This window comes from Callithrix jacchus, chromosome 5, assembly GCF_049354715.1.
Source record: "Callithrix jacchus isolate 240 chromosome 5, calJac240_pri, whole genome shotgun sequence".
NCBI classification, from domain to species: domain Eukaryota; kingdom Metazoa; phylum Chordata; class Mammalia; order Primates; family Cebidae; genus Callithrix; species Callithrix jacchus.
The window spans coordinates 36227244-36754189 of NC_133506.1; the positions used below are offsets into that span (position 1 = coordinate 36227244).

The following is a 526946-nucleotide window of genomic DNA, read 5'->3' on the forward strand; positions in this document are numbered from 1 at the left end:
CCTGCTCCTTCCTCTCTAAACTGCTGTGATAACCACAGAGTATCAGTGGCTTAGCACAGTAACATTTCTCCCTCAACAAAAGACTCCCAAGGGTATAGCTGATTCAGAAGCTCTCCAGGGAAGTTATCCCCAAGCAAGGACTCCAGGATCCAGGTCCCAGATCCCTTTTTTTTTTTTTTTTTTGGAGACAGGGTCTAGCTCTGTCGCCCAGGCTGGAGTCCAGTGGTATGATCTCAGCTCACTGCAACCACCACCTCCTGGGCTCAAATAGTCCTCCCACCTCAGCCTCCCAAGTAGCTGGGACTATAGGCACACACCATCACACTCGGCTAATTTTTGTAGAAATGGGGTTTCACCATGTTGACCAGGCTGGTCTCAAACTCCTGGGTTTAAGCAATCCTCCTGCTTCAGCCTCGCACAATGCTGGGATTACAGGTGTGAGCCAGTGCACCCAGCCCCCAGGTCCCTTTTATGTCAAGGCTCTGTCCTCTGAGTCCCATCCACTCAGCTAATCAGGCAGGAAAAAAGAAGAAGCGTGGAAAGTTCATGCTCCCTCTTAACTGCCTCTGCTCAGAGGCAGCACCAATCTCTTCTCTTTACATTCCGTCAGCAAGAACTAATCAGATGCAAAGGGCACTTGAAACAAAGGTAGACAACATTCCCAGAGGCCCGAGTCTGAATAGGGCCATACGACTAGTTCTTGTTAATGGAACATAAGCAGAAGAGATGGACACTGGTAAGCCCAGACATCTCTGCTCTGAAGCCCACAATGATACCCAGATCTTACCAGTTCCTTCCCACCAGACGGGAGACTGTTTCCTTTCCCTTCAGTTCCTGGCTGGATTATTTGCCCAGAGCCAAAGATAACTCATCCCTAGAAAGGCATGTCATCTCTGTCTGCGACAATACCTCATTCACCCATGGACAAAGATGCCTGCTGGCTTGGCCCAAGCCAGGCCTGCCACCAACCACCCTTGGGCACTTGGCAGTGCCAAGTTCCTGGTCCTCACTTGGTACCTCTCCACTGCTGTGCCCTGCTTCCCTCCCACTCCTGAGTTATGGATCTGTTTCCTGGAGCTGCTGTAACAAAGTACCACCAATTGAGTGGCTAAGAAACAGAAACGTACTGTCTCACAGTTCTGGAGGCTAGAAGTTTATGAACCAGATGTCAGCAGGGTTGACACCTGGAGTATGGTGAGGGGAAATCTGTCCCTTGCCCCTCCCCAGCTTCTGGTGGTTTGCTGGCAATTTTTGGCATTCCTTGGCTTGTAGGTGCATCACTCTGATCTCTGACTTCAACGTCACATGGTGTTCTCCCTGTGTCTTTGTTTCCAAATTTTCTTTTTTATAAAGACACCAGCTGTACTGGATTAGGGTCCACCCTAATGGCTAGTGACATAATTTTAACTTGATTATCTGTAAAAACTCTATTTCCAAATAAGGTCACATTCACAGGTACTCTGGGGTAGGACTTCGGTGTCTTTCGAGGGGTACAATTTAACCCATAGCAAGGCTTAGCATGTATTAGGGTCTTGTCTGAAGATGCCTTGACAGCCCTGGGCAACCTTACCTACCTAATAACCAGACAGGAGGAAAAAGTGCTCCTCGGACAGAAACACCCCTGTTCTCCCATCCCCAGGCTTGGAATGTGAGTGGTGTGGACAGCAGGCAAGTAAGAAGAGGAATGCAGTAGCCACTCAGAGCCCTGCAACGTCATTAGCAACAAGATGATTAATAATTATCAAGGCCAGGTGCGGTGGCTCAAGCCTGTAATCCCAGCACTTTGGGAGGCTGAGGCGGGTGGATCACAAGATCAAGAGATCGAGACCATCCTGGTCAACATGGTGAAACCCCGTCTCTACTAAAAAAAAAAAAAATACAAAAAATTAGCTGGACATGGTGGCGCGTGCCTGTAATCCTAGCTACTCAGAAGGCTGAGGCAGAAGAGTTGCCTGAACCCAGGAGGCGGGGGTTGAGATGAGCCGAGATCACGCCATTGCACTCCAGCCTGGGTAACAAGAGCGAAACTTCGTCTCAAAGAAAAAAAAAATTATTAATAAATTAATAAAGATTAATCAGGTCCTTTCCCAAGAGCTACAGAGGAGGCTGGCCAATAGCACAATAAAAAGGAATGAAAACATCTCAAAGAAAACCTGTTTTCACCAGCCTGAGAACCAAGTAGCTCCCTCTCACCTCCTGGAGCATGTGACTCCCAAAGCAAATGGAGATATAAATCCTGCTTTGCCACTTTTCGGCTCAAACATCTTGGACAGGCCCATCTCCTCCTCGGGGGTTGGGTGAACACCACATAAAAAGTGTTTGCACCAGGTGAGTGCTCTGTAAGTACCTCTTGGTCAAGTCTTGGATGGAAAGCCAGAGCCTGAAGGCTAGGGGCAGCCTGATCCCTGAGCCACGGTCACCCCAGGCCCAGCTCAGCCTGAACAGCTAAGCAAAAGAAGTGAGCACCAGATGGGGAGGGCAGCCTCAGAGGTCCCTATCCCTTGGAGAATCTGATGGCAGTGACAGACCCAAATGGTCAGCAACAGCAATGACAATAATGGCTCCTCCCACTTTCCAAGAGCTCCCTGTGTGCCAGGTGCCGCAGGAGGCAATGGCTGTTATCATTCCCCACTTTATAGAGGAGGAAATTGAGGCTCAGAGAAGTTATGAGGATTCTCTTAGATCAAACAGATGAGGTATGGTAGAGTCGTGGGATATGACTTGCCACAGAGGCTGGGCAAGACTTCTTTCTGGTCAGGTACAGTGGCTCAGGCCTATTATCCCAGCACTTTGGATGGCCAAGGAGGTCGGATAATGAAGTCAGGAGTTCTAGACCAGCCTGGCTAACATGGTGAAACCCTGTGTCTACTAAAGATACAAAAAATTAGCCACCGGTGGTGGCAGGTGTCTGTAATCCCACCTACTCAGAAGGTTGAGGCAGATGTTGCAGTGGGCTGAGATTGTGCCATTGCACTCCAGCCTGGGCAACAAGGTGAGACTCCGTCTGGAAAAAAAAAAAAAAGACTTAAATCCTTCTCCTGTGATTAATAAAAAAGAATTTTAAAAATAAAAAGACTTCTTTCTGCTCACCCATGCCTGCCGAGGCCTGAACTAGTAAGACCGATAATGGACACAACATGGCAGCGAAGTTTATAACACACACACACACACACACACGCACACTCGGGTTTCAGAACACCTTTAGAGACTAGGACCATCATCCCCACTGTATCCTGTTTCACTTTTCTCCTGATGCTCCTAGAACCTCCCCTTTTGAGGTTCTCAGCAAGTTTATATTTGGGAATAATTGTAACATAATTTGATAGGTAATTAGAGCAGAATAGAAGACCATGTTTTTAACTACCCATACATTCCCATCTCATTTAAATAATTCCTGATATATCCAAGCCGGCTGCCTCATGCGGCACTGATGTGTATTGAACTGAGGATAATGAAATAAGGGATGGGAGAGGGAAAATGCTATTTCAGAGTCTGAAGATCACCAATTAATGACATGAAAAACCAAGAGGGACTCTGTTCACTTAACGTCCCCTGTGTGGGACACAAATGCAGGCCCCCCTAGCAGGCTCTCTGTTCAGCGCCTCCAAGGCAATTACGACAGGCAAGAAGGACCAGGTGGAGGGGAAATGGCAGGGGCAGCTCCAAGGAGACTGAGCTGGTCCAGGGTCTGCCTCCAACTCCCGGCAAGACCAGCCATCTTGACATCCCACTGCTCTGCAGGTCTGACACAGCTCTTCCCATAATGCCTCTACTCATTCTCCAACATACCTACGGCTTTATGCTAACACCGAGATCTTGTAACAAACTCAGATGCCTTGTCCTACTAAAATATTGCATCCACTCAACTCATCTCAGCATCATGGTGCTAGAGCCCTGAAGGATCTGGTCTCCAACTGCACTTCCATCTCAAGTCACATGCTACTCACTCACTCTCACCTCACAAGTTGTCTTTTAGTTCTTTGAAGACTGCAAGCTCTAGAGCCTTTGCATGTGCTGTCACCTCAGCCCCCTCCCTTATATAGACATACACACACATGCACGCGTGCACACACACACACACACACACACACACACACACATCCTCCTCTTGTTTTCCCACGATAGCCAGAGTGCTGGATATGAACTTGGTATCCAGAAAATGTTTTGCACTGAAATTCTCCATCAGCAAAGTGCCCAGGAAAGAGAGTTCAAGTTTGGGTTTTCTCCCAAATGACCTCTGAAGAGGGGATTTAACTCATCTGAATTGGCTTCCTCTCCCTGGAAAGAGTCTGGCTCAGGGAAAACTGAACCATGCCACAGCTCAGGATGATAAAACAGGCATGTGGTTCCTGCCCAGGAACACTACCATAAGCCCTGTCCTGCCTCATCTGCCATCATCCAGGTGCCTGCCCATGGCTAGGGTTTAGCACCTCTTTGCAAAGCTCCGACGCTGCTCCCCCTCCTCCCCAGCTCTCTGAACCCTGTTGAAGCTTGGAATTCCAACATGATTGCCCTCCCTCACCTTCCCCTCTGGTCCTCATTGGCCTGAGAGCTCTGACCAGGGCCTGGGGGGTTCAGTAACCATATTCCTAGACAAGCATCAGAGCCTGGTTCACACTGACAACATTGCACACCTTGAGGACAGGTTTGCTCCTCCATTGCTGGCCCCTCTGTGTATCAAAGAGACCAAGGACTTGGAGACAGGCCCTGTCTCAAACCTTGGGACCTAAAGACCAATGAGCACACCAGACCTCATTGTCCTGATTCTTGGTTCAGGACATCTCACCACACTGGCATTCTCTCCAGGTTTACAGGCAGCAAAGTGGAGAAACTGGAAGCTCCAACTGCAAAACCAGACCTCAGATCCAGGCTCTCCCACTTACTAACTTTGTGTCCTTGGTATATAACTTCACTTTTTGTGCCTGTTCCTCATTGGTCAGTGGAGGTACATAAAGAGTTATTGTGAGATTAAATGAATTCACATTAGCGTCACCAACTGTTCTGTTTTGCCCAGGACTGTCCCAGATTTAGCACAAAAAGTACTGAAGCCCAGGAAACCCCTCATTTCCCAGGATAGTCACCTGAGATAGATAGATCTGAGAGAGAGAGAGAGAGAGAGAAAGAGATGCATGCCTGACACATGGTAAATATTAATTTTTTTTTAGTTTGAGCTAAATGTTGATATACCACTTAACAAAACGTGCCCCTCCCTTGCCCCATCCCAGCCCCCCTCCTTCATCCCAACAGGCTCACAAGATTGATCTGGGGACTAACCAAGTGCCTGAAGCGGACTTTTCCAGGTCTCTGTGTGAGGCAGACCCCTTCCCCACTGGCCCAGGATGCCCAGAGGGGTCCCCACACCCAGAAACATCCTGCCCCATGACTCCCCTCCCCTGATACCAGAGTCTTTCTGCTCCAAACAGATGGGCCCCCACAGGGACGCCTCCACAGCCTTGGAAGGGCTGCTGTTTGGCCAGGCCCCAGCCCCTTTCACACTCAGGTGAAACTTTAACCAGCGGCCTTTGGCGGCAATGCCGGGCCCTGAGCTCCCATTCAGGGCATGATAAATGCCTGCTGTCACTGAGACATGAATGCTCACATTGAAAAGCCCTGCTGTCTGCCTTCCTCCCTTTCAGGCCGCCAACTTCTCCTCTCTTAAGTTGCCGAGCGTCACTCATGTGTCACCCTGTCCTGAATGCCCCTCAATCCGGGACCCCTGCTCCCTCTGCCCCTCAATTCCCACCTGCCCCACCCCAGTCCCTTCTTCTCTGGTCTCCTGCTTCCCGCCTCCATTCTCTCATTCCTCATTCCCATCCTGCAGAGCCCCCACCCCACCCCACCCTCTCTTCCTCCTTCAGCCTGATTTGCCCATCCCCATCTCTGGAGCAGGGAAGCTCACACTCTTGTCCCCATCACGCATGCCATCACTGCCCCCACAGCCAATCCCCACACACCAGCCCTCCACCACCATGTCTCACCAATACTCTTCATGCTGAAGTTGCCTTGGCACTGGCACCACTGATGCCACCCTACAGGGAAGGAAAGCAACACCCATGGGGACCCCTAAAAGTAAATAAGAGAGCAGACTAATGGTGCCCTGATACAGGAGTTTTATCTGAGACACTGGGCTACTGTGTCTATGTAAGTCCATGTTGTGTTTCTCTGGGAAGAGGAAACAAAGATTCCATCAGATCCCCCAAAATGGACTAAGAATTACTTCTCAGAGGATCTGCTCATCCCGTAAAGGCTTGATGAATGCCCATTGGCACTGGAAACACCAAACTAACTCCACATCGTGGGGATCAAAGCCATGCTGTTGGGACAGGGGACCCCACAAGGCTGATGACTCAGCCCAGAAGGCTTCTTTCCTTCACCAACGGGTTCAGCTGCCATAAGAAGAGCTACACCAGGCCAGGCGAAGAGGGCAGGGGACAAGCCCAACTACAGAAGGAAACATTGTGTGGCATTGTTGAAGCCAGGAAAAACTGCTGGGGTTTTTATTTGGGGGGGAGGGATTGGTGGGAAACTGAAATTTGGGGCTGGGAAATGGCTGAGTGCAAGTCCTGTCTGAGTCAGTGTCCTGAAAATCTCCAGCATCCATCAGTCTGGCAGCCGAGGAAGCTAAAGATGGTTCTGGCTGGAAGAGTTTGCCCAGTTAGCTACCTCATTTGGTGTGTTAAGTATAAAGGTGTGTTTTGGCCAAGCACAGTAGCTCACGCCTGTAATCCCAGCACTTTGGGAGGCTAAGGCAGGCAGATCACTTGAGGTCAGGAGTTGGAAACCAGCCTGGGCAACATGGTAAAACCCTGTCTCTACTGAAAATACAAAAAGAAAAAAAAATTACCGTGTGTGGTGACACATGCCTGTAATCCCAGCTAGTCAGGAGGCTGAGGCACGAGAATCACTTGAACCTTGGAGGTGGAGGTTGCACGGAGCCGAAATCACACCACTGCACTCCAGCCTGGGCGACAGAGTAGGACTCTGTCTCAAGAAAATGGAAAATAAAAATTAAAAGGTGCACTTCATTCAGTAAATTGCTGCTCATTTTGTTATGGAGATGACTTTCAAGTGGCTTTCATTGTGGTAACAAATGGAACAGCAAGGCACTGGGTAGCAGAAGAACATGGCAGCCTCCTGTAGGCCAGGGCCCCTCAGGACCACCTTCCAGGTACATTTCCAATTCCACACCTACCCTGGGGGCCCAATGCCCAGGGCTGTCTTGAGACATTTTTGCATGTTAGGAACCCCTGTGCATTATGGGAAATATCTGAGAGCATACAAAAGGCCATTGCTAAGTCTTCTGTCTCCCAGAATTCACTCAGTGTGGGAGGAAAGGCAGAGCTCCACTCATTCTGCATAGGGTCTCTCCTCTACCTCAAAGAGGAGAGTCACTCTAAGGTTAAGGAAGTACCAGATATGAGCCTATACAGGACGTGGATACACACACCTGGTTTCCCAAATACAGAAGTGAGACTGGATTTAGTTCCATGTTATGCTGTATTAGTCTGTTCTCAAGCTGCCAGTACAGGCATACCTGAGACTGGGTAATTTATAAAAGAAAGAGGTTTCGTTGATTCCCAGCTCCACGTGGCTGGGGAGGCCTCACAATTATGGCATAAGGCAAAGGAGGAGCAAATCATGTCTTGCATAGCGGATACTAGGGGAACACCGAGAGAGAGCAGGGGAACTCCCCTTTACAAAGCCATCAGATCTTGTGAGACACTTATTCACTGTCACGAGAACAGCACAGGAAAGACTTGCCCTCATGATTCAACTACCTCTCACTGGGTCCCTCCCATGGCACCCAGGAGCTACAATTCAAGATTTGGGTGGAGGCACAGCAAAACCATATCAAATGCCCTCCAAATAAGATTCTAAAGTCAAATATACTAAGGAAACACCACATGCTAATATACCTTTCTTAGAGGGTCACAGTGAACATTATTGTTCAGAGCTTATTCAGAGTTCTGAGGAAATAAACCTGGATGACCCAGGGTTTCCCTGACTTACTTGACAGCTAAGCTCTCTTTGTGCAGAATGTCCATCAATATTTCTAGAAATGTTGTCTTCTGCAAGGCACATTACCTACATGACCTCACTCTATACTGATAACACCTCTAGGAAGTGGATATAATTATCACCCCATGAGACGGATGAAGGTAGTGAGGCTCCAGAAGATTAAGTAAATTACATCAGGTTCCACAGCCAGTAACTAGCAGAGCTGGGATTTTTCTGATTGCTAAGCTGATTACCTGACCATTTGATTCTTGAGGCATGTGAGGATGAACTTACAAAAAGTAGACATCATCCTAAATTGGAAGCAATGAAAGGAAGTAGCATTTTCTCAATTCGGTGGTATAAGACAGACATAGGATGTGCTCAGTGTCAGAAAGAGAGAGAAGGTGGAAGAGGAGGAAAACCCCACTGGTGGGTCCTGAATACTATCATAATCCCCCCCGCAAGGATTTCTGATTGCAATTGTCCCTACCAACAGTATCCTCTTCTGAGCATATTCTCAGGTTGCTGCAGCCTAGGGATTTGCCTAGCTTGTGACATATTTCATGCATTGGTTTATTTTACTTCCTGATGAAATCTGAAGACCTCCAAACATGGAACAGCTTTCCTCACCCAGCAGCAGAGGAGACGTGAGGAAGTCAGAATCAGAAGGAGGTAGAGCCAACCATCAGGGGGCAGGAGGGTTAGGTTGAGCCCAATCTCAGAGACACCACGAAAATCAGCTCTCAAGGTTTCCACTAACGCAGCTCCAGAAAGAGATGTCCTAAAACCTGACTGGCTTATTTCATAGGATACAGCAGAGAACCCTGAAGGGGCCCTATGGAAAGACAGAGCCACAGAACAGAAGGGGCTGGTTCACTGCTATAAAGTTGCCTAACCCATATTATACTGCCACAGAAGCAAGAAATAACATATTGTGTTAAACCACAGGGATTTGGGGGCTATTTGTCACAGCAGTTTCATGAATTAACCCGACTAACAAAATAGGTTCAACTGTTCCTTTTTGACAGCTGTAGGAAATGAGGTTCAGAGAGGGAAGGGATCCATCCAAGTTTACAAAGCAAAGAAAGAGTAGAGCCAGGGCTTAGCATGACCAACTCATCCTGGTGTGCCAGCATTGGCCTGCTTTTAGCACTGAAAGCCCACATCCTGGGCAAACAAGGTCACCTAGCTAGTTACCCAGCCACGACTCAAACACAGGCCTGTTTGGCTCCAAAGCTCATACTCACAGTTCATGAGGAGGGCTGCTTTTCTGAAAGAAGGTGGAGTGAGGCTCAGCTTGGCTCAGCCCGATTCCTGCTGGGAGGTCCCCCACCTTGGTCCACTCCAGGTGTGCTAGACCTGGCAGGTAAGCATGGAGCCTGTCATCCTCTCCCCCTGGGCTTCAGGCTTTTTCCCCAAAGGCAGTGAGTCAGGCATGAATTTTAAATATATACCAGCTTGAGTGTAGAAGTCAGCCCTGACATCTATAAAATGGCACTAAATCCTGCTTTTATGAGCTCTTGCTGCCTTCCGCTGAGTATTTTATCACACTCACTGGAAGTTTACTGAGGGGAGTTAATAACCCAAAAACTCTGGGGCCTGCCTGTCTCTGGATTCAGAAGTGAAACACCAGCCGTGGATTTTGGAGAAGTTAGCACTTGTGCTAGAGATATCAGCACCTCCAGACACCTGTGCTCTGCCCGGCCTAGGTCCTTCCTCCTGCTCAATGTTAGCCCCAGGCTGCTGGCTCAGGTGATTGGGGAAGGACTCTCTGAGAGGGTAACTTTTGGGCTGAAACCTGAAGGTTGAAAAGAAGGTGGTCATTAGAAATGAAGGGGGAAAGGCCAGGCACAGTGGCTTATGCCTATAATCCCAGCACTTTGGAAGGCCAAGGCAGAACCATCGCTTGAGGCCAGGAGTTTGAGACCAGCCTGGGCCGTGTAGTGGGACCCCCATCTCTGCAAAAAAATTTAAAATTAGCTGGGCATGGTGGTGTGCACCTGTAGTCCCAGCTACTCGGGAGGCTGAAGTGGAAGGATCGCTTGAGTCCAGGAAGTTGAGGCTGCAGTAAGCTTGCACTCCAGACTGGGCAACAGAGAAAGACCCTGTCTCAAAAAGAAAAAGAAATGAAAAGCATCACAGAGAAAGAACAGCAAAGGCTAAGGTCCTGAGTCCCATGACAGAGAAGGCTTTCCAGCAGAGGACTGCAGAGGACCAGGACATATTCCTGGAGACCACAGCCTATAAAAGATGTCCTTTTGGAAGGAAGACCTCAGCAGAACAGAGAGGTGGGAGGGAATCCCAGAAAGCAAGAAATCATAGGTGCTAACAGAGTGGAGCATTTCAAGGAGAGAGAGTTTGGTGGCATCAGATACTACAGAAAATCTAATTCAAAAAGCACAGAAAGGGGTCCCTTGGCTTTGACAATGCCAATGTCACAAATATTTAAGTGCTTACTGTGTGCTCCAGGGTACAAGCTCCAGGGAAGCAAAGATCAAATAAAGCGGCAATCTGGGGGCAGGGAGGGTATGACAGAAAATATACAAATAATTCCAATGACACATGTTCTGTTCTACAGGATCCCAGAAGTGGAGTGAAGTAACTCTACCAAGCAGTCGAGAGGATTTCTGAAAAGTCAGATATCTCAGCTGGGCTGTGAAGGATGAATAGGAGTTTACTGGTAAGGTGATGAGATAGAGGAAATATCACGGGCAAAAGCATCAGAGAGGTATGTTTATGAAAGCAAGGAGGTCCCTTAGCCGAGGGGAGGGATGAGGCTGAGGTAACTGAGAGGAGGTAAAGGACCTCCCAGCCCTGCCAAGAAGTTTGGCTTTATTCTCCAGGCAACCTGGAGGCATGGAGGGAGACATCAGATTTACACTTTAGAAAATAGCTTCTAAAACCCTGCACACTATGGTGTGTGCCTGTAATCCCAGCTACTTGGGATGCTAAGGTGAGGGAATCACTTGAGCCCAGGTGCTCAAGTCCAGCCTAAGAGAACTAGCAAGGCCCTGTCTCAGAGACAGAGCAAGAAAAAGAAAAGAAAAAAAAATAGTTTCTGGCTTTGAGTCCCATCCCCAGCTCTGACACTACCTTGCAGAGTGACCCTAGACACATCCCTTCCATCTTCTGGGCCTCAGTTTTACCTGCTTTGAAGTGGGAAGACGAGACTATCCGTTCCAGCTCTTATAATCTGAGGGTTCTGTGGTCCTTCCCCAACCACGTGTGCACGCATTTAAGAGTCAGCTGTTCTGAGAGACCCTTTTGTTTGTCTGCACCTGATACAAATAAATTCGTCACATAGGTTCCAATTTCAGAGTCATAATTTGCCCAGCACTTTTCAGAAGAGCAAAATGACTCTCAGGGTCAATCATGCAGCCAGCGTGTCTAAGAGGCTTTTTCCCAATTCTCTGGTGAGGATGAGAAACAAGGACTCCATCGTGGCCCAGGGGAAAGGCTGACATTTGGTGAGATGTCTGTATTTAACTCCCACTGCTTGACATCTGTTTTCAATTAATCTGCCTGTGTTAAGAGGGATGCTGCCCGGAGCATGCGATTCAACCTCAGTTCTGGAGGGGCAGAGAGGCAGTCACAGAGAATAAATGCAGATCTTAGCCACCCACTGTCCCCAACCCACACCCCCAGGGGCTCCTTGAACCTCCAAGACCACCTGGCCTGCAGGCACCTGAGGACCTATTTCACTCCCCCTCCACAATTTACCAACCGTGACATGCTTGAGAGGCTAAGAGAAAGTCAAGCTGAGGTCACTGGAGGCACTGACCAGAGGGGACAGTGGTTTGGTGAGGGAGGCCAGGGCCAGATAACACAAAGCCTTATAGAGCATAGGAAGGCATTTCTGTTTTTATCCTGGGTCTGAGTAGAAGTGACATGGTTAATTTTCATACTTAAACTATGTCTCCAGGTACTCCATGGAGAATGGGTTGGACAGAGGAAAGACTGGGAAAGGAGATGGCTTCAAACTGTATTATCCAACACAGCAGGCACCAGCCACAGGTGAGCACTTGAAAGGTGGCCAGTGCAGTTGAGGAAGTGAAATTTTTTGCTACAGGGTTCATTTTTAATTTGTATTATTTTTTGCATGTGTGTAAAGTTATGGGGTACAAGTGTGTTTTGTTATATGCGTAGATTGCATCATGGTGAAGTCAAGGCTTTCATGGTATCTGTCACCTGAATAATGTATATTAAACCCATTAAGTAAGTTCTCATCATCCACCCCCTCCCACCTCTCAGCTCCTTTGAGTCCCTATTTTCTATCGTTCCACTCTCTACATCCACGTATACACATTATTTAGCTCCCACTTACAAGTGAGAACATGTGGTATTTGACTTTCTATGTCTGAGTTGTTTCACTTAAGATAATGACCTCCAGTTCCATCCACGTTGCTGCAAAAGACATCATTTTATTCTTTTGAATGGCTGAATGGTAGAATTGAATATTATATTTTATTTAAATTAATTAAAGTTAAAATCAAATATTTAATTCAGTGATTTTAAAACTTTGAAGTATGGAACAACATAGGTACATAATTCTACTTTCTCCAACTGTAAATTTTATGAAATCTAAATACGAATCAAGTATTTCCAATCGAAATCCATCATCCAAATTGAAATATGCTGTAAGTGTAAAATGCACAATGGATTTTAAAGACTTAGGACCAAAAAATGCAAAAGAACTTAAGTATTTAAATCATAGTGTATATTTAAATACACCATTGTCATGTTAAGATGACAATAGTTTGAATGTATCCTGTTGGGCCAGGCGCGGTGGCTCAGGCCTGTAATCCCAGCACTTTGGGAGGATGAGGCGGGCGGATCACAAGGTCAATGGATCGAGGCCATCCTGGCCAACATGGTGAAACCCTGTCTCTACTAAAAATACAAAAATTAGCACAGCGTGGTGGCAGGCACCTGTAATCCCAGCTACTCGGGAGGCTGAGGCAGGAGAATCGCTTGAACATGGGAGCTGAGGTTGCAGTAAGCCAAGATCACACCACTGCACTCCATCTCAAAGGGAGACTCCATCTCAAAAAAAAAAATAATAATATATTGTGTTAAATAAAATAGATTGTTAAAATTAAATTCACTTGTTTCTTTTTACTTTTTAAAAATTTTGTCACAAAAAAAATGTAAGCTTTTTTGTGTGGCTCTCATTGTATTTCTATAGGACAGCACTGAGTTAGGAGGAAAGATGGTGATTTAGACCATAGTAGTGATAGATCCGAGATATGTTTTGTAGGTCACATTGACAGATCTTGCTGATAAATTGGATGTTGGGAATGAGTGAAGGAAGAGGAAGTATCAGAGATGATGGCTAAGTTTCTGGCTCCAGCATTTAATTGGATGACGTTGTCATTTCCTTGAATGAGGAAGACTTGGGGACGAAAACCTGGGGATAGGGATGGGGACTAAGGGTTCCTATGGGACACAGTGAGTTTCAGATGCCCGTAAAATGCCAAAATGGAGGGCTGAGTGCAGTGGCTCATGCCTGTAATCCCAAAACTTTGGGAGGCAAAAGTGGGTGGATCACCTGAGGTCAGGAGTTTGAGACAAGCCTGACCAGTATGGTGAAACTCCCTATCTACTAAAAATACCAAACTTAGCTGGGCGTGGTGGCATGCACCTATAGTCCAAGCTACTCGGAGACTGAGACAGGAAAATCACTTGAACCCTGGAGGCAGAGGTTATAGTGAGCCAAGATCTCACCACTGCACTCCAGCCTGGGCAACAGAGAGAGACTCCATCTCAATAAATAAATAAATAAGCAAGCTAGCCAAGTGGAGATGTTAAGCAAACAGTTGGATGTAGGGCCCTAGTATTCAAAAGCAGTCTGGGGAGAAGATCTAAATTTGGAATCAACCACTTGGAAAAACTAGGTTCCTCCTCTGTCTGCGCATTCCATAGCAGACAGACAGACAGACAGATGGACAGCGATGGTAATGCACTCCCCTGCTCTCTCAGTTACAGCAAAAACCTTCTGAATATTCAAATGTTCCCTGGAGCTTTGAGTCTTCTCTGTATATCACGAGCTACCAGCTCTCTCTTCTTCACTCCTCCCTCCCACTCCCTGACTCAGATAAGCCCTTCCTTGGCTAGCCCACCCCCCAGACTTGCCGGGCAAAACACTGTGGCAAAGGCACCCATTGCAAGCTATGGGTCAGGATGTTTGCACAAATGCCTCACAGCATCATTTATCTTGAGGGATGTCAACTCGAAAAATGTTAGTTCATGTCACTGTCAGGGTAAATGCCAAAAATTAGCTTTCTTTCATCAGAAAACGGAATAATTAACTTTGCAACTGTTTCCAAAACTGCTAATTAATGGGTTTTACTCACTTGATTTGTCAGGCTACATTGCGAGCTGAACAGCAGCCTGAGCCCCTGGAGGATTCCCGTCCTCCCCTTCTCTCTGTCCCCACAGAAGTTGGAAGAAGTTACAGGTAAACAAGTAGAGAAAAACAAGGCCAGAGGAAAACACTGCTATTTTGGAGTCAAGAGTTTTCCTTTGCCTTTCAAAATTGGTCTCCTACTACTCTTCTTTCCCACGTCACTCCAATGGGAGATCAAAATTCCCCAGTTGAACTCAAAATTGCGGTACTCAGCCTTAGTTGATGGGGCCACCATCTATCTGTCCCTAAACCTGGAAGTTGAATCAGATTCTTGCCTGCACCCTCCCCAAGGTGGTGGACACAAAGGTTAAAGGCAGGCCTTGGATGCAAAGGTGGCTTTGAGTGCCAGCTCTGATTCTCACCAGCTGTGCAAACTTAAGGAAGACACTTCCCTTCTGACTACCTCAGTCTCCTCATCTGCAAAACGGGATTCATGGTAGAGGAATGTCATTGAGTGGCTGAACGCTCCCAAATCTTACTCCAATATACCAGCGTTATATATCCACACCTTTGGCTTTTTAACTTTGCAGGGCATCCCATTGTGGGAAGTTGGGGGTACTTCCCAGTGATTTTTTTTTAATTGTGGTAAAACATGCATAACATAAAATGTACCATCTTCATCTTCAACAGGTTGCTATAGTATTGGCTGCTAACAGTGTTCACCTTTTCTGGGGAACTGTCATTGGCTAAATCAATCCTCCCCCTTCAGCCTCCCTAGTAACTGGGACTACAGGCATGTGCCACCACGCCCGGGTAATTGTTATATTTTTTGTAGAGACAGGTTCTCACTATGTTGCCTAGGCTGGTCTCAAACTCCTGGTCTCAAGAGATCCACTCACCTCAGCCTCTCAAAGTGCTGGGATTATAGCCCTGAAATACCACAGCCAGCCAATGATTGTTGTTGTAAGCCATTGGATTTTGAGATGTTTTGTTACAAACCATTATAAACTGACACAATTAGAATGCATGAAATATGAAATACCATCCAGCCATTAAAAATGATGGGAGCCCTATGTATTGACTAAAAAAATGTGTCAACAGGCAGTTTCACTGGGACAGAAAAATCCTCTCAGAAGAGTTTTCTAGCAGCAATTTTATTTTAAGATGGAGTCTCACTCCATCGCCCAGGCTGGAGAACAGTGGCACAATCTCGGCTCACTGCAAACTCTGCCTCCAGGTAAAAGTGATTCTTGCGTCTCAGCCTCCCAAGTAGCTGGGATTACAGGCATGCACCGCCATGCCCAGCTAATTTTTGTATTTTTAGTAGAGATGAGGTTTCACCATGTTGGCCAGGCTAGTCTCAAATTCATGACCTTAAGTAATCCACCCACCTCAGCCTCCCAAATTGCTGGGGTCACAGACGTGAGCCACTGGCACCCTGTCTATAGCAGCATTATTTTTGTTAAAGAAAGTTAACACATGCTTCCATGTGGATATTCAGTGTCTAGCAGGGTCTTCAAAGGATTAACAGTGTTTAATCCCTGTGTGGTGAGACTATGGACAATATATTACTTCTGTCCTTGCATTTATTTCATACAATTTCATGTTTAAATGGAACTCGGGTTTTATTTGAATTAAAGTTGTTTAAATGAAAAAAAATTACTGTAGTAACAAGTTTTCTTTTTTTGAGACAGACTCTTGCTCTGTTGCCCAGGCTGGAGTGCAGTGATGCAATCTCAGCTCACTGCAACCTCTGCTTCCCAAGTTCAAGTGATTCTCCTGCCTCAGTCTCCTGAGTAGCTTAGATTACAGGGGTGTGCCACCACGCCCAGCTAATTTTTTGTATTTTTGGTAGAGATGGGGTTTCACCATGTTGGTCAGGCTGCTCTGGAACTCCTGACCTCACATAATCCATCCGCCTCTGACTCTCAAAGTTCTGGGATTATGGGCCTAAACCAGTATTCCCAGCCATAGTTTTGTTTTGTTTTGTTTTGTTTTTGTTTTTGTTGTACTTTAGGTTCTGGGGTACATGTGCAGATCATGCAGGATTGTGGCATAGGTACAGACATGGCAACGTGGTTTACGGCCTCCATCCCCCCATTACCTATACCTGGCATTTCTCCCCACATTATCCCTCCCCACCCTGCCCTGCAACTGTCCCTCCCCTAGTCCCCTCCAAGAGACCCCAGTGTATGATATTCCCCTCCTTGTGTCCATGTGTTCTCATTGTTCAACGCCCACCTATGAGTGAAAACATGCAGTGTTTGATTCTCTGTTCTTGTGTGAGTTTGTTGAGAATGATGGTTTCCAGATTCATCCACGTCCCTGCAAAGGACACAAACCCATTGTTTTTTATGGCTATGTAGCATTCCATGGTGTATATGTGCCAAATTTTCTTTGTCCAGTCTATCATCGATGGGCATTTGGGTTTGATCCAGGTCTTTGCTATTGTAAACAGTGCCGAAATGAACATACGTGTGCATGTGTCTTTATAACAGAATGATTTATAGTCCTTTGTGTATATACCCAGTAATGGGATTGCTGGGTCAAATGAAATTTCTATTTCTAGATCCTTGAGGAATCACCACACTGCATTTCACATGGTTGAACTAGTTTACACTCCCACTGACAGGGTAAACATGTTCCTGTTTCTCCACATCCTCTCCAACATCTGTTGTCTTCAGATGTTTCAATGATCACTATTCTAACTGGCGTGAGATGATATCTCAATGTGGTTTTGATTTGCATTTCTCTAGTGACCAGTGAAGATGAGCATTTTTTCATATGTTTGCTGGCCTCATATATGTGTTCTTTTGAAAAGTGCCTGTTCATATCTTTCACCCATTTTGGGATGGGTTTTTTTGTTTGTTTCTTGCAGATCTGTTTTAATTCTTTGTTGATTCTGGATATTAGCTGTTCATCAGATGGGTAGACTGCTAAAATTTTTTCCCATTCTGTTGGTTGCCAGTTCGATCTAATGATTGTTTCTTTTGCTGTACAGAAACTCTGGATTTTAATTAGATCCCATTTGTCTATTTTGGTTTTTGTTGCCATTGCTTTTGGAGTTTTAGTCATGAAGTCCTTGCCTATGCCTATGTCCTGAATGTTTTTGCCTAGATTTTCTTCTAGGGTTTTTATGGTGTTAGGTCTTATGTTTAAATCCTTAATCCATCTGGAATTAATTTTAGTGAAAGGTGCCAGGAAGGGGTCCATTTCTGCTTTCTGCACATGGCTAGCCAATTTTCCCAACACCATTTATTAAACAGGGGATCCTTTCCCCATTGCTTGTTTTTGTCAGGTTTGTCAAAGGTCAGTTGGTTGTAGATGTGTGGTGTTGCTTCTGAGGCCTCCATTCTGTTCCATTGGTCTATATCTCTGTTTTGGTACCAGTACCATGCTGTTTTGATTACCATTGCCTTGTAGTATAGTTTGAAGTCCAATAGCATGATGCCTCCAGATTTGTTCCTTTTGCTTTGGATTGTCTTAGCTATGGGGGCTGTCTTTTGTTTCCATATGAAGTTTAAAGTGGTTTTCTTCCAGTTCTATGAAGAAGGTCATTCATAGTTTGATGGGGATAGTATTGAATCTATAAATTCTTTGGGCAGTATGGCCATTTTCACAATACTGATTCTTCCTAACCATAAGCATGGAATATTTTTCCATATGTTTGTGTCCTCTCTTATTTCCTTGAGCAGTGGTTTGTAGTTCTCCTTGAAGAGGTCCTTTACATCCTTTGTTCGTTGTATTCCTAGGTATTTTATTCTCTTTGTAGCAATTGTGAATGGGATTTTGCTCTTGATTTGGCTCTTTGTTTGCTGACTGTAGTGGGTGGCCAATTTAGGGATGACCTAGCTGTCAGACCAGCAGTGACACCATCACGACTTGGTCTTTCCACACATTTCTATTTATAACATTCTTATTTGTTTTGCAACAGAAGTCATTTAATCCATCTATGATTCGCAAGTTACTAACATTCTCACGATCCATCAATACATTTAACATACCTTATGAATTCTGCCTGAGTTGTGTACACTTAACATTTCCTCTAAATTTTGTCTCTATTTCATAATCTCCTAGCTTATGAACCATCTCTGCTGAACACTTCTTAGAAGGTTCATCCATCCTATTTGCTTTTTCTTGTCCTTTATAAAAGAATTACATATTCTCATGTAATGCAGTAAACACTTTACACTTCCCAAACCATCCACTTTCTTGCAACTCCTCTGCCTCCACCACAATCCAATCTGCCACCTTCTTTCAACTACAACCTCTTATTTGGTCACCTGCTACTACACTGATCATCCCCACAGTATCAAGAGGGTGACTTCTAAAAAGGAAATCCCTTTCTGTGCAGCCTCACCATAAAGCTTAAACTCCGGAGTGGCATTAAAGCGTATGATGATACAGTCACAATTCCCTCTCCTCTCACTTCAAGTCCACTTACCCACCTCCCACACCATGCACTCTTAGAACCAGCCCTGCCTCTGCACACCTGCTGCCTAGGTGAACTCTTTCAAATGTGCCTGCTCAACTCCTACCCTCCAGTTGAGGCCCAGCTCAGGCATCACCTCCTCTGGGAGCCATTCTCTGATTCTCTCCCCAGAAAATATTCAGAAAGGAGAGAGGCAAGAAGAGGATGAAGAGAGAGAAGGAAGAATGGAAGAAAGCCATAACCATTCCACTACTAAATGGAATAGCTCCAGAGGTAATAATTGCCCTGCCCTCAAGGTATTTAAGCAAGACTGAATGACATCTAGGAAAAGTAATTGCAGAAATTGTTCAAACACAGAAAATGCACTTACACCAGAAACAATCTACAATTTTTCCTTGGAGTCTGGGTGTTCCAATTACCTTTTGGGACAAAGCAAATAACTCCAATACTCAGTGGCTTAAAACAACAACTATTTATTATGTCTCATGATTTTGTGGCAAGATTCACTTAGGCCATTTTTCTCTTCTGTGGCACTGACTACACTCACTTAGTGGTATTTACCCAGCAGCTGGTCTGGGCTGAAGTGTTCAAGGTAGCATCATTCACATATGTGCATTTTGGCAGGAGCCAGGAGTCTAGGCTTAGCTGGGCCTCTCCTCTCTCCATGTAGACTCTGGCCTGTCCAGCATGTCCAGCAGTATGGTCAGACATCACATGCAGCATCTCAGACTCCAGGAGACCAAAGTGGAAGCTGCCAATCCTTTTAAAAACAAGGCCCAGAACTGGCATGACATCCCTTCTTCCACACTCCATTGGTCAAAACATTTACAGGCCAGCCCAGATTCAAGGATAGGGGAAACAAACCCATCTCTTAATGAGAGGACTGTCAAAAAAAATCTGCAGCCATCTGAAATTCCTGATGTGGAACTGAAGATCACACCTCCAGAAAGACTCACTAGGCCTGGGAACAGTCCAGACAAAACAACTACTGAACCCCTGGCCACAGCAACTGTGAGAGATAAACTATGTTTACTGTTAGGTAAACCAACTTTGTTTGAGGTAATTTTTTCTTTTTTTCTTTCGAGATGGAGTCCCACTCTGTCGCTCAGGCTAGAGTGCAGTGGTACAATCTTGGTTCACTGCAACCTCTACCACCCAGGTTCAAGTGATTCTCCAGCCTCAGCCTCCCAAGTAGCTGGGATTACAGGCACCCACCACCACATCCAGCTAATTCTTGTATTTTTAGTAGAGACAGGGGTTTTTGCCATGTTGGCCAGGCTGGTCTCGAACTCCTGACCTCAGGTGATCCACCCACTTTAGCCTCCCAAAGTGCTGGGATGGATTACAGGCATGAGCCACTACGCCCGGCTGGGGGGTAATTTATTGCATAGCTGTAAATGCCAAATACATTCACCCTTTCCAAAGCTGTCCCTCCATCCATATTCAAGACAGTGTCCTGGAAGGGAGACAACCAGGAATTGGATGTGTGATAGATTTCAGAATAAGAACTTAAAGTTCAAGAATGTAAAGAAGTTATGAGACCAGATCTTCAAAATCTGCTATCTCGGAGCCAATTCTCATTCATATACTCAAACATCCATGAGCTCCTACTCTGTGCTGCACAGTTAAGCAAAGTGCTGGAGGTAGAAGGATAAGCAAAAACAGACATGGTCCCTCAAATCGCAGGCCTGTCTAAGAATACCCTGGTCTGAGTGCCTTCTATAACCTGGAAGGTTCACTCCCAGGGCAGCTACTGCCCAGTGAAAATGGGCTGTGGGCTGGGTGCAGTGGCTCACACCTGTAATCCTAGGACTTTGGGAGACCAAGGTGGGCGGATCACCTGAGGTCAGGAGTTTGAGACCAGCTTGCCCAACATGGCAAAAACCTCTCTCTACTAAAAATACAAAATATTAGCCCTGTGTGTTGATGGGGCCTGTAATTTTGGCTACTTGGGAGGCTGAGGCAGGAAAATCTCTGGAACGCCAGAGGCGAAGGTTGCAGTGAGCGGAGATCTCGCCACCGTACTCCAGCCTGGGCTACAAGAGGGAAATTCTGTCTCAAAAAAAAAAAGAAGAAAAAGAAAATGGGTTCTGGGCACCTCTAATAATTAGCCCAGCCTGCTCTCTACTCCTTGCTCTCCTCCTTGGTTTCTGACCCTGGGCTCATTTTATGTTACCCATTGCTTGGACCTAATACTCTGACTTTGGGCTTTTCTAGCAAACCACATGCCTGTTCGCTCTCAAGTTCCAAACCAGGCCCAGGCAGAGTAACTGTGGCCTTGGCAGCAGCCCTAGGAGTGACCCAGAAGTCCATGCCACTAGTCCGGAAGTCATTCCGGACTCCTCTCTTACGTCTCCCCGTCCAGTTCCTCCTTCCACTGGATGCTGACAAAGTCATCCCTGGGCGGGGGAAGCTGGCTCTGTGCTTCCCCTAGGGCCCACGAGCCATTGTCCCCATTCAGCGAGGCGCATCTCGGAAGCAGCATCTCCTCGGGCTCTTCTCCTTCTCTGTCTGGATTGGGCTCATTTACTAAAAATTAGTTGGGAATGAAAAAAGCCCCTAGTTTATTAGCGTGCTATTATTCCCCTCCCACCATGCCCCTGCAGCATGATGGATTGCCTGGTGAGGGGACGCAGCCCCAGCCGGGGAGTGAGCAAGCTCTGCTCAGTCCCCGGCGCAGACAGATGGGGAGGCCGAGTCCTGACCATGATTGATTAGCTCCGCAAAGCCTGTTGAGCGGAGTTCCATCAAGATTGATGCTTTCTCCTCATAACAGCATTTCCAAAAAGTTTCTATTACATTTTGATTATGTTTATAGAATCTCGCTGGTCCGGGGGAAGATGCAATCTCGTTCATTCCCAGAGTGTGTCTGCGTGGGCCGCCACAGCGCCTTGCAGGGCCCTGCCTGCTTGGCCTCTGCAGAGTGACCTCACTTTCTGGGCAGGAGGAAGGACTTGGGTTGCCTCCCACGATCAGGGTGGAAGAAGCTTATGTCCACTCTCCCAGTGGCCAGAGTTCAGTCTCATGACAGTTCTGGTTTTTGAAGCCCATCCAACTATCTCAGGTGTTCTCAGGCTTGGGCCTGAAGGTAAAAGAGAAAATCAGAGCAAAGGCATTTCCTGAAATGGGCAGGATGTCAGGGAAGAGCGTGGGCAGCCCTCATTTTTATACCTGGTTCCCAAGGACACAGTAAGACCACGTCAAATGCATGGTAAAATATATGTTTAAATATTTATACAAATGCGTGTATGTGTGTGTGTGTGTGTGTGTGTGTGTGTGTGTGTGATTTTACCCCACAAAGGATTTGAGTGATGTACAAGAAATGGTGAAAAATGAATAAAGAAAAAGAATTATGACCAGAGCTATGCAAATCACACTAGAATGTCAAGACCAAAAGGAAAAACTAAATATATATGCAACATGTAAGATCCTACAGTCTTTATGCTTGGGCCTTTAATTTGGTCTGAGTTTCCTGATAGTCAATGCAAAAAGGGAAATAAAACTGGTTACTTAGTTCTTTTCTAGCTGTTATTAATAAAAGAATTTTCAGAAATGCCAATTCTTTGGGGGAATCTTAGGGTTTCTTCCAATTTTATGCTAAAGGAAATTTTGTACTAGAAAGTTCTGAATAGGAGACTACAAGAAGTATGTTAAACCAGGGTTTCTCAACCTCAATACTACTGACATTTTGGGCTAGACAATTCCTTGTCTGGGGGCTGCCCTGTGAATTGTAAGCTGTTTAGCAGCATCCTTGGTCTACATTCACCAGATACCATTAGCAAGCCCTCTTCAAGTGTGATAACCAAAATGATTCCAGATACTGTCAGATGTATCCTGGGATTTGCTATTGCGAGATTTAATAAGAATTCAGAATGCTCAGTTAAATATGAATTTCACATTTTTAAAATGAATAATATTTTAATGTATGTCCCAAACAATATTTGGATATACTTATTTAAAATTCTACCTTTTTTTAATCTGAAATTTGCCATCCTGCATTATGTCAAGTAGCCCCACCTGATGGGCCACATCCCCAGTGGGAGGAAGATCTCCCAGGAACCTTTCAAACATGATGCACTGCAGGGTGCCCACTCTCCACACCACGTTTTTTAAAGTGTAATAATGTGAAAACATGTTTTCCTTCAGTGCTTCTTTTTTTATTTATACATAATAGTTTGCCTTCTGTTTTGTATATGTTTTAACTATAAAATTTAATTGTGATATATCTTGCAAATAAATGATATACTTTTTAAAAAATAAAAATTTTTAACTCCAGGCCTTTTGCAGTGGCAATTGCAGGATTGCACCTGTAATGCCAGCACTTTGGGAAGCCAAGGCAGGAGGATGACTTGAGCCCAGGAGTTTAACACCAGCCTAGGAGACAGAGTGAGACCACATCTCTATTTAAAAAAAAAAAACTAATTGAGCACCACTGTGTTAAACAGTGCCCTCAAAACAGCCCTTTGGGGTGATAATGTAGCCAGAGAATTCCATAAGACTGGTTCTTATAGCATCCACAGAAAAAATCAAGGGCATAACTCTATAATATAATTTTAAAAGTGCAATTCTGCACAGTTCTAAACAATACTATCCTTCCACAGTATTTTTTGATGATCCCGCTTGATCCAGTGTTAAAACCGAGAGACACTTGGCCGCAACCTACCCCTCGTCTAACTGCCCAGGTTCCCTTTGCAAAAGGCACTGAGGTGAGTCTCACCTGCTGGTCCTGAGTGATCCCATGCTGGTGCTACTAGTTTCCTGTGGCCACTGAGATTACAAAGTAGGCTCAAGCAATCTTTAAGAATTACCCATTCCAGTGTTACTCAATTGTGAAAACTGGCTAGGCATTTGGAAAATAGTTGGATCCTTTCCTCGTTCCTTATACCAAAATAAATACCAGATGCATCAAAATTTTAAGTATAAAAAAATGAAATCAGATTAGTACTCGAAGAGAATGTGGGATAACTTTTTGGAATTGCCAAGATAAAAAATGGCCTTTGGGGCACCTTCTGGACACAAAATCCAGAAACCATTGAATAAAAAAAGATTGAGAGATTTTACATTTTTTAAATGTAAGTCTCTGCGTGGCAGATAGAAAAAAGAAGAGTGACAAACTTGGGGAAAAATACAGGCCATATAAAAGAGAACCAGTGTCTCCATTACACAGAGAGCTCCCAGAAAAAGAAATCCAAATGGCTTTTAAACACAAAAAAGAGTGGTTAACCCCACTCAATTAAAAACCTATTTTTAATCAATCATAGGGGCAAAGATCAAAGAGTTTAATAACATACCATCAGCAAGAATGGGGGGAAGCAGGCACTAACAGAGTTGTTGGAAATACATGCTCACCCTTGGAAGGCATTTTGGCAATGTGTATTCAATTTTCACCGTGCAATTTCACTTTTGATATTTACTTCACAGATAGGCATGAGTGCAAAGATGTATATATAAAGTTAGTCATTAAAGTATTTTTTAGCAAAATTTGTGAATAAACTAAATACCACCAGTACAAATTTTCTTAAATAAATTGTGGTACACTCATGCAAAAAATAGCAATTTTACAATATAGAATGGCTATAGAACACAAAGTAATAAGGAATGATCTCCAAGATACATTGTGAAGTGGAAAAAAAAAAAAGGTGCTGAAGATGTATAGAGGATAGCAAGCCAAAGTAGACAGACATATAAATGTGCTTTACTTGTTGGTATATATGTGCTTATGAAGTGATACACAAGAAACTGGCTATATTGATTGCCTCTGGGAAGTGAACTTAGGAAACAGATATGAAGAATGAAAACAAGCTTTACTTTTAATGAAAACTTTTTTGAACCATTTGGATTGCTTTAACCATGTGTATGTATTAACTTCTCAAAATGGAATCAACTGATCTTTGACAAGAGCACCAAGAATATACAATAAGGAAAAGATTATATTTTCAGTAAGTGGTGTTGGAAAGACAGGATATCCATATGTCAAAGAGTGAAATTGGACCCATATTTTACACCATACAACAATAAACTCGGCTCACACCTGTAGTCCCAACACTTTGGGAGGCCAAGACAGGTGGATCACAAGGTCAGGAGTTCAAGACTAACCTAGCCAACATGATGAAGCCCTGCCTGTACTAAAAATTTAAAAATTAGCCAGGCGTGGTGGTGTGTTCCTGTAATCCCAGCTACTCAGGAACCTGAGGCAGGAGAATTGCTTGAACCCGGGAGGCAGAGGCTGCAGTGAGCCAAGATTGTGCCACTGCACTGTAGCCTGGGTGACAAAGCAAGACTCTGTCTCAAAAAAATAAACTCAAAATGAATTAAAGATTTAAACATAAAGACTTGAAACTGTAAAACTGCTAGAAGAAAACATGGGGGAAAGCTTCATGACATTGATCTTGGCAATGATTTCATGGCTATGACACCAAAAGCACAGGCAACAAAAGCAAAAATAGAAAAGTGGGACTACAACACATTTAAAAGCTTCTGCTTTTAAAACGATGAAAGGAAAGAACGAATAGAGTGAAAAAGCAGCCTATGGAATAGGAGAATATATTTTCAAGCCACATATCTGAGAAGGGGTTTATTTCCAAACTATATAAAGAACTCTTACAACTCAACAGAAAAAAATAGTACAATTAAAAAATGGACAGCGGCCAGGTGCCTTGGCTCATGGCTGTAATTTCAGCACTTTGGGAGGCCGAGGTGGGTAGATCACGAGGTCCGGAGATCAAGATCATCCTGGCCAACGTGGTGAAATTCTGTCTCTACTAAAAAAAAAAATAGCCAGTCATGGTGGCATGCACCTGTAGTCCCAGCTACTCAGGAGGCTGAGGCAGAGGAATCATTTGAACCCAGGAGGCAGAAGGTACAGTGAGCCAAGATCATGCCACCACACTCCAGCCTGTCAACAGAGTGAGACTCTATCTCAAAAAAAAAAAAATGGGCAAAGGATTTGAACAGACATTTCTCTCAAGAAGAAATATAAATGGTCAACAGGTATACAAAAAGATGCTCAACATCACTAAGCATAAGGAAAATACAGACTAAAACCACAATGAGATATCACTTGGCACCTGTTAGAATGGCTATTATCCAACAAATTGTAATGATAACAAGTGTTGACAAAATTGTGGAGAAATTGGGCCCTTGCATACTATCGGTGGGAATGTAAGAAACAATTTTTAAATTTAAGCTTAACTTAATTTATCTTGTGGAGATAACCAGAGACAGGTGCTAACATTTGTACTCCAAAATATTTATAACAAAAATGGGAAATGACTTCAATGTCCAATAATAGACAATTGGTTTAGAAGATGTATGGTATATACATACAGTAAGACCATTTTGCAACCATTAAGAATTACACTTAATATATATACACTCATAAAAAATGATTTAGACGCCAGGCATGGTGGCTCACACCTATAATCCCAGCACTTTGGGAGGCCAAGGTGGGAGAATCACTCAAGCCCAGGACTTCTAGACCAGCCTGGGCAACATAACAAAATTACAACTGTACAAAAAATGAATTAGATACACATGGTGTTGCATGCCTGCAGTCCCAACTATTTGGGAGGCTGGGATGGGAGAATTACTTGACCCTGGAAGGTTAAAGCTACAGTGAGCCATGATTGCGCCACTGCACTCCAGTCTGGGCAACAGAGCGAGATCCTGTCTCAAAAAAAAAATGACCAAGGATATAAGAAAATGATCATGATATATTATTGTGAAAAAATCAAGCACAATATTATATGTACAGTGTGATCATGATTGTTTTCAAATACACAGAGATGTTTATGGGATAGGAGAGATGTTGCCCAAATGTTAGTAGCCATGTTCTCTGGGTGGCAGATTTGTAGGTAATGTGTATTATCTTCTTCATACTTTTCTGTATATTCCATAATTTCTATAAATAAATATTAATTTTATAATTTTTAAAGTATTAAATTTTACATGAAAGAAAAATAAATTCCCACTGGCTCTATACTGAGATGAATGCCAAGTTCCCTAGTCCCTCCATGAGGCTTAGGGCCAGCTTTATCCAAAAAAAGGCTAGGTTCCAATGGGGGAACTATTTGGGTAACAGCCTAATTTTGGCTATAAGAGTCAGTGATCCCAATTGGAGGGCCCTATTTCAGTCCCATGGGATCCACAAGATAAAGGAAATGGAGGGACAAGGTCCTGAATCCTTGATACTACCTGGAATTCTTTCTACATATTTTTGGCTAAAACCACTATCTTTATTGCCAGCAGAAGCCTCTACCAGCTCCTCCAGACCCATCAAACCTTCAAATCCCACCACATCCAGGCAACCCTGTCTGATAACATCTCCTCTGCCGACATAGGACATAGTGTGGACATCTCTCCCCAGCCCCTAGTTATTTACTATACCGTAAAAATATTTTTAAATTATTAATCATGGGTATGGCTGGGTATGGTGACTCAAGCCAGTAATCTCAGCACTTTGGGAGGCCAAGGTGGGTGGGTCACCTGAGGTCAGGAGTTCAAGACCAACCTGGGCAACATGGTAAAACCCCATCTCTAATAAAAATACAAAAATTAGCCAGGTGTGGTGGTGGGCACCCATAATCCCAGCTACTCAGGAGGCCGAGGCAGGAGAATTGATTAAACCCAGGAGGCAGAGGTTGCTGTAAGCCAAGATTGCACCATTGCACTCTAGCCTGGGTGATGAGAGCAAAACTCCATCTCAAAAAATAACAATAATAGTTCTCTCACTCTTTCTCTCTCTCTCTCTCTCTCCCTCTCTCTCCCTTTCAAAAAAAGAAAAAATAATAGCAACAATAAAATAAAATAAACATATTAATCACAGCTGCCATTTACTCAGCACTTCATTTTGCACCATATGCTATGCAAAACTCTTTACATTTACTAGGTCATTCGACCTTTATAACAACCCCACGATGAAGTTTCTTTAAAGCATATAGTTGAGCAAACTGAGGCACAAAGGGATCTAGTTCCTCACTTAGGGTCTCTCAAGGAGTAGTGGCAGTACCAGGATGCAAACTCAGTTCAGTGATTTCAAAGACCATAATCTCGACTACTATGAAATGCTGACTCTTTCATGATGTGCATCTCAGAATCAGAGAATTTTTCTACTGGACAGGTGCTGCCAAGGATCCATTTCTCTGACAGCAGCAACAACACTTGCTTTAGGAAATAGTCCTCTTTGCATGCAATATTTCTGGGACTGTCATTCAAGGTGTCCCACCTGTCCTGGTCACATGACCCCACCTGAGACAATCAGGCTCATTGCCAGGACTTTGAGCCTCAAACAGGTGATGCAAGAACAGAAAGGTCAGTGGACCCTTGATCTAATTGTCATTAACCCTTGATTAACTGGACTATATCCCCAGGGCTAAACCTATTGCCCTCACATGCTACAAAAATTCCTGGTTTTTCTTAGATTAACCAGAGTTTGCCCAGTTTAGCTTGGAATCAAAAACCCTACCTAAAAAGACTAGTGTCTAAAATATATAAAGAATTCTCAAAATTCAACCATAAGAAACAAAAAATTTCAACAAAATACTAGCAAACTAAATTCAGCAACATGTGACCAAGTGACAGTTTTCCCAGAAATGCAAGATTGGCTTAACATACAAAAATCAATTAATGTAATACAACATATTAGTAGAATAAAGGGCAAAAATCACATGATCATGTTAATAGATACAGAAAGGGCGTTTGACAAAATCCAGTACTTTATTATATTTACAAAAATCTTCACAAATTAGAAATACAAGAGAACTTTCTTAACCTGATAAATGCCATCTATTTTTTTTAATCCACAACTAACAATATATTTAATGATACTTAATGGTGAAAAATTGGATGCCTTTCTCCTAAGATCAAGGAATAAAATAAGAATGTCCACTCTTGTCACTTCTATTCAACCTTGTGCTATAGGTTCTAGCCAGAGCAATTAGACAAGAGACAAAATAAAGACACCTAGATTGGGAAGGAAAGAGTAAAACTGTCTCTATCCACAAATGGCATGATCTTACATAGAGAGAAAATTCTAAGGTGTCCACTAAAGTAATTATTAGAGGCTGGACACAGTAGCTCATGCCTGTAATCCCAGCACTTTGGGAGGCCAAGGTGGGTGGATCACCTGAGTCCAGGAGTTCGAGACCAGCTGGAGCAACATAGTGAGACCTCACCCCCTACAAGAAATAAACAAAATTAGCCTGGCACGGTGGTGCATGCCTCTAGTCCCAGCTAATGCGGAGGCTGAGATGTGAGGACCAGTTAAGCCTGGGAGCCTAAGTGGCAATGAGCCAAGATCAGGCCCGTGCACTCCAGCCTGAGCGAAAGAGTGAGATCTTGTCCCAAAAAAAAGGTGGGGAGGAGAAAGAAAGAAAGAAAATGTTAGAACTAAGTTCAGCAATCTTGCAGGTTGCAAGATCAAGATACAAAAATCAATTGTTTTTCTATACACCTTAAATGTATGATCAAAAAATGAAATTAAGAAAAGAATTCCATTTACAATAGCATCAAAAAGAATAAAATACTTAAGAATAAATTTGACAAAAGTTACACTGAAAACTACAAAACATCATTGAAGAAAAGAAGATACAAATAAATGGAAAGATGTAAAAAAAAACGGAAAGATGTCTGACATTCATGTATTATAAGAAGTAATATTGTTAAGATGACAATACTCCTCATTTTGGTCTCTGAAATCAATGTAATCTCTATCAAAGTCTCAGTTGCCTTTTTGCAGAACTTGACAAGATGATTCTAAGAAAATAAATATGGAAATGCAAGAATAGACAAAACAATCTTGAAAAAGAAGAGCAAAACTGGAAGACTCACATCTCAATTTCAAAACTTATTATACAGTTACAATAATCAGGACATTATGGATCTAACATAAGGGTAGAAATATAGATCAATGGAATGGATTTTGAAATTCAGAAATACACTCTCACATTATGGTCAACACATTTTCCAGAAAAGTACCATGACAATTCAATGCAGAAAGAATAGCCTTTTCCAAAAATGGTGCTGGGATAACTGGATATCCATATGCAAAAGAATGAAATTGGGCCCCTACCTCATACCATATGAAAATTAACTCAAAATCAATTAGAGTTCTAAATATAAGAGCTAAATTCATAAAAGCCTTACAGAAAACATAAGGAATAAATTTGTCCTTGGATTAGGCAATGGTTTCTTAAATATAACAACAAAAATGCAAACAACATAAGAAAAATAAATTGGAGTTCATCAAAATTTTAAACTTTTGGCCAGGCATGGTGGTTCATACCTGTAATCCCAGCACTCTGAGAGGCCGAGGCAGGTAGATCACAAGGTCAAGAATTCAAGACCAGCCTGGGGAACATGGTAAAACCCCATCTCTACTAAAAATATAAAATTTAGCTGGGTATGATGGTTGGCACCTGTAATCCCAGCTACTCAGGAGGCCGAGCCAGAAGAATTGCTTGAACTTGGAAGGTGGAGGCTATAGTGAACCTAGATTGCACCACTGTACTCCAGTCTGACTGACAGAGTGAGACTCAGTATCAAAAAAACAAAAAACAAAATAAAACTTGTGTGCATCAAAGGACAATATGATTAAAGCAAAAAGAATACCATAGGATGGGAGAAAATGTTTGCAAATCATATATCTGAGAAGGAACTTTTATTTAGGATGTATAAAGAACGCTTCTAAATTGACCCCTCCAAAAGCCAAATAAGCCAATTTAAAACCAGACAATGAATTTGAATAGACAGCTCTCCAATATATGCAAATAGCCAATAAGCACATGAAAAGATGTTCAACATCATTAGTCATGAAAGAAATGAAAACCAAAACTACAATGAGATGTGAACAACAAATGTTAGCAAGGCTCTGGAGAAATTGAAACCCTCATACATTGCTGGTAGGAATGTAAAATGGTGCAGCCACTCTGGAAAACATTTTGGCAGTTCCTCAAAATGTATAGTTATCACAAGACCTGGTATTTCCACTCCTAGGTATACACACAAAAGAATTGAAAACGCAAAAATTATGTTTATATATATGAAATAAATGTTCATAGCAGCATTATCTGTACTAGCCAAAAAGTGGAAACAATATAAATGTCTATTCACTGATGAATAGATCAATGAAATGTGGTATAGCTACATAATAGAATATTCATTTATAAAATAGGATGAAGTTCTGAAACATGCTACTACATGGATGAAACTCAGTGAAGAAAAGCAGGTACAAAAGGTTGGGCGTTCAAATGCCCTTCAATGATAGACTGGACAAAGAAAATATGGCATATATACACCATGGAATAGTATGCCGCCATAAAAAATGATGAGTTCATATCCTTTGTAGGGACATGGATGAGTCTGGAAACCATCATTCTCAGCAAACTGACACAATAACAGAAAACCAAACACCACATGTTCTCACTCATAGGTGGGTGTTGAACAATGAGAACACATGGGCACAGAGACAGGAACATCACACACTGGGGTCTGTTGGGGGGTTGAGGCTAGGGGAGGGACAGCGGGGGGGTAGGGAGGTTGAGGAGGGATAACACTGGGAGAATGCCTGATGTAGGTGACTGGGGGATGGAGACAGCAAACCACCATGGCATATATGTACCTATGCAACAATCCCGCAAGATCCACACATGTACCCCAGAACCTAAAGGACAATAAAAAAATAATAATAATCAGACCTGAAAAAAAAACAGAAAAGGTTTTCCTTGCCCTACTTTGGCTGAACAAAAAAAAATAGGTATTATATGATTCCATTTATTTAAAATGTCCAGAACAGGCAAATCCACAGAGACAGACAACAGATTTGCATTTGCCAGGGGCTGCGGAAAGTGGGGAATAGAAATTGACTATTCGTGGGTATGGGGCTTCATTCTGGAGTGACAAAATGTTCTGAAATTAGACAGTGATGAGAGCTGCACAACTTTGTGAATATCCTAAAAACCACTCAGTCATATACTTCAAATGGTGAACTATATGGTATGTAAATTATATCTCAATCAAGCTGTAATTTTAAAAAGAGAGAGAGACTACTCAAAAAAGTTAAAAAACCTCAACATTAAAAACATAAACAATCAAATTAGAAAATAGGCAAAAGACACAAAGAGACATTTCACCAAAGAGTACATACAGGTGGCAAATAAGCACACAAAAAAAATGTTCACTATCACTAGCCACTGGAAAAATGCAAATTTAAACCACAGTGAGATATCACTACACACTCATGAGAATGACTAAAATAAAAAAAATAGTGGCAACACCAAATGCTGGCGAAGATGCAGAGAAACTGGACCACTCCCATATTACTGATTGGAAGGTAAGATGGCACATCCACTCTGGAAAACAGTTTAGCAGTCTGTTATAAAAATGAAACACACTGCTGGGTACAGTGGCTCATGCCAGTAATCCCAGCACTTTGGGATGCCCATGCAGATGGATCACTTGAGGTCAGGAGTTAGAGACCAGCCTGGCCAACATGGGGAAACCCTGTCTCTACTAAAAGCACAAAAGTAGCTGGGCGTGGTGGTACGCACCTGTAGTCCCAGCTACTTGGGAAGCTGAGAAAGGAAAATCGCTTGAACTCCAGAGGCAGAGGGTGCAATGAGCCAAGATCATGCCACTTCACTCCAGCCTGGGCGACAGAGTGAGACTCTATCTCAAAAAAAAATACCTAAACATACAATTACCATACAACCCAGTAATTACACTCTTGGGTATTTATCCCAGATAAATGAAACTTTATGTTCACACATAAGCAAAACTACATAAAAGCCTATACTCGAATGTTCATAGCAGCTTAATTAGTAATAGTCAAAAACTGGAAACAACCTGGATGTACATCAATAGATGAATGGTTAAACAAGCTCTGGTATATCTATACCGTGCAACAATACTTATCAATAAAAAGGAATTAATTATTAATAAACAAAGTCTTGATGAATCTCCAGAGAATTATGCTGAGTAAACAAAGCCAATACCAAAAGGTTATAACTGTATAATTCTGTTTATATAGGATTTTTGAAAAGACAAATGTTTAGAAATGGAGAGCAGATTAGTGGGGGGTGGGGAGCAGGAGGGAGATGGGTGTGGCTATTAGAGGGCACTTAAGAGATCCTCGTGGAAATACAACTGTTATGTATAATATCTTGACTGCAGTAATGGATATATGAACCTGTACATGTAATAAAATGGTATATAACCAAGTAAACACACACCAACACAAGTAAAGCTGGGGAAATATTAATAAGAGCTTTGTGTTGTATCAATGTCAATATCCTAGTTGTGATATTGTATGAAGTTTAACAACATGTTACCACTGAGGGAATATGGGTAAAGGATATACAGGGTCTCTATTACTTTTTACAACTGCATATGATTCAACAATTGTCTCAAAATAAAGTTTAATTTTAAGAACCCCTACCTTATATATGATTGAAAGAAGGAAGGGAGGGAGGGAGGAAAGAAAAGTAAATTCATTTACTATGGATTTACCTTGTTTCAGCACCCAGGCTCTTTAACATGTGGCTGGAGATAAATATTATCATCCCCATATTACAGATGACGAAACTGAGGCTAAGAAAATAACTGTCTCATTCTCAAAGACCTCCTTTGAGAAGTCAGGATTCAAACCCTATTCTCTGTCTGTCTACCTTCATGCTTTAGCCAAACACAGCCATCAATCAAATGTAGGCAAACTGCATTACTCAAGAGGAAATTGAAGCCAGACTGTAAGATGCAGCCCACAAAATTCATGATTTCTTTCCCCACCCTGGCTCCGTCTACTTGGTCCCTTTTTCATATGGATTGGGTTTTTATTTCTGCATTTATTGCACACACAAATTACAGATGAGAGCATCGACTACACAAGTCATTACTCAGAGTAGCATCTTCCCAACTGCCACCGGACGAGGACCGAACAGCTTGTGGTTAATTTGCTATATAATCACTGCCTGTGACGGGGCGGGGCGGGGGAGCTGTGCCTGTGCTAATATTAGGAAAGGGGAAGATGAGCAGAGAGGACTCCTGGGGCATGGGGAGTGAGGGTGGTATCGAGCCAAGGGAAAATGAAGAGCGCTGGTAGGGAGCAGGGGGAGGGGGCCCTACCCCACAGAGATTCCAAGGAGGATCTGCTCCTCTGCCAAGGAGTAGAAGTGCTCCATCCCATTCATCACATCTGCATGGAAGAGCTAACCAGAATCCTAATTCTCCTTAATCCCTGCCATTTCCTGGCTGCTGCCACTGCTACCTCCTCACCTCAGAGCAGGGATATTTGTATACCACACTTCATCTGCTGGGAGGGACACTTATAGACTGGGTCATGGGCAGGAGGAAATCCACCAACAGGCAGCAGTTATAACCACCATACTAGTGTTCTAATAACTCAATATGAAAAATGGCCAACGATCCAATAAAAAATGGGCAAAGGATATGAACAGGCAGATCATGGTTCAGGAAACTTAAATTACCTCTAAATATACAAAAAGATGTTCGAATTTCATCTTAATAAAAAGTAAATGTCAATTAAAACTACAATGAAATACCATCTTTTTTTCTTAACCTATCAGACTGACAAAGATCAAAATGTTTGATCACACACTGTTCTGGACAGAGTGTAGAAAAACAAGCAGTCTCAAAGGTCAGTGGGAGTGTAAATTGGCACAGTTTTCACGGATGGCAATTTGGCACTCTCTTTCACAATTTTTGATGCACATACCCATTGACCCATAAATTCTACTGCTCTAAAATGTATTCCACCAGACATACTTGCATATATGTATGCAAAGTTGGATGTACAAGGCTATTGAGTGCAGCACAGCTTATAATAACAGAAGATTGGAGACAGCCTGAATGTCCATCAAGAGGGGACTGCTTACATAAATTGCAATAGAGTCATACAATGGAAATCTTTATGGCGGTTAAAAAAGAATGAGGCAGCTTTTTATGTACGGATATGAAACAATCTCCAAGATATATTGTTAAGTGGAAAAGGCAAAGTGCTGAACAGTGTAATTAGAATGCTGCTATTTGTGAGAGTTTTTTAAGAATATATACGCATATACATCTACACTTACATATGCAGAGAATCCCTCTGCAAGGATCTCAATATTTGCAATATTTGATTCTGTAGAAGGAAAAGGGTTATCGGGGCTGAGAACAAATAAGGAGGGAGGCTTGTTTTTCATTGTTTGCCCTGTTTACTAATTTGGTCTGTAGTGAATACGCACATGTCACCAATCCTAATTAATTAGTAAGAGTTGTATTTTTAACCCTCTCTTGGTTCCTCCTGCCCAGGGATCAAATCTTGGCCTAACACCTAAGGCCCTTCACAGTTTCGCTTGAGCCTTTTCCCCTTTGTTTTCTGACAGGCTACTCCTAGCACACTCCTCTCTAACCACACTGAATTTCTCACTTCCTCCAAACGCACCTTGCTTTTTCACACCTCCAGGACCTTCATACCTGCTGTTTTTCCTGTCTGGAATGTCCCTCCACACCTCCACTTGCTTTATACAACCTTATTCATCCTTAAAGATCCAGAACAAACATGCCCCCAGAGTGTGGCATTCCCTGACCTCACCGAAGAGAGTGAACCCCTCTCCTCCACATTCCCACAGCGCCCTGCACAGGCCTTCATAACCAAGGTGGCACCTGGACAAGAATGAACCTACCTCTGACCTATCTGCAAAAGAGGGCTGCTGATTTGGTCTGTCCCCACTGGCTACCAGCATCTGCCAGCAAGCATCTACACAATGTATGTATACGATGTGCCCACCTCCCCAAAGAATGGGAAGGAGAACAGAGTTTCACAGCATGGCTCAGGAAAAAAGGTCCCCTGAACCTGTAAGTGGAGATCTCAATGCACATCAACTTGTTGAAAGCTCTAAGCAACTATCTTAGTTTGAGCTGCTATAATGAACTTTCATAGACTGGGTGGCTTATGTACAGCAGAAATTTTTTTTCACAATTCTGCAGGCTGGAAGTCCAGGATCTTCCTTCATACTGCATGGTTCTAGTAAAGACTGTCTTCCAGGGTGAAGACTGTTGACTTCTGGTTGTATCTTCAACATAGCGGAAAGGACAAGAGAGCTCTCTGAGGTCTCATTCATTCAACACTAATTCCATTCATGTAGGCTCCACACTCATGACCTAATCACCTCCCAGAGGCTCAACTTCCTAATACAATTGCATTGAGGATTTGGATCTTTTTTTTTTTTTAATTTTTTATTGGATTTTAGGTTTTGGGGTACATGAGCAGAGCATGCAAGACAGTTGTGTAGGTACACACATGGCAGTATGCTTTGCTTTCCTTCTCCCCTTCACCCACATTTGGCATTTCTCCCCAGGCTATCCCTCCCCACCTCCCCCTCCCACTGGCCCTCCCCTTTTCCCCCCAATAGACCCCAGTGTTTAGTACTCCCCTTTCTGTGTCCATGTGTTCTCATTTTGCATCACCCGCCTATGAGTGAGAATATGCGGTGTTTCGTTTTCTGTTCTTGTGTCAGTTTGCTGAGGATTCGGATCTTAACATATGAATTTTGGGGGAACACAAACATTCTGACCATAACAGCAGTACTGCAAGGAAACAGAAACAATTACATTTATTTAGCCAGTATATTTCTCACGTTCTAACCAAGAACTTATTCCCTTGGAATACCTATTAACATCTCACAGAGCTATTGTTCTATGGGCAAGAAAACTTTAGTGAAGTGTTGTTCTATAGAAATGCCTAGAGGACTTCTTTAATTCAGAACTTTTGGCCAGGTCTTGTGGCCCACGCCTGTAACCCCAGCACTTTGGGAGGCCAAGGTGGGCGGGTCACCTGAGGTCAGGAGTTCGAGACCAACCTGGCCAACATGGTAAAACCCCGTTTCTACTAAAAAATTAAAAATAAAAATAAAAGATTAGCCAGGCATGGTGGTGCATGCCTGTAGTCCCGGCTACTTGGGAGGGTGGGGCGCGAGAATTGCTTGAGCCCAGGAGGAGGAGGTTGCAGGAAGCCAAGAGCACACCACTGCACTCCAGCCTGGGTGATAGAGCAAGACTCTGTCTCCAAAAAAAAAGAATTCAGAACTTTACATGAACAATAATGGGATCTGGAATGTTAAGACTTCATCCTGAATGAGATCTCCATGCAGTCTGCTAACCAGTTAAATTATAACTCCTACAGTTTAAATAAATGCAGAGTGTTTCCAGTTTAATAACCCAGTTGCTCCTTGCTAAGGAATTGGTGACTTCCCAACAAATAGAGGACAGGGAATGTCTCCACTGGTTCAGGACTTCTCTGACTCTTGTTTGCCATTAAGAATGTTCAGGGATCTGGTGTTGCTTAGTAAATATCCCATCCCACCTGTTGCATGAGAATAGTCTCCGCCTTGCATCGCGGCTTTTAACTCCATTAACTCCAATTGCAGAAAATTCTCAGACCCAGCTACTCATCACACTCACTCTTCGAAGAGTTTTATCTCTGTGGCTCCAGTGATGTCTACTCTCAATGTCAAAAGGGTCAAGAACAATCTCTTCCATCAGATGCTGAACAAGACCTGCCTCCAGTTTCATTCACCCAAAAATGGGGTCTCTCTTCTTCCTTCCTTTTGATCTGGTCCATGTGTCTCCCCGCTGAGTGTCATGGGAAGGGACTTGGTGCCCCAATATTTTGGTTGGAAGATTAACTTCCAAACTGAATCCAACTTGAAGAGACTTCCCTACTGGGCAGAGGGTTGAACCTTAGGTGCTTTGAGGGTATCCCTCACTTTCCACGCATCTTCGATCTCAGCCTCCATTCTGAACCATTCACCCTAACCACATGTACTCCACTTCTCACTACAACCAAATCTCTGGACTCATCATCCGAGTTATGGTCTTGCTAAGCTTTTCAGAGTTAACCTTTGGCCTTTATTTTTCAGCTTCCTCACTAAGTCCTCTTTTTGATAACTTTGAGGAAATGCCCCACCTGGCCCAGCCATCAAGGCATACTGCTCCTCAGTGCAGACTCTCATGGCCTCAAAATACTCTGCTTCTAGACAGGAGGTGGAGGAAGAGAGGGTGGAGAAGGTAGACTCACTTCTTAATCTTCTCGGCCTAAAACTGAAACAAAGTCTTCTGCTCATAGTTCACCAGTGAAAACCAGTCATGTCATGTGGTCCCCACGATATGCAAGGGAGTCTGGGTAGTGTAGGTCCTGTCGGGGTAGCTGCCAGCATCAACTCTATTCTCTTAAAGGGAAAGCATGAACTTGTGGAGGTCAGCTCTAGCCACCTCTTCCTCACCATGTCATTCCTAATGATGATGACAGTAATAATAATAACCGATGCTAATGGCAATAATAATAACTACTATCCTGCATTAAGCACATCCTCTGACACAGTGTTTGTGCTGAGAGTTTTCCAGGCATCATGCCACTCACTCTTCCATCCTCCCTATGAGGTTAGAAGACTTCTGCTTCCGATTCTGTAAAAATGAGGTCAGATCCTGTTCCATTCTGCACTCAGTAGACATACTCATGCTGTGGTCAACTCTCATATCTATGCCATAGAGGCAGTCATGCTACCTGCCCCCCAGACCCTGAGAAAGGAACACAGAGACCATCACAAGGGAGTTTCTGCTCATTTAAATTATATGTCACAGAGGCTTAGACCCCAGCAGGCTGGCAGGCTAAGCCTGGGCTCTGAGTCTCTTGAAAATTCCCAGTTGGTAAAGAGTATCCTCAGCCTGCTTGAGGTCACCTACTGTGTGCATCTCTGCAACTGGGCTCACCATCAACAGCTCCCTCCAGACAGGGGAGATCTGGCCAGAAAAGTTGTTACCATCTTCACTCTCTGTGGCCTCCTCTTCCTACATCAGGAAGCCCCCAAATGGTGACCATAAAAATATATCTCCCAGCTGGGCGCAGTGGCTCATGTCTGTAATCCCAAAATTTTGGGAGGCCAAGACAGACAGATCACAAGATCAGGAGTTCAAGACCAGCCTGGCCAACATAATGAAACCCCATCTCTGCTAAAAAAAAAAAATAGAAAAAAATTAGCCGGACCTGGTGGCATGTGCCTGTAGTCCCAGCTACTCAGGAGGCTGAGGCAGGAGAATCACTTGAACCCAGGTTGCAGTGAGCTGGGATCATGCCACTGCACTCCAGCTTAGGCAACAGAGTGAGACTTTGTCTCAAAAAAAAAAAAAATCTTCCCTTTTTCAATGGCTTATCATTGAAATGAATTAAATGAGAGGAATAGAACCCTCGTGGTCCAGAGACCTGAAGGCAGGCACGGATTTGCCTTTATACCCAAAAGCAAGAGCTGCTCCCTGTGTCTTCACTTGCTGGGCCAATGATATATACAAATATTACCCCATTTTACGGATGGAGAAACTAAGGGCTATGTTAAAATCAGGAGTATGCAGTAGCGGAGCAGGGAAAGATGGCTGAAAGGTATGCTTGACTCAAGATAGGGGCTCTCAACGCACATTGCATGAATGCCTTCAACTTCCTACTCAGATGTGTTGAGTCCACACCAACACACCAGTCTTGGGCTTGAAACCCTTCCCAGGCAGATCAGAGGAAGTGGGGGAGTGGTCTGCAACCTAGAAGCAGCTGCACAGGCAGCAGATGGTAACGACTGCCTCTCAGATGGTTTTTTTGTCACATAGCTTTTTTTCTTTCACATTATGAATTTTTTTCTGAAATCTTCTAAAAACATGGCTTTTATAGTAACAGAGGTAGTTGCGTGTTGCTGAGAGATCCAGATCCCACACTCAGTCTGTCAGCCTGTTGGGATCTTTGCCTTTGTGACATATGAATAAAGTAAGTTCAAGCTCAATGCTGCAAACAGTCCCTGGAGGTGGGCTGCCTCCTCTTCCCAGTATCTGGAGGAGCCCTAGGATTCTGGAGAATCATGTCCCAAGACCATCTTGTCCCAAGCCCCAAAGATAATGGGCAGTAACCCCAGGAGAGCAAGGACACAGAGAAACAAGGCCTCTAGAATGGGTGGGAGTTCTGGGCTCCAAATATATGTGAGTCTTTCATAGGAAGGAACCAAGAGCAGCATAACCTCAAACAAGAACTTAACATCTCTGAGCCTCAGTTTCCTCATCTGAGCCTACTAATGCTTTTACCTCCTAAGATTGTAGAGAGACCTGAATTATGTTTATGAAAGGGCTTAGCATGGCACCTGGCTCCCACTGTTTTCTTAATAAAGACTAGCTTTGATCATTATTTTGTTTGATAATTATCCTAAGCCACAGGATAGAAAAAATAAGCAATAATGCAAAGACCAAAGATGATGAGAGCCTCAAGCTCAGATGAAGAGGTCATGGGTAGACAGGCTGAGTCAGAGAGGTCCTTGACCTTACCCAGCAGGAAGGAGGGGCTATTTCCAGGTGAGCCAGGGCTGTGAGGAAGGACTTTGGCCTCTAAACCCCATGCCCAGTGTGACTCCCACCTCAATTCTTGTTCCCACTGCAAAGAAATCTTCTTGTGCAGCCTGGCAGGTTGTACCTTTCAATAGAGGAAATACTGGAAACATAGGTGTGACATTTCCTGTCCTATAAATAGACCCTCTACTCAGATCCAGATGATACTGAGAAGGACATCCTTCATGCTGCCACACAGCATATCTGCAGCCTGTACAGAGGGAGTCAGGGCTGGGGGGACACTGAGGCATGATAGTTGCCCTCATAAGCAGATACTTTTCATGGGGATCAAGCTGTTAGTTTTGCAGGGGTCCTGGGAACCCTCAGACTGTGGATGTGGACTTCCGGGAGCCTGGATGCAATTCACTAATCTACAGAAGGACCGCAGGATGTGCTGCTCCCTGGTGAGTGGACTTGAGGGTGTGCCGGCCCCATAGGGGTCCCTGGGTCAGGATAGGATCCTCAGCTTGTGCTGGACTTTGACCTGCCAAATCATTTGGGTCGTTCAGATGGTAAAGCCTCATTTAAACAGAATCTTTCCAACATCCCAATGATTGGAAGGTTGTTATTCTCATTTTACAGAGATAGAAAAGAGGGTGAGAGAAACTTTTTTTTTTAGATAGGGTCTCACTCTGTTACCCAGGCTGGAGGGCAATGGCATGCCCATGGCTCACTTCAGTCTCAACCTCCCGGGCTCAAACAATCCTTTCCCCTCAGCCTCCTGAGTAGCTGAGACTACAGGCATGCACCACCACATCTGGCTAATTTTTGCGGTTTTTGTAGAGATGGGTTTCACATGTTGTCCAGCTGGTCTTGAACCCCTGAGCTCAAGCAATCCCCCTACCTTGGCCTCCCAAAGTGCTGGGATTACAGTAGTGCACCACCATGCCCAGCCTCATTTATTCATTCATTTATCCAACCAATTACTTCAATACTTATAATCTCATATATTCCAGGTACAGCGCTAAGCACTGAGACACAAAGAAGTAAACAGAGTAGGCAGTGCCCTGCCCTCAGGGAGCAGGGAGATTGAAAACAATTAAATAATCAAATAAGAAATACGTTATTAATTAGTCAATGTGACTGCACAAAAGATATGGGGTAGGTTGAATGACTGGCTCCAATTCTCCACCCCTTTTTGTGTCAAGCTTTTTCAAATAACCTTGCAATTCCTCCCACTCATGGACTTTGGCAAATTTGGGCATTGTTTCGGCCAATGAGATGTGAGTAGTCATGACCTAAGCAAGAATTTTGGATGAGCTTGTACAAGGAGGCTTTCCCCCTTATGCTTTAGTCATAGCCATTACAATGTGCCCTGCCTAGCTTGCTGATCCTAGGAGGTGAATAAGCGAGAAATGGATGAGAGCTGAGCCACCAACCCATGAATGAAATAAATACTTACTATTGAATGTCACTGAGATTCTGTGGTTTTTTTTGCTATTGTTACACAGCAATAGCTGAACATGTGAATCACGATGAGAGATAATGAGACAGGAAGGTAGGCAATAGAGAAAGACTGAATCTAGATGGAGGAGAATAGAAGAGTCAGTTTCTCTGGAAAAGAAATACTGAAACAAAAATATGAATAACTCATAGGTACACAAGTATGCAAGAGTGGGGAGGAGAGCTTCACAGGTAGAGGGTACAGCATGTGCAAAGGTCCTAAGTTGAGAAGGAACAGAATACATTTCAAGAAATTCAAAAAGACCAGGGAGCAAGAGAGAATGTGGTAGCAGATGATGAGAGCAGAAAGGAAGTTGAGGAAAAGACCATGCAAGCATATGGCATGACATAAAGTTTGCATTTTATCTAAGGGCAGTGGGAAGCTAATAAAGGGTAAAGGATTTGAATAGATATTCTTCAAAGAACATATACAAATACCCAATAAGCCCATGACCGTGAGTCAGGACATGGAGGATGGGAGCAAGGGAAAGGAACAGAACAGAAGTCCTCACTGGGGTGGGGGCAGGGCAAGAAGGGGTGAGCAGGGAGAAAGCACCCAGGTGGCTGTGTTGGGACCCACTGGATTCACAGGGCAGGGAGGATGACAAGCTCTGGGAGTCCTAGAAAGGGATTTGATTTGGGGTGTTGGGACAGGAGAAGTGAAGTCATCGGCTTTAGAGCTGCCATATCCTAGTGGGACATTCCACAGGGAGCTGGATCCTGGGATCTGGATGACCAAGGAGAGATCTGACTGCAGAGAGGGATCTCGGGCTTCCCTGGGAAGAGTATGTTGGCCCAGGAGGAGTTGGGATGGTGGGAGAGAAGGAAAGAGATGCAGGAGCTCTCAGAGACAAGCCCAGGAGAGCAAGTGAGAATGGAGACAGCATCAGGGTAGAAGCAAAGTAGGGTGACAGTCAGACCCACAAAGTCCCAGGGGCCTTACAGGAACATCTCGGGTTAAGGACCCAGAGCAGGGTGTGCCAAGGCCTAGTCACCAGAAAAGGGAGACAGCCTTGGAAGGAAGAGGATGTGCTGCTCCCTACAAGGCTCTGGCGCACACCTCTCAAATGTTCACAAATCTTTGTTCGATCAGTATAATCATCCACATTGCACAGACAAGAAAACTGAGAATCAGAGATGTTAGGATACTTCTCCAAAGGCCACAAAGCTTGCATTTCATCCACATCTGGGAGCTTACGTGCTCTTTTTAGGCACTAGGGTGCCCAAAATAAGGTTCACAGGGGCCAACCAAGCACCCACTAATGACCCCCAGGGTGGCTGTGCACTAGCACAGCTGAGACAGTTAGCATGAAGGAAGGAGTGCAGCTAATTGCCCATACAAATTAACTCTAATGTAGTCAGCATCAACATACTTATCTTTTTTTAATTACATTAATCAATTAATGAAGAAGATGGCTTCCTCTTACTATGATTTCCAAGGGCCATATGTTCTCAGGAGTCCAGCTAGAGTTGGGCTTCTTCTCTGTCCCTGGCTTGAATAGGGAACAGAGTGGCATCAATAGGAGAAATTGTCCCCCAGACCTTCTCCACCCTGAAGCTGATCTTCAAGATGGGAGAGGTAAGAAAACAGAAGCAATGACCCCCAGAAGTGGTAATCAGTGGAAGAAGCCTAAACTCCTTGACTCAGCATTCAAGGCCCTTCTCCAACATTATTCATTATCCCTTTGACCCAAGTTTATCAGCCTGGGCAGACTGGTGTTCTCTGAGCTTCCCTTACAGGCTCCAGCCTCCAACGCACTCATGCCATTTCCTCTACCAGGAAGGCCAGCTCCCATCAGTCAGGGTCCAGGTCAGGCCAGTGAATTTGTCACTGCCTCACGAGAACCCTGTAGAAGGCCTACCCTGCAATAATCTCCTTCACTTGTTAATTTTTTTCAGCTTTATTTAGGTATAATTGATAAATTAAAATTGCATAATCTTAAGGTATATAACTGGATGTTTGATATACATATGCATTATGAAATGATTACCACAATCAAGCTAATTACCATACCCATCACCTCACCTGGTTACCATTTTCTTTGCTTTTTTTCTCTTTTGCATATGTGTGTGTGGTAAGAACACTTAAGATCTACCCTCTCAGCAAGTTTCAAACATGCAACACAGCATTGGTGACGATAGTCGCCAGGCTGTGCATTAACTCTCCAGAACTTGTTCATCTGGCATAACTGAGATCTGGAACCCCTTAACCAACATCTACCCCCAGCCCCTGGCAGCCACCATTCTTGTCAGGGACAAGCTCTACTCTCTGCTTCTGTGTGTTTGGCTATTTTAGATTCCACACATTAGTGAAATCCACAGTGTTTGCCTTTCTGTGTCTGACATTTCACTTAGCATAATGTCTTCCAGATTCATCCATGTTGTTGGAAATGACAAAATGTTCTTCTTTTATAAGGCTGAATAATAATTCACATTTATTATTAACATTTTCTTTATCCATTTATCTGTTGACTGACATTTAGATTGCTTTCATAGCTTAGCTACTGTGAATATCGGTACAGCCATAATGGAAGACAGTATGGAGGGTCTTCAAAAAATTAAAAATAGAGCTACCATAGGATCCAGCAATCCCACTGCTGGGTATATATCCAAAGGAAACAAAATCAGTATTGCAAAGAAATATCCACACTTCCATTCATCTATTTTTCATTCAACAAATATTTACAGTCCCTCCCCTTGTGTAACTTCTAAACCTTTGGGACAGACAGACACTAAACAGATAAATAATTACATAGACTGGTGGTTCTCAGTCCACTAGAATCACCAGGGGAGCTTTTAAAAATATGCTGCTCATGCGGGCAGAGTGGCTCACGCCTGTAATCCCAGCACTTTGGGAGGCCAAGGTGAGTGGATCACTTTAGGCAGGAGTTCAAAACCAGCCTGGCCGACATGGCAAAACCCCATCTCTACTAAAAATGCAAAAATTAGCCAGGTGTGATGGTGCAAGCCTGTAGTCCCAGCTACTCAGGAGGCTGAGGCAGAAGAATCGCTTGAACCTGGGAGGGATAGGTTGCAGTGAGCTGAGATCGCACCACTGCTTTCCAGCCTAGTCAACAAGAGTGAGGCTCTTTCTCAAAACACACATATGCCCACAGATGCACACACACACACAAGTATGATGCTCAAGCTTCATCCCAGAAAAACTAAAGCAGAATGTCTGAGGGTAAAAACCAAGCAACAATAATTTTTTTTAATTGCCCAGGTAATACTAGTATGCAGTCTGGCTGACATGCTGGCATGGGGGATAAAGGAGGGTAACTGTAAGGAGGGTAATCTGCAAGGCTGCCACCCAGGCTTGCTTTCCCCAGAAGTTTTGAAAGTATAATCAGCCAATTAGGTTTTTTATAATTTTTTTTTTTTTGAGACTGAGTCTTACTCTGTCGCCCAGGCTGGAGTGCAGTGGCACGATCTCAGCTCACTGCAACCTATCCCTCCCAGGTTCAAGCGATTCTTCTGCCTCAGCCTCCCGAATAGCTGGGACTACAGGCGCCCACCACCATGCTTGGCTAGTTTTTGTATTTTTAGTGGAGATGGAGTTTCACCATGTTAGCCAGGATGTTCTCGATCTCCTGACCTCATGATCCTCCCACCTTGGCCTCCCGAAGTCCTGGGATTACAGGCGTGAGCCATTGTGCCCGGCCTGTAATTATTTATTTAAATAAGATAAACTTATGTTAGCCTCCCTGTCTTCCATGCATAAAGAGACACAATTCACTTAGATCAGTGCTTCTCAAACTGTAGCAAACATCGGAATCACCTGGAGGGCTTGTTGAACCAGATCACTAGGCCCCACTTGGAGCCCAAGAATTTGCATTTCTCACAAGTTTCTAGGTGACACTGATGCTGTTGGTCCGGAACTTGGAAAAACACTGAACTGGAGCAAGATTTAAAGAAATTCAACTGGTTGAGCACCTTCCTCCCTCACTAAACATCTGCTGTTCACAAATTCTGTTTAATCAAACTCTGCTGCTTTCTCCCAGGCTGATGTAGAAAGCTCTCAGATCCCCTTTGTTAGGGGAAGAAGCTGTGAAAAATCATACCTCTCCATCGTACAAGCTCCTGTTTTCACTGCAGGATGTTTCACAACCACAGTGCTTTAGAGCAGGCGACTTCTCTTAACTGCCAGTTTCACATCAGAGCATTAGCTATCAGCATCAGCATCACCTGGGCACCCGTTAGACATGCGCATTCCGGGCCTACTCCAGGCCCACTCAATCAGAAACTATGGGAGTGAAGCCCAGCATTCTGTGAACGAGAAAATCACACAGGTGATTCTCATGAGAATCAGGGGTCTTCACTCGGGGCCTCCTGAAAGTGGAGAGTTGGGGGTGAGGGGCTCTTGTGTCGCCCCCACAACCATGAGAACCACTGGCCTAGAAAAAAGGTATTTTTTTTTTTAATTTTTTATTGGATTATAGGTTTTGGGGTACATGAGCAGAGCATGCAAGACAGTTGTGTAGGTACACACATGGCAGTGTGCTTTGCTTTTCTTCTCCCCTTCACCCACATTTGGCATTTCTCCCCAGGCTATCCCTCCCCACCTCCCCCTCCCACTGGCCCTCCCCTTTTCCCCCCAATAGACCCCACTGTTTAGTACTCCCCTTTCTGTGTCCATGTGTTCTCATTTTTCATCACCCACCTATGAGTGAGAATATGCGGTGTTTCATTTTCTGTTCTTGTGTCAGTTTGCTGAGGATGATGTTCTCCAGATTCATCCATGTCCCTACAAACGACACAAACTCATCATTTCTGATTGCTGCATAATATTCCATGGTGTATATGTGCCACATTTTTCCAATCCAGTCTATTATCAATGGGCATTTGGGTTGATTCCAGGTCTTTGCTATTGTAAACAGTGCTGCAATGAACATTCGTGTACATGTGTCCTTATAGTAGAACGATTTATAGTCTTTTGGATATATACCCAGTAATGGGATTGCTGGATCAAATGGAATTTCTATTTCTAAGGCCTTGAGGAATCGCCACACTGTCTTACACAATGGTTGAACTAATTTACACTCCCACCAACAGTGTAAAAGTGTTCCTATTTCTCCACATCCTCTCCAGCATCTGTTGTCTCCAGATTTTTTAATGATTGCCATTCTAACTGGCGTGAGATGGTATCTCAATGTGGTTTTGATTTGCATCTCTCTGATGACCAGTGACGATGAGCATTTTTTCATATGATTGTTGGCCTCATATATGTCTTCTTTCGTAAAGTATCTGTTCATATCCTTTGCCCACTTTTGAATGGGCTTGTTTGTTTTTTTCCTGTAAATCTGTTTGAGTTCTTTGTAAATTCTGGATATCAGCCCTTTGTCAGATGGGTAGACTGCAAAAATTTTTTCCCATTCTGTTGGTTGCCGATCCACTCTAGTGACTGTTTCTTTTGCCGTGCAGAAGCTGTGGAGTTGATTAGGTCCCATTTGTCTATTTTGGCTTTTGTTGCCAGTGCTTTTGGTGTTTTGGTCATGAAGTCCTTGCCTACTCCTATGTCCTGGATGGTTTTGCCTAGATTTCCTTCTAGGGTTTTTATGGTGCCAGGTCTTATGTTTAAGTCTTTAATCCATCTGGAGTTAATTTTAGTGTAAGGTGTCAGGAAGGGGTCCAGTTTCTGCTTTCTGCACATGGCTAACCAGTTTTCCCAACACCATTTTTTAAACATGGAATCCTTTCCCCATTGCTTGTTTTTGTCGGGTTTATCAAAGATTGTATAGTTGTATGTATGTTGTGTTGCCTCCGGTGCCTCTGTTTTGTTCCATTGGTCTATATCTCTGTTTTGGTACCAGTACCATGCTGTTTTGATTACTGTAGCCTTGTAGTATAGTTTGAAATCCGGTAGTGTGTTGCCCCCCACTGTGTTCTTTTTGCTTAGAATTGACTTGGCTATGCGGGCTCTCTTTTGGTTTCATATGAAGTTCATGGTGGTTTTTTCCAGTTCTGTGAAGAAAGTCAATGGTAGCTTGATGGGGATAGCGTTGATTCTGTAAATTACTTTGGGCAGTATAGCCATTTTCACGATGTTAATTCTTCCTAACCATGAACATGGAATGTTTCTCCATCTGTTTGTGTCCTCTCTGATTTCGTTGAGCAGTGGTTTGTAGTTCTCCTTGAAGAGGTCCCTTACGTTCCTTGTGAGTTGTATTCCAAGGTATTTTATTCTTTTTGTAGCAATTGCGAATGGCAGTTCGCTCTTGATTTGGCTTTCTTTAAGTCTGTTATTGGTGTAGACGAATGCTTGTGATTCTTGCACATTGATTTTATATCCTGAGACTTTGCTGAAGTTGCTTATCAGTTTCAGGAGTTTTTGGGCTGAGGCGATGGGGTCTTCTAGGTATACTATCATGTCGTCTGCAAATAGAGACAATTTGGCTTCCACCTTTCCTATTTGAATACCCTTTATTTCTTTTTCTTGCCTCATTGCTCTGGTTAGAACTTCCAGTACTATATTGAATAGGAGTGGTGAGAGAGGGCATCCTTGTCTAGTGCCAGATTTTAAAGGGAATGCTTCCAGTTTTTGCCCATTAAGTATGATATTGGCTGTTGGTTTGTCATAAATAGCTTTTATTACTTTGAGATACGTTCCATCGATACCGAGTTTATTGAGGGTTTTTAGCATAAAGGGCTGTTGAATTTTGTCAAATGCCTTCTCTGCGTCAATTGAGATAATCATGTGGTTTTTGTTTTTGGTTCTGTTTATGTGGTGAGTTACGTTGATAGACTTGCATATGTTGAACCAGCCTTGCATCCCTGGGATGAATCCTACTTGATCGTGATGAATAAGTTTTTTGATTTGCTGTTGCAATCGGCTTGCCAATATTTTATTGAAGATTTTTGCATCTATGTTCATCATGGATATTGGCCTGAAGTTTTCTTTTCTCGTTGGGTCTCTGCCGGGTTTTGGTATCAGGATGATGTTGGTCTCATAAAATGATTTGGGAAGGATTCCCTCTTTTTGGATTGTTTGAAATAGTTTTAGAAGGAATGGTACCAGCTCCTCCTTGTGTGTCTGGTAGAATTCGGCTGTGAACCCGTCTGGACCTGGGCTTTTTTTGTGTGGTAGGCTCTTAATTGCTGCCTCAACTTCAGACCTTGTTATTGGTCTATTCATAGTTTCAGCTTCCTCCTGGTTTAGGCTTGGGAGGACACAGGAGTCCAGGAATTTATCCATTTCTTCCAGGTTTACTAGTTTATGTGCATAGAGTTGTTTGTAATATTCTCTGATGATGGTTTGAATTTCTGTGGAATCTGTGGTGATTTCCCCTTTATCATTTTTTATTGCATCTATTTGGTTGTTCTCTCTTTTCTTTTTAATCAATCTGGCTAGTGGTCTGTCTATTTTGTTGATCTTTTCAAAAAACCAGCTCTTGGATTTATTGATTTTTTGAAGGGTTTTTCGTGTCTCAATCTCCTTCAGCTCAGCTCTGATCTTAGTTATTTCTTGTCTTCTGCTGGGTTTTGAGTTTTGTTGATCTTGCTCCTCTAGCTCTTTCAATTTTGACAATAGGGTGTCAATTTTGGATCTCTCCATTCTCCTCATATGGGCACTTATTGCTATATACTTTCCTCTAGAGACTGCTTTAAATGTGTCCCAGAGGTTCTGGCACGTTGTGTCTTCGTTCTCATTGGTTTCGAAGAACTTCTTTATTTCTGCCTTCATTTCGTTGTTTATCCAGTCAACATTCAAGAGCCAGTTGTTCAGTTTCCATGAAGCTGTGCGGTTCTGGGTCGGTTTCTGAATTCTGAGTTCTAACTTGATTGCACTATGGTCTGAGAGGCTGTTTGTTATGATTTCAGTTGTTTTGCATTTCTTGAGCAGTACTTTACTTCCAATTATGTGGTCAATTTTAGAGTAGGTGTGATGTGGTGCTGAGAAGAATGTGTATTCTGTGGATTTGGGGTGGAGAGTTCTGTAAATGTCTATCAGGTTTGCTTGCTCCAGGTCTGAGTTCAAGCCCTGGATATCCTTGTTGATTTTCTGTCTGGTTGATCTGTCTAGTATTGACAGTGGAGTGTTAAAGTCTCCCATTATTATTGTGTGGGAGTCTAAGTCCTTTTGTAAGTCATTAAGAACTTGCCTTATGTATCTGGGTGCTCCTGTATTGGGTCCATATATGTTTAGGATCGTTAGCTCTTCTTGTTGTATTGATCCTTTTACCATTATGTAATGGCCTTCTTTGTCTCTTTTGATCTTTGTTGCTTTAAAGTCTATTTTATCAGAGATGAGAATTGCAACTCCTGCTTTTTTTTGCTTTCCATTAGCTTGGCAAATCTTCCTCCATCCCTTTATCTTGAGCCTTTGTGTATCCTTGCATGTGAGATGGGTTTCCTGGATACAGCACACTGATGGGTTTTGGATTTTTATCCAATTTGCCAGTCTGTGTCTTTTGATTGGTGCATTTAGTCCATTTACATTTAGGGTTAATATTGTTATGTGTGAATTTGATACTGCCATTTTGATGCTAAGTGGCTGTTTTGCCTGTTAGTTGTTGTAGATTCTTCATTATGTTGAAGCTCTTTAGCATTCAGTGTGATTTTGGAATGGCTGGTACTGGTTGATCCTTTCTATGTGTAGTGCCTCTTTTAGGAGCTCTTGTAAAGCAGGCCTGGTGGTGACAAAATCTCTGAGTACTTGCTTGTTCGCAAAGGATTTTATTTTTCCTTCACTTCTGAAGCTCAGTTTGGCTGGAGATGAAATTCTGGGTTGAAAGTTCTTTTCTTTAAGAATGTTGAATATTGGCCCCCACTCTCTTCTGGCTTGTAGTGTTTCTGCCGAGAGATCTGCTGTGAGTCTGATGGGCTTCCCTTTGTGGGTGACCCGACCTTTCTCTCTGGCTGCCCTTAGTATTCTCTCCTTTATTTCAACCCTGTTGAATCTGACGATTATGTGCCTTGGGGTTGCTCTTCTTGCGGAATATCTTTGTGGTGTTCTCTGTATTTCCAGCAATTGAGTGTTGGCCTGTCTTGCTAGGTGGGGGAAATTTTCCTGGATGATGTCCTGAAGAGTATTTTCCAGCTTGGATTCATTCTCTTCGTCCCCTTCTGGTACACCTATCAAACGTAGGTTAGGTCTTTTCACATAGTCCCACATTTCTTGGAGACTTTGTTCATTCCTTTTTGCGCTTTTTTCTCTGATCTTGGTTTCTCGTTTTATTTCATTGAGTTGGTCTTCGACTTCAGATATTCTTTCTTCTGCTTGGTCAATTCGGCTATTGAAACTTGTGTTTGCTTCGCGAAGTTCTCGTATTGTGTTTTTCAGCTCCTTTAATTCATTCATATTCCTCTCTAAGTTATCCATTCTTGTTATCATTTCCTCGAATCTTTTTTCAAATCTTTTTTCAAGGTTCTTAGTTTCTTTGCATTGATTTAATACATGATCTTTTAGCTCACAAAAGTTTCTCATTATCCATCTTCTGAAGTCTAATTCCGTCATTTCGTCACAGTCATTCTCCGTCCAGCTTTGTTCCCTTGCTGGTGAGGAGTTTTGGTCCTTTCTAGGAGGCGAGGTGTTCTGGTTTCGGGTGTTTTCCTCCTTTTTGCGCTGGTTTCTTCCCATCTTTGTGGATTTGTCCGCTGGTCGTTTGCGTAGTTGCTGACTTTTCGATTGGGTCTCTGAGTGGACACCTGAAATGTTGATGATGAAGTATTTCTGTTGCTTGGTTTTCCTTCTACCAGTCTAGCCCCTTTGCTGTATGACTGCTGAGGTCCGCTCCAGACCCTGCTTGTCTGGGGTGCACCTCTAGCAGCTGTGGCACAGCGAGGGATGCTACCAGTTTCTTTTTCTGCTATCTTTCTTTTTGTCCCAGGATGATGCCTGCCTAATGTCAGTCTTTTGGATATAGAGGGGTCAGGGAGCTGCTTGAGGAGACCGTTTGTACTTTATACGGGCTTAATTGCTGAGCTGTGCGCTCTGTTGTTCATTCAGGGCTGTTAGGCTGCTATGTTTGATTCTGCTGCAACAGAGCTCATAAAAAAACCTTTTTTTTTTTTTTTCTCAAATGCTCTGTGTTGAGGGGTTTGGGCTTTATTTTTGGATGTTCGATGAGGTGTCCTGCCCAGCTAGAAGGCAGACTAGCCATTGTTTGGCTGCCGAGGCTCCGCCCTGCTGTTGTGTGATTCGCCCTGTTCCTGCAGGCTCTGCTGTGGTCTCTGCCACGCCCTGCGGCGGAGTCTCTTCGTTGTAGCGTGTTGCCTCAGCAACAGCAGGCTGCGTCACCAGTGGGCGTGTATCTCAGTAGGGACGGGTTGCCTCGGCAACGGCTGGCTGCGTCAGCAGTGGGCGTGTATCTCAGTTGGGGCGGGTTGCCTCGGCAACGGCTGGCTGCGTCAGCAGTGGGCGTGTATCTCAGTTGGGGCGGGTTGCCTCGGTAGTGGTGGACGCCCCTCCCCCACAGAGCGCCTCGGACCGTCTGCTCGGGATAGTTTGAAATCGCGGTTTTGTTCGTCCCACTGGGTATCCCAAACGATCTGTCCCTGCAATCCCCTGGGCTGGGCTACTGTCCAAGTCTCATTCAGTCTCAAGTCCAGCCCTCTCAAGTCTCAGGTTGCCGGTTCAACAGGGCACCCGGACACGCGCGCCCAGTGGGGATTGCTGGGTAGGGCCGGCCGCCGCCACCCCGGCTGCCGGCTTCGCCAGGCAGACCTACTGCCTGGCGTCCCGTGTCTTTTTATACTTGGGAGTTTCCCCGTTCTGTGGGCAACAAAGATCAGTCTGTAAATGCAGCTCTGACTCACCGTTTGCAGATTCAACACGAGCTCCAATCCTGGGTTGTTCTCACCGAGAAAAGGTATTAATTGACCATTTGAATTCTTCAGGATCCTGTTTGCTCTGATTATTTGTATCATTTCTTTCATAAAAATAATAATAATTTGCTTCTGTTTGTCAAGTCTTCCTATGTGCCAGGGACTGTGCTAAGTACTTTACATTAAAGCTCTTAGTTAAACCTTGGAACAACCCAATGTTCATTATACTATTTTTGTTGTTGTTGTTTTGAGATGGAGTTTCACTCTTGTCGCCCAGGTTGGAGTGCAATGGTGCAAACTCAGCTCACTGCAACCTCCGCCTCCTGGGTTCAAGTGATTCTCATGCCTCACCTTCCTGAGTAGCTGGGATTACAGGCATGTGCCACCATGCCTGGCTAGTTTTGTATTTTTAGTAGAGACAGGGTTTCTCCATGTTGGTCAGGCTGGTCTCGAACTCCTGATCAGGTCATCCACCCGCCTCAGCCTCCCAGAATGCTGGGATTAGAGGTGTGAGCCATCGCACCCAGTTTCATTATACTATTTTATAGATGAGGAAACTAGAGCTTGGAGAGGTTGAGAGTTTGGCCCACCTGTTAAGTGGTAAAGCCAGGAAAACACTGCTCTCTGCCCCATCCTGGTTCATCTTTTCCAAACATTGGGCATTGTATTAAGTCTGTTCTCACACTGCTATAAACAACTACTTAGGCTGGGCCAGGTGGCTCACACCTGTAATCCAGCACTTTGGGAGACTAAGGCAGGAGAACTGCTTGAACCTGAGAGGCGGAAGATGCAGTGAGCCAAGATCACACCACTGCACTCCAGCCTGGGCAACAGAACAAGACTCTGGCTCAAAAAAAAAAAAACTACTTAAGACTGAGTGATTTATGAAGAAAAGAGGTTTAATTGACTCCCTTCTGCAGGCTTTACAGGAACCATGGCGGGGAGACCTCAGGAAACACAAACATGGCTGAAGGTGAAGGAAAACAGCACATCTTACCACGGCGGAGCAAGAGAAAGAGTGAAGGGTTAAGTGCTACACACTTTTAAACCAGATCTCGTGAGAACTCACTATATCACAAGAATAGCCAGGAAGAAATCCAACCCCATGATTCAATCACCTCCCACCAGCTCCCTCCCCCAACTTTGGGAATTACAATTCAACATGCAAGTTGGGTGGGGACACAGAGCCTAACCGTATCCAGCACCTGCCACACCCATATGACTATGGTTTATACTTTCATTGTGGGGTTTTCACTCAATCAAAAGATTTTTTTTTTAATTAAAACTATTTCTTTTTTTTTATTGCATTTTAGGTTTTGGGGTACATGTGCAGAACATGCAAGATAGTTGCATAGGTACACATGTGGCAGTGTGTTTTGCTGCCATCCTCCCCTTCACCCACATTTGGCATTGCTCCCCATGCTATCCCTCCCCAGCTCTCCCCCACACTGTCCCTCTCCTATTCCCCTCAATAGACCCCAGTGTGTAGCGCTCCCTTCCCTGTGTCCATGTGTTCTCATTGTTCATCACCCGCCTATGAGTGAGAATATGCGGTATTTCATTTTCTGTTCTTATATCAGTTTGCTGAGAATGATGTTCTCCAGATTCATGTCCCTACAAAGGACACAAACTCATCATTTTTGATTTCTGCATAATATTCCATGGTGTATATGTGCCACATTTTCCTTGTCCAGTCTATCATCAATGGGCATTTCGGTTGATTCCAGGTCTTTGCTATCGTAAACAGTGCTGCAATGAACATTCGTGTGCATGTGTCCTTATAGTAGAATGATTTATAGTCATTTGGATATATACCCAGTAATGGGATTGCTGGGTCAAATGGAATTTCTATTTCTAGGTCCTTAAGGAATCACCACACTGTCTTCCACAATGGTTGAACTAATTTACACTCCCACCAACAGTGTTAAAGTGTTCCTATTTCTCCACATCCTCTCCAGCATCTGTTGTCTCCAGATGTTTTAATGATCGCCATTCTAACTGGCATGAGATGGTATCTCAATGTGGTTTTGATTTGCATCTCTCTAATGACCAGTGATGATGAGCATTTTTTCATATGTTTGTTGGCCTCATGTATGTCTTCTTTTGTAAAGTGTCTGTTCATATCCTTTGCCCATTTTTGAATGGGCTTGTTTGTTTATTTTTCTTGTAAATCTGTTTGAGTTCTTTGTAAATTCTGGATATCAGCCCTTTGTCAGATGGGTAAACTGCAAAAATTTTCTCCCATTCTGTTGGTTGCCGATTCACTCTAGTGACTGTTTCTTTTGCTGTGCAGAAGCTGTGGAGTTTGATTAGGTCTTAATACCTCGCTACTGGGGAGAGGATCCAAGAGAGCCGAATAAGAACAGCTCCCGAATACAGTTCCCAGCAAGAACAACACAGAGGGTGAGTCCTCACTGCATTTCCAAACAAGTTTTCATGCCCACAGACCAGGAGATTCCCAGGCTAAAAAGCACCACAACTTTTCTGCATGGCTGGTGCCACAGGTTGGTGCACAGAAACTCACACAAATCTAGGCAGCTGTTTCAACTGCCGCCTGGAACACCTGGGAGACAGAACAGCCCATTCAGTTGAAAGGAAGGGGGCTGAGACAGGGAGCGAGGTGATTTGGCTCAGCAGGTACCACCCCCACAAAACAAGCAATCTGAAATGCTCTGGATTGAGAGTTTCGCAGCAAGTGCAGAAGAGAGTGAGGGCCAATATTCAACATCCTTAAGGAAAAGAACTTTCAACCTAGAATTTCATATCCAGCCAAACTAAGCTTCATAAGTGAAGGAGAAATAAAATCCTTTATGGACAAGCAATTGCTGAGAGCTTTAGTCACCACCAGGCCTGCCTTACAAGAGCTCCTGAAAGAAGCACTAAACATAGAAAGGAACAACCAGTATCAGTCACTCCAAAACTGTACCAAATGGAAAAGACCACTGACATAATGAAGAAAATGCGTCAACTATCAGGCAAAATATCCAGCCAGCATCAAAATGGCAGGATCAAATTCACACATAACAATATTAAGCTTAAAGGTAAATGGGCTAAATGCCCCAATCAAAAGACACAGACTGGCAAATTGGATAAAAAGTCAAGAACCATCAGTGTGCTATATTCAGGAAACCCATCTCACATGCAAGGACACACATAGGCTCAAAATAAAGGGATGGAGGAAGATTTATCAAGCAAATGGAGAGCAAAAAAAAAGCAGAAGTTGCAATTCTCATCTCTGATAAAATAGACTTTAAAGCAACAAAGATCAAAAGAGACAAAGAAGGGCATTATATAATGGTAAAAGGATCAATGCATCTAGAAGAGCTAATGATCCTAAATATATATGCACCCAATACAGGAGCACCCAGGTACATAAAGCAAGTTCTTAATTACCTACGAAGAGACTTAAACTCCTACGCGATAATAGTGGGAGACTTTAACTCTCCACTGCAAATATTATACAGATCAACGAGACAGAAAATTAACAAGAATATCCAGGACTTGAACTCAGATCTGGACCAAGCGAATCTAATAGACATCTACAGAAATCTCCACCCCAAATCCACAGAATATACATTCTTCTCAGCACCACATTGCACCTACTCTAAAATTGACCACATAATTGGACGTAAATCACTCCTCAGCAAATGCAAAAGAATGGAAATCATAACAAACAGTCTCTCAGACCACAGTGCAATCAAGTTAGAACTCAGAATTAAGAAACTAACTCAGAACCACACAACTTCATGGAAACTGAACAATCTGCTCCTGAATGTCGTCTGGATAAACAATGAAATGAAGGCAGAAATAAAGATGTTCTTTGAAACCAATGAGAACAAAAACACAATGAACCAGAATCTCTGGGACACATTTAAAACAGTCTCTAGAGGAAAATTTATAGCAATAAATGCCCACCAGAGAAGCGAGGAAAGATCTAAAATCGACATCCTATCATCAAAATCGAAAGAGCTAAAGGAGCGATATCAAAAAATCTCAAAAGCTGGCAGAAGACCAGAAATAACTAAGATCAGAGCAGAACTGAAGGAGACAGAGACATAAAAACCCTTCAAAAATCGATAAATCCAGGAGCTGGTTTTTTTAAAAAGATCAACAAAATAGAACACTAGCCAGATTAATAAAAAGAAAAGGGAGAAGAATCAAATAGATGCAATAAAAAACAAAAAAGGGGATATCACCACAGATTCCACAGAAATACAAACTACCATCAGAGATTACTACAAACAACTCTATGCACATAAACCAGCAAACCTGGAAGAAATGGAAAAATTCCTGGACACTTGCACCCTCCCAAGCCTAAACCAGGAAGAAGTTGAAACCTTGAACAGACCAATAACAAGGGCTGAAGTTGAGGCAGCAATTAATAGTCTACCAACCAAAAAAAGCCCAGGTCCAGATGGGTTTACAGCCGAATTCCACCAGACGTACAAAGAGGAGCTGGTACCACTCCTTCTGAAACCATTCCAAACAATACAAAAAGAGGGAATCCTCCCCAACTCATTTTACAAGATCGACATCATCCTGATACCAAAACCAGGCAGAGACTCAACAAAAAAAGAAAACTTCAGGCCAATATCCATGATGAACATAGATGCAAAAATCTTCAATAAAATACTGGCAAACCAATTGCAACAGCACATCAAAAAGCTTACCCATCACGATCAAGTAGGTTTCATCCCAGGGATACAAGTCTGATTCAACATATGCAAGTCTATAAACATAATCCACCGCATAAACAGAACCAAAAACAAAAACCACATGATTATCTCAATAGATGCAGAGAAGGCCTTCCACAAAATTCAACAGACCTTTATGCTAAAAACTTTAAAAAAAAACTAGGTATCCAAGGAAAATATCTCAAAATAATAAAAGCTATTTATGACAAACCTACAGCCAATATCATACTGAATGAGCAAAAACTGGAAGCATTCCCTTTAAAATCTGGCACTAGATAAGGATGCCCTCTCTCACCACTCCTATTCAATATAGTATTGGAAGTTCTAGCCAGAGCAATTAGGGGAGAAAAAAAATAAAGGGTATTCAATTAGGAAAGGATGAAGTCAAACTGTCTCTATTTGCAGACAACATTATTGTATATTTAGAAGACTCTATTATCTCAGCCCAAAATCTCCTTAAGTTGATAAGCAACTTCAGCAAAGTCTCAGGATACAAAATCAATGTGCAGAAATCACAAGCATTTCTATACACCAATAACTTGGTGTATAGAAATAATAACCAATAATTTGGCTCTAACAGAGAGCTAAATCATGAGAGAACTCCCATTCACAATTGCTACAAAGAGAATAAAATAGCTAAAAATACAACTAACAAAGGATGTAAAGGACCTCTTCAAGGAGAACTACAAACCACTGCTCAAGGAAATAAGAGAAGACACAAACAGATGGAAAAACATTCCATGCTTGTGGTTAGGAAGAATCAATATCATGAAAATGGCCATACTGCCCAAAGTAATTTATAGACTCAATACTATCCCCATCAAGCTACCAATGACCTTCTTTACAGAACTGGAAAAAAACATCTTAAACTTCATATAGAACCAAAAGAGAGGCCGGGCGCGGTGGCTCAAGCCTGTAATCCCAGCACTTTGGGAGGCCGAGGCGGGTGGATCACGAGGTCAACAGATCGAGACTATTCTGGTCAACATGGTGAAACCCCGTCTCTACTAAAAATATAAAAAATTAGCTGGGCATGGTGGCACGTGCCTGTAATTCCAGCTGCTCAGGAGGCTGAGGCAGGAGAATTGCCTGAACCCAGGAGGCGGAGGTTGCGGTGAGCCGAGATGGCGCCATTGCACTCCAGCCTGGGCAACAAGAGCGAAACTCCATCTCAAAAAAAAAAAAAAAAAAGAACCAAAAGAGAGCCCACATAGCCAAGACAATCCTAAGCAAAAAGAACAAAGCCAAAGGCATCATGCTACCTGATTTCAAATTATACTACAAGCCTACAGTAATCAAAACAGCATGGTACTGGTACCAAAACAGAGATATAGACCAACAGAACAGAACAGAGGCCTTGGAGGCAATGCCACACATCTACAACCATCTGATCTTTGACAAACCTGATAAAAACAAGCAATGGGGAAAGGATTCCCTGTTTAATAAATGGTGTTGGGAAAACTGGCTAGCAGTGTGCAGAAAGCAGAAACTGCACCTCTTCCCGACACCTTACACTAAAATTAACTCCAGATGGATTAAAGACTTAAACAGACCTAACACCATAAAAACTCTAGAAGGAACCATTCAGGACGAAGGCATAGGCAAGGACTTCATGACTAAAACACCAAAAGCAAAGGCAACAAAAGCCAAAATAGGCAAATGGGACCTAATTAAACTCCAGAGCTTCTGTACGGCCAAAGAAAATCATTAGAGTGAACTGGCAACCAATAGAATGGGAAAAAGTTTTTGCAATCTACCCATCTGACAAAGGGCTGATATCCAGAATCTACAAAGAACTAAAACAGATTTACAAGAAACAAACAAACCCATCCAAAAGTGGGCGAAGGATATGAACAGATGCTTTTCAAAAGAAGACATATATAAGGCCAACAAACATGAAAAAATGCTCATCATCACTGATTATTAGAGAAATACAAATCAAAACCACATTGAGATACCACCTCACGCCAGTTAGAATGGCGATCATTAAAAAATCGGGAGACAACAGATGCTGGAGAGGATGTGGAGAAATAGGAAAGCTTTTACACTGTTGATGGGAGTGTAAGCTAGTTCAACCATTGTGGAAGACAGTGTGGTGCTTCCTCAAGGACCTAGAAATAGAAATTCCTTTTGACCCAGCAATCCCTTTACTGGGTATATACCCAAAGGATTATAAATCGTTCTACTATAAAGACACATGCACACATATGTTCATAGCAGCACCGTTTATAATAGCAAAGACCTGGAACCAACCCAAATGCCTATCAATGATAGACTGGGCAAGGAAAATGTGGCACATATACACATGGAATGCTATGCAGCCATAAAAAACGATGAGTTCACGTCCTGTGTAGGGACATGGATGAACCTGGAAACCATCATTCTCAGCAAACTGACACAAGAACAGAAAATCAAACACTGCATGTTCTCACTCATAGTCAGGTGTTGAACAATGAGAACACAGGGACACAGGGAGGGGAGCATCACACAATGGGGTCTGTTGGGGGGGCCAAGGGAGGGACAGCGGTGGGGTGGGGAGTTCAGGGAGGGATAACATGGGGAGAAATGCCAGATGTAGGTGACAGGGGGATGGAGGCAGCAAACCATATTGCCATGTGTGTACCTATGCAACAATCCTGCATGATCTGCACATGCACCCCAGAACCTAAAGTATAATTTAAAAAAAAAAACCTCGCTACTTTTTTAAAGCTAGTGTTCATTTTCTTAAAAAGATTAATTGTTGAAATGCTTAAAAATTATCTGTTAGCTGCCCTAACCGACATCATGAATTTTTCTTTCATGAAAATTGTGAAACTCAGTTAAATGTTTAAAATGCAAACAGCAGACACACAAGTTTCCTTACTGGAATGAAATTTAAATGGAAAGTGAAATTTCACAGGTACAAGTACCTTAAGGTCCATATTGCTTACAGAGTGGAACTTGGCCAGACGAGGTGTCTCACACCTGTAATCCCAGCACTTTGGGAGGCCAAGGTGGGCAGATCACCTGAGGTCAGGAGTCCAAGACCAGCCTGACCAACATGAAGAAACCCTGTGTACTAACCCCTTCATGTACCAAAAATACAAGAATTAGCTGGGCGTGGTGGCATATGCCTGTAATCCCAGCTACTGGGGAGGCTGAGTCAGGAGAATCACTTGAACCTGGGAAGCGGAGGTCACAGTGAGCTGAGATTTCGCCATTGCACTCCATCCTGAGCAACAAGAGAGAAACTCTGTCTCAAAAAAAAGTGGAATTCAAGAGCCAGGAGCCATGACTTGCACCTGTAGTCCCAGCTACTTGGGAGGCTGAGGCAGGAGGATTACTTGAGAACTGCTCAAGGCCTCAGTGAACTATGATCATACCACTGCACCCCAGCCTGGGTGACAAGAAAAGAATGGAACTTAAAGTGAAAAGCATGTGACCTCAAGTCCAAACAGTAATTCTCCAATACACTAGAAGCCTATTACTCACATCCAAAGGTATTTTCATCAGCCAGTCAACCCATCTCTACCACGTGGATGAAGTAGTCAACGTGACTCCCTGGAAATGTACTATGGATAGAGATTATTCAAAGACGTGGCAATAACTACCTGGAGTGTTCAGCAGGAGTAACAGTCGACTATTCTGTGTTACAGTCACAGACAGACTACGGTGACCGACATGGCCCAGTTTGCCCAGGACTGTCCCAGTTTGGGCACTGAAAGTTCCAAGTCCCAGAAAACAGTTGGCTGCCCTGACAGCACCATGCTTGTCTCACCTCAAGGTGCTTGAGAAGGAGTTCCTGTTTCCCTTTGGCCAGCCAGGGGCCCAGCTGTAGGACCTCTGGGGTCAAAGAACTGCCTAACAGAAGGAATATGTCTTAGTTCAGGCTGTTCTAACAGAATACCACAGTCTGGGTGGGTTTAAACAACGAACATTTGTTTCTCACATTGCCGGAGGCTGGAAGTCCTATTTCTCTCTTATACCCTCAAAGAGAGAGCTCTGGTGGTCTTCAACCTTTCATAAGGGGGAATGAATCCCATTAGGATATTTTTCTCATGTCCTAACTACTGCTCTAAAGCCCTATCTCCTACCATCACGTTGAATATTTAGTCTTCAACATATAAATTTGGGGGGACACATTCAGTCCATAGCAGGGTACTGGGGATAGAAGGGAAACTGGTCTGAGCAGTGACCACATCTCCTCCCAACTGCTGTCCCCTACCCCAGGTAAACTCCAGATAATTCTGGGACAGGAGCTCCGCCCCCCCCCCCCCCCCCCCCCCGCTACCTACTGCTTCCTCCAATAGAAACAAAGTCCAGGCCAGCCCTTGGGGATGGGAGGGAGGGGACATCAAGAGAGGACAGAGACAGCTGAAGACGCCGTTCCTGGCTTCCTCTCCGGTCTCCTGTGGCAGGGAAGGTAGGGAATGTGGGGGAAATGTCCTAAATCTCTGAGCTGGCTGGGCCACCCTGCAGCCCACAGTGGGTCCACAAGAGCAGTTGCTTGGTCGCTGAGACTATGAGCTGACGAGACCACCCACTACAGGTGGGTGCTTAGTGCACATCTAGACAGTGTGTAAGCACTCAGTGAATGCTAGCGGTGGTTGCTTGGTTGGTTGGTTTGTTTCTTTGTTGAGTTGAAGTCTCACTCTGCTATCCAGGCTGAAGTGCAATGGTGCAATCTCAGCTCACTGCAACCTCCGCCCCTCGGATTCAAGCGATTCTCCTACCTCGGCCTCTGGAGTACCTGGGGTCACAGGCGCCTGCCACCAAACCCAACTAATTTTTTGTATTTTTGGTAGAGACGTGGTTTCACCATCTAGGCCAAGCTGGTCTTGAACTTCCAATCTTGTGATTTACCTGCCTTGGCCTCTCAAAGTGCTGCTATTACAGGCATGAGCCACTGCACTCAGCCAATGCTAGCTGTTTTTAATTAGCTATCGCCCACTGGGACTCAGGCCACACTGCAGAATGGGCTCATCTTCCCTCCCCTCCACCTCTCCTGTCGCCATTGCAGCCCCACCTCCTCCCTTGCTGTGTGGCTGAGAGTTTCCTGAGTGTCAATTTTCTTACCTACAAAGTAGAAAGAATAATAGTCCCAACCTTACAGAGTCTCCATGGGGAGTAAATGAAACAGAGCGTGTAGTAGCCTGCTTGGACGTAGTAAAGGCTCAGTAAGATCATCACTGTCATTCCTCGTATCCCCCAGGGCACCCGGGGATTGGGGAGGCACTGAGGGAGGAAGAGGAGGGAAGGGTCCCACACCCATCAGAAATAAATCAAATTTTTAGGACCCATGAAAATCTATTCTTGTGGGAGGGGCCCATGAAGGCAGAAGTGTCTAGGGTCCACGAAAGTCACCTTGCAGCCCTGCTCAAAAGACAAAAACAAAAACCTACACCTGAGCCGGGCGTGCTGATGGCTCACGCCTGTCATCCCAGCACTTTGGGAGGCTGAGGCAGGCGACTTGCAGTCAGAAGTTCAAGAACAGCCTGGCCAACATGGTGAAACCCCATCTCTACTAAAAATACAAAAATTAGCCGGGCATGGTGGTGGGTGCCTGTCATCCCAGCTACTCAGGAGGCTGAGGCAGGAAAATCGCTGGAACCCAGGAGGCAGAGGTTGCAGTGAGCCAAGATCACGTCACTGCACTCCAGCCTGGGCAACAGAGTGAGACTCAGTCTCAAAAAATAAAAATAAAAATCCTATGCCTGCCTTTTTTTATCTCCACTCTACCCATCCTACACAATAACCACAGCTTCCCAGCAGGTCTCCCAGCCTGTCTCTGAAATCCTTATGTCCATCTTCCACAGAGCAGCCAGCACCATCTGTCAAAATCACAAATCTGACCTTGTTTCCTCCCTCCTGAAAACCTTCTGTGCCTCCAGATTGCCCTCAAGACAAAAGTCCAAACTCCCCTGCAAGGCACACAAGTCCCCAGGGGGCATCGGCGGCACTCCCCTCCATACGCCCAGCCTTCCTGCTTTCGCACCTCCACACCTTTGCACTTGCAGTACCCTCTCCCCAGAACACCCTTCCCCCTGCAAACTCCTAGCCATCCTTCAAAGCTCAGCTCCTCTCAGAGAAATTCCACACATTGTCATATTGTGATCTTGCATGAATGTCACCTCGAGGTCAAGGTCTATGTTTTCTTCCTTTTCATCCCCCCAACCACCTCCCCAGTGCCTATCTTACAGCGATTGTCTGGCAGTGTTTATTATTCCCCTGAGGCCATGGTCAGCATCCAGGTGCTCCTCTACCGCCCCCCCCACCCCCCACTCGCTGCCCCAGTCCCCCTATCGTCCTGTGACCTCCAAATGCCAAGGGAAGCTCTGTGGTCCTGTCCGTCTTTTCCTTATCTGGCAGACTGGGAGTGCAGCCCCGCTGGGGTGCACAGACAGCAGAGTAGCCTTGAATGGGCTGAGCTTTCACCAGCAACACCCACCTCAAATAGAAGCCATCAGCTTGCCAGGATTGAAGAAGAAACTTCAAGTTCCCAAGAAAAACCCAAAGGCCATGTTCAGACACTTGGCCAGAACCAAGCGCTGTTCAGCCTTTGTGTGTGACAGTGTGCCTCTCTGTGCCTCAGTTTCTCCGTCTCACAAGAGTGAATTGGTCTAAAGCCTTGAAAGAAAGGATTCTTCCAACTCTGGCTGCGAAGACTCTTCCAGGGCCTCCCATCAGCCCAGACCCAGTTATCAACGCAGAGGGAAGAGTGCCACCTACTGACTCCCAGCCTCTCTCCAAAACACTGAACCACCAAAGGAGTCAGCAAAATGTACAAAGCTCAAAGTGAGCAGTTTGCATTCTCCCTTTGCAGAGCTGCAGCAACCTCCCCTCTCATGGGTCTGAGGGGCACCCCTTCAGCCTGGACAGAGAGCTTTAGCTGCACTGCTCACCCCTCCTGTCCTCTGCCCCAAGCCCCAGGAAAGCCAGGCACCCCCATGCCATCCTGCCCCGTGCCAGGCCCATCAGCAGGGTAGCCCCCAGCTGCCAGCCCCCCTCACACTGGGCTAGCGGCTGGAGGTGGAGAACAATGATCCCTATTGTGACTAAATTTCCCCCTGAAGATCTCATTCAAGATGTTAGAGTGAGCGATCATAAAAGGAATTAATAGTTGATTCGCTGTATAATTTCCTAGTTCAATATACTTTAGTGCAGCGACTAAATGAGGCGTCCCGGCCGTTCGGTGGGGCTGGATAGCGACTTTATCACTGGGATCTCAGGCTGAGGAATAAAAGCAATTCTTCTGAAGTAATTGCGTCTAATTAAAAGAAACATTTAAAAAGTGTAACCAAAAGGAATTCATTTCAAATGGAAAATTAATGCTGAAAAATAGCCCTGAGCTCTCTTGTCGCAGCTAATAGCCAGGCAGCCGCAGAATAATTAAACTGTTTTGAAATGTCGATACCATCCTCGTCGGGAGAAGATGGGCACGGCTGAGCACATCCCGGGCATCAGCAAAGAGGGTGGCTTCCAAAGAGATGGCCAGCACTCCCACTTGGGGTCAGCCACAGGCTTCCAGGAGGGGTGAGGTCCAGGCCACCTCAGACAAGGCTGGAAAAGGTTGGTAATATGGTATTTAATGAAGGGAATGCCACTTCCTGGATACCTGAGCACCCCAGTGACTCTTCAGAACAGTCCTGCACGTCAAGTATCATTAGTATCGTCATCATCATCTTCGTCATCATCATTGCCATTATCAGTTCAAAAAGGAGATTCCTTGTGACTAGCTACCTTGTCTAAAATCACAGGCAATATGTATTAATAGCAGAGCCTGGATTCGAACTCAAGTCTGCCTAGCTCTGAAGTCCACATCAATTCCACTACACTGGATGTTAGAATTCAGCATCAGGAAAAAGACTGTGTGCTTTCTGATGCTGTCATTCTCAGTTCTGCCTGTGTTAGACTCACCTGACACACCCCGTTTCCCTTTTTAAAAAGAGCTTTGAAAAACCAGTCCCAGACTCTGCTCCCAAAGACTCTGCCTTTGTTTATCTGGGAAAAGCACGGACATCAGCATTTTTTTGAGACAGGATCTCGCTCTGTTGGCCAGACTGAAGTGCAGTGGCGCGATTACAGCACTCTGTAGCCTTGACCTCCTGGAATCAAGTGTTCCTCCCATCTCAGCCTCCCAAGTAGCTGGGACTACAGGCACACACCATCATGCCTGGACAATTTGCTGCCCAGTCTGTGGACATCAGTTATTTTTTCAAAGCTTCCCAGGTGACTCAACTGTGCAGCTGGGGTCTAGAACCATTAGTCTAAATCCCAGTCATCAGGCACCCTTCACCCCGTGAACATTCCCTGAAATTTTCCTGCTCACTTCCCCGGGGGAGTTTTGCCTAGTGTAAAATCCAAGGGTGAACGCTTCCCTTACAAGGTTACAGCCAGGTTGAACTTAACTAAAGGAGACTAATTGAGAACCAGCACTTAGTACATGCTAAATAAATGTTAGTTTTGAAATGGGCAGCAGCAAGAAGTAGGAACCCAAGATGAAATTGTTATCAGAAAGAAGTCCCGATGCAGACCCCAAGAGAGGGTTCTTAGATCTTGAACAAGAAAGAATTTGAGGCGAGTCCATTGGGTAAATTAAAAGCAAGTTTATTAGGAAAGTAGAGGAATAAAGAATGGCTACTCCATAGGCAGAGCAGCGGAATGGAACGCTTGACTAAGTACACTTCTAGTTATCTTCTGACTATATGTTAAACAAAGGGTGGATTATTCATGAGTTTTCTGGGAAAGGGCAGGCAATTCCTGGAACTGAAGGTTCTTCCCCTTTTTTAGACCATATAGGGTAACTCTCTGATGTTGCCATGGCATTTGTAAACTGTCATGCTGCAGGTGGGCATGTCTTTTAGCATGCTAATGCATTATAATCAACGTATAATGAGTAGTAAGGACGACCAGAGGACACTTGCGTGACCATCTTGATTTGGGTGGGGTTTTGCCTGCTTCTTTACCACACTTTTTTATCCTCAAGGTCTTTATGACTCGTATCTCGTGCCAACCTTCTGTCTCATCCCGTGACTAAGAATGCCTAACCTCCTAGGAATGCAGCCTGCTAAGGTCTCAGCCTTATTTTACCCAGCCCCTATTCAAGATGGAGTTGCTCTGGCTCAAATGCCTCTGACAAAATGTCTAGCAAGCATTAACTGTAGCTTCTAACTCCTTTAAAACCTGGGGCCAGGGGTGGAAAACTAAATCTGAAAAGATGATCTGGCCAGAAGGGTTATGTAGATGAATTCAGAATAGGGGAGATCATGCTTGCTTTAGCACCAGATCTTACAGTTTTGTTTACAGTTACTCGAACTAGGCTGGGAGTTGTCTTTGATCGTTGATTATGGAGCATGCTTTAATGAAACAGAAGAATGATTTGCAATCCATGAGCTGTTTATTATGCTAACAGGCATTGTTAAAGACTGAGACTGTTCCCTAAAAGTTTGTCCCCCAAGTAGATTTAAACATGCACCTAACCCTTATTTACACCCTTACTATTTTCAGAAAACACCTTCTTTATACATATGCAAAGATCCCAGTGCCCCTTTTCTGAATTGCAAATATATTCCAGTTTCCAAAGATCATCAGCAAAGCACCATCTGCTTTGCTATGGCTAAAGCCCTAAAAGGGAACCTGGGGTCTCTAACGGTGATGGAGGACTTGGGATGGTCCACTCATAAGAAAAGCATCATCTTACCTTCTGATGAAATGGGGCTTATAGTGACCACACGGAATGGGCCAAGGCTGAGGAATTTCCACAACGTTCTGAGGTTTTGTTTGTTTGTTTTTGATTTTTGGTTTTTGGTTTTGCTATTCTTTGCCTGAAAACTTTCTCTGTCTACAGAAGTCACTTTGTCCACCTGTGTGGCAGGCCAGAAGTGCCACACACACCCCCAAAGCAGCTCTAACAGTGCATGGTGAGGGTCAGTGGACAAACGCACCAGCTCCCTCACCCTATGGGCGGAATAACTCTGTGGTGTAGTACGTACAGACTCCCTCCATTCCCCAGCACGATTAAGCCTTAATCACCCAGGGAACACTAACAGGATGATGATCTCTTTATTGTCCGCCTTCTCCTCCCTGTCTCACTTCCTCACTCCCTTACCTGTATTGCCTTTCTCTCTCAGATAAATTGCTTGCATTTGAGTCAATATCTGCTAAGAAGGGGTAAGAACAATACCTTTGGGACCACTGGGTTAGCAGTTGTGGCGGAGATACACCTCAAACTGGCCCCTGTGCCTGCTTCATGGAAAGAGGATGGGCTTTTGGAGCAGAGACGCTTAAGCTCCAAATCTGGTCCAGATGTTTACCAGCTGTGTGACTTAGGAGAAGTCAGTGAGCCTTGCTGAGCCTCTCTGTCCTCTAGTCTAAGATGGGAATAGTAATGAGAGCCACTGCAATGAGTTGTTGAAAAGATACATTGAAATTCTGCAGGGTAAGCCCATGGCACAACCAGGTGTTTTTTCAGAAAGTATTAATAGAAGATTTATTCCATGATGGGTTCTGAGTGTGGCACAGTGGGATGTGCAAAGGATGAGGCCAGATCCCCCTTCCTGGAGCTCCCAGGGAGATCAGATGTAAGGAGATCAGTTATGACGTTGCCATTCATGCTGGAAAACCCATGGGCTGGGGGCAGCTGGGGATCTGCACCAAGATCTCCAAGGGTCTGGCTGTGTGGTCCAATAAGAAGCCACCAATCACATGTGGCTATTTAAATGTACATTACTTAAAATTAAATACAATTTAAAATTCAATTCCTCAGTCTCACTAGCCAGATTTCAAGTGCACAGTAGCCATATGTGGCTCGTGGCTACCATATTGGGCAGTGCAGATCTAGAATATTTCCACCATGGTAGTAAGTTCTGCATTGGCCTCGTATCTGACAGACCTGGAATTCAGACCTGGCACTATCTTTACTGGCTGTCAGATTTGGGCATAGCTCCTTACCTTCCTGAGCCTCCGTTTCTTCACCTGTGAAATGGGCTATACTAATCATCTCACTCTAGGCAGTGTGGTTATCGCAAGCACCAAATTGAAAGTTTTCAGGAGACCAGGCACGGTGGCTCAAGCCTGTAATCCCAGCACTTTGGGAGGCTGAGGCAGGTGGATCATGAGGTCAAGAGATTGAGACTATTCTGGCCAACATGGTGAAATCCCAACTCTACTAAAAATATAAAAATTGACTGGGTGTGGTGGCACACACCTGTAGTCCCAACTACTAGGAAGGCTGAGGCAGGAGAATCGCTTGAACCTGGGAGGCGGAGGTTGCAGAGAGCCAAGATCATGCCACTGCACTCCAGCTGGTGGCAGCAAGACTCATCTCAAAGAATAAAAAAAAAGTTTTCATGAAACCATTAGACCAGCAGCACCTTGTCTGGAAGACTCTAGAAGCATAAATAATGTTGACCAAATCTACTTCAGCATTTGGTTTTGCTTTTCTTTCTCTTAGATCCAAGGATCCCAAACCTCCCTGTTTTTCTAGCTGGGCCCTCACTGCACCCCACCTCCATCCCCACTCCTCCATCCATCCTCTGTGATTCCTGTCTCTCTCATCTCCAACTCTGCCCACACCTTCAAGCAATCAGCGCATAGACCAAGACCTTCCCGGGGTCTTCCCAGAACCAAAGGCTTGGACACATGAAGGATGGAGAGCAGGGAAAAGGCTTCCCCGGGCTCTAAGAGATGAGCTTAGAAAAGGGATGTCCCTAAAGGGGTGTTACTGAGTGGAAGAAGCCAATCCGAAACGGGTACACACTGTATGTTTCCAACTATGTGACGGTCTGGAAAAGACCAAACTATGGAGACAATAAAAAGACCAGTGGCTGCCAGGGAGGGATGAATAGCAGAGCACAGATGATTTTAGGGCAGTGAAACTATTGCTACAATGGTGATACAAGTCATCAGACATTTGTCAAAACCCATAGAAGAGCTAACACCAAGAGTGAACCCTAATGTAAACGATGGACTCTGGGTGATATGATACTGACATGTCAAGGTAGGTTCACTGATTGTGACAGATATATCACTCCCAAGCAGGATGCTGATCACGAGGGAGGCTGTGTAAGGGCGGGAATAGGGGAATGTGGGAACTCTGTACTTCCCACTTAATTTTGCTATGAATCTAAAAATAAATAAATAAAGTCTTCTTCAGAAAAAATTTATGGAACTGACTTTACCTTGGTCCAGTGAAGATGCCAAAAGCAGTAACCAGTTAGAGGATAGACAAGCCATCGCTTGAGGGGCAAGTGAAAAAGCCACACTCCAAGGCTCAATAAATAGATTTCTTTTAAGAATGTAAAAGAGGCTGGGCAAGGTGGCTCACGCCTGTAATCCCAGCACTTTGGGAGGCCAAGGTGGGCAAATCACCGGGTCAGGAGATCAACACCATCCTGGCCAACACGGTGAAACTCCGTCTCTACTAAAAATACAAAAATTAGCCAGGTGTGGTGGTGGGCACCTGTAGTCCCAGCTACTCAGGAGGCTGAGGCAGGAGAATCCCCTGAACCCAGGAGGCAGAGATTGCAGTGAGCTGAGATTGTGCCAGTTTCTCAGCTCTGGCAAAGATTTCTGGCAAAGATCCATTCTGGAATGGAATGGAAGGGAGAAGCACTTAGCTTAGATCCGTGGCACCCAGGATTCCCTGGGGCACTCCGGTTCTTAGCCACAGCCTAGCCTGATCCCACAAAGTCAAGCCTTGCAGGGCAGAGCCTTCCTAATCTTCCGGCCATCACAGGCCCTGTGCCTGACACCATTTCTCTTTATCTGCTCTTTCTCTTCCTTCCACCACAATATGCTCAAATCGTCCAAAACTTTCTCTTTATCACTGAGCCTCCCTAATTAAGCTAACATTATTAGAAGGTTGGAAGAAAAAAAAGAAAAGAAAAAGAAAACCCTCCCAAATTCTCTTTGCGTTTCAGTAGCTCTTTAATATGCGAGGCAACGAGAGATGAACTGCTCCTAATTGCCAGTCCCTGGAGTAGCCAGTCAGAAAATGAATTGATGCGTTTTTTCCTTATGAACAATGCATGTAGCACAAATTGCAGTGGCCGTCACCAGAGATTTAATTACAAAATATCATTACTTTCACACATCATTTCAGATTTGGCCTGATCAAATCAAAGTTAGGGCGAGAAGGAGAGAAAACTGCACTCTTAGCAGGGTCATTCATTCAGGGGTGGCTGCAACACGGGTGGGAATTGGCATTGTCGAAACTTCCTCGGGGCCATCGCAGGGGAAGCAGCTGCCAGAGATGTCTGTGCAAAGGGAGGTTTCTAGGATTCAGGGCTTTAGCAGAGTAGAGGCTGTGGGCCTGCAGGCGGGGACCCAGGGAATGAGAGGCATCCCTCAAGGGGAAAATCAGGCTGCGGAGAGTCTCAGAACCCTGCAATGCAAAGGAACTACAGAAAGTCCCTTCATCGCTGGCTGATGTCTCCAGTTCATTCATTCCACAAATATTTGTTGAGCACCTAGTGTGTGCCAGATGCTGTGCCAGACCCCGGGGAGGCAAAATTGTCAGCAAACAAATGTGGTCTCTGCCTTCACCAGGTTCACACTCTGGTTAGAAAAACAAATTTGAATCGAATAATCACAGTATAGTGAGAGAGACAGGAGGGGTAGTAGAGCCCAGTCTTCCTGCAATTTGAATTCCTGCTCCATCCATCCATCTGCTCACACTTTGAAAATGGAAAACATATAAATAACATGAATTCTGCTCCATCCTTTAACAGCTGTGTGACCTTGGCTTAGTCACTCAGCCTCTTGGTGCCACAGCTTCCTCCTCTGTGACATGGGGAAAATAATAGGCCAGGTGCAGTGACTCACATGTAATTCCAGCACTTTGGGAGGCTGAGGCAGGAGGATTGCTTGAGGCCAGGAGTTTGAGACCAGCCTAAGCTATGTAGCAAGACTCTGTCTCTACAGAAAATTTAAAAATTAGCTGGGTGTGGTAATGTGTGCCTGTAGTCCCAGCTACTTGAGAGGCTGATGAGGGAAGATCACTTGAGCCCAGGAGTTCAATACTGCAGTGAGCCATAATGGCACCAGTGCACTCCAGCCTGGGTGACAGAGCAAGACCCTATCTCTAAAAAATAATAACAATAGTACTTGCCTCATAGATGTGTTGAAGATTAGATGATTTAATATTTATAATACACTTGGAACAGTGCCTGGTACACAGTAAGCTCCATGTAAGTGTTTGTTAAATGAATACAAACTTAAAACTGCAACTGTAAAAAGCAGAGTATGTCATATTCTGAGAGTTTATAATGAGGGGGTTCAAACTAGCCAAGGAAATCAGGTAGGTCTTGAGCTGAAATGCAAAGCAGGGGGTACATTAATTAAGGGAAATATCTAAGTAGAGTAGTCTTAACAGAGAAATCAGCATCTGCAAAGGCCGCATGGCAGGAGGAAGCATTTTGAGGACAAGGCGCTGGAGAAAAGGCCAATGTGGCTGGAACACGATGCAAGCTAAGGATGAGGAAGTTGGCAGGGCTAGTCCGCGTAGGGCCTTGTAGGCCTTGGTCAAGAGTTTGGACTATAAAAATTACTCATGAGCATTAGAGTCTTCTATCAGCTAGCCTTAGTTGTGATAGATTTATTGCAAAGGTGGCTCAAATTTTTTCCTTCCCTGCCCCCACATCCCTTGCAATGTGACTTTACAGGTCCTCCCATCAAGAGGTGAAGTCTACTTTTCCATCCCTTAAATCTGAGCTGACCTGGTGACTTGCTTTGCCTGATAAAATGTGATGGAAGTGACACTGTGCCAGTTTTGAGCCTGGGCCTTGAGCAGCCAGGCATGCTTCTGATTCTTCTTCCTGGAGGGTGAGAGACCACAGAGAGCAGAAATGCGTCATTCCAGCCAAAGCTGTACTAGATCAGCCAACAATCAGTCAACACATGAGGAATCCCCAGTCAAGAGTTAGTAAAACTGTTCAGCCAAGCCCAGCAATGATCAGCAGAACCAACCAGCTGACCCACAGAATTATGAGTTACATCAACAGCCATTGTTTTTAACCACTAAGTTTTGGAATTCTTTGTTACACAGGAATAGCTAACTGATTCACACATTGAGGGGTTGGGAGTATGGTAAGAAATGGGTGGGGCAGAGACAAAGAAAGGAAGAAGAATTAGGAGGAGGAGGAGGCGAAGGAGGGAGAAAGGTGCCACAGCAAGGTATAATACTGACATATACAAGATGTGCACAGAGCTCACCAAGAAGGAATAACTTAGTTCTACAGGGAAGAATGAAGAGCCACTGTCAGGGAAGGCTTTCCAGAAGAAAAACAATGAGCACATGTCTGTCCAGGGAGGACAGGTGAGAGAAGAAAGAACATGGGCAAAGGCATGGAGTTACGAAAAGAGAGGGGGCTTGGTCAAGAGCAGAGAAAATGGGTGAGGCAAACACAGGCCCTGGGCAGGTGAGCATCAGCCTTCCATAGGCCATGCTGGGGGCAGAGCTAAAGGTGGAACACGAGCTAAGAGCACCTAGCTAGGAGGAGGCTGGAAGGACCTGCTATGAACACTTGCTGTGGTTGCAGAAGATGGGGTGAGGGACTTGGATGGAGGGTTCTAGGGTAGATACGGCCAGGGCAAGGGGGCCTGAAAGGAAGGGATCCTCAAGATTCACATAGCTCCTGGAAGTGGTGTAGGTCACAAGGGCATCCAAGACCCCACCCTCCAAGACCATTTCACCACTGTGTGGCCTTAGGCAGGTCTGACCTCTCTGAGCCTGGCCTCTCGGAGGTTCTGTCAAGAAACTCATACATGAAGGCTGGGAAGGCACTTTGTAAACCAAACCATGAAGCCCATGCAATTGGATGGGGTGGGGTTACTCACATTCCTCATTCGGTGTGTTTCCTCCAATTTTATCCAGAAACGGTTTTCCCAGGAAACCACGCATCAGTCAGAATCCCACAGGAAACAGGCAGCAATTGAGGAGGGTTTAATTTTTTAAGTGAGCAAAAAACAGGATGGTGCCACACTCCAGGGAGAGCAGCAGTCCTTACCACACCGAGGGCTGCAGGGACAACAAGGAGAACCGTTAGTGGGGCCTGGAGAGAGAAGGGGCTGCTAACAGCAGCTGCAGCTTCTGTCACCAACCTGGTAGAGAGGGAGCTGAGGAAATAGATGCCCCAAATCTCACTGTCCTCCCACCCTCCAGTCTCCGGCTAGAGCCTCCCATTGGTTGAAGCCATTCCAGAAGTTGGAAGCTTGTAATGCACTCATGGGTCAGCACCCAGGGCCAGTGCAGCGGGAGGAGGTGGGCAGAGGACCTGGATAAGCACAGGGAAGACATCAGCACTACCTCCACAGACAGTGTGTGGGAGGAGAAGAAAGTAGGCTCTTTATTTATTTATTTATTTATTTATTTATTTTAAGAGAAGAGGTCTTGCCGTGTTGGCTAGGCTGGTCTCGAACTCCTGGCCTCAAGTGGTCCTCCCACCTCAGCCTCCCAAAGTGCTGAGATTACAGGTGTGAGCACCGCACCCAGCCAAAAGTAGGCTCTTTAAGACCTAGCAAGACATAGGCCAGGGGCAGGATTCGGCGTCTCCAGAGGATCACCTCCGTGTCCAGATCCTTCTCCATGCTGTCTTCATTTCAGTGGTTCTCAAAATGTGGTCTGGGGCCCCTGGGGGCCCCTGGAACCCTTTCAGGGTATCCACAAGGTCAAAACTATTTTCATAATAATGCTAAGAGATTATTTGCCTTTTTACTCTCATTCTTCCATGGGTATGTGGGGGAGTTTTCCAGAGGCTACTTGATGTAGCCACAATTACCTGAAAAGACTATTAAAATCCTCCTCCCTTTTCCAACCACATATTGGAATAAGACCAGATTTTCTTCACACCCTTAAACCAAAACAACTTATCCAAATGAATTGAATGCAAAAGTAGGTATGTGGCTGGGCACGATGGCTCTTGCCTGTAATGCCAGAACTTTGGGAGGCTAAGGCCAGTGGATTGCCTGAGCTCAGGAGCTGGAGGCTAGCCTGGGCAACATGGTGAAACCCTGTCTCTACTAAAACTACAAAAGAAACACCCAGGTGTGGTGGTGTGTGCCTGTAGTCCCAGCTACTCAGTAGGCTAAGGCACAAGAATCACTTGAACCCGGAGGTAGAGGTTGCAGTGAGCCAAGATAGTACCACTGCACTCCAGCCTACGCAACAGAGTGAGACTGTCTCAAAAAAAAATAGGTATGAGACTCTAAAGATTTGCAGAAAAATATAGTACAATGACACTCTTCTCACATTCTTCTCACTTTGGGAAATACAGTTTTTTTCATTTAAAATATTATTTATGTCAATATATAATGGGCTTATGATTGTTTAAGTCAGTACATAAATAAATTGTTTTGATTCCTCTTTTAATTTTTAATATGGTAAATATTGATAGAGATCACCTAAGCAAAAGTTCAACAATTTTTAGGCACATAATGGGGTCCTGAAATCAAGAAGTTTGACACCACAATGCTCAGAACAACTCTCTAAGGAAGATCCGGTGTCTGGCTCTTGTTTAGGAAGCTGAGACCAGGAGAGGGGTTGACAGCTAGCCGGGCTCACACAGCTGGCTGATGTCTCGGCTGGGGTTGGAATCTGGGCTGTCTGGCACCAAAGTACCCTCCTCACACTCTCTCCCGAGTGCCCGTGCAGCAGGAAGCCACGGGAGCAGTGGATGGCAGAACAGCACCTGGCTTCTGCCACCTCTTCTGGGAAGGGAACATGACAGGGATTGATTGATCTCAATGATCAGCTACAAATGGTCTCTACACGTGGCCATGTTAATCAGCTTCTACCAGCCAGGATCTGACCAGTTTGAAAGGTTTATAGCAACAATGTGGCGCTGATTTATTTCTCCTTAATAAAAAAGTGATCAAGTGAAACCTGCATCTATCACTATTCTATTTATCACTCGGGATGATTTATTAACTAATTACACTTGCAGTGGCCGCTGGCTCTAAGTATGGACGATGGGGGTAGGTGGGGTCAGTCCAGCCATCAGTGCTGCCCTGGACACGTCTGCCACCTTCCGTTCCAGTCTCGCCATTCACAAACAGGCAAGAACAAGCTCTCCAATATGGGTATTCAGCCTCTGAGAGAAGTGGGAGGGTCGCCAGGTAAAACGCAGTTGGTCATTTACATTCAAATCTCAGATAAACCATGAACAATTTTTTTAGGGTAAGAATGTCCCAACTATTGCATGGATGTCCTGTAAAGCCTGGCAACCCAGCTGGGCACAGGGGTTCACGCCTGTAATCCCAGCACTTTGGGAGGCCAAGGTGGGCAGATCACCTGAGGTCGGGATTTCCAGAGCAGCCTGACCAACATGGAGAAACCCGTTTCTACTAAAAATACAAAATTAGCTGGGCATGCTGGTGCGTGTCTGTAATCCCAGCTACTCGGGAAGCTGAGGCAAGAGAATCCCTTGAACCTGAGAGGTGCCATTGTACTCCAGCCTGGGCAACGAGAGCGAAACTCCGTCTCATAAAAACCCTGGCAACCTTGGCTCCAGGGCTATGAGGGACCTGGTAGGGTATTCAGCTGATGTAACTATGAGAAGTCCCAGTGTCCATAACCATGGCCCAGCCTCACTGCATGCCTGCTCTCTCCCCCTGCTTAACCCTGGGCATCCCACTAAGGGATCTGGGAGGACGTGACTTCTCAGAGCTGGTGGGCAAATCACACAGCCTTGCTGAGCCTCATCTGCAAAACAAGGGCCCCCAGCCTGTCCCAGTTCTTCCCCTGCCTACTGCACAGGGCTGGTGGGAGTGGATGAGTCTGTCCCTTGCCGGCTACATGCTGGGGGGGCCTATGGCAAAGGCTGGCATTGGGGCTGGCAAGACCAGGCCCACATCCACCCTAGGAAGGTTGGGTTTTATTTAGTCCTGTTGGAGACAGTAACTACAACTCGAAACTTTTAATTATATCATTTGCCTGGAAACATTGGCTTTGGAATAGGAAAGGACAGAGGGTAAGCTGGCACAGCCTTTGCAGAAGAGCACAGTGTGTCTCCCAAAGTTAAAAATAAGTGTATGTTGTGGCCAGGTGTGGTGGCTCACACCTGTAATCCCAACACTTTGGGAGGTCAAGCCAGGCTTATCACTTGAGGTCAGGAGTTTGAGACCAGCCTCACCAACATGGAGAAACCCCATCTCTACTAAAAATACAAAAATTAGCCGGGCGAGGTGGCACATGCCTATAATCCCAGCTACTCAAGAGGCTGAAGCAGGAGAGTCACTTGAACCCGGGAGACAGAGGTTGCAGAGAGCCAAGATCGTGCCACTGCACTCCAGCCTGAGCAACATTGCAGGACTCCATCTCAAAAAAATAATAATAATAAATAAGTGCATGTTGTACTTAAAATAGAAGCACTGTAGGAGGACTTCATAAATCAATCAACCAATGACTATTCCTTTGACGTAGCAATCCCACTCCCAAGCATCCAAACCAGAGAAGAACAAGTGTGTCCATTAATCCCCCAAATCAGAAGCCACCTGAAATCAATCAAAAGGGAATGAGCTGGATGAACTGCAGTAATGTCAGAAGAAGACACAGAAGTCATAGGAATGAGGGAAAGATCTCGGCTAACCTGCCAAGATTTCCAAGATGTATTATTTATTATTATTAGAAAAAAGCAAGCTGAGAACATTCCAGACCAGGATTCCTCCACCTTGCCTCTACTGACATCGTGAGCTGCATCAACCTTCCTGCTGGGGGCTGTCCGGGGTGTGGTCGGATGTTTAGCGGCGTTTCTGGTCTATACACATCAGATGTCAGGAGCACCTCCCTCCCCAGTCACGATGATCAGAAACGTCTTCAGATGGCGTCAAATGTCTCCTGGGGAGTAAAATTCCCTCCCCACCCCACTTTCCCTCCTCCCACAGGGAGAACGGGTCTAGACAGCATTGTCAGGAATGTTTACGTCAACCAAAGTAAACACCTAACTAGAACTTCTACAGGAGCTTAGGTGAATGTGTGAATGCATGGGAGGAAGTCTGGAAGCAGTCTCCAGACTGGGAGCTGGGGTTGGCTCTGAGGAGGAGAGTGGGAATTTGGGTCGGGAGAAGAGAGAGATCAGGGGAGGCCTTTGCTTTTGTTGTATCATCAGCATGTTTGACCATGAGAATCCATGCATCTGTTCAGTACTTTTTTGTTGTTTGTTTGTTTTCTGTGAGACAGAGTCTTGCTCTGTCACCAAGGCTGGAGTTCAGTGGCGCCATCTTGGCTCACTACAGCCTCCACCTCCTGGGTTCAAGGGATTCTCCTGCCTCAGCCTCCCAAGTAGCTGAAACTACAGGTGCCCATCACCACACCCAGTTAATATTTGTATTTTTAGTAGAGATGAGGTTTGACCGTGTTGGCCAGGCTGGTCTCAAACTCCTGACCTCAGGTGACCCACCCACCTCAGCCTCCCAATGTCCTGGGATTACAGACATGTGCCACTGCACTTGGCCATCTGTTCCGTACTTGTATAATAAGAAAGAGAGGAGGAGAGGGGAGGGAAAGAAGGAAGGAGAGGGGGCAGGAATCAATGGGAAAGGAGAAGAAGAGAAGGAAGGGGGGAAGGTAGGAAGGGAGGGAGGGAGGGAAGAAGGGAAGAAGGGAGGGAGGGAATGAGTGGCAGAAGTCAGGTCTACAGCTGGGGAACCATGGGATCTGCTGCCTTTTCCTCTCTGGTCCTCAGTGTCCTCAAAGAGAAAGGACTCTTAACTGCATAAACAGGTCTCTAAAGACCCCTCCTGCCCTGTCCTCAGTTGAGGAGAGCCCCAAGGTGACCTGGCCCCTTCCCTCCCGGCTGTCCCTCCGACACAGCCCAGTTGTTGCTCAAAGAAAAGGAGTGCTTGGGGCTTCTCCTCCCTCTCAGCATCTCTGATTATGCCTCCTTGCAGGAAGAGGGGAGACTGGGGCCTGGTCAGCCGCCCAGCTCCACACACTGAGGACTCACTGGGGCTTGATTAAATAATTACACAGAACCTACTGAGTAATCATCCCTGTCTCAAGAAGCAAGGAGCACCTTCAGAGGGAGGCCACATTAGTGATTTGGGGGCGTGTGAGTGTGTCTGTCTCCTGCCTCTGATAAAATTATCATCAGTAGTCCTCATTTACAAAACGTATCCCTATCCCCCATCTCCTTCGATCGCCACCCAAACCCGGAGATGTGTATAATGTAACCCCTATTCCACACAGAGGACACGGACTCATGAGCTTTGGGGCTGGCTCAAGGTCCCAGCACCAGGGGCTGGTGGCAAAAGTGGTCAAATGCCAGAAAGTGCACACAGCGTGGGGCCAAGGCTCAAGACTGACAGATCTCATAAGAGGTTTTGTTTGGTTTTTGTCGTTTTGTTTTGTTTTCCCACTAGGATTATTTCTCTCCTTTCGGTTTTTGAAAACAAACCTAAAATCGGTCATGGGAGCCTCCCTAGGTCTTGCTGCCAAGAAAACAACCCAGCATGGGGGGTGAGGGCTGGGACCCACTGCAGCCACCTTCATTTCCCATTTACCAGGCCAAGGGAGACTGCTGGGTGGGGAGGGGGAGCCACCTGCCCCTCAGCTCCAGGATAAGGACACCCCTTCCAGCCAAGCGCCTCGTTTAATTGGAAAGGGAAATAAATGGTTGACACGAGGCTACACCAGGGCTCTCTGTGGCCCACAGGGCCTGGTCCGGAGATGCCCGCTGCCTGCACGGTTTGGCCAGCTACTCACTGAGGGCCCCATTGGCTCATTTACACTGGAGCAGTCCAAATTCATTAACAATGATTAATCTCTCTTCAAGAAGAGGAGTGCAATCAAAAGGCCATTAAAATTAGGGGCTGAAGGAGTGGGGGCAGGGAAGGGGGAGGGAGAAGGAAAGGGAGGGACAGAGCCAGGCAGAGCTGAGTGTGAATCTCCACTGCAAGCTGACGCTTCCTTGTTGCAGAACGTTGGGTGGGTCACGTCTCATCCTGGTTTCCTATTCTCTGAGACTGAAGGTCAGATGTGGCTACAGTATCAGGGACTCTCTGTGTGGAAACACCCCGCAGGAATAAGCAGGAGGTGACCCTGCTATGAGGCTTCCAGCATTGGGACGCGTGGAGAAGGTGATGGAGATGGGGCAGGGCTATGTTGTGGCCAGGTGTGGTGGCTCATGCCTGTAATCCCAGCACTTTGGGAGGTCAAGCCAGGCTTATCACCTGAGGTCAGGAGTTTGAGACCAGCCTCACCAACATGGAGAAACCCCATCTCTACTAAAAATACAAAGATTAGCCGGGCGAGGTGGCACATGCCTATAATCCCAGCTACTCAAGAGGCTGAAGCAGGAGAGTCGCTTGAACCCAGGAGGCAGAGGTTGCAAAGAGCCAAGATCTACCCCCTGGGGCAGATTCCAGGGCAGCTGCTCCTCACTGCCCAGCTGTCCTAAATCCAGCCCCTGAGCAACCACCCACTGCCATCTCAACCGGGCTCAACACCCCAGGGCAGGGCCACAGCTCAGCCCCGCTCTAATCCCTGGGCAGGAGCAGCAGAAGCATCAGAACACCCAGGACAGCCCGAGACTTTGGAAGAGGCTGGACTGGACAGGGCTTCCCGACCCTCAGCAGCCTCTCAGCCCTCAGCCTTCCCCCTGCCATCTGGAGCATGGCATCTCAGGAGGCCTCAGTTCCAGAGAGGCAACCCCGGTGCCCCACACCCGACAACTGACCCTCCTACTGCCCTGAGTGTTAAGAAGCCGACATGCAGCTCTTTTTGCACCCAGACAGCTAACACGGAGTCCCGAGCACCGGTGGCTGAGAAATACACACCACCGCCTCTTTCACAAGAAACAAAATTGAAACAAGAACAAAGAAAGCAAGCCAAAGAAAAAAATAGAACCCTTCAGCCCATCCCACAAGGTCCAGGCCTTCTTTGGGAGACGGGGAGGTGCCAAGAACTCCAGATGTGCTGATCCCTGGGTTTACCCGGCCATCTGATACCTCTTGAGGACAGGAAATGAAATTTTACAAAGGTGCCCATTATGTGCCAAGCGCTTGTTACTTCATAGAACAGCCACAAGGATACCACAAGATTGGTATTAGTCATTCCTGTTTTTAAGGGAAAACTCAGAAAGATGAAAAGGCTTGTCCAAAATCATGAGTCTCAGACCCTCGCGGTGCCAAAGCCGAGATTCAAGCCCAGGAACGTCGGATCCTGACCGGATTCTTCTTCCATTCTTCCACATGGCCACCCGGCACCTGACTCTGGGTCCAGTCCCGCGTGGGCTGGAAGGAGCCTCTCCACGCTGATGGCAATCACAGTCATGGCTACCACTGCCTATGCTCCCCTTGGTGCCAGGCTGCAGCTGGAAGTTGGAGTCACTCCATCCTCCCCAAAACTCAGTGAGGCCAGGTTTCTCATACCCATTTCACAGTGAAGACACTGAGGCACCGTGAAGTTAAATGACTTCTCCAGCGTCACAGGATAAAGTCACGGCAGAGCCAGGTCTCCACCCAATGGACTGAAAACACCACGAGGGCCAGGGCAATGTCTGGCTTTGCTCCCCACTGGGCCCCATAGAGTGACAGCTTAGCAAATGTGTGCTAGATGTGGAGACTGGTAGAGAGAGGGAAGGAAGGATGGATGGGTCAGCACAGCAGTGGAAGAGAATGGCTAAGAGTGATGCCTAGAGCCAAGCTGCCAGGGTTCAAACCTCGGCATTGCCACTTTTTACCTACAAGTTTCTTAATTGTCTCTATGTCAATTTTCTTCTCTGAAAAATGCATATAATAATACTTCTTACTAGCTAGGGTTCTTTTTTTTTTTTTTTTTTTTTTTGAGACAAAGTCTCACTCTGTCACCCAGGTTGGAGTGTAATGGCACGATCTCAGCTCACTGCAACCTACACTTCCCGGGTTCAAGGGATTCTCCTGCCTCAACCTCCCAAGTTGCTTGGATTACAGGCATGCGCCACCACTCCCAGCTACTTTTTGTATTTTTAGTAGAGATGGGATTTCACCATATTGGCCAGGCTGGTCTCAAACTCCTGACCTCATGATCCACCCACCTCAGCCTCCCAAAGTACTGGGATTACAGGCGTGAGCCACCGGGCCCGGCCTACTAGCTCAGGTTCTTAAGAGAAACAGGTGAGTTCATATGGAGCCTGGCACATACTCTATACTACTGTGGATGAGTGAGGACATGCAGGTCTAAAGTCGTGGGCTGGGCTGTGGTCAGGTGTCCTCATGAGGCCTCCAGTTAGGTCGGTCCCACCCTTGCACACCGAGAGTGAGCACCACCTGAGCACCTCGCGGCCTCACCTGAACCCCTCCCAACCCTGGTCAGCCCATGACTTTCCATCTGGGCTTCCCCAGTCCTCCAGTGTCCAGCTGCCCCCTCCCAAAGGATAGAGACTCTCAAACCAGCCCGAACGCCTCTTCAGCCTGAGAGCAGTGAGCGCCCCATCTCTGAGAGGTTTAAGCAGAGTGGGACGGCCACGTAGGGACCTACAGACAGACTTCTGACTGGGAAGGAGACTGGAAGCCACTTTGAAGCTTTGTGCCAGCAATGGACTGAGCATCAGCAGTGCGAATGGCCACAACGCCACCTGGTGGAAATATAAGAAATGACCCAACAGGCCCCAGAGGGCAGAACACAGGCAGCATCCTCCCTGTGTAGGATAGGCCTCAGCCAGGTGCTTCTTACAATGGGGGCGCTCAACAAATAAATGAGGCCTCAATACCACGCACTTCAGTAGTTTGTCTTCACACACTATACCATTCAATTCTAACAGCACTCTAAGGAAGGCATCATTACCCTTTTTACAGATGAAGACATTGAGCTCAGAGATGCAACGTTTATTTGACCAAGATCACACAGCTAGCAGTGGCAGAGCCAGGATTTGAGCTCTCAAATTCTGACTCCACAGCCTGCCCTTCCAATCACTAAGCCTTGGGGGATTCCATGAGAAAGAAAACCAGCACCCCTGCCCTGTCCCACCCTTTTGTTTCATGGAGCTTACACCTAGTTGCGGGGACAGACAGAAATCAGAAATTCATTGACTAGGTACCATGTGGGCTGAGTTCTAGGAATGCTGTGGTGAAGAGGGTTGTCAGAGTCCCTGCTCAAATGAATCCTATGGGGAAGAAAGACATTAATCAAATAATCACACAGTTAAAATTGCATCTGTAACAGGAGACATAAAGGAAAGGTTTGGGTTCTGAAACCCGCTGTCCAGGCACCTACTGCCCTGAAGAAGTGACATACTGAGTTGGGGGCTGAAAGATGACCAGCACTCGCCCAGGCAAAGACGAACTTCTTCATTCCTCGACAAATGAAAGCTGCGTGTGTTCCCCATAGTGTCTTCCTCTTTTGTTACAATATATAAATCTGTAAATAGTATACTGTACATGTGCAAATCCACAAATAGTACACTGCATATATGCTTTTGCAACTTGCTTTCTAAGTCTACATAGTTTTTCGGTTCTTTGCATCGCAATACACAGAGATCATTTGTTTCAACTAAGGAGGCTGTCACACTACTGACATCTGCCTTATGCACCACAATGTACTTATCTGTGCCCCTGCTGATGACACTTCAGTTGTTTTCAGATTCTAACTCCTACGGACTGCTACAGCCACATCCTCCAAGTCCGTAGTCTCTCAAAGTGCATGCATGTGCATTCCCTTGTGGTAAGTGTCCGTCCATGTTCTCTTTCATACTTGTCAACACCATTTTGCTGGGGAAGAGAAGAAAATAATTTTCCTTTTTTTGTTTTTTTTTTTAATCAGAGCCTCACTCTGTCACCCAGGCTGGATTACAGTGGTGCCATCTCAGCTCACTGCAGCCTCCGCCTCCCAGGTTCCAGCAATTCCCCAGCCTCAGCCTCCTGAGTAGCTGGGATTACAGGCATGCGCCACCACACCCAGCTAACTTTTGTATTTTTAGTAGAGACAGGGTTTCACCCTGTTGGCCAGGCTGGTCTCGAACTCCTGACCTCGGGTAATCCACCCACCTCGGCCTCCCAAAGTGCTGGAATTACAGGCATGCGCCACCACGCCCAGCTGACAATAATTTTCTATTACTAATAAGTTTATACAAAAACAAATTCATTCACTAGTTTACCCCAGCTGAAGCCAAGTTAAGGATCTAAAAAACATTTGCCAAAATATTTCCTACTTTTCTATTGGCCTTATTCTTTCTTCAGTTTTCTTATGTTATTTTTCTAGTACAGAACTTCTTAAGAGATACATGTAAAGGGTTCTAAATTTCATTTTTTTAAAAGAAAAAAATCACTTGTTTCATAAACATTTTGCATTCCTGACTTCAGGATTTCAGCTGACTACTCCATGGCCTTCAGACTGGCTCGGCTCAGGGTTGGCGGCACCCTCTAGTTACACCGTATAACCTACAGACACATGCTCCCTGCAGATGGGTGAGGCCTGGGAGGAATGGCTTACATTTCTTTTTTCCTTATTCTTCTTCTTCAACTTTTAAGTTCAGGGGTACATATGCAGGATGTGCAGGTTTTTACAACGGTAAACAAGTTCCATGTGGTTTGTTGCAAAGATCATCCCATCGCCTAGGTATCAAGCCCAGTATCCATTAGCTATTCCTTCTGATGCTCTCCCCACACACACCCCCACCCCATAGGCCTCAGTGTGCGTTGTTCCCTCTCCCCAGGGAACATCATTCAGCTTCCACTTATAAGTGAGAACATGTGGGCCAGGCGCAGTGGCTCACACCTGTAATCCCAGCACTTTGGGAAGCCGAGGTGGGCAGGTCAAGAGGTCAGGAGATTGAGACCATCCTGACCAACATGGTGAAACCCTGTCTCTACTAAAAATACAAAAATTAGCTGGACCTGGTGGCACGCAGCTATAGTCCCAGCTACTTGGGAGGCTGAGGCAGGAGAATCGCTTGAACCAGGGAGGTGGAGATTGCAGTGAGCCAAGGTTGTGCCACTGCACTCCAGCCTGACAGACAGAGTGAGACTCCATCTCAAAAAAAAAAAAAAGAACAAAGAAAAGAAAAAAAAAAAGTGACAGCATGTGGTGATTGGTTTTCTGTTCCTGTGTTAGTTTGCTGAGGATAATGGCCTCCACCTCATCCATGTCTCTGCAAAGGGTGTGATCTTTTTCCTTTTTATGGCTGCATTGTATTCCATATCGTATATGTACCACATGTCTTTGCTATTGTGAATAGCACTGCAATGAACATACACATGGATGTATCTTTATAATAGAATGATTTCTATTCCTTTGGGTAGGTAATCCCAGTAATGGAATTGCTGGACCAAATGGTATTTCTGCCTCTAGATCTTTGAGGAATTGCCACACTGTCTTCCACCATGGTTGAACTAATTTACACTCCCACAAACACTGTAAAAGCATTCCTTTTTCTCTGCAACCTTGCCAACATCTGTTTTTTTGTTTTTTTTACTTTTCAGTAATAGCAAGAATGACTTACATTTGTATCCAAGGGTGGACCAGTTCCTGTGTTTCCCAGCCTGTGAGGAGTCTTCTGTGAAAATCTGAGCTAGCCAGCACCGCATTTCCCATCAATCCCCATCATGTGTTATGGCCACTGACCCAGGCTCCAGGTGCCCGAGTAAACTCAAGGTTTCTAGGCTGTCAGGTCTATGTCTATGCGGGAGACATAGTCAACACTGACCTTGAGGCCTGTGAAGCCCATGGTGTTCTCTTTGGAGGAGGATGGGGGTTGCCCAGTTCCCAGTAGCAGCCCTTTTTCTGGAATTGCCCTTGATTCTCAGAACTATGGTGAACCTGACCAGTGCTAGGATAGTGAAAGGCAAAAGGGACTCTATGGCCCGAACTTGCCACCATCTCTACCAAATTCATTTTCTGGGCACTCTGTGTTGTCCACTTTATCAGGAGCTGAGATGAGCTGAGCTGAACAGGGTGGAACAGAAAGTTCAGGCTCCAAGAGAGGAGGCAGCTGATCCAACAGCAGTTCCAAAATCTGCCAACAGGTGACAGCAGCGCTCCTGCTCTGGCTCTGGCTCTGGCTCTGGTCTCTTACTGGCGTGGGGTCCCCTGGGACTCTGATCTGCAACCAAGCTTTGCCCTGACGATCCTCTGCTTGCCTCAACTCTGCAATTCATCGTGGGCCCTCCAGTCCCTATCAGAAAGCACCTCTAGCAGGATAACATTCTGTGATCTGTTGAGGTTCAGGGACTGTCTTGTGCCCCCTTAGAGTCTGTTTCCAAAGGAGCCTGTTCATTGCACTGGAGGCCTAGGGCGGGGCTACTAGGCAGCTCTGGAAAACCCAGGAGACAACACAGGTCGGCTCAGGCCAGTGTCCACCAGGTAGAGGATTCTGGAGCCCAATGAAGTGTCCCCGCTGCTGTTCTCGCATCTGCGGCCACAAGACCTTGAACCCAGACTCAGCTTCACTCCCTGCAGCCGCAGGCCTGAGCCCAGCCCAGCCTGGTAAGCCTGTGTTCTGGAATTGCTAAACAAAAAGATGAAGGCCTGGCCGGGCGCGGTGGCTCAAGCCTGTAATCCCAGGACTTTGGGAGGCCGAGGCGGGTGGATCACGAGGTCAACAGATCGAGACCATCCTGATCAACATGGTGAAACCCCATCTCTACTAAAAATTACAAAAAATTAGCTGGGCATGGTGGCGCGTGCCTGTAATCCCAGCTACTCAGGAGGCTGAGGCAGGAGAATTGCCTGAACCCAGGGGGCGGAGGTTGCAGTGAGCCAAGATTGCGCCATTGCACTCCAGCCTCGGTAACAAGAGCGAAACTCCGTCTCAAAAAAAAAAAAGATGAAGGCCTGAGGGCCTGCGGTCTGGGGCCAAGTGCCAAGCCCTGCCTTCTCCCCTGCCCATCATTCTAAGCAGCCGTGACCTTACTGAATTCAAGCAAGGACCTCACACCCCAACACCCAATGTACCGGTGCAGGAGTCTGCTGTAAAGGCCTCAGATTTCTGGATGAGCACAGACCCATCTGATGGCCCCTGGGAGCTGTTTGTGGCCTGAGTTCTAGTTCTTGGCACTCTATTCACAATCAGGGCAGCCCAGCCTATGTGGGAAAATGAGACCCGGAGAAGTTGGAGAGCCTGCCCAAAGCCTGGGGCCTGAAACATGAGATCTGGCAGGTTCCTGGCTCCACACTCTCATAGCTCCCTGTGACAATCCCTTCACTGCCCACATCACAAGTATAATTTCATGATGCATATGCTTGCCAGGTCTTTTAATGTCCTGCTACCCTTGCAACCTGTAATCCCCATGAAAGAAGGGACTCTGTTCACTCCCGTAACCCCTTGCAATGAGTGCAATGCCTAGCACACAGTAGGTGCTCAGAAAGTAACTGGAATAAATAAAATAATAAATGGACATCCTCCTAAAGTGGACCTTAAATCATTTATAAAATGTTTTACAATTTATAAAGTACCCCCAACAGTGTTCCCATTTCATTCTCCCCACCATCCTGTGAAATAGGTACTATTAGGCTGGGTGTAGCAGCTCACACCTGTAATCCCAGCACTTTGGGAGTCTGAGGCGGGTGGATCACCTGAGGTCAGGAGTTCAAGACCAGCCTGGCCAACATGACAAAACCCCATCTCTACTAAAAATACAAAAATTAGCCAGGCTTAGTGGCAGGTGCCTGAACCCCAGCTACTCAAGGGGCTGAGGCTGGAGAATCGCTTGAACTCAGGAGGCAGAGGTTGTAGTGAGCCAAGATCGTGCCACTGCACTCCAGCCTGGGTGACAAGAGCAAGACTCCATCTCAAAAAAAATTGTTTTTAATAGAAATAGGTACTATTATTACTTACATAATGCAGCATATTCATTTTCTATCTCTGCAACAATGAATTAACGCACATATTGGCTAAAACAACACAAGTTTATTATTTTACAGTATCGAAGGTCAGATGTCCAACACAGGTCCTGTGGGCTCAAATCAAGGTGTGAGCAGGGCTGTGTTCCTTCTGGAGGCCCCAGGAGAATCTGTCTCCTTCCTTTCTCCAGCTTCCAGAGGCTACCCATGCTTCTTGGCTCATAGTTACTTCCTCTAGCTTCGAAGCCAGCAATGCCACATCTCTCTAACTGAAGCCAGAAGAGGTTCTGTATTTAAGGATTCCTAGATTAGATTAGGCCTACATGAATAATCTGAGATAATCTCCCCATCTTAAGGTCTGCAATTTTAATCACATCTGCATGTAAGGTAACATGATCATACATTCCAAACATTAGGATACAGTTTTGTTTTTTGTTTTTTGTGGTGGTAGTGGTGGTGGTAGGGAGAGATATTAGCCTGCCTAGCATACAGAGATTCATAAACAGAGATGAATTAACCAGTCCACCTTGCCCAGCTTGTGACTGAAGTGAGGTTTAAAGCCAACATTTTTGGGCTACAGAATCTGAGCTCTTTATCCCCTTTTCAGGAGCCAGAAGGGAAGGACACACGGCCCCAGTCTCCGTAAAGTAAATACACACTTTCTCTTATTTATTTATTTATTTATTTAGAGACAGGGCCTCTAAATTTAGAGACATGCTGGAGTGCAGTGGTGCGATCACAGCTCACTGCAGCCTCAACCTCTGTGGCTCAAGCAATCCTCTCACCTCAGCCTCCTGAATAGCTGAGACTACAGGCACACACCACCACACCCGGCTAAATTTTTTTATTTTTCTGTAGACACAGGATCTCACTTTGTTGCCCAGGCCGATCTCAAACTCCTGGGCTCAAGTGATCCTCCTGCCTCAGCCTCTCAAATTGCTGGTATTACAGGTGTAATCCCAGCACTGTGCCAGTCCATACTTTATGTTTAGACAGAAAGAACAAAAAGATGCACTTGTCTGGACAGTGAGCTCGGGTGGAAAAACGTTTTATTTGCTCAGCTCTATTACCATTATTTTAGCATAAACACAGCGTTTTCAACTTGAGGGAGAAAGGATTAACCCAGGTCATTGGCTGAGGGTGAAGGCCCACGTGGACGCCCCACAGCCCTCCTCTCTGCAATTAAGCAAATGGCCAGCAGATGGCGGGGCATGCTCACAGCAGGGCCTTTCTCTCCGGACCTTCTCTCTTTTCATGGGCCGCTAGGATTGCAGATGCAAAGGTCTTTTCCTTTCTCTTCTCCAAACCCCACTTAGGAGGAAATCCCCAGAAACATCCCAGCAGGTAAGACAAGGGTATAAAGGCCAGGGGGATGTCCCCCAGCCTCAGGATAGCCAGTTTGGGGATCTGCCCTTCTGCATGCCCAAATCTCTGAACCAGGAACAAAGACCGGCGATCAAGCCGGCAGGAGTTGAGGAAGAGGGTCAGGCATGGCTGCAGGGAAGCAGAAGGCAGGATCAGCTAGGTTACAGGACACTTAACATGGCCGGACCACTTACACATTTTACACACATTTATTATCACATCTCCTCTTCCCTGTGACCCAATATGGAACCTGACATCAAAAATACCGAACTGACTGGGAAGATGATTTGTAGCAATGCCAGTACAGTTTTTGAACCCCTCCAAATTTCTACATAAAAATAAGCAGTCAGGCCAGGCACGGTGGCTCACGCCTGTAATCCCAGCACTTTGGGAGGCTGAGGCGGGCAGATCACCTGAGGTCAGCAGTTCAAGATCACCCTGGGCAACATGGCGAAACCTCATCTCTACTAAAAATACAAAAATCAGCCCGGTGTGGTGGCACACACCTGTAATCCCAACTACTCAGGAGGCTGAATCAGGAGAATCACTTGAACCTTGGAGGTGGAGGTTGCAATGAACCGAGATTGTGCCACTGCACTCCAGCCTGAGCAACAGAGTGAGACTCTGTCTCAAAAATTAAAGATCAGCAGGTTAGATTAGCAAAAGCAAAATCTACAATGTCACCTTAAAATCACGTGATAGGTATCCCCATGAACACCAAAACACAAGCAAGGGAGCACAGCCCTCCCACAGCTGCCTGCATGTCATCAGATCCTGCTACATTCCCCCAGAGAGACTTCCCTGGTTTAGATGCCAGCCCCTGGTACCCCATCCAGCAGCCAGCAGAGGGAAACAAGGGGCCTTCTGATGGACCTGAGAACAGGTGAATACTAAAAGAGCCAGCAGGCATTCACGAGGAAGCAAGGAGGGACAACTGGAGACAGCAGCAGAAGCTGGGAGGGTCTCGCCCAGTCCGGGAGCAGGTGAGAGTCAGCAAGGACCGAGGGACTGCAGCAGCAAAGCCTTGAGAATCCTCCACACTGATCTGCTTAGCTTCGCTTCCAGGACAGGATCGTATAGTGCTGGGTGGGATCAAAATGGAGCAGGATCTGGACAATCAAAAGGAAGGAGAAGGCCGGGCACAGTGGCACACGCCTGTAATCCCAGCACTTTGGGAGGCCAAGGCAGGTAGATCACTTGAGGTCAGGAGCAAAACCAGCCTGGCCAGCAGGGTGAAACCCTGTCTCTATTAAAAAATACAAAAATTAGCTGGATGTCATGGCAGGTGCCTGTAATCCCAGCTACTCAGGAGGCCGAGGCAAGAGAATTACTTGCACCTGGGAGGTGGAGGTTGCAGTGAGCCGAGATGGTACCACTGCCCTCCACTCTGGGAAACAGAGCAAGACTCCGTCTAAAAAAAAAGAAGAAGAAGAAGAAGAAGATTCAGTGAGGCAGAGGGAGGAAACTGAGCCAAGGAACCTCAGGAAGCAAGCCATCACATTTTTGCACACCACATGAAAACTACAGGAGAGGGCGCTCTTGAAGTTAGAAACGCCATCCTGATGATCTCTTTCTTCAAGTTTAATTCCACGTAAAAATGAACAATGGAAAAGTCTTGAGGCCAAATCCCATGCAAAGTTAAGTTAAGCAAAAGGAGAATAGGGAGCAAAATGACATTCCTACAAACAGAAAAGGCATGCCAGCAGGACATAACTCAGAAGAGATTAAAACTGTAATCTTCTATTTAAAATGACCTAAAAGGCATTTTTCAATTATGCAAGATCTGAAAGAACAACGTAACTGAGAATTAGAAAATCATATAAATAAGGTGACACAAATCAGGAAAGAATTTAAAACATAAGAAAAAAATCTCAGGAATGAAGGCTAGAAGGAACATAAGAGCAGACTGATGCAACGTTAAGAAAATGCCTTAAAAGAAAAAGGTGAAAAGGAAGAAATATTTTAAATCAATAGGAAATCAAGGCTATTTTCTAAAATATTCTAGAGAAAGTGACAAATATTGAAATTAGGCAAAGAAGTTCCAACGGATCAATAAGAAGCGTTCTTGAAGAATAAAACCAAAGTGTGAGGACAACAAATAATAAAAACAAAATGAAGAGAACTTACTGAAATGTTTAAAAATTGAAATCACATATTGAAAGCACACACTGCATCTGAAAAATATCAACCCAGAATAATCAGACATATTCAAATAAAATGACAGACTTCAAGAAAAGTGGGGTGGGGAGAGGAGAATCCTTCAGGGATCTAGGCAAATAATTGATTTATAAGGAAAAATCGATTATTATCGGACTTCTCAAGAGCAATGCTTTACATCAAAACAAAGAAGTTACATATTTAGGATGTTCAAAAACAACGAATGTGTTAATAATGTTATGTCCAGCAAAACTGATTTGAAAGTATAATGGGCACAGGCAAATTGTTATTAGCATGAAATAACTCAGGGGACAGTGTTCTCATGAGCTCTTCCTGAAAACCTCTTAGATAAAAAGCTTCAGACAAGCAAAATGACTGGAAAGACAAAAAATGAAATTTTAAAAACTGGTAGTGAACATTAAATACATAGTTATTTATGCAATTAACTCTAAGAATTGTAAAGGAGAAAATACAGCAAGTAATGGCTATACACTGACAATGTAGCTACAAGACCACTTTTTTATTTTTAATTTTTGAGAGTACATAGTGCATTTTTTTTTTAAGACCGAGTCTCACTCTGTTGCTCAGGCAGTGGCACCATCTCAGCTCACTGCAACCTTGCCCTCCTGGGCTTAAGGGATCTTCCTGCCACAGCCTCCCAAGTAGCTGGAACCACAGGTGTACACCACCATGCCCAGCTAATTTTTTAAGGTTTTTTGTAGAGACAAGGTCTGACTATATTGCCCAGGCTGGTCTAGAACTCCTGGGCTCAAGTGATCCTCCTGCCTTGGCCTCTCAAAGTGCTAGGATTACAGGCATGAGCCACTGCACCCAGCCATAAGTGTATATATTAGTATTGGTGGGTTATATGAGATATTTTAATAGAGGCATGCAATGTGTAGTAATCAGATCAGGTTAAATGGAGTATCCATCACCTCAAGCATTTATCCTTTGTGTTACAAACAATCCAATTACTCTTTTGGTTATTTATTTTATTTTGAGATGGAGTCTCGCTCTGTTGCCCAGGCTGGAGTGCAGTGGTGCAATCTAGGCTCACTGCAATCTCAGCCTCCCAGGTTCAAGCGATTCTCCTGCCTCCACCTCCTGAGTAGCTGGGATTACAGGTGTGTGCCACTACACCTGGCTAATTTTTTCTTATGTTTTTAGAAGAGACAGGGTTTCACCATGTTGGTCAGGCTGGTCTCAAACTCCTGACTTTGTAATCCACCCGCCTCAGCCTCCCAAAGTGTTGGGATTACAGGCATGAGCCACTGCCCCCAGCCTTGCAGTTATTTTTAAATGTGCAACTATTTTTTACTATAGTCACCCTGTTGTGCTAGCAAATACTAGGTCTTATTCATTCTTCCTAATTTTTTATACCCATTAACCATCCTTCTACTGTCTCCATGAGTTTAATTATTTTAATTTTTAGCTCCCACAAATAAGTGAAAACGTGAAGTTTGTCTTTCTGTGCCTAGCTTATTTCACTTAACATAATGACCTCCAGTTCCATTCGTGTTGCAAATGACAGAATACTATTCTTCTTATGGCTGAATAGTATTCCACTGTGTATATGCACCACATTTTCTTTACATGTTTCAAACATTTCTTTCTTTTTTTTTTTTTTCTTTTTTTTTTTTCTTTTTTTGAGACAGAGTTTCGCTCTTGTTACCCAGAGGCTGGAGTGCAATGGCGGGACCTCGGCTCACCGCAACCTTTGCCTCCTAGGTTCAGGAAATTCTCCTGCCTCAGCCTCCTGAGTAGCTGGGATTACAGGCACGCGCCACCGTGCCCAGCTAATTTTTTTTGCATTTTTAGTAGAGACGGGATTTCACCATGTTGACCAGGATGGTCTCGATCTCTTGACCTCGTGATCCACCCGCCTCAGCCTCCCAAAGTGCTGGGATTACAGGCTTGAGCCACCGTTGCCCGGCCTCAAACATTTCTTTAAATGTTTTCATATAAACATTTTTCTGTTGATGGACACATAGGTTGCTTCCAAATCTTGACTATTGTGAATAGTGCTGCCTATAAATTTTAGGATTGTTTATTCTATTTCTGTGAAAAATGTCATTGGTATTTTGATACGAATTATATTGAATCTGTAGATTCCCTTGGGTAGTATGGACATTGTAACAATAGTTATTCTTCCAATCTATGAATATGAAACATGGGAGTGCAAATATCTCTCCAATATGCTGATTTCTTGCTTTGGGATATATACCCAGCAGTGCGATTCCTGGATTTTATGGTAGCTCTTTTTTTAGTTTTTTGAGGAAACTCCAACTTGTTCTCCACAGTGGTTGTACTAATTTACATCCTACCAACAGTGTGCCAGGGCTCCTTTTTCTCCACATCCTCACCACATTTGTTATTGCCTGTCTTTCGGATAAAAGCCATTTTAACTGGGGTGAGATGATATCTCATTGTAGTTTCGATTTGCAGTTCTCTGATGATCCATGATGTTAAGAACCTTTTCATATGCCTGTTTGCTATTTATATGCCTTCATTTGGGGAATGTCTATTCAGATCTTTGGCAATTTTTAATAAAATTATTAGATTTTTTTCCTATACAGTTGAGCTCCTTATATATTCTGGTTATTAATCCCTTGTCAGATGGGTAGTTTGCAAATATTTTCTCCCATTCTATGGGTTGTCTCTTCACTTTGTTGATTGTTTTCTTTGCTGAGCAGAAGTTTTTTTAACTTGATATTATCCTATTTGTCCATTTTAGCTATAAATTTCCCTCTTAGTACTGCTTTTGCTGTATCCAGTAGGTTTCGGTATGTTATGTTTCCATTATCATTTGTTTCAAGAAATTCTTTTATTTCCTCCTTAACTTCTTCATTGACCCACTGGTCATTCAAGAGCATACGGTTTAATTTCATGTGTTTGTGTAGTTTCCAAAATTCCTCTTGTTATTGATTTCTGGTTTTATTTCATTGTGGTCAAAAAGATGCTGGATATATTTTTCAACTTTTTAAAATATTTTAAGATTTGTTTTGTAATCTAACATATGATATATCCTTGAGAATGATCCATGTGCTGAGAAAAAGAATGTGTATTCTGCAGCCACTGGATGAAATGTTCTGTAAATATTGTCCATTTAGTCTATAGTACAGATGATGTTTGATGTTTCATTGTTGATTTTTCTGTCTGGAACATCTGTCCGATGCTAAAAGTGGAATGTCAACGCCTCTAGCTATTATTTTATGGGAGTCTGTCTCTCTCTTTAGCTCTAATAGTATTTGGTTTACATATCTGGGTGCTCCAACGTTGGGTACATATATATTTACAATTGTTATATCCTCTTACTGCATTCACCCATTTATCATTATATGGTGACCTTATTTGTCTCTTCTTATAGTTTTTGTCTTGAAATCTATTTTGTCTAATATAAGTATAGTGATTGGTGCTCTTTTTTGGTTTAAGAGGCATGGAATATTATTTTTCATCCCTTTATTTTTAGTCTATGTGTGTGAAGTATATTTCTTGTAGGCAACAGATCATTGGGTTTTCTTTAAATTATTTTTATTTAGCCACTCTATGTCTTTTGATTAGAGAATTTAGTCCATTTATATTCAATGTTATTGATAAGTAAGGACTTACTCCTGCTATTTTGTTATTTGTTTTCTGGTTGTTCTGTGGTCTTCTTGTCCTTCTTTCCTTTTTTTCTGTCTCCTTTTAGTGAAGATGATTTTCTCTGGTGGTATGATTCAATTTATTGCTTTTATTTTTTGTGTATTCATTGTTGTTTTTTGATTTGAGGTTACCATGAGGCTTGCAAATACTATCTTATAACTCATCATTTTAAGCTGATAGAAATTTCATAGTGCTTGCATAAACTAATAAGCAAAGAGAAAACTAATAAAACTCTACAGTTTAACTTTATGCACGTTTTTAACTTTTTGTTTTGATTTATGTCATATTGTACTGCCTGTGTCTTGAAAAGCTTTTGTGCTCATTATTTTGTATTGGTTCATCTCTTAGTCCTTCTACTTAAGAGTAGTATAACACACCACAGTTACAATTTTATAACATTCTGTTTCTGTGGATTTACTATTACCAGTGAGTTTTGTACCTTCAGGTAATTTCTTATTGTTCATTAATATCCTTTAATTTCTGATTGAAGTATTGCCTTTAGCATTTCTTGTAGAATAGGCCTGGTGTTTGATGAAATTCCTCAGCTTTTGTTTGTCTGGGAAAATATTTCTTTTTCATGTTTGAAGGATATTTTCATCGGATATACTATTCTAGGGTAAAAGGCTTGTTTTTCTTCAGCACTTTAAATATGTCATGCTACTCTCTCCAGCCCTGTAAGGTTTCCACTGAAAAGTCTGTGGCCAGACATATTGGAACTCCATTGTATATTATTTGTTTCTTTTCTCTTGCTGCTCTTAGGGTCCTGTCTTTATCCTTGATCTTTGGGAGTTTGATTATTAAGTGTCTTAAGGTAGTCTTTGGGTTAAATCTGCTTGGTATTCTATAACCTTATCATACTTAGATATTATTATCTTTTTCTAGGTTTGAGAAGTTATCTGTTATTACCCTTTTCAATAAACTTTCAACCCCTATCTCTTAACCTCCTCTTAAAGGTCAGTAACTCTTAGATTTTCTCTTTAGAAGCTGTTTTCTAGATCTTGTAGGTATATCTTATTCTTTTTTATTCTTTTTTCTTTTGTCTCCTCTGACTGTTTTCAAATAGCCTGTCTTCAAGCTCACTAATTCTATCTTCTGGTTGATCAATTCAGCTATTAAGAGACTCTAATGCATTCTTCAGTATGTCAGTTGCATTTTTCAACTCCAGACTTCCTGCCTGATTCTTTTTAATTATTTCAATATGATTGTTAAATTTATCTGATAGAATTCTGAATTCCTTCTCTGGGTTATCTTGCATTTTTTCAAGTTTCCTTCAAACAGCTATTTTGAATTCTCTGTCTGAAAGGTCACATATCTCTTTCTTTCCAGGACTGGTCCCCAGTGCCTTATTTTATTTGTTTGAAGGTGTCATGTTTTCCTGGATGGTCTTGATGCGTGTGGATGTTTGTCAGTGTCTGTGCATTGAAGAGTTAGGTATCTGTTGTATTCTTCACAGTCTGGACTTGTTTGTACTTGCCTTTCTTGTGGACAAATACAAACAAGCCCAGACTGTGAAGGACAAGTATTGTGGAAGGACAAGTCTTTACATGTATTCAAAGGGACTTGGGTGTTGTGATCTAAGTGTTTGGTCACTGCAAATGTATTTGCATTAAGAAACCCCAAGCCCAGTAATCCTGTGGTTCTTGCAGAGTTACAGAGGTATCACCTTAGTAGCCTTGGATAAAATCCAGAAGAATTCTCTTGATCACCAGGCAGAAATTCTTGTTCTCTTCCCTTACTTTCTCCCAAACAAATGGAGACTTTCTCTCTGTGCTGAGCTCCCTAGAGCTGGGGAAGGAGTGCCACAAGCACACCTGTGGCTGCGATCACTGGGACTGTGCTGGGTCAGACCTGAAGCCAGTGCATCATTAGGTCCTGCCTAAGGCCTACTGTAACCACTACCTAGATACTGCCCATATTTGCTCAAGGCCCTTGGACTCTATGATCAGTAGGTGGCAAAACCAGCCAGCCTTCCCTTCAAGGCAGCCAGTTCCCCCAGTAACTGTCCTTCCCTTCAAGGCAGCCAGTTCCCCCAGGCCCCAAGCAGGTGCAAAGATGCTGTCTGAGAGCCAGAGACTGGAGTCAAAAAGCTTAGAAATCTACCTGGTGTTCTATTCTACTGCAGCTGAGCTGGCACTCAAACCATGAGACGTAATCCTTCCCACACTTCCCTCCCCCTTCCACAGGCAGAGGAGCCTCAACCTGTGGCCATCACCACTGCAGGACCATGGGGACTACTGCCAGGCTACCATCAATGTTCACTTAAGAACCAAGGGCACTTCAGTTGGCTTGTAGTGAATGTTACTAAGCCTGGGACTTATCCTTCAGGGCAGTGGGTTTCCCTCCCACCCAGAGCAGGTCCAGAAATGGCATCCAAAAGTCAAGGTCTGGAATCAGGGACCCCAAGAGCCCTGTTTATGCTCTAGTCCACTGTGGCTGAGCTAGTATCTAAGGTATAAGACAAAGCCCCCTTTGCTTTTCCCTCTGCATTACTCAAGCAGGAGTTCTTTCTATGGTTCTGACCATAGCCACCATAGCTGGGAGTTTGCTGGGTCTCACCTGAAGCCAACATGTCTCAGTCTCACCCAAAGCCCATGGTGTACTACCAGGGTATTGCTGCTGGTTATTCAAGGCCCCAGGACTCTTTAGTCAGCAGGTAATAAATCCTGCCAGGACTGAGTCCTTCCTTCAAATCAGTAGGCTTCCTTCTGGCCTAGGGTGTGTCTAGAATTATCATCGAGGAGCTGGATCCTGGAATGGGGACCTCATGACTCTGACTGGCACCTTATCCTACTGTGGCTGAGCTGGTATCCAAGATGCAAGACAAAGTCCTCTTTACTCTTTCCTCTCCTCTCCTCAGGTAGAAGGAAGGAGTCTCTTTTGGAGCTGCAAGCTTGCTACCTGGAGTTGGGGGAGGGATGGTGCAAGTACTCCCTTAGCTCCCCCAACTGGTGTCTCAGTAGTTCATGTGCCCACCATGTCCACTGGCTCTGAGCCCCCAGCCCAGCACTAGGATTCACCAAGGAGCTACAATCCTTGTGACCTAGATTGCCTTTCAAGTTTATTTACAACCCAGAACACTTTATCACTATGGTGGTGAGGCTTGCTGAAACTCAACTTCCCTCAACTGGGTTGGGCAATTCCCCTCTGGTTAGGGCTCGTCTAAATACTCTCTCCATTGGCAGCCATCAGCTGAGTTCAGTTCACTTTTGCTTTCATTGTGACAGGGCAGCATCAAATTCAATGCAGTGTCTCACGATGGCTGCACTCTCCCTCTTCCAAGCACAAAGATTCTCTCCATGCCACACAGCCCTGGCCAGGGGATGGGAATGGGTGGCATCAGCAACTCAAGACTGTCTTCCCTACCCTCTTCATTGCCTCTTTCAACGGTATGAAGTTAAAACCAGGTACTGTGAGTGCTCACCCAATTTCTAGTTCTTACAAAAGTGTTTTTTTTGTGTGTGTAGATAGTTGTTAAATTGTATGTTCCTGTGGGGGATGGGGAAATAAAGCCTTGTATTCAGCCATCTTGCTCCACCTCCTACAACAGTGGTCCCCAACCACCTGGCCATGGACTGGTACCGGTCTCTGTGGCCTGTTAGGAACCAGGTTGCACAGCAGGAGGTGAGCAGCATGCAAGCAAGCAAAGCTTCATCTGTATTTACAGCCGCTCCCCATTGCTCTCATTACCACCTGAGCTGCTCCTCCTGTCAGATTAGTGGCAGCATTAGATTCTCATAGGAAAGCAAACCCTACTGTGAACCATCCATGCAAGGGATCTAGGTTGCATGCTTCTTGTGAGAATCTAGTGCCTGATGATCTAGCACTGTCTCCCATCACCCCCAGATGGGACCGTCTAGTTGCAGGGAAACAAGCTAGGGCTCCCACTGATTCTACATTGTGAAGAGTTGTATAATTATGTCATTATATATTACAATGTAATAATAATAGAAATAAAGTGCATAATAAATGCAATACACTTGAATCATCACAAAACCCAATCCATGGAAAAACTGTCTTCCACAAAACCTGTCCCTGATGCCAGAAAGGTTGGGGACCACTGCCCTACAAGACAGTTTTAAAATATGGATAATGGGAAGAGCATATTCAAAAACACAACAAAGTTTTAAACTGTTTCCAGCAATTATCTTGTTGGTGCTATTACTGTTGTCATTTTGAGACTATTGTGTGTGTAGTGTAGGATAAAGAAAGTAGGTAATTACAGAATGTTTTAATTCTATCATCTCTTGTATTGTTGAGGATCTGGTTCTCAATATGGAAGAAAGGAGAGATGTAATAATATAGAAGAGATTAAGCAAAAAAACTAAAGTGTGAATTGGAATTATTAGTATGAACACCGGGTGCTGTCCTCCTGGTTTCTGGCTGAAAGGTGTGTGTGTGATAAAATATATTTCCTAATGACCAAATCAGTAGCCATTTGTGTCCCTAGCATCCACACAGTGGTCATGAACCCCTATTTTCCATTTAAAAATAAAAAGGGGCCAGGCACAGTGGCTCACCCCTGTAACCTCAACACTTTGGGAGGCCCAGGCAGATGGATTGCTTGAGACCAGGGGTTCAAGACCAGCCTGGGCTACATGAAGAAACCCCATCTCTACAGAAAACACAAAAATTCACTGTGTGTACTGGCACATGCCTGTAGTCACAGCTACTCAGGAGGCTGAGGTGGGAAGATCAGTTGAGCCCAGGAGCTCAAGGCTGCAGTGAGTCATGATGGCGCCAGCGCACTCCAGCTTGGGCGACAGAGTGAGATCCCATCTCAAAAAACATATAAAAATAAAAGGGCTTCTTGGAGAAAAAGCTCATTCCAGGTCTGGGGCAGAATATCATGAATGCAGATGAATTTGGTACATTTTGTCATACAGAAAGCACGGTATCAGAGACATCAGAGATGACTCTCTCAGAGACGACTAGGGCTATTGCAAAAGGACTCAAGAGCCAACCTAAAGTGGGTCTCACTGGCCAAGAATGGAACTATTTGGGCTTCAAAAAGAGTAATTCTTATAGAAACTATGGTTTAAATTAATGTTTTAAAACCTTTTTTAAAAAAAGAATTGTTGGCGGGGCATGGTGGCTCATGCCTGTAATCCCAGCACTTTGAAAGGCCGAGGCAGGAAGATCACTTGAGGCCAGAAGTTCAAGACTAGCCTAGCCGGCATGGCAAAACCTTGTCTGTACTGAAAATACCAAAGTTGGCTGGGCGTGGTGGTGTGTGCCTGTAATCCCAGCTACTCGTGAGGCGGAAGCATACGAATTGCTTGAACCCAGGAGGCGGAGGCTGTAGTGAGTCAAGATGGCACAACTACACTTCAGGCTGGGTGACAGAGCCAGACTCTGTCTCAAAAAAAAAAAAAAAAAAGGAACTCTCGTTGTTGTTATTTTGCAGTGGGGCTAGAATGCAGTGGGTTCCATGATGGTTCACTGCATGGAACCATCATGTGCCTGGGACTACAGGTGCACACCATCATGCATGCCTGGCTTAAAGTCTCTTTCATGGCTCACTGCAGCCTCAACTCCTGGGCTCAAGCAATCCTCCCACCTCAGCCTCCTGAGTAGCTGAGACTACAGGCACATACCACCATGCCCAGCCAATTTTTGTATTTTTTGTAGAGATAAGGTTTCACTTGTTGCCCAGGCTGAACTCCTGGGCTCAAGTGAGCCTTCTGCTTCAGACTCCCTAAGTGCTGGGATTACAGGAAGAAGCCACTGCACCCAGCCAAAAAAGAATACTTTTTATAGCCGATTGTAATCCATCAAATATGGTTAAATCCTAGAGCTTGTAATGATATTGAAAAGAACCCTTATTGAGGTTTCTTATTGAACTCCTGAACACCTGAGGTCGGGAGTTCGAGACCAGCCTGATCAACATGGAGAAACCCCATCTCTCCTAAAAATACAAAATTAGCCAGGTGTGGTGGCACATGTCTGTAATCCCAGCTACTTGGGAGGCTGAGGCAGGAGAATCACTTGAACCCGGGAGGCGGAAGTTGTGGTGAGCTAAGATTGCGCCACTGCACTCCAGCCCAGGCAACAAGAGCAAAACTCTGTCTCAAAAAAAAAAAAGAAAAAAGTATTCCTACTCATACATGAAAAAGAAAAGATAGGATTGAAACGCTATCTCTTTGCTATCCCCGATGAATTAACGGACTAACCATGATAAGCATCAGCAGTTGCCAACATGAAAGGAGGATGATCCAACATAGTGTGCTTCTGGATGAAAGAACACAAGCCTACTGAGAATGTGGCCAAAGGGATTGACCCCAGTCTGATCAAGCCTCTGAGTCCAGCTGCCAAGTTGCAGGAAGCACGGAGGACAGAGGAACGCATGCAGCTAGATGGTGAAGATACAGTCAGCAAAATGTAGATTCTGGGAAACTGTTAACTGATAAGGAAAAGAAAGAGTAAGGAGAAACTCACAGATTAAGCCAGGCATGCATGATGATGTGCACCCGTAGTCCCAGGCACTCAGGAGGCTTTGGAAGGATCACTTGAGGCCAAGAGTTCAAGGCTACAATGAGCTGTGACAGCACCCCTGCACTCCAGCCTGGGTGACAAAGCGAGACTCTATTTCTTTATTTTAAAAAAAGTGAAATAATTAATTAATTAATTAATAAAAGAGGCTTTAAAGATGTATCTCTTTTTTGTGACAGGATCTCGCTCTGTCACCTAGGCTGGAGTGCGGCGGCGCAATCATGGCTTACTGCAGCCTCGACATCTCTGGGCTCAGGTTATTCCCCCAGCTCAGCCTCCTGAGTAGCTGGGACTACGAGGATGTATCTTCTTCTTTCTGGGCAAGTCTAAATAACAGTATCTAGGAATGCACACTTAGGTGATAAAGTATTGCCAGAAAGCATTTACTGTAGAAGTCGTTACTAGTTCATGGTTGGGTGAGGTAGGTTTAGGAAGCTAAGATTGGGAAGGACAGCTTAGGGAGGGTGCTTGCAAAGCTCTATACCGTAACCTGGATAGTGGTTACAAAGATGTTTGCTTTATAACTCATTAAATCATACATTTGTCTTGTGTGGTTTTCCTTATCTATGTTTATTTTATAATTTAAAAAAGCACCTTTTTGCGGCCGGGCGCAGTGACTCACACCTGTAATCCCAGCACTTTGGGAGGCTGAGGTGGGTGGATCACGAGGTCAGGAGATTGAGACCATCCTGGCTAACATGGTGAAACCCCATCTCTACTAAAAATATAAAAAATTAGCCGGGTGTTGTGGCACGTGCCTGTAATCCCAGCTACTCAGGAGGCTGAGGCAGGAGAATCGCTTGAACCTGGGAGGTGGAGGTTGCAGTGAACCAGGTTAGCACCACTGTACTTCAGCCTGGGCGACAAGCGTGAAACTCCATATCAAAAAAAAAAAAACACACTTTTTTTTTTTTTACAAAATTGAAATATTGAATAAATGAACAACATTAGTAGGTTTTGCTGTCCTCTCTTGATGGATGACAAAGGGAAAATTCAAAGAAGAAAGCACAGTTTTCTCAGGACCACACAGCTAGTAAGTTGCCCAGCTGGGCTTGAAATCCAGGTGAGATACATCTGTTCATCAACAAATAGTTGCTGACACCTGCTGAGTTTAATGCTAGGAAAACAGCTGAGTTAAAACAGCCTGACTTCCCATCCACCTGCCTTTCCTGTGAGAAAGGGGGAGATGGATATGCAAGGGATACTTGCTGGTCTTGGTATCCACTTGGGCACAGCCACAGCATCCCCTAGCACCTGTCCCCTATGCAAAGCCCATGTGTTGCTCTCAGAAGTGGCAGCCAAGCCCACACCGTCTCACCCCCAGCTCTGAAGATGACAAAGCATTAGAACTCACCAGATCATCTAATGAAGTTTCACTTCTGTTTCTTAGCACCTCCCTGACTCTTCTGTTCCCTAGAGTGGAAGGAGGGTCTGGGAAAGGGTCTTTGCCTGAAACTGAGAAGCCAACATGATACCCCTCGATATCCCACCTGGGAAGGGGGCTGACAATGGGCTGAAGCAGACACGGAAGAGATGAACGTGGGTCATCAGCTTTGCAGGCTGGAGTCCCCTCCTGTATCTGCCTTATCATCTGGTATCCTCAGCACTTTTTGACACTTGGCCTTGTAGAAAGCATGAACACAATACATGTTTGGTGGGTGAATGAATGAATTTAATATATTATTTGTATCTATTTCAAACGAGTCTGAAGCTCAATACTTAAAAAATGGCCGGGCGCAGTGGCTCACGCCTGTAATCCCAGCACTTTGGGAGGCCGAGGCAGGTGGATCACGAGGTCAACAGATCGAGACCATCCTGGTCAACATGGTGAAACCCCGTCTCTACTAAAAATATAAAAAAAATTAGCTGGGCATGGTGGCGCATGCCTGTAATCCCAGCTACTCAGGAGGCTGAGGCAGGAGAATTGCCTGAACCCAGGAGGCAGAGGTTGCGGTGAGCCGAGATCGCGCCATTGCACTCCAGCCTGGGTAACAAGAGTGAAACTCCATCTCAAAAAAAAAAAAAAAAAAAAAAACTTAAAAAATACAGTTGGGCATGGTGGCTCATACCTGTAATCCCAGCACTTTGGGAGGCCGAGGCAGAAGCATCATCCAAGAGTTTAAGACCAGCCTGGGCAGTATGGTGAAACCCCATCTCTACCAAAAATTTTAAAAAAACATTAGCCAGGCATGGTTGCATGTGCCTGTAGTCTCAGCTACTCAGCAGACTGAGGTGGGAGAATCACTTGAGCCTGTAGGTTGAGACTGCAGTAAGCCAAGATCACAGCACTGCCCTCCAGCCTGGGTGACAGGGTGAGGCCCTGTCTCAAAAATAAATAAAAATAAAAATACTTTATAATCATTCATTCTAAGACAGAGTTATAATAATGCCTATCCCTAGGGCCACTGGGAAGATTAAATCCATGAATAAATATAAAACACTTAGACCAGCACCAGGCACATCCCAATTCCGAAATAAGCTATTCATGTAAACTGAGAGTAGGTTGTCCCACTCCACATGGAATTACGGGTCAGTATAGGACCAGGGTCAGAGATCAAGGGGAGAATCACACTAGAATTTAGTATGAGGTTAGGATTAGAGGACCAGTTTGTGTCCATCCCGCAGTCAGACTTTTTAATTACCATCTACTTGTCTATTTATGTCCCGCATTGTCCCAGGCGGAGTCAGGCAGCTTGCAGGAATTCCAATTGCAGAAATCAAAAAAGAGAAAGATCAAAGTTTCTATGGACTGACTGTGTCCTCCCCAAAATTAATATATTGAAGCCTAATCCCTAATGGGATGGTATTAAGAGGGGAGACCTCTGAGGAGTGATTAGGTCATGAAGGTGGAGCTCTCATGAATGGGATTAGTTCCCTTTTGAGAAGAAGCATAAGAAAAGAAAAAGAGAAGAAACATTAAGAGAAGTCTGTCTCTTTCTCTCTCTTTCTCTCTTTCAATAGATCGATAGCTAGATCCCCCCCTCTCTACTATGGGAGGATACAATAAAACAGCTCTTTGCAAAAGCAAGAAGAGGATCCTCCCCAGATACTGAATCTTCCGGCACCTTGATCTTGGACATCTCGCCTCCAAAATCATGGTAAATAAAATTCTGTTCTTTCAGCCACCCAGGCTATGGTGTTCTGTTACAGCAGCCTGAACTGACTAAGACAGAAATGAATGTCATACTCCCAGGGTATTCATGCTGGCACCCTGAGGTCTTCTCAGCACAGAGCTGCAATTGGGCAACCAGATCCCAGGCCTTGCTGGTCACTCTAAAGGTCACACTGACAGCCTATGGTCAAGCACAGCCAGCTGCATGAAGTCCCGGTAAGAATTCCAGGAGATCCCCCAAGCAAAGTGTTGGCACAGGGTAAGTTCTCAATACATGTTGCTATTACTGTCAGTGCACAGGCTGAGGCGAATGTACAGCGAGCAGCAGGGACCAGCGTTTTATCACTGGCCAGACCACTACGTTCTCTCCCCATGAGCAGCCCCAGATTCAGAGCCAGAAAAAGTGGATGTTCAATGGCATCAGGTTGGGGGAGTCAAATACATTCCATGAAGGCCACGCCAATCAGCAGCTCTACAGATACTAGAAGTCTGTTGGCTCCAACCCTCTCTCCTTGGAATGTACCTGGACAGGCTCTGGCAGCTCTGGGCTCTGAATGACGAAACCCCAGACCTTTAGAGTGACCAGCAAGGCCTGGGATTTGGTTGCCCAATTGCAGCTCTGTGCTGAGAAGACCTCAGGGTGCCAGCATGAATACCCTGGGAGTATTACATTCTTTATATAGCTTGGATATATTTGGCTAGATGAGGAAAAGGCATATTTCTAATCCTGAGTGTGTGTGTGTGTGTGTGTGTGTGTGTGTGTTGGGGGGTTGTATTCAGTTCCCATTGCTGCCGTAACAACTTAACTACTTAAACAATACATGGTATTTTACAGTCCTGCATGTGAGAACAGGGCTAAAAATCAAGTATGCCACAGATCCATATTCTTTCAGGAGGTTCTGGGATAAAATGTGTTTCTAGCCTCTTCCAGCTTTTGGAGGCCGCCCACATTCCATGGCTTGTGGCCCTTACCCATCTTCAAGCCAGCCCCTGAATCACTCTGCCCTTTGATTCTCCTCTTTTTTTTTTTTCTTTTTTTGTCACCCAGGCTGGAGTGCAGTGGCACAGTCATGACTCAATGCAGCCTTGACTTCCTGCACATGTGATCTTCCCACCTCAGCCTCCCAAGTAGCTGGGACTTCAGGCATGCACCACCACACCTAGCTAATTTTTTGTAATTTGTGTAGAGACAGGAGTCCCCTGTGTTGCCCAGGCTGGTCTCAAACTCCTGAGCTCAAGCAACCCACCTGCCTCAGCCTCCAAAGTGCTGGGATTACTGGTATGAGCCACCATGCTGACCTCTGACACCATCATCATGACTCTTTCTCTGACTTTCACCCTGCATTCCTCTTATTAGGACCTTGTGATTACAGTGGGCCCAGCCAGATAATCTGGATCATCTCCCCATCTCAAGGTCCCTATCTTAATCACATCTGAAAAGCCCCTTGAACCATGTTAAGGTAAAGTATTTTCAGGTTCCCGGAGTTTGGATATAAAATATCTTTGGGGATCATGCTTCTGCCTATCCCAAGAGCCTAGTGTTATAAATTTTTAAAATGCTGTGAATCTTCTGCCCTCTGCTCTCCCAGGAGAGGGACTCTGGAACCAAAAAACCATTTCTCAGTCCAGAAAGAATTTTGGCAAAATGTCCCATCAGAAGATAAAGAAAAGGGGTGAATTATCTCTTTGGGTCTTTCCAGAGTCAACAAGATATTATGCTCACCTCTTCGTGGTCCCAACATTCACCTCTCCGTGGTCCCACCATTCACCTGTGTTGCCCATCCGGGGTACAGGATAAAGGATAGTAGCTAGTATCAAGCTTCGCCTGCTGGGAGTAATCCAGGCCACTAAAGACTTCATACCTGCTTGTGCACTTATGATTCAAAAGGCCATTTCTTTACGTCCTGAAATGGCCCAAAGAAGCAATGGCCCAGGGACCATTTGCAGGGGCTGCCTTCTAGAACTGCAGAAAGTATGAAATGGTCCCAAGCAAAAAAACACTGGTGTTCCCGGGGTCCCAGATCCACCTTCCACATCAGAGCCCCAGTTCCCAGTTTACCTGACTTGCTGGCACTGTGCCTGGGCTCCCGGCCATGGAGACCATGCAGTATGGATGAGGCAGAAATAACCAGGAGACGCTCCAGCTGCCAGTGTGCAGATGCCACCACAACTGGCAACAATCAAGTATCACACTTGTAAAACAATTCTTTTAGCTAAAAGTCATACATTTCCTCTTATTTAAATGACAGGCTGATTTTTGCCTCTGCCTACAGGAAACACATACACAGGAAGTGGTCAACCTTCATCTTCTGAAGGGGGAAGTGGTCAAATACCAAGATCAGAACCTGGTCTATTAATCACTGGGCAGGAGTGTGTAGAGGAAGCCAGGCTGGGGAATGGAGACTCTGCCTGGGACCACATCAAACCCAGATTACAAACGAGCATTGGTACCTGAAAGCTGTTCTGTCTCTACCTGGAGACTTTTCACTTCTTTGCTCTGGACAGGCTTGGTTGATCCCAGAATTTAACTGGATTTCACTCTCAAAAGCAGTCTTATTACCCTCATTTCTATTTCACCTCAAGGACTAACCATTGCAAGAGTTAAAAAGTTAAATTAAAAAAAAGAGTTGGGGGATGAAGAAATAGGGACAAAAGGGAAATGGGAGAAGAAAAGCTAAGAGCAATCAGGAGTGAGGTTAGTGCAAGCAATGCAGTTTATAAACTCCTAGGTCCTTGGAAACTATGGGCCACAAATCTGACTCTGAGCTTCCTAGCAGCCATTGTGAAAAGGGAATGTGATCCATCACTGATTCATAAAGCTTGACAGGTAAAAAACAAAACTGTTTTCCCCCAAAGAAAATGCCTATTCCTATTATTAAGATTTGGAAGAAATTTCTTCTGGGGCACACAGAGAGGCCACTGGGCAGAAAAAACAAACACTGTCCTTAGCAAGATCCACACAAAATTTGGCAACCAGTTTCCTAAGGCAGTGTCTTCTAACTCTCTTCAATTAATACCATATGTGTATGTTTGAGTGTGTGTATCTGTATGTGTGTGTGTGAATATCATATAAATGTATGTGTATGTATATACAGACTTCTAGGTACAGAAATACCTACCTATGTTCACCACTGGACATATACTACAAGAGTAATACACACACATACATATATATAACACATATAATGCTAAATCCCAGTTTAGCAAAAAGTTACTTCCTATTGATCTTCCAAGCTTAAGTGCAACAAAATGCCTAATCAGATGAGAGTTACCGGTTGGGCACGGTGACTCATGGCTGTAATCCCAGCACTGTGGGAGGCTAAGGTGGGTGGATCTCTTGAGGCCAGGAGTTTGAGACTAGCCTGGCCAAAGTAGTGAAACCCCATCTCTACTGAAAGTGCAAAAATCAGCCAGACATGATGGCATACGCCAGTAATCCCAGCTACTCAGGAGGCTGAGGATGGAGAATTGCTTGAGCCCATGAAGCGGAGGTTGCAGTGAGCCGAGACTGCCACTTGGCTGAGCAACAACAGAGTGAGACCCTGTATCCAAAAAAAAAAAAGTTACTAAGAATAAGTAGTTAAGTGATTGAAGCAGTCCTCTGTAAGTTTATGAATTTGAGAGATTTATAAATTTTTGCCAAAATGACTAAAATCTTTTATTTGGATTTTAGAAACGTTGAGCTGGATCCCTTTTCAATGTCAATAATAAGATAGCAGGGCCAGTTCCATTCAAATCCCTTCTATTTATTAATAATAAAATCGATACATCTGCACAATAGCTCATCTGCATTGCAGGCCCATCCAAGAGTGGTATCATCAGTACACATCATCCAGAAAGTCTACAGTGGAAAAGACGAAAGGTCTAGAATGAATAACGGAAGGACGTGGAACTACTGAAACTGCATACCCTATGTGGAGCATGTAAATCGGAATAACTACTTCAGAAGAGTAATTGTTAGCATCTACCGAAGCTAAATCAGCACAACCCCATAGCCCAGCAATTCCACTTCTAGGTACAGAGATGCCTAGCTCTGTTCGCCAAAGGACATATACTACCAGATCCATGGTAGCACTGTTGGAAGTGTTCATAAACTTCCAACTGGAAGTACCCAAATGCTCATTGACAATAGAATAGATAACTAAGTTGCAGTATAAATTCACACAATACACAGGGCACGGTGGCTCATGCCTGTAATCCCAACACTTTGGGAGGCTGAGGCAGATGATCGAGGTCAGGAGATCAAGACCATCCTGGCCAATATGGTGAAATCCCATCTCTACTAAAAATACAAAAATTAGCTGGGCATGGTGGCATGTGCCTGTAATCCCAGCTAGTAGGGAGGCTGAGGCAGGAGAATAGCTTAAACCAGGGAGTCAGAAGTTGCAGTGAGCCGAGATCGCGTGACTGCACTCCAGCCTGGTAACAGACTGAGACTCCATCTCAGGAAAAAAAAAAAAATTCACACAATGAAATACAGTCATCCCTCAGTATCCATGAGGGATTGATTCCAGAACTCCTACAGATACAAAAATTCAGGAATGCTCAAGTTCTTTACATAAAATGGCATCGAATTTGAACATAACCTATGCACATGCCCCATAAACTTTAAATCATCTCTGGATTGTTTATAATACCTAATATAATGCAAGTGCTTTGTAAATAGTTGTTATACTATATTTGAAGAAAATAACCACAAGGGCCAGAGGTGGTGACTCACGCTTGTAATCACAACACTTTGGGAGGCCAAAGCAGGCAGATCATCTGAGGTCAGGATTTCAAGACCAGCCTAGAAAACATGGTGAAATCCTGTCTATACTAAAAATACAAAAATTAGCCAGGCATGATGTTGGGTGCCTATAATCTCAGATACTTGGGAGGCTGCAGCAGGAGAATCACCTGAACCTGGAAGGCAGATGTTGTAGTGACCCAAGATCACACTACTGAACTCCAGCCTGGATGACAGAGTGAGAGGAAAGAAAAGAAAGAGAAGAAAGGGAGAGAGGGTGAGAGGGAGGGAGGGAAAAAAGAATGACAAGAAAAAGCCTGTACATGTTCAGTAAAGACGCAATTTTTTTCAAATATTTTTAATCTGTGGTTGGTTGAATCCATGGATGCAGAATCCATGGATATGGGAGGCTGACTGTGCACAGCAAGCCAGTCAACAAGAACACACATCAGTGTGGATGAATTTCACCAACAGATGTTGAGCAGAAGAAGCCAGACACTGAAAAGAATATACACGGCCTTGGGGCCGGGCGCGGTGGCTCAAGCCTGTAATCCCAGCACTTTGGGAGGCCGAGGTGGGTGGATCACGAGGTCAGGAGATCGAGACCATCCTGGTCAACATGGTGAAACCCCATCTCTATTAAAAATACAAAAAATTAGCTGGGCATGGTGGCACATGCCTGTAATCCCAGCTACTCAGGAGGCTGAGGGAGGAGAATTGCCTGAACCCAGGAGGCGGAGGTTGCGGTGAGCCGAGATCGCGCCATTGCACTCCAGCCTGGGTAACAAGAGCGAAACTCCATCTCAAAAAAAAAAAAAAAAGAATATACACGGCCTTGCCAGCATGATGGAAACCCCATCTCCAAGGAAAATACAAAAAATTAGCTGGGCGTGTTAGCACACACATGTAGTCCCAGCTACTCGGGAGGCTGAAGTATGAGAATTGCTTGAATCTGGGAGGCGGTGGTTGCAGTGAGCCAAGATCGTACCACTGAACTCCAGCCTGGGTGACAGAATGAGATTCTGTCTCAAAAAAAAAAAAAAAAAAAAAAAAAAAAGAATATACAGTATGATTTCAAATATATAGAAGTTTAAAAAGAGACAAACTAGTGTACGCTGATAGAAGTCAGGATAGTTATCCTTGGGGAGGTAGCAGGTCGAAGGAAGTGTGAGGATGAAGGCGTCTGGGATGCCGGTGATAAGTAGTAGTTGTATGGATATGTTTAGTTTGGAAAATTCTGAATATATGTGACCCTTCCAGAAAAAAAGTTTTCAGAGTTGTATCAAATGTAAAATTAGGGAAATTGTTTCAGAGTACTCCTTTTAGACCCCTAATTAGGAGATGGAGGTCTCAGTCTGTGACCAGGATTAGAGTCTGTTCTAAAGCTGGAATCTGGGCTCAGCCAGAATAAGGTTCTGTGTGGATCCAGGACTAACTGTGGCTGCATCAGGTTTCAGCCTGGCAGGAGGGCTCCGGAACCTTTGCTCTGTGTCTGCAGCTCAACTGCTGCTATTCCAAGATCTGACCACTTGATGTCTCCACTCCACAAATTGCCAAGTGAGAAAAGAGCTGGCTAAGGCTGCCTAGACCCATACCAGCACTGAGCTGGGACAGGTTGGAGGCCGTAGTTCCAGGAAAGACTGGGAAACTACAGAGAATGAATGCAACTGGCGCAAGAGCTGGCTGGGCAGGGGCTGGGGTCCAAGCCCTATGCAACAGGGGCAGCTGTGGGAACCACAGAGATGAGCACAGCTCAGAAGCCCCCAGCTTGGCGCCTATCTTGGCAGCACTGGTTGGTCATTCATTCAGGGCTTCATGAGCCCCTGCTCTGGGCCAGGCACTGAGAAATCGATGGAAGGCAAAGAGGGCACAGTCCCTGGCTTCATGGGGCTCATAGTCAGGCATACCCCTCCTCCCTCCTTTCCATCCTGTCCCTGCCTAGCATGCCCAGCTCCCTCCAGCCCAAACGAACCTCTAATATTAGAATCTACCCACCACCAACACCTCAACTAGGACCCATTTTTCTTCTTGTTGTCTGTCTCCCCCACTAGGGCAGATGTCCAAAAAGCAGGGATTTCATCTGCCTTGTAGACACTGGTGACCTCAGTATCAGACCCAGAGGAGATGACTAACAAATATATTTGATGAATGGAACTTGGATAGCAGTGAGGTGTTCACATCATCTCTGCAGAACCAAGCAGACAAAGTAGGGAAACTTCCTCTGGGTCTGTGGCACCCAGCTCTCCAGACCTTGCAATTCTGGAGGAAGCTTCAGACAGGGCTTTTTATGGGGCGGGTGTGGGCATATGAGTAGGACTGAGAGCTGGAGGTTTCAGGGGTGGGAGGGCTGCAGGACAGAAGGTGTTATTAACCCAGCTCATGAACACTGAGCCATTCCACTTCCTTCTTTTCAAAAGTAAGCATGGTGGGGGAGGGAAGAGACAGGCTTTGCATCACCCCTTGATAGACCCAGGGGCCGAGCTATTAAAAACAGGAAATATGAGCCAGCAGAGACAAAGGAGGAACCAACTGGGGTGACCTGTCTGCCTCCAACTCCAGGGAGCCTGCCAGCCACCTTAATTCAGTCTAGGCAGATGTCAGAGGACAAATAGACCAGCTTGACTGAAGCCTCCTGAGATCCAGGGAAGGAAACCCAGGACATGAGTCTGGGCATGTCCAGAAAGTTTCCCCCAAACTAAGGGGGTGATGAAGAGCTAGAGCTGCAGGCAGCTATTCTAGGAGGGAGCAGAAGCCTGAGACACAGACTTAGATGGCCGTGTGGATGCCAGCAGCTGTCCAGGACCTTCCGAGGACCAGTTTGAGCCCATTTATTGGAAACCAAAACTTGAGATATCAGGATGGGCTTCCAGCAGCAGGGTTTACGCTCTGCCACCCTCCATGCACATCCAATCAACATTTCCAGCACTGTCCAATAGAATAGTACAATGCTGATTTTTTTTTTTTTTTTTTAAGATAGAGTTTCACTCTTGTTGCCCAGGCTGGAGTGCAATGGTGTAATCTCGGCTCACCACAACCTCTGCCTCCCAGGTTCAAGCGATTCTCCTGCCTCAGCCTCCCAAGTAGCTGGGATTACAGGCATGTGCCACCACACCAGCTAATTTTGCATTTTTAGTAGAAATAGGGTTTCTCCATGTTGGTCAGGCTGGTCTTAAACTCCCAACCTCAGGTAATCCGCCTGCCTTGGTCTCCCTAAGTGCAGGATTACAGGTGTGAGCCACCATACCTGACCTACACTGAAAATTTCTATAGCTAGCTTTTCCAATCTGGTAGCCACTGGACTCATGTAGCTAGTGGCTACCATATTGGACATCAGAGCTCTAGTCCCATGTGTAAGGTGAACAAAGCTGCCTTCCAATATTTCTTTTATTCCCTCCCACTCCTTCCATTCTTTCACACCCTCCTCTTGTGCCTCAGGCTACCAATCAATAGCTATGTTGTAATGAGTTGAATTTCATAGGCCAGAAGTTCATGTAAAATGAATATATAAAATACCTTATTTTTGTATAACTGAATTTCATTTTTATCTCAAGTGCCCATCCAGCCTAGTGGCAGAGACTTACTGTAAAGAAATTCAGGTTAAGTGCAGTCAAGTGACTGCTTCCTCTCTCTCTTCCTCCAGAGAGCATCTAAATCTCTGGACAAGTCAGAGTGTGTAGCCAGCACTCAACCATTGGGAAGGGGGGCATTTGGAGCCTTAGGGGCCACTGTGTATGCTAGCATTAAGCTATTAGTCCTTGTCCTATTCATTTAATCTCCAAACTTCATTTCTGGGTTCTTCTATTCTTGCCTTTCCTGTAGGGCAGAAGGAACAGAATTCCTTCTCAAAACTTAGAGCAGCATCTAACTCTGCTGTTCCACCTATCCACATATTCCCATACTTTCTATCCCTTTGTTAATAAAAATAAAAGCAGCTAATATTTACTGAACATTTTCATGTACTAGGAAAATTCTAAGCATTTTAGTTATTTATTTACTGAGATGGAGTCTCACTCTGTTGCCCAGGCTGGAGAGCAGTCGCACCATCTCAGCTCACTGCAACCTCTACCTCCTGGGTTCAAGCTCCCAAATAGCTGGGATTATAGGCACTCACCACCACATTCAGCTAATTTTTCCTTTTTTCTTTTCTTCTTCTTCCTCCTCCTCCTCCTCCTCCTCCTCTTCCTCCTTCTTCTTCTTCTTTTAAGACAGGGTCTCGGTCTGTTACCCTACTTAAGGCTAGAGTGCGGTGGCATGATCTCAGCTCACTGCAACCTCTGCCTTCTGGGTTCAAGCGATTCTCCTGCCTGAGCCTCCTGGGTAGCTGGGACTACAGGTGCCCACCACTATACCTGGCTAATTTTTTGTATTTTTTTTTAGTAAAGATGAGGTTTCACCATGTTGCCCAGGGTGGTCTTGAACTCCTGGGATCACGCAGTCAGCCCACCTCGGCCTCCCAAAGTGCTGAGATTACAGGCATGTGCCACCATGCCCAGTCCCAGTTTTTGCATTTTTAGTAGAGGTAGGAGTCTCACCATGTTGGCCAAGCTAGTCTTGAACTCCTAACCTCAAGTGATCTGCCTGCCTTGGCTTCCCAAAGTACTGGAATTACAGGCATGAGCCACCGTGCCCAGCCTATTCTAAACACTTTAAAACAACTAGCCCGTTTAGTCTTCCCAACAACTCCCTGAGGTAAATACTGTTGTTATTCCCATTTTGCAGATGAGAAACTGGGGCACAGCGAGGTTGTGTGAAAAAAGCTCACACAGATAACATTCTTGTTGACGTGGTGGATGTGTTAACTAGCTTAACTTAATTCTTCCACGTTGTATTCATACAGTATAGCATTGCTTCGTACCTCACAAATTTATACAGTCATAAATTATCAGGTAGATAGATTTTGCTATTTAAAAAATAACTAATAAAAAAGAAAGCATTCTTAGGCTAGGATTTTAAAAGCCAACATTAATATTCATTTACTTAGCAATACAATTTCCATGAGTTGATCCCCAAAATATACTGGCAAAAGTCTGACATAGGCTATTTGTTGCAGCACTCATTGTAATAACAAGAGGCTGGAAACTACCCAATCATCCATCAGCAGGGGATTATGTGAATAAATTATGATATATTTACACAGTGGAGTACTATGCAGCCATAAAATGGAATGAGAGCTATCTCTGTATACTGTAGTTGAATGATCTTCAGAATATATTGTTAGGCTGGACATGGTGGCTCATGCCTATAATCCCAGCACTTTAGAAGGCTGAGGCAGGAGGATCACTTGAACCCAGGAGTTCAAAACCAGCCCAGCGAACCTAGTGAAACCTTGTCTCTACAAAAAAAAAAAAGAAGGAAAATTAGCCAGGCATGGTAGTGCACCCCTTTGGCCTCAGCTGCTCAGATGCTTGAGGTGGGCAGATTGCTTGAGCCCAGGGGGCTGAGGCTACACTGAGCCATGTTTACAACATTGCACACCAGTCTGGGCAACAGGGCAAGACCCTGTCTCAAAAAATAAATAAATAAATGATAAATAAAGTATAACATATATGTATGTGTATATATATGTGTATATATACATATATCTATATATACACACACACATAGATATAGTTAAGTAAAAGAAGAAAAGTGTGTATGGTATGCTAACATTTATGTACAAAAGAGGGAATATTAATATATACATTTGCTTATATGTTTTAAATGAAAGAAAAGAACTTTTTAAAAAATGGCTATGAGAAAGGAAGGCATTAGAGTACAAAGAACAAGTATAGAAGTTAGACTTATCTGTATATTTTGAAGATTTGGCAATGGAACAATGTAAATGTTCCCCATAATTATTAAAACAAAATGGAATTTTAAATAAGGTAACCCCTAAAATGAAAGCAAAATGAAATTAATGCATCAAACTATGTATTAAATTGATGGTATAAGCGTTCAGAGAAGAATTATTTCAGATGACTCTAAACTGTAATTTATACATTCTCATCAGGATATACGCAAAGGACAAGAAGAACTGAAGAAAAAAAAAAACAAAGAAAAAAAGGTTTGAATTTTTTTTTTCCTTTTTTGAGACGGAGTTTCGCTCTTGTTGCCTAGGCTGGAGTGCAATGGCACAATCTTGGATCACCACAACCTCCGCTTCCCGGGTAGCTGGGATTACAGGCATGTGCCACCTTGCCCAGCTAATTTTTTTTGTATTTTTAATAGAGACAGATTTCTCCATGTTGGTCAGGCTGGTCTCAAACTCCTGACCTCAGGTGATCCACCCACCTTGGCCTCCCAAAGTGCTGGGATTACAGGTGTGAGCCACTGCACGCAGCCAGTGTTTAATCTTAAAATGTTTTCCACAATCATATTACTAATATAAATTATTTTATATGTTATAAGATAAAGCAAATAAATACAATGTTATTGCCACTAAAACCAACATTTTCAGCATAAGAAAATAATATAAATACAAAATAAAAAAAGTAAAAATGCTATACTCTAAATTGAAACTTAAAATATCAGTATGAACTCAAGATCTCTTAAATCTTTTTTTCTCTAGCTCTATCCACTAAAAAGGCCTAGAAACAATTACCAATGTGGTAACTATTAACACCCCTAGAGAAAAGGTTGCAATATCAAAATACCATTTCCCACAAAAGAACCAGGGCTCCTTGGAGAAATAGCTGACTCAAGGTCCAGAGCAAAAAATGTACAAGATGAACCTGGATGATTTTTTCATTCCAGAAAGCAATAAAGCCATAGCGTCATGTCAAAAGGACTCAAAAGCCAGGATGAAGAGGTTCTTGTTGACCAGAGATGAGGCAATTGGAACATCAGTAAGGTTTAAAATAAAATAGATTTGGCTGGGCGTGATGGCCCATGCCTGTAATCCTAGCACTTTGAAAGGCTGAGGTGGGCAGATCACTTGAGGTCAGCATTTCAAGACCAGCCTGGCCAACATGGTGAAACCCCATCTCTACTGAAAATACAAAAAAAAATTAGCTGGGCATGGTGGTGCGTACCTGTAATCCCAGCTACCCTGGAGGCTGAGGCAAGAGACTCACTTAAATCCAGGGGGAGTTGGTTGCAGTAAGTCGAGATTGCGCCATTGCACTCCAGCTTGGGCAACAGAGCAAAAAAAAAAAAGGTTCAAAATCCATAAGTTTATAATGATACTCAAAAAAAGGGAGGTGATAGATTTGCTAATTATCCTGATTTGATTATTATACATTATACACATGTACTGCAATATCATACTGCACCCCATAAATATGTACAACTATTATGTGTCAACTACAGGCAACTTATTTGCTATAGTTTCCTTGTTTTTATTTTTTATTTATTTTTTTTTTTTAGATGGAGTTTCACTCTTGTTACCCAGCCTGGGGTGCAATGGTGTGATCTCGGCTCACTGCAACCTTTGCCTCCAGGGTTCAAGTGATTCTCCTGCCTCAGCCTCCCAAGTAGCTGGAATTACAGGCATGTGCCACCACAGCCAGCTAATTTTTTATATTTAGTAGAGATGGGGTTTTACCATTTTGGTCAGGCTGGTCTCGAACTCCTGACCTCACATGATCCACAAACCTCAGCCAAGTACTGGGATTACCAGCGTGAGCCACCCCACCCAGCCAGTTTTTTTTAATAAGTAGGTATTATGGAGCCATCCTTGGGTCAAGACAGTAACAATAGTAGCAATCTTTTTATGATATTTATTATCAAATTATATACTTTAAGTATGTGCAGTTTATGCTATGTAATTTATATTTCAATAAAGAGATGGGAGGGGAAAGGAGAGGAGGGGAGGAAGGAAGGAAGAAAGGAAGGAAGGAAGGAGGGAGGGAGGAAGGAAGGGGGAAGGGAGGGAGGAAGGAAGAAAGGAAGGAAGGAGGGAGGGAGAAGGAAGGGAGGAAGGAAGGAAGGAGGGAGAAGGAAGGGAGGAAGGAAGGAAGAAAGGAAGGAAGGAGGGAGGGAGAAGGGAGGGAGGGAGGGAGGAAAAGGGAAGGTGGGGAGGAAGGAAGAAAGGAAGGAAGTGGGGAGGAAGGAAGGAGGGAGGGAGAGAGGAAGGAAGGAAGGAAGGAGGGAGGGAGGGAAAAGGAAAACTTCATTACATTGCCTTTGAGCATGTTAGGACACCAATTCATTATTTTGAAAACGGATAAATAAAGGAAAAGAAGCACTTTTTCTACTTTTTCTGTTTAAACCGTATCTCATTGTCATTAAAAAAATGGCTAGAGAAAATTTCTCCTTACAGAAATATTTCAGCTAATTAAGGAGGAAAAAAAATCTAAAGAATTTGAATTTTGCATTTTGTATTTTACATCCTTTAAGGAAACAATGGATCTAGGCCATAATCATCAATGACTAGGAATTGCACAGAATGAGACGAATATACTGAATGTGACTCCTGGTATAGGTACATAATATCACCTATGAAGCATTCTTGCTAAAAACATTTAACGAAACTTTATTAAGATACTAGTCACATGAACTAGAAGTCAGAGGAATGTGTTAGATCAGTGGTACCCAACCTTTTTGGCACTAGGGACCATGCCATAGAAGACAACTTTTGGGCTAGAAGACAATTTTTCCACAGACAAGGGAGGAAGTCAGGATGAAACATAGAAGACAATTTTTCCACAGATAAAGGAAGGGGTCAGGATGAAACTGTTTCAACTCAGATCATCAGGCATCACTTAGACTCTTGTAAGGAGCTCACAACCTAGATCCCTCACGCGCGCAGTTCATGATAGAGTTCGCACTCTTATTGGAATAAAATGCTGCTGCTGACCTGACAGGAGGCAGAGCTCAGGTGGTAATGCGAGCGATGGGGAGCAGCTGTAAATACAGATGAAGCTTGGCTCAGCCACTCACCTCCTGCTGTGCAGCCTGTTAGGAATCAGGCCGAGGATGGAGGACAGGTGCAAGTGATTGGGGACTCGTGTTAGATGACACCACAGGGGAGGCAGTCCACAAACAAGAAGGTAGAAGACGCTACAAGATAAATACCTTCTTTCTTGCTTGCTTGCTTGCTTGCTTTTTTTTTTTTGGGGGGGGGGGGACAGGGTCTTACTCTGTAGCCCAGGCTAGAGTGCAGTGGTGCAACCTCTGTTCACTACAACCTCCGCCTCCCAGGTTCAAGTGATTCTCCTGCCTCAGCCTCCTAAGTAGCTAGAACTACAGGCACATGCCACCATACCTGGCTAATTTTGTTGTTGTTGTTTGCTGGGGAGATTGTTGGTTTTTTGTTTTGTTTTTTTTGTTTGTTTGTTTTTTGTGGGGTTTTTTTGTTTTTGTTTTTCGTGAGGGGTTTTTTTGGTAGCAATGAGGTTTCACCATGTTGGCCAGTCTGGTCTTGAACTCCTGACCTCAAGTGATCCACCAGCCTCAGTCTACTAAAATGCTGGAATTACAAGGGTGAGCCACCTTATTTCTTCACACCCTGCCTTATTTCTTCAATAAACAAACTGAAGACAGAGCAAGGGAAAATCTCTCTAATCCTGCCTATTCCACCTTCCACACTTAAAAAAGAAAGGGAGAGCCTAAAGGGTAAAAGAGACTTAATTATTACCAATCAACAGATTGTGTGGTCCTGGTTTGGATCTTGATTCAAATAAACACATTACTTTTTCTAAATTATGTAACAATTGGATAGATATATAGATTATATAGATATATAGATTTTTTTTTTCCAGACAGAGTCTAGCTCTGTCGCCCAGGCTAGAGTGCAATGGTTCCAGCTCAGCTCACTGCAACCTCTGCCTCCCAGGTTCAAATGATTAGCTGAGATTACAAGTGTGCACCACCAGGCCTGGCTAATTTTTGTATATTGGCCAGGCTGGTCTCAAACACCTGAACTCAAGTGATCTGCCCGCCTCCGCCATATTTAAACATGCACTGGATGTTGGATGATGTTAAGAATTTGTTGTTTGGTGTTTTGTTATGTTTTGTTTTGTGTTTTGAGATGGAGTCTCCCTGTGTTGCCCAGGTTAGGATGCAGTGGTGCCACCTTGGCTCACTGCATCTTCTGCCTCCCATGTAGCTGGGACCACAGGTGTGTGCCACCACACCTAGCTATTTTTTGTATTTTTAATAGAGACAGAGTTTCACCATATTGGTCAGGCTGGTCTTGAATTCCTGACCTTGAGTGATCTGCCCACCTCGGCTTCCCAAAGTGCTGGGATTAAAGGCATGAGCCACCATGACTGGCCAATTCGGTATATTTAAACATAGACTGGATATTGGATATTAAGAATTTGTTGTTGGTTTTTTAGGTGTAATAATAATCATGGCTACATGGTTACGGTTCCTTTTTTAGAGAGACATGGAGAAATGTTTACAGATGAAATGACATGATGCTTGAGATTTGCACAGAAATTATCCCATAAAGGAGAGGCTAGATTGGCATGTAATGAAATAAGTTTATCCATGAGTTGATAACTTTAAGCTGGGTGATGAGTATGTAAGGCTTCATTACATTATTCTCTACTTCTGTAAATACTTACAATTTCCCATACTAAAAAGAGTTAAGGAAAAAAACTAAGATTTGCTTATTACCATTCTTTCTGCATTTCTGCTATAAAAACCACCTCCAAGGCCAAAGGAACCTGAGAAATGTGATCAGATAAAAGGCATTATACAAAAAAAGAAATGCATTGGCTAATACTTCAAACTACTTAGAAACAGATGTATAGACCAATGGAACAGAATAGAGAGATCAGAAATAAATCCATGCGACTACAGCCAACTCATTTTTCAACTAAGGTGTGAAAAACACACATTGGGGGAAAGGACAGTCTCATCAACACATGGTACCAGGAAAATTGTGTATCTATATGCAAAAAAATGAAACTAGACCCCTACCTTTCACCATATCCAAAAAATCAACTCAAAATGGATTAAACCCTTAGATCTAAGACCCAAAAAAAACTCTGAAACTCTACTGGAAGAAAACATGGGGACACATTTTTTGGACATTGGGTTGGGCAAGGATTTTTAAGATAAGACCTCAAGCACAAATGTTACAAATGGCCAACAGATATTTGAAAAAATGCTCAACATCACTAGTCATCAGGGAAATGCAAATCAGAACCATAAACAGATATCATCTCACTCCAGTTAGAACCACTATTATCAAAAAGACAGAAGATGCGTGTTGGCGAGGATGTAGACAAAAGGGAACCCTTACACACTGTTGTTGGGAATGTAAATTAGTACAGCCATCATAGAAGACAGTATGAAGGTTCCCCCCAAAATTAAAAATGGAACTACCATATGATCCAGGAATCCAACTGCTAGGTATATATCTAAAGGAAATGAGCTGGGCCCAGTGGTTCATGCCTGTAATCCCAGCACTTTGGGAGGCCGAGGCAGGCGGATCTTGAGATCAGGAATTTGAGACCAGCCTGGCCAACATGGTCAAACTTTTTCTCTACTAAAAATACAAAAAATTAGCTGGACTTAGTGGCACATGCCGGTAGTCCCAGCTATTTAGGAGGCTGAGGCAGAAGAATCGCTTGAAGCTGGGAGGCAGAGGTTGCAGTGAGCCGAGATTGCGCCACTGCACTCCAGCCTGGACAACAGAGTGAGACTCTGTCTCAAAAATAAAATAAAATAAAAAAGAAAAGGAAAGGAAAGGAAATCAGTCTGTCAAAGAGGTATCTGTGTTCCCATATTTATTGTGGCATTATTCACAATAGCCAGTATATGGAACTGACCTAAGTGTCCATCAGTGAATGCATGGATGAAGACAATGCAGCACATGTACACAATGGAATACAATTCAGCCATAAAAAAGAACTAATTCCTGTTCATTTGTGACTACATGTGTGAATCTGGTGACTTTATGTTACGTGAAATACTCCAGACACAGAAAAACTAACTTTATATGTTCTTACTTATCTGCGGAATCTAAAAAAATTTATCTCCACTTGGCACAGTGGCTCACACCTGTAATCCCAATACTTTAGAAGGCCAAGCAACGAGGATTGCTTGAGCCCAGGAGTTCAAGACCTGTCCGAACAACGTAGTAAGACTCCATCTCTACCAAAAATTTAAAAATATTTTAAATTTTTCATCTGAGCATGATGGTGCATTCCTGTGGTTCTCAACTACTCAGGAGGCTGAGCCAGGATTTCAAGGCTGTAGTGAGCTGATTGCAGCACTGCACTCCAGCCTGGGTGTCAAAGACCCTGTCTCAAAACAATAACAATTTTTTTGGTTTTAAATCTCATAGAAATAGAGGGTAAAATAGAGATTACTAGAGGCTAGGCAGGGGCTGGGAGAGGCAGGAGGAGGGGAGGTTAGCCAATGGGTACTATGTTACAATTAGGTAGGAAAAATAAGTCTGGTGCTCTACTGCACAATAGGGGGACTGAGGTTCACAATAATGTACATCTCACAATAGCAGAAAAGAGGATTTGAAAATGCTCTCACCACCAAGAAATGATAAATGTTTGAGATGACGAGTTTGCTAATTACCTTGATTTGATCATCATAGTGTATATATGTATTGAAACATCACACTGTACTCCCATAAATACAATCATTATGTGTCAATTAAAAATAAAATAATTACAGGTGTGAGCCATTATACCTGGCCTGAAGTGTCCTATTGAACATAGGAGTCTAGAGCTCAGACTACCTCCCTCTCAATTACCAAACAACCCTATTTCTTTCACACTGGCCTTATTTCTTTTCCTGAACAGGCCAAGTTTCCTCCAGCCTCAGGACCACAGCATTGCTATTCCCGTTGCCTGGCACATTTCTCCCCCAGATGACCACATGACTAGCTCCTCCTAAATATTCAGATCTCAGATCAGATATCACCTAATTAGAAAATCCTAGCTTGGATGGATGTGGTGGCTCAAGTCTATAATCCCAGCACTTTGGGAGGTAGAGGCGGGTGGATCACCTGAGGTCAGGAGTTCTAGACCAGGCTAGCCAACACGGTATAACCCTGTCTCTAGTAAAAATACAAAAATTAGCCAGGTGTGGTGGCAGGCACTCATGATTCCAGCTACTCGGGAGGCTGAGGCAGGAGAATCACTTGAACCAGTGAGCCAAGATCGCACCACTGCACTCCAGCCTGGGTGACAGAGCAAGACTCTGTCTCAAAAAAAGAAAGAAAAGAAAAGATCCTTGCTCAAAACCCAAGCTAAAGTCAATATAAGGAGTGAGCCAGGGCTCTGCATTGGTCAGATTTTGCTGTGACAATGCTGCATGAAAGACAACTTCCAGAAACCTGGTGCTTACAACAGTAAACATTCACTTCTTGCCTGGGGTCTATGGGTCAAACTGGGGCTCTGCAGGGCTTTCTGGGGCTGACTGGGCTGGGCTCCAGGCTATGGGGTGAGTAGGTGGCTGTCTCATATATCTTCTCATTCAGAGTCCAGGCTGAAGGAGCCTTCCCGGTCTGGGACTTGTGGTTCTCATGGCTAAGGATGGTTGCTCCAAAGGATGAATGGAAACACTTCATGCCTTGGACCTGGCCCCTGTCACTTCTACAATATTCTCATAGCCAAAGCAAGTCACATGGCCAAGTGCAATATCAACAGGGTGAGGAAGTATATTCCTGCCATGCTGCTGGGGGCTGGGGAAAGTAAATATTTGCTGAACAGTAATACAATATACCAAATAACCTAATTTCTTTTTTCCTTCTAGATAGCTATGTTTATTGAGTCATCCCTCCACACACTTATGAAATACCATCTTCTACAAATGAATGAATGAGAAATGTGCCTTTCAAGGCAGGAAGATCCTCCCCATGCTTCAAATGAGAAATCTGAGGCTCAGAGAAAGGAGTGACCCACCCAAGGTCATAGAAACCACCTGTGGCAAGCCCAGCCTGTCAGGCTCCTCAGTTAGTTCACTCCTCTACATATAGTAAATAAGGCAGGAAAGTGCAATTTTCTGGGCGGCGAGGACACATCACCCGTTCTGCCCTCCCACTGAGGCTTGGTTGACAGGTCCATAATCAGGGGGCAAGTATACCAAAGGGTTTCCTTGCTGATTCAATCTTGGAGCTCACTCTGAAGCCAGGTGGGACCTTGATTTGTCATTTCCGGGTCTCCAAGCCACAAATGTTAAGTATGTATTGAGAGAGTGAGTCACTGGCACTGTGGACATTTTAATTGCTGATTAAGTGTTCCGTGAATTCTGGGTCCTGCCCCAATCATGCCTGCCCCTAAGGTACAGACAGTCATCTCTACTTCTTCGGGAACCTGCAGTGTCTAACACAGAATGGGGTACACAGTGACACTGAAAAATGAGGCATAGGCATAGAGGCCAGGTGTGGTAGCTCACGCCTGTCATTCCAGCACTTTGGGAGGTTGAGGCAGGAGGATCACTGGAGCCCAAGAGCTCCAGACCAGCCTGGGCAACATGGCAAAACTCTGCCTCCATACACACAAAAAATTATACACACACACACACACACACACACACACACACACACACACACAGAAAAAGCCAGGGGTCATGGTGTGTACTTGTGGTCCCAGCTATTCAGGAGACTGAGGTAGTAGGATTGCTTGAGCAAGAGACAGAGGTTGCAGTGAGCCAAGATCACATGCCACTGCACTCCAGCCTGGGGGACAGAGTGAGACCCTGTCTCAAAAAAAAAAAAAAAGTATAGGGCTTAGGAAAATTCTGGAAGGACAAGCCTCGGATAAACAGTGGGCAACCCTTTTGAAGCAGTTTACTTAGAACATTAACGCTCTGCTTTATGTCTTTATGTAGCATCTGAACAGTCCACAATCAGTATAGATTGCTTCTATAGGTGTTAGGATTGATATGCTTCTGATTGCATTGGTTACATTCAGAGAGGAAAAAACCAATTGGAATTGGTCTAAGTTCATGCTAGCGTGCAAAAAGCAATTACTTGCTGGTTGGTTGGGAAACTCCTGAAAATCATCTTCCTCCAGAATCCTTCTCCCACACATTGTGAGAAGCCTGCTTTCAGAAACACTGAGTCAATTCCCAACCACTCCTTCAGTCGTAAGCCCGGGAGCACCTACAACACACCAAGTGCTGAGTGAGCCACCAGGGTGTCAGGTGACAGGCAGGGAAACAGGTGGTAGCCAGAGTCAGTGGGGCCTGCATTCAAACCATAGCTGACCTGGATGGCACTGGACCATGGGCCAGACACTGTGCTAAATGCCCCACATGGATTATCACGTTTAATACACATGACAAGTTGATGAGGCAGGCACTATTATTATCCTGTTGAACAGCTGTGGAAACTGAAGTGCACAGACGCAAAGGAACTTGCCTAAGGTCACATAACTAGCAGATGGTGGAACTGACATTTGACCCCCACTGTGACCCAAAACTGCTGCCCACTAGGAACTTGTCCAGATTCCACAGGCAGTAAGTGACAGTCGAAATTCAAACTCAGAAAGGTTCTGCAGCCTCCAAAGAATGTTGTCTTAACTGATAAGATGTCCTCCCAACTCCCTCCATTTCTGGATCCAACACCAACATGCTGGATGACCTTGGGAAGCCTCCCTGAGCCTCAGTTCTCATGGCTGCAAAATGGAAAGAACACAGCTTACCTTAAGGAGCTGCAGAGGGGCTTTTATGCAAAGACAGTTCCTACTATGGAACATGGTAGGCGCTCAGTTGAGATATGTCTGTGTTCTTTCTGCTTTCCAGGAGTTTGGAGCAGTTGAACAAGTGGACACTGGAGCAAGTCTGTGTGATAAGCTCTATCGCCACTGGTGCTGGGCTAGAGGCTGCACATGGGATGGAAAGCCAAGGGCTGCTGTGTACCCAGAAAGCTCAACTGAAGGAACACTGGAATAAACAACCCTCAGAGGGAGGGAAGTTTCGTTCGTCATCTTTCCTGTTTTCCTAGAGTGGCCCAGTTCCAAAACCTCTTCTTAATCTTGTCAGGATTTTGGCCCAGTGCCCCAGGAAGGAGCCGCCAGGAGGCTCATAGTGAGCCAAGTCTTCAAGAAAGTGATGTCTTCTGTGAGTCAAGACAAGACGAGAGGCTTTCTGGGAGAGAGAAGGAGATAGCGACAGAAACAGGGAAGGGCTCAGTTGGAAGAACCCCTCCTTGAATAAGCAAAGAAACTGAGGCTTAGAACAGAGCAAGGTTTACTGATTGTGCTGTGGCAGGGTTGGGGCAAGTAGATTATCCTCCTTCCTCCCAGGCCAGAGTCCTCTCCACTGCAATGTATTGACTGCTCACCCCCTTCCTATTCTAGGACTACCCAGGCAGGGGGAGCTGCCTTCACTCACCCTTTCCCAGTAATGCTTCCAGAAACACCTCCCCATTATACACTGGGGACTTTGTAAGCACAGATGTGGGTCCCATGGATACTAGAAGGAAGCAGTAACTGTAAACCTTGGTGGGTTTGGCCATGAGGGAAATGAGGATGATAGACCCTCTGAAAGAACCAGTGCTTCCCAAGCACCTACTGTGTGTCTGGGCAATACCAGGCACATCCAACATGTTGTTATGGGCTCCCTGGGCTGTCGCTTTGCCAGCCAGAAACCATTAGTGCCTTTGCCAGAGTTTTGCTCAGGCTCACTGCTCCCACTCGGCCTGGCAGGCTGTGCTCAGCTCGTGCTAATGGAATCCCATGCCTGCCAAAGGGCAAGTAGAGTGGTGAGGGGTATGTGAGCAAGCAAGCATGGGGTCCAGCAACTGTGCACAGCCAGGAAGGAACACTTGCTGTGGTGATGAGGGCAGCTCCAGGTTTCAGCATGGGTGCTGGCTCCCTGTGAGGCTGCAGCTGGACCAGGCATCCCGCAAGCAGCTTCCACTGCTGGCACGGAGGAATGCAATGGTTCCTGGAGGCTTGGAGACATCAGGAACCACAGAGCCCCAAAAAGGGTGTCACAGTCATGGCTCAGGGAGCTCCCAGGTCTGGGTTCCCCAAAGGGCCTCAGCTCTTCTCCTCTTCTTGTTACCCACAATGTGGTGAGCAAGGGGCTTGTTTCAGCCCTGTTTGTGTTACAGCTCTTTCAGCCCCACCATTCAGCAGGTCCCAAGTTCTTGTCCTGCATTCAGGAAGAATGAGGTATGCAGACAAGTGGAGGGTGAGCAAGCTGAATAGGAGCCTTATTGAGCAATAGAACAGCTCAGAGGCGATTCACAGTGGATAGCTCCTCTCCACAGCCAGGGTGTCTCAACTAAAGTTCAGTTCTCAGCAGAGAGGAGCTACAAGACCCTGGAGTGGGTAGCTTCTCTCTGCAGCTGGTTGTCCTGATGACTGCTCAGCTCCCAAAAGAGAGGAGACCCTGGAGGAGGTTGCTCCTTTCTGCAGCTGGTCATCCCCACATCTCTCTGAGTCTGGCTGAGTCCAGGGTTCTTATGGGCTTCAGAGTAGGGGGAGTGTGTGCTGATTGGTCCATGGCTGGCCATGGGCAGGCCCAGAAAAGGCACCATAAGTTCCTACTCCAGTCTGCAGGACTGGCAGCCTGGACCCCAGGCTTCAGGCCTTCCCAGGCTTGAAGGTGGGGCTTCACCAGGGACCCACCCCTTTTTGCCCAGAGCCTGTCTGCCTCCTGCTACTGTTCATGGCACCCAGGCTGTTCAGGCAGAGGGGAACCTGGGCCAGTGCCGAGCTGCCCTCAGTCCTTCCTTGGCTCCCCTCCCATATTAGTCAGCCCCCAAAGTCTGAAGGGACCAAATGGCAGGGGGCTGGTATGTCAGTGCTGCCCCAAGCAAGCAAACACCCAGCTGGGTTGCAACAGTGCCCTGGATCAGCCTCAACTTTGCTCTGAGATCAAGGCTGGCACCAGGAGCAGGGAGAGATCAGGCAGCAGAAGCAGGCATTTCTGAGCTTGCAGGGGCAGGGCGGCCTTCCTGGGCCTGCAAGAGTGCAGAGTTGCTGGTCTGAAGCCCCAGCTTGGGCAGCTGCAGCTGTACCCAGGGAGCATGAAACTCCCACCCTGTCAACTCAGAAGAGGGCAGGGCTTCCGCCTGTTCCCAGCTCCTGCGGGCTCTGTGGAGCGCCTCCCCAACTGCAGCCTGCATCATGGCAGTGGCCGCTCTGGACAGGCCATTGCTGCCATCAGTGTTACCTAATCTAATCATCACACTAGCTCTGGGAAGTAGATTACATCCGCATTTTGCAGATAAGGAACCTAAGGCTCATAGGGGAGACATTTCCTACCCAACTGTATCTCCTTCCAGCCCCTAAACCTGGCTATCTACTGTGTCTCAGGCATCGCCACTGGCATACTCCGCATGCTTTTCAAAGTCACCTTGAACTCATCCTCTTCCCCTCCCATAGATTTTTGGTCTCCCATCATAGCCTTAGTATTCAGAACCCCAGATATTAACCTTGACTCCACCCTTTCCCTTATTTCTATCTCCAGATAGCCTGCAATCAGTGGTCCCCACTCCAAGTCTATTTCCTAGACATTAGTTTTCTTCAATTCAAAGGCTTGTAGCATAGTCCAGACTTTTATCATCTTCCTCCGAGATGACTTCAGCTTCCGTAAAGGCTCCTCTGTCTCCAGTTTATCCCTCCATCCATCCATACTTCACTCAAATGTCAGGGGCAATCTTTCTAAAATGCGAATCTGTCTAGTCTCAACTGGCTGAAAACTCTTTCATGGCTTTGCAGTGCCCTCAGGATAAACTCGTTGCAGAGGCTTGCCTCACCCTAAAAGTCTTGGCCCTTGCTGCCCTCTGTCGTGTCAGGTTGGGTCACTGTCCACCCTCTGCCCCTGAAGCCTTGGATGTCCTGGAATACATACAGTTCCTCTTTCACTTCAAGGCTTTGACCCATGCTGTTTTCTCTGCCTTCCCCCGCTAACTCCTTCTCATCTTTCAGGTCTCAGCTTAGTCACCACTTCCTGACCACCCCCTCCTAGGCTTCCTGAGCTGCCCTTCCAGTGAATCCCACAGTTCCCTTATACTTCCTAAACTGAGCTACCCACCCCCTCCCTCTCACATTCCCCTATATAGCCCAACACTGCCTTCCCCAGCAGCACAGAACACTGAGGCAGCACTCTCCAGTGAAAACACAATGCATGCCACATGGGTAATTATAAATTTGGGGGTTGCGTGCAGTGGCTCATGCCTGTAATCCCAGCACTTTGGGAGGCCAAGATGAGTGGATCACTTGAGCCAGGAGTTCAAGACCACCCTGGGCAACATGGTGAAATCCTGTCTCTACAAAAATACAAATGTTAGCCAGGCATGATGGCATGCATTTGTAGTCCCAAATTTGAGGCTGGGATGGGAAAATTGCTTGAGCCTGAGAGGTTGAGACTGCCGTGAGCCTTGATCATGCCAGTGCACTCCAGCCTGGATGACAGAGTGAGACCCTGTGTCTTAAAAAAAAAAAAAAAAAAAAATCAATTTTCTAGTAGCCTCTGTCTCCCAGGTTCAAGCGATTCTCCCACCTCAGCTTCCAAGTAGCTGGGACCACAGGTGCACACTGCCACAACCGGCTAATTTTTTGTATTTTTGGTAGAGATGGCATTTCATCATGTTGCCCAGGCTGGTCTGAAACTTCTGAGCTCAGGCGATCCACCTGCCTCAGCCTCCCAAAATGCTGAGATTACAGATGTGAGCCATTGTGCCTGGCCTTAAGTAGCCACATTTTAAAAAGTAAAAGTAAATAGATAAGATTAATTTTAATAACAAATTTTAACCCAGTATTTCAACATATATCAGTATAAAAAGTATTCATATTTCATTTATTCTTGTACTAAGAATCTGAAATCCAGTGTATATTTTACACTTACAGCACATCTGAGTTTGAACTAGCCACATTTCAAGTGCTCAGTAGTCCCAGGTGCTAGTGGCTATCAGATTAGACAGTGCAGTTTTAGAAGATGCTTACAGCTAACTTAACTGGCCTATGTCCTGTACTGGGGGACATTCTTCTGTTAAATATTCAGAGGCACTCTTTGGAAAAAAGGATTCTAAATCAGATCAGTCTTGAAAACACTGACAGAGTGAAACAGGGTTTTTAATGCTTCAGGACCTCAAGAGTCTTCTCTGCTAGTGTGAGATGTGACACAGACCAGAGAGCATGTAACATCTCCCCAACTTACTTGAGCTCAGAACTCTGTTTTCATAAAGATTTCTAGGGAATGAGATGTGATAAAGACCAGAAGACCATATAGCAGTTCCCCAACTAATCTGAGCTCAGCGTTCTGTTTTCATAAGGCCTTTCTGAGGATTAATTTCCAATGGAATGTTTTTTGGCAAATGTTGATGTAGTCACATCCGTGACTCAGTAGATCTCAGGATCCCCATGGAAGAATGTGGAGTTCAAGAAGTCCACCTCAAGTGCCTCAGCACCTGAGACCCAATTAGTGAATTGACTAAACTAATTATGGGAGGCCACGTAGGGCAGTACTAGAATTAGTGAGCAAAAATTGCAGCACATTTCAATTCAAACAAGAAGGGTTTTGGGATTGTGTGTGTGCACACATGTATGTTTTAAAATGTTTAAATCTAAGTTGCCAGATATGTCTAAAAAATGCAGTATGTGGCCTTGTGAGATAACTTCTCTGTCACTAGTAATCAAAGAGTGATCACGGCTGGAGTTCTCTGTGGGGTAGGGGGCTCCTACCCGAAGTCTCTAATTTTCCTTTTCCGGAACTTAGAAAAAGAAAGAAAAAAAGCAACAATGAGCAGAGAACTTGAGCGTCAGAGGAACCGATCAGACAGGCTCTGGTTTTACTAAGAGCACACTTTGGGATTCTGGAGGCTTCAGTGAAGGACTGGTTGACAGCCAAATCCCCTTTGAGGCTACAGGGTCTTGGTTCAGTTCAGATGTTTGTTGTTGTTGTTCTTGTTGTTTGAGATGGTCTCATTCTGTTGCTCAGGCTGGCGTGCCGTGGCCACTATCTCAGCTCATTGCAACCTCTGCCTCCCAGGTTCAGAGATTCTCCTGCCTAAGCTACTCGAGTAGCTGAGATTACAGGCATTTGCCAACTCACCTGGCTAACTTATCTTTTTTGAGACGGAGTCTTGCTCTGTCACCAGGTTGGAGTGCAGTGGTGCAATCTTGGCTCACTGCAACCTCTGCCTCCTGGGTTCAAGTGATTCTTCCGCCTCAGCCTCCCGAGTAGCTGGGACCACAGGTGTGTGCCACCATGCCCAGCTAATTTTTGTATTTTTAGTAGAGATGGGTTTCACCATGTTGGCCAGGATGGTCTCAATCTTTTGACCTCATGATCTGCCCACCTGAGCCTCCCAAAGTGCTGGGATTACAGGTGTGAGCCACCACGCCCGGCCCTGGCTAACTTTTTTGTATTTTGTAGAGATGAGGTCTCACCATGTTGGCCAGGCTGGTCTAACTCCCATATCTGCCTGCTTTGACCTCCCAAAGTGTTGGATTATAGGCATGAGCTGCTGCACCTGGCCTATATTACACTTTGATAAAAAGTTTCAGAAATTTCTTTTGTGATGATGTACCACTTTATCACACAAAGGGAAAAAAAGTGTGACTATGATGAACCCAACTAAAATTATCAGGCTGGTTTAAGATTTGAGTCAGGGAGGAAGAAGTTAACCATCAGCTAGGTGTTTTTCTCATGTAGGATCTAAGCAGCATTTTTTCTGGCTCTGTGGGCAGCTAAAGGTTAGCCATGCTATCAAGAGGCCTCTAACCATCCACAGACAGACAGCAGATGGAATCAGACCAATCATCTCAGAACCTCAAGGTGCCCATCAGTAAGATGCCTGGAAGTACCTGGAAGCTGAAGCCTTTAAAGGTTGGGCTCAGTGTCTCTTTGCCAAGTATGGGGCCTGGCACAATGTAGGTGTTCAAATAGATGAACACCCCTTCCTTCCTCATACTTGGATTTTAGGTGTGGCAGTTGCAGAAATGCCATGGCCTGCTGTAAGAAGGGTCTGGTGTGCCTCATTTAAAGCTCACGAGGATCACAGAGCTGGCACAGCTGGGCTGAGAACAGAAGGGGAAATGAAACCTCTTGCATAGCTCACATACGCTCAAGCAACTACAAAGAAGCCACCTGTGGTCAGTTGAAGAGTGGATGGGGGAGAAAGGGAGCTTCAGAGAAGTGGGGGGGGGTGGTGGTGAGGAAGAGGGGTTTTAGGTGGTAGAAATGGGGGAGGTCAAAGAAAACAGCAGTTAATAATAATAGGCAGTATACCATAGGGTGGCAGGGGGTTGGGGAAGGTAGGTTTTTGGGTGGTGGAGATAGGAAAGTTCAAAAAAATAGGCAACACACCATCTATCGTGCAGAGGAAGAAACCCTGGACTTAGATTTATGTGATGTTGGCAAAACATGTAACCCAGCAGCCCTCTCATCTGCAAAAATGGGACAACAATAGTTCCTTCCTCTTGGGGTTATTGAGAGGTTGAAATCAGCTGATGCATGAAAAATGTACGAATCTTGTTGCTGTTAATAACAATAGTATTGATAATATGGTAGGAAGAAGCTTCTGCTTCTGAAAGGAGACCAGCTGGGCTGACTTGGGAACCAAAAACAACCAGAAATCTATCGGGGAGGGGAGAAGGAGAGGAGAGACCACACCGAGGAAGGGTTCTTTATCGAGGTGCACCTGAGCTTCTATGCAAATGCTATGTTTAGGTGCATAGGTATTAATATTTATTAGAAGAAGAGAGAGCATAGCCCACATCGGCTTCTCAAAGGAGTCCATCACACACACACACACACACACACACGCACGCACTTTTAAAAATTACTGATCTAGAGAAACGAAGAGCCAAGAAAAAGAAGCAGATGAGACAAGAGGCCCACAGTCATCCATGGTTGGAATGAGCCATCTCCACAGACCTAAGACTTGGGATCAGGGATGGTGAAGGGTATAAAGAGAAGAGGCAAAAGAGAGAGTTTGTTGCCAGGCACGGTGGCTCATGCCTGTAATCCCAGCACTTTGGAAGCCGAGGTGGGTGGATCACAAGGTTAAGAGATCAAGACCATGGTGAAACCCCATCTCTAATAAAAAATACAAAAATTAGCTGGGTGTGGTGGTACATGCCTGTAGTCCCTGCTACTCGGGAGGCTGAGGCAGGAGAATTGCTTGAACCTGGGAGGCGGAGGTTGCAGTGAGCCAAGATTGCACCACTGCACTCCAGCCTGGTGAAACAGTGAGACTCTGTCTCAAAAAAAAAAAAAAGAGAGAGAGAGAGAGTTTGTTGGAATGAAGATTTAAAGAACCAAGCCAGTTCACAGTGGGAATGGAATGGGGGTTAGCTCAGCTATCACATGGCCCAGAGCAGGCTCACAGAGGCTGTTGGCTGAAGGCTGGGTGAGTGGATGGGTGGGCAGGGAGCCCGACCCAGCAGCTGAGGACTGGGGACACTAGGGAGGCAGACTGCAGATCAGGAGGGAAGGAATAAGAAAGACCTTGACTATAGGGGACTGGGAGGGATTAAGTGAAGAAATTATTTCTGTTTGCCTGGTGTGATGAGAAAGAACTGTCAGCCAGTGTATACTTCTCCCCATCTAAAATACTTCTGACTCTGTGGGTGAGGATTTGCAAGAAGGCACTCTGCCAGGGGGAGGGACTTAACTGTTGGCTCTGTGGCTGTCTCAGGAACACTCTAGGACCGAGGGGGGTGGGGTGGGCAGATACTTCTTTTTGAAAGTTTTGAGTCTGAGCAGGGCGCGTGGCTCATGCCTGTAATCCTAGCACTTGGGGAGGCTGAGGCGGGTGGATCACGAGGTCAAGAGATCAAGACCATCCTGGCTAACATGGTGAGTCCCCGTCTCTACTAAAAATACAAAACTTAGCAGGTCATGGTGGCACATGCCTGTAGTCCCAGCTACTGGGGAAGCTGAGGCAGGAGAATCACTTGAACCTGGGAGGCAGAGGTTACAGTGAGCCAAGATCTCAGCACCCCACTCCAGTCTAGGTGACAGAGTGAGACTTCATCTCCAAAAAAAAAAAAAGTTGTAAGTTTGTACCCTGACTTGCCCATTTCATTCATGTATTCATGCAGCAAATACTTCTTAAGCACCTACCATGTGCCCACCTTTCTGTGAGGTGTTGGAGATAAAACAATAAGAGCTAGGGTAGTCCCTGAACTTAAAAATCTTACATCTAGTTGAGGAAATGGACAATGACAGTGCAGTATGATAGGTGCTGAGACTAGGGCCATGCACAGGTTTCTATAGGAACAGAAGAAAAGAGCACTCATCATTCCCCAAGCCCATCTTTTTTATAATTTATTTTTAATTTATTATTATTATTATTATTATTTGAGACAGAGTTTTGGTCTTTAGCCTAGACTGGAGTAGAATGGCACGATCTGGGTTCACTGCAACTTCCGCCTCCCGAGTTTAAGCTATCCTCCTGCCTCAGCCTCCGGAGTAGCTGGCATTACAGATGCACACCACCATGACCAGCTAGTTTTTGTATTTTTAGTAGAGACAGGGTTTTTCCATGTTGGTCTGGGCTGGTCTCAAACTCTTTACCTCAGGTGATCCACCCACCTCGGCCTCCTAATCCTAGCACTCCTAGGATTACAGGTGTGAACCATGACACCTGGCCCCAAGCCTCAGTCTTCTTTTCTGCAAAATGGGAATCCTGCTGGCTCAGGCCTGTAATCCCAGCACTTTGGGAGGCTGAGGCAGATGGATCACCTGAGGTCAGGAGTTCCAGAACAGCCTGGCCAACATGATGAAACCCCATCCCTACTAAAAATACAAAAAGATTAGCCAGGCATGGTGGCTCATGCCTGTAATCTCAGCTACGTGGGAGGCTGGAGCGGGAGAATCACTTGAACCTGGGAGGTGGAGGTTGCAGTGAGCTGAGATTGCACCATTATGCTCCAGCCTGGGCAACAAGAGCAAAACTCTGTTTTTTTAAAAAAAAAAAAGTGGGAATCATGTTATCTGCTGTAAGGAATTTTCTGCCACATTCCAGGCCCCAGCTTGATACACAGTAGGAGCTCGTTGCAGCCCGTAATTAATTCATTTATTCAACAAATGTTAATTGAGTACCTTATGTGTGGGAGGCACTTCTGTAGATGGTAGAAATGTGGCACTAAATAAACTGAGAAAGCCAGGCCTGGTGGCTCCTGCCTATAATCCTAGCAGTTTGGGAGACAAAAGCAGAAGGATAACTTAAGCTCAGGAGTTCGAGACCAGCCTGGGCAACATAGCAAGATACTGTCTCTATATAATATTAAAAAAATTTAGCTGAGCATGGTGGTATACACCTGTAGCCCCAGCTGTTCAGCAGACCGAAGTGGGAAGATTGAGCCTGGGAGGTAAAGGCTGCAGTGAGTCGTGGTTGTACTGCTGTACTCTAGCCTGGGTGACAGAGCAAGACCCTGGCTCAAAAATAATAAATATATAAATAAATAAACTGATAAGAATTGCTGCCTTCATCAAGATTACATCCTACAGGGGGAAAGCAATAAGTAGAATATCCTGTAGGCCAAATAGTGACAAGAGCATTGAAGACAAATAAAGCAGGCATGGAAAGAGGGAAGAACTGAGGGGAGAGGATTGTAATTTTAAATAGAGTTGTCAGGGCCTGTCTTAGCAAGAGATTTTAACAAGGATCTGAAAGAGGAGAGACACTAGGCCATGGAGATATCTGGGGGAAGGACATTCAAGGTAGAAAGAGCCACAGATGCATTTGCAGTAGCTTTGGAGGGAAAAAGAAAAAAGATCCACAGATGCAAAGGGCTAATGCTGGAGAACAGGTGGTGTGTGATAGGCTTGTACGAAGCCCAGAGTGGCTGGAAAGAGTTGACCACAGTGGACAGCACCAGCAGATGAGGTCAAGGGAGGCCTTGGAGGGGAGCAGGTGTGGCAGGGTTTGGGGCCATCGTAAGTCTTTGACTTTACCCTGAATGAGATGAAAGTTTTGCATAGAAGAGTGACAGGATCTTACTTTTTTTTTTTCTTTAGATGGAGTCTCACTCTATTGCCCAGGCTGGAGTGCAATGGTGCGATCTTGGCTCACTGCAGTCTCCACCTCCTGAGTTCAAGTAATTCTCTTGCCTCAACCCTACCAAGTAGCTGGGATCACAGACATGTGTCACCATGCCTGGCTAATTTTGTATTTTTAGTAGAAATGGGGTTTCACTATGTTGGTCAGGCTGGTGTCAAACTCCTGACCTCAGGTGATTCACCTGCCTCAGGCTCCCAAAGTGCTGGGATTACAAGTGTGAGCCACTGCACCTGGCCTTCTTTTTCTTTTTCTTTTTTTTTGGGGGGGTGGGGGTGGATGGAGTCTTACTCTGTGGCCCAGGCTAGATTACAGTGGCACAGTCTTGGCTCACTGCAGCCTCAGCTTTCTGGGTTCAAGCAATTCACCCTGCCTCAGCCTCCCAAGTAGCTGGGACTACAGGCCCCCGACACCACACTCGGCTAATATTTGTGTGTATTTAGTAAAGATGGGGTTTCGCCATGTCGGCCAGGCTGGTCTCGAACTACAGACCTCAGGTGATCTGCCCACCTAGGCCTCCCAAAGTGCTGGGATTACAGGCGTGAGCGACCGCACCTGGCCTTTTTCTTTCTTTTCTTTTCTTCTTTTTTTTCTTTTTTAACAGACAAGGTCTCCTCTGTCCAGCAGGCTGGAATGCAGTGGTATGATCATAGCTCACTGTAGCCTCAAACTACTGGGCTTGGGATCCTTCTGCCTCAGCCTCCTGAATAGCTGGGACTAGAGGCATGTGCTGCCATGCTCAGCTAAATTTTAAAAAATGTTTGTTGAGATAGTGTCTCACTGTTGCCCAGGCTTGAACTCCTGGCTTCAAGTCATTCTCCCACCTTGGCCTCTGAATGCTCTGAGATAATAGGCACGAGCCACCAAGCCTGGCCAGGATCTCAAGTCTTAAAAAGACCACTCTGTTTTAAAGGATCACTTGTTCTGACTATATACCATGGGATGACAAGCATATAGCACGGGACACCAGTTAGGAGACTCCTGCATTAAACCAGGTGGAGATAATGGAGATTTGGGCTGCAGTGAAAGCAAAGGGCATGGTGAGAAATGGTCAATGTAGGGATATTTGAAGGTGACATCAACAGGATTTGTTGACAAATTGGTTAAGGGGGAAGAGGCAGGCAAAAAAGAGTCAAGGAAGCCAGGCATGGTGGCTCATGCCTGTAATCCCAGCACTTTGGGAGGCTGAGGTGGGTGGATCACCTGAGGTCAGGAGTTCAAGACCAGACTGACCAATATGGTGAAACCCCATCTTTACTAAAAATGCAAAAATTAGTCAGGCATGGTCATATGCAACTCTAGTCCCAGCTACTGAGGAGGCTAAGACAGGAGAATTGCTTGAACCCAGGAGGCAGAGGTTGCAGGGAGCCAAGATGGTGCCACTGCACCCCAACCTGGACGACAGAGCGAGATTTCATCTCAAAAAAAAAAAAAAAGTTAAGGATGACCTGAGCAAGACCAAAGGAGAAACAGGCTTGTAAGAAAAGATAGAGGGTTGATTTGAGGCACATTAAGAAGCCTGTTGGAAGTCCAAATAAGAATATTGTGTAGGCAGCTGGATACATTAGTCTGAGACCTGGGGGAGCAAGCCTCTTATTATAAATATGAACTTAGAACTTCTCAGTATGTAGTTGGTATTTAAAGCCTAAGGAGTGGATAAGATAGATAGTGAACGAAGAGGACAAAGAAAAGAGGTCTGAGGATTGAGCCCAAGAGCTCTCCAACATCCAGCAATGGTGGCCTTACTTGCTTTTAATCTGGGGGTTTCTAGGCTAGATTTGAACATTCTTTAAGGACTTGTGAAAATATTTTCCCTAAGTTCTATCACCCCCTTTGAACCCAAATACTATGAAAGGAAAAGTTCACAGAAGAAAAAAAAATTAGTTTTAAATAGATTGTTTAAATTATTTTGGTTATTTTTTCCAAAAATAGAAGGAAAGCTAAGTTCTGGGTCAGTGGGAGAATTTAGAGAGTTTTTATCATTACCTTTCTCCCATCAAACTCTTAAGGCTGGGCTCCCAAGGAAGAGTCTTTTTGGCTTCCAAGCCCTGACGGCTCTCTCACGAGAGAGAGAGTAATTATACTGTAATTGTCTATTTTCTCTACCTCCAGGTGGAAGCCATGTTGAGTTCATCACAGAACTACTAGCCAGGCCTGGCTCCAAACAGGCATCAGGGAATGTCAGTGGAACTTGATTGCATTGAAGAATCTGATGAGGAACTTCCATCTTCCTGGGCTCTGAGTGTCTCTAGTTTCACCGCTAGAGCTGGTGTCTGTTCTGTCAGGCCCTTCTCTGGGCACCCACAGCTGATCCTGGAAAGGTAGAGACAGACCCTGTAGGCCTGGACTCTGCCTTTGGGAGGAGAATATCCTCAGGGGCCTGCATGAGCCATCCTGAAAAACTAGTTCTGTGAGTCAATCCTTAAGTGAGTTCCTGGGGGAAAGGCCCAGAATCTTGGAGGTGGGGTTGGAAGCAGCTTGTCACCTCTTAGAAGCAAAGAGGGATGTCTCCTCCGAAGGAACCTTACTCTTTATCTGACAGAGTTTCCGGCATGGCAGGTCTTTGTCAAGGGTGCTGGGATGAGCTGAAAGGCCCTGAACTGGACCCTCCAATTAGACATGAGTGTGTCATGTCTATCCTAAACAAAGAAACAAAACCCTCTCTTAACGTCAGGCTACTCTAGTTGTAGCATTATGTTCTTCCTACTGTTTATAGCTAAATCTCTTGAACGACTTGTTTAAACTTGCTATCTCCACTTCCTCGTCTTCTAATTCCTTCATAACTCAGGCCCATTCCTAAAATAAGGCTGTCCTTCCAGGCCCTCCCAAATGATGTCATCTAATCTAATTAACTTCAGGTATCACCTTGATACTAACAACCTGCAGTCCGTCTCCTGAGCTGCAAACCCATGTATTCAGCTGTCTACTAGACATCTTGACTCAGCTAGCCGACAGACACTTCACACTCAACATGTACAGAGTGAACTCATCATCTTTTCTTAAAATAGATCCAAAGTGTTCCCTGTCTTTGTGAATGCACTGCCATTCTCATCCTCGACTCACCGCCTCTCCCTTTCCTTGTTATATATAATCAATCACTAATACTTCAATCCTATGTCATGAATATCCCCCAAACACACACACTTCTCTCCATCCTCACAGCTTTTTTGCTGATCAGGACCATCATCATCATTTTTGCCTTGATGATGACAATAACCTCTTAACTGTGTTTTAACAAGCTTTGTGTGGTATTTTGTTTTGTTTTAGAGACATGGTCTCACACTATCACTCAGGCTAGAGTGAGTGGCATGATTACAGCTTACTGTAGCCTCAAATTCCTGGGCTCAGTCCCCCCACTTCAGTCTCCTGTGTAGCTGGGACTACAGGTACATACCACCATGCCTGACTAATCTGAAAAACATTTTTTGAGGGGAGAGATGAGATCTCGTTATCTTGCCCATGCTGGTCTTGAATTCCTGGGCTCAAGCAGTCCTTCCACTTTGGTCTCCCAAAGCATTGAGATTACAGGTGTGAGCCACCGTGCTTAGCCAAGCCTCGTCTTAAATACCTTAAGTCCATTTTCTATACTGTAGTAATGTTTTCTAGTTAGTTTCTTTTTCTTTCTTTTTTTTTCTCTTGCCCAGGCTGGAGTGCAGTGGTGCCATCTTGGCTCACTGCAACCTCCACCACCTCCTAGGTTCAAGTGGTTCTTCTTCTGAGCAGCTGGGATTACAGGCGTGTGCCAAAACGCCTGGTTAATTTTTTGTGTTTTTAGTAGATACAGGGTTTCCCCATGTTAGCCAGGATGGTCTCTATCTCCTGATCTCGTGATCCACCCGCCTCAGTCTCCCAACGTGCTGGGATTACAGGCATGAGCCACTGCCCAGCCTCGTTTTTTTTGAGACTAAGAGTCTCGCAGAGTGCAATGGCGCAATCTCAGTACTGCAACCTCTGCCTCCCAGGTTTAAGCGATTCCTGTGCCTCAGCCTCCCCAGTAGCTGGGATTATAGGTGTATGCCACCATGCCCAGCTAATTAATGTGTGTGTGTGTGTGTGCGCGCATGTGTGTGTGTGTGTTTTAGCAGAGACGAGATTTCGCCACATTGCCCAGGCCAGTCTCCAACTCCTGAGCTCAGGCAATCTGCCTGCCTTGGCCTCCCAAACTGCTAGGATTCCAGGCATGAGCCACCACGCCCAGCCTGTAGGTAATATTTTTAAAAATGCATATTGATTATGTTCCTCCATTGCTCATAGCAATTCATAGTGACTCCCCAGTGCTCCAAAGATAAACTGGAAATTCCTCAGAGACCCTGCACGAATTGGGCCTTGCTTATCCCTTCAGCCTCATCTCTCACTACTCCTCTTCACCCTCTATGCCTTAGCCATACTGAATTACCAGCAGTTCCCCATGTAAACCCTGCTCTTTCCCATTCCCAAATTTTTGCCCATGTATGTTCTTGGCCTCTAGTGCTTGTCTCCTTCAGTTGCCTTCTTTATTCTCCCCAGCCTTTACCTGGCTGACTTCTGTTTCCATTTTGAGACCTAAGCTTAAATGCCATTTCCACTGTAAATCTGTGCCTGACTCTTTAATTCTGGATGGCAGTTCTTCTAAAGGGCTCCCTACTGCAAACACACTGTACTTTATCGTTGAGGCGCTCATCACAGTAAGTGACAATTACTTGTTCCCTCCTGTCTCACCCACCAGACCTGAGCTCCTTGAGAGCAGGAGCCTTGTCTTTTTAGTTCACAGCCGAATTCCTAATACCAGCATAGTACCTGGCTCATAGTTGGGTGCGTGCGTGGGTGCGTGCGTGAGTGCGTGCGCGTGCATGTGCGTGCACGTGTGTGTGTGTGTGTGTGTGTGATGCAGGGAAGCCAAAGAAGGGGGCAGGATGCAATGAGAACCTGGGGAAGGAGGGAAAATTACAAAAGAAGATCTTGGGCAGATTCCATAGAGGTAGTAACCACCTATGGGATGTGGAGGACAGGATCAAGGGTTAACTCAAGAGACTTCAAGCTTTTGAGCCTGAGTGACTGGGAAGAATAGAGCTATTCGCTGAGTGGGGACCATAGAAGAAAAGGGCAATTTCAGGAGAAAAGCTGAACCCAGCACCAAAGGACTGTGGGGGCATCAAGTAGACACATGCAATAGGCATATGGGTAAATATTTCTGTGGCTCTAAGAAGTCAAGGCTAGAGAGGTTCAATTAAGAGGCTACCTGGCCGGGCTTGGTGGCTCACGCCTATAATCCCAGCACTTTGGGAAGCTGTGGTGGGTGGATCACTTGAGGTCAGGAGTTCGAGACCACCTGGCCAACATAAAATCCTGTCTCTATTAAAAATACAAAAATTAGCCAGGCATGGTGGAGGGTGCCTGTAATCCCAGCTACTTGGGAGGCTGAGGCAGAATTGCTTGAACCCAGGAGGTGAGGTTGCAGTGAGCTAATGCCATGGCACTCCATGCTGGGCAACAGAGTAAGACTTCGTCTCAAAAAAAAAAAAAAAAAAGGCTACAGAAGCCAAATATAGATCCAAAAAGGCTATCAACAGGAGGGCATATAGAGAGAAGGTTGAAGATATAGTATTGGGGATCCCTTAAATTGTGCTGAAAGAAGAAAGGGAGACAGAAATGGTATTTGGAGAGGTAGGAAAAAAGCCAGGAGAATTAATGGTCATTGGATCCAGAGGTAAAGGACCCCAAAGAATGTGCTTATCCACGGTCATTGAGTGCTACAGGAAGGGGGAGGAGAATAGGCTACTTTATTTGGAAACTAGGAAGTCCCTGATTAGAATGGAAGCCAGACCAACAGTGTTTGAGGAATGAAAAATAAAGCAGAAAAGGCAGCACGTGTAGACTGTCCTTTCCAAATCTTTCAAACACAGTTGAGGGCAATAGTGACCTAAGGACAATTTGGGAAGCAGGATAGGGGTTCTAAGATTGGGCTCCATACACACACTGCTTGAGTTCAAATCATAGCCCCACTGCTCAACAGCTGTGTGACTTTGGGCAAGTTAACTAAACTTTCCTAAGCCTCAGTTTCCTTGTCTGTAAAATGGAGGAACAAGTAGTCCCTGTTTCCTATGGTTATTGCAATGATTAAATGAGAATGTATTTGAAGCCCTCAGCACAGGGCAGAGCACATGGTAAGCGGCCAATTAATGTGAGACATGAATTTTAACAGGGTCAAGGAGGAAAACTGGGAGAGGGAGAAGTTGCCAGCCAGGAGGGAGAGCAGATGCTCGAGTGAACTAGGCTCTGGGGAGGTGGACTGGACGGGATTGAGGACTTGGAGGGCTTGTGGGGAGGGGGAATAGGGAAGTTTTTTTCAAAACCCAACTTTGGCTAACGGATCACCTGCTTGTTACTGAGTGAGGCAGCTACTTCTCTTCCATTTTCTTGGGGAGTCATGCTGAGGCATCTGGGAATCTTCCAATGTTTCCTGGAGCCTGGTCTCTGACTCTGTGCCTCCCACTGCCTGCTGGTTCTCTAGGTGGAGGCAGCTGGACTCAGGCATTCGCAGGACGTCCCAGCAGCACACACCGAGAGAGGGGGATTCAGACAGAACTGCTTCACAACTTCTCTTTGGGCTATACCCGTGACACAGGCCAAATCCTGCTGTCCCCATCACAGTTTGCATCTTCAAATATTCCAAATGACCTTCCATTAGCTCCTAGCTAATCTGCTTCTTTCCAGTGGCAGTTCCACCAAACTGTTCCCACTCTGCTGCCTGTGATTGTTCTCGTACCTGTTCAAAACTCCGTCATAGTTCACCTGCAGTAGTTCCACCGGCACTGGGAGGGCCTCTCCCACCTTCCCAGCCTACATTGGGTATATCTTCACATTTACCCTCTGCTCCATCCTCCCCAAATATGGCTCTGCATATGTTGCTTCTCTTCTTGCAGTATCTTTTATTCTCTTCCACGGGCTAGCACCCACTCATCTTTCAAGAATAGCGTCCAGCTGGAAACCTTTCCTAATATTGCCCCCAGCACCACTGGTGAGTTGGACGTCCTCCTTTACCCAAGAGTTCCCATAGCAACTGGTGGCTAGCCCCCTCTTCCCTATTATTCCTTGTACCTTAGTGTTACAGTTGGGGAATACATCTGTCTCATTATCAGACTAGGCACTCCTCCAAAATGAGGATTAGATCTGATAAACAGCTATATCTCTAGGGCTTAGTATAGGACCTACCAACCTCGAATAAGTAAATAGTACCTATTTGCCTTCATTCCTCAGGGAATACTGGTTGAATGCATAAATCTCATCATCACAGAAAGGATGTCTTCGGCAGGAAGACAATGGAGATACATGAAAGTGGACTACTTTTCTTACCCCAAGCCACATGGCCAGGATCCTACATCCTTGTTGCTTGACTGCCTCTCATTTTATAATTCAAGAGTTGCCAGCTGTCTTATTGATTCTGACCTTTTTATTCCACACATCCCAACTGTTGCTGAGCTGTTTCATTCTAGGAGGCAAAGGGCTTTTCTGGTTGTTCCTGAGATTGCCGGCCTGAATCTCCTTTCTGGAGCATCCACCAGGTTCTTTTCCAAGGTGGGTGCTCCAGAAAGCATCTTGAAAGGGCAGTAGATCCTTAGGCACAGGTGAGGAGAGATGCTAGAAGACATCACTGTCAAAGAATTAGCAAAGTCGAGAATGTGCCAGCATCCAAGGGTCAGAATGTCAAGAGGGGCATCCTGTTCCATAGCATGACAGTCCTAGAGGGGGTGCCAAAAGGATAACAGAGGCCTTGTGAGTGCCCAGGAATCAAGTGGAGATTAGGATCAACACATCAGAGTGCAATTAAGCAAAAGGGGAAATCTATTTAAAGGTGCTAGAACAACAGGAACCACATAACCAAGCTTCAGGAGAAAGTAGTAACCAGGGTCCTAAACTTCATCAGTGTTCTCTCTCTCTCTCTCTCTCTCTCTCTCTCTCTCTCTCCCCCCAAGGTGTCACTCTGTCACCCAGGCTGAAGTGCAGTGGCATGATCTTGGCTTATTGCTGCCTTGGCCTCTCAGATGATTCTCTCACCTCAGCCTCCCTAGTAGCTGAGACTACAGGCACACACCACCATACCAGGCTAATTTTTGTTTGTAGAGACAAGATTTTGCCATGTTGTGCAGGCTGGCCTCAAACTCCTAGGCACAAATGATCCAGCCACATCAGGCTTCCAAAGTGTTAGGATTACAGGTGTGAGCCACCCACCCAGCGACAGGGACTTCTATCTCTTATCTTTTCTCTTTCCCCACCCACTTTCTCCTATATTCTCCTCCACCTCCAGCTTTTTCTGGCCCTTCTGACAGCAAGTACCCTCAGGAGCAGCTCCCTAATCTACATACTACAGATCTATCCACAAGAAGATAGATGGAACCACTCTTCTCTTCTGAATTCTAGAGCCTTAAAAAAGTTAACCTGGCTGGGCGTGGTGGCTCATGCCTGTAATCCCAGCACTTTGGGAGGCTGAGGCAGGTGGATCATGAGGTCAACAGATCAAGACCATCCTGGTCAACATGGTGAAACCCCGTCTCTACTAAAAATACAAAAAATTAGCTGGGCATGGTGGCACGTGCCTGTAATCCCAGCTACTCAGGAGGCTGAGGCAGGAGAATTGCCTGAACCCAGGAGGCAGAGGTTGTGGTGACCCGAGATTGCACCATTGCACTCTAGCCTGGGTAACAAAAGCGAAAAGAAAGTTAACCTGAGTGGCTCAGCTTGGATCAAGTGCCATCCTGGTCCAAATAACTATAGCAGCACATCTGTGTATTTGTGTGTCTTGTTCCTCCATAATCTTGCTGTCTGGGTAAAGTATGCGGATGGATGGGGTCCCTGAAAAGCAGGAGCTGTTTAGACAACCCTACAGGTGCTCAGTTCTGCGAGACATGAGTTGGGCCAGGTTGATAACTAGCCTAAGACAGTCAGAGTCAAATGATTAAGAACTAGATCTTGGGTGACCGCCTGGATCAAGAGTCTCGAGGTTCAGTCATTTCAAAAAGCTCAAGTCTCATTGCTTCTTGGCTGTCTGGCTAAGATCATGTGCAGTATCTGTTCTTACCAGTTTAATATCTGATACATCCCCTATCTGAGGATAATATAATAAATAGATTTTTGGAGCAAGGAGATGGAATAGGAGCCTGCTCTGTTCACTCCACACATTGACCTGGATTGCAGTACCACCAAGAATGGTGTACTCTCCCTACTATTCCCCAAAAGCCCAAGTCTCAAGAGGTAGTCTGCAAAAAAGTATTTTTGGGTTTGCCTGCATTTTATTTTATTTTATTTTTTTGAGATGGAGTCTCACTCTGTCACCCAGGCTGGAATACAGTGGTGCCATCTCGGCTCACTGCAACCTCTGCCTTTGGGGTTCAAGCAGTTCTCCTGCCTCAGCCTCCCAAGTAGCTGGGATTACAGGTGCATGCCACCACGCCCAGCTAATTTTTGTATTTTTAGTAGAGTCAGAGTTTCACCATGTTGGCCAGATTGGTCTCAAACTCCTGACCTCAGGTGATCTACCTGCCTCGGCCTCCCAACGTGCTAGCTCTACATGCATAAGTCACCATGCCCCGCCGGGTTTACCTACATTTTGGAGATGCTGCACACCATGTCCCTCTTTTCAAGTATCACATAAGTATTTTCATATGGAAGACCCTGAGAAGGCCCCTGGGAAAAAACCTGTTTGACTGTAAATATATCCTGACTAACATGGTGAAACCGTGTCTCTACCCTAAAATACAAAAAAAAATTTAGCCAGGTGTGATGGCACACGCCTTTTAGCCCCAGCTACTCAGGAGGCAGGAAAATCGCTTGAACCCGGGAAGTGGAGATTGCAGTGAGCCAAGATCACGCCACTGCACTCCAGCCTAGGCGACAGAGCAAGACTCTGTCTCAAAAATAAATAATAAATAAATAAATAAAATGACCGTAAATATAATAATGTATGTATTTGTATGTGGAGCTCTTCTTTTAGTAGATTATCTATAAATTGTCCACTGTTCCCAGTGCATACTTTGGAGACAGACCTGCACTATCAGTTTTCACCTGCTAGTTATTTTTATAAGGGTTGGGATGGTCCATGAGTGAAAGTCTTGCTTTAAAGCTGTGTTTCCCAAACCTCATGTATTTGCCTGTGACCTTCCTGGAGTTTATCTTATATGTCCTCTCCATGCACTATTCCTATATGTTTTTTTAAAATAAATCAGTTACTTTTTTTAATGTCTCATCCCAATTATATCCTTAAAACAATCGTTATTTTTTTCTCATACACATTGAAATACTATCTATTAAAATTAAAATGCTTGTCCATGCACTACCAATAATCTCAAGTACCATATGGTGGGGACATGAGTTTGAAGTGTTGGGAGCTGGGAGTGGCCTCTGTAAGACACAATAAGTTAGTCAACCTCTGAGCACTGCCAGCCACACATGCTGTCAGAGAAGTTCAGCCTGTGACAAGACTTCCCCAATATCTCCACGTCTGTGCATGGAGATGTCCTCAGTCTACCGTTGTGGAGTCTGTGCTGTTTTCATGCCTACCTAGTCTCCTTTGGAGGGACCTGGAAAGTAAATGCAGGCCAGGTATGCTGGCTCATGCCTGTAATCCCAGCACTTTGGGAGGCCGAGGTGGACAGATCCCGAGGTTAGGAGTTCGAGACCAGCCTGACCAACATAGTCAAACTCCGTCTCTACTAAATTACAAAAATTAGTCGGGTGTGGTGGCACATGCCTATAATCCCAGTTACCCAGGAGGCTGAGGTAGAATCACTTGAACCCAGGAGGCAGAAGTTGCAGTGAGTTGAGATGGTGCCACTGTACTCCAGCCTGGGTGATAGAGTGAGACTCTGTCTCAAAAAAAAAAAAAAAAAAAAAGCAGGTTCTCCCTGGGAAATGGGGGTTGGGAGTGGAGTAGTGTAGGAGGCACCATTATTCCTGAAGGCAGCCCTCAAATTATCTTGGACTCACTGCAGCAAGCAGGTGGGAGCCAGATGCCTCATCTTCTAACCTGGGATTGATCCTGAGATGGGAAGAGTATGAGGAGAGACACTAAGAGCAAGGCAAAACTGGCTCTGGCAGCTTGCTTCAGAGAAAGACTATAGCTTTGGAGTCAGGCTGACCTGAGTATGAATCCAAGACTCAGCACTTACTAGCCGCCTGCCCTCAAACAATTATTTTTTGATAGTCTATCACATATCCACAGTGATCACCATGAAGTGGATGAGGAAACTGGGACTCAGTGAAGTTAAACAACTTGCCTGAGATCACACAGGTAACAAACAGCAGAGCCAAATTCAAACCTAAGTTGATTTGACTTCCAAATGTGTGCTCCTAACCAAAGTAGGGAAATCTGCTTTGATTTGCTCATTTCTTGAGCACCTCTTCTGTAGGAGGGCCTGTTGCTGAGTGCTGAGAATCCAGTGGTAGCAAGATGGACAAGACTTTCCCGTTTCACAGACCTTGCTTTCTACAGGGGAAATAGACAGGAAACCACCAATTACTCCATTTGTAATTTAATAACAAGTGTCATAAGTGTTACAAAGGAAATAGATACTATGAGGCACCTTTTATTTTATTTTTATTTGTTTATTTATTTTTTGAGACTCACTCACTCTGTTGTCTAGGTTGGAGTGCAGTGATGCGATCTCAGCTCACTGCAACCTCTGCCTCCCAGGTTCAAGCGATTCTCCTGCCTCAGCCTCCTGAGTAGCTGGGATTACAGGTGTGCACCACCACACCCTGCTAATTTTTGTATTTTTAGTAGAATCAGGGTTTCACCATGTTTCCCAGGCTGTTGTTTAACTCCTGACCTCAAGTGATCTGCCCGCCTTGACCTCCCAAAGTGGTATGATTTACAGGCATTAGCCACTGCGCCTGGCTTATAAGTCACCCTTGGTCAGCCAGTGGAAGCAGGGTCAGTAGTATGCCAGGGAGTCACTTTGAAAAAGTGATATTTAGGTTGATCTGGAAGCATTCACAAGACGTGGTAAAAACATCTAATGTTTACCATTAGATGTGATAAAAATACTGATTGTCCACTGGATGAACATTTTTCATATTTATTTCCAAATGATTTCATAGATAATATTATTTCACAGATATCACTTAGGATTAAGGTAAATAAAAAGGAGATCAATTAAAATGTTAAATAATAATATTGAACATGGTAATAGATGTGGCAATATCCACAAAGGAGTAATGGCTAGATTTGCATGTTGAAAAGATCACTTTGGCAATTATTGGAATGGAGTTTGGGAGAGGGCCAAGAATGGAAGCAGCAATCCCTGTTAGGAGTGTGTTGTATTTTTAAAAATTTTTTTGAGATAGGGTCTCACCCTGTTGCCCAGGCTGGAATGCAGTGGTACAATCATGGCTCACTGCAGCCTCGACCTCCTTGGGCTCAGGTGATAATCCCACCTCAGCCTCTGGTGATAATCCCACCTCAGCCTCCTGAGTAGTTAGGACTACAGGCACATACCACCACCCCCTACTAGTTTTTGTATTTTTTGTAGAGTCAGGATTTTGCCATGTTGCCCAGGCTGGTGTTGAACTCCTGGGTTCAAGTCATCTGCCAGCCTCGGCCTCCCAAAGTGCTAGGATTACAGGTGTAGGCCACCACTCCCAGTCAGGAGCCTATTGTATTAATCCAAGCAAGAGAACGCATACTTCAAAGGCTTATGGGCAGAGAAGAGAAGTAGATGGAGTGAAGAGATGCAATCAGCCGGGCTAGTGGGAAATGAGGGAAAGGAAGATGTCAGGATGGGGCTTTTCTAGCTGAGTGGAGATGAAATCATCCCTGGAGAAGCTTGTGAGGCATCCAAGTATAGATGCAAGGTAGGTGGCTGTTGGTCACTTGTCTTTAAGACAGTTTGACTTTTGTAAAACAGGCGACCTCACAGAGCTATTGTGAGAATTCAGAGCCCAGCACAGAATAGATGCTCTATAAACGATAGTTCTATTCCCCAACTGCAGCGTCCTCCCAGCCAGCCAGGGATACAGCGGTGGATAGCGGCAGGTTCAGTTCCCTTTCGTTCCCTGCCATTCCCCCTCCCCTCAGCACAATCCCTGGGCTCATAGCAGGTGCTCAATAAGTATTTGTATAATGAACCAAAGAAAAAATCAGGTCCCTGGTGACCCAGGGCTACATGTACTTGGTGGAAAACTGGGGCTAAATAGGACCCTTGATTGGTTGAAAAATTAAAATAATCTTGAAGTGGGTGTGAAATACTATAGAAGTTGGAGGGCCTGGATAAAGGCTAGGGAGGGGACTCCTCCCACCAGGCAGCCTCAAGGCCTAATTAGCAAGAGACGAGGCTCTGGGGAAAGCTCTGGGGTCCCAGTTGCCAAGGCACTCACAGCTGTGGACGCGGAATACCAGCTCCGCCCAAGACTGCCTGGGTCCCGCCGCGGCCTTTAAAGGCCCACCACGTGGCTGCGCGTCCGGCCTAGTCCGGAGGCGGTGCCCAGGTGGCGCCTGCGCAGTGCCTAGCAGAGGAGTTGGGGTTCCGAGAAAAGGCGTTGGGAGAGGAAGGAGAGGCTACTTGATGTGGGAGGCCTTGTGAGGAGTCGGCTCCTTATGCAAATCACAGCGGCGCGCGCACGGTCCGGAGGCGGGGCTTGAGATGCAAAGCCAGGTCCGTCCGGCGAACCGCGAGGGGGCGGGCCGCAACCCTCGGCCTCTTTCCACGAGCGCTGACGTCGCCGACGTGTTGTTTAAAAGCGGCCGCGCAGGCGCAGTGAGCCCAAATGCGAACTTAGGCTGTTACACAACTGCTGGGGTCTGCTCTCGCCGCCCGCCGGGCAGTCTGGCAGCGTCGCCGTCGCGGTAGCAGCCTCAGCGGTTTCTGGAGTCTCGGGCGCATAGCCGCCGCCGCTTAAGTGCGCCTCCTCGAGCCTCCGGGGTCCCCGTTCGCGCGTACAGGCCGGTTCACCGTCTGCGTCTCCCCCACGCCGCCTCGCAGTCCACCGCGCTCGTTGCTCCGGGCCGACATGAGTGGGGACCACCTCCACAACGATTCCCAGGTACTGCCCGGCCTGACCCCGGAGGCCCCGGATCCCAGCCCGACGGTCCCGCAGGCCCCGGCATCAGCCCGGGTCCGGCCGCTTTGACAGGCCGGAGCCCCCGGCGAGGGGCAGTCCGCCGGAGGAGATCGGCTCACTAGGCCGCGAGCGAGGGCCGCAAAGTTACAGTTCGAGGGGGATGGCTGCCCTCTGAGGCGTTCCCGGAGCCCCGTCCTCCCTGGGGGCGTAGGGTGGGCCAGGCCCCCGGCCGCGCGCGCTTGTCACCGGAGGGGTTAAAGTGGCTGTTGTTTGATATTCTCTTTTTTTATTTTTCCAGATCGAAGCGGATTTTCGACTGAATGGTGAGTGTGCCCCCTGCTCCGACGCCGGAGCCCCCCAGCCGCCGGCCGCCTCCCCCGCGCCCTGCCGGTGCCGGGCAGAGGACAGACATGGCGTCCCAGAGACTAAGTCCCGGCTTCTAGCTCACCGGCCCCATTGTTCCCATCGGGCCGCCTCTGGACCCCCTTTCCGGGGACCCCAGCTCCCCCAGCTCCCGGCTCTCCCAAGAGGGGACAACGGAGACCCCGTGTCGCCCGCCACCGGGCCTCGGGCGGTCTTTCCGGGCCGGGATTCCTCTCGGGAAAGTCGCCTTGTCGACGGTCGGGACTTAGTCTCTGCGCCATTTTCTTTTTCTCTCCTCTCCTTTCTGTGCCTGTGTCTCTTTCTCTCCCTCCCTCGGCTCCTTCCTTGAGCTGCCTAGAACGAGCTTTCTGCAGAGCAAAGTCGTATAAATCACATACTTCACTAGAGAGGGAAGGCTGGGGGACTGAATTATTATTATTTTTTTAACTTTATTTTGGGGGTTATTCCCTTTCTACTTCATGTTTGTTTCCTTTCCTGCTTCCAGAATGAAAGATTTCCTTAGGCAACTGTTATTTATTTATTTATTTTTGATAGGATGTTTATGATAGGAATTATGGTTCTAAAACTAAAGCCACCCTTTGTGGAGTTCTTCATATTTTCAGGTTGTTTTTCCCAAGTTACGTTCTTTGCAAAGGTAGCAGTACCTCCCCAAAGAAAGTTTGCAAGTTCTCTATGGGTCACGCAGTGTAAATGTTGGATTTTTAAAAAATTAAACTCTTAGTGACGGGAACTTTTCATTGTGGCCGAGGTTCCCAAAGTAGTATTTTTTTTTGGAAACTCAGTTTAGTGTACTTGTTGGAAGGAAAGATTGTTGAGCATCTCCTGTGGACCTGGAGTGTTGGCCTTTTCGTTTGGGCTGTAGGGAGGGAAGAAAAAGATTTTATTTATTGAAACAAAGAATGTCCAGCACCCACTTCTGCTTCCTGTTCATTTCTTTTTCACGAGTCACTGTTTTTCAGAAATCAAGAGCTAGCTTGTTTTTTCCAATTACTTATGTTTTTGAGCCCTTTTCAGCCAAATCAAAGCATTTATTCTTTGTGTATTTCCACTTCAGTTACCCAGGGAAGATTCCTCCAATGAAAAGCTCGTTCTTGCAGGCTTTCAAACAACCCTGTTGAAGGAGACAGTACCCTCTGTAGTGTGCTGGGAATTCCCACTGATTTTGATGGTACATAATCCTATTCAATTGAGTTTGGGTTCCGGGAACCTCTCCAATGGGAGAAGCTGATGAGTAGGTTTTCTAATGTAATCAGCAGTCCATCATGTTAGCCTGCTCTACTGAGAGCAACCTTATGTTCAGAGTTTGAAGTGTGGCATCCAGCAGGAGATGGTACTCAGCCAGGAGAGAAGCTGGTTAAAGTATGGCATTTCTTGAGTACCAGATATGTGCCAAGCACTGTGCTTAGTGCTTGAGCTGATCCTGTAACCACAACACTCCCTTGCTCTCGATTCAGTGTATTGGACTCCTCCAATACAATTCAGTGTATTGGACATAGTTAATTATAAGGTAGGTGTTGGGGCATACATGTACCCAAAATGCTTTGGAGTATAGGGGACTTAATTTTGTCTGAGGATAGGGAGATATCTCGGAGGTGACTTTTGAGCTGGGGGTTGTGCAAGACTAGGTGCAGAGAATTGTCAGGTTGGAGTGTTTCTTAAGTACATTTAACCAACCTATCACAATTTTAAAAGAGGGAGGAGATGAAGCCTGCAGTTTAGAAAACCACAGTATAGACATATTTCTTTGGAATACAGGGGCAAAGAAAGGATGTGGCAGGTGAGGATGTAGGAAGTCCTTTTGGCCTTGCTAGAGGAAGGTGGAATCTTAATATAGAATGTATTCTTTTGACTGTCAGGCTATGCTGAGTAGGTAATGTAAGTGATGAAATAAAGTTTAGCCCCTTTCTTCTTGCGAGAAAGTTAACTTATATGGTTCTCACCTAAATCACATGTGAATGATTGTGAGCTGATTAGGTTATTGATCTTTACTGCCATTTTTATAGAGACTGAAGTAGTCTGCCTATGTTGACTTTTAGAATGTGTTGGTTTACATTTAATAGCAATAATAGCTAATGTTTATTGAATATTGTCAGGCATGAATCTCAGCTCTTTCCTGGGTCATCTAATGTAATCCTTGGAAGGATCTTTACGAGTTAGGTCCTGTTATCTCTGCTTTGTAGATGAGGAAACTGAGACTTTGGTGTATTTACTAGCTTACCCAAGGGCAGTGAGTTGGCCACTCTAAATCCCATGAGCAGAGCCACTATACTAGAGTGATACTATGTGATACTAGCATGAAAACATAAAAAGCCACACATCTCTGTTTTCTCATAGAGCTAAAAAAGGAGAGAGGGAAGGAAAGATTTGATAATTTGTCATTTGGTTTTTATCACAACATGCTTGTTCAAGAGAGAAAGCGCTTTTAACTGTCTGCCTGCCACCATAAGGGTCTGACACTGGTGTAATAATTCTTTGTGAATATTGTCTGGAAGATGTGATGTTAGTAACTGTGCTTGCTGTCTCAAGTAATACATTGTTAACCAGTGATTTATATAACTATGAAAGATACTTTTAAAAAAGTAGAAATCAATGTTTAATTATTCTCAGACATGTCATTATTGAACTTTGTATTAAGAGTTCACTTAAGCATGATTTTAAGTGGGCCTAACCCATTTTACAGATTAACTGTACAAGTTCATATATTAAAATCAAACATATCTCATTTTGCCTGCCCTCATCCCTAAGATACAAAAGATCCCCCCCACACACACCCTTTGGAGCTCATTCTTCACAATATTTAAAATTGTAGCTTTGTGTAGTTTAAAACATTATGGCCCATACTCAACTGCTGGGAAAATCTGTTGTTTATATTTAAAATACTGACAGTGAGGAATTTCAGGAGCAGAAACCATATCTTTTCCCTAGTGAGAAGACTTCCTAAGTGTTGGTAGAACTAACTGTAGTGAGGCTGACTCATTATTACAGTACTATACAGGCTGCCTAGCTATCTGTAGAATTGATAAGTGGTAGTACCAGGTTAAAGTGTGAGCGATTCTTTTGCTGTTTCAGAGGTCTTGGTTTTTGCCTGTCGACTATGGAGATACGGAGTTCTCCCCCATTTGACCCCCTTAGCAAAGCACAATACCTGACTCCATCAGTGTTTAAGAAATGATGTATGAGATCATGGTTTGACATTATCTTGTGCTGATTCTGGTGGCTTACTCGAATCAAATTAGATGAGGGTAATTAAATATGAATTGTTTCTGATGTTAAAAGATAGTTCTACTTCTGTGCTGTTGGGTATGGGTTGGGATGGGTGGTGAGAAAGCTGATTGGGGTGGGTGAATTTCAGATAGCTGATGATGTGGCTGTCTGAAAACTGCCATTACACTTTTAAAACTGAAAAGTGATGGTACCACCAAATGAAATTTGCAACATCCTCAGACTAAATACTTAAACATTGGGCTCTAGAGTAGTTGTCTTTTATTACATTGCAGCTGGACTCTTTGAAGCACCTTTTTTAGAATTAGTGAGTTGCTAGGACCTTTATATACTACACTTTGACATAAAACAAAGTTGCTTGTCAACATGTGTTTTTTAGATTACCAGCATATCATATCTCACAAACAATTTTTTTTTTTTTTGTGAGGCTCAGATTGGGTGTTTCTGGTAAAAACAAGAAAATCTAGGCGTTACTAAAAGAATCAGCTTGACTATTCTCATGGCGGGAAAGGTGCAAACTACATAATACAGCTAACAGTAACAGTCACTGACACTCCTGCTTTTATTTGGTTCAGTAGATAGAGTAAAATGGAAAATAGGAACCCAAGGTCAGTCCTCAAATCTCATCTTAACCAATAACAGAAAAAAAAAAAAATCAAGTCTGACTTTTTCCTCTTGCTGTCAGCATAAAGATGTGGAATTGGGAAGAAAAAAAAAAAAAAAAAAAAGATGGGGAATTGAGAGAGTTCAAAAGACATTCATTAGTTTGTTCAGATTATTAAATAACATGTCCTAAAGTTTATATTCCAGAATTGGACTGTGAGGTTTTTTTGTGTTGTTTTCAGTGCGTGTGTGGGGTGTGGAGGTAAAAAAAGAAAAAGAAAAAGGTCTGTCTTTTAATGTACAACTGTGTAGCTGTGTTATATATTATCATAGTAACAGCTCTCCCCTCTGCTAGTGGTATGGGAAATGATTCTGTTGTACTTTCTGGATGCGTATCATTTTAGAAGATTTCAGATTATACTAAAATCATGTTATTTCATATTAGTTGGACGTGAATGTATATCTACATGACACATCATTGACAACTTTTGTCATCTCTTTAGTGCAAAGTAAAACTGATATTCTTCAAATCCAAAGTTGTTTCCCCAGAAGTGTGTTTTCTGAAGGATTGCATCTTTCCCATGTGAAACTATGTTGAACTCCAATAAACTGGGTTCACTTGGGGAAATAAATTCAGATGTAATTAGTTTGAATGAAGCTGTGGAAATGTTTGAAATAAGTGTTTTGACATTGGACCTGGAGTTTTAAAAAAAAAAACTCTTGAAAAAATAGTAAAATATATTGAATGTAGAGGTGAGAGTCAGCTGGGTGAATTTTCTGTGTTGTGTGGTTTAGATTATCTGACTCTCCCTTAATTATTTTGAAACCATTAACTTTGCATAATAAGGGCATTAAGGCAAACAGTTGACAAATGGGTTTCTTAAGTTAAAGAGTTTAGAGACTTCCAAACTAGCCCTTAAGAAACGAATGGGTATTGTGTTTAAAGGAGGCTTTCTGATTGTGTTTAAACTTCGAGTAGTAATATTTGGAACAGGTCTTTTCTCCCTATTTCCAACCTGAAGTTTGAGCAGCAGCTTTCTATCCCCATGGCTCTAGGCCAATAGCTGCAGTAGAAAATCTAAAATACAGGCCAGACTTGGAATAATTAGCATTTTGCCAACCCCTACCCTCCCTGTCACCTGCCTATCTAGACATGGACAGTATGTGCTGGTTTGATAGCATAGGGCCTGGGAAGGGTGGAGGGGGATACAGATTAGGGCAGGATAGGCAAGGTTTGACTGGGTGTTGCGGGGAGCTTGTAGAGGAATGTCTGGTTAGATATTAATGGTATTTTGGTGGTGTTATAAGAAATGGTTCATAGTTTGCTGAAATGATTTAATAGTAAATAGATATTGTTTAGCATTTTTATTCTGTGTGCATAAGAAAGATCCTAAATATTTTTCAAACTGGGAGAGAAGTGATGTTACTGATATCTCATGCATATCTCTGGAGTATATAGATCATATCAGCTTTGGCCATCTGTATCAAAATTTGTATTAACTTTACAAATTTTGTATGTCTTTATTAATGTGTATCATTTATGTCTTTCAAAGAAAGAAATTCCAAGGGAAGTAGGCCACTCGTAATTTTAACTTTTTTTTTTTGGTAGGGCGTTGGAGGAACAGGGTTTCCTCTTTGTTGCCCAGGCTGGAGTGCAGTAGTGTGATCTCAGTTCACTGCAACATCTGCCTCCTGAGCTCAAGCAATTCTCCCACCTCAGCCTCCCCAATAGCTAGAACTATAGGTGCACGCCACTATGCCAGGTTAATTTTTGTATTTTTTGTAGAGACGAGGTTTCTCGCTATGTTGCCTAGGCTTGTCTTGAACCCCTGGGCTCAAGCAACCTGTCCACCTCAGCCTGTCAAAGTGCTCACACGCCTGACCCTTAATTTCTTTTTGTTAGGTATTCATTTTTAATTTGTCTTAAGCTTCTAGTTTCACTCACTTATCTCTCTGCTACCTTTATCCTTACGTATTTTAGAATTTTTCTGAAACGTGTAATAAGTGTTTTAATTTACCATCTCCCTTCTACCATTCCCATCACATTTGGGGTGGAGAGGCATCTCTACCAGGCCATTAATTCCTCTCTGAGCCTTTGAAATTAACGTTTTTGTTTCTGTGGATTCAAGGAACCTAAGCACACAGTTCATTAGCATTCCTAAGAAACACCTAGGTAAGTTCCAACAAATGATATTAAAGCAGTCTGCATCTTTAGGGACTTTAGATCTCCTGTATTTGTTGTTGTAAATAATTATGTTGAAAAAGAAATTTAATAGATCCCTGTGTATTCTGACATTTTCCTGTTTTTTTGTTTTGTTTTGTTTTGTTTTGAGACGGAGTCTTGCACTGTCACCCAGGTTGTAGTGAGGTGGCGAGATCTCGGCTCACTGCAGTCTTCGCCTCCTGGGTTCAAGCAATTCTCCTGCCTCAGCCTCCCTAGTAGCTGGGACTACAGGCACGTGTCACCATGCCCAGCTAATTTTTTTGTATTTTTAGTAGAGATGGGGTTTCACAATGTTGGCCAGGATGGTCTCCATCCCCTGACCTTGTGATCTGCTCGCCTCAGCCTGCCAAAGTACTGGGATTACAGGCGTGAGCCACTGTGCCTGGCCATTTTCCTGTATTTTAAGAACAAAACCAAACCAGCCAGCACATGGTCCCATTATTCTTTATATATATATATTTATGTATGTATCAATTAATATTCTTTCTCTCTCTCTCTCTCTCTCTCTATATATATATATATATATATTTTTTTTTTTTTTAAGCACACCCTCGCAAAGATGGATGCCTAGAACTTTTCTTGTCTGTTAGAGTTTCCAAAAATAAAAAAAGTTCTTTGTTGAAGATTAGTCCTCCACTAGAATAATGCACCCTTTTGCCACTTAGTAGAAGTCCAGATTTTAATCTTGCTATCACACATGTATGAATGCCCAGATTTATAAAGCTTTGTTAGGTATATTACTGATTGTGCAGGAGACTAATCTAGTAGGTTTCAGGATCGTTGTCATTTATGGATCTTATTGGCTAAGACCCATTACTTAACCTGACTCCAGTAAGTTTGCCCCTTTATTTCCTTGTAGTTGGCTATCTGAGCTCTTGCCCAGCAGCAGAAGTGGGATGAAGGGAACTAATTTTGAAAACTTACTAGGCACCACATTTTTATGTGCATTAAATCTTAATTGAGTGAAGATAGTATAGATTGCATAGGCTTATTGGAAGAATCATAGACCAGGAAAGGAAACTTTTTTTTTTCTTTTTACCCTTTATCCCTTTTCTTGTCCCCTTTTTGATAACATGCTGCCTTGGTCCAGATTCTGGAAACCCTAAGTTTGGTAAGCTTCTAGTACAGATGTCATAGCCTGCCCTTGATTGTCTGCTGGTAGAGATAGCTTGGACCCTTTGTATGTGGAATGTTAGGTCTAGGGTATAGCTGGTCAAGAGGGAGGGAATGAGGAGATATGCTATAGAGTAGCTGTGGTAAAATAGAAAATTGGTGTAGGATTCAGAAAAATCTAGATTTTCTTACTATGAAATGTGACCTGGCCACTGAACCTTGTTTTCTTATCTATAAGCAAGGATAATTGTGTTTCACTATGAGAATTAGATAAGTATATGAAGGTGCCTCTCTGTCCTCATTGTAAAATGTAAACTTTGATCAGATAGCTTCTATTCTCAACTGGTTCTTTATTTGGAATGTTAGGTTTGAAATAGTGATTGATGCTGAGGAGTCTGTCTTTCATTGTTATTCCATTAAAGTTTTAAATCTTCTTGACATTTACACAGTGAATTATAACATGTGACTAGTGTTGTTGAGTCTTTACCTAATTGAATCACCATAGCCTACACTGATCTCTTCCAATTACAGAGCAGTCACTATAAAGTAAAAGGTTTGGGCTAAGTAGGAGCCAAATGTATATCTGGTTTCTACTTTTCTAAGAATGAGTTTAAGGCAAAGTGGTAATTGCTAAAAGAAGCAATACAGAAGATGAGCTTGGAAATGAAAGAAGTCTGTTGATGTGACTGATTTCTTAGCCATTTAATATAATTATGGATTTTCTATTAAAAGTAACTTGACCCTTACTTTTTCAATGCATTTAATAAAATGCCAAGTTCATTATTTTAATTTTTTTTAAACCCACAGAATTCAATATGTCTTGTGTCAGCATATTTTTTCAAAGGCCACTGTTTTACCTCTGCCCCAGAACATTTTAAAATTAAACAGAAGTCTCAAAGCACCTGAGAATTACTTCAATTTTTTATTTATTCAAATGGTTGCTTAAAGTGACCAACTTAGTTTTCTTTGAAATAGTAATTCATGGGAATAAGAATACCATAAATAATATAGTAAAGCTTATGTGTGAGAATTTACTAGCAAATGTCGTGTTAACAGTTGTGCATGAGTATAGGCTTTTGGGAGATTCCATGAAAAAAATTTATAAAGTCAGCAGAAATTTCAGTAATGGCTCATAAGTCTAGCTGATGGTGAATATTGAATTGTCTTGAATTTGTTATTTTGGAAGTGCTACTTAAGGGAAATAAACGAAAGTCATTTAAGGATGTGTTCGCTAATGTCCATTAGATTTAAGCTTAATGGATCTTAGTAGAGATCTTATGCCATTCAGCAAAAGGATTATCACAGAAGCATCACAACAGGCGTAGACTTATATTCAATTAAAAGTAGGCAGGAGAAAATAATTTTGTAGTATAGAAATTACAGAAAAGGGCCTAATTTTAAAGAGTCTTCAAAGATAAATGCCTAAAAAGATAAACATCTCAGGAAAAATATAGTTCATAAAGTATATAGGAAAAAAAACTCTGGGAAGATGACTATTTGTTAATGCTCTGTAGATATATTGCCCTCAATATACAAGGAATGTGCCCACAATAGGGTTGGATTTAAGTCTTCAAAGCTTTGGTCTCTCTTTCTTCCATTTTTCTCTGATACAGAATGAATCATCTCCCACCTCCCGACCCTCCTCTATACCCCCACCACTTCATAATAGAGATTTAAAGGGAATTTAAATTTGAGTTCTTGAGCTGCTGCTCAAGGGCTAGGTCTTTGAACAAGTTAATATCAGAGCCTTAGTTCTTCACCTATAAAGCAGGTTTAATACTTACCTTACAACATTGAGGATTAAAGAGCATGTGAGGATTACTTTATGAAAGGTGAAGCTTAGAACAGAATTTAGTTCCTTACCAATCCTTAAAAAAAAAAAATACTCAAACACCTTTTTCAGAAATTGTTTTATTAGTCTTTTGTACAAAGGGAACATCTTTAATTTCTTTAAATTTGGGCATACATTTATTGTGAAATTTTAACCAAGCTGGAGGGGTCAATAGGGAGCCTTGAGTATGATACTATTGCTGTAACTCTTAGGCTGGCTCGGGAGGGTACTGACTTGCTTTGACTTTGTGGCAATTTAAGGTGCCCAGTGAAAATCGCTTGCTGTGTACACCACTTTGTTTCTCATACCTTAAATTGTAGATTAAAAATATTTGGCTCAGGCCTGGAAGCTCATGTCTGTAATCCCAGCACTTTGGGAGGCTGAGATGGGCAGATCACTTGAGCCTAGGAGTTCAAGATCAGCCTGGGTGATATGGGAAAAACCTGTCTCAACAAAAAATACAAAAATTAGCCAAGTGTCTTGGTGCATGCCTGTAGTCCCAGCTGCTTAGAAGGCTGAGGTGGAAAGATTGCTTGAGCCCCAGGAGGTGGAGGTTTCAGTGAGCCGTGAGCATGCCACACTGTACCTGCCCCATCTTGGGCTGTAACAGAGTGAGACCCTGTCTCAAAAAAAATAATTATCTTCTTTGGCAGTGATTAACTTTCCCCTTTCACACTTGGGACAGTGCAATATTTGGCAGTCTACTTAGGAAGCTAAAAGTTTCATGTTTAATTATAAATGGAAAAGTTTAAGTTGCCATATTCATTCATACAAACATTCAGAACGTGAATATCTGTTATTAGACACAGATGAACAAGACAGACCCACATGCCTCTCAGGACCAACTTTTGAAATTATTAAGTTGTAGGTATATATAGTCACTTCCTCTGTTGAGATTTTTCATTAGGCCTCAGTACAAAGGCTCCTGTCATACAACATGAATAGGGACTGGAGGTACTTTCTGATATTTCACTATCAGTGCAAGAGAGTGACGTCTCCATTTAGTCCCAATCCTGAGTCCCCCCTCCCTTAAAGAGATTAGAGACCCAGGACCTTGGATTTCCAAACTCTTATTCCTTAAAATGTTACAAAAAATGGTTTTTTAGCATACCCATGTACCCATTAAACCTTTTCGCCTGAAATAGGCAAAAAGATTAAGTTCTGTATTTTTATTTTCCGTTTTCTTTTTGTATCAGACACCTGTGTTGCATGAATTTTGGAAAAATAGTTTTCACATTTCCTGAACAGGTATATTGTCAGAATGACTAGAAATGTTCACATTCTTTGTGACAAAGCGTGACAGTAGCTAATTCAAGTATTTGAAATAGTAAATCTTTGAACTAAATTGATTGAAATAAAGAATTTGAAATCACCATCTTCACATATTTGAAGAACTAAAATCTTAGAGAATAGACTACTTAAAGTCCTGAGAAACTAATTTTATGAAACTATTTAAATATCATTGCCTTTTCCTAATCCATGAAGTATCTTAATATTGGTAATACATAAAAACTGTTAAAGCTCTTCAGAGAAAGGTGCAGAGTACATAGTGGTATAAGTTACAGTGATCTGAATACTAGAAAAGTGATTGGGACAAAATGTTAGACTTACTGTGCCTTAATCTTACAATCTGTGCATTTTCGCAGGAATGGATACAATGTCACTAGTTCTTACTATTTAGTATCACAAATGAAGAAACAAGAACTTCTTGGGAATTGATTGTAGCTCAGGATCTATTTCTTAATATTTGATGCTTCCACTTAGAAGAGGAAAGGAAAGGGAGGAGAAGGCACACAAATTGGCTACTCTTTGTAATTACTGGCTTGTTGCACTTGATTTTCAAACTAAAAGGTCGCCAGGGCCAGGCACCCAACACTGAGAGGTCTCCCTAATAAGTACATTTATCAGAAATATGATTTTTTTAAAAAACAGGTGTCCGGCAGCAACCCTCTTTCCCCTCTTTCTAGTAGTCAAATTCAGAGTTCAGTGTGCATTCTTCTACTACTCTTAAGATCATGTTGGCCAGGCATGGTGGCTTATGCCTGTAGTCCCAGCACTTTGGGAGTCTGAGGTGGGTGGATTGCTTGAGGTCAGGAGTTCGAAACCAGCCTGGCCAACATGGTGAAACCCCATCTCTACTAAAAATACAAAAAATTAGCCAGACATGGTGGCACAAGCCTGTAGTCCTAGCTACTCAGGAGGCTGAGGCAGGAGAAGCACTAGAACCCAGGAGACAGAGGTTGCAGTGAGCCAAGATCACACACCTGCACTCTAGCCTGGGAGACAGAGCAAGGCATCATCTCAAAAAAAAAAAGACCATGTTAGGTTCTGTTTAAGTAGTATTTCTTATACCTTGCTTTGAATGAATGCCTCTTAGTCTTAGAATTTGATAAAGTTTAGATAGGTATACCCAATACTTCTCCATTTTACTATATATTTTTAGGAAGGCACTAAGTATTGTGAACTCCTTAAGAGTTCTAAACATCTCAGAGCCTGTTTCAGTATTGATGGCATAGTCAACAGATACTCCATTTCCTTTCTAGGGAAGTCTGCCTGCAGTTACCACGTAACCCCAAGCCAGAAGTGTAACCACTTTTCTCTGGCTTCCATGGAGCCTTTGTTATCCTTTTAATATTTCATTCTATAGTAGTCTGTATTTATGTATTTTGCTTATTTACTACGAAGTGGCCAGCACTTTGGGAGGCAGAAGTGAGTGGATTGCTTGAGCCCAGGAGTTCTAAAGCAGCCTGGGCAACATGGCAGGACCCTGTCTCTACAAAAAATATATATATATACAAAAATTAGCTGAGCATAGTGGTGTGTGCCTATAGTCCCAGCTGCTTGGGAGGTTGAGGCAGGAGGATCGGTTGAGCCCAGGAGGCCGAGGCTGCAGTAAGCCATGTTTGCTCCACTGTGCCCCAGAACGAGACCCTGTCTCAAAAAAAAAAAAAAAAGGCATCGTTTCATTCTGTATGGTCAAGACAGATTCTTACAACAGACATTTCAGTTGTGAAGTGCAAACTCCTTTCTCCTCTAGCTCACCAGTTGGTAGAAGATCAAGTGAGAAACTCTGAGAGCTTAACAGTACTCAAGCTAATATGCCTGTAAGTCACCTGGGGATGCTTGGTGAAAATACATATTCCTATTTGTACACCTTGAAGTTGATTCTGTAGTGGTGGGTGCTGAAAATCTGCATTTTAATATATCTTCAACAATCTCAAATGATTCTGACTAATGCAGGTGACCCATAACCTCCTTTGGAGAAGTTGATCTATCTATCTGAACTTTACTTTCTTATTTGGCTAAGGATGTGTACTTTGCTTCATTCAATTACTGTACTCCATTGGTCAAGGTATAAAGCTTACAGGATTTTTTTTTTTTTTTTGATACAGAGTCTTGCTTTGTTGCTCAGGCTGGGGTGCAGTGGCACAATCTCGGCTTGAGGCAGCCTCCACCTCCTGGATTCAAGCGATTCTACTGCCTCATCTTCCTGGGTAGCTGGGATTACAAGCACACACCATCATGCCCAGCTAATTTTTATATTTTCAGTAAAGACGGGGTTTCACCTGTTGGCCAGACTGGTTTTGAACTCCTGGCCCCAAGTGATCTGCCCACCTCGGCCTCCCAAAGTACTGGGATTACAGGATTGAGCCGCCATGTCCAGCCACCCTTAGAGGATATTTTTAAAGGACCGGAACAGTGGTTTTCAATATATGTTTATAAAAGCTTGGTACTTCACTGTAAGTTAAATAGTTTCTACCTTTTAGTGAGCATTTACCAAATAGTAGATATAGTTAACTGCCTTTACAACTGTTTTACTGTGTGTCGGAATCCTAATCCTTGCTCCTATTTCAGTGTTTAACAAGCCACTTAATTCTGATGTTACTTTTTCAGATTGGGTGACAAGTAGAGCACAAAGAGCAGGGTTTGTTTTCATACTAATATTAGGATGATTAAAGCAGGACTTTCGAAAGTAAGTGGAATATCAGCATAGTTTAGTGGAATACTGAAAATCCAATCTGCAGAACTCTCTGTGTTCAGATTAAATTAGTTGGGGACTTCAGCTCCTGATGGTACTGATTGAAATGGAAGCATTTGAATAGAGCAGTCTAGTTGACCCTTGAACAACACAAGGGTTAGGGGCGCTGACTTCTGTGCAGTCAAAAATTCGAGTTACAACTTTTGACTTCTCGAAAACTTAACTAATAGCCTGTTGACCAGAAGCCTTACTGATAACAGAAACAGTCAGTTAACACGTATTTTGTATGTAATATGTATTATATGCTATAATCTCACAATAAAGTAAGCTTGAGAAAAGGAAACATTAAGAAAATCGTAAGGAAGAGAAAATATGTTTACTATTAAGTGGAAATGGATCATCATGAAAATCTTCATCCTCATCACCTTGTTGAGTAGTCTGATGGGGAAGAGGAGAGGCTGGTCTTGCTATCTGTGGTAGCAGAGGAGAAAGAAAACCTTCACTTAAGTGAACTCAAGCATTTCAAACACTTGTTCGAGCCTCAGTTGTAGTTCTCAATGTTTGGTTACCTGATTAGCAGCATCTGCATTGTTTGAAAACTTGTTGGAAATGCAGATTCTTGGGCCTTACCCAGATCTACTCTTAAACTCTGGGAGTAGGGGCTTAGCTATTTGGATTTTAATGAGTGTCTACCAGGTGATCAGATGTGCACTGAAGTTTCAGAACCAATAGAGTAGAGCAAGATACTAGTTTTGTAGTAATTTAAACTTTTAAGCAGTATTCTTTGTTCTTTCACAAGGTACCATGGATGGGGTTCATTAGATTCATTTCTTGTACTTTCTTACAATTGTGAAGTTGGAGTAATTCATAATCGGGGGAGGGTCTTCTGGAGGATTAAATTTATGTATGATTAACACCAGAAAGACTTGTATTTCTAAAGAATATATACCAGCTTAGTATATATTCTTTAGAAATACAAGAGAGGTGTATTCAGTCTTATTCTTTCTACAGCTAGTCACCCAGAAAATGGCCTGCACATTTCAAGCCCAGTCAATAAGAATTGTCTTAACAAAGAAGGTCCCTTGGTTGAATTAGTAATAGGATACATGAAACAATGCATAAGCACACTTAAAATCTTTATAGCCAGGCAAGGTGTAGACATAGGTGTTTTTTTTGTTTTGTTTTGTTTTTAAGATGGAGTCTTGCTCTGTCACCCAGGCTGGAGTATAGTGGCACGATCTTGGTTCACTGCACCCTCCATTTCCCAGGTTCAAGTGATTATCCTGCCTCAGCCTCCTGAGTAGCTGGGACTACGGGTGCCTACCCACCACACCTGGCTAGTTTTTGTATTTTTAGTAGACATGGGGTTTCACCATGTTGGCCAGACTGGTCTCGAACTCCTGACCTTGTGATCTGCCCGTCTCAGCCTCCCAAAGTGCTGGGATTACAGGCATGAGCCATTGCACCCAACCCTTAGGTGTGTTTTGAGGCCCCTGACCACTGGAAACACAGGCAGTTTAGGCTAAGCTGTGGATTCCCATGTAGGCCAGAGGTTTGTAGTCACTTGCTCTTCCTAGGCATTTAAGAGTTCCTTAATGGAAGCAAAAGAATCCTGCAGGAATGGGCCTGCCCTAATTGAGCTAGCCTGAGAAGATAATTTTCAGGTTAGACAAGTCCTTTTTCCCTTTCAAGTTCTGCCTCTTGGGAAAGGAGATGCATTTGCAGTGCAGGGACGTCCTTGTGAACAAGTGACTTGTTATAGAGCAGTATGTGAAATGCAAGTGCCCAGCTGGGCGCAGTGGCTCACGACTGTAACCCCAGCACTTTAGAAGACCAACACGGGCGGATCACCTGAGGTCAGGAGTTGGGGACCAGCCTGACCAACATGGAGACACCCCGTCTCTACTAAAAATACAGAATTAGCCGGGTGTGGTGGCACATACCTGTAATCCCAGCTACTTGGGACACTGAGGCAGGAGAATTGCTTGAAACTGGGAGAGGCAGAGGTTGCAGTGAGCCAACGTCGCACTCCAGCCTGGGCAGCAAGAGCGAAATTCCGTCTCTTAAAACAAAGTGAAATGGAATTGCCCACATTAAGGGTCTTGTACTAGTTAATTACTTTCGGAGATAAGTAAAACAATTCCAACGCTGTCTTGTATTAAGAGAACAAAGTTAGTTGGTAAAAATGGGATTTGTTTGCCATGCTCCTGAAGCTTAAAATAATTGCTCTATCTCAGTTTTGTCTTATACTTCAGCAGACTAATAATTTCAGTTGAAATGTTTCTGGGCAGGTGCTCATTGAGGGCCTGATTATCCAGAGGTTCTGTGCAGAAGCAGGCTGCTTTTGAGCAGCCAGCTTAGCCAGGCCTGGGAACCACACAGAATAGTGCCGTGCCATGTAAGGAAAAGGTCCTTGACTGGGCTTCCGCAGGTAGAATGGAGAGTACTAGGAAGCAGAGTATTGTTCTGGATCATTTCATCCAATAGAACTTTTTGTCATGAGGGAAATGTTTTATATTTGTGCTGTCCAGAATGGGGTAGCTGTTAGCCATATGAGGTGTGTGTGTGTGTGTGTGTGTGTGAGAGAGACAAGTCTTGCTCTGTCACCTATGCTGGAGCGCAGTGGTGCCATCTCAGCTTACTGCAACCTCTGCCTCCCAGGCTCAAGTGATTCGACCCTTAGCCTCCTGGTAGCTGGGATTATAGGCATGGGCCATCACACTCAGGCAATTTTTTGTATTTAGTAGAGATGGTGTTTCGCCATGTTGACCAGGCTTGTGTCAAACTACTGGCCTCTAGTGATCCGCCTGCCTCAGCCTCCCAAAATGCTAGGATTACAAACGTGAGCCACTGCACCTGGCTCATATGAGGCTTTTGAGCCCCCTTGAAATGTGGTGAGTGGGATCAAAGAATGTAATTATTTTATTTTACTTAATTTAAATATAAACTAGCCACATGTGGCTAGTGGCTACCATTTTGGACAGCGCAGCTCTAGACAAAATTTAGATAATACCAAAGAGACTGTGGTTTAGATTTTGCTTTGAATATGAGTGATTGGGGCTCTTGGAATTTAAAAATCCAAAGACACATGTAAATTTGATGTGTTATAAGTTTGAATAACAGTCCTCCTTCAGTATGTCTACATTGTCTTATCCTGAGTGACATGCTAAGAGGACTTAAAACTGGTAAGTAAAGTTGTGTTTATCAAAAGCAGTTGGAAGTTCAGGCAGTTGTCCATATTCATTTGACCCCTTAGAGCTAACAGGTGAAAATTTAAGGTCCTTTGGATGAAGTAAGTTCTCATTTTATCTCAGCAACCCGCTGAGATAGGTTATGTCTGTTTTGTAGTTGACACAACAGATGAACTTACATTTATATACACCTTTATGGATTAGTATCATTTAAAGTGATTGGTTTTATCCAACTTCATTTGAAGTTGTAAGTTTCTAGCATATTGCCTATAACAAGAAGGTAATTTATTTCTATTTGTTAAATTGTTATCAGCAATAAGTCAATGTCCTCCTATAAGTGGTAGAGAATCAAAGATTGTAGACTACCAAATAGCACCCAAGAGGCTGACTCGTGCAAGGTGTTGCTTATAGTAAAAGTAGATCAGAACTCAGCTTCTGTATGCCATCGGGGGTTATCTTCTCGCTTGCATGCTCATGACCAGTGTAAGTTGCATCTTATAAGTAATCTGGCTCACAGTTAGCTAGACATATTAGCCTGATACAACAAAATGGAATTGTAGCTTTTTTTTTTTTTTTGAGACTGAGTCTCACATCGTTGCCCCACCGCTTACTACAACCTCTGCCTTCTGGGTTCAAGTGATTCTCCTGCCTTAGCCTCCTGAGTAGCTGGGATTACAGGTGCCTGCCACCACACCTGGCTAAATTTTTTTTTTTTTCAGTAGAGGCTGGGTTTCACTATGGTGGCTGGTCTTGAGCTTCTGACCTTGTAATCTGCCTGCCTCTGTCTCCCAAAGTGCTGGGATTACAGGTGGGAGCCACCATGCCCAGCACAGATTGTAGCTTTGAGCACTATGAGGACTACTGTCATATAAGGTCTTAGATACCAACTAGAGTACATTGCTTAAGGACTGGGAAGAGATCCAGACTCCTCCAGGTTTAGCTTCAAGCTGTGATCAGTTTTGGGGGGATGCAAGGAGAAAATGAATAGGAGTGAAATACATAGCTGATATTTGAACATTTTTAATGCCCTCGGCAGCATCTTAAGTATTCTACACTTACATTTATCTATCCTGAGGTATTAACGTTATGATTTCCAGTAATGTTAACTGGGCTGATTTACTTTTGAAGAAATTGAAGCTCACAGTTTAAGGAACTAGCTCAAGGCTATGTAGTTATAACTAAGCCACAGAGCAGGGAGGTTAATCTAGGCCTGTCTCATGCCACAGCCTGAGTTCTTAATTGTGACACAAAACAAGATAAAGGGGTCCCTGGTGTGACTTAGTTTCCTCCTAAGAAGTTTGGGCTGTGGTGGAATTACCCATCAGACTAGGGGCTCTCATCTCTTCATTTATGATGTGTCATTAACAAACTAAATGCAGGCTCTGCTGCAGTTTTAACTAGTGTAATTTTTTCCCTATTAAGGGAAGCTTGCTTGCCTTTGCAGCAAAGCCCCCTGGATAGTTTATTTTTTTAGCAGTTCAGCTTGTGCTTGGAGCCAGTTATTCCAGAAATCAGTAAAACTTATTTGAGTATTCAAGAAAAAGGATCTTTTTGTTAACTAAGGATTAACTAGAAACCTTATTTTATAAGGATCCCTGAAGTCTGCTTATTTACTAAGCAATTTCATCAGAGGTGGTTAGCATTTTGTGAACAAATATGATGTTGTTCCCACTTCAAGAGAGATAAATAACACATTTAACCAGCTTGCTGCCTAAGAAGCAGGATTAGCAGTGGGCTAGTCATTGGCCTCTCTTCAGAGTTCTCATGTGACTTATTTTATTTAGCTTTGCAGAGTGGAGGTAGCTTTTAACCACTTTCAAGTCAGGTTGATTGGCCACTTATGGGCTGTGTGCAGGGAGAGAAGAGAGATGAGAACAAGTTAGTCAAAAGCTGAGGTGGGTTAGACAGGAGTTGTAGGTAAATCAGGGAGGATAGACTTCATTTTGACCCTAAGCTTGAATAAGACACCTTTCTACAGGAGATATTGGGGATACTTTCTAGTTAATACTAGCACAGTGTTCTGCAAACCACACCTGCTTTTATATGGCCCATGAACTAAAAATGGTTTTTATATTTTTAAATTTAGGTATGTGCCACATAATAACATTTCTGTCAACAATAGACCACATATATGTTGATGGTCCCATAAGATTGATGGTATTTTTATTGCACCTTTTCTATGTTGTAGATATGTTTAGATACACAAATATTTAACACTGTGTTACAGTTTCCTACAGTACTATAACATGCTGTACAGGTTTGTAGCCTAGGAGCAACAGGCTATACCATACAACCTAGGTGGTGGTAGTAGGCTATACCATCCTAAGTTTTTGTAAGCACACTATGGTGTTTGCATGACAAAAGCGCCCTAATGACAGGCACATTTCTCAGAATATAGTTGGAAAAAAATTGAAAGAAGAGTATTACTTCATGACACAGGAAAATCATGTGAAATACGAATTCCAGTGTCCATAAATAAAGTTTTACTAGAATGTGGCCATGCTTATTCATTTACACATCATCTGTGGTTGTTTTTGTGCTGCTGTGGCAGAGTTGAATACTTGCATGGAACTTGAATTGTCTACAAGGCCTCAACTATTTAGTATCTGGCCCTTCACGGAAAATGTTTGTGGACTTGATTGAATGTGCTTGTGTGTATCATAGGACGCTTGCCAGGACTCTTGGTACGTAGCCTTTAGCTCCCAAAGGCATCTGAGCCCCGCTGGCAGGACTCAGTTACCTATATCTCTCTAAGCAGGACTCCACCCACTAGTGTCCAGACAACAAAGAAAACTTTGGTTTTAAAGAGCTCGACTAACTCCCTCCTTATTATCTAAGTTAGGATAGCTGTGCCACCTCTTAAGTAGCTTTTCCTTCTTCCTCTCAAATAGCGATTGGAAGAGTAGCAGGTGAGAACAACCTCTTTCTTCCTCAATTGTAGAAACTCAATGGTCTAGGCTATGAATTAAAAAAAAAAAAAAATTCCCCAGAGGCTGACTCAGCACATGCCTGCCTTTTAAAGGAACAGAGAGACCCAATTGAAGTAGAAACTGAAAATAAAATCAGTAGCACATCCACTTTTGTAGGTGGCTGGTATTTGGTATGAATATTTCTCAGAAGACTCAGGAATAAGAATAACGCAGGGTTTCTTCAAAATATTATTCCGGACAGTGGATTATAGTTACCTGGAGATCTTGTGTTAAAATATCTGAGGATGAGTCCAAGTACCAGGGCTCATACACAGGAATATTTGAGAACCACTGCACTCAAGCATTAAAAATTTATTTTCCTTTCTTGTGGGCCAAGACAGTTTCTAAAATTCATAGAGTTCTTGTGACCAGACATGTAAGGGGTAAGTAGAGGTCATTTTACAGATTAGAAAACTGAGACCCAAAGCGAGAAATAAGTTATTTAAAACTCCCCCAGGACATTGCATGAAAGGAGTTGTTCTAAGCATTCCTTCCTACTGTTAGAAAGTGGAATTGACTTGTTAATCTGTCATTTAGTTTTTGGCATAATAATAAAACAATGAACAGTGTATTCTGGCTTTAATTGAGCCTAGAATCTCTAGATCAGAAGACCTTCTTATAAATCAAGTAATGTACTTTTCTGAAAGACAGTTTGATGGTCCTATCACTGAAGTCTGAATCTTTTTTTAATTTTTAAATATAATTAATTGGTCCCTGGAAATCAGAACCTGAGGAAGACAAGAAGATGAACTTGAATTTAAGGAGCATAATGGAAGGAGTAGGATGGGAGAGAAGGTTGTAAAATAAGACAGGAAGGGCCTGTGGAGAGACGGATTAAGGTAATTGTGGTGTTGTAAAGCCATAAAAGAAATTTAAATGCGGAAGTGGACTGGAAGAGAAAACATTCCCTGACCATTTAACCCTTTTTGTTTGTGTGTCAGTTTGAGGTGTAAAATAGACCAATAGGCTCCTTCTTGTGTGTCTTTTCCATGACAAAGCCTTTAAGGATAATAGCTGGCCACTAATCTCACACAGCGGCTGATGTATAAGAACCTAATTCTTGAAGTGTTTTTAAGTCTGTTGGTGGCATTTCTTCTGAACACGTGGGCACTTTGGAAATTGTAGTGACAGGTTTTAGAAATTTTAAGTTGTGTTGCAGAGATGATAACAAAATTGGGTCTTTGAGCAACTTTTGAGTCTTTCAATGCAATGCACTTCTGTGTTTCCCATGGTAAGTTTTGAATATTGAAGAGAAAGACTACACTTCGCAAAATAATTGGCAACTTTTCATTTAATTAAGTTTTCTTGAACTTGGCCTTCGTAACTTCTTATGAGGGTCTTTTCTATCTGTAACATTAGAGCCTGATTCTGGAACTTCATGGAGGCAAGTCCAGTGAAACTTGGGCCGTTAGGGGAACCCTTTTCCCCTCCTTTTTCAAAGTTACTCATTTAACAGCTGCTACTATTGGGATGGGGTCAGGGAGTTATTATGCTTATTATGAAACTTGATGAGGTCAGGGACTCCGTTTTGTGGCTGAGTTGTATTTCAATACTTTGAACTGGCACTCAGTAAATACTTGAACAAATGAATATTGCAAACCCCAATTTCCTTAAGGACAGAAGAACTGTTTATACTTCTGTCTGCCATCTTCTCAGCTGGAGGTGCTTTTTTCATTTTGTTAGCTTGAGAGTATCAGGTCCCCAATGGGGGAAACCCCATAGTTCCAATGCTGAACAAGACTGTCCATGACAAGAATTCTTGTTTATATGCAGTGCACATTTAGGGAGAATAATTGATCATTTGGACTTTAAAAATGAGAGATGTTACTAGTCTCTTCTCTCATTCTTTAGTTTTGTTTTGAGGTGGAGTTTGACTCTTGTTACCTAGGCCGGAGTGCAATGGCACGATCTCAGCTTGCTGCAGCCTCCACCCCCGGGGTTCAAGTGATTCTCCTGCCTCAGCCTCCCGAGTATCTAGGATTAAAGGTGTGCCCCACCACGCCCAGCTAATATTTGTATTTTTAATAGAGATGGGGTTTCACCATGTTTGTCAGGCTGGTCTTGAACTCCTGACCTCAGATGATCCACCTGCCTTGGCCTCATGCTGGGATTACAGGCATGGCGAGCCACTGCCCGACCCTTATTCTTTTCAGTTTTTTAAGGGTTTCTTTAGAGCTGAATCCTCCAAGCAGTTTTCTTTTAAATTCCAGAGCTCTTTGAGCCTTTAGCCAGAAACAGTCTCTGTCCTGCTTACTTTGAAAGGCTATTAACTATGCCCTGGAATTTTGGAAATGTTCTCCTTGAGAATTGCTGTAAAATAGTGATAAGAATTCTTCCGTAGGCTACAAATTGAAACCAGCCACCATTAAGATGGAACATAAACAGGGTTTCCTGGATTGAAACTGGACTAACATTGGTATAGTCTGAATTTGAGGAGTAAAAAGAAATATGCCTTTCCCTCTCCCTCAACAGTTGGGTGATACTTGCTTTTACTCTTCAACCCATTCCCCTTTTAATGATGACAAGTTTTCAGTTTCTCTCACTGCCTTTAGTTTTGCATTAAGTTCCTGGGGAGATTCACATACCCCTTATATTTACCGCACTCCCGGATGCCAGTCTGTTATCACTCAAGACAACTTGTTATCTGTCCTAGACAAAAACGGTTTTCTCTTAAAAGCATTATAACATACTGAGTATAGAGTGTTAAAAAGAAGGTTGATTTTGTTAAAACTCTTGCTTTTGGGGATGTGATATGGGTTTGAAAGTCAGGGAGGAAGTAGAAGATGTAAGGGTTTATCCCAATGGAAGAGTTTTAATAATGAGGTGATAAATATTTTCTTTAAATAATTTTTTCACCCATTGTGTTCACTCAGATGGTTCCAGTGTTCACTTTCCTTATGCACTGGTTGTATATTTACATGTTAGAGAAGAGCAGAGATTATCTTTGACAAAAGTTGTATTGTGAGTGCCTTTTTGGAGAAGGTAGGTTTTGGTTGTGTAACTGTGCCCCACCTCCATCCCCCACACACTTGATGACTTGATGATTATCTGTGAAGGAGGAGCCTATCGTATTATACAGCTGCCCTGAGTCTCAAATCTATCATCTACAGGCAGTGTAAAGGGGACTGTGGTCAAAACATGGCAAAGAGTCTCCTTTATATCAGAAGGCTCTCTGCCTTTGTTTATAGGGAAGCAAAGGACTCTTCTTTCCTGTCTTGATCTCATTACCCTACAAGCTTTAAGATCATGGAACAGTTGATAAAAACAATCAGTATTCTGTGCTGATGACTTAGCCTCTTCTCTCTTAAGAAAGAGTAAATGTTTATGCTTGGATTGAGTTTAGAGAAGCCAGGTAGAATAAGATTGGCAACACTGTTAGCCACCAACTGACCACAGCGAAACAGGCAAATGTGCTTCTGCATGGGAATGCTATGGCATTAACAGTGCCTTCCCTGACAGTGTCTTCCTTAAAACTCATAAGTTCTTTATGCTTCTGGGTACAGATTTGTTACAGTAGGCCGAAGTTTTACTTCCTTTTTCATAACACTTTTCTTTCCTGGACCTCAATATAGGAAAGAAATAAGACAGCATTTCTCAGTTGTTGGCTGGTTGGGCATAGTGAATGGGTATGGTTGCTGCCTCAAATGCAAATATCCAACCTGAACTAAGTTGTATGAAATGATTGAGAAAGCTCAGTTCAGTTCTCTGTAAAGTAATCAAGGAGAACGTTTAGGAATGGTTCTACCTCATTGACAGCTGTCAACATGTTTATAATTTCTTGGAGATTAGCCAAGAGTTCTGTTACAGCCATACACAAATATTGATTGACTTTCAAAATAAAATTATTTAAAATCACTGAAATTGTCTGAGCTGGAGTTTCTTCATCTGTAAAATAAGCAAATTTACTAAGGTCATGGGTATCTAGTATATGACAGAGATTTGAAGCTCTTTACCACTGATCTATGCTACCTTCTCATATATCTAGTAATTAAGTGATTTTTTTTAGCTAAGGTCATACACTAAGTGATTGAACAAGGATTTTGAATAAGATATTTTTCACTGTTGAACTAGTCTTCTTTCTCCAGCTTCCTTCAGTGGTCCATAAAGGGGACTTCTGTGCTACTCTGTCATGTCTGTATCACATTAGGGTTTGGTCATGGTCTTTTATATTGAAGATGTTTGAATATGTTTAACAACGTATATTTCTTTCCTTCATGTAATTTGTGTATTTGTCCGGTTTCCCTATGGAGAATGAACTTTCTGTCTCATATATGCCTGATGTGACATTGATTTGACCACTTGGTGTTGACCCTGTACTTGGTTTTCATATCGCAGCTTCATTGTCATTTTGGGATTAGGCAAGCTTTCAGCAATGTTTTTAACTGTTGGGTCAAACTTTGTTGGATCTATTTGATACTGCATTTCTTATTCCTGTATATTTTGTTTCCTTTATATCTAAGCAGAGAACTAGGACTCTAGAGTCATAAGAAGTAGGAGTATTATCTGTAACTTTTTTAAAAGAAAAAGGGCCAGGCATGGCAGCTCATGCCTCTAATACCAGCACTTTGGGAGGCCAAGGCGGATGGATCATTTGAGGTCAGGAGTTCACCAGCCTGGTAAACATGGTGAAACCTTATCTCTACAAAAATACAAAAATAGCTGGGCGTGGCAGTATGGGCCTGTAATCCCAGCAATTCGGGAGCCTGAGGCAGGAGAATCACTTGAACCTTGGAGGCTGAGGTTGCAGTGAGCTGAGATTGCGCCACTGCACTCTGGCCTGGACAACAGAGTGAGACTGTCTAAAACAAACAAAAACCTGCTTTGGATACGTGGCTTTAGGTAGATAAACATAACTCTGGGATCTTATTTTTTAATATGCTCCTGAAAACAGTCAACTCTCCTATTTCCTAGCTGGGAGAAGTATGTCTCACTTCATTTTGCTCATTCAGGAAAGGATGAATTTTTCAGCAATGATAGTAATCAATAGCTGGCTGTTGCAGCTCATTTCTTGCTGCAGTGTAGCACATCTGCCAAGACTATCCTTTCACCTTCCTTTGTCTTGCTAACTTCCTCTTAGCTTTCAGTAAGACTTGGCTCAAACAGCATCCTCCAGGAAACCTATGTTGACTAACTGCCACTCTTGGATCCAGGGTCTTTATTTCATCTTGTTTGTTGGTGGAACCAGGCTGTTTTATCACATTATATATTACTCTTCACTTTGAAACAAGCAGGCAGTTAACCTAGATTTAGTATTTTTACTCCTATGATTCCCCCCCCCCACCAAAATGACCATAAATTAAGTAATCCTACTGCCTTACTGTGCCTACCAAAAAATAGCAGCAGGACAGAAAAATAGAAAATTTTGCTATCATGTAAGAGATGTGGAAGTAATGGTACCCACATGCTTCATTTGGAAAATGTCTATTACCTTTATAAAAAGTTTACATAGTCTCTAAATACAGGAACATCACAGTGCAATAGAAACTGTTATTTCAATGTCAATCATTTGACATTTGGAATTTTGAGAATAGCAAGAGAATTTTAATGCATTCCAGCAAGTCTAAAATTAAATAAGAGTTTTTCCCTGCTGACTTGTTTTCTCTGCCTTCATGTATTACAAAGACAAGGGTAAGTTTTCTGCCTTTTTATTGTAAAAGTATGCTTATTTAAAACATTTACACAATTAGTACATCACAGATGTATTCTGAAAGTTGAGAATAGAGAAATTGTGTTAGAATTCTTCAAAATACTATTTTCTTAAAAACATTTTTTTTCTTAAACCTTTTGCTGTTCTCTTTACCACTCTACATTCTGTCTCCTTCGTTTCCCTGTCACTTGATAAAAGTACTGCCTCTTAACTTTGTCATCATCCACTTATTTCTCCAGATACACCTTATGGTGTTTTTAGGCTAAATTGTTAGGCATGGATTGCTGGGTCAAAAGAGGGAGAGCATGTGAGTTTGTTAGATTTTGCCAAATTCTTCATTCATGGGGGTTATACCAACTAGATGCACCTTATTTTCAGAGATGTTAAAATGAGGCAAAAAGTATCTTAGATTTGAGGAAATCGGATACCACCCAGAGATGTGAAAGTTAGAGGTGATATATGTAGTACTTCCTTGTACAGTATATACATTTTAGTAAAGCATACTGATAAGGTTTGGCTGTGTTCCCACCCAAATGTCATGTTGAGTTGAGTTCCCATAATCCTTACATGTTGTGGGAGGGACCCGGTTGGAAGTAATTGAATCACAAGGGCAGTTACCTCCAAGCTGTTCTCATGATAGTGAGTTCTCACAAGGTCTAATGGTTTTATAAGGGGCTTCCCCCTCCCTTGCCACCTTGCTTTGCTCCAAACGTCTTGCTGCCGCCATGCCATTTGAAGAAGGATGTGTTTGTTTCCCCTTCCACCTTGATTGTAAGTTTCCTGAGGCTTTCCCAGCCCTGTGGAACTGTGAGTCAATTAAACCTCTTTCCTTTATAAATTACCCAGTCTTGGATATGTCTTTATTAGCAGCATGAGAATGGACTAATACAGGTACCTGTTATTATCTTTTGTGAAATGAGACTATTTCACTATCATAAGAGTGGTAAGAAACTTGAGATAGCGTTTGTAAGCGCCCTTGCATGGTGCTGGCACTCGTATTAGTGCCCTTTTGTCTTGTGTGCCTTGGGTAGCAAGCTACTTGAAATCCTATCTTAATTACCTTAATGGATTGCAAACTCCTTGAGGGCAGAGTCCTTGTCTGGTGAGTCTTTAGCAGGATGCTTTGGACTTGAATATATTTGGTTTTAAATTGAATTAGCCCTCAGAATATATTTTTGAATTCAGTACCAAAAGATTTTTCTTTCCCACCACATTAACCCTCAAGTCCTTGTGTAAGGCTAGCCAGCACCTATTCCTACAGTGGGAAAAGACAGACACTCTTTTTGTTAGTTGGAAGCTTCTTTACTTAATTGCTCTTTAAACCCCGGGGAATACTTTAGGTAACAATAACAAAAGATGTTGATTCCTGTTCTATCTATTTGTTTACTTGTCTGTCCTTAGGGAGCAACTCCAGTTAAGTTCCAGTGAAAGGAGTTGCTGTTAAGTCTTCTGTTTTCTTAAGAATGCTTTATTTCAGGAGGCTTCCTCCCATGTCTTCATCTAAAATTTTCACAAGGAATTAAAATTTTTGTTAGAAAGCATTCGTTGACCTGAATTCACAATGAATGAGGTTTTCTGATTATTTAATATGCATGGTTTGCATCTTTCATATCTATCAATCAAGTTCAACACATTTCTTTTTACACTTAACATGTGCTTGTAGTCTCAGGGTCCTTCCTCTAAGACGTTTTAAATGACACTACGAGATGAATTCCAGTTAAGGGGGGGGGGGAAGTATGTGCTGAAAGTAATCTTCAAGGCCATACATAGTATGCTGTCTCCAAAAACATTTTCACCATGAGGGATGTAGAGCTGTGTGCCCTTATGGCTTTATTTTTTTCACTTATTGGTGTCTCTTCTGATCAACATCTTTAGATACGGTATGGCTGAGACTGGTCCATCGTTTCTCCAGTCTTTTCTCGCCATCTTTGTTCTGTGCAACTTTCTTGTTTTTGCCAAGGCTCTTTGTTCCCCAGTCACCTGGACATAAAGACTTTCTCTGACTCTATTACACTGTATTTGTTACACTTAGCAGTGAGTTCCTGGAACTGGATTCGACTTCCATTTTCCCAAATGTGCTTTTACATTTTTTCCTTCCTTCTCAGTTCCTTTACTATCACTTTTTATAGACTGCTTCAGAACCCTCTAGCTAGTTATTTTGCTTTTACTTTTATCTCTTACTATTCCTTAACATAAAGCTTATTTTGGAACTAGGCCAGTCTTCTTGCCATATACCCTTCATATAATAACAAAAAAATGAAGCGTTGGAAAGGAAGAAGCTTAGAGATAATGTTTAACTTTTTCTTATGAAAAGTTTCAGGCATACACATAGAGAATTATAATGAACTCCCATGTATGTCACTCAACTTTAATAATTATCAACCTTTCGCCAGTCGAGTTTTATCTATCTCCATATCTCTTGGTCCCCTCCCCGACTGCCCCACAGAGGCTATTTTATAAGCAGATTCCAGGCATCATTTACATGGAAGTGCTTCAGTATTGATCTTTAGAGATTCTTTAATTTGTCAGTTTATCTACTGCAGATGATTGCTACAGTTTCGCCATCAGTTGGTTATTAGTTTGTTTAAATGCTTTTGGTGTTCAGAAGGCATCCCATTCTGTTTATGGTTAGCTCTTTTGTACTGACCCCAATTTGCCTCCCTATCATTTCTCAGCAGTAATGAAATTTATATTTACTCAGAAGTTATAAATTTACTGAGTATATTTATATAATATAATACAATATAATCTTTAAGATATTTGAAGAAGTTGCCATGTAATATACTTTTTGACACCTCTCACAGCACACATAGCACTTTTATTTGTATTTTAGAGAGGGGGGCTTGCTCTGTAGCCCAGGTGGAGTGCAGTGGTGTAATCGCAGCTCCATCTTTAAACTTCTCTGCCCAACCAGTCTTCCCATCTCACCCTCAGCCAGGGTTACAGGTGCACTGCAATGCCCAACTAATCTTTTTAAAAGTTTTTGTAGAGACGAGGTCTTGCTGTATTTTCCAGGCTGGTCTCAAACTCCTGGCCTAAAGTGAACCTCCCACCTTGGCCTCCTGAAGTGTTGAAATTGTGAGCATGAGCCACTATGCTCAGCCACTCCTTTAAAATAGGAATTCTCGGGTTCAGATCTTTAACCTAGGTCTTATTTGTATCAATGAGATTAATGAGCCACAGCCCTGAGTTTTTCACCAGACATTTTTGTTTTGCATTTTTAGATGGCAGTTGCTTTAAAAAACTTGAGGACCTGGCTTTAAAATCAGTTTTGAAATTTTGTGCATTAAAAAGAAAAATGTGGCTGGGTGTGGTGGCTCCCATTTGTAATCCCAGCACTTTGGGAGGCTGAGGCGGGTAGATTGCCTGAGCTCAGAAGTTCGAGACCGGCCTGGACAACACAGTGAAACCCCGTCTTTACTAAAATACAAAAAATTAGCCAGGCATGGCAGCATGTACCTGTAGACTCAGCTACTCGGGAGGTTGAGGCAGGAGATTTGCTTGAACCCTGGAGGTGGAGGTTGCAGTGAGCTGAGCTCCTACCACTGTACTCCAGCCTGGGTGACAGAGCAAGACTCTGTCTCCAAAAAAAAAAAAAAAAAAAGTTATTGGCAGACTGTTATCTGAAACCTACCTGGAATTTATCCTTTACTTAATTTCCTTTTTTAAGTTTAGAGCTTTTTAGTGATTTAAGCAAATTTTCCTTATGTACACTAGTATTTGTCAAAATAAATTTTTAAAACTTGATCCATTTTTTACTATACAAGTAATTTATTGTAGGGAAAAACTAGAAAACAAGATGAAGTATAGACACAAAGTATAGACTCAAGTTACTCATAAATTGACTACCCTAACTGCTTTTGATATTTTGATGTCTCTATTCCAGTCTTCTTCATATATATTTATGCATTTGTTGAATTATACAGAGTAATTTTTTTAATGTGATGTCCTTGCTCTACCCTAGGGCCATATTAGCAGATCTAGACGATCTGAGGCTTGTTTATTGAATCTGGGCTGTAAACAAAATTAAATGACACATGCTTTATTCCAGATTGTAGTGTTGGTCCATGTATTGTCATATTACGATTTTAGCCATGAGCGTTTGGTTTGAGGCAGAAGTAATGGGGTATTGCTGTCATGTAAATGGGCCAATAACCTTACGTGAATCAGCTTAGCATTTTAAAATTATAGACTCTAGAGGTTTTTAGAAGTTGAAGGGTTCTGTATGCTACGTGGAAGATTGAGTTCAAATCCTACTTCTGACACTGTATGATTTTTTTCCCCCATCTCTGTAGGATGGGGATTTCTTATAGTTAGTACTATGGTTGTGCAGATTTCTATTTCCCCAGGGCCTGGCACAGAATAGATGCTCAGCAGATTATGACACATGTGGTTTCCTTTGCTGTGAGCCAGTAATGGGATGAAGACACATTGCCTATACATTATTAATTGATTGCTGTAAAACTCGTTACCTCAAAATACAACAGCTTAAAATAACATTTACTTTCTCATGTAGTTCCTGTGAGTCAGGAATCCAGAAGCAGTTTATCTGGGTGCCTTTGGCTTAGCATCTGTAGATTGCAGTCAGTATGTCAGCCAGGGCTGTAGTCATTTGAAGACTTAATTTAGACTAGAAGTTCCACTTCCAAGATGGCTCATTCACATGGCTATTGGCAGGAAGCTTGAGTTTCTTACTACATGGGCCTTTCCAGAGGGCTTCTGAATGAGTGCACAACAGTGGGTCAGTGGCCTTCCCTAGAGCAAGGAGAGAGCAGAAAGGAAGATCTAATGCCTTTTATGGCCTAGTGTGGGAAGTTGCCCCCTGACGTTTCCACTTTATCCCATTTGTTAGGAGTGAGTCACTGAGTCCAGCCCACACTCAAGGGGAGAAGAATTAGGTTACACCTCTTGAAAAGCGGACTATCAAAGACTTCTGTAGTCAAGATAGTGTGTGTTGTGTAAGGTTAGAATAGAGGGTTCAGAAATAGACCTATAATTATGTGGCCACTTGAAAAGGCCAAGACAATTTGATGGAGAAAGGGCCATCTTTTAAAAAATGGTGCTAGGCTATTCACAATAGCAAAGGCATGGAATCAACCTAGATGTCCATCGATGGTAGACTGGATAAAAAAAGAATGTGGCACATGTACCCCACAGAATACTCTGCAGCCATAAAAAGAACGAGATTGTGGCCGGGCGCGGTGGCTCAAGCCTGTAATCCCAGCACCTTGGGAGGCCGAGGCGGGTGGATCACGAGGTCAACAGATCGAGACCATCCTGGTCAACATGGTGAAACCCCGTCTCTACTAAAAATACAAAAAATTAGCTGGGCATGGTGGCACATGCCTGTAATCCCAGCTGCTCAGGAGGCTGAGGCAGTAGAATTACCTGAACCCAGGAGGCGGAGGTTGCGGTGAGCCAAGATCGCGCCATTGCACTCCCTGGGTAACAAGAGGGAAACTCTGTCTCAAAAAAAAAAAAAAAAAAAAGAACGAGATTGTGTCCTTTGCAGGAACATGGATAGAACTAGAGGCCATTACCCTTAGCAAATGTAACACAAGAACAGAAAACCAAATACTGCATGTTCTCACTTACAAGTGGGAGCTAAATTGTGAGAACATATGGACACATACAGGGGAACAGCAGATGCAGGAGCCTTTTGGATGGTGGAGGATGAGAGGAGGGAGAGTATCAGGAAACATAACTAGTGGGTACTAGGCTTAATACCTGGGTGATGAAATAATCTTTACAACAAACCCTCATGACACAACTTTACCTGTATAACAAACCTGCACATGCACCCCTGAACTTAAAAGTTAAAAAAAAAAAATGGTTCTAGAACAACTTGACATCTTTATTGATTAGAAAAAAATGAACCCTGGCCCTTACTGCTGTAAAACCGCTAGAAAATAAATAAATAAAATGGTGGTATGCCTTTGTAATCCCAGCCATTTCAAAGGCTGAGGCAGGAGGATTGCTTGAACCCAGGTGTTTGAGACCAGCCTGCACAACATCGTGATATAAGAAAATGAGAGTGTTTCCCTGCGTTACCACCCAAAAGCGAGAGAGAGAAAATTTGTGTGGCCCTTGAGTAGGCAAAGATATCTTGAGGCACAAAACATACAGACCCTAAAAGGGAAAATTGACGAAATAGACTTGATCAAAGTTTAAAACTTTTGCTCTTTGAAAGACACCGTTAAGAAATTAAAACAAGAAAATGTTGGGGGGAAAATATTCACAGTTCATATAGCTGACAAAAAAAATTGGTAATCCAGAATGTATAAAGAGCTCTTATACCAAGATAATAAGAAGACCAAATGAATTTTCTATATTGAGGGAAAGATTTGAGCAGAAACTTCACCAAAGAAGGTATATGAGTGGCCAAAAAGCACATGAAAAGATGCTTGTCACTAAACATCTTTTAATCATCAGAAATATGTTAATTGAAACCACAGTGAGATACCACACTGAGAGAAAGAAATCAGACACAAGAATAAATCTTATATGATGTTGTTTACATTAAATCTGGAAATCTAAACAGATCTAATTTATAGCATGATCAGATCAGTGCTTCCTTTGGGCAAGGAGTGGAATGTGGGAAATGACCTGGAAAGAGCACACAGGAAACTTTCTGACGTGATGGACTTGTTCTAAATCTTTATTGTAGTGGGGATTGCACCTGTGTGTTTGTCAGGCATATCACAATGTGTCTTTGAAATGTGTATGTGGTTATTTCTTAATATTTGTAAAGTATTGGTTCCAGGACCACCCTACCCCCTGCACTGAGTATACCAAAATTTGCAGATGTTCAAGCTTTTGGATATAAAATGGCACAGTATTTGCATATAACCTATACAATCCTATATACTTTAACTCATCACCACATTACTTATATTACCGAATACAGTGTAACTATATAGCTGTTTTGTTGTGGGGGGGTTGTGTTTTTGGGGTTGTCTTGTTATTAATATTTTTCTTTTTCCTTGAATATTTTCAGTCTGCAAACGTTTGAATCTGTGGTGCTGAACCTGTAAATGTGGAGGGCTGACAGTATTTTATTGTTTAGAAATTATACCTTATTAATGTTCATTTATAAACATATCTCGTGAGTTTTGAATTTTTCAGAAGTTAAAACACCTGATCTTTAGAGTCAGTGTTCAAGATTTACCCCTTGGTTATCATTTATAGGTCAGGCTTAATAGTATCACATCTAGGGAGAAAAATGCCCAACTGTGGCTTCTTTTCATAGTAGAATTGGCTCTCATTTCTTCATCCTTCCCATATTAGTAACATGTCTTGATTGTAGAACCAGGCTAATGGGATACTTTGTCTGGGCTTCTTTGTGAAAGCTTTTTTTTCAGTGGCATGTGCTATTATGCCTACCATGCCATTTGAATCCTGTCATTGTACTTCTTGACCAGCTTGTCAAGGTAGGCATACGAAAGATAGCTCATGACTCCTCTTAACTGACTCATCTCTTATGGTTGCAGATTCTCATAAACACAAAGATAAACACAAAGATCGAGAACATCGGCACAAAGAACACAAGAAGGACAAGGAGAAGGACCGTGAAAAGTCCAAGCATAGCAACAGGTAAGGGTGGAATCAAGTCTCATCATTCAGCAGTGGGTTGGCCATTGCTTGGCTTACCTGGAATAGGTCTGAATTTGAGCCACAGATACAGAGTATAGATAGCAAAGTAAGTAGAAAACTATATTTGAGGGTCGGGCGCGGTGGCTCAAGCCTGTAATCCCAGCACTTTGGGAGGCCGAGGCGGGTGGATCACGAGGTCAAGAGATCGAGACCATCCTGGTCAACATGCTAAAACCCCATCTCTACTAAAAATACAAAAAATTAGCTGGGCATGGTGGCGCGTGCCTGTAATCCCAGATACTCAGGAGGCTGAGGCAGGAGAATTGCCTGAACCCAGGAGGCGGAGGTTGCGGTGAGCCAAGATCGCGCCATTGCACTCCAGCCTGGGTAACAAGAGCGAAACTCCGTCTCAAAAAAAAGAAAACTATATTTGATCCTAGAGTTGCTAATTGGATGGCCCTGATTTAGGCCTTACATGGGATGCCATTGTTCAGATCAAAATGTATAAAGCAAGTATGTTAAATTTTCTTTTAATATATACCTCATTAAAAATACAGTTTTCTCTAAGATAGGTAAGTATTCATCATCACACAAGATGGCATTTAATCAGGTCTGTAGCAAGCTTGCCTTGATAAAACGTAACTGGATTTGAGACCTGATTTTTTCTTCTTCTTTGTATACTTTAAAGAGTTTACATTAAAAATTCTTAACTTAGGCTTCCATGGTCTGTTAGCCCCTGAAATTATATGCAAATGGGTGAGTATATGAGATTTCCTGGAGAGACTATTCCTAGCTTTCATCATGTTATCAGAGGAGTTCAGCTCCCACAAAAGCCTACAGTCACCAATATAAATGAAACTCAGTAGTGCTGCCTTCTGGGATGCAAACCTCAGGAAGATGCTTTTCTTGTTCATTTTGCTCCCATTTTTTTGGTGTAGGAGGCAAGTGGTTAAATGTAGTTATTGAAAATGAGGACTTGCACTTCCATTCTGATTTAAAGACAGTCGTTGTTGAGAAAGCCATATGGTATTCCCATTCCCATAGTGGCCTGAGCTTTGTTAGGGAATGTAAAGATCTGTCATACATTGGAACAAGTGTCTTCATCCTAAAGTTCCTTTGAACTTCCTTATTAACTTATTGTCTATAGACAAGTTAAAGTGAGAATTGCTTTCTAAGTCTGTATTTTTTTTTCTGAATCATTAAAATTACCAGATTTAATTTTCTCTACTGGGAACATTTCTTTGGGAATCATGTATCATGCCTGTAGCCTTTTTACCCTTTTCCTTACTCATTTCTTATCACTTGCTCATCTAGTTTCCATTTTCATTATTCTGGTAAATTTTAATCTCAGTAGTTGAATCTATTCTGCATCTTTTTTTTCTAGTTTATAGTTGTCTAGCTCATATTAATAATACCATAGAGCAAACAATATTGCTCTATGGTATTATTAATATGATGAAAAGATGGTTCATTGCATAGTGTTACAAAGGGACCAGTTAGGAGAACATAACAGTTATAAATGTTTATACACTAATATCAAAGCCTCAAAATACATGAAGCAAATCTGATGGAGCTGCAAAGAGAAATAAAAATTCATAATTATGATCAGAGATTTTACTACCTCTTTCTCAATAATTTTGAGTCCAAGTAGACAGAAAATCATTAAGGATATGGAAGACTTGAACCATATCAACCAACTTGATCTAATTGACATTTATAGGCTTTTCCCACCCAACAATATTAGAATATACTTTGTTTCCTTTCTTTTTCTTTTCTTTTTTTTTTTTTTTTTTAGTGTCTACTTTTCTACTTTATTTATTTATTTTCTTTTTCAGGTTTTATTTTAGATTCGGGGGTTACATACAGGCAAGTTTCTTACTTGGGTATATTGCTGTGATGCTGAGGTTTAGGTACAAATGATTATGTCACCCAGGTACTGAGCATAGAACCTAACAATTAGTTTTTCAACCCTTACCGCCTTCCCTGCTCTAGTACTCCGCAGTATCTGTTATTGCCATATAATGGCAATGGTACTGCTATTATACCTATGCCCAGAATGATACTGCCCAGGTTGTCATCTAGGGTTTTTATAGTTTTAGATATTAAGCTTTTAATCCATCTTGAATTGATTTTTGTATGCAGTATAAGGAAGGGGTCCATGGGCACCCAACGTTTAGCTCCCACTTGTAAGTGAGACTATGTGGTATTTGCTATTCTATTCCTGCCTTAATTTGCTCAGGATAATGGCCTTCATTTGCATCCATGTTGCTGCAAAGGATATGATTCAGTTTTTTTTTTATGACCATATAGTATTCCATGGTGCTTGCTATTGAGAATAGTGCTACAGTGAACATGCGAGTGTGTGTGTCTTTTTGTGTTGTGTTGTGTTTTGTAGTTGTGTTTTTAAGTTCTTTGAGAAATCTCCAAACCGCTTTCCCCAGTGGCTGAACTTATTTACATTCCCATCAACAGTGTATATGTGTTCCCTTTTCTCTGCAGCCTTGCCAGCATCCGCTGTTTTTTGATTTTTTTTATAGCCATTGGTTTTGATTTGCATTTCTCTGATGATTAGTGATGTGGAACATTTTTTTCATACATTCGTTGGCTACTGTCATCTTTTGAGAAATGTCTGTTCATGTCTTTTGTTACCTGTTTGTAATGGGGTTACTTATTTTTTGCTTGTTGAATCACATAGGTTCCTTAGATTCTGGATGTTAGACCTCTCAGATGCATAGTTTGTGAATATTTTTCTCCCATTCTGTAGGTTGTCTGTTAACTCTGTTGATAAAGTTTAATTAGATCCCATTTGTCATTTTTAGCGTTTGTTGCAGTTGCTTTTGTCATCTTTGCCATGAAATCTTTGCGCATTCCTATGCCCAGAATGGTATTGCCTAAGTTGTCTAGGGTTTTTATAGTTTTAGGTTTTAAGTATTTAATCCATCTTGAATTGATTTTGTATGTGGTTTAAGGAAGGGGTCCATATTCAGTCTTCTGCATATGATTAGCCATTTATCCCAGCATCATTTATTAAGTAGGGAGTCATTTCCTCATTGCTTATTTTGGTCGACTTTCTTGAAGATTACATGGCTGTTGGTGTGTGGTTTTATTTCTGGGCTCTCTGTTCTGTTTCATTTGGTCTGTGTATCTTGTTTTTGTATCATTATCATGCTGTTAGAACACATTCTTTTTAAGTGCACATGAAATGTGCCAAGGTAGATCATACTTTGGACCCCACCCTACTTAAACCATCTTCCTTTTGCCTCTAATGCCTCCATGCCTCCCGATATTTCTGGCCACCTTTTTTACCTCTTTCTAATGTACAGTCATTTCTTAATAGTTTTTGGCTATCTTTGCTCCTGTTTTGCTGTTTATCCTTATTTCACATTCCACATTCAGTCTTGTGAACTTCTTTTCAGTTCCCTAAACACAGCATGTTTTCTGATACCACTAAGGCTTAAAACATGCTGTTGCTGGTTCTGTAATACTCTCTTGCCCTTTTACTGTCTTTCTTTTAGGTGCAGCTTATACTTGACTTGTTCCAGGTATCCTTTCTACCCACCTTCTCATATTAAGTGCCACTTCTGTGTGCTCGCTGGTGTCTTAAATATATTCCTATCATAATTATTAAGTTGTGTTGATGTTTAATTGTCTCTTTACTTTTCTCTATGCCCTCCTGGACTCTAAAGTCCTTGAGAGCAGAATTAGGGAATTAGGATCGTTTTTTGTTTTGTTTTGAGATGTAGTCTTGCTCTGTTGCCCAGGCTGGAGTGCAGTGGCACTATCTCGGCTCACTGCTACCTCCACCTCCTGGGTTCAACTGATCTTCCTGCCTCAGCCTCCTCCCAAGTAGCTGGGATTAAGGTGCATGCCACCATCCTCAGCTAATTTATTGTATTTTTAATAGAGTCAAGATATCACCATGTTGGCCAAGCTGGTCTTGAACTCGTGACTTCAAGTGATCTGCGCACCTTGGCCTCCCAAAGTGCTGGGATTACAGGTGTGAGCCACCACATCTGGCCTTTTGTATTCATATTGTATCCCTCAGTCTTAGTATGGTACCTGGCAGATAGCTGGCACTTAATAGTATATATTTATTGAATTAATGAGTGAATGATCTGTGGGTACACTAGTTCCCATCTTCTCTCTTCTTTCTTCTAACATACTCTTAATCTTTCATAGGATAGTTATTAAGTCACTTTGGCTTATCTCATTTTTCACATAATTGGCTATGGTAACATACACATAACCAAAATCACCATTTTTAAGCAGCATTTAGTACATTGACAATAGTATACAACTGTCACCACTGTCTATCTCCAGAGCTCTTCCTCATCTCAGACAATCTCTGAATTCACTCAATAATAACTTGTCATTCTGTTTCCCCCATCTCGATAGCTTTTCTACTTTGTCTTCTTTTCTCTTTCCCTTCTACTTTTTATCTTTATGAATTTGCCTATTCTGAGTCCCTCATATAAGTGGAATAATATAATACTTATCTTTTTTTTTTGGTCTGTTTACTCCCTTAATATGTTTTCAAGGTTTATTCATATTGTAGCATGTCATAAATTCATTCTTTTTTATGGCTGAATAATATTCCATTGTATGCCTGTAATCACATTTTTTAAAATGCACCTGTTTTTTTTTGTTTTGTTTTGTTTTTTTGGGGGGGGGGAGGAAGGCAGGAAGGAAGGGAATAAGGACGGTAGGGAGGAAGGAAGGGATGAAGGAAGGAAGGAAGGGAGGAAGCGGGGAGGGAGGGAGGGAGGGAGGGAGGGAAGGGAAGGGAAGAAAGGAAATCAAGCAATGAAAGAGACATTGCCGACCTGGATCTAGAGGTTTACAAGTTGATTTCTTTTTTTTTGAGAGAAGGAAAGAAAAAAAAAATAAGTAAAGGAGAGGAAGAAAGAGGAAGAGAAAGAGGGAGAGTAAATGGAAATATTGCTTTATTTTGAAAAAAATAGGGTATTAATAATGGCCAATCAATGTTTCATTTAAACTAATGGGTAGGTATGATGTGGTATTGACAAGAATGTATATTTTGTGTATTTGAAGTGGAGAGCTCTATAAATATTTATTAAGTTTACTTGTTCTGGATCTGAGTTCGAGTCCTTGATATCCTTATTAATTTTCTGTCTCATTGAATCTAAGTCTCCTATCTGGGTGTTAGGATCATTAGCTCTTGTTGTTACATTGATCCTTTTACCACTATATCTTTGTTGCTTTAAAATCTATTTTATCCGATACAAGAATTGCAACTCCTGCTTTTTATTTATTTATTATTTATTTTTGCTCTCCATTTGGTTGGTAAATCTTTCTCCATCCCTTTGTTTTGAGTCGTTGTGTATCCTTGCATGTGAAACAGGTCTGGATGTAACATGCCATTGGGTTTTGGCCGTGTCTTTTGATTGGGAATTCAGTCAATTTAAATTTAGGGTTACTGCCATTTGATGTTGACTGGCTATTTTATCCATTTGTTGGTGTAAATTCTTCTTTATGTTGATGCTCTTTTCTTTTTGGTGTATTTTTAGAAAGGCTAATACTGGTTGTTTCTTTCTGTGTGTAATGCTTCTTTCAGAAGCTCTTGTAAAGCAGGCCTGGTGGTAATAAAATCTCTGAGTTCTTGCTTGTTCATAAAAGATTTTATTTTTCCTTCAGTTGTGAAGCTTAGTTTGGCTGGATATGAAATTCTGGGCTGAAGGTTCTGTTCTTTGAGGATGTTGAATATTGGCCCCCACTCTCTTCTGGCCTGTAGAGTTTCTGCCGAGAGATCTGCTCTAAGTCTGATAGGCTTGCCTTTGTGGGTAATCTGACCTTTCTCTCTGGCTGCCCTTAGTATCCTCTCCTTCGTTTCAACCCTGGTGAATCTAACGATTATGTGCCTTGGGGTTGGTCTTCTTGAGGAATATCTTTGTGGTGGTCTCTGTATTACCTGGGGTTGAATGTTGACCTGCTTTGCTAGTTTAGGAAAATTTTCCTGAATAATATCCTGAAGGGTATTTTCCAGCTTGGATTCATTCTTTCCGTCGCATTCAGGTACACCTATCAAACGTAAATTTGGTCTTTTCACATAGTCCCACATTTATTGGAGACTTTGCTCATTCCTTTTTATCCTTTTTTCTCTAATCTTTTCTTCACGTTTTATTTCATTAATTTGGACTTTGACCTCTGATATCCCTTCTTCTGCTTGAACAATTCGAGTGTTTAAACCTGTGCATACTTCTCGGAGTTCCTGTATTGTATTCTTCAGTTCCATTAATTCACTCATACTCCTCTCTAAGTTGTCTATTCTCAATAGGATTTCATCAAGCCTTTTGTCAAAGTTCCTAGTTTCTTTACGTTGGGCTACAACATGTTCTTTTAACTCACTGAAGTTTGTTATTATCCATTCCTTGAAGAGTGATTCTGTCATCAGGAGGCGCTCGTTCTCCATCAAGCCTTGTTCCATTGTTGATGTGGAACTGTGATCATCTTTAGAGGGAGAGGCGTTCTGACTTTGAGTATTCTCAGCTTTTTTACGCTGGTTTCTTCCCGTCATTGTAAATTTATCCTCCTGTAGTCTTTGAAATTACCAACTTTCAGATTAGGTCTCTTGAGTGGACGTCCAGGTTGTTAGTTCCCAGGGCCAGAGCAGCGGCGTTAAAACTGATGGCTTTTCTGCCCAGGATTCTCCTGTCGGGCTTCCTTCTTGTTTCCGTAGTAGGCGACTCTGCCTTCCCGGGGCTCCAAACCTCGGTCAGAAGGGGAACCGGTCCTGTTTACTCTGCGCCAAGCGCTGCGGCGTCAAGGTGCCGGCGGAACCGCTGCGCCGACCACGAGAGTCGTGCTGGCGACTCGTGTGTTTCCACCACTGGGGGATCTCCTGCTCCGTGAGCGACCAGAATTTGTCTGAAAGTGTGGCGTCCTCTAGTTCTCCGCGCCTTCCCTGAGAGCTACAATCCCGGGATGTTAGCAATCGGCCATCTTGGATCGTTCTCCAAAATGCACCTGTTGATGGACACTTGGGGTATTTCCATCCTTTGGCTACAAATAAGTGTTTGAGTTCTGCTTTCATTATGAGGGTGTATAAACCCAAGAGTAGAATTGCTAGATGATGTCTAACAATGGCTGCCTGTGCTAATTGTTGTGAAGTGTGAAAAAAAATTAGATAACCTTTGACCTTGAACAGTATCATCTGAGGTGGTAAGAGATCTACTTACAGATCAGATAAAGAATGTTGATTTTTATATTAGTAGACTGTAAGAAGAAATTTAAAAAATCTTTAAGAAGAAAGAGGTTAATATTTAAAACATAAGCGTTTTAAAACTGATCTCATATTCTCTAACACATTCTACTTTGTTTTGGGAGGAAAGATACAGTAAAAGTGACATAAAGGGCTTGGAGACATGTAAGTTTGGCCCTGTCTTGTTTTACAGAAATCTTCTCTTAAAAAAAATTGATTTTGGTATGAGAAATCCTCATCCTTAAGTCTCATGTGATCCTGGCTAGGTTACGCAACCTTCCTCAACTCAGCTTCTTCATCTTCATCTTCATCTTGATACATGCTTCACAGGGGAACCATGGGAGTCAGTAAATATAAAAGCTCTTTGAAAGCATACTTTTCGAAGATTATATTGTTGGCAAATTCAGTAATTAGTTGTATGTACCTTTGTGGCTTTTCATATTTTCTTCATTTCTCTGAAAATACTAGCCTTTTTGCCAAGAGCTATTGGAAAAACCTGACCAGAGTTTCTGATTACATATGACGTGACTAAATCTAGCCCTGGTCTCTTATTAACGTGAGTAAATTTTAACAGTTTAACCATATGATCTGTTGTAAGCAAACTTTTAAATACTTCCTATTTTGCTGTCTATTGACACAGTACCTCTTTGCAACAAAGCACGGATGTTGGTTATATTCCAGTAAAATTTTGTATACACCATCATCCTTTTAAATTGACTCTGATCTTTTTAATAGTTTAGAGTTTCTTCAATTTCTTCTGTAGCAGATTAAAGAAATCTTAAGGATTATTCTGAACCCCAGAATAATTAGGATTTAGCATGTTCTGTTCCAAAATACTTTCATTTATTCCAGTTTTTGCTAATCAAGTTTAGCTAATTTTGTGGCCATTATTAATGAGAAAACAAGTGTTTCTGATGTGTTTCTGTGTCCCTTCCTTGTCTGCTAGATATTAGCACCAATCATTTGTCATCAGGCTACACTCAGGACCCAAGCCCAGGAGGCATCTTACTCACCTCTGCAGTAGCAACACTGCAGATTTGGAGTGGGAGAGCAGCCTTTCTGCTGAAACAAAGTGGGGCTATGGATCTACCTTCCAGGAGGTGCCATTTGGTTTCCTCTTTATTGTCTTCACGCAAGGTGCAAAACAAGGGAGCAGGTGTTAAGAATCATTTCATCTTGTCTCCTCTTTGTGTGGACAGGAGTCTGAGGTCACATGCTCAAAGTCACACAGTGATATGGTAGCAGAAAGATGAAGATGTGACACCAAGGATTCTTAGTCCCCACTACATGATCCCTTCCAGTGAAAAATACCTCCCTCTGTAAAAAGAGTTAGTTGTGTAGCCAAACTGTCTGTTTGAATACAAGCATCCCTCTCTTGTATGCATATGGTAGGCAGATCAGGTTTTAAAATGTCAGATCATCTCAGGCACTGCCTTTATCTCTCTTTGTCCCCAAATCCCTAAAATCTTTGGCACTGAAAGTATTAATGTCATCAAATTCTGAACCTAGGAAAACTGCATCTCTGTCTTTCTCTTGTCTGGCCTGTAACACAAGAACAGCTCACACCAAAGTTAAAAGATAATTTCATCAATCACCACTTAATCTCTTGACACTGCTTCTTTCTTAGAATTACTATTTCGCACCTCAGGTCCTTTTTCTTTTTTTTGGAGTTAGGATCTTATTAACTCCTAGGCTGGGGTGTGGTGGTGTGATTATAGCTCACTGCAGCTTCCCTGGGCCCAAGGGGTGCTCCCACCCTAGCCCCTTGAACAACTGGGACAATAGGCATGCACCATCATGCCTGGCTGATTAACTTTTTTGTTTCGTTTTTAGTAGAGATGGTGGTCTTCCTATGTTGCCCAGGCTGGTCTGGAACTTCTGGACTCCCATATTGGTATCCCATAGTGTTGGGGTTATAGGCATGAGACACCATGGCTCTTTAAAAAATACATAAATAATCTCAAAAGGAATACTCTTTTAGATGCTGAGGAATTACTTGGCTTGTAGGGTCTTACCAGCTACCTTTCTTAAAGGGTTGCATTCTTATCCATTGTTTATCTTTAATAATAGATCTCATATATAAACAAAATATTATTAAAAGCAATTTGGGAGAGGGGGCTTGATTTTAGAAAATAAGAGAATCATGTGAAATGAAATTCCTCCTCCTAGTTTTTGACTGTGTGCATCTCTTGCCAATTTTAAACCTGGCAGTCACACTGGAGTGACAAATTTGTGGAAAGCAAGGGAAGACAGAAAACTGCTGTGAAATAGCAAGGGAAGTACTTTTCCAGCCATATTGGCAGTGTTGTTCTGTACTGTCAGTGTGCGAAACATCTGAGAATAAGGATGCTTTCCTTTCAGTTCCAAATCCTACCTGAATTATAAATGAGAGAATGTAGGATTTTAGAAATATGCACTTGAATTCAGCATCCAGTTATCAGATTAGGGGAGACTTTTATGAAATTAATAAAATTTAAAAGATGCTTTTTAAAATGTAAAAGGTGCTGCTTTCCTTGTGAGTGGTTTGCCAGAGCCCTCCCTTTGTCTACACGTCATTGTATCAGCCTGTCTGTGGGAAATGGACAACTAACATAGGTAGGCGAAGAAGATTGAGCAGTTTTGAAATGAGGAAACTCAGTATCACCACCATCCACTTGGGAGCCAGTGTGATATGTTGTATAGCACACTAAGTTAAAAGTTAAGAGGTCAGGTTCTGTCATTTACAAGCTATGTGTCCTGATCCAAGCTGCTCAACTTCTCTTGGTCCCATTTTCCATTTTGGTCAAGTGTTGATAACAGTACCTGCTTTGTCAAGCTTTCAAGTTTGTTTATGCACAAGATAGCTCTTTGGGAACTGTAACATACTAAATAATTGAAGTAATGATGGTGATGATGATAATTACCACAAAGCCTAGTGTAATATGCAGATAAATTGGAGCTGTTGAGTTTGGTAGTTGAATCTAATTCAGTAGTTAGTTATTGATAGCATTCAATATGGAGCCCTGATTTTTTCAATATTATATTTAGCCCTATTACAGTGAACCATAATCATTGTTTGCAAGATTTCATGGTGGAGACAGCATTTGAGCTAGCCATTCAAAGATGGCTAAAATTTTGCTAAGGGAAAGTAATGGTTAGAAGGATGGCATTTCAGACAGTAATAAAAGCATAAGCAAAACAGAGGCTTTATAGTATATGCTTTGTTCTGGGAGGAATCCAGTTAGGTGGGTTACACAGGGTGGAATAGTAGAAAATGAGGCCCACAAAAGTGGCTTGGGGCAAAACTATTAAATGCCGTTTCAAAAAGTTAGGACTTGTTACTTAAACTAACTGAAAAAAAATGGGAGAGGAGAGAAATGTTGGGACTCGATTCTGAGTTGAGCAAGAAGCCACTGGAAATGGTTGAGCAAAGTAGATATAGGACTTAGCCACAAACAACACATGAAGGGGTCTAAGAAAAAGGGTTCCTGTCTTGGAAAACTGGTGCCTGTTTACACTATTAATAGAGACAAGGAACATAGGGGAGGAATGGGAGTTAGAATGGGTATTGGTTTTGGTGTGTTTGGGCACATCCTTTTATCCTCTCTGGAGTGAAAACAAAGGATTAAATAATTTCTAGGAAATTAGATTTACCTTGAAGTTTCAATAATTCTATAATATAAAACACCAGAGTCCTTGTGATTTTGTTTAGTGATGGTTAATGGGCATTGTAGTGTATAATGATGATGGACATTAAGAAACCCTTGTTTCTTAGAGCCTTTTGGAAGCTGGCTCGTTTTAGAATTAGAACTCTTTTCCCAGAGGCAACTTTTCAAAAGTTACTTAAATATTTAATGTGATAAATGTCATTTAAGCTTTAACTGTCTGCTATCCTTGAAAGGGTCATGAATTTCCATCCTAAGCCAAGACTTTGAAGCCTTCTGTGCTGTCTCACAGGAATCCCCATGATCCAACTCTGTGACCTGCAGAGGTCTGCTGCCTTAAGGAGTAGACAGGTAGCTGGCCTGTGAGTGGCTAAGTCCTTTTCTCAGAAGATATGGAGGCTTCTTCTACCTTTAACAGTGCTTTTTTGCTTTGTTTGGGAAGTAACGAGTAGTCAAGTGCATGACTCTGGAGCCAGAATGCCTGAGTTTAAATCCTTTTTCTCTCTTTAGAGATAGTTCCTTGGGCAAGTTACTTAACTTCTCTGTGCTTCAGTTTCCACATGTGCCAAATGGAGATACCAGTACTTATCTGAGTTTTGTTACTGGTAAATGTGCTTAGATAAGTGCCTGGCACTGGATGCTACCCAAGTATCTGTTAAATACTTTCATGGGTGATAGAGGAAAGATTAAAGTGGTTTCCCATAGCCAACATTCTAGCTTTCCAGAATATCAAACATAGGCTTTTTCTGTTGTTGTTGTGGTAGTGGTGGCAGTGGTCTTTTTTCTAAAAGAAATAATGCTTTGCCAGAAGGGAAACGTTTTTCCCTACTGGCTCCCTACTTCCACCCTTTCTCCCACTCTTCTGTATAAGTGCCTTGGAGAAACCCTGGTCAACTTTTTCTGTGGTCTGCTTAGCTCCAACAAGAGTCATTGACCAAAGGTTTTGCTGTCATCACTTTTAAAATAGTGTTATTTCTTCTTTTTTCTGAGATGGAATCTCACTCTGTCACCAGGCTGGAGTGCAGTGGCGCAATCTTGGTTCAAGTGATTCTCCTGCCTCAGCCTCCTGAGTAGCTGGGATTACAGGAACATGCCACCATGCCCAGCTAATTTTTGTATTTTTTGTAGAGACAGGGTTTCACCATGTTGGCCAGGATGGTCTTGATCTCCTGACCTTGTGACCCACTCACCTCAGCCTCCCAAAGTGCTGGGATTACAGGTGTGAGCCACTGCGCCCGGCCAGGTTATTTTTTCTTTGATGGAATTCAACTAATTGAATGCATGAACACTCTGGAAAGGTGGCTTTGAATGTTTCCATTTATTCTCCCTAGTATTGACTTTTGCTTTTACAGTCCCTGCTAATGTGTTGAAATCTTACTCTAGACAGATGTAAACTATGAACCAAGAAGTCAACATCTGTGCATAGTCAATAATTGGTTGATTTCTTATTCAGAGTTCCTCATGCCAGTGAGGTCACATTCATATTTCATCCATAAGTTTGACCATTACAGAAGTTCTAGGACTACTACTGTGTGTATTTTTGTTCTTCAGCATATCCCAGAGTAAACTTACTCTTAAAATGTGTTTGTTGAACCTTTGGGTTCCTTCCTATGGTTGATATTTGGTTGATATTAAACCTTTCTTATACTCTTACAAGACAAAATGGGGGAAAAAAAGGCAACCCCAGAGGTTTTATCCATTCAGGTATCTAGTATTTTTCTAATTTAGCCCTACTGAAGTTTCTTCAAGTAATTAATCAGCTGTTTTTCAGCCTCTAAACTGGCTAATATTGTAGCCTTCTATTGTACTTTTAAAGCCCATTTGTATTGTGTCTACTGTATATGGAAAAGGAGCAGGATCAGTATGAAGATAACATAATATCTCTTCTTCTTCTTTTTTTTTTTGGAGATAGTCTTACTCTGTCACCCAGGCTGAAGTGCAGTGGTGTGATCTCGGCTCACTGCAGTCTCCACCTCCCAGGTTCAAGCAATTCTTCTGCCTCAGCCTCTCAAGTAGCTGGGATTACAGGCATGTGCCACCACACCTGCCTAATTTTTTGTATGTTTAATAGAGACGGGGTTTCACCGTATTAGCCAGGGTGGTCTTGACGTGATCCACCCGTCTTGGCCTCCCAAAATGCTGGGATTACATGCTTGAGCAACTGCACCCAACCTGTAATATCTTAAAACAGAACTTTCTGTACTGGTCAGAATTTCTATCACCTCATTATTGAGAAAGATGCAGTTCTTTAGTTACCATGAAAGTCAAACACGTCCTGAGCCTTTCAGAAAAAGGACATACATGCTAGAAAATCCCAAATGGATGAGTCAGCCTGACTGACTCCATGTTGGCTCCGTTTTGTATGCTGGCCAAATCCTGTTTCTGACTTTCCTGACATAGCCCTGGACATGCTTCTGTATCACAGGACTTGCTCTCTAGTGCCTTTGCTACTTCCTTCAAGTATATTCCTAGGAAAGACTGGCACTGGGGTTTGCAGTTTGCCAGCACTCCTGTCAGTGTGGGGGTTAGGGATAGGGGGTTAGGCTCCCAGGCACTCTGCTCTCTATTTGGGGAGGCAGGGACAGTAACAGCACCTAACAAGTAGGGATGATCACATTGTGTGCAGAAGCCTGGTGGGGCTCTGTAAATCCAAATTTCCAACAGTCTCCAAAGTAATGCTCTTTAACAGAAGCTGTCCATAAGCCCGAATCATTTGAACTCAGCTAGTATAAAAATACAAACCTTTCCAGTGCAAGACAAAGAAAAAAAAAATCCAAACCTGCTTTTACGTCTAAACAGTTAGGAGTATAAAAGGGTTGGCTTCCTTTGAAAAGTCAGGATGATGGCTTCATCTCATTCTAGTCTTTGTGATTAATTATGACCTGCAAAGATTCCTACTCTAGCAGGAACTTTGAATTTCCTGTATACATTTCTGTCTGGTTAGCAGGCAGAGGAAGTATCATTGATTTTTTTGTCTTCCTGGCTTGGGTACTGTCTCATTTACCTTGTCATTTGTTGATTCCTTTTCCCTGATCTCTGATGTGATAACGTACAACAAAGCTGAAAACTGCAGGGCTACATGTACACTTGTAGGTACCTAAGCTGTGATTAGCAAAAAGCCAGAAAGCCAGTTTTCTAGTGAAATTGGCTAACATTCTAAGAAAAGTTTTCATTGAGAAAGAGAAGGGTTGGTCAGGGAAAGGTGGAACTTAAAGGAAGATGGAATGTTCCTGAACTCAGATTCCTGGATTAGCCATTTTTAAGTTTCATGGGAAGAAAAAATGAAAGCAACCTCAAAGATTTTTATCCTTTTAGGTATCCAAACATCTTTATTCTAGAAAGTTTCTGCTTGATGGTAAAATAAAGTTAAGACCTTATAGCAAGTCTCAGACTTGCCATACCTGTTTCTTACTGAACAGTAGTCTACCTTAAGCAGTAGGTGTCAATTTAGTGGAAATGTAAGGGTATTGATGTGTAGTGGAGGGTGCTGTGAACTTGGAGGTGGAAATACTAAGTTTAAATCTCAACTTTGCTTCTCACATTGTAATTTTGAGTGTTTTTTAACCACTGTCTCCTGTTTGTATCAGCATAAGGGATAGATAATAAGACCTGCCTCACAGGAGCGTTGTAAGAATTGAATGAAATAATGTATGTGAAAATACCAAGTACAATGCTTAGAAAGTAGAATTTTGTTTTGCCGCCTGCTGCCTCCCACCCCCTGATAATTGGCAGGGCAGGGAGAGGCGGTATATTCATCCATCAATATTATAGATGCAGTTGTTCTCAGATTTTTTGCTTTTAGGAAAAACCTTCTAGAGAAGACTGTATTGTATATGCATTAACTCCTGAAGAATCAATTATAATCTCAGCAACCTTGCTCTTTGACCGTTCATTCTACTTGGAGAAGTTAATGAGAACTGATAATAAGAGTGCTAATGCAATTGGAAGACTTTTTTTTTTTTAAACAAAGGGATACATTTTTAAATAAAACATTGCATTTTAGTAAAAAACACAGATTATGAGAACACATTGAGTAAAGCATCATACTGATTCGAAGAACAAAAAACATGGTGGAGAGATTTTGTCACCATGCACATCCAGTGTGCATGAGTTAAAAAGAATTTTGCTCTTATAGAAACCTAAATGTTATTTAAATATGTGTCACATGTAAATAATAACCTAATGAGAGCAATAGAGGGGGGGAAATGTATAAGCAAGGGAAAGTGGGGGGTGGTGGTGGTGTTTTTTTTTTCCATCTGTTTCAGTACTTGGGTCTTTTCTAACCTATAGTGTCCTGTTTCTGCTAGTCCCTCTGCCTGCCTGGCTAGAGTTCTTAAAGTTTCTACTTTTTCATCACTCAAATACTATCTCAAGTTCTAGCTACTTTTGTATGCAGTGTGTAATAGTAGCTGCTGTTCTCCTGATCTAGATTTTGTTGCGGTGCCTAACTCCATGCCATCATTTGTTTTTCCCTTTGTAATCTGCTGCTGCATAGTCAAGTGTCCTTTTAGAACAAACTTCTTGGGATGGACATAGCCTAATGAGTTCATTGCTGATGAAGTCTTATTTTTCCTGTGCATTGGTTAGTGCAGTAAGCAAGGCTCCGTAACTGCCTGCCCCAGTGCACTGAAAAATAATAGTGTTGTGTCACCTTAACAACATGTGGGTTTTGCTTATTGCTTCTTTAGTCTTTGACCACATGCATGTTTTTATATAGTTGCAGTTATTATAGTCCTTTTTCTGTCATAAACACTTTACATATGTATTTGTGGTACTCAAATTATAGCGTAACAGTTACATAATTTTTATATTACAGTTTTGCCTCTTGTTAGGTTGAATCTAGTTTTGGGTTTTTGTTTGTTTGTTCATTTTTGTTTTTTGTTTAAGGGAAGCACCAAAATGAACATCTTTATATGTAATGTTATTTCCCTAAGAGAAATATCCAGGAGATTGATCCCAGGGTAAGAAGCTATGAACATTTTAATGGCTCTTGCCTTATAATGTCATATTTTGCTTTTTAACATTTAACAAAGAACATTCCCATGCCCTTGCATTCAGATGGGTCTTATTGTGAGGAAAGGACTAACATAAGTCCCAGCTAGAAGTGACTAGCTTTGCCTATTTAAAACTAGAACAAAATATCCACTGTATTGGGCTATTCACTCCATAAACCCTGGCTTGGCTACATGTGTGTGATATGTTTCAAGTTTGGCACAGAGCCACCAAACACATTTTTGGTGAGTTGGTTTTAACCTCCTCATATCAGATATGAATGCTCAAGTTGGAGCTTTCATTATAGTTTTTGTGCTAGTAGGATGTTGTAGGAATACGCTGGGTTGGCTGTGTATTCTTAGTCACTTAAAAAAAAATCTCCTGGCGTGTCTGTTATGACTTTCTGTTCCTTCGCAAAAATAAAAGCATCAAACAAGATGAAGTCCAACATAGCCAAGACCCTCTACTTGAACCTTCTATCAGTACTATTTGTTTAAGTATTGTAAGTTTCCATGGTTCGTGTTATCGTAAGATATCTTGTGAAATGAATCCTTGTGGTCCCTACTCTGGGCTAACACTTTGTGACTTACTTTTTACAGTGAACATAAAGATTCTGAAAAGAAACACAAAGAGAAGGAGAAAACCAAGCACAAAGATGGAAGCTCAGAAAAGCATAAAGACAAACACAAAGACAGAGACAAGGAAAAACGAAAAGAGGAAAAGGTACAGAGTCTTCTGGGGGGGAGGAAGGGACATGGATGCACTTTTGTTTGTTTAACTTTAAAAGCAGATATCTTGATTGCATAGTAAGATCCCTTGGCCTTGAAGTGAAAAAGTCTCTTGACAGGAGAATTTAGAGCAAACTTTAGTCTTAAACTATAAAAACTAAGCCCTTTACCACCATGTTTCTCACAGTATCAGATCTGTCCATATCATTACCTTTTTAACTTTATATTGCCAATGGATACATTGAGAATGCATTAGGGAAAATTGTTTTTGGGAGAAGGCCTAATGCCTTATTGTTCATTGACGGTTTTTCCCTTTAGTGAAATTTTAGTGATGCTGGTACCCTTTGTGGCTTTTGGTTCCAGCATAACCAGTGCAAGCCTTCTAAAAATGACTAGGCCCATCTGGCTGAGAATGAATAGTACTCTGTGTAGAGTTTTAAAAAGAGAATTTTTATTTTAGATTTGAAAAAGTAATTTTTGTACTTGGTAAATCCAGATACTATGAAATAAGGAATGAGGTGAAGACATCTCTTCACCCTTCTTCCAGAGATAATCCGTGTGTGTGTGTGTGTATCCCTTTGTGTGTATATATGAAGATTTTTTTCAAAGATAAAGCTTCTGACAAGTGTAGAAAGTAGGAAGTTGAAGGGGAGGGAGGACATGAGTATACTTTGCCTAAGTCAGAGAAGGCAGGACATAGACTATTGGTTTTTTTGTTTGTTTTTAAAATAAAGACGGGGGTTTCACTATGTTGGTCAGACTACTCTCGAACTCCTCGCCTCAAGCAGTCCTCCCACCTCATCCTCCCAAAGTGTTGGGATTACAGGCATGAGCCATCATATCTGGCCCAGTTATATGTTTTGTTTGTTTTGTTTTTGCTTTTGTTTCCTCTCTGCACTGCCAATGGCAAATCCTTGAGTACTGGAACATATTTATTGGGGAAAAGAGACCAGCCATCACTTAAAGGTGAAAAGCCAACATTTTGAAGAGAAACTTTCTCAATGAGTTGGACAGTTTCATACAGAGTTGTTAAAAACGAGTTTTGGAAAAATGTCGGGACCGGTAGTCCATCTTTTCAGTTTTGCTAACATAAGAGGAGCCAGCCTGGGATCATGATGTCCCAAGAATTGATGCTACGTATTCTCAAAGAGAGGTTTCTTCAAATTTAGTTCTTTCAAGGTACTGGTAAGTTACTGTTGTTTTACTTTTCAGGTTCGAGCCTCTGGGGATGCAAAAATAAAGAAGGAGAAGGAAAATGGCTTCTCTAGGTAAGACTTTGAGCAGCAGTGTGCAACAGGCCAGCTGCCTGTGTTGTAGTGTTGTCTGAGTTTATCCCAAACACACTGACCTGGCCATCTTGATGGTTCCCAGGAAGTCAGCAGTGAAAAGACTTGGTCTTAGCCAACCTGAGCCTTTCTACAGTGCCATTTAGTGAAACCAGCACATTTTCTAGAAGGTTGTTTTAAATAGAGAAAGTTGACAGGAGAGATTTAAAAAATTGAGATTTGATTTGCATATCACAAAATTTGTCTGTTAGAGATATACAGTTTATTGTTTTTTTGTTTTGTTTTGTTTTTAGTATATTCACGAGGTATTACAGCCTCTTCACTAATTCTAGAACATTTTCATCTCTCTAAAAAGAAACTTCATATTCACTAGTGATTATGGCATTTTCTGAAAAATCACTTAGTCTGAATTTTTACTTAGTAATATTGAGAGGCTTATATATAAAAGGTCATTTGACTTAAATGTTAGGGATTAGTGTAGATTTGGGTAAAAATATATTATCTCTTTTCTAGAAGGAGAGGAAAATGCACACAATCTAGAGGTTATTTCCTGTACTGTTTTTGCCTTTCTAATTTTGTTTTCCTCAGCCTCAATTTCCTAAAATAAGCCCAAAGATCCCCTCTAGTTTCAGAACACTAGATGTTTATTGTTATATATTCTCACTTCACTGAATGTCAAAATGGATTTATTAGAAATGGTTGGAAGTGGTTACGTTATTGACTAGGACAAAACATTTTGAGAGTTTTGCTTCCTTGAATCTTTGAACTTTCATTTGTTAAAATTGTTGACAATTGTTCCTGGTACTCCGGGTCCTTTAGACAAGGAGAAGCAGGTGCCCTCTTCAGGCATGTTTCATAACTGTTCTAGGAATGCAGAATAATAAAATTCAGAAAGCATTAGAGCTGCAAGCCGCCCTAGGAATTTTGATTTCTGAGATAAAGTGAGGGAGGCACTGCAGGGCTAATCTCTGCCAAGAGACTGCCTTGGACTTTTATTAAACTGATATGAATAAACTCTTTGGACTTGGTGCTTAGTCATGAGTTCATTTTCAGATTTTTTGCGTTAGAAGATTAGGAACACAGTTCTCTTTAAGGCGGTGATCTCTATGTTCACTTTGCTGGACTGCTTGCTGGCTTGTGTGTATGTCTTTGTAGAAAATCCAGATGCTTCACTGGAATACAGTTTTCTGGTAAATTGTTTTAGGACTTCTTCCTTCAGACCTAGTATAACCCTTCCCACATGTTGTTGTCTTCAGCGAGACAAACTTAGGATCTAGCATTTACTTAACTAGTTGGGGAAATGGCAGGGTTTCTTTCCTTCAGGACCCTAGGGTCTGTGTCAGTAATTAAGGTGGGAGGGGGAACAGCTGTAGAAGTTGGCATTTGGTTACTATGCTAAAATAAGATATATTCTTTAAACATTCAAATTCTATCACAAGCAAGGGGACCCAGCATGCTTTTTTTGGTTGGAGGTACTCTTAAAACTCTGTGAATATACTTTGCAGCTGAGTCTGGATTCTTAATCCTTGGATCCTTCCACAGGGGGCAGCTGCATGTAAGGAGGCCATTTCTTGTACTGAGTTAAGGCAGTGAGGTTCTGAAGAGATGTGCCAGACCAGGGAGCATCCTGTGGCTGCAGTGATTGCTGGGCTCTGGTATTTTTTACTTGTTCCTTCTCCGTTTTGGTTCAAGATAGTTGTCTCAAAGGGTTGTCTTTTTATATTCATATTTAGAAGGTAAGATCTTAAATAATAGGGAGACACTCTTCTGTATACAAAGAAAACCTAAGTTAGGACGTTGAACAATGAATAGATTTGGCATAGGATACCTTCTGTTTATTCTTGTTTAACACATGCCTTTCTTTTATTGTAACATTGTCAGCTTGGTTATTTTTCCATGTAACTGGATATACATGTACATTATTGCCAGATTTTTAGAGCTTTAAGGTACTAAGTTGGGGAAATCAATTTTTATTCCTTTCCTTATAAAAGCTGTACTTTAGGTTTTGAAGTACTAGAACAAGTAGTTCAGATTGTGAGGTTAAATATATGGTAGGTTTCTCCTGTAAGGCAAGAAAACAACTTAGGTTTGTTCTTGGAGTGGTTTGTGCCATGCTGGCAAAGGTAGCTAAGAAATACTGAGAAAGAATTCTGACTTACAATAAGGAATCTTGATCCCAAATCCTGATACTGCCCATTCGTATGTACAGTGAGGACAAATACTATCTACTTCACAGGTTTGCAGTGAGAAAAACTGCTCACAGAAGATCTTTATAACATGTATGTGGTTATTCTTATTTATATTAGCTTCTTTTCAATGGGATGATGTATTCCTTCTTTGTATTGATATAATGCAGATGTTCTAGCACTCAGTGACCAGCAATTTTTTTTTTCTTTAGTCCACCACAAATTAAAGATGAACCTGAAGATGATGGCTATTTTGTTCCTCCTAAAGAGGATATAAAGCCATTAAAGAGACCTCGAGATGAGGATGAGTGAGTATTTTCTTAAAACTTTGACTTTTGAAAACAAATAGGAGGAGTTTAAAGAATAAATGTGATGTGTTTCTTTATAGTTCATAGAGAAACTTGCATTAATTAGCTTCTCATCTGGAATTTTTGATTAATGGACTGATTTCTCTTTGAATTATGAGAAGTAGAGCTTGCTAAACAAGTAAATAGAATACCCAATGCTTACATGAAGATTACATAAATTTTTCTTATTGTAAAAGCAATAGATATTTATTTTAGAAATTTCAAATACAGAATTCCTGAAGAATAAGTTATTTAAGTTGCTTAAAATTTCTCATTGCCTACCACAGATAAAGTAGTTTCTCTTAGACTTATTCCTGTCAATACATTCTAAGTGAAGTTTCAGTGTGTAAAAATAATAAAACTGCTCATAAAACAGTTGAGGCTTACATGTACCTCTTTCCCAGATTCAGTGAGATTAAATTATAGTCATTATTTTCACTCTTACATAGCTTATTATGCTATTATTATAGTAGAAATTGGATGGAAAAAGAGAAGGGGAATACTTAGTGAAGTCATATTTTGTAGTCATTCAATATAGAATTTCTTTCCTCCACATGGCAGTGAGTTACTGCCATGTGGTAGCTAGTGTGCTGTGTGTTTGGTGCCCAGACTTTCATCTTTTATTTTTATCCCAAATTTTCATTTTATAATGGTATTTATTTCTGCATATATCCATCCCCCCACCCTATTTTGCTTCCAGGCCTGTATAAGTGGTTTTGTTCTATATAGAGCTATAACTGTTAGTCATTGGTCTGACCTTCATTATTTTCTCCACTTCTGTTACTCTTGACCGTAGAATGCCCAGCCAAGAATAACAACAGTTACTCCTGCCATGGAGGCTTCCAAGAGTTTGTAGGTCTCCCATGAGTGAGAACTCCTGAGTCATAATTATGTTAACCGCATATTCATGTTCCCCTTTCTAGTGCTGATTATAAACCTAAGAAAATTAAAACAGAAGATATCAAGAAGGAGAAGAAAAGAAAATTAGAGGAAGAAGAGGTTAGTAAAGAGACTTAGGCCCTTTGGGGATTAAGTTTGGAAGTGGGAGTTTTCCAGTAAGCAACTTCTTAAGATGAATGAGTTTTAGGTATTCATTGGCTTGTTTCTTGTAGTGGTAACGTTAGGGGAAAAAATTTAATAAGCGGTGGCTGTGGCACTGGTAGTTTTAAGATCTCTATGAATCCCTATAATGTCTTAAGTTAACCACAACCAGCAGTGATTCTGCTTTCATAGGCTTCCTGGGGGTCTGTCTACCCACAGCTATGCTGCCAACAAATGTTCTTCCAAAAACTATGTCATCTTCATGTATACAGAGATAGTGTTAACAAGAAACCACATTTTGGCTTATAACCCTGAAGAAATTTCCCAAAGAATTTTTTTAGTGCTCTCTTAATATCTAACAAAGCATGCTTAACATTCGCTTTGGGTAACCATTCCTATCTAAAGTTCTTTAGTGGGTGCCCCTTTGACATATGATTGACACCTAAACTCTTTATCTCAGTTCTTCCCAATCTGGTCCCTGCATCTTGTGCCTCTCTTCATCTTGTGCCTCTTCTCTAGCTTACTTGTACCAGTCATACTGGCCTCCTTTGTTTCTTTTCCACACCAAATTATTTCATACTTCCAAGCTTTATGTAGCACATGCTGTTCCTCTCTCTGGAACACACATGCTCCCTTCTTTATCCTCTTGGCCTATAACCTTCCTCAAAAAACTTAGTTCAGTTTAAGTGCTTTCCTAAATGTTCTTGGTGATGCTTGTGGTAGATTGAAAATAGAATCGTATGCTTCCTCCTTTTGACACTTTTGAGTTCTTGTACTAAAAAGTTGTTAGCAGATATTTCAAGAAAAGATGTCAGAAATTCACAGGGGTCTTAATGATGAACTTTCCTAAGAGAAGAAGGCATTGGGTGAGTTCTTAGCTCTTATGCTGCATTTGAGGTTAGCCACTATCATGGGCAAAATGGGTTCACAAATGTAAAGTGGATAGTTTGAAGTAACAGCAGTAAAGAGAGTGATAGTGAAGGGGCAGCAATAAGAGCATCATCTATCATAATAGTTGAAGGATGTTAATAATCACAATTAAATGTAATAGGTGCTTACTGTATGCCAAGCACTATTCTACATTTTTTAATATATGTATCATTTCATTCAATCCTCACAACCTGAAAAGACTGTTATATCCCTTTTATCATCTCCATTTTGCAGATGCAGAAATGGAATATAGAAATATTGAATCATTTGCCTGAGATCAGCTACTAAGGTGGTAAAGCCAGCATTTGATCCCATGCAGTCTGACTTCAGAGCCAGCAGCCAGCACATAGCTACTGTATTATCTTACCTCCCCTGGGACTTTGCTGATCCTCTAACTCCACAGGGTGGGAGAAGAAAGGTCTTTAATGAAATCACATGAAGACTATTAGTGAGTTGAGCCATAGAGAGATGATCAGGTCCTGAATTTAGAATATTGTAGTTTTTTGACAACTAATCTATTCTTGGCAGAAGTTCAAGTTACTAAGCACTAATTCAAGGAATTGAGAGTGAAATTTTAAGTAGTGATTATAGTAGCCAGTCACTCCTCTTCCATGTACCTAATCAGTATAAACTAGTCAGTAAAGGAAAATAAAACTTGAGCTCTCCAAGTATTTTTTCTTTTATGTTTTATTTCATTTATGCAAAAATAATACTCTGAGTTTGTTAAGCCATTGGGAAGAAAGAACAGTTGACTTCATTTTTTATTATTCTATTTAGCAACCCTACTACATAGGAAGAAAAAATGCTGGCTGAAAGATTCTGAATTAATTATAGTCTTACGGTGGCAGGGACCCCAGATGGCAGAATCCATCATTAAACCTCACTTGCCAACTATAGTTATTTTTTTTTTTTTGTCTCTTGTTTCTGAGAATTGTTCTGAGGTCTCTCAGTGACTGATTATCCCAATTTGAGGCCTGAAAACATACAGTGTAGCCAGTAGTTTCCTGATAGGACCATCTGCATGCCTGCTCAGAAGCTGTTCAGAGAGGATCTTCACTGAAAAACATTTCCCTTTCCTGTGGTGTGTTTCAGCCTAAATAGTAAACATTATCTGAATTAATGTGATCCTCTAGTACCTTCTCCAAAATATACCCATATATTTATGTTCTCCATGCCGCTCTTAAAATATGGATGGTACTGTAAGCGTTCCTCTTCTTTCCTACCCTAAAAGTCAATTGCTTGAAGACCTTGCATTTATTCCTATCTTGATTGTCCTCCTATCATGAGGTTCTAAAATGTTGATCTATTCCAGTTATTCCCATAAGTCACATTCTGTTATTTTTCTCATAAAGTTAGGCTTTCATCGTAGTTAATAACAGCTGTATGACCTTTATCAAATGACAAAACCTCTGTTTCAGAGTCCTTAATTGTAACCAGAAGTGAAGTGGTTAAATGAACCCATTCATACACTTTCCAGCTGTGCCATTCTTTAATTGATTTTAAGATGGTTCAAAGCCACTTTTCATTGCTATTCAAAAGAGTTCAGATTCTGAGTGGGATATTCATTTGTTGAATATTATATTTTTGTTTGGGTTTTGTATGTATGTTTTGAGATTTATCTCCTGTATTAGCGAATTGTGCCTGTTTAGGTTTGATGTCCTTTCATTGTGCCACTGTGATCAGCTCATTTACATTCAAAGTTCAAAGAAGAGCCATAAAGAAATACCACCATAGGAATTGGTATCATTTTAGAACCTCTCAAATACTTGCTTACTGCATCATGACTTTGTATATACAATCAGCAGCGATAGAACTATACTCCACTAAGTCAACTGGAAATATTCTTTCATATCTAGTACTAAATAACTAATGCAAAGCCTCTTATAGCCGTTATTTGATTGTACTGGGAAGACAAGTAGGGTTAAACTTAAGTGAGGAAAAATGTGAGAAAAATACACTTGGATTAGTCTCCAGAGCAGTACTTTTCCAAACTCCCTTGAGGTTTAAAAATAAAATACAGTTTCCCAAGCTCTTCCCCTTGCAGAGTGTTTTTTAACTATGTCTCAGGTAGTTGTTAGGAAGTTTTAGGAAGTACTGCTCTAGAATGGAGTTACCAGTACGTTGTTACTCATCTGTCAAATGAGAGGAGTAGACCTAAGATCCTCTTTAGTTCTGATACTCTTTGATTACAATTTTTCTTCCTAATGGCTCCCAAACGCTGCCTCCAGAAGTGTGATAGTCCTTATTTAAGTGCTTTCTCACCATGTTTCTTTGTAGGATGGTAAATTGAAAAAACCCAAGAATAAAGATAAAGATAAAAAAGTTCCTGAGCCAGATAACAAGAAAAAGAAGCCGAAAAAAGAAGAGGAACAGAAGTGGAAATGGTAACATCTCAGCACTGGGTTAAATGCACTTCTTTTATTGCACATTCTAATGAAGCAAGAATATTGAGTTATTAAAATTAATATCCAGATATTTGGGGGGAAATACCTAAAAGAATTTCTCTAGGATAACATTCTGAAATAAGTTTTCCAGCTTCTAGTGAAATCATTAACTGGCTCTAAACCTATTGGATTCCAAACTAGTTTCTACCACAGTAGACAGAATGGACTGTAGAAGCAGACCTATTTATAGATGGGAATTTAGCATACAAAGAGAGTACAGATGCATTTAAAATGATAGGGAAAGGAAAGATAGATTATTATGTTAGTCATGTTGGGAAAACTGCCCGTTTGTTCAACAACAAAAGAAACCTCAACAAGAAAACATGGGTGAATATTTTTTATAATTGTGCAATAGTGCAGATCCCTTGAAGCAAGATGTAACCAGAGCCATAAAGAAAGGTGTTTTTTAAAAAAAAAAAAAAGGTGTTTTATGTTTGATGCATCAGAGTTGCATTTATGGCAGCTGGACAACTTTATACCATTTTTTTAAAAAAGGAAAAAAAAAAACTCAAGGCAAAGTATTTACAGAAACAAAGGGTTGATATTCCTAATATGAAAAAAGGCCCTTTTAAAACAAATCTGAAAGGAATGGTCTAATCACAATGTGAGGAACAGGGAGTTTATTAAAATAAACGGTTAATAAACATCTAAAAATTTGATCAACTTCATAAGTAATCAAAGATGAAAAAAGTAAATGATAAATCTTTTTGGGAAAGATTAATAAGTGAAAATATTTGGAGTTGTGAATATAAGAAAACAAGCATTCTCCTTCCCTGTAGGAGTGAAAATTCAGTCTTTATGAAGGACAATTTAGTCAGCTGATTGCTCTTGAGACGTGTATTTAGGTGGAGAACTTTTTTACTTTTGGTGTTTAGAATCTTGAAATAAACATGTTTTTAAAAATATTTGTATTAACATTTTCTACTATTTACTATGCCAACAGTACAAGATTTTGTATTTATGATGAAAAAACTTAAATGAAAAGAGATTTATGAGTTAGAATAAAAGTCAAAGTCACCCGCCCCTCTCTTCTCCCATTCTCATTTTCATTTCCAGCTTTGAGATAATCACTTCATAATTTGGTATCTAGCCTTCCAAACCCATTTATGAGCCTTTAATGGATTTTGTAATATTTTATTATTTATTTATTTATTGGTATTTTTAGTAGAGTCAGGGTTTCACCTTGTTGGCCACCTGGTCTCGAACTCCTGACCTCAGGTGATCCACCGGTCTTAGCCTCCCAAAGTGCTGGGATTACAGGTGTGAGCCACTGTGCTCAGCTGGCTTTTGTAATTTAGAGCATTGCTGTCCACGGCACTTCAGAGGAAAGGGAGGAGTAAGAGCACTGACCAGGAAAGTAGCAGAGAGGAGAGCCACAGTGGCAGAAATGTGGCCACATGGTGACAGCTGTGTGATTGTCATGTTGCTATGGCATTGTGGAATTAAATGGAGAGTCTAGAAAAGGAGTATCACAGAGCAGAGGAACCCTCGCCCTTTCCTGAGGTCAGAGTCAGAAAGGAAAAGAAGGCTGGACACGGTGGCTCATACCTGTAATCAGCACTTTAGGAGGCTGAGGTCGGTGGATCACCTGAGGTCAGGAGTCCGAGACCAGCCTGGCCAACATGACAAAACCCCATCTCTGCTAAAAATACAGAAATTAGCCTGGCGAGATGGCTCATGCACCTGTAGTCCCAGCTATTTGGAAGGCTGAGGTAGGAGAATCACTTGAACCTGGGAGGCGGAGGTTGCAGTGAGCCGAGATCATGCCACTGTACTCCAGCCTGGGCTACAGAGTGAGATTCCATCTCAAAATAAATAAATAAATAAAAACCACGTGTTTATTTTTCGCATTTTTATTTCACTTTTCTTTACAACATTTTCAGTGCTCTTGACCTTTAAGAAAATGATTTTTAGAAATAAAGTGATTGTATAAATTAGAGGCTGTTGGGAGTTAAGAGAATGGTACATTAGTAATTCATCAGTCAGGGTCCTGTGGTAGATGCTCAATAAATGCTTTTTAAATGAACAAATAAATTTCCTTATCAGGAGCTCCCTGCTGTCTCCCCTTTACTTTGGAGCTTTGGCTCTTGTTGGGATCCAGGCAAGTGCACTGGGTCCAGCCTTGTATGTGTAGAATTAGGTGCCTTTGAGGGGTCTAGGAGCCTAATTTTGCTTTTGTGGTTGAAATCCTTATCAGTATTGCCACACATTAACTCTGAGAGACCATGACTTTTGGTTTTTATTCTTAATTTGGTTTAAAGGCAAACTGGCTAGTCTTTAACTGAAAGTGTTTTTTTGAGGAATGAGCAGACTTTGCTGCAGCTTCTGATGCATGCATTTCTCAGGTGTGAGTGTTAAACCTTGCACATTCTTTCCAAGCACAGTGCTTGAATGGCACACCGAGTTTTTGGAGTTGAAAATATGAAGGAAGAGCCTTTTAACTGATAGCTAGAGGCTACGTATTGCTCTCTGAAGTCAGTTATCCAGTCCTCAGTGACTGCCACTGATGGCCTAGTCGGGGACTTAAATGGCAGATACTCTTATTTTTACTATTCATCATGCTATCCCACTAAAAGAGGTACATATTCTATGAGCTTGACAGATTTGCAGATCGTTTGCTTCCCTCCTAAGTCCTTAGACCTGTTTATTCTTAACCCTCAAAAAACGACTTACTCTGATCTTTATCTCCGTCCTTTGGTAATTGTTCCATTGGAAAAGGTCTGAGTCCCTCAGGGTTTCTTTGCTGTATCACATTATCTTCATGGAAACATTGTTACAGGCGGTGGCAGTGTGGTGCTTGGGTTCATAGGTGAAATCCTGTTTGTCCTAGATGGTCTGATTTTTAACTGTTGCCCATTGTAGCTGAACAACGTTTCAGCACTGTCTTGGGTTAATTATGTACACTTTTGTGTCGGGGCTGACCTCTTAATTCTCAACAGATGATTCTTCATAAAGAATTAGAACCTGGGGAGTTTATTGCAGGTGTTAGGTGTGATTTTAAATGGAGCTTTGAATCTCTTAGCAAAAGTGAAATGCTCTAAGGAGTCAGGACTACAATGTTGAAAGAAATTAGTGTTGAAAGACTGACTCATAAATATGATCAATGATGGTGATAAGAAATTTATAGAATATGGATTATTGACATTTTGCTCAAAACAGAAAACCTCCTCTTAATTTCAAGGATTAGCATTCAGAAGCATGTGACCTTTATTTCTAAATTTTAAAAAAATTAGAGTTTTATAGCATACTGTGAAGTGCTTGTTAACTGCAAGGGAACTTGATTTGAAACAGCATGTGGAGTTTACTTTCCTGTCTTACATTTCTAGCACTTTTGTACCTTCCCCCTTTCAAGCAAATTTTGTTATTAAATTGGTATTTGAATAAGTCAAGCTGCCAAAAGGAAGCCATTTTGATATCTAAGTACGTAGTGGGTTTTTTTTTTTTTTTTAATCTGGGGGGTATAACACTTACTGCGAGTCTAAAATAACAGAACTTTTTATTTTTACAATAGTTGTCAGCCCAGTCACATCAGCTTATTGAAAGAAATAATCTTTCTGTTTAAACTGAGGTTTAGTGTTATGCTTTGCTAAATCTTTTCATTTGCTTAAATGGTAAAGAAGTTGCTGTGGGTTCTCAAGAATACATGTTGAAATAGGAACTGTAAAAACTTTGGAGTCTTGATTTAAAAACACTGTAGTTGATGAGAAGAATGGTGCCAAAGTCCCATGATGAGGGAAAGCTGGCGTTCTGAGTCCCTTCATGGTTATTCTGGGACTGCTGCAGGTAGGCTCCTTGCAAATGCTCACACACACACAGATATCTGTGTGTGTGTGTATTTTCTCTGTTTTTGAAGAGTAATAGACTATTTTCTCTGTTTGAAGAGTAATAAGACTCTAGAATTGGGTGGATTCCTTCATTGAGATCTTTCTATTGCTACAGCAATGACTGCCAGTTTTGTATCTGAAAAAGCAGTAGGTTAGTTATAGAAGATCTTTAATGTTTCTTCGAGGTCTGAGATTCTATTAAATCTTGACTTTATTTTTTAAAATTATTTGTGTAAAATACATATGACATAACATTTATCATCTTAACCATTTTCAAGTGTACAATTCAGTGGCATTAAGTACATACATACTGTGTACCATCACCATCTCCAGAACTCTTGATCTTGCAAAACTGAAACTCTGTACTTATTAACAATTCTCCACTGCATTATTTCCCCAGTTCTTTGATTGATTGATTGATTGATTGATTGATTGACTGAGATGGAGTTTTGCTGTATCACCCAGGTTGGAATGCAGAGGTGTGATCTCAGCTCACTGCAACCTCTGCCTCCTGGGTTCAAGCAGTCCTCTCACCTCAGCCTCTTGAGTAGCTGGACTACATACACCTGGCTAATTTTTTATATTTTTGTAGAAATACAGTTTTATGTTGCCCAGGCTGTTCTCAAACTTATGAGTAGCTGAGACATGTGTGCACCATCACGGCCAATTAATTTTTGTATTTTTAGGAGAGATGGGGTTTCACCATGTTGGCCAGGCTGGTCCCAAACTCCTGACCTCAGGTGATCCGCCTGCCTCGTCCTCCCAAAGTGCTAGGAATACAGGGGTGAGCCACCACACCCAGCCTATTCCCCCAGTTCTTGGTAAGCACCATTCTACTTTCTGTCTCTATGAATTTGACTACTCTAGGTACCTCATATTAATAGAGTCATACATTATTTGTCCTTTATGACTGACTTATTTCACTTAACATGTCAGTACTTAGCCATGTTGTAGCATGTTTCAGAATTTTCTGACTTTTAAAGGCTAAATAATACTCCATTATATGTTTGTACTGCATTTTGTTTACTAATTCATCTTTTGATGGGCACTTGGGTTGTTTCTGCCTTTGGCTGTTACATATAGTGCTGCTGTGAATATTCGTGTACAAGTATTGGTTTGAATATTGGGTATATTTCTGGAAATTGATGCTGGGTCATGTGGCAATTCTGTGCTATACTTTTTGATGAATTGCCATACTATCTTTTCCACATGGGCTTTACCTTTTCACGTTCCTACCATGACCACATAAGGATGCTAGCTTCTCTACACCTTCACCAACACTTGTTATTTTTTTGTTTTATTGCCATCCTTATGGGTATGAGTGGTATCTTGTTGTGGTTTTGTTTTGCATTTTCCTAATGATTAGTGATGTTGAGTATTTTGTCAGGTGCTTCCTTAGAAAAATGTCCATTCAAATTCTTTGTCCCCCCACCCACTTTTTTTTTTATTATTATTTAAACCAAGTCTCACTCTGTCACCCAGGCTGGAATGCAGTGGGCGTGATCCCAGCTCACTGAAACCTCAGCCTCCCAGGTTAAAATGATTCTCATGACTCAGCTTCCCAAGTAGCTGAGATTTCAGGTGTGCATCACCACACCCGGCTAATTTTTTGAATTTTTAATAGAGATGGAGTTTTGCCATGTTGGCCAGACTGGTCTCAAATTCCTGACCTCAAGTGATCCCTCTGCCTGCCTCGGCCTCCCAGAGTGCTGGGATTACAGGTGTGAGCCACCGTGCCTGGCCTCATTTTTTTGGATTTTGTCTTTTATTCCCTCCACCTTAACACTGAGACTTTGCCCATGTTTTAATTGGGTTGTTTGTTGAGATATAGGAGCTCTTTATATATTCTTTATGTTAATTATCAGATACATGATTTACAAATATTTTCTTTCATTCTGTGAGTTGTCTCGCATTCTCTCGAAGTGTCCTTTGATGCACAGAAGTATTTAAATTCGGTGAAGCTCAATTTATTTATTTATTGAGACAGAGTGTCTCTCTGTTGCCCAGGCTGGAGTGCAGTGGCATGATCTTGGCTCATTGCAACCTCTGCCTCCCAGGTTCAAGCAATTCTTGTGTCTCAGTCTCCTGAGTAGCTGGGATTACAAGCTTGCGCCACCACGCCTGGCTAATTTTTGTATTTTTAGTAGAGATGGGGGTCTCGCCAGGTTGGCCAGGTTGGTCTCGAACTCCTGTCCTCAACTGATCTGCCCACCCCAGTCTCCTAAAGTGCTGGGATTACAGGTGTGAACTACTGTGCCCAGCCTCGTTCATTTATTTATTCTTTTTGTTACCTGTGTTTTATGTGTCATATCCAATAAATCACTGTCCAATCTAACATTGTAAAGCTTTTCCCCTATGTTGTCTTCTAAGAGCTTTATATTTTTACTCTTATATTTAGGTCTGATTCTTTTTGAATTAATTTTTGTCTATAATGTAACATAAAGACCCAGTTTGATTATTTTCCCAACCCTATTGTTGAAAAGACTGTTCTTTCTCCATTGAATGGTCTTATGCATCCTTGTTGTAAATCATTTGACCATATATGTTGACTTTGGTTTTATAGTAATACTGTTGTTACAGTATGGTTTAATACATGTAATTTTTATTTGATGTTTCTGAACTTTGTTTAAAATAACTTGTTACATGGCTGAATGATAAATAATAAAATATTGAACTTGGAAAGGAAGTATGAGGATAGTAAGTTAGTTCATCTATTCCAGAGTAAAAGAAACTGGAGACGTATCAAATAGTTGCAGTATGTGAACCTGAGTTGGATCCTATTCTATAAAATGAATTTAGATAAAATAGGGACATTTTTAATATGAACTGGGTATTCGAATTATACTAGGAAGTTATTAATTTTGTTAGATGTGATAATAGTATTGTGGTTGTTTAGAAGAATATTTTTTGGTAAAGTATCAAATCTGCAACTAACTTTGAAAATGATTCAGCCAAAATAGGAAATTTAGCAAATTGTTAACAGTTGTGGGTTTTGTTGTCGTTGTTGTTGTTCGTTTGTTTTTTGAGATGAAGTCTTACTTTGTTGTCCAGGCTGGAGTACAGTGGCACGACCTTTGCTCACTGCAACCCCCGCCTCCCGGGTTCAAGAGAGTCTTCTGCCTCAGCTTCCCAAGCAGCTGGGACTATAGGCACATGCCACCACGCCCAGATTTTTGTATTTTTAGTGGAGATGAGGTTTCGCCGTATTGGCCAGGCTGGTGTGGAACTCCTGTCCTTGTGATCCACCCGCCTTGGTCTCCCAAAGTGCTGGAATTATGGTGTTCATTGTATGACTCATTTTTTTTTCTATGTTTGACCATTTTTAAAATATATTTTCAAAAGGTTGTTTCTACTGAGCTTTTAGATTCACTTATCAGTGTCTGCTAGATAGTTCCAGGTAATCCATAAGTTCCTTAAACTCATTGTGCCCCAGTTAAGCTATCATTTCCTGGTCTTCTTGTTGTACGTACTTTCTCATAGGGTCATTTTCCCCTGTACCTTCTGTCTGACATCTCCACTCTGAGGAGGCTTTTTCCTACTTATCAACGATGTAAACAATCCCTCTGCCATGTACACCATTGTGGTAAAACAACTGTTTACATTTTCACGTCCCTCACTTGTTGCTGAGCTCCTTCGTTATCCAGTATCCTTGAACTGAACTGTTGAAATATATTTTCCTTTACTCACCACAATATTTCATCTTAACTTTGGATTGTTGGCTTTTTCAAAATGAAGGACACTCGTTCTTTTGATCCAGGCCTTGAGTGTGAAGCTTAGAAGTCATTCTAGAGCACTAATCAGTTGAGAGGATAATTTGGCATTTAATCAGTGATGATCCCCATCTTAGGCAAGGTGATCACTTAATGAGGTTGTGCTTTGTCTTTTAAAGGTGGGAAGAAGAGCGCTATCCTGAAGGCATCAAGTGGAAATTCCTAGAACATAAAGGTCCAGTATTTGCCCCACCATATGAGCCTCTTCCAGAGAGTGTCAAGTTTTACTATGATGGTGAGTTGTTTCAAGGTTCTTGATTCTTGGCCAAGAAAAGAAATCTGCTTCTATTTAGGGATAGAAAACAAGGAAGGATCTCATATAATGGATAATCCTTTTTATTTGGTTTTATTGTCATATGATTTTGAGGAAGGGGCATCAGGTGTTTACTTGACTGTTAAAGGCCCATTTGCTGCTGAAAAAGTGCCATGGAAAAGGGGCTGTTAATGTCTTCTCTACATAGTCCAAAAAAGGTTTGTCAACATGGCTCAAGTATGTGGTCTGCAAGCTGAAGGTTTTGATCTGAACTTCATTTCTAGGGAGCGACTTTGCAAGAGTTACTAGAAAAGCCTCACTTGAATGGTAGTATTTTGTGCTAGTGATATAATAATGCAATTGGACAAGCTGCTCATCACTAAAAGCAGTACTAGTATGTGGTTGAGGATTAATAGTCTTCCAGCAGTCTCTAGATAGGGCTGGTAGGCATGTCACTCATTCTGTGTAGCATAACACTATGCCTTTGATATATGTGTAGTCATGTCTGATGAGCTGCTTTAAAGAAATGCCCTGCCTGGGTCTCTTAGAACCCTCAGAATTGTCCATTATCTGTCACTGATATTTCTGTCCTTGGGTTGAAGGATTTGAGAATAGCCTTTGACATACCTCCTACTGGCAGTATAGCAGCATGTAGATGATAATAACATATTTTCCTCATTCCATGAATTCTATCCAGAAATGGTTAGAGCATTGTTCCTCATACCCTTATATGCTATGACTCACCAGAGTGGATTGGAGCCCATTTAATAGTTGTGGGGTGGGCTTCTTTTCCCTTTCCCCACTGTCCCTCTTCTTTCCCCTTTCCCAGCGTCCTTCTCTCTTCTGTCCCCTTTCCCCATAGTCCCCCTTCTCCTTTCCCCACCATTCCTCTTTCACCCTTACTTGGCTTGCCACCATCTTTTGGCCACTGTTGTTTTACCACCCTATCTCTCTACTATTTTTTTTCCACCCTCAACCCCCCGACTGTTTTCTTCTCACCCACCCCACTGCCCCCACCGAAAAAAAAAAAAAGTTGTGGGATGAAATTGAGTACTTCCGAACCAAGTTGTCTGCTGACCAAACTTTGAGAAACCCTGGGCAGGATAACTACTGAAAAGCATCAGTGGTGAACACTCAGGGGTTCTGGTGCATCTCTCTTCCCACCAGTAATGGCGTTAGGTCTCCCAGTGCTTATAGGCCTAGGTAGTAGTTTACGTTAAAGGGCTGGGTCTGCAACTGAGGAAAGTCCCAAACTTGGCAAGCTGAAATTTGTTTTTTAAAATGACATATTCACTAGCCAGGTGTGGTGGTGCACACCTGTAGTTCCAGCTACTTGGGGAGACTAAGGTGGGAGGATCACTTGAGCCCAGGAGGCAGAGGTTGAAGTGAGCCCAGATTGCACCACTGCCTTCCAGCCTATGTGATAGAGTGAGACCTTGTCTCAAAAAATAAAAAATAAATAAAACAATATATTTATTGAATGTATTTGTGTTCAGACACCAGGACCCAGCAGTGGATAGTACTACTGACTTAGACCCTGATCTTGGGGAGTTTGTAGCCTAGCAGGACTCTATAATCTCAGTGGCAAATGCTTGTATTACATGAACATTTGATCTGTTGACCAGAGAGCATAAGACAGTTCTTTCAGCTTTCATAGTAGTCAAAGCCAAAACTCCTAATTAAGAGAAAGGCCCTAGGACCTTGAAGAGGACCATCTCAAAGTGTAGGTATTCTGTAGCCCTAGTCTGAACTCACCAGGAGCTTTAGGATGCTCAACTGATAAAGCCTCACTTTGAGGTTCAAAGTGATTGGAGGGAAAGTTAATTCCTTAGTCTTGGGGTTTCTCTTCCTTTTCAAGATGGGAAGCAGAGGCCTACTCTACTTCACAGGTTGCTATACATAGTCCTTTCCTCCCATTCTTGCCCAGTCCTCATTTATAGGAACTCCTGCTTTAGGGCTCCAGCATTTTCTCAGTTGGGCCTCCTCTGGGATTTCTCCTCTTTGATTTGTGAACTCTTACTCTGCAGTAAGTCAAGAAGTCATATTTGACTTTAGTTCAAACTGATACAGTAAGTGCTGCCTATTCTCTGGGGAGGAGAATTCTTAGACTCCTTTACAACCTGCCAGGGAAGTGGGGCACGGGCTGGCTGAAGCAGTGAATTGCTGCCTCCTCTAAGGACTTCAGTTTATAGCATTGATGCAGCAGTTTCCTTTTCCTGGAGCTCAGCCGTTTCCACAAAGTGTTAACCTTGCCAGGAACCTTCCAGTCATCCTCCCACTACTCTGCCGCAGGGAGCCATCATTTCATCTTTTGACGGCTCATCTAAAATAGGAGGAGTCACAGTTCCTTCCTTTATTGGGAAGGAATTCAGTAAAACAGCCTAAAGTCTCATTTTTTTTTATTTACTTTTTAGTTTATTTATTTGAGACAGAGTTACACTCTGTCACCCAGGGGGAGCGCAGTGGCACAATCTTGGCTGATTGCAACCTCCACCTCCAAGGTTCAAACAATTCTCATGCCTCAGCCTCCCAAGTAGCTGAAATTACAGGCACATGCCACCACACTGAGCTAATTTTTGTGTTTTTATTAGAGACAGGGTTTTACCATGTTGGTCTAGCTGGTCTTGAACTCCTGACCTCAAGTGATCCTCCCACCTCAGCCTCCCAAAGTGCTGGGTGCCCAGCCACATTTTTTTTTAATGCTCTTAACATTTATACCAAACAGACCTGAAAACACTCTACATTTTTTTCTTGCCGTTTTATTTTATTTATTTCATTCCTAGTAACTTAATGTTTTTCTTTATATTGGAAACATGTAATAGTTTTCTGAAGAAGTGTAGGGACTCTTAATATAGCCTGTCTTCCCCAAAGTGTCTTCCTTCCAAAGCAGCAACTTGGGGATTTATGGGGGCAGCTGCGCCACCTGTTGGCCTTTCAAGTTAATGGCTTCCCAAAGTGGGTTCTTTCTATTAAAACTGAATTTTGTGCTACAGTTCTCTACACCCCTACAGTTAGATTGCAGGTCATTATGAAATGAGATAAGATGTCTTCTAAGTTTTGAAATATATGAATTTCTGCTTAAATTTTAGTTTTCTATAATGAATGTGAGCACCCTTGGTGAATTAATACCTGTGTAATAGTAAGGCGGTGGAATTATAGTTAACCTCATGTTAAGTATAGCCAAATGCTATTATTATAGCCTGGATTGGTTGCAGGTGATGTTGTAAAGTTGGATTTTTAAGAATGGAAATTGGCACTAAGAGTACTGTTGAAAGCATTCTGTTTGAAAAGCAGATTAAATTCCCTAGTACTTTTCTTTCATTGCTTTATTAACTAAATCAGGTACATAAAACCCCTATTCAGATTTTCTTTGCCCATTAGCAGCTTTCATTGTGAAACATCTGAGTCCCTTTAGACAGCTTTTGTTGTTGTTGTTGTTGTTGTTAAAGACAGAATCGTGCTCTTTCACCCAGGCTGGAGTGCAGTGGTGCAATCTTGGCCTACTGCAACCTCTGCCTCCCAGGTTCAAGCAGTTCTCATGCTTCAGCCTCTTAAGTAGGTGACAGGCTCCCACTATCATACTTAGCTAATTTTTAATATTTTTAGTAGAGATGGAGTTTTGCCATGTTAGCCAGGCTGGTCTGGAACTCCTGACCTGAAATGATCTGCTCACCTCAGCCTCCCAAAGTGCAGGGATAACAGGTGTGAGCCATTGTGCCTGGCCCTGTTAGAGACAGCTTTTACATAAACAATTGGATACACCAGGAGCCCCAGTCATCCTTGTGCTGTGGATACATCCTGATTCCCTTAAAGAGGGAGCCTTATGGTACCCGTGTTCCAAAGCAGTGCATCGTAAACTCTAGTGTGCATCCAAGTCTTGTTAAAATGTAATTTCTGATTCAGTAGGTCTAGGAAGGGGCTTGGGATTCTGTGTTTCTAACAAACTCCCATGTGATGCCAGTGCTGCCTGTGAACCACTTGGTGAATAGCAAGGTTCTAGAAGACGGTCTTATTTAGGCTTTTCCTATGGGAAATCTGGGCTTGCCTGCTATGGATATATATTTTTTTATTCATATTCCACCCACCTAACTTTGAAGAAGAAAGATGCCTATTTCTTTTCCCCACAATTCCTTTCTTCCACTCCCTGTCCTATCCCTTCCTCCCCTTCTTGAACAGAGGCTGCTTAGCTTAGCAGTGGCAGGAGTCCCTCTGAGGATTTGATTTTTAAAAACCATTGAAGAGGTGTAAAGGACCCTGCTTGCTGAAAGGAAAAGGAAGAGTGACTGGGCCTCCCCCAGGTCATCCCTGTCCTGAGCAGGCACCTGGGAACAATTAACTGGCATAGTCTCCAGAGAATGACCCAGGTAAATATATGCTAAAGAGAAGGAGAATTTGTACAAGTAGATATAAATCAGTATGTTGTCTTTGTTTGTTGTTGTTACTTTATGTCACCAGACCTTTATATACCATGAGAAGACCATTAATAAAGAAAATTCTCTAGCCCTGGGTATTTATACTTAGAACATGAATCCATACCTCACTTTTTGGAACCACTTTTTTCTCTAGGTAAAGTCATGAAGCTGAGCCCCAAAGCAGAAGAAGTAGCTACGTTCTTTGCAAAAATGCTCGACCATGAATATACTACTAAAGAAATATTTAGGAAAAATTTCTTTAAAGACTGGAGAAAGGTACTGTAGCCCATGTGTTAAAATACTAGTACCTTGCAAAACAGTCAAGTACTAAGTAATTATAATCTTGCGAAACGTTTCCTGATGTAAAATTTGAGTTTTATGGATTTTTGTTGTATTTAAATTTGTGCATTTTTTGTCTGTTCATTTACTATATTATGTAGGGTTTCTGTCCAACAAAAATACTTGTATATCTTTGCTGTTGGCTCTCATGTGATTGCAGGAGGGTATCAGATTAGGCCATACAGAAAACCTCAACTCCAGTTGTGCACAGGAAACGTTGACTCTGCAGGACTGCCCCATGTCTGCTGTTGCAAAGAGAAATGTTGATCTGATGTCCTACTCCCTGTTAATTCTTGCTCATTTGTTTTAGGTACTTTCTACTCTTGAAACCACATATGCTATATCTACCTAGGTGATTTTTTAAAATCTCATTATTCTCAATTTGGATAATGTGGACAAAGGCAGCAGTAAAGTTTACTTCCTGAACTAGTTCTGAAAAGCAGATTTAATAAATGAATAGAATAGGGGTAATGTTTCTAAGAGAGAATCAGTATGGAAATGTTTCTGTTGTTACTAAAACAAATGATTTCAAACTTGTGTTCACATGCCTCGGGGCAGTGTGCCATGGAATCTAAGAAACCACATTAAGAGTTCATCTTTTTCCATGATAAGTCATTTTAAAACATTTTTACATTATTAAATACATATTTTGTAATAGAATAAAGTAATGCAACTGTATTTTTTTTTTTCAAAATTCATTAATTGAGATTGGCTACTTCTAGAAACCTTTGACTGAAAAAAATGGTGCTTGGGTGTAATTGCAAAGAAACCCAAGGACTTATTAGTATGTTTTTGTTTCATCTTCCCTTTTTCTTTTGACTAGGAAATGACTAATGAAGAGAAGAACATTGTCACCAACCTAAGCAAATGTGATTTTACCCAGATGAGCCAGTATTTCAAAGCCCAGTCGGAAGCTCGGAAACAGATGAGCAAAGAAGAGAAACTGGTATTACAAAATTTATTAAACCTCTGGAGAATTTTGGAATCATGATTGGTTCATTTAATTTTCTTGTTGGTTCTTATGACATAACATTGATTTGAGTGATTTCACATCATTCTATGCTAAAGACTTAGAATTCTCAAAGTCTAAATTTTCTTAAAGGTCTTAGACTGAAAATTGTGAATGAGTAGTTTGTTCAGTAGGTCCCTATGGTGCTCATCCATCTCCACCTTCCAGCCTTGGCCATCCTCATTACTGAAGGATCTTTCTGGTATTCAGCTGGGATGTCGTTTTTCTTGTACAGGCTGCCCGTTTTTATTTAATAAAAAAGAAAAAGTTTATTGGAACCAGCTGCCCCTACTTGTCTACATATTATATATAGCTGTGTTTATGCAACAATGACAGAGATGAGTAGTTTCAAAAGAGACTATGTGGCATTCAAGCCTAAAATATTTTCTTTCTAGAAAAAGCCCCTGAACTAGAGGAATCCAGGGTAGAATTTCATTTTTTCCAATCACAAGTCTAGAAGTTAAGGATTTTAAGGAATTCTTTGCACTTCAAATCCCTGTAGTTTCAGTATTTTAAAGGACTTGCACATTTATATAATTTAGACTGTTGTATTTATATAACTCATTATTTCATGGTACTTATTTGGCTGTTAGTTTTAAAAATTAATGAGTTACTATAAGAATGTTAAATGCCATCAGACTTTTCAGTCTCAGGTAAGTCTTATCCTCAATATTCCAAGTTAGTGAAATTTAGTATATTATTTACTTCAGGGGCATTTTGAAACTTAAAAGATCACTTTGGAACTTTGTTCTTAGAATTTTGATCCAAAGATAGATTTTATGAACATCCCCTTGTCAGAGCCCCTGCCAAGGACACCTGCTACCAGCAAGGTCTGAGTCTATTCCCATCCACAAGGCAGCAGGACTTAGTTAAATTGAATCAATTAAGTATGTAATACAGCAAAGAGTCAATAGAGGGTAAGGAGGTTCAAAATCTCCCCCATCATACCCCAGCTTTTTGGAACAAGGATCATAGTATAGAGTGTATATACTTGTATCCCTATGAAAGAATTTGTGACAGATCTGTCTGGGCTTAAAAACCCATGTTTTTAAGCTGTTTAACTGCTGTTTAACTAAATGCCTTGAGCTATTCTTTCATGAGGCTCTATCAGACTTCTCCATCTCCTGTTTTGACAGTACTCAATAAAACAGTATGAATTTTTAAAGTACATTTTAAAACGCCCAAACAACATGTATAACCATATATCATTTAAGACACAATAATCAGTTTTGAATTTAGTTGAAGTCAACCCTTATAAGCAAGTCTTTTTGGAGAATTTCAAGGTATTTAAGTTTGAGAAAACCACTAGAAATTACCCTTTATTTGAACTTATTTTTTAATGATTTTCAGACTTTTCTCTACCTTGACCTAGTCTCCCACAAGAGATGAAAATGTATTAGTAGAGAACAGTAATCTGAATCTATTTTGAGGACTTTCTTGCTATCTTCCAGAAAATCAAAGAGGAGAATGAAAAATTACTGAAAGAATATGGCTTCTGTATTATGGATAACCACAAAGAGAGGATTGCTAACTTCAAGATAGAGCCTCCTGGGCTTTTCCGTGGTCGCGGCAACCACCCCAAGATGGGCATGCTGAAGAGACGAATCATGCCCGAAGATATAATCATCAACTGTAGCAAGTGAGCTCATACTTCATCCTGTGGGCCAGAAAGGAGGTGGAGGGCGTCCTTTGTTGTCAGTACTTGGGAATATTTCCCAGGTTACACAGGACTGTTTGGGAAGGGAGATACTTAAGAACAGGACAGTATTTCTATGTATAGATCTTCAGATGTTTTTGAGATACAATAGTCTTCCCTCATCCACAGAGGATATGTTCCAAGACCCTCAGTGGATGCCTGAAACTTTGACCCAATTGCTATCACTTAGAACCCATTTCTGTTAATGTCTTCCACCTACAAATTTAATGCCTTTTCCCTCTTTATTAAGTACTTATCACATACAGTGGCTATAACTTTTGCAGTTTGAGGTACAACAGCAAAACCAGCATAGCTTTCTTTTTCCTTCTTCACAGTTTCACAGATGGAAGATTCATTCTTACCTGAGATCTTAGCAACTTGAGCATATGGTTTTTTTTTTTTTCTTTATTAAGTCAAGAACTTTCACCTTTCATTTAAAGCACTCTGCACCTTCTCTTTGGCGTATCCAAAATGCCAGCATCACTACTTTTGCACTTTGAGGCCGTTAATAAGTAAAAGAAGGGTTACTTTAACACAAGCACTGTAAAACCATTAGAGTCAACCTGATAACTAAAGCAGCTATTATGTTACCAAGGGGCAAGTGACGTATACAGCATGGATATGCTGGACAAAGGGATGGTTCACAGGTCTTAGGCAGGACTACAAGAGATTTTATCACGCTCCTCAGAACAATGTGCAATTTAAAACTTAAGAAATTTTTTTTTTTTTGAGACAGAGTCTCGCTCTGTCACCCAGGCTGGAATGCAGTGATGTGATCTCAGCTCACTGCAACCTCTGCTCCCAGGTTCAAGCTATTCTCCTGCCTCAGCCTCCTGAGTAAGTGGGACTACAGGCATGTGCCACCACACCCGGCTAATTTTTTGTATTTTCAGTAGAGACTGGGTTTCACCATATTGGCCAGGATGGTCTTGAACCCCTGACCTTGTGAGCCGCCTGTCTCAGCCTCCCAAAGTGCTGGGATTATAGGTGTGAGCCACCGCGCCCAGCCATGAAATGTTTATTTTTGGAATTTCGTATTGAATGTTTTCAGATGACAGTTGACTGAGGGTAACTAAAACCTTACATAAGGTGGGACTACTGCATTGACTGTTAAGAAGATAACTTGGAAAAATATGTGGTAAAATAATTCCTTATGTCTCATTTCACTATCCTCTTGCTCTGTTATTTCCAGAGATGCCAAGGTTCCTTCTCCTCCTCCAGGACATAAGTGGAAAGAGGTCCGACATGATAACAAGGTTACTTGGCTGGTTTCCTGGACAGAGAACATCCAAGGTTCTATTAAGTACATCATGCTTAACCCTAGTTCACGAATCAAGGTAAGGGGATAGCTGAGAGCTACACTGGTTCATGGAGCTGATAATAACGCTTTTTTGTTGAAATACAATGTTCTTGTCCCCTAGAATCACTTTGACAAATTAAAAACCCTCCCCATTGAAAGAAGGTTAAGTACTTTCATAGTTAGCATTATGGTGATCTTCCTACAGTGCCTCCATTTTTTTTTTTCGGTCACATTGTAATCGTATTCATTTATTAATTCACAAATATTTACTGAAATTCCAATATGTGCCACATACAGTATATGTTTCATGCTAGGAATTATGTTGGTAAACAAGACAGATGTAGTGCATGCCTTCACATTGCTTACCATCCAGTGGTCAGAATGTGTTGAAGTGTGGTGATTGTATATTGGCCTCTGTGGCTTTCTTCCACTTCCTCACCTTTCTTGGCTATGAGAAAGAGAATATAATTGCTTGTATAACCTGAAACAAGTTGTAAAATCTAGTGTCTTATATTATTTCTGGCTTCCTTACAGTCTCACCTGGGTAGGTTTGCCAGGACCAAATGAAATGATTGTGTGTGAAAGCACATCATAAACTATGTTACATACCTATGCATTGTAATTTATTGATACTGTTATTGCAAGGAGATAACTGTCTTGGGAATCAGTTCTTGTTAGCCAAATAGCTACGTATATCCAGATTTGGAGAGTCCCACAAACTTCTTCCTGGAAAGAAGTTTCTTGCCTGGCCTCACTATATGGCTTCCTCTTCCTTGCCTGTGTTTTTGTCTGTTAGGTTTATATTTCATAGTATATTGGAGGGAAGAAGTTCATGGAATTCAAAAAAATACATGAAGATCTGGCTGGCCTCACTATATAGCTTCCTCTCCTGCCTCTTTCTTCCCTCAGAACTACCAAGCCCTTTCTCACCTCTGGGATTTCAAAAGCCTACTTTATTTTCTCTATTAGAAACTATGTAGACTGTGACTGTTTTATGTGCAGGAGACCTGGGACTAAAGACGTTCTTGATCCTGGTTCATAGGTTATAACATCTGTTAAGATGTGAAAGCCACAACTAAAAAGGCTGTGTGAACAGGGAAGACTAAACTGTACATTTTCTGGCTTTTAGCCTTGTGTTCTTCTATATATCACCGCTTTTCTAATGAAAAATACCTGTGTATATATTTTCTTCGATTATAAAATACACTTTTCCGGCTGGGTGCAGTGGCTGAAGCCTGTCATCCCAGCACTTTGAGAGGCCAAGGCGGGTGGATCACCTGAAGTCAGGAGTTGGAGACCAGCCTGGCCAACATGGCAAAACTCTGTCTCTACTAAAAATACAAAAATTAGCAAGGTGTGGTGGTGGGTGGCTGTAATCCCAGCTACTTGGGAGGCTGAGGCAGGAGAATCGCTTGAATCTGGAAGGCGGAGGTTGCAGTGAGCTGAGATCACACCACTGCACTCCAGCCTTGGGCAACAGACTGAAAGTCTGTCCATCCCCCCCCAAAAAATAAATAAAATAAATAAAAATAAAATCTACTTTTCCTAGTTTGATAAGTACAAAATCAGAAAGAGAACCCTCATGGTGAACAGACTAGTCATTTAAAGAAACATGTATTCCTCTTCTGAAGTATCACAAAGCTGTATATATACAGAAAAACAGTAGTTTTAGCCCTCAAGGAACTTATATGCTGGTAGGCAAATTAGGTAAGAATTTAGTTGTATTAGAAGAAAGATAAAAGTTAAATGCATTAGGTAAACAGAGGAGTTGTTTTCAGCACTTAGAGATAAACAAAAACTTTTTGAAGAAAATTAGGTTAAGGTTAGATCTTAAAAGTAGTATTTCAAACAGAGAGAACCGTGTTGTGGGCAAAGGGGAGGGTGGTAAGCAGCATATGTTGAGGTATAGGGCTTGTAAAAAGGAGTGATAAAAATAATTACTAAGTGGTAATTATTGTGAACATTGTGAATGTACTACTAAATGTCACTAGTGGTAAATTGTATGTGTATTTTACCACAACTTAAAAATCATCAAAATGACAAGAGTTACTATTAAAAACATTTTCACATAAGTTGACAGTTGGATCATTTAAGCATACCACACGTATACTAATGCCACTGTTTATAGATGAGAAAATTTTGTCTCTGGGAAGCCCAAAAACGTACCCAAGATTCAGTGGCTAGTAACTTGAATAACTTAGATCTTCTTAGAATGTAACTAGATCTTCAGTCTCCTCATGCTTTCCTGTGACATCTACTGTTATAAATGCTGCAAAGGAAAAGTACAGGGTACCATCTGAGATTATACCAGGGTACCTGATCCAGCCTCTGGGGTTCAGGGATGGCCTGAGGAAATAAATTTAAAGGATAATGTAAAAAAAAAAAAAAAAAAAAAAAATTTTTTTTAAGTAGTATCTGAAGATCTGGTTGGCTTCACTGTATAGCTTCCTCTCCTGCCTCTTTCTTACCTCAAAACTACCAAGCTCTTTCTCACTTCTGGGGTTTCAAAAGGTTACTTTATTTTCTCTATTAGAAACACCCATTCACCTATTCTTTCCAGGGATACAATCCTATTCATTCTGTAAATCTCATCTTAAATATTACCTCTTCAGAAAGGCCATCCCTGAACCCTAGAGACTGGATCAGGTACCCTGGTATACTCTCAGATGGTACTCTTTACTTTTCCTTTGAAGCCACCAACCTGGGATTTAAAGAGGTAAGTGACACCAGATTTATATTGTGGAAACTTGTTACATAATTGATCATTCCACTGCTGCCTTGTAGAGGCTGGACTGGACACAAAGCCAATGAGAGGCAGTTGCAGTACTTCAGGCAAGAAATGGTGATGGCTTAGACAAATTATGGCAGTGGGGATAGAGTGGTGACAGATACATATGTATGCTGAGTACTTGTACAGGTAAGGATTAGAGTTATTTGTAGGAGCCTCTCTGAGGGCTGAGATGTTAGACAGACCAGGTGGAATGCCTCAAGGGCAGAGAGCCAGCCAGTTTTATTCGACATTATCCAGCTAACTGCTATACACAACAGACATTTGTGCAAGTTTCTGGATGATGGTTATGGTAGTGAACCTAAAAGTCACCCAGAGTTAGACTCTGAACCTTATTCTCAGGACAAAGTGCCTGATTTGAACTGCAGTGGGATCCCAAGAGGAGTCATTCAAGGCCTGGAAAAGTGGTACCATTAGGCGAAAAAGAAATGATCATTTCTTGAGCTTGCTCTCAGTTCTCTTTTAGGTTGTCTCTTACTAAGCAGAATAGTGAGATCTTCAAAGGTTGGGGTTTGATAGTGCCTTGAATCATTTTAATATTGCCAGTGGAATAAGCATTCTCTTTTTAGATTAAAAAAAAAATAAATAGATACAAGCATTAGGGGTTTTATTTTTAGTGAAATATTTCAAACATACAGGAATAGATAATTGTGTAATGAACACTTGTATGTCTAACATCTGGCTTTGTCAAATCTTAAAATTATGTCCTATGTGCTCAATTGTTTCATTTCATAAAAAATACTTTGGTAAACATAGCTGAAGCCACCTGTATAGCATTCACCTCCTTCCCTGTAGATTACTATGAACTCCATGTTTTTATTCTCATGTATATTTTTTTGTATTTTTACAGTATATGTGTGCATAAACAATATGTAATTTTATAATATGTAACATACCAGTAACATGCTAATTTAAAACCAAAACTCATTTCTAAAGTATGTTATAAACTATCATACACTAAAAACATATATATTGTATAACATACTGTAAACTAAAAATGAAATTTTAGTTTTAAATTAGGTATGTTACTGGGATCATTCTGTAACTTGTTTATTTCTCTCCAGCTTCGATTTTGAGGTTTTATTATCTTAACCTACACTTTTAATTAATCCATTTTGTTACATGGTATTCTATTATATAATAAAAACTTCTCTATTCTGTTGGTTTTTGGAGACAGAGTCTCACGCTGTCACCCACGCTGGAGTGAAGTGGTGTGATCTTGGCTCACTCTAACCTCTGCCTCCCAGATTCAAGTGGTTCTGGTGCCTCAGCCTCCAGAGTAGCTGGGATTACAGTCACATGCCACCATGCCCAGCTAATTTTTGTATTTTTAGTAGAGACAGAATTTGACCATGTTGGCCAGGAGAGTTTTGAACTGACCTCAAGTGATCTGCTCACCTCAGCCTCACAGAGGGTTCCAGGCGTGAGCCACTATGCCCTGCTCTATTCTCTTGTTAGAAGGCATTTAGAGGGCTGGGTGCGGTGGCTCACACCTGTAATCCCAGCACTTTGGGAGGCCGAGGCGGGTGGATCACGAGGTCAAGAGGTCAAGACCATCCTGGTCAACATGGTGAAACCCCATCTCTACTAAAAATACAAAAAATTAGCTGGGCATGGTGGTGCGTGGCTGTAATCCCAGCTACTCAGGAGGCTGAGGCAGGAGAATTGCCTGAACCCAGGAGGCGGAAGTTGCGGTGAGCTGAGATCGCGCCATTGCACTCCAGCTTGGGTAAAGAGCGAAACTCCGTCTCAAAAAAAAAAAAAAAAAAAAGGGCATTTAGAGTTGTTATACAGTCTCTTGTTCTTATAAACAGTGCTGGAAGAAACACATTTTTCTTGTGATATGGATGAAAATTTGTTTTATACATTCTTTACTAGATATTTCCAAATTGTTCTCTTAAGTACTTTACGTCATTATTCTCCTCCTCCCTCCCCTCCCACCCTCGCCCACACAGTATTCCTCTTTTTCCATATCCCTGCTAATGTTTCTAAAATTTTGCTTTTTACATTTGGGTCTTAGATACACTAGAACGTATTTTTGTGTATGGAATGAAGTTGAAATCTAATATATTTTCCAAATGAGTAACCTGTTATCACAGAACTATTTAGTTATAGTACCTCCTCTGTCGTATATCAGATATATCTATATATATGTCAGACTGTTTCTGAGCTCTCTGTTCTCTTTCATCAGTTTGTGTGTCTGTTTCTGCATCAGTAGTATACTGTTTTAACTACCGTAGCTTTATAAAGTCTATTGAATAGGACAAGTTTGTTTGATTCTTCAAAATTGCTTTGGCTATTCTTGGCCCTCTGCTATTTCATATTAAGATAAGCTTGTCAAATTCTAATGAAAACTGTTGAGATTTTTATTGGAATTGCAGTACACTTACAGATTAACAGGAAAGATACTGACAATATAATTGAGTTTCCAATTCATGAACATGTTATACCTCTCTCCATTAATTCATGTCTTTTGAATGTATCCACCAATACAGTTTTGTAATTTTCTTTGTAAAGGTTTTACACATTTTCAAAAAGTTTAAGTAGATCTTGTTGTTTTTACTGCTAATGTGAATGAGATTTTTTTTTTCCCCATTATGTTTCTGTTGGTTATTCCTGAAGTGGTAATGCTTATAATTTTGGGGTGTTGATCTTGTATCTGGTAGCACATAGAAGAGGTGCTCAGAGTTGTTTAGGGTTGCTGAACTCAGTTCTAAAAGTGTCTGTCATTTGGGGTTTCTATGTAGATAATTATCTATAAAAACAATTTTAGTTCTTAATTTCAGTTCTTATATTTTACATTTCTTTAAGTTTTACTTTTTATTTTTAAATACAGTTATTCATAAAACCCTAACTCTTTCTGTGGTCAACAGCAGTCACGTCAAATGTTTAATTAACTTCTATACTCAGTGTTTTTTGTATCTCATACCTTCTGGGGTTTCTTGTCTTGTTGAAATATACCCTTTAATTTTTTTTTAGTAAAAATCTCACAGTGGCACTCACTCACCTTTATTTACCTGAAAATTTCTTTATTTTCATCTTAACTCATAATCTTTCTTTTCTCCAATAAAGAAAGTTGTCTAGTCATTGATAGATTCTGGTTTCACTATGCTGTATTCAGGAATAGGTATGTTTTTATAGATAGTCAGACTTTGAATCTGAGGACTGATGTATTTTATCCCACAGTATTACCAGTCGTTACTTCTTGCATAGTTTCTAGATGTTCCCTCTGTAGTTCTTTTTTAAAGTCCTATTAGATGAGTGTTGGCACTTTTCAATCTAGACGTCTTTTTTAAACTATGTTTTCATATCTGATTTTTTTTTTCCAACTTTAAGTTCCGGGGAATACTTCATTTTGGGTGAGTTCTAGCACTCACTTCCAATTCACTAATTCTGTTTCTAATTGTATTTAATCAAAATTTATTCCATCTGTAATTTATTTCAATTACCACTTTTTGTTTTCAAAATTTCTAATTTTATATATGATTTTGTTTGTTTTATAATTTCATGTTCTTTTTAGATTTTATATGTTTTTGTGCATAGTAAATATATTCACGTGAAAGTCTTTGTAGGATTATTTTGTAAAATGTTTCCTGAAGAGAATTCATGTGCTGATTACCGTTGGCAGTTGTTCTGGGCCATTTTCCTTGTGTCTTTGGAAATTTCTGTCTGTAAGCCCTTTTAACTGGGAGATGTTTTTTGTTTATGTATTGTTCTCTTTTCTTCCCCTTCTCCTCCTCCTCTGTTCATTACTTCCTGTCTTAGAGGGAGTCTCCTAGCCCACCTCAGCCCAAGCTAATGACTTCAGGTCCTCCTGTTCTTGCATGGAGCAAGAAATGATCCTCCTATCTTGGACTCCCAGAATGCTGGGTAGGCGTGAGCCACCACATCCAGCCTAGAGCACTTAAATTGCTACATACTTGGAGCAAACATAATTAAAGCATGACTTACTGTGACCTAGCAGTCAATAACAGATTCGTTTTTGTAGTAGAGTGTTGAACTGTGGTAACTGGTGGTTTTACTTCATGAAGGGCTCTATGGGAGGCTACTACCATCATGATGCTTTTGTTCTTCACATTTCTGCTAAGCCTCCAGAGATGTCTCCTATGCTGAGAGTCATCTTTGCTTACTCGTGTCTATATTTTATTTTCTTCCCTCACATAATAGTGTATCATTCTTTCCCATCTGTGCTCTATCAAGAAATTTAGCACAAGTTTGATGTGAACTATGAATTTTCAACAATTAAAAAAATTGGAACATTCAAGTGTCAAAAGAGTGCCAAGGTGTAGAACAGTTAAAGTGTACACTTTTTACATATCCTGTCTTTGTCCCCTTTCTGGAAACGAATTGGCCTACTTGCAGTCGTTGCCACAACTACTTCTAGACTCTAAACTACAATAACACTTGCTCTAGGTACTGAAAAGGTTGTCCTGAACTCATTCATATCTTTTTATGTTCATCCCAGTTTGTTTTTGCTTTTCCTCTTAGGATTTCCATTACACAGACATCTAGCAAGTGTATTTCCATTCCCTTTCTCCCCCACTCTGTGCCTGCCACCCATAAGATCTGAAATAGCACTGGAATGACAGCTGGCCTTCTGTAACCTGCAGTTTCAACTGAGGAAACACTGATTCCAGATAACCCAGGAGTTTCTTATTCTGCATAATCTAGGAGTTTACAAAAGGGCTGCTTATAGGCACTCACTGCTAAGTACAATCCGCTGCCAAGTTTGGAAGCATTACCTGTTCTCATAACCCAGAAAAGCAGCCCTTAGTAAAATTAAGGTTTTTCAAACCAGCCTTAACCTTACAAACAGAATTTATCATTGGTTTTTCTTTCAAATGAAGTACAGCAAACTTTGGGATCAGTATTGACATCATGTTGTGTTTAGTCCTGTTACAATACTCTCAGTGCTTCTGCCTTCTTTCTCTTAAGAGTCTAGAATTCTGTGAGGTTCCAAAGATGTATGTGCCTACAACCTTTTATATGTAACCACCTAGGGATTAAAGGGCTAACTGTGAAGGAGGAAGATATCTTTACAAAATTCATCTTGGGAAGCTCTCATTTTGGTGAGTTCTATTAGAAGACAAGACACAAGCTCATTTAAAAAAATATATGTATATATTCTGAGCCTGGTATCTTGGCATAAAATTCAAAAAATTTTAAATCTATTAATAAGACTAACATAGACCTAAGACTAAAATATTAAAGCTTGTAGGTGATATGGTAGAATATGAACTTAGAGTAGATTCCTTAGGACAGAAAACAAGAGAAACTATTAACTAAATAGACTTCACAAAAAATAAAAAATTACGTTCAACAAAAGGCACTGCTAAAATAAAGAATCTACAAACTAAAAGAAAATATTTGCAACATGTTTATCTGACAAAGTGCTTATATCCAGACTGTACAAAGAATTCCTATAGCTCCATAATAAATAGAGCAAAAGACTTGAACATATACTATACAAAAGAAGACATAGGAATGGCCAGTAAATAAGCAAATGAAAGAGTGCTCGACATCACCAGTTATCAATGGAATGAAGATTTAACCACAGTGAAATGCAGATTCCATTTCTAGGTATTTTTAACTCAAGTGAAATAAAAACATATTTGTCCACGAAAAGACTTCTACAAGAATGTTCATAGCAGTGCTATATTCATAAGACTGCAAAACTGGAAACATCGCAGGAGAATAGATAACACATTATGGTATGGTCATAGAATATACTATACTTGTCAGCAGTTAAAGGAGTGAACTACTGATGCATTCAACAAAATGGATGAATCTTAAAAACGTGTTGAGGGCTAGGTGTGGTGGCACATGCCTGTAATCCCAACACTTTGGGAAGCTGAGGCGGGTGGATCACTTGAGGTCAGGAGTTCGAACCACCCTGGCCAACATGGTGAAACCCTGTCTTCACAAAAAATACAAAAATTAGCTGGGGGTGTTGGCACACCTATAATCCCAGCTACTCGGAAGGCTGAGACATGGGAATTGCTTGAACCTGGGGGGCGGAGGTTGCAGTGACCCAAAATTGCACCACTGCACTCCAGCCTGGGTGACAGAGCAAGACTCCATCTCAAAAACAAATAAGCAACAAAATTAAGTTAAAGAGGCAGACAGAAAGGAGTCTATACAGTATGATTGCATTTACATAATCTAGACTAGGCAAAACTAACCTATGATGATGATAATCATATTGAAGGACCCAGTGGTTGCTGGGTGGAGACTGACCAAGAAGGGAAATAAAGAGCCCTGTAAGAACACTGGGAAATGTCATCTTCCCCAATACAGACATCTAAGAGTTACTAGAAAACAGGGTCCAGTTTGCCTCTTCTCCTCCTACTTTGCAATCTCGAATCCAGATCCTGATTCCACTTACTCACTCTGCTGAATGGATAGCAAATATATTAGAGAGACAGTATAGTGGGCACACTAGTTTTAAAAAGTCATTCAAAGAATGTCACCTACAATCAGTTAAATCAGATTTTTACCCATTTTGGAGGTGTGACTGAATAGGGGAAGAAGAGAGGTGGTCAAAGGCAGCCTTGCCTTCTCCAGTGGATTCCTTGTCTTCTTGAGATGGTTTTGTGAGACCTTGCCTCGAAGACCTAGATGGATAGTTTATTTTCTAAAAGTAGTCTAAGAAAGCTTGTTCAGGGTATTGAACGCTGCAGGGACAAGCGTACTTCTTGGAGGCGGTCACCTCCTGCTGGATCTAAGGGGGGTGGCTTCTGCCCCCACCTCCATTTCAACTTAACTTGAGAGAATCCTGGGTCCTTGGTCCAGGAGCCCAATTAGCCTGTGAAGAAAACTTGGTCTGGTAGTATCCTGTGAATGATGGTATAGATTGGGTTTTTCTAAATCTCGTTTGCCTGACTTCCACCTTATGTTCCAGTGGCATGACTAAGGAACTGAGAAAATGTAACCCTAGGGACTTTGAGACAGGCTTTGGTACTCCATGTGCACTAGAGTGAGGGGAAAGAGGCCATTCCTGAACTGGTACCGTACTATTGAAGATGAGCTTTTTGTGTCCAATTTTTCAGTGCATGTGTAAGAACAATTGTTATGGAGATGTATTACCAACTTGTGCATGAGGACAGCTTGTATCTCACCTTATTCACACTGTAAAATGTCAAAATGTACTTAGAAAAAGAGGAATTTCAGCTCCCCAGGAAATAAGACTTAGGCATTTTCTTCTACAGCACCAACTATTAAATCACCCACCCACAATAGCAGGTAGTTACTGAAACTCTTGTTTTGTAGCCAAACAAGTAGATACCACTGGTACACATGATTGTGAGAGTGCTGATGACTCCTTAGCTTAACTACGTAAGCTTGAATTTGAGTGCTTGTTAGGATTGAGAAGCAGAGACATTTCTTGCTCTAGGTATCTCATGTTTCTGCACACCCAGAGCCTGGTTATCTTTTTTTTTTTTTTTTTTTTTTTTTTTGGATAGGGTCATGCTCTGTTGCCCAGGCTGAAAGGCTGGTTATCTTGACCACAGGTCTTATGTCTCAAGGACCACGAGTCCAGCTGATAGTCAGAAACCAGGCATATGTGGGTAGAAAACACTACCGCTTTCCTTTGTTACGGGTGGGGAAATTCAGAGCAGAGATTCTTGGATTCTTAAATTCCTTCTCTATGTTTATGTCATGTAGTCTGTTTTATGCTGTGTTACTCCCTGCTTCTGGGATTTCTTGACTTTTTTTCCCCTTCTCACTCGTCATTATTGGCTCTTGCTTGTATTTTCATTCAGCTTGGTAGCAGAAATCTTCACTATTGTTTAGATTCCGTTTTCTCACAGTTTTAATAGCCCTTCATTGGCTTTAGAATCAACTTTTAACCCTTCCACTAAAAGCTCTTACTTTTTTAAAGTCTTCTCAGAAACATAATTTCTCTCAATCTCATCAAGAAATGCTTTTAAATGCAAAAGTTAGAAACTAGTGAATAATTATGGATGGCTGTTCCTGGAAGTCATTGTGTTCCTTAGTAATTACATGTTGTAGTCTTTGGTTCTGCTTTGATAGCTCTACCACATTGTAAATCGTTGTCTTAGATTTAATGGAATTCAGGCTTAGCAGAAAACTGCTATTGGGTCACAAATTTGGCAGCAAGGCTCTGAAATTGATGTGGGAATGGGGGTGATTATATGCTTCTTGTTGACAGAAGTCAGTTTTTGGGACATGCCATGTGGGTTTTTTCCAGGAACATACATTTTATAGAATTAAAGCTAGAAACTTTGGGAAAGCCTCAGAAGTCAGTTGTGCTTGGCAGTGAGATGGGATAGTGTATGTTCCTACCAGGTTAAATGTGCCAAACTCTCTCTTCAGTACTATTCTTTTTTACCTTTGCTTAAGGTCAAGTTCCTGCTCTTTTGTTCAGAGTTCTTTTTTTTGCTTGTTTTTGAGATGGAGTCTTGCTTTGTCACCCAGGCTGGAGTGCAGTGGTGCAATCTCAGCTAACTGCAACCTCTGCCTCCCACGTTCAAGCAATTCTTGTGCCTGAGCCTCCCGATTAGCTAGTTGGGATTACAGGCATGCGCCACCTCGCCTGGCTAATTTTGTGTTTTTAGTAGAGATAGGGTTTCGCCATATTGGTCAGGCTGGTCTTGAACTCCTGACCTCAGGTGATCTGCCTGCCGCGGCCTCCCAAAGTGCTAGGATTACAGGCGTGAGCTACTGTGCCTGGTCCATTCAGAGTTCTGAACTTTGATATTCAAAGTTGTCTTTACTACACTGTCCCGAAGTAAACTACCTTTGGGGTTGGGTCTTTTCAGGGTGAGAAAGACTGGCAGAAATACGAGACTGCTCGACGGCTGAAAAAATGTGTGGACAAGATCCGGAACCAGTATCGAGAAGACTGGAAGTCCAAAGAGATGAAAGTCCGGCAGAGAGCCGTAGCCCTGTACTTCATCGACAAGGTGAAAGCATCTTCCTATCAGCATTGTCTGGTGTTGAGCTTAACAAAGGGAGCTTCTGCTCTGCCCCAAGCCCTGTGGCAGATACTGTATATCACAGCTCAACACACATATAAATATATTTGTGTGTATAACTGAATCAAAAGTTGCACAAAACAATGCTTAGCCTGTGAGCAGTAGATTCAGATTTTTTTTAACTCTATTTCATTCCTTTAGAAAAAGTTGGTTATAACTCATAAAATTGGTTAAATAAACCATGCAGGTATCACCATTATAGTTTGAAAGACCATGCTCTAGAGGAGACCAATTTCTTGGTACTCATGAGAAGAAAAAAATATTTGTGTTTTTCCCAATTTTGTACTGCTTATTTTAACGTAAGTTTTGAATTGTCTCAAAATTCACACTAGCTTTTTGAGTTTGATTGCCCAGAGTAGCAGCACTCCCTCATTTGCTACTTTATTTTTTTCTTCTCCATCCCCATTTCAGAAGACAAAATAGGGAGAAGAGAAGCTTGACTATTTAACTAGTTTTCATAGGGGGCGGGGGAGGAAGTAACACTGCAGAATCCAGAGTTTCCAGGCCATGCTGACTGATGCTCTGGCCTCAAACAGAATTGGAAGGCTTCTGTTTTGGATTCCTAGAAATTGTATAAGGGTCATGTCTCTTCATTCATGGTCATCTTTTCTTTCCTGGGCAGCTTGCTCTGAGAGCAGGCAATGAAAAGGAGGAAGGAGAAACAGCAGACACTGTGGGTTGCTGCTCACTTCGTGTGGAGCACATCAATCTACACCCAGAGTTGGATGGTCAGGAATACGTGGTAGAGTTTGACTTCCTTGGAAAGGACTCCATCAGATACTACAACAAGGTCCCTGTTGAGAAACGTGTAAGTTAATTTAGCCTGTATTGTCTGGCTTGTTTTTCATTATTCAACAAGCATTGCTTGAGTGCTTTGTGTCCTCTGCAGTTTGCTGGGTACCAGCAAAAGTGACTTGAGACAGGCATTGTAGCACATGCCTGTAGTCCCAGCTACTTAGAAGACTGAGACAGGAGAATCACTGGAGACCAAAAGTTTGAGGCTATAGTGTGCTCTGATCACACCTGTGAATATCCATTGTACTCCAGCCTGGCCAACAGAGTGAGACCCTGCCTCTAAAATTAAAATAAATAAATGACTTGAAAGAGGGGAGAGGTAATATTTGATGTCTTGTGTACCTCCTTTTAGTCACTGTCCCACCCTGTATTACCTTTCTGATAAGGACATTTGTCACTTGGCATCTTTACTTAGCCTCTCTCCAACTCCTGACTGAGTGAAAGGTTAATCTGTTAGTCCCCAGATCCCACCACTGAAGAGGGTGCTAGAGCTCCATAGTCCCAACCTGATCTTTTCCAAAGTATTGGGCTGGAACCAGAGACCTGTAGTGTGCAGGATACTAATAATCCAGCCCAGCAGCAGTCTCAGATTTAATCAGTAATTAGACTTTGCTGGCCGTGGAAGAGTACTCTATTAGATGCTAAAGCGATTTGACAATTAAATGTAATGCCTGACCTCAGATTGGATTCTATACTGATGAAGTAAAGGGCATCATCAGATAAAGTGACAAAATTGGATTGTGGACAGTAGATTAGATAACAGTAGGTATCAATGTAAATTTTTGAAGCTGATAAATACTGTGTAAATGTAAGGGTATATCTATTTTTACAATGTACAAACTGAAATATTTAGGGTTAAAGGACTGTATGATAAGTAAGTACTTATAAATGGCCCAGAGCAAATAATTATGTATATATATCTGTAAATATACATGCGGAGAGAGTGAGCATACATGTGCCCTGTGCAAATGATGAATGAGGTAAAAGGTTAACAGTGAATCTGGGTGAAGGATGTATGCATGTTCCTGTGCCTTTTTTTTCTTTGCAAGTTTCTGTAAGTTTGGGATTATTTCTAATGTAAGGATTTTTTTAAAAGAGTAATAATTGGGATTCACTTATTTCTTTTAGGTTTTTAAGAACTTACAACTATTTATGGAGAACAAGCAGCCTGAGGATGATCTTTTTGATAGACTCAATGTGAGTAGACAAAGCACACTGGGTTGAAGGGATTCCCAGCCAGAACCTCAAGGGGAGGGTTGCTGGCAGATAACGGGCTCTTCCTTTAGCCTGGCCTGCTCTGTGGCATCCTGTATACTCTCTCTTCCTCCCTCCAAGCCCACGGTGAATCTGTGGCCAAGAGAAGACACATCTGCTGTAGAACAAATGCTAAGGCCCTCAAGGTGAGAGTAGATGAACCCTACCTTTTATCCCTTCCCTGCTCCTGCAGAGCTTTCCCTTCACTGAATGCCCAGCCATCCCTACTGGAGACCCAAAACCTGTGCCTGAGATCTTGATAGGGAAGGACAAATTTGCTTTATTGGTCTGTTAAGATCAAAATACTGGGCCAGGCTTGGTTGCTTACGCCTGTTATCCCAGCACTTTGGGAGGCCAAGTAGGGCAGATCCCTTGAGGTCAGGAGTTTGAGACCAGCCTGGGTAACATGGCAAAATCATTATCTAGGCGTGGTGGTCCATGCCTATAGTCCCAGCTACTTAGGAGCATCAGGAGGATTTCATGAGCCCAGGAGGTGACGGCTGCAGTGAACCGAGATTGCACCACTGCACTCCAGGCTGGGTGTCAGAATGAGACCCTGACATACGTACACACACATGCACACTGAAATACTTCATAGAGAGGCATTATGTAACCCTGTATTCTGGAATTCTTTTCCTAACTTCTCACTTGTAGGGAAATAAACTTGACACGATTGTGACTGCACTGGTATAAATTACTCCTAGGGCTGCCAGAAGGAGCAGGTAGTACAGCTTTGACCTAAGTCTCTGTTACATTGTCTCCTCCAGACTGGTATTCTAAATAAGCATCTTCAGGATCTCATGGAGGGCTTAACAGCCAAGGTATTCCGTACATACAACGCCTCCATCACGCTACAACAGCAGTTAAAAGAACTCACAGCCCGTAAGTATTACTTGGCTGGACAGGGCCCACACCCCTACTCATGGTATCCGGTGTCCTTGCTTAGCTAAGTCCTAGAGTCAGTTCTACTTTTTTTTCCCTACCATTGTGATCAGACACTTTTCCTCTTTAGACCTCTAATAGTTAGCTAATGCTTAGTTGTATAAACTTAAGATCAGTGCTGTTTCCCCCTTCCCACCCCAACTTCAAGATTAATTTCATGGATTGCTGACAGCTTTTTACCTGCTATGAAAATACCTGCATTTGTGTTTTATTAATATATTACTTAAAAGCTCACAGAGTGAAGGCAGTGCTGTGATGTTCTGTTAAATTGAAGAGAGTAAAGTTGTCATGTTTATGAGAAAGATACAGGGATAAGTCCTTTCCCTAAAGTTTCTATCATTTTTTTTCCCTGTAAGAGAGTAGATACTTTCTATAGCCAATTTTTAGAATATTATCACCAAGATCACGGACTTTTTTTTTCCTGGAGCCCAGTCACTAATGAATTTCCACTGCCCTCTGTAAATACGTCAAATGGCCTTAGAATATGAACCAGAAAAGCCAGAGGTAGGTATGTTCAGGTCAGTGTTTTAAGGTGATAGAAAGAATGCGACACTGTTTATACAAGTAAAAACAATTTTTTTGGATGACATTTACAATTTTTCTTTTTAAATAATATACTACCAGGCCAGGTGCAGTGGCTCACACCTGTAATCCCAGCACTTGGGTAGCTGTGGCAGGAGACTTACTTGCACCCAGCAGTGTTCCAGACCAGCCTGGGCAACATAGTGAGACCTCATCTCTACAAAAATTTGTAAAAATTAGGCAGGTGTAGTGGTAGTCCCAGATACCTGGGAGGCTGAGTCCAGGAGTTTAGGGCTGCAATAGCCACAACCATACCACTGCATTCCAGCTTGGGTGACAGAGTAAGACCCAATCTCTAAAATAATAATAATCATAATAATACTACCACTCATAGCTTAAATTTTTTTAACTTTTAACATCTCTTCAGTTCCTCATTTTGTTCAGGCTACATTGGGTAGAGAGATAGGGAGGCAGGGAGGCAGGGAGTGGCCAGTATAGAACTTAATGAATATGGGCAACAAACCATAGTAATAATAGCAGCAGCACCTATGACAAGCATATGGGTAGGGAGGAAGCAAGGAGATGAAGGGTCCCTAGCCAAGTTCTCTGAGTAAAAAGAAAGGTGTAGATTTTATTATATTACCTCAGAGTTCCTCTTGTGATGGGAATTTACCCAGGCCAAGCTTACATATTAACTTCCTATTTTCTTATGACTGTTGGCTCAAATTTTGATCTTAGGCGTTGGAGGCAAGTTGAATTACCTGAGTAAGATAAGGGCCAGTAAGATCATGGGGAGGAGGCACTACTGTGTGTTCACTGTTGGCATACAAACTGACCCTCTTGCTACCATGTTCCTTTCTTTACAGCGGATGAGAACATCCCAGCGAAGATCCTTTCTTATAACCGTGCCAATCGAGCTGTTGCAATTCTTTGTAACCATCAGAGGGCACCACCAAAAACTTTTGAGAAGTCTATGATGAACTTGCAATCTAAGGTATCTTGGATGAAATGAAGGGAACTTCATGATTTGCTGTGGGCAGATCATCTGCAAATGAGAGGTTTTGGGGCTTAGATATCAATATGCAGGCCAGTTCTGGGTCTGTTCTTGAAGGTCCATGCTAAAGATAAACACATGGAAATACACTAGTAATCTCTGATCAAAATACTGAGTATCAGAGTACCATTGTTCAAGAAATCTTAATTCTACAGACAGAAGTTCTATACTGGCCACTTCCTATTTTGAAAAGCTAACTTTGATGCACATTCTAATTGCTAATTACTGTTCTTATTATACATGAGGAAAATGGATTTAAAGCGAGTCTTCACAATTCCTTGCCACAGCCCCCAGAAATACAGCTATTTCCAAATTAGATTGTTTCAAATTGAAAGGATGATGAAACAATTATATATTTAAAGTGTTTCCAATCCTAGCATAGCTATTTTTATTTTTATGCATTCCACATGAATCATATTTTTATATATCATCAAACATCTGTTGAAAACTGACACGCCAGACAAGTTGCTGCTCTAGAGGGAAAGACTGATGTGCAAATAGGTGATGTTCCTAGTCCATGAGCCTCCTTCCTCCTCCTAACTCTTCCTGGTACTGAGTGTTTAAACCGTAAGGCAGTTAACATTTGATAATGAGCATTTTTGTGTTAGCAATGACTTCATAACTAATTCATCCTAATTTGGTGGCCCACAGTGAAAATGTGCGGCTATTTCATTACAGAACAGATACACAGGGTTAAAAAGGAAACCAATTATATTGAAATACAGTTATCAAAATATATTTTAAAGTCCAATATAGTAATAGTTATGCTTCCTATTAAGGTCTTGAGGTGGCCGAAATAAATTTCAAGGTAGTAATTAATGAATATAAATGATAATTTAAGATTTCTACAGCAATTCAAATATGAAGTGTGAAAATGTCTATAACATCTGATGATAAAGTCGTAGGTGCTGCCGCTATTACTATGGTTTGTTGCCCATATTCATAACTGAAGAAGAAATATCAAAATTCAGCTAGAGGCTGGGTGCAGTGGCTCACACCTGTAATCTCAACACTTTGGGAAGTTAAGGTGGAAGGATCACTTAAGCTAAGGAATTCAAGAACAGCCTAGGCAACATAGTGAGACCCTGTCACTATTAATATTTTTTAAAAATACAAATAAATTTCAAATTGGGGTTAACGATATTATAGAAGTAATTTTTTTCTCAGCTGGGCACGGTGGCTCACGCCTGTAATCCCAGCACTTTGGGAGGCCAAGGCGGGTGGATCACGAAGTCAAGAGATGGAGACCATCCTGGTCAACATGGTGAAACCCCGTCTCTACTAAAAATACAAAAAATTAGCTGGGCATAGTGGCGCGTGCCTGTAATCCCAGCTGCTCAGGAGGCTGAGGCAGGAGAATTGCCTGAACCCAGGAGGCAGAGGTTGCGGTGAGCCGAGATCGTGCCATTGCACTCCAGCCTGGGTAAGCAAGAGCGAAACTCCATCTCACAAAAAAAATAAAAAAATTTCTCATCAAGTTTATGGAATTCTATACTTGTACAGCTGGAGTTTAAGAACTACTACTATGGAATAAGACTGCATTTTAAGGCCCAGAATGTTTTTCATTTGTTGAGATTTCCTTAAGATAAATACCCATGAGTAGTACAGCTGGGTCAAAAGGTATACACAACCATTAGTTTATGCTAAAGATGCCATCTGGCTTTCTTGAAGGGATGTACATGTCCATATTGAATGAATATACATCCATAGACCTCTTGAGTCTTTGGATCATATGGTTGGCAGGCAAAGTACCCTATAGATAGACCACCCATCCTAGCAGCTCACATTTGCTGCCACTTTATTAAATGCTGGTCATCTGGAATTGTTTATTCTTCTCGTGTTATATTCCAAGCCAGAAATAAAAGCATGAATATTCAGGTGCTGTTTACCTAATTCAGGAAGACCCCTCCCAGGAGCATGAGGAGGTCTTTTGTTGCTCTCACTCTGGAACCACTGTTTGGGTAGCCCAGGCTGCCTGCCAGACGAGGCCTCCAAGCCCAGGATTCCTCTCCTGTGTGCCCACAAAGCAAACACACGCCCCTGTTTGCCAAGTGAATCAATGGAGTCTTTGATGCTTTGAGAGAATTTGACATAGCCTGCCAATTTAGCATTCACAGAAATGGTTAAAAGATTGTGGTTTGCTGCATTTCTAGCCTAAAAAGAATCTGGCTAGTGGTGTCTGTGATGCTTTTGTATATAGAATCAGTCCCCTCAGTTTGGCTTTGGACAACATAGATATTGGAAGTAAGCCATTCATAGTAAAACATATTCAATGATTCTCACAATGGTGGCCTCTGTTTCCAATCTCAGGCTGTGTGTATCTAACAAACAATTCTAGTCTCAGTGAGCAGCCCAGTGTGTGTCAGACATGTTATTTACTCTGTGGAGGTTGTCTTAACCTCACAGATCAGCTAGATGATCATTTGTGTGGGGTTCTTCTGACCCCACCCCCCCACCCCCCCCAGCAGTGTGAGCTCACTGACAGGGGCTCTAGCTCCATGTTGTTGCCCACTGCTGTCTCTAAGGAGGAATCTAAGAAGAACTTAGATTCACCAGGGGGCTTCAAGGATTCTAACAAACAAGAAAGGCTGAAACTGCCCATGTCTCTTCCCTCATAGATATGGATCCCACAAGATTTCACTTGGGGGAGAAAAAGCTCCACAGCTAAAAGTATTTTCACATCCATTGAGTGACAACTAAGGTCCTTTCCACCTCGGACCTCTCCCCTTTAAAAACAGAATGTCAAAACCAGGCCCTGCCATGTCCTGGTTTGGGACAGACTGGCTGAGCTGTTTGGCTTCCTGGGTACCTTTTAATTGCCAGTTTTTAGCCCCTTGGGTACTCTGTTCAGTGCATCCGTTTTCCTTGAGAAGCCGGCACCCCCTTCCCAGAGTACTGGTGGGATCTGAGGAATGAGCTGGGGTTGCCCAGTCGATGCAAGTATCCTGCCTCAGCTTCCTAGAGAGTAGCTCCTACAGTATTCTTGGAATGAAAGCTAAAAACTGGAACAGGATCTATTTGATAAACAGCTGTCATTTGTAGCCCCCCTCCAGATGACTAATGGCAGAGTGTTCTCTGATGGAAATATCAACACTCAGATTCCCAGCCCCAGCAGGTTCCTTTTCCTCAACCCCGCAGGTTACTGCCCTATTGAACCCTTGTTTCTCAGAGGATCACTGAAGAACAAATAGTTGAATTCAGTAGTCCTTGTGCATCTTCTCTCTACCTTCATGAAGCCACCCTTGGTGTTTTTATATGACCATCCACTGAGAGAGACAGCCTGATGGAGATAACATCTAGGTTTCACTTCTGATGGAGCCATTTTTTTTCTCTACAGCTTCTAACCTTACCACTATTATTTCCCCTAGATTGATGCCAAGAAGGAACAGCTAGCAGACGCCCGAAGGGACCTGAAAAGTGCTAAGGCTGATGCCAAGGTCATGAAGGATGCAAAGACCAAGAAGTATGTACTTGGTATTGTGAAAGTCGGGGGCTGGTAGAGAAAAGTTTGCGTAGCATCTGTCAGAGGCCCTGGGGTTCCAGCTTTTCTATGGTTTCTGAGTGATAGCTTTTTTTTTTTTTTTTTTTTTTTTTTGGAGACGGAGTTTTGCTTTTGTTACCCAGGCTGTGGAGTGTATGACACGATCTTGGTTCACCGCAACCTCCACCTCCTGGGTTCAGGCAATTCTCCTGCCTCAGCCTCCTGAATAGCTGGGATTACAGGCACACGCCACCATGCCCAGCTAATTTTTTTTTTTTTTTGTATTTTCATTAGAGACGGGGTTTCACTCTGTTGACCAGGATGGTCTCGATCTCCTGACCTTGTGATCCACCCGCCTCGGCCTCCCAAAGTGCTGGTCTGAGTGATATCTTTTGGAAATCTCTGTACTTGGGCTTTTATTGACGCTAAGTGGCAGGATGGGTACAGTGTGCTTTTGTCTTGAGCCCAGGCCTGGTTCTTGAGGACTCTGCTATTCTTCTAGGGTAGTAGAGTCAAAGAAGAAGGCTGTGCAGAGACTGGAGGAACAGTTGATGAAACTAGAAGTTCAAGCCACAGACCGAGAGGAAAATAAACAGATTGCCTTGGGAACCTCCAAACTCAATTATCTGGATCCTAGGATCACAGTGGCTTGGTAAGTGTTGAGCCCTCTTGAGCTCCTACTGTTAGCTTGAGAAAGGTGGAGGGGGTTTCGAGGGCACTGGTGGCCTTCACATGCCATTCCTAAGTTGTACACTTCTAGTCCTATGGGGAAACTTCTCGCTTCAGCTGTGTACAGGGTACTCTGGTTGCTGAACTTTGTCTGTAAATGCATTGCAACATCCTGGATGGTCCTAAATGATGGTCAGTGCTGTCATACTGCCTTGTAGTGTATGTTATGCTTTTAAGAGGCAGGTGCTATCCCTATTCCTTATGGAATTTTAGGACAGGAATGGAAACTCAGCCTCTGGAAAAATAGGAAAGAGCCCATATATCTATACCCTTCAATAGAACTTTTCGTTAATTTTTTTGCAGTTGAAGGTAGGAACAAGAGATAAAAACAAAGATGAGAATACAAACAGAGAGGTAGAGGGACCTATAACAAAGGCATATAAATATTGGGGTCTCTGTGTGTCACACTGGAAACAAGTGGCTTTGTTTTGGAAGATGTTGAGTTTGCCCTGTTAAGTTCCAGGCATAGGTGGAGATATCCTCCCCTAGGGCACTTGCTAGTCCAGGCCAAAGGTTCCACATAGCTCTTTTGTACCTCTTTCTGCTCATTTTGCCTTGTTTGGTGTTAGAGGTGTGATTAGTTCTTGAAAGGCTATATAGTATAGTGGTTAATAATACAGAGAAAAACTGTTTGGGTTCAAATTTCAGGTCACATATCAGCTAGCTGTGTGAGAAAATAAGTAAATTACCTAACGTCTCCGCCTCAGTGTCTTCATCTGGCCCTTTTTCACTTGTACATCTGCAGAATCACCTACTTTAGAGATCACCGTCAAGATTAAATGAGTTGATCACATGAAACCCTTAGAACATGGTTGGTGCACCATTAATTTGCATTCTCACTAGACAGATGTGAAAGAGAAGATGGCACATGAGACCCCAGGCCTCAGATCTGGGCCATTGCTGAGTCACACTAATCCTCCTTATTTCTCCTTTATTTGCAGGTGCAAGAAGTGGGGTGTCCCAATTGAGAAGATTTACAACAAAACCCAGAGGGAAAAGTTTGCCTGGGCCATTGACATGGCTGATGAAGACTACGAGTTTTAGCCAGTCTCAAGGGGCAGAGTTCTGTGAAAAGAACAGTGTGGTTTGGGAAAGATGGATAAACTGAGCCTCGCTTGCCCTCGTTTCCGGGGGAGAGAGGCAGCAAGTCTTAACAAACCAACATCTTTGCGAAAAGATAAACCTGGAGATATTATAAGGGAGAGCTGAGCCAGTTGTCCTATGGACAACTTATTTAAAAATATTTCAGATATCAAAATTCTAGCTGTATGATTTGTTTTGAATTTTGTTTTTATTTTCAAGAGGGAAAGTGGATGGGAATTTGTCAGCGTTCTACAAGGCAAATTCACTGTTTCACTGAAATGTTTGGATTCTCTTAGCTACTGTATGCAAAGTCCGATTATATTGGTGCGTTTTTACAGTTAGGGTTTTGCAATAACTTCTATATTTTAATAGAAATAAATTCCTAAACTCCCTCCCCTCTCCCCCATTTCAGGAATTTAAAATTAAATAGAAAAAAAAAACCCAGCGCACCTGTTAGAGTCGTCACTCTTTATTGTCATGGGGATCAATTTTCATTAAACTTGAAGCAGTCGTGGCATTGGCAGTGTTTTGGTTCAGACACCTGTTCACAGAAAAGCATGATGGGAAAATATTTCCTGACTTGAGTGTTCCTTTTTAAATGTGAATTTTTATTTCTTTTTAATTATTTTAAAATATTTAAACCTTTTTCTTGATCTTAAAGATCGTGTAGATTGGGGTTGGGGAGGGATGACGGGCGAGTGAGTTTAAGGATAATGAAATAATCAGTGACTGAAACCATTTTCCCATCATCCTTTGTTCTGAGCATTCGCTGTACCCTTTAAGATAGCCATCTTTTTCTTTTTAACCCTAATCTTTCACTTGAAAGATTTTATTGTATAAAAAGTTCCACAGGTCAATAAATTCAGAGGAAAATGAGTATTTGGTCCAAAAAAAAGGAAAAATAATCAAGATTTTAGGGCTTTTATTTTTTCTTTTGTAATTGTGTAAAAAATGGAAAAAACAAAAAGCAGAATTTTAATGTGAAGACATTTTTTGCTATAATCATTAGTTTTAGAAGCATTGTTAGTTTAGTGTGTGTGCAGAGTCCATTTCCCACATCTTTCCTCAAGTATCTTCTATTTTTATCATGAATTCCCTTTTAATCAACTGTAGGTTATTTAAAATAAATTCCTACAACTTAACGGAAACTTAAGTGTCCGCCTCTTTGTTACGAAGGGCCTCAGGGCAGAGTTGGGACTGGGACTTAGTGTGGGATGAGGTCTCACCACTCAGGTCAGCAAGAGTAGATTCCCCCAGGAGCAGATGAGGCAGGACCTGGCCTGGAAAGGGGTGTGCCTGTCCTGCTGCTGTGGATGTCGGTTGAAGGGGATCCAAAGTCCATATCCTTAGATAAAGACAAGGAAAGAAAGAAAGGTGCAGAAAATCCACAGTAAGAGGTGGAATGCAAAGACAGTATCAGAGGCCTAGCGTAGGTAAGGTTTATTGAGCAAGATGTTGCAGCTATATTTGAGAGTCAAATTTTTTGAGAGCTTTCCATGTGTACTGGCCGGAATCAGAAGGGAGCGGCTTTGGGTTTGCTCATGTGGCTAAACTTAAAATCAGAATGGGGAGAATTAAGAGTACCAGATTCTAGAAGCCCCTTCCCAGGTGGAATGCAAACTACTCCCTGCATTGACTGCTTAAGAAAGAGGCATTGTGATCTTTGACCACTTTCTGGTGCTCCAGATACTCTAGCTGGCTGTGGTCTCTAAAAAAGTTGTTCCTTTGCTCATCCTAACTTAAAGCTAAGTCTGGAATTTGGAATGAAAGGTGAGGTCTCTAGGTTAAATGGACTACAGGTAGCAGGAAGGCCAGAAGCGTCAGAATTAGTAAATTAATGGAAGGGCCCTGGGCCCTCCAGCTTGTTAGCATGAGCAGGTGTCTTTGGGGAGGCAAACTCATGGTCTCTGTTCTCCCTGGGGCTGGGGGCAGGGCTGGTTACTAGGCCCACAATAAAGAATCCTGGAGGTCCTTGGCAGCCTGTATTTTAGCCAGTGAAAGAGGCAATATTCATCCCAGGGAATAAAGGGGGCTATGTAGCCATCACTGCTTTGGAGCAAGGGACTCCAGCCAGGTGTTTTTGAAATCTCTGTTGAGGTAGCTGGACCACTAAATGTACGGAATACAACAGAGAGGCTCTTTTGGTACCCATTTAATATACTGGCTGGTTGGGTAAGTAGGTAGGTGATAAGTGGACCTCAGATGCCACAGCTAGGGGACAAACTTTAGTCTACAACTAGAAGTCAGGTAAGGTGGCCTTGCAGGCAGAAGACCTTGCTGATGATCAGGAAGTAATGTCTACCTCTCTGGCAAGGACCTCCCTTGCAAGTCTGAGGGCAGATGCTGGGCAGCAAGAGGCTGGTCAGCACAACTGAGAAGGGCATCCTAGACAGTGGCAGCAGGCCTGGGAGACCAAAGCCAGAGAATGGGGAAGCTGACCTGGCCACTGGGGATGAGAAAAGAGGCTGAATAGGTAGGTGGGGACCTTGAAGGATGCTTGCACCAGGAGTCCAGAGTAAACTTACCCCCTTGCCTAGTCCGGTAGGTTTTATTTCCAGCCACGTCCAAGAATAGGCCAGATGAGCAGGGTTTGAGAAACTCCCTCCCATCAGGCCTTTGTATGATGCCTGAGTTTGGCGTGGGCAAAGAGCTTCCACGTGCTCCCCAAGCCAGATACCTGTGTGCAGACTTGGCTCCTCTCTTCCCTTATCTCACCTTCACCTCCCACCCCCCATATCTGGCCAGCAAGTCCTGTCTGTCCATTCTCCCTGCCAAAAGCTGTCAAATTTCAGGCTCTGCTACATTAAAATATGGAGAAAAAAAGAAAAAAAAAAACTTGACAATCCTCAGCCCTTTCCAGCCACTACCTCTTTTTTCCCAAACAAGCACCTGCAATGAGTCATCTACACCATCCAGTCATTCCCCCACCCACTGTAATTAGCTTCTGTCCCATCAGCCTGCAATTCCTTCTCTTCACTCTAACCACTCTCACCAATGACTAAGTGACCAAGCCAATACATGGGCTGTCCATTCTGCATCTCACACTCTTTGTGGCACTGGATACTGTTGACCACTCTTTCCACCATTTTGAGGATACAAAGATTTTTAGTAACTTTGCTGTGTGGTGCAACTGTCAACCATAAATCAATTTTAGGACATTTTCATCTCCCTGGAAGATCCTTCATGCTCATTTACAATTAACCCACATTCCCACTCACAGCCTCCACTAACCTTTCTAAATTTACATTCTAAACATTTTGTGTACATGGAATCATTCGATATGTGATCCCTCCCTGCTCAAAACACTTCTCTCTGATTTTCACAATGCCATCCTCTCCTGGTTTTACTCCTGTCCCTATCAGGCTTTTTCTAAGTCACCTCTTCTATCAGGTCCTGATTGCCATGATTCTTACCTCACTCAGTATAGCTGATTTCATTTGCACCTAAAGGTGATGACTCCTCTTTCCTTCTAGCCTAGAGCCCTTTCTGAGCTCCAGACACATTGTCAACTACATCTCTGCAAGACATGCCCATGGGCACCTAAGTCTGTGCGTCTTGGGAACTGAGCTTAGTACCTACCACCCCAAGCCTGTTGGGCCTGGGCTTCACAGCTCAGTGAAGGGCACCACATCCACTCTGTCCCCCAATCCAGAAATGAGGATGGCCACCATCCTTCATTCCTTTCATTTCCACACTCAGTAAATTACTCCAAAATCATCTCCTAAATACCATATATAGTACATATCTATTTATAATAGAAAATACTATAGGTATTTTCCCTGCCCAAAAAAATAATTTTTTTTCTGAGAAAATTTTACTCCTTAGAAAATCCTCAAATAATGAGACGCTGTCAACTTGTTTTGAAACAAAAAGCACTTTTTAGAGAAAACACATTGCCCTAAAATGACCTCAGTCCAGCCAGTTTTGGATGCTTATAAGTAGTCCCCTGATAAAACTCAGTGTTAAGGAGAGAAGAAATTTAACATAGACTTAGTAATTATTTCTCACAATTCCAAGAATTCCATGTACGCCAGCCTCTTAAAGATCACTAAATAGCAAAACTTTAGATTTTATAATTTTACTGTGTATATGTGTGTATGAGTGTGTAAATATATATACACAATTTTTTTCCCCCCTGAGATAGTCTCACTCTGTCACCCAGGCTGGAGTGCAATGGCGTGGTCTCAGCTCACTGCAACCTCCACCTCCCAGGTTCAAGAGATTCTCCTGCTTCAGCCTCCTGAGTAGCTGGGACTATAAGTGTGTGACACCACGTGCAGTTAATTTTGGTATTTTTAGTAGAGATGGAGGTTTCACCATGTTGGCCAGGCTGGTGATCTGCCCACCTTGGCCTCCCAAAGTGCTGGGATTACAGGAGTGAGCCACTGCGCCCAACCACAAATGTTTTTAAATAAGTCTTAGGCCAGGAGTGGTGGTTCTTGTAATCACAGCAGTTTGGGAGGCCAAGGCAGAAAGATCACTTGAACCTGGGAGCCCAAGGATGCAGTAAGCTGTGACTGCACCACAGTAATCCAGCTTGAGAGTGAATACACACACACACACACACACACACACACACACACACACACGTCTTTTAGAAAAACAGATAGTAATGGATAGCATGATAGAGTTGAGATGAGATTTGGGTCAAAATACTATGGGAAGGGATAGTGGGTAGAATTTGGCATGAAACACGAGTGGCCACCAATTCATTATTGAAGCTAGATGATGGGTACATGGGCGTTCACTATACTCTTATACACATTTGAGAATTTTTTCTTTTTGAGACAGTCTTGCTTTGTGGCCCAGGCTGGAGTGCAGTGACACAGTATCGACTCACTATAACCTCTGACTCCCATGTTCAAACGATTCTCCTGCCTTAGCCTGCTGAGTAGCTGGGGTTACAGGCATGTGCCACCATGTCCAGCTAATTTTTTGTATTTTTAGTAGAGAAGGGATGTCATCACATTGGCCAGGCTGCTCTTGAACTTCTGACCTCAGGTTATCCACCCACCTCATCCTCCCAAAGTGCTGGGATTTCAGGCATAAGCCATTGCACCTGGCCCAGCCACCATACCAGGCCAAGATTTTTCTTAAAAAAATGTTTATTTAGACACAGGGTCTTATCTCTGTTGCCCAGGCTGGAGTACACTGGTGTGATCATAGCTCACCTCAGCCTCAAACTCCTGGGCTCAAACAATCCTTCAACTTCCTGAAGAGCTGGAACTACAGGTGCATGACACCATGCCCAGCTAATTTTTTTATTTTTATATTTTTACAGACAAAGTCTCACTATGTTGCCCAGGCTGGTCTCCAACTGTTGGGCTCAAGCAGTCTTCCTGCTGCAGCCTCCCCAGATGCTGAGATTACAGGTGTGAGCTACTATGCCCAGGAGAGATTTTTCATAAAATGCTTAAAGCAATACAGTAACTGGTTATTTTGAAGATTATTAATATATATCTATGGAGGAAATCGGGGGGAAAGCAATGTTTTATGTTATACTAAAAGGTAATTACGCTTAGGTTACAATTTTCAGTGATAACATCATATTACTAATTCATAAAGTATTCTCTTTGCTGCAACGTGGATAAATCTTAGTAACATGCTGAATATAGACAAGAATACATACTGTATGATTCCATGTATGTGAAATTCCAGAATAGACAAGACTCATCTGTAGTGACAAAGTCAGTCAGTGATTGCTAGATGGGAAGGAGATTGACTGCAAAGGGGCACCAGGAAACATTTTGGGGTGATGGAAATATTCTCTATCTTGATTGGGTGGAAGTTACATGAGGGTATACATTTGTCAAAGCACAAATTTTACACTTAAAAATGGATGTATTTTATATGTGAATTATTCCTCAACAAAAATGATTTTTTAAGTAAAACATTTAAGTAAAAAAAGTTGTTTGCTCTCTCAAACAACTTAGAAGGGAGGAAAAGTGATGATGTGCTTTGAGAGATTATATTAGATGACTCAAAAAGCAACTCATGGTGAAAATACATAGAAATCCAAGACTCATGTAAAAAGTTGAATATAATTTATTACTGAAAATAGAGAAAAATCAATATTTGTGAATCAATATATTGGTTTAAATGTGTGATTTAAAGTATGTACATGTAACTAAATAAACTGTTGTATGTGGACATTTGCATCTCTAAAACTGTTTCTATTTTAGTTGCCAAAAAAAAAAAAAAACACACAAAACAACTTGAAAATGAGTGCAGTGGCTCACGCCTGTAATCCCAGCACTTTGGAAGGCTGAGGCGGGCAGCTCAGAAGGTCAGGAGATCGAGACCATCCTGTCTAACACAGTGAAACCTCGTCTCTACTAAAAATAGAAAAATTAGCTGGGCATAGTAGCTCGTGCCTGTAATCCCAGCTACTCAGGAGGCTGAGGCAAGAGAATCACTTGAACCAGGGAGTGGGAGGTTGCAGTGAGCCAAGATGGAGCCACTGCACTCCAGCCTAGGGACAGAGTGAGACTCCATCTCAAACAAAAAAAAGAAAATGAGTGTCTTATATCTGGAGTGGCTATTTCTTTCAGGCATGTACAGTCTCTCACTTTGCTCTATCCCCACAGCCACTATCAGGTCTCAATAAAGCCAAATGTCCCTTCCCAGTGCTCCAGGGGTCCCCATCACACTGAGTTTTCATGGTCTGTTGGCATTTCTGTACCCCACTGCTAGAGTGGGAACTTGGTCTGACTCAGCTGTGCTGTATTAGTGCTTGTGCTCTAAAGGAGGCATTGGTGAAGCATGCTGCAAGGAGGAGAGAAACAGGAAAAAGCAAGTCTGTCCTGGCCTGGGCCAGGGGCTAGCAAGGGTTTTCCCCTTCTCTTCCTTTATTGCCATATGTCACCTCAGTGATATGATCACAGTGTCCCTGCCACCCCCCAGAAGAAGGTACATCTGCAGCCCACTGGAGAACCTCAACATCTGGGTCCCACTATGGGGGCCAATTAGCAGAGAGACAGCAAGGTCAATGGAGAGAGCAGTCCCTGGAAGCAGCCGAGCTAGGTATGATTTTGCTTTGAGAGAACACAGGAGGCTCTTGCAGGACAGAAAATACATCCCAGGTGAGGAGGAAAGCAGGTGGACATGACCTAAGAAGTGTGAGACCTGATGACTAAATTGGAGCCACAGATAGATTTAAGGGCCGGGGGTCAGGAGCCTAAACAGCAGGTTGTGGGTGGAGTTCAAGGTGCACTGAGATTAGTTCTTAGGGAGTAGTACTGGCTGTGTGATGAGGTGCAGGCTGGCTCACAAACCCAGAGGAGGGGCTGTTCAGATGTCTAACACGAGAAACAGTAAAAATTAAAGAATGGTTTAAAGAAAAAGGACAATGTTTTACAGGTGGATTGAATTAGACACTGCAAGACTATAAATCTGCTCCCTTCGAATGTGAGAAGGGCTTCATTGAGCTAGACTTTTATATTATGCCTTCGATATTCACTCAAGGCTGTTACAAGGAAACAGCATCAGCATTTGCTATTCATCAGTTGTGAACATAATCCACTATTTCAATCAAATAAGTATCCAGGTGAGAAACTTTTTATAATTAGCCCCAGAAAATTTTTTTGCCCCAAGGAACCAATTAACAGAATAGAAAGAGTTGTTTTGGCTACCAAGAAACTCAGCCATGTTTAATTCTCAGTCACATCAGCTACGTTAACCCATAAACTATATTACAGTCCTCCTTATAATTTCATCTCCTGTTTCTATATTTTGTTCTCTATTTTTAAGTACTCAAACTTTTTTAAAGGGCTGAAAAAGAATACATTTGTGATAGACATAGCAAGTGCCACCCAGATCCCTTTCAAGGAAGGACTTGTTGACCCAACTATTGGGAGAGTGGTCAGCAGAAAATCTTCAGCTGTCAGCCCCTGGAAGGTTACCTTGGCTGCAGAGAGCCCTCTGGCCCAGGCTGGGCTCTTCCCAGGGCCCTTCCAGGCTAGTGGCAGACAGCAGAGATCCTGGGGGTTGGCTGAGACTGCCATCAGGCCTGCGTCTCAGTTTAGTTTTCCCTGTGCCCATTCCTGTTTCTTTCCAGTACCTCCCAGAGTATTGATCCCAGGGGCACTCCTTAATAAATGTGCTGTACACTAACCTGTCACAGAGTCCGAGTCCAAAGAACCCAATCTGTGACAGATAAAAAGATTCGGGAGGCTGAGGCAGGAGAATCGCTTGAACTCGGAAGGCAGAGGTTGCAGTGAGTCAAGGTCGCGCCGTTGCACTCCAGCCTGGGCAACAAGAGAGAAACTCCGTCTCAAAAAAAAAAAAAAGAGAAAACATATCAGGTAGGGGTATTTTACAAGGGGAGAGGATATACAATAAAGTGTTCACACATACACGGCAAGCAAAACAGCATTGACTCTGGGGCCAGACTACCTGGGTTTGAATCCTGCCCTTTAGCTCTGTGCCTCAGTTTTTTCATCTGGAAAATGGGGATAATAAGAGCACTTATAGGGCTGTAATGAGGAAGAAATTAGACAATGTGGATAAAGCAGTTCCTTAGTGTTTACTATATGCCAACCACTGTTCTAAGTGGTCATTTAATAAACAGCTGTGAGGCCAAACCCACAGGGCCAGAGGGGCAGTTGGGCCGAGACTCTCCCCAGACTCTGGGCACAGGCACAAGTACGGCGTAGACCCGGGTATGTCGAAGCATGAGTGTTCACAGAAATAGGCCCGAGCAGGGCTAGCCTGGGTGACATCACAAGCGTGTCCCTTGTGTGGGTGCTGGGCTGCTCCTCCCAGACAGCGCAGCAGCACGTATTGCCAGTCACACCCACGCATCCATATATATGCTGAGCTGGGGGAAGCCCACACAGACCACACCCTCTGTGTGCCCTGTTTTTCTTGAATCTCCTTTGGTGGAAGGAGGCACCTGAGACCTGGGATGCTGGCCCAGAATTCCAGGAGGAAATGGGCCCTGTTCCCTGATTACAGGCCTGGCAACAGGCTGAAAACTCAAGCTCTTGTTGGCAGGGATTTCTTGAGACCGTGGAGGTCCAGCTCCAGAGGCAAAAGTAAAAGCAAGGAAACCTTACACTGCATGTTGGAAGCTCCCCAAAAAATGGAGAAACAGATTTTAAAAGTGCATCACAGCCCACAGGCTGCCCAAGTCAGCACAGGAAGCTCGATGAGGGCTGCAGCACTTAGGGGGTGCCCCCTGGAAAAAACAGGATCAGACAGCCAGAGAGGGACCCCATACAGCCCCTGCCCACCTTCCTGGATCATCACTCCCTATCTCCTCCTAAGTCAGGAAACTCTAGCTTTCTTTGTAACCCTAAATTCAACAACCTCTTCCTGGCCTCAGGGCCTTTGTATGTGCTATTACCTCTGCTTGTAACATTCATTTCTCCAACCCACTTTAATAATTCACATTGCCATCCACTCACTTCCTTTAGGCCTGCTGAGTTCTGAAGGGATCTCTCTAATGTTTTTTCTCCTAGCCCTCATCACAATTGTCTTTTTTTTTTCTTGAGACAGAGTTTTGCCCTTGTTGCCCAGGCCGGAGTGCAATGGCGTGATCTCGGCTCACTGCAACCTCCACCTCCCAGGTTCAAGGGATTCTCCTGCCTCAGCCTCCCCAGCAGTTGGGCTTACAGGTGCCCACCACCACGCCTGGCTAATTTTTGTATTTTTGGTAAAAACGGGGTTTCACCATATTGGCCAGGCTGGTCTCCAACTCCTGACCTCATGAGCTGCCCACCTTGGCCTCCCAAAGTGCTGAGGTTACAGGCTTGAGCCACCACTCCTGGCTTCACAATTGTCTTTACTTAACAGAGTGTTTGTTTAATGTCTGAACTCTCGGAGAGCTGGCGCTGGGTCTCTCTCGTGCTCCTAACTCATGTTGTCAATGCCCAACACCGGGAAGAGCAGGGTCCACAGAACTTTAAGCCTAGGCCAGTCTAAGCCACACTCTGTGAGCACTTACATTCTGCTAGATTCCCTGTGCCCAAGGCCAGCGGTGGGCATGCCTCCCCTCATCCATGCTGATGAGCCAGCTAGCCTCCATGCCCACTGACTACTGGCCACCATCAGGACTTACCTAAGCCAGTGGATCTACTGTGAGGCAGAAAACTCATGGAGTCAGGCTGACTTGGGTTCTAATTCCCACCTGTTAGTTATGTGGCTTTGGGAAAAGTTGTAGAACTTCTATGACTCTGTTTCCTCACCAGTAAATTGGGGACCATCCCTCCTGATTAGAGGATAATTATGAGGATCAGGTGTGACCACACGTGCATGCCTTCAGCACCCAGCGAGGCACGTGGTCAACGCTAGCTCCCACCTGTCCCCATAAAGGCCTGCCACTAGGTGGCAGTTCATCTCAGCTACCCAACAGCTCCTTATGCCACGGAAGCTGGCTAGGACAGTGTCTCCATGTCATGCTGAATTCTGAGCTTCTTAGAGGACGAACTTGAGGAAATCAACAGAACACACAGGTTGCCACTACAGCAAGACAAAGTCAGAGACAGCAGCCCCAGGTCACTATCCAGCTGGGTGGGTTGCCTGAGCACACAGTCTTACACACTTAGAAACTCCAGTCTAGTCCTACCATCTCACCAATCCCAGGAAGCCTGGCTCTTTCTCTGGCATCAGCTGGAAGCTCTGTTGGGCTTCTCACCTCTGAAATGCAGTAAGTTGTCCTGCTGCGTCTGGCAGCCGACCCACTGCCTGGCTCAACGTGTCAGACAGGCTCCACCGTGACCGTGGGTGTCCTCAATTTTGGTGGTGCTGACAGGAGTAGATAGATTGCAGGGAGGGGTGAGTTTCAAGAATGGCTTCAGAAAGACAGAGTACGAATTATTCCATAACCAGAAAAAGGCCTTGTGGCTGGAGACTGGAGAGTGAAGGGTCACCTGTGAGAGATGAAACCGATCCTATAGAACCTGCTGGGCCAAGCAGGGAGTGTGGATTTTAGGTGCAATGGGAATTCATGGAGGGTTTTAGGCTGGATGTAGCAGACCATGATTTAATTTCATTTAAAAATTTTAAAGCATGGAGAATAGATCCAGGCAAGACCAAACAGAATAAATAGTCTGGGTGACAGGAGATAGGGCCTTCAGCTTGTGGGTTGAGTGAACAAGTCATGATGGATTGGAGGTGAGGGAGAGAGATGAATCAAAGTTATCTGCAAGGTTTTTGGCCTTGCAACGTAGAGGGGTTTAGCACCACGTTCTGATAAAGTGAAGACTATGGAAGGAACCTTTAGGGAGGGAAGGTCAGTCGCCTAAGCGGGGATGTGGAACGTAGGGGAGCCACAGGTTTGAAGTCATCGGTGCCTTTGTGGTGGGTAAAGTCAGGGGAAAGGTCAGGTAGCCTTGGGATCTGACCTAGCACTGAGTACAGAGGAACAGAAGCTTCTGAGATCGATGGGCAGCGGCCACAGGAAGGGAAAGCAAGGCGGGGAAAATAAAAGTTCAGGAGAGCATTTGCAGGAGGGACGCTGTGAGGTAGGGTCTGAGCCCGCGCCCCGGATCGGACCCAAGTCCTGCTCGTGGGGACTGAGCGTGAGTGGGGCGAGCAGCGGCCCATGCGAGGGACAGACACCAAGGCCCTGGGAGCTGCAGGTCAGGCCGCTTAACAGCGCGGCCGCGGACCTAAAGGCCCTACAAGAGGTGCTCACGCTTGGGGGGAACTCTCTGAACGAGAGGACCATTGAAGGACACCCTGGCAGCAGAGACGAAACAGACAGACGTGGGGTCAGGTCGTCGCAAGAGCGGCCTGCGGGCCAGCCCCGCACTACCAGGGGGAGGGGGCGGGACAGGCTGGCTGTCCATCAGTGCCCGCGGCCAATCCGCAGGCGGCCCCGCCCCCGCCCCTCCCAGGAGAGGGCGCGCGGAGGACCCGCCGCCGCCGCCGCCGCCGCCGCGGGTGTGAGCGGCCCGGCCTGTCTCCCTTCGCTAGGAAGCCCGCCCAGGTAACTGGGTTTGGCCAGGCATGCCCGGGGAGTGCGTCACCCCCTCACGTCCCGTCCCGGTCGCTGCATGGGCGGTGTTCGGGACGCGGGGGTTGCGTCTGTGCAGAACCGCGGGCTGGCGGCCGCCCGTGCGAGTGCGCCTGACTGACGCGCCGACCGCGGGGCCTGCGGCCTGTGGGCGGGGCTGCCGTGCGTGACGGGGTCGGTCGTGGCCGCCGAGCTGTGTCCCGGGCCGCGTGAGGAAGCCCTGCGGGACTGAGGGCTGGGTGGGTCGACCGGGAACGGCGCGCGCTCCCGTCGCCATCGTGCCCCCGTCCCTGCCTGCGGCCTGTCTGGGGGTCCCGGAGCGCAGGCGCGGCGGGCCGGCGGGCGGGGGTCCTCCCCACGGGTGCGCGGGCGCCTTTGTTCCCGGCGGCTAGCCGGGCGGAGCCTCAGGGCCGCCCCGCCCCGCCGCGCTCAGGCCCCGCCCCTGTCCGCCTGCAGGAGCTGCCGCCGGGTCCCGCTCGTCGGCTGCCTCAGCCTCTGCCCCAACCTCTGCTGCCGCCTGCTCCCGGGCCGTCCCGGCCTGCGCCGCTGCCGCCCCCAGCGTCAGAGCCATGGCGGGCGCCGCGTCCCCCTGCGCCAACGGCTGCGGGCCCAGCGCGCCCTCGGACGCCGAGGTGCTGCACCTCTGCCGCAGCCTCGAGGTGGGCACCGTCATGACTTTGTTCTACTCTAAGAAGTCGCAGCGACCCGAGCGGAAGACCTTCCAGGTCAAGCTGGAGACGCGCCAGATCACGTGGAGCCGGGGCGTCGACAAGATCGAGGGGGCCAGTAAGTGCGCCCCCTTCCCGCCTGGGCCCGCCGCGAGCGGAGGTGGTAGGGGCCGGGCCCGTCTGTCCGCGCTCGGGTCGGCCGCCCGGGAGACTTGGGCAAACTTTCCGGCTCTCATCCACTCCCTCCGGGCCCCGCCCCCGCTTCGTCTCGGGTGGTCACTGGGGGCGGGGGGCATCCGGGTCCTCGGTCACCTGACAGGACACCCCCTCTCCCAGCTGGGGGGAGTGTTCCAGGCACTTTGTCCTGAGGCCTAAAAATCCTCGGGGGCTGGAGACCCGCGGTGCCGACGTCAGGTCCCCCAACCACTGGGAGTGGTGGCGGCGTCGGCGAGGGGAGCCAAGGCAGCGGCCCCCACCCAGCCGGGGAACTTGGGGCCTGACCAGACAGTCCCCGTCCACCACTCTTTCTCCAGAAAGAGCAGTCTGTGAAACTGGGCCCCCAGGCTGGGCTGTTATTTGCAAAGGAACTTTTGGGTTTCCTAAGTAGAACTTAGGCAGATGTTGGGGGAAGGGCTGGTCTTGGAGCAGAGCCCGGCCTACTCATCTCCCTCTGGGGGAGAGGGAGGAAGGTGGTCTTGTTTGGTTTGGAGAAACCTGAGAGAAGGCAGTGGCTGGTTTATTGTTATTGTTATTGTTATTGTTATTTGCTGCTACTTTTGTCCCAAAGCTGAGTTTTGGAGGCCTGTGTGGGTGGGCAGACACCCAAAGCCAGAGCAGGGACTCCCCTTGCCCTGGGAAGCACATTCCCAGGAGATGAGCCCCGTAAAGGCCTGCCCCAGTGCCTTGGAGTCAGGTACTCTTCTCAAGAGTGCAGCCAGTTTGGAGTCTAGCCCTTTGTCCTCTGTCCGGTGGCATCAGGGAGCTGGAGCTCTTGGTTTCCTGCCTTTTCGCCTTCCCAGGCCTGAGCTTGGCTGCTTTAGCGCTGGCCTCTAGTGGGAGGAGGGAATTGGGGGATTGTGAAAAACCCCAGATTTTTCAGAGTTGTTCCACTTATCGTGTGCCTGTGCTGTGGCCAGAGGGGCACTCTGCTCAGCCCTCCATTCCCCCCCTGTCAGTGTGAAGAGATGATGTGTCTGCAACTCCAGACTGGGTTGCTTCTTGCAGGGACCCCTGGAGACTGGGGTTAGAGAGACCCAGGCTCAGAACCAGGTCTGTGTGAAGGAGGGGTTCAGGAAGTGACACTCCAAGGGGGGGGTCCCGCAAACCTTGGGTACGGTGTGCATGTGTGTAGATGGGCGAGGAGATTGGGAGGAAGGAAGGTCTTGTGGTGAGGCAGCCATCCTCGGCTACAAACTCCAAATCTGACACAGATCTAACACAGCTGCTCAACTTAGAAATGGCAGCCGCCTTCCTCAGTGCCCTCACTGACCCTGTCAGCCATTGGGAGAACATTTTAGTGACTTGAGAGCCCGTGGATTCCAAAGTGAAGGAAGGATAGATAACTGCAAAGAACTGAGTTAACTCTGGGAACATTACTCAGGCATCAGACTCCAGGCATAGTCCCTTTCCTTGCTCTCTCTGCTATGTTGAGTCGGTGGCCCTGGATGGAAGTTCTCTCAGATCTCCTGGGTAACTGACTGCATTTTAAACCATGCATATTATCAGCAGGCAAAAAATGTAGCACAGTGTTTGATGGCCAGTCTGGATTTGGAGCCCATGTATTCATTGTATGTTTCCCGGCCAGACCTTCTCTGAGCCTTGATTTTCTTATCTATAAAATGGGGGTAATAATATATCCACTCTGTATGGTTGCTCCAGGGATTAAATGAGACAATTCATGTAAAACATCTAGCATTGTCTGATACATAAATGTTTAATAAATGTGAGCTGTTATTAATAATAACAATAGACCATGGCTGCCCTTCAAGACCCTGGACTGGGAATGGTGAAGGGGTGAGGTGTGGCTCCATGGAGGTGAGGGTGAAGGTGCAGGAAGGGAGGAGGATGGTAACCATATTCACATTTCACTTAGCTTGCTACTCAGAAAAAGGCAGGAAATGGTTTTGTTTTGCTCCAACCCATGTGCCCACTTACCCACCCACCATGTAGAACAGTTTTTCTGTAGAGAAAGTGTTTGGAGTTTTACACATTTGACTCCTGGGTGTGACCTTTCTTGTTTGTAAGTTGGGACTTAAACAGAAAAGAGGGGTGTGGAGAGGGGATGATCTATCATGTCTCAGGTCTTTGGGGGATGAAGCCAGGCATACAGAGGACCTGATCACCCCCTACCCAGGGGTGAGCAGGTGGGTCAGCCAGAGGTGTACATATTCAATGATCTCATCAGCTGGGATTTGGCAGGCAGAGGATGTAGTGAGGACCCTGGCTCTTTGATTTTGAGGACGCAGATTGAAAGGAGCCTGGATGAAAAGTCTAGTCAACACTTGTGTGTTCAGACTTTACTAATGGAGGCTTCCCCTGAAGCCCTGCGCTGCTTCTGCCCATTCATGGGCTCTCTTTGTTGGTGGGTTCTGATGATCCCTGAGGCCTCTGAGGAGGTTGGACTGCCAGCCGAGTTTTCTGCCACTTGGACTCTTGCCCACGTGCCTCAGGTGTCTGGCCTTTACTGCTGACCCTGCCAGGGTACCAGCAATGCCTGAGGCTTGGCCAAAGAGAGAGACACTGTGCTACCTTCATGGTGTTGGTGGACCTGAGGGAAAGACAGTGTGGTTTAATGAGGTTTTGCAGCATTCATATGTAAGATCTTCTCCTACCCTGACTCTGTGCCCTCTTTTACAGCACTGTGAAATGGAACTGACACTTCTGATTTCTAGAGTGGTCATTGGACTCAAAAGCAGGGTGGGGAAGTGCTTAAGTGCTGACAAGTTTGGTTGTCCTGGTGGTATGATAGGAACCAGGTTGGTGTTTGGCCTTTTATGTTGCAGATACTGACATAAATGAATAAAATGCAGTTATGTAGAATTCCAGCTGAGTGTTGTAGAGACCGTTCATCCCATTTTACAGATGAGGAAATGGAAATGGAGAATGGTTTGTGCCCAAGGTGGTAAGTGTCAGTGTGTGCCAGGGCCTCAGCTGGGCCCAGCTGTCTTAATCAGTGGCTGACTGGCAACCCCAAGCTCATATTCCCTGTGGTTCATGTGGATCCACTGTGAGAAACCTTGCATTACAGGGCAAAGACTACTTTGGTTTTTGTATCCCAAGACATCCTCAGCCTCTCTAGGCTCTGGCTCCACGCTTTCTCTTTTTGTTTTTTTTTTTTTTGAGACCGAATTTTGCTATCTTGCCCAGTCTGGAGTGCAGTGGTACAGTCTTGGCTCACTGCAACCTCTGCCTCCTGGTTCAAGCAATTCTGTCATGGCTTCCTGAGTATCTGGGATTACAGGTGTGCGCCACCATGCCCAGCTAATTTTTTATTTTTTATTTTTTTGTATTTTTAGTAGAGGCAGGGTTTCACCATGTTGGTCAGGCTGGTCTCGAACTCCTGACCTTCAGGTGATCCACCCACCTTGGCTTTCCAGAGTGCTGGGATTACAGGCATGAGCCACCACACCTCACTGGCTCCACACTTTTTCTTCTGTTGTCTTCTGGGTTGATATGGTTCAGACCAGTGTTTAATGAGGTTGTCCAGTGAGATTCTTTGTGGGCCCAATAAAGAAACTCCATGGGCCGGGTGCAGTGACCCATGCCTGTAATCCTAGCACTTTGGGAGGCCAAGGCGGGTGGATCACAAGGTCAGGAGTTTGAGATCAGCCTGGCCAACATGGTAAAACCCCGTCTCTACTAAAAAAAAAAAATACAAAAATTAGCCAGGTGTGGTAGCGCATGCCTGTAATCCTAGCTACTTGGGAGGCTGAGGCAGGAAAATTGCTTAAACCTGGAGGATGGTTGCAGTGAGCCAAGATTGCGTCATTGCACTCCAGCCTGAGCAACAAGAGCGAAACTGTCTCAGGAAAAGAAAGAAACTCCATGGAGGTACTCTGTGGATACTGGCTGAGCATATCCATGGGGACTTTTGGGGCCCCAGGCTTCTATCGTTGACTAATTCTGCACTAGATAACTTTACTAGATGCCAGGCCCTCTGAGGTGAATGAGTATGGGTGCTTGGTTTTAGGGAAATGAAAACAGGCAATGACAGTTGTGAGCAGTACCTTTGATGAAGAGGGTGAAGGTGGCGGAAGAAAACAGCTAACCACCTTGATGAGGCAAGCGGACTCAGAAGGGAGGTGGTAGTGGAACCTACCACAGGGGTCAAGGGGAGCTTGACCCCTATGGCTGGGGAGCGGACCAGACCAGGAGGCCAGCTCTGAGGGCTGTCCCACAGCACGGGAGAGGGCAGGCCCAGGCCAGTGTCATCAAGGGTTTTCTTTGTACTGGCTGGTTACTCCCAGTGGGAGAGGGGCAAGAGCACATGTCCGGATCTCCCGAGCTAGCCATCCCTGCCTGTGTGTTTCCTGTCTGAATGTAGTTTTTTCCAAGGGAAGTCAGACCTTTTAGTGTTTCCTCAGCACTCCAGGCTTGCCCCAGTGTGTGGATTTCCAGGCCTCCTGCCCAGCTGGGATTTTCTGTTTCCTGTGAACCTAGGAAAAGGGCCTGCTTCACAGATAACTGGAGAAGCTGAGCTCACCCAACCCTGGGACCCACAATACCTCCACCTTCTCTCCAGACTCTGCGTATATGTTTATACAGATGCACAGGTTTCAGTTGGAGTTCAGAGATCTTGACTATGAGCTTTGCTTTGGGTATTAATATTAATGTTAAATTTGGGTATAAATATTAATAAATAACCCTCATTCCAAGAGGGTTATTAATTAATATTTGCAATAAGTATTATTACATCTCCAATTTGCCTGGTGCTAGGCACCAAAGATTCAAAAGTGTATTGAGAAATGCTTTGTGCTATTGAAGAACTCTTGGAAGAGACAGATGTAGAGGCATGTGATTATAACTGTGTGTATTACATACCATAATATAAAGGCCTCTACCAAGAACTGTGAGGAGCTCTGCCAGGAAGACATCAAAGGAGAGAAGTGACCTTTGAGGTAGGCCTCGAATTATTGAGGCACCTGCCTGTGCTGAGGCTCAGGAACTGAGAATCACTCTATGCCCGGGTAGGAAACAGATTTGGTGTGGTAGAGAGGAGGCTGGGACTGGTTGGAGACAGCTTAGGGATAGCCCTGGTGTACCGTGCCCAGCAATTATACTCAGTCTTGTAGGCAGCGGGAGTCAGCAGAGGCTGCAATGGGACTGACTTGCCTCTGTCTGGGAGACCACAGTGACAGTGGTTTGTCAGGCAAGTGTTGGGAAGGGAGGCCAGTGAGCTACTGCAATTTGCAGGATAGAGCTGATGAGGGCCCAGACAAGACCTTTTTGCTGAGGCAGGGTGGGGATGCTATGGTGGTAAATGGGAGAAGGGCAGCGTCTTGAGGGGTGAGACAGAGCTTAGTAGTTAAGCATTTGGGCCCTAGACTCTGCCTGCATTAAAATCCTATTGTGCAGCTTACTTGCTCTGTGACCTTAAAGCATACGACTTTACCTCTCTGGGCTACTTATCTGTAAAAAGGGAATTGACATTTATTTCATAAGTTTTTTGTGAAGATTGGATAAGAATCTGTACAAAGTGCTTAGCATGCAGTGTGGCACAGTGTAAGTGCTTACTATTTAGGAGCTCTGACAGGACACAGGTGAGGATTAAGTTCCCAGGAGGACCTGGTGGGAGGAGAGCAAATGTACCTGTTGTCCTAAGGGGCTGGTACCTGGCCACCAAGCCCTTTGGTTCAGAGGCAGGGGGGCCTGCCCATCCTCTCTTGCAGCTCTCAGCAATCCCTCTATTGTCAGGCCTCTTTCCCGCTGCTGGTTTTTGCAGGGAGACAAAGGAGTTGGCTGGAAGCAGCTGCTTTGGGTGGTAACCCTTTCTGTAGAGTGAAGGTACGATATTGTCCTATTTCTAAATGCCTAGTCCAGGACGCTATCTGGAGAGACCTTGTCTTCCAGAAAGTGCTCTAATGCCACAACCTCAATGTGGTAGAGCCTGCCTCTGCTGTCATGTTCTGTGTCAGTCTCCACTAACTCACAGCATCTCTTCTCACTCTGTGCCTTTTCCTGTGGGACGTGGCTTCAAGGAGACCACAGACGGTAAGTTGGAGGGAAGAAGTGAGGCCTGAGATTGTAAAAGCCTGATATTAGGAGACTGAGTTTTTCCCCCTCTCCACTTGCTTTGTTAGAACTAGAGAAGTTGGCCGGGCGCGGTGGCTCAAGCCTGTAATCTCAGCACTTTGGGAGGCCGAGGCGGGTGGATCACGAGGTCAACAGATCGAGACCATCCTGGTCAACATGGTGAAACCCCGTCTCTACTAAAAATTACAAAAAATTAGCTGGGCATGGTGGTGCGTGCCTGTAATCCCAGCTACTCAGGAGGCTGAGGCAGGAGAATTGCCTGAACCCAGGGGGCGGAGGTTGCGGTGAGCCGAGATTGCGCCATTGCACTCCAGCCTGGGTAACAAGAGCGAAACTCCGTCTCAAAAAAAAAAAAAAAAAAGAACTAGAGAAGTCACTGCAGACTTTGAGGAAAGTCCTAGGAGAGATGGATGTGGGATAGGACGATGGGAATGTTCTGGTGCCCCTTGTAGAGTGTCTTGTTCAGAGGAGCATGGACCAGTGCTTCCTTGGAGGGAATTTCTGAGAGCAGCATGTTTACAGGTGGCAAGACTCAAGGTGGAGCCATAGGTGAGGAGTGGCTTCAGGCCACTTGACCAGATAGATAGTCCCACCTTGCTGGTAATTGAGCTGTAGTGCCTGGAGATTTGTGGCTAGAGCTGGTCAGATTTGGGTTCAGGTCTCAGCTCCTACTGTGACCTTGGGCAGATTACTTTTCCCTGTCTGAAGTTGATCTTTAGCTGTGAAAGTAATTTTTCCTCACAGAGCTGTATATTAATAATAAGGGAGATTGTATATGAGAGTAAGAGATTTTATGTGAAAAGTACCTAGCACATTTGGCACTTAGTGGGCACTTGGTAGTATTCATTTGCTTTACTCTCATCTTCGTTAACTACAGAGCTCCAGTTCTTTCCACCAATTAGCCACAAGTTGGCTGCTCCAACAACCTGGAATAGGAGTCTGTTTACTACTTGCTTTCTGTGTTCCTTTCCTGAGTCTGTACACAGAAGACTGGGCATCAAAAAACTCTAGAATTTGTATAGCATATTGGGAGTTCATGGAACATTTTCTCACCTGTTGTATTATTTGAACTTCACAGCAGCTTCATGAATCTATGGAGGGCAGGAGTTACTATTCCTCTCTTACAGAGGAGAAAACCAAGGCGGTAAGGGTAAGGTCACATATCCAGTTCATGGCAGATCCTCGGATTTCTGATTCCCACTATAGTGTTCAGTTCATTCGCCCACTCTGGGGAAAATGACAGTAAGATGGACTGTTCTATGGGACCAGAGGGTTATTTTTTGTTTTTCTGCCCTCTGACCACATGTGTTTGACCAGCCTAGGCTTCCATCTGTGGACAAGCTGGACTCATTGCCTCAATTTCAAAACCCTTCCGCACTCATCCTTGCCACAACACCTGTGTCAAGATGCTTGGCCTACCCAGACATTTCCTACACTCCTACGTGGAGGTGAATGTAGCTGCTGATTGGGGGAAGGACACAGAAGAGCCTTACCCTCTTGACTTGCTGGTGTGTGGTGAAACTTTTGCCTATGCTTCTGCAGAACATGGGAACCTGGGGCTCCATGCCCAAAATGTCCTGAGAAGGGCCTTTCCAGGATTCTCTGTGACATCTCAAGAACATGCATTCATTCATGTGCTCCTTAAATTTGTCATACATTTATTGTGGGCCTTGCTACTGTGTGTTGGGCACCCTGAGCTGGACGTGATTGCTCCAGCCTCTGACTTGTTCAGGGTGGCACTAGATCTCTAGCCTGGTTCGTGTTCCATCTCACCATATCTACTCTCCTTAAAAAACCCCAAAAACTGCTTTCTTGGGCTTCAGTGACTCATTGAATAAGTGAGACACTACTTGTGCTTCCCTGGCTTTAGACTCTGTCATTTGCTAACTGTGCCAAGCACTGTGGAGTCCAGTAATGGACATAAGATTAGAAAGGTAAGGAGGTTAAAAAAGGTAACATATGTAGATACAGCCAGAAAGGAGAGAAATAGCCAGACAAATAAAATACTTACAGGATTTGGTGAGTTCTATGAAGGAAATAAGCAAGAGGCTGCTCTGTCAGGATAGATGAAGGTGTGCTGTGATAACAAATGATGCTCACATATCAATGACTGGCAACAACAAAGGTTAATTCCCCTATCTTCTATGTGTACTAACCTACATCACTGTCCCTGGATAGTGGCCTCAGTGGTTCTGGGCACAGCCTCTAGTACAGAGCCTGAACACCCGGGGCAAACTAGGCTGGAGAGGGATTTAAAATATGGAGGTTGAGAAGGAATGAAGTTTCATGACTTGGGATGGGTGTGGTGAGTGTGGGTTTGCTGTTGTGGTAGAGTGCTGCCCATGTAGGTCAAGAGACTGCCTTGGCTGACATCTTTGAAGTAGGTATCTTTGTGTGGCCCTTACCTAATTGTCGTCTCCCTGCCATAGCTGCATCTTCCCCACTGACCCATGCCCCTACTTGAGCTGTTCATTGAGCCTGCTATGTTGTGGCCACAGTGTCCTGCTGCTCCCCAGAGTTGGAGTGTCTCGCTAATTCTGCCACTCATCACAGCTGCTTCCCAGAACTTTGCCCTGCCCCCTGAGTGTGCTGGAGTCTTCAGAGAAAGTGGGGAATATGGGCACCTAGAGGCCTCTAAGCGGTGTACTCAGCCTGAGAGAGTAGGAAAAGAAGTCTGAGAAGGGGTTGGTCCCTGAATATAATGTAGTTTCAGGGAAGAAGCAGTGGGGACAGTGGAGTTGGTTGCCTTTTGATATGCTATGGTTCCAAGAGATGGGACTTGGAGAGTCTCTACTTGCATTCCTGGCTAAGCACTTAATATTCTCCTACCCCTCCTTGCAAGACTAGTTCCTTTTGAGGTGATACTTGGATAGCTTTTGAGAGGCTGCAGTGGCTTTGTGCCAGTCTTAAGTCCTAGCTTTCTTCCCACTCTTTACCTCCTAGGAACTGGGCCCATCCTGGGGGAGGCAGGAGCTCCTTTTAATAGTCCACATGTAGGCTTTGTGTATAGGCTCTGCTGCTTCCTTCCGGCCCTGGCCCTTCCTGGTGTTGGCCGGTGGCCCTGGCTTCAGCAAGATTCAGGATGCAGAGTAAACGGGGCGGGGCATTCTCCTGCAGAAGACTGGCATCTCTTTTTACTGAGCCCAGGCCTGGCACAGAGGAGACTAGAGTTAGGAAGCAAGAAAAGAAGATGACCCAGTCCTTGATCCTGGGAAGCTTGCAATCTGGACCATGTAGAAAACCACGAAGGCCCAGGGCTGGCAGGAGACAGCTGCGCCTAAAGTGCTGTAGGCTGAGCCCAACGGCCCAGACAGAATCGCCTTTTTCTCTGTAGCAGCCCATCCTGCCCCCTGGGTTCCCTCTACCTGCCAACTGGCATACAGGTGTTGGGTAAAGGATCTGTACAAAGGCTGTGAGGGGCCTGGGTGCAAGGGAGGAAGGCGTGGGCATGGTGGAGAGTGGGCAGTCTCATTGATGTTCTGGGCCCTGACAGTGAACAGCTGGCCAGACTGGTAAGGGGTTGGGCCATGGTGAGTTTGACCACTTGTTGGTTTGTGTTTAGTTCTTCTTGGCACAGGTGAGGAGTTCACTTTGAGGTTGGCTTCCTGTTTTCTTGGACACCTGGGGATATGGTTGAGTTTAAATGTCCGGAGGGAAATGATTGTTGAGGGCATGAGCCTGGATTATAATGTTCTTGGCTTGACCTTGCCCGTGGTAGGAGTTGGGTATTGACCACACTGTGTTCTGGCTGTGTAAGTGTGGATGTGTAGTGGGAGAATTCCAGCTCCACCTTGACTTCAGCCTAAGGCCCAGAGAGTGTGGGCCTGAGTTCACAGGGTGACTAATCCTAGGAAGAAGTGAAGGAGAGCTCCAGTTGGCCATAGGTCCCACAGGTTTCTCAGCTTACTTGGGAGCAGGAGGTGAACTAAGAGGTACAACTCTGTTCCCTCAGTTGGGAGGTTGGGCAGTGATGAGGCAGGGGTGATGGTCCATCTCTGAGGCGTTGAAGACCCACTTTATGGTCTCCCTGTTCTGCCTCATGGTCCACCAGCTGTTTGGAGGCAGCTCCCCCTTGCTGCCCTAGTCACTTCCTCCACCTTCAGTCATTGAGTATAATGTGACTATGTTAGCTTGTCCGTCCTAACTGGGACTATGGCCTTTCTTGGGAGTTCTCAGCATCTCCATTAAGGAGGTTAGAAAAGGTAACAAAGGTCACTTTGTTAAGGATTCTGCTGAGGGCCTTTTGAGGCCCGCAGTGAAACACAGAACATTCTCTCCAGTGAGAACAGAATGCCAGTTGCCTGACTGATCCCAAGAGGATGGCTTGGTCCTAGCCTGAGAATTAGTCTACACTGGAAGCATGAAGCTCCATACAAGGATGTGTGCTAGTACAGGTGGGGTGAGCAGTTGTCTTAAGCAGGTAGAACTATAGGGTGTTCAACTTCAGCTTGGGAAAAGGAAATCCAAGGTAGCCAACTCTCTTAGTAGGAGAGGTAAGTTCAAAGAATTTAAGCTGGGCTGGGCACAATGGCTCAAGCCTGTAATCCCAGCACTTTGGGAGGCTGAGGTGGGTGGATCCTGAGGTCATGAGTTCAAGACCAGCCTGGCCAAGATGGTGAATCCATGTCTCTACTAAAAATAAATTAGCTGGGTGTTTTGGCAGGCATCTGTAATCCCAGCTACTCAGGAGGCTGAGGCAGGGAATTGCTTGAACCTGGGAGACAGAGGCTGTAGTGAGCCGAGATCGTGCCATTGCTCTCCAGCCTGGGCAAGAGAGCAAGACTCTGTCTCAAAAAGAAGAAGAAGAATTTAAGCTGGGCTTTCTGGGCAGGCAGTGAGTGAATGAGATTCCTGGCTCCTTGGAGTGAGGTCACAGACTAGATCACTCCCTGGGGCCCTGTTTTCCAGTAAGCAAAAAGGGGACAGGAGAGTGGCTTGGCTTGGGCTGGCATGGCCCAGAGAGAGTGTGGCCAGTTGCTTTGGCAGCTGGGTCAAACAGCTCTAAAAATGGGAGAGCCTAGTGGGTTCTGCTGAAGCAGGATGTCTCAGCAAGCAGGCCTCTGACCTGATGACTTCCTCTCATTATTTAGAATGTCTCCAACCCCACAGATTTACTCTATGTTGGAGGCTTAAGAACTAAACCCACATTTACTGTCCAAGGGGTGGCAGCAACCCAGAAACCAAAGAGGCAGGAGCCAAGGTTGGGGTGGTGAGACGTCATGGGGTTCAGGGAGTGGCAGAGGGGAAGGCCTCTATTCTCCCTTTCCCACTCATCTCCCTACCTCAGCCCCTATTGCTCTGACATTTCCCCCACCACCAGGAGTCCTAGGTCCCTATTGTTCCCTTGTAGGAGGGAGACCCCAGATTTTTTTTTCTTCTCTCAACCCATTCCCTCTCCCTTGTGAGAGGGGTCTGCAGAGACAGCAACAGAGAGAGACTTGTAGATATGCTGGGCTGTAGTGAGGAGGGCCTCATTTATCTAGTGAGCAGGAACAGGTTGTGCAGCAGTGATGCTTTCGTTATATTTTTCTTGAAAAAGGTCCCCAGAAACTTATTAAGTTCCTGGTAGGCTTGGGCAGTGAAGATGACAGACATGGTGCAGCCTCTGAAGGAGTTTGCACTTTAGTGGGGAAGACAGACAGCCTTAAAATTCATGTATGGTTACTACTGTAATGAATACTGTGAAGCAGGAGTGCATGATGCAACCTGGAATCCTCTCCATCTTCCCCTTTTGTCTGTGCTGGCCCTGCTTGGCCACTTCCAACAAGGATTTTGAGGCATTACAGAGCACATGCCTAGGTTACAGGCAGTCTTTGCTTTGAAATATTGTTGGCTGTGCCCCCTTACCAACTGCTGCCTTAGGTAAGTTAACTAACCTCTTTGTGCTCACTTTCCTCACTCGGCAATTGGGGACCCTGATACCTACTTCATAGTGTTATTAGCAAGGATAAAATATAAGGCAGATTTTATCTTTGTAAGGCAATCTTATCAACAGCTTTACGCTATGTCTATGCAAAGTAAATGTGCAAGAAATGAGTGTTAGGATGCCAGGTGCCGCTGTTGCTCATCCTCCCTTCCCACCCAGGAGAGGTAGTAACTACTTCGTCCTCTACTTCTCAGCTTCTCATAGTATTTGTCTGTGGACTCTATTTAATGTAATCTATCTAGCACAATACTCATATCTAATTTTTCCTTCCACATTCAAGCCCCTTGAGGTACATGTATTCCAAGTACCTAGAAAGAGGACATTAGTTTCTCATGTAGGTGCTCAGAATGTATGGTTAATTTTGAATAGTAAAGTCAGTAGGACTTGTCAGAGGGCTTAATACAGCTGCTGGTGTACAGGGGCTGGTGAGAGAAAAGGAGACGTCAAGGATCATTCTGAAGTTTGGAGTTTGGGTACCTGTTTAATTGGTGATGCTCTTAGCTGACCCAAGGGGTATGGCAAGAGGCCTGGGTTCTGGTGAGAAAAGAGTGTTTGGTTTTACGGGGTTGCCTTTGAGGTGTTTTGAGATGAAGAGTGGAGATAGCGACTAGGCAGCTGAATTGAAAGATCAGAAGCTTAAGAGGAGAGGACAGGGCTAGAGACCTATTTGTGAATTATCTTTACATAGGAGGTAATTACAGCTACGGGCATGGCTGGCATTGATGAGGGAGAAGACAGCACCAGAAGAGAGGACCTTGGCCTGAGCCTTGACCAAGGCCATTGCTAATGTAGGTAGGCTTGTACCTCACAAAGAAGCAAGAAAACCGGTCAAGGTTGTGCAGGAGAAATCAAGGGCAGAGCTTCAAAGAGGGAGAGCATGATCAACCATGTTGATTGCTGCGGAGGGATCAGGAAGGAGGACCATAGATACGTGATTTGTGGGTCAGTCACGGTGATTCATGCCTGTAATCCCTGTGCTTTGGGAGGCCAAGACTGGTGAGTCATTTGAGCTCAGGAGTTCAAGAACAGCCTGGGCAACATGGCACAATACCATATCTGCAAAAAATATAATTAGCCTGGTGTGATGGTGTGCCTGTAGTTCTAGCTATCTGAGAGGCTGAGGTGGGAGGATCACCTGCACCCAGGGAGGTAGAAGCTACAGTGAACCCTGGTGGTGCCACTGCACTCCAGCCTGGGCAACAGAGTGTTTTATGGGCCAGGCATGGTGGCTCACATCTATAATCCCAGCACTTTGGGAGGCCAAGGTGAGAGAATCACTTGAGGTCAGGAGTTTGAGACAAGCTTGGGCAACATAGTGAGACCCCATCTCTATTAAATATAAAGAAAAAATTTTTAAGTGACTTATACCCAGTGCTCTGGTTCTCCAAGTGGCCTGAGTATACTATGGTGGAGTGGGGGCATTTTATGAGGGACTTTTGAGGTCCTGGACATCCCTGAGATATGGCCCTGGTGAGTCTCCCAGTCTCTCTCCTGTAGCCAGGAGCCTGGCATATATAGGCCATCTAGAAAGAACTTAGCTAGCCTTAGTCTGCAAGGGAGGCAGAGTTTGGAGCACACAGGACTCCTGATCCAGAGGCTGACCCATGGCCACCTTGAGAATCTTCTGGGCTTGTGCAGAAAAGTTAACTTTTTTTACTGTGGCAGTTAAGGCTGGAATAGGCCATCTTCCCTCCCTTCTCATACATGATACTCTGATTTGTGGAATGATTCCTGTTTGTGGAATGCAGTAGACTTCTGCACCTCTGCCTTGGTTTCCATGAACCCCTCTGCCCAATGTGTGCTTGTCAGCCCTCCAGACCTGCCTTTTACAGAGCACTCCCAAGACTTTGCTCTGCACACACTCAGCACCACAGACACCTCCCTGTTCTACTCTTTGCATGACCTCATAGTTATCTGCTTCCCCATCTGTTTCCTCCATCAGGCAGGGGTTTTCTCAAAGGCAGGAACTCAAATGCCTTATTGATCTCTGTTTCCCTAGGACCCAGCCCAGGGCCTGACATGGAGTAGATAGATGCCTGATAATGTTTGATCAGATGATGGAATGAATGCATAAACCGAATAGACGACTGCTCAGTGCTCTTCCAGCTTTGATTTCTCTGGGTGGGACCTCCTTTCCCTTCCTCCCTTGGAGCTTAGGCATTCTGTTCTCACCTCTGAAATAGGTAAGATTAATTTAGAGTCTTAGGGAAGAGGGCTGCCTGCCTGGATGGTACAAAGGCTGGCTATGGTTGCTCTGCGTGTCTCTGTATACCCAGTGTCAGGGATAGCAGCTGCTGTGGGGACACCGCAGAGTGCCCCAGTTCTGCCATGACTCACCTAGTGACCATGACAAGACCCTTTGGACCCTCCATTTCCTCATTGTTTCAAATAAATTTGTCTAGACTCTAGACCAAGCTTGTCCAACTTGCTGCCAGTGGGTCTGGTTTGAAGGCAGCTGCTTCACAGGAATGGAAAGGAGAGTAAGCCCCACCATCGCCTTCCCTTTGCCATATAACCCTGTGACTCTGGAAGTCCCTGAACCTAGATCCTTGTTTGTAAAATGGAAATGGATAGCTACCCACCCCTCCACGTTCGCTTTCCTCCGGTGGCAGCCTGATGTGCTCAGGAAAACCTCAGATTTGTGAGTATGTTTCTACAGAGAGGCGGAAGAGGAATGTTACAGTCTCAGGAAGAGAAGGTGAGGAGAACTCTCTCTCCTTCCTTAGGCTTTGGGCATACACAGCCAGCTTGGTAATTGCTGACCATCTTGTGGCCTGGCTACTATTGTATCAGGCTTTCTTCACACCTGTGTCCAGGTTCTCTCTTTGTCTCTTCTTCAGCTACCTCCATCCTTTTCCTTCAGAGCTGCAAAAACCCTGCCAAAGCTGTGGTCCTGATGGGTGCAGAACCCCTGTGCCTCTGGCTCCCTGTGAAGGGGGATCTGCAGTGCAATGCCTGTCTTACCCCATAGGGAGTTGTATAGGGACCTGGGGAGGGGTGGCTGAGGTAGGGAGCCAGAAGTGGATGACAGTCACTTCTGCTGGAACCTTTCTTTGTCCGTGTTTCAGTATCCTCTGGTGGAAGAAGGCTTAGCTCCATTAATACTCTCCTGGGTCCTACTTGTGTAGTTTCTTTGGTATGGGGATTGGGGACTGGGAGGGATTCAACTGTTTGCCGCAGGGTACATGTGGAGAGGGTGATTGGTGAGAGGTCATTTTGGGGAAGATCTACATGTATATTCTGACTCCTGGGACCATTCTCCTCAATCTCCTGGTGGTCTTGGCTTAGGGCCCAGCAGGGCGTGGGTGCTTAGCATCCTGCTGCTTTTACTATTCTGTCTTTCCCAAAGCTGTGTGTTAGCTTGCCGTGGTTCCCACTGGCTATAGGAATCTTTGTGTAGGCACCTGCCAGTTTCCAGACTGTACTGGCCCCCAGGGGTCACATTCCCCCCCAACTGTGCCTGTTCCTTCTTTTTCTATTCACGCTGTCGCCCATTAACTATTGCATTTTCAGTTTTTATTGTAGCTGCACAGCCTCTGTGGCCCACTGTCCCACCTCTTCCAGGAAGCCATCCTTGATACCATCTTTCTGGTACCATCTTTGAGCATCTGTGGCCTTTGCTGCCTGTTAGATAATAGCTCTGGAATCAAACTCCCATGTGTTTACTTTTGCTCTTAAGTACTCTGAACATCTTGAGGCCTCCCCAGGCCCTGGGTTTGTGTTGGACTGGTAGGGAATGGAGAAAAGAGTCAAATGTGGTTTCTTCCTTGGAGGATCTCATAGGCCAGTGGCCTAGACACCAGGGAAACACCAGCAGGTGTGACAAGTGGTGACACAGAAAAGAGGAGGGGGCACCTAGTGTGTCCCTGGCCTGGGCCTGATTGGGGCTTAAGTGAGGAGGTAGGTGTGTGAAGGCTGAGGCAGGAGGGGAGACATGAGCTGGGGTCATGTTGTGTTAATTGGACTTGGACTCTTTTGAGGAGGGCTGGGCTTTGCCTGCCTTCCTCCAGTGCCCTTTGCAGAGCGGGGCTCACAGGCCTTGAGGGGTTCTGGGGTCCACAGCCCACAGGTGGGGATAGTAAAAACCCCCAGAAGGGAAGGAACTTGTCCAGGAAATCTTCACTTACCTCTTTCAAGCTCTTTAGATTTTAAAGAGACCTTTCATGTTTAGTATGAATTGCAGTTTTTTTAAGTTAGAAAATTTCTTTATTCCATGCATGTTTAAATGGATTATTTTTGCTGCCATTTACATCAATTAGCTTACACACTTTGGGATTTTTGTTTTTCTTTTTTAGAGAAAGGATTTCTCTTTGTTGCCTAGGATGGAGTACAGTACTATGATCCTAGCTCATAGAGCTACTCTTCTGCAGCCTCAAACTCTTGGGCTCAAGTGATCTTTCCTGTCTCAGACTCCCAAGTAGCTGGGACTACAGGCATGTGCTAAGTTTTTTTTTTTTTTTTTAATTTTAATTTTTTTGCAGAGGTGGGGTCTTGCTCTGTTACCCAGACTGGTCTTGAACTCCTGGCCTCAAGCGGTCCTCTTGTCTCAGCCTTCTAAAGTGAGTGTATGTACCTTATAAAGGGAAAACCCTCTCGGTGGCTCACGCTTGTGATCCCAGAACTTTGGGAGGCCAAGGCAGGTCAATCACTTGAGGTCAGGAATTTGAGAGCAGTATGGCCAACATGGTGAAACCCCATCTCTACTACAAAAAAATACAAAAATCAGCCGGGCTGGTGGCGTGCATCTGTAATCCCAGCTGCTTGGGAAGCTGAGGTACGAGAATCACTTGAACCTGGGAGGTGAAGGTTGCAGTGAGCTGAGATAGCGCCACTGCAACCTCCAGCCTGGGCAACAGAGCAAGACACCCAGACGCTGTCTCAAAAAGAAAAAATTTCAGTGAAAACATGTTTCATGTTCAGAAATTTGGGGTATTTTGATGTGGGTTTTTTGGCCATATCGTCCTCATTTGGGGGATTTAATTTTCAGTATGTCCTCCTGTCCCTTTCCGATTAAATCACTTTTGTATCTCTTACCTTGTTGGCATCTTAACTATAGTCCCAGGAAGGAGGTGCCAGGAGTGGTGATTCCATTTTGCAGATGAAGAAAATGAGGCTCAGAGAGATGGGTCCAGGTTGGGCATGGTGGCTCACGCCTATAATCCCAGCACTTTGGGAGGCTAAGGTAGGCAGATCACCTGAGATCAGGAGTTCAAGACCAGCCTGACCAACATGGAGAAACCCTGTCTCTACTAAAAATACAAAATTAGCCAGGTATGGTGGTGCATGCCTGTAATCCCAGCTACTTGGAAGGCTGAGGTAGGAGAATCGCTTGAACCTGGAAAGCGGAGGTTGTTGTGAGCCAAGATTGTACCATTGCACTCCAGTCTGGGCAACAAGCGAAACTCCATCTCAAAAAAAAAAAAAAAAGAGAGAGAGAGAGAGAGAGAGAGATGGGTAGATAGGTCCAGGCCTCCTGCCCACCTTGTCAGTGCTTTTGTTCATAATACCTCTCTATACCCTTTTTACCTGATGAGTGGTTAACAGTCTTGCAAATTTGGGGGACCTCTGTCTGTTGGGCTATTTGGAAGTGGCTTTTTTGAGCACAGAGGACACTAGGACACAGGTTTCAATAAGAAGCTTGGGTCTAATTTAGGGTCTTGGATTTGATGGTTGGGCTCCTTCTCCCCCTTCTAGGGCCTGCCATGTGTCTGCCCTCTAAGGCAGGATTGGCTGGCTCTCACTGGTTGTGCTCTGAGGAGCCCTGCCTTTCTCTTCCCTAGGGCTCCTGCTGTCCTGGAACTCTGCCTGGGTAACAGGAATACTGCCCTTATGCATATCCCTTGGTGGCCAGACAGGGTGGTTATCCCACTTTACTGGACAGGAGGAGAGCTGGTGGCAAGCCTACCGCTTGGTCTGATGTCTGGGAGGAGTCAGGGTGGGAGCAGGAGTCAAAGACAGGAAGCAGCCCTACCTTCAGAAGAGCCAGGCACACAGATGGATCCTCTGTGGTTACTGTCTTCCCCCTTTTCTTTCTTTCTTTTTTTTTTTTTTTTGAGACAGAGTTTCGCTGCTGTTCATTGCAGGCTGGACTGCAGTGGCATGATCTCGGCTCACCGCAACCTCCACCTCCTGGGTTCAGGCAATTCTCCTGCCTCAGCCTCCCGAGTAGCTGGGATTACAGGCGTGCGCCACCATGCCCAGCTAATTTTTTGTATTTTCAGTAGAGACGGGGTTTCACCATGTTGACCAGGATGGTCTCGATGTCTTGACCTCGTAATGTCTTCACTCTTTTCTAGGCTCCAGACTGGCTGCCCACCTTGTCCCTTTGACAGTACCCTGTCTCCCCACTTAGTGAATTGCTTGCTGTCCCAGGGTGGGGGCTTACTCTCCTGCAGAGGCAGGTTCTCCGCTAGCCCTGAGGGTTGTGTAGCTTCACAGCTTCCAGAGTGCTTGGGCAGAGGGTGACTCAGATGAGGAAACAGGCTCCTTTTAAAGGGAAAGCACCTGCTATTACTGGCATGTCCAAAAGGTGGCTGCTCTCCAGGACTGCATGGCCCAGAAGCTCTGCTCTGAGTAACTGCTGGTCTCTAATCTCTGTGGTCTTAGGCCAGGAGTCTGTCCCTGAGCTGAGAAAGGAGGGGAGAAGAGGGAAGAGATGGAAAAGGAACATCGCCCTTCCTAGTCTCCCTGGCCCCATCATATAAGCTTTGATTTTACAGATTCAGTCTTGTGGCATTTTGCCTCAATGCTTAGAGCTGGGCCCTGCTGCCAGGGAGCAGGCACATTTCCTTCTGCCCAAAAAAACAAAACACAAATGAATCTGAGGTAGGGCAGGCCAAGGCTGAGTGTCTGCATAGTAGTGTGCTTACATGTAAGGGTCTGTGGTGGGTCTACTCCCACGAAAGCCTTCTTATTCATGATGAACCAGAGAAGACTGCAGACTTGCCAAGACCTAGCTTTATGCTTGGAGCCAGGATTTGAAACTTGATCTTTGAGGGTGCACGTATCTCAGACTATTCGTGAGTGTGCAGGTGGGGTGCTGCAGGCTCAGGAAGCAGCATGTCTGCATATGCTTATCTGAATACAAGTCCCTAAGAATTCCCTTTCTCCCCATACAATGCCCCCATCCCTGCCAGACTTCTTTTTTTGAACAGAGGAATAGCTGCTTGTATTCCTCTCTTCATGGAGCAACTTCATCTCGCCTAAGTTTGGGTTTGCACCTAGTGGAGCCCTGGCAAGTGGCCTTATTTGTCTCCCCTACTGCCAGTTTTTGTAGGCTCCATGTTAGTGGCACTAGGCACACAGGTAGACAGGTGGGCTGTCTCCAGATTTCTCTATTAACAGCACTTCCCAGCAGAGTCCTCACAGCAACCATGTGAGGTAAGACGAATTTCCAGTTTCCTGAGCCGGGAGACTGAGACTGAAAGAGTGAGAGACTGCCAGGGCCTCACAGTTAGAATTTAAGAGCTTTGTGGCTCTCCTCACTAAGCCAGGAAGGGGATGATCAGGGCAGGCTTCCTGAAAGTAGAAGGCAGATCTCTACCAGGGCAGGGAGCAGAGCAAGGATCTCAGGATTCAGCCTGGGGCACCAGGAATCCGGGCCTGTGAGAAGGTTCTCAGTCCTCAGAGCTGACCTGTGATATACAGTTCAGGCACAAGCCGGTGTGGTCCCTCATTATTTTAGAGCCCCTCAAGAAAGACTGACTCTGTTTCTTCATGAGAGTTTGTGGGCAATTAAATATAAGGGACTAGATCCCCCTCCCTGCCCCAAACAGCTTATCTTGTCACTGTCTACTATAGCCATGTTTGGAATGGCAGTGGTCAGGCCATTCCTGAAGCCCAGGCAGCCTTCATTGTGGGCTTGGGGACATGGTGCCATTCCTGAAGCCTGGGCAGCTGTCGCCATGGGCCTGGAGACCTAGTGCTCGGAGGAATGAATATGCTGCAGCCCTAATGGGCTGTGCTGGCTGGGCTCTGCCCTCTTGGGTCAAGGTGAGACTGGGGATTAGGCCTTTGTCATCATGCTATATCAGGCCTCCTGGCTGCTAGATGTGGGATCCTGCCCTTGTTTTCAGAGAGTTCTTCCTCCTGATTGCCCCATCTTCTTCATAGTGAGGGTCTCTTGGAACCTCTGTCTTTTCTTTTCCCCATAGTTCTCCTGCATGTTGTTCTCTCATGGTTCTGAGTTGGGGAGGAGTGCTAGGTCATGGATCTCTGGGTATAAGGTGTGACTTTCCTACTCTTCTAAGCTGTTCTCCCCTTCTCAAGCTCCCAAGTTCTGGGAAGGTCTCTTTTCCTACCCTCTTGACTGATGGCAAGGAGGTCTGACCAAACTGTGCCAGACTGGATCAATCTCTCTCACCTGCAATGAGGGCAGAGGCCATTCCTCTCTGGGGAGTCTCCTCGTAAATTCCTGGGGACCAGCCCTGGCTCTCTCAGGAAAGAGGACACTACTATATTTGTTCTGGGAGGCAGGAGGATGACGGGTGAGGTTGGGAGGTAGTATAAGATGAGGCTTCAAGAACCTAGTAGAGCATCTCACTCTGCTGCCGGGGCCAGGCTGGTGCCTCCTTGTGGAAGACAATACAAGGGACCAGATGTGGCCAATGGGAACTTGGGAGAATATGATGCCTGGCCTTGAGCTGCTCTGTGCCTACCTGGTCCCTATTTCAGGCACCTGTTCTGCCATCAGACGGATCTCAATGGAAATATGCGCAGGAGTACAGGCCTGTTAACTCTGTGTGTGTGTGTGTGTGTGTGTGTGTACACTCATACTCACCTTTGCAAGAAGCTGTGGAAGGGGGATGACAGCAGCTTCACACCGGAAGAGCAGACTGGTTTCTGTTTCAAAAGGCAGAGTTTGTGGTTGTTCTGCAGTTTCTTATCTAGTCATTTCCCCTGATGGGAGCTCCTCCTTCTGTCCTTGGAAGCCCTGCTTTCTCTGTTAGGTCTTTATGGCCCAGTTCTCCCTGCCCCTGTTCCTACCTGAATGTAACTATTCATTTTTTCTCTGTCTCTATTTGGTTGTCCTTCCCTTTGCCTGTGTGTCTGCTTTTTTAATTTCTTGGTTCAGTCATTTAGCAACCTCCAGAGGAGCCCTGCCTGGCCTTAGGATGTGAGCAATGGATGTATATGTGTGTGTGCATGAAGCATCAAGTGTGTGAGTACCACAGGAAGGAACTTCTCAGTTGGAACCTTGATGAAGAGAAGAGAGCCTGGGAGGTGGACATACCCAGATTAGGAATCAAGATGAAATGGGGATAGGAAGCACCAGCTATTCTTGCCCTAGATATAGCTTAGTGTGGATGGAGCAGAAGGTGAGAGGGCAAAGCTGGGAGGTAAATCCGTGGGCTCTATCACAAAGAACCTTGAAGGTCATAGAAGATGTTTGTTCTCCTTAGACTGGCAGTGGGCAGCCTAGGGAAGGGATTGAATGAGGTCTGGGGGGGTGGTCAGAATAATGTTTTATGAAGAGCCAGAAAACTGGGGAAAGATGGCTGATTGGTGAGAACCAGGGGGGCGCAGGGCAAGCAGCAGGAAAGGCAGAACTCTCAGCTGGAGGACAGGCCAAAGAGGTTTGCTGAGGGGACAGGTGTTTCCAGTTAGAAACAGGAATGTGTTGGGGAGGTAGGTAAAGGCCAGACGCAATGCCCACTGTTCCAAGTAGGATAGATAGGGAGTTCTGTGGCAGTTGCTATAGGGACGGGACAGGAAGAGAACATCTGGGGAAGTTGGGCCGTTAGGACATTCCAGCCAGGTTGGTGTGCAGTTTGGGTCGAAAGGGCTCCTGAGATGGGGGCTGGCCAGACAAATGCTGGCACTGCATCTGGCTCCAAAGTTACCAGGCCAGTCTAGGTTTAGAGCATTTTAAGAGGCTTCCGAGCTTAGGGAATACTTAAAGAAAGTCATCGCTGTTGGCTAAGCCAAGCTTTTTTCCTTTGACCTCATCTACTTTAAATCAGTGACTTCTGGGCTGGAATATCTGCCCTCCAGCCAGTGGTCGGCCCCTCCCTGTGCTGAAGAGTGTGTCAGAGCCTGTGCACCTAAGCACCTTTAGTGAGGGAGCAGAGGAGTCAGCATTGGATGGGCTCCCTCCATGTGCCATATATACAGTGCTGCGTGTTTCTAGCTATTACAACTTTTGATCTTACCAGCATCTTTCTGATGCTGTTGTATGTTACTCTCTTCACAAGTGTAACAGTGAGATCAGAGTGGCTGTCACTTTACTGAGATCACATAGCTAACGTGAGGTGGAGCTAGGATTTTAGTCCAAGCAGTCTCACCCAGAGCTGATGTGCATGATTTTTTCTACCACCCTGCCTTCTAGAGAAACTCAGTCAAGCTCTTTGCTTCATAGGTTGTAAAACTGAGACTGTGAGAAGTTAAATGAGTTACTCATCATTGTCTAAAGTTTTCGTGGCTGAGGCAGGTCATCTGCTATTCAATCCTGTGTACCTCTCTGAGTATGCCCCGTGAAGGCCAGGGGAGCATGCAAGGGCCTTGGATAGCTAAGATAAGGAAATGGTCCTGGGCAAAATGGTGGTCTGGGTCCAGGATGGCTGCTGCTCTGGGACCACCAATGCCTTGGTCAGGGGACGGGGTGGGGATTCTCTTGCTGAGACTTGTGTGGGGATGTCTTTAGCAATTAACGCATTTCAGGGATGCACCAGTCTTCTGGGCCTGAGCCTTTCTCTCAGGGATCCTGAGGCCCATCTTAACCTACCCAGCCCTGCCTCTGGGACTTTATGATTTGATTTGTGTGTACCTTGTGTTAGGCAGTGGTCCTCATGATCAACCTTGGGTCTCCATTTCTCCTTCTGGAATCCAGCTCTTTTCCAGGTCAAAATGTCCCAGGGAACAAAGATAGGAAAGGGATACCCCGCATAACTGCCTTTCCCCCAGATAGCCTTCTCTGACCTTTGAGCCCTTAGCAAAAGTCTGTCCCTAGACTCAACCCAGCCCTCTTATTACCCAGCGTGACTGAGTGGTCTTGGCTCTGCCTCTGGGGTTCCTCCCTGAGAGAGAGTGTAAGAATGAGGAAACTAGGCTGCCCTCCTTTCCGTGTTGACTCTGGGAGACCCCAGCTTGATCTTGGTCTCTTCACTACCTCCCTAGTTGATATTCGAGAAATCAAGGAGATCCGCCCAGGGAAGACCTCACGGGACTTTGATCGCTATCAAGAGGACCCCGCTTTCCGGCCGGACCAGTCACACTGCTTTGTCATTCTCTATGGAATGGAATTCCGCCTGAAGACCCTGAGCCTGCAAGGTGGGAGTCAAGCGGGTAGAGGAGATAGGGGATAGTTAGAGGAAGAGGAATGGCCGCTGGCTCCTCCCCAGTGGGAGATATGTTCCCTCAGTACAGCTGTTTATGCCTTACTCATAGCCACATCTGAGGATGAAGTGAACATGTGGATCAAGGGCTTAACTTGGCTGATGGAGGATACATTACAGGCACCCACACCCCTGCAGATTGAGAGGTAAGAACCACTCCTGAAGCGGTTAGGGCTGGGAGCGTTAGGGACCCGGGGGACAGGAACAGCAGACCATTGTGTGCCCAGATATCTCCTAGGTCTGGCCCTAGATGGAAAAGTGGCCCTCACCTCAGGCTTCTCTCTCCAGGTGGCTCCGGAAGCAATTTTACTCAGTGGATCGGAATCGTGAGGATCGGTGAGTACCGAGCTATGTCTCTAGCCCAGCAGGGTGGGTATGGGCATCCAGAACCTTAGCTGGGCCTCTAAGCAGCTGCCTGGAGACCTAGAGGACCCTGGGGACCTTAAGTGGGGCTAAGGGGTGGGCAGAAGTTTCTGGCACAAGTAGCTTTCTGCACAAAGCTCTCTGGTGGCATTGGTGTGAGCTGGTGAGAGGAGCCAGCCACATGCTGTGTGGTCTGCCACTGTGGGCAGAGAGACTGGATGTGTAGAAATGGCTTTGGGTGTCCTGGAGGTGACGGTGGCCAGTAATGTGGGAAGAGCGCCCTGAAGCTCATGGCTCTGAGGTCTGTTGTGGCAGCCAGAGGAGTCAAGGAGAGAAGGGGAGTGAAGACCAGATGGTGTGGGTGCTGCACCATGGTGAGGTCCTTTGACCTGAAAGGAATGGGAAGCCATGGAAGGGTTCTGAAGAGAGGAGTGATGTGATCTGACTTGGGTTACTCTGGATTGCTCTGGCTGCTGTGTGGAGAGCTCAGTTAGGAGCTGCTTCCATACTCCACGTGAAAGATGAAAAGGGCTTGGCTCATAATGGTAATGGTAGATTTTGGCCATGGTGTATTTTGAAGATAGAGCCAGAAGGAATGTCCTTAACAGATTGATTATGTTAAGAGAGAAGAGTAGAAGATAATAGTACAGTCTCTGGCTTGAGCAACTGGAAAACAGAGTTGTCATTGACTGACATGGGAAGATCAAGGGGACAAGCCCATTTGGAGGGAATCTTAGGGGTTCAGTTTTTGAGGCATGTTAAGTTTTCTGATGCCTGTTAGAGCTGTCCAGGGAGAGATGTTGAGTAGGTGGGTGATTAGAGTGAGTTTAGGTCCACAGGTGGAGCTGCAGATATTAACTTGGGAGTATGTAAATGACACTGAAAGCCACAGGACTGGGTGAGATCATCTAGGGGGCAAGCAGACTAAGAAAAGGGCAGGGTCCAGTGGCTGATCCCAGATCACCCCCATATTAGAGATTGGAGGGGTGAAGGACAACTAGTGCAGTAAGAGGAGCAACCCCCAGAGTGTTGAGTTTTGGCAACCCAGGGAAGAAGACAATGGTGAAATCTGACCATTGACTCTTGGATTTAACATGGTGGGAAGAGCAGTGTCAACCAAGTGGTGAGGGGCCCAAAGGAATTAGAAGGAGCAAGATGACTCTTACAAGGAGTTTTGCTATGGAAGGGAGGCAAGAAGGGGGGCAATATCTAGAGAGCAAAGCAGGGACAAGCCATGTGTTTTTGGTGGACGAAGTAACAGGCTGTTCATATGTTGATGGGGAAGAGTCCACAGAGGGCAAGGTTGGTGATGCAGGCAGTTGCCACCAGAAGGTCTCTGTTTTCTCACTGGAAAATAGGGACCCTGATAGCACGAACCTCCTAAGTGACTGAGGATCAGAGGAGATGGCACCTGTACAGAGCCAGCCCTCCCTCTGTGGTGCTTGACCCACTCAGCGTGGAGCTCAGTCCCCTTGGGGAATTTTGGTGCCTCCTCCCAGGCTGTTGGGTCCCAGAGGAGGTGGACCCACCCTCCCCTCCTTGACACCACCTTCCAGGAGAGAAAGCCCCTCTTTTTCCTTCTTGTCCATCCTGTTGCCAGGTCCAGCAGTGTCCCCAGCCTCACATCCTGGGCAGGACACCCCTGGAGAGCAGAGTTGCTTGTTCTCTGAGTTTCTTTCCAGGAGCCAGACCCTGTCCAGCCCCAGGAGGTGCCCAGTTGCCAGTCATTGTAATTGGTGGAGCATACACCTCCCTCTTCCTCCCCCCTCATGGGTTAGTGGGTTCTGAGGACCAAACTCCCAGCATCTCAATGGGCAGCAGCAGGTGGAGACCCACTGCCATGCTGCCCCTGACAAGGAAGTTGTGAGTGAGCCCTGCCTTCTATCTTAGATGGGCTGACTGCCACCTCCTCACAGGCCTGAGCAGTGCTGGTGGGAGGGAAGGCCTGGAGAGTGATTTTTCTTCCTCCTCCTCCCATGCCTGACCCACTTTGCTGAATCTGTTCACTTCTTCCTTGCTAGAATTATAGGCATTCATTCATTCATTCATTCATTCATTCATTCATTCATTCATTCATTTAGCTCAGATGAGGAACTGAGGTCCAAAGGAAGGAAGGGACCTAATCTTGGTCACCCCATGGGTTCTGATTCAGTCTGGCACTCAGGACTCCAGGTTCCCAGAATAGTGTTGTTTACCTGTCCAACCCCAGGTGGGCTCGACCCACAGGTCAGAGGTCATGAGAAGCTGGATGAGACCACTGGGAATGTCCCTGTTTTCTTAGTATATCAGCCAAGGACCTGAAGAACATGCTGTCACAGGTCAATTACCGGGTCCCCAACATGCGCTTCCTCCGAGAGCGCCTGACGGTAAGTGCCCCCCAGGGCTTTCTGTAAATGGGGGCAGGGGAAACCAAGAGCCCTGCAAATGGGGGCCTGACTGGCAATCCTGCTTTGTACCATGCAGGACCTGGAGCAGCGCAGCGGGGACATCACCTATGGGCAGTTTGCTCAACTGTACCGCAGCCTCATGTACAGCGCCCAGAAGACGGTGCATGAGCCACCTGCCCTCCCTCAACCCCTGCCCCTGTTCCTTCACTCCACCCCTAACCCTGCCTGCCTCAGCCCTGCTGCCCTGCTTAGGGGCTTTTGTGTGCCATTTCTCCAGTTCTTCTCTCGAGGCCTGCCCCCATCTGCTGCTCTAGCCTGTCTTCTTACTAGCCCCATTCCCACATGGTCTCCCAGGGGCTCTTGCCCTGACCAGGTTCTGTTTCCTGCAGATGGATCTCCCCTTCTTGGAAGCCAGTACTCTGAGGTTTGGTTTGGAGTGGGGAGGTGGGGTTTTCCCTTGGCCCTTTTCATCTCTCCTCTGGGTGATTCCTGATCCAGGTGGGAGGCAGTGGGAGTGGGGAACTGTACTGGACTATTCTGGGAAGCTGTGCTGGCTGGGAGGGAGTTGGGTTCTGCCTTCCATGGGGCACCTCATTGTCTGTTGACCATGCTAGCCAGCTTACCTTCTCTCCCTGCAGGGCTGGGGAGCGGCCAGAGCTTTGCCGAGTGTCCCTTCCTGAGTTCCAGCAGTTCCTCCTTGACTACCAGGGGGTATGGCTGGGCTGACATTGGCCCAGGTGTCAGGCGGGGGCGGTGGTGGGTTCATCACTGACTGGAGGCTTCTCTCATTCCCTGCCCTGCCCTCCCTACCCCATCAGGAGCTGTGGGCTGTTGATCGCCTCCAGGTGCAGGAGTTCATGCTCAGCTTCCTCCGAGACCCCTTGCGAGAGATTGAGGAGCCATACTTTTTCGTGGATGAGGTGAGCCTGACATTTCACCCCTTTTGTTGTCAGAGAATGGGTAGAGGTAACCAGAACCCCACCTGTGCTCCAGGAGCTAGACGGTCCTTAGGGATGCCACCTTGTTCCTACCTACTGTGCGTCTTGCCCATCCCCAGTTGGAACCAAGCACTCTCTCTTCTATCCCCAACCTACCATCTTGGGTCGGACAGGGCAGGGGCTCACATTCTCTTCCCTTCCACATGTTCCTGGACAGTTTGTCACCTTCCTGTTCTCCAAAGAGAACAGTGTGTGGAACTCGCAGCTGGACGCTGTATGCCCGGACACCATGAACAACCCTCTTTCCCACTACTGGATCTCCTCCTCCCACAACACGTGAGTGTGGCTCCTTTGGGCCCACCTAGCTTCTTCCCAGGAGGGCCCATATGACCATACCTGCCTCTCTTTGCCTATCCAGGTACCTGACCGGGGACCAGTTCTCCAGTGAGTCCTCCCTGGAAGCCTACGCTCGCTGCCTGCGGATGGGCTGTCGCTGCATTGAGTGTGCGTGGGGTCCAGGGCTGGGGGAGGGAATACGGGAGGCCTGCCTGTTTGACCATAGTGATGTTGCTCCTCAGTGGACTGCTGGGATGGTCCAGATGGGATGCCAGTCATTTACCATGGGCACACCCTTACCACCAAGATCAAGTTCTCAGATGTCCTGCACACCATCAAGGAGCATGCCTTTGTGGCCTCAGAGTGAGTCAGGGAGTGGAGGACCAAGAGGTTAGCTGGGCACCAGCTCTCTTCTAGAGGGTCAGAGGGCAGAAAGACCCCTCGAATGCCCTGTCTGCTCTCCCCTGGCCTTCCATCTTTGTCCACCTCTTGGCCTCTCCTCATCTCCTGCTTCCTGCTTGAGCTGTTGCTTTCCAAGTTATACTCTGTTTCCTACATCTTGGGCCCACTGTCTTCTTCATGGATTCTTTAGCCCGTAGAACATATTCATGCTCTTCTCATCTTCAGAAAACATGCCCTGGTTTCTTTAGGCCAGTATCCTGCTAACTCCTTTCCCCTCACAGCCCAAAAGATTGTCTGTGTTGCTTATGTCCCATTCCTTCAATTCTGTTTACTGTTTAACCTGTGGTCACTGATCTCCCTGACCTCACTAGGGCTCTAACAGCTAACTTTGGAGGCTTCTCCTCTCTCCTGACCTCTTTGATGTGGAAGATTTTTCTTGCACTGCTGAGCACCCTCCATAATTGGACCAGCTCAGGACTGCATCCACTGCCACCCTTTGGTTTCCACTGCCGCCACAGCTGTAGAACCCCTTCTGCCCCACCAGTAGCTATAGCCTGCCTATTTTCTGAGATAGTTTTTATAGACAAGAAGCCCCCAGGCCCTTGGCTCCCAACACCTCACTGTAAGAAGCTACTTAGACCCCAGAGGATTGCAGGATCTGTTTCACTGTGCTTGTCCCCAACCCTGCAGGTACCCAGTCATCCTTTCCATCGAGGACCACTGCAGCATTGCCCAGCAGAGAAACATGGCCCAGTACTTCAAGAAGGTTCTGGGGGACACACTCCTCACCAAGCCCGTGGATATCTCTGCCGATGGGCTCCCCTCACCCAACCAGCTTAAGAGAAAGATCCTCATCAAGGTGGGGTGGTGGACTCACTGGGGAAGCCCCCCACTTCTCAGTGCCTCGCCTGGGCCATGGTTCCAGCTGTTGGGCCTAAGCCTGGTGAGGAGGTGAGGTGAGGACTGGGGTTTGCATTGCCCTGTTCTGGTTGCCGCTACAGCACAAGAAGCTGGCTGAGGGCAGTGCCTACGAGGAGGTGCCTACATCTGTGATGTACTCTGAGAACGACATCAGCAACTCCATCAAGAATGGCATCCTCTATCTGGAGGACCCTGTGAACCACGTGAGGACTGGGCTGGGCTGGGGGTGGTGGGACTGGTGGGTATGAAGACCCTGGCTCACGAGTCCCCCTTTGGTCTGTTCTAGGAATGGTATCCCCACTACTTCGTTCTGACCAGCAGCAAGATCTACTACTCTGAAGAGACCAGCAGTGACCAGGGCAATGAGGATGAGGAGGAGCCCAAGGAGGTGAGAGACCAGCCCAGGTCTGGGGGCTGGGCCAGATCAGGCCTGAGCCAGGGTCACAGTGTCTTTGCTGTTGCCTTCCCTTGGCAGGTCAGCAGCAGCACAGAGCTGCACTCCAATGAGAAATGGTTCCATGGGAAGCTTGGGGCAGGGCGTGATGGGCGGCACATCGCTGAGCGCCTGCTTACTGAGTACTGCATCGAGACCGGGGCCCCTGACGGCTCCTTCCTCGTTCGAGAGAGTGAGACCTTCGTGGGCGACTACACGCTCTCTTTCTGGTAACACTTCCCATGCTGACGATCTTGTTCAGTCAGTGTGTGTATATAGACGTGACACCACCCAGAAATAACCAGTTAACATTTGAGCCTTTGATCCAGGACAATTATGTTTTACATGGAACATAATTTCATCTACACATAGACAAACACACACATGTGCACTCACCCACCACCACACCCCTCCCTTTTCAGTTAATTTGAAGCCTTTCAGTGCAACTGCCCACACCTCTGCTCCTCAGGAACTTGGCCTCCCTCCTTCAGACTTGGTGCCTCACTTGGGGTGGAACTTGGTCTTTGGGACCGTGGCCTATTTCTCCCAGCCTCCCTCACCCTGTGTCTTCCACAGGCGGAACGGGAAAGTTCAGCACTGCCGTATCCACTCCCGGCAAGATGCTGGGACCCCCAAGTTCTTCTTGACAGACAACCTCGTCTTTGATTCCCTCTATGACCTCATCACACACTACCAGCAGGTGCCCCTGCGCTGCAATGAGTTTGAGATGCGACTTTCAGAACCTGTTCCACAGACCAACGCCCATGAGAGCAAAGAGTAAGGGAGGGACCTGGGAGTGGGCAGGGGAGGGCCATGGGTAATGCTGGCTGGGCCTGACTCTGCTTGTCCCCAGGTGGTACCATGCGAGCCTGACTAGAGCACAGGCTGAGCACATGCTAATGCGTGTCCCCCGTGATGGGGCCTTCCTGGTGCGGAAGCGGAATGAGCCCAACTCATATGCCATCTCTTTCCGGTGAGGGGTGTGGCCCTGGGTTGTGGGGCCTTGCTTGGATCTGGGCTGCCCTGACCCTGTGTGACTGTTTTGTCTTTGTGAAGGGCTGAGGGCAAGATCAAGCATTGCCGTGTCCAGCAGGAGGGACAGACTGTGATGCTAGGGAACTCAGAGTTCGACAGCCTTGTTGACCTCATCAGCTACTATGAGAAGCACCCGCTGTACCGCAAGATGAAGCTGCGTTATCCCATCAATGAGGAGGCACTGGAGAAGATTGGCACAGCTGTGAGGGCACTGTGGTAGATGGGGTGAGGCAGGGGAGGCAGGAGAGACCCATAATCTGGATGTGTGTAACAGCAAGACCTGGGGTGTTGGAGTTCGTAAGAGGACCCCTGAGTCCAAGTGGGAGCCATGGTCTGGGTACCAGGAGAGTATCTGGAAGAGGGGACATCTGTGCGGTGTCTGTAAGGATGGGGACAGGCACACAGGCAGAGGATTCATCATGAGCCAAGGTGTGGAGGGGGAGGTTCTGGGGCTCACACTGGGAGAGAGAAACACAATGGAAGCTCATCCAGCTGGGGTTGGCCTGGGGACTCTGTCCCAGGGCAGGTGAGATGAGGCTACCCAAGAATGGACGGTATGGAGGACAGCCATAGGAGGTGAGATCAGTGAGGGAAAAAGTTGGGACCTATGGCAGCACAGGTGGTGACAAAAACCCTGGACAGGAGGAAGGGGTCTGGGACCAGGAGATCAGTTGAGAGACTCCCATCCTCAGTAGACTCCCCAGTAGGGTGGGAAGAGGCCTGTTGTCCACTGGCCCCTGGGGTCAGGTGGTGGAGAGGAGCGGCAGGAGGAGTGTAGAGAGTGGGAAGGCTGTTCCTGACTTGGCTCAGAAGTGAACCAGTGAGCCACTAAACTAAAGCACTGAATGTGTGCAGTCTGTGAAGGGCTCACCTGCACATAGCTCAGAAATATTTGGGAGTCTGGGCATTCAGGACCTGAGAGATTTTAGAATCCTGGGCTGGGCCTCATGGGTAATAATGTGAAGAAAGGAAAGGGTGAGACAAGGTCTGAGGCCCCTGAAGCTGTCTCCACTGAGATTGAAGGGTCCCTGTGGACCAGGTGCTAATGGTAGCTGCCTTGGTGTCCTGGTGAGGAAGGCCACATGGAAGTTTGCTGCACTGGGGGACAGGGAAGCTGCTGGAGAAACCAGCTGCTTTCTACCTCTGGGCTCTGGGACATTAACATATCCCATTGTGTCCTGTTTCCAGGAGCCTGACTACGGGGCCCTGTATGAGGGACGCAACCCTGGCTTCTACGTAGAGGCAAACCCTATGCCAACTTTCAAGGTACAGCTCAGGCCTCTGGGTACAGGAAGTTGGGGAGGGTCCCCAGCTGCTTGGGGCTTCATTTCTGTGTTCTGGGCCATCTGTGGTCTTTGTGGAGAAGTGGTGGTTGTGGTTTTCCGAGGCCCAAGAGGTTGTGAGAGATGTGTGGTTGGTGAGCGACCGCAGGTCTCCCAGGGCTGACCCACTCCCTAGCCCCCACCCCTTAGATCAGCCATGACCCTTTAAAACTGCTCCCATGTGACCCCTGTTTCCTCCCTGGGCAGCAGCAGGGTGGGGGGCAGGAGGCACACTGGCCACTCATTCCCTGGCCTATGGAGCTCTGTTACACAGGTTAGTTCTTTTTGCCTTTTTCTCTAAAAAGGCCTGGGCCCAGGCCGGGCACGGTGGCTCACGCCTGCAATCCCAGCACTTTGGGAGGCGGGTGGATCACGAGGTCAAGAGATCGAGACCATACTGGTCAACATGGTGAAACCCCATCTCTACTAAAAATACAAAAAAATTAGCTGGGCGTGGTGGCGCACGCCTGTAGTCCCAGCTACTTGGGAGGCTGAGGCAGGAGAATTGCTTGAACCCAGGAGGTGGAGGTTGCGGTGAGCCGAGATCGCGCCATTGTACTCCAGCCTGGGTAACAAGAGCGAAACTCCGTCTCAAAAAACAAAAAAGGCCTGGGCCCTATTCCCCTCCATAGCCAGAGGACCTGAGAGGTTTTTCTTTCCACTTCCAGGCCCCATCCTGGCCCCATATGCTTCCAGGTATGGGAGCACTCAGGGCAACTGCAGACCCTGCTTTCTTGGCCTGCCAGCCTTGACTCCTGGGAGAGGATTCAAGGTTCTTTCGGTAGGGCTTAAGGTTCCACCTGGATCCTAAGGCACTTCACGGGCAGAGGTCCTACCTCTCTGATCATATCTGTCCTGGAGTCTCCCTGTAGGGCAGTAACGAGAACTATAACTAGGGCCTGTTGCTGGCAGTGTCATCTCCCAGTAGCCTGACCCAAGGCTGGGAAGCCCAAGCACATTGTGTGCACATGAAGCCCCAGGTCAGCAGTGGCAGGGGGAGCCTTTCTGCTCTGATTGGTGCTTCTCACCTCTGCAGTGTGCAGTCAAAGCCCTCTTTGACTACAAAGCCCAGAGGGAAGACGAGCTGACCTTCACCAAGAGTGCTATCATCCAGAACGTGGAGAAGCAAGAGGGAGGCTGGTGAGCCTATAGTGTGGTAGGCCCAGAATCCAAGGGCCCCAGTGGAGCTGGGGCTCCAAAGACATGTATTTGTGATGTGTTTGTCTCCTGTGTGCACCAGCTGTGCCTGCTCAGCCTGGCTTAGGCATGGGATCCCCTACCAAAGGATATTCTCCTCATGGGAGTTAGGGGTGGTTGCCGGAGGTCAGCACCCTATGGCTCCCACAGGTGGCGAGGTGACTATGGAGGGAAGAAGCAACTGTGGTTCCCATCAAACTATGTGGAAGAGATGGTCAACCCCGTGGCCCTGGAGCCAGAGAGGGAGGTAAGACCAGGATCACCGGAGGAATGGCATTCCCTATCCCCAGATTCTCCTTGGAATCTCCCATCACACAGTCCCAAGCATGCATGTGCATACACAGACACCTGTCACATGGGCTGGTGGTCTCCCATATACCTGTGCTATGTTTGGCAGTCACAGGTACACCTACTCTTAGATGTATTTGTCCCATGCACATGGATATCCCCTCACACACATATGCAAGTAGCCATGCTGACCATCGGTGGGCTTTGCTTCCCACAGCACTTGGACGAGAACAGCCCCCTAGGGGACTTGCTGCGGGGGGTCTTGGATGTACCAGCTTGTCAGATTGGTGAGCTCCCATCCCTTTCTCTTGCCCACTGTTCCCTAGGGTGAGGTTCTCCTTTGTATCCCTCTCCTGTAGGGAGGAGGGTGATGGCTGAACCCCAAAGGCTGCCCTCACTCCAAGCTCTCCTCATGCTCTCTGTATCCCTTTGACACCCTGGGCTCCCTTTGTCACCCTCAGCTTTGACCCCTGCATGTTTACTCCATGCCAGGCACTGGGGAACCTGTCAGAATTGGCAGCAAAGATGATGCTCCTGGTTGGCTGACCTCCCCAGGCCTAATGGGTTGGGCCACAGGGATGTAACAGAGGCTTAGAGATGGGGTGGAGAGGCAGATGTGGCCTGAGGCAGAAGCATGAGTCAGGCAGAGCTGAGTTGGAACACTGGCTCCACCTCAACCAGCAGTGACTTGTTGGAGTTGCAGCATTGTCATCTGTAAAATGGGTCTGCAAAGCAGTCCTTCTCCTCATGGGGTATGGGAAGGAGGAAATGGAATGAGATGGAACTCATTTGAGCCAGTGCCTGGGGTATGGAGTGGGGTGGAGTGGGTGAGATGTCTATTCTCAGTTTTTATCTGCTCTTGCCCTCCCAGCCATCCGTCCTGAGGGCAAGAACAACCGGCTCTTCGTCTTCTCCATCAGCATGGCATCAGTGGCCCACTGGTCCCTGGATGTTGCTGCAGACTCACAGGAGGAGCTGCAGGACTGGGTGAAAAAGATTCGTGAAGTGGCCCAGACCGCAGATGCCAGGGTGAGATTCTGCTGGAGCCTGCTGCAGGGCAGTGTGTGCGCCTGTCAGGCAGCTGAGACCTCCAGTTCTCAGCACAAGCCCCCTCAGAGCAGTGGGGCAGCCGATGGCCTATGCCAGATAGGCCACAGCCCCTGCCTTAGCTAGGGATCGAGAAGAAACACACACATAACATGCAATGTGGTGTGTAGGTTGTGTTGAGTTTGAGATAGTGATGGTCATTTAAGTGGGTCTGCTTAGTGGGCAGTTGGATACACAAAGGCCAGAGCTAAGAGGAAAAATCCTGGGCTGAAGCAGGAGTGGGGTCCCAGAGGCTTAGGAGAGATGAGGTGGTGTACAGTAGGAAGAGAACTTGGGATGGACTGAGAAGCTCCACATGAGAAGGCATGGGCAAGGAAAGGAGCCCAGGGTAGGCAAGTCAGACAGACTGCAGGCCACTGGTGAGGGAAGGGGTCTGCTGTGTTGAGGGCTATAGAGGTTAAACATAGGCATGATAAGAACCTGTAAGTCTAGGCTCAAGCCTGTAATCCCAGCACTTTGGGAGGCCGAGGCGGGTGGATCACGAGGTCAAGAGGTCGAGACCATCCTGGTCAACATGGTGAAACCCCGTCTCTACTAAAAATACAAAAAAAATTAGCTGGGCATGGTGGCGCGTGCCTGTAATCCCAGCTACTCGGGAGGCTGAGGCAGGAGAATTGCCTGAACCCAGGAGGCGGAGGTTGTCAGTGAGCCGAGATCGCGCCATTGCACTCCAACCTGGTTTACAAGAGCAAAACTCAGTCTCAAAAAAAAAAAAAAGAAAAAAAAAAAAAGAACCTGTAAGTGCCCTTTGGATTCAGTAACAGCAAATAGCCCTGGTGTGTCAGCAGTATGGCTGGGGTTAGATGGCAGTGGGCAGCGGGGGAGTCTGGAATGGCAAAGGCAGAGCCTTTGTAGGGCCTGTCCTTGAGGGAGAGAACAGGTGACTGGGATTTGAGCAGGCTGTCACACAGACAGCTGAATGGAGCGAACAGGTGTGGGAGGAGACGGAACCCAAGCCTAGCTGGAAGGACCAGCCTTCTGGAGAAGGAGGCCTCTTCCACTGAGCCTGTGGGAGCAGAGAAAGAAGTATTCTCAAGGGTTAGGGAATTCCTACTTGGTGGCCCTTTCACCAAGTGCATTTGGTAGGGGGCTCTGTAGCTGCTTTGGAGAAGGCACCTGCAAGCCAAACAGAAGGGATAGGATATTTGCCAGGCTGTCCCCTAGAAGGAAAAGGTACTGGTAGACCAGGTGGCTGAAGGGCTGGATCCAAGGGTCTAGGCCTAAAAAGGAAGAGAGTTTGAGTGTAAGAACCACTGAAGCTGGCCATGGTGGCTCATACCTGTAATCCCAGCACTTTGGGAGGCAAAGGCGGGCAGGTCACAAGGTCAGGAGTTTGAAACCTCCCTGGCCAATATGATGAAACCCCATCTCTACTAAAAAAAATACAAAAATTAGCTGGGTGTGCTGGTGGTGGGGGGTGCCTGTAGTCCCAACTACTCGGGAGTCTGAGCCAGGAGAATCATTTGAACCCAGAAGGTGGAGGTTGCAGTGAGCCAAGATCATGCCACTGCACTGTAGCCTGGGCAACAGAACGAGACTCTGTCTCAAAAAAAAAAAAAAAAAAAAAAAAAAACCCACTGAAAGAAGAAAGGGGATCTCCAGCAGTGAGAGGATGGGAAGGGACACTTGTAAGTGGGCTTCTGTAGAGATTTGGCATGGAGAGTGGGTAGTTGTATTGGAGTTGGGGGAGCTGAGGCAGTGAGGATCATCCTTAGGACACAGATGGAGACTAAGCCAGGGACCTGCATCCCCAGTGCAGTCAAAGGTGACACAGAGCATTTTTCCCCCAGGATGAGGCGTGAATGATTAGAAAGTGTCACTTGTGAGTGTGGCCAATCCCAGGATCCCTGGAAGCTCACTGTGAACATGGGTGGTGATGAGGAGTCTGTACCACCACCCCCTCAACCCACCTCTTTAAGAGGGTCGGAGGGCAAATGTGTCCTCTGGGACAGAGAGGAGAAAAGATGATTGATCCCAGGATGAGATTGAGGACAGAGCTCCCTCGTTTACTGTTTGGTGTGGTGTCTGGAAGGTACAGGGGAGGGTGGGGGAGAGGCCCAGAGCACCTGCAGTGTGGGTGTGCCCAAGGCTGGCAGGGGCTTCCTTCTCCTGGGCAGGGCTGTAGCAGGGCCTTGTGTGTGTCACCAGCTCTCTGAGGGGAAGATGATGGAACGGAGGAAGAAGATTGCCCTGGAGCTCTCTGAGCTTGTCGTCTACTGCCGGCCTGTTCCCTTCGATGAAGAGAGTAAGGGCCAGGGCTCAGGCGGGGTGTGCATGTGCCTGCAGGGCCTGGTGGGTGCAGAAGGAGTATTTAGTTATCCCTGCAACACTGCCCAGGTGGGCAGGCTCTGTAAGTGTTCTCCCTGTTTGGCCCAGAGATTGGCACAGAACGTGCTTGCTACCGGGACATGTCGTCCTTCCCGGAAACCAAGGCTGAGAAATACGTGAACAAGGCCAAAGGCAAGAAGTTCCTTCAGTACAATCGACTGCAGCTCTCCCGCATCTACCCCAAGGGCCAGCGACTGGATTCCTCCAACTATGATCCTTTGCCCATGTGGATCTGTGGCAGCCAGCTCGTGGCCCTCAACTTCCAGACCCCTGGTGAGGAGGTCCCCTGTGAGGAGGGCAGGGAGAAGCACTGTGGGGCAGCTGGACTGGAATGTGCCATCATCTGCCTCTTCCAGACAAGCCTATGCAGATGAACCAGGCCCTCTTCATGACGGGCCGGCACTGTGGCTATGTGCTGCAGCCAAGTACCATGCGGGACGAGGCCTTCGACCCCTTTGACAAGAGCAGCCTCCGCGGGCTGGAGCCATGTGCCATCTGTATTGAGGTAGGTGCTGCTCATCTGGGCTTCAGGGTGGGAAAGGGGCTGCTTGCCGATGGAGTCAGGTTATGTTGAGTTCCCCAAAAATGGGCAGTTTCAGGCATCAAGGTGGTCAGTGTGGGTGGGGCCTGAGCAGAGTCTTTGAAGTGGTGAAGATAGCTTGCAGTATACACATCTAGGACATGTGCAGAGCCATTGATGGGGTGACTTGTTCTGATAAGAAATTTTTTTTCCCTAAGAGGAAATCATTTAAAAGGTTTTTGGAGGCCGAGGCGGGTGGATCACGAGGTCAAGAGATCAAGACCATCCTGGTCAACATGGTGAAACCCCATCTCTACTAAGAATACAAAAAATTAGCTGGGCATGGTGGTGCGTGCCTGTAATCCCAGCTACTCAGGATGCTGAGGCAGGAGAATTGCCTGAATCCAGGAGGCGGAGGTTGCGGTGAGCCGAGATCACGCCATTGCACTCCAACCTGGGTAACAAAAGCGAAACTCTGTCTCAAAAAAAAAAAAAAAAGATTTTTGTGTTAAAATAGACATGGATTTAACATAAAGTAGATTGCAAAACTCACATGGAAATTTTAGCTCAAGCTAAGACTAAATAAACTACGGGCAGCAGGACTCCATGGGCAATGTCCTGGGGGCCCAGCAGAGGGCGCACTGCCTCCACTTCACAGATGTCTGCCTGAGCCTCCGCAATCTGGGATTGGAGGGAGCAGGAAAGACAATCCTAGGCCCCTTTGTCTCCCTGCAGGTGCTGGGGGCCCGACATCTGCCGAAGAATGGCCGAGGCATTGTGTGTCCTTTTGTGGAGATTGAGGTGGCTGGAGCTGAGTATGACAGCACCAAGCAGAAGACAGAGTTTGTGGGTCAGTCTGTCTTCCCAGTCATCATCCTCCTCCTCCTCCTGGGGGCACCACAAGGCCCTCTCCACCAGTCATCCCATCCTCTCCAAGGGTCACCTGAAGCCTTTTGTTGTTGCCTTCACAGTGGACAATGGACTCAACCCTGTATGGCCGGCCAAGCCCTTCCACTTCCAGATCAGTAACCCTGAATTTGCCTTTCTGCGTTTCGTGGTGTATGAGGAAGACATGTTTAGTGACCAGAATTTCCTGGCTCAGGCTACTTTCCCAGTAAAAGGCCTGAAGACAGGTGAGGACCATTCCTGGAGGCAGTGCCCCTGTGATCTTGCTGCCAGGGTGGGGCTGGGCCCCTTGCTCTGTCCCTCCTGGGCTGAGGACCAGGGTTTCCTCCTCTTAGGATACAGAGCAGTGCCTTTGAAGAACAACTACAGCGAGGACCTGGAATTGGCCTCCCTGCTGATCAAGATTGACATTTTCCCTGCCAAGGTATCTGCAGCAGGAGTGGGCTGGCCTGAGGTGGGTGGGAGGAGAACAGGCAACACCCTCCTGAAGTGCAGAAAAGTCACTGACCCTCTTCTGCACTTGCCTTCATTGAAGCAAGAGAATGGTGACCTCAGTCCCTTCAGTGGTACATCCCTGCGGGAGCGAGGCTCAGATGCCTCAGGCCAGCTGTTTCATGGCCGAGCCCGGGAAGGCTCCTTTGAGTCCCGCTACCAGCAGCCATTTGAGGACTTCCGCATCTCCCAGGAGCATCTCGCAGACCATTTTGACAGTCGAGAACGAAGGTGAGGGAGATGGAGGGGTGCTAGAGCCAGCAAGGCTGTGGCTAGGTCCTACTTCAGTGTTTCTTTCTACTGGGTAGAAAAGTTGTAATACTGTCTGGCTTTGGGCTGTCCAGTTGACACTCTTCCCTTCTGTCCAGGGCCCCAAGAAGGACTCGGGTCAATGGAGACAACCGCCTCTAGTTGTACCCCAGCTTCACTGGAGAGCAGCAGGTGCTGTGCACCTCATGGAATGCCGTGAACTGGGTTCTTTGGAAGCAGCCTGCTGTGGCGGCCTTCCAAGTCTCACAGCCTGAAGCCTGGATTCCAGCAGTGAATGCTAGACAGAAACCAAGCCATTAATGAGATGTATTACTGTTTTGGGCCTCCATGCCCCAGCTCTGAGTGAAGGCAAAAACTGTACTGTGTCTCGCATTAAGCACACACGTCTGGCCCTGACTTCTGGAGATGGATCCTTCCATCTTGTGGGGCCAGGACCACAGCCGAAGCCCCTTGGAGAAGGAGGGCACCTCAGCCAGTGGCACAGGAGGCTCCAAGGAGCCACTGACATTCCTAAGAGTGGAGGAGGAGGAGGAGCCTTGCTGGGCCAGGGAAACAAAGTTTACATTGTCCTGTAGCTTTAAAACCACAGTTGGGCAGGATGAAAGGCTAGATGCCCCTGCAGTTTGGCCCTGGAGCCAGGGCAGAGGAGTGTGGGGTCTGTGTGGAGAAGGGCTCTGCCCTACCTGAGGAGGAGGACACAGCACAAGGGCACATTGCCCATGGCTGGGAACATGACCCAGCCTGAAAGATACAGGGGATCATGTTAAAAATAGCAGTATTATTTTTCTTCTCAATGGTATTGTAACTAAGTTATTTACTCCTCCTGCTCCTCACCCTTGTAGGGAAACCTTGGAGTAGAGCCTTGGAGAGGAGAGTGGCAGGTGGGCTGCCTGCTGTGTTAAGAGGGCTCAGTTTGTGATGTTAAGGCACTGTTAAGAATGGGGTGGGGGGTGGGTGGGAAGAGAAGCAATAGCAAAGCCTATTTTGGTGAGGTTTTTTTTTTTTTTTTTTTTTTTTAAAAGAAAAGCTGACTTGATATGCTTTCCCTGAGGAAAGAAAGGAATTGAGATGCCTGCCGCTTGGGTGGGCAGGGTAGTACAGGCAGCTGGGTGCTGAATGAAGCTGCCATGCTTATTGCAGCTTCTGTCTAACTGGTAAAACAAAATGATCTAGGGATGGAGATGGGAAGGTTAGAAAGGCAGCCCCCACCTCTGAGGACAGAGGCTGGGGTCCAGGCCCGTGGGTGCAAAGGTGCCTCAGCATAGCCAGCATTCAGCACACACAAACCTACTGCCCATATTTGGGCTCAGGGTTGGCCATTTGCTAGTTCTGCTGCCCTCTTAAGATCTGACTGCCAAATAAATCATCCTCATGTCCTTTTTCCTTTAACTTGTATGCTCTTTTGGTGGCTCAGGAAAGCCTGTTATCTGGGGACATACTCACCAGATGATTCTGCAATAGAAGCAGGTGGGACGTTTCTGGAAACTTTTCAGGTTAAGCAGCTGTTACCTTCTCTGGGCTAACAGGAATTGTGGGGCCACCTTCTCTCCTGCCCATCCTTCCAACAGAGTACATCTGCCTGGGTTCCTGGCCAGCCAGCTTTGGTGGTGATCTGGAAACCACCACAGCCCGTTTCCAGTTCCACAGAAACCTCTCCTTTCAAAACTGATGCATTCAGTTAACATTGCCAGGTGCCATTCTGGTTGCCTCTATGACTTGGCAGCTGAAGTCTCTGTGCCCAGAACATGGTTGAAAGGTCCTTCTCTTCCCGAGGCTCTGTTTTCATCATATTTTGTGCAGGGATGGAACAAAAATGATACCACACAATTTAAGATCTGGTTCCATGGATGACATGAACTGATAGTATCAAACAGTGATAGTGCTCAGGTTCTTGTGTGACTTTCTTCTAGAGCTTCACAGTCCCAGCTCAGAGAGAGGAGGGTGACCTTTTCCCATACAACTGAAGAAGGTGGTGGATGGGAATTCACCAGGGCCCTCATGATCCATGTGGTTTTTATGGCCTGAAGAGAGCTTTCCTATCAAAGGAAGAAGACTGTGTAGGCCCTTTTGTTAGGGCTCATGTCATTGGTTAGAACATCTTGGCCTGCTGGTGTTAACCCTTTTTATTTTCATCAATACATATTTCCATTTGCTGAATAAGTTTCTGGAACACAACCTAGGGTAGGAACAGCTTTGCCTTTCTTAAGGCAGCTTTGTAGACCTGAGGCTCATGTATCTTGGGTCTGTAAGACGTTGCCTTTGCCTCTCACTGAAGATGCTTTGATTGTTCTTCCTAGTGGAAAATGTGCCAACTCTTAAGCAAATTTAAACATCATTTTCACTTCAGGATTCCTCCAGACAGGCCTGACAAATGTCAGTTGACCCAGAGGGCCCAAGCAGAGGTGGGGAGTTTTGGTGGGGGGCTTACTTGGGGCTGAATGCTTTGACATCAGGAGGTGTTTGCCTCTCCCCATGCCTGCAGGCCATGTCCCTACAGTGCGACAGCTTGGGTAGCACTGCCTTCCACCTGCTGGGTTATGACACGTGGCGTCTCAACCCTAACAGCACATTAGACATTAGCACCACCTGGGGAGCTTAAGGTACCTGGGGCCTTAGCATAGGTCAAAGACCAAATTGGTCAAAACCTCAAGGTGGACTTAAGTAACAAGGGTTGAAAAGCTGATTTTGTTAGAGCAAACCAGGGCTGGGAGAGGGAAGTCAGTGGTACCAGAAGGCAGATGGGCTCCCTAGCAGGCTCCTTGCTCTCCTGTTATTACCAATAGAACCTTTGGGCTGACAGACCAGGGACAAGCAGACTGGGCTCAAAGTGACAGACCTCACTTTCAACAGCTTTGACACAGATATGTACACATAGAGCAGAGCTTACAAAGTCAGGGGCGTTCTGCCCCCTGCCACAGGACTAAAGGTTGTCCTGTGGGACAATGGCAGGAGCAGTTTCTGACCTCAGTTGAGTATGTATGGCCATAAGCAGAAAAGGCAGGGGTCTCCTGACCAAGCACATCTTGAACATCACCTGGGAGCTGGGCCTGGGACTAGAAACTCACTTGTCTATCAACTTAAGCGCATCACTCATCCTATCAGTTCTGTTGAGGGCAGATAGAAAGCAAGTAGGCTTAGGTTATCCCACCAGACTAACTTGGTGAATGAAAAGGATTCACACATTCTTTACATTTTAATTAAATGGATCAAGCACAGTCTCAGCCTAAGACTTCTGTTTTCCCTAGGTCCTTTAGTAATTCCCAGGGCACTCGTGCCTAGGGGTTAATCTAGGCATTCTGTTCCTGCCTGGAGGCCACTGCACTCACCCAGTAACGCCGCAGCAACCCCGTGGCTAGCCACTCCAGCGAACTCCACCCACAGTGTCCCAAGTGAGCCATTGCTTAAGTCTGCCCACTATGGCATTCAGTTGATTGATTGGCTTTGCCAGTTGCATGCCACTTTGGTCTAGCTTCCAAGGACCTGGTTTTTGGGATTCAACACAGCTGCTTCCCCAAGACAGAAGCTGGCCTCTGGAAGGGCCAGGAATAGGTCCTTCTTATTCTGGTGTCCAGAATCACTGCCTGGCTCCACTGTAGGTGATTTCATTTTAAAGGTACCTTTTTTTCCTTCTGCCACAGGCCTTCGGGGCCACCCTGACAAAATTCAATTGCTTTGGATCTTAGAAGCTGGGGATCTTTAATCCTGCTTTTGGATCTTTAATCCTGTTTCTCAAGAAGGCCCCTGGGTCCTTATGCATATTCACTAACCCCCATCAGCAAATGACAGGCTCTACTTTTCAGCACTCTAAACTTGCCAGTGTCCTCTCACCAGATGATAGCAGGTTTGGCTGTTTGCCTTTGTCTATTTAACATAATTTCTAAAACATCACAGTTCTTTTATGTAGAAGCCAGTGTAGTGAACTCAGCAATGCAGGAGACAGTGAATTGGAACTTCGCTAGTGAGCTGAGGGAAACTGCCACACTTATCCACTGGAGTTTAAGATCCACAGAAGTGGGCAAGAAGTGAAGTGTTTTTTGGCGTTTTTTCCTGACTTCCCCACAAAATAAGTCAGCAGATGTGAAATATATTTATGTTTTTATTTAGGAACAATCAAAAGGTTTGAAGTACCATTGAAGTCCACTTCAAATTGTACAAGCATTTGTCCCTGTTCCCCTCCCTTATCCAAATCCACAGATACAAAATCTAGGAAATGTGCAATTTGCATCTTAGAAATAGCAGCATCCCCACAGGGGACCTCATGAGGCCTGGAGATTCAGCCCCAAGAGGGCAGCCCCACTTCTGCCTCAGCACAACCACAGTCCAAACCAAAGTTGACTTCCATTTTTGTTGTTAAAACATTTACCCAGGGTAAGGAATTCCCATTCTACCCAAGGCTTAAGTGATAAGAGTATGCCATTTCTCGGTTCAGTCTCACACCTGGCCATGGCAGGAGATGGGACCCTCTTGCAGAATTTGGCTAAAGTTTCGTTGTGCCTCAGGACAAACAAAAACAGGGCAGTTGCCTCTTACTTGTTTAGCACCAAGATGATCACCTCTTCAGCCATCTCCGCTGAGAGCAGACTGCTCAACAGTCACTCCCCAGTCTGAACTGCCTGGCAGTCTGGCCACAGGGAACAAGGCTTTGTGCTGAAGACCAGAATGCAAATGGGTGCTAGAATACCAGGAATCAAGACCTGGTCAGGAGGCATCTACAGGCCTTTGGCAACCTCCCTGACTTCCACAAAGGCTGCACTCAGTAAAATCTCAATGAACAATGGCCAGCAGGGAAGAGAGGAAGGTAGGCGTGTTTTCTCTTTAATAACAATTATGGCACAATCTGACCCTCCTGACACTGTTGAACAAAGCAACTGCTCAGAAACTCGGCAGGAACTCTCTACATGGGTGACTGCTTCTCCCCTGGCCCTGACCCAGTCTAACAGGAAACAACCCGATTGTCGTGCTGGGTCCCTGCTGAGGAGTGGGTGCTGGCGTTCCCCACTCCTGCTGACAATCTCCTATGGGCTCTGGCCCTGTTTCAAGCAAACTGCAAGAATGAGATAGCACTGTATGGGCAGGAACCAGGGATAGTGACAAATCTCCTTAAACACAAATTACAGGATTCATAGGTCCCTTGTGGTAGATTCTTCTTTTAACAGTATTTCTACTCAGGTTTGACTCTTGGGAAAGACCAAGCAGTTGTAGCTCTCTATATTTAGTGAGTGAACAGCCTGACAGTTCACCTTTAACTCCAGTCACATTAATTTTGAATCATCCATTTATGGAAAGGAAACAAAAGCTAAAAAGCATTAACCAAGAAAGACTACATTAACACATACAGGTGCTCCTCTGACACATGAGATTGTCAGCATGTACACACATACACACACTTCAAGCTGGTCTCCTGAAGTAAGAGGCACTAATGGCAGGTAAATGCTCAGGCTCCTCTCAGTACCCCGGCACTCACCGCCTATCCAAGCAGACAGCAGGAAGGTGCCTGGAGTCCCCACCAGAGTGGCTGCCTTTCTCCCTTCTCCCTTGGCCCAGTTCCTGCCAGAGCAGCCAGAAAAGCCAGGTTCTGAGGGCTGTAGAAGCTTGGGACCAGCAACAACAAGCTGGTAACTATACATTCTTTATCATCCTCAAAGTCCTGCAAACCCAAAGATAGGACTTTCAAAAACTGAGGAAGTGAGTGTTTGCCCCTATCCTTGTCCATATGGTAACCAGGGTCTGCCTAGTCTCATTCCCAGCCTCTGGGTTCCCTCCTACACTCCAGACTTCAGGGCAGTTAGAATCCTGCTGGGATCTAGGGCTAAATAGAAACTTCTCTGTCATATTTCCAGTCTGATGAAGGACTGGGCCCCCATTCAAAGAGCTCAGGAAAAAGAACCAAAAAGGAGAGTCTCAACCCCTCTCTAAGGCCAGATGCTCTATGTACTCCCATTAACTGCACAACCAAGTGCAGATGCTCGGCGAATTCAGAGACACCTTGGGTTAGCCCTGCCCCACCTCTCCTAGTGTGACCTGGCACTGGTAACACAAATTGCAGCAGAAACCTGTTGGTTCCATTTGCACTCGAAGCAAACCAGCACCCTGGTTGCCACTTTTCATCCAGCCACTCTGTCGAAATCAAAACTGGTTGCCTCACCAGTCCTGGTGTGTCATGGCTCAGCCATGTCCCTGCTCCATTTAAATGGGCCAGAGAAAACTACACGGTGGGTACATTAGGTTGAAGCCTTACGTGGGGAAGGGACTTGAGCACAGGAGAAAGGCTTGAGCTCCACAACTCCCTCCCTGCTCAGGCACTGGAGCTTTTTTGAGATCAAATGCTCCCCAGGCCACACAGGGATGCCCCCGCCACTCCATGGTCTGGGCAGGCTGGCTGAGAGAGATCTGTGCTCTCAGAGACAAGGAGAGAAGGAAACTGGGTCAAGAGACCCTGAAGAGGAGGGTCCATGTCTGGAGTGAGGGGAACTGAGCCCTGCTGGCTACCTGACCTGGGTGGACTGCTGGCTTTGCCCTGGAAGAGTTGACTACATAGACCTTCATGTGTCTAGAAGATTTTTCTTCTCCAACGTATAACTATCTTGAAAATGGATGTGATATGTGAAAATTTAAACTTAATACAAAAGCACATCTTCTGCAAATGGTGAGTCAAACTGACAAAATCTCCCAGGTAAACTCTGACCAGGAAAAAGAGACATGACTTTAGGAAAATCCCAAACTAGGTTTGGTTTTAAAATTTTCTTGGCCAGGCAAGGTGGCTCATGCCTGTAATCCCAGCACTTTGAAAGGCCAAGGTGGGCAGATCACAAGGTTGTGAGATCGAGACCATCCTGGACAATGTGGTGAAATCCCGAATCTACTAAAAAAATACAAAAATTAGTTGGGTGTGATGACGTGCGCCTGTAGTCCCAGCTACTCGGGAGGCTGAGGCAGGAGAATCACTTGAACCCCAGAGGCGGAGGTTGAAGTGAACAGAGCTCTTGCCATTGCACTCCAGCCTGGCAACACAGTGACTCTGTCTCATAAGAAAAAAAACAATTTCTTGTCTGGCTCTCCTCTCCTGCAAGTTGCCTTTATCCACTTGGGCTGTGATATCTGAACTGAAAAGGCTGCACCAATCTGAGGATGTTGGTCCAAGAAGAGACAACGAAAAAAAGAGGCCACAAGGCCCAAGCAGGGAGCATCCACACAGAGCTGAAGGAGGGAGTATGCATATAGTATCCAACCACAAAAGCCAGTGTCCTTCCTCCATAAAAGGCAGCCAAGAGGGAGAGGGAGAGAACACAGGACCTGCAACTAGGTCACTCACTAAGATAAAACCCACAAGGGCCACATCTCAGGCTAGAGAATACAAAACTTCCTGATGGGACAGCCTCCCATGGCCAGCTGGAGATGAGATCACTAGTACATGTGGGAGTCCATAAGACACTATCCCATGTTCTATCCAATTTCCTCCTTGTGCTACTAGAGAGCAGGGTGCAGAGTCCTTGTGTCAAGGTGCTTTGGTCCTCCAGAATAGCCACCTGTCACTCAGCCAAGAGAAAGGAGCTTTAAGTTGTACAATCACTACCAAATCACAAAGCCCTGGCAAGCCATCCAACTAGGGCATTCTTTTTCAGGAACCCAAGATTCTCAAAAATGGCACTCCTCCCTCCCAAAGTAAAAAAGCTCCTTCACAGTCAAAAACACAAGTAATCAAAATATACAAAGCATATGTATCAAATTTAAATTTCCTTTATCAGAATGATGATCTGGCTTCACCTATGAGAACTGGATCTACATGTAAAAAACAAACAGGTACAAGACGTCAGCAACAAAAAACACTAAAAGATGATTTTACTATCTCTGATGAGTCCAACTGCATATAGAGAAAACAGATAAGAGTAGCCACTTTTCATAGGCTTTTCTTCTGAAGAGACTAACCCCATCCACCTCTCAACTCTGCAGCCCACAAATGCCTTCTACTGACGGCAACAACACAACCCTTCAGCAGTGTGCAAAACCACAGTCAGCTGTCTTGTGACAGGGCTACATACCTGGCTGCCACCCCACATCCCCCACTGCCACTGGGCTAGTGTGGGTGTGCCTCTGTGAATGATGCTGCATTCAGGGTTTTGCCCCCAAACCCTTGAGTACCTCCTACAACATCCCTTTAAGCACCTGCCTGATGACTGCCTCCCTCATCATCACTGTTAATCATCTTTCAAGGTTAAGGTCTAGACCATACTCACTCATTCTCATCCAAGAGGAGGGGAAGAAGGGTCTGTCCAGCCTGCTGGGCTCCTTACATGGGCATTCTTGCCTTTTGTGGTATAGCCCTGGCTGTTGGGCAGGGCCAACATCTGTAAGAAAACCATGCCAGGGCAGGCAGCACTGTACTTTTCCTCCTGAAAGATGAGCTGGTGCCCATGGCTGGGACACTCTCTGTCCTGCATTAACTTGTCCACCAACTGTGTTTTGCTGTTTGGGTTGTAAATTAAATGTAAATACAAATAACCAATAAAATCCTCTCCACAGACCAACTCCTCAGCCAGAGCATGCAGGGCTCTGGAGGTGATGCCAGCAGGATTTGGAGGTGAGGCACTGGGTGGTTTCTCAGACACCTGGAGATGGCTTCCACCCCAGCCACCTAGTGCACTGGCATCCCTCTGTCACAGGCTACTTCCCCAACATCCGTGTGCCACCAAGTTTCTCAAATGCACGCGCCAGATGCACATTTTATGAGAATCAAATTATACTCTGTGTGTGTGTGTGTGTGTATAAATTAATCTGCATGTACATAAACACTAAAAGGAGAAATTCCAAGTGTCTGTTCTCTGGAGGAAAGCAATCACTCGCCATTCCTGGCAATTCCTAAAAGGTTTTTGACACCAAAAATCTTCACTCCCCAAACGGTAAGAATACAAAAATTGGCTGGCAAAACTTGCTAAGTACTTACAGTCCATTTGAAAGAAATAAGATGTGGTCCCTATTGGGATGGGGAGGGCAGAAGATGACACTTTAGAAGAACATGATTTTGGTTTCCAAAGAAGCCCTCTCCTGGAAGGCAGGAGGGGCTACCGCCATGCTTGTCTTTAGAGCCACATGAGAATGCTGCCCTGCCAGGTCCAGTTCCCTGGGACAGGGGAGGACAGTCCCTAAACTACCACTAGTGCTTCTTGCCCAAAGCCTCTGCCCTCTCTCTGGGGTCTTCTAGCACTGTCACCCAGCCAGCCCAGGAGCTGTCTGTGCCAACAAGGCCTGGCACCTGTGGCTTGGCACTCTGGGAAGCAGGTGATTTCTCAGAGGTGAGCGGAGCTATAGGTGGACAGGTCTTTAGTTCACCCCTCTTTACTTGCCACTCTCAGAGCAGCTGGTCTTGGGAAAATTGGGGTTTACCATTTAGTACAGCTCTGTAAGCATGTTTTCTAATTTTCAAAGGCACCCTTTCCTGTAATTTTCTCAATTCAAAAAAGGACATGAGGGTTAGGCTAAAGTAGAGTTCTTGTTTCCAAGTTTGGGGATATAAATATAGAATTTTAAAAGCATCTTCACAAGGACCAGTGATGCCCAGCACCCTCAGGTGTGCATCCAGCACACCAGCCAGGCCCTGGGGTGGGAGCCAGGGGCACTCTGGGTGTTCTGCCAGGGAACCCTGCATACAAGTCTTTGTGCTAAAGACCACCCTACCTCTGACAATTCCAAGAAGTGAACAAATCCCTTCAGCCTTCACTTTTACTAATGGGACAGTGTGTTCTTCCTTCCCAAACCATAGGAGGCTCTGAAATGAGTGTGGAGAAAGGGCTCTGAAAACCACAGTGGTCAAAGCTACAGGCTATAGACTTCCACTTACATCCCCACCCCATTTCTTTTTTCCATCTTCCTCTCACTCCAAACATGTCTAGATTTAAAAAAAAAAAAAATTGCAGGCACATAGGTCAGCAGATTAGGCTTAACAACACATGTTTCTTCAGTTGATCTGGCAACTGAAAAGTTAGGGTCCATGATTCAAACTCCCGTGAAATAGCAGAATCACGGTAACAACTAAAGACAGTGGTAAAGCATCCAACATTAATCACATTGCCAGTCCGTTTTTTGAACGGAGGGTTACAGCAGGTTCTGCACTGAGTAGCCCACAAGGCAAACCAAGCCTGGCATGAAATGTTAGCTGGTCACCATTTAATGCAGCAGAGATCCCTTCAAAGGTACTGCTTCCTTGAGGAACACAAAGAGGGCACTAAGGGGTTCCAGATGTAGCTTTGAGTGTGCCTATAACTTCCCTGCCTGACTGTGGAAGGTAAGGGGCACCTGTGACCCAGCGATCCCCAGAGAACAGACACAGGTCATTTTGAGAGATGATGTAAAGGACAATGCATTGCTTGGCTAATCAAAGTTTCTATGTAATGACAGTGTTGATAGTCTGATGTTTTATTTAACATATATAGGTAGACGTATACTTTAAAAACTTGATTCTGTGTCTATGAATATGAATATGAAATCTGAACTATTTTATCCATTGGAAGGTAAAGGAAAGGTCCTACATTGTGGGAGGAAGAACTGATGAGAACCCTGTCTTCCTTGCTGCTTGCTTGGTGGTGGGCAGGCCAAGGATAGCGGCAGGCTCTGGGCTGTCTGCGAGGACTCCGGAAGCTTTCTCAGGTGCCCAGCAGCTGGGCATGTGGCAGCAGAGAGTTGGGTTTGGCTCTTCCACGTGGCAGGCGGTATCCCAGACTGGCCAGTCCTTCACATTAATCAGATCAAATTCAGTCTGTTTCTGAGAAGAAAACACATGCCTGTCACTCCACAGCAGCTGCCACCTGTGGTAGCCCCCAGAGTAGCCTGGCCCTTGCTATACCAGGGCGGCATCACTGGCTTTGAGGACCTCTTAATTCCATGAGCAATGCCCTTCTGCCAGCCACTACCCCACCCTCCAGCCTGAGGGAATGTGGGTTAAAGACAGGATGCTGGCTCAACCTGGCAAGGCTATTAGACTCTCTGAGGGACCTTGCCAGGCCCCAGGCCTAGCAGCTGGAGCAGCAGTTTGGCCTCTCCAGTTCCACTAAATCCCCCAGTTCCCCAGGCTTCCACTACCACCATCTCTGGCGCCCTGTCCTAAAATGCTTCATCCTGCCGTCTCCCTCCAGGCTCTCCAGAGCATACTGTTTCAATATAATAGCAGCTAGGTCTAGTTCTGATATGTATTCTACTGATGCCTTCACTTCACTTCACTTCATTTGCAACTTGAAACCCTAAAGTCAAAGTCACAGTAAGGCTGATATCAGAGAGGTTCATCATCTGTGATTATAGAGATATGGCCCTTAATTGCAGCTGGCTGAGAAAGCCATGAGAAACCAGGTACAGATAAACAGAACAACCCTTCCTGTACCCAGAGTTACCTGTCTCAGATAGAAGAGGACAATGTCAATGGCATGGCCACCCCCTCCCACTCCTCCTCTGTCGGACAGCAACATGTCACTTTGTGTTGGATTTAGTAGCTGAGGGGAGCCAATGCTTGTGATCACACCACTCATCACATTTTCATTTTAAAAAAAAAAAACCATGGTAAAATATAAATAACATAAAATTTACCATTACAACAATTTTAACTGTACAATTCAGTGGCATTAAGTATATTTACAATGTTATGAAACCATCACTCTATTTCAAGAAATTTTTCATCATCCTAAACAGAAATTACATATCCATTAAACAATAACTCCCCATGTCCTCCTTCCCTTAGCCCCTGTAACATCTATTCTACCTTCTATCGCTATGCATTTACCTATTCTAGACACCTCACATAAGTTGAATGGTACAATATTTGTCTTTTTGTCTGACTTATTTCACTCAGCAAAAATGTTTTCAAGGTCCATCCATGTTGTAGGATGTATCAGAATTTTATTCCTTTTTTTAGCTGAAGAATATCCTACTGTATGTCTACGCACCACATTTTGTTTATTCATCTGTTGATAAGTACTTGGGTAGTTTCCACCTTTTGGCTACTGTGAATAATGCCACTAGGAACGCTGGTATACAGGTACATGTGAGTCCCTGTTTTCGGTCCTTGGTGTGTATATCTAGGAGTGAAACTGCTGGATCATATGGTAATTCTATATTCAACTTCTTGAAGAACTACCAAATTGTCTCCCAAGGTGTCTGTACCATTTTATATTCCCACTAACAATGCACAAGGGACCCAGTTTCTCTACATCCTCCCAACACACTATTTTCTCTGGGTGTGTTTGTAACAGACTTCGTAAGTGTGAAGTGGTATCTCACTGTGGTTTTGATTTATATTTCCCTAATGCCTCATGTTCATCATCTTTTCATGTACTTATTGGCCATTTGTATATTTTCCTATGAAAAATGTCTGTTTAAATCATTTGCCCATTTTTGATTGGTTTTGTTGTTGTTTTAGGAGTTCTATACATATTCTGAATATCAATCTCTTATCAGATGTATGATTTTCTCCCATTCTGTGGGTTCTTCTCATTGTTTTAACAGTGTTCCTTGAAGCACAAAATTTTTAGATTTTGATGTAATCTAAATTATCTATTTTTTTCTTTTGTTGCCTCTGCGTTGGGTATATAAGAAATCATTGCCTGGCCAGATGGGTGGCTTGTGCCTGTTACCTCAGCACTTTGGGAGGCTGGGAGGAATGCTTGAAGTCAGGAGCTCAAGACCAGCCTGGGCAACAGCAAGATCCTGTCTACACACACACACAAACACACACACACATAAAATTAGCCAAGTGTTCACACTTGTAATCCTAGCTACTCAGGAGGCTGAGATAGGATGATTGCTTGAGCCCAAGATTTTGAAGCTTTGATTGTACCACTGCACTCCAGCCTGAGCAACTGAGCAAGACCCTGTCTCAAAAAAAAACCAAAAAACAAAAAACAAAATTATTACCTAATAAAAATCTAAAAAGATTCTGTTTCATTCTAGGCATTTTATAGTTTTAGCTTTTTTGTTTAGGTCTTTGATCCATTTTATATACATTTCTGTATATAGTACCAGTTAAGAGTACAACTTCATCCTTTTGCATGTAGATATCCGGTTTTTCCAGCACCATTTGGTGAAAAGACTGTCTTTTCCCACTGAATGGTCTTTGCGCTGTCAAAAATCAATTGACCATTATGTGAGGATTTCTGGGCATTTTATTCCATTGGTTCTATATGTTTCTCCTTATGCCATTACCACACTGTTTTGATTATTGTAGCTTTGTAGTGCAATTTGAAATCAAGTGAGTATGACTCCTTCCACTTTGTTCTTTCTCAATTTGTCTATCTGGAGTCCCCTGAGATTCCCCCCTGAGATTCCATATGAACTTTAGGATGGATTTTTCTTTTTTAATTGATAGTTTACATATTTATGGGGTACATGTGAATATTTTTTACATGCATAGAATGTGTAATGATCAATTCAGCATATTTGGGGTATCCATCACCTTAGTATTTATTATTTCTATGTGTTGGTAACATTTCAAGTCCTCTCTTCTAGCTACTTTGAAATATACAATACATTGTGGGTAACCACAGACTTGTCTGCTATTTAACATTAGACTTTGTTTCTTCTATCTAAGGTAAGTTTGTACCCATTTACCAAACTCATCATTTCCCCTTTTTACTCTCATGCCCTTCCCAGCCTGTACTATCTTTCATTCTATTCTCTATCTCCATGAAATCAAGTTTTTTTTTTAGCTCCCACATATGAGTAAGAATATGTATTTGTCTTTTTGTGCCTGGGTTATTTCAATGAACATAATGACCTCTAGTTCTATTATTTTTTATCTTTTTAATAATAGCCATTCTAACTGGGATAAAATGATAGCTCACTGTGGTTTTGATTTGTATTTCCCTTTTGATTCATGATGTTGATCATTTCTTAATATGCCTATTGACCATGCGTATGTCTTCTTTTGCAAACTGTCCCCCACTTGCCACCTTTTTCTTTTCTTTTTTTTTTTTGAGACAGAGTCTCTCTCTGTTACCCAGGCTGGAGTGCAGTGGCACAATTACACCTCACTGCAGTCTCAACTTCCTGGGCTCAACTGAACCTCCCACTTCAGCCTCCTGAGTAGCTGGGACTACAGGTGTGTGCCACTATGCCCAGCTAATTTTTGTGGAGACAGGGTTTCACTATGCTGCCCAGGCCAGTCCTGAACTCCTGGGGCTCAAGCAATCCACCTACCTTGGTCTCCCAAAGTGTAGGGATTACAGGTGTGAGCTGCTGCACCCCACCTTTTGCCCACTTTTTAATGTGATTGGTTTTTTAACTTCTTTATATATTCTAGATATTAGTCCTTTGTTGGATGAATAGGTTGCAAATATTTTCTCCCATTTAACATGCTGTCTCTGTACTCTGTTGACTGTTTGCTTTGCTATGCAGAAGATTTTTAGTTTAATATACTCCCCTTTGTCTATTTTTGTTTTAGTTATCTGTGTTTTTAAGGTCTTAGCTATAAAACCTTTGCTTAGACCAATGTCCTGAAGTGTTTTGCACTATGTTTTCTTCTAGTAGTTTCATAATTTCAGGTCTTATATTTAAATCTTTAATCCATCTTGAGTTGACTTTTGTATATGTTGAGAGATACGGGTCCAGTTTCATTCTTTTGCTTATGGATATCTAATTTTCCCAGCACCAGTTGTTGAAGAGGATGTCCTTTCCTCAGTGTATGTTCTTGGCACCTTTGTTGAAAATCAGTTTGCTGTAAATATGTGGCTTTATTTCTGAGTTCTATATTTTTTTCCTTTGGTCTGTGGGTCTATTTTTATACCGATATTATGCTGTTTTGGTTAGTATGCCTTGTGATATATTTTGAAGTCTTTGTTCTTTTTGCTCAAGATTGCTTTGACTACTTTAGCTCTTTTTTGGTTCTGTACAAATTTTAGGGTTTTTCTATTTCTGTGAAAAAACTACATTGGTATTTTGACAGCAATTGCATTGAATCTGTAGACTGCTTTGAGCAGTATGATCATTTTAATGCTATTAGTTTTTCCAATCCATAAGCATGGGATGTCTTTCCATTTATGTCCTCTTCAATTTCTTTCATCAGTGTTTTATAGTTTTTCTTCCAGAGATCTCTCACCTCTTTGATTAAATTTATCCCTGAGTATCTTTTTTTTGGTAGCTATTGTAAATCAGATTACCTTCTTGATTTCTTTTGCTATTTTATTATTGGTTTGTAGAAACTCTACCGATTTTTGCATGTTAACTTTATATCCTACAACTGTCCTGAATTTGCTTATCAGCCTTGAAAGTTTTTTGGCGGAGTCTTTTTGGTTTTTCTAACTATCAGATCATGTCACCTGCAAAAAGGGACAATTTGGCTTTCTCTTTTTCAATTTGGATGCATTTTATTGCTTTCTCTTGGCTGATATCTCTGGCTAGAACTTCCAGTATTATGTTGAATAGGGGTGGTGAAAGTGGGCATCCTTGTCATGTTCCAGTTCTCAGAGGAAAGACTTTCAGCTTTTCTCCATTCAATATGATGTTAGCTGTGAATCATTTATGGTCTTCACTATCTTGTTCTTTCTATGCAGTTTTCTGTGTTTTTTAATCATGTGATGTTGAATTTTATCAAATGCTTTCTCTGTGTTTATTGAGCTGACCATATGATTTTTGCTCTTCATTCTGTTGATGTGATGCATTGCGTTAATTGAATGGTGTATGCTAAATCATCCTTGCATTTTTGGTACAAATGTCACATGATAATAATATTTTTTTTTTCTGAGATGGAGTTTCTGCTCTTGTAACCTGGGCTGGAGCACAGGGGGGTGATCTCAGCTCACTGCAACCTCTGCCTCCTGGGTTCAAATTTCTGCCTCGGTCTCCCAAGTAGCTGGGGTTGCAGGCACATGCCACCATGCCTGGTTAATTTTGTATTTTTAGAAATGGGGTTTTACCATGTTGGCCAGGCTGGTTTTGCACTCCTGAACTCAGGTGATCTGCCCACCTTGGCCTCCCAAAGTGCTGGAATTACAGGTGTGAGCCACCATGCCCAGCCAAGGATTATTGATATGTGAAGTTTTGTTATTGTTATGTTGTTTTCAAGTTGTTTTATGTATTTTTTGTTCCCTTTTGCTTGGTATTGTAGTTTGGTGGTTTTCTGTAGTGCATTTGAGTCTTTTCTCTTCCTCATCTGTGTGTTTTGCCAGTGAGTTTTATGCTTTCATGTGTTTTCATAGTGGTAAATGTCATACTTTCACTTCCATGTTTAGGACTTCAGGTGAGCATTTCTTGTAGCGGCAGAATAATGGTGATAAATTTTCTCACTTTTTGCTTGTCTTGGAAATACTTAATTTCTCCTTTGTTTATGAAGGATAATTTTACTAGACATAATATTCTTGGCTTTTTTCTTTTCCCTTCAGCCCTGTGGATATATCATCTCATTTTCTTCTGATCTGTAATGTTTCTGCTGAAATTCACTGTTAGTCTAATGGGCTTCTTTTTTTTCTTCTGAGACAGTCTTACTATGTCACCAGGCTGGAGTGTAGTGGCGTAACCTCGGCTCACTGCAACCTCTCCCTTCCAGGTTCAAGTAATTCTCCTGCCTCAACCTCCCAAGTAGCTGGGACTACAAGTGCCTGCCACCATGCCTGGCTAATTTTTTTTGTATTTTGAATAGAGACAGGGTTTCATTATGTTGGCCAGGCTGGTCTTGAGCTCCTGACCTTGTGATTCACCCAGCCTCAGCCTCCCAAAGTGCTGGGATTATAGGTGTGAGCCACCATGCCTGGCTATGGGGCCTCCGTTATAGTTGCTTAGACACATTTATCTTGCTGTCCTTAGAATTCTCTGACTTTAGACAGTTTGACTATAATGCATCATGGAGAAGACCTTTTAGCATTGTATCTGTTTGGGGGATATCAAAGCCTCCTATATCTAGATGTCTAAATCTCTTGAGAGATTTGAGAAGCTTTCATCTATTATTTCATTTAATAAGCTTTCTCACTCTTTAATTTTTTTTTTTTACCTCCTGGGATCCCAATAATTCAGATATGTAGTTGCTTTATTGTGTCCCATATGTCACAAGGGCTTTGCCCATTTTTCTTTATTCTTTTTCATGTAAAAAGACCTGTGTTCCAGCTCTTAAGATTTTTTCTGCTTGATCTATTGTTGAAGCTTTCAATTATATTCTGTGTACTTTGTTTCATTAAGTCTTCTGTTCCAGAACTTTATTTATACATATATCTCTTTGATAAAATTATCATTCATTTCCTGAATTGTTTTTCTTACTTTTCACATTCTCTTACATCTCACTGAGCTTCCTTATACTCAATAATTTGAATTCTTTTTCTGGGATTTTGTGTTTTTTTATTGGAATCTATTGCTAGAAATTTATTGTGTTCTTTTGAAGGTGTCATATTTCCTTGCTTTTTCACACCTCTGTGTCCTTATGTTGATATCTGCACATCCGGTGTAACAGTTGCTTCTTCCAATTTTTTGCATTTGCATTTGTAGGGAAGAACTTTCTCCTAGATGTTTCTATGGTGTTGGTTGGGTAGGACACTTTGGCTTTGATTCTTGGTATGTGCAGTAGTATAGTCTCTGTATGATTTCTTTAGCTATAAATAGCATAGGTGGTATCTGTGATTTCCTCAGTGGCTCAGTAATTATTAGTAAAAACTATGATAAAATTTTGCTAAGGACTGGAATGCCAGCTGGGCCATTCTCCAGGCACCAGTGGTAGCAGCAGTGAGCTGAGCATGCCTGCCTTTGGACCCCAGCATAGCTAACAATGGCACCAGTGTTAGTGGGTCAAAGCAGGCTGATTCTTGGACTTTCAGGTGGCTTACTCAGATGTCAGTAGTGGCAGCAGTTGCCAGGCATATGGGCAGGTGACATGGCATGGGAGATCACAGTGACAGTGTTGAAATAACCCTCAGGAGCCCAAGTGATATGCGCCTGTGTTGGCAGTGGTCCAACAGGCTGGGTGGGCCATTCTCCAGTCCCACAAGTGGTACATACGGGTAGTAGCGGCCAGGTGGGTAGGCCCCAACCTCAGGCACCCAAGAGGAATATTCAGGTGCCAATGGTGGTGGACTAGGCTGGGCAATCCCCTAGCCCCTAGACTGTGTGCTCTGGCCAGGGAGGCAGTGGTGTGAAGCCAAGCCAGTCTTGTCCCCAGGCTGCCTATGATGTGTGCAGGTGCCAACCAAGGTGGGCAGGCACAGGGCAATCCCTAGGCCACCTGCAGAATGCTTGGATAGGGAGTGGCAGTGCTATACTACTGCCTTTCACTAGGAAGTACAGGATTGCTGGCCAGTGGAGAATGCATGTGCCACTCACACCTCAGTTCCGGTAACACTGGGGTGCCTTGCTTTGGTAGCTGGCACCATGGTTGTACCTCAGCCACAACATCAGGAACACATGCCTAGCAGTGCTTCAGCCCCAGTTGCAGTAACTCACAGTCACTTGTGCCTCAGCTCTGGAGAAAACAGTGTGTAGTTTTCTTACACCTCAGCCATGGACTCCAGGACATGTACAGTCATTTGGGGGCTGGGCTGTAAATGGCATCTCACTGTAACTGTTTAGTTCTCAGAAAGTGTGGGGGACCCAGTGCAAGCTCCCTTCTGGAGCAGTACCACTGAACAATCTCCTGGCACCTCCTATGTTAGTCTCAGGGCCTGCAAGGGCTGAGGAACTCTCCCATAGTTTGAACTGCAGAATCCTTTCATGGTGGAAATATGGACCACTGAGAGTCTCTCACTTAACCTTTTCCCCATATTGGGGGGTCTCTCTCAGTTCCCAGCCAATCCTGGCTGAACAAGCTGCCTTGCTTCTTTTTACTTCCTTATTTTAGATGTATCCTGTCACTTTTCTGTGAATTCCAGTGTACTGTCTTGGATAATTTATTCAAAGTGTGATTATCTACTCTCTATATTTGTTCTTAACGGAAGAGGTGAGTACAAAATGCCTCTAGTCAGCCATTTTGGTTGGGTCTTCCTGGATTTTCCTATTTCTGTAAAAATGACACTATGGTTTTGATAGGTTTTACACTGACTCTGTAGTTTGCTTTGAGTTGTATCTGTATCTTAATAGTATCAATCCATGAACATAGGATATCTTTCTATTTATTTAGGTCATCTTTAATGTTTTTCAGCAACATTTTGTAGTTTTCAGGATACACTTCTTTTGCCTTCTTGGTTAAATTTATTCCTAAGCATTTTTTTTCTTTTATTTTTTTATTTTTTTGAGACACAGTCTTACTCTGTTGCCCAGGATGGAGTGCAGTGGCATGATCTCCACTCACCGCAACCTCCACCTCCCAGATTCAAGCAATTCTTCCGTCTCAACCTCCCGAGTAGCTGGGACTACAGGCGTGCACCACTATACCCAGCTAATTTTTGTATTTTTAGTAGAAACGGGGTTTCACCATATTGGCCAGGCTGGTCTCAAACTCCTGACCTTGTGATCCACCTGCCTCAGCCTCCTAAAGTGCTGGGATTACAGGCTGGGATTACAGGAGCCACTGCCACCCAGCCACATTTTTTTTTCTTTTTGATGCCATTGTAAATGATACCATTAATAAAATTTTTTTTCAGATTGTTCACTGCAAGTGTATAAAAATACAACCCATTTTTTTAAACAGATGGGGTCTCACTATGTTGTGGCCTCCTTGAACTCCTGCCTCAGCCTCCCAAGTAGCTGGGACTACAGTCATGTCACTGTGCCCCACTAAATACAACTGATTTTTTGTGTGTTGATTTTATATCCTGCCGCTTTGCCAAGTTCATTTATTAGCTCTTAACTATTTTTTTGTGTGGATTCAAGTTTTCTACATATAAGATCATGCCATCTGTGAACAGAGATAATTTTCCAATTTGGATCCTATTTTTTTTTTTTTTTTTTGCCTAACTGCTCTGGCTAGAACTCCCAATACTATTTTGAATAGAAATGACAAAAATGGGCATCTTGATTTTATTCCTGGTCTAGGAGAATGGTTTTCTTTCACCATTATTGAATATGATATTATGGGCTTTTCATATATGGTCTTTATCATATTGTTTGTCATACTCCTAGTTACTGAGTTTTTATTATCATGAAAGCATGTTGATTTGTCAGATGCTCTTTCTGCTTGAATGAGGATGGTCATGTGTTTTATTCTCTTTATTCTTTTAGTGTGGTGTATTACATTGATAGTAACGTGTCAGGCAATCCTTGCACTGCCGCAACAGCTCCCACTTGGTCATGAAGTATAATCCTTTTAGTATGCTGCTGAATTTGGCTTGCTATTTTATTGAGGATTTTTGTATCTATATTCATAGGGCATATTAGTCTGCAGATTTCTTTTCTTGTAGTGCCCTTGTCTTGCTTTGGTATCAGGATAATGCTGACCTCATGAGTTAGGAAGTGTTTACTCCTCTTCAGTTTTTTGGGAGGAGTTTGAAGAGAACTAGTGCATTAATTATTTCATTATTTGGAAGAATTCACCAGGGGTCCTGGACTTTTCACTGTTTGGAAGGTTTCTGATAACAGATTCAATCTTCTTACCAGTTACTGTTATATTTTGGTTTTCTATTTCTTCATCAGTTGATTTTGGGAGAGTGTGTGTTTCTAAGAATTTCATCTAGGTTACCCAATTTATTGGCATATAACTGTTAATAGTAATCTCTTATATCTTATATTCATGTGAAATTAGTAGTAACATTCCCTCTTTCATTTTTGATGTAAGTTGAGTCTTCTCTTTCACTTATCTAAAGATTTGTCAAATTTGTTTTTTCAAGAACGAACTTTTGGTTTCATTGATTCTCTATCTGTTCTCTCTCTCTGCTCTAACCTTTACTTCCTTCCTTCTGCTAACTTTGGGTTTCATTTGCTCTTTTCTAGTTCTTTAAAGTGTACATTTAGGTTACTGATTTGAGATCTTTAAAAAACAAAATTTTTAAGACATGGGGTCTCACTCTGTCACCCAGGCTGGAGTGCAGTGGTGCAAGGAAGCATAGCTTACTGTAACCTCAAAGTCCTTAGTAGCGGACACTACAGGAACATGCCACCACACTTGGCTAATTTTTTTACTTTTTTGTAGAGATAGGGTCTTACTTTGTTATTCAGGCTGGTCTCAAACTCCTGGCCTCAAGTGATCCTCCCACCTTGGCCTCCCAAAGCACTGGGATTATAGGTGCAAGCCACCATGGCTGGCTGAGATTTTTTTTTTTTTTTTTTTTTTTTTTTGAGACAGAGTATTGCTCTTATTGCCCAGGCTGGAATGCAATGGCACAGCTTGCTGCAATCTCCACCTTCTAAGTTCAAGCAGTTCTCCTGCCTCATCCTCCCAAGTAGCTGGGATTACAGGCACTTGCTACCATGTCTGGCTAATTTTTGTATTTTTAGTAGAGATGGGGTTTCACCATGTTGGCCAGGCTGGTTAAATTCCTGACCTCAGGTGTGCCCACCTCAGCCTCCCAAAGTGCTGGGATTTCAGGAGTGAGCCACCAGGCCCAGCATGAGATCTTTTTCAATGTATGCATTTACGGCTACAGATTTACCTTTTAGGACTGCCTTCACTACACGCCATAACTGGTATATTGTATTTTCATTTGTCTCAAGGTTTTTTTAAATTTCCCTTTTGATTTCTTCTTTGATCCATTAGTTTTTAAATAGTGTGTTAATTTCCACATATTTGTGTATTTCCAGTTTTCTTTTTTTTTTTTTTTTTTTTTTTTGAGACGGAGTTTTGCTCTTGTTACCCAGGCTGGAGTGCAGTGGCATGGTGCGATCTCGGCTCACTGCCACCTCCGCCTCCTGGGTTCAGGCAATTCTCCTGCCTCAGCCTCCTGAGTAGCTGGGATTACAGGCACACGCCACCATGCCCAGCTAATTTTTTGTATTTTTTTTTTTTGAGACGGAGTTTCGCTCTTGTTACCCAGGCTGGAGTGCAATGGCATGATCTCGGCTCACCGCAACCTCTGCCTCCTGGGTTCAGGCAATTCTCCTGCCTCAGCCTCCCGAGTAGCTGGGATTACAGGCACGCGCCACCATGCCCAGCTAATTTTTTGTATTTTTAGTAGAGACGGGGTATCACCATGCTGACCAGGATGGTCTCGATCTCTTGACCACCCGCCTCTGCCTCCCAAAGTGCTGGGATTACAGGCTCGAGCCACCGCGCCCGGCCAATTTTTTGTATTTTTAGTAGAGACGGAGTTTCACTATGTTGACCAGGATGGTCTCGATCTCTTCACCTCGTGATCCACCCACCTCGGCCTCCCAAAGTGCTGAGATTACAGGCTTGAGCCACCGTGCCCAGCCCAGTTTTCTATTTTTAATGTCTAGTTTCATTCTACTATAAGTGGAAATGTACTTTGTATAATTTCAGTTTTAAAAAATTTATTAAGATTTGTTTCATGGCTTAACGTATGGTTTATCCTGGAGAATATTCCATGTGAACTTGAGAAGACTGTGTATTCTGCTGTTATTGGGTGGTATTCGGTTTATGTGTATTTGGTCTAATTGGCTTATAGTATTATTCAGATCCTCTACTTCCTGATTGATCTTCTGTCTGGTTTCTATATCCATTATTGAACATGGAGTATTAAAGTCTCCAACTATTTTTGTGAGAGTCTCCAACTATTTTTGTGTAATTCTCCCTTTAATTCTGTCATTTCTCTTTCATGTTTTGGAGCTCTGTTAGGTATATATATGAAACTTTTATCAATATAATATCCTTCTTTATCTCTTGTAATTTTTCTTGATTTAAAACTTCTTTTCTGTGCTTTTTTCAAAAGATGGCACTGGAGGTGAAGATGGAAGCTCTTGACTCTCCTAAAGCCAATCACAAAGTGAAGGCTTTAAAGAACAAGGAGGCAGTGCTGAAAGGCGTCCACACAGCCACCAAAAAAGAAGAAAATCCGCATATCACCCACCTTCCTGTGGCCAAAGACACTATGACTCCGAAGGCAGCCCCAATATCCTCAGAAGAGCACTCTCAGGAGAAATAAGCTTGGCCACTATGCCAGCATCAAGTCCCCACTGACCACTGAGTCTTCTGTGAAGAAGACAGAAGACAACAATACACCTGTGTTCACTGTGGATGTTAAAGCCAATAAGCACCAGATCAAACAGGCTGTGAAGCAGCCCTGACACTAATGTGGTCAAAGTCAACAGGCCTGAGGGAGAGAAGGAGGCATATGTTCGACTGGTTCCTGGTTACAATGCTTTCGATATTGCCACAAAACTGGGATTATCTCAGCTGAGTCTGGCTCGCTAATTCTAAATTATACATATAACATGTATATATTGCATATTCTTATGTATAATATATGTGTATATATTGTTTAAAATATGTTACATATATTCTTCAGAAAAAATAGTGGTTTTTGTCTGATAATATAGCCACCTCAGCTGTCATATAGTTACTACTTTCCAGATGTATCTTTTTCTATCCTTACTTTCAACCTCCTTGTATCCTTATATCTAAAGTGAGTCTCTTAAGAAAGCATATAAATGCTTAATTTTTTTATTCCAATCTGCCAATCTTTGTTTTTAATAGAAGAGCTTAGCTCCTTTACATTTAATGTGATTACCGATAATTTACTTCTGCCATCAAGCCATTTGTTTCTCGTATGTCTTAAATGTTTTTGATTCCTCAATTCCATTACTGCCTTCTTTTGTATTTGATTGTTTGCAGTGTACTGTTTTGATTCTGTTTGGTTTGCAATGCACGAATTTGTTAGTTTTACTATTTACACAGATTACATCTTACTACATTGTATGCCCATTAATATAGTTTTATAATTTTTTAATGAATTTGTCTTTTAAATTATAAGGCACAAAGAGAAAAAGTTATAAACCAATAGTACTGTCTCTTATATTTACCTCTAAAGTTATCTTTATTTTTTCTTATGGCTTCAAGTTTCTGTTCAGTGTCCTTTCATTTCAGCCTGAAGGACTCCCTTTAGCATTTCTGGTAGGGTGTGTCTACTAGTAATGAGCTCCTTCAACTTTATTTGGAAAAGTCTGGATTTCTCTTTCATTTTTTAAGGATAGTTTTGCCATATACAGAAATCTTGGTTGAGAGATTTTTTTTTTTTCTTTCATGACTTTAGATATGTCATCTTGCTGCCTTTGGGCTTCCAAGATTTTTGATGAGGAATCGGCTGTTAATCTTGTCGAGAATTCTTTGTGTGTGATGAGTTGCTTTTCTCTTGCTGCTTTCAAAATCCTGTCTTCAAGTTTTGACAATTCTAATAGAATATGTCTTGGTGTGAATCTCTTTGCATTCATCCTGCTTGGATTTCATTGAGATTTTTGGATGTATAGACACATGACTTTCATCGGGTTTGGGAAATTTTCTATTATTATTTCTTTAAATTCTTTCTGTCCCTTTTCTCTCTCCTCTTTTCTGGGATTCCTATAATGTGTACATCAGTACGCTTGATGATGCCCCATAGCTCTCTTGGGCTTTTTTTTTTCTTTTTTTCTTTCTCCTCCTTTAAATAATTTCAATTCTTTTCTCTTTAAATTCCCTGTTGTCTTCTTTTGCATTCCCAAATCTTCGCTGACTCCCTCTAATATGCTTTCCATTTCAAGGATTGTACATTTTAGCTCTAGAATTTGTTTGGTTTCTTTTTATGATTTCTATCCTTTATTGATATTCTCATTTTGTTCATGCATGGTTTTCCTGATTTCCTTTAGTTCTTTGCCCATGGTTTCCTTTAGCTCATTGAACATACTTTCTTTGACTAATAATTCCAATGTCTGGACTTCCTCAAGGATGGTGTCTGTCAATTTTTTTTCCTTGTGAATGAACCATATTTTTCTATTTCTTTTTATATTTTGTAATTTTTTTGTTGAGAACCGGACATTATGAATATTATATTGTGGTAACTGAAAAATCTAAATCTCTCATGCCTCAGAGATTGCTGATTTTTGCTTATTGAGGGCTGGAGCCAACTATTTGCAACTTTTCCAATTCTTTGTGGTATGGGGTCAGTGAAGTTTCTGTTTTGATATCTCTGTGGTTAACCAGTGACCTAAGATTTCATTAAATGTCTGGCTTGCCAAAGGGGGAATAAAGGAAAAAAATAGGTACTGTCTCTTTAAACCCCCTTGTGGCTAGTCCTTTTGCCCAAGGGAGTTGAGAAAATGATCAGCCTCTGCACTGGCCCCTCAGTGATCAAATGCAGTAATCAGCAATCAAAATATAAAAAGCTGACTTTTTTTTGTTTTGTTTTTGGAGATGGAGTCTCGCTCTGTTGCCCAGGCTGGAGTGCAATGGTGCAATCTTGGCTTACTGCAAACTCCACCTCCTGGGTTCAAGTGATTCTCCTGCCTCAGCCTCCTGAATGGCTGGTATTACAGGCACTCGCCATCATGCCTAATTTTTGTATTTTTAGTAGAGGCAGGGCTTCACCATGTTGGCCAGGCTGGTCTCAAACTCTTGACCTCAAGTGATCCACCCACCTCAGCCTCCCAAAGTGCTGGGATTAAAGGTGTGAGCCACCATGCCTGGCCACAAAAACTTTACTATCAGAGGACAAAGTTGTTATTGCCCACCCTGGCACCAACAGGCTACACCAGGAACATTTTCCACAGTTTCCTGCTACAGAGCTTGGGAATGCTGCTATGTGAAACAAACTCATCAAAATTTATAAGCCTCTCCATCATGCTCTTCCCTGGTAACAGTTGCTTGAGATAATTACTACCAGCTCAATAATTGTTTTGGTGGAGGAACAGATTCCTGATGCTGCTACTGCCATCTTCCATAACATCCTTCTCCATGTCAGCTTTTGTAACAAACTTGTTCAAACATCCTCATATCTTCTGAACATAACACCCTGGCCTACTGGTAATCACAAGAAGCATACAGCTGGATATAACATAAGGACCAACATGGACAAAGACTTGTAGGAGAGACAATCTGCTTTGCATTAAAAAAAAAAAAAAAAAAAAAAAGGTCAAACCAGCCATAAAAACCTGCTGTTCTGACTCCAGGGTGTGCTATCAGCTGCTTTATAAAGTAGTCTGTGAGCTGTGGGCCCCAAAGGAGGGGAGTGTTTTGTTGTACTCTTATTGTATTGCAAACCTGGCTGCAGTTGGAAGAGGCCAGAAGGAGCTAGTGGCCCTGTGTACTCCAACCTTGACTGCTGACCAGTGACTCTGGGCTCCACCAGGTGTTTGCCCTCACTGTGGGCTTTGTGGAGCTCGATTTTGCCTTAGTATGTGAACATAAGAACAGGCTTTCTGCAAATGCTAAACAGATGGATGACATGGTATTCCCCACCCGCACCTCACCAAATTATGAGCAGACAAGGAACTCTCTATTTCCTTAACTGAGTAAAGAAACGATAGCATAACTACGTTTCAAATTCTTGTGTTTAAATGAATTAAAAATATTCAGAGAAAGGAAAAGAATTTTATCCTTTTTAAGACATCCTAAGTAGAAAGAAACCCGGGTGGAGGAGCTGGGATTTGCCAGGCCAAAATACACAAACAACAATGGTTGGCTATTGTATGGAAACAATGGAACACCATCCAGGAAATTCTGTGGGATTGCTGAGGGACAGGGCACTATGGTTGGTTCTGGGGATGAGGTGCCAAACACAAGGCCCCACACTGAGGCAGCATATGCCAAAGTCACAAGGACCAATGTTGCCCAACACCACAGATACTGTCTCCTGTACCCACTCCCACCATTGCCAACTCAGCTAGCAACACTGCCATTTTGGAACCCCCAATCCCTTCAGCTTCTACAACACTATGGCCTCCTGGCTCTCACCTGACCTTCTGGCTGCCCTATGATGGGTTCTCTAATGAGAACACAAATGCCAAAGGGGAGGGAGGGAAGGGAGAGGCTGGTAACTCAGTGACCAGGAACCTAGAAAATCAACACTTAATAACATAACTTGTCTGTGGCTTCGAAACTATGTCTTAAATAAAAATAATCTTCTATCATACATTTTTCTTTCAAGTACAATCGAGAGAAACTAAGAAACAAAATTCAAGTTTTGATTTCATGTATGGCAAAGAAGGAAAGTGATTTTCCATTATAATAAACATTTCTTTTACATCAGGAATAACAACAGAAACACAAGACTTTCATCATCAGAAAAACGCACTTTATGTATCTAAGGACAATTAAAGGCTCTCTTTTTTTTCGTTCATCAATTTGAGTTGAATTTCATCTAATGTCTGGTTGCTCTCTCCTACCAATGGCTGTGGATCTGCCTAACTCAAAGGACGTTTTGACCTGTTCTCTTATTGCTAAGAAATGGCTAGAAAAGCTTAGACCTTTTAGGATCACCATGTTCCTTATCCTGAGCAGGTTTTTTAAAAAAAAAAAAAAAAAGAAAGAAACAAAAAACAACTCTCAACTATTTATCATATTATGTTTCTATGGCTTCTGCTGCTAGTTGTCCTCTGAAGCAGCCAGGCAGTTAGTGCTGCTGCCAGGCAGCCTTAGAGACCGCAGATGTCCCTGTGCAGTAAATTCAGGGCCCAACCACGAGTGCATCCTCCCCTTACCCACACAGGATAGCCATGGCCCCTGTGGACTCCTTACCGAGCTGACGTCCAGCCTGGGGACTCGATGTGTCAAAGGGCTCTGAGCTGGCCTCAGGGACACTGGGCTCCCACGACTCACTGTTCTCAGATACCTCTGAATAGGTGTCACCCATCCCTTTGTGAACTGCTGTGAGCTCACCAGTACCAAGGCCCTGGTCCTCAATGCCTGTGTCTGCCATGGCTCGGGTCTCCTCCCCCATTTTCTCAGCAAACCACTGCTTGACCTGCTGGGAGCTCATCTGGGTCTTGTCACAGAGGTTCTGCAGGTCCTCTTCGTAGAGCATCTTGTGCGTCATGAAATAGTCCTGAAGAAGCTCCCGGTTGCCAGGGGCAATGACCAGTAGCCCTGGTGGGAAGTTGCCTCGCTTATAGTCTTCGTACCACTTGAGTTGGCCATTCTTCAGTGCGTACCTGCTGTCTCCAAACCAGCGCACCACCTCTGGCCGGGGCAGACCTGTCTGGGCCATTATGGAGTCATAGTCTTGGTTGCTCGGCCACTGTGTCTGGACAAAGAGCTGCCGTAGCAAGTGCCGCTGCTGGGCAGTCTTTTTGCAGCTCACTTTGCCTGGGAACTGCTCTGCCGGTTTGTTTGACCCATCATCTTCCGGGTCACAGGCACCCAGCCCTGGAATCTCATTCTTGCCATTGGCTTCAGTGACCCGCAGGTTCTTCAGATTGATTTTAATGGGGCTGACTTTACGCTCTGCCAAGATATGGCTGCTGGGCATTTCCAGAGAGCCATTTTCACCAGAGACCCTTAGCTCACTGGACAAATCCTCTTCTCCACGCTCATCCTCAGCAGCCTCCTCTTCCTCCTGAGAGGCATTCTCCTCAGCCTTCTTAGTCTCCTCAGCATTCACTTTTTTCCGTCTCTCTGAAAACCAGCTATCAATTTCTCTTCTGGTCATTTTAGTTTCACTTCTCAAGCGGTCTAGTTCCTCATCAAGAGGAAGAGGGTTTTGTGCAAAACTGCTCTCCAGGGCTCTGAGTTGCTCAGGGGCTCTCTCCTTGTATTTGGTTGGTGTGAAGTCAGGAGTCTGGTGCCAAGATTGTCGTTTGGCAGAAGGGTGAGTTGCTACTGTGGCTGTTGGTGGGATGCAGGTGACCTCAGGGACCTTGGATGATGGGGAGAAGGACACCTCTGGCACAGAGTCAATGATGATGGAGCTGTGATCTCCAGGCATCATCGCTCTGGAGCCCTTCAAGTTCCGGCAGTGGTATCTACGATCACTGAACCATTTCCGCACCTCTCTGGTACTGAGGCCGGTCACTTTGGTGAGATGCTCAACTTCGCTCTGCCCTGGGAACTGGTTCCGACAGAAGCTCCCTTTCAGAGCCGACAGCTGTTCGTGAGATTTCTTATTTTTGTAGATGCTAGCATCAAGGAAGGCTTGGGAGGTTATGCTGGGGCAGGCTGTGAGGAGCGACTGGGCTGCATTGACCACCTTCACAGCTGATGTTGTATTTGAACACACAGTGTTAATGGGTGCCACACCTGGCTGCTTGGGGACAGATGTCACTGTGAGGGGGAGAGAGGAACTTGTTGCTTGTAACCCATTGGCCATCAATGGCTGAGTGACTAGAAGTCCCCCTCCTGTGCCCTCTGGCTGCCCTACAACGTGACCTGGGAGAGCAGCCTGGATGAGATGCTGGACATTGCCAGCACTGGCGACCAGTGGGGTATTTAGAACCGTAATTGTGGGCTGAGGCACAGACTGGATGACTGTATTGAACATCTTTTTCCGGGCATCCTCAATCTCCTCAGGGGACCAGCTGATCCCTTGCTTCAGCCTTTGGGCTGTGAACCAGATCTTGAGCTGTTCTTCTGGATACTTGGTCACCACAGTCAAATAGCAGAGCTCAGCTTTGGTTGGGTAGGGGAACTTGTGGAAGGAGTTCTTCAGGAAGCTGTTCGAGTCCATGGCTGCGTTGTACGTTGGAATGCTGCTCAGGGGGATCATCACTTTGGGAAGGGCCTTGGCCGTGGGCAATGGCTGTTGGGCATGGTGTTGGGCATGCACTGGGGGCTGCTGCTGGAGAGAGAGGAACTGTGCTATGCCAGCCGGCAAAACTGGCACTGTTCCTATCAGGGGCCCGTTGGTGGCATGGGTGTTTTTTGCAGAGCTGGCAGATGCCTGGCTGACTGGAACTGCCCCATTGATGAAGGATTGGTCCCCCTCTCTCACCTCCATTTCTCCAGTCGACAGCTTCGGTAAGGCCTCACCCACAGGCTGGCTAGGGACATTCTCCTTGAGAGTATGAATTTTTTTGGCTTCAGCTTTGCCTTTCATTATCTTCATGATTGGAGTTTTGGTAATGATGATTTCTGCCTGTCCATCAGTCCCTTCGGCACTGGGCTCACCTGCTAGGTCAGGAGTGCTGGTGCCCTCAGGGACGCTCTGCTCCACAACCACATGATTGTCTGGCTTGGCCACATTCCACACAAAGCTGGCTTCCCCTGAGTGACACGTGGCATTGTGCAAGGAAAGCCCCTCAGGGGTTTTTGCCAGAAAACTGCACCCACTGCATACAAAAGTTGGGTCTTTATTAAAGTCTGTGTGCTCTGAGTTCATATGTCCCACAAATTGGCTCATGTCATTGGATCTGAAATTGCAGTATTTACAGGAATATAAATAGCCATCTAAAGTGCTCCGATGCCCATTGGCTAGTGCAGAGCCATCAGTACTGTTGGGGTTCTGGGCTGCCTCGCTGTTGGCAGCAGGTGCTTCTGGGGGTAGATCCTGCTGGGGTCCTTCAGGCAAGGTCTCAGTGGGCTGGGCCTCCATGCTGGCATCCTGCAGCACCACTGTCTTCACTGGGATCATGCATGGTGTGGTGGATTTCCTCTTGCTGGCCATGGTGACAATCACTGGGTGATCAGCAGTTCAGAGCTTGTCCCATCAGGGGCCTCACAATACAAGTTCCAGCTTCCCAGTGAGAGCCAAAGAAACAGTTTCTAAGTGCAGTTTTTTCAGTTGTTTGCAGAAAGCAGGTTTTCCCTATTCAATCTAAGGAAAGGGAGAAAAAAAATGATTAAGTTCTTTTAAGCACTTTCTGTATATTTCTCAGATACCCAGACACATTCCACTGCTTGCCTTCTACCATCTAGGTCTTTTCACAGTAAATTGAATCGGCAACCTGGATGTAAAGTCTAAGTTAGGAACCCCCTAATGACAAAAACTGGAACCTGACGAATGACCTGGGGATGGTCCAATACCATTTGACAGAATTAAGCAATGTATTTTTGTTGTTGCCCCACCACCCCCTATATATCCTTGTATTAAGTAATTCAGATTTAAAAACAAAATCATCCTGTTTCTGGACCTCCAAATTAATTCTGACCATGTCAGAATGAGAACAAAAGAGCCTAGTATAATTCTTGTTTACATGTTTGGACCAATATGCGTTTTTCTTTTCATAGCCTTCCCACATATGAGAACAAGATGACGCCTCTGTCTCTCCCAAGCCAGGGCCAGGGACCAAGTTAGCTGCAGTGTGTGAACGGAAGGGGTGGGGTGGGCGGGGGTGGCTGGAAAGATTGGCTGCTGTAAGAGCCAGGCCTCTGTGGCCTTTCCTTGCCTGTCACACTTGTTCCAGGCCACAGAAAAGGGATCAACTCATAGTCACTGGCTGTATGTACCCCAAACCACTGTCACTCAGATGAAGCCAAAGGTCAGAGAGTCAGGGAACCCACAGAATCAGTTTGTGGGCCAGCAAGCTGTACATTCTCTATCTGGGTACAACAACTCGAAGTGTGTTCTCACCTTGGGCACACAACCTTGTACCATGCTTTTTTTAAATTATTCTTTTGGGTAGATTTATTATTTCACAAAAAAACTATTTCTCAGCTCTTTGAAACTTACTTCATTTTATTTTCCTTTTTTGAACAAGTCTCCCTCTGTTGCCAAGGCTGGAGTGCAGTAGTGTGATTATGGCTCACTGTACCCTTGATCTCCTGGGCTCAAGTGATCCTCCTGCCTCAGAGTAGCTGGGATACAGGCATGTGCCACCATACCTGGTTTGGTATCTTTTGTAGAGACAAAAAATAGTAGTAGTGAGGCTCTCTCACTACGTTGTCCAGGCCAGTCTCGAACTCCTGGGCTCAAACAATCCTCCCACCTTGGCCTTCCAAAGTGCTTTGGATTACAGGCATAAGGCACTACGCCAAGCTCTCTTTGAAACTTATTTCAAAAGCTGGGTTAATTCATTTACTCATGTATAAAGTAATTGTAATAATTGTTTCACAAGATGCCATGAGAAAAGGGCTTCTGTGGTCCCTATGACTAATATATAATAATTATCATAACTGCTTTTCTTTTTAGCAAATTATAATGTTCTAATGACTAAAACAAATTCTAATACTAAAATCAAGTTAGGAGTATTTGGATTTGATATAAAAATATAAAGAAAATTAAAATATCTCTACTCAAATTCTCAGCAAACACGGCTAACTAGTTTTTTAAATTTATAAACCTAACTTTGATAATCATGATAAAAATAATTTTTAAAAATTTGAAGGTAAGGATAAACATAAACCCCATCTAACCACTTGTCACCCTTTCCCCCGCCAATATGAAATATTATGCACACATTTTTTTACTTAATTTTTAACTATAAGGATAAAATATAATTTAAATAACATTTAAGAAAATAAATCTATAACTTTGTATACCTTCTCATTTAGTCCAGATACTTTATGCATATTTTAATCATAATAAGCACACACTTGTGCTTTTTTCACCAAACACTGAATTACAAACATTTTTGTTACACAAGCTTTATAATTATAACATTTGATAGCTGCCTAATAATGTTCCACAATAGATTTGACTCATCCACCCCTGCTGTTGAACAGCATGCCAATCTCAAGGGTGACAGTGAAATGAACATCTCTGGGCATACAGGATGTTTTTCTTCTGTCAGATGATTTCCTGAGGTTAAGTGCACAGAAATGGGCTTACCATCAAAGAGCATCAACATTTCTAAGCTCCTTCATATATCTCATTGGCAAACATTTTAAATCAAGTGCTTTATAATCCCAGATCAGAGAAACTAAGAATACTACAGTTACGGACCCAGTAAGAAAATCAGAATTTCAGACAGGTTATGGAAGACATCAAGTAGAATGAAAGCACAAATGACAAAAGAAAAAACAGATAAATTGGATGTCATCAAAATTAAAAACTTGTGTTCTTCAAAGGTCATCAAGAAAGTGAAAAGACAGACAATCCACAAAAAGAAAAAAAAGATTTGCAAATCATGTATCTGGTAAAGTATATCCAGATTATAAAAAGATATCTTACAACTCAACTCATTTTTAAATGAGTAAAGCATTTGAACAGACATTATTCCAAAGAAGATATACAAATGGCCAGTAAGCACATAAAAAAGTGCTTAACATCATTAGTCATTAGGAAAGCACAAATCAAAACCACAATGAGATACTACTTCACATCCACCAAGATGGCTATAATTATAATGACAGATAACAAGTGTAGGTGACGATACAGAGAAACTGGAGCCCTCGCATATCACTGATGAAAATGTAAAATGGTGTAGCTACTTTGGAAAACTGTTTGGCAGTTCCTCAAAATGTTAAACATAGAGTTGCCATAAAATCCAGCAATTTAATTCACAGGTATATACACTGCATAAATGAAAACATGTCCCCCCCAAAATGTGTACACAAATGTTCATAGCAACATTATTCAAATAATAGCCAAAAGGTGGAAACAACCCAAATGTCTATCAGCTGACAAATGGGTAAATTAAATATGATATATCCACACAATGGATTACTGAGCCATAAAAAGGAATGAAGTTCTGACACATCCTGCAACATGGGTGACCCTAATGCTAAGTGAAAGAAGTCAGATGCAAAATGTCACATACTGTATGGCTCCAATTATATGAAATGTCCACAAGAGGCTAATCCATAGAGACAGATAGATTAGTGGCTACCAGGGACTAAGGGTAGGGGAGAAGGGGGAGTGACAGCTAATGAGTCTCCAGACAATGAAAATGTTCTGAAATTAGATAGTGGGGATGGTTGCACAACTCTGAATATGATAAAAACCTCAGAAAGGACATCGAACCCAAGAAAGATAGAGGACAGTAAATTATAGCACTCAGTTCTATAGAAGAAGGCCAGCATTTACATTTCTTTTTTTTTTTTTTTTTTAATTTTTTTTTTTTTTTTTTTTTTAGGCTAGTCAAGTGAAGCAGTGGGAGTGGAGAAGGAACAAAGAAATCTGTAACTGGTTGTGATCAATTAGTTGTAAACACCACTGCACTCGGACCAGCCAGCATTTACATTTCTAAGGTATCAGTGTTGGTGACACCATTCTGTGCTACTTCCTGACTCACCTTGGTATTATTTACTGCAGCCCTAGAGAAACTGAACAGCAGGGGCTGTGAACATCAGGTTTGTCAGGGAGAGAGAAGAGAGATGCAGACCTCCCATCTGGAAGCAGCACCAACACAAAGGAAAAAGCATGAGCATACCAGAAGGCCAGGCAGCAGAACTCAGGAGCAGCTAATTGCAGAGGCCCTAGCGACATAACACAGGCACAGGGCCAGAACGGCTATTTGTAATGGGGACTGGGTTTCACCCAGGAAAAGGCAAATAGTGTTCCTGGTATTCTACTTACTAAGGCTGAGAAGCAGACAACATGAAGATGGATTTGATTTTTGGCAATGGTCCCAATGTCATTCAAAATTGTCTTGGCCAGGCATAGTGGCTCATGTCTGTAATCCCAGCACTTTGGGAAGCCAAGGTAGGAGGATCATTTGAGGCCAGGAGCTTGAGATTAGCCTGGGAAAGATAGGAAGACCTCATCTCTACAAAAAATTTTTTAAAATTGGTCGGCCACCATGGTGTGCGCCTGTAGTCTCAGCTACTCAGAAGGCTGAGGTGGGAGGATCACCTGAGCCCAAGAGTTTAGAGTTACAGTAAGCAAGGATGGTGCCACCACTACACTCCAACCTGGATGACAGAGTGAAACCTGTTTCTTACAAATCAAAAATAATTAAGTCTCAAATTATCCCTATATTATCATTCAAATAAATGACCAAGGAGGGTAGCACTGCTAAGTATGCTCTGGATAGATGTCCAGAGCAATTACAAAAAAGCAGTAGTAGCAGCAGTGGCACCCACAGCCAGTGTTTACTGAGTGTTTCATATTGTTGGAAGTGCTTTTATACACATTTCCTCATCTCATTCATAAACCCAAGAAGAGGCACTATAATCATCCCCATTTTACATACAAGGGCAAGGTTCAGAAAAGGGCAGTAACTGCCCGAAGCACACACAATTAGGCAACAGCAGAGGCTGCATAAGAACCTAGGCAGTCTCGCTCCAAAGCCTGCAACTTCAACCATTCCACACAGTGAGCTTTCCGAGAAACCTCCAGATTGTTGCAATAAGGGCTGCAGACCTCTTGAAGTAATATTTTCCCCCAGCATTTATTAGGAAAATTTTAAACAAACAGCAAAGTTGAAAGAGACTGACAGTTGAAAGAGCTTGAACACCCATATCCCCACCACCTGGATGCTTACTAAGATGGCTGTTTTTAGCAACATTACCCATTTAGGTATGCTTGGGTTTATTTGTTTCTTTGTTTTTTGTTTTTGTTTTTTTTTTTTTTTTAGCCAGAATCTCGCTCTGTTGTCAGGCTGGAGTGCAGTGACGTGATCTCAGTTCACTACAACCTTTGCATCCCGGGTTCAAGCTATTCTCCTGCTTCAGCTTCCTGAGTAGCTGGGATTACAGCCAGGCACCACCACGTCCAGCTAACATTTGTATTTTTTAGTAGAGACAGGGTTTCACCATGTTGGCCAGGATGGTCTTAATCTCTTGACCTCATGATCTGCCCACCTGGGTCTCCCAAAGTGCTGGGATTAGAAGCGTGAGCCACCATGCCTGGCCTGTTACGTATTTTTAAAGGTGTTAAAAGTGGTACTTAAATAGTAAAGTTCCAATTATCTAGAAAATCATTCGTCCAAAAGACACTCATGGAGCATGTCTGATAAATAAAGCACTATCATGTGGAAACATGCTACTTTCTAAGTCAAGCCCTGGTGAAGTAAGCTGATAGAAATGTAAGGTGCTGCCAAAGAGATTCAGAAGGAAAGGCCAGGTGACAACTGCATTTTGTCATTCTTTGTACAATCCTTTATATATCCTGTCGTGAAATTTTCTGTTTTGTAAATGGATCTTTTAAATGGGGCCGGGTGCGGTGGCTCACATCTGTAATCCCAGCATTTGGGAGGCTGAGATGAGTGGATCACTTGAGGTCAGGATTTCAAGACCAGCCTGGCCAACATGGTGAAAACCCTCTCTACTAAAAACATAAAAAAATTAGCCAGGTGTGATGGCACATGCCTATAATCCCAGCTACTTGGGAAGCTAAGACAGGAGAATCGCTTGAACCTGGGAGGCAGAGGTTGCAGTGAGCGAAGATCGTGCCACTGCACTCCAGCCTGGGTGACAGAATGAGATTCCGTCTCAAAAAAAAAAAAAAAAGGGTGGGGGGTAGGGGGAAATAAAAACAAAAGTGCATAACTTTTTTTTTTTAATCTATCTTTGGGAATTGGTAATTGCTCAATTCACTAAATTAGCAAAGCTGCAGTTAATAGCCACTATACTTCAACACTGCAGTATATATGTGTTTTTTAGATAAAAATCTTAGAGTGTTTAGCTTTAAATTAGAGACTGAATTAGGAACTTTAAAAAATTCTGAGGAATGAATTGGAAGAACAATAAGAAATCAATGAAGAAATTCAAATATTTAGAAAGCAATTCTTGACAAGCTCTTTCCAAGTGTTATGATAATCAGCCTGTAGCCTCTCTTGGACATATCACCCAGGATTTATCATGAAAAACAGAAATAATGATAGAAGCTGACAGAAACACAACTATAGTGTGAGATTTTAAGATAATGCTCTTGTTCTTTGAGAGAACAAGTGAACAAATAAAAAAGATGTGAAGAATGTGACTACTATAATGAGGTTGATTTGACAGATAAGAGTATAGTCTTGAATATTCTAGTGATTGACTTCACATTCTTTTAAAAACACCATGAAACACATTTAAAAGTTAGTCATGGTATATAACAGACCACACACAGACCTCAACCCATTCCAAAATAAAAATTTATATGTAGCATTCCACTATTTTTTTATTGCTAGCAACAAAGACTTACTTTGAAATTTATCCTTTTTATTTCTGTTTCAAATTACGCTGTAAGTGGAAATTTATCTCTCTCAGAAAGAAAGGAATGTGAAAATCCTTCCTATTTGCCCCCAGAGATAAACCATTGTTAACAGTGGAGTATATATGATTTCAGGTATGCTTCCTAGGCATAGCTTACTATAATTAATTCTTTTAAAAAAACAAAAATAAAATTGTATTTTTACACCTATTTTGCCCCTGAGTTTTCTTCTCACAGTTATTTAATTTCAGTATCTTTCCACGTCAGTATCTCTGGTTTACCAGTCTTTTAAACAACTGCAGCATTCTAGGTTATGGATGCATCATAATTTACTTAACCATTCTCCTATTAGGAGACATTTGCATTTCTACAGGTTTTTAACTATTACAATGCTTGGTGACCATTCCCACACATATTTTTATACATTTGAGAATTTCTGAATTTCTTACAAGTAGAATTGCAGTGGTATTTAAAATATTGTTAGGGAAATACAAAACTGTCTTTTAAGTAAACTGTACTGATTTTCACTGTCACAACCAGAAAGTTGAGGATGCACTCGCTATCACTGCTTACTATTTTTAGTTTTTCTTAATTTAATATATAAAACACTGATCACTATTATTTGGAACCTACATTTCTTTATGGGCAAGGTTGAAAATCTTTTCACATGTCATTGATCATTTTTTATAAAATTATCTTTTGTCCATTTTCCTATGGGATTTTAAGAGCTCTCTATGTATTAAGAAAATGGGTTATTTTTTATCTGTCATAGATGAAGCTGCGGTTTTGTCTCTATTTTTTTGGGGCCCATCTACCATAGTTAGGCAGTAAATTATATTAAAGAATTACTGCTAAAGTTGCTATGTACGATAATGGTATTTTGGTTATGTTACAAACAAACATCTTAATCAGTTAGTGATGCACACTCAAATATTTGTGGATAAAATACTTTGTCATATGGGATTTACTGGGAGGAAAAAGCCGACCCCCTCCCAGAAAAAAATGGGGGACAGGTAGAAATAAATGAAATAAATTTGACCATGAACTTATCATTGTTCAAGTTGGGTTGGAATATATAAGGCTCATATATACGCTCCTATGTACATTTGACATTTTCTTTTTTTTTTGAGATGGAGTTTCCCTCTTGTTGCCCAGGATGGAATGCAATGGCACAATCTTGGCTCACCGCAACCTCCAACTCTCAGGTTCAAGCGATCTCCTGCCTCAGCCTCCTGAGAAGCTGGGATTACAGGCCCCCGCCACCATGCCTGGCTAATTTTGAATTTTTAGCAGAGACAGGGTTTCTCCAAGTTGGTCTTGAACTCCCAACCTCAGGTGATCTGCCTGCCTCAGCAGCCCAAAGCGCTGGGATTACAGGCGTGAGGCACTGCACCCAGTCTACATTTGACATTTTCATAATTAAAAAAAAATTAAAAGCTCAAGACATAAAAAAAAATCCTGTATCATAAAAGAAGCTTAAATTTTTATTTTTAAAAAGCATTGTTTTAAATGTTTCCTTCTTTCCTTCCTTTGTTAAACACTGATCTTGGAAACAAAAATCAGATGCAGCCACCCAACCTACTACTGCCCAAGCCAATCCTAAGTAAATGAGTTGGCTTTCTAAGAAGTTTCCATGACCCAACAGAAAACAGAATTCAATTCCATCACTCAAAGTGCATGAAAGCCTGCAAAGCACTTCCATATCTCTCTCAATCCAATCCCACAGTCTCCCGAATTGGTTATTATTGCCCTTCCCTCACTGTTGCATTGAGGAGATCTTGAGCAAGAAAGGGGAGGTGAAATGACCAGTCACACCCAGCATATCTTTGGCAGAGCCAGATATTCTGATTCTAAATTCAATGTTCTCTTTTAGACTACATTCACTCTGAATACCAACTAAACAATAAATGTACCACCTGTAACTATTTTGACATTTTTTTCTTAGAAAGGGTTCACAGATTTTATAAGCTGAATTATTCTAGAGTTTTGTTTTGTTCTTAACTTAAAAGGCTTGACAATGTAGTCCTAACTACTTGAGAGGATGAGGCGGGAGGATCTCATGAGCCCAGGAGTTTGAGGCTTAAGTTAGAGCTATGGTTGCATTCCAGCAGTGTGGGCAACAGAGCAAGACCTTGTCTCCTAAAAATGAAAAAAGAGGCTGGACTAGTGGCGACCTGTAATCCTAGCACTCTGGGAAACCAAGGAGGGAGGATTGCTTGAGCCCAGGAGTTTGAGAACAGCCTGGGCAACATAAGGAGACTCCATCTCTTAAAAAAAAAACTTGAAAACTAGCTGGCATGGTGGCACACACACGTGTAGTCGCAGCTAATTGGGAAGCTGAGGTGGGATGATTGCTTAAGCCTGGGAGGTCGTGGCTGCAATGAGCCAGGATTGTGCTATTTGCCAGGGCAACAGGGCAAGACCCTGTCTCTAAATAAATAAATAAGGGGAAAAAAAGGCTTGACAGTTATTATGATCCTTAATATTTATAACACTTTTATACTATCAGAAAAGGGTCTGTATTACTTCCTCTTACATATTAATAGAGAACTCTTTTAAAGTGAGACTTGGTGATCAGACCACAGTAAGTTGGTAGGATTCTATAACAAAAAGTACACATGGAAAACTGTCCCTCCTCAGGAATGTGTGTGGGCAGGACCTTGGCAGTCAAGTAAGTGGATCTGCTGGTTGGAACTGTCAGATTTCTGCTGAAAACAAGAAAGTTACAAAGAATTCAAGTCTATTTCCAACCCCAAATCCTCAAGCGTCAAACCAATGTCAAACCCAGAGCTGGCCCCGATTTGCCCTCTGGTTACTTAAGGGTCACAATACTTTCTGCATTTAGTAATCACCATCAGTTATGGGCTCGAGGTGAGAGCTCTCTACTTGTTTCCCCTCCTTAAACAATGTTTATTTTTTGTCTAGTCATCAACAGAAATAGCCTACTCTACTTAGATATTATCACCTCTAAAGTAAACATTCTTTCTTAAGCTCAGAAAGTGATTGTGATATAAATACAAAGGCCTCAGAGTTAAAGAGAGTTTAGAGATAATATATTTCAACCACCCACCTTTTGCATGAATTTTATCTTGAAGTATCACTACACCACATGGTTAGGATGGCCTATGCCTGAATATCTCCAAAGATAGGGAGCTTGGCACCTATTGACACTAGAAAGATGTTTGAAATTGTTCCTTGCAGTAAGCACCAAAAACAACAACAAAACCTTCCTATAAGTTTTATTTGCTAAATTTACTTTTTTCTCTTGAATAGAGTTGAGGACTTACTATGTGCTAGGCACTGGGTATACAAGGATTTTTGAAAAGATGCTAGCTATCTCTATAATTCAAGAAGCTAACAGTCTGTTGTGGTTATAAAGCTGTCTACCAGGGCTCTGGATCTTGCTCTCCACTGCATTGCATTGGATTTCCCTGCCTACCTGAAGTTAGGTGAGTCCAATAAAACATGAATAAATGTGTCACCTCCAGAGGAAAGTTTTAGGAGAAAGTATAGGCTTTGCCTCGCTATTTATTCTCTGGCCTGCAACTGGTTATGTTCCAGATGGTGGCTACTCTATCAGCCTGAGTCCTAATAGAACAATAGCTGACCCTTCATGTACATGCAGTATGACCAAGAAATAACCTTTGTCACTTTAAGCTACTGAGGTTTTTAGAGTAGCTTGTTACTGCAGCCCATCCTGACTGACATATCGTCTAAAGGTAGACAAACAAAATGATCAGCAAAATGATCAACAAAGTCATCAACGAAATCAGACAATAAGCTCAGTGATGTAGTGGAAGCATGCACAAAGTTCTGTGGGGCACAGGAAAAGACTTTGTAGCCACCCCTGTCTTCCGGGGAACTTGGGGTAAGGCCTCATAGAGGGGGTTGTTTTTGAATTAAAGCTTGAAGGATGAATAAATACTGCCAAGTACCCAAGTTGGGAAAACGGTGTTCTAGACAAAGTGAACACTTTATACCAAACCATAGAGGGAAAGGAAAACATGGCATGCTTGAAGAGCTAGAAGGAATTCCGTTTTGCTGGTGCACAAATCTGAATGTGGTAGATTTCCTATGAAGCTGCTACAGCCAAAGCTTCAGGGACCCTCAATTCACTTGCACAGGCACCTTCCAAAGCCTGGATCTCACTTTATATCTTTATAATTTTATTCTTAGATTTTTTTCATAGGAGGGTCCCCCTTACTAAGTTCCACAAAAGCTGGGTCTGCTCGTGATGGATGAGGTTTGAGGAACAGGAGGTGATTCTAGGTACACAAATAAAATATTTGATTTTCTACATGACACATTTTCTTTCTTTCCTTTTTTTTTCTTTTTCTTTCTTTCTTTTTTTGAGACAAGGTCTCTATCACCCAGGGTGGAGTGGAGTGGTACGATCATGGTTTTCTACAGCTTCAACCTCCCAGGCTCAAATGATCCACCAGCTTCAAATACCCAAGTAGCCAATACTATAGGTGCACACCACCATGCCCAGCTAATTTTTGTATTTTTTGTAGAGATGGGGTTTTGCCATGTTGCCCAGGCTGATCTTGAACTCCTGGACTCAAGTGATCTGCCCACCTTGGCCTCCCAAAGTGCGAGGATTACAAGCGTGAGCCACTGTTCCCAGCTGATACATTTTTCAACATTTGGGGGAAAAAAATCACGTTCCCTAAAAGTCTTCTTTTCCCCTAAACCAATAATCCTCAGTTCCTGCACTTTGTGTGACTAGGATAGAGATTCCGCACCTCTACCTACTGTTCTTCTCTGAATGTGCTCCTATTTGTCTATAGCCTTCTCAAGAGTGGCATCTAAATCTAAATCTAATTTTCCAGATACAGTCTAAGTGTATTTATCACCTTCCTTAAACTTTCTCATGTCGCATTTAATCTTTCCCAAAAGTTTTTACCTAAATGATGCCACATTACTTATAATGTGAGATTCCCCAGAAAAATACGGATCAATGCTTTGGATTTAATCCACATCACCGGGACTGGTACAACACCTGCTTGTTTCAATTTAGGTTTGGCAGAATTTGAGGAAGGAACAAGTCTGTAGAGAAAAGACAGTTAATTCATTTAACAAATGTTTACTAAGTGCCTTTCCTATGTCAGACACTGTTCTAGGGGAAGACAAAAAAGACAAATAGAAATCTCTGTCTTCCTAGAATTTACATTGTAGTTTGAGGGAGAGAGAGAGAGAATAAAATAAGTAAATGAAATTATGTGTCAGAGAGTAAAAAGTGCAAGGAACAAAGTATAGCAGGGAAAGGCTGAAGAAGTGCGGACTGTGGGGGGGTGAGACTGCAATTTAGCTATACAGTGGTCAGAAGAGACCTCACTGAGAATGTGACACTGTAGCCAATACTCAGAGGTGTGGAAGTGAGCCATCTGGATATGTGGGGAAGCACACTCTAGGCAGAGGCATCAGCTGGTGCAGACCTTGAGGTGAGAATGTGCCTGACATGTTTAAAGACCAACAAGGAGGCCAGTACAGCTGGATGGCAGTAGTAGAGAGACAGTAGTATGAGACAAGGTCAAAGAGGCTGGGCTGGGGTGGGGGGGCAAGGAGAGGATCTGTGCAGGGCCACTGCCATGATCTGAGTCTCTCTGAGATGGCTTTGAGCAGAAGGTTGACATGATCTGACATGTGTCCTTCAGCATGGCTCTGCTGGCTGTGTTTAGAATAGACTGTAGGAAAAACCAGTGGAGAAGAGGAAAACCTGTTGGGTAGCAATCTAGGCAGGAGACGACAGCAGCATAGGCCAGGACAGTAGAGATGGAGGTAAGGAGAAGTGGCTGGATTCTGGATACATTCTGAAAGTAGAGCCGAAAAGATTTCCTAAAGGAATGGATAGGAGGATGTGAACATTGCACCCACAGGAATCAAGAATGACTCCAAGATTTTTTATTTAAGCCACTGGAAGTATGGTGTTGCCATCAACCAAGATAGGTTTGAACCTGGGAAGCTGTGTGAAAAAAGTAAAAGCAAATCTGTGCTGCTAAAACTAGGTCCTTTTCCAGGGGAAAAACTGGATTGAACTGGTTTGGTCAAAAGTGTTGCAGGGAATTAATGGGTCAGACTGCTAATGAGCAAGGAGGCTGTGTAGTGCCAATATTCCCAATGAAAAGACTCTGGTCTTGCCAAAACCTGTGCAAATCTATAGAGAAACTACAGAAAGTGGGGGTGGGGGAGGCTGGGAGCAAACCTAGGGTATTAAAAGAGCCAAGTCATTAGAAATCGCACTCTTGGAGGAGTAAGACAGCTCTTTTCAAAGTTAAACATGTTACTTTAAATGTACGTGCATCCTAAATTTTGTTCCAAGTACAAAGTAAATTACTTTATTAAATTTAAAACTAGGCATTAAAAAAGACATTGTTCTAGATGTGGTTTTACTTCTGAGATTACATTTTTTTTTTTTAATTGAAATTTTCCAGTGTGGGCCAGAGAGTTTACAGGGTAAATAGCTTGCAGGCTGGTGAGCTCACTTGAACCTCTCAAGAACGTTTTAAAAAAAAAATTTCTCTCCAGCTCAGCCCTGTGGATAAGATGTTTCTTCTCCCTCTTCCAGGCTTAGTCTGTATTGATGATTTTCTTCCATGGCCTCACTACAAAGTCCAGCAAGATCTTACATGCAAGAAAAAATGCTCAATTTCAATCACAGTAAGAGAAATACAAATTAAAATTACTCTGATTATTTTTTTCACTTACTTTGGAAAGGCTTGAAATGTTGGATAATATTCTGAGTTGGCAAGGGTTTGCAGAAATAGGCACTCTCACACACTGTGTGCTGTAGTGAAAACTGGTAAGTTCTATTAAGAAGTATTTAACAAGAATAAATTAGAATTCCCTGAGTCACCAGTTCTGCCTCTAGAAAGGTAGCCTGCTGATATACTTTGCACATATGTGAAGTCATAAATGTATAAGATAATCCAATGTCAGTATGATAATGACAAAGGACTGGAAACAACCTACTTGCCGCCCACCAACAGGAGACAGTCAAATCAATTATGGCACATATACACAATGGAATAATATACACTTCTGAAAAAGAATGAGGGAGGTGCCTTTATAATGCTATGGATTAACCTTCAAGAAATCTTGATATTTGTTAAGTTTTTTAAAAAGCAAAGCAGAAAATAAAAATTATACACTAGAAATATCTCTAGGAAAATACATGAGAAACTAATAATAGTGTCTGCCCTTGGGGAGGGGAACAGGGAGTTAAGGGAAGCTTTTCCCTGTAGCCCCTTTTAAATTCTGAACAATGTTAATGTGCTATGTATTCAAAACAAAAAATTTAAATTTGAACAAATACAGAAGTTGAAAAAATGTTAGCACATTTCCCAAAATACGCCAGTTCTTACAAATAACAAGTGAGAAGCTAATGGTGTTGGAGCAGAGGTTCTTACAGCATATGCGACTGAGTCAAATACCAAGCAGTGTTCCTTTACATTTCAAACTTCTCATAGCTACAGATGAACTTTTTGTTTAACTTCTGTAGAGGTGCACATGAGCACTTCACTTAAAACTATATATATTCCATTTGCCTCTGGCCATAAAGCCATAGTTCTAAAATAACTTAAAAATATACAATATATAAAACAAAAAATCAATAAAAGAACAAACAAAACAAAAAGAAATATTCAATATGGATGAATGGGACAATATATGCAGTCCAACTTCTTTCCTAATTAAAAAATCCTACAGCAATCTGTTATCCAGTCTCCAACTGAGTATCTCCCAAGTCTGGGAGCTCATTATCATTTATGACAATTTATTACAAAGTCCCTTTCTTAGCTGGACCTGGTTTCCAGCTTTTAGATGTCTTTTGGACATAAGATAAATCAACTCTTTATTACATGACTAGTCAACTCTCTTTTCTATATATCAGCTTTTCATGAAGTTGAAGATCATTTCCTCTTTTAGTTATTTACCTCTGCAGCTAAGTACCCTGAATCCATTCCACATGCTAACAACCTTCTCTTTGAATACATTCTAATTTGTCTTCATTTCTCTCAAAACGTGCCAGTTAGAACTGAACAAAACATTCAAGACATAGCACAACCAGAAGAGAATTAAATGGAAGCTGTGCTTTCATCATCCTATTACCATTACTAATACTACCAAAAACTGATCTAGGTACACGTTCTGTTTTTTTCCCCCCACACAGAGGAGGACTTTGAGGTAAAGTGACCCAGTGGGACAAGGGAGCACTGCTGGAATTAAGCAGGACTAGGATTCTTTCAACACAAGGCCATTTGGATACACATTTTCAGACACTCATTTATAATTCTAACAGAGGACTTCTGGGTTATCTTCTCCTTTGTCTCTTTGAAATCTACCTTCTTGTCTTAAGAAAGGAATGTTAGACCTTCTCTGAACATCCTATCTAAAGTCTTTGTTGGCTCCTCCAAATCCAAGCTGAATTATTCTCTATCACAGCATCCTAATTGTTTCTTTCATAACATTTATCAAAATTTATCTGGATCTTCATCTGATTCTTTTCCTGCCTACTGTCTTTCACTTTGGCTAGGCCATAAGCTCTATAAGTAAGGTCAGGGCCTATATCCATTGTTTCCCGAGCATATAGCACAATGCCTGACACATAATTATCATTTTTAGTGAGTGAATGGGTGAATAAATGGAAGCTGATAATGCAGTTAAGACTCTAACATCAGACAGAGCCGTGTTTGTGTCCTAGAACCCTACTACTGTGGTGGACTGTGTATTCCTGGGAAAATGACTTAAGATCTCACAATCTGTTTCCTCTTAGGTAAAATGAGGAGCTATTAATGCCTACCTCATAGCGCTGACATGACATTCAGTGAATTGATGGAAAGCACACCAAGGATTTTCGCATGCTGTCTGGTATACAGGAAACACTCAATAGATCATACTTACTGCAGCTATTGCTGCTGTTCTAATTACCACTACATCCCACTCAGAGGCTGGCCACTGAAGGATGACAATTAACTGTAACAGCTAGAGGTACATCAGCTGTTTTATCCAGCCTACGTTTCTTTTTTAAAAATTGCAGTAAAAAACACATAACATAAAATTTATTAACCATTTTTTTTTTTTCCTGAGATGGAGTCTCACTCTGTCGCCCAGGATGGAGTGCAGTGGCATGATCTTGGCTCACTGCAATGTCCGCCTCCCAGGTTCAAGCAATTCTCTTGCCACAGGCTCCTGAGTAACTGGGATTACTGGCATCCGCCACCATGTCCAGCTAATTTTTGTAGTTTTAGTAGAGACAGGGGTGTGCCATGTTGGCCAGGCTGGTCTCGAACTCCTGACCTCAGGTGATCCACCCTCCTCGGCCTCCCAAAGTGCTAGGATTACAGGCATGAGCCACCACACCCGGCCTGTCTTAACCATTTTTAAGTGGACAGTTCCGTAGTGTTAAGCACATTCACACTGTTGATCAACAGATCCCCAGAACTTTTTCATCTTGCAAAACTGAAACGCTACACCCATCAAACAACTATTCCCCTTTTTCTCTTCCTCCAGCCCCTGGCAACTACCATTCCACTTTCTAAGAGTCTGACTACTTTAGATACCTCATATAAGTGAACTTATATTTCAAGATGTAGCCCAACAAGAAGAGAATGAAAAGTAAGCTGTTTTCATCATTCTATTACCACTACTAATACTACCAGAAATCTATCTAGCTAAAAAAAGTACTTATCTTTTTGTGTCTGGCTTATTTTACTTAGCATAAAGCCCACAAGGTTGTAGCATGTATAAGAATTTCATATCATTTTAAGGCTAAATAATATTCCATGGTATGTATATATAATTTTTTTTCCCATTCATCCATTGATGGACATTTAGGTTGCTTCCCCCTCTTAGTCATTGTGAATAATGCTGCAGTGAATACAGGTGTGCAAATATCTCTTTGGATCTTATTTTTGATTCTTTTAGGTAAATACTGTTTTTTCTTGCTTAAGCTCTCCACAATCTTATGATGCTGGCAGCCCAGCAGAAGTCATAGGAAACGTTTGTCTTCACTTTTTTTAATCTTGTCATCAAATTATCTTCCTCTCGAGCTCAGTCCCTAGTCCTTTCTGATACCCTTCTGGTTCCTCTATCTTCAACTGAATTCAACAGGTCAAATTTAAGATCTATTTTACTTGTCCAAAAGGGAAGGAAGCTATTAAACCTTTCCTATCCTTTTCTGTTGGAAGAACTCTACGTTCCTCATCCAGAGAAGGGCACACCCTCTGGCCCGAGCAGAGTGAAGCTGTAGATATCCAGGGGCTAGCCCCCTGGAAAAATGAAGAGCTATGGCTCTGCCTAGGCCCAGGACAGTTTCTAAAACGTTTACTTCATGAGTAATGTTTTGAACGCTATTAATATTTCATCAGGAAGTATCCGTTTCCCTTGACTGGTGAGATTAAGTCCCATTCACGGGGTTGATTAGCCTGATAATTAGAGCCAGGATATTTTTTTGCAAATCCCCTTCCAATCTTATGATGCCCAACTAAAGGGAACAACTGGATTTGCAAAATAAAGTTCTGTGTTTTCCCAGAGCTCTTCACTTTCACATTATTGTCCTGGGGTAGGGGGCAGCAGAACAGAGATGTTGACAGCCAAATGGAAGATGCATTGGGAGGCTTCTGAGACACTTACTTGCTCTCTTTCAGAAACCTTAGAGTGAACCAAAAGGAAAGGAGAGGAACAGTTCTCAGTACCTGAGCCTTCTCTAATCTAAAAAGCAATAAAGTCAATCATAAATCATGAAAATGAGAGTGGCTGTGATGGTGCAAAATATAAAATTCCAACAACTATTTTTTTTTTTTTTGAGACGGAGTTTCGCTGTTGTTACCCAGACTGGAGTGCAATGGCACAATCTCGGCTCACCGCAACCTCTGCCTTCTGGGTTCAAGCAATTCTCCTGCCTCAGCCTCCCGAGTAGCTGGGACTACAGGCGCGCACCACCATGCCCAGCTAATTTTTGTATTTTTAGTAGAGACGGGGTTTCACCTTGTTGACCAGGATGGTCTTGATCTCTTCACCTTGTGGTCCACCCACCTCGGCCTCCCAGAGTGCTGGGATTATAGGCGTGAGCCACCGTCCAACAACTATTTATCAGGAATGAAGTACACATAACTCCCTATTCCCATCTCAACCTCTGTCCTGCAATATGTGAGTATGCATGCATGAACCCACACTCACCAGTGATACACTCAGGTGAAGAGCTGGGGGAAGAGTTAACTTCTGCTGCAAGATAGTTAGCATATTTATTTCCTTTCCATGAGCCTTCAGGAGACTAAATCAGAAGTTTCTAAGAGCGTATCTTGATGTCATATATTCTGAGAACTGATACATCTAAGAACTGATGTAATGCGTCTGCCATTATAAATTTGGTAAAAGTGCCACTTATCTGTTTTTAGCAAAAGGACTGCTTTAATGTTACATATTGGTTTGTTGTTGTTGCTTCTATGATAAACTTGGACAAGAAAATTTCTAGTCTATGTTTATCATAATGGTATTACTTGAAACACCACTTATATCTCATAAAAATATAAAAGATCCCCAATTTGGCCTCTCCCGTCTTCTTCCCCGCACCCCCATGGAGCCAGCCTGCCATTGTCCCACTTATTCAACTTGCTTGCTCGTCAGTCTCTGGTGCACTGCAGGCCCCATTCCTTCCTCCCCTTCTGCCCAGACCACTTGCACCAAGGTCATCAGTCAAGTGGCTCTTTCCTACTCTTTAGAGTCTCAACCATTCAGGACCAATGAAATTTAAGACCCCTCCCTCTAACCTCTCCAAAGGAAGCAAACTCACTCATGCCCAGGACTTTGCATGAGATTTCCAAACCACCCTTGCCAGCCCTGACCTATCTGCCAAGTTCCAGATCCTTTACTTCCAACGGCCATTTGTCCCTGCGGGTTTTAAAAAACTGCACACATAAATTCCTGCCTCCTTTGACCTTGGCAATCACCTTTCCAAAAAACGAAACAAGTAAATAAAAAAATATAGCCTAGGTTTACTGCATAGTTCATCTCACCTCTTACCACTGAGTGAGATGTCTTAGTCCATTTGGGCTACTATAACAAAAATACCATAGACTGGATGGCACATAAACAACATAAATGTATTTCTCACAGTTCTTGAGACCAGGAAGTCCAAGATGAAGGTGCTGGCACATTCAGTGTCTGGTGAGAGCCTGCTTCCTCATAGACAGACAACTTCCCACTGTCCTCACATGAAAGAAGGAACCAGGGAGTGTCTGGGATCTCTTTCTTAAGGGCACTAATCCCATTCATGACAGCTCTACTCTAGTGACCTAATTACTCTCCAAAGGCCTCACCTCCTAAGACAATCACATTAGGGATTAAAATTTCAACATACAAATAAATTTTAGAGGGATACATTCAGTCCATTGCACCATCCATCCTGATTTCCAAGCATACTTATATTTTTTATTTTTCCTAGTTTCCTTTATTCACATCTCTCTTCTTTTTCTCTTTTCCCATATGAAATGTTAATGGTCTCAGAAGCAATTACATCTTTCTTGGTGGAGGGCCTTTTAAAAATTGTGGTGAAATACACATACCATAAAATTTACCATCGTAATCATTTTTAGGTGGAGAGTTCAGTAGTATTAACATTTTCACATTGTTGTGCAACCATCATCACCATCTGCCTCCAGAAGTCTTCGTCTTACAAAACTGAAACCCTACACCCATTAAACAATAACTCCCATTTCCTGACCACCCCTGACTCCTGGCAACTACTATTCTGCTTTCTGACTCTGTAGATGTGACTACTCTAGGTATTTTATGTAAGCGAACTCATACAATATTTGCCTTTTTATAACTGATCAATTTAACTTACAATAATATCCTCAAGGCTCATCAATAGTATACATCAGATTTACCTCCTTTTAAAGGCTGAAAATATCCCCCTGTATGTATATACCACATTTTATCCATTCATCTATCAATGAACACTTCGGTTGCTTCTACCTTTTGCCTATTGTAAACAATGTTGCTATGAACATGGACATACAATCTTTTTGAGTTCCTACTATCAACTCTTCTGGATATCTACCCAGAAGTGGAATTGCTGAATCACATGGTGATTCTATTTTTAATTTCTTGAGGAACTGCCATACTGTTTTCCGTAACAGCTGCACCATTTTACATTCCCACCAACAGTTCACTGAGTTCCCAAGAGTTCTCTACATCAATGCCAATACTTATTTTTTGGGTTTTTTTTTTTTTCCAGAGTTGCCATCCTAATGGGTGTGAGGTTGTATCTCACTGTGGTTTTGATTTGTATTGCCCTAATTACACTAATGTTGAGCATTTTTAATGTGCTTATTGTTCATTTGTGTATCTTCTTTGAAGAAATGTCTATTCAAGTCCTTTGATCATTTTAATTAGGTTGTCTGTGTTTTTGTTGTTGTTTTTTTGTTCGGTTATACGAATTATATGTTCTTGATATTACCCCTTTATTAGATACATGGTATGCAAGTGTAATGAAGCTTTTCTCCTCTGTTTTCTTCTAAGCATTTTATAGTTTTAGATTTTTTGTTTAGGTCTTTGATTCATTTTGACTTTTACATATGGTATAAGGTAAGGCTCCAATTCCATTATTTTCCATGTAGATATCCAGTTTTCTCAGCACCATTTGTTAAAAACACTGTCCCATTCCCATTGAAAGCTCTTGGCATCCTTGTAAAAAATCATTTGACCATATGTGTAAGGGTTTATTTTTGGTCTCTCCATTCTATTCCATTGTTCTATATCCCTTCATTAATAATTTTAAATATTGAATACATGTTGAAATAATATTTTGGATGTACTGGGTTAAATACATTCTTAAATTAATTTTGCCTTTTTTAAAACTGTTTCAATGTGGCTCATAGGACATTTATCATCACATATTGGCTCTCCTTATATTTCTGTTAGACAGCACTGCCTAGATGCTTCAAACTGGAGCCAGTGGGCAGTGTGGAGAGCAGAGCAACAGTTAACATCATGAGATTAGATGATCATCTGAAAGCTCCCCTCCTCTTGTATTTACCATTATAGTACTTAGGAAGCAGGATATCACTGTGGCTGAGAATTGAGGCTTCTCAGTCAGATAAGTCCAGGTTGCAAGACCTGCCCTGTCCAATACAGCAGCCACTAGCCATAGGTACTCATGTGTGTACTGAGTACCTGAAATGTGGCTAATGTGAATTAAGATGTACAATATAAATGTAAAATACAGACCAGATTTCAAAGACTCAGTATCAAAGTAAAATATCTAGTTAATAACTTTTATACCAATTACATGTTAAAATATTAGTATTTCTGATAGATTGGGCTAACTAAACTATATTATTAAAATTAATTTGACTTGTTTTTCTTAGTAGGCTATTTGCTAGATCAGGTTACAGCAAAATTAAGCAGAAGGTATAGATATTTCCCATATACCCACTGCCCTACACATGCACAGCTTACTCGAAACATCCTCCACCAGAACAGTACATTTGTTACAAGTGATGAATCTACACTGACACATTATTATCACCCAATGTCCACAGTTTACATTAGGGTTCACTCTTGGTGTACATTCTATGGGTTTGGACGAATTTATAATGACATGTATCTATAGTTAGTTATATCATATGAAATAGTTCTACTGCTCTAAAAATCTTCTGTGCTCTGCCTGTTCACAACTCCCTCCTCCCTAACCCCTGGCAATCACTGATCATTTTACTGTCTCTATAGTTTTGCCTTTTCCAGAATGTCATATAGTTGGAATCATACAGGTATGTTGCCTTTCTGGATTGGCTTCTTTCACTTAGTAATATGCATGTAATCTCCCTCCCCTCCATGGCTTTTTATTGCTTTGATAACTTATTTTTTGACTTGTTAATTTTGTTTTTTAAAAATGTGGCTCCTAGAACATTTTAAATGACATATGAAGCTTACTTTATATTTCTGTTGAACACTTCTTGGCTTGGCATGAGCAGTTTTCCTCAGTATGGTATCTGCCTGTCTCTCCAGTCATTCAAATCCAAGCCTGGCTGTACTTGAGTTTGCTGCCACCTAAACACACCAGCCTCCTTGCCTTCACATGTACTAGATTCCCTTTATTAGAGTTCTTTAACCCCCTCCTTACCTGAAGACTAACTCATGCTCAGATCTAATTCAAATGCATCTTCAGTGAAGCCTTTTTAAACTTCCACTGTATCTAAATCATCTTTTATAGCACATTCTACCTTATAATTTTTTTATATATGGCTTTCTCTCCAGATTGTGAATTCCTTGAATAAGGCCCCATGTTTTGTTCATCTTTCTGTCCTCAATCACTAGTACAGAGCCTGACATACAATAGGCATTCAGAGATGTTAATTAATGAATGAATAAAATACAGGAAAATTTCTGCAACATATTCACTTACAATCAAATAGCTTAGAAAAGAACTTCAAATGCCATAAACCAGACTGTAAAAGTCCATCAGGCAATAGCTAGAATTATTCACATGCTAAAATTTGTATTTTAAGTCAAATCAACACATTAATCAAAAATATTTATAAAGTGCATCACAATGAAAAGATAGTAAAGCAGCTCCTAATGGTTAATGACAGTGATTGGCCTAAAGATGTGGGAACTAGCTATGGAAACTAGATGGTTAAAACAACCACATTCCATATCCATTAAATGCTGACAGCCCAGACCCCACCAAAATAGAGGCAGTGAAACAGCCTTTGAAGTAGTTTTCAAAGGAAGCCACCAAGATGATTAAAGGGTTGGAAAATGAGATTTATGGGTAATGGCTACAGAAACTAAGACAATTTTGCCTAGGCAAGAGAAAAGGCCGAATGGTGACTTAATAACCATCCTCAATCATTGTTATTACACAGAGAATGATGACCAGATGGTCTCTATTTTCACCAAAGAAAGAATATTGAAAATAGACTTAAGCTGCAGCATAAAAAAATTGTCTAGTTTTAAACAAACAACTCAGTGGTTAAGAACTAGTATATAGCAAAGCAGACCTGGGAGTGTGTGGTGTAGCCATTTCTGAACTCATCCATTATGCTGGGAAGGCAGCAAATGGGTAGGGTGTGTTCAGGTCTTCAACAGTCTTTTGTTGAGGGCAAATTCTCAACTGGCTAGTGCTCAAATGAATCACGTAACATACAGCCATAGGAGTGGAAAAGAAAGATATGAAAATTGAAACACAGCACCCTCTGGTGTACATAGCTGTCTTTTAATCATGGAAAATTCTTGATACATATCAGTATTTTTCAAAATATAGGGTCCACACCATGACAGAGTCCCACAAGGCTGGTCTTAGGGTTCGTTTAATCACTACATCCATATTTATCAAACACATGCTATGCATTTCTCCATGTTACCAGGAAGTACCAGAAAGACTGTTATACAGGTAACCTCAATTTCTGCCTATAGTAAACATGAATACTTCCCAGTCACCTTTTGAATGCTGAATTCAGACTCTGATACAACTAGCTGGCACATGACCATGCCATCCTGAGGCATGATAACGCCTACAAGATTATGTGAATTTTGCCCTGTGTTCAGGGGTATATGGCATATGAAAGTTAAGAAACACCTAAATGGGGGTGCTCCCTTAGAAAATTTCCCTGCTATGTTGTGGTGTATACACCCCTCTTTACTGATCTGTGTCTCCCAAATGCCAGTAGGCCTCTTTTTACATCCTCCTAGGCTATATGCTGCAAAACCTTCTTCATATCCTTTTAAGTACAAAAGACATTCAACAAGCTCAAAAAGTCTGAGACCCAATCAAGAATCTCTTGCAGCCCTCTCAATATCTTTAGCCATCTTGGTGCCAGATGGGAACTTCATTCACATAACATACATACTTCCTTCATGTGACTCACCATTGCTAAGCAACTGGTATGTCCTAGGTGAATAAAACATAGGCCCTGTGTCTGAGATTCACAGTGCAGTGGGGGAACACAGATAGATACGGGTGTAAATAGATGAGTTGAAGCTCCAGGCTCTACATGCGAAGAAGAAAGGAAAAAGGCAATGGAGACACCAGACAAAAACTATCAGGATATCAGAGCAGAACTTCTATACTGTGAGAGAAGGACTTATGCTAAAAACAAGTCTTAAAGGGTGAAAAGAAGTTGTCCAGGCAGAGGAGAGACAAGTATATATCACTCTACGCATAAAGGTCCCAAGACGTCACTTTTGGGAGAACGGAACCACGTGGCACACTGTCCTCCTGTCCCAAAGGTCTCCTTGAAGAGACATGAAAATCCCACCTGAAGAACCTGACCCTTGCACATTACACATAGCACAGGCCTAAATGGCAACAAACAAGCAAACAAAAAATCCAACCCAGACTAGGTACTAGTCTGATGGAAGCAAGACAGGCTGGAGTAGTAGCAAAGGCTCTGGCTGAGAAGCTCAGCAGGAATTCCTCTGATATCCTTCTTAGGGCCCCCTCCCCAGCAACATCTAACAACCTCACTTGGGCCCAACTCCCTTGTTGCACTGGGGACACTGCATTGTAATTGTGGGTATAAGATTCCTTCCTCACAAGACTGTGGGCTAAGGCAAGAGCTCTACCTTTTTATTACTACGTCTCTGACACCCAGCACATACGAAGCACAAGCGAAATTTGATGACTAAGCTAAGTAATTAGTTCATATGCATGATTAGGGTTTGAAAGGGCAGAATCCTGGACCTATGATCTCAAATACCTTTCTCTATCTAGTTCACCTGGTTTTGTTCCTCCTCAGAAGCCATCTATCCTCACTTGGTTAATGTTTTCCTATCTCTCCATTTTATATACATAACCAACTCCCACCCTCCAATCAGGAAAAAGGGGTAGATATTCCTGTGCTCAAGAGTGACCTAAGTTAAAGTGAAAAACAACCAAGTCAAAGAGGTAACAGGGAACTGGCTTCTCGCGCACTCAGAAGAATTTGAGATTACTGCCTCACGAGGGAAAAAGAGAAACCCAACCCGATTACAGTGTAAAAATAGGTCACTGCTTGAATACAGCCCTTTGGTTACTGGCAGCAAGCCCCTTTTTGCTTTTGACTCCAGTGTCACAAGAAAGTGGCAGCACAGTCTTAGAATAAGGGCTCCACAGCCAGCTGGCTGCTCTGCCTGGCCTTCCCGCTGGCATTCTAGAAGCAGCATTCAGGGCCAGGTACCTACTGGGGAGTTCAGTGAACCTTTGTCACTGCTGACATGAAATACCAGAGTTGGTAAGTTTCTTTGGTTTTGTTTTGAACAAACTGGGAGATAGTTCAAGGTTGTCCTTACGATAAGTCTCTCACCTGCATTCAGCTATACTTGTTTAGTAGGAAATAAATGAACACAGTTCGGCTAGTTCACTTATCCCTATGCTCAACCAGCAGGCAGCCTCTTTTCCATGAGAGATATTTATAATTTTGAATTATTGTAATGCTGTACTTACAGCAAACTTGGTGTGTGTGTATGCATGTGCACACATGGCTGGGAGTGGGGGGTAGTGCCAAAATGTTGGTCTGTGGCAAAACAAAAACAAAAAAACCCTGTTGTGTATAGCTTAAAAAAAGTGGCCAAGAATAGGCAGAATAGAAAATATGTTTTATTAACAAGCAGCATATTTTATAATAATGGTGATCAATACTTATTAAACACAAGGTTCTAGAGTGCACTTCTGATAGGATAATTCTAAGAAAGAGGTTCCAGAATGTCTACTTACGTATCCCCCTGTAAAACAGAGCCCTGGCTTACACAGTAACTGGTGTACATGTCTATTCTCTCCAATGAACTTTAAGACTTTTGATGTAAGGGTTCAGCGCTGCACTGCTCAGCTACACCAATGGCGATGTGCACACAATGAGCACTCATTAAATACATCAATTACAGGAGTTCACTTGCAGTTTGTTGCTTACTACCAAAAACAGGGGTCAATCATTACAAGCATTCCCATCCAACACCCAATTTGTTGCATGGGGAATGAACTTCAGTTTGGGTCCCCTGCTATTAAAGCACTCAGTAACCAATATTTGTTTGCATTTATGTAGAACTCATAGATGTAGGACCTGAAAAGTGAAATGAACTTTAACAGAGCCATCTGAATAAAATTAATTCGAATTTATATCTCAACTATTTCTAACAGAGTTTGGGTAACAAGACTCAACAGAAGGAAAACAGGGTGATAACACATTTAGAAAAAGAGACAAAAAACAAGGAAGGGCGCAGGGAGGGTAGGCAGGAGGAGAGGAGGAGGAAGTAAAACAAGGAGGGAGAGAGGGTGTAAATATCTATCTAAGCAAGGACTTCTTCCTCATATCAAAAATGTCTGCAAAAAAAACTTTTCAGACAAATTTACATGATGTTTCTAATATCTGCTCATTGTGAAAAATACAGGATAAAAACCTACAAATTCAGTATTTTTATCTAAATTTATATTTAAGTCATCAAAACGGCAAGATAAATTTGGAAAATATTAATACATAAATAGGCAAGACATTTACTTAATTTGCAGAAATATGCATCACATAAGCAATCCATTCCTTGCCAAAACAGAGCCCTTCCAAACCCTATCCCCTGACCTCCAAGGCAGGGTCTTGGTCCATGGGTTAGAATCACTAATATCCACAAAATAGAAGGAAATCTATCTATCAAGCACCATTTGGATTCTAAGATGCAAGTAAGAAACCAAATTGGAAAGCGCTTGCATGATAAAAGTGGTTTGCTGGCACATGCAAATGGAAACTTCAGTGGCTTTAGGTTGAGTTTGACTCAGTTGCTCTATGATGAAAACAAGGGCCTGTTTTCTTTTTTTCTACTTTGTTAACCACATCCTAGGGGTAGCTTCCCTCATCACAGCAAGATAGCTCCAGCAATCCCAGTCTTCATGTCCCAAACATCCAGAAGGACACAGAGAAAGGGCTGGCTTGGGGAGGCCTATCAGAAGACTGAAGAATCTTTTTTCCAAAGTCCTCAGCAAGCATGCTGGTGGCCTGCACAGTTCACATGCCCTGCCATGAACAAACCCTCTTGGCACGACTGCCACTGGGTTAATCACTGTGCAACAGGTGTGGGGTTTACCTGATTGGGCTTAAACAATCAAGATCTATCCCTGGAGCTGGGGGTGGGACCAATCCCTTTCCTACCAGAAGACCAAAACAAATATTCCCTGTTTCCTGTGGAAGGGACTGGGGAGGGAGGGAGAAGAGACACTGAGAAGGGGGACAATTAGAATGTCCTCCACCTTTGACCTGGCCCTGAATTTGACCCTGTGATTCCCAGTATCAAGGGCAAATATGGAAATGTATTTTAAGTGACACTATTTTTATCATTTAACAAAGACAAATGTTTATTCTTATATAGAGATAAACTCTTTCAGAGGAAAACTCAAGGAGAAGAATGTCTTAGAACTGTGTTTAACAGAAAATGGGTAAAGGTGAGGAAAGCAGGCTTAGTTTAGAAAGATGCAGTGACACAAACTCAATAGGTCACTCCTTTTTTTTTTTGAACAGAGTCTCACTCTGCTGCCCAGTGGGAGAGCAGTGGTACAGTCTCAGCTCACTGCAATCTCTGCCTCTCAGGTTCAAGCGATTCTCCTACCTCGGCCTTCCAAGTAGCTGGGACTACATGTGTGTGCCACCATGCCCAGCTAATTTTTGTATTTTTCTGTAGAGACGGGGTTTTGCCATGTTGGCCAGGCTGTTCAATAGGCCATCCCTACATGGATCCTCCAGAAGGCAAAGGATGTAACAGTAAATCATAATGAAGTCAAGTTATTTTGGCAGAGGGCTAAGATGATACGGTTCAGATGCTTTCCCTCCAACTCATCAAACTTACTGCAAAGAAAAGCAACTCACATACCTTAGAATCCCTTTTTAAATGTTTATTTTTATGGGTACACAGTAGCTATATATATTTATGAGTTACATGAGATTTTTTGATATAGGCATGTGATGCATAATAATCACATCAGGATAAATGAGGGATTCATCACCTCAAGTATTTATCCTTTGAGTTATACTGTTATTTGTAAATGTACAATTAAATTATTTTTTACAAACCACTGCTCAACGAAATAAGAGAGGACACAAACAGATGAAGAAATATTCCATGCTCACGGTTAGGAAGAATCAGTATCATGAAAATGGCGATACTACCCAAAGTAGTTTATAGATTCAACAGTATCCCCATCAAGCTACCAATGACCTTCTTCATAGAACTCGAAAAAACCACCTTAAACCTCATGTGGAACCAAAAAAAAAGTCCACATAGCCAAGTCAATTCTAAGCAAAAAGAACAAAGCTGGAAGCATCACACTACTTGACTTCACACTATACTACACGGCTACAGTAATCAAAACAGCATGACACTGGTACCAAAACAGAGATATAGACTGATGGAACAGAACAGAGGCCTCAGAGGCAACGCCACACATCTACAACCATCTTATCTTTGGCAAACATGACAAAAACAAGCAATGGGGAAAGGATTCCCTGTTTAATAAATGGTGTTGGGAAAACTGGCTAGCCATGTGCAGAAAGCAGAAACTGGACCCCTTCCTGACACCTTACACTAAAATTAACTCCAAATGGATTAAAGCCTTAAACATAAGACCTAACACCATAAAAACCCTAGAAGAAAAACCACTTGGGACATAGGCATAAGCAAGGACTTCATGACTAAAACACCAAAAGCATTGGAAACAAAAGGCAAAACAGACAAATGGGATCTAATTAAACTCCAGAGCTTCTGCACAGCAAAAGAAACAATTGTTAGAGTGAACCAGCAACCAACAGAATGGGAAAAAATTTTTGCAATCTACCCATCTGACAAAGGGCTAATATCAAGAATCTACAAAGAACTAAGATTTACAAGAAAAAAACAAACAAACCCATTCAAAAGTGGGTGAAGGACATGAACAGACACTTTACAAAAGAAGACATATATGATGCCAACAAACATTTGAAAAAATGCCCATCATCACTGGTCATTAGAGAAATGCAAATCAAAACTACACTGAGATACCATCTCACGCCAGTTAGAATGGCGATCATTAAAAAATCTGGAGACAACAGATGCTGGAGAGGATGTGGAGAAATAGGAACACTTTTACACTGTTGGTGGGAGTGTAAATTAGTTCAACCATTGTGGAAGACAGTGTGGCGATTCCTCAAGGACCTAAAAACAGAAATTCCATTTGACCCAGCAATCCCATTACTGGGTATATATCCAAAGGATTATAAATCATTCTATTATAAGGACACATGCACATGAATGTTCATTCCAGCACTGGTTTACAATAGCAAAGACTTGGAACCAACCCAAATGCCCATTGATGATAGACTGGACAGGGAAAATGTGACACATATACACCATGGAATATTATGCAGCCATAAAAAAACAATGAGTTCATGTCCTTTGTAGGGATATGAATGAACCTGGAAACCATCATTCTCAGCAAACTGACACAAGAACAGAAAATCAAACACCGCATGTTCTTACTCATAGGTGGGTGTTGAACAATGAGAACACATGGACACAGGGAGGGGAACATCACACACTGAGGTCTGTTGTTGGGGGACTAGAGGAGGGACAGCAGTGGTGGGGAGTTGGGGAGGGATAACATGGGGAGAAATGCCAGATATAGGTGATGGGGAAGAAGGCAGCAAACCACATTGCCACATATGTACTTATGCAACAATCCTGCATGTTCTTCACATGTACCCCAAAACGCAATAAAATATATTTTTAAAAAATTATTTTTTACTATAGTCATCCTATTGTGCTAGCAAATACTAGGTCTTATTCATTCTTTCTATTTTTTTTTTTTTTTGTATCCACGAATCATCCCTATTTCCCCCCATTCCCCACCCTAGTATCTTTCCCAGTCTCTGGTAACCATCCTTCTACTTTCTGTCTCCATGAGTTCAATCGTTTTCATTTTCAGCTCCAACAAATAACAGAGAACATGCAAAGTTTGTCTTTCTGCTCCTGGATTATATAATGACCTCCAGTTCCATCTGTGTTGTTGCAAATGACAGGATCTCATTCTTTTTTATGGTTGAATAGTACTTCATTGTGTATATGTACTACATTTTTCTTTATCCATTCATCTGCTGATAGACAAATAGATTTGCTTCCCAATCTTTTCTATGGTGAATAATGCTGCAATAAACATGAGAGTGCAGGTATCTCTTTGATATACTGATTTCCTTTTTGGGGGGTATATACCCAGCAGTGGGACTGATGGATTGTATGATAGCTGTATTTTTATTTTTTAGAGGAACCTCCAAACTGTTCTCCACAGTGGGCAATTACATTCCCACCAACAGTGTACAAGGGGTCCCTTTCCTCCATATCCTCACCAGCATTTGTTATTTATTGCCTGCCTTTTGGATAAAGGTCATTTTAACTGGGGTGAGATAATATTGTAGTTTTGACTTGCATTTCTCTAATGATAAATGATGCTGAGCACATTTTCCTATGCCCATTTGCCATTTGTATGTCTTCTTTTGAGAAATGTCTATTCAAATCCTTTGCCCATTTTTTAATAGGATTATTTTCCTATTGAGTTGTTTGAGCTCTTTATATATTCTGATTATTAATCCTTTGTCAGAAAGGTAGTTTGCAAATATTTCCTCACAAGCTGTTGGTTGTCTCTTCACTTTGTTGATTGTTCCCCTTGCGGTGCAGAAGCTTTTCAACGTGATGTGATCCCATTTGTCCATTTTTGCTTTGGTTGCCTGTGCTTGTCCAGGTATTACTCAAGAAATCTTCGCCTACTTCTGTTTCATGGGTCTATGTGTCTGTGTATATGCTAATACCATGCTGTTTTGGTTACTATAACTCTGTGTATAATTTGAAGTTAGGTAATGTGCTTATTCCAGTTTTGTTCTTTTTGCTCTGGATAGCTTTGGTTATTCTGGGTCTTTTGTGGTTCCAATATAAATTTTTGAATTGTTTTCTCTATTGCTATGAAGAATGTCATTCAGACTTCGATAGGGATTGCATTGAATCTATAGATTCCTTTGGGTAGTATAAACATTGTAACAATATTTATTCTTCCAATCCATGAATTAGACCCCCTCTTATGTATCATATTTATAAAAATAAGCTAAAACACTTTAAAATAATGAGTGTTTCAAATTATTGTCATTATCATATTATCCTGAGTGTGTGTGTATATATACATATGTACCTGTCATTATTTCAAATTTTAAAATATTTGAGTGCTACTAGATGCTCAGCTCTAAGAAATATGGTAGAAGGAGAAAGAGTTCAAAATTACATTCTCTACCCTCAAGAAGTGTAACAACTACTACCACCACCAACTGGATAAAATTACAGGATGTCAAGCACTGTGCTTTACATTTATTTTCTCATTTACCTTTGATCCTCGCAATAACCCTATGAGCTAAGTATAAATTTGATTTTACAAATTGGGAAACCAAGACTTGAATGGCTAAGTCACTTGACTCAGTCACACAAGCAACAGGCAACTGGTAGGATTCAAAGCCAGGTACTCCCAATTCCAAAATCTATATTCTTAACCACAACACATCTTGCTGACAAGAAAGATGTCACAAATATCCGTTAAGGGTAAGGAGTAGAAAAAGTATGTTTACAATGAAGACCTAAGTCCTAAGATGTGGAGTAAAGTGGCTCAGTAGAAATCAAAGAATGCAAATAGGATGAGGAGGCACCTGTTAGCTTTGTGATCCCTGTCAACACTAATGCCTAACTGATCATACATAATCTATCTGCTGGCATCTGACCCATAACCTACTACTGTATTGTGTCCTTAGCCACTGACAGAATGGAAAACCAATGACATTTCTACAGGTCTTAAGAGCTTTCAAAGTTATCTCCAAGGATGGAATCAGCTCTTTCCTTCATGTGCACAGACTTCTATTCTGTTCTAGAGTTAAGGCCATATATGGATGAAATAAGTTTGAAATCCTCTGGCCAAATACTAGATAATACTTCCATTGTTTAATAATTACATGATTTTTATAACCCTATCCCTAAGAGTATATGGCAATTGTCAGAATCAGTTGTCACTAACCTCTTAGCCTGGTGGAAAAAGCTAAATGTCTTATAATGGCTGAACAAAATGTAACACCACTTCCTCTGTGCTTGTCTCCATGTACCAGAAAGTCATGGGTGGAAGTGGATGTGGTGTCCCCCTCATACCTCAGTAGTCCCTTTACAAAGCAGCAGATTTCTAGTTACCTCAGGTCAGGGCAGACCTCCCAACCTTCAGGATATGATTCTAGGTTCCCAGTGCTCCAAGAGAGGGAGAACTATTTCCTCTATAAAATAATGGGGAGTCAGAAGGATATGGGATTTCCCTCTGCTTCCATGAGATTTGGAGAAAGCACCAACACTTTCTAGTAATTCCACAGTTAATAGGATGTGCTACCAGCCCGGCATCAGTAAGGCTTCTCTTCATTCTCATGAAATGTAATGGTGAGGTGGCTGCCTGGAATTAAGATCGCTACTATCGAGGTAATAAACAGTTCAGTTTTTCCCATGAGCTTACTATTAACAGGGTCACATCTGGAACCTTGGCTTCATTTTCGAGATTCAATCCATATGTGAATGACCACTACGTACCAGGTTCTATGCTGACATCTCACTGATTCAAACAATCTCAGGAAATGGATATTATTTCTGCCTTACCTATGTGGAAGCTAAAGCTCAGGGAAGTTACGCTTTTGTCACAGAACTGGACAATTATAGTTGGATACCAGCCTGAATCTACTGACACTATGTTCTGGGCTGACTCCACTATGTGCCACTGACTCCCCTAGTGCTGAAGTTTGGGGCCTTATAATATTATTATATGATAATAATACACGGTATTTCAATGGTCATCCTCATAAACAATCAAGCTCTTACTCTCCTCGCAAAGGAGAAAGAACCTATCAGGTTGAAGAGGGCTGTTAGAAGGCAAATGTGGTAAGTGATGCAATGAATGGACACGAGCAATTTAGAAACCCTGTGGTGTGGATCAACTCTGACAGGAGAGGATGAAGAAAAACTTAAGAGACATGAAGCCATCCACTGAGGAGGAGATGCTTTTGAGGTTAACAAAAGCTCTTAACACAGAGATGGAAGCAGGCAAACATGAAGGTTTCATGAACCATCCCTTACATCAGGGCTTCTCAATCTTATTACTGACATTTATGACCAGATAATTCTACGTGCTGGGGGGCTGTTCTGTGCACTGCAGGATATTTAGCAACATCCCTATCTTTACCCATTGGATGCCAGTAGAATACACTGTCCCCAGGTCATGACAACCAAAAACTCTCCAGATACTATCAATGTCCCCTGGGGGGGCATAGTCATCCCTAGTTGAGAACCAGTGCCTTTGGTGAAGATGTGACAGAAATTGGGGACTGGCTAAATGTGGAGGCTATGGAAGAGCGAAGTAAGAACAGGAAGCCATGAACCAGATAGGAGAGACAGATGTGTGACTCAAGTCCTCTCAGCAACTCCCTCAGGTATGGACTCTGACTACCTTAAAGCAAATGGAGGACCGGGCACAGTAGCTGACACCTGTAATCCTACCACTTTGGGAGGCTGAGGCAGCAGGATCACTTGAACTCAGTTCAGGAGTTCAAGACTAGCCTGGGCAATACAGTAAGGCCCTGTATTTATTTTTTAAAAATACATATTTTAAAAAAGACAATTGAAGGCCAATGAGATACCATGATGGGGGCCCTTTGAAGAATGTCCAGCAGGACCCTGGCTGGGAGTAGGACATCTACAGGTAGAGAGGATGGATTCTAGACCCAGGCAGCTTGGAACAGGAAGCTACCTTTTCTCTTTCTCCTGTTTCTCTTTCTCCTTTCAGTAAATCAAAAAAGAGAAGACAACAAGGGAGAATGCTAATAGAATAGTCATAATGAGCCTGATTCTCACACTCATTTGGGAGGATTTGAGGGGAACTGGATTGGGAGAAACACTGATCTGTGTTGTGTCTGTGACTACAATGCCATCCGTACTTTCTCAGGCCATCTCCTATTCCCTCATCTCTCACCCCTGGAGGGGTTTTGGCCCAGGAAAAGCAAAAGGAGTTGGGATACTTAGTCCTGGGAGGCAGGAAGGAAAAGAAGAGAAGGGAGTAGAGACGAGAGAATTCTGAGCTTCAAAACAGACCTATTGACAATGTTCACAAAAGGGACCATGTTTCCCAGTAAAAAGAAAACAAGGTAGAGCTGGGGCTGGGGCTGGGCCTGGGGGTTGAGGAAAGGGAAGGGGCCAAGAAGTAAATGTTTACAAAATGCCCACTGAGTGTCAATTCTGGGCAAGGCATATTGCATGAGTCACCATCTTCAATTTTCACCACATCATGTAATACCTATGTATGAAGTGGTTATAACAAGCTTCTTTTCAGAGAGAAGGAAAGTGAAGTTCAATAGGCATCTTCACAGACTGAGGAGCCTCCCAGCGTGGCCAGGGGCTTCAGCCTTGTTTGGCAGACTCCTCCATGCTGTGCCTCCTCACGCTTCAGCACCCACAGCCTCTTGCCCCATGCAAGCTGTAGCTGCCTGCTTACTTGTCTATTTGCTCTGCAAGATTAGACTGTCAGGGGCTGTGTTTTGGGTTCTGTGATTCCAGCATTCCTTATGTGACAGGCCCAGGCCCCACTGATACAAGGAAGCAAGCAAGAGTTAATGCTGAGGTAAACAAAAAACCCGCGGAGGCTCAGCTGTGTGCATTTACAGCCGAACTAATGAGCACACCCAGTTATATAACTACCTCTCCTGCTCTGCTCCTATGCTCAGCAGCCGCTAGAGGAAAGCAGGGCTGTCTTTCTTTTCCTGTGCTATATATAATTCCAACTGTTTGGGCAGGGAAGCATGCTACAGCTCCACAGCTCAGTTACATTAGATTTTAATTTTTTCTTAAGAACCTAGCAATTTCTACTAGTGATGCCACAAAGATAATAATACAGTAATCTTAAGATTGAGATACTTTACCCATATTTCCTGCAGTTTTCTACCTTGAAAACACTCATCATCTCTGGTTCCACTTTGAGAAGAAGTAAGCAAGGAAAGGGTGAAAACGTGATGCTGAAGAGACAGCTTGCAACACTCGATAATGACAGCCTTCAATGCTGGAACCTCAAAGCTCCAATATCAAATGGGACAGTATTTCCACTTGGTAACTAAATAGGGGCTGATTCATTAACCAGGAATATATTTTTGATACAGAATAGGCCAGGTTTGTTTTTGGTTCTTTTGTATCTCCTTTCCTAGGCCCTAACCTTGGACTCCATGACCTTACGACTGAAGAATGAATGCTGTGTAAAAAGAATCATTCATTTGTCCTGGGACTTCACTGAAGATGATTTTTGCTTAGTAAGCTTCTTCTTCAGATACAATACTAAAAGGGATGTTTTCTGAGACCTGTTAAAGCACACGTTTACTAAAACTTACATTAAGTTCATGTCAGTCCTAAAATGTTCTCTAATTTCCGAAAGCCATAGTCTGTTATTCTAATGTGAATTGTTACACACACATACAGACACACCTTGAAAATTTTAAAATTACATTTCTTTAAGCATACTCACTTACTCATACTTTTTAGTCAATATAGGTGGGCTTTCCCCTACATCAATTATTCTAAAATGGTGAGATTTTAAGAAATAAAATTATACAGCTAATGTTTTCATAGGCTATCAAGAAAAAAATCCAAGCTTTTGAAATATTAATTGTATTAGCATTAATACTAATATCTAGGCGGGGTGTGGTGGCTCATGTCTATAATCCCAGTACTTTGGGAGGCTGAGGCAGGTACAACACTTGACATCAAGAGTTTGAGACTAGGCTGGCTAACATGGGGAAAACCCATCTCTACCAAAAATACAAAAATTAGCCCTGTTGTGGCACACACCTGTAATCCCAGCTACTTGAAAGGATGAAGCAAGAGAACTGCTTGAACCCAGGAGGTGAGTACTAGTCAAGGGTGGCACTATATTCAGAGTTGGATGAACCTGGGTTCTAATCCTGACTTGGCTACTTCCTCGTACAGGTCATTTGGGTCTTGAGCAAAGTATTGAACCTGCCAAACCTCAGTTCTCTTTTGCACAATGGAAATCATTAGAATACAGACAAGATAGGGCCCACTATAAAAATTAAACAAGACAGTCTGTGTGGAAGTATCTTTAACAGGTATGCTGAGAATTAAGTAGCGGGCTCAGGCTTTTTGCCTCCTTCCTCTTCCCCTCCACTCCCCTAGTCACCAAGTTGGGCCCTGAGTAAGGTTTCAGAACATTACCCTTCTTCTGTGGCTTGTAAACCTCTGCAGTAACTTCAGTAACCTACACTGCCTGCACCCTGCCCTCCCTGTATGTTCCCCTGAATCACAACCATATCTGCCTTTCCAGAACACAGATCATTGTCTTCAGTGATTCCCTGCAGGACACGTCTGCCCACTTCAGCCTGGTGTCATGGTTCTACCTTAGTTTGGTCCAACCCACCCTTTCTGAACAGTTCCTTGAAAACCCACATCTTCCCACCTCAACTCTGCCTAGGCCATTCCCCTGCTTCAAGCTCTTACAGAGCTCCCATGGCCTACAGTATAAATTCCTGTTTTAGGTGGCATTTGAGATCCATGGTATCAGGTCCCCATACCTCTCCAGTTTCACTGTCTGCTACTTGTTTCCCTCCTCATACTTTACGCCCAAGCATAAATCTACTTACAGTACCTGAAGCCCCATGCTAGGTCGTGACTCTTCAGCTTTACGTATACTCCTCTCTTTGACAGGAATACTCTTCTCCTCCCATCCATTTGGCAAACCCTTCAAACACTTCAAACCTCTCCCAAATGCCTCCATTTCTGTGAAACAGACTGTCAAGATCTAACTGTGTCTTGTATGTTTTTCTACTACTTTGCATCTGTGCCTCTGTCATACAATGATTTCTCACTTTTTTTCTGTATCTCTCTGATCACTATTAATGTCTTCTCTGCTAAAAGTATAACAACACTCAGCTTTGCACAGAGCATTCACTTGGGAAATGTCTACACTGTTGAACAGAAGCAGCTTCCAACCTCATGAGAAGATCAGATGAAATGCAGGGGATACATGTTACAACAAAGTCAAATGGACTGAGAGCAGGCAGCGGGAGAATTCCACAATATTCCTGTTTAAAATGTTAAAATTTTGGTGGCTGCCAGAGCTCAGAAAAAGAATTTTTTTTAATGTGGTTATAGCTCATTCTAACAAGTCAATTACATTTTCCTAAAGGGAGCTCATAACTGTATTTCTCTTCCCAAAACCTCATTCTGTTATAAAGCGCCTTCCTCTGTGCAATGAATGTGGGCAATCATTTTGCAGTTTTTGACGATGCCAGTTTATGGCTATGTTTTTCTGTTCACTGAACTGGCTCATTTCTTCGGGAGAACAAACTGTTCTGCACTGAAGCAGGAATTGGCTGGGTTCTAACAAAAAGATTTTTCCCCCCTGACAGTGTTTTTGCAAAAGACCCAAGTCAATTTATAGCCAAGTAACAAAAGGTCAGAAAGGTTAGTCAAGCAATGGGCGTAATTCCTGTGTGTCACAGCCAATAAAGGAAATGGGTGGGAATAAATAGTATGCAATTTTAACCTGAAATTATTTGTGCAAAACTATTCTTGTAAACTATACAAAATGAGCCATGGCTTGCACTATAAAGGATTTCTCACTCTGATTTTTTTTTAAGGCACATTTACTGTGGAAGAACTGAGATGACCTCAAATTCCTCATTCACAAATGGAAAATGTTAAAAAGTTTCTTCACACTAACATATGAAAAACTCTGTCAGTGTTTTGCAGCCCTGAAACAAAAATGTTCACATAAAAAATTAAATATCTCACAACTAAGTCACAATTAAATACAATTTACATGACTGAATTTAAAATAAATTGCAAAATTCCCTTGCCAAAAGGGAAATAATATTGACCAAAAGGACAGGCTAAGAAAAGACCCTACAAAGGTGACAGTTTATCTGTTTTAATCGTGCTAAAAGTATAACAAACTACTGCATTATTCAGTGAGCATAAGAACAAGAAAAGCCTGCCTTTAAAGCAGACACCAAGAACTGACATCACCAGCCAAGCAAGCGGAAGGCAGATGAGTAATAGCCTGTACTGGGCAGCCAACCAGGCCCAGGCCCAGGCCCATGAGTCTGTGGAGTAAGAAAGCCTTTCAGATAGTAAGGCCACTGGGAGGCCTCCTCCCCCAGTTCTCCATTACAAAGCCGAATATACTCACCATTTAAAACAATCTAAGCATCCAAAAGATGAATGGTTAAATAGAACCCTGTCACAGTTCAGACAAGATGGTGTAAACCCACTGCTCCCCCTATCTCCTTGTAAGTACAACTATAAATCCTGGATATAACACAAGAGGCCACCAAAGAAGAAGTCTGAAAGAAAAAGGAAGGTAAATTAGTTAGGAACCCAAGACTGGAAGAACAACACAGCAGCACATCTTATGACCACATCCCCATTCAATAGAAGGTGGCCCAGGCTGTTTCCCAACCCCCAACCTAGCAACAGAGGGCAGCAGAGGATTGAATGGGAGTTCTGCTGACAATACCAGGCCAGCTGGAAGCAACAAGGGAGATAGCTTAGGAACCCACTAACAATAAAGCAGTCTGGGGAAACACTTTCCCTCCCTGCTACAGGGCTCCCAGGAAGCATGCTTCATCCCAGCAGGATGGAGGCTCCCTCCTTTACCTAGATAGACCAGGCAGTATGGCCTGGGGAAATTCCTTACCCGCCTCAGACAGCACAAACAGGGACTAGTGGGAGCCGTAGCAGCACCAGATAAACCAAGTGAACCGAAAGAGTACTGCAATGGCTCTGAAAAGTAATCATCATTAGAACCACGTAAGTGAGTCCCAACTCACATGCTAAATCTAAATAATGTGACTGTCTGCTAAAATGGAAGATTTAAATAGGACCCAGAGTCTTCTAATAGACAAACTATCCGGAGTGATTTAAAAATCACCTGTTGGCCAGGTAGCTCAAGTGAGGCAGGTCAATCATTTTAGGCCAGGAGTTCAAGACCAGCCTGGGCAACATGGCAAAACCATGAAGATGGACTGAAAACAAATAAACAGAACCTCCAACACTTGTGAAACAACAGCAAAACATCCAATATTCATAGCATCAGAGTCCCAGAAGGAGAGAAGAAAAAGAGAGGAGCTGAAAGAGTATTCAAAAAGATAATAACTAAAAATTCCCCAAATTTAGTGAAGGACCTAAACCTACAGATTCGGAAGGTGAACAAATCCCAAATAGGATAAACTCAAAGAAATCCACAAGACACATTTTAATTATATTTCTGCAAATTAAAGACAAAGAATAACTCTTGAAAGCAGAGAACAACAACATACTACCTATAGGGGAACAGCAATTCAAGCAACAATAGGTTTCTTATCTAAAACCATGGAGGCCTGGCTGGGCATGTTTGCTCACACCTGTATTCCATGAATTTGGAAGGCTGAGGTGGGTGGATCATTTGAGGTCAGGACTTTGAGACCAGCTTGGCCAACATGGTGAAACTCCATCTCTGCTAAAAATAAAAAATAAAATTATAAATAAAATTTTTAAAAACCATAGAGGCCAAAAGTGGCAAAAAATTTTTATGGTTAAAGGAAGTTCTTCAAACAGAAAGGAAATGATTAAAAAGAAGAATTCTAAAGAATCAAAAATAAAGAAAGAAAGAAAGAAAGAAAACAAAAGAAAGGCAGAAATATGGGGATACATACATACACACACATATGTACATATAAAATATAAATCTATAAAATGAATATCCTCCTGTAGTCCCAGCTATTTGGGAGATTAAAGCAGGAATATTGCTTGAGTCCAGAAGTTCATCTCTACCTTGGGCAACATAGCCAGACCCTGTATCTTAAAAAATTTAAAAATTAAAAGGGGGAATGTAAAGGGACCTAGATGGAAACCAGGTTTCCACATTTCACTGAAAGTGGTAAAATGGTGCTAACAGCAGACTGTAGTAAGTCACATAGGTAACTTTAATACTCAGAGCAACTAAGAAAATGATACAAAGAAATACACTTTAAAAAAAAACATTGAAAAGTGAAGATAACTATTCAAGTAACCCAGACAAAGGCAAGAAGACAAATAATACGATGGCAGATTAAAGCTCTAATATGTCAATAATTACTTTAAAGGTAAATGTTCTAAATATACCAATTAAAAGGCAAAGATTGGCAGAGTAGAATAAAAACACAACCCAACTATATGCTCTTCATAAAAACTTACTTTAAGTTCAACAAAAGAGGTAAGCTAAAAATAGAGTACTATCTATAGAATAGATAGAATATCAATGCCTATTTTAAATTATGCTTATAATTTTTGATACAGAAAAATAGTTTATATAAAACATAATAAATGCATAAATATCCTAAAAGAGAAATTATATATATTATATAATATACAATATATTATTATATATAATATATTGTGTATATATATAATTTCACTTTTAGGATATTTATGCATATATATGTGTGTGTGTGTGTGTGTGTGGAAATCAGAGTGGGAAATGAGAAGTTAAGAAGCAGAGAGCTAGGAAGCAGTGTGTGGAGAGAAGACAGTGCAGACAGCAGAGCAGGACCACTGGATGCCTGCCTCACTTCCAGTGGTTTCCAGAGTCATTGCTATAGGTCTTCTCAGGCCTCGCCACTGAGCTAGTTCCTGTATTTTCTTAATCCATCACCCAAGAACATGTGAGCATGTCTTAGCCTCCTTCGGTCCAACAGAGCCAAACCCAGGTATCGTCCCGCCATGCTGGTGGCCACAGTCCAGAAGAGGAAAGTTTTCCATTTTATACTGCCAAGTAAGTATAACTCTAACATGCCCATCTTCTTCTATTTTTCAGTTTCTCTCTAAATTTATCCAGGAGTCTTGTGATAGCCTCTCTACCATATAACATGCCCAACCCCTTTTCTGTCATTTTAAGTAAGAAATCCTAAAGTAATCTTCAGTTCTTCCTAACCCATTATTTATCTATACAATCTATTATTATAAAGGAGACAACACAGAATTTAGAAGGTAGCAGATTTCTAAGGTCCCCTATTAGAGATTTAGAATTCTTTTACAATATTTTTTTCTCTTCCTTAACGCAACTAACAAATGAACCCCATTAAAGTCAAAACTGCAAGCTCTGACCAAGAGTCTCTGACATACAAAATGCCTCCTTGTTGATGTTGCTACAGTTCTATTTAACAGTAGACAGGACATTTCAAGATTTTGCACTCTTATCACTGGTCCTGGAAAGTTGCCTTTTTCTATAACTGAGGACATGGAATCCCATCTCTAGGGTCACATGGGATAACTCAAAGCCAACATTGACCTTAAGGCCCTTTGCAAGGACTGCAGGACTATTTTAGTGGCCCCATCCTTGCCATCTCTCTTGGTCAAAGTACCAATAAGAAGAGGAAACACAGTTTTACAAAACTTTAGCATATATTATTTGAGACCACATTCACAGTAAAAATAAGCTTTTATTTGATCTGTTGTCTTGCTTTGGGGGCTACAGTAAAAAAAAAAAGTATGGACTTTGGAGTAAAAGTGTCCCTATTACTTATTAGCTACAGAGCTCTGTAGCCTCTCCATCTATAAAATGGAAATAATTATGCATACCTTTTGTGAAGACTGAGTAATATATTACTTATAAAAGTTCCAGGTGCTCTCCTGGTTCCATTTAATATTCCTACCTTGGTTTCTTCATTCCATCTACTTCTCATTTATGCTTTCTTCTTGGATTTTATGGACCAGAGTGAGTCACCTTCTGGGAGAACAGGATGGCATATGAATATATAATATACAAATAGTAGATACTCCTCTGGGGAGTGGAGTGGACACTGACTAGCAAGGGACATGAGGCAACTTTCTGGGTAACAATAATATTCTGGTAGGTGTCTGGGTTCTCTAGGTGTATTCATTTGTCAAAACCAGGTCCAAATACAGTTAAGATTTAACTACATTAAATGCACACATCTTACTTCCAAAGAAAAAACCTATAAACAAATAATTACCTCTACTTAGCAATAAAATATGCTGAAATAGTAAGGGGGGGATGCATCAAAAACACTATGACAGATGACTAGATAGAAGGAAAGCAAAATCAGTAAAATATTGATGGTTGAAAACTGGTAGTGGGTATGTGGTTGCTCATGGTAACATTCTTTCAACTTTGCAGTATGTTTAAAATTTTTCATAATAAAATGTTGGGGAAAAACCTACTTAAAAAAAAAATGGAAGGTACTTAATACTTGTTCTCAGCCAGGTACAATGGCTCATGCCTATAATCCCAGCACTTTGGAAGGCTGAGTCAGAAGGATTGCTTGAGCCCAAGAGTTTGAGACCAGCCTGGACAACATCGCAAGACCCCATCTCGAAAGACAAATAGACAGGACGGGGGACGGGAACAGGGACAGGGACGGGGATGGGGATGGGGACTGGGACTCGGATGGGGAGGGGAAAGGAGGGAGGGGAAAGAAGGGGAGGGGAGGGGAAGAAAAGAGGCTTTATAATGCCATGAGGAAGACACTGCAAAAAAATAAAATTAAAATACTTGTTAATTTCCTTCTCAAATCCTATCCCTATTGTTATTCATCTATTTGCTTATTCACCTGTAAAAACATACTAGGCACACACTCTAGTGTTGCCTAGTACAAACTGCTCAACCCCAACTCCTCTGCGTCTCAGTTTCCTCATCTATGGAATAATAATTACAAGTGCCTTATGGGATTTTTGTGAGGATTAAGTGAGATAATAAACATATAACACTTAGCTCAGTGCCTGCCACACAGCTGGTGTTTTAGAAGTGCTAGCTATTATTATGCCATTATAGCATATAATGGGAGCATGGGCATCACAGCAGATTATTCCAGTGTCAAGTAATGATTAGAAGCCCTTACTCCTGACTGCTTGGCTTCAAATGCCAACTCTACCACTTATTACCTTTGTAGCTTTGGGCAAAATCCTTAAGCTCTCTGTGTCTGTATATATATTGCTATATATATATGGCTTAGACAGTAGCCGAAACAGTATAAATACTCAATTGATGTTAGTGAATTCACTATCCTGGATACTCAGAGGACACAATGATGAATGCCTAAGTCCCTGACCCCTCAAGGAGCTGATAATGCAGGAGACAAGAAAGCAATGTCAACAGAGGCATCACAAAGCAGTCTATAATGGATGTGTGCTACAGGAGAGGCACTAAAATGGGCATGGGATACCCAAGGAATACTGATAATAGTGACTGAGGAAGATCAAAGAAGACTTCAAGGGGAGGGTGGCATTGATGAAGTGGGACTTGAAGTCAGAAAAGGGGAAGAAAAAGCTTGTTAAAGGATATGGTATAGGCAGCCTACTGGAGTTTAATATAAAAGGTAGGTCAGCATGGTTTGGAAGATTCATGCCTGGAAAGGGATTGAGCTCAGATGGTAAAAAGCTCTGCTGATGGAGACTTTGTTCTTGTTCTTCAAAAGGACTTTGAAAAAATAATCATCTATTCATATACTCCACTGGGTTCGAAGAGCTAAGTCTTATAAATTAATTATATCAACCAATAACTTTTCCTTGATTTTTCTAAGAAATAATAAATACTTCTCATCATTTATCCACCGCACTGTTTATATAGAAAAACAAAGAATTCATAACCATAACCATAACCATTTTACCAACTCAAGGCACAAAGACATATCCCTACTAAATAAAACATCCCAGAGCCTCTGGAGGAGGGGGCCAGGGAAGATGCTACTAACAGTGTTGTAGAATCAAGTGAGTTAGCGCCACTCCAGTTGTTTCACTACTTTGAGGTTACAACTTGAAATCTGACCCAAGAGATTAAATTCAGGAAGGGAGAAGTGTCCATGCAGCAGAGAAGAGTTGGCTCCCTCTGGCCACTGCCAGCTGGCCACACTGGGCCTCTCAGAGATTGCTATGCCTTGGTAAACACATTTCTGATTTCTGTAGGCACTGAGCAAACTCACTAAGCCTTACCAAAGTGTCTTCAACATTACAGCCTGAAAGAAGTGGCTAGGACAGGGGCAGGTGTTGTGATTAAAGACCCCAAATGCTACTTCAAAATTATGTAAATTAAACATATAAAGTATAAATGAAAACATCTTTTCAATACTGTTGGAAATTAAAGTAGTGATAACTAATTTTTACATTTAACTTCAAGGAAAAAATTAAAAGTGAACTTATTTTGGTGTAAACCAAGCCTTCTTAGCAGAGGCAACTTTGAGTGAAGTAGGTAGGCTGGCTGGTTTAGGCTCAGAGGAACCACCTCCTGGTGAGTTCCATGAGGGCAGAGACCATGACTGTCTTGCTCACTGCTATGTTTTTAGGGTGTAATACAGTGGCATACAACTGTTGCTGAGAAATACCCACTGACAATCAGACTAGTCTCCAGCTTTGTAAATTCAGAATTTTTTTTTTTTTTTACTTAAGAGACTATTCAGTTCTTAATTAGGTGGGAGTAGAATTGACTTAATACCAACCAAATTCAATGAAGATAAACTAGATTTTTTCCCCTCATTTTTAGAAGGGGTATAGCTTTCTAGGAGCCTCGCTATTTAATTTACCCAGAGCTGTCCTTTTTAATAGCAACACATCTAGGAAACAGAATCCCTAATCTGGTTGCTGCATAAGGAACAAATTTACAGCCCCTTTGGGGGTTTTCAACCTGTGTATCTACCATGCACAGCCTTGCAGCAATCAGAATGTCTTCCCCAGGCCAATATGGCATTTCCCTTTATGGACAGAGCCAGGTGTACTCTGAGAGTGTCCCACCCCTCAACTCCTCCTAGACTCCATGCAGACTTCTAGTCTGCAGTCCCTTTGCACCATTCTTCATCTAAATATGTAATAAACTCGGCTTTTTCCATTTTTTAAAATAGATTTGGGGGTACAATTGTATTACATGCATATATTGTGTAATGGTGAAGTCTGGGCTTTTAGAGTCCACAACATCTAAATAGTGTATATTGTACCCAGTAGGTTGTATTTCATCCGTCAGCCCCCTCCCACCTTTTGGAGCCTCCAATACCTATTATTCTACTCTATATGTCCATCTGTAGCCTTTGTTTAGCTCCCACTTATAAGTGAGAACATGCATAAACCTCTAGCTTTTAAGATTTTTCTGTGTACAGTGCTTCAGGTTGGCTGCTTCCTAATGACAAAGGAAGGACCTTCACCTATAAATGCCTCCAGAAGACTGTGTAGTCACCTTCACATGGATGTGCACCAATTTGCAGGCCATCTTGGGCTCAACAGCAAACAAAGAGGCAAGATCTTCAGAGAACTTCAGACTACTAAGTGATATCTTGGGACCTGTGACTCTGTATAAGCCTGGTTTGGGTTTTTTTTTTCCCCCATAAGTGCAGTATCTTGCATTGACTAATTTTCTGCTATCACAGCCTCATAAAATGTTCAGGAAAATCTCCCACCGTAGCTTTTCACTGCTGTACCCTTTATCTAGCAAATTAAACATACTGGAACATACAAGCAGCACCGTGGACAATAATTATTCATATTTAACCCACTCATAGAAGGGGATTCAACCCCAAGCTTTCTTTGATATTTTTAAGCCAGTTTCTACCCAGGTCCAAATTGATTCTCTAACTCCACAATGGCTCTTTACTTAAAAGAAAAATGAGATAGAAAGAAAATAGAAAACTCTTGTAAGAAATCTTGTCAAGATTTCTTTTTTCTTTGAGATGGAGTTTTGCTCTTATCAGCCAGGCTGGAGTGCTGTGCTGCGATCTTGGCTCACTGCAACCTCCACCTCCCAGATTCAAGTGATTCTCCTGTCTCAACCTCCCGAGTAGCTGGGTTTACAGGCAGCCATTACCACACCCAGCTAATTTTTGTATTTTTAGTAGAGATGGAGTTTCACCATGTTGGCCAAGCAGTCCCAAACTCCTGACTTCAGGTGATCTGGTCTCAAACCAGACCAATAGGTCTCAAACTCCTGACTTCAGGTGATTCACCAGCCTCGGCCTCCCAAAGTGCTGGGATTACAGGCGTAAGCCACTGCACCTGGCCAAGATTTCTTTTTTAAAAAATTATTTTGAGCTAATTTTAGAGTTACAGAAAAGTTGCAAAAATTGTACAGAGTTTCCATATATCCCTGCCCCAGCTTCCCCAATGTTACCATCTTGTAAAATTATTGTATATTTACCAGAACAAGAAGTTTAACATTAGTACGATACTATTAACTAAAACAAATACTTTATTCATGTTGTACTGGTTTTTTTTTTTTAACCAATGTCCTTTTTCTGTTCCAGAATCCTATTCAGAATCCCCAGTGTATTTAGTTATTTCTCCTTAGTTTCCTGCAGCCTGTGACAGTTCCTTGTTCTTTCCTTGTCATTCATGTTCTGGACAACTTTTAAGAGTTTAACAGTTATTTTGTTAACTGTCCCTTGATTCAGGTTTGCCTGATGTTTTCTCATGATTACACTGAGGTTAGGCATTCTTGGCAAAAATACCACAGAAATGCTGTTGTATTCTTAATACATCATATCATGGGGCTAATGACGCTGATATGTCTTATTGCTGGTGGTACAGGCCTTGACCTCTTGGCTACAGTAGTTTCTGCCGGATTCTTCCACATCAATTTATGACCTCTTTCTTTATAGTTAATTAACATGTTGAGGTAGTTTAAGATGATGCAAATTCTTTAAAGGACTTTCTTGAAGGACTACTGGCTCCCTCATTCACAAACCTGCTCACTCTCCTTAAAAATTCCAAAAGATTAATTGATATAATTTCCCCTAACTATTTCTGCCACACAAGCATTCCGATTACTTCTTTGTTTATTCGGTGAATTTTACTTCTGCTTATTAAAAAAAAACACACATGGAGATTCAAGATGGCGCAGTAAGAACAACCCAGGATTGCAGCTCTCAGTGAACGCGCGGAGGGTGAGTCAAAGCCGCATTTCCAGACGGATCTTTGTTGCCCACAGAACGGGGAAATTTCCAGGTGTAGGAGAGACACGGGATACCAGCGCAGCTGTTTTGGCTGGTGCAGCCACTTCAGCCAGCGCCGCAGCGCAGCAGCACTCCGCAACACGCTGCACAAAACACACAGGTCTGGGTGCCCTGTTAAACCGGCAATCTGAGACTTGGAAGGGCAGATTAGCATATCCATCTAATTAAACAGGACTTGGACAGTGAGCCAGACCAGGAGATTCCTGGGAAGCGGCATTTGTGCCAGCGCAGTGGATCCCTGCATGGGAAATCACACAGATCCCGGTGCCCTAACAGCAGCCAACTAAAATACCTGGGAGAGAGTCAACCATTCAACTTAAAAAAAAAAAAAGGCACTCTGAAGCAGGGAGCCAGGGGAGCAGGCTCGGTGGGTTTCACCCCCCACAGGGACAAACAAAATGGCGATTCGAAACTCTCTGGGTGGAGAGTTTCACTGCAGGCACAGCTGAACCCAGGACGGTGCAGCTCGGTGTGGGAGGGGCATCCGCCATTACTGAGGCAATCCGCCCCTACTGAGGTACACTCCCATTGCTGACGCAGCCTGCCATTGCCGAGGCAACCCACCATAACAGAGAGACTCTGCCGCAGGGTGGAGCCTGTGGCAGCAGGGCGGAGACCACAGCAGCAGGGCAGAGCCCGCAGCAACAGGGCGGACCCCTCGCCAGCAGGGTGGAGCCTCGGCAGACAAATAGTGACAAGACTGCCTCCTAGCTGGGCAGGACAGTGCAACGGACACTCATAAAGAAAGCCCCAACCCCCCAAGACAGAGCATCTGAGGAAAAAAAGGGGTTTTATGAGTTCTGCTGTAGCAGACTTAAACATACCTGCCTAACAGCCCTGAATGAACAACGGAGCTCACAGCTCAGCACTTGAGCTCCTATAAAGTACAGACCGTCTCCTCAAGCAGCTCCCTGACCCCTGTATATCCAAAAATTCATCACAAAAAGAACTGATCAGACTGACATTTGGCGGGCATCAGTCTGGGACAAAGATAGCAGAAGAAGAAACTGGTAGCATCCCTCACTGTTCCGCAGCTGCTACAGGTGTACCCCCGACAAGCAGGGCCTGGAGTGGACCTCGGCAGTCATATAGCAAAGGGACTAGACTGGTAGAAGAAAAACCAAGTAACAGAAATACTTCATCATCAATAATCTGGGCATCCACTCAGAGACCCAATCGAAAACTCAGCAACTACTCAGACGACAGATGAATAAATCTACAAAGATGGGAAGAAACCAGCGCAAAAAGGAGGAAAACACCCGAAACCAGAACACCTCGCCTCTTACAAAGGACCAAAACTCCTCACCAGCAAGGGAACAAAGCTGGACGAAGAATGACTGTGACAAAATGACAGAATTATACTTCAGAAGGTGGGTAATGATAAACTTCTGTGAGCTAAAAGAACATGTTTTAAATCAATGCAAAGAAACTAAGAACCTTGAAAAAAGATTTGAAAAAAGATTCGAAAAAATGATAGCAAGAATGGATAACTTAGAGAGGAATATGAATGAATTGAAGGAGCTGAAAAACACAACATGAGAACTTTGCGAAGCATGCACAAGTTTCAGCAGCCGAATTGACCAAGCAGAAGAAAGAATATCAGAAGTCGAAGATCAACTCAATGAAACAAAACGAGAAACCAAGATTAGAGAAAAAAACGCAAAAAGGAATGAACAAAGTATCCAAGAAATGTGGAACTATGTGAAGAGACCTAACCTATGTTTGATAGGTATACCAGAATGTGACGAAGAGAACGAATCCAAGGTGGAAAATAACTCTTCAGGATATTATCCAGGAAAATTTCCCCAACCTAGCAAGGCAGGCCAACACTCAAATCCAGGAAATACAGAGAAAACCACAAAGATACTCTGCAAGAAGAGTAACCCCAAGGCACATAATCGTCAGATTCACCAGGGTTGAAATGAAGGAGAAAATACTAAGGGTAGCCAGAGAGAAAGGTCAGGTTACCCACAAAGGGAAGCCCATCAGACTCACAGCAGAAACCCTACAAGCCAGAAGAGAGTGGGGGCCAATATTCAACATCCTTAAAGAAAAGAACTTTCAACCCAGAATTTCATCTCCAGCCAAACTGAGCTTCATAAGTGAAGGAAAAATAAAATCCTTTGCGAACAAGCAAGTACTCAGAGATTTTGTCACCACCAGGCCTGCTTTACAAGAGCTCCTGAAAGAGGCACTACACATAGAAAGGAACAACCAGTACCAGCCATTCCAAAAATACACTAAATGCTAAAGAACATCAACAAAATGAAGAATCTACATCAACTAACGGGCAAAACAGCTAGCTAGCATCAAAATGGCAGTATCAAATTCACACATAACAATATTAACCCTAAATGTAAATGGGCTAAATGCACTAATCAAAAGACACAGACTGGCAAATTGGATAAAAAACCAAAACCCATCAGTGTGCTGTATCCAGGAAACCCATCTCACATGCAAGGATACACAAAGGCTCAAAATAAAGGGATGGAGGAAGATTTACCAAGCAAATGAAGAGCAAAAAAAAGCAGGAGTTGAAATTCTCATCTCTGATAAAATAGACGTTAAAGCAACAAAGATCAAAAGAGACAAAGAAGGTAATTACATAATGGTAAAAGTATCAATACAACAAGAAGAGCTAATGATCCTAAATATATACACACCCAATACAGGAGCACCCAGATACATAAGGCAAGTTCTTAATGACTTACAAAGAGACTTAGACTCCCACACAATAATAATGGGAGACTTTAACAACCCGTTATCAATATTAGACAGATCAACCAGACAGAAAATTAACAAGGATATCCAGGACTTAAACTCAGACCTGGAACAAGCAAACCTGATAGATATTTACAGAACTCTCCACCCCAAATCCACAGAATATACATTCTTCTCAGCACCACATCACACCTACTCTAAAATTGACCACATAATTGGAAGTAAAGCACTCCTCAGCAAATGCAAAACAAATAAAATCATAACAAACAGTCTCTCAGACCATAGTGCAATCAAGTTAGAACTCAGAACTCAGAAACTAACCCAGAACCGTACAGCTTCATGGAAACTGAACAACTGGCTCTTCAATGTTGACTGGGTAAACAATGAAATGAAGGCAGAAATAAAGAAGTTCTTCGAAACCAATGAGAATGAAGACACAACATGCCAGAATCTCTGGGACACATTTAAAGCAGTTTCTAGAGGAAAATATATAGCAATAAGTGTCCATATGAGAAGAGTGGAGAGATCCAAAATTGACACCCTATCGTCAAAAGTGAAAGAGCTAGAGGAGCAAGATCAAAAAAACTCAAAACCTAGCAGAAGACAAGAAATAACTAAGATCAGAGCTGAACTGAAGAAGATAGAGACACGAAAAACCCTTCAAAAAATCAATAAATCCAAGAGCTGGTTTTTTTTAAAAGATCAACAAAATAGACCACTAGTCAGACTGATAAAAAAGAAAAGAGAGAACAACCAAATAGATGCAATAAAAAACGATAAAGGGGAAATCACTCCACAGAAATTCAAACCATCATCAGAGAATATTACAAACAACTCTATGCACATAAACTAGTAAACCTGGAAGAAATGGATAAATTCCTGGACACCTGTGTCTTCCCAAGCCTAACCCAGGAGGAAGCCGAAACTATGAATAGACCAATAACAAGCTCTGAAGTGGAGGCAGCAATTAAGAGCCTACCACACAAAAAAAGCCCAGGTTCAGACGGGTTCACAGCCAAATTCTACCAGACACACAAAGAGGAGCTGGTACCATTCCTTCTGAAACTATTCCAAATAATCCAAAAAGAGGGAATCCTTCCCAAATCATTTTATGAGACCAACATCATCCTGTTACCAAAACCCGGCAGAGACACAACAAGAAAAGAAAACGTCAGGCCAATATCCATGATGAACATAGATGCAAAAATCTTCAATAAAATACTGGCAAGCCGATTGCAACAGCACATCAATAAACTTATTCACCATGATCAAGCAGGATTCATCCCAGCAAGGCTGGTTCAACATACTCAAGTCTATAAACGTAATTCACCACATAAACAGAACCAAAAACAAAAACCACATGATTATCTCAATTGATGCAGAGAAGGCATTCGACAAAATTCAACAGCCCTTTATGCTAAAAACCGTCAATAAACTCGGTATCGATGGAACGTATCTCAAAGTAATAAAAGCTATTTACAACAAACCAACAGCCAATATCATACTGAATGAGCAAAAACTGGAAGCATTCCCTTTGAAATCTGGCACTAGACAAGGATGCCCTCTTTCACCACTCCTTTTCAATATAGTACTGGAAGTTCTAGCCAGAGCAATCAGGCAAGAAAAAGAAATAAAGGGCATTCAAATAGGAAAGGTGGAAGCCAAATTATCTCTATTTGCAGACGACATGATAGTATACCTAGAAGACCCCATCGCCTCAGCCCAAAAACTCCTGAAACTGATAAGCAACTTCAGCAAAGTCTCGGATATAAAATCAATGTGCAAAAATCACAAGCATTCCTATACACCAATAACAGACTTAAAGAGAGCCAAATCAAGAACGAACTGCCATTCAAAATCGCTATAAAGAGAATAAAATATCTAGGAATACAACTCACAAGGAACGTAAGGGACCTCTTCAAGGAAAACTACAAACCACTGCTCAACGAAATCCGAGAGGACACAAACAGATGGAGAAACATTCCATGTTCATGGTTTGGAAGAATCAATATCGTGAAAATGGCTATACTGACCAAAGTAATTTACAGAATCAACGCTATCCCCATCAAGCTACCATTGACTTTCTTCACAGAACTGGAAAAAACCACCATGAACTTCATATGGAACCAAAAGAGAGCCCGCATAGCCAAGTCAATTCTAAGCAAAAAGAACACAGTGGGGGGCATCATACTACCAGATTTCAAACTATACTACAAGGCTACAGTAATCAACAGCATGGTACTGGTACCAAAACAGAGATATAGACCAATGGAACAGAACAGAGGCCTCGGAGGCAACACAACATATCTACAACCATACAATCTTTGATAAACCTGACAAAAACAAGCAATAGGGAAAGGATTCCCTGTTTAATAAATGTTGTTGGGAAAACTGGCTAGCCATGTGCAGAAAGCAGAAACTGGACCCCTTCCTGACACCTTACACTAAAATTAACTCCACATGGATTATAGACTTAAACATAAGACCTGGCATCATAAAAACCCTAGAAGAAAATCTAGGCAAAACCATTCAGGACATAGGAGTAGGAAAGGACTTCATGACCAAAACACCAAAAGCATTGGCAACAAAAGCCAAAACAGACAAATGGGACCTAATGAAACTCCATAGCTTCTGCACGGCAAAAGAAATAGTCACTAGAGTGAATCGGCAACCAACAGAATGGGAGAAAATTTTTGCAGTTTACCCATCTGACAAAGGGCTGATATCCAGAATTTACAAAGAACTCAAACAGATTTACAGGAAAAAAACAAACAAGCCCATTCAAAAATGGGCAAAGGATATGAACAGACACTTTACAAAAGAAGACACTCATGAGGCCAACAAACATATGAAAAAATGCTCATCATCACTGGTCATTAGAGAAATGCATATCAAAACCACATTGAGATACCATCTCACGCCAGTTAGAATGGCGATCATTAAAAAATCTGGAGACAACAGATGCTGGAGAGGATGTGGAGAAATAGGAACACTTTTACACTGTTGGTGGGAGTGTAAATTAGTTCAACCATTGTGGAAGACGGTGTGGCGATTCCTCAAGGCCTTAGAAATAGAAATTCCATTTGACCCAGCAATCCCATTACGGGGTATATATCCAAAGGACTATAAATCATTCTACTATAAGGACACATGTACACGAATGTTCATTGCAGCACTGTTTACAATAGCAAAGACCTGGAACCAACCCAAATGCCCATCGATGATAGACTGGATTGGGAAAATGTGGCACATATACACCATGGAATATTATGCAGCAATCAAAAATGATGAGTTCGTGTCGTTTGTAGGGACATGGATGAATCTGGAGAACATCATTCTCAGCAAACTGACACAAGAACAGAAAATGAAATACCGCATATTCTCACTCATAGGCAGGTGATGAAAAATGAGAACACATGGACACAGGGAAGGGAGTACTAAACACTGGGGTCTATTGGGGGAATAGGGGAGGGGCAGCGGGGGGGGAGCTGGGGAGGGATAGCCTGGGGAGAAATGCCAAATGTGGGTGAAGGGGAGGAAGGCAGCAAAACACACTGCCCTGTGTGTACCTATGCAACTGTCTTGCATGTTCTGCACATGTACCCCAAAACCTAAAATGCAATAAAAAAGAAAGAAAATTAAGGCTTATTGCCAATTAAAAAAAATTAAAAATAAAATTTAAAAATAAAATAAAATAAACCACACATACACATTTTCATTGTTTTAAAAAATGTCACTGTGGCGTTCTCATAATCCCACCTTCAGAGATTAACACTATAGCTGATTTGATGTATATTCCATCTGAACCTTTTTCCCTCTCTTAATACCACTGGAGTCAGATACCATGAGCTTAAATCCCAGTTCCACCATGGACTTTGGGCAAGTTGCCTAATTTTGTGTGTAGGTAATTCATTCTTTCTTTTTTTTTTTTTTTTTTTTTTTGTGGCTGGGGCAATGACTTCTTTGTAAATCTGATCTATAGACTCTCATTCTTGGCAAATGCACAATATATAGTACACACGACATTTTGTATACAACTATAGGGACTCACAGACTAGGTTAAGAACCTCTATTCTATTTATCACCTTTATCCACAATTCTGTTTCTCGTAATCTAGACTATAAAATACTTGCACATACAAACATGTACCAAAGACATTTCATGTAGTGTTAGCAAAAAATTGGGAATAATTTAAACATGCACATACAGGGGAATGGCTAAATAAATTATGATCACTCCACACCATGGAATACTCTACAAAAAATGAAGTAGTTACATGTGCATGGACATAGAAAGACTCCCATGATATACTATTAAATGAAAACATTTCCGGACTTTGTATGATTCCATTTTTGCTAAGATGAGGGAGAGAGGGATGCAGAGAGGGAGTAAGGAGAAGAGAAAGAGAGAAATGACGAGGCACAAAACCTGTATGTATGTAAATGCATAGAAAAAAATCTGGAACGTTTCACAATAAACCCAACATCAATGACTCTGTGAGAATAGGATTATCAGGTGAATTTTTTTATTTATTTGGTCTATAACTACTATATTATTTGAACTTTTTACAAAGAGTACAACTTTAAATACCCCAATATGATTTTTTTAAAAAAACCTTTTCATCAGCAACAACTCTGAATATTGATTTTAAAATGTTTAATGACTGACAGAAATAATTTAATGTTAAAACAACCAAACTGATAAGAATCTTGCCCAGAAAGGAATGACAGTTCAAGATACATATGACACAAAATCAAAAAGTTAAATGAGAAAAACCTAATGAAACTCAATGGATATAAGAATGTAGTTCGGGGCCGGGCGCGGTGGCTCAAGCCTGTAATCCCAGCACTTTGGGAGGCCGAGGCAGGTGGATCACGAGGTCAAGAGATCGAGACCATCTTGGTCAACATGGTGAGACCCCGTCTCTACTAAAAATACAAAAAATTAGCTGGGCATGGTGGCGCGTGCCTGTAATCCCAGCTACTCGGGAGTCTGAGGCAGGAGAATTGTCTGAACCCAAGAGGCGGAGGTTGTGGTGAGCCGAGATTGCGCCATTGCACTCCAGCCTGGGTCACGAGAGCGAAACTCCATCTCAAAAAAAAAAAAAAAAAAAGAATGTAGTTTGAGAATATTCACTTCTAATAAAAATGCTAAGAACAAAAGGTATACAGATAAGGCAAAATGATATCAAACATCTTTCTAAGCCAAATGTAAAAAAAAAAAAAAAAGGTCAATAAAAGACAGGCCACTTTTACTATCTTAAATATTTTTGAAATTCTGGCCAATACAGCAAGACAGCTAAAATAAGATAGGTATATATATTGCATAGGAAGTTAAATGCGTTACCTACAGATGAAATAAGACAGGCATATATATTGCATAGGAAGTTAAATGTATTATCTACAGATGAAATAAGATAGGTGTAGACATTGCATAGGAAGTTAAATTTGTTACCTACAGATGAAATAAGAGGCATGTATATTGCATAGGAGGTTAAATGTGTTATATACAGATGAAATAAGATAGTCATATATATTGCACGAGAGTTAAATGTGTTATCTACAGATGAGATCACTGGACAACTATAAGCAAAAATAAAAATTTTTGGAAGAGCTATTCTGTAAGGTAGAAATAAAACTTTTATGTCCTCTTTTTAAGAGACATCAATTGAACACTGCCATGGGTAGTTGAGGTCACACAGAGGACACGTGAACTCCAGATGCCACTTCTGGACCAAGGTTAAAATTGTTCTTTGTTGAACTCCTTAAAAACTTGAGGGAAGGCCGGGCGCAGTGGCTCACACCTGCAATCCCAGCACTTTGGGAGGTGAAGGCGGGCGGATCACGAGGTCAAGAGATCGAGACCATCTTGGCCAACATGGTGAAACCCTGTCTCTACTAAAAATACAAAAATTAGCTGGGCTTGGCGGCACGTGCCTGTAGTCCCAGCTACTCGGGAGGCTGAGGCAGGAGAATTGCTTGAACCCAGGAAGCGGAGGTTGCAGTGAGCCAATATCGTGCCACTGCACTCCAGCCTGGCGCCTGGTGACGGAGCGAGACTCTGTCTCAAAAAAAACTTGAGGGAATACTATCCAATTCCCAAGATTTGCCTACTTCTAGTTCATCAAGTAAAGCTCCAACAGCCTGAAATGTATCACTATTTGTATGGTCCAAATGAGGAAGAGGTTATCTCTTGTACCATATTCCCCTACAACAGTAACGACAATGACAACACAAGCAACAATGGTGGAACACACACTGGATACCTTTCATTCTAAGCACTGCATGTGTTAGTTCATTTAAGGTTCACCACAACCCTTGGTAGTAGATTCTAATTTTGCCTCCAGTTTACAGATGAGAAAACTGAGGCACAACGAAGCTAATAACTTGCCCAAGGTCACTCAGCTAGTAGCCGGTAGAGCCAGGAGTTGAACCCAGGCAGCCCGGTTCCAGAGCCCATGCTCTTAGCACTACACTCTACTGTTGCCTAAGAATGCACAGGCAATTTGTCATCTAGAGGACATATACAATCTATGAATTACAGTTCTGGAGGAAGCTGAATTGAACAAAAGATTCAAATGACAGAAGAAAACTACTTCCAGCATGTAAAGACCTGAGAGAAGAAACAAGAAGGCACTACCAGGGTCTCACACGTAATTAGCAAAAAGGATCCCTGGGACACGGCCTGGAAACATCTGAAAGCAATGTGAGAAGGAAAAAAAAAAAAAAAAAACTCCAAGTAAACAAGTTAACAAGTAGACTACATGAAGATCTAGTAAAGTTACTTTTGATTTTTTTAAATAACAGAAGTCTAGAAACAAAACAATCTAAGATACAAAACCCCAAGGGGAAAAAAAGGCTAAGCAAATCAGAATATCTCAAGCTGTCATCTGTAAACAAACAAGAATGATACCACCCCCAGACCAGGTGGCCTCATCATTCATCTACCAAACTGTTTCCTAGAGTGGCAGTCAACCTGCATTTCTTTGTCTCTTGACTCCAGTGGGAGCTGACTTAGATTCTGCAGGAACTGAGCATGCTGGCATTGCTATCTGTTTTCTCATTGAGAAAATAAGTGGCTTAGCTTCTCTTTATCTTACTGGATCTCTGAGTGAGTGGCCATTGTTGGCCACTATCCCTGTAAGATAATAGCTCTTCCACACCCATTTTCTGTATCTCCTCTACTTCTTTCTCTAGCATGGACTTGGCATTTGGGCCTGGTTTGCAATCCTCCTTACTTAGTAACAACACCTTAGTCTCCTTATCTACAAAGCAGAGTAATAATTCCATGCATAAGGCTGATGTGAAGATAAAGCCAGCCATCTGAAAAAGCTCTAGCCACCCCATGCTGGACCCTATTACAGTGCTCAGTATGTTTCAATTTCCTGAAAGACTGACCTTTGCCAAGAGCCCATTCTAAGACATTTTATTTTCCGTACATGTTCTACTTGAGGGATACTATATCTCTTCTTATGGCTTCGATATCCTCCTTGGTACAAGTCAGTCTCACATCTTTCACTCCAGCCCAAACATCTCACCTGAGTTTCTGATCCTTATTTCCAATTGCTCATAGATGTTTTCCTAGACATCCAACAAGTCCTAAAATAAACTCTCTCCTGCTTCTCTCCAAATTAGTCTCTGTACCCACTCCACCTCCTTTATGCCACTCCCTAAGTTGTTCAGTAGTTCCACCATCTATCATCACCTTCCCTAAAACTAACAAACAAAAACTCCTCTGAGGCATGCTCTAACTCCCAATCTCCCCAATGGCAGGCACTAGTAATTTTAGATTCTGCCTCAAAATGCCTCTTATCTCCTCTTCTCCATCATCACTGCTAGCCCCTTGCTCAAATTGCTCTCACCTCTTATCTGGACAACTGCCACAGCTGCTTAAATGACTTCCCTCCATGCAGGCTGTGCTTCACATGACAGCCAGAATTATCTTTCTAAAAAATGAACTAGAACATGGTACATCCTTGCTTTAAACCCTCTGTGGTATAGATCACAGGATGCAAACCGAAACTTGATGCCCATCATTCAAGGTGCTTCACAATCTGGCCCCAACATCCCTTGTCCAGCCTCATCTCCAGCCACTCTCCCAAGAGTAGGGTGATGTATCTGTGCACCTTCAGACTTCTGCCCTCTCACTTTGTCCTCTTCTCACAAAGCCCTGCTGGTACATACAGTAACATTCAGCTCCCAGGGTACCTTCACTTACTCACCAAACATCACTTCCTCTCTTTTTCTGTCTCCAATACACCTGACACATCACATCTTTTGCCATTATTGGCTGATTTGCACATCATACCACCTTATCAACCTTTAAGGATAGAACTGCCTTTACCTTTGTATCTCCTGCACCCAGCTCAGGATCTGTTGACTCAGAGTGAGGCCTCAGTGGTTGTTAACTAACTGAATCAAAAATAGCAAAATACATATGAGTACCATGCTGAAGCTCAGAAGAATTAAGACACTTCATAGAATAAATGTAAGAGGTGAAAGAAAAAAATAATTGGGGAGGCAGGGTAGATAAAGAATAGAAAGAGAAGATGCCAAAAAAAGAGAGAAGTTAAATTTCCTTATATGGAAGAAAAGACAAGTTCTTGCTTTTGCTTTGATCATAGTAAATACAGAAACAAATGTTATTTTTAGCACTAACAGAATTTGAAAGATTGTTCACCTTTAAAATTTGTTTAAAAGCTAAAAGAAAACAAAGAATGTCATGTAAAATAGAAGACATAACAGAGAATAACAAATGTAAAAACTAGGAAAACATACAGAAAACATAACAAATACAATAAAAATAAAAAACTAAAGAATACAAATTCTCACATAGGATAAAGAACATTCAAAGATAGGTTAAACAGAGAAAAATCCAACAACATTCTGTTTGCAAGAGATAGGCCCTGAAATAAGGATAATGAAGTTGGAAAATGTAACAAAGTCATACATAAGAAATTACATACCATGAAAAAATAGAGGGCAGTATTGCTTTCTGTTGTTACTAAAAAATAAAAACTAAAACTAAATACACATCTAAAAATCTTGAGAAACAAACAGGAGAATCTAGAGGAATTTTTTTTTTTAAAAAAAAGAAATAAGTTAGATATTTTGAAAGTGAAAACCAAAAAACTTTTGAAGGATTGTTAAGAAACTGATGGGAGTTGCTGCCTAAAAGAGGGGAACAATCTGGCCAAGGAATAAGAATGAATAGGAAACTGACTTTTCACTACATCCTTCTGTATTTTTTAAAGTTTTATATTTCAACTAAAAGTTGCTGTGAACAGACTAAAATTGATACTACTGGTAAGTACAAAAAAAAGGAAACATAAAATGGGAAAAACAGGACATAAAAAGAAGCAATAAAATTGTAAAAGAATATATGTGTTAATAAATTTGGATAAAACTAAATAGATAATTTTTTAATTACAAATGTAAAATTCTAACACTGGCAAAAATAAAATACCTACTGGACCAACATCTTTAAAAAAATCAAATAACTTTCCAAGCTCATTCTTGCTGGTGTAATTTGAGTTCTTGGGGAAAAAAATAAAAAAAATAAAAATAAATCAAATAACTACACCCCTAAAAAGCAGTTAGTGAATTCTTTCATAGTCTCCAGAAGAAAACAATTCATGTTATACAAATTATGCCAAAAATAGGTCAATATATAAGTCATTTAATTATTCTACTACTCTGACCCTAAAACTGGCTAAATGAAATGGAAAGAGAGAAAACTATAAACAAAGCCTGCTCTGAATTTATGCTCAAAAATTTAAAAGAATAGTAAATAGAATCTAGGAATAGATTTAAATTTTTACTTATGTCAACAGAAATTTTAAAAACTCATTTGTTAAAAATGTAACACCTGAGAACGATCCAAGATGGCCGATCGCTAACATCCCAGGATTGCAGCTCTCAGGGAAGGCGCGGAGAACTAGAGGTCGCCACACTTTCAGACAAAGTCTGGTCGCTCACGGAGCAGAAGATCCCCCAGTGGTGGAAACACACGGGTCGCCAGCGCGACTCTCGTGGTCGGCGCAGCGGTTCCGCCGGCACCTCGGCGCGGCAGCTCTCAGAGCAGAGTAAACGGGACCGCTTCCCCTTCTGACCGAGGTTTGGAGCCCCGGGAAGGCAGAGTCGCCTACTACGGAAACAAGAAGGAAGCCCGACAGGAGAATCCTGGGCAGAAAAGCACCATCAGTTTTAACGCTGCTGCTCTGGCCCTGGGAACTAACAACCTGGACGTCCACTCAAGAGACCTAATCTGAAAGTTGGTAATTTCAAAGACGAGAGGAGGATAAATTTACAATGACGGGAAGAAACCAGCGTAAAAAAGCTGAGAATACTCAAAGTCAGTACGCCTCTCCCTCTAAAGATGATCACAGTTCCACATCAACAATGGAACAAGGCTTGATGGAGAACGAGCGCCTCCTGATGACAGAATCACTCTTCAAGGAATGGATAATAACAAACTTCAGTGAGTTAAAAGAACATGTTGTAGCCCAACGTAAAGAAACTAGGAACTTTGACAAAAGGCTTGATGAAATCCTATTGAGAATAGACAACTTAGAGAGGAGTATGAGTGAATTAATGGAACTGAAGAATACAATACAGGAACTCCGAGAAGTATGCACAGGTTTAAACACTCGAATTGTTCAAGCAGAAGAAGGGATATCAGAGGTCAAAGTCCAAATTAATGAAATAAAACGTGAAGAAAAGATTAGAGAAAAAAGGATAAAAAGGAATGAGCAAAGTCTCCAATAAATGTGGGACTATGTGAAAAGACCAAATTTACGTTTGATAGGTGTACCTGAATGCGACGGAGAGAATGAATCCAAGCTGGAAAATACCCTTCAGGATATTATTCAGGAAAATTTTCCTAAACTAGCAAAGCAGGTCAACATTCAACCCCAGGTAATACAGAGAACACCACAAAGATATTCCTCAAGAAGACCAACCCCAAGGCACATAATCGTTAGATTCACCAGGGTTGAAACGAAGGAGAGGATACTAAGGGCAGCCAGAGAGAAAGGTCGGATAACCCACAAAGGCAAGCCTATCAGACTTACAGCAGATCTCTCGGCAGAAACTCTACAGGCCAGAAGAGAGTGGGGGCCAATATTCAACATCCTCAAAGAACAGAACCTTCAGCCCAGAATTTCATATCCAGCCAAACTAAGCTTCACAACTGAAGGAAAAATAAAATCTTTTATGAACAAGCAAGAACTCAGAGATTTTATTACCACCAGGCCTGCTTTACAAGAGCTTCTGAAAGAAGCTTTACACACAGAAAGAAACAACCAGTATTAGCCTTTCTAAAAATACACCAAAAAGTAAAGAGCACCAACATAAAGAAGAATTTACACCAACACATGGATAAAACAGCCAGTCAACATCAAATGGCAGTAACCCTAAATTTAAATTGACTAAATTCCCAATCAAAAGACACGGCCAAAACCCGACGGCATGTTACATCCAGACCTGTTTCACATGCAAGGATACACAAAGACTCAAAACAAAGGGATGGAGAAAGATTTACCAACAAAATGGAGAGCAAAAATAAATAATAAATAAATAAAAAGCAGGAGTTGCAATTCTTGTATCGGATAAAATAGATTTTAAAGCAACAAAGATATAGTGGTAAAAGGATCAATGCAACAACAAGAGCTAATGATCCTAACACCCAGATAGGAGACTTAGATTCAATGAGACAGAAAATTAATAAGGATATCAAGGACTCGAACTCAGATCCAGAACAAGTAAACTTAATAAATATTTATAGAGCTCTCCACTTCAAATACACAAAATATACATTCTTGTCAATACCACATCACACCTACCCATTAGTTTAAATGAAACATTGATTGGCCATTATTAATACCCAATTTTTTTCAAAATAAAGCAATATTTCCATTTATTCTCCCTCTTTCTCTTCCTCTTTCTTCCTCTCCTTTATTTTTTCTTTCCTTCTCTCAAAAAAAAAAAATGTAACACCTATTCTTAATTTTAAAATTCTAAAACTAATAACAAAGATATATTTTCTTACCCTGATTGAGTACCTACTTATTGACCCAAATTTCAATTATATTTCAAGGGAAAAAACAAGCTATGCAGTCATTAAAAATAAGCACAAAATAAGCAGTTTATCATCACTGTTAATACAGTATCAGAAGTTCCAACAAAATGCAACATAAACATGAATGAGAGACACAAATACAATAAAGGCAGATGTTATATATACTTTTTTAATATAACACCATTATAAATTTGTAAAATACAAAGGAACCATTTAAATTGTTATGATAAATTTAAAGTGACCACAACCATCATTAATATAGAAAAACTGATAGTATTCCTGGTCCCCAAGCTTGAGTGCACATGAAATTCATTGGGCAGCTTTTTAAATGTTGATGCCCACACCTCCCCCAAAAGAAATTGTCTCAGAGTCTCTGAGGGCGAGACCAGGGATCAGTATTTTATAAAGCTTCTAAGGTGATTTTAATGTGCAGCTAAGTAGAGATACCACTACTATATACTTAATTATCTAAATGTTTGTAAAAATGTATTACTATAACCATTCATAATATTCACAAATGGGAGGCGAAAGACTGCCATAAGGAACAAATTGTTCAAAAGAAGAAACCTGAGAGGAGACATAGTTAGCTCCTGTGCAAATGTCTCTAGTCCACTGCAGTTTAGGCAAAGAGGTAGGTGGTTAATACCAGAACCAGTGGAGGGGGACAAGACCCATGGCCACAACAGAGTGACAGCAGCAATAGATATTTATTCTCTGTCCAAGTGTTAATGACGCACGAGGCATGCATGAGGATCTCATAGAGGCTGAGGTGCTCTAGGATTACCTGCATACTTATATGAGGTCATATGAAAGATAAATTTCTAGAAATGCTATATTAATTGTTGAGTCAGATGGTATGTGCCTCTAAAAGTGAAAGATTAATTTTAAAAGACCTTAAAGGGGAAAGAGAAAAAGCATGATGTGTAGAATAAACATCATACTTCATAGGTAGAAGCAGACTGTCAGAAATGAGGTACGCTAGAGTTAGACAAGATGACTTGGTGTCACCAGGTAGTAGGTATGGAGACTGACATATAAAAAACTCTCGGTAATTCCAGTTTGGCTTTGACTTTCCCATTAACCTTCCCCCATTGCAACCTCCAGTCATATGCAATGTCCGTATCCTACCAGTTCTCTAACACAACAGGCACTGCTAGGGTTCACCTCTTCCCTCTACCCAGACCATGGTATTCTTCTTTCAGGTCACCACTCAGCTAAACCACTCTCTTTTTGTTAACCTCCCAATCTTTTACCATCCATATGGCATCCATTACAGTATAACTGACAATTGGGTGATATGGATGGTAAAAGATTGGGAGGTTAAATTGTTATAATAGATTTAAAGTAACCACAATCATCATTAATATAGAAAAACTGATAGTATTCCTGGTCCTCAAGCTTGAGTGCGCAAGAAATTCACTGGGCAGCTTTTAAAATATTGATGCCCACACCTTCCCCAAAACAAGTTGTCGCAGAGTCAGTGAGAATAAGATCATTTCCTATTAAATGATCGAAGAAATCACCTAAGTTGTGGATTCACTTTAAATTTATCATAACAATTAATGGTAAAAGATTGGGAGGTTATGAGGAAGTGCAGCTCCCAGTGAAAGGGCAGAGGGTGAGTGGACGCTGCATTTCCAGATGGATCTTTATTGCCAACAGACCAGGAGATTCCCAGGTGGAGAAGCCCCATGGGTCACCAGTGCGGCTGTTTTGGTGGCACCCCAGCACGGCGGTTCTCTACAAAATACACTGGGGTCTGGGTGCCCTTTTAAGCTGGTGATTGGAGCTCCAGGAAGGCAGAGTCACCCATTAGTCTGATTAAAAAAGGGACTGAAACAGGGAGTCAGGCCAGGAGATTCCCAGGCAAAAATGCACTACGAATCTCAGCGCTGCTGTTTCAGCTGACACAGTGCATCGCCGCACAGAAAATCACACAGAACCCAGCGCCTTTTCAACAGGCGACTGGAATACCTGGGAGAGAGTCAACCATTCAACTAAAAAAAAAAAGGCTCTGAGGCAGGGAGCCAGGTGATCAGGCTCAGCTGGTCTTACCCCCACAAAAACAACAACAACAAAAAAAAAAAACAGCAATTGGAAATGCTCTGGGTTGAGAGTTTCACAGTAAGCACAGCTGAAACCAGGACGGTCCAGCTCTGTGGGGGAGGGGCGTCCGCCATTACCGATGTACTCCACCACTACAGAGGTAGTCTGCCATTGCTGAGGCAGTCCGCCATTGCTGAGGCAACCCGCCATTACAGAGAGAGTCCGCCATTACAGAGGTGGGCCACCATTGCCGAGGCAGTTCTAACTACACCCAGATAAACAGGACTGCAGGAAAGTTCACACGGCAGCTGGGCAGAGCCCACAGCAGCTCAGCAAAGCCTCTACAGGCAGACAGTGACTAGGCTGCCTCCTTGCTGGGCAGGGCAGCCCTGAAAAAAAGGCAGTAGCACAAAGGAAACTCATAAATAAAGCCCTAACTCCCCGGGACAGAGCACCTGGGAAAAAAAAGGGGGTTTATAAGTTCTGCTGCAGCAGACTTAAACGTACCTGCCCAGCAGCTCCATTGAATGAACAATGGAGTGCACAGCTCAGCACTTCAGCTCCTATAAAGGACAGACTGTCTCCTCAAGCAGCTCCCTGACCCCCGTATATCCAAAGAGTCACCTCATAAAGGAGAGATCAGACTGACATTTGGCAGGCATCCTTCTGGGACAAAGATAGCAGAAGAAGAAACTGGTAGCAACCCTTACTGTTCTGCTGAAGGTGATCCCCAGACAAGCAGGGCCTGGAGTGGACCTCAGCAGTCCTACAGCAGAGGGGCCAGACTGTTAGAAGGAAAACTAAGAAACCAAAATAACTTCATCATCAACAGACTGGACGTCCACTCAGAGACCCAATCTGAAAGTCAACAACTACAAAGATGACAGGTGGATAAATCCACAAAGATGTGAAGAAACCAGCGCAAAAAGGATGAAAACACCCGAAACCAGAACACCTCTCCTCCTACAAGGGATCACAACTCCTCACCAGCAAGGGAACACGGCTGGATGGAGAATGAGTGTGATAAAATGACAGAATCAGGCTTCAGAATGTGGGTAATAAGAAACTTCTGTGAGCTAAAAGAACATGTTCTAACCCAATGCAAAGAAACTAAGAACACTGAATAAAGATCTGACGAAATGCTAATGAGAATGGACAACTTAGAGAGGAATATAAGTGAATTGATGGAGCTGAAAAACACAACATGAGAACTTCGTGAAGCAAGCACAAGTTTTAACAGCTGAATTGACCAAGCAGAAGAAAGGATATCAGAGGTCGAAGATCAACTCAATGAAATAAAACAAGAAGGCAAGATTAGAGAAAAAAGGGTAAAAAGGAATGAACAAAGTCTCCAAGAAATATGGGACTATGTGAAAAGACCTAATCTACGTTTTATAGGTGTACCTGAATGTGACGAAGAGAATGAATCCAAGCTGAAAAATACTCTTCAGGATATTATCCAGGAAAACTTCCCCAACCTAGCAAGGCAGGCCAGTATTCAAGTCCAGGAAACATAGAGACCACCACAAAGATATTCCTCAAGAAGGGCAACCCCAGGCACATAATCATCAGATTCATCAGGGTTGAAATGAAGGAGAAAATGCTAAGGGCAGCCAGAGAGAAAGGTCGGGTTACCCACAAAGGGAAGCCCATCAGACTCACAGCAGATCTCTCAGCAGAAACCCTACAAGCCAGAAGAGAGTGGGGGCCAATATTCAACATCCTTAAAGAAAAGAACTTTCAACCCAGAATTTCATCTCCAGCCAAACTGAGCTTCATAAGTGAAGGAAAAATAAAATCCTTTGCGAACAAGCAAGTACTCAGAGATTTTGTCACCACCAGGCCTGCTTTACAAGAGCTCCTGAAAGAGGCACTACACATAGAAAGGAACAACCAGTACCAGCCACTCCAAAAATATACCAAATGGTAAAGAGCATTAACACAATGAAGAATCTGCATCAACTAATGGGCAAAACAGCCAGAGAGTATCAAAATGGCAGTATCAAATTCACACAGAACAATATTAACCCTAAATATAAATGGGCTAAATGCCCCAATCAAAAGACACAGACTGGCAAATTGCCAAAACCCATCAGTGTGCTGTATCCAGGAAACCCATCTCACATGCAAGGATACACAAAGGCTCAAAATAAAGGGATAAAGGAAGATTTACCAAGCAAATGGGAGAGCAAAAAAAAGCAGGAGTTGAAATTCTCGTCTCCAATAAAATAGACTTTAAAGCAACAAAGATCAAAAGAGACAAAGAAGGTAATTACATAATGGTAAAAGGATCACTGCAACAAGAAGAGCTAACGATCCTAAATATATACACACCCAATACAGGAGCACCCAGATACATAAGGCAAGTTCTTAATGACTTACAAAGGGACTTAGACTCCCACACAATAATAATGGGAGACTTTAACACCCCGTTATCAATATCAGACAGATCAACCAGACAGAAAATTAACAAGGATATCCAGGACTTAAACTCAGACCTGGAACAAGCAAACCTAATAGACATTTACAGAACTCTCCACCCCAAATCCACAGACTATACATTCTCAGCATCACATCACACCTACTCTAAAATTGACCACATAATTGGCAGTAAATCACTCCTCATTAAATGCAAAAGAATGAAAATCATAACAGTCTCTCAGACCACAGTGCAATCAAGTTAGAACTCAGAATTCAGAAACTAACTCAGAACCACACAGCTTCATGGGAACTGAACAACTGGCTCTTGAATGTTGACTGGATAAAAAATGAAATGAAGGCAGAAATAAAGATGTTCTTCGAACAATGAGAACAAAGACACAACATACCAGAATCTCTGGGACACATTTAAAGCAGTCTCTAGAGGAAAAGATATAGCAATAAGTGCCCACATGAGAAGCAAGGAGAGATCCAAAATTGACACCCTATTGTCAAAATTGAAAGAGCTAGAGGAGCAAGATCAAAAAAACTCAAAACCTAGGAGAAGACAAGAAATAAACCTAAGATCAGAGCAGACTGAAGGAGACAGAGATACAAAAAACCCTTCAAAAACTCAATAAATCCAGGAGCTGGTTTTTCAAAAAAGATCAACAAAATAGACAGACCACTAGCCAGATTAATAAAAAAGAAAAAAGAGAATAACCAAATAGATGCAATAAAAAAACAATAAAGGGGATATCACCACAGATTCCACAGAAATTCAAACCCATCTTCAGAGATTATTACAAACAACTCTATGCACATAAACTAGTAAACCTGGAAGAAATGGATAAATTCCTGGACACTTGCATTGTCCCAAGCCTAAACCAGGAAGAAGTCAAAACCATGAATAGACCAATAACAAGGCCTGAAGTTGAGGCAGCACTTAAGAGCCTATCACACAAAAAAAGCCCAGGTCCAGATGGGTTCACAGCTGAATTCTACCAGACATACAAAGAGGAGCTGGTACCATTCCTTCTGAAACTATTTCAAATAATCCAAAAAGAGGGAATCCTTCCCAAATCATTTTATGAGACCAACATCATCCTGTTACCAAAACCCGGCAGAGACGCAACAAGAAAAGAAAACGTCAGGCCAATATCCATGATGAACATAGATGCAAAAATCTTCAATAACATACTGGCAAGCCAACTGCAACAGCACTCCAAAAAGCTTATCCACCATGATCAAGCAGGATTCATCCCAGGGATGCAAGGCTGGTTCAACATACACAAGTCTATAAATGTAATTCACCACATAAACAGAACCAAAGACAACAACCACATGATGAACTCAACTGATACAAAGAAGGCCTTGACAAAATTAAACAGCCCTTTATGCTAAAAACCCTCAATAAACTAGTATTGACGGAACATATCTCAAAATAATAAAAGCTATTTATTACAAACCAACAGCCAATATCATACTGAATGGGAAAAACCTGGAAGCATTCCCTTTGAAATCTGGCACTAGACAAGGATGCCCTCTCTTACCACTCCTATTCAACATAGTACTGGAAGTTCTAGCCAGAGCAATCAGGAAAGAAAAAGAAATAAAGGGTATTCAAATAGGAAAAGAGGAAGCCAAACTGTCTCTATTTGCAGATGACATGATTGTATATCTAGAAGACCCCATCGTCTCAGCCCAAAATCTCCTGAAACTGATAAGCAACTTCCACAAAGTCTCAGGATACAAAATCAATGTGCAAAAATCACAAGCATTCCTAAACACCAATAACAGACTTAAAGAGAGCCAAATCAAGAACGAACTGCCATTCACAATTGCTACAAAGAGAATAAAATATCTAGGAATACAACTAATAAGGAATGTAAAGGACATCTTCAAGGAGAACTACAAACCACTGCCCAACGAAATCAGAGAGGACACAAACAGATGGGAAAACATTCCATGTTCATGGTTAGGAAGAATCAATATCGTGAAAATGGCCATACTGCCCAAAGTAATTTACAGATTCAATGCTGTCTGTAAATAGCTATCATTTTTGATGGCTGCATAATATTCCATGGTGTCCCCATCAAGCTACCAATGACCTTCTTCACAGAACTGGAAAAAAACACTTTAAGCTTCATACAGAACCAAAAGAGAGCCCGCATAGCCAAGTCAATTCTAAGCAAAAAGAACAAAGCGGGAGGCATCACACTACTTGACTTCAAATTATACTACAAGGCTACAGTAATCAAAACAGCATGGTACTGGTACCAAAACAAAGATACAGACCAATGGAACAGAACAGAGGCATCGGAGGCAACGCCACACATCTACAACCATCTGATCTTTGACAAACATGACAAAAACAAGCAATGGGGAAAGGATTCCCTGTTTAATAAATGGTGTTGGGAAAACAGGCTAGCCATGTGCAGAAAGCAGAAACTGGACCCCTTCCTGACACCTTACACTAAAATTAACTCCAGATGGATTATAGACTTAAACATAAGACCTGGCACCATAAAAACCCTAGAAGAAAATCTAGGCAAAACCATTCAGGACATAGGAGTAGGCAAGGACTTCATGACCAAAACACCAAAAGCACTGGCAACAAAAGCCAAAATAGACAAATGGGACCTAATCAAACTCCACAGCTTCTGCATAGCAAAAGAAACAGTCATTAGAGTGAATCAGCAATCAACAGAATGGGAAAAATTTTTTACAGTTTACCCATCTGAAAATGGGCTGATATCCAGAATCTACAAAGAAGTAAAACAGATTTACAAGAAAACAAACAAACAAACCCATTCAAAAGTGGGCGAAGGATATGAATGGACACTTTACAAAAGAAGACATATATGAGGCCAACAAACATGAAAAAATGCTCATCATCACTGGTCATTAGAGAAATGCAAATCAAAACTACACTGAGATACCATCTCATGCCCATTAGAATGGAAATCATTAAAAAATCTGGAGACAATAGATGCTGGAGAGGATGTGGAGAAATAGGAACACTGTTACACTGTTGGTGGGAGTGTAAATTCGTTCAACCATTGTGGAAGACAGTGTGGAGATTCCTCAAGGACCTAGAAATAGAAATTCCATTTGACCCAGCAATTCCATTACTGGGTATATATCCAAAGGATTATAAATCGTTCTACTATAAGGACACATGCACACGAATGTTCACTGCAGCACTGTTTACAATAGCAAAGACCTGGAACCAACCCAAATGCCCATCGATGATAGACTGGACAGGGAAAATGTGGCACATATACACCATGGAATATTATGCAGCCATCAAAAACGATGAGTTCTTGTCCTCTGTAGGGACATGGATGAACCTGGAAACCATCATTCTCAGCAAACTGACACAAGAACAGAAAATCAAACACTGCATGTTCTCACTCATAGGGTGGTGTTGAACAATGAGAACACATGGACACAGGGAGGGGAGCACTACACACTGGGGTCTGTTGGGGGGAAATAGAGGAGGGACAGCAGGGGGTGGGGAGTTGGGGAGAGAGAGCACAGGGAGAAATGCCAGATATAGGCGAAGGGGAGGAAGGCAGCAAATAACACTGCCACGTGTGTACCTATGCAACAATCTTGCATATCCTTCACATGTACCCCAAAATCTAAAATGCAATTAAAAAAAAAAAAAAGATTGGGAGGTTAACAAAAAGAGTGGTTCAACTGAGACATTTCTGTTTAATATTTTATGTCTGGTTTTTTGGCGTAAATATCTGATCTGCTATTTATATTCCTAAAGTGGCTCTAAATTACCTTCTAGATGAAAGAACTATCTTTGACAATGATTTTTAAGCCCTGCTGTTTATCAGGCTTTTAATATACAGTTTAAGATACTTCCTCTACAACATTTTCCCTGTTAATCGTTTTCAATACAATCAAATGATCTCCAAATCTACTTAATCCTCCTAACATAAGCAAGCTTCATTCATTCACCCAACAAATACTTACTGAGCATCTACAGTCCAGCACTGGTTTAGATCCTGGGGATAAAGGTCTTGCCCTCAATGAGGAGTTCAGGCAGGGAAGGTACTGGGTATGAAGGGAAGGCAGAGACACTGCCACTCAAATGTATCTACCGTGGCTGGACAGTGATAAATGCTATAGAACAAAACAGAGAAGGCTAGAGTGATTCCAGGGTATGGTAAGGTATCATTTTTAATTGAGGATACCATAGAAGGCATCTTTGATAGAGTAACTTGGGAGCAGAAACCTGAAGGAGGGGAGTAGCCAGTAGCCATGTGACTATCTGGGAGAAAACGATTCCAGGCAGGGGGAACAAGAACAATGGCTCCAAAGCAGGAATGTTTCTGGGCTGATGGAAGCACAGCCAAGAGACCAATGTGATAAAGCCAAGAGACCAATATAAGAGTGAGCACTAGAAGATGTGTACATAAAAAATGTGTCTTATAACATTTTTAATTTAGAGGATTGATATATAAAGCCACTAAACCATTTTACTCAACTTTAAGACTCAAAGTTAAATAATGATCAAGGTGGAATAGACCATACAGCCAATATTAGGCCTGCAGCAATCCATTATTGAAGCATAGGGAAAATGCCCACCACAAGACATAAAATTCCAGAAGTTACACTTGTGAGAAAACTCCCATGGGCTGGTGGTCCCCAGGCTTGTGGAGAAGGAGAGAGATGTTGCCATAGAGTTGTCTAAGGAAGTTGCACAGAACTTCCAGCATCACATATCATCAATGATTCTGCCTCCATTTCTTTCTCTCTAAAAATTTCTATTCAGCTTACTGAAGAAAGTTTCTTTTCTTTTCCTTTTTTTTTTTTTTTGAGACAGAGTCTCACTCTGTTGCCCAGGCTGGAGTGCAATGGCGCGATCTCAGTTCACTGCAACCTCTGGCCTCCTGGGTTCAAGCAATTCTTCTGCCTCAGCCTCCTGAGTAGCTGGGACTACAGGAGCTGGCCACCATGCCTGGCTAAGTTTTTTTTGTATTTTTAGAAGATACGGGGTTTTACCATGTTGGCCAGGATGATCTCCATCTCTTGACCTTGAGATCCACCAGGCTCAGCCTCCCAAAGTGCTGGGATTACAAGGCATGAGCCACTGTGCCCAGCCGAGAAAGTGTTTTAATAATGGAAAATAATGTAAAAGATATGGTTTATTTAAAAAGCTTACTAGGGCATATCTATTTCATCAACTGAAGGCTATGTCTATTTATGGTGATTGTTTGCTAGTCTGCTTTGTTTTCCGTATTTAGCATTAAAAAAAAGTTTTCCCGATTTAAATTGTAATATGCTTTGTAACTACTTTTTAATGTAACAGTATGCTGTGACTATATGCCTATCATTAAATACACTAGATTTTTTTTTCAAAGATTTCCTATTCCACAGATCCCAGAGATGTGTTGTAGTGCCACATATATTGTAACCTGAGAATACAGCTTGAATAATTGATATACAAACTAGTTTTCTAGTTTTTTCAAATCAATCAAGTGTAAGTTCTGCACTCAGACTAAAAGTTGACACTTTGACTCACCCTACACATCATAGAGACACAACACAGGATACTCTTATGATCTCAATGGTCAACCTATAACACATTCCTATTAAATGACTGAAGAAATCATCCAAGTTGTAGACTCAATGCAGATTTTTAGATTAATCCAAAAAAGAATGAATTGATCAAAGAGTTCAGCAATACAAAACAAGGAAAGAGAAAACAAATAATGCTTAATAGCAATGCAAAGACTAAATATGACTATAAAGACTTATGCATTACAAAGGTGTGGTAACTACTGTAGCAAGAAACTTGCGAAAGCTCATGCTGTTTACCCAGGAGACATACTTTTTCCTTACTTCATTGTTTTCTCCAGTTTCCCTCTTCACTTTATACAGTCCCACAAGCATCTTTAAAGGGTCGCGTGTTGCTTTTGGAGTTGCACTTCAGTCCTATGAAAGAAGTAGCACATCATCACTTCATGAGAAAACATTTTAGGATGCTGAGTTATCCAATCTCATCAGTCTCCTTTCCTAATTCATTTTCACCAGAACTACACATAAACAGAAAAACCAGTGAGACAAGAAGGGTGAAAAGAGGTTACTGAAATACAAACTAGAAATTTGAAACTATTAAAATTCCTAGTAGAAACTAGAACACAGAAATAAAGCAAACTCAATGGTCTCCAATAACAGATCAGAACAAAATCTGTAATTTTCACACTCTTTCCACCAAAGAGTTTCCATCTTTCTCTCTCAGCTAAGTTTGAGATAGCTTGGAAGAAATAATATTAACAGCTGTGTGGCTTTATAACTTCAAAGATGTCCTAGTTTGACATTTTTCCATTCAGGTTTTCCTGGTACAGATTCTAGAGGTATAAAAGTGGCCCAGACTGTAAGTTCCAGGCCAAGGAACTGTTTTCATCTCTGTCTCTGACCATTCCCCCTATTTCATCATGGACACTTGCAGTGAATGAATGAGACAGTAACTATGTTTTTAACAGACAACCAGAGATGCTTCATTGGATCTTAAAATTACTTGGGAAACAGTTGAAAAAGCACTGTTTTGAGTTCTTATTTCTTTCTTGAATAATTCTCTTTGGTTGAGATGCCCATTAGCAGTAAAATGGTTCCAATGCGAGTATACCAGAAGGTCTCAGAACTTCCAACAGACGTCCAGGCATTGGTACGCTAGACTAGTGTATCATGACTAGCACATCATAACTATGAGCATTCATAAACGTAAACAGGTTTGCCCCTCAAAAAAAAAAAGAAAATTCACTCATCAAAGTGGCTTCTAGTTATCTTAACACTAGCATCTTATGACTTTAACATAAACATATCTAGCTTTACACTGCATCAGGCATTGTTCTAAGAGCTTTAAGTACATTAATCCAATCCTTATAATGACCTTATGAGGTTGATTCTATATTCTGATAACCCAGATGAGGAAACTTGTTAGGTAAATTGCCCAAAGAAAAGCATTATGCGCTATACTGCTGTTCAAGTTAGGGGTCCCTGGGCAAATGTAATTGTGCAGTAATCTACAGTCTCATCCATTCATTTCACTTTTTCTACTTCTGTCCTGGTATGCCTAGTTAAAGTAGCTTAATGTCTACTTAAATTAGCTCTTGAAAATCTTTCCTTATTAATAATTTACTGAAAAACAACTTCTAATTCTCCCTGACTTAAAGCTCATCTTTGCTTATTTTTTAAAAGTTACCCTTTGGGAGACTGAGAAAGAGGACTGCTTGAGACCAGGAGTTCAAGACCAACCCAGGCACCATAGTGAGACCACAGTCTCTACAAAAGTTTTTTTAAAAAAAATAGCCAGCATGATGGCATGCACCCATAGTCCAAGCTACTTGAGAGGCTGAGGCAGAAGGATCACTTGAGCCCAGGAGTTCAAGGCTACAGTGAGCTATAATCATGCCATTGCACTTCAGCCTGGGCAACAGAACAAGACCCTATCTCTAAATAAATAAGTAATCCTATGAACCTCACACAGAGGAAACCTAATTTTGTGAAAGTCAGAAGCAATAATTATTTTAAGCTGAATACTTATATTTATCTACTACTTTAGCTTATTACATTTATTCCAAATATTTTTGTGCTTGCCAGATCCCTTCTAACTTTAAAATTGCAACAACCTTACTCAAGCAAGGCAGTAGTCCAGTTGACTGGTTGATTCACATGATGCCAAAAGCTATGGATTCAATCCCTGATAGACCAGTTAGCTTTGTTTGCTTCACATCTACAGATTTTTAGTCTGAATAGCATATTTTGGATCATAAGAGGAACCAGGTAGGAGTGTGGAACACAATGTTTGCTGGAGAAACAAGTCCCCATAAAACAGCACTGACTGTGGGCCAGAAGCAACAGCCTCATTCATAAAGAAAAGCTTAATAATAACTGGCAAAACACTTCTAGCTTTCTGAGTAAGAAGCTCTTCCCAGATCATTTGCCAGAATATAGCCTACAGCTCCTCCTTCAAAAACAAAACAGATGAGATAAAAATAAAAAATTCATGTTTTTTGTTTTTGCACAGACTCTGCTTGACTGATCTGAATACAATTTTCTCATTCGTGACACCAATGCCACTGACAGTAAAAAAAGCATTTGAAATTATTTTAGAAAGTATCACAAAAATCTCTAGCAGTGCAGCATACAAAACCAACAGAAAAACCTGACTGCAATTTTGTAAGTATGTCTTAGATTCTTTTATAGTTCCTTTACACTTTTCATAAAACCAAAAAATTATTCCATCTCCAAATAAAATAAAGTTACTTTAAACGTGCTTTTTCTAATTAAATGAAGGAAGCAATATCAAACCAATCTGGTCTGATAAATTGTAAAACAACCCCAGACCCATTCAAGGTAGAGAGAGGCTTTACCAGTTTCAACAAATAAAAATGAAACAGTGAAACTATATTCCTTAACTGTTAGTTTAGGGAGAAACCCACTTGGGATCATCAGTCTTCACATTTTCCTGTCCACAGTTGGAAAGAACTTCCCAATGTACCTGCCTCAGCCTCCTGAGTAGCGGGATTACAGGCACGCGCCACCATGCCCAGCTAATTTTTTGTATTTTTAGTAGAGACGAGGTTTCACCATGCTGATCAGGATGGTCTCCATCTCTTGACCTCGTGATCCACCCGCCTCAGCCTCCCAAAGTGCTGGGATTACAGGCTTGAGCCACCACGCCCAGCCCTATTAGCCATTTTTAAATGTACAATTCAGTGGCATTTAGCACATTCACAATGTTGTGCAACCATTACATTTACATGGTTCCAAAATATTTTCATCACCTCAAAATGAACCCTGAACTCATTAAGCAGTCTCACTCCTATTCCTCCTCCTCCTCCTCCTCCTCCTCCTCCTCCTCCTTCACCTCCTCCTCCTCCACCTCCTCCTCCTCCTCCTCCTCCTCCTCTTCCTCCAACTCCTGAAAACTACTAATATGCTTTATGTCTCTATAAATTTACCTCTTGTGGATATTTCATATAAATGCAATCAAACAGTATGTGACCTTTTGGGTTGGCTTGCTTTCACTTTGCTTAATGTTTTAAAGTTTATCTACACTGTAGCACGGGCAGTACTTCATTACTTTTATGGCTGAAAAGTATTCTACTGTGTAGATGTACATCTTGCTTACCTACTCATTCACTGATAGACATTTGGGTTGTTTGTATTTTTCGGCTATTGTGAATAGTGTTGCCAAGAACACCCGTGTACAAGTATTTGTTTGAATACCTGTTTTCAATTACTGGACATATAACTAGGAGTGGAATTGCTGGGTCATATGTTAATTCTATATGGAACTTTAAAACTACTAAACTGTTTTCCATGGTGACTTCACCATTTTACATTCCCACTAGCAAAGTACAAGATTCTAATTTCTCCACATCCTTATCAATGCTTGCAATTTCCTAGTTTCATTTTGTTTTTAAAGTACAGCCATCTTAGTGGGTGTGAAATGGTATATCGTTGTGGCTTTGATTTGCATTTTCTTAATGACCAATGACCCTGGAAATATTTTCATATGGTTTTGGCCATTTGCATATCTTTAGAAAATGTCTACTCCAGTCCCTTGCCCATATTTTAATTGGGTTATCTGTTCTGTTGTTCACTTGTTAAGAGTTTTTTTGTTAGCAGATTTGCAAATATCTTCTCCCATTCTGCAGGTTGTCTTTCCACTTACTTGACAGTGTCCTTTGAGGCAAAATTTTAAAATCTGATGCAGTCCACTTTATTTTTCTTTTGTTGCTTGTGCTTTTGGTGTCATTTCTAAGAATTCATTACCAAATCCAAGGTCATGAAGATTTACCCTTATATTTTCTTCTAAGAATTTATAGATTTACCTCTTAGAATTAGGTCTTTGATCCATTTTGAGTTAACTTTAGTATGTGTGGGGTCCAACTTCATTCTTTTGCACGTAGATATCCAGTTTTACCTGCACCATTTGTTAAAGAGATTATCCTTTCCCCAGTGAATCATCTTGGCACTATTCTCAAAGATCACAGATGTATGGGTTCATTTCTGGACTCAGTTTTATTGCACTAATCTACATGTCTATTCTTATGCCTGTACCTATTTTGATTATTACAGCTTTGTAGTACCTTTTGAAATTGGGAAGCATGAATACACAAACTCTGTTTTTCTTTTTCAAGACTGTTTTGACTATTCAGGGTCCCTTGCAATTCTATGTGAATTTTAGGATCAGCTTTCCTATTTCTGCAAAAATAGCTACCAGAATTTTGGTCAAGACTGCACTGAATCTTTAGATTACTTTGAGTAGTACTGCCATCTTTATAATACTAAGTCTTCTAATCCCTGGATGTCTTTCCATTCTATGAGTAATTTTAAGGTTATCTTAAAACGTCTTTGATAAGGTGATACACTAACTTCTTTAGTTGTCTGTATGTCTATGGTAATTTACTAATATCCTGGAGTACATCACAAATATGAAATTTACACTTGCCATTGGTAATCCAAAATTCATACTCTAGAGAATGAGTGTAAATTATGTAGCATCTTACTGTTTTGTTTGCTTTGGGCTATGAAAAAGGTTTGAACTTAAGGATTTTCATTTTCCTCATTTATAATTAAGTTCCATTATCTTCAGTTCCCAGTAGAGGAATAGAGACGCATGAAGCTTATTTATTTGTTCACTGATAAGAGTTAAGCTGTTTAGCAGACTTCACAGAATGGTATCAGGAACTCTTTTTCATGTAGCTCAAATCCCCCCAGATTGATTATGTAACATTAGCTACTCTGCCAAAGATTTTGCTCACAGAAGCTTGAGAGTCAAAGCTTAAAGTATCAACTATAATTGGACAAGGTGTCGGGAGGGAGGAAGGTTTTTAAAAGTCTTTTCTCTAAAAATTTTTGGCTAAAGTCTGTGAAAGAACCATCACTTGACATTATAAAGGTAACCTAGGCTGGATACGATCTGCTTTTTGCTCACACATCAAATTAGAACTGAAGATAACACAATAACCCAGGAAAAATCTCTGTGGAGTTTTCTAGCAATTTCAAGGAAAGTATATATTCCCCTAAAATAAAAGTCATTTGAAACCAGAAGATTATGAGTCTGAGCAGTGATTGCCTCAGTTGTGATGTTTGGTGTCAACTTTTCAAAGCTTCAGTCTGCACCTCCTCTCAATGTATAAGCTGCATGAAACTCATAGTCCAAGGTGATCCAGCAACGTCAGAAAGGATCTGAAGAATAAAACTGGGCCAGGCACAGTGGCTGACACCTGTAATCCCAGCACTTCGGGAAGCCAAGGCCAGTGAATCACCTGAGGTCAGAAGTTCGAGACCAGCCTGGTCAACATGGCGAAACCCTGTCTTTACTAAAAATACAAAAATTAGCCTGGCACCTGTAATTCCAGCTACACAAGAAGCTGAGGCAGAAGAATTGCTTGAACCCAGGAGGCAAAGGTTGCAGTGAGCTGAGATTGTGCCATTGCACTCCAGCCTGGGCAACGAGAGTGAAACTCCATCTCAAAAAAAAAAAAGAAAGAAAGAAAGAAAGAAAAATAATCAAACTGTTCATAAATACTTTCAATCAGATAATACCATCTGCTGTTGACATAAACTACCACCAAAACCTGGGAAAAAGAAATCCAATTCCATGTATTTTGTCATCTACAATGAAACTAAAAGCAATAAAAACATTATCTGGCAAGTGCTCAGGGTCAGTGCTTTGGCAGAGCATGTTAGCTAATGTAAAGTTTGAAGTTGCAAATCAATGTTTCTTTTTCATTTTTAGCAGAAAGTTTAAGTTGAAGAGGGCGAGGGAAAAAAAAATAAGCCCAGGCAAGAAATGGGCGCCAGAAAGTAACCAGGTAAAAACCTGATGCAGTAACACAACAGATGGACAACAGTCCAGTGATGAAGAGAACTGGGTTAGGATGGACATAGAGTAAGCCCTTGCTGGCTGAGTCTGATGCCAAGCAATCAGCACAGTGAACAAGGCTGGTCTGCATAACCCATAGGAGACTCACTCTCACGGCATGAGTTTTGCCACAAATTCTTTTGGAACTGGAAAGCCCTTCTAACATGGCAGGTGGAGAGGATTTCCTATTCTTTGAACTTACCACTGCCTAATAAGGGTCCTATCTTCAAGGCCCACACAATTTCCCATCTTCTAAGAGTGTCTTCAATAAGCTAACTGACTGATTGTATTTCTCCCTTCACATTTCCTCAGCTTTAGTTGCACTCAGTTAACCGGAACTCTGTGTGAAGATTCAGAGGTCAAAAGAAATATAAAAAATAAACATAAATTTAAAAACACCAAACAAAGATTCAGAGGATGAGTTGGATAAAGAGGCAGTGTCCAAGGAAACAGGATAAAGGCCACATTCCCTTTGGGTGGTGGTGGCACAGAGGAAAATGAACTCTACAAGGAATGAGATGAGGGAGGAGGTACTGTGCCCTGTCTGTCACAGAAAGAGGAATCCTGGGCCTCTCAGACCCAGAACTCAGAATTCCTGCTCTTGGGTAGTATGTTCAATACCTGAATGTATGATAGCCACTTGAGTCTGTGGGATTTTTTTGTTTTCCAGTTATCAAATATGTCCCCCAACCCCACCCTTAAGAGTCTGTTTCTTTTCTTTTTTTTAATGTAGCTCATGTTGGAAAAGCAGTCAGGGAAGTACTTTAAGAGTATATCCTAGTACTCCTCAGCCTGAAACCTCTGCTGAAGGGAACCCAGATAAGGCGGGACATTTGCTGTAAGGCTGGCTGGGGGGAGGAAGTGCCCCGCCTTACTCTCAGTATAGTCAAGGCTCAGCGTTTTAAGTAACCTCTCTGTCTCAAAACAACTACTGTGATTTGATCCAATGTGGTAATGGCTTTCTTGGTCTCTAATTGGGTGCCCTGAACTCTCTCAATGCTTAGCTCTTTTTTTCTTTCTGTGAAGGGAGTTTTCAGTTAATTTGCAAGCCTGCCCTTCTGTGCCCAAAAGCTGAACTCTTGAGGCGTCCGCCTGGGACTTGGTGGGCCCACTTTAGTTTTGTTTTCTGTTCTCTTTGTGGTGGTCTTAGTTATAAGCACCTGGATACAAGCCCTTAACTACAGGGCAAAATCTTGCTTCACAAGCCCTGCTAGACTGGAAAAAGGAGGAAGAAAGCAAATTAGAGTTTATGACATAGCTACAAACTATCCCCAGTTTTTAAATAGCCAACACCTGGACACTTCGTACATACCTGTCAGCATAAGAATAGATTTTAAAAACTGTGATAGTCATACAATAGAATATTACTCAGCAAGAAAAAAGAGTAAGTTTCTGATACACACTTCATGGATGAATCTCAAAAGTATGATGAGCAAAAGAAGTTAGATATAAAATAAATGATTCTGCTTCCGTGGAGTTCTAGAGAAGACTAAATTAATTTATGGTGCTAAAAATCACAACAGAAATTACCTTTGAATGGTGAAGACTGACAAGAGAGAGCAAGAGGAGGGAACTTTTCTAGGGTGGCAAAAATGTTCTACATACTGATGGGGGATAGTGTTTACAGGAGTATAAATATTTGACAAAAACTAATGTAAACTAACCAGACAAGGTGGGGTGTACTTATAGTATCAGTTGCTTGAGAGGCTGAGGCAGGAGGACTGCTGGAGCCCAGGAGTTTAAGGTCAGCCTGAACAACATAGCAAGACCCTATCTCTTACAAAAGAAACAAACTTATTGAACTATACGCTTTTTTTTAAAATGGCACAAACATTTTTTTTAAACGGCACAAAGCCAGTTTTCCATCATGTTGCATTTACATGGCTAATATTTTGAAAAAAGGGTGTACTTTTAAAGTATTTGAGGTACTCAAATATACTTCTTTAAACAAACATAGATAAATCTCTTTAGTGTGTAAATTTATATTAATGAATTCAATTAATTCTTAATACTCAATTACACAGAGAATTCTCTCAAATTTCTCTTATCCTAACCTCCATGTTAATTATTTTAAGCATGTTTTAAAAGCAGAAAGTATAGTGTAGGGGATGGAAAGATTAATTTGATTTTTTTAAGTGTGGGGGGGAAAAAAACTCCCCTAATTATAAGAGCAATATATTTTCAATATAAGCAAACTGGAAAATACAAAGAAGTAGAGGTTATAGTGAGGGTAGGCTGGGAACGGTGGCTCAGGCCTGGGATTACACTTTAGGAGGCCAAGGTGGGCAGATGACTTGAGGCCAGGAATTCAAGACTAGCCTGGCCAACATGGTGAAACTCCGTCTCTACTAAAAATACAAAAATTAGCTGGGTGTTGGGGCAATGCTTTTAGTCCAGCTACTCAGGAAACTGAGAGAGGAGAATACTTGAACTAGGGAGGCAGAGGTTGCAGGGATGAGAGATTGTGCCACTGTAACTCCAGCCTGAGCAACAGAGCGAGACCCTGTCTCAAAAAAAAAAAAAAGTAAAAGATTATAGTGGAGGGGAAAAGCTCATAAAACCCAAAAATATCCACTACCAAAAGATAAGCACTGTCAACATTCTGATGCATACACACGTGCACATACACAATTTTAACCATACTAGAATCATACTGCACATATTGACATTTTTTTCACTTAAATATAGTAGGTCTGATAAATATCTCTCATGTTATTAAGCACTCCTTGCATCTTTTATTACTACTGAGGTTAAACATTTTCATGTGATTACTGATATTTCTTTGTGGGACAGCTTGGCAATTTAAAAAATACCAATTTTTTCCTTATTATAATATACTTATTGTAGATATATGGAAAATACAGAAGAGTATAAGACTATAGAGAAAAAAATTCACATAATTCAAATCATAGAAACAATAATTGCTGCTAATTTTTACTTTGCACTTTTTTTATAGAATTGATATTCTGGATAAATCTGTTTTAAAGTATATGTTTTTTCACTTAGCATCATTACATAAGCACTTTTCCTATGACATTAAAATCTTTTTAAATATTAATTTTTGTTAATTTCACTTTGTTTAATTTTGTTAGCTGCATAGATGTACCATCATTTAGCAATTATCCAGTGTCAGGCATTTGAATGTGTTTGGTTTTTATTTATTTTATAACATATTTGTAAATAAATTATTGTCTTCACCCATGATTACTTCCTAAGGATAGACTACCAGAATTTGAATCCTGAGTCAAAGAGTATGAAAGTTTTAAAGGCCCATATTGCCAGACTGCACTGAGTATTGTACCACTTTGCATTCCCCAAGACGTATATAAGAATGTCTATACTTCATCCTTGTTAGCATTAAATTCTGTTTCTCATACACAATCGTTACTCCTTATATATTCCCCACCACAACCCCTGCTCCACAATACACACAAAAATATACTTCACTAATTTGATACACAAAAAATGACATCTTACAACTTTAAATGCATTTTTTTAAACTAATTGAATGAGTAGTCTTTCATCTGGTTAAACCACCTAGCATTCCTCTTCTGTAAATAGTCAGCTAAATTCCTCAAATGTCTGATACTTTTCAAAAGTAACCAAAAACTATTTGAGGACTTCTTGTTCATCATAAATAATGATGAACTTAGAGGTACTTCTCTCCTCTTAAAATGACTAATATAAAAGACTACTTATTAAAATAATATATGTGATTAAAAATACAAAAATAAGTTCACAGCAGCACAGGATAAACAGGAAAGATACCATCAGAATAGCATGAGGACTTCTGGACCAAAGGAGGGGAAGATGTCGTCGAGACTGATTGAATGACAGCAGTACTAAGATATAAAGGAAACTTCCATTTGAACCAAGCAAAAGAAGGAAACTAAAAATGTGAACATAACCATAGAACCCTGGGGGGAAACAAACTCAAATTCAGAGATAGGGGAAGCTGGATGTAGAAGTAGAAGTGAGCCCAGAACTGTCAGGAGGATAATTAGAGGCCTATCAAACAGCTGCATCCTCCAGTGTTCTCAGAAAGGCAAAGCTGTGAGAACAGCTCTGAATAATAAGGTGGAGGATCAGCTGTGGGGGAACCACCCACATAGGTGCTGGGACTACAGAATGAAGAAACAGCACCACAAATGACAATGCACACACCCATTCAGAAGGCAGCTGACTGAATCCCTGGAGGCATATCCCTGGTACTTAGCAGGACCAGGGCTCCTGTACTCTCAATTTACTTCTGGAAGAATAATAATTCCCACTTGTGCTGTGAGAACCCACTACAGTTACCACTCTGATCACACAACCAGAGTTCTCAATCCTGGATGCACATCAGAATCACCTGCTAAGTTTTTAGAAATACCAGTTGCCTGGGCCCCACCACAACCCAATTGAATCAGTATTTATAGAGGGAATAGGGGTCCAGGCATTCGTATTTAAATGCTATCCAGATAACTTAAAGTGCCCTTAGGTAGTAACAAATAAAAATAACAAAGGAAGCGTAAAATAATTGTAGCATTCTCTGAAAGATCCATGAAGATACCATTTCAAAGATCTATGGAGATCTAAGGGAGAGGAACAATACTAAAAAGTTATTAGTGGGGAATAAAAGAACAAGACTACAATTTTTTTTTTTTAGACGGAGTTTCACTCTTGTTACCCAGGCTGGAGTGCAACGGCGCAATCTCGGCTCACCGCAACCTCCGCCTCCTGGGTTCAGGCAATTCTGCCTCAGCCTCCTGAGTAGCTGGGATTACAGGCACGCGCCACCATGCCCAGCTAATTTTTTGTATTTTTAGTGGAGACGGGGTTTCACCATGTTGACCAGGATGGTCTCGATCTCTCGTGATCCACCCGCCTTGGCCTCCCAAAGTGCTGGGATTACAGGCTTGAGCCACCGCGCCCGACCTTTTTTTTTTTTTTTTTTTTTTTTTTTTAAGTAGAGACGGGGTTTCAGCATGTTGGTCAGGCTGGTCTCAAAATCCTGACCTTAAGTGATCCACCCATCTAAGCTTCCCAAAGTGCTGGGATTAAAGGCGTGAGCCACTGTGCCTGGCCAAAAAAAAATTTTTAATCCTTCAACAGAGGTCTGAATAGCAAAAGGAGCATATCCAATGACAGAAGTAGATCAAACTGATGAATTCTCCCAAACCGAGAAACAGGAAATATGAGAGGGGAAAGGAGGATAAATCTAGATGATCCAATATGTATCTAACTTTTTTTGTAAAGGAGAGGACAGAGGAAAGGAAATTACCAAAATAATAGGACCAAACAGCCCTGAGTTAAAGAGAGATCTGAGCATTAGGTTGAAAGGGTCTGCCAAGTTTATATGGTATATAAAAATATTGAAAAAACTACCTAAATATAACTTGGTGAAATTTTAAAATTACAAAATTAAATTGAAATCTAGGAATATGCTACAGTTAGGAAGCATGCTAATTGTAACAAAAGGAAAACTGGATTTGCACCAGACTTCTCGTCTGTAATTTCAGATGCTAAAACACAAATGAAGCATTTTCTACAAAGTTTAAAAGGAAAAATAATTTTAGGCATAGACTCTCATACCTCCCTAAAACTGTTACTTAAGTATGAAGGCAAAATAAAGTTATTTGGGGATATGCAACTGCTCCAAGAAGTTCACCACTGTGTACTTTGGGGGTAAGGAGGAAAAGACTCAAAGGTGTACTGTAGCAAATTAAATTTGAATCCAAGAAATACAAGATGACTTGGGATAAAGGAAGCAGTGCCGAACAAAGAAATAGGTTTAGTTAAAGCTCCACTCCACAATTATTGATAAAACAGATGTTAGGTGAAATGCAATTGCTAATAAGAATTACTGAAACAAAAAAGATATAATGCAGAAAATTAATCAGAAACTTTGAAAAACAGCTGGGAGTAGGAAAGAGTAGCAGACAAAATCTTTTCTTATTTGTGGAAGAGGCACAGATGCCTTAAATTTTGATGCTTACAGAGAAAATTAGGTTCAAATAAAAGGATGACTTCCTCCAGGAACTGGAAGGATGGTGCTGAATGGAGGTTATAGCTCAACATGCAATTAATTAGTCCACAGCTATGTCACATATCACATTGCAAACAGAGATGGGTGTTTAAACATTTTATCCTAAGTGCAATGGAAAGCCATTTAAAAGTTTTAAGCAGAGGAGTAGTATAATTGACTTCTGTTTCCAAAAAGATCACTTTGGCTGAAATGTAGAATGGATGGGATTGAGTAGCAGCTGAAAGAGAAGGCAGAAGGCTACTGCAGAAGTCCTGAGCTATGGTGACAGTGGCCCACATTAGGGTGCTGGCAGTGAAGATGGGTTCCCTGTGTGTTACAGGTAGAATCAGTAGGCCTTCTGGTGGATTAGCCATGATGAAGAAGACCAGAAAATAAACACATCAGCAAACTGTCAAAAAAATATTAAGTACCCTTTCAGTGCTTGAGCTCTAGACTAATTTCATTTAAATTCCAGATCCTGTGCATGTGTATGTGCTGCGATTGCCAAAGGCAATCACATAACTTCTCATCTTCTCTACCAAGTAATAATCTTCAAGCACATATTTTTATGCATATTTAACACTGTAGAAGTAATGTCTCAGAGGTCCATTAGACACAACTCATCTTTCAATGCCTCTAATGAAGTCCACCTTTAAATGATGGCCAAATATCAAGTCTAAAACCCAGGTCCATTGCATGAAGTAAAACTGGGCAAATAAGGAATCTAATAAAATATACAACATCTCATAACTATTTATTATTAACATTTCCTAAAGATAATTATTTTGATCGGCTAGCGACTTATACATGTAATAACACTAAAAATTCACTGCTTAACCAAAGGCTTTCAAAACTCTTTTTTTATTTTTTATTTTTGTTGGAGACAGAGTCTTGCTCTGTCGCCCAGGCTAAAGTACAGTGGCGCGATCCTGGCTCACTGCAACCTCCGTCGCCTGGATTCAAGCTATTCTTAAGCCTCAGCCTCCCAAGTAGCTGGGATTACAGGCATGCCCCGCCATGTCCAGCTAATTTTTGTATTTTTAGTAGAGATGGGGTTTTTGCCATGTTGCCCAGGATAGTCTTGAACTCCTGAGCTCAGGTGATCTACCCACCTTGGCTTCCCAAAGTACTAGGATTAAAGGTGTGAGCCACCATGCTCATATCTTTGAGGTAACTCTTTAGACATCACATCAGGGTGCATGTGTGTGTGCAGTCACATTTCTATACCCTGGAAATGAGAACCCTCTCCTCCACATCTGTCCAGCTGTGGTAGAGCTTCCCAGAGACCATAATGCAGGGCTTCAGCTCTCCAGTAACTATGCAGTTGAATGACTTCCTATAAAAAACAAAATCAGGCATCACTAAGAGCAAAAGCAAGTACATCTCCTGGGGAGGCAGTCACTGATCATTAATATAACTTTTCTCTATGGTCATTATGTGAGTCAAAGACAAACATAAGAATCACATTCTCCAGTTTCCAACTTAGACTGTTGGAAAAGTGAAAAGAATCACTTTTCTCTATAGTCTCTATGTGAGTCAAAGACAAACATAAGAATCACATTCTCGTTTCCACCTTAGACTGTTCAGAATCTAGCTCCTCTTAGAAACAGTACATGGATAATTACTTTTAAAAGGTCTTGAATGGAGAGAAGATGAAGAGAGAAGTAAAAGAGAAAACCTTTTTACTCTTTATATTTATCTTTTGGATGATACAATTATTAATATATATGCACTGTGCATTACTTATGTAATTTTAAAAAGAAAAAAAGGAACATCAAATAAAAATCTCTTCTTCTCAAACCTTTGTAACAGAAATTAGTTATAAGAAAATTGCACTTGCTTCATAATGTTTTAATTACTGAATAAGGAATGCCTATTACCTAATACTTAAGAAGGAATACAGCTGTTCATCAAATAAATAAATTTATAAACATTTGGGTATTTACAGGGTGCCAAGCAGCATGATATCCTAGACTCTCTCCTCTCCTCTGGCCACTCACTTTCCTTGCTGATCTCTTCTCCAATTGCTTCAAGTCCCATCTTACATGTCAACTATCCCCAAAGTCTGTTTTCTGTCACCACAGAGCAAGCTGCCCACTAGATATCTGCTCTTGGATGGCCCACTACTCCCCAAGTTCAACATGTCCCAAACCAGAATCATCATCTCCCTTAGATCTGACCCATCCCCTATGTTGCCCAACTCAGTGTATACCCAAGTGCCTCACCTTCCACCAGTATGCAACAATTGCCAATTCTCCACCTCCTAAATCTTCAATCTGTTTGTTGTTTCCTACAGTTATATATTTTCTCAAAGGACTAGTCCTTCTTATCAAGACCTCAGCCTTGAAGCTCTCTGCAATCCATTTTCCTCATGGTTCTAGGTTTAATCTTTCTCACTAAAAATCTGATTGATTTCTCTCATCCTGAAAAGTTTTTTGGAGCCCTTCATAAAACCCTCAGCATCAAATCTAGGGATGTTATGATCTGTATCTAAGCCTTTATCACCCATCTCTCCAGCCCCATCCTCCACCATGCTAACCACCACTCTCTCCTGAGCTCCATCCCACCCCCTATACTGCATGCTCTCACTAGCTATGCTTGATTACCTTAGGGTCCTAGATTCAAGCATTCACTTGCCTCATGGTTTTTCCCCTATTTGGTACACTTTTCTTCCTCCATGTACTTCCTCTCCCATCCCTTGACTTGGTACACTATTACTGGTCCTTTAGGTTTCACCTTAAACACTTCTTTCTTTAATAAGCTTTTCCTAACTACCCTTGCTTCTCCCCACTCCAAATCCTGGGTTGATTATCTTTCTGCTTGCCATTCTGTTTTACCCCTCTCATGGAACCTAACATGTTGAATTGTAACTTCTTTTTATTCCTCTATATCTTCAGTAGACTGTAAATTACTTGAGGTGAAGGAGTCTATCTGCCACTCTTCTCTATGGAAGGCATTTACATCAATAAATATCAGTATATGAATGCCAGCTTACAGAATAAGCATCACTGGAAAAACATTTACTTTCTGAAGCCATTTCAATAGAACACAGACCTATTTTTAAGACTAAATGCCCACATTCCAGAGGAAATAATACTAATGTTGGTGTTAGGAAGCCTGTCTTCAAGACGTTGTTGTTATCACCTTGTAGCCTTGGACAAGTCAGTTAACCTGTTGGAGTGTTTGTTTCTCCATTTATAAAATGAGGGAGCTGAACTAGTTCATTAAGTTCTCTTTCATTTATAAAATTCTATAATAGTAAACACAGTAAGGCATCATTGTCAAATTATTTTCAAGAGAAGCCCAATTTAATTTAGTGTTATCAATAAACTGCTACCATTTATCAAAATAATCAAAACTGGGTAGAAGAAACTAAACTCTATCAGCTAGAAGCATGAGTTCTAGATCAAACTTTCCCAAGTTCTTGTTTTAGTCATGCTGTTCACTAGCTGATGTTATCTTGGCTGTGCTACTTAATAACTAGTGTTATCATCACAGTTACTCAACTTTCATAGCACCAGTTTCTTCATTTGTAAAAGAGAAATAGCAATAGTGCCTTTCACACAGTACTACTGAGGATTAAATGAGATGATACATATAAAATGTTTAACATAGTATGCCTAGCTCAGAGTGAATGATCAATAAATACTATTATCATTCTAAACTATCAGCAAAAAGTTCTTATATTGACAAGGATGAGAGAAATTATAATAGCATCAGAGTAGTCACTGTTGAGAATGCACTTTCTTGCATACTTGTAAAATCTCTTTTCAATTACAAATATAAAAAATTATAAAGACAAATAGAAAACAAGCTTACTCATTCCCATTACCCAAAATTAGCCACTTATTGAAAACATTAAAAAAACTTTCAGAAAGATGGCTATTGTCAAGTTTATGGATTGTATCATCATTGCCTGACTCCTACTCCTTCCTTCTGGGTTCATTTTTTGTACCTCCTAAGGGGTTCTTTAGCAATGGTCAGTGGATGATAAACTTCAGTCTTTGAAAAAAGCCATTTCACTCACACTCTTGAATGATAGTTAGCTTGAAATCTAGTTATAGTTTAACTTGATATCACACTCTTGAATGATAGTTTATTCTCAGCTGACAGTTTTTTTTCTCAAAGCACTTTGTTCCATTGTCTTTCAGCCCTGATTGCTGCTGTTGAAGAGTCTTCTATAAGTCATAGTGATTATATTCAAGATTCCTTGTAATTCTTATATGAGAACTCTTGGAATGTTGCTACTCTTTCCTTCTCTTTATTCTTTTCCTATCTCTACTCAAAACCCTCCAATGGCTTTTTTCAGAGTAGGGCTAAAAGCCCTGCATGATCTATCTTCTCCACTCCCATTACTCTATAACCTCATCTCTTCTCTTCTCCTCTTGATTACTCCACGTGGTGACATAGTTTTGCTCTGTCACCATCCAAATCTCATCTTGAATTGTAATCCCCACATGTCAAAAGGAGGGACCTGGTGGGAGGTGACTGAATATGTGGGTGGTTTCTCCATGCTGTTCTCATGATAGTGAGAGGGAGTTCTCAGAAGATCTGATTATTTAAAAGTGGCAGTTTCCCCTGAGCGCTCTCTCCTGCAGCTTTGTGTAGATGGTGCCTGCTTCCCCTTCCACGATGACTAAGTTTCCTGAGGCCTTCTCAGCCATGCAGAACTGTGAATTAATAAACTGCTTTTGTTTATAAATTACTCATTCTCAGGTAGTATCTTTATAGCAGTATAAGAATGGAAACAAGCTCCTGACTTGAGGCCTTTCACTTACTATTCATTCTGCTTTGAGTGAATAACAGGAATCAATCATTTATCCCAGGAATCTACACTTGCTCCCTTTATCTTCCTCAGAACTCTGCCTAAATATTACTATTTAGAGAGGCCTCCCCTGACTATACCATCCAAAGTAGCAGTCAGACTCCCATTCTATCATTCTCTATTCCCTTATTCTGCTCTATTTTTCTTTACAGCATGTATTACTACTTGACACATTATATTTATTTATAATATGTCTTACCTTCTGTGTTAGGCAGGCTCTAAGATGGCCCCTAATGATCTCTGCCTCCTGGTATTCATGCTTTTAATGGGGACCAGACTTACTGACTCACTTCTAACAAATACAGCAGATTTGATGAAATGTCACTTCCAAGATTAGGTCATATAAAGACCATGACTTCCATCCTAGGTTCTCTTACTTCCTCTTGGATCATGCCCCAAGGGGAAGCCAATACCAAGTCATGAGGCATCCCAGTAGATCGGTACTTATGGTGAGAGACTGAGACCTAGCAATAACCATATGAGTAAACTTGGTAGTGGATCCATCCCTGTCCTGAATCAATCCTTTAGAACAGACTGCAACTCCAACCTACAGCTTGACTGCAATCTCATGAGAGACTGTGAGCCAGAGGCACCCATTAAGCCCTGGTCAGATTCCCAAGCCATTCCTGTTACCTAATAAGTATTTATTGTTTTAAGATGCTAACTACTTTGAGTCATTTATTATGTAGCAATAATTAATATACTTTCATGTGTAAAATATAAAATATCATGGGATGTATTAAGAGATACACCACTCTATATCCACTGCGATGATATAACCAGCCATTTAAAATTATTTGGAGTAAAGCAAGGGCCTCCTTTATTTTATTTATTTTTGAGACAGGGTCTCACCCTATTGCCCAGGCTGGAGTGCAGTGGCACGATCTCAGATCACTGCAATCTCCACCTCCAGGGCTCAAGTGATCCTGCCCACTTTAGCCTTCCAGGACTATAGGCACATGCCACCACACCTGGCTAATTTTTGTATTTTTTGTACAGATGGGGTTTTGCCACATTGCCCAGGCTAATCTCAAACTCTTGGCCTTAAGCCATCCACCTTGGCCTCCCACAGTGGTGGGATTACAGGTGTAAGCCACCGTGCCCAGCCTTTGACTGTAGAGCCACTTATTCATGAATTTGAAATCTCTATGAGAGTAGTGACTTTTTGCTGAATACTATCATCCCTTTTGTCTACAAAAGTGACAGGCACACAATTGTCACTTAATAAATATTAGCTAAGTAAATACATGGTTAAAAATTATATACTATAATGTTTATTACAAATTTAGAAAATGAAAAGATCTTGAGATATTTCCCTGGGCAATGCCAAAATTCACTTGAAAGGCAACACACTGGTGGTGCTTAGGCAGAACTCGGCCTGCAGAAGACAAATATTAGCTAGCCAGAATGGTATTGTGAAAAAAACTGCAATGACAGGTAGGGCCCAAAAGCTTGCCATATGTAATTACCACTCTTGCCTTATAACTAACAAATTCCTACCTTTCTATTATATGCCTATGAGACCTGGTCTATAATCATTCTCCATCACTAGAGGTGTTGGAAAATAGGCTGCAGGCATTTTCATACTATAAGGGTGAGTATTCTAAATTATCTTTAAACTGCCTTTGAATTTCAGGACTCTATAATTTCATTTATTTGTGTGTATTTTAGAATTATTTAATACTTAGATGTTACATTGGATAGACATTTAGAAACTGTTTTAAAGAATCAGCACAATTTTAGATATGCCAATTAATGGAATCTAACAAATATTCTTTCATTTTCTTTTTTTGAAACAGGGTCTCACCCTGTCACTTAGCTGGAATGCAATGGTGCAATCATGGCTTCCGTGGCAACCTCAACCTCCTGGGACCAAGTGATGCTCCCACTATGGCCTCTCAAATAGCTGGAACTACAGGTGTTCATACCATGTCCAGCTAATTTTTTTTTTTTTTTTTGGTAGAGACAGGGTCTCGCTCAGTTGCCCAGGCGGGTCTCAACTCCTGGGCTCAAGCAATCCTCCTGCCTCAGCCTCCAAGATGGCTGGGATTACAGGCATGAGCCACAGCACTCAGCACAAATATTCTTGATTGTATAACCATTTTCAATAATTACCAGGTCTTTGGTAAATGATAAATTTTTCAGGTGTGTTGCCTAACGTAACTATGCCTCCCATTTCAAGTTCATGAATGAGTGGCTCCAAAGTCACAGTCAAACAGAGAGAAAAATAACCGCACTCCTTGTTTTACTCCAAATTTGAATTTAAAGTGCTAGTTACATTATTGCACTCATTACAGCATAGTGTCTCCCTCAGTACATCTCATTTTATTTATAAAGAAGGGATCTGTCTTCCTTTTGGGTAACATGCCAAGGATGTGGTCTTATTGTATCAATAAAAGGTTTGGCTATGTCTACAAAACATTTGAAAATGTGTCCTTTTCCTTTCAGCAGCTTTAACAATGTTATTTAAGACTGTCACTTTTTAAAAAAAATATAATCCAAGGTGCTAATGAAAGCTCTTTGCCCCCTAGATTACAAACGCCACAGAGAAATGATCCTGTCTGACTTTGTTCATGGCCATATTCCAAATGCTTAGCAGAAGCCTGACAAATAGTACGTGGTCAATAAAAGATTGCTGAATACATGGATATAACTAATTTGAATTACATAAGTATTCACTTCTATTCTAACTGTAGTTTCAACAAAAAGAAACCTAGAGACTAACAACTAATAGTAACTCCAAACATTGGGGCAACATTAAAATAAGAGGCTTTCAAGATAACCAATTTGAAAGGAAAGCATTCATGTTTGACAACGTTCCATTATGGTTGTTAGAAAATCTGCTTAGTCTGTAGTCACAACAATGAATTTTATTAAAAGTCACTAAAACTCCACAGTCCTCCTTTGAAAAGGCTATAAGTCTAAAGAGAAGTAAAGGACTGTAAAGTCTAAAGAGAAGCAAGAGTTTGTGTTATTGAATGCTGATTATGTGCCAGGTACTATGCTTGGCACCTCTCACATTTTTTATTTTATCTATCTATCTATCTATCTATCTATCTATCTATTTATTATTTTAGCCAATACAACAGAATAGATTTTATTTTTTTTAGAGACAGGGTCTCACTGTGTCACTCACGCTGGAATACAGTGGCTATTCATAGGCACAAACCCACTACTGATCTGCATGGGAGTTTTGAACTGCTTCATTTCTGACCTGAACAGATTCACTCCTCCTTAGGGATTCTGCAGGTTCCCTGCTCCTGGGAGGTCACCATACTGATGCCAAACTCAGTGTGGCCACCCAATTGGCATGGTACGCTACAGCCTGAACTCCTGGGCTAATGTGATCCTCCCACCTCAGCCTCCTGAGTAGCTGGGACAACAGGCACATGCTACTGCACCTCGTAACTTATTTCATTTAATGCTCATGAACACTGTATGAAGCAGAATCTGTGTTACCTCTGTGACTGATGAGAAAACAGATGCAGAGAAGTGATGGGACCTGCCTTAGGTCATACAGCTACTAGTATGCAGTAGGAAGGCAGGTATTTCAATCCAGGCTACTGCTCTTAACCATTTGGCTACACTGGCAGAGCCACTTTCTTCAATCATAAAAACTACAGGGCAGCTTCAAGGTCTAAATGAGCTTGTGGAAAAGTGGCTTCAGGGACTCAACTAATTAATCATCTCCCTGCCTCCTCTCCACTTTCTTCATCTGGGGGCCTCCCATCCTGGCTCTGTAGGCAACTCTCTCTGTTGTAGTTTGGGACAATAAGCAGTGACCCTATAATCTGCTTCCTCCCTGCCTACATGTTTGGGGAGCTTTAGGATATTTTAAACAATTTGTGATATTGTTTGATGAGGGCCACTGAAAAGGAAGTAAATATGTTGCTCAATTACAAAGTAACTGGAGGAGTTAAATACATTGCCTCAGGTCATACAGCTAGCAACTGATGGAGCTGAAATTTGAACTCCAACTTTTTCCCCCATGCAGTGTTCCTTCCACAACTGAAAGAGGAGTTGAAAAAATTCAAGGTCAGTAATCCACATAGAAAGAGACGATCAATGAGCAGAAGTCACAACAAATCTTAAAAATATGTAGAAGTAGATGAGAAATGCTGCCAGAGAAAGGCAAATTCAGAATGATACAAATTTTGCAGAAGTAGGATTATGGCAGCATCTCTAAAAAGGTGGTGTACTACACCACGTCAGTACTGGATTGGAAAGGGTGGCTGAATCAATTTTTTAAATCTCTTTTAACAAAGATGCAATAATTACGATAGAAATGGCTACACTTTTCTTTGTTAATAACTCAGCAAGCACAGAGCACAAGTACCATATGAAAGCTGTGGTTACAGCCGGATACACTGGCTCATGCCTGTAATTCCAGCACTTTGGGAGGCTGGGTGGGGTGGGGTGGATCACCTGTGGTCAGGAGTTCAAGACCAGCCTGACCAACATGGTGAAACCCCAGCTCTATTAAAAATACAAAAATTAGCTGGGCGTGGTGGTGGGCGCCTATAATCCCACCTCCTTGGGAGGCTGAGGCAGGAGAATCACTTGAACCCAAGAGGCTGAGGTTGCAGTGAGCCATGATCATGCCACTGCACTCCAGCCTGGGTGATAAAACGAGACACTATCTCAAAAAAAGAAAGAAAGCGGTGATTACATAAAGGATCAATGGACTATATATATATATATATATATATATATATATATATATATATATTTGGTTTGGAATATATGTGTGTGTATATGTATACACATACATGCATATATGTACATATGTATACACATACATGTATATACATGTGTATATAATATGTATATATGCATACACATACATGTGTATATGTGTATATAATATGTATATATTTATACACATACATGTATATACATGTGTATATATTTATGTGTGTGTACACATGTATGTATGACACGTGTTTGTGTATGTTTATATATGTATATATTCAAAACCTACAAAATTTTTTGTATGGGCCATCAATAAAATTAAAGCATGACTCTAAAAAAAAAGCACTTTTGAGTAATAAGGAAAATTCAAATATAGACTATTAGATGATATTAAAGAAATATTGTTATTTAGGGGTATGTTAATGGCACTCTAATTTTTTTTTAAGATCTAACATTCAAGCCTGGTGAGGTGGCATGCACCTATGATCCCAGCTACTCAGGAGGCTGAGGCTGGAGAACCGCTTGAGCCCAGGAGTTCAAGACCAGCCTGGGGAACACAGCAAGTCTTCATCTTAAAAAAAAAAAAAGAAGGTTCTATAATTCAATTACTATTAAAACATTCAAGTCATTTCATTTTCAGTCTGGACTGAATTTGGGCATTATTGCTTATTTTTTACTGAAAACAGAGTAGCTGAGTTATTATCAGTGTCAAAGCTTTGGGGTTTTTGCTGTTGTCTTTATCCTCTGTTTTATCTTTTTTCTTTCTTTCTTTCTTTCTTTCTTTCTTTCTTTCTTCCTAAGAAAGAAAGAGAAAGAGAAAAGGGGGACAGAGAACAGGAGTCTTTATCCTCTGATTGGGATTTCTGAATTTAATGTCTAGTTACAGGATTCAACTTTTGTGACACATTAGAAAGACACTGTCTCTAATATTTGGGAATAAGTATTATCTGAACATATTAAGCAACAGTGTACAGAACTGTCCCATTGACTAGGTCACAATGAGCTCTACAAAATAAACAAGTACAAATGCTTTGTTGTCTAAACTCCTATACTTTCTAACCAATGCTTAATAGTAATTTTGTTTTGAAATGACCAAAAGAGTCTTGGTCACAGTGTTATTTGCCATGTACAAAGGGTAAGAGAAAAGCACCTCTCCCTTAAGCTAAAAGATTAAAAGCTTGGAGAAAAGGACAATCAGGTGATCATGAACTCTCTACTGTGTTTCTACAGAACTCACTTGCTCATCTACGATTCAACAGCTGCCATTTGCATGAGTACCTTTCAGTTTAGGAATGTAATTTCAACAATGCATCCATTTTATCCAAATTCCAATAAAGTTAAAAAAAATTGGATGCTCCATAACATTTCTTATAAAAGAATTTTATCAGTAACACTGTACTTTCTAGCCAATACTTAAAATCTGTTGACTCTCTTTTCTATAACTTTCTGGTATTCACATACCAGAAAGTATCTTAGATTAGTAACTCAAACAGTATACCCAAGCACTTTATCAGGTGTCCAGATGACAAGAAACTTGAAAAGATACTAAGTATGTTGGGTAACAGCTTGTCAAGCTAGAATAAAAGGTCCAATTGAACACACACAGAGAAGTGTGTAACTGTTTGGAAGCTGTTGTGCTGTTGTTTTCTTCATTTACCTCGTGAGGTGGGAGATGAACATTGGATTATGGTGTCAAATACCAGTATCAGATAGCATCTGCTGGGGGCTCCGATGGGTACAGCACAGCTACCCAAATACCAAAGGATTTGCTTTCATGAACAACTTTCCCCCAAAACTGTGCCTTGCTACTCAAAAGATGATCAGGGAGACCCAACAACATCAGCACAACCTCAGAGGAAATTTGTTAGAAAGGCACCAGCTCTGCCTCATCCAGACCTACTGAATCAGACTATGCCTTTTAACCAAATTCCCATGTAATCTGTATGCATGTCACAGTTTGAAAAGCATGAGTTTAGAGAATTATTGTCAGTTTGGAGGGAGGTTTCCACAATACTCTTTCTTTGGCTCCTCCTGTTCCTCATTTATACTGACGAGTCACATAAGAATACCGAAGAATCCTCATCAAATCCCAAGTAAAACTAGAAAGAAACAATTGAACAAGCACCTCTTGGAAGAGTCCAAGCCTGACAGCAGATCACAGAAAAGAATATAAACAACCAGAGATCTGCTAAGGAAAAAAAAAAGCAAGGCACACTTTAATATATTGCTACAAATCAGACCACTTCTAGAGAACTGGCTATAAGTCTGGTCACATATTCTAACAGTAACTGACAGTGAACTGTGGTGAGAGACAGGGAGGGAAAGGGATCTGGAAACCCTATCAAAAGGAATGGCTGAACTGAAGGACCTTAAACCTGAAGAAGAGGTGACAATGTGGGGACATCATGGTCATATTCACACATTTGAAAGATTGTCTCAAGACATTTCATTCTACAAATGTGTTTTTGAGCATCTGCTATATGCCAGGCATTATGCCAGGAACTAAGGATATAGAGAGTGAAAATCAAAACTGATCTCTAATTTTCTAATGTTTCTTGACTAATGGAAGAAACCCGCCTGTTGTTCCAGAAAGCAGAATTCAAGACAATCAAAGGCAAGTGGAAGGACATGGGCACCATACAAGAAAGCCCCTTCTGGTCAGAAGGCTGCAGCTTTAAAAAGAAATGAATAGACCAAAGTGCCCAGGCTCTCCAGGGCTGGAAAAAATGCATTAGGGAAGGATGACCACCTCCCAGGGTGTAGTAGCTAAGAGAACTAACAGGCCAATGCTCATATTCCAGGGTTAGAGGATGCCTGGGGCCAATGACATTAATCTAATATATGATTTGTTTAGAATTATGTTACATTCAATTTTGCTGAGAACAAAATTTTTATTTTATTTTTATTTTTATTATTTTTTTGCCAATCAGTTTGAGCTTATGCGTTTGCTCAGGTTAGCCTTGAACTGATGACCTCGCCTTCGCGAGTGCCATGACCTCTGGCGGGAGCCACTTTGGACCCCAAGAACAAAATTTTTAAAACTTAACCACAATTTAGGATTAACGGCTAAATTTTGTATATAAATGATGGTATGCCTTAAACTTATGAGTAAATGATGTTTAATTTATCTTTTAGTAATAGTTTTTTGTTATTGTTGGTTTTGTTTTTGTTTTCAGATGCAGTCTCACTGTCTCCCCGGCTGGAGTGCAGTCGTGCAACCTTGGCTAACTGCAACCTCTGCCTCTGGGTTCAAGTTATTCTCCTGCCTCAGCCTCCCAAGAAGCTGGGATTACAGGCACCCACCATCACACCCAGCTAATTTTTGTAATTTTAGTACAGATGGAGTTTCGCCATGTTGGCTAGGCTGGTCCAAACTCTTAACCTCAAGTGATCCACCTGCCTCAGCCTTCCAAAGTGCTGGGATTACAGGAGTGAGTCAACATACTTGGCCTTAGTAATAGTAATATTCAACCTAAGACTGAATAAAAATCCACATTATTTATTTTATTGAAACGGAGTCTTGCTCTGTTGTCCAGGCTGGAGTGCAGTGACATAATTTCTGCTCACTGAAATCTCTGCCTCCTGAGTTCAAGTGATCCTCCCACCCCAGCCTCCAAGTAGCTGGGACTATAGGCATGCACCACCATGCCTGGCTAATTTTTGCATTTTTTGGTAGAGACAGGGTTTCACCATGTTGGCCAGACTGATCTCGAACTCCTGACCTCAAGTGATCCACCCACCTCAGCCTCCCAAAGAGCTGGGATTATACATAAGCATGAGCCACTGTGCCCCGCCCACATCAATATTTTAAGTAACAACTCTGTATTGAGGACTTATTTCAAATGTACTCTTCTCTCAGCTAACCCTCAAACTACTATATTTCTAGTTCCTTGATGGAGCTTCAGAGTTGCTCATTCCACTACCAAAATTATCCTAAAGAAATAAAAATTCCATTTCTTCTTCCAGAAAAACAAAAGAGGGAGGGGTGAAGAAACTAGTTACCTGAGATGCAAATAAATAATATTTATAAAGAAAAGTAATACATAAAACACTTCAGTGTTCAACAAAACCACCAATCCTTTTCATAGAATGCAGCAAGTCTTAAAAAATAAAAAATATCCAATAAGTTAGAGAATATTTACGGAAAATTGAGAAATTATCATATATTATTCAGGCTATGTACCAACATGGAAAAATATGACATGAGAACAATACAAACTTGTATAATTCTAGTCATATAAAATTATGCATGGATGTGATCAAAAAATAGGAAAAAAAGAAAATCTAAGAGTTTACTTTCTAGAGTGTTAGAATTCCCTTTTTAAAAAATTTAAAATTTCTATTTCACTGTTGGCTGTACAATAAATGCTTTTACAATAAATTCATAAGGAACCAAAATAACTGTAACTCACTGTAAGAATCTGTATAGTCGCAAGAAATGAAATAGCAAAAGGTGACACACACGGTTTGATCTTCACATTCAGTTGGTTGTCCTTTATAAAAGCTATTTAAGTTCATAACCAACCAAAAGAAAAGATAATGAGATTCATATTATTAAAAGTGCTTAACATTTGTGGAAAGGAAAAAGGACTTTGTACAGCAACCGCCCATGAACTTTGGGTAAAAGCAAAACTAAATTTCTGGAGACTATTTTGCTTTTCACCTTATTTGATCTTGCTTAACATCACTCATGCCAAGTTGAGTTTTTTTCCTCTTCTTTTCCCTTCTCCTCAAGTTCATAAATGTGAAGAAGAAAAAAAACACAGCAGCTCTGTTACAGTCCTCACTGTTCTCCCAGCAAAGCTATGAAATGTGGCTTTCTGGAACAAGCCACAGAGAAAGTAAGATAAGAGAAATATCCAAATACTATCTGTCATCACAGGGATCACCAGAACTGAGTTGACTTAGGGCCAAGGGATCTGGGCTCAAGTTTTCCACATCTTTAACATGGAACTAATACTGCTTGCCTCAAAAGGTGATGTCACAAAAAAGTCCCTAGCACATGGTGATGCTCAAGAAATGCTCATCTCATCCTTTTTTCCCACCTTCTGCTACACACATGCACATGAGCTCTGCCCATTCTATAACTACAGGGGTACTTAAGTCTACTATTTCCCAGACACCCGCTCCAACTTTCTCTACCCTGCTCTCTGCCTTGACAGGCTAATCATTATGAAACACATCAAGAGATCCCTATGACCTTGACCCGTGATTGAGTTTAGCCAATGCTAAGTCCCAGAAAGAGATCGGGAGAAGAAAGGAGAGGCGAGGGAGGGAATAAGGTTGGGGAATTCATTCTACATGCACCGGATGCATCCCTCAACCAAGCCACTGCTCCTCTCAAGGTAGCCTCTTACCACTTGACAATGACAATCTTTTCTGGCTCATAACAACTTTCATCCATTTGTCTCTTTGAAGCTAGGGATACTAACAGCTCCACCATTACTATAACCCTTGGTTCCTGCACTATTCCTTATGGTTTTCTCTACATCCCGCCCATACCTCTTGAAGTAAACTCTCTTGGAATTTTCCTAAGTTGAAAATGCCAACTTTTCCTGTTGGGACTCTGAATAAAGTCCAATCTATAGAATGCGAGAATCATTTATATCTTGAATCAACAGGGAGAATGGCAGTTCTGGGGTTTATTTCAGATTGAGATGCACATGCAGGCAGGATCTGATAATTCTAAAATATTCCCAAGTATTGATGATTCAGAACTCCCAAGGCTAGCCTATGCTCCCCCAATAGACCTGAAGTAGTCCCACACCTGAGCCATTCTCCTTAGACCCCAGAGGAATAACATCAGTTTCTAAACCCTTGGAGCCCTGTGAATTGAGCAAGAAGTCCTAGGCCTCCTTGTGGCTTAAATCTTCAGTACAGCCTCAGTCAGTGAGTCCCAGTCTTATCTCAAACTAATAAAGGTGTCCAAATTACCAATCTCTCAGGGACTGGGGGAAGGGGAAGCACAGCAGCCTCACAAACATCCCATCCTTCCAATTGTGCCATGGTTTAAGTGTGGAATTAAAAAATAGAGCACAAGAATGGACTCTCCAAAACCAAAGGACTGTGTTTGCCTCTGACAGAGGAAAGAATGTGAAGTAATCTCCCCAATACCTTTCTCTCCCTTCCAATTCCCAGAGCAAGTGAGGAAATGGGGGCCTAGTTACCCAGGGTAAGTATGTAAGGCAGAGCCAGGACTAAATACAGGCAACTGACTGCCAGTCCAACTTTAATGACAACAGTCATATTTTCTCCCATTTGTTCTGTGCTGGCCAGTTGCCCAAAGGGGAGTTAAAGGAAATGACCTTCAATTGAGTCCTAGCCCACCATAATGAGTCAGACTTTTACTGGTTTAAGATGAACTTACAAGGTCTAGAGTGGCCCTAGACATTCAAAGACTGAAGAACTCACAGAGGTTTCATCTCTTTCTACTGAGTCTAAAGATATAGAGCTAAGGACAACCTTAGCTATCAGTACCCACCACATGCAGGGGGCGCTTCCAGATGCCCTGGTGAGTTAAAAAGAATCCCCTGAATCTTTGTTTTAATTTATATTTTAAGTAAGAAGACCAGAGAAGTAAATCTGAAGTATAAGAGAAAGGGAGCTGTACACAGAGCATTACCCAGCAGAAAGGCATTAAAGCAGCAGCATAATGGCACATTAGGAGCTTGTTGCCCCTGGTGACATGTGAAACATGGAGCATGCCCCAGACTTCCAAACCTCCATTTCTCCATCATTAAAATGAGGTCAATAACACTATCTACTATTAATGATGCTGTTAGTATTAGCACAGGGTTAATGATACATATAGCAGTCCTTATATAGCACAGTGAGGGCTCAATACATGCTTGCCTTTATAATCAGACCCAACTGAATTTGATTAAGTCTCCTCTAGCTGGAAATCAAATTATAAGGCCTCTGGCATTCTACCTGCACCCTAGGGCTTAAACACGTTTGTTTACTTTTAGAGGAAGTATATTACAATATTAACAAACTCAACAAAACATAACGGTAAAACTATGCTAGTAAGACCACTGAGATAGAAATACTTCATTAAATAGATGTTTTAGAACCTGCATTCAGAGGGGAGTGGGTGTCTACCAGGAGGAAGTTCAGTAAGGGACTGATCCACTAGAAAAGCTAACAAAACCTCAGGATGATTCATTAGGATCACAATATGCAGAATAAGGAGGGAGTTTACATCTGAAGAAACCAGGGATCTAGAATCTGAAGAGAAGGACTTGGAAGATGAAAGGAAAAAAGCTTCTTTAAGTACTTGAAGGGCTGTATATGATATATGGTGGGAAAAATTCACTAAGGAAGTCCAGTGGGTCAAGAGTCCCAGGACAATATTGTGGCTTCCTGTGAGGAAGACTGTTCTTATGCTGAGAGGTGTCCCCTACATAAGAAGGGGAGTTGGCATCTCACCAGTGGGCATACTGGAAAACCCTGTGGTCACTTCCTACCTGAAAGTCTGCAATCCTAATGTCTTATTTGGACACCAGAAATAAACATAATTGGGAATCAATAGAGTACAGCTCCTATATGCCAGCATTTCTCACTCTGATTAACAACAAATCCTTGAGAGAATACTATAAAGGCTCAAATTTTGTCTGCTATTATATTTACTTGGGCAGTCGCATTCCATTTGAGAGGCATTCTAGTTAAAGGTAAATAACAACTCCATAATTTTTTTTCTTAAAAAATATCAAAAAAGGAACAAGTATAATCTGTTACATGATTTTGAGTAATTATGCTAAGGGCTTCATTTAATCAAAGGCATCATTGCTTTTTTTGCTCTGCTAGGCTCAGAAAATTAAACATTGAAAAAAATCAAGAAATATTCTAAAAACCACAGCCACTGGGAAGAAAGTGATTCAACATTATATTTTCTTTGTTCCACCTGCCAAAAATGATACAGTGAATTGAATTTGGAACTGAGAGAAAGAAAGAAAAAAATTCAAGAGTAGAAAAAGCCATATGAAAGACAAGCATGAGACTGGGCGCGATGGCTCAAGCCTATAATCCCAGAACTTTGGGAGGCTCAGGTGAGTGGATTACTTGAGGTCAGGAGTTCAAGACCAGCCCAGCAAACACAACAAAACCCTGTCTCTACTAAAAATACAAAAATTAGCTGGGCATGGTGACAAGCACCCAGTGACTTGGGAGGCTGAGGCAGGAGAATCACTTGAACCCGGAAGGCTGCAGCAAGCTGAGATTGCACCACTGCACTCCAGCCTGGGCGACAGAGCAAGACTCCGTCTCAAAAAAGGAAAAAAAAAAAGAAAAAGACAAGCATGAGATTTTAGAGTGACATCAACCACCCAAAGCCTTCCTGAAACTCCCAATGTGTGATTTGTATACCTAAGCATAGACTGCAGTCTCCACCAGTATTTTCTTTTTCTTTCACCACAATGAGTTGGGTAGCAGGAGGGAAGAATATAAAGGCAGAAGCTCATCTTTCATTCAGTCTATTTGCTGCCTTAGAAGGCTATCACAATTCAGCATAAGAGAACGTTAGTGTTCATCACCATGGAGGCAATTGTAATGTCAAACCCAGAATTGTGGAATCACAAAATACAAGACACATGTAACAGGCTTTGGGGTGGGAGTGAGGGAGCAGAGATCCAAATTACTAGGCAAGAAATGCAAGTCTTTAGAAGCCCTTTTGAAGCAATTCAGATTCTTAGTCATTTTTTTCTTTCAGAAAATTGAGACAATTACTGATTATTTCTAGTTAAATTAATCTCTTCTGTTCATAGAATATATTATACCAGAATTCCAGCCTTCAGAGCCAGTGAGAAATGATGCCCTATTAAAGGATATACAATCAGGTGTAGATACCTTTATTATAAAGCGTGGCTTTCACCTGAACTGTAGAAAGCAATCTTTGTCCTAGATCACGCAGTATTTCATTGTAACTCTATCCCTCAAGCACTATTAGACTGGGGAGACAAATAAGTAAACAGGGTGCTAAGTGCTATCATAGAGATAATCTACTTTATGCTCCAGGAGAAATGGAAAAGGAGGAGAAGTGGCGCCTAACCAACCCGAGGGGTCAGAGGCGGCTTTCGGAGGAGGGGCACCTGAGGTGAAGGTGGAAAGGCAAGTAGATGTTGGCCTAATGAAGTGGGGTAGGGTTTATTCTATACAGACGGGTACAGGGGAAGCCAAAAGGACCAACTGGAAACCCAGGAGCCTGGGGAATGCTAACATTTCAGGGATGGTCTGAGGACTGGAAAACCAGAAAGAGGCCATAGAATGAAGGGTCAGAAAGACAGAAGAGCTAAGGAGGAAGGCCTCTCAAGGCAGAAGTGACTCACAGTGTGAAGGAATGCAAGACAAGTCAGACGAGGGCTAAAGGCCTAGACTTAGGTAACCACAAAGTGCCTCGGGTGCCCTTTGCCTGAGATGTTTCAAGGAAGTGGCAGTGACAGAGGCCAGAGTACAGAGGATTGACTGTAGGAGTTGAGGAAGCAGAGACCATGGATAAGGCTATTCGCAGGAAGCCTGACTAAAAACAGGGAGTGAGCTAACAGGAAATACAGGATCAAATGTATTTTCCAGCCTGAACCTCTTCTCTGAGCTCCAGACTTTCATTTCCTCCTAATTCCTCCTTTTCCCTCACCCACTACACTCAATTTATACTCTGGCCTCCCCTCTACCCATTCTCCACACAACAGTCTGGGTGGTCTTTTTAAACTATATATCAAGCCATCATACACCATACTCAAAATATACAATGGCTTCTCATCGACCTTACAGTAGACCTTGATATGCCCTGTAAGTTCTTGAGTGATATGGGCCCTGCTTTGCTTGCCAATATCTTCTCACGCACCTCTCCTCCTGTTAGTCTTGTACCAACCTGGTCCCCTTTCAGTCCTTGAACTCATTAAGCACACCCCTGCATTAGAATATTTGCCCTTCCTCCTTCACCAGGAACCAGTCCTAGGCCCCTAGGCTCTTCCCAAGCTCTGTCCATCAAGGCAGGAGCCTCTTCATTCCCTCCTGGCGTTGCACAGGTCCTGCCTCACTCTTCTCAGAGCCCCCTCCACCATTTTGTGCAAATAAACACCCACACACCCCAAATTCACCTCCCATCCAGTAGATGCAGGCAAAGGGTGAGTCACCTATAAAGGAATAGGCCACGACATGTGCTCTTCCACCCTGTGCCCAAGGGTTTACTTCAAACCAACTTCTTCAAAGCCAAGGTTTTCCAGCCCTCCCAGTGGGATGTTTCCTGGTCTCACAACTAGGGGCTTTTCTTTTCAAAAGACCCAGGCCCTAGCTCATTTCTCTGCTGCCTATTAGTTGTGTGGCCTTTATCAAGGCACCACTACATTCATTTTCTTATCTTAGGAAGGTAAACAGTGTCTGCCTCCCTAGCTTTTAAGAAGCTCACCACAAACGTGTGTGAACACCCAGTTCTCAGCTCCCTCTTCCCTGACACAGGGGCCTCTCTCTCACCTTTGCATCACTTGCCTTCTTTACCATGAACAAGTCCTAGGCCCCTTGACCCTTCCCAAGCTCTGCCCATACAGGCAAGAGCTTCTCCATTCCCTCCTGGGGTTGCACAGGTCCTGCCTCACTCCTCTTGAGCCACGTCAACCATTTTGTGCAAATAAGCACCCACACACCCCAAATTCACCTCCCATCCAGTAGATAGATGCCTCTTCTCAACCACCTCTCCTTTGGCGTGAGTCACTAGCTCCCATCATAAGCCTAGTATACAAACACCTCCCAATCATGCCCTCTCACTCTCTTATCCAACACCGCTGGCTGGCCACTGACACCCAGCGCAACCTTGGAAACCATGATTTGAAGATGACAGAGCACCATTAGGCTGGGCCCCCTCAATCCCCACAGATGACTGGATTTTAAATAAGCACAGATATGTCTACTGTTTTAAGCCACTGAGGTTTCAGCAGGGTTTATCTATTACAGTAGCTGGTATTTCTCTATACAGTACAGGCTGAATTAAATGGCAGCTGGAGAGAAGGTGGAGGACTCTAATGGTATGGAAGGAACCCTGAGGCTAGGATTAGGGATGGCCTGATGACCATCTCCACTTAAATAATACTCACCCTCTTCAAAGCACTTTAAAATATGTTTTCTCATTTGACACGCCTTCATCAATACTTACTATTGTTATTAACAGTTTATAAATGAAAAAATGAACTTAGAGAATTAAGGTATGTCCAAGGTCACATTGCTGATAAGTGGAGGAGCCAAACTGGACACAGGACCCCTGACTCTCAGTCTAACAGCATCTTCCCTACAGCATCTAATCTCTCAAAGCCACATTCTAGTGCCACATCAGAGACACTCAACTAAAGTACAAGGGTGCTAGAATGAAACAAAAAATATAGGTAGTCTGGCAGAACTGATAAAAGGCAGATTGTGGAGGTCTTTGTAAATATCAGACTGTGGAGTATAACTTTCATTCAATACACAATGAGGAGCAAAAATCAACTCCCACGTCCAAGCTCCACACAGTAATTTTATACCTTCTCTTTCTTCAAAGACCCTACTGCATCATCTACCCTTGGCTATCAGTGGATGCCAAGGCTCCACTTCACACAAAAAGACAGAAGCTTTTACAAGGGCAAAAATTGCAGCCCCCTGCCTTCTATAGACTTCTCTGTATCCCCAAATAGCCTTTCCTCTTTCCACACAGTCAAATGAAAGAGGCACCCCTCCTCTGGCAATGCTACTGGCCATTTCCTGTGCTTGTCCCTCCATCCACAGAAGAGACCCTGTTCAACACTTATCCTTTCTCTTCCTGAATTGATTTTTTTTTCCTCTCACCTGGCTCTTCCTTTCTTCAGCCTCTGAACATGCTAGAGTCCCTCTCATCCTAAAATCACCTCTTCCTTGGGAAGCCTATAGCCCCTTCTTATCCTCACACTTCCTAGCTGAGCTCCTTTAAGCAGCAGCAGCAGCAGCAGCAAACACCCATCTCTACTTCATTACCATGGATTCTCTACTCCACCCCCACCCACAGTAACATGGTGGTGGGATGCTGAAACATTCACCTCCAGTGATACCTCTTAGGAGCTAAATCCAATGTACAATTTCCAACATTTCTCTCTACCTTTTTATGGCACTTAACACTGCAGTACTTCCACCTTCTTGAAATCATCCCCTGCCTTAGTTTCCATGACCCATTCTCTCTTGATCTTCCCCCTCTCTGTCTACTCCTACTTGGTTTCCAGTACAGTCTCCTCCCCTCCGCCTCCCCACCAAATGTTGGTATTTCCTGGGGTTCCACCTTTATACTTCCTCTTACCTTACATACTCTACTTTCTCTGTGTGAAATCATCCACAAACAGCTTCAACTGACAGCTATACCCTGGTGACTTCCACACTTATATATCTCCACAGTCCAGACCACTCATGTGAGTTCTCTGCAACCCAGCTACATGTGCCTGCCAGTATTTCCACCTGGATTCCATGGGCAGCTCAAACCCAACATGGCTACAACCACAGCAAGCACCTTGTTTACTACGCTTGTTCCTCTTCTTACTGCATCCACAACGAGAGCATTTATTGAGTATTGTATCAGTAAGGGCTCTACAGAGAAAATAACCAATACAAAACACAACAATATGTGTGTGTGTGTGTGTGTGTGTGTGTGTGTGTGTGTGAATGGATATATGTACGAATATACAGACATACACACACTATGATTTATTTTAAGGAACTGGCTCATGCAATTGTAGGGCTGACAAGTCTTAAATCTTTTGGGCAGACCAGCAGACTAGAAATTGAGGCAAGAATTGCTATTGCAGTCTTAAACTTCCCTACTTGAACAAGCACCCAGGAGACCGGGTCTGGCCTCTCACCTCTATATCCCCAGCATCTTGCACAGGCTTGACAAACAGCAGACACTCAACAAGCGTTGGCTAATGGCCAACTGGGCATAAAGCAAGATGTTATTAAATGAGAATGGGACAACAGGATGAATCATCATGGGGAAGAATCAAGACTTGACCAAGGACTAGGTTACAAATCAAGACATAGCCCTTCTGGGGCATTCATTTGCCAGGATTACCTCATCACTATACCATGACTGAACACGGACCATTACACAGATAGAAGCACATCCATTCAATACTATATTTGAATGTCTGAACAACCCTGTGAAGTTGGCATGGCAAAGAAAAGATCACATTTTATGAGTAAAATTGAAGTTCAAAGATTAAGGGTCATTTCTAGGCTGCTACAAAAAATACCTACAACAAAAGGTCTTAGTCTTCAGTGATATGCAAATTAAGAGGGGCCATTAAAACAAAAGAAAGTTGGCGGGAGCAGTGTTTCATGCCTATAATCCCAACACTTTGAGAGGCCAATGTGGGCAGATTGCTTAAACTCAGGAGTTCAAGCCCAGCCCAGCCCTGCCTGGACAACACAGCAAAACCCCGCCTCTACAAAAAATACAAAAATTAGCCAGACATGGTGGCACACAACCTGTGGTCTCAGCTCCTCAGGATGCTGAGGTGGAAGGACTGCTTCAGCCCAGGTGGTAGAATCTGCAGTGAGCTAGGATCACATCACCGCACTCCAGTCTGGGCAACAGAGTGAAGCCCTGTCTCAAAATCCAACCAACAACAATAAAAAAGAGTCAAAACCAAAAAGTAACAGTGCAGTTCAAAACTCCTTATCAACCTAAACCTGCAAAAAGTAAAGATATATTCTACTATTTACAAAGAATACTTTTTTATTATAATTATTGTTCTGATGAATTTTTGTACTATAATATCACGGTATGCATTGTATTATTAGAATTATACATCCATTGTTGTAAGAATAAATTTCTGGTTATATAGTAAATATCCAGAAGTACTGTTTTCTGAAATAAAGCTAATATATATTAAATCTATGACTTTTTAGAGATAACTAGCCCTCGGTACCACCTAAGTAGCTAGTTTCCTTGTTCATTAATATAAATTAGAATTAGTGAAATGTTAATCTTCGGTCCAAGCATTGTATTTGGGAATGTGATGGCATTCTCTGAAGCCACAGAGAAGTGGAAACGCTCCATTAGTCATTCTCCTTAAAGAAGACAGAGCTGATTAGCCACAATTATATTTGCATATATAGTAACTTGACCTTTGCAAAGCTCTTTTGTATATAGTCTCATCTAGTCTTATAAGAATATTAAAGGCCAGGGCAAATCCTTTTTATTTCGCTTGACAGAAAATAGGGTCAAATGCTTAAGGACATGTAATTAATAAAAGGCAAAAGAGGGACCAGACACCAGGCCGTTCTGCCCCTAGGCCTATAGTCATTCCTAAAGCTCTCATGGCTTCCTGGCCATAGGTCCACCAGACTGTGAGTGCCGTGGAAGACCATGTCTGATTTGTTCTCCATTGGTGTCCAGCATAGTATCTCACACATAGCAAGCACACAGTAAGTATGTTATTTGGTGAATTACTGAAATCATTTTCTTAAGTGGCTTTAGTTACCTGTACAGTAAAATGGGGCACACAGCATTGCCAAATATCCTGGCTTTTCAAATGCTATTGGCATTAACAGGAATAAACAAAAAGAAAATGCTGTCTTGTCTAAACTATATATGTTGATTCCCAAGGGTATCAGAATTCTGGCCCAGGGCCATTTCAGCACAAAAGGTAGCAAGTAGCATGTTTTTCAGCTTCCTGGAAAATTAAGAGTTGAATGGAGGTGTCAGGTGAAAGAGCCTTAACATAAGAAAGGAAAAACTGAATGCAAGATTTCAGACATAACAATGACCACCTGCAAGGCTGGCACAATGGTGCAGCAATAGCTAACCTACCATGGCAAGAAATGGGCTTGTCAAAGGAGTGAGGACTCATGCAGAGGTACACACACCAGAGAGAGAGAATCCACTCTGTGGCAAGAAGACATAGCTTTGAGGTAGGCCAAGCACAGGAACCAAGTGTGCAGAGGTCTAGAGCAGAAAGAGCCACCCTGGACATGGCTTCACAGTCACAGCTTTTCTGTAAAACCATCTGTGCTTAGCCACCTAGAGCAAGGGAGAATGAGAAGCAGCTAACCTCCTTTGGTTTACTGTGGCCAACCTCACAGGGATCTCCTGACCACACTGCCAGCCATCCCAGAGAAATATACTCAGAAATGGGATGGTGAGTACTCAGATTCCTGCTAACCTAGCAGACTATTTATTTCCTATTAAGACCTCATTAACATCATTTAGTGTTCCATTTCCCTCTATTTTAAACCATATATTCAAACATACACATCCCATTATCATTCTGTTTTTTTATTCACTGCCATACCACTATATTTCCAATTCTTTCAGATATCTACATGATCCTAAGATTGTTTTCAGCTATGCTTCCATAAAAGCCCTTTTCCACCATATATTCCTTAATGTGTCATGCATTAATTACAGAAATAAGGTACCCAAAGTAATTGAGTCATTTCAGATAACTAAGGGCTAATTCATTAAGCACTATGTTGTAGTCTTGCTAAAATAAAAGATGCCTTAGTAAACAGAAAATATCAAATGTAATTTACTAGTTCCAAAATTTTACTCAAACTTCAAGATCCAGTCTGAATACAAATATCCTCTTAAAGCATCTTCCAATCTCTTCTTGCCACCTCTATCCACCATTAGAAATAACCTCTCTTTCATCTGTGATCCTACAACATTTTGATCATACCTCCTTCACAGCACATAGCATGGTCTGCTTGAGGTTAGAGATCTAAATGCACCTTGACTAACTTTTTAAAAAGTTCCTTGAGGCCATGGACCCTCTTTTCAACCCCAAGATACCTACTTCACAGCAGGAATACAAAAACTTCACAAGGTGAATACTCTTAATGATTTAAACATTATAAAGAGCACCATACTACAGCAGAGTCTGCAAGGGTTCCTGAGCTCTGAAGGGAGGAAAAGTATGACATTAAAGAACATGTTGTCATCAAAACACTCATTGGTCTGTTCAGTATTCCTCAGCTTTAGAAGAAAATGTTTTTCTAAAATGGAAAAATAGGATTTTTTTCTCTAAAATGGAATCACTGTTACAAATCTCAACTTGCAAACTGAAAGTTCTGGTTGAATTGGCATTGCTAATCCTCCACAGCCACATTTTATAGGCCTCATGATGTACATTTGACTGGCTCCTGCAGTTCACTGAGGAGAGGAGACAGTGAGTGAAAAGATGTGGTAGCTGACTGGACTGCAACTGAGGTGCTACTATTCACCAGTTTGAAAGCCAGTCTTCTCAGTCCAAGAGGAAAAATAAGAAATGGAACACACGATACAGCAAATCAAGTTTTAGGCTCAAGATCCATAGCAACCACTTCAACACTGCTGACAACCTTCTTTTCCCAAAACTTTAGTGTTTGGGTATGATAAACCAGGTGGTAGGTATAGTGTTAAGTAATATAAACACTGCAACTGAAATTCAGAACCTCCTTAATAGCCATAGGGAAAGTCTGGTCAGCCAAGAATGGCTAACTCCAGGTTCCCTCGTGAGCAGCTATTCTTTTGCAGCTATTCCTCTCCTTGTCATGGAAAGGAAAGAATTTTCCCAGGGAAAATAGGGAGAATGGGGCAGCAGGGCTACCAGTATGATCATATTAAATATCTAATCATATAGACAACCCCTTGGGGCTAACAACTGTTCTTAACTTTGGCTTGTTATTGAATAAAACTTTGTTTTTAAATCTAGTATCTTCAGAGACAGAATTGTGCACATAAGTTAATTTTATGAATACCTAAAGCACTAAACATGCTGGTTTATGACAGAAAGCTTTCTAAATTGCATAACTTCCTTCTCAGCCTTTCTGAACAAACTAAACCCTAATTCAACCTATTCCTGTTGAACACGAAAACAATTATAATCAGTTGATACATTCAGAGACCATCAAGGCAAACAGGAATGTTTTTCTCTATAATATATGTCTCCAAACAGCTATACTTTGAATTATTTTGTAGAGCGTTTCTGTTTCTGTCATTACCAGCTGTCCCTTCCTGCTGCTGTCAGTGTTTGCCTCTGATAGAACATTCCTGTTCACTGTTTCTGGTATCAGATGTATCTGGAAAGCCAAACTCAATTTTAAGTGTTATGGGCTAAGGCTCCCTCCCACCACTCTCACCTCCTTCAGATCCAGGCAGTAGGCTTCCAAATATCATGTTCTTAATCACTACAGCTGCCTTTCCCAAACTTCCCTAATTATAAAAAATTACCAAGTGTGGAAGGTGTTAAAACTACACATTCTCAGTCTCTTCCTCCTAAAGATTGTTGTTCATTGGGCCTGGGATACAGCCTAGAATCCGTATTTTTTTTTTTTTTTTAAACAGAGTTTCACTCTTGTTACCCAGGCTGGAGTGCAATGGCTCACGCCTGCCTCAGCCTCCTGAGTAGCTGGAATTACAGGCACGCGCCACCATGCCCAGCTAATTTTTTGTATTTTTAGTAGAGACAGGGTTTCACCCCGTTGACCAGGATGGTCTTGATCTCTTGACCTCGTGATCCACCCACCTCAGCCTCCCAAAGTGCTGGGATTACAGGCTTGAGCCACCGTGCCCGGCCTGAATCTATATATTTTTTTTTTAACACACATCCTCACATGATTTTCATGAACAAGTTTAGAAACACAAGACGACATGCCACTAGTGCTGCCCTCTTGAATTGGGATTCCTTCAGAAGTATAATGAACCTGGGCCATGGCCGATTCCTTCCCGAGAGACCTTGCAACAAATAAACCTTCCAGGTCACTACTTTTCCATCTCCCTCAAGCAAAATCTCCTGATTCTTTGAGATTCCTGCAGAGTAACCATAACATCTCATTGCTGGGATCCCTGACCCCACCTCATTTGCTGAAGATTTGGCCCACCTTCCGTTTCTCCATCCTAAATAACCTACCATCCTTCTGATGGCTTCTCTGACCACAAAGATGGCCCAAACAACTCTCCAGCCTCTCAGTTACTCAACTTCCTTAAATTCAGCCATCTTCACTGAGTTCGCTTCATTTCAGTCACTTATATCTGTGGCAAAACACAATCCCAGTAATTGCTCCAACTGTGAAATCTCTACTCATATGTCCCTCTCTAGCCACATCTTCTTATTACTATCACTCCACATATCCATTCCTTGACTTCAACACCACTGGTCCTTTTCACTGCCCCATCTAGCCTAGATACCCTTAGCTATCACATTAGTCATTCCCTGGCCAATATCCTAGTTCCTCTGCTCCACCGTGTTTCTGCCACTCACCCCAGCAAACCCCAACCCTGGCTCAATGCAACAATATGCCTTCTTTGCTCCTAAAACGAGGCAGCTGAATGCTACCAGTGCCCCAGTCAATTCATGGTCCTGTCTCAATGGAGCCCTGCATACTGCCTGCCGATCATGAACATTGTCTCAAGTTCATTACCCCTCAATGGTATGTCAAACCCTGTTTTCCTCTGACCTCTTCCCATTTACTCTTAGCAGATCTCACTTCTATTTCACAGAGATGATAAACACCACCAGACTGGCACTTGCTCATAAGGCATCCCACCAAAAAATATAACTGTACCCAGATATTCCATCATATGAGCTGCCAAGCCCATCACGCCTAAACTAAGTCTACTGTTCATTTAGTTATTTGAAATAAGCTCCCTGGTAGTAAGTATTACTGATAAAAACAGTATGCTGGTGAGTATCTTTCTAGTGCCAAAAAAAATTGAAATAGTATAGCCAGGTTCTTGAAAGATCTCTCTATCCTAAGAATCCTTCTAAAGATGAGGAAGAGTTTTTTTTTTTAACTTTTGTTAAATGCTTACTTCACAAGAATTTAACAAGCTTAAATTCAAACATAAAGTTGTCATACATCAATAGAATAATTATAAATCCCAACCCAAATAGTTAATTATCTGATAATTTTTATAAATTCAAAATCATGGTCAGTGAAAGAACACTAAGTTAGTTATTGTCTTTCATTCACTCTTACCCAAATTCTAAATTGTTGGTGCGATTACTCAGGTCTTTTCTTCAGGATTTTTTTCTCATTATAATAGTAATAGCTAACATTGATAATTTTTTTGTGTGTAATTCTGCTCCTCAAAAGATCCAATAAGAACTATTATTTTTCCCCATTTACAGCTGAAAAAAAAACAGACTTAGACATGCAATTTTCCCAAAGGCTTACAGCTAGAAAGTGGCAAAAGCAAAATTAAAACACAAAGCCTGAAAGCAAACTAATCTAGATGCTTTGACATAGTCGTTATTAACAGAAACTTCCTGGGAGAATATAACATCCTAACCCAAGATGTTATATGTTCTTATTTTTAATGCTTTCATATATGCTCAGAAACATAAGAGAACCCATCAGGGATTAATATTACAGAACACTTCATATTCATTCACTCCTGCATTCATATCAGAAGGTAGTAATGAATAAGAAGGAAGGTTCTAAAGTCCTGCATAGATTAAAATCCTAATTCCACCATATTCTTAGCTATGTAACTTTAAACATTACTTAAATTCTCTATGTTCATTTTTCTCAACTAAAAAAATAGAAGTGGTAATTACCATCATCACCATACTGGGTTCTTCCAGAGATTTAGAAATAATGTGTGAACACACATAGCAATGGACCTGGTACATAGGAATTCTCAAAAAAGTTAGCTATTTAAATAATTATTCAAAATGTTTTGAGGCCCTACTGGATTCTGGGCAGAGCACAGGACTGTACCATAACAAGACAAGGCTGTCCCTGCCCTCCTAGATCTTGTAGTCTACTGGGGAGTAGACATTAAAGAAGGAAATAAAGGAAGGAAACATATAAATGAAGTGCTATGAATTTTAGTGAAGTGCCAAGCAATAAATGCACATGTACTGAGATAGAGGACAATGGGGAAGAAGCTACTACAGAAGTGGTGAACAGGGAAGGTCCCTCTGAGGGGAAGATGTTTTAGCTGAGACTGGGTGTTTGGGAAGGATCTTTCTATGAGACAAGTGGAGGGAAGCGCCTGCACAAAAGACAAGAACATGGCATGTCTGAGGAACTAAAGGTGTTCAACCTGACAACCACTGCAAGAAAGGAGGGGAACCTGGAAAAGGCATGAGTCAGGGTAAGTGTGGATGTGAGTCCAAGTGCAGTGGAAGCCACCAAGCAGTGGGGTGGCATGCTTGGGTTTACTTTTTAGTAGGATCACTCTGGCTGCTGTAAGGAAAATGTGCTAGAAGAAAGCAACAGTGGAAGCTGGGAGACCAGCTAGGAGGCAGGGGAATCATCTATCTGGGAGCAGGGTAATTAAGAAGATGGAGAGAAAGAAGGGTTTGAGATATTCTAGAGGCTAGGCCAAAAAAACCACACCGGTGGGTTGGATGTGGGGTGAGGAAATGAGAAGAATCACAGACAGCTTTCAGGTGTCTGGCCTGAACAATGAATAGGCAATACTAACACTGAGACAGAAGGCTGGAGGGGACAGTAAGATCAGTTCTGAACATGTAAAGTTTGAGATCACTGGAACAGGAAAGTGGTAGCTGAAAATGCAAGCCTGGAACCAGAGAAAGGGCAGGGAGACATAACAGAAAGAGTCATCTGCATCCAGCGGGTACTAGGGTCCTGGGAACTGATGGGATCATTTAGAGAGAGAATACGATGAGAGAAGGGAGGTAGCAGAGCCAGAAAAGAAAAGAAATAATAAGAAATCATGTTGATAATTTAAAACTGAACATGGTAACATAGCCAACAGAAAAACACATACATACTCAATAAATACCTGTGGAACAAATATAAATTCTTAACATATCCTTTTAGGCCTTTAAAAAGTAAAATTTTCATTTAGGATTCCCCCTTTCCCGCCATCACCACCAAGTTCTTGTATATTTGGAGGATAAGAAAAACAAGTTTTTGAAAGTCTCTGTTTGGATTGTGTTCAAGGAGCTCCTTTTTCTTAAGAGTAAGAAACAACGCTTTTTTCTAAAAACTCACAAAAATTAAAAGCAATCTACCTGAAATTCAAACCTTTGAAAAGCTTACACTCACATTACAACTTCTCTGTAAAAATTCTGTCCCAAGATACAAGTTTTCCAACCTCATATATTAAAATGCAATTATACATTTTACTACAGATGCTTTATCTTGAAAGATGAAACTGGTACTTCCAAACAGTTCAAGAGTCACAGGAGAGATGTAAAATTTCAAAAGGTCAAGGATTTATTTTAAAATGTTAAAAAAAAAAAAACCTTAAGTATACCTGCTAGGCCGTGCAAAAACTGATAAGCAGGGAGACGAAAAGGATAGAACTGCCAGGATAATAAGTAAATATGAACAGCTATTCCCCAAATGAAAATACATTAAAGCTATTATATATCTGGGTATCTGTTGACACACACACAAAAAAAACCCACTATGCTCTTGAGGCTTATACTATCACTATGAACCACCAAAATTGAAATCACAGCTGTAAACTTAACTGGTAAACTTTATACTTCTCAAAAATGTCCAATGTGACACAGGGATAATGCATAAGAAAGCAAGCCAGCAACATTTGACAAAAACGTTCCTTCCCTCAATTGTTCAAGTTAAATCAAGACTGTAATTCTTTTTAAGATCATAGCCTCACTTTGTAAAATTCTTCTTCTCAGATGTGGAAGAGAAAGGAATATCCTAACTTTTAAGATACTGTTATTTTACCTCGTGATATAGCTACCTAAAAGCCTAGAAGGCTACCAGCAAGGTCACCTGAATAGATGGATAATGAGCATTCATTCTTTCCTTCATTCATTCAACAAATATTAAGTACCCACAATGGGCCAGGTGCAGTTCTGAGCCCTGATGATACATCAGAAGGAACAGGAAAAAAAAAAAGTCTCACACTTCTGGGTTAATGAGGGAGAGAGATAATAAATCAACAAATAAATATGTATTACCAAGTGGTGATAAGAAAGGCAGGATAAGGACAACAGGGAAATTGGATGTACTTGATAGTGTGGTCAAGTAAAGCCAGACAACCTAACTTTTGAGCAGAGACCTGAAGAAATAAGGGAGTCAACCATGTTAACATCCAGGGACCAGAGTTCCAGGCAGAGGGAACAACAAATGCAAAAGCCCCGAGGCTAGAGTATGCTTAACTTTTTTTTGAGATAGAGTTTCGCTCTGTCGCCCAAGCTGGAGTGGAGTGGTGCCGCCCAAGCTGGAGTGGAGTGGTGCAATCTCAGTTCACTGCAACCTCCACCTCCCAGGTTCAAGCAATTCTCCTGCCTCAGCCTCCTGAGTAGCTGGGATTACAGGCACACGCCACCATGCCCGGCTAAATTTTTTTTTTTTTTTTGTATTTTTAGTAGAGACGGGGTTTCACCATGCTGACCAGGCTGGTCTCGAACTCTTGACCTCGTGATCCACCAACCTTAGCTTCCCAAAGTGCTGGGATTAAAGGCATGAGCTTGACGTTTTTAAGGAACAGCAAAGAGATCTTCTGGCAAGGCTCGAAGTGAAGACAGTTGTCAGGGAAGAGGGTCAGCCTGGGAGGCGACAGCAAGGCCTTCGGATTTTACTTTAAGATGAGAAGCTACTGGAGGGCTCTAAGCAGAGGACTAACATGATCTGACTTTTTTTAAAGGATTGCAAAGAGAAACACAAGTTCCTACTCATAAAGCCAAGATATATCTCTCACAATCTAGAAAAAAAAGGCACAGAATAAAATTGTATAGTATGATAGCATTTTTGTAAGAAAAAAAGTCTATGTGGGAACAAGGCTAAAAGGCTTAATACCAAATTGTGGTTTACTATGGTTTGTGGGATTATGGGTTTTTTTGCAATGCTTTTCTTTGTTTTTCAAGTTTTCTGCCTTAAGCATGAATTACTTTGGTAATTTTTAAATGTTATCTTTAAAAAGAAAAAAAGCACTCCACCATGAGATTTCCCTAGTCTGAAATCTTCAATGTGAAAAAAAAAAAACAAACTCAAAACCAAAAACCAAAAGAACATGGGGAACATTTTTTTCCAAAAATTACCACACTTCCCATGCAATGTTTGCCTGTCATGAACCACTGCACAAATCAAGCCCCGCTCAATGTATCAAGGTCACAAAACCAACTTGGTTAATATGTTGATCATTAGACAGTGGCTCTGTCCTCTACAGCAACTTTGATACCATCTTTCCAAAGCAGCAACAGAAGGGCCCTTTTCATTCATTTTCTAGGTCTCTTTGATACTATTTTGCGCTTCTGGATTTTTCCACCGTATGTCTCTTAGAAACAAATTAAGCTCAAATAAGTTGTTCCAGCTAATGAAGTGCGTTTTTGGCTCCTTCTCTGTGGTTCAGAATTATCCAGCAAAATACCAATTGTTTTAGGACGCATTTTCTCTCAGTTTTGAAATATTGCAATACTAAGTTACCACAAATAAAGAACATCAAGATAACAACACACAAAAACGTGTATAAATGGAAACTACTGTAATCCTTAAATTGAGGCTGTGTGGATGCCTCATGAATAAACAGTTAGGCTATCTAGATAAATATATACTATGTGTTCACATAGATAAAAACAGAAAGGAGTATTCCTTCCCACGTCACTACCCCCACCCCAAGTCACATAAATTTCTTGCAGGGCACAAGCCCAGGGCAATCACTACTCAGAAATGCAAACCATGCAACTCAAAATGACTCGAGCTCTCAAACACTTCCCACCTAAGTCCAACATCCCATCCACTCCTCAGTCACTTCCAACAGGCTTCCCTGAATGACAGTCCCACACTGGGAAGGCTTAACAAGCCCCAAACTCCACTCACAGGCCACTCAGGGAATCCGGGGACCTGGGGCTGATGTGTGATGTTTTCCCATGGGCAAACAGGGGCCCCAAGATTCAGGATGCTACTGTACCCCGCATACTGGTTCGAGTCCCGGCTCTACCGCCTTCCCTGGTCGAGCTGACGCTCTTTACACTGGGGGCATGGGCTGCCACATCCCAGCAGCGTGCAAGGGCCCACGGGCGTGGACGCAGGCGGCTGTCGGCGCACACGCGGGGCGCACACTCGGACACGCACTCTCGCACGGTCAGGCGGGCCTACGCGAACGCCCCCGCTTCCCCCTCCACCACCCTCTTTTGCGTCTTTCGCGAAGGTGGCACGCGGGGCTACCCTGACCCCAGGACCCCTGGACGCCCGCGCCTGGAGCCTGGGGGGTGATGACAGATGGCGGAAGGCGGGGCGCCGGGGGGAAGGGGCGGAGCCTACCAGCATGGGGGTGCTGGCGGCTGACAGAAAGACCAGTGGCAGCCGGCGGGAGGGGGCTGACGGAGACTGCGGGCCCGCCGCGGGTCAGGCGTGGCGGGAAGGAGCTCGCGGAGACACAGGGGCTGACAGGCAGAGACAGATAGACATCGGGGACTGACAGCCACGGGGGCACGCGGGGCCGGCTGGCCGTGGCGGGCGCTCACCTGGCAGCGGCGGCGGTGGTGGCGCCCGCGACTGGGCCGCTCTTCCCGCTCTGCGGGCCTCCCTCCCCGCGGCCGGGCGGGCGGCCGGCGCAGGCCCCGCAGAGGCGGCGGCGGCGGCGGCGACGCCGAAGCCGCGGACTGCTGAGCGGCGGGGACGCAGCTGCACCAACCGACTCCGGGCTGCTCGGCTCGGCTCGGCGACTTTCGGAGGTGCTCGGCTCTGCTCGGCTCTGCTCGGCTGGGGGCGTGGCCCGGGGCCCCCCGCCCAGGTCGCCTCTGGCAGCCGTGGGGCGGGGCTTTCGAGAGGGCGCGAGCCCCCTGACGTCGCGGGGAGCGGACCTGGCCCCGAGCGCATGCGCGGGCACCCTACCAGCTCTTCACCCTGTGGAGGCTGAAGAAGACGGGGAAGGAGGGGCTGGGGGCGGATGCTGCGGTCCCAGAGGTTCCTGGCTTTTGTACTCCATATCCTGGTCTTTCCAGAGGACCACTTAAGGAAGGTCACACCAGGTTACACTTTCAAAAGGATGTGTATGTAGGCTGGCAGGAGTTCTGGCTCCTGTCTGCCCTTACTCCCCCAATTCCAGTGTTTCCCAACAAGCGTCGCCTGGGAGTGGTCTTTTATCCCCCCATGGCTTCGCTGCAGTTTTTAATGTTTTCTGGTTTCTTAAAAATGATAACCAAAAAAAAAAACCCTAACTCTTGATCGCTGCTTTAACATTGAATCTTCAAGTACCTGAGCTTTCAAGCATCAGTCCGCCTCCTTGAGTCCACTAATACCGTCCTTTCTTCGTAGCTATTGTGTAACCTGTAATGCATGGGATGGGGTTGGACTCCTTCCTGAATTCTTGTCACGTGTACCAGGCACCTTTTTAGTTATAGAACCAAGTGTGCAGCAAATAGGCTCAGAAGGTGGCTCCAACCTTTAGAATCTGGTGGTTAGTAAACAGCAGAAGCTCTACAGTCTGACACACCTGGTGGGAATCCCAGATCTGCATTAATCTGGCAGGTTAATAAATGTCTGAGTGACTTTGACCATGTTAATCTCTCATCTGTAAAAGGGCAATGAAATATGAGTAAACCAATAGGAATATTAAAAGGGTTAAGGCCGGGAGCCTGTAATCCCAGCACTTTGGGAGGCCGAGGCGGGTGGATCATAAGGTCAAGAGATCGAGACCATCCTGGTCAACATGGTGAAACCCCGTCTCTACTAAAGATACAAAAAATTAGCTGGGCATGGTGGCACGTGCCTGTAATCCCAGCTACTCAGGAGGCTGAGGCAGGAGAATTGCCTGAACCCAGGAGGCAGAGGTTGCGGTGAGCGGAAATAGCGTCATTGCACTCCAGCCTGGGTAACAAGAAGCGAAACTCGATCTCGAACAAAATAAATAAATAAAAAATAAAAGGGTTAAATGACAGCACATTTGAAGCTTTCTTCACAGGGCTTGGTGTTAATAAGGCTGACTTCAACTTTAGAACCTTCAGATACCAAAAACCAGGGAGCATATATACAAGTGTGAGCAATGTGTCCAAGTTAACAAGTCCATAGTCAAACACCCATACTTGTACCTTAGCTTGCTCCTTTCACAACCTTCCTTACCTCAGTTCATGTCAACTTCATCCTTTTGGTGACTCCAGCCAAACCACTGGAGTCATCTTGGACTCCTGTCTCCCTATCATACCCCACGTGCAATCCATTAGAAAAGCCTGTCACCTCTGCCTTTAAAATATTTCTTTTTCTCTTTCCTAGAATATTGTAGTAGCATCCTACTTCAATAGGATCCTGTTGAAACCTAAGCTCAAAAGCCCCCAGCGGTTTCCCATCTCAGAGTAAAAGCCAAAAAAAAAATGGAGGGGGTGGGGAAGAGTGGGGCAGGTCTCACTCCGTCTCCCAGGCTAGAGTGCAATGGCGCCATCACAGCTCACTGCAGCCTGAACCGCCCAGGTTCAAGCGATCCTCCCACCTCAGCTTCCCAGGCAGCTAGGACTACAGGTGCATGCCACCATGCCCGCCTACTTTTTTTATTTCCAACATGTTTTTATTTCAAAGGCTTCTGTGGGAAGTAGAAAAGTTCCTTTTTAAAGTTTCCTTTCTTGTTAAAGAATCAATGGCTCACACTTGTAATCCCAGCACTTTGGGAGGCTGAGGCAGGTGGATCACCCGAGGTCAGGAGTTCAAGACAAGCCTGACCAGCATGGTGAAAACCCATCTCTACTCAAAATACAAAAATTAGCCAGGTGTGGTGATGCACACCTGTAATCCCAGCTAGTTGGAAGGCTGAGGCAGAATGATCACTTGAACCTGGAAGGCCGGGTGCAGTGGCTTACACCTGTAATCCCAGCACTTCGGGAAGCCGAGGTGGGCGGATCACGAGGTCAAGAGATTGAGACCATCCTGGCCAACATAGTGAAACCCCATCTCTACTTAAATACAAAAATCAGCTGGGCATGGTGGTGCACACCTATAGTCCCAGCTACTTGGGAGGCTGAGGCAGGAGAATTGCTTGAACCTGAGAGGTGAAGGTTGCAGTGAGCCGAGATCGTGCCACTGCATTCCAGACTGGTGCCTGGCGACAGAGCAAGACACCATCACAAAAAAAAAAAAGAACCTGGGAGGCTGAGTTTGCAGTGAGCTGAGATTGTGCCATTGCACTCCAGCCTGGGCAACAAGAGTAAAACTCCATCTGAAAAGAATAATAATAATTCTGGAAGAAAATATGTAAGAAAGATGGATGTGCCAACTGCTTTGGGAAGCACAGAGAATAGCATAATCAACAGTATACAGGAGTGTGTGGGAAGGCTTTCCAGAGGAAGTGACTTTGGGGCTGCGTCTGAAGAGTTGTTGAGACAGAGATTCCAGGCAGAAGAAACAGCATGCATTTAATACCAGTGTTGGGAGGTATGTCACAAATGATGTTTACCCACTGAGGCAAATTACTTTCCTTTAAAAAAAAAAAAAGCAGATTTCAGGTGATCCCTATAATAATGTCACTAGTACTTACATTCTGATGAGCTTTCTGAAGAAGGAAGGAAACTGCTAGGAGTCTAGTTAATGCAATATAGTTACAACCTGACCTCTATTTTGCTAGAATGGATTACACCTGTCAACTTTTTGCGCCAGGATCCAAAGGCAAAGAACTAACAGATAAAACGTTGCTGGCTGCAAGCACCAGAAACCCATTAGACCAATTTAAGGAAAATAAAAGGGGACTTTATCTTTAGGCTTTGGATGGGGTGGATCTCTCAGAGGCCAAGGGAAAGAAACCAGCTGGGCTTTTGGATGGGCTGGAAGCAGAGCAAGTGGAGCCAGTACGACTCCAGAAAACTTGTTTTCTCTGCCTCCAGGTATTAATAATACAATGGGAAATATGTCTACTAATCTCCCCAAGTACGTAATACAATTCCAGCTACCCAGAGGCTAAAACCCCGTAATCATTCCAATTACAAAATCATGTAGAAAAGCTTCTAACTGACCCAACTTGTGGAGGACTGTTCTCTTCCTCCAGAACAGTCATGGCCTGCTTACAGGCACGAAGTTCACCAGGAATCCACCTCCATGGATCAAGGAATGGTCAATTACCAGGAAAAGGGAAATTATTGCTAGCTGAGGAGATACCTTGAAAGAAGTCCCCCACAAAACTGCTGGTTCCACATAGTGGCAAAACCCCTGGGAAGCATTTGGTAGTGACAAAGGAAACAGTTATTGAGTTCTTGATTTCTGCATAGTAGGGAGGCCTTTTTTAAGTGGCAATCAAAACAGCTGGTTTTTTTGTTTGTTTGTTTTGTGCAATGGCCGCATCTCGGCTCACTGCAACCTCCACATTTTGGGTTCAAGCAGTTCTCCTGCCTCAACATCTCAAGTAGCAGGGATTAAAGGTGTACGCCACCAAGCCCGGCTAACTTTTGTATTTTTAGTAGAGACAGGGTTTTGCCATGTTGGCCAGGCTGGTCTCAAACTCCTGACCTCAGGCAATCCACCTGCCTTGGCCTCCCAAAGTTCTGAGATTATATACGTGAGCCACCGTGCCCAGCCTGAAAGATGTTTTTTTCTCAACAAAAAAGTGGACAAAAACTAGGATACTCTCCATAAGACCTCTATAGGCACATGATAGCATTGTACTTCCTTACAATAGCTTGGTTTTGTGAATAGCCATATGACTTTGGTCAATAAAATGTGAGTATAAGTACAGTCACACATTGCTCAGTGAAAGGGATATGTTCTGAGAAATGCATCATTAGGTGACTGCGTCGTGCAAACATCATGCAGTGTACTTACACAACTTAGATGGTAAAGCCTGCCATACGCTTAGGCTATATGGTATAACCCATTGCTCCTAAGTTACAAACCTGTACAACATGTTACACTACTGAATACTGTAGGCAGTCATAACACAGCGGTATATATCTGCGTATCTAAAAACATAGAAAAGGTACCGTAAAAGTAGGGTATAAAATATTTTAAAATGGCACACCTGTATAGGGCACTTACCATGAATGGAGCTTGCAGGACTGGAAGTCGCTCTGGGTGAGTCAGTGAGGGAGTGAATGTGCAGACCTAGTATATTACTGCATGCTACTGTAGACTGTATACACACTGCACTTTTTTTTTTTTTTTTCTTGAGACAGAATCTTGCTCTGTTGCTGAGGCTGGAGTACAATGGGGCCATCTCAGCTGCAACCTCTGCCTCCTGGGTTCAAGTGATTCTCATGCTTCAGTCTCCCTAGGAGCTGAGATTACAGGTGTGCACCACCATATCCAGCTAATTTTTTATATTTATAATAGAGACAGGGTCTTGCTATGTTGGCCAGGCTGGTCTCAGACTCCTGTCCTCAAGTGATCTGTTTGCCTTGGCCTCCCATAGTGCTGGAAATACAGGTGTGAACCGCTATGCCCAGCCATACATATGCTAAATTTATTTTTTAAATGTTTTTATTTGGCTAGGCACAGTGCCTCATACTTGTAACCCCAACACTTTGAGGGGCCATGGTGGGAGGACTGCTTGAGGACAGAAGTTGGAGACAAACTGGGCAATATAGTGAGACCCCTTCTCTACAAAAAAGGTAAAAATTAGCTGGGTGTGGTGGCACATGCCTATAGTCTCAGTTACTCAGGAGGCTAAAGCAGGAGAATCACTTGAGCCCAGGAATTGAGGCTGCAGTGAGTTACCATCATACCACTGCACACTAGCGTGTCTCTAGATGAAGAGCCTGTCTCAAAAAAAAAAAAAGGAAAATAAAAAATAACATGTAAAAAAGTTTTTTTCTTCAATAATAAATTAACCTTAGCCTATTATAATTTTTTTAGCTTATAAACTTTTAAATATTTTTAACTTTTTGACTGTTTTGTAGTAAAACTTTGTTTTTGTTTTTTCTTGAGATAGGGTCTTGCTCTGTCACCTGGGCTAGAGTACAGTGGTACAATCTCGGTTCACTGCAGACTTGACCTCCCAGGCTCAAGCAATCCTCCCATCTCAGCTCCCCAAGTAGCTGGGGCAATAACACTGAGCTTAAAACACAAACCCACTGTAGAGTTGTACATTTTCTTTCTTCATATTTTTATTCTATAAGCTTTTTTCTGTTCTTCTTCTTCTTTTTTTTTTTTTTTTGAAACAGGGTCTCATTCCAGTGCCTAGACTGGAGTGTAGTGGAGCAATCTTCGCTCTCTATAATAACGTCCACCTCCTGGGTTCAAATGATTCTCCTGCCTCAGCCTCCCAAGTAGCTGGGATTACAGGTGTGCGCCACGATGCCTGGTTAATTTTTGTATTTTTAGTAGAGACAGGGTTTCATTCACCATGTCTCAAACCTCAGACCTCAAATGATCCACCTGCTAACTATAAGCTTTTTTCTATCAAATTTTTTTAACTTTTTAAACTTTTTGGAAAGAAAACATTACCCTTGGCCTACAGAGGATCAGGATCATCAATATTACTGTCTTCTACCTCCATATCTCATCCCACTAGAAGGTCTTCAGAAGTAATAATATGCACGGAGCTGTCAATTCCTATGATAAAAATGCCTTCTTCTGAAATCCCTCCTGGAGGACCTGCCTGAGACTATTTTACAGTTATTTAAGTACACTCTAAAATGATGAAAAGTATAGTAAATACATGAACCCGTAACAGTCATTTATTATCAGTATCAAGTCATTTGTATTTATTACCTGTATCATGTACTGTACATAATTGTATATGCTGTACTTTTATATAACAGGCAACCTAGGTTTCTATACATCAGCAGCACCACAAACATGTGACTAATGTGTTGCACTCTGATGTTATGAGGGCTATAACGCTACTAGGTGACAGTTTTTAGGCTCCATTACAATCTTATGGGACCACTATTGTATATGCAGTTAATCATTGACTGCACATACAATGTTGCACCATCATATATGCAGAACATCATTATGTGGCATATGATTCACTGTACATCACTCCCAGGTCCAAAGCTAAGTCTCGATGAGATATCTGTACCCGCATATTTACAGTAGCATTATTCACAATAACCGAAAGGTAGAAACAACCCAAGCATCTACTGACAGAAAAATGGGAAAAATATGGTATATACACATGAAAGAATATTATTTAACCTTTAGAAGGAATAAAATTCTGACATGCTACAACATAGATGAAACTCAGGGACATTTTTCTAACTGGTTAAGTAAACCAGTTATAAAGAGGCAAATATTGTAGGATTCCATTTATATAAAATTCCTAGTATAGTCAAATTCATAGAGACAGAAAGTAAAGTGGTGATTGCCAGGGGCTGGCGGGGGAGGGAGAATTGGAAGTTATTGTTTCATTGGTATAGAGTTTTGGTTATAGATGAAAAGAGTTCTGGAGATTGGTTGCACTGTGGTGCAATGAATATTTACAACATATTAACTTCATGTTAATTTCATGTGAATGAAGTTAACATTAGTGAACTGTTCACTTAAAAATGGTTAATATGGGGCCAGGCGCAGTGGCTCATGCCTGTAATCCCACCACTTTAGGAGGCCAAGGTGGACCGATCACTTGAAGTCAGGAGTTGGAGATCACCCTGGCCAACGTGGTGAAATTCTGTTTTTACAAAAAATAACCGGGCATGGTGGTATGCACTTGTAATCCCAGCTACTCAGGAGGCACGAGAATCCCTTGAACCAGGGAGGCAGAGGTTGCAGTGAGCCGAGATTGCACCACTGCACTCCAGCCTGGGCAACAGAGAGAGATTCCATCTAAAAAAAAAAAAAAAGTTAATATGGTAAATTTTGTTATGTAGATTTTACCACAATTTAAAAAAAATCAAATGGAGATAATAAAAATAGAATAATAATAAAAATACTTGGCTAGCCCAGAAGAAGGACAAAAAACAAAACAAAACAAAAAACCAGGTAGGACAAATAGAATTTAAAATAGCCAGTTTATAGACTTAAATGGTTTGAAATCATATCTGGAATTAAATGTGAATGGACTATATGTTCTAATAAAAGGGGAAAAGTGACAAACTGAATTTAAACAAACAAGGCTCAACTATTTGATGCTGGCCAGGCGTGGTAGCTCACTCCTGTAATCCCAGCACTTTGGGAGGCTGAGGCAGGTGGATTGCTTGAGCCCAGGAGTTCAAGACCAGCCTGGACAACATGGTGAAACCTGTCTCTACCAAAAAAAATAAAAAAGAAAGAAAATGAAAATTAGGTGGTATGCACCTGTAGTCTCAGCTACTTGTAAGGCTGAAGTGGGAGGATCACTTGAGCCCAGGAGATGGAGGTTGCAGTAAGCCAAGGTTATGCTACTGCACTACAGCCGGAGTGGATATGGCAAGACCCTGTCTCAAACAAAACAAAACAAAAAAAAACGATTTGGTATTTATAAGAGACATCCCTTAAGGAAATATAGGTCAAAAAGGTAAAATGGAAATATTGTAGCAAATACTTAAATAATACCTATTTCATACACATTGTCTCAGAAAATAAAGAGAAAACACTTCTCTGCTCATTTTACAAGGTCAACATCATCTTGATATACCAAAACCTCACAAGAACATGACAAGAAAAAAAATCACAGACCAGTATCTCTCATGATCGTAAATGCAACAAATCCTGAAGAAAACATTATCAAATCAAATCCAGCAATACATAGAAAATAATAACAAACTTTAACCAGGTAGGGCTTATCCCAGAAATAAAAATTGGCTTAACATTTAAAAATCAAAACTGTTGAAATTTAAAAACAAAAATTGATAATAACAAGTGTTCGCAGTTTGTGAAGCAACTGACAAGGAGAACATGAAACAAAAATTAGAGGTCTGTGTTATTCATGAATATATATGCAAAAATTAAAAATAAACCACGTCCCACATTGCATTTATTCCAGGAAAGCAAGCATTAAAGTTACCCAAAAAATAACTCATCTTATCAACGAATTAAAAGAAAAAAAAATCGTATAATCATCTTAGTAGATACAAATATGGCATTTGATCAAATTCAATATCCATTCATGAAAAAAGGTAAAGGTAAATACCCCAAAACTATGGTCAACACCATATTCAACTGTGAAGTATTAAAAGTATTGAGATTGAGAATGAGACAAGGATGTTCACTATTACCATTTTCTATTCCACTTTGTACTGGAGCTCTGGACAGGTACAGCAAAATTTAAAAAATGAATAAATAAAACAGCATAAAGAATTGGAAAGGAATGCAATGGTTATTTGTAGATATTACTGTATATGTAGGTAAAAAGCAAAAGAACCTAGATAAAAATTAGAATTAGTTTAACAAGATTACTTGATACGAAAATCAATATAACAAAATCAACCTTATTTCTATATTCCAGAAAATTTCAGAAAATGGTTTTTATAAAGATACTTTTTGAAATAACAAAGAAAAATCAGGTAACCATAAGTGGATCCAATGGAAGACATGTAAGATCTTTATGAAGGAAACCGTAAACATCGTCATAGATATAATGAATAAATAAAAACGGAGAGCTATACCATGTTCACTGATCGGAAGGCTCAATCTGTCCTTCTCTTTAATTGGTCTCTCAATTGATCTCAATATTGTAATGCTATCATTCTCTCCAATCAAAATGATTCCATTTGATTTTTATATGGAACCTGACAAGGTGATTCTAATATAAGATTTATATGAAACCAGAAGGCCAAACAAATACAGCCAGGGAACTCTCGAAGTAAAGGTAGGAGGACTTGCTTTACTGGCTAATGAGATTTATAACAAAGCTCTAATAATTAAGACAGTATTGGCACAAGGGTAGACAAAAACCAACAGAAGAGCGAGCCCCAAAACAGATTAGTGATAAGGACAACATTGCCGAACAATATGGGGTGAAAAGACCTTTTGAATAAATGTCGTTGAGGCAATTCAATATCCATCTGGGAAAAGTGATATTGAAACCCTATCTCACGCCATACTCAAAAAACAATTTCTGATGGATTATGGACCTAAATCCACAAAATAAAACTATAAAAATGGCCTGACATACAGAAGATACTCAATAAATATGTCTCAAATAAATGGGTGTATGTGACACATTGCTCCAACTTGACTTAACTTATTCAATGAAAAGCCAAACCAATTTTTGTTGGATATGGACATAAACATGAAGGGGAAAACAATAAAGCTTTAGAAGATCACATACAATAATATCTTCATAACCTCAAGACAGAAAAAGTTTTCTGAAACAGGACAGAAAAAGCACTAGCCATAGGAAAGATTGATAAATTATACTTTTTTTTTTTACAATTAAGAACTGTTTAAAAGACACATCACTAAGAGAGTAAAGAAGCAACCCACAGAAAAAGAATTGGAATGCACATAACAAAAGTTTTATATCCAAAATACACAAAAAAATTACTATAAATAATGAAAAGACAAACCAATAGGAAAATGGGCAAAAACAGGCCCTACACACACACACACACACACACACACACACACACACACACAAATAGCCAATAAACATGTAGCAAGTGCTTAGCCTCATTAATGAAGAAAATTAACTACAGTGAACAACTACTACAGACCTGGGTGGCTAAACATTCCAAATCTGACAGTACCAACTTTTGGTGAGACCATTGGTGAATGTATAAGGGGAAGCTCTTTTTTTTCTTTTTTTTTTTTTTTGAGACGGAGTTTCGCTCTTGTTACCCAGGCTGGAGTGCAATGGTGCGATCTCAGCTCACCACAAACTCCGCCTTCTGGGTTCAAGCAATTCTCCTGCCTCAGCCTCCTGAGTAGCTGGGATTACAGGCATGTGCCACCATGCCCAGCTAATTTTTGTATTTTTTTAGTAGAGACGGGGTTTCACCTCATTGACCAGGATGGTCTCGATCTCTTGACCTCGTGATCCACCTGCCTCGGTCTCCCAAAGAGTTGGGATTACAGGCTTGAGCCACCACGCCTGGCCAAGGGAAGCTCTTATACATTGCTGAAGGGAGTGCACTTGTATAAGCATTTTGGAGAACAGTTTGGCATTATTTTTGTAAGTTAAACATAGGCATAGTTCATAATCCAGAAATTCTGCCCCAAAATACATACCCATGAGAAATGTGGGCCCAGATACAGCAGTAGACATGTACAAGAATGTTCACAGCAGTATTATTTATAATAGCCCCAAGCTGGAAACAACCCAAATGCCATCAGTAGCGGGAGGAATAAACTGTGGTATATTCACTCAATGGAGTACTATATACAGCACTGAACATGAATGAACTACAGCTGTGCACAATACTGTGGCCAAATCTGGTAACGAGTGTGAAACCAAATAAGTCAGGCACACATCTTAAGACTGCCTTTCCATAAAACCTGTAGCCATGCAAAACCAAACATTTTCCTCCCTGACAATCCCTCACTACTACTCTACTAAAGAGACACAGGAAGAGAGGAAATAAAGATAGATTTCATGGTAACTAGTCAGGGAATCACCATTTTGTACCCAGGCACAGAAAACCAACCCCCTACTAGAATATCTCCTGTGTTAGGGATGAGGAGAGAAATTGGCCTTGGAGGTGAGGGAGCTCAAGGAAGTGACTGACCCCTCTCTGTTGTGGGAATGGAGAACATTATTATGGTCAGGCCACCCTTCTGTTAGAAATCCATTGTCATGACCTCAGTATTACTTTTTTTTTTTTTTGAGACAGGGTCTCACTGTCACCCAGGCTGTAGTGTGCTGTCGCCATCACGGCTCACTGCAGCCTCAACCTCCCGGATTCAAGTGATCCTCCCAAGTAGCTGGGACTACAGGAATGCACCACCATGCCCAACTAATTTTTGTATATTCTTTTGTAGAGACAGCGTTTCACTATGTTGCCCAGGCTGGTCTTGAACTCCTGGCTCAAGTGATCTGCTGCTTCAGCCTCTCAAAGTGCTAGGATTACAGGTGTGAGCCACCATGCCCAGCTACAGGGTTATTTTAATAAAGTCACTGAAAGTTAGGAGGTCATAATGACCCATTTATAGCATGCTAAACTTTCATCAGGCACTGGAGGCCACAATATGGGACAACAAGCAATTCCTGAGGTACAATGCACATTAGCAAATAAGGCCATGTGGCTCTGGAAAGATTCTCAACGATAAACATAATTAAGTTTGGTGTATGTTCCCCCAGATTTTTTCAGGGTATCTAAACATTTTTTATTATAAATATGGTATTATACATAGTGTTTACCATTTTCAAATTTAACAGTAGCTGCCAAACATCTGTTAAACATATTGTAATACATATAGACCTACTTCATAATTTGGGAGATGACAGAAACTTCATAATTTGGGGGGTGACGGATATATTTATTATCTTGATTGTGGTGATCATTTCACTTACATCAAAACTCAAAGTGTATACTTAAGTTTTGTGTTTCATTGTACATCAATTATACCTCAGTAAAACTAAAAAAAGACTGTTTTAATCCCTTTTTTTTTTTGGAGACAGGGTCTCACTCCTCTGCCCAAACTGGAGTGCAGTATTGTGATCATAGCTCACTGCAGCTTCCAACTCCTGGGCTCAAGCAATCCTCCTGCCTCAGCCACCAGAGAGCTAGGACTACAGGCACACATCACCATACCCAGCTAATTAAAAGAAATTTTTTTTTTGTACAGACAGGCTCTTGCTTTGTTGCCCAGATTGATCTCAAAATCCTGGCCTCAAGTAACCCTCCCTCCTTGATCCCCCAAAGTTGTGGGATTACAGGCATGAGCCACCGTGCCTCACCTTGTGTTTTAAATCTCTTTTACTGTTTTCTCTCACTTAACATTATAAATTCCATCCATGCTGTCGTATGTCTATTTTAAGTAGAATTCCAAGGTATGCATCCACAACATTTTACTAACTCATACCCTAGTTCCTTTGCCTCTAGTTCCCGTATGCCATTAACAACACTGTAACAAATAACCTCCTGATTATCTTCTTGTGGATCTGAGCAAACTTTCTTCAAAATGTATTTCCAGGAGTGAGACTGCTACACTACTGAGCCCTATGCATACTTAGTTTTACTAAAAACTACCGGCTTATTTTACAGAAGGGCTGAGCAAGTTTATATTCCCACCAGCCTGATCTCTTTACATGGGTTTCTGACCCTTTGTGTTGCAATAGCACTGAGAGGATGGACGTTGATTCCTGGTGCTCCGCTTCAATTTGAAATGGACTTCATGGTCACTCACAAATTATGCTTCGGGTTGTGGCAGGGTTGAGGCCATTTTCTAGTGACTTAACAGATGGAATTTCTTCTCTATTTTTACTTGTTTTTTAAATGTTTTTCGGGGAGGGGTGCTGGTTAGAGACAGGAGTACTACAGCCCGTCTTCCCTGGGCACTCCCTGGCAACCTTCTAAGTTCTCAGCTACATGGAGAAACTGCCTTGGGTCAATGTTTTAAGCTGCAAGGAATGTTGTGACTCAGCTAGTCGCTCAGGGACTCCTCGATGAACAAGCCCACGGGAAGGAAGTCATTACACAGAAAGCCGGACTGTAAAAACCAAAAATACTCTACACACTAAACCCTACAGAGCAGTGTAGCAGTAGTCCCATGACTCAACAGGACAGTCTGCCACGTGGCACACAGCTCGGGATATGTGGTGCACAGCCCTCACTCACAGCTGTGCCACTGCTCTGAGCCACTCAGAAAGTGGATGAGGTGGGGAAATCTGTGACTATATTCTCTCCCCACCCTCTCCACTCTGACCGTTGCTCCTCTCATCATCTCCCCTCTTTCTACTCCTTCCTCTTTAACTCTGTTGTTCTACAAAAACAAAAACAGCTGGAATTTAGTTATTTCACACATGCTGGCAATTTGGTGAGGACACATGGAGGTCAAAATGCTCTCACCCGCTGTTCAGACACTGGGCAATAGGTCATATCACTTGGGGCAGGGTCAAGAGTACTGGGGAAAGAGGCAGCCCCAAGGGATGGAGACTTCCAGGTAAAGGCAAGACCATCAAAGATGCGGACATTCATTCACTAATCCTTTTTTTTTTTTTGAGATGAAGTTTCACTCTTGTTGCCCAGGCTAGAGTGCAATGGCACAATCTCGGCTCACCGCAACCTCTGCCTCCCAGGTTCAAGTGATCCTGCCTCAGCCTCCCCAGTAGCTGGGATTATAGGCACTCGCCACCATGCCCGGCTAATTTTGTATTTTTAGTAGAGATGGGGGAACTCCTGACCTCAGGTGATCCATCTGTCTTGGCCTCCCAAAGTGCTGGGATTACAGGCATGAGCCACCACATCTGGCCCTCATTCACTAATCTTTATTGGAGACTTACTGTGTGCCAGGCACTGTTTTTGTGTGTTTTTTGTTGTTGTTGTTGTTTTTTATTTGACACCGAGTCTCATTCACCATGCTGCCCAGGCTGGAGTGCAGTAGCACGATCTCAGTTCACTGCAACCTCCACCTCCGGTTCAAGTGATTCTCCTACCTCAGCCTCCTGAGTAGCTGGGATTACAGGCATGCACCACCACACCTGGCTAATATTTGTATTTTTGGTAGAGACAGGGTTTCACCATGTTGGCCAGGTCGGTCTCGAACTCCTCAAGTGAGCTGCTCGCGTCAGCCTCCCAAAGTGTTGGGATTACAGGCATGAGCCATCACACCCAGCCCCAGACACTGTTCTTAGGACCTATCAGTGAGGACAGATCAGATATCTTGTCCTCATGGGGTCTGCGTTCTTGCGGAGGGAGACACACACACACCAGACATCCTCAAAAAGTAAATTAGTACTCGAGGAAGCGGTTAGTGCTACTGGAAAAGATTAGAGCATGGAGAGGTGCCTGGGCGTGGTCAAGGGAGACTTCATGGACAATGGTGTGGTTTTGAGGTTAGTGAGGAAGCCAGCCAGGTGGGCATCAAGAGAAAGAAACTTCTGGGCAGAGGAAGCAGCCAATGTACCTAGCATGCATGAGGGTCCACGAGGGGGTGAATGTGGCAGATGCAGAGAGAGTGAGGGGGCACAATGGTAGGGAAGGCTGAGAAGTGGGGGATATGAGAGGTGAGAGGCTGAGAGCCATTGGAGGGTCTGGAACAGAGATTTAATGGGAACTAATTCTGATTTTAACAGTATCCCACCACTAGATGGCTTTAACCTCTGAAAATACAATGCAAAGTGAGTACAAAATGTAATGGTAAATCTTGCCAAAGATGTTGAATTTTGGCTGGGTGCAGTGGGTCACGGCTGTAATCCCAGCACTTCAGGAGGCTGAGGCAGGTGGATCACCAGAAGTCAGGAGTTCAAGACAAGCCTGGCCAACATGGTGAAACCCCATCTCTACTAAAAAACACAAAAACTACCCGGGTCTGGTGGCAGGCGCCTGTAATCCCAGCTATTCAGGAGGCTGAGGCAGGAGAATCACTTAAACCCGGGAGGCAGAGGTTGCAGTGAGCAGAGACTGTGTCACTGCACTCCAGCCTGGCAACAGAGTGAGACTCCGCCTCAAAATCAATCAATCAATCAATCAATCAATCACAGGGCTTTCTTCTGTCAAGTATTACTCTATCTTGATAAAGTGCTGATCTGATTTTTTTTAACGGATTCATTTCTAAATGGTCATTATAAAATGAAACTTCCTTTTTTTTTGGAAACAGGGCCTTGCTCAGTCACCCAGGCTGGAGTGCAGTGGCACGATCACAGCATCACAGCCCACTGCAGCCTCAACCTCCCACACTTAAGCAATCCTCCCACCTCAGTCCCCCAAGTAGCTGAGACTATGGGCACATGCCACCACATTCAGCTAATTTTTTTTTTTTTTGGTAGAGACAGGGTTTCACTATGTTGCCCAGGCTGGTCTCAAACTCCTGGGTGCAAGCAATCCTCCTGCCTCAGCCTCCCAAAGTGATAGGATTGCAGGCATGAGCCACCACACCTGGCCAAGGCAGAATCTTATAAAATGTAACATAATCCCAGGAGTGCTATTCCATTACCTTTGCCGTACTCTATTGGTTAAAAACAAGTCACAGGTCCTACCCACACTTCAGTGGAATGGATTACACAAAGGCATGAATGCCAGAAGGCAGGAATGCAGGGACCACCTTAGAGTCTGTCTGCCACTGAAGACAGTAACAATGGATCTGGGGTATGAAAAAAGAGTTGGCATCAACAATGTGGATAGAGGGAGGGAAGAACTGTCCAAGCAGAGAAGGGGCAAGATAGTGAAGGCAGACAGTGCGTATAACATATACAAAGGATCTGGTATAGTGACTAGCAATATTGTATCACTCTCCTGCTCAATAATCATTGCTGATTCCCCAGTGCCCATGGTTTTGCCCCATATTCAAGGCTATGTCCTTGCATTCACTTTGTCTATAGTATGCGTGCCTTCACTCACCACCTCCACCCACTTAGACTGCCTGTTGCCTCCTATATATACCCCATCTATATACAGTTCAAGGCCCAGCATAGATGGATATTTTGTAAACAATATTTTTGAATAGCTATGTAAGTGGAGGGTACTGTGCCAGATCCTCCTCGAGTTGCAAAGCATGATGAGACATGGTCTACATGCCAGACAGAGGGTGGTGGCAGGGGCAGAAGGTACACCCCAAGAAGGTACACCCCAAAAATAGGAGGTCCCTTTACTGAGGGTCAAGCCCTGGGGCAGTCGAGAAATCCTGAAGGGATTTTTAGGTCACAGAAAGCTCCACTTCATACATTGGTTAATGATCTTTCAGGAGTCCTCTCCAGGCTAGAAATTACAAATTCCAAAAAGGCCGTTAAATTGACATTTTTCCGGGAAGAACAGTTGGAGTCGGGAACTGCACAGCTGCAACCTAGGCAAGCTGGGCCACTCCCCAGCTGGCACAAAAGGCGCCTTTGGTAGGAGTTGGGGATGGCAACAGAAATCTCCTGTCCTCCAGCCTGAAGGTCACTGATCACATCCAGGACCTGTCCCCAATGGCTGGGAGGAGAGGCCCCCAGCGGCCGTGCACAGTTTTGGTCACACGCTCAGTAGAAGGAAACAAGGAAGGCAAAAGCAAGGCCAGGGACACAGAGCAGGAACCTCTCCAGCTGAGGGCAGAGTGAGCTGCTCCCCAGCTCCATCTCTCCCTAGCCCAGGAAGGAACTGGGCTTGGACCCAGCAGCGCCGACCTCGCAACCACGTACTTGCCCACTGTCCTCTGCCATCGTTGAGGGTTGAGCACATGTCTTGAGAGCAGAAGCTCCTGGATTGAAGGAAGCGGGAAGGCCAGGAACCTCCCAGGTCTCTCTTCACACCCCAATTTCCATCTTGCCCAGCGTTTACTCCACCTGGAAGCCAGAGGGCTTTCCCTCAATACCCATTAAAGTGTCTTCCTTCGCTCTGCGGGCAGGGACTTTACACCCCTCCCACCTCCCAAACTGAACTACCCCCAGGTGGCTCAGACTGGCCTTTGTACAAATGAGTCCCTGCACCTGGAATGCTGTGCTCACCTGTCTTCACCTAATTCCAAATTAGTTTTCAGTATTAGATACAGCTACTCTCTGGAAAGCTTTCTCCAACCCTTTCCACCCCACTATGGATTCCTGGGCCTGCTGCATCTCAGCTTTCATCATCTTATATTGCAATTTCCTGGTTGCTGGTCTGTTCTTCCCCTCCCCAACACGTCCTCTAAGACGATGGGCTGCTGCAGCATCTCCAGTGCCTGGCCCAGGTGTGGTGCTCAGGAAGAACACAATCACCCTGTTGTCCTCTATTCCCCTGCTGGAATGGGAGAGTCTGGTAGTCATTTTATCTTTTTTTTTTTGAGACGGAGTTTCGCTTTTGTTACTCGGGCTGGAGTGCAATGGCGCAATCTCGGCTTACCGCAACCTCCGCCTCCTGGGTTCAGGCAATTCTCCTGCCTCAGCCTCCTAAGTAGCTGGAATTACAGGCACGGGCCACCGTGCCCAGCCAATTTTTTGTATTTTTAGTAGAGACGGGGTTTCACCCCATTGACCAGGATGGTTTTGATCCTTTGACCTCGTGATCCACCCGCCTCGGCCTCCCAAAGTGCTGGGATTACAGGTGTGAGCCACCACGCCGGGCTGTCATTTTATCTTTTATAGCAGCAGGTCTCAGTCTAGAGTGAGCATCAGAATCACCTGGTGGCACAGGCAGGGAGGGATTTATTAAAATACAGATTCTGGTCCCTACCCGAGTTTCTGATGCAATAGGTCTGGGGTAGGGCCTGAGAACTGGTATTTCTAACAAGTCCCCAGGTGCTGCTGCTGGTCCAGGGACCACACTTTAAGAATCGCTGTTGGGGCCAGGTGCTGTGCTCATGCCTGTAATCCCAGCACTTTGGAAGGCCAAGCTGGGCAGATCACTTGAGGTCAGGAATTCAAGACCAGGTTGGCCAACATGCTAAAACTTCGTCTCTACTCAAAATAGAAAAATTAGCCAGGCGTAGTGACACGCACCTGTAATCCCAGCTACTCAGGAGGCTGAGGCAGGAGAATCACTTGAACCTGGGAGGCAGAGGTTGCAGTGAGCCGCAATTGCACCACTGCACTCCAGCCTGGGCAAAAGAGCGAGACTCTGTCTCAAAAAAAAAAAAAAAAAAGAATCACTGTCGGCTGTCCACAGTGGCTTGTGCCTGTAATCCCAGCACTTTGGAAGGCCAAGGTGGGCGGATCACTTGAGGTCTAGAGACCAGCCTGCCCAACATGGTGAAATCCCATCTCTACTAAAAATACAAAAATTAGCCAAGTATGGTGGTGGTAATCCCAGCTACTTGGGAGGCTGAGGCAGGAGAATCGCTTAAACTTGGGAGTGGAGGTTGCAGTGAGCCGAGACAGAGCAAATCACTACCTCAGGGTGTCAGTTTCTTCACTGGTAAAATGAGATAAGTACTGTTCCCACTATTCTGGGTTTTGTGAGAATCTACTGAGATAATGCAAATGAAGAACTCATGCACCCAGTAGGTACTCAATAAGTGTTAGCGATCGCTCCTGGGAGTAGACAGGAGTCACGCCAGGCAGGGAAAGCATGAACAGGAGCAGAGATAGGAAAGGGCCCAAGCCTGTCAGCTGGGCTGGCAGAAGAGCCAAGGCCCAGCACAGCAGCCAGGGAGTGTCCTGTCGAAGCAACTGGGAGCCACACACAGTTCTGGAGCTGTGTGGTGACAGGTGGAAGCTGCATGTGGCAACATGGGGCAGGAGGCTGTTGCTGGCAGCAAGTCCCATGTGCTGGAGACTTGGCTATTTGGCTAAACATAGGGTTGCCAGATTTAGCAAAGAAGATACAGCATGCCCAGTTAAAAGTGCTTTTTTTTTTCCCAGTTAAATTTGAATCTCAGATCAATAATTCATACTTTCTTTCAGTATAAGTATGTCCCAAATATTGCTTTGGCATACTTATACTAAAAAGCAGTTGCTGTGTACCTGAAATTCAGATTTACATGAGTGTCCTTCATTTCAATTGGCTAAATCTGGCAATTTCAACCAGATACCAGTTGCCTGCACCCCAACCCTTAGTCCTGCATGCAGTGGGAGACCCAGCCCTAGGATCCACTGCCTCCTTTCCCACCTTCAACAAAGCCACAGGAGTGGTTGATGAGCTGCTTCCAGAAGCCAGTCTTGCTGTTATGATGAGTGATCACAGCTGCAGGCCTGGGTGAAGGGGCCCTCTCACCTCATGCCAGGTTCACCCAGCAAGAAAGTAGAGGGGCAGAGTCACTAACTACTGGGTCTGTGACTTAACAAAGCACAATGGGTGGATGCCATGGTTCATGCCTGTAATTCCAGGACTTTGAGAGGCAGGGACAAGAGGATTGCCTGAGCCCAAGAGTTCGAGACCAGCCTGAGTGACACAGTGGGAACCGCCCCCCACATCCCTACAAAAAAAATTTTTTTTGGAGATGAAGTCTCGCCCTGTCACCCAGGCTGGAGTGCAGTGATGCAATCTCGGCTTACTGCAACCTCTGCCTCCCAGGTTCAAGTGAATCTCCAGCCTCAGACCCCTGAGTAGCTGGGACTACAGGTTCGTGCCATCATGCCTGGCTAATTTTTGGTATTTTTAATAGAGATGGGGTTTCACAGGGTTAGCCAGGATGGTCTTAAATTCCTGACCTCGTGATCCGCCTGCCTCAGCCTCCCAAAGTGCTGGGATTACAAGTGTAAGTCACCGTGCCTGGCCCAAAAATTTATTTTTAATTAGCCAGGTGTGGCCGTGAACACCTGTGGTCCCAGCTACTTGAGAGGCCGAGGTAGGAGAATTGCTTGAGCTCAGGAGATCAAGGGTACAGTGAGCCATGATGGTGCCACTGCACTCCATCCTGGGTGACAGAGCCAGACCCTATCTAAAAAAACCCAAAACAACAACAACAACCAAAATAAAGCACATAAGCTACCAAATTCTGTAAAGAAGGAAGTACCACCTACATTCTTAAATTAATGAAGAAACGAACAACTGCTCGTGATATGGGCTCATCCGGTGAATATATCCAAGCAGAGGAAAAAATGGCCTCTACCTTCAACCCCAGAAATGGGCAAACACAAGTGTCCATGCTGCTTGCGCCCTCAGAGGAAGCCTTAGAGATGATAACATGGACCCCAGGCTAGAGCGGGACAGTTTCTGCCGTATTCAGTTCCATTCAGTGTTAGGACAAGTCATGCTAGCAGAGGCTGCTCTATCTCCCTTTCTACTCCTATTCTCATCACTAAATTGGATGATTCAGAGTTCCTGAAATGAGCCTGTCAGAATGCATTTTTACTTTTCTTTTGTTCTTTTTTTTTGGGGGGGGATGGAGTCTTGCTCTGTTGCCCAGGTTGGAGTGCAGTGGTGCCATCTCAACTCACTGCAACCTCTGCCTCCCTGGTTCAAGCGATTCTCCTGCCTCAGCCTCCCAAGTAGTTGGGACTACAGGTGTGCCCCACCATGCCTAGCTAAATTTTTTTTGAATTTTTAATAGAGATGGGGGTTCACCATGTTGGCCAGGCTGGTCTCGAACTCCTGACCTCAGACAATCTGCCCACCTCAGCCTCTCAAAGTGCTGGGATTACAGGTGTGAGCCACCATGCCCCGGCCAGAAATGCAATTTCTGCAACGACCTTTATATCAACTGTTTTTCGTTTTACAAGTAACAATGAGAACTATTTGTGCTCCATCTTTAAAAATGTGTAATACAAAAAGTTGCTAAATAAAAATAAATGTGTGATAAACATCTCTGAATGAGTAATGTGTGCCCTGTGCTGGGCTCTGCAATTAATTTGACTCAGTAGTTCTCAGCCTTAGTTGTAAATTACGAGCAACTGGAGAGGTTTTTAAACTCCCAGTACCTGGGGCATCAGTGTTCGTCCACAGCACAGTGATTCTAACACACAGCCAAGGTTGAGAACCACTAATTTAATTCATCATGTAAATCCTCACAGTAGAATCCTGCAAGGTATCTTTTATCACCACCTTTGCAGATGAAATTGAGGCTCCAAGATGTATATTGACTTTGGCATCTGTAGCCCCTACCTGTGACTTCTCCTTCCTTCCTTTTCAGGCTCCCTCTAGGGATTTCCTGATGTTATGGAAAATGGTATGTGTGATGCTGCCCGCCTGGCCACCTTGACATAGCTCTGCTCCCAACAGGGCTCTTCTGAGATAGCAGTCACACACTACCTGGGATCAGGACTGATACCCTACGACTTCTGCCAAAATGAAGACGACTGAGGCCAGCCACTTCTCAAACAGGTTCTGTCACTTTGAGTCAGAATAATGGCAGCTACCTCTATTCCTCACCGCCCAGTCATTTCTAAGCCTGTCTCGTCGCCCTTGCCGCTCCGCCAACCCTTTCTTCGGTGCCCTCTCTCTTTTAGAACAAACGACTTCATCGCTAGGTCCTTCTCAGAGCAGCTTCTTTTCAGGGACCATAGGGTGTCCGAAAGGTCTTTGGGCCAGGAAAGCCGCGAACTACAGATCCAAGAGGAAAAAGCCATTCCCGGCCCAGGCCTCGCTCAAGGCCGGAGAATGAAAGGACCTTCCGCGTGCCCGGCGCACCTGGGTTCACCTGTCCCCTCCCTCGGCGCCTGCAGGCCGGGAGGGAGCGCGGCTGGGCGAAAAGGTTGATCACCGCCTGCCCTCTGCTGGCCAGTGGAGGTATTGAGTCCGCTGCCGCTCGACCAGAACATACCAGGGATGGAATGAAGGAGCGGGCATTTATGAAGCGCCTGCTGTTTGTTAGGCAATGTACCGATGAGCGCTGGGGTGTAAGGATGTACATGACCTGCTCTCAGAGTTCACATTTAAATGAAGACCCTGACATTATCAAGTAGTCTTTCAAGCAAATATGAAATTACAACTGTGGGCTATGCGAACAGACGACGCGAGGGGCTGTCCAGACTGGGGGATACGGGAGAGTTCGGGAAAAGCTGCCCCCAGGAGGGGACATCTGAGGGGCAGGCGCCGCACAGTCATTTCATGTCATCTCGAAAACCCTGCAAGGCGGCTTTCCTCCTTGACAAAACAGGAAGTGGGCTCAGATTGGGGAAGGAATTCACCCAAGATCACACAGCAAGCTGGAAGCAAATCTGGGAGGAACTAGGTCCGCCCAGTTGGGAAATCCCCACTTTTCTGGAGGTGGGGAAGGCGGCGGCACAGGGACAGTGCTTGGGACCTGTGAGCGGGGCCTGAAATGTGGCCCCGCCCCCGCCTCAGGGGCGAAAGGGCACCCTGGGTGTGGATCAGAGCGGGGGGTGGGGGCGGGGTCTTTCCAGGGGGGGTGGAGCCTGGGCAGTTCGGGGCCTGTGGAGGCTGCACCAGGATCGTGGAAGGAATGGAGTCGTGATCTCACCATGTTTTAGAAAACCCGGAAGCGCCAAGTGAGTGCGGGCCGAAGACACCTGTGGAGCCTATGCACACAGGTAGAGCCGGTGGCTCTGAGTCCAGGAACTCCAGTGGGCAGCTCCCCAGGTAGGGCCCAATTCGGGCCGGGGAAGAGATGACCCTCTCCCCTCCCCGCCCGTCTATTCTGCCATATGACATTCTTCCTTCCTTCCTGTCCGCGGGCCTGAGTCCACCGCTAGCCATAAGATGGCGACACAGGTGGAGGGGCCGGCCTCATTTTGTCCCTGTTTCCTTGGCCTAGTGGCTGCAGGCCCCCTGGACACCCAGAATGCAGAGTCTGGAGAGAAGACGACGAAACTTCCCAGGGGAGGCTGGCCCAGTTTTACCCCAGCCTGACTGTGTGACCTTGGGGAGGACAGCCACTTTCTTTCTTTCTTTTTTTTTTTTTTTTTTTTGAGATGGAGTCTCTTTCTTTCGCCCAGGCTGGAGTGCAGTGGCTTGATCTCCTCTTACGGCAACCTCCACCTCATGGGTTCAAGTGACTCTCCACCTCAGCCTCCCGAGTAGCTGGGACTACAGGTGCCCACCACCACGCCTGGCTAATTTTTGCATGTTTGGTAGAGATGGGGATTTGACCATATTGGCCAGGCTGGTCTCGAATTCCTGACCTTCTGATCCGCCCCGCTTAGCCTCCCAAATTGCTAGGATTACAGGCATAAGCCACCGTGCTCTGCCAGGACAGCCACTTTCTCTGGTACCCAGTGTCCTCAGTTGCAAAACAGTGTCTAGCCCTTGCCCTGCTTGCCTTGAGACTGGGCAGGTCAGATGCTGTAGCTGTTCCGGGCTGGGTGGTGCTTTCTCTATATTGGGGCAATAGGAGTACTTACTCTCCTGCTCTCTCTGGTCCTCAGTGGAGAGCCACACCCTTCATTCACCCAAATCTGGGATCCAGGAGGGCTAAGAGCTCAGTCCTAGGGCAGCTCGCTCTGGCTTCCCTGTGCTGGAGTTATAGTCTAGCATGGAAGGCTTGTGAATATCCCCGTGGTGGGGTCTGAGACCTCCAGGCCTGCCTGGAGCTCACATGCTCATTTTGCAAATAGTGGCACCACCATTGGGCAGAACCTTGAAAGCCAAGTTAAGAAGTCCAAACGCTCAACTTCTGGCAGGGGCAGTCCATCAGAGTATGACCTGCAGTGCCCACAGGACCAGCCTGCATGAGTGGGGCTGTCAGGATGCGGCTGCTGATACATGTCACATACAGGCTTTTACTGCATTCCAGAGCTTTACACGAAGTCTCTCATTAGTTACTCACATGCACCTGATGTTACTCCTATTTCAGAGGCTGAAACTGAGATTCAGAGAGAGGAAGTTACTTGCCCATGGTCACAGCTCGCAAATGGCAGAGTGGGGATCAGCACCCAGACAATCTGGTGCCTTTTCTCCTGTGGCCACCGGTGATCTGGGCACCTGGTAATAAAGCCTTGACCTAGGACAGCTGGAGAAAGGAGGGGCTGGATGAACAGGAAATTGGGGGAGAGGATTCAGAGGGCTAGTGAGGGAGGAGTAGCAATTAGTCCTAAGGGGCATTCAACTTCCTGGGAGGTGTGGGGAGATGAATAGCTGATTTTAGAAAAGTTAGTTTAGAGGAGCCAAGCAGAGCTCTTCTCTGTCTGGAAAAGACCAAGGAGGGAGAGCTGAGTCCTGAGAAAAGGGGGTGCCTAAGGATGGGTGAAGACAGAGGTCAGGCTCACAGGAGGACCCCAAAATGCCTAGCAGGCAGAGAAGAAGGAGGTTGGTGAAGCAGGAGGAAGAGAGCGAGGAAAGAATTCTGGACTCCCATGACATTAGAGCTGAGATGAGTCTAAAAAACTGAGTCCTTGGTTCATAGAAGGGGAAATCAAGGCCAGTCAGTTACTTGCCTGAGCATACTCCAGGGCTGGATCTGAGTGGGACCCTGGGTGCCATTTCTGCTATTCTGCTTTTTCTACTAGATCAGTGGCTCTCAACTGGAGGCAATTTTGTCCCTTAGGGGACATTTAAAAATGTCTGGAGATTATTTGGCTGTCAAAACCTGGAACTGCAGGGGATGAAGTGCTACTGGCATCTAATGGGCAGAGGCCAGGGATGCTGCTTAATATCCTACATTGCATCCACCCACCCCCCAGCAAAGAATTATCTGGCCCCAAAGGGCAATAATACCAAAGCTGACAAACTGCACTAGGGCTTATTAGGGCAGAGAGCTCAGGCTCAGGCGTCCAGCTGGACAGACCTTTGCCCGACCCCAGCTCTGCTCCTCCCCATGCTTGCTCCTTAATTCCTGGAAGCCTCTGGAGTCCTCTCTGCTTTTCCTGGGCACAGTGGTTTAGAGGTCTGTGCACCAAGTGTCTGTCACCACTCTGTCTCCCCAGACCTGTATTCAGAGTTTGGCATTAGGTAGGGAGAAACCAAAGAGGAAATGTTCCATCTAGCACATGGCAGGCGCCTTGCAGATAAACTTGAATTTGAGTGACACGTTAGGGGTCTGAAGAATTTGTATTTCATTCCATTTGCACTTTAGCAATTCTTATTGTGTCTTACATTTGTGAAGCACTGACACGGACTGAGATAAGCCACTGCTTCATCCGATGTCCCAGGATGGGCAGGATGTGGGCATTATCTGAGAAATGCTGTGGGGGGCGGGGCTCTTGTTGTTCAGGCTCTTCCAAGGGTAGGCTGTGGACTGGGAACACAAAAGCCATTCCTTTCAAACACACGAAAGGCTGCAGGAATCACCTGGGGATCCTGTTAAAATGCAGGTGCTAGGCCAGGCATAATGGCTCATGCCTGTAGTCCCAGCATTTTGGGAGGCCAAGGCAGGAGGATCATTTGAGTCCAGGAGTTTGAGACCAATGTGGGCAACATAGTGAGACCCTATCTCTACAAAATAAATCTAAAATTTAGCCAGGCAGGCATGGTGGTGCATGCCTGTAGTCCTAGCTACTCAGGAGCCTGAGGCAGGAGGATCACTTAAGCCTGGGAGGTAAGCCATTTTGGTGCCACTTCACACCAGCCTGGGTGACAGAGTGAGACCCTGTCTCAAAAAAGAAAAGAAAAAGATTTGGCTGGGTGCGGTGGCTCACCCCTGTAATCCCAGCACTTTGGGAGGCCGAGGCGGGTGGATCATGAGGTCAAGAGATCGAGACCATCCTGGTCAACATGGTGAAACCCCGTCTCTACTAAAAATACAAAAAGCTAGCTGGGCATGGTGGCACGTGCCTGTAATCCCTGCTACTCAGGAGGCTGAGGCAGGAGAATTGCCTGAACCCAGGAGGCGGAGGTTGCGGTGAGCCGAGATCGCACCATTGCACTCCAGTCTGGGTAACGAGAGCGAAACTCTGTCTCAAAAAAAAAAAAAAGAAAGAAAAAGATGCAGTTGCTGATTCAGTAAGGCTGAGTTAGGCCTAAGTTTCTGTTTCACGCAAGCTCCCAGGTGATGCTGATGCTGATGTTGCTGGTGCATGGACCACATTTTGAGTGCAGGGCATTGCAGGGCTGTGTGGAAGTGGCCATGGGCCGTGCCACCCGATCTGCAGCCAACTCTGGGGTGGTGTGGAACCATGGAGTAGAAGGAGACCATGCTCTAGAGTCAGGAGAGCTGGGAATGAGTCATCTCTCCCCTCCCTGTACCCCTTCTATGGCCTGTCAGCTTAACGGAGTTGAATAGTCACTTAACCTTTGGTAAGTCACTTAGCTTCTTTGCTAAGTGGTCTTGCATGGCAGGCTGTCCTCAGGGTCTGAGAGAAGCAAGTGCCCTGTGCAGATGGGATGGTCTGGGTCTTGGCAGGCAGAGGGGCAGCCGGCCACTGGACTGGCCAGCAGGGCGGGAGTGATGAGCTGAAGCCGGTGGCGCAGGCACTGTGTCAACTTGGAGAAGGTTCTCATTATAGCCCTGGCTTTTCTCTGAGGCTGCCTCCGCCTTCTGCTCTGGGCTCACCCATCCCTGCCAGGTGTGGGAAAGCTGGAGAGACCGGTCTGGCTGGGGCAAGGCCAAGGTCTGATTGTGGGTTCTGAGGGCCTAGCCAGCCGAGCCCTGGTTTGAGGAGCTGGGGTTAGGACTGAAGTTGGGGTCTGAGGACTACAGCCTGGACACTGTGGGGTCACAGTGTCTTTCCACCACAGAAACGGGGAAGGAATTTGTAGTTTGGGACCTTAAGCCCCTAGCTATAGGGGATGCTCTGCCTTGAGCATCTGACCCCAGGAATGGGGCTAAATAAAGCCTTGAATGCTGGGGTGCTCCCACATCTGCTCCCCGATAAATCAACTACAACAGCCCAGCAAGGCACCTTCCAACTCCCAGGACCAGGAGGCAGAAAGACAGCTGAGCCCATTTCTCAGAAGGAAAATGGAGGCTCCTTCCTTCCCACTTACTGGGAAGAGAAGAGCACTGGTTAGCATAGTCGCCCATTCTCCAGCACAGCCCTGGGCCTGCTATCTAATGAGGCTGCCCCTCTGCCCATCCCCTCCTGTTTTCATGGTTGGACCATCCCAGTGGAACCACACATACCTGGGTTCAGATCTCAGGTTCCGTCCTTCATAGCTAGGAGGCTCTGGGCAGGTTACTCCACCTCTCTGAGCCTCTGCTGGCTCATCTTTAAACAGAAATAATGATACCCGCTCAGCCAGCCTCACAGGGTTGTTGTGAAGATGAAATGTGCTGTGCCCACTGACCACTGTGGTCATTATCATTAGTCATAGCATTTAGAGGCACAAGGCAACTGGATGTTGTCTTACCTACACCCTGTTTTACAGATGTGGAGGTTGGCACTTGGAGAAGGGAGGCAGCCCAGAGGTCCCTTGGCAGGGCAGTGGGCAAGCTGGGGTTAGACCCACATCTACGGGTGCACCTCCCATAGCACGGCTGCTGCCACCTGGGGGTTTAGGTGGTCAGGCTGCAGGAGCTTCTTGTGGAGGTGCTGGAGCAGACTTTGTGCAAGTCACTGCCTTTGTTTGCCAGCACCAACCATGAATTACGTGGGGCGAGTGTTGGAAACGATGAAGGAGCTGTACCGGGGCCTGAACCCGGCCACGTTGAGCGGCAGCATTGACGTGCTGGTGGTAAAACAGTTGGATGGCTCGTTCCGGTGCTCACCCTTCCACGTGCGTTTTGGGAAGCTGGGTGTCCTGCGGTCACGGGAGAAGGTGGTGAGTACTCAGGCTGGCTGAGGTGACCACTGCAGGGTGGGCTTTTTAAGCCAGGGCAGCCACTACAGTCCCAGGACAGGCCCTGGGACCTCCTCTAGGTGGGGATCTTTCCTCTGGACACGCTTCCCTTCGTTTGTACTTTCTTAGAAGGTTTTTGGGTAGATTTGGGGGTTTTGGTCTGGGAGGGTTCACAATTTCTCATGGAAACAGATCAGTAGGGCTTATCCCAGTGCTGGGGCCATCAGACCTGGCTCAGCTTACTAAGACTGTACCTGTGTGTTCTTGGTAAGTCACTTCATATCTCTGAGCCCAGTTACTTTACTTTCACAAATGGACATGATTTTATCTGCCTAATGATGCTGGTAGAACAAGTCAATAGCAACTGATAATGCTCTCCCAGGGCCAGATATGTGGGTAACACTCAAAAGTTAATTTCTCTCTCTTAATAAATACACTTCAGGCCGGGCATGGTGGCTCATGCCTGTAATCCCTGCACTTTGGGAGGCCAAGGCGGGTGGATCACCTGAAGTCAGGAGTTTGAGACCAGCCGGACCAACATGGAGAAACCCCATCTCTACTAAAAATATAAAAATTAGCTAGGTATGGTGCTGGGCTCCTGTAATCCCAGCCATTTGGGAGGCTGAGGCAGGAGAATCATTTGAACCCAGGAGGCAGAGATTGCAGTGAGCCAAGATTGCTCCATTGCACTCCAGCCTGGGTGACAAGAGTGAAACGTCTCATAAATAAATAAATAAATAAATAAATAAAATCCACTTCACTGGGTTCAGGCGAGTGCAGCAGAGATTTTTGTTAGCAGCAATGTCTAGTGTATGAATCAAGATTCATACTGAAGCAACTGTGACATTTCCAGAATCCTAATAGGAAAGTGTAGCCTATAGGAAACAGTATATCTAAAAGGCTAATAGCTTGCCTTGAAGACCCAGCCTTTTTGGCTTCATAGGCTCACTTGCTGTGAGGCTGCCTCCTAGGGAGTTACTTAAACCCCCCAAGCCTCAGTTTCCTCATCTATAAAGTGGAGGCAAGGATAGGAGCTACTGCAAGGGGTTGTTGCCAAGATTAAATGAGATAATCTATAGAAAACATTCCACAAAGGGCCAGTATGCTGACATTCTCACCATTGTTCACGTGGTCAGTAACCCGGGGTCTGGGGGCACTGCGATCATAAGAGAGATCACGTCCTTATTCTTGAGGGTGTGGGAGAGGGAGGAATGTGGAAGCCAGGCCATACACAAGAAGACTGAGACAGTGACAAGTGCAATCAGGCCCAGACAATGGGGCAGTGTGAGTGAGGGGGAGATGGGTAGGGAGCTCAGTGAAGGCCTCTCCGAGGAAGGGGAGATGCGGCAGAGCCCCCCATTGTGGGAAGCAGCCAGGCTCTTGAGTTCTAGAGGGAGAGAACCCCAGCAAGGATGGCACTTGGGACAGCGAGGAGCCACTGGAGGACCAGCTGGGAGGCCAGTGCTCTGAAGCATGAGCATGAGGGCCCATGTCCCTGCCACCACTCTCCATTTGCAGGTAGACATTGAGATCAATGGGGAGCCTGTGGACTTGCACATGAAGCTTGGGGACAGTGGGGAGGCCTTCTTTGTCCAGGAGCTGGAGAGCGATGAGGTGAGTTTGGCCCTTCTAACAGTACCTGGCCCGCCCGTCTCTTCCCTGTGTCTCCTCTCAGTGGAGCCTTGGGATTTGTCACCATCATTGCCCTTCCAGGGGAGTACCCCACCAGCGGAGATCTGAGGCAGGGGTGTCAGCTGGGGCTGGCCTCTGGAACACATGATATGCCCACAGGAAGGGGCCAGGGTACCAGCTGACTCTACTTACTGGGAAGTTGGGGAGGGTTTCTCAGAAGACTAGACCCCTGAGCTGGGCCCCTATGGGATGAAAAGGAGGCCTTCCCCAGGCAGCTTGGAGAGGAGGCAGGAGCTGAAGAAGGGGGCTGGAAAGCATACCATCTGGCTTTTCCCGGGTCTGGTGCCAGCTTCGTGCAGCTAGAAGCTAGAAGTGTGTAAGTGGCGGGTGTTTGCGCAGGGGAGGCAGGGCCCAGCAGAAGCCAACAGAGGAGTTGAAACTGAACTTGAAAAACTTTGAGTCCCTACTGTATGCCAGACACCATGCAACAGACTCAGATGAGGGGTGACCCCTGCCTTCAAGAAAGTTCAAGACTGGTCTGGAAGCTGGACATGTAAACAATGGATGATGAACTATTTGGTCATTGCAGTCATTGGAACTGGGAGAGGGATGGCCAAGCCTCCTTCCTAGAGGTGGAGACATCTGGCTGAGCCTTAAAGGAGAAGTAGATGTCTGCTGCAATAGACTTGGGCATAGGAGGAGGTCAGAGGCTAATGCCAAGATCTCTGCCTGGCCTGCCAGGATGGTGGGTGGCTCTGTTAGGGAGCTATGAGGCTGTTTTCCTGACCCTAAATGAGCTCACTCCAGGGCTGTGACCCAGGCAAGGCTCAGGATGACTGTGGTGAGAGCAGCCCCCCAACTCAGCTCTTGGTCTGTTCCACAGGAATACGTGCCTCCCCGCCTCTGCACCTCACCCATCCCTTGGGGGGGTCTGTCTGGCTTCCCCTCAGACTCCCAGCTGGGCACTGCCAGTGAGCCTGAGGGCCTCGTCATGGTGGGCACAGCCTCCACTGGGCGGAGGAAGAGACGTCGCAGGAGGAAGCCCAAGCAGAAGGAGGATGCAGTGGCAACTGATTCTAGTTCAGAAGAACTGGAGGCGGGTGCTGAGAGTGAGCTCTCAGCTCTGCTGGAAAAGCAGAGGCCAGAGCCCTCAGGGTGTGTAAGGACCAAGGGACTTGAACCCCAGTTTGGGGGATCAAGTGCTATTTCCTATCCTCATGCTGTGTGACTTTGGGCAAAGGCCTTGACCTCTCTGGGCAGTAGTTGCTTCACCTCACCAGACTTTCATACCTGCCTGGGGTATCCTGCCCGATCAGTGACCATTTCCTTGTGGCCCCTCAGCAGTGTCCAGTTGGAAGACAAGTCATCACCGAAACCCGAAGACATCTACCCCTACTCCGATGGCGAGTGGTCCCCCCAGGCCAGGTGAGAGTCCAGATGGGCTGCAGGCCAGGACTCCAGATTAAGGTTTCAGGTTTCAGTTTGCATTTTTCCTGATGACTAATGACACAGAACTCATTGAATGTGTTTACCAGCCATTTGTATTTCTCCTTTGTAAAGAGTTCAAGTCTATTACTGATTTTTTTTTAATTGTGGTAAAATATACATAACATAAATTTACCATTTTAACTATTTAAAAGTGTATACGATTCAGTGGCATTAAGTACATTCACGTGTTGAAGGATCATCACCACTATCTAATTCCAGAACATTCCATCCCCCAAATGGAAACCCTATGCCCATTAGGCAAGCCAGCCACAACTTGGCCGCCTTCCTTTTTACTTCTTTCTTTTTTCTTCTTCTTCTCCTTCCTTCCTTCTTTGCCCTCTCTCTCACTCCCTCTCTCCCTCCTTCCATCCCTCTGTCCCTCAGTCCTTCTTCTGACTGGATTGTCTTCTTATTGTTGATCAGCAGAAGTTCTTCATATATTTATGTACTCTTTAGATCTTTCTATATTCCTTAGATATTCTGGATTCAGCACAGGCTTAAATATGGGTTGCACATATTTTTTCCACTGGCTGGGGTGGGCAGCAGGAGAGATGGGTAGGCTGGCTCAGGGCCTCTGAATTTGTTTCCTGCAGCCTCTCAGCAGGTGAGCTAACATTCCCTAAGAGTGACTCGGAGCTGGAGGTGCGGACCGTGGAGCCCAGTCCCCTGAGAGCCGAGTCCCACATGCAGTGGGCCTGGGGGAGGCTGCCTAAGGTGAGTACCTCTGTATCCACCCCAGTCCCTGTCCTTCAGGGGTTCTGTGGCCCCCATGGGTCAGGGTTAAAGGGAGTAAAATTCGGGCCACCTCCCCCAAGGCTTTGTGGGACATGGGTGGCAGGCCCTGCCCTGGCCCCCATCTTCCTCCATTTGTTCCACTGAAGGTGGCCAGAGCTGAGCAGCCCAAGTCCTCAATGGTCCTTGAAGGCAGAGCCGGGACAACCTCTCCTCCTCGGGGAGGACCCAGCACTCCCTCTACATCTGTGGCTGGCAGCGTGGACCCTTTGGAACACCCGATCCTGCAAACAGAGGCTGGCCCTGACCTGCTTCAGCTTGACACAGAGGATCCCACTCTAGTGGGCCCTCCTCTCCACACCCCAGAGACAGATGAAACAAAGACTCAGAGCTCTGGGGATGTGGGCCTCCCTCCTGCCTCCAAGGCATGGAGCTGGGCCACTCCGGAGGATCCAGTTCCCACCAGGCAGTCAGAGAGGGTCTCCAGGGGGAAAGGTGAATGATGAATGTCCCCTGGGTGGGTGCTGGGACTTCAAGTACATTTTGAGCACCTGCTATGTGCCAGGTGCTGTGCTTGGCACCAGCCCCATGAGGCTTACAGTGCAGTGTGGGAGACGGAGGCTGCACATGTGGAAGGGCCTGCCATGGGCATAGTCACTGGTTGGGATGGGAGCTGTTTAAACCAGGTGGTCAGAAAAGGCCCCTCCGAAAAGGTGATGTTGAAGCTGAGACATGGGTAATGAAGATTCAGCCAAGCAAGGAGCAGGGGAAAGGAATTCTAGGCAGAGGAAACTGTGTGCCAGGGATATAAGGCTCGAGAAAAGCGTCATGTCCAGAAACTGAAGGCAGCTAGCATGCCTTGAATGAGAAGTGGGTGATGCTAGGGGTAGGAAGTCAGAGAGATGAGCAGACTCAGCTCCAGCTCACAAGCTCAGGTTTATCTAAGAGTGCTGGGAAAGCACAAGGCTTGTGCTGTCCAAATCCATAGCCACTGGCTATATGTGGCTATTTAAAATCAAATTAGGGCCAGTGAGATGGTTTATTCCTGTGATCCCAGCACTTTGGGAGCCTGAGGTGGGAAGATTGCTCGAGGAGTTCGAGATCAAGCCTAGGCAGTGTAGCGAGAACCCATCTCTACCAAAAAAAAAAATTTGTTTTTTAACTAGTCAGGCATGGTGGCATGTGCCTGTAGTCCCAGGAGTTCGAGGCTGCCGTGAGCTATGATCACACACTGCACTCCAGCCTGGATGACAGATAAATAAAAATAAACATGAAATTAATTGAAATTAAAATATAGAATTCCATTTCTCTGTCACACTGTGATCACATTTTAAGTGTGCTCAATAGCCACATGTGGTAGCAGCCAACCTATCAGACAGTGCAGACATGGGACATTTGTGTCACTGCAGGTGGTTCTGCTGGGCAGCACTGGCTTAGGGAATTCAAAGTAAGAGGGCACTTCCTGCTCACACTGCTGAGCACGTCAGCTCTACAGGTATCCTCTCTTCCACCTCAGGCTCCCCAAAGAGAAGCCAGCACCTGGGCCCCAGTGACATCTACCTGGACGACTTGCCCTCCCTGGACTCTGAGAATGCAGCGCTTTACTTCCCCCAGAGGTGCCTGTGTTCTGGATGCCAGGGGGTCTTGGGTCTGGGCTCCTGGGGCCAAGGGTCCACTATCAAGGGCCTGGGAGGAGAGAGGACCCATCTCCCACCCTCCTTGCATTCATGTCATTGTTGGCCCCTTTGCTCACAGTGACTCCAGGCTGGGGACCAGAAGATGGAGTGAACCCAGCAACCAGAAGCCCCTGAGGGACCCCAACCCTGAACACGAACCTGAAGCCACTCCGGACACAGTGGAGACAATAGCACTGTCCCTCTGTGGTGGACTGGCTAACAGCCGGGACATCTCCCCAGGTATGCTTGACTATGGCCCAAGGCCTTCTGAGGATTGGTGCTGAGCCCAGGGATGGGGAGAGCAGGGAAGCCCTCGAGGGTGGGGCAGTAGAGATGGGAGGCTGGGCTTCCCTGCAGCTCTCTGTCCTGTGCAGCCCACACTCCGCCAGCAGGTGCTGGACATTCCCCAGTCCCCATGGAGCAAATGCCTGATGCTAAGTTGTGAGTTATGCTGTGAATCCTGGGGTGGGAACAGGTTCATAAATCATAGATAGGGAGGAGCCCTGCCAGGTTACAGATCCAACCAACAGAGGTGAGGAGCAGAGTGGGGAGCACCAGGTGGCTGAGGCAGCAGGTCACCTGGGATGTGCCAGCTTCACCCCTCACTCTCTGCCTCTGTGCCCAGAGAAATTCAACCAGCACAGCGTCTCCTACCAGGACCTCACCAAAAACCCCAGTCTTTTGGATGACCCAAACCTAGTGGTGAAAATCAATGGGAAGTAAGTCCCAGGGCTGGGGATGCTGGTGGCTGAAGAGTCATCCCACGACCCTGCAGCTGCTGCAGCTGTGATGCCCTGTTCTGTCTCTCTAGGCATTATAACTGGGCTGTGGCTGCCCCCATGATCCTCTCTCTGCAAGCCTTCCAGAAAAGCTTGCCCAAGGTAATGGTTAGAGCACCACTGCCTGTGCTGGGGAAAGTGGCCATAGCCTCGGGGCAGGGAGACCCTTGGCAAGGAAGTGAAGGGTGAGGAGAAATGGGCCTGGGGGCCAGGGGCTGGCTGGCTGCAAGATCCACTCTGGAAGAGGCAACACAGATCCCTGAAGTCTTGCCCTACCCTTCCCTGGTTTTCTGGCCATGGAGGAATCCTGTTGGATTTAAACTTAACTTCAGAGGAGCTCAGGACAAAAGAGGGGGGAGAAAAATCCAACAGGTGCTTAAACAAGGCATGTCTTTAGCAGGAAGCCTTTGCAGCTGAAGTATGGGAGACCTTTGGAGCTGAACTATGGGTTTGGGAAATGGAAGTTGCACCCTTCACCTTGCCTGCAGACTGTTCCTCCAGGCTGGGCTGAAGGGTGCTTACTTTCTTTATCTACACGTATTTCTTGAGTATCTACTATGTGCCAGACCTAGGCTGGGGACGGTCAGGAATAAATGCAACAAAATTATCCCTGCTCTTGAAGGAAGACAAAGTTAACCAAAGATGAATATAATTCAGCCCTGAGTGCTGGGAAGGAGAGGTGTGTAGTGCCTGGAGGCAAGGGGTTTTGATAAGCAAGTGCCCACTGGGCAGAGTAAAGGATGGGTGGGCCTTGAGCTGGCCAGGGATAGGGAACAGCATGTGTAATGCCCAGAGTGGGAAAAGAATGAAGGAATACCCAGCCTCTTTACTCCTTCCCAGAACCTCTTCCCTGGTCTTCCCAGCCACCTTCTCCTACTCATGGAGGATGCTGCCCTCCTGGGCAGTGCCAGCCTGTGCCAACCTGCACCTGGCCCTCTGGGAGCAATCCAAGGCACCACCCTGACCTGGCGTGGCCTATTGTTCTTGGCTTGTCCAAAGAGCGTCACTAACAGATGTTGACAGCTGTCACTGCCATTGGGTGACAGCTTCATCCTTTAGCTGGTGCAGGGTCTGAGCTAGGACCCTGAGTCTGTGGGAAGGAAGAGGGTCCCTTCTCTGCTTGGATCTCCTCACCTTACCCAGACAGACCTACCACTTGAGGCTCCTGAGAGACCCCTGCCCCACCAGCCTGTTCCCAGTTCAGGATGGTCCCGCGGCTGTTCCCAGCCCAAGCCCACATCCCCCTGACTTGGGTTCTCCACTCTGCATCTGTAGGGTGCCATTGTGTCCCCCAGATGGGCCTTGGGCTGGGCTCTCCCTGGGGTTATCTATAAAAGCATAGATCTAATCGACATTTTTTCACAAGGTCAACTTGCCCCACCAGACAGTGATGGTAACATACAGACAGGGGGCTGTTTGTGGGAGAGGATCACCGACCTTACGAGGTTGCCTGGGGCAGCCTTAGCCTTGGAGGTTAAGGGGAGTGCTGGCTAATGATTGTTCTTCCTGCTACAACTTGGTTGCAGCATGCAGGGAGTACCAGATCTTGAGAAACTCCCAAAGCATTGCCTTTAGCTACGCTAGTAGGGGAATGGATCCACAAGTTTTGGAGGCCAGGTTGAGGCTGGGTTAGAGATAGGGGTCAGGGCTGAGGTGGGGCTGGGGGCAGGAATAGCCCATGGTCTTTTGAGCATAGCTCACTGGAGTCATTGCTTGGAAGCCCAGGATGGAGGTGAGGATGCTTCCTCAGCCTCCAGATGTGGACAGCACCTTGCTGTAGGGTTGGCCCAGACTCTGGGCTCATGGCGGGGAGGGTCCTAAGAACAGCATAAGGTAGGAGGTTTATGTGGTACTGGAAACAATGCATGGCTTTCATCTGCCCACAGAGCACCATGGACAAGCTGGAGAAGGAGAAGATGCCCCGGAAGGGTGGGCGATGGTGGTTTTCCTGGCAACGCAGTGACTTCCTGGCTGAGGAGGTGGATGGTCACAGTTGAAGGGCAGGGCCAGGGCCGGCACAGGGAAGGAGGTGGGTTCACTAATGGATGTTCTTTCCACAGCACAGTGCCCAGAGGGAGAAGACTGCAGCTAAGGAGCAGCAGGGGTGAGTGAGACCCCTGTGTGGGGCTCTGCAGTGGGAGCCTGGGAAAGAGGGCCCTGGGTTGCGGGGCAACAGGGAGGAGCCAGCACCCTGTCTCCAGCATGGGTTTTCTTTGCCATTCCTCGAGCACCAAGCACTTCTTTTTTCTTTTTTTGAGATGGAATCTCACTGTCACCCAGGCTTTAGAGTGCAGTGGCACAATCTCGCCTCACTACAACCTCTGCCTCCCTGGTTCAAGGGATTCTTGTGCCTCAGCCTCCCAAGTAGCTGGACTACAGGCATATGCCACCATGCTCGGCTAATTTTTTTGTATTTTTAGTAGAGATGGGGTTTCACCCTGTTGGCCAGGCTGGTCTCGAACTCCTGACCTCAGGTGATCCACCCACCTTGGCCTCCCAAAGTGCTGGAATTACAGGCGTGAGCCACCGCACCTGGCCCCGCAAGCACTTCTATACCTTTTCTTTTTCCTGAGAAATGGCCTGGCCTGGAGACGAATTTCCTGGCCCACAACCAGGAAATGGCAGAGCTGGCACAGGTGCTCAGGCTCCTGGCCCAGACAAGGGGATCCCTATTAAGGAGGAGCAGGGCCTCTCTCTCCCAGCCCACATAAGCCAGCTGACTTTGCTTCCTTTTTTCATCTCTAAAGTGACCCAGCTGCCTGAGGCTGGCTGGAAGGTTGCTAAGGATGGCCTGACTGAAGCTAAAGCAGGTGGGGCTGGGAATAGGCTCGGAGATATACTTTAGGTATTTCAGGTAAATATCTCCAAGGCAGGCAATGAGGGCTGGCAGCCCTGGGTCTCAGCCCCCTCTGCTGTCATCTGGCTGGGTGGAGACTACCAGCCTGTACCCGTGTCTGCCACCACTCCACATGGGTGGAGCCTAGAGGGAGGGATCACTGCTACCCTGTAGGCCCTGGTGTGGCGGGGACAGGCCCAGGCTCCTCTTGGCATCTCCTGGAAGTGAAGGCCCTTTGGCTGAAGGAGATGGCCTGAGAGCCAGTGCGGTCCGCAGGGAGAAGACAGAAGTCCTGAGCAGTGATGACGATGCCCCAGAGAGCCCTGTGATCCTCGAGATCCCCCCCCTGCCACCCTCCACTCCAGTTTCCACTCCTACCTACAAGAAGTCCCTCCGCCTCTCCTCTGATCAGATTGTAAGTGTGCCTTGTCTGTGTGGAGGCTGGGGAGAGGCTGAGCTAATTCTGTCTTAGAGTTCCTCAGGACCCAGCTGAGAAATGGCTCTGGGGAATCACGCCTTCACCAAAGGCCAGAATTTATCCCTTTGGGAGCCTCCCTGATGGCCTCCATTTGAATACCTCCAAGGGCAGGACACTCACTTCTTCACATGCCAGCCCATTTGTCTGTCAGACACTGGGAAAGCTGTCTCTTAGGTCCTCCTGAAATAATCTACCTGTAGTGAATCAGCAGGCTCCAGGTCAGCCCTTGGAAGCAACACTAAAAAGAATCAAATGCTGATGACAGCCCCCTCAGATTCTGGCAACTCTAAGCCCTAAGTCACATCTTCTCTAAGCTCAGTAACTGGTGACTCCTGGAATAAGAACATTATTTTCTTCATGGGTGTGGCTCCATGGTCAGGGAGGTGTGCGGGAGGGGCTGACCAGCCAGTACAAGGCAGCTGCCATCTATCTGGTACCCTGGAGCTCACACTCAACTCAGGCTTTGGTGGGGAGTGACCCTGATCCTTCTCTATGGACCGAGTACAGGGTTATGTCGACTCAGGCACCCTAGCCCCAAGGAGGGGCTTCCTATGGAGATCCCCACAGGACCCCCATCTATAGAGGTGTGTGTCTCCCTACCAAGAGCAGCCCCAGCCTTGGGACTGGCCTGGGAATCTTGGGCAGCGAGTCACGGATGCAACTTTGTGAGTTACATCTCAAAGGGGAATGAAGGGAGGCTAGGGCTCCTGTGGCCTGCACTGGACAGGGCCCTGATCAGCACAGCCATCCTCTGCCCACGTGGATGTGTCGGTGTGTGGCTATCTCGGATTAATTCAAGAGTCTCTGAGCTGGGAGGAAGAGGAGAATGAGAGGCCTGAGGGGATCGGAGGCCATGGGGTAAGGGGACAGGTAGGCAGTGCCTGCTGTGCACGATCACAACGTACCCCTCTTTGGCCTCAGCGGTGCCTGAACCTGCAAGAAGGTGCCAATGATGTGGTCTTCAGTGTGACCACTCAGTACCAGGGCACCTGCCGCTGCAGGGCCACCATCTACCTGTGGAAATGGGACGACAAGGTGGTCATCTCTGACATTGACGGCACCATCACCAAGTGAGGCCCAACTGGTTGTGGGAAGGGAAGGGAGAGAGGGGCTTCGGACTCACCTCCCTCTGTGCTGGGAGTGGTGGGGACAGTAAGGGGGCCTTCCCTTCCTGGTGGGCCATCCTGAGGCTGGAGCTGGGCCATGTGGAGCTGCCTTGGAGTGACCCTTCCACTCTGGCTCTAGGTCGGATGCTCTGGGCCACATCCTGCCCCAGCTGGGGAAAGACTGGACACACCAGGGCATCACTAGTCTCTATCGCAAAATCCACCTGTGAGTGCCTGGGCTGGGACTGAGGCAGGGTCCCCAGCTCTAGAGAGGGAGAGACAGGACAGGACATCTTGGGACCAGCAGGGCCCACAAGGGAGGCTGCCAGGGCAGGTGCCTGGAGTGCTGAGACCTCTCTAATGGCCTGCAGTTCTGTGAAAGGCTCATCCCCTGGGGCTATATTCTAGGATCAGGGCCCACCTACTGGCCTCAGGCCGGAGGGGAGGCCTTCTCCATTTGCTCCACCCAGGCCTCAGGACTCCATGCAGGTCCAGCTGAGTCCACTGCTGAGGGCTTCTCCCTTAGACCTGGCCGTTCTCCCCATGTCCCCTCCCTGCAAAGATTGGAACCTCAGAGACCCACAGTTGGGCTGGGCAGGCTGAAGCCAAGTAAGCAGATGGGGCTGGCTGGTCTCTGATGGTTCTATGCCACCTTGTCCCTCACTCTCAGAAATGGGTACAAGTTCCTGTACTGCTCGGCGCGGGCCATCGGCATGGCGAACCTCACCAAGGGGTACCTGCAGAGCTGTAGCCTCCCCCAGGGCCTTGTCCTCTTGTCTCCCAGCAGCCTCTTCTCTGCCCTCCACAGGTAACCACCCCTACACATACAAGCCCATGGCCCACTGCCAGGCCAGCCTTAGCTCTCAGGTGACAAGGAGGGTGGGGTCAGACTCCCCCGTCACCTGAGCCTGCCATCCCCTCTGGCTTCTTCCCCACTTTGGCCCCTGTCCCTGCTGTGGCTCTGGCCACCCCAGAGAGGTGATTGAGAAGAAGCCAGAGGTGTTCAAGGTCGCCTGCCTGAGTGACATCCAGCAGCTGTTTCTGCCCCATGGACAGCCCTTCTATGCTGCCTTTGGGAACAGGCCCAATGTGAGTATGTCCCCCTCTGCTGAGCCACCTCTCCCCAGCTCCCTGCTTGCCTCTGTTTCACGGGCTCCTCCTCGTCTCCCACAGGATGTCTTTGCCTACCGGCAGGTGGGCCTACCTGAGTCCCGCATCTTCACAGTCAACCCCCGGGGAGAGCTCACCCAGGAGCTCATAAAGAACCACAAATCCACGTGAGGCCAAACCCTGCCACATGTTCCCCATGCCCTGCCACGCCCCCCTCCCCTGGCTTCTCCCTGGGCCCCAAGTTCACCTCTCACCAGGGAGTGTGTCCCTTACCCTGGACTCCCATGGCAGGGGCCATAGTTTGGTGGCAGCTCAGGCTCAGTGCTGGCCCCGTTCTGCCTGTAGGTACGAGAGGCTTGGCGAGGTGGTTGAGCTCCTCTTCCCACCTGTGGCTCGAGGCCCCAGCACAGACCTGGTCAACCCTGAATACAGTAACTTCTGCTATTGGAGGGAGCCACTGCCTGCTGTGGACCTTGATACCCTGGACTGAACCTGTCCTGGCTGGCCCCTCCTCCCTGACCTGGCCCAGCACTCACTAGGTGCCCTGGGGTATAGGAGGGTGGGAGCTGGAGTGCCACGGGGCAAACCCACTGAAGGGGAAGAGGGGCTGCAGGCTGGCTGGCAGCTGGAAAGATCAGCCCATCTTCCCGGTCCTGTGTACGGTCTCTGCCAGCTGAGCTGCAGCTGCTCCAGGCATCAGTGTGGCACTTGCCTGGGGCAATTAGTTTGTCATCTGGGCCCCTGTAGATTTCCCTCTTTTTTTTTTTTATTTTCTGAGACCGGATCTTGCCTCTGTTGTCCAGGCTGGAGTGCAGGGGCACGATCTCAGCTTACTGCAACCTCTGCCTTTGGGTTCAAGTGATTCACCTACCTCAGGCTCCCAAGTAGCTGGGATTACAGGCATGTACCACCACACCCAGATAATTTTGTGTTTTTAGTAGAGATGGTTTTCACCATGTTGGCCAGGCTGGTCTCGAACTCCTGACCTCAAGTGATCTGCCTACCTCGGCCTCCCAAAGTGCTGGGATTACAGGCGTGTGCTACCACTCCCAGCCTCCTTGCAGGATTCTCTATGCCTTTGATATCTCTGTCCCTGTCAATCTGGAACCTTGCTGTAACTCTTGATAGGACAGAGAGAAGAGGGAGGTTCTCAGTGAAGGGTTGGTGGCAGCAGTGGGAGTGCGGAGTAGCCTCTGGAAGGACATGGTACTCTCCCCACAGGATGTCTTTGCCTCCCACCCACTCCCCTTAGTCGAGGAGCCAGGACTGTAGCCTCTGAAGCCAGACATCAATGCCAATGCATTTCCCTTGCTGGTGCCCTGGCATCTCAGCACATGACACACACCCACACCTGCAGACTAAGGGAATGTGGCTCCCACTTGGCCTGCTCCCCATCTGGCTGCTGCTGCTGCTGCTTCTCTCCACACTTCCCTTAACAACTCAGTCCCAAACCCAGCCGGGGCACGTGGCTGTTGGCCTGACAGTCCTCCCCAAGCCTCTGCTGGCCAGCTCAGGGCTCACAGCTGCTGGGTAAGCTCTTGCCTAATGAGCTGTGGGAAACAGGGCTGATGCCCCCAGCAGCATCTCCTCTCACTGTCTTTGGTGAAGAAAGTAGCTTTAGACTGGCTAAAAGCTTTAATCCAAAGCCTGACCTCCTCCAACAGTACCAGCATGGAGGGCAGAATGTCCAGGAACCAGAAGGCTGTGGGGACCTGAAGAACAGCACAGTGGGGCCCATGTTGCTGTGGGGGAAACTGAGGCCAGAACCTCAGCAGAGATGGGTGTCAGTCTCTGGGAACTGCATAGGCCTGAGGAATATGAGTTTTCAAGTTGTCCATTGGTAATTTCGTACCTGAATTTCTCACCTTTTGTGAACATCCTGGGAGGATGGGGTTTTGAAGGGATGTGAAAAGCAAGGCCTGGAGCCCTTTCCTCCATCTGGGAGCTCCTTCTGAGGGCCTGACCTCATTTAGGCCACTTTCTAGAGAAATGCCCTGATTTCACGGGAAGGATTTCCCCAGCCCCAAGTGGAAGGAAGACAGTGTGGGCCCCAGAGGGCTCTGGAAACATCTTAGGGGAAGGAAAGGAAAAGGTTAAATTTGGGGTGAGGGTCTCTAAACAGATTACCTGGATTCTGTTCTTTCCTGGGGTTCTACAGCTGCCTAAGCCCTCACCTTGGGGGAGGATCCAAAGGAATAAAGAGGACTCTTGGCTGAGTCTTTGTGCTTCTGTTCTGTCCTGAAGGACTCGTGAGGAGCCAGAAAAGTCTGGCAGCCTCTGGTCCTTGGTTCAGATACAGCATCCGTGAAGCTGCCAGGTATAAGGACAGTCCAGCGGGCATCACCTTCTGGCACAAACCTAGTCCTGATGGCTGCGGAGGGAAGCGGAGGGGACATGGAACAGAAGCCACCAAGGACTGTGGACTGTTGCTTGTGGGCACAGGGCAATGTGGACAGGCCACTGGCTGCGGGTCTATAGTTGTTTGCATAGTTGCTGACACTGGTCCTGACTGCAGGGTCCTCTCGAGGCTGTCCATACAGGCATTGATCAAGGCCAGTTGGCCATAGCAGCTGCCCCTGCCAGCCACACTCAGGCTCTGCAGCTGGTTGCCCAGACACTGATCTGCAGACAGTGGAATGTGAAATCTCTCAAGTCCACCCTGGCCTTCAAGGATGACATCCTTGCCTTGACCACTGTCCAGAATTGTCCAGTTTGTGCAACACTGAGAGCATGGGTTTTGGTGGCTGGAATAGCCACATGGAGTTAGACCAAGACCATTCACCCAGTGGCCTCCTTAGTACCATTTGGACTGCCAGGGGAGACTAGAAAGCACTGCTGGATAAGGCTGGGCTCTGGGGTGATGGTCCCCGAGTTGGTGGTATCTAGGGGTTAGGTCCTGGCCAGCCTGTCCAGTTGGCTTTCCCTGGCTGCGCCTGCTCAGCCAGCTGGGCCCGGCAGTCCAGTAGGTCATCCCGGAGACGGGCGATGTCCTGCGTGTGCTGGGCCAGCGTGCGATTCAGCTGGTCCACATGGCTCCACAGGCCCCCTCTGGGCCTCAGTGGCTCAGTGGGCAAGCTGTCCAGGCCCGCAGCCAGCAGGCTCAGCCTCTTGCACGCACCCTCCACTTGTGCCACCCTCTGGTCAAAGTGGCCCACTGTGTGCTGAAGTTCCTGGGCTATGTTCTGGCAGCGGCTCAGCCCACTGGCCACCTTGGCCATACCAGCCTTGAGTTGCTCCAGCTCCCCCCTCAGGTTCAGGACCTGCCTGTGGCCGGCCTGAAGCCTGGAGCCTTGGCTGCTGACTTGCTCCTGGATGGCGTGGACCTCAGCTTCCACCTTGCGTTCCCGCTCATCCAGGGACGTGTTGGCCACCAAGAAGGCATCAGAGTACTGGCTGACAGAGTCACTGAGGCCCGTGAGTGACTTGCTCACTGAGTTCAGATTAACCTTGAGCAGAGTGATCTCACCTTGAAGTGAGCTGCTTGTCCCTTCTGCCAGCTGTCCCTGGACCTCAGCCACAGTGCCATTGAGCTTCTGGAGTAGTGCTGCGTGGCTGGCCACCTGGCGTAGGAGGGCCTCGCTCCGGCTCTGCCAGGCCTTGACCTCTGCAACGAGGTTGTCCAGGATGGCTGAGGTGGTGCTGGGGGTGCAAGAAGTCTCCAGTGAAAGCAACCGTTGTTCCAGCACGGCCAGCTCTGTCTGCACCAGGGGCCGAGCTGACCTGCCCGGAGGGGCGCTGTCATGGCTTAGCTCCTCAGCCAATGTCGCCAGGCGCTCCTCGAGGCTCTGCATGCGCTCTTCTAGCATGGTCCCGAAGCCGCCCACTCCCCACCCCCCCATCTCCAACCTCAGACAGCACCCCCTTGCTCCACCCTCTGTCCCATTGAGTGTCTCCAAACCATCGAGCAGCCCATCCACACCTCCTTCAAGCATGGCAGCAGAGAGCCTCGTCAGCTCATCCCCGGCCGCGGCACTGGGGCCCCTTTGGGTCTCAGTGACTGCCTGCAGGGTCCTCTCAAGGCCATCCATACGGGCATTGATCAAGGTTAGCTGGCCACAGCAGCTGCCCCTGCCAGCCACGCTCAGGCCCTGCAGCTGGTTGCCCAGCTGTGACAGCTCCTGACGCAGGGCCAGCTCCCGGCCATCGAGGCTCTGGTGCAGCCTCCTGCTGGCAGCCTGGCCCTCCTCACATTGGCGCCGAACCTCCTGCACCCGCAGGTCGCACTCACTCTGGACACCTTGCAGCTTCTGCTCGAAGCCATCCAGCAGGCTCCCCCAGAGTCGGTGCAGCCGTTGGTCCACATACTCCTCCAGTAGTGCCAGGGAGGTGAGCGGGGATGGTGGGGCTTCCCGCAGCCGCTGCAGGTGGGCCTCATGGCCAAGAGCCAGCCCATGCACCTTGTCCAGAAGCTGCACCTTGGTCCGAAGAGTGTTGCTCACCTCTGTCACCTTGCTTAGGATCTCATCCAAGGGAGGTATCTGTGGCCCTCTGTCTCTGTCTCCTGGGTCTGCAAGCCCCTCAGGGATGACCCCAAAGCCCACAGGGGCAGCAGGAGCCCTGGGGCCACCAGTCATCCTGTTGGGGTCCTCGTGGCTCGCCACCAGGCCACTGAGGGTACCATATGTCTGTGCCAGGCGCTGGACGTCACCCTCCAGGCGTTCCAGCCGCTCACCAAACAGCCCTGGGCCTTTCCTTCCTGGGAAAGAGAAGAGGGCCCCAGGGGCATTACTGGCCTCAGACTCAGCTTGTCATACTGCCAGACCACGCAAGAGATTTTCTATTCTAAGCCTACCTTTTCACTGGGCATAACTCCCTCGGCTTTATGGCAGGATGAAGGTGGGGCCTGGGGGTTCCCCCTCCCCATCCCTGCTGGAGTTCAGCCAGCCTGGGGTCAGTCCCCTCCCTGCCCCTGCCACTGAGCCCAAGAAACCTGATCACTTTGGAGGATCTCCTTGGGCAGACTTACCGTGAGGGCTCGGGGCTGCTCTGTTATAGGAAGGGGGTCTGGGGCCTGGGCCCAGCTGCCCCGAGGGAATCTGAGGATCAGGCTCCAGCTGGGGTGGGGCAGCCCCATGGTCTGTGAGGTGCTCAGGGCAGCGTTCCCCAGTGAAGCCAGGACAGCAACGCCAGGCAAGGTCTGTCACCGTCTTGTAGCCAACCTTGTATTTGGGTCTGAGCACTGTGCGGTACCTGGGAGGGGAGGGCAAGAGAGTGGGATCCTGCATTTGAGGGCTGTACTCTTCCCCCTAGCTGGCACTCAGGGCCGCCCCCAGACACTTGCATAAGGCTGGGTGACTCCCCACCTCCAAACCACCCTCAGGGTTTTCATTTTTCTGTGCTTAAGGTGACAGGGGTAGGCTAAGGGCAGGCCTTCCTGGAGCTCACAGCCATGTTAGGGAAGAATGCAGGTAGAAGTCCCACCCATCCTGGTAGCTTGGAGAGAAGCAGGAATTTTGCCCATCACTCCCAAGACCACTTGGATCCCCTCTAGCTCATGCTGCCATGAGAAATGCCACTCAGGCTGCAGTGGCACCTCTGAGAACTCAGACAGAGCTCCAGCCCTCCCTGTGGGCAGGGAGGGGCATTGCCCTGGAGCTGGGGCTGGTGGCCCCCTCACTGCCCTGGGGGCCACTCTTGGCTCCCACCCACTCCCCTTAGTTCTTTCTACTCCTCTCTACCCTGCTGTGGGACCTCAGCTCTGGTCAGAGAGGCTGGTGGACAGGCACCTCTGATGGTGAGCAGGGAAGGGAAGGCCCAGGGTGCAGGCAGGCCCACGAGCATCCATGCCCTCACCTGTTCAGCCACGAAGCTGTTCACCAACTGACACACATGTGAACCTCTCCAAGTACAGACCTGTGCATCCCATCTGCATGCAGCCCCACAGGTCCCCACATTCGGATCCAGCTTCCTCCCCCTACCCCATGGCCTGCCTCCTCATTGTCACCACTCTTCCCTGGGCTGGCCACGCCCAACTGTGGTATGACCCATTGCCTATGGGGCCCTTTGCCCTCTACTCTCCCCTCACCTTCTGCCTGTCTTGTCCTCCTAACCTTGAGCTGCCTCTGCCCCTGGAGCCCTCCCGTTGCCCCGCTGTGACTCCTAGGCTCGAACCCAAGCCTGCCGCTGTCAGTGCAGGTGATGCTCTGTTGCAGATCCGAACCCCTGGGGTCTTCCCTGGCACCCTCCTTTCTGGGGCCTTGGTCCATGCTAGCTTGTATGGGGGTTCAGGTGGGCTCTCTGGAGGCCAAGGAGCCCCTGTGGAGTTGGCAGCTGCTCCCAGCTGAAGGCAGAGTTGGTGCTTGTGCCGGGGGGGATCCCAAGTATGTAGATGAGGAATGCACTCACGTGACTGTCCCGGGGCACTTGGGCCCCCACCCACACTGCCGGTATTCAGCCTTTACGTAGGTCTCCGCTCCCTCCTGTAGGACACAGGTCACGTTCCTGTGCACCACATAGGCACAGAGGGCCCTACAGGAGAAAATGGCATCCCTGGAAGAGCTGGCTGAGCTAGGCCCACAGAGGCTCCTACCCTCCCACTTCTATCTGTGGGCCTCAACAGGGTACCAGACCCCCATGTCTCTTCTGTCGGTACTTTGTTCCTGGGAGCCAAGGTCCTTGGTCTGGGGTCCAGCCCCACTGCTGGTCTCCGAATCCAGCCTCCCTGATGGGTGGCCCCTGGACTAAGCGCTATATGGAACCAGGAGCCTGATCTGGCTGCCGCCCTCTGCCTGGGGAAGAGGCCAGCAGGTATTCTCCCTCAAATGCTCTGCCACAGCCCCCATCCTTCACTGATCCCAAACTCCTTATCTTGGCATTCGAGGCTTCTGAGCCTCCACTTAGTGACTCCTTTGAGAGCACCGTGACTCATCCTTCCTCCCCTGCCTGACTCCCGGGGAAACGCATCTCTCCTTGTCGTTTTGCCTTTGGTCCCGTTCCCTCGCTCTCAGAGCAGTTCTTGTACTACGTCCTCCAGGAAGCTCGCTCTGATGTACCCAGGCCCACTGAGTGTTGGTACTCTTCCTCCGACAACAGCTCTCAAATTCAGCTAGAATTCAAGTTCAGCCAGCACCCCAGGCAGAGTCTCTAGCCCACTTAACTGAGGCCAGGTCGCAAGCCACTGCTCACAAAACACCAGAAGCTGAGGCGGGGACGGCAGTCTCCTTAATGAGCCGCAAGGGCTGAGGAGGTGGCTGCCAGGCATGAGCCGACCACTGTGGACGGCTATGCCATTGCAGGGGCCCGAAGCCAGGAGCCCGAATTAGCTCTGCAGCCCACCACGGGGTTGCTCAGGCCAGGCTGACTGCGGGAGGGGAGTGGCCGACCGGATGCGCAGCTCCATCTCCTACCTGGCGGGGTGGGGGAGAGAGGGGAAAGAGGGGAGGCCCGGGGCGGGGGACACCCCCACCCCGTGCTCTGCGCGTGGACCGCCCTTCCTCCTCTCCCTCCACCTGGTCCGCTCGCCCGGAGGCTGCACACAGCGCAGCTGGAAAATGTTACTTCTCTGGAAAGGTTTCCGCGGGCACTGCCAGGATCCCAGCCGCCGCGCCAGGCCCCCTCGGCTTCTTTTTCCTCGCCAGCTCCATAACCTCCTGGAGCGTGGGGCGTCCGCCCCCTCAGTGCAGCGGCCTCGGGGTCCTGGGCCTCGACACCCCCCGCGGGTGCGGGCAGGTGGGAGCAGCGGCGCGCGCGGGCCCATCTCCCCCTCTTCCCGCCCGCCGCCCGCCCGCGCTTACTTGTGCGGCCCCGGGCGCAGCCGCGGGCGCCATCCCGTTGTGTAGAGACTGTAGCGGGAGGCACCGGGCGGCGCTGGCCGCGCCGGGAGCGGGGTGCCCTTGGCCTGCACCCCCGAGAGCAGCGCCGCGACGGCGCACAGCCAGACGGGCAGGCTACGGCGGCCCATCGCGGCCCCCATGCCTCTGCCCGGCCCCTCGCGGTGCCCCCCGCCTGGTGTCTCCCTGCAGCGCCGCGCCACCCCCGCCGCTGGTCGGCCCGGGTCCTGCCCCGAGGGTCCCGGGGTCCGGCTTGGCCCCCCAGCTCGCTGGCCCGACCGCCTGGCGCTTTGGGGCGGCGGCGTCCCGCGGAGTGGCCGGCGCTGCTCGCGGCTGGGGCCGCGGAGGGGAGGCGGGAGGCGGGCTCTTTACGGATTAGCATAAACTTGGGGCCGCGCCGCCCGCCGCCGCCAGCCCCCTCCGCCGCCGCCAGACCCCTGCCCCAGCCCCAAGCGGACTGCCGAGGGGCCGCCTGCAAACGGGAGGTTCCGAAGAGAGCGGCCCGGGGTGGCAGGGGCACAGGCCGCCGCGCCCTGGGAGGCCCCCAGCACACCAGCCACGACTGTCGCCTGCGGGCAGGGGGCGGGAAGCAGAGAAGCCGACCCCTGAGGCCAGCCTGGGCGTGGGCTCTCCAGGAGATACGCACCCGCAGGCTACGCGTCTCTTTAGAGCCGGTGTGAACCTGGGGACTGCTCTCCAAGGCTTTGGAGCCGAGTTGGCTGTGTTTGGGGACACACCAGCACCACTTCCCCCGCCACCTTTTTGGAATCGACCCCAGATCATCCCCGTTTGCTTGCTCTGCCTCCTGGCACCATCATTGTCTGGGGGTGCGCGGGACCCTTAGTCTGATAACTCCGCTGACCTCTCCCGAGGCGTCCTACCTCCCCCTTACCCGCAACCTCTGCAAGCTACTAGCCTGGTGGCCTGGTTGCTCTGGAGGCGCCTGTGTTGCCTGTCTGTCTTAGGTATGGGCTGCACCGAGCCCGAAAGGCCCATCCCGTTCCGGTCCAGCCAAGAGTGCTGTGCTTTTAGTGCAACTGAAGCTCTAAGCCGGCCGGTCAAAGAAAATCTTCAGGTCTTTCTCACAAGGCACTGCCGCTGTGAAGCCAGGCTTCCTCCACGTTTTGCTTGTGAAGTTGACTCTTGGAACCCAAGAGTTGGGTTTTATAGTCGTCCTCATTCAATACCACCTCGCTAACTCTCTAACCTGCACAGAGCCTTTGAATCCTGATTCTGTCATCGGAATGGCACTTTTTCCAGGCCTTGTCTCATCCACACAGGTGACTACAGCCTTCTGTATCTTTGCCGTAGGAGCTGATAGGTGTGCAGAATGCACAGAACTCTGGGTCTTGCCTGGAGAGACCTCCCTCCAGATTGACCTTGAGATATGAATTAATACCTTTTGGGTAGGGTGATGGTTATCAAGGATACTGGAAGGGGGAGCTCCGAAATCCATATCTGTGCCCTGCCCTCAGCTTTAGTGGCTTGTGGGTTCTGTGGGCAGACACCTGACCCCAGCCAGGCCCATCCTGCTTTCTCCCAGGCTTTGGAATCAGAACACAGAGGGTGAAGGAATCCAGCTTCAAGGTATAGGCTGTGTGAGTTTCTCAGGGCTGTGGTAACAGCTACAGACTCGGTGGCTTAACACACAGGAATGTATTCTCCCACAATTCTGGAGGCTAACTCCAAAATCTAGGGGCCAGCAGGGCCATGCTCCCTCCAGTGGCTCTGGGGAGAAGTCTTTCTTCCCTCTTCCAACCACTGGTGCTTCTTGGCGATCTTTGGCGTTCTTTGGTCAAGGATTCTCTGTAGCGGCATCACTCCAACCTCTGCTTTCGCCCCCACATATCACTGTTCACATGGCCTTTTTTCTCTGACTGTGGTCTGTGTCTTTTCCTCTGCTTTTTGGTTTTGTTTTTAAATTTGAGACAGGGCCAGGTGCGGTGGCTCATGCCTATAATCCCAGCATCTTAGGAGCCCGAGGCACACAGATCACTTGAGGTCAGGAGTTTGAGTCCAGCCTGGCCAACATGGTGAAACTCTGTCTCTACTAAAAATACAAAAATTAGCCGGGCATGATGGTGAGCATCTGCACTCCCAGCTACTCGGGAGGCTGAGGCAAGAGAATTGCTTGAACCCAGGAGGTGGAGGTTGCAATGAGCTGAGATAATGCCATTGTACTCCAGCTGGGTGATGAGAGTGAAACTCTGTCTCCAAAAATAAATACATAAATAAATAAAAGATAGGGTCTTGCTCCATCATCCAGGCTGGAATGCAGCCTTCACCTTCTAAGCTCAAGCCATCCTCCTGCCCCCCTCCTCTTCTGTAGCTGGAACCACAGGTGGGCACCGCCATGCATGGCTCATTTTTAAATTTTTTGTAGAGATGGGCTCTTACTTTGTTGCCCAGAGTGGTCACAAACTCCTGAGCTCAAGTGATCCTCTCACCTCAGTCTCCCAAAGTGCTGGGATTCTAGGCGGGAGCCACTGCACCCAGCCCAGCCTCCTCTTCTTATAAGGACACCAGTCATTGGATGTAGGCCCCAACATAACCTCATCTTAAATGATAACATCTGCAAAGACCCTATTTCCAAATAAGGCCACATTCTGAGGCTCCAAATGTTCATGAATTTGGGAGGGGCATACTTCAATCCACTACAGGGGCCCTTGTCTGGTAATGATAGGGGAGACCACGAGAGCTCTGGGGAATTCAAGGGAAACGAAGAAAGAGAGTGGTCAGGGGAGAGTGGGGCAGAGTAAGGGGCTGTGTGGCAAGCAACCATTTAGGGACAAGCTGTGGCTTCCCTATCTGCTTACTCCACCACTGGAGCTAGCTTGAATGGGTTTCTGAACCCAGCAACAAAATGAGCTCTACAGAGAGAAAATTCTCTAGAAATGATCCCCGAAAGTACAGTCTTACAGCAACCAAGTGGTGCCTAAGATAGTCTTTCACTCTCCCTATAAAGCACTGAACGTGCTACTATATTCTCCAACCTTTAACAGACATGTTATGAGCTATTTTGCTGAGGGCAAGATACATTGTATCCACAACATACTCTTGATCTTGTAACCACTGACTTTGCCCTTTTTAGAAAGTGAGAAGCATCTGAGGGGAACATGAACAGAGCCAGCTCCTCACCCTAGGCTGGGTGCTGACTGCCTGGCAGCATTGCCCAGCCTGGCTCTGGGAGGAAACTCCCCTAGAAGATCACAGAAAAAGGCTGTGATCTTTTTCGAAGGGGTCCCACCCCTTCCTCTCACTCCCTTCCCCAGACCCAGATGTGGGGCCCAAAACTCACAGGGAAGAGGCCGGACCCTGTTTAACTTGAAAATGTCCACGTCACAGGGGCTGAAAGGAAAGCTGAACCCCACTTCCCCCTTTCCCGGGTGGCTGACATCAAACACCACGCTCCCTCTTTCACTGGAACAGTTTTGGGAGCCAGGATCTGGGCCCCATTCTAGTGGGGGTGGAGGACCTCAGTACAGAGAGAGGCTCAGGGTCTTGCTGGATCAGGCCAGAGCTGCCCCCTCTGCCTCTGTAAATGATGAGGCCACTTTGTATCTGCCAGACAGGAAACCTAGGGAGGCCAAAAGCAGAGGAGGAAGGGAGACCATCATGTTCCTCTGACTTAGCCTGGAGTTTGTACACCTGGATGGGAACGGGCTGTGTGGCCACACGTGGGAGTGGGAGTGCAGTTTCTGTTCACAGAGACACGCACAACCACGTCCAGAGACACCAACCCATCCCCCATACTGCTGTCACATATGTGTGTGGACACACACACAATTTTTACTTTTGTACCGATGGGGTCTCACTATGCTGCCTAGGCTGGTCTCAAACTCCTAGCCTCAAGTGACCCTCCTCCCTCGGCCTCCCAAAGTGTTGGGATTACAGGTGTGAGCCCCATGAGCCCCTTTTTTTGAGACAGAGTCTCTCTCTGTTGCCCAGGCTGGAGTGCAGTGGTGATGTGATCTCAGCTCACGGCAACCTCTGTCTCCTGGGTTCAAGCAATTCTGCCTCAGCCTCCCGAGTAGCTGGGATTACAGGCGCATATCACCATGCCCAGCTAATTTTTTTTATTATTTTTTTTTTTAGTAGAGATGGGGTTTCGCCATTTTGGCCAGGCTGGTCTCAAACTCCTTACCTCAAGTGATCCACCCACCTCGGCCTTCCAAACTTCTGGGATTACAGACATGAGCCTCTGCTCCTGACCTCTCCTTTTCTTATTGAGGGCCCATCACATAAGGTTATTAAAAACCACACAAAGTTGTATGGGCAAGATACACCATATCCACAACATGCTCTTGATCTTGTAGCCACTGACTTTGCACCTTTTAGAAAGTGAGAAACATTCCCCTAAAATGGAAAGAGAAAGCGCTGAAGCTGCTGGCTTTCTGGCACAAGCCCTGCCTGCTGCAGATGGACCCTCTAGCACAGGGACCACAGCCCTCGAAGGCACCAGCCCTAAGGCGCAGCCCTTTGTCCCTGCCCATCTCCCCTACCCTCTTTTCTCTTTTTTGAGAGTGCACAGCTAGGCCTCCCTGCACGCATAGCCATCTTTGGAAGTTCTGTGCAGCAAGGCTCTGCCCAGGCTCACTCTCTTCTCCACATCATCACCGTCCGCACTTTGATTATACCTGAACCATCAAAAAGATTATACCAAATGCACACGAGTTTCTGAGGCAGGGGTTTGCACTGACCCCATCCAGTTGGGCAGAAGTAGGACTCATCCAGGATCCTGGTGTGGATAGATGTGCAGCCTAGAGGCAAGGTCCTGGGAGAGAGTCCAGAAATCGTGGAAACTGGGCTCTGTAAAGCCTGGACGGACTTCCATTGAGTGAGAGTCGCTTAGGAACAACTTAGAAATTGTGCAATGCTGATGGACTTTCAACATGGACATATGCAAACCAGATGCAACATTATGCAAATTACATGCAAAATACACGCATGGATCTCCCAACTACTGCAAACGTCACATATGGTCCTCGAGGACCCTGCGTTTAGCTGAGACCTGTTGTGTGGCAGAGAGATCACCCTGGACTTGCCATTTTCTTTTTTTTTTTGAGACAGAGTTTCGCTCGTTACCCAGGGTGGAGTGCAATGGCGGGATCTCGGCTCACCGCAACCTCCACCTCCTGGGTTCAGGCAATTCTCCTGCCTCAGTCTCCCAAGTAGCTGGGATTACAGGCACACGCCACCATGCCCAGCTAATTTTTTATGTTTTTAGTAGAGACGGGGTTTCACCATATTGACCAGGATGGTCTCCATCTCTTGACCTCATGATCCACCCGCCTCGGCCTCCCAAAGTGCTGGGATTACAGGCTTGAGCCACTGCACCCAGCGCCATTTTCTTTTATTTCTTCTTTTTTTTTTAGATTGAATCTCACTCTGTTGCCGAGGCTGGAGTGCGGTGGCATGATCTTGGCTCACTGCAACCTCCACCTCCAAGGTTCAAGCCATTCTCGTGCCTCAGCCTCCTGAGTACCTGAGACTACAGGTGTGAGCCACCATGCCCGGCTAATTCTTTTATTTTCAGTAGAGACGAGATTTCACCATGTTGGCCAGGCTGGTCTTGAACTCTTGACCTCAAGTGATCCCCCTGCCTTGGCCTCCCAAAGTGCTGGGATTACAGGCATGAACCACTGTGCCCAGCTAGGACTTGACAGTTTTCCTATAGTGAGCGGAAAGGGCTTTGCTCCAAGGTGGTTCATGCACTGGGGGGAAGGAATCAGGCAGGGAGTCAATTAGACTCGGGTTTGGATCCCAGCTGTTCCACTGACAGGTTGCATGACCTCCTTGGAGTCACTTCACCCTGTGAGCCTCTGCTTTCCCATCATAAAATGATTATTATGAGACATAGATGAGAACTTTGGCCAAAGCTCCCATGTGCACAGTCGTGCACATAACAGATGCTCAGTGAGTGTGGCAGGGCTCTGCACAGTCCTTTTTGGGAGGCTGGATATCTGGCACTCCTTTCTAGTCACTGCAGGAGTGACTGTGCTCCCTGAGGCTGTGGGCAGGACCTTCTTGCAAGGCAGCACATGCAGCTCTGGGTTTGGAAGATGTCAGTGCTTGGATGGACCAGCAATCCATGTATCTCTTACTCATCCAGAAATCTGGCAGAGGTCACACTCAACAGGGCGGTATGGCAGGTGCTGTGGGTACCCCACCCGGACCCCCTTTCCCTGGTCTGAATACCCTGGCTGCAGGTGTGATGACTGGGAATGCTCCCAGGTGCCCCTTCTGCAAATTGCGCTTGGCTAAGGAGTGACTGGCTGATAAGGTGATATGGTTTGGCTGTGTCCCCATCCAAATATCATCTTGAATTGTAACTCCCACAATTCCCACATGTCGTGGGAGGTGATTGAATTATGAGGGTGGGTTTTTTCTGCACTGTCATGATAGTGAATGAGTCTCATGAGATCCGATGGTTTTAAAAAGGGGAGTTTCAGCTGGGTGCAGTGGCTCATGCCTGTAATCCCAGCACTTTGGGAGGTCGAGGCGGGTGGATCACGAGGTCAAGAGATCGAGACCATCCTGGTCAACATGGTGAAACCCCATCTCTCCTAAAAATGCAAAAAGTTAGCTGGGCATGGTGGCGCGTGCCTGTAATCCCGGCTACTCAGGAGGCTGAGGCAGGAGAATTGCCTGAACCCAGGAGGCGGAGGTTGCGGTGAGCCGAGATCGCACCATTGCACTCCAGCCTGGGAAACAAGAGCGAAACTCCGTCTCAAAAAAAAAAAAGGGGGGGGGTAGTTTCCCTGCATAAGCTCCTTTCTCTTGTCTGCTGCCATGTGAGATGCGCCTTTCACCTTCCACCATGACTGTGAGGCCTCCCCAGACACATGGAACTGTAAGTCCAGTAACCTCTTTCTTTTGTAAATTGCCCAGTCTTGAGTATGTCTTTATCAGCAGTGTGAAAATGGACTAATACATAGCTGGACATAAAAGGCAGCCCCCTTGCCTCACGGTGGACAGCCCAGCGTCAGTTTATGTTGCAGAGCGCCTGGGTCAGGCCCCTCCAGACTCTCCCTGGGATCCATTGTTGCTCTATTTCCATCCTCTCCTGTTTTCCTACCTCACTTATGTATCTCTCCCAGGAGCCCCCATGATAGATAACCTATAACTAAATCCCTGTCTCAGGATCTGCTTTTGTGGAACCCAACCCAAGAGAGGGGGACAGACCTGCATGCAGAGGGGGACAATCAACCTGTATATTCCGGAACTTTAGGGTGGCATGGGCTCACAGAGGAAGTGCCTGGGTGCCTGGGCTTGGGGCAATGAATCAGTGGGTGTTTCACAAAACAGGCAACACTAGAGCTCACTGAATGGGGAAGCACCCTGGGTGGTGGGTGAGGCACGTGGGTAGCTTGGAGGCAGGAGAGAGCCTGGTATGTTGGGGAACCCTGCAGAGCTCTGGGTAGCCCACGATCCAAGAGAGGTTGGCAGGGGCCAGATAAAAGGGGCCTTGAATACCCCAGTGAAGAATCTGGACTTTACAGCTGGGAAAGGATGCACACAGAACTGTCAGGAAAACCATCCCATGGCTGCCGCTGTGTGGAGCAGATACAGAAGGTGGGGTGGCAGGGAGGTGGCCCTGACAGCTGTCAGCCACCAGGCTAACAGGGACCAAGGGATGGGGAACAAGGCTAGATTCTAGAGGCTTTCAGGACAAAGGACTGAAAGGCCTTGGTGGTTTTTTTTTTTTTGAGACTGAGTCTTGCTCTGTCACCCAGCCTAGAGTGCAGTGGTGTGATCTCGGCTCACTTCAACCTCCGCCTCCCAGGTTCAAGCAATTCTCCTGCCTCAGCCTCCAGAGAAGCTGGGATTACAGGCGCATACCACCACACCTGGCTAATTTTTTGTATTTTTAGTGGAGACGGGGTTTCACCGTGTTAGCCAGGATGCTCTTGATCTTCTGACCTTGTGATCTGCCTGCCTTAGCCTCCCAAAGTGCTGAGATTACAGGCATGAGCCACTGTGCCCGGCCTCTTGGTGGCTAATTTAGGGGCTCTGGGTGTGGGAAGGAGTCTGGAAGGTGCCACAAAGAGGGGAGACAAAATGTCAGTGCTGGGGCAGGGTTGAATGAGCTGTACAGGACAGGGGTCTGCATACCCTGTTCCACAGCTAGAGCCAGGCTGAGCCTCCAGCTGGAAGGTCAGAACACTGACCAGAGTACGTGGCACTGCTGGCCTGACCCCAGTAGGACCTGGGGCTGCTGCTCACTGGAGGGGCTGGCCTCTAGGCCTGATTAGGACAGGGATGGGGAGAGGCTGGGGGTGGGGGAGTGCAGAGCTGCTCAGGCACCGATGCTGGGGCGTGGCTGCAAGGCCCTGGGAAGGGCTCTCTGTCAGCTCTCCTCTAACTCTTCTATTCATGGGCATTGGAGTAAAAACGACACAGGATTACCCGCTGGTGATGGGGGAGGCAGGCTTGCAATGCAGGGCGGGTGCAGAGAGGCCAAAACGAGCAGGGGAGGGGGCTACCCTCCATGGGGGGAAGGAAGGGGAGGTCGTTGCCATGGAAGACTCATGCTTGGAGAGGCAGAACCTGACCTTCACCCAGACACTGTCCTTATCTCAGACCTGCTCTGCCTTTATTCCTTAATTTGCTGGGACATTTGCTGGGCACTCGGTGCTGGAAGCACAGACAGATCGGCTCCAGGCTCTGTGCTCAAGGCACCCAGAGGGGCAGAGGGGGAGGAGAGTTAGAGAAGCCCCAGGAGGGGCCAGAAATGGGCCTGGGGAGGCTACAGGGGAAAGAGCATCCATGGCGGGAGGATGTGCTCCAATCAGAGGGAGGGGATTTAGTAGGGGACATGGCAGGAGGGAAGAGGGCTGTGTGCAGGCTGAGGACTTGAGCAGGCTGCGGGGGAGGGGAGTGGCCCATGGAGACACATGGCCTTCAGCCCCTGGAATCCACTCCAGACCACTTCCTAGTGCCACTGCCATTGTCTATTTCTGCATCAAGCTCCAATCCAGACTGGCAGTCCTGAATGCGGGGGCCATCTCCGCCCAAGTTTGCCAAATGGATGCACCATGGGTGTTACAGGTGGGTCACTCTGTAGCTACGAGGAGATGGCACTAGGCAGGCTGGCACTGGGATCCAGGCAAGAGATGCTGGAGATGACAGAGGGCAGGCATTTTGGAGAGAGAGTCGCCAGGCTTCAATGAGCTGGCTGCAGAGGGGGCAGAACTAAGGTCAGGGTCACCAGCTCCCACCCTGGTGGGGTCCCAGGCTTCTGCCTTATGCTAGGGATAGATGATATACTTGGCATCTATTCAAATGCCAAGGGATGCGGATGGGGGCTCCCTGCCAAGGCCTGACCCTCTGACACCCCCTGCCCCTCCAGAGCAGCCCAGCCTTCTCCTTTTGCCCGGGTCCCACCCACCTGTCCTCGTCACCCACCATGTGACCTCTGAGGCCTTCCCCAGGTTGAGTCTCTGCAGCCAGGGCTCCCACATTCCTGACTATGCTGGTGTTGGCCAGCAGCCCCAGTTCCTTTGGGAAGGGGTGGACAGGAGGCTCCCATGGGTGGACTTTATCCATTCCTTCCCTCCACTGCCCCAAGGGCTGCACTGGGATTAGGGCATCTTCCTCCCTGGCCAAGTCACCACAGCCCCACCTCCAGTCACAGTCTCCCCTCCCTTCCCTCTCCCTCCCTCTCTCCAGCCTCCTCCTGTGTCTCTGGCCTCGTGAAGAGCCCCATCTTCCCCCAGCTGCCCACCATGGAGTGGGTGGTTGGCAGTGCCAGTTAAGAGGCAGTGCTGGTACCTGAGCCAGAGTGAAGGCTGGAACCATGCTGGTGAGGATGGAAGGGAGCAGCTGAAAGCGTCCAGGTGATGAGGACTTTTGACTTTTGAGGGGCTACAGGTTTATGGCTTGGGGGGCTCTCTTGCTGAGACAAGGACAGAGGGGTGTGCCAGTTTGGAGGGAAGCCACACTGAATTGGAGGCGCCTTCAGATACCCCGGGGAGAAGCCTGTCTGGGGGCAGTAGGATATGAATGTGGTTAAGGTGTCCCATTTGCTGGCTGCCACTTTGAAGCTGGGGGCAGGGCAGGGGGCCGGGGCATGCCATAGGGCAAGGTCAGAGGCCCACCCTACCCCTGCCCCTCCCGCCGTCCAGGGCTCCTGTTAGAGCCACAGGGAAGTGGCTGACTGCCCGTCCTGGTGTCCCCTCCTCCCAGATAGCTGATGAAGGCATGTGGTCGGAGGCCAAGGCTGGCTGGGACCACAGCCCCTCTGCAGCCCCGAGCCCATCTCTCCCTGCTCCACGGGCCTGGTGCTTCCCAGGCGGCTGCCGTTCCACCGACCACCCTTCCAGCTGTGGGTCCCTTGCATGTTTTCCATTCCTCCCCATCTCTAGCCTCTCTTCTCACCATCTCCTTCCCAGGGGCCCCTCCCTTTCTCAGCCCCAAACCTCATTCTTCTCCTCTTCCCATAATCAGGAAGAACTTTGATTTCCCATTATTCCCAGAGCCCAAATTGTTAGCAGCAGAGAAATTTGTTTCCCCGACCTTGAGGGCCTGACCTTAGACACTCAAGTGTGCCAGTCAGGGCAGCATTCCTGGGAAGAGAGGGCAGAAGTCTAGGTTCCAACCAGGCGAGGGTCACCCTCCCCAGAAGAATGGGCCAAATGACTCCTAATACAGGGGGAAAAGAGAGACAACCCCCCAAAAATGTTTTACAACAAAACCATCTGAATGTTCAAAACCTGCCCCATCTCATTTCTTTGAAATTAGAGAGAACTTAACTCATCAGCAAAAATAAAGGCGATGGGAATGAAGAGCTCTCCAAAGGAGTTTGTGGACAGAACACAGTAATTCCAGCACTTTGGGAGGCCACAGTAGGCGAATTTAGCCTGGCCAACATGCTGAAACCCTGTCTCTACTAAAAATACAAAAATTAGCCAGGCAAGGTGGCACATGCCTGTAATCCCAGCTACTTGGGAGGCTGAGGCAGGAGAATCACTTGAACCTGGGAGGTGGAGGTTGTGGTGAAGATTGCTCCAGTGCATTCCAGCCTGGGCAGCAGAGTGAGACTCTGTTTCAAACAAACAAACAAAAAAGCACAACAAACAAAGGAGTTCATGTGGTGTAAGAAGAAAACTGGGGACATTTAAGGTGAAAACTAAGGAAAATGAGTCAATGAAGGAGATCAGAAGTTGTGGTCAGAGGAGGGGTGGGGAGACGAGGGGAGAGGAGGAGAGAGAGGGAGTGAGAGGGAGGGAGGGAGAGAGAGGGAGAGAGGGGGAGAGAGGAGGGAGGGAGAGAAAGAGAGAGGAGGGAGGGAGAGAGAGAGGCAGGAAGAGGGAGAGAGGGAGGGAGAGGGGAAGAGAGAGAGGGAAAGGGGAAGGAAGAGGGGAGGGAGAAGGAGGGAGGGAAAGAGAGAGGGAGGGAGGAAGGAGGAGGGAGAGAGGAGGGAGGGAGACACACCAAGATAAGAGAGTAAGAGGGGGAGGAGTTTCCAGGAGGCTCAGAGCTGTAGGTGAAGACTTGGAGTTCACAACACAGAGGGAAGGTGTGGTGCCCTCCCTCCGCCTGGGCCAAGCTAGGTGGAAGCAGGCTGGAGGCGAGGGAGTCATGGAGTGGAGGCAGTGACTGTGGGGAGGGGCAGGAAGGAGTCAAAGGCAGCTGAAGGAGAATGAGTGAGTCCAGGGAAGGGTACAGTGCCGAGCTGGAATTGCCTGAGATGTTTCTAGGCAAAGGGCAGGGAGCCTGAGAGGGAAGCAAGGCTCCTAGTGGGCAGGACACAGGCCGGAGAGAAGAGGGGCGGGAGGAGGATGCGGCAGGCTGGGAGGCAGAGCACCTGTAGGTGTGGTGGGGGCTGAGCAGGTGGCAGGAACAGAAACGGCCTCTGCTTATCGGGCTAAATGGGAGGTGAGGTTTTCTCCTGAGATCTGGAGAGAGGATGGAGGGATATTTAGATGAGACTGAGAAGTGAAGGTTTGAGGGCAGGCTGGCCCACAGCTTCTGCGGTGGCTGCAAGGCTCTGGTGTCCCCTTGGTCACAGCCCTCTGCAGTTTGAGGGTGGGGCCAAAATGTTGCTTACAGGGGCCTGTCCAGGGCTGTAAGGGTGGATCTAAGGAGAGAGAAGGAACCTGGTGGGAGCAAGGATTGCTGCTCTCCAACCGGGTTCCCAGGGAAACCCAAATTTAGAATCAACAGAAACATGACTGGGCGTGGGGACTCACCCCTTTAATCCCAGCACTTTGGTAGGCCGAGGCAGGTGAATCATTTGAAGCCAGGAGTTCAAGACCAACCTGGCCAACCCAGGCGAAACCCCATCTATACCAATAAAATACAAAATTAGCCAGGCGTGGTGGCAGAGGAAGACTCCGTCTCAAAGACGAAACAAAACAAAAACTATGGGAAAAGAAATCTTTTGATCAATGAAGACAAGTTGTAATCTTTGCAAAAGTGTACAAATTCTAAATGGAATTGCTGAAAAAAATAAACACTGAAACATTACAGGGTTTTGTATCCATCAATGTATCCCCAGCGTAAAAAGAAAAAAAAAAAAGGATTCATTGGACCCTAGTGTTGGGTCCACAGAGATTCAATATATTATGGTTCCCCTTTTGTGGTGTGTGTTCAGAATTGGCCAACCTGTAATCCCAGCACTTTGGGAGACCAAGGCAGGCAGATCATTTGAGGTTAGGAGTTCAAGACCAGCCTGGCTAACGTGGTGAAAGCCTGTCTCTCTCTCTCTCTCTCTCTATATATATATATATATAGTATATATCTCTCTATATAGTATATATATACACTAACATATATGTATATAGAGGAAATATATATAGAGTATATATATAGTATATATATAGAGGAAATATATATAGAGTATATATATAGTATATCTCTATATATAGTATATATATATACTAACTATATGTATATAGAGGAAATATATATAGAGAGATGAAATATATAAATAAAAAAATATATAGAGAGGAAACATTATACAGAGAGAGAGGGAGAGAAAAATATATAAAGGTTTCATAATAAAAGTCTAAATTTTTTTTTTTTTTGAGACGGAGTTTAGCTGTTACCCAGGCTGGAGTGCAATGGTGCCATCTCGGCTCACTGCAACCTCAGCCTCCTGGGTTCAGGCAATTCTCCTGCCTCAGCCTCCTGAGTAGCTGGGATTACAGGCACACGCCACCATGCCCAACTAATTTTTTGTAGTTTTAGTAGAGACAGGGTTTCACCATGTTGACCAGGATGGTCTCGATCTCTTGACCTCATGATCCACCCGCCTTGGCCTCCCAAAGTGCTAGGATTATAGGCTTGAGCCACCTCGCCCAGCCCCAAGTCTAAATTGTTTTTAAAAGACGGAACAACTGACAGTAGACGCCTGCCATTCTTCTTTTTCTCTTATTTTGGAAGCTCTGCTAGGTGCTTCTGTCTGCTAGTACTGACCTTGCCTTTTCGGACTTTCATTAAAAAGAAACACATGGCAACTAGGCACCAATTAATCCTCACTCGAGAGCTCTCGCCCTGTTTCTCCTCCCCCAGCCAATAGGAGATATTTAAAATGCTTTTTCAGGCTCCTTTTCCCCTCCTTAACTCCAATATTTTGCCATCATTTGGCACTTTTCCTTTAGGCTAGTAATCTTATTGCATCTCCTGTTTAAAAGAATATACTTACTTAGTCTTATATTACAAATTCCATCCTACCATGATTTATTTGGAGGTAATGATACATGGTTTCGTTGGTTCACGGCTCACCACGGGCTCCTCTTCATCTCCTTGCCTCCAATCCGATTCATCTGTCACCTGGTTAGATTCCTTTCTACGATACTTTCCCCATATGGAAAAATTACCTGGACCTTTGCATTTGTTTCCATCCCAGGAAGGTGGATGGCAGCCTGGCTGGTTTAAGATGCTTTTCTCTCAGTGGTCTGTGGAGGTGATTCACATTGGTTTCTAGCTTGCAAATAAGATGCATGACTTCAGTCTGATTCTCTTTTTTCTATGCAACTTATTTTCTCATTAGGGAGCTTGTCTGAGTTTTCTCTTTAATCATGGAATTCGGGAACCTTACCAGGCTATGCCTAGACGTGTGTCTTTTTTCCATCATTTCTGCCTGGAACTCAATGAGCCTTTTAATTTGCAAACCCAAGGCGTTCTACCACGGAAAATTTTCTTTCTCATTTAAAAATGATTGCTCCTCCTCTATTTTTTCTTTTTTTTTCCCTTTATTTCTGAGATTTTTCTTTTTATTATTCACCTATTACAACTCCTGGATCTCTCCGAGGCGCTTTTAGATTTTTACTTCGGGTTTTGCATTATCTTTTCCGCATGGTTTCCCAGGTCTCCATTTTCTCCAAGTCATTTTAAATTGAAAACGATGTTTCCTCCTTCAGGAAAGTGTTTGATTTTGCCTTTGATGGTTTTAAACGTGCTCTTACGGTTTTGTTTACTTTTCCTGTTGTGCAAGTTGTGATTGGGTCTTCCCTTGCAGTTCTGAGTGACTCACAGGCTCTTCCTTCCTGGCTGCTAATTCCCTCAGGTGCTGACTGTCTTTCTGCCGCCTTGCAGCCCTAATCGTCTCCAAGGCTCAGATCCAGCTGACAAATTGGCTGCACCTCTCTCTGTGTCCCAGGAGAGAGTGCTCTGCTTGTTCTGCTGCTCCGCATCCCCATCTCCCAGGGAGGGATTCCGCAGGGCCTCCCAGGACCACCCAAGGCTGCTGGCTCTGCCTCTCCTCTTCTGCATCCCTATGCCAAGTTCTCTCTTGGAGCCAAGGAGATCTAATTCTTACCCAGGGCTCTCTCTGCTGCGGGTCCCTACTGTCTGGCCCAGAGGGAGATTAAGTCCTAAGCCAGCCCTATCAGGACAAAGGCCCTGCCCAACCCACTAGGATGGCTGCAGGCTGACCCAGGAGCTCTGCTTCAGGAGCCCACTGGAGACTGGAAAGGAAGGCATAGGATGGTCAGGCTGCCTTCACCCTGGAGATTTAATTAAAGAGAAGTTCTTGGGTTTCATGATATTGAAGAGATGACTGGAATCAATCACCTTGTTCAGGATTGCAAAAGTATATCAGAAAAAAATAAAAATAAAAAGCAAAATGGAATGGATTTGAATAAAATCTTTTTTTTTCTTTTTTGAGATGGAGTTTTGCTGTTGTTACCCAGACTGGAGTGCAATGGCACGATCTCGGCTCACCGCAATCTCCGCCTTCCAGGTTCAAGCAATTCTCCTGCCTCAGCCTCCTGAGTAGCTGGGACTACAGGCACGCACCACCACACCCAGCTAATTTTTTGTATTTTTAGTAGAGACAGGGTTTCACCTTGTTGACCAGGATGGTCTCGATTTCTTGACCTCGTGATCCACCCGCCTCAGCCTCCCAAAGTGCTGGGATTATAGGTGTGAGCCACTGCGCCCGGCCTAAAATCATTTAAAAAAATTTTTTTTCCTAGGTCTGTGACAATGCATTTAGCATGCATAGAAAATTGAGTGATTCGGGGTCCAAAGTGGCTCCCGCTGGAGCTCATGGCACTCGCGAAGGCGAGGTCATCAGTTCAAGGCTAACCTGAGCAACCTCATTAGCTCAAACTGATTGGCAAAAAAAAAACAAAAAAGAAAATTGAGTGATACTGAAGGAGTCTTGAGGAATCCCACACATCTTTTGGTTCTGGTAATTATAGCACAAATGAGGTAAGGAAAAAACCACACTTACCTGGCAGGAGAGATACCATGATCACGAAGGTGGTTTTCCCAGGGCGAGCCTTATCCATTGCACTCTGGATGTGCTGACCCCTGCGATTTTCCCAAATGTGGGAAACTCGACTGCAGAATTTGTGGTAGCAGGAAACTGCATTCACGCTTTCCCCTAAAAAAAAAAGGAATAAACCTTAAATGCTTTCAGTTCTCTCCTTGGCACAACACCACATACCCACCAAAAGAAAGAGTTTTCCAAACCTTTGGATGTGGGTGAAGCTGAAGTGTGCAGGAAGCAGGGTGATTTCTTGAAAATACATTGGACTGGGCCTGATGGTCCATCTTCAGCTGTGGCTGAAGAACTTTCAGACACCATGAGACCACAGGAAGTTGTAACAAATGACTGTTCAGCTCTTGCAGGTGATCAGAGTATACAATTGCTATCACTGATTCCAAATTTGATTTTTATCTTTTATTTTTTTTAACCAAATGATAAGCATCCCAGGAATTTTTTCTAAACAGCTTCAAAGTGAAACTGTAGACATCTTCTTTGCCTTTAAAAGCCAGAAAAGACATCATCTGAGAGAAATTATGAGCCTCTTTCAAGGCCACTTGGGACAGAGTGGATAAATTATGCCAAAAACCAATTCCTAAGGACTTCAAAGTTGAAAAATATTTCCTTCAGAAGAAAAGAACTTCTGAGATAAAACAAATGATAGCAATTCCCATTATGCATTTTTCCTCCTTTCTCATAAGAAAAATATTAATGTCTCATATGAAGGATGGGTTCCTAGATTACATTTAAATTTACACTTTCATAGAAATGATCATATCTAAGTGAAGCAAATTTCTCAACAGTCCCATTCAGTTGAAATAAAATAATAGAAACAGCCAGGCATGGTGGCTCATGCCTGTAATCCCAGCACTTTGGGAGGCCAAGGCAGGTGGATCACGAGGTCAGGAATTCAAGACTAGTCTGGCCAAGATGGTGAAACCCCGACTCTACTAAAAATACAAAAATTAGGCTGGGCGCGGTGGCTCACGCCTGTAATTGCAGCACTTTGGGAGGCCAAGGCGGGTGGATCACGAGGTCAAGAGATCGAGACCATCCTGGTCAACATGGTGAAACCCTGTCTCTACTAAAAATACAAAAAATTAGCTGGGCATGGTGGCGCATGCCTGTAGTCCCAGCTACTCAGGAGGCTGAGGCAGGAGAATTGCCTGAACCCAGGAGGCAGAGGTTGTGGTGAGCCGAGATCGCGCCATTGCATTCCAGCCTGGGTAACAAGAGCGAAACTCTGCCTCAAAAAAAAAAAAAAAAAAAAAAAAAAAAAAAATTAGCTGGGCCTGGTGACAGGACCCTGTAATCCCAGCTACTCGGAAGACTGAGGCAGAGAATTGCTTGAACCTGGGAGGCAGAGGTTGCAGTTAGCCGAGATCATGCCACTGCACTCCAGCCTGGGCGACAGAGTAAGATTCCATCTAAAAAAAAGAAAAGAAAAAAAGTCAAACACATGCAAAATTTGTGCAGCCTGGAAACACTCTGAATCCCACAATTCAGAGTGTGTTCTATGAAACTCTAAAAGGATCACTTCTGCTACGATTGTATCAACTTAATTGATCTTGGCAGCCTGGTGATTTGACACTGTCTTCACCACTCTGCTCCTTAGTCTCAGCGATTACATACTCAGTAGTGCCGAAAGCTCATTTTCTACTCGTAGTGGCTTACAAATCCACTTTTGCTGCTATGTCCAGTGAGAAGCTTTCTGGCCCCAACAGCTGCAGAGTGAGACAAACCACATTGAACGTTTCCTGAGCCTTTCCTTTTCCCACCCTGATATGCTTTGGCTGTGTCTCTACCCAATCTCATCTTGAATTGTAGCTTCCATAATTCCCACGTGTTGTGGGAGGGACTGGGTGGGAGATAAGTGGATCATGGGGGCAGCTTCCCCCCCATACTGTTCACGTGGTAGTGAATAAGTCTCACGAGATCTGATGGTTTTATAAGGAGAAACCCCTTTCACTTGGTTCTCTTTCTCTGTCTTGCTTGGTGCCATGTAAGATGTGCCTTTTGCCTTCCACTATGATTATGAGGCCTCCCCAGCCACATGGAACTGTGAGTCCATTAAATCTCTTTTTCTTATTAATTACCCAGTCTTGGGTATGTCTTTTTCAGTAGTGTGAAAATGGACCAATACACGCCCTGAACTCATTAGTTCGTTCAGCCTTCAACCCTGCAGGAAGAAATCACTAGTCCCATTTGCTGTGGTAGGAAAGTAGGGGTCAGATATGTTAAGAGATTTGCACTCAAGGTTATACAGCAAGAGTCAAACCCAGAGCTGCCTGATTCCCAAGCCGGTATAATCACTGTGTTCAGTCTGTAACCAAACACATAAAGATCTAGGCTCCTGTGATATCATGGATTATCTATATTTGCTGAGATAAAAATGATGTGATACTAATTTAATCTCATTTCTAAGAACTTTTCATTCTCAGAGTTATGATGTGTTTTATCAGGATAGTTAGACATCCATGTATGGTTCCGAAGCTCCTGCTGAATAGGGTGGGCCGTGGAATGTCTGCTTTGTTGCTGGGACGGCATGAAGGACATACACTGAAGTGAAATGCTGCCAAACCATTCCTCTGTTCTTTCTTTTTTGCTTTTTTGTTTTACTCTTTTTTCTTTTGTTTTAGTTATTTTTTTATTTTTTATTTGTTTTGTTATTTTTCTCCTCTGTTCTTAAAAAAAATAAATTTGCCTGGCTAAACAAACTGGAATATTAATATAATGGAATACTATGCAGCAATGAAGAGGAACAAGGAATTGATTCATGTAGCAATATGGATGAATCCCGACAGTCTTAGGCTGGGCAAAATCAAAAGCCTGACACAAAATAACACATAGCAAATGATTTTATCTATATGACATTCTAGAAAAGACACTTAGCATATTATTGTGCTAGGGCTGCCATGACAAAGTACCAAAGACCGGGTGGCTTAAACAGCAGAAATTTGTTTTCTCCCATTTCTGGAGGCCAGAAGCCTTGATCAAGGTGTTGGCAGGGATGGTTTCTTCTTAGGCCTCTCTCCTTGGCTTATAAATGGCTGTTTGCTCCCAGTGTTCTCACATGGTTATCTCTCTGCGTGTATCCATGTCCTAATGTCCTCTTCTTATAAAGACACCAGACATTGGATTAGGTTCCACCCTAAGGACCTCATTTTAATGTAATCACCTCTTTAAAGACACAGTCACATTTTGCAGTACTAGGGATTAGGACTTTAACATATGAATTTTGAGAGAACACAATTAGCCCACAACACCTACACTATGGTGAAAATAACCAGAACAGCAGTTGGCTCTGGGAGCAAGAGGAAGAAGAGGCTCTATCTTCCTAGTATAGAGATATACTAGGAAGGGGCTTGGGGGACTTTCTGGGGTTGATGGAACATTGGATTTGGAGATAGGGTTTGGGTTATAAAAGTATCTACATTTGTCAAACTCACTGGAATAAAACATGCAGTTCATATTGTATATGGAAAAGTACAATTTGTACATTTAATTGTCAATTTTGCCTCAAAACCAGAAGGCAGGGCGTGGTGGCTCATGCCTGTAATCCCAGCATTTTGGGAGGCCAGGGTGGGCAAATCACAAGGTCAAGAGATCGAGACCATCCTGGCTAAAATGACGAAACCCCGTCTCTACTGAAAATACAAAAATTAGCTGGGCATAGTGGTACACGCCTGTGGTCCCAGCTACTTGGGAGGCTGAGGCAGGAGAATCGCTTAAACCTGGGAGGCGGAGGTTGCAGTGAGCCAAGATCGTGCCACTACAACCAGCCTAGACGACAGAGCATGACTCTGTCTCAAAAAAAAAAAAAGTCCAGAAACAAATATTGAACTGTAGTTAATCATGTGCATGCAAAATGTTAAGGGATAAAATATACTGATGTCTGCGTAGAGCTTTTAAATTGATGGCTGGGTGAACAGATGGACAGATATTTGAAAATGCAAATATAGCAACCTACCAACAATTGCAGAATCTAGATGGTGAATTCACTGTACAATTCTTTTTTTCTGAGATGAGTCTTGCTTTGTTGCCCAGGCTGGAGTCCAGTGGTGTGATTTCGGCTCACTACAACCTCTCCCTCCAGGGTTCAAGTGATTCTCCAGCCTCAGGCTCCCAAGTAGCTGGGGTTATAGTTGCCCACCACCTGGCTAAGTTTTGAATTTTTTAATGGAGACAGGGTTTTGCCATGTTGGCCAGGCTGGTCTCAAACTCCTGGCCTCAAGTGATCCACCTGCCTCGGCCTTCCAAAGTGTTGGGATTACAGGCATGAGCCATCTCGGCCAGCCCTTTCTTTTCTTTTCTTTTGAGACAAGAGTCTTGCTATGTTGCCCAGACTGGAGGATAGTCTGGGTCACTCAGCTCACTACAACCTCTGCCTCCTGGGCTCAAGTGATCCTCTCACCTCAGCCTCAAGAGGAGCTGGGACTATAGGCATGTGCCACCATACCCAGCTAATTTTTGTATTTTTTTTTTTTTTTTTTTTTTGAGACGGACTTTTGCTTTTGTTACCCAGGCTGGAGTGCAATGGCGCAATCTCGGCTCACCACAACTTCCGCCTCCTGAGTTCAGGCAATTCTCCTGCCTCAGCCTCCTGAGTAGCTGGGATTACAGGCACGTGCCACCATGCCCAGCTAATTTTTTGTATTTTTAGTAGAGACGGGGTTTCACCATTTTGACAATCTCTTGGCCTCGTGATCCACCCGCCTCGGCCTCCCAAAGTGCTGAGATTACAGGCGTGAGCCACCGCGCCTGGCAATTTTTGTATTTTTTAAAATAAGAATTGGGTCTCTCCATGTTGTGGAGGCTGGTCTTGAACTCCTGAACTCAAGTGATCAGCCTTTCTCAGCCTCCCAAAGTGCTTGGATTATGGGCATGAGCCACTGTGCCTGGCCTTATTGTATAGTTCTTTCAACTTTTCTGTATGTTTGAAATTTTTCATCATAAAATGTTGGGGGGGTGGTAAAATTTCCATTTGAAAATATTAGCTAGACATTTCTCATAAAATCTTTCTTCATTGCTAGATTAAGTTTGCCACCACCCTATGCCTAAGTCATTTGTCCTAGTGTCCCGCACCAATGTGCCCAGGAAGAAAGAATAGGGAGACAATTCAGAAAGAGGCCTGAGGGTGCCTGGGAGTTCTAGGGACTAGCTGAGGCATTCCGGCTCTGTGTTTGAGGAAACTGAGGCTCAGAGCTGTTTAGGTGTTGCTGTTTAGAATCCAGGGCAGTCCATGATATTTTTTCTTCCTTTTTTCCCCTTATTTTATTTATTTACTTATTTATTTCTGAGACCGAGACTCGCTCTGTTGCCCAGGCTGGAGTGCAATGGTGCAATCTCAGCTCACTGCAATCTCCACCTCCTGGGTTCAAGCGATTCTCCTGCCTCAGCCTCCTGAGTAGTTGAGATTATAGGTGCCCACCATCATGCCCAGCTAATTTTTGTATTTTTAGTAGACATGAGGTTTCACCACGCTGATCAGGCTGGTCTCGAACTCCTGACCTCAGGTGATCCACTCCCCTTGGCCTCCCAAAGTGCTGGGATTACAGGTGTGAGCCACCGCACCTGGCTGATGTTTTTTCTTAAGCCATGTTGAGGTGCTTAGGTTCAGTGGAGATGCTGGGAGTAGCCATATGAATGATATGCAGTTGGCAGCACATAGTGGGCACACAAGCATTTGCTGAATGAATATTTACATGAAATCGGAAAGGAGCCTTCCGAAGATGGAGCCGGGGGTAGACAGTGAAGTTGCCTGTGGGGGCCAGAGGGAGTCTGTCTGCGCCTCTGCCCCAGCCCACCTCTGGCCTGGCCTGAGATACCTTGAGAAGTGGGCCCAGGAGAGGCCCCTGGGTCCCTGGGTTCCTGGACAGCCAGGGAGAGGGCACTTTGCCACATTCTTAGGAGAGAGCACATCCAAAACAATTTCTTTTTCTAAAAACTCAGTGCTAACGGATTCCAGATGTCTGTTTGTTATATAATGGGGTTTGTTTTAATAGCGTCAACTTCCAGATGTGCAGCCTGGAATCAAGAAGCCCATTGGCCCCCTGAGGACACAGTGAGCCAAGCTGAGAGCTGCCCGGGGGAGAGAGGGACAGACGTGCAGAACCGGGGATGGGAGAGGAGCCAGGGTGCCTTCTTGCTGCCCACTGGGCCACTCACCTGCCCTGCAGCTGTCCCCGAACTGAAAGGCAGGGAGGGTGTTCCCTCTTCCTTATTTTCAGCCCTGACTCTCAGCAGGGGTTCCTAGGGGACAATCATAGACAGGCAGCTTGAGGTGGGTCCACTTTGGAATCTGGTTGCAGCAGGCCTAGCTGGATAAGCCTGAAGAAGTCCCTTGGCCTCCCTGTCTTTGAATGGAAAATAGAATAACGCCGATCTACCCACAGAGGTCATTGTGCAAAATGAAATGAAGTAAGTCGCACCAAGCGGGGCTCAGAAAGCCTTGGGTCTTTCCCCAAGGGCCCAAGTAACCAAGCATCCTCCCCTACTCCTCTCAGCAACGCGGACGCCCCAGGGCAGCACAGGCTGCATTTTCCCTGGAACACTGGAAAAGAGCCAAGGTGGGGAGCTCACCACCTCCCCAGCGGCTCATTCCATGGCCCTGCAGCTCCGACGGATAGAACATTCTTCCATTCACTGAGCCAAAGGCGGCCTCTGTGTGACCCCCAACTGGTCTGACTTCTGCTCTCTGGAGCTCTGCTGAGCAGGCCACACTCTCTTTCACCTGATACCCTCGAGTGAGGAAAGACAGAGACCAAATCTCCCAACCATTTTCCTGGTAGGCAGCTGCAGTTATAACATCAGATGGACTAAGACTGAGATGCTCTAAGGAGAGATGTTCAAAACCCCAAACAAGAAAAGTCACAAAGTCTGGGGGAATGACTCTGTGGTTGTCCCTGTGTACATGTTAAAATCTATATGCTTGCACTCCAATTCAAAGGAAAAAGGGCCAAGCTCACGCTTGTAATCCCCACACTGGGAGGCAGAGGAAGATCCCTTGAGCCCAGGAGTTTGAGATAGCCTGAGCAACACAGAGACCCTGTCTCTACTAAAATAATAATAAAAAAATTAACCAGTGGTTAATGGCATGTGTCTGTAGTCCCAGCTAATTGAGAGGCTGAGGTGGGAGGATCACTTGAGCCTGGGAGGTCAAGGTTGCAGTGAGCCATGATTGTGCCACTGCATACCAGCCTGGGTGAAGAGGCAAGACCCTGTCTCAAAAAGAAAAAAAGAAAAGTCACAAAATCTGAAGTCAGTCACAGGGGCAAGATGTTCACAAAGAGATAAAATCATCATCTCCAAATGAATCTATACAAACAATGCCCTTCCGACAAATTTCCAATCAAATGGGCAGGGGCGGGGAGCAGGTGCAATAGTCACCACATCTCTGCAGATGAAAAGCAATGAGGCAGGACTTACCCTCCTGGCTGTTACAACACAGGTAACGCTAGAATACGCTCAACAGTATGGTACTTGTGCCAGCACAGCAGAGAGGGAAATGGCACAGGAAATGGAAACATGAGCAACAGACCTATCTCCAGACTAGAATGTGGAATGTGGCAAAGAAATGCATGTCACACTAAAGCAAACAGGAAATTTTAACCGTGGTTACCTTTGGGGAGAGGGACTTAGTGTGGGACAGTAGTGAGTGAGAGGGAAGTGTTTAATTTTCATTTTGTATCTTTTAGGATTGTTTTTTTACCCTTACATATGTATTCTTTTTATTTTTTTGAGACGGAGTTTTGCTCTTGTTACCCAGGCTGGAGTGCAATGGCGCGATCTCGGCTCACCGCAACCTCCGCCTCCTGGGTTCAGGCAATTCTCCTGCCTCAGCCTCCTGAGTAGCTGGGATTACAGGCACGCGCCACCATGCCTAGCTAATTTTTTGTATTTTTAGTAGAAACAGGGTTTCACCATGTTGACCAGGATGGTCTCGATCTCTTGACCTTGTGATCTACCCGCCTCGGCCTCCCAAAGTGCTGGGATTACAGGCTTGAGCCACCGCGCCTGGCCAATCTTTTCTTTAAAGCCAACATATGGGCTGGCCGCAGTGGCTCACGCCTGTAATCCTAGTACTTTGGGAGGCCGAGGCAGGCAGATCTCGAGGTCAGGAGATCAAGACTATCGTGGCCAACATGATGAGACCCTGTCTCTACTAAAAATACAAAAATTAGCTGGGCGTGATGGCGCATGCCTGTAGTTCCAGCTACTCGGGAGGCTGAGACACGGGGATTACTTGAACCTGGGAGGTAGAGGTTGCAGTGAGCTGAGGTCATGCCACTGTACTCCAGCCTGGGCAATAGGGTGAGACTCCATCTCAAAAAAAAAAGAAAAAGGAAAAAAAAGCAAACATATATATCCATACACATTTACATATGTACACACATATATACATGCATAATGTATACATATATATACATATGTGTGTGTGTGTGTGTGTGTATGTTTTTTTTTGGTCCATACTGGCTAATGTATATATATTTTTGAGACAGAGTCTTACTCTGTTGCCCAGGCTGGAATGCAGTGGCATGATCTCAGCTCACTGTAACCTCCTTTAGCTGAGAAGCCAACATATTTTTATGCCAAAATATGTTCCAGAGGTTTTTATCCCTTTTGGGTTTTCTCCTTTGAATATCCCTGCATTTAAGAGAAACCTAACAAGTGTTATATAACACTAATAATAATAGGATATATAACGAACTATTAACAGTTATCGCCTCTGCCTCAGGGAGGTGAAAGGGGAGGGCCTCTACTTCCTAAGCTGTACATTTTCACACTTTTCATTCCCCTCCTGCTCATTTCTCTTTTTTCTGGATAGCAAGTATAACTTTAAAAATCAAGGAGAGGGGGGAATTGAAAATTTGAAAAAAAAAAAAAAAAAAGGGCAGAAATGATGGATTACTTAAGAAATGGGCCTGGACAACTGGCTAACAATTTGGAAAAAATAAAGTTAGATTTCTACCTTAAACCCAAATAAACCGCAGATGGCTTAAAGATTTAAATGCTAGAAGGTAACCATAAAAGAGTCCGAACACTTACACAATTTTAGGATAGGGAACAACTTCCTAAGGAGACATCAGATGAACAGACTGATTTCACGACATAATAATGGAAGGCTTCTTTCCATCAAAACATAATAAAATAAAGGTCAAACTGTGAAAAAAATGACAGACAATATGTAACAGAGGATGAAGAATTTTAATATAGAAAAAGCTCTTACAAGAATTCCTGCCTCTCATAATGGTTTTCCCTAAGCGAAGAATGGAGGGGAATTTGACCACAGTGAAACCAGGGTTTCTGAGGGCAGAAGGAAGGTAGAAGGGGAGGGGTTGAGCAGAGCTCCCAGGATGGGGGTGGACAGCTCAGGGGGATAGCTCCAGGGCCAGGGTTGGGTGACCTCCATGTGGCAGGGGTTCCCCACTCTCCCTGGGATTCAAGTTTTAGCTTGTGCCAGTCACTTCCCCAGCCAGCCTGGCCTCCCCACCTGGGACACTGAACCTTTTGCTGTCTTCCTCACACATCAGGCATTTCCCTGTGTCCATGACTTTTCCAAATGTCTTTCTGCTTGGCTCACTCTCTTTCCTCTCTACCTGAAAAAAATCCAATTGCTCCTTCAAGGCTCAGCTCAAATAACCGTGTTCTGCAAAACTGTCTTAAACTGACTGGGCACGGTGGCTCACGCCAGCACTTTGGGAGGTCGAGGCGGGCAAATCACCTGAGGTCAAGAGTTCAAGACCAGCCTGACCAACATGGAGAAACCCTGTGTCTATTAAATATACAAAATTAGATGGGCGTGGTGGTGCATGCCTGTAATCCCAGCTACTTGGGAGGCTGAGGCAGGAGAATCGCTTGAACTGGGGAGGCGGAGGTTGTGGTGAGCCAAGATTGTGCTATTGAACTCCAGCCTGGGCAACAAGAGCGAAACTCTGTCTCAAAAAAACAAACAAACAAACAAACAAAAAAACCACAACTGTCTTGAATCCATCTGCCCCTGCTGTCCCCAAGGAACTCCCCTTGGGCTCCTATGGGATCTGCCCATCAGTCTATTCAGCACTTCCTACACAGCATTGTCATTTTTTGCTCACCAGCTCACTCTAGACAAGGGAGTCCAGGGACCCCCTTTCCCTCTCTCCAGGTCCGGCAAAGAGCAAATGTTCAACTAATATTTCATGAACAAGTGCATTGTACTGTGAGCGACAGAGCAGGGGAACTGAACTGACAGTAGCTGAGTTTCAGGTTCAGTCCATTTATTTTTTTTGAGACAGGGTCTTGCTCAGTCATCCAGGCTGGAGTGTAGTGGCACGATCATGGCTCATTGCAGCCTTGAACTCCTGGGCTCAAGCAGTCTTCCCACCTCAGCCTCCTAAGTAGCTGGGACTACAGGTGTGTGCCACTGTGCCTGGCTTATTTTTTATTTTTTGTAGAGATGTTGCCTTGCTATGTTGTCTCAAGCTCCTGGTCTCAAGAGATCCTCCTGCCTCACCTTTCCAAAGTGCTAGGATTATAGGCGTGAGCCACTGTACATGACTGATTTATTTCCTAAAACAGTATGCTTTTATTTAAAATAAGGGCAAGTTGTTTAACTATGATGCAACTTAAGATAAATAATTATATATAATTCAATTATGATGTAATAATTTATCATACTTACATCATAGTTAAAAGATGCCAAATTTCAGTAAGATCAAAAGATTTACACTAAGGGACAGTGGTACCTGAATGCACTTGAACTATTGGAAGTCGTTGTCAGACTCCATGATGGCTTTCATCTTTATTTTTACTTTTTAAAATTTATAAACAAAAGAGGTTTGACTCATCATTCCGCACAACTGGGCAGGCCTTACAATCATGGTGGAAGGCGAAGGGGAAGCAAGGCACATCTTACATGAGGGCGGGGTGGGGGGTGGTGGGGGAGAGAGAGAAAGAGAAAGAGACAGAGGGCAACAGTGGCTTTCAATAGTGCAAGTGCATTCACACCAGGCACATTCCTGCTTTTTTAGATTCCTAGCTTCAGCCAGGAGCAGCTTAGTGGGAGAAAGAGCTACGATAGTGATGATAGTGACATTCCAAAGTTTTTTTTTTTGAGATGGAGTCTCGCCCTCCTGTTGCCCAGGCTGGAGTGCAATGGTGTTATCTCAGCTCTCTTGTGATCCCCAACTCCTGACCTTGTGATTCCTCTGCCTCAGCCTCCCAAAGCACTGGGATTACAGGCATGAGCCACCAAGACCAGCAACATTCCAAAGTTTTGTGGCAACGTGAAGGACGAAATGTGTCTGCGCTTGCACAGTGGCTGCAGCCCTTGGGCAGATGTGGAGACTGTGATGCTAAAGGGCACCAGGCAGCATGCAGCATGGGGAGCCTGAATGCAAGCCCCAGGGCAGGAAGTTTCGTCTATTGGCTCACCATGGGATCCCCAGCATCTAGACTAGCATAGTAGGCCTTCTGTAAATATCTGTTGAATGGGACGACTGAAATTAGTTCTAGAAGTGTCTGGGGATGGTGCTTGTTACCTCTGAAGGGTCTCCCAAGGCTAAAATGTTTTCATGAGTTAGAAAAATGGGGCTGTTCTCACTAAAGTTTTGGCCTTCACAGTGTGATGAGTGCAGAGGGGCATGGGGCAGCTTCAGAGACATGGCCAGGACCACAGTGGGTGAGAAAAGGGCACAAGGGAGGAGGGGAGCTCCCAAGATGGCAGCCCCTAGAGATCAGGCCTGGGTCTTGCTTTCCTCCCTGGGGCTAGTGCAGCAGGAGAGGGTGCTGGATGGGGGTGCTGGGGGCTGAGAGGACCAACCCAGCTTTACCAGGCCCAGAAGATAATGTGTACAAAGGGAGAAGGCAGCTGTATGCAGTAGGCTCAATAAAGAGGATTTGGGCTGGGTGTGGTGGGTCATGCCTATAATCCCAGTGCTTTGGGAGGCCAAGCTGGGAGGATGGCTTGAGGCCAGGAGTTCAAGACCAGCCTGAGCAACACAGCAAGATCCCATCTCTTGGATACATAAAAAAAAAAAAAAAAATTAGCCAAGCGAGTGGTGCACACCTGTAGTTCTAGTTACTTGGGAGACTCAGGTGGGAGGATCACTTGAACCCAGGAGTTCAAGGTTACAGCAAGCTAGGGTTATGCCACTCCATTCCAGCCTGAGTGATGGAATGAGAAATGAGACCCTGTCTCCCTAAAAAAAAAAGAATAAAAAAGATTTGCCTCGGTATAAAAGGAGGTTAAATTTAGGGCTCAAAAAGGTCAAGTACATTCTCAAAATCACAGACAGTGACAAAACGAGGATTCAATTTCACAACTTTCTAATTCCAGAGCCTACTGAAAAGTGAGGTCACAGGCACATGGCAGGCATGGAGCCCGGGTGAGCCAGGTCTCAGTCTGGGTCAGTGTAGCACTAGGGCTGGGGTCAGAACCACAGCCATTCTGGGGACAGGGCCAAACTAGGGTCAGGGTGGCCAGGCCTGAGGACAACAGGCTTTCCTGGCTTTGTGCCACCAGCCGGACACAGTGCCTCGGGATTGGTGGCAGGTCCTGCTGGAGCCCTCAGCTCCCTCACTCCGCCCCCCGCATCCAGGGCCTGGCCTGACCTTCCTCCCCAGGGCAAGGAACTGGCCTGGCTCTTATCCTGGAGGAGGCTGCAGCTGCTCCTGCAGCCCTGGTCCCAGCAGACAAAGGCGCTTTCTTTCCTAGCACAAGGTCTTGATTGCATGTTGCCCTGGATCCAAAAGTTCCTCTGAAGAAAGCGGTTCCCTCCCAGGGTGTGTGTGTGTGTGCACACACACATATGTGCTGGGTTTCAGGGAGTTGGTTGTCAGGGAGTTCAAACTGTCTCCCACCCTCCTGGGTTTAGCTGGCATTCCTCAATCTGCATCCTTTGTATACATCTTTAAGTGTGTATGCATGTATGTGCACACGGTAGTGTGTGTCTGTGTGAGCGTGTTTGTTCATGTCTCTGCAGCTGCAGGTGTGACTACCTAGTATGTACTTGTGCCTATTTCTGTACACATCAGCACATGCTTATACACAGTTGCAAGCCTATGTATCTGTGTAACTTGTGTCTGTGCCCACATGTGTTTGGGGGGGTGTATGCATGTGTTTCATGCGTGTGCCTACATGAGACACCTGGGAACAGGTCCCTACCTCTGCTGCCTCTGGCCATGCCCCGCTACCTGTTGCTGCTGTGTGGGGCTCTGGAGTATGCAAGGCCTCCTAAAATAGCCCCCTTTCTTCTTCCCAACCCCCACCCCGCCTCCGCATTTGTCTGGGAACAACCTGGCCTCTTTCGACTCTGGAGGAAGACAGGTTTGTACAGCTTGGCTTGGCCCACACACTTTCCAAAAGCTCCCCGGCTCCCAGCCGAACTCTTTATAAAAAGGGTCATGGGGAACAGCCTAGCAGAAAGGTGGGAACCCTGCCTGGGGGGCTCAGGAACCCTGCTCCAAGCCCCAAGATTAAATGGGAACAGCAGTTAGCTGAGCTTCAGCCAGAGACGGGCCCCTGCAGCATGAGGCTAAACTTGGTCAATGGACCCTTCACCCCCCATGAAGGGGACATAGCATCTCAGGGTCTCATGCCCAGGGTGGCAGAGCTGGGAGGGGCCCCAGGCCTCAGGCAGCTCAATTCCTCATGGGCGCACAGGAGGGAGAGGCCCAGAGTGATGCCCCAGGCCAGGCAGGAGCTGAGCCCCTTCCTGGCGTCCTGCAGCCCCTGGCCCTGGTGACCCTGCCATGGATAACGCTGGGTCTACCTCTTCTGCAGGGAGGTGGGTGCCTCTGCCAGACTTCAGAAGAGCAGGCTGTGGGCCTGGCTGCTCCTTTTGTCACGGTCTCCTGAGTCCATATCATGAAGTCAGTGTTTGAGCACCCAGTTGGTTTATCTAGCACTTGCCTGACTCGGGGTGCAGGGTACCTCAGGCTGTTTCTCCTAGTCCCACTGAGGCAGAAGGGAGGGGCTTTCTGTACTGCTATACCCCCTACTGGGGCTCCACTGGGTCTTTTTTTTTTTTTTTTTTTTTTGAGACTGAGTCTCACCCTACTGCCCAGGCTGGAGTGCTGTGGGCTCACTGCAACCTCTGCCTCTCGGGGTCGAGATTCTCCCGCCTCAGCCTCCTGAGTAGCTGGGATTACAGGTGTACACTACTACACCTGGCACATTTTTGTATTTTTAGTAGAGAGGGGGTTTCATCATGTGGGCCAGGCTGATCCCGAACTCCTAACCTCAAGTGATCTGCCCACCTCGGCCTCCCAAAGTGTTGGGATTACAGGTGTGAGCCACTGCACCCAGCCTCCACTGGGTCTTATGGGTGTCCTAAGGTGAAGACAGGAGGGAAGTCCAATAGGTATAAACCTATCCCAGGTGGATACTCAGGGCACAGGTGGCATCCCCTTCACTGGTCTATCATGGGAGACACAGGGGCTGCTGCTGGAGGAGATGCCATAGCCATGTGGCAGGGGCAGGCTGGTGGGGCACCCGGGGAAGAGGAGCCTGGAAGCCTCAGCCCAGACATGGTTCCAGGGGGCTCCTGGGTGCTGGAAACAGAAGAGACACACTCAAAGAGGCTGGTTCCTTCGGTCTATCCCCAGTGACCCCGCCAACCACCCCTCTCCTCTTCCCTTTTCCAGGTGGGAGGGATGGTAGCTGGGAAGCTTTGCTCTTATCTGTCATGTGCCCAGGCCAGGCACTGAAACTCAAAAGCCAGGCAGAAAATCTTTTTGTCTGCTTCCCATTGTCATATCTTATCCCTGAGAAATAGTCATGGACCAGCCCAGCTTGAAAGGGAGCCAGAGAACACAAGAAACAACCAGGAACTCCAGAGAAAGGTCAGGGTTTCAGAATGATGTCCGCCCTAGTTGACTGTGCAGAGCAAGTGCCGTTTTGGATGGAGGTTTTACTTCTTTGAACTGTTGTTCCTTACAGAGATTGGGGTGGTTGGACTCATAAGGTGGGGGTGGTGGAAACTGACCCCTTGTCCTTGGGCCTGTTTTGGGGGTGCTGGGTTGTGCACTGGGAGTGGAGTTGGCGAGGACTCTGAATCTTCCTCCCACGCTCAGTCTAGGGATGGGAGCTGCCTCTCTGTTCCCTCATGGGACACTAATTATCCCCAACTTGTCTGGGGGAAGAAAGGAAGTAGCTACAGGGGCTTAGCCAGGAGGAACACCTGCTCCCCTGCCCCACCACTCTCCAGCTTTCCCTCCCTCTCTCCTTCCCTCTCTCTCAGATGCACACCAACAGTAGGAGTATCCTTATATATGGATGTCCTGCTTCTTGATGGAGAAATCTGACAATGTACTGGGGTGACGGTAGGCATGTCTTCTATCTGGGCAGGCCCAAGGGGTTGTGGCTGGGAGCTTTACTCAGCCTTCTACCATCCACCCTAGAGGCCAGCATGACCCCCCCACTCCCACCGCCACCCCCTGCCCAAGGCACTCACCAAGCCTTGGCCCCTGGGCTCTTTGCCGGTCTGGAAAGTCTGGGATCTGTGAATGGAAAAGCCTGGGTCAGAGCTGGAGTGGGGAGTGGGTGGGGGTTGGGAGCTGTGTCTACAGAGTCTAGAGTTTTCTTGGTCTGATCCAGGAAAGAGCCTAATCACCCAGCAGTGCTGAGTCTCTGCCTGCCCTGTGCAGCGTGGCCCTTCCCCGCCCGGCTCTCCTGCTCCAGGAAGCCCTGCAGGGGGCTGTAGTGGGATCACTTACTCTTTGGAAGTCCCTGAGGATTCTCAAAAAGCCCCAAGGCGCTGGAGACAGAGACAGGTGAGGCCTGATTGTCATCCTGAGGGGGAACAGGCGCACACGGCCAGCAGGGGCCTGATGGTAGATGAGACGAGGGGGATGTTGCAAAGCTGCTTCAGTCTGGCCACAGCACTGCGTTGACCTGGACTCCTGAGCCTGTCCTAGTGTCCTGCTTCTGAGAGCCAGCTGGACATCTCAGAGGGGGAACAGGATGGTCACTCTCGAGGCAGGAGGATTGCTGAAGCCCAGGAGTTTGAGGCTGCAGTGAGCTATGATCGCACCACTGCACTCCAGCCTGGGTGACAGAGGGAGACCTTGTCTCAAAAAAACAAAAACAGATAGACAAAAAAGACTGAGTATGAATAGGGGAGGGGGCAGGGCAGCCCCAGTGTTTCCTCCAAAGTGAAAGTATGCCCTGGTGGTTTGGAGGCTGACCCTCAAGCATGCCCAAAGCTGAGGGCTACTTTGAAGTGTTTTGTCTCAAAAGTAGACGTGAATCTTACATTCTACTATGTGATTCATTTTTATACAAAACCATGTTTGAGTTAATATGATTTTTTTTCTTTTTTAAGCAGAGTCTTGATCTGTTGCCCAGGCTGGAATGCAATGGTGCCTTCTCAGCTCACTGCAACCTCCACCTCCTGAGTTCAAGCAATTCTCCTGCCTCAGCTTCCCAAGTAGCTGGAATTACAGGCATGTGCCACCACACCTGGCTAATTTTTCTATTTTTAGTAGAGGTGGGGTTTCACCACATTGGCCAGGCTGATCTTGAACTCATGACCTCAGGTGATCCACCTGCCTATGCCTCCCAAAGTGCTGGGATTATAGGAGTTAGCCACTGTGCCCGGCCATATGAAATATTTTAAATGAGTTTTTGCACTGAATCTATGAATAAAATTGATGCTGCAGGATGGGGATTGACAAACTTTTCTGCAAAGGATCAGACAGTATAATAAATATTTTAGGCTTTGCAGGCTGCGTGGTCTGTGGCCACTGCTGTCCTAGCCCAAAAGCAGCCCTAGACAATTCACAAAGGAATGAGTATAGCTGTGTTCAGTAAAACTTTATGGCCACTGGAATTTTGATTTGGGATCATTTTTATGTTTATGAAATAATTCCCTTTGATTGTCCAATTATTTATAAATGTGAGTCCTGGTTCTTGGCTTGTGGGCCATAGCTCTGACTCTACTCTGGGAAGAAAGTGTGTTGGGCCCATGGCTATACATGCAAAGCCAAGGTCTGAGTGACTCTCAATTTTGGAATCAGACCCACCTCTAAATTGTTTTTTCCTACTGGTTGTGCCACTGAAGGCAGGTGACAACCTACTTGAGCCTGGTCCTCTCCTGGAGGTGTTTTGGAATGAGCTCTCACAAGGTCTGCAGAGTGGCCTGAAGACTAGGTACTAACTAAATGGTGTTGTGGCCACCTTTCATGGGGCATGTGGCTGAGCTGCCTTGGGTGGGAGGAAGGTCATGGCTAGCCTATGGGTGGGTGAGATGTGCCTTTTTCCCCTTCCTGGTCAGCTCCCCCATCCTTTTCCCCAGGCCATTCTCGCCAAACAGTGTCCCATCCCCTGCCATCCCTCTTTCCACCTTCCAAGGTTGGACACTGCTTCTCACAGGCCCCTTGGCCCTGGACTGGTGAGTCCAAGCGCTCAGACACTTATTCCCTAGGCTAAGCCCCAGCTCAGAGGCCTCCTAGCACCAGCACAGCAGGCGTGGGAAAGAAACTCTGAAGCTAACGCCTCCCCACTGGCCTCAGGGATGATGGTAGCTGCAGCCCAAGGGCCAGCAAGGGCCAGAGCAGCCTCCCTCCCCTGGCTCATCATTTGTGCTTAGTGCTATTTCATGAAGCTGCACTCTAGAAGGATGGCCTGCTCCCAGCCTCAGACTAAATAAAGATGCCCATACTGGCTCCACGCGTGATCAGTTTACAGCTCTGGAATCAGTCCTTTTGAGTCCCCAAAGCCCAGCCCTGACATTTTCCAGCTGGATGACTGGGCATTACTTAGCTTCTCTGGGCCTCAGTTTCCTTGTATGTATGAGGACAACCTGTTGTGGGGATTGAGAATTTGGCTATAACATACATAGAAGAAATCCTATTCATAGGAAGTGCCCAGTAAATAGCACATTATTGCTACTAAGTAAGTTTACCAGATAAAATACAGATGTCTGATTAAATCTGAGTTCCAGATAAACAACAACAATTTTTTTAGGCCAGGGGTGGTGGCTCACGCCTGTAATCTCAGCGCTTTGGGAGGCTGAGATGGGAGGATTGCTTGGGGCCAGGAGTTTGAGAGCTGCTAGGGCAACATATCAAGACCCCATCTCTACAAAAGATAAAAAATTAGCTGGGCACTGGTGGCTCATGCCTGTGGTCCCAGCTACTCCAAAGGCTGAGGTGGGAGGTTGGCTTAAGCCTGGGAGTTGGAGGTTGCATTCGTTTTTAGAGACAGGGTCTCTTGCTGCTGGCTAAGCTGGAGTGTAGTGTCGTGATCCCAGCTTCCTGCAGCCTCAACCTCCTGGGCTCAAGCGATCCTCCCACCTCAGCCTCTTGAGTAGCTGGGACCACAGACATACACCGTCGTGCCTGGCTAATTTTTCGAAATTTTTTTGTAGAAATGAGGCCTCCCTATGTTGCCCAGGCTCAAACTCTGGGATTCAAGTGATCCTCCCTGCTCAGCCTTCCAAAGTGCTGGAATTATGTGGTAGGCCACCACACTCAGCCAAAAATATTTAAATAAATTTAAAAAGGGAAAAATTTTTAAAAATACATATACCAAATACTGTATGGGATATACTAACTTTAAAAAATGTTTATATGAACTTTCCTTCCTAAATCTGGCACTCCTACACTGAGGGAGGCTCCACAAACCCAGGAACCTTCCTGTTCCCTAGTCCCAAAATGGCCCCCACGTCCCTCTAGTCCACCCAGCACAATGGGCTCATGTGGAAAAGCCTATTATGTGGGCAGGCCAGAAAGCTGGTTTCCCGCAGTGCTCGGACCCCAATCCCAGATCCACTCTGTACTTGCCTTGGGACTTGGAACAAGGTCTTTCTTGCCCCTTCCTTATCCTATTTTTCCAGTGAGACTGGTAAATCCTCTCGCTGATTATCCAGGAGTAAAAGACCTATGACTCAACAGAAGGAACAGAGTTAAGAATCTGATTGATCAGGTTGGGTGTGGTGGCTCATGCCTGTAATCCCAGCACTTTGGGAGGCTGAAGTGGGCAGATCACCTGAGGTAGCGAGTTTGAGGCCAGCCTGACCAACATGGAGAAACCCTGTCTCTACTAAAAAATTAGCCAGCTGTGGTGACATACATCTGCAATCTCACCTACTTGGGAGGCTGAGACAGGAGAATCGCTTGAACTTGGGAGGTGGAGGTTGTAGTGAGCTGAGATTGCGCTATTGCACTCCAGCCTGGGCAACGAGAGTGAAATTCCATCTCAAAAATAAATAAGTAAATAATCTGATTATTTCAATGAACCCCATCAACAGCCACATTAGTGCAAATTATCATTATCCCCATTTGACAGATAAGGAAACAGACTTGGGGAAGGGTATTCCAAGTGGCTGTTCCTTCCCTGCCCCAGACCCTCATTCTAGTTCTTCCCATTGTCCGCCAGGAGCCAGAACTCAAACCCCAAGGCTGTCTAGGAGGCTCCAACTTGTCACAGCCATGCTCAGACTCCCTGTCCAAATCGACCTCCTAAAACAGCTTCCCAGAAGGAGCCATTATTGAACTCACCCTTTGTCCCATAGATACCTTGCTGAATTTGGATTATGAAAGTGGCCACAATGCTGGCCACTGGGCAGCCAAGATCCAAATCACTGGGCTGGGCGAACCCTACTGCTGACTTAAGAAAGAAATCATGTGCTTTCCAGAAAAGGCAAAGAACAATACTTCTTACAAGAGGCCATTTAAAGAATTTGGTGTAAATGAATCTAGCATCAGGTTTTCCAGAGGTTGTTAACACTTGAGTGTTCTGTTTTTCCTGCTGCCAATTTTTCTGAGTGTAATTTCTTTACTCAGTTTTGATTTCTGAGGTAGAAGCCCCTGACTGGTATCACAAAAGCCAAAATTGGGGTGCTGTCTCCCCCAGCTGTGGGACTAGCCCTAGCTCTGCTATTCATGATTGACAAGATAGCCTTGGCAGCCTCTCTGCTGGCTTTCAGGGGGCAAATTCAATGTCGGTATCCCTCTACCCAGTGCCCAGATGCTGCAAGGACAAATGAGGTCACCAACGGCAAACACACACAACAGTAGTCCAATGTGCTGGACCAACTATTCCTATTTTGCCCTTGCACAAGGTAGTATTTCCTGGGACAGGGTTTTAGATAGAAAAATGAAACCAAGATCCTTTACTACTTATTCCATTTAAATTATTATGAGGGTTCCCTCTGTCTTGATCAGAGGCCTATAAAACCTAAGATTTCACTGTAACAACATCCATCCATGCACCCATCTGTTGGTGCTTAGTTGGGACTCAACAAGATGAGGCTGGGTGAGTCTCTTGCTCAGCCTTGAAAGAGGCTTTGGCACTTTCCTGCCAGCCTCATCGATAACTTCTGACTCACCCCTTTTGGAGTTGAGACACCATGATTCTCAAAGCTCAGGAGCACAGAGTTCTGAAAATCCTTGAGAATTTCAGCTACCCAGGTGGTCCTGTTTTATGAACCCACTCTAACCCATGGAAGTCTAGTTCCCCATAAATCTCAGGTGTGTCATTGAGGTGGGACTCCTGGTATGGAACTTAAGAAGTGGCATTGGGGATGTACCAGCTGAGAGCGTTCAGATTCCAATTTGGAGCAGGATGCCCAGGATGCTGTGCTGTCAACTCCTTTTTTTTTTTTGAGATGGAGTTTCACTGTTGCCCGGACTGGAGTGCAGTGGCACAATCTCGGCTTACTGCAATCTCTGCCTCCCAGGTTCAAGCAATTCTCCTGCCTCAGCCTCCCGGGTAGCTGGGATTACAGGCGCCTATCACCATGCCTGGCTAATTTTTGTATTTTTGGTAGAGATGGGGTTTCACCACGTTAGCCAGGCTGGTCTCAAACTCCTGACCTCAAGCGATCTGCCTGTCTTGGCCTCCCAAAGTGCTGGGATTATAGGTGTGAGTCACCTCGCCCAGCCCCGATTCCCTTCTAGGGCATGTTTTAACCAGGTGTTCTGGTCAGTAGAGAGACAGGCCAAGTCAATCCTCATGATGAATATTCAGTAAGTCCTCAGTAGGGTGCCCAGCATGTATCAGACACCTCAGAAAGACAGTGTGGATACCA

General features: G+C 44.1%; 5 protein-coding genes, 3 long non-coding RNA genes and 2 other non-coding genes across 26 annotated transcripts; 6 read left to right on the forward strand and 4 right to left on the reverse strand.

Annotated features, from left to right (window-relative positions):
• Positions 1-88057: 88057 nt before the first annotated feature.
• Positions 88058-103591, forward strand: LOC118154060 (uncharacterized). Its single transcript, XR_004743991.3, has 3 exons — positions 88058-88157; positions 97202-97381; positions 103428-103591. It is a non-coding gene; the product is annotated as an uncharacterized LOC118154060 (long non-coding RNA).
• Positions 103592-143174: 39583 nt separating this feature from the next.
• Positions 143175-143364, forward strand: LOC118154101 (U2 spliceosomal RNA). The gene has a single exon (XR_004744025.1). It is a non-coding gene; the product is annotated as a U2 spliceosomal RNA (small nuclear RNA).
• Positions 143365-147903: 4539 nt separating this feature from the next.
• TOP1 (DNA topoisomerase I) lies at positions 147904-245170 on the forward strand. The gene is made up of 21 exons (XM_002747564.6): positions 147904-148181; positions 148498-148522; positions 180853-180955; positions 197410-197533; positions 198751-198806; positions 201223-201318; positions 202281-202356; positions 205606-205712; positions 213486-213601; positions 218186-218307; positions 219194-219316; positions 220831-221018; positions 222268-222412; positions 233947-234090; positions 234785-234970; positions 236086-236154; positions 236979-237093; positions 238542-238669; positions 242098-242192; positions 242713-242862; positions 243881-245170. The coding sequence occupies exons 1-21, from the start codon at positions 148149-148151 to the stop codon at positions 243981-243983; spliced, it is 2304 nt and encodes a 767-aa protein (XP_002747610.1). The 5' UTR covers positions 147904-148148; the 3' UTR covers positions 243984-245170.
• Positions 245171-252135: 6965 nt separating this feature from the next.
• LOC118153601 (uncharacterized) lies at positions 252136-255783 on the reverse strand. Its single transcript, XR_008481294.2, has 3 exons — positions 255368-255783; positions 254659-254893; positions 252136-252293 (listed from the first exon to the last, which is right to left on the reverse strand). It is a non-coding gene; the product is annotated as an uncharacterized LOC118153601 (long non-coding RNA).
• A 106-nt stretch (positions 255784-255889) lies between these two features.
• PLCG1 (phospholipase C gamma 1) lies at positions 255890-296794 on the forward strand. The gene is made up of 33 exons (XM_035298621.3): positions 255890-255954; positions 256438-256767; positions 279943-280095; positions 280213-280306; positions 280449-280496; positions 282805-282889; positions 282987-283070; positions 283300-283334; positions 283549-283621; positions 283729-283830; positions 284066-284184; positions 284267-284352; positions 284427-284547; positions 285277-285445; positions 285588-285710; positions 285794-285895; positions 285983-286170; positions 286517-286717; positions 286794-286913; positions 286997-287177; positions 288164-288241; positions 289334-289437; positions 289645-289741; positions 290000-290069; positions 290654-290811; positions 293038-293134; positions 293266-293490; positions 293574-293722; positions 294473-294587; positions 294709-294870; positions 294979-295067; positions 295179-295366; positions 295504-296794. Exons 2-33 carry the CDS (start codon positions 256551-256553, stop codon positions 295544-295546), a joined length of 3876 nt encoding a protein of 1291 aa, XP_035154512.1. The 5' UTR covers positions 255890-255954; positions 256438-256550; the 3' UTR covers positions 295547-296794.
• ZHX3 (zinc fingers and homeoboxes 3) lies at positions 292870-443390 on the reverse strand. 14 transcript variants are annotated; one of them, XM_054255348.2, is made up of 4 exons: positions 443192-443390; positions 397245-397337; positions 322893-325902; positions 292870-294212 (listed from the first exon to the last, which is right to left on the reverse strand). In XM_054255348.2, the coding sequence occupies exons 3-4, from the start codon at positions 325750-325752 to the stop codon at positions 294172-294174; spliced, it is 2901 nt and encodes a 966-aa protein (XP_054111323.1). In that variant the 5' UTR covers positions 325753-325902; positions 397245-397337; positions 443192-443390; the 3' UTR covers positions 292870-294171. The 14 variants fall into 14 exon arrangements, with proteins under 14 accessions (XP_054111323.1, XP_054111321.1, XP_054111333.1 ...); XM_054255346.2 differs by having other exon boundaries at positions 397234-397337; XM_054255358.2 differs by lacking the exon at positions 443192-443390 and adding an exon at positions 442636-442914.
• A 21964-nt stretch (positions 443391-465354) lies between these two features.
• Positions 465355-484658, forward strand: LPIN3 (lipin 3). Of its 4 annotated transcripts, none has more exons than XM_035298624.3 (20): positions 465355-465532; positions 470400-470587; positions 472124-472219; positions 473121-473392; positions 473579-473662; positions 474319-474439; positions 474607-474952; positions 475974-476073; positions 476213-476373; positions 476759-476852; positions 476945-477014; positions 478799-478891; positions 478973-479016; positions 480025-480163; positions 481148-481296; positions 481472-481558; positions 482003-482140; positions 482307-482421; positions 482506-482609; positions 482788-484658. In XM_035298624.3, the coding sequence occupies exons 2-20, from the start codon at positions 470408-470410 to the stop codon at positions 482930-482932; spliced, it is 2538 nt and encodes an 845-aa protein (XP_035154515.1). In that variant the 5' UTR covers positions 465355-465532; positions 470400-470407; the 3' UTR covers positions 482933-484658. The 4 variants fall into 4 exon arrangements, with proteins under 4 accessions (XP_035154515.1, XP_035154518.1, XP_035154516.1 ...); XM_035298627.3 differs by having other exon boundaries at positions 473582-473662; XM_035298625.3 differs by having other exon boundaries at positions 465355-465441.
• EMILIN3 (elastin microfibril interfacer 3) lies at positions 484059-490526 on the reverse strand. Its single transcript, XM_017972057.4, has 4 exons — positions 490176-490526; positions 488788-488910; positions 487409-487632; positions 484059-487138 (listed from the first exon to the last, which is right to left on the reverse strand). Exons 1-4 carry the CDS (start codon positions 490352-490354, stop codon positions 485325-485327), a joined length of 2340 nt encoding a protein of 779 aa, XP_017827546.4. The 5' UTR covers positions 490355-490526; the 3' UTR covers positions 484059-485324.
• Positions 490527-505888: 15362 nt separating this feature from the next.
• On the forward strand, positions 505889-506052 carry LOC118154085 (U1 spliceosomal RNA). The gene has a single exon (XR_004744013.1). It is a non-coding gene; the product is annotated as a U1 spliceosomal RNA (small nuclear RNA).
• Positions 506053-515392: 9340 nt separating this feature from the next.
• Positions 515393-521762, reverse strand: LOC144582474 (uncharacterized). Its single transcript, XR_013535178.1, has 3 exons — positions 521629-521762; positions 521367-521412; positions 515393-515531 (listed from the first exon to the last, which is right to left on the reverse strand). It is a non-coding gene; the product is annotated as an uncharacterized LOC144582474 (long non-coding RNA).
• Positions 521763-526946: the final 5184 nt, after the last annotated feature.

Bases quoted from the DNA above. Each gene is read 5' to 3' on its own strand.
- TOP1 (XM_002747564.6), top strand. From the start codon at position 148,149: ATGAGTGGGGACCACCTCCACAACGATTCCCAG. The intron at 148,523-180,852 runs GTGAGTGTGCCC...TTATGGTTGCAG, and splicing joins AGCGGATTTTCGACTGAATG to ATTCTCATAAACACAAAGAT. The intron at 242,863-243,880 runs GTAAGTGTTGAG...CTTTATTTGCAG, and splicing joins CCTAGGATCACAGTGGCTTG to GTGCAAGAAGTGGGGTGTCC.
- PLCG1 (XM_035298621.3), top strand. From the start codon at position 256,551: ATGGCGGGCGCCGCGTCCCCCTGCGCCAACGGCTGCGGGCCCAGCGCG. The intron at 283,831-284,065 runs GTGAGCCTGACA...GTTCCTGGACAG, and splicing joins CATACTTTTTCGTGGATGAG to TTTGTCACCTTCCTGTTCTC. The intron at 293,491-293,573 runs GTGAGGAGGTCC...TGCCTCTTCCAG, and splicing joins CCTCAACTTCCAGACCCCTG to ACAAGCCTATGCAGATGAAC.
- LPIN3 (XM_035298624.3), top strand. From the start codon at position 470,408: ATGAATTACGTGGGGCGAGTGTTGGAAACGATGAAGGAGCTGTACCGG. The intron at 473,663-474,318 runs GTGAGAGTCCAG...TGTTTCCTGCAG, and splicing joins GAGTGGTCCCCCCAGGCCAG to CCTCTCAGCAGGTGAGCTAA. The intron at 481,559-482,002 runs GTGAGTGCCTGG...CCTCACTCTCAG, and splicing joins CTCTATCGCAAAATCCACCT to AAATGGGTACAAGTTCCTGT.
- ZHX3 (XM_054255362.2), bottom strand. From the start codon at position 325,752: ATGGCCAGCAAGAGGAAATCCACCACACCATGCATGATCCCAGTGAAG. The intron at 294,213-322,892 runs GTAAGGAGTCCA...TTTTTGAGACAG, and splicing joins CCAGGCTGGACGTCAGCTCG to AGTTTCGCTTTTGTTACCCA.
- EMILIN3 (XM_017972057.4), bottom strand. From the start codon at position 490,354: ATGGGGGCCGCGATGGGCCGCCGTAGCCTGCCCGTCTGGCTGTGCGCC. The intron at 487,633-488,787 runs GTGAGTGCATTC...CTCCCCTCCCAG, and splicing joins AAGTGCCCCGGGACAGTCAC to GTACCGCACAGTGCTCAGAC. The intron at 487,139-487,408 runs GTAAGTCTGCCC...TCTCTTTCCCAG, and splicing joins AGCAGCCCCGAGCCCTCACG to GAAGGAAAGGCCCAGGGCTG.